At 41.2% G+C, this 531,857-nt stretch overlaps 6 protein-coding genes and 2 long non-coding RNA genes across 25 annotated transcripts; 3 read left to right on the plus strand and 5 right to left on the minus strand.

The window, feature by feature from the left end:
* Positions 1 to 8,462: 8,462 nt before the first annotated feature.
* LOC128851280 (uncharacterized) lies at positions 8,463 to 46,326 on the minus strand. The gene is made up of 4 exons (XR_008448599.1): positions 46,215 to 46,326; positions 13,578 to 13,634; positions 12,801 to 12,902; positions 8,463 to 8,504 (listed from the first exon to the last, which is right to left on the minus strand). It is a non-coding gene; the product is annotated as an uncharacterized LOC128851280 (long non-coding RNA).
* On the plus strand, positions 29,740 to 351,004 carry PHACTR1 (phosphatase and actin regulator 1). 9 transcript variants are annotated; one of them, XM_054059099.1, is made up of 16 exons: positions 29,740 to 30,127; positions 32,193 to 32,310; positions 43,879 to 44,025; positions 46,193 to 46,339; positions 219,585 to 219,749; positions 269,530 to 269,610; positions 277,596 to 277,781; positions 278,644 to 278,850; positions 288,747 to 289,077; positions 296,304 to 296,512; positions 298,009 to 298,165; positions 325,388 to 325,443; positions 330,411 to 330,472; positions 339,800 to 339,940; positions 343,305 to 343,381; positions 345,892 to 351,002. In XM_054059099.1, the coding sequence occupies exons 2-16, from the start codon at positions 32,250 to 32,252 to the stop codon at positions 345,905 to 345,907; spliced, it is 2,043 nt and encodes a 680-aa protein (XP_053915074.1). In that variant the 5' UTR covers positions 29,740 to 30,127; positions 32,193 to 32,249; the 3' UTR covers positions 345,908 to 351,002. The 9 variants fall into 9 exon arrangements, with proteins under 9 accessions (XP_053915074.1, XP_053915073.1, XP_053915078.1 ...); XM_054059098.1 differs by lacking the exon at positions 29,740 to 30,127 and adding an exon at positions 30,833 to 30,985; XM_054059101.1 differs by lacking the exon at positions 29,740 to 30,127 and adding an exon at positions 31,069 to 31,246 and having other exon boundaries at positions 345,892 to 351,003.
* A 5,708-nt stretch (positions 351,005 to 356,712) lies between these two features.
* TBC1D7 (TBC1 domain family member 7) lies at positions 356,713 to 377,671 on the minus strand. Of its 4 annotated transcripts, none has more exons than XM_054059752.1 (9): positions 377,613 to 377,670; positions 374,632 to 374,730; positions 374,033 to 374,153; positions 373,235 to 373,315; positions 369,837 to 370,024; positions 366,756 to 366,893; positions 364,947 to 365,092; positions 358,022 to 358,151; positions 356,713 to 357,221 (listed from the first exon to the last, which is right to left on the minus strand). In XM_054059752.1, exons 3-9 carry the CDS (start codon positions 374,142 to 374,144, stop codon positions 357,135 to 357,137), a joined length of 882 nt encoding a protein of 293 aa, XP_053915727.1. In that variant the 5' UTR covers positions 374,145 to 374,153; positions 374,632 to 374,730; positions 377,613 to 377,670; the 3' UTR covers positions 356,713 to 357,134. The 4 variants fall into 4 exon arrangements, with proteins under 4 accessions (XP_053915727.1, XP_053915728.1, XP_053915729.1 ...); XM_054059753.1 differs by having other exon boundaries at positions 374,632 to 374,830; positions 377,613 to 377,659; XM_054059754.1 differs by lacking the exon at positions 377,613 to 377,670 and adding an exon at positions 375,552 to 377,353.
* Positions 377,672 to 394,678: 17,007 nt separating this feature from the next.
* GFOD1 (glucose-fructose oxidoreductase domain containing 1) lies at positions 394,679 to 465,109 on the minus strand. Its single transcript, XM_054059968.1, has 2 exons — positions 464,601 to 465,109; positions 394,679 to 398,000 (listed from the first exon to the last, which is right to left on the minus strand). Exons 1-2 carry the CDS (start codon positions 464,851 to 464,853, stop codon positions 397,081 to 397,083), a joined length of 1,173 nt encoding a protein of 390 aa, XP_053915943.1. The 5' UTR covers positions 464,854 to 465,109; the 3' UTR covers positions 394,679 to 397,080.
* Positions 465,110 to 489,860: 24,751 nt separating this feature from the next.
* On the plus strand, positions 489,861 to 492,541 carry LOC128851380 (uncharacterized). Its single transcript, XR_008448742.1, has 3 exons — positions 489,861 to 490,005; positions 490,803 to 490,936; positions 491,075 to 492,541. It is a non-coding gene; the product is annotated as an uncharacterized LOC128851380 (long non-coding RNA).
* A 2,666-nt stretch (positions 492,542 to 495,207) lies between these two features.
* LOC104062119 (transmembrane protein 14C) lies at positions 495,208 to 502,130 on the minus strand. Its single transcript, XM_054057545.1, has 4 exons — positions 501,988 to 502,130; positions 498,967 to 499,068; positions 495,932 to 496,019; positions 495,208 to 495,720 (listed from the first exon to the last, which is right to left on the minus strand). The coding sequence occupies exons 1-4, from the start codon at positions 502,061 to 502,063 to the stop codon at positions 495,663 to 495,665; spliced, it is 324 nt and encodes a 107-aa protein (XP_053913520.1). The 5' UTR covers positions 502,064 to 502,130; the 3' UTR covers positions 495,208 to 495,662.
* Positions 498,977 to 515,169, minus strand: PAK1IP1 (PAK1 interacting protein 1). Of its 3 annotated transcripts, XM_054057539.1 has the most exons (12): positions 515,007 to 515,130; positions 513,817 to 514,012; positions 513,019 to 513,181; positions 511,627 to 511,747; positions 511,457 to 511,531; positions 510,762 to 510,814; positions 510,138 to 510,283; positions 509,950 to 510,047; positions 508,478 to 508,577; positions 507,343 to 507,469; positions 506,528 to 506,717; positions 498,977 to 499,068 (listed from the first exon to the last, which is right to left on the minus strand). In XM_054057539.1, exons 2-11 carry the CDS (start codon positions 513,916 to 513,918, stop codon positions 506,557 to 506,559), a joined length of 1,146 nt encoding a protein of 381 aa, XP_053913514.1. In that variant the 5' UTR covers positions 513,919 to 514,012; positions 515,007 to 515,130; the 3' UTR covers positions 498,977 to 499,068; positions 506,528 to 506,556. The 3 variants fall into 3 exon arrangements, with proteins under 3 accessions (XP_053913514.1, XP_053913513.1, XP_009562443.2); XM_054057538.1 differs by lacking the exon at positions 498,977 to 499,068 and having other exon boundaries at positions 503,707 to 506,717; XM_009564148.2 differs by lacking the exons at positions 498,977 to 499,068; positions 513,817 to 514,012 and having other exon boundaries at positions 503,708 to 506,717; positions 515,007 to 515,169.
* Positions 515,170 to 515,175: 6 nt separating this feature from the next.
* LOC104062121 (tRNA selenocysteine 1-associated protein 1) lies at positions 515,176 to 528,827 on the plus strand. Of its 5 annotated transcripts, XM_054057541.1 has the most exons (11): positions 515,294 to 515,427; positions 516,527 to 516,695; positions 518,087 to 518,167; positions 519,169 to 519,245; positions 519,341 to 519,474; positions 520,073 to 520,204; positions 521,086 to 521,205; positions 523,301 to 523,496; positions 524,113 to 524,158; positions 524,958 to 525,126; positions 528,525 to 528,827. In XM_054057541.1, exons 4-10 carry the CDS (start codon positions 519,216 to 519,218, stop codon positions 525,092 to 525,094), a joined length of 795 nt encoding a protein of 264 aa, XP_053913516.1. In that variant the 5' UTR covers positions 515,294 to 515,427; positions 516,527 to 516,695; positions 518,087 to 518,167; positions 519,169 to 519,215; the 3' UTR covers positions 525,095 to 525,126; positions 528,525 to 528,827. The 5 variants fall into 5 exon arrangements, with proteins under 5 accessions (XP_053913517.1, XP_053913516.1, XP_053913515.1 ...); XM_054057542.1 differs by lacking the exon at positions 515,294 to 515,427 and adding an exon at positions 515,176 to 515,287 and having other exon boundaries at positions 524,958 to 528,827; XM_054057540.1 differs by having other exon boundaries at positions 524,958 to 528,827.
* The last annotated feature ends 3,030 nt before the right edge of the window (positions 528,828 to 531,857 follow it).

The following is a 531,857-nucleotide window of genomic DNA, read 5'->3' on the forward strand; positions in this document are numbered from 1 at the left end:
GCACTTAATGACTGTTACCAGGACTGAGATTAAACGTGATTAGATTCACTTTGCACAGGTGAACGTGAAAGGATTATTGAGTAGTTCAGAGAAGCTGTTTTTCCTCAATTCTTGCCACATCTTTAAAGAAGGGCCAGGAAGGACCATAACTGCTCAATGGTCTATACATAATGTACTAGCAGACATTTTGCAAGCATTTTTAAAGTGGTTTGATAAAGAAAAAAACTGCTGTCTGTGTGCCCAGCTGCATTCCTTTCCCCTGTGACTTCTTCAGGCTGGAGTAGCTGCCAGGGTACCAGGGTGGCTGACAGGGAATGGGGATGCAGGAAAGGGCTGAGTAGTGGCTCAGGGAGGGTGCAAAGGCCTGGGACAGCAGGCTGGGCTCTCTCTCCATGGTGCAGCATCATGGCAGGAATTGCTTGGGTTGCAGCTGCCTCTAGAGGGCTCATTGCCTTCTTGGAAGGCAGCATCCTTTGTTCTCACTTGACAGCATCGCTGCGTGAAAAATACTTCATGCATCGCTTTACTATTCAGTCTTCCTTTTATTTCCACCAAAATCTCCAGTGGCTTGACCTCAAAACCAAAGATGCAAGATGGGAGGGGTCTGTCTGTCCTCACTCTGGCATCACTGAGGTACAGGGAGGAAATGGGACGACGCTGCCTGCCCACCTTGTGCACTGCTGCATCCCCTCTGCATCCTTCAATCTTATGAAAGTATAAAGCCTTAAATGCTGCACTCCATTGAACTTAAAACCTGCCTCATATCTGCTCATACCAGCTCTTCTGCTACAGAGCTGATGTGCGTGTGCATGTGTTCGTGCGCAAACTGTGGTTATCTGTCCTGCTCCTCAACATGGGCTGTCAGAAAATTAGAAATCCAAGACTAGTGCCACAACCAGGCTTTGCATTTGAACAAAATTTCTGATGAGAAAATGGGGAAACCCAGATAGAAATTGTACTTATTGATCCTGTGTTTTATGATGGCTTCATCAGGTAGATGGACTTATGTCTCCAGACACTTGTAATGCCTTGGAAGACGTTCAAGACTGGCTTGCTTCTCCAGGACCAGTTGCTAAGTATGTACAGCGTACTTTTAAATCTGTTTTTTGCAGGTAGTAGTTACACTTGCAATGAAAATTGTGAATATGCAGCTTTAACACTGTTTGCATTGTTTAGTCATTCTTGTGACTTTCCCTGTGAACTACAGCATATATTTGTCAGTATTAGATTTCACCTGCAGTTGTGTTGCCCATTCATTTAGCTTTATCCTAATGCAAGATAACTAGCCAGGATTGCTTTGCAAATAAGAAACTTAAAAGCTGAAGCAATTTATTCTAACTAGTGATTCTCCCTTGATTTCATAAGCTTAAAAAACCTCTGAGCTCATCTGCATTTGGTTTAGACTAGTCAAACAAGATGAGATCATCTCACTTGCTGTACAGCACCTCCTTACATGGCAAGCTCAGCCCTCACTCTTCCAGCTTCTGCCATCTCCTGCTGAAGTCAACAGAAAGCAAGGTTGAAAGAGGGACAGACTATTAGTCTTCCAAAAGGCATACGCGAGCTAGTAGTGGTGCAAGACTCTCCAGCAAGTCCAGGACATGACTGTCAAAAGCTGGAGGCCAGTTGCTCAGGATTGCTAGCAGGTTCTCAGGGCAAAGCAACCTTTCACTCCCCTGAGGACAGATCTCCACCTGCCTTCCTCCACCACAGTAGAATGTATATCCCTCTCCTTCAGAGATGTTGCTGGTTGGGTTCATTTCTCTCCCCAGTGAATGGAAAAAGCTTCTGGCAGGGAATAGTCCCTGCAGGGAGGAATGAAGCTGACTTTCTGGCTACCAAAGTTCAATTCTCTGGCATAAATCAATGAACACTATGCAATGACAGTATAAGAAGTCTCCATTGAAGCAAGAGCATGAGTCAAAGCAACAAGCAAAACACAAACACCAAGCATCAAAAAGGGAATAAACATCTGACTCAACAACACTGTGTGCCAAATGCCCTGGTACACGACAGGAGACTGTCATGTTGTTGATATTATTTTGTCATAATTATGTGCAATTTTCTTACACATGTTGTTCAGCACAGATAAAATAATGATCAGCCTCTACTTGGCTTCTGACTGTGGAGTGACTATTCCAGTCCTGAAAAAAGCCCTTTTAATCTGGAATACTTAGTGCCTCCATGGTGAGAGGGCGAATATTTGTATGGACCACATATTTCACAGGCTGCTAGATTCACTCCAGGTACTCTTGGAGGACTCAGTCTCTGGAGGCTACTTACAGTTGTTTTAGTGCCCCTGATTGATAAACATTGTCTTACAGCTCCACGCTTTGGAAAGACAATTTGCATGTATATTGCCAATGATTATTCACTCATTATTTTACTAAGGAATCACAAAGAGGCCTCTTCTGACAAGATGTCCAGTAGGTGCGGTAGGAACATGAAGCTTTATGACAGTTCTGCCACAAAGGTTTTCTGGTGTCTAAGAGGCAAAAAAGAGCTTGATGACTGTCACCATTTACAGCTGCTGTAGAGCTAAAAGAAGGATCCCGTCTGCAAACAGTGCTCTTTATTTGCACAGACCTTAGCGGCAGCCACATCTCTTGAGAGAGTAGAGGGCAACACAATAAAGTCCCCATCAGCTAAGTCACGTCCCTCCTTTGGGAGCATTTGGGATCGCTCTAGATATTTACCAGATAATCTGTGCTTTTCTGTTCTGTTTTCTCTTCTCAGCATCTGGAGACAACATCAATTTGTCAGATATTTGATATTCACTGTGATTTCAGAAGAGTGCTGGCCTTAGCTATATAGAAAGCAAGCTCCTTTCAATCGTGCTGAGTCTACTTCTATAGTCTTTACTGCTTTTTTTTTAAAAAAGGTAAATTAAAAGAACGGACTTATTTGGATCTGCTTTGGCTTCCATAGACTCATCACTGTGTTCTAGAACTGCTCACAATAGCTGTCCTCACAAAAAGAAGATATAAGGCCAGCTCAAGTCCTGCTAAAAGCCCTCTGTATGTTTTGCTCTCACTTACAACCTTCCCAGAGGCTACAAGCAGAGATGGGGCCAGAGCACAGCTTTGGCTCTGTGATTTGCAGTCAGCTGGAACTCCACAGCAAAGTTTTTGCACTTTTCCAGTGGTGCACAGAGGACCAGAAGGTCAGCTGCATACTTCAGCCACTCCAGAAGTTTCCTTATTCTGCACTGGCAGCCAAATTCAACAGGAAAGAGGAGGGAATGCTCTGACCCAAGAAACTGTGTTCACCCTTGGCTGCTAAACTTGCCCAGCCAGCAGCCCGTCAGCATACCTTCACTGAGGTTAAGGTTCTCTGAAACCAGCTGCTGCAGAATCCTTCCCAGTATTTGAAACCCCCTGTCAGTCTGGCAAGGATATCATGAACACTTCGGTGGTTATCCACTGTCACTTGCACTTTGAATTGCTTTAAGATTCAAATATTGTGGCTACATCCCACAGGTTTCCATGGGTTTAACTGGCTTCAGTCTTCTCACCTGGCTCAGGAGGGCATTTTTAACAAAGTCTTAGAACTAGCCCATCCTTGAGAACTGGCTCTCTACAGCTCTCTGGAATGAGATAGTAACAATATTCATTAGATCAATTTTTTAAGACAATATTAACATCATCACTAAAACAGGACCCTAGCTATTGAAATTTCTAAAATAACCTGTACAAAATACATCTTTGTTAATGCTGTATTAGTAAGTTCAATATTAATAAGTTCAATAAGTTCAGTTAATAAGGTCAAACCAACTAGATAAACCTCATTACTATGAGTATGAACCCAGAAACTAATTTAGTTACCAAGTGGAGTATAAGCCATGTTATTGGTACAGTTCATAAAATGAATAGCTTCCAATTATATACCAAAACCTCCTCCTTCCTCCTGATGATTGAAATGTTGGAGCAGTAACAGTGAGCATTTTGAGATTCCCCTCTGGCTCCATGTTCTTTCAGGGTAATGGAGTTGAGCTTTCTTTAGTGAGCTCAGTTTCCATTCCCTGGTGGAGAGGTCATAGTCATGTGCAGAAAGCCCACTTCCCTCCTCTTGCAAAAGAGCTTTGGGTAATTTCATCTCAGCAACTTGAGACTAAGTTGCGACAAGCATAACGGTGTTGTAAATTTACTGATTTTTCATAGAAATATTTTAGTGTTAAACAAATTCTATTGGCACCCTGCATGACTGTGGCCAGAATCGGTTACATGCAGTTTTATTGTGTATGTGTATGTACATACTTAAATGTATGTATATATAGTTTTTATTTTTATATGTTTCCTAAGGCTCAACCAACCAGTCACACCAGTCCAGTGTGGTGGCAGAGAGAAGCGAGATGTGGGAGAAACAGCCCTGTAGACATCAGATATGAGAGAAACAACTATGCAGACATCAGATGCGAGGAAAACAGCACTGTAAAGAACACCAAGGTCAGTGAAGAAGGTGGGGGAGGAAGTGGTACAGGCACCTGAGCAGAGATTCCCCTGCAGCCCATGGAGGGGACTACGGTCAAGTAGGTTGTACCCCTGCAGCCCACAAGGAGTCCCAGTGGATATGCATCAGCAGCCCATGGAGGACCTCATGGTAGAGCAGGTGGAGGCACCTGAAGGAGGTCAGGACCCCATGGAAACCCATGCTGGGACAGGTCGTGGAGGACTGCAGCCTGTGGGGGATGACTCACACTGGAGAAGTTAGCGGAGCTCTGTCTCCCTTAGGAGGGACCCCTCACTGGAGTTGGGGAAGAGGTTGAGGAGTACTTCCCCTGAGGAGGAAGGAGCAGTAGAGTCAATGTGTGATGAACTGACCGAATGCTCCATTCCCCATCTACCTACGCCACTCAAGGGGAGGAGGTAGAGAATACTGGGGGTAAAAGTCAAGCTTTGGGAAAGCGGAGGTCTGAGGGGAAGGCGTTCTTTTGGGGAATTGGGTTTGTCTCTCAGTATCTTGTCCTGATTGCGTTGGTAATAAATTGGATTGATTTTCCAAGTCTGTTCTGCCTGTGATGATAACCAGTGAATGATCTCTCCCTGTCCTCATCTTGATCCACGAGTTTTACCTTTGTTTCTTTCAATTCTCCTCCCCAGTGGGACTCAGAAGAGGTTGAACAAATGGTTCTATGTGGTTCTTTGTTGCCAGTTGTGGCCCAAAACCATGACAATGATCAAATGTATTCAATAACTTCACTCACAGTTTGGCCTTAGTTCTGGATTTGAAATGGTTCTGGCACCTGACATTTCTTTTCCAAAAACATAGGTTTCCAAAAATATCTTCCTGCTTCCCTGACCTTCCTCATCCCTGAAAAAAGCAAGAAGTTCCTCAAAGAGAGCTTGAGTGGGATACATACCACTCCCCCAAGTGTCAGACCTAAGACATCTCTATTTATGTATACAAAAGCTATCAGAGATCATCTGTAAGGAATTCTAGAATTTTCTTAGTCTCTCTAAGATTTTCAAATATTCTTCAGGAATAACTTGCTAAAATTTCTTTTTTCTACTAATTCTTGTTGCAAATAGAAGCAAACCATGTCAAAGGCAAAGCTTTCTGCATAGAGGGAAGCTACATCTACACGTTCTGCGTGGCTTTGCCCACTAGTGGCAGGTGGAGTGGCTTATTGGTTGGGAGAGGATAAAACTGCAGTGATGAAATCCATCAGGCTGAAACAGTAGCCAAATTTTGCAGACTTTCATCTTTGTATTTGTTCTCCAGCCTTTTCAGTACACTGTCTAACAGTAATAACTCTGTGCATAGAATACATGTGGTGCAGGAAAACAGGCTTCCTTGCACTTTAATACTTCCATCAGAAGGTATTTGACTCAACCCATCAAGATGATTAACTCAATCTTTGTAACTTATTTGACAAATAAGTTGACAAATTCTTTGACTTATTTGACAAATATCGACAAATGTTGACTAATGAAAATTGCCTGGTTTTCTCTGCACAGTCTCACCCTTGCCCCTAACATATATCAACAGGAAATAAAAAATGTTATTCCTGTTTTCACTTCAGCAGATGCCCCTTAGAGCATCAATTCAGCTCATTCATAAGAACCACCTGGAGCAGATACCCGTAAGTAAATTTTTCTATGGCTACAAAAGTTTCATTAATGAAGACTGGATTCATATCAACATTTCAAAAGAAAGTCTTTTTTCACTTTCAAATGTTCCTCCAGTCTATCAGCTTTTACATCACTGCAAGGGCGAAGTCAACAGCTTCATTTCCCAAGTCAAGCAGCAGTACGCTTACTTTTGCTACTGTATGTGGGCATTTTGCCCTGGAAAATTAAAAGAGTTTAGACAAGAACTCAGCAATAAATTGTCCTTGAATACCAAATGTACGTACACAGAGAGAGAGGAAGAAAGCACTTTACGAATAATAGGATTGAAAGCAATGAACACTCACAGCATTTGTGCCTATTTAAATGGACAGATGGAGCTGTTTGGGCCTATCAGGTCAATAATCCACAAACTAAGAAGGATTTATGTGATAAACCACAATGGTTTAAATCCACTTTAAAAATCCTTTTTTAATAGTGGATTTTACAATAACTTGGAACAATGCTCAATATATTCAGGGGGATAATGTGGTAAATAACAATGAACTTTTTAGAATAAGCACAGTTATTTAAAAATCAAATGTACAGGTGAAATAATAGGGTTTTTAAACGCCTCTATTCCACTGATCTTCAAAGTATGTAAGTCTTAATACTGAGTGTCACAACAGTGAGTCAGAGGCAGGCTGGCAGAGCACTCTTTCCCCAGGGAGCAGTGCAGGGCCAAACCTTTCTTCTATTCCTGAACTAAGGAAACCAATTGTGTAACCTTGGGATGTAGTGGAGAGATGCTTGCTGTGGGTGCAGCACATGCTGGTTTTCCTTTTTCCCCTCAGCTGGCCCCTAAGCAATCCCTAACCTTTCAGAGATTCTCACCTGCCATGAAGTACAGTCAGCCCAGCCTGAATGAGGCTTCCCAGATGTGCTCAGAGCCCTGCTGATTCCTCATGGGAAGAGGAAATTGTCTCCTCCCAGTCAGAAAGGGTTGCCCTTATCCAGTCTGTTACAGAAGGCAGGATTTCTGAAGATTTTGATTATTCTGCTTGCTAATCAATTTAGCAGCTTAATCTCAGGTTAGGCAAATGTGTTACGCATGTCCTTTTCTGACCAAGCAGGACCAGGATATATTGAGTGCGTCATGAAGCTGATTGAATGAGTTGGGTAGATGTTTATTTTATTGCTACTTCTAGGAGTAAGTCTGCAAACAGTAGCAAATATCAGCTAAAGCTTCAACTACTGTGCTGGGTAGTAGTCTATTTATGTATTGTCTTCTCCTCTAAAGAGCCTTTTCTATTTCCAGATTCTTAGTTCTGGCCTTACTGATTCCTACCTTTTCCCTCAAATTTCCTTCTTTCTTCAAACTAATCCCCCCTTCCTTTTAACTATCTGAAATATTGGAAAGCTTCAAAATTGCAGTTTTAGCAACAGTAGTTTCCTTTCTTTTTCTGGTCATGCAACAGCTTGGTAATATCTCATTATAACTGTGTCTGTCAATATGGTTACAAGGCATTAGAGCAGCTTTTTGCTATCTGTAGAAGGTATGGCATCACAAAAATTTAACAAGAGAGTTGGATTTAATAGTGCTCAGAAGCTAGGATGGGTACAGAGAGGCAATTCCCCTCATGCAAAGGAGTGGGCAACCTCTCCAGCATCCCTCTGGTCACACCTCTGGTTATCTCAACTTTCAAACCAGAGAGCAAAGTTCAAGGTGCTTCTCTTCCTTCTGACAATGAGGAAAGTAAACTGAGTGATGTCTGAGGCACTCAGATACTCTGGATAAAGTGTCCCATTGAAACCAATAAACAAATACAGAATAAAAGAGAAGCCCCAGGGAGGTTGTGAGCTGCTCACCAGCATGTCCTTGGATGCCTGCATATTGCTCCTCATCAAGTCAAGAGCTGTTCCACCTGCAGCCAAGGGAAGTACATGGTTGAACACGCTGATCTACATTTTTCTCTTTGTTGCTTTCAGAAGTTCAAAAGACTTCCACCCACCAGCAGCAAAAATTTGAGGGAGCTGAACAAAGGAAGGGTACTAGGAGCTAGTTAACTGCTTGTGGTTGGTTTTGTGTGCATGTTCCCCCAATGTGTGAAATATCTATGTATGTATAAAATATAAGCATCTTGAAATGTGTCCTTTTTAATTGAAATGTGCTCTTTTTTAATATATGTATATACAAATGGATATATACAAACACATACAATATTCTGTTCCAAAATATGTTTGAACTGCAGAAAAATGAAGAACTGGACTTCAGCCTGAATTTGATTGCTTATTGTAATTGTATAGAGTAAGACTAGAGGAGGAAGAGGGAATAGTGGTAATTAAGAGAAGGGACATCATACTTACAGAAGGTGTCTGATTGATGAATTCATTAATTTTCCTTCTCTTGTTTTTAATCAGTGCTTCTTTCTTTGTCTTTGGATAAATGGATAATATCTGTTTGAGAAGATAGGAGGGGAAGAACCCCTTAGGTGCTCAAGAGAACTCATGTTACCTCCAAACACAGAAATTTCGTAGATGGTGCCTTTTTTTTCCTCTCTCTGATGATCAAAAGGTCAGGAACAGCATCTTTGCAATGTATAAATCTCCTAAGAATTTCTAAAACACTCCTCCTTTTTTATTTCCACTAAGCAATGAAGAAAAATCATCTTTAGAAAATCTGAAGAAGAGAAAGGAGAGTTGAGGAAGCCTTGCTAAGCTTGGCAGTTCAGCATACCTGGCATTCATAGTTATCCAGTGCAGAACCCAAAAGCATACTTAATTCTGAGACTAGGTTTAAATATTCTTCTTAATTGGGTCCGGGATTACAGCTGAATTTGCAGAAGAGTTTCATGATCTGGTGACAGTCATGTAAATAAAGAAGTAATTTTGATTTGAGGTAATGAATATTTAAACAAAAATTTACACAATTACTAGCAAAAAAGAATCTCTTATGGTGAAGAAGTGTCTTGATTAGTCTGAAACAGAGTGGTGTTTTCAATTTGAGCTTTCTGAATAATTTTAAAATACATTTTGAAAGTAATTTCAAATGGAAAAGTTATTTTGTGCTTGAAAAGTAAAATACAGCACTATTTAAAAATGTCAGAGTACAGTGTATTCACTTTTCCAGATTTGTTCATTGTGTACCCCAGCCCAGTGACAGCTAATGCCAGGTTTCTGAAAAATTGACTGAAATTCAAAATAGTATTTCTGTAACTCTGCATAGAATCTTTCTCAATTGATGTTTTGTCCATCTATGAGCTGGATGTACCAGGGAACGTTAATAACGCTTTACCTCTATAACCTACTGCCCTGCATAATCCTTCAAATGTCAGGGTATATACTGGCTTAGAGAGGTTATTCCCAGCAAATGGATCACTCATGAGTGAGCACAGCAGCAATATAGGTAGTGTGTTGGTGTCAGCAGTAAGATATCAGTCTGTGATGGCATAGCAAGATGACGTTTAAATGCAGCTATTTGTCATATACCAGTACAGCAATGAACACGGAAGTCTGGATAAAGCTGAAGGTTGTATTTCTGATATGTACAAGGAGTACATATTCGCTTGTTGTGGGAGACTGAATGTCACTATGCAAAAGTGACAAAAGTATCTTGTGATGAGATCTGCTAGAAGAAGCAATACCAGAAATACTGGGAGTTCCCAGGGGAAATCCTGACCCCATTGAACTGTCTGGGAACTTTGCCATATGATGTACTGCACTGCATTCCTCTTTGTTATGGCATCCAGGGCACTTCTGGGTTTGTGAGTCCGAGTTTGCCTCCCAGCTGCATACCAAATAGGAACTTACCTAGGCACGCACGTCATTTTCTTCTTTGTTTGCATCCACTCTCCTGCCCCAAGCACAGGCTGTTAGACACAGAAGCCTAGCTATGAGGTATGTCAAAACTCATCATACCCTTATAGGTCCCTGTCTAGGTGATCAGGAGATAAAATTATTGTGATATGCCATACTTCCTACTATCATCTCCCTTGTGGGAAGGAGTGGATGCAACTGGAGGAACCACAAGTCTCCCTTCCTGTCCCCATGTCGGTTGCCTCAGGTAGTCTATATATAGGGAAGTCTTCTAAAATAACAGGTCAACAGCAAGAAATGAACACATGTTGATTATTTCACATTGTATGAATGCATTCAAAGTTTCCATATGTGAGGGGCAGATTATTTTAATCATGAAACTTTAAGCTGCTATTTATAACAACTAGAGCTAGCTACATCTGGTGCCTTTGATCTCAGCCCCTTCAAACAAGGGTTAGTATTTTTACTTGTTGCTGAATAGTATGATTTCCATGCCCTCAGGGCCAAGGGTTGTGATACCTCATGACTCCTTCAAGCTCAGATTGTGGGCACCTTCAATGTATCTTGAGCATGCAAAGGTCTTGAGACAATATGAGCAACACAGAGGAAAACAAATAGGGAAAATTTACTTTAGATGTTATATCTTACCAGATTTTTCTCTTTGTTCCCCAACATGTCATGGGGACAGGGTAATAGCAGTTCCCTTCTGCCTTTACCAGCTAAGCCTCTGTGACAATCTACTTGATTTTTTAGCACGTTGCTTGTGGACCCTTTGCATAGTTACTGGAGTTGTTTTAATCTTAGTCTCCAAAGTGACCAAAGGAATTCTAGCGTCTTGGCTGGAGCCCAGAAATAGGCTCTCTACAGCTGAGAAGTCAGGTTTTATCACAAACTGACCTGAGGGTGTTTATCAGTGTGTAGCTTATATTTACCAAGTATATCAGGCTTTGCTTGTGCCTTCTAATTAAATCAAGCCAACATAATCATACAATCAACATCATAAAAACCAGGTCAGCATATACTATTCATAAATTATCACAAAGCATCTGTCGCATGCTTAATCTGCTTTTGAAAGTGGGGGGCTGCTTTTGCTTAAGCCTGTGTCTTAAGCTGCTGCTTTAGACCCCTGTTGTTTGACAGAACACGAATGGAGGGCAAGATTACTTCTGCTTACTGTACAACATGCAGCGTAGAAGCAGCTGACTCATTATCACACAGTATCACTAAACAGGTTGTTTAAAGCTTTTAACATTGGTCCTGAAAACCTAGGATCCATGCTGGCAATTCAACATATTGAATAACATTTCTTCCTAAAACTGAGAAGCGGTGGAATCATCTACTTATTTTGCGATAGGAGGAAGAAGATTACTTTGAGGTGTAGAGAGTGTGTTAAATGAAAAAAATCAAAGTTTTAAAGATAAAGCAGGGGTGGAGATTAAGGAATTTCCCTCTCTTTGGTCTACAATTGTCATATAGTGTTTTAGGGCATGGGATTCTGAGTGTTACTGGATTCAGCACATATCCCTCCATCTCTCAAAGTAAATTGTAAAATTTTCCTCTTTGCTTTGGCTGCTGCAATCACAAGAAAGATGAGAAGCAGAGAAAGAACTTGTGCTTTATGTTGCACGCACTCTGAAGGGAGGAAGATGTAGTAAAAAAAAGTGTGTCTATTGACCTCTAGCTCTGTACCTTTATGAGCTACCAAAACCTTGGAGGTAGACAGCTGCAGAATGTAGTACACCAGTTCTTTCCTCTCCTATGTCAAGTGAGGGAACAGGATAATAAATTGAGCTTTCACTCCAGCCTCTAACTCTCCTGTTAACATGCATGGCTCCTGGAATGAGTGGAGGAAGGGAGTGATACCTGAAAATGTCACTGTTGAAAAGAATACTTTCAGAAATTGGTCTTGATCTAAACAGTCTAGCCCAGGCTGATCCAACAGAGAGTAGAGAGTATTGCATTTCATTTAAGGAGCAGTGTGGTCTCTGCCTCAGTGCAGACTATCCTGCTTGGGCATTCATCATGAGTATCTGACCAGCGCCACTAACAAGTACCCAAAAGAACATCGGTTTGACCACTCCAATTTGTCTCTTGCATGTCTCCGTGAGTATAAATGGAGAACTTCTTCTAATACAGGTGTCTTCATAGGATTCTTCCATGGTGTCCCAAACAGTGTCTGTCAAAAAAGATCTGTCCTTTCCTGTAAATTGCAATATAACCTTCACTTCATATCACCTTCATTGTCCAGGCCTGATTCCTTTGAAGATGTATCTTACTGTTCCGCAATGAAACAGGATCAAGCAAAATGTTACCAGATTATGGAACTGCTGTATTCTCTGTAATGCTTTTTGTACTCAAATAATATTCTGCTTTACCAGTGCAAAAAGCAGGCAACCAGCTTCCGTAAGTGCTGTGACAATGGACCTGTCAGTCATCTCAAAATTTTAACTCTGCAAAAAGTAAATGGGTTTGTTCAAATCTTCTAGGGACTTCTTTCACTGCAGTTGCATATATTTGCATAGTGATTCACAGATAAGTGCATGCCAACAGCCACTTCTGTGAACAGATGTTGACAGAAGTATCAGCAGAAGTATCAGTTACACGAACAAGTATGTCTTATTTCATGCACAGAGAAATGCATAATCTAGTAGTACGCTTAAAATTTGAGTTAGTTCTGCATTCTAACATGTGTATCAAGTCATTGCATATTAATCAGCCTTTGCAAAAGTATTGATGTTCTCAGTAATTTAGATTAAGAAGGGGAGAACCAGAGGAATTGTGCAGCAATAATATTGGTAATAGACACTGTATGCATATTTTATGACATCTTATTAAAAAAAAGCAGCATTCAATTTAAAATGGTGTTTGTCAAACAGTGCAATCTAATATATTTTTTGTCATTATCACTACAATAACAGCAAATACTGAAATAATTACCTAAAGCTTCAAACGTTTGGTATGGACTGTTTTAATAACAGGTTTGAAGGAATCCACTCAGCTAGGCATCTCCCTTGTATGTTGGTGTTATCAAGATGAATCCTATGAAACAGGAATATTTAGTAGAGAGTTGTCACAGACCAGCATGATACAGGGGAAAAGAGAACTAGTTTTGAATCTAGTCTCAGCATCCTTTATGCAGCAAAAAAAACCCCTGTTAGCTCAACGGATAACCTACTTTGCTGATGACAGAAGCAAAGGAGGATTTCATAAATGGTAATACATTTGCAGATGCTAATATATTTTTCAACCAAAATGAAATTAAGCAGTATGCAGCCAAAACTCGGAGTCAGGGAAGTGAAATGCATATAATTCTCTCTGGTTCTGTTCCTCCTCTATTACTCTAAGGCAAGCCAACAGTGGTATTCCAGTAACAGACCAGTTTCTCTAACTAAACACAAAATCTGAAATGCACTTAGGCCATGGGTTCTTTTTCAGGTTTCTATTGTGATTAACATCCACATCCTATCCACTTTTATTTTTATGTTCTCATTGCTGTATTCTTCCAGTTTATACATAACTAACATTTTCTGAAGTTTGTTTTTGTTTCATCTGAGTACGAGATACTGGAAATCTTGTTTCTCCCTTTTAATACTCCTCATCACGCTTTTGGTTTTGATTTGTGCCCATGAAATCAAATTTTCCTTTACTAGAAACAGTCTACTAACACCTTTTTCTTCTTTTTAACATAGTAAATCATCTGAAGCAGATCCTTACCCATCCAGAGCTCTCCTTTTATTGCAGGCAGGAAGCGGGTGGCTTGATGAGAGCATGCTAAAAAGGAAGCAGAAGGACAAAAAGAAAAGAGGGGGAAAAGGAGATATTCAGCTCTTGAAGATTTGACAGGTGCAGAAACCCTGTCCTGAAGGTCAATTTAAGTACTCCAAATATGTACTGAGAGTTACCAGCAGAGGTAAGCTTCTGCTAAGGCCTGTTCTTCTAACACAAAAATGGGATTCCATGTGACTCTGAATATTTGTCTGAAGTTTTGTCCCAGTTTGCCAACCTCGGTGTTTTGGGAGTGGGAAGGAAGGTGGCATACACAGTCACACAAAATTCTCACGTTTAAAATCCTAGTATGTTTTCTTATTCTGTAACTAAAAACGGTAGGGGCCGTTCACAAATACGTTTGCTGCAGATGAACAACAAATTTCCCTACATGTCATAGCTAAAGCTAAAAAGTAAAGTGAATTGCTACTTCACTAGAGTCCTCCTATGGGTCTGCCACAGAGGAGAATCAGCTCACAAGAAGCTGAATGAAGAAGAAGAAGAAGAAAAATATTGCCTACGTTCATGTAGATAATTATTTATCTGCAAAAGCCTATATCGGAACAAGCATGTGAATTCCTGGGAGGTCTTATGTTTCCTAATTACAGGCACAAGAACAGAGCTAAACATCTTCTCTCTGGGCCTTCACCACAGGAATTTTTTCTGTGATACAGGTAGATTTTGTTTTCTTCAAATTTTATTAGAACCCACACTTCACATGAAGTTAATCAGCCTAATTGTTTCACAGTCCTTTTCCATTTCAGGAATTTTCAACAGGATTAATTTCTGTCACTTTTCATGCAAGAATTTCTCAGAGGCTGAAATTTGTATCTTAGTCACTTTCAGAGATGCAAGCTTCCTTTAATGCTGCTGTTGAAATATAACTACTAACATCAGGTTCTGACCCATGTTCTTTTCCTTAGTCATTTGGTGTTTCACTCTCCTTTCTGTATCTGAAAATAATAAAATTGAAATTGGATACAGATATTTTGCAAAATCCTCCTTTCAAGATGATAGTTCATATTAGTGAGGCTATCTTACTACCACTTACATGCAATTCCTGAATAAACTTTGAGTACCTTAATTTTCTTTAGTTCTGTCTGTGGGTTGTCCCCTCAGTAAGATGCTGACAGGCTTTTAGACCATTTACGTGCTTGCAGTTGGCACGGTCAGAAAAACAATCCTAGGAATGTTACAAGGTGAATTGTCTTGTTTGTGAGGTGTTAGGGGGTGACTGTGGCATAGGCTTAAAGCAGAATTGCCAAAATTAAATTGGTGACCATCTCTGCTGCTGCCATTAGATTACTCAGCCACAGTGATTCTGTCCTGTGATGGTGTTTGTTCTACCAGGCTTTATAGGATAGATTAACATATGTATCACCAAGCTCAGTATGGGTAGATACGATAGGTTGATTAGTAAAATCATAGACCAGTGCTCAGGAAAACATAGTTAGACCAACTTGAAAGCTTTTATACCCTAAAGTTTACAGAATTGCTTTCCTTTGCCGGGGCTCTCATAAGCACTCTGTATTTCAGTATATTCAAAATGCAGCAGTCTGCATCCTTACAGGCATTCAACTAGCTTTACTTACTCTATTTAATTTACACGTATCGAGTGCCAAATCAGTTTGTTTTGTCACTTTTTCCATCTTTACAGTAAATATTTCAGCAGTAGAATTCTATCTAGTGATGGAGGACTTTCTTTGACCCATCCACACATTAGACAAAAGTGAGTTGCATTAAGAGACAGTAAAATAAGTCTCCATAATATAAGAAATAGCTGGAAGGAAAACAAGACAATGTATAGAGGAAAACCTGCTTGAAGGAGAGCTTGGCCTTCTCTTGTAAACATAGTCCTGACTTTATCAAGGATTTCTGGGAAGCACAAGGACAATAGCTTAGCTGTAGATTTCTATCTCTATTGTTTCTGGTTACCTTCTTTAGCAATTATGTTCTGCTAAGTAGAGGACTAAACAGTAAAGTATAGAGCAAAAGTCATCTTAAGATTTCCCTCTTGAAGATGATAAAATATGAAATCGATACTTTGGAGTACAGTGAGTCTTAGCTGGATGATGTGATATTTAATAGGTTCTACTAAAAATAAGTGTGTATGTATAGCTATTCAGTATTTTTAACAGATAAAAATGCAAGATTTTAAAAAGTTAGTCTCTGGAAATGGTTCACTGATGAACTTCCTTTCCTTTATATTAAAAGCAATACCACTTTTTGGCAGAGCTCTCTATAACCAATTCACAAGTCTATTTAAGTGTACTTCCCAAAGTTTTATTTTTGTATCCAGTTTTTCAGCAGCTATTAAGCAGTGTAAAGTATCAGTTCCTGAAGCATGTGGTTTGAGCAGCACTGGACTTGCTGGGCACTAATTACTAAACTAGAATTTAGCTGGTAAAGCTCTGAGAAGCAGCTGAAACTTGTTTCTGAGCTTTGTTAGAATCACTTCCATGTGTTACACCTCCAATGAGGTATTGTTACTACCTCTTCAGCTGGTTTTTGTTTTCTGTTTTTTTTTTTTGTAAATATCTTTGGACCTTTACCATGTGCTTAATGACAGCGAGAAACTAACAGGCTGATTAAAACTCTAATATTTTATGGTCTACTTATTATTTTCTTTTTATCAGAGTATCTAAAACCTCCAGGTATGGCTGTACCCACACTGGAAAAAAAGTGATCCTGCCACGAAGAGCTGACAATTAAAAATAAGAAGCAAAAGGCAAAAATGAGAAAGCAGGAAGCACTGACAGCATCACTTACAGGTTTTCAGTTTGTTCAGACTACTCCTAAGGTAGCCAAGTTTGACGGTTTATTTTTTTTTTTCTTAAGAAAGCAAAAGAAAGCTTTGCAAGGATGACTGAAAAACAGGACAATAAGATAGCTGAAGATTTTTGAGGGGCAGACTGATAAAAGCTGCAAACTTCTTGCCTGATAATCTTACAGTGCAAGAATGCAAAAAGCAATACATTTGAAGAAAATAAACTAGTCAAGCATCTGCTATTCTATGTACCTCTACAGTCTTAAATTCATCCTTGTTCTGAAGAGCAGTGGAAATAGGTCTGACTGAAGCACTGCGTCACGATCAAGTCAGTACTATACTGAATAAGAGTCACACTGACGTGCTCAATCCTGAGACTATTAAAGAATTCCCCTTAACTAAAGGGAATAGCATTTTGCCTATTGCAATACAAGCAGCTCTTTAGACTAGGTAAATAATTCCTAGTTCCTAACATGATATTTAAGACTCTAATTCCCATTTAATCTCTATAATTTAGATATTAATCTTTGACTCATCCTTGACATTCTACTTTACACCTACAAGTACTTTGGTGCAAAGTGCATTTTGGAATTTAACAAAATTAGATGTACTGCACTTTACCAGAGGATGACTAGAGAAAAAAAGCTAAGCTAGCTGAGTAAAAAGCACACTTCTGCACCTTTAGCAAGCCCATGTGTGTCAGGGTATCTGTTTCATAGGGGGGCTACATTCATTGGAGTTGAACAAACTGTGCAGAAAGGAGAAAGTTTTAACTTATCACCTAGATCTGTTTTACATGCTTTTCTATATGTGTATGCCTCTCTGTGTTTGCACATACTTCTTATAGAAGCTTTATGGTTCAAATACTTCAAATGGGAGCAAATTTGCTTTCTCTGTTTCATGGATGGTTTCTCCATCTTATCCAGCTCCTAGGGGCCACACCAGTCCACTTATTTACTTGAATCTGTATTTCAGAATCTCTCCTAATATTTCCTAGCCTTATTTAGTGACTTCTAAAACATAGACTAGGCAGAGAATGGTCTGGCTTCTGCTTATCTTTTCCAGGTTAGATTGTACATGTGCTATGAGACTTAAAGGCTGTGCAGGACATCAATAGCATCCGGTTTGGGAGCCAGAAGCTGCTGATGGCTGCTTCCCAGTGATGTTTCTCAGTCGCATTGCTCCCTCTGTAGCTTTTTTTTAGATAGCCCATTTGGCTGTCCAGCATTATAGCTGACAATACTGCTCTAAAGCAGAGGTTGATGTGTGGTGAAGATCAAGACTTGAAAGACGTTGTCCTGCCTGTAATTAGGATGTCAGTTCACGTGCTGGAGCCAGAATGGTTATATTCTGGAGGAAATAGCACACACTGCTATTTATACTGCTTGCCTTCAGCTTGATGTGTTTTTTTGCCCCTTCTTATCATCAAAAGTTAGTGTCCTGAATCTCATGTGGTTAGGCCTTTCAGCATGAAGGAGCAATAGAAACTGAAAATTTGCAGAAAGGATGAAATGTAAAAAAAACCCCAAAACTTAATCCCAGAGAAGCAGCATCCATGAATAAAATCTTGGAAAGGCAGGGAAATGGCATGTGGTCACCTAAGGAAGAGATACTGTGTGTTTATACCTTAGTGAAATGTAGGGAGCACTTGTGTATTGTGCCCATAAGTTAAAACAATGGCAAAACACAGCAGGCATCTCACTAATGGTAACAATCTGTCCTTTTCTCATGCTCACTTTGTTGTTGCCCTGTTTTCTTTAATTTAGGAAGCAGACCCTTCTCCCAGCAGCTTTTGCTACTGATTTCAATGAGAAAATATTTAGATGGTAAATTCTTTCAGGCAGGGATTATTTCTTCATCGCCTGCCCCAGTGGGACTTTTGAGCTATGACTACAGGCATTAGGGACACAGAAAGGCAAATTAGGAAGAAGAATAGTAGTAGAGTAGCACAAATTGTAAATTATTTCTTTCCTGAAGATGATTTAAAGCAGACATACCACAGTGTTTAGCTAAATCTCTCAGCAAAATCCAGAGCTGCAATGAATTGAGCTAAAAAATGCACCTAGGATGAAGCTGTCCCTTCTGATCACAGTAGAAGGAATCCATTCAGTTAATTACATCTTGGATATAGGATCTTCTCTACCTAGGGCAGGAATGTGTTCTTCGCAGCTGGGTCTAGGTTTAGGCAAGGCAGTTTCATACAGAAGTAAATTGCTGGGGAGGAAGGAAGCCATATAACAGCAGTGGCTGCAGAGCTCTTTGCCAGTGCTGTATTTGGTTGCTTGCTTTGCCAAGCAGCATTTGCTGGGGAATTTCAGTCCCTCCCAGAAATGATAGTTGCTCCCCTAGCCCCTTCAACTCCCTCTGTGGTAGCAGAGACACAGAGAAGAGAGACCCAGCACCCACCAGGCTTGTGGCTACCGCATTTGGTGTTGCCTTGCAAGGGGGGAGCTCAAGCCAGTCTATTTTTCACTTGCCAAGTTTTAGCTTTTATCCTGCTCTGAGTACTTATTAACCAGCCCAATCTGAATCTACACTGCTGGGGTTACTCTTGAATAAATTGTCTTTTTTTGTTGGAGAAGAGGGAGGGAGTCTTTTCACTGTGACTGCATGTCATCTTGAAGCTCTTCTATCTTTTCCTTTTGGAATCAGCTGCTCAATTTTGGACTCACCATTGCCCTGGTCCAACTTTAGCTGTTGAATGTGGTGACTGAAAGGAACAAATCAAAGTCATGGTGATAGAAGTCCTCAGAGAAAGATAATGAAAAGTCTGGGACTAGATGACAGGAATTTATTTATCAGAGAAATATGTACAAAGGGTAAGAGTAAAGAAGTTGAGTTGTGGATGTGAAAATGAAAGGACGTCTTATTGGAATAGTAATGACAAATAGGCTTTTTTTTTTCTTTTACCAATGCTGACAAGATCTGGCTCTGTCACAATTCTCCAAACAATTGGGAAGTCCAATATATTATTAAATAAATGAACTAAACAGCAACCTCTTCTGAGACGACAAAACTTAGTACAAAACCTTTGCAGAAGACAGACAGGGCTTGAAGAGCAGCATGCTTGAAATAGGCTAAAGAAATGCTTTAGTTCGAGCATCTCAAATGCATTCTTCATTAAGAAGAAAATGGTGAACTGTGTTCTTCAAAGGTTCTCACATTTCAGAATATCATGGTGGCTTTCTAGTCACCTACAGACTACTATAATTCTCCTGTTAGCAAATTGACTGAATACATTATTTCTATGTGAGACATTCTAGTTATAGTCTTGCTCAATTATTCACGATATGCACCAGAGGAAAAGGGAGAAAAGAAATTCAATTTGCAGCAGAGAAATTGGGAGATTTTAAGAAAAGAAATTATAACCCTAAGGGTATTGTTATACTAGAAAGGCCTACCAGGGAGGTTGTGCTGTCTTTCAAGGGAGGTTTAAAGTGTAGGTTAGAAAAACGTCAGTGAAGAATGGTCTTGGTGAGGTTAATTTTGCCTCAGTGCACGAGGATTAGATAATTTATCGAGGTCCCCTTCTGTCTTGTGTTTCTGTGAATCTGTGCTTCTGTTGATGTTGTTTGCTGTCCCATTATTGGTCTAGCCCATTACTCTGCTTGTCATTTAGACTGGAACTCTGCATTAAGTATGGCCTTCAAAGACTTTTTAATTTTCCAGCAATCCTTTTCCTAGAGAGCACACTACATCTCTCTCCTATTAAATACATACTCTCTGTGTGTTCCAGTCTTCACCTCCTCAGGCTTTTAGAATTGTTTCCAGCAAATTGCGTTTTCTCATAGGCTTCAGGCATTGAGAGGAAAATTACAGCCTTGTAGTGAAAGTTCACATAATTAAAAAATGTTAATGCCTCCCAGTGTGCACTGTTCACATGGGGTCAAACAGTGGGCTTGCAGAAGACGGGTGTAAAACACAGATTGATTTCAGTAGTGCCAGCATTTGGCCAAAGGAGCCTATTTTACATGGTAGAGAGCTGCTATAGATACTGCCCAACTAAGCCCCTTTGGTTAGAGACATTTTAATTTAGCCATATATTATATCTCATTTTCAACTAGATGATCTTTAAGGTCCCTTCCAACCCAAACTAATCTATGACTCTATGATTCTCATAAAGAGTGCATTTCTGTGGGCTCTTCATAAAAGCAGTGAGGAAAACAAAGCAGGATTACTCTGAAGTAACCTCTGGCGTAATATTTTTTTCTTTTGTTGGCTGCCGACTACATGCAGAGCCCCGGGAGAACAGCTTTCCAGCTTCAGTATCTCATCAGGTGGGAGAACCTAGAGCAGGAGGACAGATGGTGGCCCAGTTCAGACTCTAGTTGTCAGCTGGTCCAGCTCTGATGAGAAATTTGTTGTTGGATGACTTTGTGGGAAGTTGTCCATGGAACCACAGGATCATAGAATAGTTTGGGTTGGAAGGGACCATAAAGATCACACAGTTCCAACCCCACTGCCATGGGCAGGGACACATCCCACCAGACTAGACTGCTCAAGGCCTCACCCAACCTGGCCTTGAACACTTCCAGGGATGGGACATCCACAAGTTCCCTGGGCAACCTGTGCCAGTCCCTCACCATACTTATTGTGAAAAATTTCTTCTGAATGTCTAACCTAAATCTTTCCCCTTCCAATTTAAGGCCAATCCCACTCATTTCTTGCATGGCTTACTGGCAGCAGCCGTTCTTATCCTAATACTAAAACATCTTCAATACCAACTTCTTGTCACAGTCTGTGAATTTCAGTTTAGGACCTGATCTAAATAGAGAACCAGTTTTATCTGCATGCGTTACAGAACTTAGACTGAGCTGTTTATATCGTGTATCTACACAAGCCAAATAAGAAGTAAGTGAAATACTTCTTATCACAGGGTTACAGCCGGCATGGTGTTTTAGAGCATGTTGTGCTATTCACTCCATACAGCAATTGTCTCCTCCTCCCTTTAGACCCTATCCTACTCCTTTTGAATGCATTCCTGTTTCCATATCCCCATCAGTTGTACTTTCAGAAAGATCACCTTTCTTTTGGTGACAGACCTTGTAAAGGGATTGTCAGTTCCTCTTAACTTTAGTTTTCTACACAATTCCTTTGCTGGAAAGGTACCTAGTTAGACCTTCATCTCATAGAAACCTGTTAAGAGGCTATAGATATTTGCCAATGGCCTGTGTCTGTGTGCACTAGGGGACTAGCACAAGGAAAGAGCAAGAAATATGATTTAGAGGAAGCAGCTAGTCTTGTCTGGCTTCAGTCACCATTGTAATGGTGTTGTGCCCACTTATCTCCACTGCAGGAGCTGAGTTTCCTTTATAGTCTCCAAAACAAAACATTCTCCTGGGTTAGTTGGTACTTCTCTCTTTCTTGCTCATACTCAGCATCTCGAAGAGGCAGAAAATTCTGCATAAATTTTCATGTTTTCTCTAAGCCTGCTTATAAAGCTACTCAGCCTGGTTTGTAGGTGATACCTGTCCTTGCTGACCGGTGATTGTTACAGGGCCTTTTGTTTGCAGAGTATCATACTGTAATAAAAAATAGAGTAGTGATGCCTTTGCCTCAATTAATATATCTCTTAAGTGGACCCCTTTTATACTTGAAACACCTGCTTGAGATACCTGGGAGAAATTCTGGCGGTGTCTGTAAAGTTCTTGTTAATGTTATAACAGTGACAAAGGTAGTATATTTCTGCTTGTCTCGTTTGTTTACATACACACACACACACACACAGAGAGAGATTTATATGTTTGTGTACCATAAAAAGATCTTTATATATATCTTTAAATCTGACCTACTTGAAAGTGAGATGCTTTTTGTGCATGTTTGATACCTTCAAAGAGGGTAACAGAAAGAAGTTATTTCCTGGTAAGCTGGTAGTTAATAATGCTTTTTACTGTATGGTACTCAGCTCTGTTTGAAACAGGTATAGATAAAAGACATAAGGAAGAGAGAACAGTAAGGCAGGTATTTGGACAGCCAAATACTAACTGTTAAGTGAGTTCTCTGTTCCAGAAGTTTCACAGCACAAGCTGTAAGCAATGAATACTCTACATCTCTCCTTTCTGAAAGGAAGATTAAAAAAATCTATATTACTTTTATCTTTTCATTATTTTTATTTTAATATTTTAAGCCCTGAGTTTAAGCTGACTTTAAGTAACTTCTAAAGCTATAAGGGGCTAGGCAGAGGAAGGATTTCCAGAGACTGCTTCATAGCTTTTAAAGTTCTTTCTATGACAGAGACATCTGACTGCAGCCTGCAAAGATATTAAATACTGTCACCTCTGCTGGTTTGATCATCAGTGGCTGATTTCTCCTCTCTCCTCTTATTTTCAAAAATATTGTTAGTTTTAGTACTGGGCATTCCAAGACTTACAGATATGACTGTTCTGATGAGATATTTTTGGCCTTTAATAGTTTCCTCAACTGTTTTTTTTTCAAAATCAGTATTTTTTTAATGGTCACTTGAGCTTTTTTCAGTGACATTGAACCTTTGATGCATGTCACTTCAGAAACATTTTCCAAACATTGTAGGCGTCACGGAGCAATTTTAGCATAAAAAGAAGAGTATAACTAGAGATGGCGGGGGAGCAAATTACATTTTGTATATATAGTATTAAATGCTTCCATTAGTTGCCATAGGGATGGGCAGAAGTTGGTCTGAAATGACAGCTTTTCTGATGCTTGATGTGTTTAAAAAGAAAACACTGGAGGGAGGGGTTTTTATTGTTATTATTACCCTGGGAGTCTTTTATAGGGGAGGGGGAAATGCAGTGGCACTATGCTAAAAGTCTAGGCATCACCTTCACCTCTCTGCGGAGACACTGACCTCTACAAAACACATATCTTTGTAGCTTCAGGACTGTGATTCCACAGCTGCTCTGAGCTTCACATTTCCTTCCGTTCTGCAACACGGGAGCTATCACTGCAACCCCTCCTCCGGAGCAGTATCTGTAAATCTGCTGCAGAAGAAACCCAAGGAAAGCCATGTCCTGCAATTACTGCTGTGCCCACTCTAATTATAACAGACCTGGTGAGACCTGGTTATCAGACCAGGCTTTTCTGTTTGCTTGTTTTAACATTCACTTGGCTTGAATATTGGAAATGAACAGAAAGTAAGCCCTGGATTTATAGTTACACTACGAGCTCCCACGCAATCACATCAAAAAGAGGTGCAAGCTGCAAATCTCAGCACGTGATCAAAGCCTGCAGCCCCACAATGTTAAAACTGTCATTCATCCCAAACGTGACCAGGAATAGGATGCCAGCTGTGCAGTTTGCTGGCATTCAGGTCCCTGGAAATTTTGTGTGGACGGTATGTGCACCAAACAGGGGACCTTCACTTGGTTTGCTAACCAAAAAGATGTGTTTCCGAAATTACTACTACATAATATGCAAATGAGAGTTAATAAGGAGGCTTAATATTATAACTCTCAACATTTCTGAAGACAGTCCATAAGAGAAGGATCTGGCCCCTAAGGAATGGAATTAAAGTACTACACTTACTGAGTCTAATCTAAATTCACTGGACTTTCCACTGATTTTTAGTAAGTTTTGAAACAAGTACCTGCGATATGTTTGTTTTTTTTTTTTTTTAAATGTAACTTCTAGGCTGTGCCACAAGCTCCTGTTTTCTTCTTTCTCCCAAAAATCTTTTACTAAAATTATTTATCAGCCTGGGGGCACTGAGCAAACATTGAACTTAATTTGGAGAAGACCACCCATAGACTGTGAAATGTCATTTGTCAAGGCAATTATGTGCAGTCTGTACATGCTGTTCTGGCAGTTCATGGGGATACACTTCAATAATGTGACTGTAGCATGTCTAATAATCAGTGAAATTTGGGCAACAGAATAAGTGCGTTATTTTTCTTCTCGACAAGGTTGACTGAAAATAAGTACAACCCATGTAAAACACTGGACCTTCCTCAGCTGACTTTGCTTTTTAGAAGCCATCTCCAGTCTGGTGTTCTACTCAAAGACCTGATCTTCTTTCAGGCTGGGGTAACTGGAGAGGATCTGTGCTAGCTGTTCTGTAATGGAATGCAAATTTGTTGTTAGTCCTACAAATTCCTACTGAAGGTGCAAAAAGGTTTCTCTCAAAGGCAAAATTGAGAAATTCTTTGAAGTCACGAACGGCACTAAGAGCTTTAAGTATTCTCCAGTGCCTGCAGTGTATGGTGAAAGAGGAGGAGGATGTGGGCAGAAAGCAGGCATGTCTGAGGAGACAGGAGAACTAGCGTAGCCCCCATCATGCTAATAGAATGTGTAGCTGCAATATGCATTCTTCTTTTAGGCCGTACTTTTGCTACCAGGTAGAAGTAAATTGACAGTTCTACAGTCTCAGTATTGCTAAGAAAGGATCAGGTTCTTCTGGCTTTTCTTCTTTGTGATTGTTGATATTGCATAGCCCAGCATTATGCAGGATCAAATCCTTCAATAAAGTACGGAAAGCACAGCCATACATACTTGCATATACTTACACATTTGAAATGCACAAAAGTACCCAACTTGTGCAAATGTCCAACTTGTGTCCAAACTAGGTTAAAGGTAAATGCAAACTTTGGAATAGCTTCAGTAGTGAGGTACAGTAATGTGTGTTCAGGAATACTTAAGATATTTGGATATATAGAAGTCCTACAAATATTTTCGCTGTAAATTATATGGCTCCACAGTAGCTCCAGAGTAGCACAGGGTAGGAAACATAAGATAGGTGGAAGTTTTATTCCTAGGGAAGTTAATCATAAATAACACAGGTCAAACACTTTTGTAAACTGTGTTAGAAATTTTGATGGAGTTTCGGAAGGATGGTTCAGTGTAGAAACAGGAAAGGAGATGGATTTTTATGTAAATTATTTCAAGGCTGGTATTCATATGCATTTTTTATCTACTTCTGCAAGGTGTCCTGTCAATATTTAATTTCATGATGTTATTTGAGGACTATAACTTATAATTTTATTAATACTCCATAGTTATGTCTTTCCCTTACATAAAGCCAGTTGGCATGAAGTCATTTGAAGTTGTTCTAACCAGACTGCAATTCCTAGATTTTTATCAAATGTAATCATGTTACTTCAGAATTGTTTATCCCATTTACAAACAGCAACCAACTGAAACCAGGTTTAGGAATGATCCACTAGCAGTGCAATTTCTCAAAGGCCATCAGGAGGCTGTAAGCACATTCATTTGTTTCCAGTTTCCCTGTGTTGGGTTTCCCCTTCTCTCAATGAAGGTTAAGACTGAAATCATTCATGCCTTTGTTAGCGCAATTTGAAGGCATTCCCTATTACATTTTTGGCCAGCCATACTGGCCTTTGCATGAGAGATAGCTTGAGCGCTGGTGACTGCTTGGTCCCAGGAAGGCATGGAAGATGGACAATTTTGCTGTCTATCTGTCATTGTTTCCAGCTACCCCTTTGAATCCTTCTGCAGTTCCTTTGCTATTACTTCTTGAAAAGTGAGTAGCAATCCAAAAAGGATGCCCCACCAGCACACACCAGTTTTGAAGGTGGAGGCAATAGAGGAAGGCTTACCCATAAGATCTGTTTTACTAATTTCACCCACTTTCCCTGCCACAGCTCTGCATTTCTCTACTTTCACCAAGTCACCCATGGGAATGAATTAGGGAAAGTTCCACTTCTTCCATTCTGGTATAGTTTGCTGCAGAAAGAAAAAATAATCTGGTCATGTAATTGAGGAGGATGACAAAGGTCTAGTTAATGCAGAAGAATTTCTGCCTGTATAAGGACTGAAAGATTAAGCTTTAACATATGTGCTCTCCCCAAATCTCTCTTCTTTAATATGTTTATCATATAATTATGACTTCAACTTCTCCTACCTCAAATGGAGGCGTATCAAACTGCCATATATTATCCTAGAATAGTTTTTCTATGCAGGATAGCTAACCTTTGTTATCCATGAAAACACTTTTAATATTTTCTCAACTAGCAACTTCTTGAACTTCTTGTTCATGATGCAGGATGCTGGAGTTACCTCTTTTCATGCTCATCCCTTCTGCATTGGAATCCATGCAGTTCTCATTTCTGAGCTAAATAACAACAATGTGACCTTGATGCTATGAAAGCCCAGATCAAACCTTCCACTGATTTCAAGAGCCAGGGCTACATTTATGCTCTCTTTGATGTTTCTGGATATTGATAATTTTTATGGCAGAAGCATTAAAATTAATACCTCTACCCTGGGTGTGCCTCTTCTTCTGGACAACTCTCTTAAAATACACAAGTGCTTTCAGTCTGAGGATCCCAAGATGGAGTTGTACAAGATACGTAGAAACTTTTGAAAGCATCAATGTTAGCCTCTATCACTGTAAAGCATCTGCAACCCCGATTTGAATATTTTTGTGTTTTATTGTATGTTGTGTGCATCATAATATTTATCTTGCATTACAAGTAAGAAATGGAGAACATATTTGTGCATTAATTTTGCTAGCAAGCCTCTCTTTTTAATAGATCTAAGCACAAGACTGATAATTATAATTTCAAAAACCCCCATTCTTCATAGCTTAGGGGCTTAAACTGTTATATTCTTCCTTTATTCTGAATGTATCCCTCAGGAAACAACTCTCTGTAATAATCACCTTGCCTACACTTCTTCAGTCACACATTACATTCTCTCTCCCACTTTCTTTCAGGTTAATATTAGTGTTTGTCAGCAGCAGACCTTTTTTTTTTTCCTAAGGCTCTGAGTCATTACAGTACCAGTTATGTTCTCAATAGAGAGTTCAGGGTTGAAAAAAAAACCCCAGCCCTATGCCTACATGTATCTGACTGTTAGAAAACCAGAAGGCTACTCACTCCTTTTAAATGCCAAGTGTTCAATTACTTTCCTCTTGAGGGTTGTGGGGTTTTTTTTTGGTTTGGTTTTCTTTTTCTAATTTGGGAAAAAGTCAAATGTGATGCAGTAGGTTACTTAAGCTCGTGAGGAGGAATGACAGCTTCAGATTTTCCAAAGTGCGACAGTTTTTTTCCAAGTATTTCTTTATGGTCTAGCTTACAAAGAGTCCAGTCTCAGTTTAGTCCTCCGTGGGGATCTGCGTGTGTTACAAAACCATGGCACCCATTATCCTGAATAGGGATCTGTGCTGATAAGATGTCCAGTTAATAGCAGAGGTTTTGCAAGTTTGGCCTCAGGGCTTGACAGGGCACAGGGAAGCATTCAGAGAGCTGGAGAGTACCGTTCCTGGTTCTGGCTGCTGTGGTCCTTCCCTGTCCTGCTGTTCTTTGCGAACCATGTCAGAGTACATATCTCAACGCACAGTGCATTAGCTCAAGAGCTGCACAAAATTTTCATAGTGAGCCTCAAGGATATGCGAGCCTGATCTGGGGATCACACTTACCTCAAAACTGATCTGTTTAACCTGAATGTTTTTGTAGACTTGTAGGCTTTTCAACTGAAGTGGAGGTAATGGATTTTCCTTTCTGAGGGTAGAGCTCTCTCCAGACTGCAGGTCAAATCTCAGCCCACATTACCATTCTAAAGACTTTGTAACTAGGCAGGTGAGGATTTCCCTCATGGTGATGAATGCCACAGAAGAATATAAATATAAATACAAAAGCAGTGTTATCTTTCTTGTTGCTAAGTACCCCCTAGTTGGAGAGACTTCTTGCAGCTGCCAGAACTGCTGTACTATAATTTAAAGTGAACTGCAAATCCCTGAGATGGATGAAGCTATCAAAATGGATGGTTGTGCAATGGTCAGTAGAGAGGCTGCTGGTGATTTCAGTGATGACACTTGTCAGTCAGGCTGGAAGATGACAATGAAGATTGAAAGGGTGATGGCAAAGAGGATCAGAAGGACACACAAATGGCTGAAGGACAGGTACTATAAAACATTCTCTAGCACATGAGGTTGTATTTTTTTCAGCTTTCTTCTGCTGGGAGATCCAGGTCCTCTAGAAACAAATGTATTCTACATTGCTTGGAAGCAAGCAGGATATGATCCTTGTAAAGAGTGAAGGACAGTGTTCTGTCTTCCATTTTTCCATTTATGTCTCTCTTTTGTCAGCTGTCGCCTTTTTTTCTCTGGTTTGCTGTTGAAGAAATATAGCTGGGCTAAACAGGCAACTGACCTCTGATCCATAAGTTAATGATCCAATAATTATCAGAGGACAGCTTGGAGAGACCTATTGTTCAGTAATCATCATGGTAAGTACAAACTCTACAAAATGCAAAGAGGAAGGTGCTAGCTATTCTTCAAGCTGCAAAGAAGGTGGCTTGCAGTGTTCTTGCTGTTTCTGCTTTAATTTGTGTTTAGGAATGAAAACGTTTGTCACACCTCTGAAAGCAGGAACACAGTTTGCGTAAACCAAGGTGGCATTGTGAGACACCTACTCAATCCCACCATATTTAGTGGAGTTCCCATGTAGGAACACCTAGGGCAGATTGTATATAGAGTTCATACAGCTCACCCTTATCTTTAATACTGTCTAGGTGCTTTGAAGAAGTATATAAGAAATCCTAAAGAGTGGAAACCCATGGAGTAATCTGCTCAGAGGGATTCTTACTTTTTAATTCTACACCAAAAAAACTGAAGGTGTATTTATCTTCTTGGATTTCTTCTCAAAAAGCAAAATATATATAGTTTTCTGAAATGAAAAATTAACCTTTCAGAACCACCAGTTTTGAGCACCAGTAATATTTGGTGGCAACAGATTTCAGAGGGCATTTGTACCTGATATTTTGAGCAGCATAACATCTGCAAATACAGGAAGACTAAGCCTTATTGCTTCCTGACACTTGTCTCGGCCAGAACTTCTGAGTCTAAATTTATCAAAGGATCACTTTATCACTGCCTTCTTCAATTTCTGATCCACTTCCAAAATCAGACTTTTGGGATCCATGCTACCTGCTGGAAGAAGCAGAGTCCTAGCCCACTTGTGAAGGATGATGCCCTGAGCAACTTAATAACTTGGCCCTTGTTAGCCCCTAATGCTTGGCTTCATCATGACTTCAAACAACATGCAGCTCCAGTGATGTTCAGCTAGATGAACTGCAAGCCACCAAGAGATAACTGTGTTGTATTTCAGTTTATTAACCAAGCAAGTCCAACTTCAAACCCATGAAAGGCAAATTGTAATTGGAAAGCTCTCGGTAGAGACATATTCTGCTTTCATGGTCTATGGATATGCGTGTTTAAGCTATCATACCATGACACTGTTCTATATGATTTATGTTTTTATTGATGCTTTGACTGAGTGGTTTGTTGCAATGTGCTGTTAAATGGAGGAAAAATCAGAAACTGCATCAGACAACCACTCTGTATTGCATTCTAGAAAATAGCTGGCAATTATAATTACTCACCATGTTTCTGGCTCAGAATAAAAGTGGCATTGCACAAAAACCACACTGAACATTCATCATGATTAGAAAATGCTCCATACCTTAGAGTGCAGTGGAGACATAAGAATAATTTCAAATGCAAATTAAATTGTGGGGGTAGCAAAGAGAACAGATAAAAGACAGTAAAACAAAGCCTTTCACTTCCCTCAAATTAGCAGGCTAATGTAGTATAAAAAAAAGCAGTTCTACTCAGATCTGTGCTAAGAGCTTTCATTTCATCATAATATAAAACAGCAGATCCGTCACCTTTCTCTATTCAGTACTCTTGATTTCGAGGTTGAAGTGAAAATTAGAAGCTGTTCATTCTGGCTCACAGACTGGGTTGCATTTGCTTAGTCTTATTCCATGGCAGTAGGATGGAAAGAGGTCAGTAACACTGGTAAGTACTTATCTCCTGCATCCGATTTTATTTATTTATTTTTAAAATCTTTCACAGTCCTTTGGCTTTTGATCAATGTGTATTTTCTGAAAAAAGCTACATTGTGTATTTTGTAAAGGCTGCATCTAACGCAGAAATGCAATGATTCCTCGCGAATGCCTGTATCAGATGTTAGAGATCCTTCAAGAATGAATGAATTACTTAAAGTAGGAATTCTGTAATAGGAAAGGTTTCTGGATAATCTATATATTTCATAGCATCACTGTAACATTTTGTGTGTTGCTTTTTCTGTCTGCCTTGTCCAACAACCTGTACCAGATAAGAAATGAATCTTTTCAAGATGTTGTTTGCATTATATGCATAGCAAAACATTTAACAATCTCATTATCCTTGTGGTAAATGATGAAGAAAGTAAGTATTTCACTTGCTGAAAGCAAATAATTAGACAAAAACATAATGCATGGTTAATCACTACGGAACACTTAAAAATATCTCAGAATGCAATGAAACAAGGAAGATCAGAGTGAAAAACAAATTCTTAAGGAAACGATGTAGATTTTTTTTTCCTTGGGAAAGTTTTTATCAAATCAAAACCAGGGGCTTAATTTTTCAGTATAAAGGGTGAGGGGGAGTGGGGGAGATGATCATAGTGTCACCTCCTGTTGCTAAGTAACAACATCTCCTGGCCATTTTTATCTGATAAAGGAAGTCCAGTTGACGTTATGCATTATTCATCAGAGTTCCAATCAAACAATCAAAATTGTTTGCTTACACTGGAGACATTTAGTAAGATCAAAGAAACCCTCCTTGCAACTACTGGAGCTTACACCACTGCCAGGCAGCTCTTAATACTCTGCAGTAAGTACCATTTCTGTTTTGGGAGTGCTACAGTAAAGTGAATGGCTGAGAAATTTTAAAAGTTTTCTCATCAGGATAGGCTTCTGGATTTTAGGAAGGACTGCACACTGATTAATGAAAACTGAATTGAAGGGAAGAAGGGAAGCTTTGGGATTCTAGTTTCTTGATTTTTGGCAACATAATTAAAGGAATTGCTTGAAGCAACGGACAGTCTCCCTGCTTAAAACCTTTCTGTTAGGTTTGCGTGGAAAAGAACAAGAGGTATTTTTGTTTGTCTTAAAATAAATTTGTGCAGTTTGTCTCCTTATGATTATCTGCCACAGCTAACTGAGGTGTGGAGGAAAGAACTGGATTGTGTGTTTTCTGCAGATACTGTTTTCTTATGTGAGTTGTTCAGAGAAGAAGAAAATGCAGAAGGTAGCAAGAACACTAGAGAAGGATCATGATAATGCGCATAATCCTAGGAACTCTGCCTGATAGAGGCAAACCTGATTCAGTGTGTATCTTGGACAGCTGTGATCCAGACCCTAGAGAGATCTGAGGTCCAGAAGAATGCCAAAAATATAAAACTTAGCTAAGAAGTAGTGCTATGAGTAGCACAGCATTTCTTTACAATTGCTCTTATCTTTCAAAACTGATGGTGGGATGTTCTGCTCCTACTTCTGCTCAGTAAGAGGGGAGAATGAAGGTAAGGTTGGCTTCTGATCATTTAAGTGGAATGAAATATCCAGAATATCGTGTCTTCTTTTCTAGTGCTGTGTTGTGGTGTAAGTGGCACAAACGCTATCTTTATGTAGTCTGTTACAGTAGTGCCTACTTGGAGGTCCTAGCTGTGGATCTGGCTAAAGGAAGTCCCTGCCCCAAGGTTTTCGGATCTTAATTTTAAGATCAACTGTAACAGGCAGGGGGATGTAACGTAATGTAAGAAATGGAGACTGTGGCTAGAATAAAGGTGCTTGTACTAGGAAGGTACTAGGAATCTTACTAATACTGCAGCAGTGCTTTTCTTTTATGTCTTTGGACAAGGATTTAAACCAAACATCCTAAAATAGAAAAGGATTCTTATGAAGTTCTAGCAATAGTGATTTGAAAACACTTTGACCCTAATATGCCAAATGAAGTACTTTAGTGACTGCCTACACAGTTCTTTCCACAAAGAAACTCACCATTTCTTTTTTCTGTCTGACATCTCTGTAATTTTTCCCAGGACTCTGATTGATCATTCATACCGGAGTATTGCACACAAACATAAACTTCCTTCAAAATGGACTACTTTTTGGATGTCGAGTCTGCTCAGAGACTGTTTTACAGTCAAGGAGCTCAAGGTAAGAAACTCTGGTACTGTCGCAGAAAATTACTATTTTTAACTGTAGACTTGAGATACACATGGCCAGACAAGGGCGAGCCCGTGTGACTGACCAACTGAAGTATACAGAGGCCACAGGGAAAGGCCTTCAAAATGCATGGGGTGTAATAATGATATGGTTGGATCTGCCCTCTCAGAGGATAAGGAAAAGCTAGGAAAGCTGTTGGGTGTGTGGCAGGAGCAACAGGAACTACTAAGATCCAGACTCCAGTCTTGCAGAACCCAAATGGACAGTTCAGAGGGGACAGCAGTGGCCCACTGCTTGCTGAGTAAGCCTGTAGTGTCGTTCGCCTTCCTCCTCTCTTATCGATGCTGTCAGGATCATAATCTTGTGTTTTTCAGTGCTGCAGGAACAACAGGTTTGGGGAAGCCCTGAGGCAGTCCAGCATGCTGTATGCAAACAGCAGGCTCTCTCTGGTCAGCATCCTTCCCTGTGAAATGCTGGACCCCACCGAGCAGCAGCAGCATGAGAGAGGGAAAGAGTAATCAAGCTTCTCTGCTTGAATGTTGTTGAGACATGTTCATGACATAAGTGATATTTTTGGTAAAGTCAGTTCACATTTTTCTCACCAGCTCTATTTTTGGAGAAAACTTGCAATTTCAGAGAGGAGGGTTTTTTCTGTTCCTTAAACTTTAAATTGAAGAAAACTAGAAGAACCAAGTAGTTCTACCAGCCCTTTCTGGTTTTATATGCTGCTAAAAATGCATATGGTTTTATATGCTTTCTAAAAATGCAGTTCAGTCTTTCCACTTCCTTCCCCCCCTTCCCCATTAATTTAATGAGTTGCTACTCTATTCAAAGTCTGGCTCACAGAGTTCTGCCTTCCCTCTGGAGGCAACTCTCACTGAGCAAGACCTAATCCACCCCACGGATGCTACCATTACAAGACACACAGGAGCCAGTACCAACTTTAACCTTTGGCTCAGCTGAGGAGCTGCTGCCTAAAACATGATGCATTGCCCAGCTGCTGCCCCAGTTGTTGTGATAGACGTTCATCTGTACAAGTCACAGAAAACCTTTCTTGTCACAATGCAGCCTTCAGCATTTGCTTCTGTTGTTCAATGCAAAGCACCTCAAAATCAGGGGAAAAGATTGGCTGAGGGCAATGACTGATATTGCTGGCTCTTTCTGCATCTCCAAAATTCAATGGGCACCTGAGAATTGCTACAGAACTATTAGAATAAGTTACTTGATATGCTTATAGCAGCCCACGCCTTTCTGTTCCATAGAAACTAAAATTCAGGAATATACAACTTCCCGCTTTACAAGCTATAGCAACTTATTAACAGCATCCCTCTGCACTGCAAGGTACGGAGGGGAGTATGGAAGAAGTAATACGTATTCATGCACTGAAAGTCAATCACAGTAATGTGCACAAGGTGATTAATAAGGGTTGCACCTTACCCACACTTAGAGAAAATATGGTTTTAGCACATATAAATATAAAAATGCTCTTACTGATCACTCAGATGCATGATTTTGAAATTTTAACCTTAGCATCTGGTTGACTCTCTGTTTTAATGCAATTATTTAGCTTTTTTTTAAAGCAAACTGAGGGGGAAAATCCAACAAGCAGAAATATATCCCTTAACACGCAAGTCATAAGCAGGGGGCTGACCTTTAGATCTGCCAGGCATCTGTCCCTCGGCCAAAAAAAGTAAGAACCAGCACTGAGACCTTGGGATTTTTTGTCCCCCTGCTTGTGAACATTTTATGAAAGACATTGCTGATGTGCTTCCACTGTGTACCACAGAATGGTACAGAGGATCCCAAACCTAATTACCTCCACAACTGGAAACAGTCCATTGATATAAGAGCCATGGTGCATTTATGCTCCACCTCCTTCAACTTTTCACCACTCTCTTTGTTCCTTTTACTGCATTTTCCCCAGCTCCTGTCCTTCACATCTCTTAACCTCACATGCTTGTGAAACCTCTTCCACAAACTCTAGTATCATTCCTCGTCTTCATCTCTCTGTGTTTGAGGTCAGCTGCTTTCTTACAAGCTGGGTGCCAGCAGGGAAATCATTCAGGCACAGAAGTGACAATGCTTCTGCTCTAAGTTCTGAAATGCTACAACAGAGCAGTCCCGTGGCAACAGGAGAAACGCCTGTGATGAAGAGTGGATGGACAACTCCACTAGGAATAGGTGTGAGAGATTACATGTGGCCTGTGCAGAGAGAAGTTTCAAGAGGCTTTCACTGTCTAGGGTAGCACTAAACACCTCTGAGGTGACAAAGATGACTTCAGCAGGCCAAACAATAAACCTCTGGAAGAGTTTCATCATCAAAGTTTCCTGTAGTGAATGCCTTTATCATCATCCTTAGCCCCAAACTTCTTGATGGTAGCGTCCTCTTCCTCTGAGCTATCTTATCCCCCTGTACACAAGGAACTCAACCCTGTCCCAGTGTGTGTTGATGCTGCCTGTACAGCTCTGATAACTCCTGTCATCCTTGTTACTTGTGCCAAATTTTAAGGCTGTTTCCCACAAAACAGGCATTTCTGTATGAGATAATGGCATGATGTCGCCAAACACAGGCAAAAATAACATATTTCTTTCCTTATCTGCCTTCTAAGAAACAGTTAAACTGTGTTTAGCTATAAATTTCTGAAAAATCAAAAAAACCCAAAACCCAGCCCACCGAATGTGAGGCACCCATGCACCATAAATAGCACTGCTATTGTGGCTATTCTGGAAGTGAATAAAAGGTCTGCAAGAAAGCATTGTCACCAGATCTACCTAATAGGATAACAAGTAGCTATTTGATGTTAATATAATAATGTGATGCTATTAGCAAATCATGCTATCAAAGAGTATATATATGTGCATTAAAACTGCATTATGACAGAACTGAATGGAATACTACAGTATTCTGCCATTTAATTAGAAACTACATCAGAACACATTATATGTATTATTACTGAGTTAGATACATTATTAGTCATTGCATTCCAACGTGCTCTGTTTGCAGACTATAGAATGATGGTTTATAACCCACTTACTCTTTCTGTGAGATTTGAAGATTTCTGCCTTTTAATCCTCTGATCTTCCAGATCAAGAAAATACCCTCCTTTCCAATGTTTTCACATTAACAATATGACAATGTTACAATGGCAGCTGTAAAGGACTCATTTTTCTCTGTACCCACTCCTTGTGGGTGGAAGAGAAGGGAAGGTATAGGACAGCAAAATGTTGGGAAGGCACTCAAAGAGCTGCGATGGCATTACTATCAGATGATATCAAATCCCAGCTGACCTCAGGCCTTGTGTAGTTTAATGTAGGATGTTCTGACCTCAGCAAACAGACTGAAAGAGGATTTTCTCCCCCAGCAACTACCTAGTTTCTATCCTTTGCCGCCTGCACTAATCCTCACACCTCATCCCTACCCCTGCAGAAAGCTGCAGAACTGTCTTTGCTGCTGTAGGGTAGGAGGAGAGACGTGTTACCTTATCAGCTGTCTCCTCTCCCATCCTCTCCTGCAGAAGCGGACATCACCTCACTCCTGTGGGCTGGGTGCAGAACAGAGGGTGTGGCCATTTGGGCTGCATCTGCTGTTCAAACAGCTGTTCCCTGTTTCCTCCAAGGAAAGTGAAGGAGGAGGGATGGAAAAGTCACAAAAGCTGGATCTATCAGTAGGATTATCTAGATTTAGAAAACTTGGTAGATGAAGCCAGCTGGCTGTAGTCTTCAGATACCAGCCAGAAATATCCTAAGCTCCGCAGCCCTCCCCAACTGTCTCTTCTGTGTCCGTATGTTGGGATCTAGGAGTTGGGGAAGTGTGTTTGCCAAGTGCGTAATGCCTTGCGTAATGAAGGAAAAAAGGCATTGTGATCTCCTGCATCAAGCCCCTTGCCTTAGGAGAGCCCAAATCTGAAATCTAGAGCTAGACCTTTGAAAAAATCTTTTCCCTTTGAATTGTGTAGAGGATACCAGTCATTGTTGCATGTAACTGTATTCTAAATACAAATCTACCGCAGCTTTCAGCCATGAGGGCTGAAAGTATATTACGGGGCCTGGAACAGGATTCAGTTCTCTTTAGCCTTAGGTGTCCTCAGTGAAGATGTTTCCACCTATGATTTCTCAATAGCCTGGGATTTATCAGTGGAGAGAAACAGTAATTTTAAAAGCAGGGTTTATCTATTCTCAGACCTCTTCCTTGGGATACTATAAATCATGTCTTGTTCTCTTTACTGATTATGAAAGCCTAGGTGACTAACTTGGATGAAAGACACCTGTGCTATCGGCATCTGTTTCCATAGAGGAATCACTTCTTGACAGGCAAGATAGGACCTAATTCAGGAAGCGGAGTAACTTCCCCAAAACAGGTCAAGTTGTAATTCAAAACTATAAATGTGCAGATCCTGTCTCAGCTGTAGTCTGCTTTGTAGAGACATCAGCTTTGATCTTGAAGTTCTACTTGAAAGAAGTTATGGTTGCAGGCAAGCAAAGAAATACTTCAGATTTGACAGAGCTGAGCAGGCTGGTGCTGAGGAGCAGCACAAGCAGGCTACTCCTTAAAGGAAAGTGAGCCAAGCGTCAGCAAGATGGGCAGAGGCAATGGCCTTGCCTACAAGAGCTAATGCACTGCATCATATGAGCAGGGCAGGTCCTGTGACCGCCACCAGGTTCAGCCAAGGGTCCAGATTATCAGACCACGATGATAAAGCAGTTATGAGACCAAGCAGGACATCAAGTCAGCAGTCTGGATGTGGATCAACGAGGAACATAGGCAGCCACAGGCATAGCTGCAGCCTTGCTCAGCAAGGGGGCAACAGCTTCAGTGTAAACATAGCTCCCCAAAAGGAGGGAGAGAGTAGCTCTTGAGGTTTCTTGCCGCTTTCTCAAACAGTTCCAAAGCTGGTCAGGGCTTCTCAAACCACTCTCTCCAACAGCTGTGCCGTGTCAGAGAGCCTGCCTTGAACATGGCCAACTTAACTGTGTACAGGGAGTGCACCCAGGGCCCTGGTACCTAGCCCTCACCTATGGTTGTTCAGGAATAAGAAATGAGGAACCATTCTCTTTCACTGTATACAAGCGGGTGGGGTTCCTTGAACAAAGTCTAGGAGAAAAGGATGACTTCTGCCCAGTACGTTATAAATGAAGGCTTTAGGTACTGTCATAAAAAGAGAGTTGCCCACTGCAGACTATGCATAGCACTTTTGAGTCCTAAGACTTACCCCCTCTCTTGGTGCCTCTACCAACCGCACATCACAGTCTGACAGGACAGGCTGGACAACATGCAGGATGTCAGGATGCCATTCTGAGCTGCGTGAGTTCACATTTGCACTACAGTTGGACCCTCCAGTCCCTGTTGGAAGTCTGGGCTCTGCTCTCAGGCATCTTCTGACTCAAGGACAAAATCTTTTCTTATTTCCTGGAGACCTGTGCATCCACTTTCCACTCTTATTTCATTTCGCACCAGCAGGGGGCACAGAGCTTAAAATTAATAGCATTAATTGAGTATTTCCAAAATGCACCTATGTATCTTGAATTTGCTTGCCAGTCCATTTGGCAGGATACACTGTGCATATTTAATTAACTGAACAAAACTCTCTTGAAGGCTTACCTTAAACTGTCTTTTGTATCTATAAATAATTTACAAATCCACTTACATTAGGTATGTTTTTGCTGGTTGCAACATTCCTGCAATCTATTTGATGAATGTAAGGAGTGAATAAAAAATATGGGGTAGAAAAAATATGGAAATAAAAATACAGTAAGTACGGCCAAGGGATAATGGATGCACAAGACTATACAGATACATGGGGAATGATTGCTCAATAGATTTCAGGATATCCTCCTCGTTGATCGGTTTTCCAGCTTTAAAATAATAAAATACTCCAAGGTATAGTTTTAATTCCACATTTTCCCCTTACACTTTGTCTCCACAATATATTTATTTCTCTGTCCTTCACTTTTGTTCATTTATTTTAATTCGTACAGTGCTGACTCATTCTAGCTATTTGACTGTAATCACTGCTGACTACTCAGTGCTACTTCCCTTCTGCTTTTACTTATTAAATTATGTCCAGTATTTTACAAAAGAGTATTGCTGCAGTATTGCCAGATCCTAATCCAGAATGATTCCACTGCAGACATTGCTTGTGTAAAGTAATATTCGAATACTCAACCCACCAAAAATTTAATGATTAATCCTTCCTATAGATTAACATCCTTTCAAAGTTATGTTATTTTGCATGTCTTTTCCTTTTTTTATTCATCTGACGTCACTTGTCCTTAGACTAGTAAGATTAATAACAGAAGAATTAGTAACAGCAAATGTGCATTCCTGATGTCATTTCCCTCCCATTAAGTCCCAGGAAGTAACTGATCAACACCAACATTTTCCTATCCTCTTTAAACTCTTTTTTTTTTTCTCTTTTGCACCTCCTATTCTGGCATATCCCCATTATCAAGAATTTAACATCAGGCAACTGGGTGCCATGATTGCAGAGTCAGGTAGCCTAGCTTCACCAGATGTGTAAAAATAGATCCTAATCAGTTGCAGTAACTGCACTTCAGCTACTTTTTGTTCATTTATTTAAATATCAAGTCAGCCAAATTAAGGCCTGTAGAAATGAGTATCTTCTAATTCTGAGCAGCATATCTGAATAAAACCAGGATGCTTGGGATCCAGTTGTCTATGACGCTAAGTACAGAAAACTTTAGAAAACCTATGCATGGATTACACTTGAAAAAAAAATTCTGAAAACTTTATCTAAATTTTCTGTTAAAAATTAATTTTAAGTAACCAAGCCCCTACTTGCCCCTATTTCATAATAATTTAGCTGGTATATTTATTCTTTTTTTTTTAATACTCTGTTTTCTGAAGCCTGTGGCTTTGGACACAGTGGCAAAGGAACAACCATGTTTCCTCTAAAATGCTAGAAAAATGGTAGCTAGGCATCCTGTGCATACATTTATCCAAATATTACAAACCAGCACAAAGAACATGTATGTAAAAGTGGATGTCCTTTTGCATGTTTGCAACCCTCGGGCTTATGTTTGAATACCATGTATCTAAGTACTTTCTTTTGGATTACTAATGCCTATTAAACTGGCATCAAAGATCTCAAGAGTTTTCCTTTAGAGACACGGAACAATCCCTACACACATGCTTCTGTGTTTATCCAGAAGAAACAAGCCTATAAGCCATTCTGTCATAAATGACAAATTATGTCCTCTCCAGTGCTTGCACACATCTTCTACTCTCTTTCTCTCCTGCCATTCATAAACCATTTCCAAACTCTAATCCTTCAAATATTGTTCTTTATCAGTCGTATTTACAAGAAGTCAAAAGTGAAGTTGCATTAAATCAGACCAAATTTTTTTTTTTTCCTGGTAAACATCCATTTGGACCTATTGCTTGGTCTGTCTTTAAAGATTATTAAATCTAATATTTCTATTTTTTTTTTAGCACAGATGGAGTATCATGTTCTGGGTGCATAAAAATGTACACAAAGTAGTGTTTTTAAAGCTTATACTTAGTCAAAATTACATTTCTCTCTTCATTATCTACATGTTATGCCATGGAGAGCCCTTTCCACGGAAACAAGAAGGGGGAGAAATGAATACGGGGCTCATATGTTCCATAGTAGCAAGAAAAGATCCTATTCAATCAGCACCAGCAGCACTAGAATTAAAATATTTTCATAGGTATTCTAAAAAGCTGTTCAAAATTTGCCTTGAGAAACTGGGCTTTCCTCAAAAAATCTTAAATATTTCTGATGCATTTATGGCCATTCCCATTTCATCTCAAGTTGCTTGTGGTCATATGCATCTGAAACATACACTTTCCAAAGCATCTAGATCTGGGTTTCTCCAGCAGAAAAATTCTAACATTCTGCTTGTACTAAGATTAAAATTATCAGGTCTTGAGAGTTTTTGCTATTTTGATTATCTGCTATGCAAATTAGGGTTTCTAGATGAAGACCCTAATAAGCCAAAAACTAACAGGGTATTTGTGTCACCAATGTGACATTTTAAAAACTTTTTAATAAAAGTTGATTGATATGAGTAGGTGGAAGAATCTAGAGGAGCATTTCATATTTTCTTTGACTAATTTTTAAGAAGATGGCTTTTCACCTCTAAAAATGTTTTATGATTAAAAATGTCTGAAATTTTTTTAAAAACTGCAAGGCTCAAAAAAATCAATGTAATAGTCTTGAAAGCATAGAGCTAGTTTTTGGCAAATAAAAAATAGCACTAATATTTTTATTAAATTACATAGAAATATATTTTAATGGAAAAAATGGAAGCCATGAAAAATTCTTTGCAAGCCATCCCCCACGTTTTCATGAATTTCGAACAGCATTCAAAATTTGGACCACCCACAGATGTTACTAAAAACATTGAAACTACATGCTCAAAACACCTCTGAACATGCAATATAATCATTTACATATTTCCCATTCCCTTCTCCCCAAAACATATTTCTGTCATACTTCAGTAACATACAATATTTTGAGACAGGAAATGTGAGATTATATATAATCAGTTCTAAGGTGTCATTACATACATTAGGGCATTTCTATTTTTAAGGTATTTTTCCTCTAGAAGCAACCTTATACCTTTCTAACAAGTACCAGACAAGATGTTGACACAATTGTGGTGTAACCCTATGAGGAACATCGCACACAGAACGAAAGAACATAACCAAAATGACTGATTTGCCTTCTCTGTGCTGTTAAGAGTGCCTGGCTAAAATGAGTTTTTGGACACTGGCTTCAAATCCATTTGCAGCATAAATGGACCCCTTGATGTGTATTGTACTGTACTTTCTTTACTCCAAGACCTTCAAGGTGACGCTTTCTAATTTCGCTGAAAAAATAGTACCTAAAAATGTGTGCCAGAGAACAAGCAGGTTTTTGGAGAGCATCTGAAGCTAGAGATACCAGTGGGTTATCCGTGAAGGACTCAATGGTCACATGAGTGAAATGTTGACCACTTTACTGAAAAGCATAAGGCGAGTCATTCCTGTAATAAAGTGACAATGACTATGGTTAAGAAAAGAGGATGTACAGGTATTCATATATTCATGACATGCATAAATATTCAATGTTACTGTACAGGCATCAGAATGAGATCACCTATACTTTCCAGTTCTGCAGCTACGTAAGAATTGATCTGAGGTTTTTATTGCAAAACTTTTTAGTACTTATTACCTGCCTCTGATTTTTTCCAATGTTTACTTAAAATCTCCAGTCATTCTTGAAAACTGCTTTTGGTAACAGACATAAAAGGGAGATAATCATGGTTGTCAAAGTAATATATAATGATTACTCCAGGAAACATTTTCCAGCCTCCAGCTACCTCTAATCAAAATGAATACAAGCCAGTTCTCAATATATTGACCCAAAAGGTAAAAATGATTTATAAACAATAATGTAGAGAAGCCCACTCTTATTCTCTGTTTAACACAAAATGATAAGCAATTCAGCTGTGAGGATTTTTTTCAGATTCCTGTGCTGTGATCCAGCCAGCCCCAAGATGCATGGGTGCCCTTTCACTGACTTGAACTACAGCTAGATAATGCCAGTTTTAAAAGACAAAACTTTTCATGGTTGTTTTATGAGATGATTTTTACAATGCTGACTTCATATACAGATAAATTTTCCTTAAGTGTAAATCTGATGATGCGGTACACAAAATTCTCCATAGCAGAAATTTTCCATTCTCTTTCATCTTCAATACTGTACATATCTGTTACAAGGGAGTAATAGTTTACAGTCTGGTCACAGTGTTTACTTTAGCTTAAGCTAAATAGTTGACCCCATTAAATCAATTTCAACTCTTGCCCTATGCTTTTACTTCAAATTCAAGTGTTAGTTTAGAAATGAGAAAAAACTTGAGAGAAATCTATTTAAAACCAGAAAACAAGTAAGTTAGACCAGAAATAACTACTACCCCCAGCATCGCAGATTTACTTGTTTAGTAAACTACATACTGCTGCAAATTGAAAAACAGAGAGTGACGGCTTTTGTTAACTCATACTAATTATATGTTATCATACCTAACACCAAAGTCAGGTTTTAGGCAACCGAAGGCTTCTGATTGACAGATATTAAATTCTATAAAAGTTCTAAAAGAAAGAATCTCAGTTAGTAGGCTGCTGAGTAAGTTCTTAGTCACTATCAGTCATGCTTTCCAGTCCTAGCAGGAAAATATAGTTCATTATTAGTTATTTGAATGTGGTGGCTTACAAAAGCCCTAAGATAAAGACTGTTATGCCAGATAATGCTCAAACAGCAAAAACATCCAGTGTTTAGGCTCCTAGGCTTGGATCCTAGGCTTTTAACAGGGTCCCACATGGAAGTTAATGTCCCACACTAAGGGTAAGGACATGCTTTCAAGCTGAAATTATATTTCAAGCTATACATGAGGTGGAGGGGAAAAAAATGCACTGAGAAGATACTTGTGCGTGGTGTTCATGCTTTCAGTGATCAGCCAGATCCCATCTTGCATTTATGACAATCTTTATCTACTCAGAGCGAGAATTGAGGTGGATATATTTATAGAGGCTCTTCTGTTTGTGATTTGTAATTTATAGGCTTAGCATTCAAGAACCACTCACAATTACATTTCACATAAAAACCATCTACATTAAAGGGACATTATCAATGCTTAAGGTCAAGTGCTAAATAGTTAGGCAATGCCAAAATGAAGGTTGCTGCTGCAACATTAATTTGGTCTCCTTATGCGTATATATTATAGTATGGTTTCTAATTGCATGGTGACACAGTAATTTTTTACTACCCTACCATTTGCTTCATCAGTGCGTGGAGTGGGCAATGCTCACTTAATGAGCCAGTATTAAATATTTTACTTTCTCCTCCTTGAAGGCATGGCCCCAAGCTATTTAAACTCTGTTCAGAAGATAGAAAACTTTTCATTGGTGCTTGACTAAAGTATATGAATACTTTACAAATATTAATGAATTTATAGCTTCATAAAATCACTACTGAAACAAAATTATGATTCTCCCTGTTTCACAACTGAGAAACCCAGGCATGAAGCAAAAAGTAGCTGTTAATTTTGAGTGCCCAAATAAAGACAAGAAAATGAATTTTGGAATAGCTGCTGTAGGCATCACATCATGTGTCCCAAGCACAGCTTCCACTGAGTTCTGCAAACTAAGTGAACACTTAAATACTTCCACTACTCAGGCTTCACAACCTAAAAAAAAGTATTCAGAAAAAGAGATACTGCAGCTATTGGCAAGTTGTGAAAAGAGCGTTTTAAGTGGCAAAACTAGGAACTCCAAACAAACAAACTGTGCAGGAACAGAGCTATAATCTGTGTCTTTGGGGCACAGTTCAGCAATCTTTTCTAGTGCAGCTCTTAAATTCTGCAGCACATAAGGGAAGGACTTCATAGCAAACAGCTTCTTCTAGTACCTGCTACAGATTCTCTTTCCCATTGAGTGATTGTCTTTTCTTCTCTTCTTTTCTTTTTCTCCCTCTTCCTCCCCCTTTCCATTTCTCTTTTCTCCTGCTATTCTCATCTTCATTCATTCCTTCTTACCAGCTCGTCGGGCAACTCTTCTCACTGTGCCCACGCTGATGACAGCATCTTCTGAGGATGACATAGATCGGAGACCCATTAGAAGGCTCCGGTCTAAGAGTGACACCCCTTACCTGGAAGAAGCTAGGATCTGCTTCAACCTTGATAATGGTAAGATTACCCCTTCCCCAAACAGCAGATAGTTTTAATTAGACTTTTTTTTTGAGATGCAGTTGGATCAGACGATACCTCCTTGTTCACCAGTAGGATGGTGGGGCACCAGACATCCAAGGATATGATGGCGGTTTAACTACAAGCACATATGTATGAACAGGGATCTTTTTCAAAATACTCCTGCAAGTACTAACTAAAATTTTTCCCCTGTTTTAGCTAACATGATACAGTGAGATCAGAGCAAAAGACAATGGTTTTGCAGACGAGATACACTTGTTCCATCCACCCCAGTCATCCAAAAACATGAAAGTTCTTGTGAATGCTTAGGAAGGGATTGGAGCCAACAGCAGACTTCCGTTAAACCCAATACTGCAACCACAGAAAAATATCCTGCATGGCCCAAAACCTCTATAGGTTTAATTGGCAAAAGTATAACAGAAAACATAATTTTGTAGGAATGAGCAAGACAGGTGTCCACCAAAGTTCAGACCATTACTATTGCTGCCTTCAGAGTTACTGAGTCCTGGCATTCGCTGGTCCTTTTTTCTTATTGATTCTGACCAAACCAAAAGATTTTGGAAGTACTGACAACTTAGTGACTTTAAGCAGACTGGATTTTCTTTAAAAAAACTGAATTAAATGGTATGAACCAGTGCACTCACTGGCACACAGTTAACTGTTCAACTCTTAATTTATGAAGTACTTTTGTGCTCTCCAGATTTGAAAAACAAACCAAAACAATGTTAATGATTTGTAATACGTTAACATCTAGAAGTCCCAACTGAAATCGGTGCCCTAACATGGACGTCAGCCTACAATAACATGGTAATAAACAATAGCTATGTAATCAGCTGATCATTATAGAAAACAGAATAGGGAAAAAACAGCAAAACAACATGTCCAGTTGGAGGATGGAGTCATAGAATCATAGAATAATTTGGGTTGGAAGGGACCTTAAAGATCATCTAGTTCCAACCCCCTGCCATGGGCAGGGACTCACTGGGAATCAGTCATTTTTGTCCGTGGTCACATTTTTTTCAGAGACCTGCCAAGTGACTTATGGAGTCCCAAGCTCTAAGTGATGGTCAGTTTGAAACACTGAGTTCGGGTTCCTCAGCTCCCTTAGCATTTTAACGCCCTTGGCATGGTGCACCATTCTGGTTTACTTAATGGGTTTGTCTAAGGAAGGATGAATTGGAAGGGACAAGCCCTTAGACATCCCTTGAGGTGTTCAAGGCCAGGGTTGGATGAGGGTTTGAGCAACCTAATCCAGTGGAAGGTGTCCGTAGCAGGGGTGGTGGAATTAGATATCTCTAAGGTCCCTTCCAACCCAAAGCACTGTATGATTCTATGTGGGAGGTGTCCCTGCTCGTGGCAGGGGGGTTGGAACTGGATGATCTTTAAGGTCCCTTCCAACCCGAACTATCCTTATTGCTCTTTACAACTACTTGAAAGGAGGTTGTGGAGAGGAGGGTGCTGGCCTATTTCTCCCAAGTGACAGGGGACAGGACAAGGGGGAATGGTCTCAAGCTGCACCAGGGGAGGGTCAGACTGGGTATCAGGAAAAAATTTTTCACAGAAAGGGTCATCAGGCACTGTCAGAGGCTGCCCAGGGAGGTGGTTGAGTCACCATCCCTGGAGGTATTTAAAAGACAGTAGACGAGGCGCTCAGGGACATGGTTTAGTGGCAGATGGGAATGGTTGGACTCGATGATCCAAGAGGTCTTTTCCTGGTCATTCTATGATCCCATGATCGCTACCAAGCCTTGATCCAGCCCTGCTTTGAGTTTCCAGACTCCCAGGCAAGGAGGGAACAGCTCAGAGAGCCCAAGCCCGGGGCACGGGGCCCGCGGCCGGCTGCGGGGCGGCACGCCGGCCAGCCAGACCCTCCCTTCCAGCCCGGGTCACCGCCTTCTGGCCAGCGGCCCCGGACGGGGCTCGCCCAGCGGAGGCTCGGGCAGCGCCGAGCGGTCGCTCCCGTCCGTGAGATCCTTGACGGGTTTTCCTTGTCTCTCCCCCTCCCTCCCTCCGCTCCTTTCTCCCTTTCCCTCTCTCCTTCCCCGTCCTCCCCTCCCCCTCCCGGTTTCTGTCTCTCTCCCCCCCCGTCCCCGCTCCTCGGCCGCCCCCCTCCTCGCCCTCTCCCGCCTCCGCTCGCCCTCGCCAGCTCGCCGGGCCACGCTGCTCACCGTGCCCACATTAATGGCGGCATCTTCCGAGGAGGACATCGACCGCAGACCCATCCGCCGAGTCCGCTCCAAGAGCGACACCCCGTACCTCGCCGAGGCCCGCATCTCATTCAACCTCGAGACAGGTGAGAGAAGGGCGGCACCGCTCGGTACCGCACGGCGCGGTGCAGCGGAGCATCGCACGGTACAACGCATCGTTGCACGGTGCAGCATTGCACGGTGCAGAGCATCACTGCACGGTGCAGCATTGCACGGTGCAGCACAGCATCGCACGGCACGGCTTTGGGGAGGGGGCATCCCGCCCGCCGCCGCCCCCTGCGCTCCATGCCCGGCGGTGAGGGGATGCAGGGATGAATGGGGTCGCACCCGGCGCATCCTCCTCCACCAGCGAAGGCACCGGTGCTTCGCACCTCCCCGGCCTCCCCTGACCGGCTACCCCCACCTCTCGCCCGCCCCCCTTCGGCCCCCTCAGAGCCTCCCTTCTCTCTCAGCTGGATGTCCTCTCACCCCGCAGAGCATGGTGTCCCTTCCCCACAGAATTCTGGTCTGCCCCTCCTGGGCACGCTACCCTTGGCGTTTGACAAGTCTCTCCCTCGTTGCCTTCTTGCCCTGATGGGTTTGTGCCTCAAAAGTGGGAGGAAACTTGTGCCTGCGTTTTGCACTTTTTCTCAGTGTCCTGAGGTCCCCCCTTTTCTCACTGTTGCTTTTCCTGGCTCTCGGTAAATGTACAGACTGATGCTTTTTACCAACACACCTCCACCTCTCTACATTCACCTCCTCCTGCCCATTATTGGGAAAAGCCTCCTGCAGGTCTCCACCTGACCTTTCTGTCCCCATTCTCCACTGCTGCTCCTTGCCCTCTGCCACCCCTGTCTCATGGCTCCCGTGAGATTTCGGCTGATCCCTTCAGTTCATGGTGCATGTGGGGATTATCCTGTCTCTTTCCTACTAGGCCTGCGATTTTCCCTTGTTTCCTGACCTTTTCTTTCCTTATGGACTGTTTCAGCAGTAAACTACACTAGAGGTTACTTGCTCTCAGAAGCAAAGGAAAAGAAAGTTCTTTCTGTTGGTTCTCTGCACCAAACCAGACTTCCTCTGTCTGTGGAGGGTGAGGCGTGAGTGAGGATCTGTAGCCAGGAAGCTCTGCTGCAGCCTCCCTCATGTCCCAGCAGCAGTGCACAAAATGACCCAACTGTGAAATAGTCTTTGATGCTGAGCCTGTCAGCTCACTGCCAGCTCTAAAGGGAAAAGAACTGCCTCAGAGTTGCTGCTTGCCATGCTGCAGTCTTCCTCATCCCTCCTCCCTGCTTTCAGCTGGCAGAAAGTTGTTGATGGCAGAGATATGTTTTCTCCATTTGGGGATAGAATGGATTCCTCTCCCCCTCCCATTATCCCTTCTGTAATTACACCCTTGGTAATGACTAATACCCAGTTTGGTTTTACTGTTGATGGAATGGTTGGTTACATTTTGTGGCGGGTGATTATTTTGTTCTCATCATGACTTTTTAAGAACTACCAAGCTGTAGGTAAGTTGGGTGGCATTTCAGGATTCAGACTGGAAGGCAGTGCCAGGTACCAGGTTTCAGCCCTAAAGAACTGGAAGTGCAAATGGAAAGAGTGTAAAACTGGGAGTGAAAATTGAAAGAGTGTTGCTTCGCATAAGGTGTAATTAAAAAAAGAGGCTGTTTGTGATTATTTGACTGCTGGAATAACCCTGGGTTGACTTGTGCTGTCACAGGTAACGTTGTGTCAGGTAGTTATAAATAGATAAACCAGTTAAGAGCAAGGCATCTTCAGGTCAACTGGTGTCTCACATCTCTATGCTGAGCTAGACATGCTGTCTTTGCAACAAGTCCCAGAGGATGTGCAAGTCCCTAGGTACCTCTTTCCCGCAACCCACTGAAAAATTTGATAATTACAGTTAGCATTTTTCTGTTACTCCCCTCTTCCTGGCTCTCTTCAATTTATGTCTTTACTTTCAAACCTGGGAATTGAATTCCTTTAAAATAAGTAATTAAAATAAACAGTACTGGTCTGTCAAGAAATACAAATGAAACCTGTTCTAAGTAGTGCAAGTGTATGTTTTCATCAATCCATCTGCCAGTGAGTAGTTTTGAGCTTTAAAAAAAATAAAATCGCTTAGCAACCAGTATTGAATGAGTGAGCCAAAAAGCGAGAGAAACGTGCTGCGGGTACTCACTTAATTTCTCTTGGGTTTTATTCTTCTGTTGCCTCAGAACGCACAAATCGAGCACCCTGAGTTTGAGAACTTTCTATTCCAAGGAAGCAGCTGTTGGGAAATTAATTGGGCCACTTTTTCTGGATAGTGCTGTGTGGTGCAGGGTTTGCTTTCGACACTTATTATTCACGAGGTGGATTTATTTTCGGGGGGGGCTGTGTGTGAGCCCCCCCTTTTCTGACCTGCCCAGGTTGTCACGGGCGGTGTTACCCATGTGTCGCGGGGAGCACCGCCCGCGGGCGCTGTCCGCCGCCCGTGGTGCTGAAGCGCCGGCCGGCTTGCCGCGATAGCTGAGCGGGGTTGGAAACCGCGTGATCCGCTTTGTCGTCTTCTCTCCCTCGATGTCCTTGTGCTGGCGATGCACGTGTGTGCACAAGGGGATGTGTGTGTCTTTGCCTGTGCGGGAGGGAAAGGTGGTAGAAAGGAAGCAATGCTGTTTGTTCTGCCCATTGATGCAGTTGAGACTAATGGGACACTTGGGGCGCAGGAAGTAACTACTTCCTTACACGCTTAGTGCTTGCTTTCTATTTAGTGCATTCCAGATCTATAGCTGCTGCTCAACCACTGCTTACAGGGCTGTTTTTCCTACAGTTGCTGCAAGTCAACCTGTGTTCCCCAGGTATTGGCTTCTGTCAGGGCATGGTCAGGGCTTGGACGCAGCGTGCAGCTGCCATGCTGTATTGGAACTTAAAATCTGCTTCTATTAATGAAACACAAGCAGAGGCAGTGAGTACTACTCTTCTCTGCTCTTAATTACAACCGCTAGTTAAGAACTAGCAGGTTTTTATCTACTTCAGCTGTGAGTTATAATTATACCATTACCACTGTTATCTGTATTGTTCAACAACTTAGAGATTGCATACACAGAGTCAATTATACAATTTGGGTACAGCACAAATTTGGTCTGAATTGTAAAACACCCACAATTTATAAGTGATTAACAGTGCAACTTCTGCCTGCCCTTCTCTTTTGATTACATTAACAACTCTGCTTTGTTTGACTTTCCAAAATATACCTGTTTATTATGTTCGTTTCTAAATGTTCATCAATTAATTCATAATTGTTACCTATCATGAGTTTACAAATGCTGTTCAATTAGTTGTCCTTGGTATGGCTTTTTTTTTTGCTGGTGTTCCCAAACTGATTAAAATACAAAGCTGTTTTCCAAACTCAGGATTATTCTCCTTACTGTTATACATATGCAGATCCTATTAATCTGAGTTATGTGCTCATATCAAGAGGATAATGTTTCCCAAAGGATTTAAATTACCTCCTCTGCCAAAATTAATGTAGCTACATAACATCATAAAAGTATAGTCAGATATGAATTCCTTTTGCATATTTGATACTGAATCAGTCCACATACAGAAATTAATTTTTCAGTTTTCTGAAGGACCTCCTCCAGTACCACACTGGAGGAATGTTAAGTGTGCTCTCACTTGCAGGTGGTGATCTTTTGTTTTCTTTATTATGATCAGAAATCTGGTGTAGCTCTGTCTCTTAACGTCCATCTTTGTTTTTTTAAACATATCTTCTTAAAAGTAGTTTTCTAATTGTCTTACTAACTTTTTGATTCAGCATCTAAAATCTAATCACAAATTACTTCTGAAAACTTGGGCCTCCATCCGTGACAGCTGTCCAATCGCACAATCCCTTTCCTGGTCGACTGCCAGCTGACAAGTTCAAGTACTTTCTACAGGTTTTGACCTGTTACAGATTTTGACCAATTTCTATTCTTCCTGTTGCAAAATACTATACTTTTAAAATGGCAATGCATAGTAGGTAACTTTCAGGCTTGATAAATTAGCAGAGGTGATGACTGATAAGGAAATAGATGACGTAAAACTCTCACTAAATGATCAAAGATGTGTGAGCTTTTCTTCTGCTTCCCCTTTCATGTGGCTGTTTGGAGAATACCTGTCAGAATTTACAGATGTTTGTTAGGGGAGGGAGGGTTACCACATTGACTTGATCTAATCAGGTTCTCTTTTAGCTGTTCAAATGTCAGTCACTATTGAAGTTACTTCTATATACAGACGTTCAGACTTAGTCCTACTTAGCTGAGAAAGAGTAAGCTTTGTACTGCAGTCCTTTGCAAAGTTCATTCTAGTAGAACGGTTTCCTGTTAAGTGGTGCAAGAAGTTGTTTTTATCTCAGCTGCTATAGGACCTTCCTGAGATGGTTCAGGGAGGTCACCAAATGTCAGTCTTGTTTGAACAAGGCTGATAGTCTACTTAGAATTTAACCTGGGAATGGAGACTCAGGGAGAAAGTGTGCCTTGGAGAACGTGTAAGGCCAGAATTACTGTGGTAGCTATCCTAGGGGTCAGAAAGAGTATGTGAAATGAGGGAAGGGAGGGCTTTTGAATGTGAATATGTCCTGCCCACTCTAGCTTAAAAGCCTGTAACAATGATGCAACTGAACAGAAACCAGTAGCCAGAGCTGGTGCAGGAGCTGGGCACTGGAGGTGGGGAGAGAGGGGTAGTGACAGAGCAGACCCACAGCTTGTGCTAGCTGTGGAGCCCAGCTGGCTCACCTGGCCCTAAAGTGCAGCACAGATTTTAAGTGTACCACAGTCACTCAGTAATCTCATTGAAGTGGCTGGATCTTCAAGTGGTGCAAGTCATTTGTTGACTTCAGCCAAGGCTCTGAGCCAAGCTGTAAAAACATACATCCCTGCTTCCCTACAATGATGAAAAATCTGTTTTATCTCTTTGTGGTATGGAGCCACATGCAAAAGCAAAGCTGAGAGGGAAAGGACTGAGTGGCTCTGCACAATTTTGCCATTTCTACAGAAGAAAGGTCCTTGTGACTAGAAAGGCAAGTGAACTCAGTACCGTTTACTGTTCTTAAGCAGTGATGAATAACTCATGGGGAGAGGGAAAAAAACCCACAGCAATCTGTGTTAGTGCTGCTGCAAGCAGAATTAATTCATAGGGTGTAAAGAGGGAAGAGAATCTGGGCAGAAACTGCTGAATGGCTGACACAAATGTTAGTGAGCTGGGAACAGTTCATAGTTGACTGTTTCTGTGATGCAGAGCTTATGAGGGAAAGCCAGGACACAAGAAGTGACTGTTGATTTTGTATGCAGGAACTTTTCCTGGTCTGAATGTGGCATAAAGTTCAAATCGAATGCTTCTTCCGATTTCACTGTCCTGACACTGTCCACACTCTTTTTGTGCCCTAGTGCTTTGTACAGCCTTCATAGTAGGCTGTCTTACTGTTATTATTTGTATCACTGTATTCATTCCAATATATAGCTTTAGAGCTGTGCTGAATACTTTTCAGGGCGTAAAATGATGTATGATTTTCCTTTCTAATGGAAAGATAATGTCATGTGTCTTAGCCTCATACAAGTTGATTTGTCTAGATGGATATGACACATTTTTCTGCAGCAATCAAGGAGGAGGTTATTAGCTTTATTTTGTCATGTGTAAAATAATTAAGAATATTTATACAGCTGAAGTGGGTAAATTCTAAATAGATTAAAATAAAGTGAAATGACCTGACTGGATTTTCTGCAAGAAATCTCCATGCCATCATTTTTTTTATTTTCTCTAAAACCCGTCATTTGATTTAAAAATCTGTTTTGAAGTTTCTGAATTTGCCCCTGGTCATCCTTACATATGATTTAGTACACTAACCTAATTAATTATCTCTGCAGTCATTTGCAATGTTATTGCGTTTTGAAGTTGTGTTTTTTCTTTCCTTTTTTTTATCCAGCATATGATTGTGTATATTCATAATAAAATATTCCACATGGTTTTGTGATTGGAGTAAATAATCCCTAAAATGGTATAAGAACTTAAACTATGTTGATTTATGGAGCTCATAGATTAGAAATGATACTGAAGGTAATCTGAAGGATATATTCATATTTTATTTAAAAGTACTTGCAAACTATGCTGGCTTTAAGATTTCAAGTAGAAAAGACTGGACTCAGGAGGATGGAGGGGAGAGAAATATACAGTAGTAGGCTTTCTAATATGTGTGGGAGGTTTTATTTCTTTCTGGAGAAAGATCAGTAAAAATGCATGCTTGGAAAAATTCCACTTTCTCTCTCTGCTCTAGTCACTCCCTCAGATTATTGTCATGGAGATTCTCTCATATTTAGGAAGCCAAATCACTGGTTTTGGCAAAGTATTTCTTAATACCTTTATGAAAGAGCCTGAAGACCTGGCCTTCTTTGCGACCAGGCTTTACGTTACCAAAACTTGTGCCTGCACTTGAATTGAATGATGGACTATTAGCCTTAATGCTGCTTAATCTGGAGTGCAGCTAGAGATCAGGTGTGTGCCTGTCACTCATTTCATGACTGTTTTCCAAACCGTGAGAGCATGAGTACACACACCAGGCAAAACTGAGCACTGCCCATCCTGTGGCAAGAATATGGCATTTGAGTTAACAGGCTGTTGCCAGGGCTGAATGGAGTGGCTAAAAGTGCCTCTGTATCAACAACATACATGCAGGTTAACGTTCTGTTTTGAGGAAAGAGGTCTTAACAGAAGGTTTTAACCCTTGTGCTTGGCTTTGGAGTCCTTAGGTTTAAGATTATGACCCTAGGTTTCTTCAATGATTATCAGATGGGAATAAATTTACAGGTTCTCCAGTCCTGTAAAGAAGAGAGATGCCCATGCTTCGCCAGCTGTCATCCGAACAGGAACTGTTGATGCTGGCTTTAGTTAACAAACATAATTAGGGACAGTTTGAAGGGAAAGACATAGTTAGCTCAAATGATGGAACTGGAAAGAGGAAAATGCTGCAGGATTGATTTCTCTGAATGCTGAATGTTTTGGTGTAATTGGTTAAAAAATCTCAACTTTGCAGCATTTTAACCATTTTTGTGACGCTGCACATGTGCATCACCTTTCTGTGTCAGAGAGGCACCTGATACTTGTGCAGACAATGACATCAACGTCATCAGTGGCATTGATGTCATCTGCCTGGACTTCTGCAAAGGTTTTGATGCTGTCTCACATGACATCCTTGTCTCTAAATTGGAGAGACATGAATTTGATGGATGAACCACTCAGTGATAAGGAATTGGCTGGATGGTTGCACTCAAAGGGTTGCAGTCAACAGCTCCATGTCCAAGTGGGAACCTGTGATGAGTAACATTCTGCAGGGGTTGGTATTGGAATATTGGAACTGTTTCTATCTTTGTTGGAAACATGGGATTGAGGGCACCTTCAGCAAGTTTGCCAATGACACCAAGCTCTGTGACACAGTCAACATGCTGGAGGGAAGGGATGCCATCCAGAGGGACCTTGACAGGCTTAAGAGATGGGCCTGTGCAAAACTCATGAAGTTCAACAAGGCCGAGTGCAAGGTTCTGTACTTGGGTTGGGCCAATCCCAAGTACAAATACAGGCTGGGGAGAGAATGGATTGAGAGTAGCCCTGAAGAGGAGGACTTGAGGGTGCTGGAGAATGAGAAACTCACCATAAGCCAGCAGTTTGTGCTTGCATCCCAGAAAACCAACCATATCCTGGGTTGCATCAGAAGTGTGACTAGCAGGTCAAGGGAGGTGATCTGCCTCTCTGCTCTGGTCTCATGAGACCCCCACGTGGAGTACTGGCTCCAGCTCTGGGGTTCCCAACACAAGAAGGGCATGGACCTATTGCAGCAAGTCCAGAAGAGGGCCACAAAGGTGTTCAAAGGGCTGGAATACTCCTTATATGAGGACAGGCTGAGAGAGTTGGGCTTGAGAAGAGAAGAGAAGAGAAGAGAAGAGAAGAGAAGAGAAGAGAAGAGAAGAGAAGAGAAGAGAAGAGAGGAGAAGGCTTTATGAAGACCTTATAGCAGCCTTCCAGTACCTAAAGAGTGCCTACAAGAAACCTGGAGGGGGACTTTTTACAAGGGCATGAAGTGATAGGACAAGGGATAATGGCTTTAAGCTGATAGAGGGGACATTTAGATTAGATATTAGGAAGAAATTCTACACTATGAGAATGGTGAGGTACTGGAACAGGTTGCCCAGAGAAGTCATGGACACCCATCCCTGGAAGTGTTCAAGGCCAGGCTGGATGAGGCTTTGAGCAACTAGATCTAGTGGAAGGCGTCCCTACACATGGCATGGGGGTTGGAACTGGATGCTCTTTAAGGTCCCTTCTAACCCAAACCATTCTATGATTCTACGATTGTACCTATGAGGGTACATGTTTGGTTTTGGATCAGAAGATGCAGACCTGCTGCCTCTTACTGCTCTCTGCATTACATGTGATTTTAAAGCTTTTGTAGTGCTTGTTACTAACCTGATTCTTCATGAAAATTATGTGACAGAATTTGCCTGAGTAAGAAATTATCTCTATATTTATCTTTTGCTTGATGAGCTTTTTGGGTTAAGGCAACCAAATCTATTCCTGCAAGCTGGGCACTATAAAACACCTTTATTTTCTGTTTCATCAGGAATCAAAGTTTTCTTCTTGGAACTAGATCTTTAAGGAAAACACATTTTTCCAAAACTTTGGTTAACATTGTCAGAACTGGCAACCCTATTCAGAATTATTAGCTGTAAAATTTAGTAAAAAGAAAGGGCCTAGTTCTTAGTAACAGGTATAATTAGCTTTAATGCTTAATTACTCTGAGTCAACTAATTGGTTTCATTGGGACTACTCACATTAATACTCACAGCTAGGCATGTAAGTGCCTTCATAATCAATCTTAAAGTTTGTAGGTTTTTGCAATATGACAGAAGTCATTAATACAGAAAGAATGTTCTGGGCTGTCTGCTTTCAGATAATATAGAATGCCAATGCTAATGAAATATTTTATTATTAGAAGTTGTTTCTTGTGCTTGGACTTTAGATCATAGAATCACTGTGGAATATTACACTTCTGAAGCAAAATAAGACTTGGCTGTGCTCACCTTTTCATGGTGACCAGTATTCATGACAATGTATCTCTTACGTATAAGGTGCAAAAAGTGCCAGTTCTAACAGTCAATTATACTAATGTATTTTACATAAAAATGCAATTTGGTGATTTAGTCAACTAAAATGTCCTCTTCGCTTGGAATATTTTTAAGGAAAAATTATTTATAATCATGTAATAACCAATTGTTGTCATGCAATTCTGTTACCTTCATTTAGAATGTATTGGTGGCCCTGTTTTAAACTGATACGCTGACTCTCGGTACACGGCTGCCTTCTTTAGGTTTCATTGACAAACCAGCGTTGCTGAATATTTGCAAGAAGGTAATTATTGCCTTTACTGCAGACATTATAATAATCTCATATCTTGAAATTACAATTTAATTTATAAGAAACAAAAGGAGGATGATGTCTGAAGAATTTCAATGCATCACAAATTCAGCAAGAAAATAGGGAAGCATAGCTGAAAAATTAAATGCCGCTGGCTTTTTGTGGTCCAGATACTCTGTGGTTTTATTTTGGTTATGCAGTACATAAGATAGGGTAAGTATGTGACAAGTGTTTGCATGCTGATACGCTGTATGGACACATGCCACTTCAACTATGATTGATAACAACTGCAGTGTATATTTCAGTTAATCAGAAAATCCTGGATATGCATTTTTATAGCGCAATAGAATTTTTACAATTAGTGCTTACAGTACTGGGACAGACAGACACCTGGTTAATAGTTTATAAGCAAATGAAATACTCAATACATTATTAAAAGGGAAGAGAAATTTTATCCAGGCTAAATCTAATTCTTCAGCAAAACACTGGATATAGTTAAAGCCTGATGCAAGCCTGATGCCTCAAAATGAGGTGGACTTGTTTTGATTGTGGCATGTGTCTGCCTGTGTGTCCATATATCTGTTCTGTGAATAAAAGGATGAGGAGTGGTAAGGAGTCTATGATGGTTAGGTTTGAGAACTGACTGGAGTACATTTCCTTCGGAAAAATGTTCCTATGTTCCCGTAGTCAGTCAAGTGTTACAACAGCAGTAAGCAATTGGAAATAGCCTTATGTTAGAAGAGCATTTCTCAAGCTAGTTCCATCTTGCCACAACTTTGCACTAAGACGTAGGAGTCTCACTTAGGACAGAAATGTGCTACCAGTTAGGATGAAACGAGAAATTAATATCTACCTTCTAGTATTACTTGAGAAGGCAATCACTCCCATCTGACATTTGCAATGGTCCTTTGTTTTCCTTACTGAGATCACGATATTATCATTTAAATTTGTAATTTTTCATTCTACTTAATTCTCTGTTTTCTTGTACTAGATAAGTGCTAGAAGTAAATGCGGAGACCTTGATGTGGCTATGCTTGATGCGTGAGGCATCTGTAATATCTGGAGGAGAATGGCTCTTCCCCATGCTCAGCCTCAGTTGTGGGAGCATGTGGGCGTAAAGGTCATGTTGTGCAGACTGCTGGTGAAGAGGTCTATAGCTGAGTATCTCATGTGATGCGCTCAGCTTCTGCCTTCTGTGCGGTTTTGTTCTTGTTGTTGCTGGCATCTCTTTTCCTGCCGCCTTTCCCATTCTCCTGTGTTTATCAGGGCTACATATGCTGGCAGCAGGAATATGTTGACCTGCAGTTTCTTGAAGGAAATCCTTATTAGGCGAGGAAAGTTGCCATATATGCATTGAAATCCATAAATTGGGAGCTATAGCTTCAAATGATCATCCTCTATGCTTCAGCCCTCTGATAAAAGCCATGTAATCTACAAGATGCTTCCATTTCCAAGAGTGGTGATCGCTCCTGCTCTCTGCTTAGTGAGTGCTCTTTGGTTCACGGTGGGTAAAGGTGGTTTATTGAAAATACTGAGTTAGAGGGCTAGGAATAAACTGCATTGAGCTAATAATGAGTAGTCATTGTTTATATTTAAAACAATTTGGCATGTTCATCCATGCATGAACAATTTAATATTGTTTTATCACCATCCTTGTTTATCATTCCTTATGACTACACTACACATAAAGGCTCATTTTCTATTTCACTGATGTGATGGATGTTTTTTCAAAAAATTTACAAGTTTATTTCAAAATTATCACAATTATTTACTAGGTTGAAATAGCCAAAACCAAATGGAAAGCAACCGATCATTTTAATTTTCTCTGTGTGGAAGCATGGCAAAATCTTGGAGCATTTCAAAGCTAATAATAAAAAATTAACTGGGGTTAAGTGGGGTTTACAGTAACCTGTAAAATAATAACCTATAATTACAAGCAAAAAGAAATCAATAAGGCTCAATTAGTTAACTTATCTAGTTCTCTAGTTAACTAGTTAACTAGAGTTAACTCCAGCTGGAGGCCAGTCACAAGTGGAGTTCCTCAGGGCTCAGTACTGGGTCCAGCTCTGTTCAATGTCTTTATCAATGACCTGGATGAAGGCATTGAGTGCACCCTCAGCAAGTTTGCAGATGACACTAAGCTGGGAGGAAGTGTCGACCTGCTGGAGGGTAGGGAGGCTCTGCAAAGGGATCTGAACAGGCTGGACTGCTGGGCCGAGACCAATGGGATGAGGTTTAACAAGACCAAATGCCGGGTCCTGCACTTGGGGCACAACAACCCTATGCAGCGCTACAGACTGGGGGAAGAATGGCTGGAGAGCTGCACAGAAGAGAAGGACCTGGGGGTGCTGGTTGACAGCCGACTGAACATGAGCCAGCAGTGTGCCCAGGTGGCCAAGAAGGCCAGTGGCATCTTGGCTTGTATCAGAAATGGGGTCACCAGCAGGTCCAGGGAGGTTATTCTCCCTCTGTACTCGGCACTGGTGAGACCGCACCTCGAATACTGTGTTCAGTTCTGGGCCCCTCACCACAAGAAGGATGTTGAGGCTCTGGAGCGTGTCCAGAGAAGAGCAACAAAGCTGGTGAGGGGGCTGGAGAACAAGTCTTATGAGGAGCGGCTGAGAGAGCTGGGGTTGTTTAGCCTTGAGAAGAGGAGGCTGAGGGGAGACCTTATTACTCTCTACAACTACCTGAAAGGAGGTTGTGGAGAGGAGGGAGCTGGCCTCTTCTCCCAAGTGACAGGGGACAGGACTAGAGGGAATGGCCTGAAGCTCCGTCAGGGGAGGTTCAGGTTGGATATCAGAAAAAAATTCTTCACAGTAAGAGTCATTGGGTACTGGAACAGGCTGCCCAGGGAGGTGGTCGAGTCGCCTTCCCTGGAGGTGTTTAAGGTACGGGTGGATGAAGTACTTAGGGACATGGTTTAGGGAGTGTTAGGAACGGTTGGACTCGATGATCCAATGGGTCCTTTCCAACCTTGTGTGATTCTGTGATTCTGTAATTTGTAATTAAATCTTAAGGCTCAAAAGAAGAAACCATTCTATGAGATAAATTTGATAAGAAATATTTTTGGGACAAATTAGTTTATAAATAATGTTCATTTTTTTAAAGAAGACAAGATAGGCATCACTGAATAACCTTGGGGTCTAACCCTGCAAGCTTTCCCCTCTGCAAGCAGCATGTGTAACAGCTCTGTCAGTGTTAAGCAGACCCAAGCTGAGGATGGCAAAGTGTTTGATAGGTAAGTATCATTATGCAGAAGAATATAGCTGTTTGTTAACAGGCTTCATGACATAGGAAACCAGGGGGGAAGAGTCACCAAGATTAAGGCGAGGTAGGACATGCCATGTCAAATGGCAGGGCTTACTCAACTTTGCTGCTGGCAGTTAGCAATGCCCTAGGCAGCAGAAACACGATCTTAGCAGGTGCCCACCTAAGTGGCTGTACATATACCTAGAATTACGTGTCAGCAGCCTTAGGAGCGTGCAGGGACCATCTGTTAACCAGCAGGAGTTTAAAAGGCTTAAAGTGGGCAGCAGAGAGATCGCTCCAAAAGATGTGCACTTGTTCTTTCCGTTACTGAAGTCAGCGGCAGGTAGACAGGCGAGCAGCAGTGGTAGGTGTTCCTTCCTTCATTGTAGCTGTTCCTTCCTTCATCGTAGTTGTTTCAGGTTATGTTTTTCTCTGTGGCTTCTGGCAATGCTTACAGGTATTTGTAGCCAACTGTGATGTAAAGTAATGCCTAGTGTTGACAGGGAGCAAAATGCAGGACCTAGTTACTTATCTTTTTGGAGATACATCCTGCTTTTAAATTTCTTTCTTCCCACTGTCTGCTAAAATAAAACATTGTATCAGCTATGTATCAGTGTAGTGAAGGAGACACTTGGCTTTCATTAAAGCTCATAACAGAAATTAAACATGTTGTCAGCAAGAGATAGAGGAAAATGGCTTGAAGGATGAATCCCAGGCAACGGAATGGTGAGCCCAGAGGCCCCACATCAAGGGATGTCTCAGCCACTTCTGGAGCTGGGGTGGGACAGGTTCCAGAAGTCCTTGGACCAGTGCATATAAATAGGGGCACTCTCGCACAGACTCCTTACACCAGACAGGTCCAACACTGGATCCAGGACTAATGCTCTCTCTCTTTTCCAATCTCTCTCTCTCTCTCTCTCTCTCTCTCTCTCTCTCTCTCAATCTCTCTTGACTCTTAAAGTTGTTATGTAAATCAAGGCTTGCCTTGACTTCCCCTAAAGCTGCATAGCTTGGATAGGTATTTGAAGGACAGTTGATGCGTGCAGCATATCTGTTCAATTTAAACCAGTTGCCTCTCATCCTCACCTAGGTGATCCATGAATCTGAGTCACCTCTGCCTTTCCTGCTACTGATCACTTTGACCTAAAACTGGGTGGGTACTTGGTCTCAGGCAGGAATCTGGGGCATGACAAGTGGACGTGGTGGCAGTATTTGCCATTGTAAAATCCAGAGTTGTTTTAGCAAAACATTGTTCAACACACCTCACCTCCCATAGAAGTTTTTGTCACTACATTGGAACACATTTGTTCTTGTTTGTTCACTTGTGTGAAACTATGGCATTTAGTTTATGTGTACAGTAGAGCTTTAGTGTACCATAGCCTCTAGTGTACACCAAACTTCTTTTGTTGAATGGTATATTGTGTGTAGTTTGCCTTTTTACCCCTTTTTAGAATTTTACACTGAATTTAAGGCAGAGTTGTAAAGTGGATTAAGATAGGAAATGTAGGTTGTATCTTGAAGAAGGTATTGACAATATCTTAGATCAGCTTTCATATTTTGGTCTAGCTGGTGTTGCTATGTTAGAAAAAGATCGAAGACTGTATATAAAGGTACCCCTCATATTTTTGTTTAATTGGATAGGAGGGGTATTATTGCTGCTGCTCACAGTGTGGCCCATTAACAAATATGTCATTCCATGAACATAAACATATATGTTGGCCTTTCCCTGTCTTTGAGCATGCCCTGAAAACTCCAGGATAAGTAATCTTTAGCCTCCTTGTATGCCCTTCCCATGAGGAGGAAGTTCAGAAAACCTAGCAATCATACAGGAAGAAAGGATTAGAGTAATTGAGACAGTATTTGTATTGTGTCTTTCTCCAATCAGAGTAACCTTAGTAAGCGAGCTTAATAATTGTATTTGCTAACAACTTTCCATTTCCAAATTTTGGGAGGGATTAAGACATTTTCTGGAAAGAACTGGCGAGTGCTGAGTGAGGGTTAAAATGGCCAAACTTAATTCAATCATTGAGATTTATTTATTTTCTTGGGAAGAAGATTGTTGGACTGAAGAAAGATGTTCCTCTGTGCTAGAACTGAATGTGCTGTGTTGTTTTTTTTCTGCTTATTGGGTTTTAGAGGACTGTATTTTTTTAATTTAATATCTCATTTCCCGTAGAACATTAGCAAAATGATTTCCATAAATGTCTATGCACAGAGTGTTTTATGTGACCCAAAGATTTTTTTTCTTGCTAGATCTTTTGTACCTTGTGGCACAACTGCTCAGGTATTTATATACGTCCTTAAAAGTTTTTATTCTCATCTGTAAACTGAAACCTTGAGTGTAAACCTCTTCTGACAGTCTTCGGATGCTTTTCCCTTAGGAATCCCTTTCCTTAATTCTGTCCCATTCTATGTGGTAGGGGAATGCTTACTCTGAAGGACCTGTCCTTCCTTCTGAAGCCTGCATCACAATCATCATTCTGGAGAACTAGCAGTTATTTGTAGCAGAGCTCCTCTGTATTGTTCTTCATATTGGGTAAAGAAGTGACTATACAAGCTGATAAAGACTCTTTTTCAACTCTTTATCTACTGACTTAACATATCCCAAAACCACATTGGCCTTGCAGCAAAGCACTAAACACCCATCTCATGCAGAGAAGCTTCTTATGTCGTAGAATCTGGTCACTGCACTTACATGATTTGCCCTGTAAGAACAATTAGAACAACGTGTTCATTGAAATGCACTCCTCACCTTGGAAACCTTTTCTGGTAGCTTCATAATTTAGTAAAAGCAATGCTTCTGTAATTTTTTTCAGGCTTCTTTCTCCTCCCTTCCCCTCAGGAAAAGGACACAAAGTATAAGCAAATACGATTCCTTTTAATGCAGTTTTGCAGTAGTTAGTGTGTCATGAAAGCAAATGAAAAATCTTCAGAAAAATAGGTCTGACTGATTTCCTGTTCATTTAAATTTTGCGTCTATGTAAAGGCCCTCTTACATAATAGGATTTTAAGTCCCCAGTGGGCAGGAAATGGTTATCTGAAGCTCAGCTTACTTTTTGTACTGCATTAGAATGGATCTCCCCAAACAACCTTTAAAGAGTTGTAGGGTAATTAAGGTTCACTGGCAGAACAGTAACTAGATGACTATATTTAATTACTCTGTCTGTAAGGCAGAATATTTGAAATGCCCTTTGAGGGACATAATAAAATATGTCTTACAGGAGTGTTAGTGTGATGATCGGTATGGTTAGTGTTTAAATTTGCTGCAGAGTGAGCTTCTGTTACACAGATAAAACAGCTTTTGATAGACCAGCATTACAGCATCCTTCAAATAAATAAATAATACACATTCTACACAGTTTTGTAATTAGCCATGGAAAAAATGAAATGCTGTCTCACGGGGATACTGATTTCCCTAGCTGCCACCTGCTTTGGCTTATTGTGACTATGGAGGTCCCCAGTTCAGGAAAGCACTCATGCATCCAGGGTCATCAGAAGTGTGTTCCTGAATTTCTTTCTAAGTTGCAAAGGAAAATCTGCTCTGTGGAGATCATCATCTCAGCACCTTCTGGTTTTATGTGTTTGTTTCAGAGAAGAGACTCTAACCAGCACCAGCCCCAGATAAAAGTGTTGGCAGGAGGCAGGGCAGATGAGGTGGTTCTCACTGTTCCCATTAAGATCCCTGCATTGTCTCGGGAGGCAGAGCAGAGACCCTGAGGTGCTGGCACACATCTTCGGAATGGTTTGCAGTTCTGCGGAATACCATGTTGAGAACCAGGCTGTGCCCATGCAGAGAGGAGGGCAGGGAACAGACATTGGAGAAAAAGGGGAAGACATTACCACATCAGCTCAAATAGTGACTCCTGCTGCTCCAACTCATAACTGTTCTTTAGAGCCATGTGCTTTCCTCCCTTCCACACACTTAGTTCCAGTTGGGCTGAATTCGATTTGCTAGACCAGCGTCTTGGAAATCAGGGTCACAGATGCATGTATCTGATGTGCACCCTAATATGGAGCTGGGATGTACCTGAGGCACACGCCTAGTTTTAGGAATGCAGGAGTGTTCCCCAGGTCTCCAGTCACAATGTGCTGTTAATTTTTTCATAGCCTCTTTCACCCTGCTTGGGCTGCTGGCCCACACAGCCTCATAACATGTCTCAAGTTGGACAGGTTGATGGTTGCTAGATGTGCTGTGCTGCTTGTGGTTCCTGCCCAAGCACAGTTTCTCTATGGAGAAGAAATCCAACTCTGCCAAACATTTGCCAGGGATTTCCAGATCTGAAGCATTCCACTCAGAGCAGTGGTATAAGCCTGTCTCTGGATACTTTTCTCAACATTCAAAGAACACACACACAAAGAATCCTCACAGGGCATGCGTGGCCAGTCTGACACATCCTAGAAATGTATGTATTTCTATCTAGTAAAAACTGTATCTCAGGGAAAGCGGTGCACTCCAGTCTTACTACTGTTCTCAGGGCACCATGTGGAAAGTAGTTTGCAACTGACATTGTGGTGCTTGCACTAGGAGATGACATTTCTGTCTGGATGAGGACACTAATGCGCTATAAACTTCTTTGTAATAGTACACTAATGCACCAATGATGGGGGGGAAACCCACAGAACTTTCCATTGTTTCTTATTCTAGAGGCGCTAACAGATAAGTATTAATTTGCTATATTGAAATAATAGTAGACACGGAGTTAGATGGATCCTCTGTTAATACAGAGGAACTGATAAACTGAATTAGTTCTGAGGTCTTGTTTTGGGGCCTTGAGCTCTTTTTCTCTGTAGTGTGTAAAGGGCAGAAAATTTAGGCGTTTGTGACTGTTGTAGTTCTTTAATCATTGCAGAAAACATTGGTCATGCTCATCAGAAGGTCAGAGAAACATAACCTTGTTTCATGGAAGTAATGGGAACAGTTTGATTTGGTTGTTTGGAGTGCTGGGTGGTTATTTCATTGCTGATTTATTTCATTAAAATATTGAGTCTTCTGCATTTGTGGAGGTGAGTGAGAGAAATGGGTGCTAGCGAAGGGGTCTATTTCATTAGGCAAATCAAGAGCCTGGAAGCTTACACCTATATAGTAGAGAGACCAGTGTTTGGATTCTCCTAGCCCAGGCTTACCAGGCAGTGGTGGGTTCAGTTTTTGCTGCTGCTCTGTTTTTTAGAAGAATGTGACCCATATGATGTCAAAAAATAAGTAAGCTCCTAGCAAGATTATTTGAAAGACATGCAAAGCTAGTGAATTCTTCTCCTGATAGATGATTGGTTGTTTATATACGGACTTGCTACCTAGTACTTAGAAAATCCGTTTTAGCCTTAGTGTGGCAGAGAACTTACTTCAGTGTATGGTCTTTGAAAAATCATACAAAAGAGTCCATCCCACTACCTAATTCAACATTGCTCTTCACTGGGTGACCTGCATGTGGTTTTATTAATTGCATGCTTTTATAGAAGAAGCATGCCATGGTTTGTTGGCGTGGCAGAATTTGGATGAAAATCAGCAGAAAGTATCACAGTCATGGCTTGTTCACGTCCCCTTCTTGTTTGTTCACTGCCATTGATCTGAACTGAGATGGCTGCTGGGACATGGACTTTACAGGTAGAAAGACTTGGAGGGAAGGCGGTGGAATCTTGCCCAAATGGTTGTGTCCCTGAAGGATTTAATGAAAAACCCAGGCTGTCTTCTCTCCTAAGCCTATTCACTGTTCAAACTATACTTTCAAAGCTTTTAGTGTCCAAATACTAGTACACTTCCAAAGCTATGTTTATTGTAAAAAATAGAAGAAAAAGGTAGGAGCTTGGATTACCTGTGTGATGTATGGAGGGGTTTTCTCCCTTTTTGTTATTTTGGTTTGGTTCTGTTTGGTTTACTTAGATATGAGCCTTCAGAAAATTCTTTTGCTTTCTGAGGGCTGGATTCTGGCAACCAGTACTTAAGCCAGGTGCCCTCTATTTCATCATTTTGGTTGTGTAGAATTAATCAGACCTGGATGTGTCTGCAATGGAAGATAGTGTCATTCTTGGAGAACTATTGTAGAGATCCAAAGGGGAAATTTGCTTCCCTTTACAAATTCTCTTTTTATAAAAGAAACCCTGTTCTAAATTACCAAATGCAAGCAATTTAGATACCACCATCTGTTGTAGGTGTAGCAAATACGATATTAAGGAATGCCTTTGTGGCAATTCAATCAAATAAGGAATTGGTCATTTATTTAGTGTAATTGATCGTTTGTGGTAACATGTATTGCTGATAATTCATACTGACAGTAAGCTCTGAAAATATCAACCTCGATATTTTCTGACAAAACTTTCCATGTGGCAAAGTATAAATTTGCCTGTAGTCATTTAAAAATTGATGTAATGTCCTTGTGTGGCTTCCTGAAGTATAGTGCTATTTTATAAGCCAGTCATCTAAAGAAAAGAGCATCTAAAGATGCATCTCTTGTGAAATGAGTGTTGAGTGCCTTAGATATACTTATTTCTTGAAATTTATTTCTAATGCTTGTTGGGTCTCCAAGGATATATTTGGATCCCTCTCTTGATTTTTTTTCTTCATCTAAGAGACTATAGAATACTATTGGCTTCTATGTATCCTTAACTTTTTTCATTTTGGGTGGTTTTTAGAGTTCAGTTTTTCAAGGTAATTCATTCTATAGGTAATCCTGAGGCAGCCTACAAGTTGACAGAGGGAAAGGAGATGATAAAGTAAATGTTCCTGTATTTCTCCTGCCAAAAACATACTATACAACCAGTGGCGTTGTATCAAGCTCCAGTTCACCTATCGTGAATGTCAACTGTGATGCTGTTTTCTGACCATAGATGAGTGAGAGTTTATTGTTGTCCTCTTTTTGATATATATTTCAGAGGTGTTTCACATAGGCCACCTGTATCATGTTTGCTCTTCACCACTGAAGTTTGGGAAGTTATCATTGTTTTTTTGTCTGCGTAACTTTACTGCTGTTTCCCCATTATATTTAACTTCTTCAGTTGTCGAGTAGTGACGAATGTAGTTGTTTGGTTTATACCTTTTCAATAAAACAACTTGTCAAATTTCCTAGTGGTTTCCTTGTTTGGTTACTGGAAGTCTTGAAACAAACAAAAATACATAAAAAAAGCCCACCTACACCAAAAAAATCCCCAATAAACACATACCACCCTTTCAATTCTAATTCTTTCCATATGGAACCTGATTAGTGCTGATTAGAACTTGTGTTTTGCCTGTTATTTTAATTGGTATAAGTCAGTTGTGCTTCATTTATACTTGAGTCTCTGCCTATCAGATGGGTTCGCTGCTGCCTACGAGAATACGCTTAAATTGGTTCCTTTCTTCCTGAAACAGTACATTTAAGAAGTATTTCTTATGCAGTACTGAAAATCTTAATTTAACCAGGAGGATTTTTTTTTAATCGAGGTTTTATTTCTTGAATAAACCAAGGATGTTGATTTGCTTTTTCAAGCGAACACAGCACACCGGTGTAATTCCAGTACACTTCAAAGCATAAACTGGAGGAGCAACCTTTGAACAAGATTTAATAGGATAGACAGGCATGATTAGAACTGGTTCGTAAACTGCTCATGGCGGGGGGGGGTGGTATTATTTCTTATGTGTGCAAATGTATATCTAGCACTATGTGCATTTAAGTGGTATCTGTCAGGAAGGAGGTTTGGGGGAAGAGGGAGGAAATGTCCCCAGGTATTGATTTACCTCAATGTCTCCTTTAAGAAGCTTTCCTCAGGGTATATATTTCCTCAGTGTATGTATTTCTCCTACAGCTGCCAGCACTGCAAAGACAAATCTAGATACAAATTACTTTTTAAATGAGTAAATGTGAATAAAACAGTGTTATTGATGCCAGCAATGCAAGCTGAAAAATAATTCTGAGGCTGCCTCCATGGTCAGCAGATAGGTCACCATTTCCGAAACGTTTAATTGCGTTTTTTCCTTCAGAATCCCAGCCTTTGTGTAGAGAAACTCCTTAATCTGCTTTTGAAGTGGCAGGGATTTTGTGCTTTGGAAATGTTCTTAATCAAAGGAATTTGCTTAGACAGTTAAAGCTGTTAAATCTCTTCAGTCAACTTGTGTTTTGCAGGCCTTTGGCAGCTCTGGATTCATCACAACAACATGCTTTGCAGTCCAATGTTATCAGCTTCTGGACTTGATCTTTTTTCCCTCTGCCAACTCTCTGCCTTTCAGATATTTTTAAAATTTCTTGGTGATGGAAGCCGCTACTCTGGTCATGTCTTTTTTCATTATGGTGTTACACAAGTACTTTGTTGCACTCCCTCACTAGGTGTGAGACGTCTGTATTTTTAGCTGACATGGAAGGCGCAAAGTTGGCTATCTTTAAAAATGATTTCTCTATGCTTTCAGACAATTAACTTCTGTGAAGCTGGTTTCTCCATATTGCTTCTAAATCTGTGAAAACACTACTTTGCTCTTTCATAGCTTGATTAATATTTATGAAAATTTTGGAACCATAAGACCTTCCATTATTACATGGAGGGAAAAAGCAGAATAGCCAAAATAGGATGAGGCTGTAATGAAAAAACTTTGACTTAGAGTGCTGATTAACTGAAAATGAAAGCTGTGGTTTCAGATGTACTCTGTCAGAAAGCTCGTATCTGATAAAGGATGTTATTAGAGAGAGCAATGGCTGTGGAGCAGGTGCTTGCAGATTGTGGAAGGAATGTTTCGGATACAGGATTGCCTTCTGTGGTAAACTACCGTTTAATTGTTTCACACATGAAAACCTGTGAGTTACGCTTATGTATAAGGAAATAATTCCATGGCAGTTGAGGTTAATCTGTGAGTGAACTGCCATTGTCTGTACCATCCTTGGCCATGTCCACTTATTTCCTCACTTCAGCTGGAACTAGGGCTTGTCCAGAAAAACATGTAGTAAAAGAACATGCCCTCCGAACAATAGTTTTTTGCCATGTCAGCCGTCTGGACCAGCTCTCCACACAGCTGAGTAGCCAGATCAACTGAGGGCAGAGGCGTTTACATGTAGGAGGAAAAAACCCATATCAGCTTGAATTTAAATTGCATTGCTTTACTGTGGAACCACACCTAAACCTACACAAAAGGCAGCAGGGCAAAGCTGCTTTTCAGTGTTAGTTGTTTGTTGTTGTTGTACCTTCCTATAGAAAGAAAAATAAACAAGATTCAGGCTTTTAGGGTAGAATGATGGTGTAGAATGCTTAAAACTAAATTTGTTGAACATAATACACCTCTACATTGGTGCAACTAAAAGCAGAATCAGGATTTATACGAAGGACAGAAAATTAACTGCTTCCTCCATATGCGGTAGTTGGCACCAGAAGTATTTAGAAATATTTATTGCTCTAGTTTAACTAGATGATACATGGAACCTTCTTCTCTTGAACTGGGTGTAGGAGCTATATTAAGCATGTGTGGTAATTTGAATGTGTTGCAATGTCACCGAGAGTTTTTATTTCTAGCTGTGTTTTACGTGGTTACCTGACAGTAACCAGAACTGGGCAGTAGCAGTCAAATGTGTCCTTTATATTACAGTATTGTTTTCAAGAGGGTTATTAAAAAAGGCTGCAGTTTGAGTACACTCAACTGAGTCATGCAGATCTAAAGTGAAACTTGGGCATAAGAAGACAGACTGCAATTAAAGTCATACCTTTATATTTTATGGGTCTTAATATAGTGCAGTAGGTAAAAATTTCTGATGACAATAGTAAGCCACAGATCCATACTGTATAACTTTAGCTACTGAATGTAGCCTTTATTGATTATTGCTGATCTGTATCTTACCTACAGCAGTACTGGTTTCAAATACTTGCTGTATGTAGTGGGTTTTACTAAATGAGTCTCCATCTTGTACTCTGCAAAAAAAATCTCAAACATACTTGAGGGCCTTCTGTTCAGCTAAGTCTGTGCTTAAGGTTAAACTTCACATTTGAGTGAAGGACACAGTAGCAGTTACCATAGTGTGAAAACACAAAAGGGATTGTTAAGTCTTTCATTGCTTTCTCAGTGTAGTAGCTTGAGGAATAACACTACATCTTTTAGTTTCCTCAGATAGGTCATTGCCTTCTGTCTTTACTTCTTTGTGATTTCTTGGTTATGATGACTTGTAAATGCCCTTGTATACTCCTCCTTCCTGTGATTCAGGAAGGATTAAGAGGAGGATGGATGCTGTGACATCTTATTTTAAAGAGTTGTCAGCATCAACAAAGTTCATGTTTGTGTGCATCGACAAAGCATCATTAACCAGCCATAGGAAGAGCTTTGAGGAGGTTGTTGTGTCCAAGCCTTTGCTCATGTACCTTTTCTGAGAGTTGATCTGTGCATTCTCCGCCTGGCTGAAGAGCTTTGAGCTCTTCCATACTTTGGAAGTGCTACAAGCAACATTACATTGCATAAAGGTGTATGTTTTTCTTTGTTTGTGTGCATTTGTTTTGCTAAACATATGTAAAAGCATGAATCATATGGTGGAACACTGTTATTGCTGTAAAAACATTGGTTCCCAGAACTGAAACAAGCTGTACGTGAAGCTTTTATACCACTGCAGCCATATTCTCACTCAGGGAAGTTTGCGGCTTTTAACCATTGACTCTGTCTGTCCTAGTTAAAGCAACGAAAGTCTTATATGTGAGCTTAAAAGCTTGTCTGTACTTACGTACTTCTGTGAACTAAGAACCGAGTAATGCTCTTGCAGCAGTCCTCACTGCAGTTAAATGTAGGTGTTCTGGCCTGTAAAAGCACCTAGGTTAAGGATTTCGGCATCAGAATTTCAACCATCATAACAATTTCTCTTGCACAAATACAATTTAAAACAACAAACATGCAATGGAAAGTATGAAAATCATCTCTTAAGACATTCATCAATTCATTTGCTCTCTAAACTGTCACTTCCATACATTTTACAGTATCCTTCCAACCATAATTTTGGCTCTTGGGTATTCTTTTTTGTAGCAATGTGCTATTGAAGATATACCATTACTTCTTTGTATTACTTAAGGAATGGGCTTTCAAAATGCGTGGTTTGGAATGGCATGCATGAGCCTACCGTGCAAAACTTCTGTTGACTTCAGTAGTATCAGCTAGGTCAATCAGTAGTGCTTCAGAAAAACTTCAAAAAATGGTATAATAGGGGCTATGCCTTGGTATGTCAGAGATGTAAGATTAGGGGATTTAAAAATTTTTTTCAGTATTTTTATATAAGTAGTCTGCAGGGGCAGACTGTAGGACCTCCTACAATGCTGTGTACCACTTCCTTCTCTCTGTTGAGGGCAATAAAGGAGAGCATAAGAAACATCCATTTCCTTTGCTGTTGGCGGAGGTCCCTAAACTCAGCTTGCCCAGTTATTCCAGTTTTGGGAGTAATGGCTTCTGGCTACGCAGACACAAGGCAGATTTCTGCACCTTTAGAGCCATGGAAGTAGTCCCGTAAAGTAATTAGTGCTCTCCTAGTGGTATGGGAACTGCTAGTCTGAAAACTGTGGCTACTAACTATCCCTCTCTCCTCCTTCACCTCTTGCTTTTTCTTTCTCTGGGTATGTTTCTTTCTTCTTACACATGCACAGAGATATGTTCTGACCCAGACTTGCTAGCACTTGAAAATGGTAATCTCCCTCGAAGTCTGTTTTCAGGTCATGAGGCCAAGTTTTGAAGTTATTAGTCTTGCAAATGTCTGATCACATGTTCTTCGTTGCCTATACCAGCAAATGCCAGCTGTGCACTGTTGCCCATGCTGCACTTTGTTAAATTTGTCTTTTAACCATAGTCTTTTTGACTGTAGCAAAACAACCATGAGAGGATTATGGGAAACTTTTGGAAATTTCCACTGGGTAATAGAGTTAATAGCTTTAAAATAGGAACCATTAGCTCCCCAGTCCCCAAATATTGCTATTTAGATTTGAGCAGCAAGTAAGAGAAAGGAAAGGCTTAGGGTTACTGTTGTCTCATGACAATCTTAAGCTAAGGGAAAAATAATGGAAAGGATAAACTGGCCATTGGAATCAGTGGTTGTTCATTTTTGCTCAGGGAGAAAATCACAAGTCCAAAGGCAGGCACATCCTCTGTCGACTAGAAGTCTTGTCTTCCCAGCATGTTTTGAAATATATCACAAAATAGGTCCAATAGCATTCAAAGCCAATCTGCAGTGCCAGCTAATGACCAAATCCAAATGATTCCTCAATGTTTCATGTAAATATTTGTGTGTTTGTTAAAGGAATTTGAGAAATCATGAGTCAAGCAGTGAGCTTGTAAGAGCTGAAAATCATGGTTTACTGGAGGTGTCCAGCTAATGAGTGACATTGGCTATTTGTGTGGAACTGAAAGACTCCTCCTGAGGAGTTGACAGTGGTTATTGATATCTTTGACAAATAAGTACCACTTCTGAAGACTATGTAATGTGCTTGTATGACATATTGTCCAGTAATTGGTACTCAGGAGACAATGATCTACTTCTGTATCCTAAAGAAGCTATGCATACAAAGAAGCGTTGAGGTGAAAAGGGTCCTCTGGAAATCATTTTGTCCTATTTAATGCAGAGTTAGCTACAGCATGTTGCTCGAAGCTGTGTCCAGTTGGGTTTTTAATATCTTTATGGATCGAGAATCCACAGCCTCTCTGGGCAACCTATTCCAGTGTTTGATTACTCTCGCTGCAAAAGAAGTTGTTTTTTTTTAGTTCAGGTGGAATTTCTTTTGTTTTCATTTGTCCCCTTTCCCTCTTATCCATTCACTGAATACTACTGGCAAGAGCCTAGATCCACCTTCTCTACACCCTGCCATCAGATATTTATATCCATTGATGAGAGATTCCTCCAAGCTTCTTCTCCAGGATGAGTGGTCCAGTTATCTCAACTTCTCTTCAAATTAAAGATGCTCAAAGCCCTTAATCATCTTTGTTTTGCTGGTCTCACTCCAGTAAGTCCTTGTCTTTTTTTCAGCAGCCCAGAACTTGGGAACCTTAGAACTGGACACAGCTCTACAGATATGGTGACCGTCTGTGCGCTCAAACTTAAGTCTTTACTTCGAGGGCTGTGTAAATGCAAAGGGAGCAGATTGCTGCCACATCACTACTGGTTGAGACATGCAACATTCCCTCATAATATGTTTTCCTGCTGCAACCATGAGGGATCCCAGTCCATCATGTTTCCCTTCACCTTCAGTATAACTCCTGCCATCTTCTAGAACACCATAAGCAGACAATCATCATACATTCATGTCCTGTTTCCCTTATCACCTCTGTTATGGTGACAGAGCAAGGTGTCCATTCCCAGGAGCCTGGTACCAGAAGCCACTATTATCCTCAAAGGAAAACCAACACTAGGTCATAAATCTCTGTGCTGGAACACAGCAAGGAATAAATGGAGTTATAATTGAGCATATGTGGGGTTGTCTAGTGCATGAATATTGTCCAGTGACCACAAAGATGCATGGAAATATGTGTCAGGGTAATAAAAGCACATGCATCTCCTGGAATGTGCGTGGTTGCCCCTCTGCCTAGTTCATTCACTGCTTGGTTTTGGTGGCCACTTTGAGCCTGGCAGCCAGCTCCTCAAGCCAACCCATCCAGTTTGATCTAAGCACCCACTCCTGCTGTTACACCAGGCGTGTGTAAGAACTGCAATACCCTGCACTCATGTCCTCCTTGTACAGAGATGGATGGAGGCAGAAGGATGCCTGGCTCCACCTCCCGGGTGCTTTGATGTGTGTTTCAGCCACTGCTGATTAAAAAACATTTCTGCCATCAGGGGGAGGAGGACGTAATTTCCTTATCTTGATCTTATGTTGGTAATACCATGTCTTTTCTCTTAAGATAAACCTTAGGTATGTGCTGAAAGTTGGGAAGTATATGCCCTCTTCCTGACATGGAAACAAAGGAGGTTAGACGTAAGGTCCACATACTTCTTTCCTTGGTTTGTACTGAAGATATCAAAAAGGGAGGCAGTAGGACCATCAGCTGGAAAGGTTGTGGGTTTCTTTTTTTTTCTGTGTGCGTGTTATGTTAATAGAAATGTCTTCTTTTAATTACATTTTTCTCATAGTGCAGATGTGTGAGCACTAAGAAGTGCTAAGAAGAGAGACAAAATGATGCAGAAGTCAGAAATTCATAGGGCTGCTGCTGGCTGTCACTCAGATGATTTTGTGTGACTTAAAGAGTTGTATATCAAGTGGCAGAAGTGAGTCACCAGAATGAGGATGACTCAAGTTGTTGCTATGAATTCTGTGAGGCATGTTAAATGATGGGCTCCCACAGCAGCAGTGCTGCAAGTCTCTAGGTGACAAGAAAGGAGCTTGTTAAATATTAGCATTAAGATAAAGAGAAATCTAAGATTACATTGGGATACACTGGGAACAATATACTTTTTTCAGTTGTACGGTTTCACAGCCTCGGAACATCATATGGGAACGTGTTATTAAATCCTCTCATGTAACACTGTCGGTAAGAGTAAGGAGAGTGATGTTTGATACACTACTTCTGATAGCACTCAGTTGCTTATATAAATTATTTAACTCTCTTTAACATTGACCAAGTGTCAGCCTTGCTATGATGAAGACTTTAATGAATATACTTGAGAACTAGCCTGGAAGCCAGGGTATGCCTCGCATGAAATGAGAGCTGGTCAGAGGAGTGACATGATTCCTGCACCCAAAGGTCATTTTACGTTCTGGAAGCAGGTGGTCTGAGTGATATCAGTGATGTCATTGTGCTTCCAGGTAACAAGAGTTCAGAGCAAAAGTACAAGGGAAATCTGGGAAATCTACAAGCCTATGGAGTTCTTGCAATATTTTCTTTCTCGTGGACAGATGAATCAGTTGTTTAAATGAAGGGAAAGTGAAGGCATGAAAGGGAAAGCAAACAGCCCTTGTGACTGAGCATTTTCAGTTGTGTACCAGAAGGTGATTTGTACTGAATGGAAGACTGTGGAAAGCTGTAAACTAGTGACCCAGCCAGAATGGAAAGAAAGTGAGATCTCTGCCTGCTCCAGCTTTTGTTGATGCTGCCAATCTAAAATAGTAATCCTCACAAAATTACTTTCCTTGTGTTCTGTTGAAATCTCTGAACAGGGGAACAGGTTCTGTTCAGCAGTCAGCTGTGTGGCATGCAGGATCTGGGTCCCTCAACGTAGTTCTTTGTTTCTGGATTGCGTGAAACAGGATAATGTAGAAAATGCACTCACTTGCCTTCAGGGAGGATGGATGTTGCTGTGTGACAGTCCTAAGGTGATGATGCATCAGAAAGGTCTTCAAATAATAGTCATAATATTATAACATATTTAGCTTCAAGAGCAAAGTTCAGCCAAAGAAAAAGGTGTAATAGGGGGATACCTAGTCCAGATGGAAAAATGCTGCTGTTTAAAGCTAGAGTATTAATTTTAAATAAAACGGTTTTATGACTTTTCTAATGTTACTGTCAAGTGATTACTGTCACTGACCTAAGAGCTATTCAAGACTACAGTCTTAATACATCTATGTAAACTACCCTTGCAAGCTTATTTTTGCAGCTTTTGTACATACAAATGCCCATGTCCAGCAAAGAATACATGATTCCTTGGTATTCTTATTTATGTCATTGCCGTGATCCTTAGATGAAGTTCATTCATTTGTTTTCCCCTGAAACCGCCTGTCACCACAGAATCCCAGCTTGTTTTAGTGCATCTAAAACCAGGTCTTATGTATAGGTCAGGTAAAAATGTGCCTTCTCAAAAGAGAGTGAGCCACTAGACTTTAGGTAGTGTGAGTCTTGTTGCCCGTTGTGCTAGCATTGGCTTGTCTTTGAAAATGCTAAGAGTGGAAAGCTCTGATGTAGTTCCTTCTGGCCTACATAAATTCTTAGGGCAAATTCTGAGTTTCATGAACAAGTCTCATGTGAAGCATTTGTCTTATTTAGTTTCTGGAATAATATGTATGTTCTTCTGGAGAACAGAGATACAGGTTGAGCTGTGCCAGAATAGGATTTGGCTCATCTAATCAAGTATTCTTCTTTCACCTGCCTAGTGAAGGTTGGGGTTTGGGGATTTTGTTAGCTTCTTTGATTTTTAATCCTTCTATTACGCATCTGTAACTGTGCACTTCTACTCATGAGGAGAAAGATACTTCCCTGGTGCCTTCTGGCCTCAGCTCTAGTGTGTCGCTATGTTCTTTTGTTAACTTAGTTGCTGTACCCAGAGCAATTACCTGTCAACAATTCTAAGACAAATACTGTTCATGCTTATGCTTTGGCTACTGCACTGAACGGTGTGCAAAAACATATATTTCCCAAGTACCTTTCAAGGCACTGAAACTCCAGTAAGTAAACTCCTCACAGAACAGGTAGCCTGAATGAGAGCTTCTATGAAGAAATTGGCAGTCAGAGCACTTCAAAAACTTTTCAGCCTTGACTACTCCTACTCATTTTACTATTCTTAGTGCACTCTCCGTTGCCGTCAAGAATTTAGCTCAGAGCTATGAGATTCTTCTCACTTCATCAGTATCGTAAGACTCCTTTTCTGTGTCTTTTATTTTTAGGCATGCAGTTTCTGGCAATTAATGTGCAGCCTCCTTTCCTTGGGAAAAGTGTGATTGTTAAGTACTGTAAAAGGCTGTGTTTTGCGTATGTTTGAAGGTAGAGAATGAACTTTTTCCTGTTTCATTCTTACTGTGCATTGAGGGCAGATGTTGCTAGTGCAGCTGATTCTGCTTCAGTTCTTTCAGAACAATTATCCACACTCCTAAAATTCTGTCCTGCACTTGCTCAAAATGTTTTACTGTCCTGGAGCTTAGTCTGAAACAATGACTAGGAAGCTTGTTTCAAAGCAATGAAATATGCATCAATGAACAAGTGAATAAACACAGAAGATTGCAGAATAAGAAACACACTGTTTAAGGAAATGAACTTTCTTCATGTAATAAATGCTGTTTGTTTTTTTTATAACACGTGATTATACTCATGTAAGATATTAAGACAGATCCTACAGATCCTGTGTAGAGCAGAAAAAGGGCTGGATAAGAGCAGAAGATGGAAGAAAGAGCAAATTTGACAAAGTAACCTTAGGGAGCTTGATCTTGCCTGAATGAAAGCAGTGCTGCTGGCTGCCAAGTTCCCTTTCCTTAGCATCCGGAGCAGATCAGAAGAGGGTACAATGACATTTATTATTGGTTAGTGTATGGTTGTTACTAAACAAGACATAAAGAGCTTGTGATTGAAATAGTAACCACACAATACCACAGACTCTGAGAAAGGAATCACTTAATATGCTTGTATTTTACATTTTGCAGGAGCAGAATTTTTGAACTCTTGAGAAGAAATAACGGTTACTTAGAAAGATAAATCAGTGGGCATTTTTTGGTTGGGGACAGAAATGGTATTTCAGTGCATCGTATGGCAAGGAGCTGACTATTTCCGGAAGATATACAGTCTCCCCTCCCCCTCCTTAATTATATATTGAAGGATAGTTTATAAGTACATGCTAACGTCTATGCCACTGGGATAGTCCAGAGAAGCAGCCAATCTTTGATTGCAATTGCTCAGTCAGTTAAAGCTATCACCTACAGAAGATATAGTTTTGCTTTGCCAAGTCCCAATTAGTGCCTGTTTTGAAGGTATTTATGCGGATTCCCTCCCTGTAGGAGCAGAGCAGAGCTTGCTAAAATGACTTGCAGATGGAGGGTTCATCCCTGATCATACATGACTACATATAGAGCAAGTCAGGGCAGTCCTGAGGGTGTTCTTGCTTGACCCAAGTGAGGAATCATCATCTTAGAACACAAAGTGGAAGGGAATCAGTGTTGGTTGTCAAGGAGAAAGTCAGTGAAAGTAACCTACTTTAACTGGAAAGTAATTTGGCAAGAACACCAACAGATTGCAGTGATAATTGAGAAACCATAGAACAAATTGTTGCCATGGATTTTGACTTTTTGCAAAGCATTACACAGGACACACCAGGTACAAGCGTAACATCTGCTGTTCTTCTGACAGTCTATGTGTTTCCTCTTGGATTACTGTTTTACCTTTAAGTGACAGTAAATATGATTAAAAATAGGAATGAGGAAATGTGGGTGTCATCCATCTGATGCTATAGAGTAAACACAGCCTGTGAAAATGAGCCAACTGCTAGGACAATACCCTAGTTGATGAGAAAAAGCTTCAGTTGTGTAGGGAGCAGAGGCCTTTGGACTTTATAACCATAATCTAGGACTGTCAATAGGAAATGAGGGAAATGCAGTGGTGGTAGGAGAATACACTCATCCTTTGGATTTATTCAATATAGCGCCTTAGTTTGGAGGAATCATTGAAACTTTGGGATAGGGCTCCATTCTTTTCAAAGTGGTCAAAAGCTTAACTGAGAAGCACTATCAAGAGGCACAGAGTGTAATCTGCATGTAGGACCACCTATTTGAAAAGCATCTTTGGCTCTGTTTTTAACTGGTGTGCTGGGGAACTCTGCAGAGAAGCATAGGCTGATTAAAAAAATGCTGAACAGAGAAAAGCCAGACCTAACCTGCTGGGGTCTTCTGAAGAGCTTACTACAAAGATACAGTGGGTGTTAGTGTGTTTAGCAATTTGTCTCCAGCTGCTAAAATCAAAGCACTCAGTGCTTCACAAAAGAAACCAAATGATCATATCTGTACTGCACAAATATTTAGCATATCACTCACCAGACCCTTCAGAGCTCAAGCCTCTGTGACTGAAGCCAGACATAAAAACCTACAGGTCAGCCCACCTTCTTTTTCTTGTTATTACTATTACTGTTATTATCATACGTTCAGTCCATCTCACAAGGGATATGACAGTGATCGTTTACTTAACACATCTGACAGCTTTTCCCCTCCATGTGTGACTCAACAAACAGATGCTATTGAGAGAATCAGGAATGGTTCTGTTGTCTGCTTCTATGGCTCCAGCTAGTGCATGTAATTGTTACTTAAAATGACTATTCCAGTTATGTTCTTCCCAGAAGATTTTAACATACTTAAAATTACTGCATCTGATCTCACTGGGCTGCTTTTATACCTGGAAAAAATCAGGAAGTATCATACAATATGTGCTTTATTTAAAAGAAACAAGAAAAAACCAAAAAAAACACAAAACCCCAAACCAACAAACCAGTGTGGTTATTCAAAAACAGACCTAGAAAAGGACACTTTCTTTCTCAGCACATCAAGGAAGTGCAGTGTAATTCCTTGCTGGGATGCCTCACTTCTGACCTGAAGAACATGCCTGTAGGGTTATTTCATTCCTTCTCTTGTTCAGTTTGTGGCATCACTCTGGTGATTGTTAAGGATTTCGTGATGCAGCTGCCCCTCAGGCTTGCAGGTAGGCTGTGGCCACCAGCCCTTTTCACACAGGCTGCTGATGAGCTGTTGCAAAGCAATACCTTTTAGTCACCACCACCAAAGTTGCCTGTATCTGAATTGCACTCTCAGAGCTCAAAGGCTCGATATAGTGTTTCTAAGCCACTGAACAAGCTGTTCACCTCTTAACACAATCTTGCTACGGAGAGCCCAACAAAACAGTGCAGACAGATTATCCGTTTTAAAGCAATGAACAACCTCCTGGCTCTCTGCCCTGAGCTAGTCTGGCTTTGAGAAAACACTGAGTTTTCTCACCGCACTGAGAAGGCAGGAGGTACATGTGTCTTGGGTTGCGTTTTGCCTCTGTACATACACCCTCCCCCCCCCCCCCCGTAAATTTGTGTGTAAAATGGCACCTTTCTTAGAAATGACATCTGAGACGTCAAGCATGTGCAAGTACCTTAATGATCTAACAGTGAGAAACATGCTGAATAGAAATATTTGCCCTGCTTTGCTTGATGACAAGTAGAATAAGAGTTCAGAATAATTTAGCTCCCACCAGAACGCATAGAGCTGCCCCAGCAGTGTTATTTTTGGGCTGATGATAGCTGTGTCATTGCTGGTTTTCCAAGTGCCACAGCAGCTACTGACCTACCTGTACTCCAGCCCTGCCTAAGTCGCAAGAACTATTTCATGCAAAATTACTCTCTAATTAAGTTGCACAGTGGTAGAGCTAGCACAAGCTGTACTGAAAAGGGGATGCCACTTTCCAGTAGGTAACAGAAGCTCAGCATGACGTTAAGCAAATGGAATAAATGCCTCTTCACAGCCCAGTGCTCTTTGTATTTGACCTTGCACTGCCAGCTATGGTGTGTTAGCTAACAGTACCCTGGCTATACTATGAACAGGACCCTGATGGTAACCCCAGTTAGAGTAGTGTCCCAGTCATATTACAAAGTGAGTTTTGATTTGAAAGGTAGGCTGGGATGTACAGTTACGTTTCATAACCTGGTGCTGCTCTGTCAGGCTATTATTACCTGAGGCACCCTGAGGAGTTCTGTTGCCTCGGCTGTTACTAGTGGCTGTTAATGTGACTAATTTGCATAAGGAAAATATACTCTTTTGCTGCTGTTCTTGACATTCTGAAATGCAGACTATTTTACGTAAATTGAAAGAACATTTTATAAGAAATTGTAGATGGAGGATGTATTAAATCATGCATTAAATGAAGGAAGAATTATACTAGGGAGACAGGTCATCCAACTACAGAAATTATTCACCTTGGAAGTGCGATGAGGTGGGAAAGTGAAAGCCATTAATCTGCTAGCATTAGAAGAGTACCTGAATTATTTGGGCTGGTTACAACCCAAGATGTAATTAGGTATGGCTGATTGCTTGAGGTTACATTAGACCTCAGAGATGGAGGAAACAGGGAGGATGGAATGGTTGCTGAAGTAGAGGTAGGGAATAGCTTTGTCAGAGCCTGTGCCTATGTGACCATTGCCTTGGCATTCTGTGACGTGCTGCTGGCTGCTCTGTTTCATACAAAGTCAATCCTAGCTGTTTTCTGTGCACCTGGGAGCCATTTTCTCTACACAAACTAACAATCTGTAGTCTTTCACTTCAAAAAAAGAAATGATGAGACACTCACGGAGGGTGTAGAAGTAGATCCAAAAGGGTTCATCTAAGTACAGAATACATACTTGTGGGCAGTAATGGGTAGCTTGACAGTTTTCTATGAGAGGAGCTGTAGTGTTCACAAAGTTGCTCTACAACCAACCATAGAGAATGATACCCTCTTTGCTTATACAACTCAATGCAACCAAAACACGAGCATTCCAAGAAAACCCTCATATGTTTTTTTCAGCTATGTTTCATGTTTGTTCCTTAGTGGAACATTACTTACTTGCATTGCTTCCATTGATACACTTTTGCTGCTTAGTTTGTACACAGATGGCTCTTTCTGGCAGGGTGACGTTCTTGCTGTGGCCTCAGGTAGTCCTCTCTTGTCAGTTTGTTTTTTTCGTTGTTAGCCCCTTGCTGAAGCAACTTAATTCATTATGAAGGCTTCACCTGCAGTAATAATTTTCATTCCTTATTTTAACAGTTTAAGTAACTTGGTCTCCGTTAAGTAATAAAATGGAAAATATGAATGGTGACACTAGTCTGGTCTCTGAAAATTTAGTGGTATTACGACTTCTCCCACTGTTTGAACTAAGGGCAGCATCCCACTGTGCTACATCAGGAGCAGAGTAAACTCCTTCAACTGTTGTTTCACATCCTCTGCCATTTTTTCAAGGATGGAATTAAATGATTTTTGTCACATTTCATGGGACCAGCACACAGAGTGTTACTTTGGCCAGCTAGTGTGGACGTGGAGTTGAGATATTACACTTATCTCTTACCTGTTCCTCCTTGCCTGTTTATGTGTACCTGGGGAAATACAAGAAGGGTAATGAATGCTCAGTTTCCCATTCCTTTCTCATCCTGTTGCCAAAGTCAGAGTGTGACAAGAGATGGGTAAGCCAGCTCCTTCATAGGTTTGCTCTGTTTCATATGGGAAATAGTCTGTGCTAACACAGTCCCAACTTTTACTATAAAGACTGACCTCTTTCTAAAAAGGCCACAATTTACAGCATACTGTTCATCGTAGCATTCTTGTAGGGAAGCAGAGGGTTTGATGAGCTTGCTATTCTTGCACAGCAAAATCTTTAGGGCTTGTTCGGTCTCAAGGTTTCTGGTTTTTTTCCCCTTCAAACTTGAAAGGAAGAGGGAGAAAGTGAGAGTGAATGTACCTGCAGCAGGTGCTCAGAGACTGGATCAAGATACTACACATCATTGTGTTTAGACTGCCAAATAAAATAATGATTGAAAATTAAGATTAAAATTGGAACTCTTCTTTCATATCTGATGAAAACCAGTAATCTTGGCATAACATATGGCACTGCATTCAACTCTTAGGAGTAGTTTGCAGCTGACAGCGCATATGTCTGTACAGTATGCTTCAGAATCCCCAAATTTAGATATTCCATTGAATCAGTAATTTTTAAGCTTGAAATGTAAGCATATTTCTCTTCCCCTTTCTTCTCCTGCTCCACTCCCCCACTTCCAAAAAAACAAACCTTGAAAAGTTAATCATTTAGTAATGCTTTGAAACTATTTCCTGTGCTCATTCTGAGTGATCTTTTCTCTCATGCTTAAAAATTAGGTGCTTGCATTTCTTTTCAGGGTAACAAAGAACCCCAAAGAACTTCAGGTGGTATCTCATAGCTCATATAATATCTTCCAGGAAAGCCTACGGAGCTGCTAATTTCCAATTCTAGAAAAATGCCACTGCAACTGCCAACATGGGTTTGAGCAAAAAGGGTGTGAATTGTGTGTATAATGTGATACTGTGCTCCTTCCCTGACCAACATGGTAAAACTTTCAGGATATCTGAATTCCCTTTGCAGAGGAATTATTAATCTAGTTTCCAAACTCATGTCCACAACTTCACCGTGCATAAATTCTAACTAATTCATCAAAGCATGTGGAGAATTGAATTCTCCATCAAGAAAGAATACAGAGGTCTCTCATCAGGGTCTTTCTTTGCTTGGATCTCTTCAAGGTAAAATTTTTGATTTGCCATTTTTTTTTCTTATGGCATTAGATTTTGTTTGTGTTTCATTACCAGTAGCAATTGCATTAAAAAAAGTTGATACAATTTATATTCTGGCATTTTGATTCCAAAGCAGAAAAGCATGTGTACATTAATTAAAATTATTTTTTTAAAAAAAAAAGTGGTTTAATGAACACAGAAGTAACACCTCCATAGTCTGAATCAAAAGTTGGGGATAGCACGCCTTTGTAGATTTATGTATGTTAGCCCACTCTCCTGAAGGCAAAAATGTAGTGAGTAATGGAGAAAAGATAACTCTCCAGCATGAATTCAAGCTCAGGGATGAGCTTTCATGACTGCTAAGGTGAATTAGATATGTCGAGATATTTGAAGATGAAATATTCGGCTGCAAATATCTGCATACTAAGAGAACCTGTATCAAGATACCTGAGTGCAAACTTGAATATATTACAAAGGCACAGCACTAGGTGCATTTTCCAGTTTACTTATTTGCTACTTCAAAATTGAGTTTTCCTCTTTGAATATGCAGTAATACTGCAGGAAGTTTGGATTCATTTACTGTATTCATTTGCCTGCATCATCTTTTGTAGAGCTATGTCACACAGGCGCTGTGCATTTGTGTACCAGCATATGAGATGGCCCTCTTTCAACCTGCTTTAACGTTCCTGAGGGCTCTCCTTCTCCCATCACCCTGTCCTATGTAATTAACCCCCCTTTACCTGCATTCTCTCACTGAACTGCAGGCTGTTTCCGCTCTCTTCAAATGTACCTTCTTTAAAATCCTCTGCGCCGTGTTGGCAAGCCTTTTGGCAAAGGTGCTTTTATCCTATCCTGTTGTTCAGATCTTCTTCCTCAAAGAGCGATCCCTGGCTGTGAAGGCCAAAGCACTGCTTGCAACACTGCCTGCAGAGCTAATTGTCAGTTTTCAATGGCACCTCTGGTCCTATGCAAGTCTTCCCCTTCACCTGCAGGATCAAGGAGGTCATTGTTTGGGCTCTCGTGTCCTCTACCTCAGCTCTTCAAGCAATGTAGTCATTCTTGACGTGGTGGCTGCCCGTCTTATTCTAGTTATTCACATTAGTCCCCCCTACAAAGAAAGAGCTACAAAATGACTTCAGAACTGTGTTTCCTTGGTATTTTACAATTTCACAATGTGTTTTCTAACTTCAGATTATAACAGATTATAACAATAGTTGTGATTATTTCAAGTCAATAACTTCAACAGTGTTATTGCATAAAATGTGGAGAATTTATTATTGGCTTGATTACCCCAGACTTTCTGGAAATGTAAGATTTGCTTCCCAGCAGAGTTGACTCTCTCTCTATATATATATATGGTCTTTTCTTTTTTGAGAAAAAAATTATGTATGCAGAAGTGTATGGGCCACTATCATCAGAAAAGATTTTGGGAAACGGGGTTGAATCTGGAACAGAAGACATACAAAATCATCTTGAAAACAGGAGCCAGAACTCTTTGATGGTATACATGAACCCTTTCATTTCTGTCACAAGCAGTGATGGAAGTGATGTTTTGTCTTCAAGAATGCCTGCAGAACTGCACCTCGCTGGCAGTTCTTCAGTACCCTTTTCAATACAATAATAATCCATATAATAAATGAATCTTTAGAATTTCCTGCTGATTTTATAAAAAGTTTCGGCAAGGGAACAGAGAAGCTGTCAAAAAGTTAAATCACAAAGGTAAGCAGCTTTCAGACAATTGACATGCTGAAAGTTGTTTGCTCAGGATATTTGAGAAACTTAAGCAAATTGGGAAAAATCAAAGTATTTTGTAAAGCAAAAAAGGAAGCTAGATACTTTTTGGCAATATCTGTTTCATTTATTTCATGCTGGCTTTATTTTTGGAACTCAATATTTTCATCTTCTGCTCCCCTATCTCTGATAGTTAATGTTTTTGCTACCTGTGACAAAAATTGCTTGCTCTTCATAATGTCATGTTCTGAGAGAGCTGGCTGCTATAATCTATCTTCCTTTCAGCACTCATCTGCTCATCTTGGATTCTTATATCGTATCCACCATAACAGGGTCTTAGTACAGTCCTACAACATATGGCATATAATGAAGAAACAGCTGATATTCCTGGTCAATCTCCAGCAAAGGTGTTTATAAACTAAATAAAGCTCAGATGATTTTTAATAACCAAGTTTTACCTTTTCCACGGCACTTTCTTGCTGGCTTTTAAAAGTATGTGTATGTGCTGCCCTCTAGCAGGATATCCCATAGCATAGCTGTTGTTTCTAATTGCTTTAATGCACAGGGACACTGCTTTTTGGTACACATAAATTGCCCCCAAAAAAGATGAGCTTATAATTTAAATCCTAATTGGAAAAAGGAAGTAACACTCAGAGTTTCTTTACCTGTGCACACTATCACTTTAGTAATACTGGTGGACACCACCTCTTCATTAGCGTGTTGTTCTTAGATGGGTGTTGCATACAAATAAGTGATTGAGAGGGAATTTCCATGCACCCACCCCTTGTCCATCAGTTCGGTAGTTTCCCCTGGATGCTGTGACAAATATTTGTGCTGCCTTGGAGTGGGAGGTTGAGCTCTTTTTGTAACACCAACCTCATTTAGACTCCTGTGTACGTATCTGCTGGGACCAGCCCTTTACACCTTTAGGTCTGCTACAAGTGTAGAAGGAATCATCTACAATATGAGAATTGTTGAAGGGTAAGTGATCATTTGAGCCAAAATACTGGAGCAGAAACACCAGCCGGGATCTCCTCAGAGGCTGAAAGATTCTCTGCGTGTCTTACATAATATGGGAGAAGTAAAAACATCAGGTGGGTTTGCATTAAAAGTGCCAGGGAAATACGTAATTGTCTCTGTCTAGATTTAAAGGTAATGCAATACAGTTTTCCTTAGGGGAATGTGGAAGGCTCAAACACTGCCATGTTTTTTTTTTTCCCATGGTAAGTTGTAATTTTAAGCCAAATTTTAATTTATTTTTCTCTGACATGTGAAAAAATGCTGTTTAATTGCATATAAATTTAATAGGGTGCCTTTGAAATGGAACCTTGACTTACAAAAATTTGTAATCTGTGCTATTTATAATTACACAGATTGAAAACTGTTTAAAGTCTTATAGAGAGGAACAAATGACTGCCTGTTTTTCTGAATTGGTATTTGATTTTTGAGTGCTTTCAAATGAAAGTTAAGAGTTATCTTCAAGCTGTTACCATGATTCTCCCTCCTCCGAATTAACATTCTTTTCCAATTTTCATAAAGATATGATAAATTTGGAAAGTAAATATTCAACCTCTGTACTTTTATTCTTTGTACAGTGAGACCATCTCGTATTTTCTGTGTTTTGTTTAATACCGTGCAGGTGACACAGATGTTGGGAGCAAAGAGATGAAGAGGCTAGGATCGTTCAGCCAGGAGAGAGGCCAAGTGGCAGGTCATGCAGGCTTGTAGGCAGATGTAGAAAGACAAAAAAACCCCCTATTTCTCCTAACTGCATCTGCTCAGGAATCAGCTATCACCAAGTGGAAGGCATATAGCTAATTTTACCAGCCCTCAAGAGAGTTGGGGCCTCTACGGTGCTCTGTCCTAGTAGCATTTCTCTTTAGGGTGTATCAGCTGTGGATGTGGATTTGGGCTCATCCCCCTGTGGTATTTAGGGAGGGGAAGAGAGCTAATTTCCGTTTCTGCAGTTGTTGCTCTGGCACTTCTCAGCCTCCACAGAGATATAGTGGCTCACTAAGCCTTCAGAGGTACTGTAAAACTACTGTAAAGCTAATTGTGATCTTTTGACAGACTCTTTCTATTACTGGCAGGTTTTTTTTTTTTTTATTTATTTGTATTACTGTGTCACTTACTTGTTGAGGGTTTTTTTTCTGTTGCCTTAGAGTGACTTGTTTTGGTTTTTTTTTTCTTCCCTCTAACCTGATTTTCTGTATGGAAAGAGAGGGTGAGGCAGCTGTTTACCTGGCAATGCTTTTAGGATGTAATTCAGAGAGGAAACACCTTACCCAAGAGGGGCAATGTATTCCTGTGTCATTACCCTACATGCATTTAGCAGGATTGGGAGGACCAAATGAGATAAGTGCCAATTCCTCATAAAACAAGTAAAATAAAATAGGAATGTTGAATGCTGTTAAGGTACTTGTTTGTTGAGAGAGAAACTTAAAAGGCATATTTGGAGTGAACTTTTGGGTAATTTGTGGTGGGACTTGGTAATGTTTTTCCAAATGTCCTTCAACATACTTAAGAAAAGTTCTTTAAGACTAGCATTGCTAACATGAATATATCCTGCATCAGCAGGAGTGAACAGATTAATTTTTGATCCTTCCTTCTTCTCTTCATCCAATGTATCTTTCCAGTGCCTTGGAGCATAGGGTAGGAGGGACAACTAGCCCGACCTCCTGAAGCAGTTCACAAGTTCCAAGTCCCATGGTAGCCTTGTATAGAGACTTAACTCAGAGTGAAACAGAAAGCATCCAATTCAAGTCTGTCAGGAGTTACAACGTGCTCCTCGATGAACTTTGGGGCCCTTAGTACAAAAAGCAAAATGCTTCAGAGGTTTCAGGAATGTATTGGCAAAGCTCATAGATGTATGAGAGTAAAAATACATTAAAAAAAAGCTAATTTAGTACTGCGTGGGTATTAAAGCTCTTGCTGGTACCTTTGTGAAGAGACATTTCATGCAGTCTGGTTTGAACAGGTGTCCTAATACCTGAGTCTTGATGTGTGGACTCCTTGTATAGCTGAGTGCCCAAGAACAGGATTCACACAGAGCCACAAACTGCTCTGCAGGCAGTTTAAGCAAGGCTACAGGAGGGGCTGAGGCCTCGTAGTTAAATGGTTTTCTCTTCTGTCATAGTTTACAGTATTTCTTCTCTACTGCAATTGTAAAAAAAAAAGAGCCATCCCACTGCGCACAAGAAGAATTTGCATGAAATGTTAATCAGAATAAGAATTTGAATAATTTTAGCAATAGTTTGATTACAGTGGCATCTGAATTCAGTGCAGATCTTTTTAGTTCTAGTTTCAGCAGTTTGTATATCCAAATCTGAATTTTCATGGGCGAACATACTTAAACCCTAATTTAAATGTTACATAGTTCTTCCAATAGCATTAGAAAAGCTGTAAGCACATTCTTATCATAGAATCCATTCTTGAACAATTCAAGAACTGACAGTTCTCTGATAGTAATGGCATTATCTTTGCTGCTGATTGAGATGCCTGATAGTCAGTTGCATAGTAGAGTTTTTGTGTGCCATTGCATTTGCTGTGCTCAGACCTGACTGAACGAAAGCTGAGACCAGTGGTCTTAGTTGAAATAACTGATTCTATGAATTTGGTACTAAATGTTTTTCCTGTACATGAACTTACCGTCAGTTCTTGTACATTAATGCCACCCTGCACAACTCTTCAACTTATAAGTGACCTTGAATATGCAAAGTATGAGTGTACAGATTTGAAAGCCTGTCTTCTAGCATTCAGTTACAGATGCTTTTAGATTAATACACCACCATTTCAAAAGGAGGTGTTACAGTGCTCTCACAGCAAGCATTGCCTGGGGAGAGGCTTGGGAGGCATTTTTTCTGTAGTTCAGAAAAAATAGCTATTAGATGCAAAACAGCTGTTACCGTTTTGAGCAAATACACTTAAAATATCATGCCAGCTACTCTTTTTACACTGTTTTTCACTGCTGCTTGATATTCCATAGATAAAACTGAAATGCAAGAATTGCATACTGAGGAGCTTACCATTGATCTACTGTATCCATGTTTCTGTGTGCTGAGGCCTGAATGTTTTGGCCTCGGTTTCAGATCGCTGTTGATGCTGTGCCTGGTTGCTTTTCTGCAGAAATGAGGTCTAGTAGAGGATGCAGCTGAAATCTGAGTGGAGTAAAGGGCCTCCACTTCTGCATGGTTGTATGGTCTGACCAAAAGTCAATAGACTTTGTTTAGATTTTGAGATAAGCTGCACCTACTCTGCCTCTTAAATGTTTGTGCTAATATCAGGAATTTGATTGAATACATTTCCCAGAGTGTTACTAATTCAAACATGAGCATATATTTTATTTAATAAGGAAAGAGTATGGCAAAATTAAGCAGGGGGAAAAAAAAAGCTGCCTGATTCTTGGATACCATTGTAAAAGATGCCGTAGATGTGAGATCCAGATACTGAATTTAATGAGATATGTTCCTTTGTAATGTAATTACATAAGCATTGTTATGGTTTGTTTTGTAAATGGGACTACATAGTGACTTTAATAATTTTTTTTAAGTCGGCATAAAATATAAAAGAAATTTCCTTTAAAGCAGAAGACCAAGAAATTGCAGCACTGTGCATTCAGTCCACATAATAAATCATATTATGAATGCTCCAGATCTGAGAGGTGACAGAGCACTGGAGACTTTCCAGGAATGAGCAGTAGCTAAATGGTGTAAAGGGGCAAGATATCAATCTTTTGTTTCTTGTCCAGTTTGAGTAGTCCCTTGGAAATATGAAAATAACAGGATGTCCCTGGCCTGTCTTGGATTACAAGTATTCATCTAAGTACAAAGAAAACAGAGGGGTTTTTTCAGTTAAAACCTCCCAAAAAGGAAAGAAAAATAGTATTTGGAAGCTGAAAATTGGCAGAACTTGAGCAACAAATTGCAGAAGAAGACCTGTTTTGAAGCAGTGTGGAGCAACGGAATAAGCTCTATGCCCTCGTATTTACTGTCTTTGAAGCATATGGCTCTTACTGTCGTATTTCACCTTCTAAGTGGTGCCACCAGTTTAAATTTTTCACCTTTTATAAATCAATAAGTGTTTCTTACTCCTTTCTCCAGTGCATGAGTATGGTCCTTGTGAAGAATACGACTGCTTCTATTTGGAAACTCAATGGAGCAAGCTCTTGCCCAGGCTTCCACTGATGACTATGTTCTTGCAAGCACAGGAGAGGGTCTTATGGCACTCTGCCAGCATCAGGTGGGAGCTGTACAGAACCAGCCATGCTTGCTGGTGTTTCTATGACCCTCCTGTCTAGTGATGCTTTGGATCTGAAGGGCTGCACTTCCAGCCACTGGTTCTGCTTGGGCAGTGCTTGCAGTCCCCTTCCTTGGCAATGCATCTAGGAATTTGCAAGCCTCAGATCCAAGTCCTGGCTGTGCTGAGGAGTGTTAATGCTTCTGGAAGTGTTGTCATGGCACAGCAAACCGTGGTATCTTAACGACTATGCTATTTAGGCCTGCTACAGAAGGAATTAAACATTAGTTGCAGTGTCAGCTAGTGCCTGAAACCTTATCTGTCTTAACTCATACCAAGAGTTGCCCTGCTGGCAGCAGTGTTAGGTAAGAAGCGTTCAACATAAATTGACTTGTAATCTTGTTTGTGTCTTCCACAAAGTTAAGAACAAGCCATACTTTGTAAAAAAGTAAACTCATTTGCTGGGAAAACAAGTGCAAAAATAATGCATACTAGAACAGAGGAGTTGGTATTTATAGCATTAAGAATACTTAATATTTGGACCAGAGTGAAAAATGTGGTGGTAGGGGTTGTTTGTTCTAGGTGTTGTTTGTTGGGGTTTTTTTCCCTTAAAAGTTTTTTTCCCTTTTCCTGCAAAAAGAAATTTTTTTGCAGGAGTACTCTTTAGGTCACACAAGTGTCAATAGTTAAACCTCTTTAAATCTTCCTGCATAAATATATAATCTTATTCTAAACCAGACTGTATCTTGTAAACTAGAAAGCATAGGCTAATCTGAAGAATGTATATCTGAACTCAGCTGGGTATCCTTGCAAGATTTTGAACTACTGTAATTTTACTGGTGGAAAATTATACCATTTAGTCCCTCCAGTGTAATGTATATCCAGATGTAAAATCATACCCATAATTAGCTCATAATTAGCAGTTATATCAGTGCTGGTGTAGATCAGGAAGGCAGTTTTGAAATGGTTCTCCTCATGGTCCCCACTGCCCATGAGTTGGCTGGTGTCTTGTGGTGGCCTTGGAAAGTCCAGGTGTCCTCTGTCTGAGGGGAGGTTACTGAGAAGGCAGTGCCAAGCTCTCTGTGGAGGTGCACAGATGCAGGATGAGAGACAACGGTCATGAACTAAAACAGGGAAGGGGCCCGGTTTGCCAGAATGGATTAAAATTAAAAATAAACAAAATCTGTCACTGACTGCAGTCAAGAGCTGTAGCGGGTTGCCCAGAACCCGCTCCATCATTGGAGGCTTTCAAGACCCAGCTGGACAAAATTCTGAGCACCCTGGTCTGTGATCCTGACTGTTGGGCTCATCTCTGATCCGTCTAAACCGAAGGGTATGCACTCTAGGAGTATCCAATGTGCTCCGCCATTAGGGGCTGAAGACTGGGGTCTTCAGAGGAGGTTTGAAAGAGGCTAGAGGAGTGTGAATGGAATACAGGGGCATAGAAAATGTTTCTGAGTATGGAGAGCAGAACAGGAGAGAGTGCTGACTTGCTTGTGAAGGACGGACATTGAGATTACTGAGGTATTGCACAATGAAAGACACTGTATATCTCATGCCTGTGACACTACTTGATCCACAGGTCACGCTGCTTTGCTAAACTGAGCAACTGTCTTCAAACACAGATTAACAAAAGCCCTAAAATTGTTCCTTTATCACCTTCCTTCCCATACCTGCTTAGTTATGTTGGGCATCCGTCACTGAAATTACAAAAATCATAATCTTGTATGATCTGTCTTACTTAAAGGACAACACTTAGGCGTGCAGGTTACTTCCTCTGCAAGCAGTTCTTCACAGTGTAAGCACATTTACTGATGATTCAGCTAAACTTTCCCTTCTGGGCCCCAGGAGTCCCGTAACTCGTATTTGCTTTGAGGAGCACATGCTACTTCTGTCATGCTCCTGTACTGGGTTTAGCCTGAATGGTTACAGAAAGAACTAGTGTATGTATCTCTTCAGAACAGACTTCCATGGCATTTGTGTTAGTTTCTGCATTGGTATCCTTCGTAGCTGCATTGTGAAGGTTTTGAGTGCAGAGCGTCTCAATGAAGCATGCTGACTCTTGCATCTGAGCAACATTTAGAGCAGGTCACAGGAAAACTTCCAGTGTCTTTGGCACCTCATCTGGTGGTGTGATGATTGTTCCCAGAATCACAAATATCTGAATTTCCAGTGGTGTGCTTTTTCCGTTTCACTGACCATTAGTGTTCCTTGGGTTTTTTTTCCCGTAGTATATCTACACCTCAAGCATTCTCTGGAGCAAAGAAATATTGAAGGTTAAATAAAATAATTGCAGCTGTTAGTGGGGGATCAGAATTGGGTTTTGCAACTACATTGCAAGTATTTTAAGAGAAACATAGTGGGAGCTCTATTTTCTCAAAATGTCTGCCCTGTATACAAGATTCCTAGTTCAACACTCTTAACAAATCTAGCTTTTCAGGTTCCTAAATTAGATATAACATGTACACATCATTACTTCTATGAAATGCTTTCAGATTGCCCTGATTACAAAATACTTCTTGTAATCAGATCAAGTTGAACAGGAAATCCCAACTAAGTGCAGTATCTCGTGAGTAATTGCTATACAAATACTTTAAATAAATTGTGAGCAATTTCTTATGCAGTAGCTTTAGCTAATGTTATTAGGATGCTTAATTAACTTTTCTGTGTGTCAAGTTTAGCTACAATGCTTAAATCTGAAGGGAAGAAAACATCTGTTCTGAAATTGAGGCACAGTACTTAATTTGCATTGAAGCATGAGTGACAGTTTTTCTTTTGTAGGTCTGTAAGTATTGATTAAAAATGATAAAGAAGGTTGAGGGTGAAAAGCTGGAATCAAAAAGTTGAGGGCTTTCTGGAAATACCTGTTTGGATATGTGGAGAAAAAGATTTGGGGGTGTAGAAGGGGGAGTCTGTGCAAGAAGAGAAGAACATCTGTAGACATGGAATATTTCTTTTTTTTTAAACTTGTGTGGGCAAACCCCAGGGGTGAAAACAGTCCTGAGTTATGGTGATGAGCATTCAAGCTCATAATTTAAAACACTACAATACTACCATAAAGGGGAGCTCCGTTGATTCAATTGTTGGTTTTTGAGGCAGGAGAGAGAAGGAAGTCTATAGAATTTTTGCAAGCTTTTCATTGAATCAAATCACTGCATTTTATTCTTCAAATTACGAGATTTGTTTCAATATCATCACTATATCTTTCACATAATGCTAACAGTCAACGCAACTTGTTCTACAGGACAGCACAACAGTTATCTACATAAAACATGTGAATAAAACCAAGGGACTTCTCTTACACTTGCTGTCCTGTTTTAATTTTTTTCCATTTTAAAAAGAAAAGCAAAATGCATATTGAGAATTACTGTAAGTGAGGGGGGGGAACCTCTTTTAACATTCCTTCCTATCCCTCCCCCTTAAGACTGTTGAGGAGAAAGTCTTTGGAATATGCATGAGTATTGCTGAGGAGCTTCAGCAGAGACAGGTTTAATAATTAATGCACAGGAATTATTTATTTCCCTAATATATTGTAGAGTCATTTCAGTAAAGAAAAACAGTCTTGATGGTGTGGAGCATTGAAATAAAAAAGCAAGGTGAAAACAGTCACTGAGATTTGTTTACCACTTGAATATGTGGTTTTAATATTTCTAAATTTAAATGTTAAAGATTTTTTTAATATATTCAATACTTACATTTTGTTTATTAGAGGATATTTGTTACATTTTGAGGGACATTACAGAAATATTGATCAAAGTGAGATTTTTTTTCCTCATATTAGGAGATGGTTCCTTTCATAAGAAGTATCTGTTTGAAGGTAGTGTCCCTGATTTGACGTATATTACTTGTTCCAATAGACATTTGAAGTGGTACTTCTATTAGATATTTATTTTTCATAATTTAGCCAGTTACTCCAATGTTCATGTTCTGCCTTTGTTTTACTCCTTCTGCAGTGTAGTGCTTTTGCTTGTCTACATTTTGTGTTGTTGATATGGGGCTGTTTCACAAATTTATCAGGCTCATTTCTAATTCTAATCTTGTGCTCTAAACTGCTCGTTGTTCCTCTAATCCAAAGCCATACACAAATTGTAGATGCGTTCTCCAATTCCATCGAGTAACCACTGAAAATATTGAACGCACCCAAGCCCAAGAAAGACCTCCCCAAGGGGATCGTACTTAAAACATGCTCTTGTTTTTTTCTGCATGATTAATAATAGCTACATTTTTAGATAGATGTTCTCAACCAACTGATCATTCAGCAGTGATTTAAGGGAACAATGTCAAGAGGCTTAATAAAACAGAACCATTGAACCCTCTTCTGCTCCTGTTATCCTTTCTTTCTGCCCTTCAACCCAGGAGGTCAAGAAGGAAAATAAATTTATTAACTTCACCTTGTTCTTGACAAGTCTGTGACATTTGGGGTTGAGGAAAGGTGACACACAGTTGTGTGTTTAATAATTTAAAATCATTCCAGGCAATCAAATTGAATTGTCTGTAAGTCGTCCCTCTTTTTGAAGACTAGACTTTATTTGTTTTCTTTCCCAGGAAAAGCAGTTGCTAGGTTTTTATCATATTTTTTTCCAGATTGTTCCGAAATAATACTGGGGTAAACATTATTATCCTGTTGACTTGAATAAAAATAACTACTTTTTGACCTGTTCCTTCTGTATTTTGACCTGTTTTCTTCCCCTAATGCTGAAGCTAATTTAAGTACGTAGTTATAACTACCTTTTCAAGGCTGTGGCATATTCTGGTGCTCTAAAGGCTGTGATTATCATTCACTGCAAACACTTCTGAAGTACTATGGTTTAGAATAATGCTTCAGACACTAATATGTACTGAAACTACAGCAGTTTTGGAGATTTATGGACATGTTTTGGGTAGAGATATTACGACAGGGATCGCTGACACTGCTATCTGAATGGTTATGCCTGGGTTTTCTTTAGAGATTTTTGTTGTTGTGGTTTTGATGTGTTTTTTTGTGTTTGTGTTTTTTTTAATTATCACAAAAAAATACCTGTATGGTTTGAGTCTGAGTTCAGTGGACCTGTCAGACTTCTTTCAGGAACATACATTTGAGAGGACCCTTTTGGTCATCAAGCCCAACCACTATCATTAGACATACCAAAGATCTCCCCTCATAAACAGTCTGTACCCCTTCCCTCTGTACCCCTTCAGTCTGAGAGAGAAACAAGACAACTGTTTCCTTTGCAACTATTAGTGACAGTGTCCCTGTCCTACTCTAACTTCAGTTATGTACAGAAGACCAGGATTGGTCAATTGGAACGGCATCACATGCAACTGTATCACTAGCAAGAGTTTTTGTGTAGCACCTTTCCAGGGCCTAATTACTCTTCTGCTTGCTATATGTGGCATCCCAATATGTAATTCTAGTTCTTGCTGATATCACTTCTAAATGTAGTACATTTTCAAGTAAATGTCCAATTCCTATCTCAATAACCCTGGAATTCATTTGGGTTTTCTTTTTTTTTGGTCCATCCAATTGACAATCAATCAAATTAACGTCATTCTAAGTCCCAGAAAGCTCTTACTTGTCAGGACTTCAAGTTACCCCTATCAGGAAACAGTTTTTTCAGTTTTCTGATGAACTGGCAACAAATTTGTTTGGAAGGGTGACATTAGATGAGTGGTTTTCTTCTCTATAATTCCACTTCTGTTGAACTGATTTTAAGGCTGATCATACACACTCTAGATATGTTTTTTTCTAGGTAGCTTAGCTGGCCTATTGTGATTTTCAGAGCACTACTCTTAACATACAGAATTTATAGCTTTTTTCATGTATTTGCAGAAATAAAGCTCATCTAGACTTCAAACAACTTGTATTTTATTTTTCTTTACACCTATTAATTTTCTCTTAGGTGGCCCAAAATGTCCTTGAAAACGTAAGGTGAAGGCCATCACGATGATGGAAGCTGTGCCCAATGACACTGCAAGAATCCTAGTAGCATTTACCGTTAGCTTTAGCTTGTTTTGGATGGAGCAGTACAACTGCTCACTGGCTGGAACAGCTGTAGTCCATTAGACCTATGCTGCCTGTAACACTTTGAACTGACAGTGCTTTTAAAGCATTTACCTCTGTACATTGCAAGCCCTGACTTTGTTTGAAACCTCCTTAGGCCATGTTCTGAAGGATATGTATGCTCACATGCCATCTATGCTTTTTTGATTGTACTATAGTGCCTTGGGTGAGCAAGTGGGAAGATTTTTGCTGTCATGACCTCAGTATATCTGTGCTCTTCTCCAATCTCTTTCAACTTCAAGCTCTTCTTTGGTGTAAACACCAAAGCCCACAATCACTATCTCTTTTATTCTATCATCAGCTCTTGTCTTTCTGTACCCAGTCTTTAAATTTTTATTCTTATATTTTGTTCAAGGCAGAAAGAAGTTGTAAGGAGAATGTGAGAAATACCTCCTTAATATGGTGTTGAGGTAACCTGACATAAAACACAAGTTGTGGAATGCAAATGCTTCCCATTATGAAATTGTTTTTTAGAACACTGGACATGATATATGACTGCTTTATCTACTTCAACATAAATGGGTTTATTTTGCTTAATGAATTTTAAACTTTTGTAATTTGATAGGCAAAAATCGTTCAATCCTTAGGGCAGAACATCACTCATACTGCAAAAAAATATTGATGTATTTCTACTGTGTGTAAACTTAACACTGTTCTCTTGCTTTTAAAAAAAAATAAAGGAAATGATGCATCTGCTGTGGGAAGGGGGAACCTGCAACCTGCATATGTCAAGCATTTCAAAAATCTCTAAATAGACCAGGGATACTACATTCGATTTAGAGGAGAATGCTAAAGAAACACTCTTGCTGCTGTTTATGGGTCAATAGTAGCATAGGAGAAGGCTCTAAAAATGGGCAGAGAAAGAAAGATAGTACAGGTTTGCACAAACTTTACTCAAATTTTTGGGCTATTACCTGTATGCATGTACTTCTGTTTTATTTAGCCCAAGATGCTCAAACATCAGTAGCTACAGTTGAAGGATCACACCACAGGGTCCACCTCACCATCTTCCCAGGATCATCAGTTTCCACTTATGCCCTGAAGCAGTGACTAGTTTCTTCTCTTTCTCTTGCTGTTGATGAATCTGCAGCTGGATAGGCTTGTTGCAGTCTTGCGCAGAGGGCTGGGCAGATCCTACCGGCTCTGTGGGAAGGAATAAACTTCTCGTCTGCTGCAGCCTGGGGCAAGGTTCAGGCAGAAGGATGAGAAATAAACTCCTTTCCCAGGATACCGAAAGGAGCATTTTCAGCTCAGCTGCAGATGCTCAAAGCCAAATCAGGAAGGAGGAGGCATTCAGCCATTTGGGCTCCGTTTCCTTCTCAGACACGATTGCCTGCTTCTGGGGCAAAGGCAATGGACTGGATGAAAGCAAGCTGCCAGCCAGATCACTCAACTGCACTAATATACAAACTTTTCAGCTTATTTTAGAAGTAAATTTGTGTATTTGTAGTTCATGTGTTTGTATACATGTGTGAGCAGCTTTCTTTTCCACTGTAGAACATTTGAGTCATTTCTTCAGGTTGTCCCAAGCATGTAGAACATATTTGCCCAGCTAGGTGTTTTGGGTGCTATATTATAATAAAGCTTTAGGTTATCCTTCTTGCTCAGAAATAGCTTATTTTGTCTTTTAATCTGTATTTAAAGATTTTCCTTGCTTTCAAATTTTAACTAACAAGGCCTACTCCTAGTTGCTGTTGTTGTATGGATGAATAGGACATACTGCTTGCCACAGGAGGTGCTCTGGACCAGTAGCATATCATGTTAGTTTAAGCTGCATGGTACTAGTGGAGGATTTATTGAATAGTAAGCAAGCCTAAAGCTGGATATTTTTCAGACATTTATGATTAAAAGTTTGCTCTCCCATTCCTTAATAACTTTCAGACAAATAACAGGATATTTTCAGTTTAATAATCTATTTATTGAGCTTTCTGCCTCTCAGTTGAAAACATGGAAATGTCCATTCTGGAGCAGATTTTTTTGTTTTTTAATGGCTTTAAAGTTTGAGTTGTTGATTTCAAGTTTTATCTGTGTTTCTGTGCATGCCTACACTTGTTTTAGGAAACTCTAGAACGGGCAGAAAGGAATATTTTGCATACAAAATTAATGCTTTCGTGTGATTTATCTTATATGGAGGAGAACTTAGACCTCTAGTTCTTCAGGCATTGAAGGGAACTTGCAAAGCTGTGACATTTGTCCAGTGGCAGAGTTATTTAACCTGATAAATGATTAATACAGTCACAAAAAGAAGAAAGAGCTTTTGCTGTTCATGAAGCTTCAAGAAAGGAAATTAAACAGCCATAGGGAAGACACCCAATTAAATCTGCCAGCTGTTCCTTTTTTCTAATTTTAAAATAGCTGCATTTAAAATATAACAAGAAGCAATTTTGAGTCTGAGCACATACAGTCCAACTCATTATTCGCCATCAGATTTTAGTATCTTGTATAACAGTGGGTGGGAACTGCTTAACAACTACTTTATGTGCCAGTATCTTGTTCTCACTTAATTCTACGTTTTTTCGTGTACTCCCCATATTTTATTACGGATATCTGTATAAGATGGCTTTCACAGGTCTGAGAGACATTGAACAGTAAGATTAGGTGTATTCTCAAATAGCAGAATGAGGAATAGGAGTTTCTCTTTTGATTTATTATTTGGACCAAACCTATTCCTTGTTTGAGATGATTTTGCAGTGGAAATCGGGGAAACAGAGAATGCAAATTGCCAAGCTTTGTGTTTATGAAGTTATATTTTTGCAAGCAAAACTATTTATTTAAACTTAGAGGAGGGAGAAAGTGCAAACAAGACTTCAAAGGAGGTAGAAATATTATCTTGCAATGAAAATGTGTCTATTGATTTACCCTGTAGCCCTGCATATATGTGTACATATATATAAATAAGTATTTTCACTTTTTTAGTAGCTCAGAAGTAATTTTTAAAGTTCCAGTGATTAGCAATACATAGAGAAACTCTCTGGAGCCTTTTCAGGATAGTATTGCAGTACGAGCTATTCAATGCCAGCAAAAGATGCGCAGTGCATACACTCACAAAAAAACGTTTGTCCTCTGGCCAAGTAGTTAATCACAAATAATTATGTGAACAATCTCGGTTAATGCATAAGCTTGTTATCCATGTTCATATTTTCATGTTCTGATGGTCCTTCTACACTGTGTATTGCAACCTGTTTTGGGAGATGCTTCCTTCTGGGAAAGGAAGAACACAATGATTCTATGGTTAGTGTCTCAGTTGGCAGTGTATGGCATCATCCATAACAAAAAAAGCCATAGAGATGTTCTAGACCAGTTAAAATGTGGTTTGAACTGGCAGTGCTCGTGAATTCAAGTCATGTTTTCACTGTACCCCAAACTATCCTACAGTCTTGGAAAAAGCAGGGCTGTGCTGCTGTTGGGATGTAGCTGGAGTCAGTGCTTCTTGTGACAGTGTAAGAGACATATTATGTTGACTCCTTAAACCTGCAATTAGGGATCAGAGGAATCCTAGCTTGTATATGGATTCAAAGAAATTCCTAGTGAAGTCTTTAGGAGTTTATAAATTATTGCCAGATAATATTTCTACTGAATGTAACGGTCTCAGTCATTACATAATATGATGACACCAAGCTGAGCAATGTGGTTGACACACCAGAAGGATGGGATGTCACCTGGGGGGACCTGGACAGACTGGAGAAGTGGGGCTGTGAGAACCTCATGAGGTTCAACAACGCCAAGTGGAAGGTCCTACACCTGAGTGGGGGCAATCCCCAATTTCAGTACACGATGGGGGATGACATGATTGAGAGCAGCCCTGCAGAGAAGGACTTTGGGGTGCTGGTCGATGTGAGGCTCGACATGAGCCGGCAATGTGCACTCACAGCCTGGAAGGCCAACCGTGTCCTGGGCTGCATCAAAAGAAGGGTGGCCAGCAGGGCAAGGGATGTGGTTCTGCCCCTCTATTCCTCTCTTGTGAGACCTCCTCTGCAGTATTGTGTCCAGTTCTGGAATCACCAACCTAAGAAGGATATGGAACTGTTGGGATGGGTCCAGAGGAGGGCTACAAACATGATTGGAGGGCTAGAGCACCTCCCGTATGAGGACGGGCTGAGAGAGTTGGGCTCGTTCAGCCTGGAGAAAAGAAGGATCTGGGGAGACTATTTATAGTGACCTTCCATTACCTGAAGGGGCTACAAGAAAGCTGGAGAAGGGAGTATTCATAAAGGCTTGTGGTGATAGAATGAAGGGCGATGGGTATAAACTGGAGAGGGGCAGATTTAGACTAGACATTAGGAAGAATTTCTTCACGATGAGAGTGGTGAGACACTGGCACAGGTTGCCCAGGGAAGTTGTGGCTGCCCCATCCCTGGAGGTGTTCAAGGCCAGGTTGGATGAAGCCTTGGGCAGCCTGATCTAGTGGGGGGTGTCCCTGCCCATGGCAGGGATTTGGAACTAGATGATCTTTAAGGTCCCTTCCAACCCTAACTATTCTATGATTCTATAATAAGTTATTATACAAGTTTGGTTTGTGTACTTGTCAACAGCTTTTATTGTATGCCAGTAACAAGTGCTGGTCCTTCCTTCTCTATGGGAGCAATAGAGAACAATGGAAATATAACGAACTTCTTATCTATCTCATTAATAAGTTTAGCCTGTTTCTCCGGTTTCCGTATCATGCCATGTAGACTTGTTTCAGTGTCTCTTTGCCCACCTGTTGAGGAATGATGGTAGTATAACCACAACACTTTGCAGGTACAACACCTATCTGTAGTCTCAAACACTTCACAGACACTAGTATTCTAATCTTCTCATGTCTCCAGCTCTACTCTATTGGGAATAATCAAATAGAATGAATCCCTTTAAATAGACAGGACTTCTGAAATTTTAAAGAAATTTTAAAGAAATTTTTGGAAAAAAAAAAAAAAAAAAAGAATAGAAGTATGTGGGGAATAAATCAGTGAAAATGAACCTGTCTCTGCAAGCACGATGCGATACAAAGGAAAGATACCCGAGCAAGCATCACTGTGCAGACAAGTAAGGTACACCAGCCCGGACTGGGCCTCGGACTACCCAAACTTGTTGGCTTTTACTATATTGCTAGCTTGTTTAGAGGTGACATTGGTGTTGTTGCAACGCACAGTGTGTACCTGGTGCAAAGATAGTCCAGGGATCAGTGTTGCTAGAGCTCTGCTTCAAACATGAGGCTGTGCTTCCCCACTGTATTTATGTAACTTATTCTAGTCAGTTCATTTTTTGTCTCCTACAGAGTAAGAATAAAGTATCGGGGGAGGGCGGGGGGAGAGAAGTTGTGTATTTCAGTGCAGAGAGATCAGTTATCTTCCTCTTGGTCTGGCACAGCAGAAACAGGTAAGACTTTGGCATGCCACAGTGTCCCCTCTGTCACTCTTCCTTCTCTACAAAAAAATGGCATCTTTTCCTTCTCCTTCCACTTGTTTGAGAACAATCTGTCTCCTCATTTGCAGAAATCTTTTAGCTAAATTATTGTACTTTCAAAGGCTTAAAACTATTCAATGAATCCTTCTTAGATATTTGCTGTTCTCGGATGTCACTCTGTTATGCTTCTGTGGCTGTGCTGAATTCCAGCTATTGAGCTCAGAAGGACCAGATGAGCCCAAGATTTGGACAGCTATCACAGACTCCTGCAGGACTCGGAGGGTGACATTGAGCATCAGACAATGGGGAAACGGAAAAAGAATAGAAGGGGGCAGACCCAGAGATTCCTGAAAAGACTGCTTTTGTTAATGTATGTCATAATAACCTGGGAAAAAATAATCTAATACCGAGGTCCAAACTTGAAGATTTCTATATTCATCTAGGCTTGTTAGGAGTAGCTTGGACCTGGGGAGCATTGTTAGGACAAAACTAATCTTGACAAATTGGTGGCAAAGTTGTAAGTGAAGTGTAAGCTGAAGTACTTGCACACTTGACAGCTATGTTTAAACCTAGGTCTGTGCACTCAGGAAAGACAGTGGACAACTAGTGACAAGCAACTTCTGCTTGGTTGAACAATCTGTTTTGCTGTGGCTTAGTAGGTTTACCCTCCTTATCACCACCAGCCAGCCCTAGCTGTTATGGTAAGGTCACAAGTCAAATGATTGCGTTTTTAGCACACTTTTAGTTCTGAAAATAAAAAAAATAGTTAACTTTTAAAAGATAACATTTATAACCCTAAATGATGAAGAATATACTAGCTCTGACATTAACCAGCAACACTTGTGTCTTGCCGCTTCAGCTAGCAAATTCTGAGGCCTGTGTAATTGTCTCCTAGTATTCCAGAGGCAATAGTACTTATCACCCCAGGGATCTTGGAGACCTCTGACCCTCTCTGACTTTGACCTAGCTCTGTAGCTGATCCTGAGACTGCCTTCTGTAATTTCACTTATTATAATTTAGAAAATTCTGTTTTAACGTGATTACTTCTTTTAGTATTTAATACAATCTTGGTGGCTAGCAAACATTGTTACTCTATCACCTTTTATTTTCTGAATATGTTTTTGTACCCCTTGAAATTTGTTTATTTACCCTTATAGTTTGCAAGCTTGTATTCTACATTTACTATTGAAGTTCTTAAATAAAACATGATAGAATTACCTTCCCCTAAGTCTCATCATGCCGAAAATGAAAAATCATTATCTGAGTTTTGACTAACCCAAAGGTTGGTGTTTAGGTCTGGTCTATAAATAGCTCTGTTCTGGCAACATGTGTGGAATTGTTCCACTTAAAAAAAAATGTAAAAGTAGAACAAATGGAAAATATTGTCTTATGCAACACTTGTGTCAATGCCCTAGAACTGGGATTAATCTAAACAAATTAGATCATGGTGCTGAACTATCCTGAAGAAAAGAAAACTGCTATGGAGGGAAATGAGGTGGGGTGGAGGGGTGAAGGGTGTGGAATTGCTCCAGTCACTGTGTGGATAGCTAGTAACTTTCTTACTGCGTTCTCAAGGTGGAAGATTATTTTCCTTAGATAATATTTCTGTTGGAAAGAACAAATACACAAGTTTCTGTGTTTTTTTTTTTTTTCAAAATTGGCTGTCACTTTGTATAATAGAACTTTTTGTGAAAGACATGTTTCTTAATAACATGTTTTTAGGTATCCACAATGAAACTGATACCTCTCCAAATGCTATGTAATTTGAAGGTCTGTAATAAAAGCAATATATTTTAGAACTAAATCCCATAATCTAAACACTGTAAGGATATCTTTCCTTGTTTACAGCCTTCACAACCATGCCTACCATGAACATGTTTTTATATCTCCTGAGCATTTAAATGCCACGTTCCCATTTCCCTAAATACCATAATTTTCTTTTTAAGAGCTATTTAGCACTAGCCTGCCTTTATGGACAATAAGATAAAACAATATTAAATAGTTCTCTCTGGTTATCGAAGGCCTCTGAGCTTTCTTAAAGGAACTGGGTTTCCCATTGCAATTAGGGGGTGTTGTAGCCATTTGGCAATGTAAAACAAGGTATGGGAAAGCTGGAGTGGGTTGCCTGGGTCAGGCCACATGTCAGTGGGAGTGGAAGTCTTTCACTCCTGCATGGGCTGTTTCAATGCACCTAATCCGCCATGCGGGAGATGCAAATGTAAATACAGCTCTAGCCTTAAAGATGTTAAATTGAGAATTAATATTAGGAAAGAAAGGCTGTAAGAGTATTTTTTTCATTTGTATGGAATAAATCCTCCATGTAGTGGCTGATCCAGCTTGATACACTTAGCAGAAGGGCTGCTGAAAAGAACACTGCTACTGAGACGTTTCTAAAGCCATTTATTTTTATCACCTGGCCCATGGAATTGCAGACCAGGAGACAACTGGCAGCTGTGGGTTGTCTGTGTGAGTGTTGTCAAGAATTACGACCTGTAGCAGCCTTCCTGAGCTCTGTAAAGATGTCGGTTTACAGATGAAAGTAAATTTAGTCTATAGTGTGGTGTAGGGTCTGGGGATTTTTTTTTAAATTTTTTATTATTTTTTAATGCCTTATGAAGGGAAGAAGGGCCGCTTCTTGACTGCAGCAGGGCATTGACAAGCCATCACCTGCAGGAACAATAGTTAGCACCTCTGAAAAGCTTTTCAGTGCTGAAGTGCTTTAAGCCTATCAGTTAATGTTATTCACCTCTCTTGATTCAGCAACTATTAATTTTCTCTCCCTTAAAGGAGAACAATTGTGTGATGTGATTGACAGTTTTTTCAGAGTTAGAATTAATCCTTACAGAGAGGGAGCTGTGGGTTGAGGTTGCTTAACTAAACCGCTCCAATCGCGGTGGACTGAGTAGGCTGGCAGTGCCAGGGCAGCTCTGGCAACTGCAACCAGACGTGACGGTACTGCAGCACAGGCACAGGCTGAAGTTTACATAGTGGTGGTTGCTGAGGAGAGATTTTAATGCTTTGTCTGATTGGCAGGGTGCAAATAAAAATTGCCACTGTTTTGGCTCCCCACACCCTACCCCTCTCAGCCAATGCAATTAGATTTCAGATAGGTAGTATAGGTCTGCCACATGTCTTTACCTATGGAGTTCTACTCTGAGGGTGAATTCAGTTTGGACTTGGCACTCCTGAAGATAATTGTGAGCTATTGGGATTTAACTGCTGTCTGGAGACCAAGTGTGCATACATCAACCTGTATGAGCAATGAGAGAGAAACTGCCCAAGAGCAGAAAAATCTGATGCTCCTTGTTAGTAGAAGTCCATGAAAATTCAGGAGTGTAAGAACATTTCCATACAGTTCTGCTATCCTGTTCTTCTGTTTAAACTATCCAATACAGCAGAGTGTAGAATGATAGTCCTGCTAACAAATGTGGGGAGTTCAGAGCTGAAAAGTCTTCTGCATTAAACTGTATGAGTAAATACCTGGTTGGTTTGTTGATTTTGAGGCTTGTTTTGTTTGCTTGTTCTAAAGTATAAGCTGAATTTATATTCAGCTATGCTATTCAACCATCTTTTTTACATCATACCAGAGAATTTTTAGAGCAGTTTCTGCCAATTCCTCTACAGTAATTTCCCTCCATTCCTCTCTGTCTTTTTCTCTGCTGTGGATCTTGACCATAAAGGTACCTGCAGGAAAAATGATCAACAGTGTAGGTAAAATGTTTCTTGGCAGCATTCTGCCCCCCAGTTTTGCAAGAGGCAGTATTTTTCTACCACGTCATGAAAATTCAGGTCACCTGATTGATTACATCTCTTAAAGAACTTGAATTCTGCTTGTTCAGCGTGGAGAAGAGAAGATGGTATGGCAGAGCATTTGCTTGTGCATGTTCAAAGCTCCTAACAGAAATATAAGTTAACTTGATTTGACATAATTCTTTGCTCTACTGAAAGGTCCTCTGCCTGAAGGTTTGGCTTGGCACAAAGGTGAGTCTTATGTCTTGACTTTTATGAGGCCAGAGAGGGAAGGAGGAAATGCTTGCTGTAAAAGGAAATGTGTGTAGCAGCTATGTAGCCATGCAAAATCGATTTTGCTTTCAGCATTTAATACATAATCAGAAAGAAGTCTGCCCCAGAGACTCTGGCTCCCAAGTGAATAAACTGAAACAGTGAAGACCAATCAGTTCATTCCAACAAGAAAATTGAGGTACTCTGCACAGCTAGATCAAACATGCTTCTTGATATAGGGATAATTATATTTCACACTTTGTTTTCCGTTCACTTAAATTTATCACTTAGTTCCATTCATTAAAATTGACTGTATATCTATCTGAACCATGTAACTCCCCCAGTGGGATTACTAACCTGCTCTTGAAGTAAGATAATTGAGGCTGTCAGGAATAGTGAGTGGCTAGCGAAAACCACAGTAACAGATCTGGTCATGCAAGTGGGAATATTGTTGTTTTCCCAGCTCACTTCTTTCTTAGACTCCTTAAACCTGCTCTGTAGTGGTCCTGAAAAACAAGCAGATGTGAGTGGAGTTCACACTTTCAAGGGTGTACTGAACTTGTGAGTTTATTTGCTTTTTAAAATTATGCATTTAAAATCTACATATCAGTAGGCTTTTTATCAAAAGACAATGTTCTGCATTCCACCACTTCCATCTCTTTATTTTGATAGTAGTTTAAAAAATTGTGTGCTGCTTTCCTCTGTTTATAGCAGTACATTTAATTCAGTTTATCTTTGTGCTTCATCAGGATGAAGCCAGTTAAGTGTGTCAATAAATTATCCATGACACCTGTTAGTTTCAAACCTTTTATTGGCAGGGGTCCCTTGAAATTCTGGGAGGAAGTGAGGGACTTTCTCCTTTCTGCTAGATGCTTTGTTTTCCAACAAGATTTAATTGTGCTAGGCTGAGGTTTCTCCTCATGCCCTCAGAAGTCTGAGGCAAATCCTGCCCGACTCTAGCTGATGTCCTCTGTCCCCCCTCCATCAGAACATCCACTGACACTAGTATTGCTTGCTCTGACTTGTTTCCAATCTCCTTCAGCATCTTTTCTTCTCCTGGGAGCTGTCAGTCTGTGCTTGGCATCTGTCCCCTTTTCATTTCTAGAGTGGCAAAGCAAAATAGAGGGTTTTTTTTTTTTTAAATTATTATTTTACCGTTGCCTGCCTTTTGTCAATAAATGGTCTTTGCTGAGTTTTGAAGGCATTGCAGCTTTGAAATCGTAAAGTCCCCTTCTCCTCAGGAAGGGAATATTTGCTTTACAGGTCCTAATACTGTTCAGTAAAATTCACCTTATAATGCAGCAATTATATCTCTGGGCAGGAGTGATTTTTCGCACTCTAGGATCTGTGCTGTCATTTTCAGCAATTGTTCCTTTTCACTGTGTCTGGCTACAGTTCCTTTGTGAGCTAGATGGGAATATTTGCTTACAACCACAAACCAGAGGTGGCACCAATAAGCTAATGCATCTTCAAACAGCAGTCTGGCTTTGCCAAGAAAGTAACTTTGTCATCAGTCTAGATTTAGGTTAGAAAGAAAAAAACCTAGCAGAGACATCTCTTACAGTTCTTTTCATTACTACTTTGAACTCTTTTCTTAACTGGTTTTGATATTACAGCTGCAATGCATAGCTTCTTCTCACAATGTATTCTTTGCATTGCCTGTTTGGAAAACTGGACTGAATTTGCTCAAGCACAGCTGCTTTCCAGAGCTACTGCTCTGTTCCTCTCTTCCTTCTTGAGTCTTGTCCTGAAGACTTTTTGTAGCCAAGGCATTCCACCATTTTGTAGATGCTGAAGATAAATGGATAAATGCATGTTGCACCTGCTGATGCTCTTTGTGGTTTGGATTATCTTGTATCAGAAGAAATATGGTAAAATGGAAGTGGCACAGGAGTGGTGGGTATAGTCAGAGGTATGGAAATAATTCTGTAGAAACAGCTACTGAGGCTAGGAGACTTCAGCCTGCAGGAAATACAGCTGAGAGGAGGTATGATGCAGTTATGAAGAAGAAGTGGAGTGGAAAGGTGGACTAGAGATCAGCAGTCCTGTCCTTCCAATACAAAGGCTAGAGGAAGTCAGATGAAGTTAAAGTGGTTCAGGTTGACAGTGAACAAAGGGAGATGGTTCTTCACACATTGTGCTGTCGAACTGTGAAAATCCTCAGCACAGGATGCTGATGTTGAAGACGTGTGTGTTATCAAGGGAAGACTGGAGGTGTTCATAAAAAGGAAATCTGTCAAAGGTTAGAAATCCCAAACCCGTTTATTTTTGGGTCAGTTAGTCCCTGAGCCTCCGTGTATTCACACATGGAAGAGTAGTCTGGGAAAGGATCATTTCTTGCTTTCTCTGTTCTTGAGCTGTCCTCTAGGCCTCCATGTTTCACTACTGTCAAACCCAGGATTTTGGGGGATTGATCTCGTATGTGATATCATTGGTATCATTGTTTTTAATGTTCTTAAGCATCACTGCAATGAGCCTGAGGAATTATAAAATAAATGCGGCATCTTTCTACAAGATCATGGTAAATGCTCAGCCAATGTAGTGAAGTTTGTAGAGGCTGTTTCAGTATATCGGATAGGAGTCCACTGGGTCAAATGCTGTGCTGATAGACACGAGTTATGGGGCTGAAATCCTTCAGAATGACATGAGGAGTAAGCCCAAATCTCTCAATAGTCTTCCCTCTTCTGTGTGATGTGAAAGGTTGGCAGCACCACTCCCTTTATTTGAAGGGGTCAAATATGACAGTATTTGAGTAGCTTGTTCAGCAAGAACATGCCAGATGCGAGACTTTGGTAGGAATGTTTGTCGTCAAGTTGGGTGAGTGAGAGTGGAGAACTGCGGTACGCCTAGGTATGCCATTCTAACATACCAGAGAGTTAAGGTTCAAAAGCAAATACAAGGTCTTGTATAAGTTATGACAGCTGACTCTACTCACATTTTTATTTTCTTTGTCTTTCTGTTTACATACTTAGTCCCTTATCCATACTTAACTTTCAGCATTTAATTTTTATTTTATACAGCTGTTAATTTCTCCTAATTCTGTTTTACCTGTACTCTCATATGTATATCATACAATTATTTTAAGCATAATAGTGGTTTTGTGGTGTTTGTAAAACTGCTTTGAAATCTGATAGAAATGCCAGAAGTTTTTTAGTTATGTTCAGGCTGTAGTTTTCCAGTTAGTTTTATATGTCGTGATGTTATTTTTTGAATATCAACCACTGTCCTGCAAGCCTCAGGTTGATACGAGCTAAATACGAAGAGGGGGAAAAAAAGCAAGGAGTTGCCCCATAAGATAAATCTGAAACACTGAGTATAAAAATACTTTGATTTAGATGGAATACACTTAAAATCAATTTCTGGTGATGGAAATAGTGTTAACATAGTACTTCTCATTTTACAATGTTCTTTATGACAAGTTAGAGAAGCCATTAGAGTTGTCTTAAATTATTATTATTTTATTGCTAGCTCTTCTACTGTTCATTAATAATCTGGAACTTCCTGCCATGAAGAAATACTTTAATTTTAGAAAATGTCAAATGAGTGAAATTTGAAGCAGTTTTTTTCACTGGAGTTGACTTTCTAGGTGGCAGTTGACAAATGATACTATAGGATAATCTTTTTTTTTTTAATATGTGGAAGTTAAAACCATTAATGAGTATCTCAAGAGATTATTCTCATCTAGGGCATTTAATTTCTTCAGTCAAATTCAGAACACTAAAAATGATAACTTGTTCCATCCATCTGAGGTTTTAAATAGTGTATGTATGCATATGCTCTTCTGTGCCTTAGCATTTAAAAACTGCAGGCACGGAATAAGATTGCAAAGGTCACTTATGTATGATCTTGTCATAATATACTTTGCAACATGATGTCAGTCTGGAATTCTGCCTCCATAATTTCAGCTGGCGCTGTTATAAGGAGTCATTTGCCTGTCACTGTGTCATAGGTGCTAAACTAAATTGCAGCATGATTTTGCTTGCTTCTAGTTAAGTGCTAACTATTGCTAGCATCTGAATTACTTGAGAAGCTTGTGGCTACACTGGGATTGAAAGCAATTCTTCTTGAACCCCTTTTTTTGTCTTTCCTCTCTGAAGTCCGTAGAGCTACCTGTTTTGCAGAATCGCTGTTGCTGCACTGGTAGTGCCCTTTGTGGCCGCTGAATAGGATTATAGACTAGGCTGCAGTTTCTGGAGTCAGCTACTTTCTAACGGCAATCACTATGTTTTCAAGTAGACGAAGAGGGCATTTTAGTAAGATGGAAAATATGCTGACTTAGAACAGTCTGAATTTACCAATTGAAGGGCTAAAAATTATTTCTTTTGATGCTAGTGACAAAGCTTATATTGATTTAAGTGGAGGTTTCTCCAGAGATAGCTTGTGGGTTTTTTGGTGGTATCTATGGGTTTTTTGATTTCTCTTAAATGGAACTGATCAGAAGATAGCAATTCTGTCCTATGGCTGTTCTAAGACTTAAGAATTTTACTTTTTTTCTGCAATCCATTTGAAGCATTCCTGCCTGTTGTGAAAATGTCATTCCCATCTTCCAGAAAACATAGCTGGCAAACTTGAATTACACAATTTTAACACTGCTCTATCTTCAATACATGATCTGGTGGCAGAATCATTTCACCTAAAGTTTCTGATGGTCTGTAGTCTATAATTCCAAAATACTTGCATATGAAGTAAACGAAATAATTATTATGCATTTAAAGTAGTTCAAAGAGTTGCAGGTTTGCTACCTGATTTTCCTATGACACTGCTACAGTGCGTGCCTTTTTCTTCTTACAGTGTGTACTTCATTAAATAACTTGTTGACTTCAATCCATTGCTGGATTGAACACTGTGAAGTGTGAATGTAGGATTTTTTTTTTAAAGCATTCTTAAGAAGAATGCATAGTTACTCTTGAAAATAAAGCCATGCATCTATAGAAAAGCTGTTTCATACTAAGATATTAAAGATCTGGAATTGCACTAAAATGAAAAATAGTTGAGAATCTGTTGCACAGAATTCTAGTCATTTAGATGATTTCTTAAGCTTGGTAACAATAAATCAGTCTGGTCTTACTGAAGCTGGGAGCATAAATGTTTGTCACACAAGCAGGGCATTTTTATTCTTTCTATGCAATGGATGTGTGTGAAGTTGAACTATCGGGATGATGAATCTTGAGTTCTTTTATTTCTGCAGTATTATCCAAAAGAGACATATCTTTAATCGCTGGAATCTAGCCTAAGATTGTCACTGCAAATTGTAGTTTAGATATTTTGAAACATTAGTTGCAGATGTCATTCTGAAAATAATTGACCTTTTTACTGCTTCCTTATATCAAAATGTATTGACATTTTCCTTTCTTTCTGCCTTGAATTTAAAAAAACTAGCAGAGCAGAAGATAAAACAGAAATGAATATGTGCATGTGTTTTGCTCAACAAAAGATTTCTGTGTGTTCAAAGCCAAACCATTTTAGTTGGGAAATGTAAAAATTAATGTGTTGTCTCCTTATATTTGAACTAATTCCTGACAGGACATTTACAAAATGCCTGTAACTTATTTTCTGAGATCAAGTTCCAAACCAAACTAAGATGTGGCAGAAGAACTCAGCTGGTAGGTTGGTAAGAGCAGCAAACATATGCCGTACCTGCTGAACTAGCCAGTGCTTTATTTATCATTCTGTCAGAAATTTCTCTTAAGAGAATTAGTGCAGGCAGCCATACAACACTAGTAGATTATTTGGGACACCTAGAGTCAAAATTTAAATTGATTCACATTTATTCTAGACCTTCTAATCCCATATTGATGATAACAGCTAGGACATCAGGGGAGCTGAGGTTTCACTGGAGGAGATAGTTTAATACTCATACAGTAGAACAGAGTTAATGCATTGTGTTTTCAGTGAATTTCATTCATGGCCATTGTGCAATTTCATCACACCAGTGCCATGAAAAGAATTCAACAATTTTGTGGATATCCCATAAAAATTTAAAGGATTAAATACATTCCATGTGTTGCATTATTGTCTTTGCTCTTATAGATCAAAACTTTGTGTTCAGAGTCAAATTGGGAATAAGGGAAGATGCATATTTCTCAAAGAGATGAAGATTAATACAGTTTCAGCTGTACACTGGAGAATATCATGTAAGGCTAATCATTGCATAGCGTTGTTGAAGGCAGCCCTATCTGAAGTAGTAGAGGCATTGCAATAGCCGTGGTATTTTCTGAGCTTCCAACCGGGGCAAACTTCTGTTGCAGCCATTATTTGCCATGAGCAGAAGACGAGTATTGTACTTTCTCTGGGTTTGAGGCGCCTGTTGAGTTATAAGCTGGGTTACAAGCAAGATGGTCAATGTATTGGCTTAGTTCCCTTGTTTAACTGCCACTGCAAAGAAATATCACAGCCATGATGTCATGTCCTCTTGAATTGTGTACAGTGAAGGCTGATTCATTCTTTTTAAATATTGAAAAGAAAACCACTGTTTCTTTTGCGCAGGTTTGCATAATAATAGCATTTGAAAATAATACGACTGTAGTTTTAAGATGCCTTTCATGTTAAATCATGCATGCCAGTCTTGAAGTATGACCGTCTCAAACAGAAGATATTGGTGCTGTTTGTCTATTCCAATGTACCAGAGCATATTCTATTTATTTTTTATATATTTCTAAGGAGCTTTCTTCACCCACACAGTTTTTGCATGCTACTTAGAGAGAGTTGCTGGGAGATATTAAGTTTCATTTTCAATTCTGAAGAAAGCAATAAATCTATGCTTACAGCTGGGTATTATGTGGGATTGGGAAGTGAAATCTAATAATACTAAACAATAAATACTGGAACAAATACTAGGATTTAAAATTTCTCTAATTTTAAAAACTTATAAATGCTACGATTTCCCACATATCCCAGTGTTTAAAAACAGCATATATTTCCCTGCGAGTTGAAGTCCTCCACACAGCTGGGAAAATACATTGTCCATGACAGGCTGGGAGGAAACCATCAGTGATGTGGAGTAAGTGCATTTCCATTGCTTTCTATGTGGATTTCTATGTGGAGCCTCTCTATGGGTTACTTCTGCCCTGGCTGAAAGTTGTGTCAGAGTGGGTGTTTTCAGCCTCTTGTTTGATAAAAGGGAAGAATAATCCAAGAACCATGACTTGAGAGAGTAAATGAGGAAAGTGCTCTGCAGCATTTATTATAATTACAGCCAAAAAAACACAAGGTTAGTGAGGGGGGGTGTAGGTGGAAGAACAATGATTTCTGTCTCTACCTACTGTAACTTTTTATCTGTGAAATATCAAATATGAAATTACAGGAAAACATAATAGAATATGAATTATAAAGTAACTCAAGAAGAACAAAGCATTTATACTTTAGAAATAGCCCCAAGTATGAAATCTGTCTTTATAAATAAATCAGTAGTATTTTTCTTAAAGCACAGGTGATGGGAATCCAGCTACAATTTAAATTGCCTGAAGTTAGGTATTTCAGAGCTGAATCTAGTGTGCTGTTTTCTGGAATTTTTGAGCTGTGCAACTCTCATCAGGTTGGTCAAATGTACAATTTTGGCATTTGGCACCATCCAAAACTTCCTTTACTCAGAACATGATTTGAAGAAACACCAGAATGCAACATGTAGGTGCCGGTTACAGAGTAGGAAAAAAGATTTGAGAATCTGCTAGGCGGTTCTTAGAAATGACTGACTGTTTCTCATACATCTGAATAATTATTATGGACCTCCAGAAACAATGATTCTATGTATGTTCCTCCTGAAACGTAAGAATATTTAAATGTGCTTCCAAATAGACCTATGATTAAACAAACAATGAAATGCCAAATAAAACAAATATTACAATATAGACTTTGTTCAGTCATAGATTTATTTAGAAAGGTACCAAATGTCTTTATTTTGCTTCCCTTTCTATTCCCCTGTACAGCTTTATGGAAACGTTCCTGTATTAATCAAAGCTCAGTAAAATAAAATACTTCATCAAAAGATAAGGTTAATTTCTTTAGTGAGAGATGTTGTTTTCTGTTGAACAAGTCTAAACTCAGTTAAGGCTTGGAGATGCAAAGTATCTGAGAATATTGGAGCTCTAAAGTCTGCCTGATAATGTTGTATTCACTAGCTATTCCAGTCAACTTTCAGTTTCTTCCAGGAAAAGGTTTATTCCAGTCTGTAGTACAGTGGAGAGCCCAGAAGTGGTACATCAATTTGTAACACTCACCTGAAGTACAGAGACAAAGCCTGAAAACTGAAGGGAGTTCAGATTCTGCACTTGGCTGCATAATAAGAAGAAATTTTACATTCATATATGTCTAATATCATCAGTGCAATGTACGGTCTTCCAGACTTTGGTCCTGCCTCTCATATTGCTTGTGTCTTCTGTGCATGTCCATGTGATGGTGGGCTAGGGGTTTGGATTTGTTTATGTGGTCCATGTAGAACCTGGCCCAGGAAAGCAAGAGATTAGAGAAAAGACTACTGCTTTCTGCTTCAAGATATGTGATATCTATTCTTTTATTATTTGTCTACACTTAGTTATGTGTTACTGAGCTCTGTGGTCTCAAGTCAGGACTTGTTTGTGCTTGCTACTGTGTAGGTACACAGAAGTGTCATGAGTGTAGCTGTCTTCCACCAAAGCTCTGTTTCCATTTAAGCAGTGCTTCTGCTTACTTTAGCTCCAGTTTGTTCCTTACCTCTTAAGCTCGACAGATGAAGGGCACTCCAAAACTGCAAGGAAACTCTTTACGCAGAGGAGATAGTGATTCGACTAACTCACTTTTAGATAAGTTAATACAACTTCCATGAGACTTGGTCTCCCATTTAAAAATAAAAGAAAAAATGTTACTTTGACATACTGGATCCCTTGGGAACTTGGGTATCCAGGACAGCAGTCACTGAATGCTACCTCGGCATTGGCAGCAGGGGGACGGATGGATGGATGGATGGGCAACAAATTTTTCTAGAATGTATTGAAATGTAAAGATAAGCATCCCTTAAACATTTAAGTTTTGTTTCATAAATGACCTGTCTTACCTCCCCATTCTTCTACTAGTGAGAAATCAGTATCTCATGCAAATGTGTTCTTCCACTGACATTATGGCTTAAGTAAGCTGCATTTCATTTCAGATGTCTTGGGCATTTATTGTCTTTTTTACAGAAGTGAAAGAACTCTTTTTAAACTAGTGCTGAGATGAACTTGGAGTCAGCCTCTGAAAAGAAATTGTGACTTAAGCTACTCATAAAGCACTTAGTCTAGATTTTTCCTCTTACTTGTTTAGGAATCCTTCATATTTAAAATGTGATAACTGTTGGACTTGCTTCAGAGCAGAGGTCAACCTCATCTAGTATCCTGCCTGGCAATGACTGTGTCACATGCTTCATGAAGCTTTTTGAAAGTTATTCTTCCCTAGCATCTTGCTAAATCATTCCCGGAGAGGGACCAGTCTCTGAAGAGGGATAAGCCTATATTTGTTATCTTAAGCTGGATTTTTCATGGAGAAAATTTGATTTTCAGACTGAAATAGCATAATCTTACTAGAAGTATTACATTTAACAAGGAACTTTTTCTTAATATTAATCAAATGTACTGGACAAAGTTCATTTCCTGCATTATTGCAGTGATACAGGCCTTGGATATTAGCATTGTTTTCTTTGGGTTGTTTCATAGTTCATGTCATGTTCACTGACTTCCCTCTAAACCAATTACAAGTTAATCACATGTGTTAAAGAATTTCTCAGGTCTGTGTTTTAATGTGAGCCTGCTCTACTGGGTTCATGACCATTTCTGAGTTTCAACATGAAATAATCTTGTAATATTCCTATTTATAAGAAGTATGTGAGATTTTGTTTTTTAGTTTCTGAATAGAGTTTTTTATATTTACTCATTTATAATTTTATTTGGCAAAGTGGGAGTTCTTTCCATGTAACTACAAGAAATGCATTTCTTAAAGAAAAGAACATCGATTCTTATCTGTAGATATGCTGTGAAGAAGCAGCACACTGTACTAGTTGGTGTAAAATAGTTTTAACATCACAGACCCCAAAGCAGAGATTTTTCTCACTCTATATAAAGAAAAATGCAAGGCTAAATTCTGGCCCATCCTGCGTTTAGGGAAAACCTAGGTGAGCATATTACTGGTTTTTGACTACTATGTCATGTGAATTCACTGCATGTAATGATGGGAAATGGGAGCATATCCTCAGTTCTCTTGAAGTATCCAGATGCCCACCATGCTAGCTAGTACCTGTCCCCCTCCGTAAAAAAAAAAGAGTGATGAAATAAATTGACGGTCACAAGTAATTGAAGGCAAGGGTGTTTTCTGTGCCTTTAGGTTTTTTTTTTTAAAAAAAAAATTGTTAGAACACTACTAGAAATTACTTCAGGGTTGGGAAAACTGGGAGGGAATAGTAATTGTGGATAAAAATAATAATAATCCCACTTTAATGCAGAAGTATTACAGCCCATACTAACTGGCTACATAGCTTTGGCAGGCAAATGTGATAGGCACAAAACACTCGAATATTTTCTAAGCATGTGTGGTGAGCATGCTGTCTGCATTTCAGAAACTCATCTTAAATGGTATAAAGAAAAATTGTAGTAATAAAAAAGCAGGGACATATAAATTGGATGAAAAGAAGAAAACAGCATGACAGATTGGTTTAAGTTTAATGTGTTATTGAGAAACTCCTGTGGTAGTTATCCCACAGCTTCGAAATTGCTGAAATATAAACCCTATGCTGTTATTAATATTACAGTCATTCTCACAGGGAACAGATCTTAATTCTTCAGTGATGCACCAGTGAAATAGCAAAATCTATTAAACCCTCACTTTTCTTAAATCCTGCCAAAGAAAACACATAGACTTTGGAGAAATTGGGCTCTTAAATTTAGAGCAAAAACCGGTCACAGGGAATTGGCCTCTCATGTCATGGACATTAAATGTGCTCTGAATCAAAGTCACTAGTAGTTTCTTTTTGAAACGTGAAAAATGCTGCTACAATATTGAGTTTAGGAAAAAAACCCAAAGTTGTAAATCTCTCTCCCTGTGGGGAAATGGTATTGGGGTGAATGCTTTGCTGAGCCAGTAATGTGTTGGAAGAAACACTTGGGGGCTCCTGGGAGTTCCTCATAAAATGCCATCAATTTTTAAAATGTGTTTTGGGAGTGCTTCTTTCCCAGAGGTGGGACTTCACTTTCCGAGCCACAGACTGCTGGAGCAACCTCAGCAAAGGTTATAGATTCCTCCAGGTTCATGCCTATTGAGAATATTGCAAAGAAAGCATGGCAGTCTAAATCACTACTTACATCATTCTGATGCTAATCCTAAAGGCTCAGCCCAATTAAAAAAAAAAAGGAAACCAAACCCAAACACCCCAGCTCCAAAAGCAGACATCTGCATGCTCCCTCCTTCTCTCCAGAAGTGTACATTTACACAATCCTTCTCGTCCTTGGCATATGACTACCACCTTCGGGCAGAGTTGTTTGTGTGTTTTTTCTGTGTGTTTGCTTATGTGTGAATAAACTAGGGAGGGGGAGCAGAGGCTTGCAGGAACAGGCAGGCAGAGAACAGGGGAATTTCAACAGGTTTTTTTCCATTTCTGCCTCTGTTATGAATAAAGCAGGGTATTTCTGTGACAGCCCATCAGCAATCTGGATACCTAGTTATCTTTCTATTGCAAATGTTAAGCAAAGAAAGTGAATAGGAAATATTTGTTTCCTGTTTTTAAAATACTTCCCAGTTACTGCAGTCTCTGCCACTGACACAAACCCACAGTTCTTAAAATTAATTCTTCCTCCTCTTGAAGAGAACCTTTATCCAACTCCTGTTTATCTACATTATTATATCCATGCCTAATTTGTCCCTAAACTAGAAATCCACAAGTTAAATAGATTACCTCCTCAGTGGTGAGCAATGAAGGGTCTTCTGTATGCTGGGAAGGAAACTGCTGGTTCTCCCCTTTAGGCCACCACGCTCCGTGGGTGGAAAACCTGTGCTGCAGCCACTGACACGAAACAGGCTTGTGGGGACCAGCCATAAAGGCCAAACATTCATGTCTCTCAAAGTAGATGCAAAAAATGTAAGGAAGCTTTCCTGTTGCTGAGAACAGCTCGAAAAGGCTCATCTTCCCCTCAAAACAGCTAGAAAAGCCAAGTTTGGATAACACAAACTAGCATTGGTTTAGCTCAGTATTTTCTTTTATAGCCTGAATATATTTCCCCCCCTCTTTCTTTCTTTCTTTAATATGTTGTGTTTGCAACCCCAGAAGTTACTCCTGATTAATATTTCTGTAACAGGGGATAGAATGAAATCCTCGGGATCAACTATTTCATTAAATAGCCTAGCCGAGACGCAGAGCTGTTGCTTCTGGTTATTAGGATTTGCATTTGTTTTGCAGCAGCTCCTGGGAAGGCCCAGCAGAACTAGATGTGTAACAAGAGGACAGTTTGGATAGGATTCATGTTCCCTAACAAGGGGTATGTTCAAGGGAGTTGTCTAAATCTGAACTAATCCTCTTAGGCGCCATTTACAGACAAAGGAACCTAAGAGACCTTCCAAGGCTCTAAAGGAGCAATTAGTTTTCTATATTGCGATGGTAACTTTAGGGGGAGATGAGCTGCTGTCATCTTTTTTCTCCACTAACTTTAAAGGGAACTTAGACTAACTACTTCAGCTGTAAATTTTTTTTTCCATGAATACATGGAAAAGAGGTGTGGGGTCTTTTTTGTCTTCATAACTCTACAACTGCTATAGCGTTGTTTGGGATTCTTAGCACTGTAAGTGAAAACATAATGTGGTGTTCTAGCTAAAATACTAGTTTAAGATTTAATTTCTAGTTTAAGAATGCTCTGTCCTTACTGCTGTTACCAAACCCAGTCTGAATCTGTGACATGAGCCTCCTGCTCATTCCGTGGTCTAACAACAGTGAAAACAAATAATATTCCAAAAATCTGACTGCAGCAAATACTTACACTGAACTAGTTTTATATAAAGTATCTTCAATGTTTATTTTATTTGAAGTGAACAAAACCATAAGATGTTTTTGCTTTTTTTTTTTTTTTTTGATAATACTTGGAATAGGAGACTACAGAATTAGATGGCTTTCTTGCTTTTTAAGTTCAAGCTAGCTATTTCCAAAGAATTCTTTCTTGGAATTTCTTAGCTGTTTGTTCTGAATCAAATGATAACATTTTATTTTAAAAGTAATAAAATAAAAAACAAAAACTGTGTTAGAGTTCAGGCTGCCAGTGCACAGCTTGATTAAGGTACCATGCTTTCTTTAGTCTGATGCCACACAGCTGTGTTTGTCCCTGTGATGAAAAGAGACTGTCAGCCCTTAACTGGATTATGTAGGATGCTTCTTCACCCCAAAACCTTCAAAATAAGAAGATGGAGAATTAAAAAAAAAATAAAGGGAGGTTTTCTCATGGCTTTGTTTTCCTTCTGCATTTTGGACTGGATTTTCTGTGACTGTGACAATGGAAGAATTACTAGACACTGTTTTTCTTCTGTTCTTCAGTGAATGCTACCTATGTTGCAGGCTTTATTTAACTAAAAAATGTGTGTTCAATATTATGTTTTGAAACAATTGGCCATTTCAAGGTAGGAAACAATATGCTGCCTGATTGCTTTCTTTAAAATGTATTTCCAGAATGAAGTAATGATTTGCTTTGACAGTAACTAAGACCCAAATTTTGGATCCTCCAGGATGGGAGCCTGTGAAACACCACTGCAATTCTTTCAAGTCAAAGCTTTCCCAGGTAAACAGGCAAACAGTTATGAAATCTCTAATGGTTGCTGCATGGATGGAGGAAGATCCGGGTTCTGAGTGGCTATGTGTGGCAATGCTCTGTGGCAAGATATCTTGTTACACTAGTAGTAGAATGCTGTAGTTCACAGCCTGGAGCAATTAGAAGGTAAAAGTAATATTTAGTCTCTCTGAATACTTTAAGGCATTCTTCTGATTTGATAAGTGCTTCGCTAACATTTGAACAAATACATAGAAGCAGGAGATGGTAAAGCACAGGCCTGCAGCTATTGTGTATATGTGAAAAACTGATTTTCATGGAGTCATAGAATCGTTTGGTTGGAAAAGATCTTTGAGATCATTGAGTTCAACCGTACCTGTCCACTACTAAATCATATCCCTAAGCACTTCAGTTACCAGTCTTTTAAATACCTCCAGGGGTGGTGACACAAGCACCTCCCTGGGCAGCTTGTGCAAGTGCCAGATAACCCTTTTGGTGAAAAAATGTCAAATCTGAACCTCCTCTGGTGCAGCTTGAGGCCATTCCCTCTCATCCTATCACCTGTCACTTGGGAGAAGAGACCAACACCAATCTCGCTACAACCTCCTTTCATGTAGTTGTAGGCAGCGATAAGGTCTCCCCTCAGCCTCCTTTTCTCTAGGCTAAACAGCCCCAGTTCCCTCAGCTGCTCCTCGTAAAACTTGTTCTCCAGCCCCTTCACCAGCTTTGTTGCTTTTCTCTGGGCTTGCTCCAGAACCTCAACATCTTGTAGCGAGAGGCCCAGAATTGAACACAAGATTCGAGGTGCACCCTCACCAGTGCCGTGTACAGGGGCAGAATAACCTCCCTGGGCCTGCTGGTCATGCTGTTTCTGATACAAGCCAAGATACTATTGGCCTTCTTGACCACCTGGGCACATTGCTGGCTCATGTTCAGTCGGCTGTCAATCAACACCCCCAGGTCCTTCTCTTCCAGGCAGCTTTCCAGCCACTCTTCCCCAGGTCTGTAGTGCTGCACGGGGTTGTTGTGTCCCAAATCATAGAATAGTTAGGGTTGGAAGGGACCTTAAAGATCATCTTGTTCCAACCCCCCTGCCATAAGTAGGGACATCCCACTAAATCAGGCTGCCCAGGACTCTGCACTTGGCCTTGTTGAACCTCATACTGCTGGCTTCCACCCATCGATCCAGCCTGTTCAATTCCCTCTGTAGAGCTTCCCTACCATCAAGCAAGTCAACACTTCCTCCCAGTTCAGTGTCATCTGCAAACTTACTAAGGGTATGCTCAATCCCCTCGTACAGGTCATGGATAAAGATATTGAACAGAACTGGACCCAGCACTGAGCCCTGTGGATCACCACTTGTGACCGACCTCCAACTGGATTTAACTTCATTTGTTAACGAAGTTCACAATTATTTGGGCATGGCCATCCAGCCAAATTTTTACCCAGCACAGCGTATGCCTGTCCAGGCCAATTTCTTGAGCAGAATGCTGTGAGAAACTGTGTGAAAGGCTTTACTAAAGTCCAAATAGGCTATGTCCACAGCCTTTCCCTCATCCAATAAGCAGGTCAATTTGTCACAGAAGGAAATCAGTTTAGTTTGGCACAACCTTACTTTCATGAAGCCATGTTGACTGGGTCTTACCACCTGGTTGTTTTGTGTGTGTGGTGTGATAGCACTCGAGATGACCTGCTCCATGCATGACCTTCCCTGGCACCAACGTCAGACTGACTGGTCTGAAGTTCCCTGGATCCTCCCTCCAACCCTTCTTGTAAATGGGCATTATGTTTACCAACCTCCAGTCATGTGGAACTTCCCTAGTCAGCCAGAGCTGCTGGTAGATGATGGAAAGGAGTTTGGCGAGCACTTCTGCCAGCTCCCTTAATACCCTAGAGTGGATCCCCTCTGGCCTTGTAGACTTGTGAATGTTTAATTGGCCACGCAGATGTCTGACCATTTCCTCTTGGATCACAGGTGTTTTGTTCTGCTCTCCCTCCCTGTCTTCTGGCTCAGGAGACTGAGTACCCAGAGAACATCTTGCCTTTCTGTTAAAGACTGGGGCAAAGAAGGCATTAAGTACCTCAGCCTTATCCTCATCCTTTGTCACCACTGTTCCCCCTGTATCCAGTAAAGGGTGGAGATTGTCCTTGGCTCTCCTTTTGTTTTTTATATATTTGTAGAAACATTTTTTATTATCTTTCACAGAACTGGACAATTTAAGTTCTAGTTGGGCTTTACGCCTTCCGATTTTCTCTCTGCGTGATCCTTGCAGTCCACCCGAGATGCCTGCCCCTTCTTCCAAAGCTCAAATAGTTTCCTTCTTTTTCTGAGATCCACCAAAAGCTCTCTGCTCAGCCAAGCTGATTTTCTTCCCTGCCTGCTCATTTTTCAGCACATAGAGATGGCCTGTATTTATTTCCTGTTTCTTCCTACTCCTTCCCTCATTATTGCCTGTAATAGGAATGATAGAGGAAAACGCTACCTGTGCACCCGATCCCTTCACCATTCATCATTTGTAGATAGACTAATATTGTTCCAATGTGTAATTATCTTTAATTATATGCGGGTTAGCATAGAAGAGGTTCTGCAATCGTATGGTGATCAGTGGATTCAGTTATGCATAGGTAGGTCCTTGCAGCCGTGTGTGTATTGGGTATGTGCACAGCAGTTTCAGGAAACCCTCTTCAGTGTAGCGACCTTGGCACTTAAGCTGTGGATTTATTTATGTTACTACAATGTAGCATTAAAGTAAGACACTAAAAATGGTAATCATGCCTCCCATACATCTCCTCCTCATGCTGTATTTTCCACTTCATCCATACGCTCCAGTAATGGTATCTCAAGTAATCATTTCTTCAGCATCTCTGTTCAGCGTGCCTAGGTTCAGCATCCTGCATACAAAAATCTGGTGAGGGGAATCCATTGTATTTTCCTCTAAAGGAAGTGTTTCATCTGCATTATCAAATGATAAGGTGTTTGCACACTATAATTCACTGTAGTGAACTGAAGTGCCAGTTTTTTAAGCAAATTACTGTCTTGGAGGACTATTTTAAAACTATCTCTGTTTATTCCTGCAAAAATCTGCTTGACCTTCACTTGGAGGTGTCCCTCACTTTGTGACCTGATGCGGGGAAGGGGCGTCCTTGGAGAAGTCACACTGCTCAGAGTATGCATCTGTGATGATCACGTAATTCACACCCTTTTCCTAGCAACAAATCAGTTGATGTTGAATGTGCTAGACTTATCCAGAGATTTTGGGAGAATTTGTAGACATGTTGAAATGAAAGGCTAAGCTTCTTCCACTAACTTCTGCAGGACCAGATTTTCATCCTTGGATGTTCTTGACAGAGCACTGTTTTTTTAGGTATGTGACAACAGTGACATTTAAACACCCGTTCTTAAGATTCCCTTGTCAGTTCTCTAGCCCAGCCAACTCCTTTCCTCAGCCAAAAAAAGCCTCTCATAGAAGTTAATAAAGCATTTAAAGAATAAATTACTAGAGTAACTTGCTTGTTGTAGAATAAGTTTTGGAGACCTTATGAATCCTTGTTCATAATCTGGGATGCTGCTGTTATTTCTGTTTTTTAAACGGAAGACTATTAGCTTCTGTGATACTTGACAGCACTGAAAAATTCTGAAGTGTCTGAGTGAATGAATGAATGAATGAATGAAGAGCGTAATTCAGTATTACACTATATTCATTACTCAACTGTAACTCAAGCAACTTGATTATTTATTTTCCTGTTTTCCTCAAGGAAGGGAGAATGTGAAATTGTTGCTTATACCTTGGAAACCATTAGTGGGTGGGTGATTTTGCCTGGTCAGAGGACTGTATAGAGTTTCTGACTGATTCAGCTGTGTCATTTATGACAGGCAAAAATTCTTGCTGACACAAGACACTTTTAGCTGGTTGTTGGGATGCTGTTGATTGCCAGTCTTAAGGTATGTTGAACTTCTAATGCACCATGATATTCACATATTTTTCCTTGACAATAAAAAGGCTTTTGTTTTTCCTCATGGTAACAATTCATAAATTGATAATTATCAAAATAAATGACTGCAACGTATTCCACTATTTTTTCTCCTGTAATTCATATGAAAGAATATACAATTGACACACAGAGCTGCAATTTTCAAGGAGTTATTAAAATTGTCTCTGTGTATTTATGTGTAACAGAAAGAGTCAATCAGAAAACTTCTAATTACAAAGTAACCTTTGACTATTCAGCTCAGTGAGAAATCTTATGCCAGTTTAAGGCACAATCTTTCAAGATAATTGTTTCTTTTACTGGGCTATCTCTAAAAGAAGTTTATCTGTACTTACCAGGAAAGGTAATTTGGGAATTTTGTCATACATTGCTCTTTAGAGATACATTATCTGATGATTCCTGTTATCCAACAAGAAGCGTGGTGCTGTTGTCTAATGTGAACTTGGTTGCATTGTAATATGCTTATGGTAAAAGGTCAGATGCATGGCTAGTTTAGATAAGCATTAGCTGTATTTGGCCCAGTCTGCCAAGTTGAAGCATTTACCATCCAAGTGACACTTCTTTCATCAAAATGTATACAGATAAGTTCCTTTTAAATACTTTACAGTAATGAATGCACAGAATAAAATAAACATTACATGTTCTTTGTATTCTGCCTTAACCAACAATGAAAGTGAGTGGCTAGTGTGGCCCTGAACTGTAAATCCAAACAATAATAATGACCAAGGTGAAAACATGAGTAGGCATTACTTGATAGCTAATCGTCTCATGAAGAGTTGTAGTCATGCGCGGTCTTAGCCTGGAGTCTTCCTAATGCTAGGGGTAAACATCTTTTTCTGCAAAAACTTCTGTGACAGTAGCAGGCACAATTCATGCCAATCTGACAGCTTGCTTTATATATTCATTAAATGTGGGATTACTAATTTACTAACGTGGCTTGATTTTCTTCCCCCTCGCTCCAGCACCCTCCCTCCTAAAGCTTTGTGGATTGCATCAGAAATCATTACTCGCTGGCACAGCAGAGAGTTGGCAGGGACATAGAGAAAATCGCAAAACTTGGATCATGCTACTTTTGGGGTCATTTTTATATTCTTATAATGGGATTTCAAGTTGGAATCCAGGGATGCAGGAGATGCTGAAGATCTGTTTATTGCCACTAGGGTGCTCACTGTCAGGTTGGCAAGTGGCAGGTTTCTCATCTTCTGACTTTTTGCTATTATGGGAGCCAATTAATATCAGTGGTTTTAAATAGCTCAAATAGACTTGCTTAGGGCGTTGTATTGACTGGATTTTGACTAGTTGATTGGCGCCCTGCTGATGGTAAAAGCCAGAATAAATGACTCGAGTCTGAGATGTAGCCAGCTGAAATAGACTTTCAGAGTCCTGTGCATAAACTATCCTGTGTTCAGGCAAAGGAATTGTTCAAGGACGGTCCAGATCTGTTCCTAGTGATACAAGAGCGCTGGGCAGCCGGCTGTTGGAAGAAAAGGAGAAGAGCAGTTGGAGGAAATGTGCTCCATGCTGGTGCAATCTGGTGTGCTTGCACTGAAGCAGTCAGGACTGTACCGATAGCCAGTCAATGTAAAACGCCAAAACCTATCAGGTGCTTTTTGCTGTGGCTTGCTACAGAATGCGTTTCCTGGTATGTTCAAAACACTCTGGTACATCTCCTTGATGACACAGAGAAGTCTCCTTCCTTAAAATGCACTCTGCAGAGTGGCTGAGAAAATAGATATGCTCTTTGGAGAGCTTTTGTCTCCCGGGCTGCTCTTCACCAAATGTTTCACTTGGTTCTCCGAAGCCTGAGGAGGAGGGGAGGGGGAAGCAACCGTTCTTCTCTGTTTTAATGTTCTGTCCGGATACTTTTTCACTTTGTATTCAAGAGAACGGCTTGTCGCGCTTACATGTCCATTTCTCCTTTCTCCATCATGTTACTTAACACCTGGCTAACACCACTCAACCATCTCTCTCTGATTGGAAACACTCCCACAATGAAAGAAGAGTAATTTTTCTTGTCTTTTTTTTTTTTCCCCGAGTTAGAAATCTTTGCAACTGTATTTAATGCTTGCTTAGCTGTGCGCCCACTTTGTGCAAATGTTGCTGCCTCCCTGTTTGTGCCCAGTGATTACAGCAGTCTCAAAATAGATTTCTTCATGCTGGTGGAGCCACATCCACCCAGAATGCTTGTTTACAGAATTGGAGTTAACAGTACGCATGGGAAAAGATGGCAGCACGCTTGGCTCTGTGATCATTTGCAGACACTGTTCTAAATAATGGTGATAATGGGACTAGGAGAAAAATAATGGTAATGACTAGAAATATAAGGCCAGTCCCTTGGGTGCTCCCCAGAGTAATACTCTTTAAAAACACGTTTAGAATGTCAGTGTCATTTCTATGCTGTCCTTTCAGAGATGCAGCCTCATACCCCTTTGCTGCTAGAAAACACCATTGGTTTGTCATTGGCTTTTTGTTTAGCCAGCACACCAGCTACGTTTGCCTGGTTTTTTCAACAAATGTTCTCCAGAGAGGAATTTCCTACTGTCTGCATGGGGCTGCAGAGGCTTGGTCGCTAATTGCTGGCCAAGGTCTCAAGTGAGATTTAGGTTCTTAGCACTTACTGAGCACCAGAGAAAGCCAAGCACCCAGCTGCCTCTTTTGTGCTTGCAAATACACCCTCTTACTAAATGATCTCCTCTTTATCCTTTTCAGTAGATTATAATTTTTGCTGGGTTTTGCTGCAGGTGATAGCAATTGAGCAGGGCAAGGGATGGGGACAAAGCAGATGCAAAGTTAATCATCACATATGGTTCCACAGCAGAAAAAGGGCGAAGCCACATTTTCTGTAGACTTGCTCTCTGTCAATGAGGTCTTTGCTGTTGAACAAGGGCACAATATAAAGTGGACATTTTCCTTGCAGCTCTCCTCCTCCTTGCACTCTCTTGGGCAATATCTGTACCGGTTAGTTAAATAGGACATGTTTCTGAGCACTTGACCCCAGTGGTCCTTGGAGCGATTCTCTAGTATTTTTTTGACCTCGGCTGACAAAAGCTCTCCCAGTTAACCTCTGGACCTTGTTCAGTAGTCGGTCCAGTACGGAGATCATTCCCACTGGATGGTTTGCTTGTGAGCACCCTTTGTAAGAATAAGGGAGCTAAATAGCACAAATGGAGGCCGTCCCATTTCCAGCATGTCGGAGAAGAGACTCGCACATTTTGTTAGTGGTGCCTGTGGAGGACAGGCTGTTTTCTTGCTCTGCAGAATCCTTTCACAGTGTCTGTGTACTGGAGCCAAAGCCTTGCTAGCTAGCTTCACTGATATTGCAGGAAGGGGTCTGCCTGGGTTAGGTGAACCTCAGCCAGTTTGAGTTCACATTGTCTAGCAGTACAGGCATGACAGATGCTCTTGGTGGTGCCTCAAGGCCCATAAAATGCTGAGGCCAAACAAATCCCCAAGAATTTCTTTCTTCTATGTGAAAGCATTAACGCTCCTCAGGTTCCTATCTGGTGACAGCTTTCGCCACCAGACTTTTAAGTTGTTGGGAAGGACAAGGAGAAGGAAACACAGTATGACAAGTAAGCTTAATTTCCTCAGCCCTCTCATAAAATCTGCAAAGTTGATGCTGCTGATTTATCTTTTGAAAACTCTAATAACAGTTGCTGGAGAAAAACTGCTGACAGCTCATGGGGTTTTTTGTCTATAATTAATTAGTGCGTAAGAACATTGTATTATTTTGGCAGTCTGCTGAAGTTTTTGAATTAGTATTTCTTGCAAATAGCTTCTAAGCAGAAGGAATGTATTTACAGTCAGAATTGATGGATTTGAAATAATGATTAAAATAGATTATTCAGTCACCCAGCAGAAATCTTTTACGTAAAGCATTCATGTTTGTTTTCTGTTTCATTTATACTTGCTCGTTATTTTCCAGAAGAACCGTGTATTCTTAGGGTGCACGTGACCATTCAAAACATGTTGATTTAAAACTCAATAAAGCTTTTCAACTAAAATCTATGGCTACTTTTTGAAACTGGGAAATGCACATTACATAATTGTCTACATGCTTTTGTTACAAATGGTGAATGCATACCAAATAGTCTTAATTTTTAGGGGTTTTTTTAGTTGTGAGATTTAGTGGTTAATTTTTTTGCTTCTTTAAACCTCTGTCTTGTGTCTGGCAATCAAAGTTGAATGCAAAGTAGTAAAAGTGCAGTTGAGATTCATGTCAGCATTTAGAATTGATATTATTTTATAAACTTAATAACATGCATTCTGTAACAGACGAAGTCCCATTTAGCCTAGTCTCTTTTTTAATACCACCTAATAGCTGATGCCTAGGAAAGAATATAATAAGGAGGTAAGCATATAGTAATACTTCCCCAGTGTGCTATACTGGTCTCTGGAGATTTGTCGTTTATGGACTATATGAGCCAAATAAGCTTTTCTGTGTTTAATAGCCCCTAATTGATATTATTTTTTTCACCTTTCATTTATTTGTCTGAGTAATTTATGCACTTGGTAAGATTTTTAGCATCTCTTCCCATGGCAAATAGTTCCATTGCTGAACTGTGCATTGCATGAACAAAGCCGCCTTTTGCTGTTTTTATCCTGACACATGCTGGTCTTATTGATTTCATTTTATTTCTATTAGAAGAAACAGTGAACAGTTATTTCCTATTCACTTTCTGCAAGCTAACAAGGATTTTACGGATGCCTATCATCTCTCCCTCACTCCTCTCTTTAGATCCTGACAAATCCTGGTGTGTTTAATTGCTCATTATGTGGAATCTGCTCTGTCCTTTTGTCTTTTTCTGTACCTTTTCTGATTATCCTGCATTTGTTATCATGTAGGGGGAACCAGTTTAGTTGCTGCTCAAGATGTGAGTATACCATGCATTCATACAGAAAGCATTCTCCCTGCTTCTCTCTTCTTCTTTAAAGATAGCTTTATTCAGTACAGAGTGCTAGGAATTACTACAGTGCTTTACAGACAGAGGGGAAAAATAAATTTGCCAAAACATATTTTGTGTTCAAAGCTAATGGGTCCATTCAAAAACCGAACTATAGTTAGTGAATTGAACTAGCAGGTTTTGGTCATGCACCATTCATATCTTTAGAACTACAAGTTTTAGAAAAGCAACTTCTACTGTCTTGTTTTTAAATAGGTATTTTTATGTCCTCAAATCCTGGTTTTGTTCAAAGAAGAACGAATTAGCTCGATACCAGTTAAGATGCATGTGATTTTACTATGGGGATTTGTGGCAGGAAGAACTTTTTTCACTTGATGTTTCTGGGAAACAAATAATGCCAAGTGCCCTTGGAGAAAAGATACCAGAGCACTAAGAGTTATACTATAAAATGTCACGTTTCTTACATGCCTATTTGCACACATTTTTCCTATAAAGGTTAATCGTATAAGAACTTACTCTAGCTCAACCCTGATGGGTGTCTATAGTCTTACTTGACAGAACAGCCTTAACATATCTTTATTTCACTCCTTTTAGGTTTTCTTTTTCATACCATTAACACTTGATACACATCAGTATTCATAAAATGTCACATATAATTATTTTTAACTATTACAAAAGTCATCATTGCGTGGAGTTTAAATATATTGTAATAAGAGACACATGAATTTTTTTTTGCTTTAATATTCAGTCTTACTAAAAAGAAATAGCATAATCTGATGTTCCCCTTGGCAATGAAGTTTGATTCACTTGTATTACCATAGTATATTTTGCACACGTTCATAATTGGTTCAGCCGTCTTATTTTCTGAACATTTTTGATAGGCAGTGATATCTTAGCAATGCCATTAGTTTTGATAGGACTTCACACTGACAGAGCTGTCATAGTGGTCATATAAGGGTGGTCATAACCATTATATGACAGTGGTCGTGGTCATATAATCTGTATAATCTGCCAGTAATAGCACCTAATCTCTTGCATGTTGAGAGGTCCAGCTTTCAGGTTTGGTTCCTTAAGGCACCCTTTGCTAGAAGTGGTGCAGTCAGTAATGGTGTGATTGCCTCTACATCTCATGAAGTGAGTGTGACAAACATACTTTTCTTTGAAGTTGTTACTTTAAGCAGTGATAGCCGTGACAAAGCCACCAGATTTAGGGGGGTTTATACCATAACATTTCAGTCATAGTTTTGTGCCATTGATAGTTATCAGGTAAGACTTTAGGCAGCTAAGTCTTAGATGTGATAGTTTATTTCAGTGGAACGGTGTAATTTACATCATGGATCTGGATCTTTTGCGTTGTGCAGCATTCCATCAAACAGCTCAAATCTCTGGGTTCTTAGGAGTATGTCCATTCCGCTCAACACAACAGTGCAAATATGAATTTGCTGCAAACAGACAATAGAAAGCATAAAATCAACACTCATTTTATTTATTTAGTTTAAGCAAGGTTAGATTTTCACAGAGAGAAAATATTTTTATTAGATGAACAGAAGTAGTTGGAAGAAACAGGAAAGCTTTCAGACTCACAAGCCTTCTCCTCTCCTTTATCAGCGTAAGAACTCTCCTCCAAAAATCTCATCCAGAAAGACATATTACAAGCTATGTTACCAATAGGCATGTGTAGAATTAAAAACAAACAAGCGTGTATCTTATATTTTCTTCAAGAAAATTTTAGCTATGTATTTCCTTTCTGAGGCAAAATCTTTATGGTGTGGCCATGAATTTTTACCCCTAGGGCAAACCTACACCATACTGTGTTTAAATAACAGTTTCTCTTTGAATGTTTGCCTTTTTTCCTGTTCAGGCTGTGTTGCGTGTGTCAGCCTCAGCTGGGGATTTGAGCTTGGATTGTAATGGTGGAGTGAGCCTGGGATCTGCATTTCATCAGCTCTAGGTCACCCTGTGTAATGAGGGCATTTAGCTGGAGGGTGAATAGACAGGGAAACAATGGAAAAGCAACTTCACTAACCTATTGAATCAGACTGCAAATAAATAGCAAATGTTTTGCAATTGTTTTTTTAAGAACTGTAATTATAAGAACATGCCGTGGTTTATATCCTGATTAAAAGGTTTTGAGGACAGAGGCTGCTGCTACACCATATAATGGGTGAAATATCTGATTTTGTTTCGGTCCTTTCCTGTTGCTGGTCTTTGTAATTAGAATCCTGGGCATTATGTAGAGAAGCTGCCCATTTTCAAAACAAGCTGATGCATCTTCTTAAGCGTATTATAGAAGCCTGGTATGTCATGAGAGCTAGACATTAATAATAATATAAGGTAGATTATGATATTAATATTATGACTGTTTACAGTTGTCGAGAATGAATCATAGGATCACAGAATCGTAAAATAGTTTGGGTTGGAAGATCATCCAGTTCCAACCCCCCTGCCATGGGCAGGGACACCTCCCACCAGATCAGGCTGCCCAAGGCCCCACCCAACTTAGCCTTGAAAACCTCCAAGGATGGGGCACCCACAACTTCCCTGGACAACCTGTGCCAGTGCCTCACCACTCTCACGATGAAGAAATTCTTCCTTATGTCTAGTCTAAATCTGCTCGTCTCCAGGCAGAATGGCAGACAAAGGCAAGTGAAGAGAGCCATAACCACTTCCTTCAGAAATCTGTAGGCACCTGCTTTGAAGTACCTTGCAGGAGGATCTCAGACTTGTCAGGCTTTCTCTGTGAGTAATGAACCACATTTCAGGAAGACTGTTGAAATAAGGATCTAATCAATATGGAGAGTAACATGAATTCTAGCAGTTCAAATAAATTTGGTATTGCCCAGAACTACCTAAAATACAAATCTCTCCCTGTCCATCCTCCTTAGTTTTTTCACATTCTTATTCTGCTCTAGCCTTGGGAGCATAAACAACAGGGTGCTAGAGGGTATGGCTATGTCTTGAAGATCCAAGTCAGGCTGTTCTCCTTCATAGTCCCTATGCTGCGCCTTACCACTCACAAGTTGAACGCTATTTCACAAGAAGAGTGACTGATCCTGGCTACCTTGAGGTCCTGCCACATGATCAGGATATTGCTTTTTCCCCAAGAAGTGAACTCGTGTTACACAGTATGGAAAACTCATCAGCTGTGGCACAGGGGATGACAGTGTCTCTAATCCAAGCCATTGCAGTGGCATTTTCTTCACCTTACATCAACAAACCATTGGCAAGCACTAAAGAGTCAATCCTCTTGCCTACACAAAGGATGTCAATAATTAGCAAGCTTGTGCATTGAAAGTTGAAAGAAAAGAGAGAGAGAAGGAATCCGTTAATTAAGCTGCCTGAACAATCAGTGTAGTTTGAAAGCTGGATACTAAGGATTTATAATATTGGCTAGTGCCTTTGAGACTTTTAAAACAAAATGATGATGATAAACTAGAGGGATTGTCCCAGGGTACAGTTAAAGGTATGTAGAAGTATTGTGTTGAGTTTGTACACAAAATATAAATTAGAGTTGTCATGCTGTAAGAGTTCTCAGTGTGGATGCAGGTCTTTGCAGATGGTGTTCCCTCTCAGTCAAGCTCTTTAGGAAAAATCCGTAATTGGAGCCTGGACTTGCTGCTGCAGCTTGCGTGTGCCATGCTGCCAGGCAGAAATCTCAGCCCTGACTTAGGTGTCTCTTTCTCCATCTGCTCTGCACAAGGAGCTTTTGGCACCTGCAACAGAGATAGATATTACTAAATCTTTCATATAAAATGCTTGAAGGTTAGTTGCCTAAGTAAGTGCTGTGGCTGCTGGGTGACATGCTTATTCTTCCATTTTCAGAACAGGTAACTAATGAGGCGATTGAAGTACAAGAGTTTCAAGTGTAGTTCAGTAACACTACTGCAGCATATGCTGTAGTGTACTCTTTCTCCAAGACGCAACACACACCATTATTTCCTGTCTATGTTTTGTCTGCTACAGGTTCGTTTGAACCATTTCTTTTATCTTCATTGCCATTTAAAAAAAAATTCAATTTAGTTCTCTACACAATATAATTGATAGGTGCTTTCACTGCATTTTCCAGACCACTATAAAAGTGATAGCATGCTCCAAGTGACATCATGCAGGTTGTGTCAGTTGTCTAGGAACACTGTCAGTTTGTTCATCTCAATGCAGATATATTAAATTCAGCTCATAAAACCTGTATTTCCTGTTACACAAGTACCCTAATTAAGTCTAATTTTTGCCTTTTTTTTTTTTTTACTTGGTCTAGCTAAGGAGTGTTAATCTACAGCAGGCAGTAAGTAATGTCAAGTTGCAGGAGCACGCTGCAAGTGATTTTCATTAAATTGTCTTTTTGTACATCCCATTCATGAGGGTATGTGAAGAGCCACCAGAGACTACAGTCTAAGGATACAACTAACCAGGTAACAGCTTGTTGCCTGCAAGAGGGAGAAATAGTGAAATAATTGTGAGGTTATGCATCCACATTTACTTATTTCAGCTTCAACTGAGACTATCTGGAGCCTTTCTGGACCTTTCATATAGTCTTGAAAAAGCAATACCACAGAGAGGTGGTAAACTGGCAGACTAAAGGCAAAAGACATGTATGACTTCTACATGCTGAGAAAAACTACGAAACTTAACATTCATGGGTTTGTGTTTGTTTTTCCCCTGAGGCATGCATTTCTCATGCAGCCAAGGAGGAAAATGAGGCCCCTGTAAAGCTCAAGAAAACATGGGTGTAGCAGAACCAGAGAAGCCAAGCAAATTTCAGAGATATTCACCCAAGAAACCCCATCACTAGCAACTGACAGTGTTGTAGCTTAAGGCCCTGTCCCTGCCCCTGACTCTAATGTTATTTTCTGAGGGCAGTATTTGTTGCCATTTGACAATCTGTTAGGAAGCTGCTCTCAAGGTTAATTTATGGTCCCATTCAAGAAACCTGTGTTGTCTCCGTGCAGTTTTGCATTTTAATCATTGTTCCTGCTGGAAGTCTTAACAGAGGAGTCAAAAAATAAATGAACATAGAGAGCAACTCTCCTCTCTTTCTGGGAACATTCGCTCACGTTTTGGACATTGGATAGCTTTACAGTTTGGGTTAAGATGTGAGCACAAGCTGGACAAACATTTGATTGTGAAGGATTTGGTGCATATAACACATGTTGTGCATAGGTGATGTGTGTTTTGGCACAATATAGGCTGTTGTGAGGCACACCAGATACTATGTTAGTTACATTTCACTTGCCTTCTCTGCATCCTGCATGGCTTCTATGCAGTGGCTGGTAGTGCAAAGTCGCTTTGCTGTTGGCCACTGTTTGGCAAAGTTCTCAGAGTACTTAATTTCCTCCCTTTCATTTCAAGTTTCTAAGCTGGAGTGCAAATGCGTGAACATAGCATGAGAAAAAAAACCCCACAACTATTTTTATATTACTTCACACCCAAGTAAAACTAAGAAGACTAGCAAATCTTCCTCATGCATACACCCACCTCCATACTTTTGCCTCTCATTCTTGTACGCACACTTCTCCTTCATTCTTGCATAATGCTCTTGCACTAAGAAGAGTGGATGGCTGAAATAAACTGCTTGATGCTCATCTGGCTTAAAGAGCTAAATCTTTCAAGGTCTCATGTTTCCACTGCTTAATCACTCCACTGTTGTCTGTACCACAGCTGACAATTGTGTACACATCTGTCCTTTCCAAACTGCCCATTTCTGGGTGGTTACATCAAAGCCTTATCTGTTAAAGACTGGTAATAATCTTTCTGTCTGTCTCTTTTCTTTGTATTATGAAGCCTTTCAATTCCTCTTAAAAATTCTGAGATGTGGAGATTTTCTCTCTTTAGTTAATATGTTTGCTCTTAGGCAATGCAGGCTTAGCAGTTGTGTTAAATTTGGTAATACAGCAAGATAAGAGTTTGAAAGTTATCAGAACTTTCTGCACTTAATAATAAGGGCTTATTTAAGAACATCAGCATAGGACATGACTTCAGGGCTTCACACTTCGCTAGTACTGTGGTCTCTTTAGTCCTATCACAAGGAATTAGAGCAACTATGAAACATCAAAACTATTATTCTGCAGAAGAGCTGCTTTTGCAGAATTTGAATAATTTATCCCTCAGCGATGGATCCTCAGATCCATGTCCTAAATACCTTCCTTCATCCCCAACAGTCTCTCATTCTCCATTAAATCCAGTGCTGGACTGTGGCCAATGTTGACAGGTCGTAAGAAGGTGCACAGAGCATTTCAAGGTGTGTAATCAGAGATTTATTCTTCTCGCGATCGGTCTTTGAGCAACAGGAGAAAACACCACCTTGCTGTAGCCTCCAAACAGAAGCTACTGTGTCCTTCCACTGTGTGCAAGTATCCATCATACTGACTCATCGCAGCAGGAACTTGCTGCTTACCCTCAGGATGTTTGCCTGTCCATCTCAGGCACTTCTATAAATGTAGGTATACAGTTGCTAGAGAATGAAATCAACTCAACTTGTATCTGCCTGTCAAGTCTTGTGCCAACAAAGGAGAATATAACTGAGCAGTCTGCATGTACATAAACAGCCTATAAGATATTATTTTCACAGAACAGATAATTTTCAATAATTGTGAGACTTTGATGGCCTCCTGACTCTAAAGAGACCACTGGTAGTATTTCTCGGTTTTCCTCCTATTCACTCCTGCTTTTCAGTTGAAAGTCTAATTTGTACAATACCTGTAACACCTCAGAGCTCACTTGATCTTCCTTATGAAGCCAACTGTTCATCATTCATGGGGACTTCTTTATTATTCTGTTCTGTAGCTTACTGCCAAGTACAGTGCAAAGGATACCTGTTTAAATAAAACCAGGACATATAGTGGGCTTGCACTGAGCCTTGACAAACAAAACAGATGTGTTTCTTTGTAACAGAAAAACACGCACAGCCTATACAACATCTTCAAAATGTATTGAAGAATGTAGAATTTCTCCTGCATTAATGAAGGATCATGTTTTTATCAAAAGTATTAACCATTATTGAGTGAACATAGCATATGGAAAAGCTAATAGTGTCCTAGCCCTGGAATCAAAAGTCTTTCTGGAAAACAGCAGCATGATCTTTGTTGGCTGTTTTCTGAGGTGCTCAAATGAAGAACTTCCTAAAGCTAGATGTTTATTCTTCCTACTTATTCTGAGTTTTAACTTTCCTACTGAAACTGCTACCAAAACATGATAAAAACTCCGGTTGGTGGTTTGGGGGTTTTGACACATACAAGGAGAAAAGAAGTGCAGGAGAGACTCTGGCATTTCTACAGGAGGTACGTGAATATATTAGATAAGTGTCTTTGTATTTATAAGCATAGATGATCTGCTACACAGAACTGAAATACTAGTGGAGAGTAAGAAAGAGAGTTCAGGATTACAGGCAAGGATAAAGATAAAAAGGCATAGTTAACACTGATGTTGAAACAGATAACTAGACATTGTCCACATGCCTATAATTCAGAGCATGATCACTTTGCAAGATGATAGGACATGACTTCAGGGCTTCACACTTCGCTAGTACTGTGCTCTCTTTAGTCCTATCACAAGGAATTAGAGCAACTATGAAACATCAAATCTTATACAGTTTCCTGTTAAAATAATGTCTCTTCAGCTGTGGTCTTTCTCAGTTTTATGTCTAACAAGATTATCAGGGTTTTTTTGTGTGCGAAAAATTTGATGACAAAGTTGAAAAATGTAACGATTGGATCCTATTTGTTTTCTTAGGAAGCTGTTCATATGAGCTGGAAGTGCATAAAAATGAATCATCTTAAAGCGTGAAAGGCTGCTATTTTTATCTTCCATGCCTGGCATTTAAAGTTTGTTTGGTTTTCCTCCCTGCCATACCAGCAGGGTTATCAGCCTCAGTGGTGGGCTGGGACGTTCTGGGTCCCAGGCATAAGCTTTTGGGGCTTACACATAGACCTATTAGGGTTTGGTGCAAAAGTCTGTTTTACCAATTCTTTTCTTTTTTTTATGACACCACTCACTTGTCCACACTGCTGTTCTTCTGTAATACAATAATCACAACTCAGAAGAAAGAATGACCACCACTCTTAATTGAATCAGCTGTTTTTCCCCAGCTGCTGTTTTATTGTTGCTGTTTTGTTTTAAAGTATGTTTAATTCATCCGTCAGAACATGTTTAGTAGAGGTCCATCCAGCTCCAACCAAACTGTGGTAGTTGCACAGATATTCTGCAATGTCACCAAACCATCTCATCTTTAAAAAGGAATTTTAAATGGTTAAGTTGGCTCATGCCAGGTGTATCAACCTTGCGGGCCTATACAGCCTGCCACACACTCACTGCAACAATACCTTAGTATCTCTCCACAGTTTTATGCCACAAGTTTAAAATTACTCAAACTTGTGTTTGTGCTCAAGTCTGATTTATTCTTTTCTCTCTATTTTACTCCCAGTCTGGAAATGGAGAACAAACCAGCAAATTTTTATATAATTTAGTTTACTATATGGAGAGATTTCTATTTTCTCTTTTCCCTGATTAAAAAGAAATTAATCCCAGATAATCTTTTCTTACACGGATGTGCAGAAACGAGTTTAATGATAAATTTCATAGCCTACCTCATGATGAATATATGACCCAAGAGTATTTCTTCTGTGGGGCTTTTAATTCTTTTACTGGTAAAATTCTGTCCTATCTTCTCTATCTTTGCTACAGAACCTTCACCTTTTAAATTAGTGTCTTGAGCATCTGCCTTCTTTCTTGCAAGTAAGGAAAAAAGCTCCTTTCCGAGCTCAGGTTTCCAATGCTGCCACTGCACTCTCTGGATCCTTTCTGCTCAGCAAGTTATTTTTGGAGCTACTTTTTATGTACTACCAACAAGCCATTGCGCTATAAGAAAATTTTTTTTTTATGTTATTAGCCATGCTTACAACATGTGCCCAAGAGCCATGAAAAATGGGTCCTGCACATGGTCAGCACTTGCAAAACACAATAACCCAAAGAGCATCTAGGGTAAATGAGGAGATGGATACAGAGAATGGGGAAAAAAAGGAAAAAAAAAATAAAAAATGGAATGGACAAATACAGTGAACCACACAATGATACTAATGAAGACGGGTTTGGTGTATTTTGCGTTAAGTAGGGCTGCCTAGGCTTCGCAGTCAGCTCCTCTGCTTTGGAGAAATTAGGAAAGGTGGGCAACAGGAGGAAGTGAAATGGAGAGGGACAAGGAGAGAGGAGGGAAGGAGCCAGAGCCAGGCAGAGACATGCAGGCAGACCTGGACGAAGCACTCTGAATTTCCACCCTCCCTGCCTGGCTGCTTTTGCAACTGCTGTTCCCATAGCTGCAGGCTGCTGCCAGACTTCTTCTCTCATCTGTCCCATCTCCTATCAAACACTTCCACGCTTTCTCTTCTCCATTATGCATACGAAGTGCTTTCCACAAAGCTTTGCAAAGGTATTAGCATTCTCCTCCTTCAGATTTCTCTCAAACTTATTTTTTGCTTAGGGCCCACAAAGTTCTTGCAGATTATCAGGTGTTTGGGGGGTGTATGTACACGTGTGTCTGCATTGGGGGAACAGCATCTCTTCTTGATGTGAAGTTTATAGGGTTTATTTGGGGCATGATATCCACAATTGCCTTCTGTGTCTGTATGTTGTATCTCAGCTTTACAGTTGTACTGTGAACACTTGTGTGCACAAGAGTGCATTGTAATGTACCTCTGCAGTGCTTGTCACAGAGTCCCTCAAGGCACCAACATGCTGTGGTTCCTCTAAGAGCTAAGAATTAATACAATTTTGTCCCCAGTGCAATGATTACAAAAGATCTCCAGTACTTTCATAGTCCTATTATATTATACAGCATACATAATCCCTGTCTAGTGTGGGTTGAGTTTACTTATTCTCTGCAGAGGCAAATAATCCCTCAGTTTCCTGTTTTTTACTATACAGCTTTTTCTTTTTTTCCTTCTCCTTATTCTCTCTCTTCTTTCTCCCACTTCATGCTTTGACCCACTTTTCCCTCACTGCATCCTTTTGGGTTAGGGGTGGGAGGAGATTTTCATATAGTGTTTGAGAAGCTCCTTTGAGATAAATCTGTTTTGTTTATCTTCATTTTAACTCTTCACACCAGACCCCTGCCTGTAGCTTCACAAGTCTCCATCACCATGTTGAGGGCCATTTTTGTTGTCCCTCCATATCATTGATGCAACCGTGTCAGAGAGAATATGTGCTGCTCACTTCTGCCTGTACCCATTAAAGTTCTTATAGTGCTCGTCCACACCATCCCTCACATACAGAGAAGGCTGATAACTGATTAATCTGTTCATCCCTCACTAGCAAGGACTTTCAGATTGGCATGTGTTTAGGTTTCAAAGGCTTTATATGAGAATTCCCCTATGACTTTTTTTCCTATCTATGAAAATCTCTTTCAAATCCCTCAATTGCTAGTGAATGTGTTTGCTTAGGTCATCGTTCCATGCTCTTTTCATTTTAACAGATGCCTCCCTCAGTTAGTCCATGTGCGATGATGAAAGAACCTGCATTATATGCAATCTACTATTAAATTACTTTTTTTTTTCGTTTGAAAATCAATTCTATAAATCCGTTTTCTCTGTGTGACATCTCATCTTGCAAAGATTAAGTGAGTCAGTCCTCCGTGCTTTTAGCAAGAAGCAAGGAAAATCAGTGATTATTCAGAAATGCCCCTGGTTTGGGGTCTCCCTTGATTTCATCCCCATTGAATGGTGGCATCATCTGTGACTGCAGAGCTCTGCAATCTTCACAGCATGTGTTGTGCTTCTCAGCCTCACTTGGTCCATAGGGTCGTGTAGTTTGCTTCTGCAAGTGCAGTGCAAGAATAGAAGCCTTTTTTATAACTATACAGTAGCATGCAATGCTAGAGAGTCAGTTATCTTGCTCAAAGAATACTCCCATGAAGTGTCTTTCAGAAACATCAGTAGCATGAGGGACTGGATGTCAGTCTTATTAACAAAAACTGTTTGAGTTTAGATCTTGACATGCAAATTACCACCACAAGCATGATCAGGCCAGACAAAGAAGGGGCAAAATACAAATGTTTTTGGGGAAAAGTGTACAAACCCAGAGCGCTTGCTACAAATCATACATATTTATATGGCTTGACAGTTGAAGTTCACAAAATATGCGGAGAGTAGGTATTGCAAGCCTTTGTGTGTGGCTGAGTTCTCTGTTCTTCATATGTACTATGCTATAGTCTGTATAAAAGCAATCTTTTCTTACAGTAGATGAAACCTTGGGGCTTTGAGTTTCTCCCTAAAACCCCACAAAAAGCCGGATCTCCCCTCTCATGCAATTTTATACTGCCATAATTCTTGTGCTTTCATAGGATGTGACTAACTTTGTGGGGAAAATGGGATAAATAGTAACTAAATCAATTAGATCGTATTCTTAACCAAGTGATATGAACGAGGAATTTCAAGTGATAAAGCAAGTCTATTCTGGGTGCTTAGGTCCTCCTTAGTTTGTTGATATTTAATATTGGCTTTGAGGACAGCTTTATTTTAATTTTTGAAGCAGCATACAGCAGTTCTCAGTTGTTTTTTACTGGGAACTAAAACTAGGCAAAATGGGTAAAAGTCTGTCAAAATGCATAGATTCAGGGTTGAATCTTCTCTGTACAATTTCTGTCTCTAGCTTCAGAAACCCTCACAAAGGAAAAATATGAGCCCTTCATAATACAAGGTTTTATACTAGGACTGAAACTGCAGCCTCAGGAGTAGGCAACCTATCAACAAATAGACCCAGGGCACTAAGCTTAAATATAATGAGCTATGACATCTGTATCTAATAAGCATTCTATATTTGTTATGTATTGGAAGAAATGGAAAGCAAGACAGTGAAGTCTAAATAATCAAGACTTGTTTTATGTGCATTTCATATGTAGTCACTGAGAGGTCACACTGTTAATCCTGTTATTGAGTTACAGTAAGTATTTCTGGACAATTAAAATAAACAAAAGGAGCATTAACTTACACTACATAGGATCTTGATTTGCATATTTTAAAGAAAAGAGCATGTCTTGATTAGAGTAACTTTGCATTAAGTATTTTTCCATTGAGTGTTGTTTTTCTCCTTGCAATGATCTGTCCTGTGAAATTAAAGCTACATTTCTAAGAATCAAAGTGAGAAACCATAATTAAAAATTCTTTAAATTTGAAAACATTCACAGCTAAATGGGAGCTTTCTAGCTTGGCTCCTTGCCCACCTAATTAGATCTCATGTTAATTTTGCAGATGTATAACACTTTTTAGTACAAGAAATTTCTGTACTTCTATTTAAAAAAAAAAAAAAAAAAAAAAACGGGCTAGTATATTTACAGTATCCAACATCCTGCCAGGACATGTGAAAAAAAATAAAATCCCTAAAAGTCTTGATGTTAAGATAATTATATAAGTTGGACACATGCCTGGCTTGCCTGAATGATGGCTGTTGCTGACGTGCTTTTTTCCCTAGTTTTTCCCTTCAATAATGGCTCAGTTATGAATCTCTTTCATCCATAACAAAGTCTCTGTTGCTTCTTGCATGAGTGCAAGCTGTCCTCATCATTCATAGAGAAACACAACTTCCTTGAAAAACATGAGCTGTGTCCTGGCAGGGGAATAAGCTGAACGCAAACATACTTCTGATGATTTTGATTCTCCATAAAACTTATTGGTGAAATTCATCACGATTTTCAGTGTCATGGTTTTCAGATTCATGCTTTTGGTTAAAAAGGTTAAATTTCTCTTCTGCTTCTTTCCTCCGCCCCCGTCTCCCCATCTTGTCTTTTGTCTGTCTTCACACCTGACTCAAATGCAGTACATTAAAAATCTTTTGAAGGATTCAGAGATTAAAGATTGTAAGTTTCAATTAGAACAGCTATAATGATGATCAACTCTTAGTTCCTGCATAATTGAATGGGAAAACAAATTATAGAAGACTCAACTCAAAGCTTTAGCAAAGGTTTGAATTTGAATCTTTAAAGAGTCACTTTCTTATCGTGATTTTGGTGGGGAGAGAAAAAAAGCACAAAAGAAAACAAGAGGAAACAGCCTCCAGTCCTTTTTGAACATTGGAGATTTGAATGAGTCTGAGAGTAGGCTTAGACTTCAGCTGCTTATGCAATATGGAGCATTTTAGAGTTATGTACACTCTTACCTGAGACATCTTCAAACTTAAAACCATCTGTCAAGGCATAGTTATGTTTTTAAGTGACCGAAATACATTAATTAGGTATTAGCTTGGGCAGGTTGAGAGGAAGGCGTACATTTTTTCCCCCATGGTGAGTGATGGCTGATTCAGGCACGTCAGGTACAGTGCTTATTGTGAAATATGATTGATGTGTCTCAGTCTGTGCTATTATCTGCACCTATATGCAAAACACGTGTATTTTGCTTTAAATAGCCAAGGAGAGCCTCCATTGTCACAGTAAACATGATTTCAACAGGATGACGCAGTTGTGAGCTTTTAAAGTCATTTTTCTTTCTGGAAAAGGCAGTATACATTAGTGTTTTATGTCGTTCCATATAGCAACCAACAGACTCCTTTAGGAAGAATTTCAGCTGGTGGCAGTGCTATAGTTTGTCTTGTCTTGTAAGGAAGGCCAAAAGACAAATAAGCTTGCAAACAATTTTAGCGTAGCTCTGCATGAGGCCAGGGTAGTGCTTGCCAAAGGCTTGCAGAAGAGTCAGCGTCTCTGGTTGGAGGTGAGGCAACACAGAGTGCTGAGGGAGGATACCAGGAATAGTTGATCTGAGTTCAAAATTGATCCTCAAATCTGAGCCAAGGCTCATCCGTAATAGAAATAACCAGGGAACTGTTGTCATCTTCACCAGAATAAATGAGCACTCTTGCTCCCTGTGGTACAGCACTGTGTTTTTGTCTAAGCCACCTGAGGGTTTGGTATCTGATTTCCAATTTTGGGAGCACTCTACCTTTTCTAGAACTACTCAGGACTTGTATACTTGAGCAGTGGTGCCATAAAGTGACAACCCCTCCCTGCCCCAGGAAGCAAAATGATTTCAGAGCATTCTGGATATGCTGTGTTTCTTGTGCTGGTATGACAGATCTTAGCCCATGTTTATTAGGAAAAAAAAATGAGACTAAGTATTAGATATGAGAAAGAATTGTCCTGCTGTATGACTTGCCAGCTATTTGCTCTTTATGTTTATTTCCAACTATAGCAGGAATGAAATTATGTGAGGAAATTATTTACCAGCTTTCTGCTAGCATTTATGTCACCTGCCAGCTTAGAGAAATATTTAGAATTACAACTCAGCTGTCCCAAGAGGAAAAAATATCCTGTCTAAATGCAATTTTATCTGATTGTTGTGCTGTTCAGTTTCACCTACAATGAGGAAAACAATTCTCTGCCCAGTTTACAAAGCGTATGGAAATTTTTGTCTGAGTTTTGATAAATGTACCCAGGTTGTCATGCTCAGACATTTTAAAAGTGTGAGCAGCAGACTTCTTATGGGTCACTGCCCTGTCTTGTGTCCAGCTTTATACTTGGCGAACCAGAACAATCTTGGACTTAAAAGGCGATTGTAAGCATTTACAAGTGAAAGACACCCTTTTTTTATTGTGCACAGGGAATTTCCACTGTGTTTTCTGTATCTCTATCCTAGAAAAGGATTATCCCTGCGCTCATGAAATTCCCTAGTCTAGAGGAATCATCCACTTGGTTTCAAACCATTCTTCATTACTGAGTTCACATTCCCATGCCACTATCCTACTTGTATATCTGAATAGCATTTAGCAGGAAGGTAAACACATTAACACATAAATGGTATACCTAGAAGTATATCTTTGAAAAGTAGGCTCACCTGTCAGGCACATAATGGATGTGGTTCTCCATCTGCAGATACTTGCAACTAGATTGTTATTCTGTCTGAACACTCTGTAAATGGCTTAGGGCAGTTTAATACTTTTCATGTTTCTCCCAACTTATGCCCATGTTATCAGATATGATTGTGTCTCACATAGCCTCAGTCTTCACTGCATAGTGCATCTGGTTCGTCTTGACCTCTGGGCTGAATATAAAAGGGTACTATAGGAACAGATAAGAGATTTTTTTCAGATTCAGGGTGTCACATTAGTACTTGTAATCACCAAGCACTCAAAGATTAGGTCAATGCCTCAGAAACACCTTGAAATCATCTCTTCTTAGGTTCTTTGTCTTCGCTGCTGACACTAAATAGTGTGGTAGGAACCCATCATGCACAACATGTGTCAAACTCCTGATTCTTCCATGCGGGATGTGGCTGAATATTACCACAGCCTATGTGTCTGGATTTCTTTCTCATGGAAATACAAGGAACCAAGAGATGTGTCATCCCACTGTGGAATTTAGGATATGCGCATGTGCCAGCCTGACACCAAGGAAGGACTCCCAGGTTCAGTGGGTTTAGACGCAGCCTGTATACCCTCAGGAAATTACTCCAAGGGTCTTAATTTTTCTGGACCTCAGTTTCCCCACCTATTCCATATGTGCACCACCTTTTTTCTGATGTGTGTGGGAAGTTCACAGTTTAGATTATGGAGCCCATAGGTCTCCATCTAAGAAGAAAATCTTGCAGTGTTTGTGAAAGTACTACCCACAACACTGTGGGGTGCTCCTGCTCGAATATTAATTTTTCATCTTACACAAAAAGGACGCACAAAAAAAAAAAGGAAACCTATTCCCCCTCCAGTTCCTTTCTGTTTGTTAAAGGTGCATCAGCATCCACAGCTCTGTGGAGTTGTGTACAGTAATAATCTTCATTGTGTTCAACTCCACTTATGTGCCAAGGAACTTGTTGACTAATTGCTCCTGGACTAGTTTGACATTTCTAGTGCACAGATTTTAAACATTCAGGAATAAGGAAATCTTTGTTTTTCTTGTCTACCAATTAATTATTTCAAGAATAATCATCCCCCAGAGCCAGGAGGGAAGAAACGTAACTGATCACAGCTTGTTGTGTTGTACTCGCCCAGAATCCGAGGCAGGAATCAAAGGCTGCTCCTGACATAGCACTGTAGTCCTTTATTCCACTCCAAATGAAATCCCATTGTGCCATTTCGGTACAATATTTACTTTGTACTGATTGCATCCCAGGCCGAGGAGCACAGAGCAAGGCGATAAGAAATCCCTATGCTGATAATAAACCTCACCTGTCATTTAGATGGCACTAGCAATGTCTGCACATTTGTTAAATTCCACTCAGGTCAAATTTTAGTTTAAATTTTAAACTTCATCTCCATCTTGTGGCCAGGGTAGACATTGCATGCAAGATGGATTGCTCGCTCTCTTGGCAGTTCTTAATCCCCAGTTTTTCAGGCCTTTTTATGGTGTGTCATGGTGTATCTGTATCTATTGTAAATGTGTATTGTTGGGTTTGGCTCTTTTCTTCTTTTTTGGGGGGGAAAGGAGGTTGGGTTTTTTAAAGCCAAAACCATGCCCTGCAACAGAGCTGTTCCTATTTTTGCACATAAAGTGAGGCAGACCATCATGGAGCAGAGCTAACCTAATGACTCTTCCCACCCAAGCAGCATTCCCACCCTTCATTATTGCCAGCTCTCAGACACAAGAGCCTGCCTGCTTCCCTTGTGATACCTTAGCTATTCATAAGCTATTCATTTTTGTTATTGTACCACTAATTTTTTCCAGATTAATGAGCCACACAAGGGAAGATGCACAAGTGAGGTGCCTGCAGAGAGAAGAAGGAGGGGGATGCTTTTGGCAGCAGAAAGCCATTGTATTAGTTCAGCTGTTAAATGAGATCTCTGTTATCATATCATCTCTCCTTCAGTCGCCACTGTCCATCCAGTATTTGTCTTCCTCTAGTGTAGCTATCTACTTCCTTAGAAGCTAGTGAGCCCTTCGAGGGTTTCTGAAGGCAGAGGGAAACTCACTTTCTCTTACTTGGGAAATCTAACCCTGTCCTTCAGTATTTTGTGATGGATGTGTGGTTTAGGAAATTGCTTTTCAATAATGCACAGAGGGGGAAAAGTTGAAAATTAAATGTATCTTGTGACTAGAGCCTTAATTTTAAAGAATTACCTACATGGCAGCCATGAAAAGCTACAAACAGGTATATTTTTTTTTCCATTAGCAGATGAGTTAGCGTTAATGGGTACCTATCTCTACTACCATTCTATTTAGATAAAGGAAGTGTTCTTCTCCCTGTAGTAAGATGATGTAGTCAGTAATTTGTGACTGAAGTTTAGAAACCTTTTTTTCTCTTCAAAAGGCTTGATAATGTAGGGGAAAAAAGAATCGGTTAGTTTCCTGATGCTTTAATGACCCAGAAAATAGGATTTAATCAAGTAAATTCATTTTGTCCATGGGCTCTGATCCTGCACCATTAAAAATAATGACAGTTTTGTTGCTGTCTTAAAGGTGCAAGTTAAAACTTAGATGTGAAAGGATGTCTTATAAAGGATATTAAAATTGTGGATTACTCATACTGAGTTTCATTAATCAAGTCAAAATTGTTAAACCTTTCTATTATGATAGGGTTTTTTTCCTGGGAGATTGTAAGTCATAGCCCAGTAACTCATCTTATGTCCTAGAAAATAATTTCTATTAAAGAAACTGTCAGTGTGAAGATGCCTATGAGGGGTTGTATTGAACTTGGATTTATCTCCTCATACTGGTCTGCAAATTTATTCTTCTAGTACAATCTGCATATGCCTTCTGCAGTACCTGTTCTGTTCTTTCATTTGTCATGGTTTTAAGTCCTTTTAGTCATATCTTATTTTATAGCAAATCTGAGGTAATTGTCTCCCTTATGAGAGGCACCTACTTTTCTGAGAAAGACGACAGAGTATTTGGTTCGTTCTTTGTATCTTTGTTAGTATAAATTCAGCCTTTCTCTGTCATTTTGGTAAAATGGACAAAATAAGAGGAAAGAATATGGAAGGGGTTTCTGAAAACTATGACGTGTAGTGCATAAACACCAGTAGTACTCTTCCACGTAACATTTTGTCATGATATTTTTAACCATCCTTAAGGAAGAAAAACACTGTCCAATTTAACATGCTCATCCTTTGTATTTAGTAGGTCTCCTTCACCATAACTTATGAAAAGATTGCTCTAAAAGTGAGCTCCAGTGCCCACATGATTGTTTAATTACCCTGAAATAACAGTTTTGTTACTAATTACATAATAGTACCATCCACTCTTTACTGCAATTAAATTTGCTGTAACTGACTATTAGAAACTGTGCTGTCATAGTAAGCATAGCTTCCTTTATTTGCTTATGCTGAGTTGCGGAATCTATAATTATATGCATGGATCATCAATTTTTGACTTGTTTGTATAATTATAAGTAATTGAACACGAAAGTAATTTTGGAATATCAGACTATAAAGTACTCCATCTATTGTGGAGTTGGAATAAGTAGATTAGAGGGATGATTATCAGTTAAGAAAGAGCTTTGTAATTTTGTAGTAGTTTAAATATAAACAAGAAACCCACTTCATGAGTTCACCAGTAGCTTGCCTTGCTTACCGTCAGAGATAGATTTTCAAATGAAAATGCACATTGAAAATGGTCTTGGGTTGGTCTGGTGTGTTGGCAAATTAGCACAGTAATTCTTCCCAGTGATATATTTTATGTACTCTACTCATCTTTGTGAACAGAGGCAATATTAATAGCATTATTAAACTTACTAACAGTACATTTTATTGCTAAAAAGTGAGAGGCCTACAAAATATAAAATAAACATATATATTCATATATATTCATATATATATTTCAATATTCATTGTACACAGAAAAAAGCTTCTCCACAGAAGCAAACAGTTTATTTGGAAGAAATTACTAAAATTCTTGATACAGAGGGAAAACAGCCATTCTTCCGTGCATCAGAAATGTATGCCACAAAAATATAGGTGTGTGAAAGAGAGTACATGAACTTAAATGGTCTCGGATCAGACCTGTGGGTTAGATTTTCTGTCTCTCCAGAGAGCAGATACTCTGAACTTTGAGCAAGGGTCGGAGCCAGGAGCTTAGCTGACCGCAGCAGAAAGCTGTGCCGCCCAGGGGTCTTGCTCTTCATCACGGCTACTGCTCTGTAACCTCTGGGGTTCCACTGCTGCAAGCCAGCTAGTGCCAATCCTGGCTGCAGAAAGGCATTTCACCTAGGACCAACTTCATCCTTCCTCAATACTGAAGGCAGGGATGAGGGGAGAGGTAGCATCCTCTGCTGAGCTATGAAATGCAGGCAGTAACTCTGCCAGTGTCATCCCGAGCAAGTTGTTTGAGCGTTCAGGTGGTTTTATGCATTTCTTTGCAATGATGCCGCTGTTCCAAGTCCTTCTGTGTTAGAGTGACAGTCAACTCATTCCTCCTGATGGGGAACAGGAGAGAGACATGTCTGGATGCTTTGGGCACTGGATGAAAAACAAGTTCAGCATTCAGGGACTGATCATCACTTTCACCTTGTTTTGATATTTCTGTGTCTACCAGTTCTGTTAGTTGGGTGTTCAGAGTGCTTCCCCACCAAAGGGCAGTGCTTGGAGTGTGCTGGTATCTCTCCCCTCGTACTCAGTCAAGTCAGCTGATTATTTTGGGGATCCCACAAATGGCTTTGATCACAGGAGATGGGTATTTGGGAATAGGTTACAAAAGTCTTTCAAGGAAGGACAGTTTCCGTGATTCCCACCTCTGGGGGTAGTGGCTGGAAACTGAGTATGACCTTTTTCCTCCCCCAAAAGGAAACTGTCTTCTGTAAGATTTTATCAGCTTTACTTTGCCTATATTTTATTTCTCTTACCTAAAGTGCATAAAAGCAAGAAATGTTAAAAGGCTAAGTGAATTTCCTTCGATTAATATAATTATACTGTAATATTGAACTGAAATTTCAAAGGAGTGAACTGAGCCAGACTCTGCAAAATCCATAAAACATGGACAAACATAGCACCATCTCCACAATACATAAAAGGAGATTTGCTTGCAGTGTAATCCATGGCTGGGTTTTGTGTTGATGGTGAGATTTCAAGCCTGGCTAGTTTATGGGCTAGCACAATGTGGTTTGGAATAGTTACTGTCTGCTGGTGTGCGATATAGTTTATGTAGCACTGACATCTGGTGGCAAGAGGCAATGTGAACACCCACGTGCAGTCCAATAAACAGGGCTCTGACAATCTGCACACTCTTCTCATTTGTTTTCATGTATTTTCCAATAAATGCAGCATATTGGAAAACTAAACAGTCATGGAAGATTTGGGGGTCATTAATGCTGTCACAGGGTAAATATTAACTAAGAAATTAAAGTTGATGATAATAAAAACTGAGTGGTATCTGTTAAGTTGTAATTAAAGCTGGGGTGAGGGGAAGCAAACATAAAGATTAAGATGCAAATTCAAAGCATTGTATTTCATATAATGTCATCTTTCCAAAGTAATTTTCAATAACAAAATGTTATGTATGTCCTAATAATTTTTTAAATTTATTAATACAATACAACGTCTCACCAATACAACGTCTTTAAATGCTGCAAGGGAGAATTCTCTTCTGCTCTCTCCCTCTTCTAGTTTAGGATTCAAAAATGTTAAGGGATTAATCATTTTTATTGCTACCCCTGTTTTTCCCCCACCTCTTTTCTGCCAAATTGCCTCCAGTGAGAGTCTCAGTCTTGTAGCTGGCTGTATGAAACCCAAAGGCTTAAAATCATGAGACACCCCCTAAAAGACACTAAAACTTCCTGAGATATTTTTAAATTCTTGTTGTTAGCAGTTTGAGATGTGAGGGCTCATATTTTCAGACTATTTATACAGTTCGAAGGGTTAAGTGTTTGTTTTCTGTGCTTCTATTTACTCAATAAGCTCTGGTCCTGATGTGCTCACCTGGTTCCACAAGCTGGGACCTGCAGAGAGCTGCCAGCTCATGGGAGAGTCACAGGAGAGCTGCAGCTTGCCTGCACTGAGCATCTGGAGAAATGCAAGTCTTCACACCCTCAAACCCTCTCCGTGTCTGTGCCTCAGTGTTTAACCAGAACTTTGGATTCCTGTAAGAAACAGTCGCATCACTCATGGCCTGAAATGGCAGTGACCCTTGATAGCATCTCTCTTATCTTAAGCATACGCATTAAGTTTTTTTTTAGAAATTATTCACAGGATAGTATTTCGTATTATTAATCTCAGTAATTGGTAGCATAAACTCTCTGTGAACTTTCCAGAGTTTTATGAGGCAAAAGCTTTATTTCCTGACAGGCAGAGCTTGCAATTCTTAGATATCTGGTAGGGGGCAACATCTGTTAAATAATATCACACTTTGTTGCATGACTAGTGCTACACTCTATAACAGCAACAGAGTGAGGAGGAAGCATGTAGCAATTACATAGAGAATTCCTGTGTTTGTAGGAGGTAAATAATAAATAACACAGAGACTCATAGAAAATGAAAGAACATCAATGGACAGAGATCCTGACAGAGTTTAGATGAGAAGATGCTAGTTTATAGCTTCAGATAGAAACAGACAACTGTTTAACTTCGTCATACAGAGTGTAAACTGAACACAGAGGGAAGTCAAATTTTGCAGAAACGTAGTTTCCATGCCATAGGCACTATGTTAAACACTTCTGTCCTACTGCTACTGCTTAGTGAAATCTGGTGAATAAATAGCTAAGTCTCTTTGCACTGGGTCTTGTATGCATTTGAAGGCATGAAATCATTCATTGTTAATGGTTCTAACAATTAAAGCAGGACATCAGAACACCTGCTCCTTGCAAGTTGTTTCATGTTTATTGACCAAGCCAGAGAGAGAAAGAGGATTTTTATCCTGGTTTAACACAAGTATAGATCTCATCACAAGTTCAAAATCAAAGAAATAAAAAGACTGCAACTTCACAGTCCATCAACTTTATACACAGTATAGTGCAACAAATGCATGTTAATTAATGCACTTAATTTTCTACCTTTATTAGCATCTTTGACTGTTATGCCAAGCCTGTTCTTATGTTTGGGCGATTGTAGCAGCTACAGTATGTAGTATTACCTTCCTACTCATGCTGAACTCCAGAGCTTTGCTTAGGAGAATCACATAAATGAGAAATTTGTTTGACATCATTAGGTAGCACTACTTTTATAATAGTCAATCGCTTATGAAATTCAGGAACAGATTCACGTATTTGTTCTAGGACGTGCTCACATGCTGGTAGATGGTTAGTATACCCACGGGAAACATATATTTTATAAGCACTAAACTGGATTTACAAGAAAGAAAGAAATACACCATAGAAATAATTCAAGAGAGAAAGGGTAGAAATAATTCAGCTTCTTTTATTAAAAAACATATATTACCACCTTTTCCTTTTAAAATGACTACACAATTGTGGGTGCATTTAGCAAAGCACGAATGTTATAAAAGGCAAAAAAGGCACAGACATAAGCGAGTTCATTTACTTACCCGAGTAGTCCTATTGAATTCTTTACAGCATACTAGCCCCAGGGAGTGTGATGAGTGGTTTAATTAGTTTTAAACCATCATATTTAATCAAGCACTATGCATTTTTACACTGCTACATTCATTCCACTTCTAGAAAGGCTGTTTCAGATCTTTTTTATCATTAGCAGTTTATGAGACTTTTGAGCTCTAGATTCAGCGTGAAGCAAATCTCTTTAGTTGACATCACCATGCTCTAAAACTAAATGATTATTCTCAAAGTCAAATGTTAGACTTAAACTTAACTTACAAGAAGGAAAAGACATTAGACATTTCTGAGCTAAAATTTTAATTGGGACATGGTTGATCTGCAAAGCAGACAGAGTTCATTCCATTTATCCCACTGATGAAAAGCTCCAAAACGTGTACAATGATGGGGGGGAGAAAATATATACATAGCAATTAATTCCAGTTTACTGAACAAATTTTTGAATCGGACAACTGAAATGTTTGGCCTACATTTTTGTAATTTCATTCATTGAGCGATTATCAAAGCAAAATAATGACATCTTAGCCCTTTGCAGTTATATTAAATAAACTTTGATCCATTTAAAGGGAAGAAAGAAGACAGATAAAGACTCTCGCTCTGTTGTGATTTCTGATTAGATGCAAAGGAAAATACATACATTACTGCTTTCAAGTGGTTACATAACCTTTCAAGTGGAAACAGCACACTTGCAACCAAAAAAGCCAGTTTGGGCTGTAGCCTTTGCAGTGTTGAGCAGGTTTGAGCTGTGCTGATGCTGTAAAATCAAGAGGGGCAAAGTCTAATCTGGACACAGGGTCTCTGATAGACACACCCCACAACAGCATAAGAGGATCTGGAGCATGTTCTGTGTCAAGAACACTACCTTCCAAGCTCCTACCTTCCTTTGTTGATGTGTACCTGTTCTTCAGCCTACCTCTTTAGTCTTGGTCCAAGCACAATCCTTACCTTTAAAACTTTACAATCTAAATAGACAAGGTGAACAAGGAGATGCATGGAAGTGCTTGTTGAGGGAAAGGTGAAGTGACTTCCACAAAGTCACTCAACTTATTTATAATAGAACTAAAAATGTACTTCTCGGTGCCCTCAGAAATAGGAGGAGTTTTTCTAGCACTGACAGATTTAAGGTTTGCTCTCTCACCGTTCTTCTGATCTATTATGTCTTGGGATTCACAACATTGCAGCAAAATTTATAGTGATTGCTTCTACCCCTGGAAGGACTTAAGGTATCAAATCTGAAAACTGCAGGAGTGTCGTGTACAGGAAAGCTGTAAGAGTCACTTGTAGGTGCTTCTGTAATGGTATCAGACAGTTCTCTGCCTGGTACATAAGATAGGATGAGTAATTTGCCTCCCCTAAACTCTTAGGCCACGTTAGTTTTTTCTGTCTATGTGGAATGTAGGGGTCTGGGGTCTCTTAACCATGCGAGGATGGACAGCACAACACCAATATGATGATACATGAACGCTGCTTTATTGTAGTTTGACTTACCTATTTATAGTATGTGTTACCATTCAATGCATAACATAATTGGATACAACCATTGTTCATGCGCTTTTCATGTCCTCTGGCGACTATTTGATTAGTTAACTTGTTGCTATCACACCTTAGCTTTGACTATCCTGTTTATCTGGCTAGCATTCTGCTTTGATTACTTATTTTCCTACTATTGCTTACATTGTTCCCTAAAAAGTGCACTTGTGGTAGCGCTATCAGCCCAAGTGCGACCTTCATACTGTTCTCGTTGTCACATAGACCAGCTTCATGTTACAACTTAATAGCTGAGTCAAGGTAAAAGGCCTCCACACCTCCTCCTTTTCTTTAAATAACATTGTAATACTTTTGTTTATCATTGACAGTAGACAGTGAACCAAGCACAGTAGGAACAGAACCAAAGCAATTATCACGAGTACCACAGTCAATGCCCATTCCATCAATTTCCTTATCCATCCTGTCAGTCCCCATGAAGACAACCATGTCCCTAAATGGTCATCATCATAGGTAATCTTCTCAATTTTTTTTTGTAACTCTTTTAACTGTCGATGGATGCTTTTTGAGTGGTCAGATAAATTCATACAACACATTCCTTCAAACTCTTCACAACCATGTCCTTGTGCCAATAACAAAAAATCAATAGTGGCTTGATTTTGTAAAACAGCATGCCGAATGCTATCTACATCAGTTAATAATTCAGAAATAATTTCCGAAGATAAATTAAATTGTTTAAGGCTCCAACAGGCTTATTTCTTTAGTTGAGCATATGTGTGTGCCGACGCACCTCCAGGTAAAAAAAATGCCAAAGCCACAAAACTTCACGTTCCCATAATGTGTACGTCGTCTTTACAAGTGCTATCAAAATGTTTTAACAACTCTCTTAGACATCTGGGTTTCTCGAGTTTTGGCGATATTGATCCATTGTTGTTTTGATGGTGATATAAGCATGAGTCTCCCTAAATAACAAGATCCTCCAACTGCCCTGTAAGGAATTCCGTTCCATGTTCGTTCCCCACAAATTAAAAATTTTCCTGGGGGCAAAAGGAATCCTCCACTAGTACTGACATTTATGTGGCCTCTCGTGATCGCTCTCCAATATTGTATGGACCCAGTAACGTTTTGTCACAGCACCCAGCTAGTTTTATCTCCTTGCCTTGCTAATGAATTTCAAAAGGGATCACCAAACTCCAGCCCCCGGTGCTGTTAAATGGTTGTAATTGTGGATGCATGGTACTACAATTTGGTAAACTCGTAATATTGCCAAAGTCAAAAGGTGGAAGGGAACCCATCAAATCCAGTTCTTGCAAGGGAAGAGAGCTAGTACAGTTGAGATGTTCGATCAATGCAGCTTGATAAGAGCTGCCTTCCATAGTGGGCCATAATGAAGTCCATAAAACATTCCTCTCAAGAGGATTATTTTGCTAAAGTGAAGCAAAAAAGGGAAGTGTTTTATTAACACAATTTAGTCATGAGATTAAGAATTGAGATATTAATCCATCCATGATAGTCTTCCAAACATAATTCTGGTAGTCCTATGAGACATGTTTCTAAATGGATCCTCAGGAGTAGCCAAAGAAAGACAAAAATCTGTCTGACCTGATTGTTTAGCCCAGGTCACCCACATATTCTGGCGGGGATCAATTTTGAAAATAGAGCCAACTGTCAATTCCATTAACGCAAAGAGCGTCGTCGATACCAATATAATCGTCTTGATTCCTATTGTGAATCTAATATTGTCCGAGATCGAGGAATTTATATATGCAAACCACAATAGCTATTTACTATCCAACAGCTATCTACAATAATTTGTTATATTCGCATGTGCATACAATCCCAAATCAACACTGCTGTTACACCCTGATCTATGTTTTCAATTGATTGTACTGCTTGATTAAAAGTCCCATTTTCGTTGCTCAATGGACACCCTAAAAAATCAGCAAGCCACCTCTGTATGGTTAATTGATGCTGACGAGTTTCATTGCAAGCAAAACAGAGTAAGTGCTCTACTTCATCTGATACATGAACTACCCAGCAATATACATTTTTACATATATTACAATGGATTTTTATCCAAGGTCTGCAATGTAAGCTGTGCTCTTTACATGCAGTTTGAAGTTGTTCTTTTAAACCATAAGGACCTATGAGCGAGTGGATGATCGCAGCAAGTACCATAGGAGGGAGATCCCTAAATCCTGGTCATTGGGTCCGTCGCATCCGTGGTGCTAAAGCGCTGAGTAAACAAATGTCACGTCTCCTTTCCGCTTCCGGATGAAGGGATGTCTCTGCCCTGGTTACCCTCTCACTATTTCCGCCAGGATCATTCAATTTTGGTAACCAGGGTCGAACCCACTTCGCTGTCAACCACTTTCATTTAGTACCTGTAGAAACACAAGCATATCCCCTACCCCAAGTCAATAAATCTTCTGGGCCATCCCGTAAATTACTTGTAGGGTCATATACTTGTACTTGAGGCTTTTTCCCATACTGATCTTTCTCCTTTGAAAGAGAGCTTAGGTGTTTGATTGCTGGAATTTCTGCAATCAAATCACTCCACGGGTTTAACCAATTAAGTACATACAAAGTTTTAGACAGTATTTCCTGTGGTGTTGCATAGTGGAGATCTTCCCTCTTTTTCTAAAACAGATAACATATGTTTAAGGGTTCTATGTATGCGTTCCACTATTGCCTGGCCAGTTGAGCTATAGGGGATACCAAAGATATGAGATACACCCCAAGTTTGTAAAAATCGTTCCAGCGATTGTGCCCTGTAGCCTGGTCCATTATCAGTATTAATCTGTAATGGTACTCCCATAGCTGCAAAACATGCTAACAGGTGTTTTTTCACATCACAGCTACTGGTGTAAGCATGTGGCGTTGCCCAATACATGTGTGAAAACGTATCTACATGTATAAACTGAAGGTGGCCAAAAGCGGGATACTCAGTAACGTCAGTTTGCCACAATTACATTGTTTGTAGACCACGGGGGTTCACTCCACAAGACTGTAAAGCTGGAAGCTGAGTACAGTCAGGACAAGAGACAACAACAGCTCGAGCATCAGCTTTTTTTAAATGACAATGGCAACGCAAGGCTCGGGCATATTGGTGAAAAAATGAATGAGATAGACAAGCTTGTCCCAAAACATCAGGTAACAGAGACTGTAAATATGCTGAAACTAAAAGATCTGCTTGCTTGTTGCCTTCAGCTAGAGGTCCTGGTAAAGTAGTGTGGCTTTGAATATGCATAATGAAAAAGGGATGTTGTTGGGCATCTAAAAGATGCTAAAGAGCATACAAAGTTTGAAACAATTGTTTGTTGTTAACGTCTTTTAACAAAGATCGATGTATTCGAGAAACAAATCCTACAACATATTTTGAATCACATACGATGATTATAGGTTCATTCAACCAGAAATAAAATACATGTTTTACAGCTAAAAGTTCTAAAATCTGTGCCAATCCTTCAGTAATTATGGTTTCCAAAAGCCAGTGTCTGTTTTGTTCCCAAATGAATCCAGCTTTTCCTGTACGACTACTTGCATCTGTAAATACAGTTCTAGCTTGCAAAGAAGTAGGTGAGCAGGGTGATACAGATTCCAGTTTTAAAGAAGTCTTAAATAAAACATGTGAGGGATAATGACAGCTTATGACACCACTAAAATTCATTAATGCCAAAGAAAAGGGTATAGATTGTCAATAAGCAAGGTTAACTTGTTCATCTGTAAGCAGTAAAATGATTTTATTAAAATCTCTTCCTGCAATTTGAAATAATTGATCTCTTGCCTTCTGAATACAATGCCCTAAGGCTTCAACCCAGGTAATAGCAATATGTTTCGCTTGTGAAGACAAAAATACCCATTCTAATATCAAGAGTGGATTTTCTTTTGATTCGTCCCATTGACAAATAATTCCCACCACTTCAAGGTCAGTATTGTATGTGATAAACTGAAGGGGTAACTCAGTGGCAATTCGCCCTGAAAAAACAGTACTAATTTTAGTTTTGATTTTCTGTATACATGCTCGTCCTTCATCATCAAGGTGTCTTACTTCTGTCAGCAACTATCCACCTTTTAGTAATTGCAATAAAGGACGAAGATCGTCATTAGTGACTCCACGTAAGCGCCGAATCCATTGCAAGTCACCCACAAGACACTGAACATCGTGCAGTCTATTTATTTGAGACTTAATTGTTAACTTTTGTGGACGAACAACAGAAAGTGTAACTTCCAGTCCCAAATATCTACATGGGCTACTTTGCTGAATTTTCTCTGGGGCGATAACTAGTCCATAGTCACATAAAGCATCGGTAAGATCTTTCAAGAGCTGTTCCAAGTTTAATTGCTTGTTACAAATTAATGGGTCATCCATATAATGATAAATGATCCACATATCACTCGCAAAATGGTTTTAAAGCTAAGTCAACATACCATTGACATATAGTTGGAGAATTTTTCATGCCTTGTAGTAAGACAGTCCACTGATACCTTTTTGCAGGTGCTTGTTAGTTCACTGAAGGGACAGTAAATGTAAATTTGTCACTGTCTTCTGTATGTAAAGGAATTGTAAAAAAGCAGTCTTTGTATCTACCACTATTAAGTCTCAACCTCTGGGCAACATAGTAGGTCTAGGAATACCAGGTTGTAGAGGTCCCATATCTTGCACTACTGCATTTGCTGCTCATAAATCTTGTAACAAATGCCATTTGCCTGATTTTTTTGGAATAATAAAAATGGGAGTGTTCCAGGGACTAGTTGATGGTATTAAGTGTCCTGCTTTTAGCTGTTCATCTACCAATTGTTCCAATTATGCAACCTTTTCTGCTGATAGCGGCCATTGATCCACCTAAATAGGTTTTTCAGTCAACCATGTTATCTTTAGGGTGGGTCGCTCATCAACAGCTGCTATTAAAAAGGCGTACTTAATCGGACTCCCCACTGATTTAAAGCATCTCGTCCTATAGCCCATATATTAGTGTGCAATACATATGGACGAATGCAAGCTGACAAATTATCTTTTATATCATTCAAATAAACAAATTCATGACTTAACTGCGTTGGTTGAGCCCCTCAAATTCCCATGACAAGGGTGGACACTGTTTCCAGAGGCCAATTGATTGGCCAGTGACTCCTGGGTATAATTGTAACATCAGAACCAGTATCCATCATCATAGTCACTATAAGTTCCTGATGGTCAGAGCCCAGAATTCAAACTTCCCTAGTTGGTCGGACGGAGGTAACTTGCTGAGTGAATGCCACAAGTAGCGCCCCGGTTGAACCAAAGCTTCCTTCCCCTTGGTAATGTCCTTCCATTTTGGTACACATGCTTTAAACGGCACTAACTGAGCAGCACAGGTCTGTTCTATAATTTTTATAGGGGGACACAAGGTCTGAACCATAATACCAGTATTGCCTGTATAGTCTGCATCAATTAGTCCCGGAATGATTATAATCCCTTGCTTGGAGGCTGAAGGTCATCCCAATAACAATGTGCTTAATCCATGCCCCAAAGGGCCATTTACTGTAGATAGGACAACATGAACTTTCGTATCATTTATGGTAATTGTGGTGGCCACTGCCAGGTCAAGTGCTGCGCTCCCTCTGGTTGCTCCAATGAATTTGTCGAGACAATCGGATAAGCTACCACTTGAGGGTGTGGTGGGGTCATTTGTGTCCTCACACCCCCAATTTGGGCACTTCTCTTCCCATTTCCTGGGAGAGGTGTACTGTCTTTCTTATACCTAGATCGATATTCTTGTGCTTTATGCCCAAATTTATTATAACGATTACAAACACCTGGAAATCCTGGATTATTATTACTGTTCAGTTGAGGAGCACTTGTTCATCCCATTTGTGGGCAGTTCCACTTTAAATGTCCCCCTTGCCCACACTGATAACACGTGGCTGGGCCTTTGTCCCCATGACCCTGTTATATCATGGGCTGAAGAGCCACAGCCAAAGCACTAGCATATGCTTTGGCATGAATGTTTGCCTTTTGTTGTTCCTCAATTATAGGTAATTTGGAACAGGCCTCTGTTACATCTACTTTGTTAGCATTTCTCGGAAGAGCTGCTATAATTTGTTTACATTTTGGGTTAGCATTCTGCACCGCAAGATCCATTCCCACCACTGCTTCAGCATCTGGAGTCAAGTTTGGTGATGCACCAATAGCTTCTTTGAGACGATTAACAAATTTCATGGATGGTTCATCAGGACCCTGTATTACTTTAGAATACGGCGGTACTGGTCGGCCAATTTGAGGAACTTCCTTAAATGTGGCTAATGCAAGAGCCTGTGTTTGTTGAAGGATATGTGGGTGGAGAGTGGCTTGAACATTAGGATCTGCAGAAGCTCCTTTTCCTAATAATTGTTCATCTGTAGCAGTTATCAGTGGATCTGTTGGTTGATGATTCAGATTTTGTATCTGTGCCAACTCTACCTTTTGTCTTCAGTGATCATGAAAGAGTAACTGCTGCATAGATTCTAAAAACATCTCCACCAGAGTGCGGATGTCTGCTGGTGTCAAAACTTGCCCCTTAAACAGCTGCTCTAACATCTGTTGCATATATTTGTTATCTTTACTATAACTCCTAATAACTTTCTGTGCTTCTCATATGATTTTCCAATCTATCTGGAAATGAAGTTACACTAGGGTGTAGCATCACTCCTTCTATCAAATCATGTTCGATTACGCCTTTCCACCGCTGTCCCTGATGAAATTCAGGGGCATATGGATAAGGTGACGAAACTGAGGATGGAGATGGGAAGGATGAATGCTCCTCCTTGGATATATTCCCATCATCTGGATGTGTCTTAATCCATCTTAGCAGTCTGTATATGTTCAGGGTCTTTTTCCCTATCTTTTAGCACTCCCTGTCAACTTTCTGTGCCTGTCTGGCACTATGAATGAAGTGCACCACCCTCTACTGCATCTGTGAGAGTATTAAGACTTTCAACAATTGTTTTTACAGTCTTATCATACATCTGATAGCCGACTGAACATGAGCCAACAGTGTGCCCAGGTGGCCAAGAAGGCCAACGGCATCTTGGCTTGTATCAGAAATGGGGTCACCAGCAGGTCGAGGGAGGTGATTCTCCCTCTGTACTCGGCACTGGTGAGACCGCACCTCGAATACTGTGTTCAGTTCTGGACCCCTCACCACAAGAAGGATGCTGAGGCTCTGGAGCGTGTCCAGAGAAGAGCAATGAAGCTGGTGAGGGGGCTGGAGAACAAGTCTTATGAGGAGCGGCTGAGAGAGCTGGGGTTGTTTAGCCTGGAGAAGAGGAGGCTGAGGGGAGACCTTATTACTCTCTACAACTACCTGAAAGGAGGTTGTGGAGAGGAGGGAGCTGGCCTCTTCTCCCAAGTGACAGAGGACAGGACAAGAGGGAATGGCCTGAAGCTCCGTCAGGGGAGGTTCAGGTTGGATATCAGAAAAAAATTCTTCACAGTAAGAGTCATTGGCTACTGGAACAGGCTGCCCAGGGAGGTGGTCGAGTCACCTTCCCTGGAGGTGTTTAAGGAACGGGTGGATGAAGTGCTGAGGGACATGGTTTAGGGAGTGTTAGGAATGGTTGGGCTCGATGATCCAATGGGTCCTTTCCAACCTTGTGATTCTGTGATTCTGTGATTCTGTGCTGTCAATTTATTTCGTGCACTCTTCTTATCCAATTTTTTTAAGTGTCTCTAACATTGCCTGCATTTGTTCTCCTTGTTTTCTGATTTCAGCTATAAAATCATTATTTTGCGGATCAGGATATAATTGATCCTGAGCGGCAGCAGTATTTCCCATGTTCATATCAGAATCATCCAAGTCCATATTTTCTGATAATAACTCATTCACAGGCTGGGGCTGGAGTGCAGGGTCAACCCTGAGGGGATGAGACATTTCGTTTCCTTACTCAGGACCCTCAGGAGTGGAGGGACAATAGTCTCTCCCGCCGCCCAGAACTCCAACTCTTCCACTGATAAGACAACAGGCGGCGCTGGAGGTTCATGCACCGGAGGACGACCCTCTGCCTCCTTACAAATTGCCTGCTTCATAGCTACATTCACCGCTGTCTCAGAAGTAACCTGTTCTAACATGTCTACGCAGCACTTCCACGTTTGTCCATGTCGAAAAGCGACTTTATTGCCAACCCCGACTGAGTCCCATAAGTCTTTTCCTAATTGCTGCCATGATTCAAGGGCAAAAGCCTGATCCTAATCCTGAAAATAACCGTGACGTCTTGTCCATAATAACAGCTCTTCCAAGTCCGTTTGCTTTGGAGAACAAGTCTTACTAGGAGCGGCTGAGAGAGCTGGGGTTGTTTAGCCTGGAGAAGAGGCTCTGGAGCGAGTCCAGAGAAGAGCAACAAAGCTGGTGAAGGACAAGTCTTACGAGGAGTGGCTGAGGGAACTCCCGGGGTTGTTTAGCCTTGAGAAGAGGAGGCTGAGGGGAGACCTTATTACTCTCTACAACTACCTGAAAGGAGGTTGTGGAGAGGAGGGAGCTGGCCTCTTCTCCCAAGTGACAGGGGACAGGACAAGAGGGAATGGCCTGAAGCTCCGTCAGGGGAGGTTCAGGTTGGATATCAGAAAAAAATTCTTCACAGTAAGAGTCATTGGCTACTGGAACAGCTGCCCAGGGAGGTGGTCGAGTCGCCTTCCCTGGAGGTGTTTAAGGAACGGGTGGATGAAGTGCTGAGGGACATGGTTTAGGGAGTGTTAGGAATGGTTGGGCTCGATGATCCAATGGGTCCTTTCCAACCTTGTGATTCTGTGTTTCTGTGATTCTGCTTTACATCATTCTCTGTCTTTTTTTGCCATTTGTAAGAGTCATTTTATTATGGCCTTTTCATTTGCAGATGCCGCGTTTCCCATGCTGCTGGTAACAGCAAGCTTGCAATCCCGTCTCTCTCAGACAGCCCAGCGCCCTTCTCGGCTCCACTGGCCCCGGCAGCCTTCCCTAGCCTTTTCAAAGGATTCCAAGCCCCATCTAGTTCCTTACCGGATCACATCAGGGGTCACCAGGAATGTAGGGGTCTGGGGTCTCATGCAATGATGGATAGCACAACACCAATATGATGATACATGCACACCACTTTATTGTAGTTTGACTTACATATTTATAGTATGTGTTATCATTCAACACATAACATAATTGGATACAACCGTTGTTCATACGCTCTTCATGACTTCTAGTGACTATTTGATTAGTTAACTTGTTGCTTTCACACATTAGCTTTGCAAATCCTGTTTATCTAGCTAGCATTCTGCTTTGGTTACTTATTTCCCTACTATTGCTTACATCGTTCCTTAAAAAGTGTATTGTGTTAGCGCTATCAGCCCAAGCGTGACTTTTGTACTGTGCTCATTGTTACATAGACCAGCTTCATGTTACAACTTAGTAGCTGAGTCAAGGTAAAAGGCCTCCACGGTGGAATATGCAGTACATGGGCGAAATGTTTTACTGAATTTTGTTAAAAGAAATACAAAGGGAAAGTGTCCCAGGTTCGTGATTTCATGACAGAATAGTGAAGCTTTCCACTAGAATGGTTTCTTTTTCCCTATCTGCAAATGCTGAGTCATCAGAATTACAACGTTGTTTGGAAAGAATTCAAAACAGACAACAAACCAAGCAAATTTTTGCCGCAAATCTCTCCACTTCCCTTTGGTTTTGGGGTTTTTGGGGGGTTTTTTTTGGTCTTTTTTTTTTTGGCATCCTGTTGTCTGCCTTTTAAAGGAGCTGAGAGCACAGAGCACTGGCGGTGCTCCCAGACAGGCACCTCCTCTGTTGGTACCACTCCCTCAGGCAACTTATTATCCATCCTTCAAGGCTGGAATGAAGAGCACGAAGGAGAGGAGTGGACCTCCTGGCTCGCCTGACTGAGGGAAAAGAGATGTCACTTGCCTATAAATATGTCTGTAGAAAAGGAGATACAGATGTGTGCAGCAAAATTCTGGCCCGTGATCCCTTTTTCTGAGTTGCTCGTATTTATTAACGTGGAATACCTTTAATGCTTTTTTTTTTTTTTTTTTTTTTGTGGAGAACTGGGGTTTGGGAGAATGAAATACTGTGGTTTCCTCCATGGCACAACAAAAATATACATAAGAAACCTCCAGAATCTGAAATTAACTCCCTTCCCCCTGTCCCTCCAGGGCTCTGCTCAGTAATATGTTTTCATGGTAGAAGGAGGAAGAGATAATACTCCAATATTCTTCACTCAGATGCAATTCTGATAAGTGTTGGCTGGGGGAAGACTTTCAGTGTGAATGATGCTCAGCGCTAGGAAGGTCTGGGACTTGCTGTTAACCACAGAACAGTGCAGGCTTCCGGAAAACCTAAAGTCTCCAGGGTAAGACCCAAATGTTTCACGCTAGCTGCACAAGGAGGCTTCCCTGAAATACACACACTGTGGAGTATGGCTGTTAAGTGTTGTGTCGTAATAAGCCTCTCTGAAGTCCTGACCAAAAGGCCACAAAAGCTTGCTGAGAGCAAGGCTACAGCTTGCAGTGCTGCAGAGATTTCAAGATAAAAGAGATAAGGTTGCTGCTGCTCCTCATCTTCTGCTGTGGAAGTATTTTAATCTCCCTTCTTTCTTAACTGGACTATCTACCCTGTACCTCTGTGAGGCACAGTGCAGAACCTGAAATCTTTTTGATGTGGTTTTCTTTGTAGTCACAATTTTATTTTGTCTGAATGAAAAGATAGAAACATTTTATTCTTTACGTATTCTTCCTCCCCCAGGTACTGTGGTGTGATAATTTTCTACTTCATGGTTTTGGCAGCCACCTTGAAATATGCATTACTTCTGCTGTTAAAAAAAAAAACCTGTTTTATTAGCAATGAAGTGATGTTGTGGAAATAAGATAAATACAGGAATTTATAAGTCTTAATTTTTTCTGTGAGGGGAGGGAGGTGATTCTTTGGGTTGACATGGCTGCAGAAATGAGCTCATCAAGTATAGCTCCAGTTTCTTGGTAGTGAATGTATAGAAGGAGGTGAAGGTTGGGGCTGAGCCCATGAACCGATTTTTATTTTGCCGAAAGAACAAATAACTTGCTGCTCTTCTTTGACTTTTAAGCATTCCTGAGAGGCTTCTCTAAAGGATTTGAGAGTCCATTTTCCTATTGTGTGTGAATATGTGTCAAAGTTGCCAGGCAAGATCATACTTCCCAAAAGACAAGACCTCAAAGGCCAAAGTCCTTATCTGCATGGTCAGATATGCTACTGGTTTTTAAAACAGGAATTCTGTACATCTCAAATTCTTGTTCTGCTTGATTTGTCTGGTTGGTTGGTTAGCTTTGAAGGAATTTCTTGCCCTAAATTGTGGCTTCTTTTTTTGGTCATGGACAGAGATTTAACCTGTGCGGGTTGGTGCATGAAGAGCTTTCATCAGTTCTGTAGCAGCTACTGATGCATCACAGAGTTCTGCATCGTGTGAAAACACCCTTCAAAGCAGAATCAAATCCTGTGGAGATACTTGCAGGGAGGTTCCTACAGCATTTTCTTGCATCTCCTCTGGAGGTGTGACCTTTCTTCATTCACAATTTGGGAATTGTTCATATGTGTTGTTGATTTGTGGCATATTAGACATCAGCATTGCAGCTGAATTTAGCTGAGTGGCTTTTTTTTTGCATGAGTTCAATTTATGTATGGATTTTTTGTTTGATTTCTTTGAATAAATTAAGAAACCAAAAACCTTAGTCTTAAAAATATGAGAACACTTTCTTATTTTGCATTAGGAACACTATTTCTTTACATTCAAGATTAGAGAAGCAAAAAGGGTGCTAATTGCCAGGATATAGAAGACGAGATGGTCTCGTTGCATTGCAAAAATAGCTTTATGGACAAATTGATAAAGTCTGAGTATTGCTCCAGTTAGTCAGCTTTGACAGTTTCCCAAGTGTTGTGCCGTGAGGGTGGTCCTTGGTGCGATAACACCCCCAGTGATGCTGGAGCAGGAAATGCTTTTTGATACAGTATTTCAAAAGAGTCAGAGCAGTAGGCTGTAGATTGTGCCCGTCTGATTGTACCTAGTAGATAAGGGAAGTTAGGTGGTTTTTAAACACCTGAACAAGGATCTACAGAATCATTGCAATGTAGAATGATTTGGGTTGGAAGGAACTTTTAAAGGTCATCTAGTCCAACACCCCTGCAACGAGCAGGGACATCTTCAATGAGATCAGGTTTGCTCAGTGCCCCATCTACCTTGACCTTGAATGTTTCCAGGGATGGGCCATCTATCACCTCTCTGGGCAACCTGCTCCACCCTCATGGTAAAAATAATTCTTCCTTCTTTTTAGTCTCAATGTACCCTCTTTTAGAACCATTGCCCTTTGTCTTATCACAAAAGGCCCTGTTGAAAAGTCTGTCCCCATCTTTCTTATAGGCCTCCTTTAAGTACTGGAAGGCTGCAATAAGGTCTCTCTAATGGCTTCTCTTCCCCAGACTGAATAACCCCAGCTCCCTCAGCCTTTCCTTACAGGAGAGGTTTTCCATCCCTCTGATGATATTTATGGCCCTCCTCTGGACCCACTGCAACGGGTCCATGTCTTTCCTGTGCTGAGGGCTCCAGAGCTGGACGCAGTACTCCTGGTGGGGTCTTGTCAAAGCAGAGTAGAGGGGCAGAACCACTTCCCTTAAACTGCTGGCCATGTTTCTTTTGATGCAGCCCAGAATACGGTCGGCTTTCTGGGCTGCAAGCACACATTGCCAGCTCGTATTAAGGTCCTCATCAACCAGCACCCTCAAGTCCTTTTCTGCAAGGTTGCTCTCAATCCATTCATCCCCCAGATTCTATTGATACCAGGGCTTCACACAACTTAAGAGTGTGGTTGCACATCTTGAGGGGCTACAGACCAAAGGAGAACATGTTAGAGCAGAATAACAGATGAACATCATCTCCCATTATTTCAGTGAAATTTCCATAAACAGCACTCCCTCAAGGTGGTCCACAGATACATTGGAGGAAGACATTTCTTTCTGAAGTTAATACCTTCGGCTTGGATTGCATCATCTATACTGCAATTATCTTAAGTGAGCTCTTGGTATTGTGTCAGGGATTTGTGTTTACTGGGGGAAATTTGTTTACGTTCTCTTGAACATAACTTTTGAACCATACAATTTTTTTTTCATTAACTCTGTGCAAGTACTGTGGTCTGTGCTTTCTCAATTGTTAAATAAGAGAATAAAAGCCTTTCTCTGACGAGTTAGAAGGCAGAGATCTATTAAAAATGCAGTACTATGAATTCAGTTTGGATCTTGGTTCTAAAAGATCAGGAGTTTTATTTTCTCCTCAGTACTGGCAATTTCTGGTTCAGCCTCTTCTACCTGTTGTCTCAAGGTTTGTTTTCATATTTAACATTTTTTTTACCATCTTTTTCACAACCCACGGCACATACTGGAACAGGGTTTTTTGAATTATTATTAGTTTTTATGTCCTTACAGTAATTTAAGGAAGTCCTATTTGTTTCCCTTTTTTCTTCTTTGCTTATATGTTAAATTATTGTAAATAGCAGTGCAACTATTCATTACATAGATGAGTCCTTTATAATATCCATAAAAGGGTGATCTAGTGAAGAGTGTCTGCGTGATGTTACACTGAATGCAGTAGAGATTACTTATGAGCATTTTATTGTATTTTCCTAGGTAGTCCCAACATGATCCTGAAAGGAAACTTTAAATGCCTCAGAGTTTAAAAAGAGAGATGTGTATTAGTAGGTAGATTTCACCTGAAGTAGTTGAAGTCAACTGAGCAAGACAGCAGAGGGTCCTGCAGGCTTATTTCAGAACCCAACCTCCCCCTTCTGTGTATGGGTTCACTCCTGGGATCAGACCCAAACTCTGGAATTAGCACAAGTCAAATCTGTACCTCCTAAAACTGGAGTTCAGATCTAGCCCTTTGGGTTTGTTTGTGACAACCAACTTGGCCAGAGCAGCACTCAATTTCATTTTCATTGGCTACATCTATTCCAAAGGCACAATATTCCCACAGACTGACTTTCTAAAATCTCTCTTTTGTAGCACTCAGATGCCTATTTTTCTCTAGTTGATGATTGCTGGGTTTTGGTAACAGAAAAAAAAAAATAGCTTTTGTTCATGAATTTGCTAAAAGGAAGGAAAAAAATGTTTGCACAAATATTTCCAGCCAACAATCTGGATGTCCTTGGGTATTTACTTTGTTTTAGAAGCTCAAACTGTTTGGAGTGAGGCGTGTTCTATGCATGTCTTCTTAACACTTAATCTTCTTAAATAGGGGGTCTGAAAAGATCATTCCTTTGGTTTGATGTCTTTCAGTCCTTAAAAGAAACCCAGAATAATAAATTCCAAGGCATTTTACTGCTGCACTTATCTGATTCCAGCTCTGTGAAATACTGACCCTCTGAATAGTCATAGCTCTTTGACATCTTGCTCAGGGCACAATTCACACACGCTTACTCTTCCAGGGGGCATAAGACCATTTTCACCTGGGTTGCATTGCCACCATCCAGAAGTGTGAGCGGCTCTCTTCAGCTGCTTTCTTTTACCCTTGCTCCATTTAAAACCTCCTTTATTTAATGTACGGAAAATACAAGTACTCATATTTTGAAAGGATGTGAAAGGTATGGCTGTATGTGAAAGCCACCTGTACTGGCATTTGAGATGCTTCAGATGACCCCTGCATCCGCCTCCACCCCAAAGGCAATAATAGTTTTGTCATGGTAATCCTGCTTTGCCATTCTCTCTCTTACTCACTACCTTGACAGGCCCAAATACAGAGGAACTACTTGCAGGCTAAAGTGAGAGAATTTAACCCAGGTTTTTGCAGAGGCAGTTACAGACCTTCAATGAGACAAGATCAAATTAGTCTGCTCTATATTTAGATTCACTGTTAGGGTAATGTGGATTTTCTTAAACTTCCTCTCATTGCAAAGAGCTTTAGGTAAGCAGCGCAGAGCTTTTAAAGAAATTTATTTAGTGCACCCTTCGCAAGTTTGTCGATGATACTAAGCTGGGAGGAAACGTCGATCTGCATGAGGGTAGGGAGGCTCTTCAAAGGGATCTGAACAGGCTGGACCACTGGGCTGAGACCATTGGGATGAGGTTTAACAAGGCCAAATGCCAGGTCCTGCACTTGGGGCACAACAACCCTGTGCAGTGCTACAGACTAGGGGAAAAGTGGCTGGAAAGCTGCCTAGAGGAGAAGGACCTAGGGGTGTTGGTTGACAGCCGATTGAACATGAGCCACCAGTGTGCCCAGGGGGCCAAGAAGGCCAATGGCATCTTGGCTTGTGTCAGAAATGGTGTGGCCAGCAGGTCCAGGGAGGTTATTCTGCCCCTGTACTTGGCATTGGTGAGACCGCACCTCGAATGCTGTGTTCAGTTCTGGGCCCCTCACTACAAGAAGGATGTTGAGGCTCTGGAGCGAGTCCAGAGAAGAGCAACAAAGCTGGTGAAGGACAAGTCTTACGAGGAGTGGCTGAGGGAACTCCCGGGGTTGTTTAGCCTTGAGAAGAGGAGGCTAAGGGGAGACCTTATTGCTCTCTACTTCTACCTGAAAGGAGGTTGTAGAGAGGAGGGTGCTGGCCTCTTCTCCCAAGTGACAGGGGACAGGGAAAGGGGGAATGGCCTCAAGCTCCTCCAGGGGAGGTTCAGACTGGACATCAGAAAAAGATTTTTCACAGAAAGGGTCTTCAGGCCCTGGAACAGGCTGCCCAGGGAGGTGATGGGGTGAGTCCCCATCCCTGGAGTTATTTAAAAGACAGGTAGCTGAGGTGCTCAGGGACATGGTTTAGTGGTTAATAGGAATGGTTGGACATGATGATCCTAGAGGTCTTTTCCAATCTGGTGATTCTATGATTCTATGATTCCGTAAATCATGAATCACCATGCAAGTCAGTAGATCTACAAAGAGTTAAATTTGACTCCCGGGTGCTGGTGAGAATTCCTAGCCAAGGTATGGAGATACCCACAGCATAATGAGTTCTCCCAGTGGCTTGAACTGCTTTTCTAATATTGCTTTTAGATATCACCTTGAAGCCAAGCCTCCTCATGTTTGCTTCTTCCTCCTGTTCTTTCTGAACAGGCAAGTTGCTCGGCCCTAATGAGTCTGCAGCATACCTTCTTACAGCAGTCACGTTTGCACCCCTCTCTCAAAGGATACTGAGGACCAGCAATTTTCATTCTGCTGCTTTTTTTTATGACTCTGGCTACAGCATCCAGATTGATTGGATGGTGTAAACTCATAACATCATCAAGCCTTGCAACTCTGTATGTACTTTTGCCCTAATATAGCTGTCTGTGTATTAAAAAGGACGTCATGCACATTTATGGTTGAACTATTTACTTATTCCTTATATAGATGCAAAGTTATTTAGAGTCATAGAATCATTAAGATTGGAATAGATCTCTAAGATTATCAAGTCCAACCATCAGGCCAACACCACCATGCCTATTAAACCATGTCTTAAGGTGCCATGTCTACAAACTGTTTGAACACCTCCAGGATACTGAATCCACCACATCCCTGGGCAGCCTGTTCCCATACTTCACCACTCTTTGGGTAAATAAACTTTTTCTAATATCTAATCTAAAGTTCCTCTTGTGCAGCTTGAGGCCATTTCCTCTCATGCTATCACTTGTTACTTGGGAGAAGAGACGAGCACCCACCTCATGATAACCTCCTTTCAGGTAGTGGTAGAGAGCAATAAAGTCTCCTCTCAGCCTCCTTTTCTCTAGGCTGAACATGCCCAGCTCCTTCAACATTTCTCTTCTCCAAGAATCATCTGGCCTTTCAAATATACATTTCTCTTCTCCAAGAATCATCTGGCCTTTCAAATATACATTTCTCTTCTCCAAGAATCATCTGGCCTTTCAAATATAGAGAGTGCTAATTCCCTCCTCATTGTGAAGGATTTGGACAAAGCTTGCATTTTTAAGAACCAGTGAATTAGGTGATGATGAAAATAACTGTTCTGAAAATAAGACTGCTTCTGTAATGTGTATCTGCTATACAGAACTTATGCTTCGTGTGATCTGATGCAGCCCAGCATCCAAATGCCTTCTATACAGTATCGTGCATCTGATTGCATAGCTGAAACCATGTATGGCGTAAGACTGTTGAAAGTTTCATTTGTATTCAGTTATACTACCAGCCAGGTGTGAATGGGGCTGTATTGTGGTAGGTGTTGCACAGAGAACCATCAAGAAAGGGACACCACCAAAACCCATCCTGGTCACTAGACGTGTAACAGGACTTCAGTACACACTGTGTTTTAAATGATGTGTTATTGATTAAGAGTGATTTAAGGTGTGGGTCTTGAAACATGTTAGCTGTCAATACTCCTTTGATTTTTAGGTTAGCTTTCCCAGTGGTTTTAGCCAAATAATTTTTCTTTCCACCTCGGTGAGCGTATCCGTGAAAGGAGAATCTCTGAATTTCAAAGCAGTGTTGTAAAGATTAATTGATTACTCATTCTGATGAATGCTTTGGAAAAAGAAAGAAGCTATATAAGTATTACTCTTGTTTCCAGGGCTTTCTTTTTTATTATTAATTTTCTCAGGAAAAAATGGTATTTTAATGCTAGGAATAGTTATTTTATAAAGCTTTAATTTAAATATGCATTTAAGTTGCTTGTGTGAAACACTACAAAACATGAACTATGTTAGCAAATTACTCAAAGTATTGGAAACAAAAGACTGAATTCAGAAACTCCCTTGCTATCTCATAGTCCCCTGAAATGCCTCATTACTGAGTGATACTTAATCAAATTTAATCTGTACTAAATCTGTCTCTGTCATTAAAATTCTGCTGGGCATTACTTTCACATTATTTCTAGGGAGTTTTTTTAAGTATGTTATACTGAGAAGAGGAAAAATAACTTGATGGGCTTGCTTCAGAGAAATACATCATTAAAAATAAGTCTGTCCTGCAAAACTGGGATGAAGTATTGTGCTCTCTATTTCACATACAAGTTCTGCTTGGCACTAAATTTTTTTGCCTGTTTTGCAATGTGATCTTATTTTTTTTATATGCTTTTGATGAAATTGGGTTTATTTTTTCATGTTTATATTTGCCACGCAGAAAAAAAAAAAGTTTGAGACACACTCTACTGAGTTCAGTAAACCCAGTGGAGCTGCTCCAAGGATGACAGCGGCCCAAAACATTCAGCCTTTCTCTGTGGAGCACAGCACATGTCCTCACTCCACTCCACAGCACATGTCCCACTCCACTCCAAACTCATGTGAACCTAACAAGGTTTTTTCATTTTTATTGTGAATGTTAATTTTTTATAGGTTTCCCTAAGTTTACTTTGCAGCATCAAGTAGAACAGGTAAGGAAAGGGCACCTTGCTGGAGAGATTAGTATCAGAATGGTGTCATACTCAGTGCAGAAAGGTTTTTGGAGAGGAAAATGGTGCAGGAATCCTGAGAGGCATCTAGGCTGTGGACTCAAGTGCTGTCTGCTGGGAGATCAACCCACATTTGTATTGCTCTGATTACAAATGTCACCAGCTCAGAATGAGCACAAAGGTCACATAAATGGCAAGATCGGGTGTGCACCTTTCCCTCCAGAAGCACCTCTTTTCCTGCACTCATTTTCCTGAGCATTGACTTCTGTGGTGATGGCCACCAGCTGTCCCTCAGCTCAACTCCTTGGTGAAGGAAGGCAGTCATCAGAGGTGGGGCACTTTGGAAAGGCTGGAAGGTTTGTATTCTAAAGCGCGTCAGGCTGGAATGGATCAGAAGAAAAGATTCAGAGGGACAGACATCACAGACCAGAGGAGGGGCAAGGTGCTGAGAAGCTGCCCATTCCTGCTGTAGGGCTATGAACCTCCGTTAGTGCCTCCTCCTGCAGGATTCTGGTCTTTGGCTGGCTCTTGGATGCATTTTGACAGTATCAGTAATACCTCTGGCCACAATGAGAATAATAAGCAAGAGCTGTGTTGTGTGGGGACTTGAATGCAGAGATGACACTGCTAGTAGCAGCCTTGGTGTGGGGAATTGGGGAAGGGAAGTCCTGGGAGAAAGCGAATGAACAGTTACATGAAGTAATCTGTAAAATCAGTGAAACAATAAAAATGAAACTGGCTACCTCGTTACACAACTTAACTAGAAAGAAAACAATAAACAAAACTGTGCTTGGGAAAGAAATATTACAAGCAATTTGTTAAAGAAGTTGAAAATCAGCTAGTAGCTTCTGTCAACTGAAGCAAAGAAAACATTACGTGGTCCTGGGGGGCAAGGGGAACCCAAGGCATATACCCAACCACATGTGGGCAGGAGTAGCACGACAGCATACACCAGAGCCTGAGATCTTTTTATTTGGGCTCTCATCCTAATACCATGCCTGGCCATGCTGATGGGATGTCCAAACCATAGCTGCAGGAGTCTGCCATTACAGTCAGATGTGCCACGGCAATGAATCCAAATGATCTGTAAGTTTCAGCAGTGAGGAGGAAGAAATGGCTTGGACTAGATTTTAAATCAGATGCAAATTTTGTGGTTGATCCCACCATGATGAAGGTGAATAGGTCTTTGTGCTGCACTTACATTTATAAACAATTCCATGCAAATTTTATTGTGTTCTGTGCAACAAGGCCTTTCCAGAGCATTATGATGGAGCTGGTATAACCCAAATTATCAAGTCCAAATATTTTTGTCAGATAACTTTAGATTTTATGGAACCCTGAAGTGTTCTCCTGGTTGTGAACAACTTTGAACCTTGGTGAAGGTTTGTATGGGGTTTGAATTTTAAAGTTTCAACTATTTTTGTACTATTGAAACTTCTGGCTCCCAAATCTGGTGAACTCATATTTATACATATACTCTTCTCCCCAGCAGACATTCCCATATTGAGGACATGTTGCAGCCTGTTTGCCTGCTTAGTTTCAACTTCGTATACTAATGGGTTCCTTTCTAATTTGGATGAGGTTTACACTACTATATAACTCATTTTTTTGCAACAGCAAGCCCTGGGTAAGTGCAGACTGAGAGAATTACAAGCTGCTGATTGTGCAAAAATAGTGGTTTCTTCTCATCATTTGGTTTTATTTATCTCACCCCCTTCCCATATGATTTCCAGATCAAAACCCTGAACAGCCTTAGCAGGGCTTGAATCCTCTAATTGTGCTGCTGCAGCCATGTGACTGCCTGGCTGACTAATTCCCTGCAGAAGGAGACAAACTGCATGTTAAAAAGCTCAACAAACTGTGTTTAAAACATGAATGAGTGGCAGTAGTATACAATACTCATGCCACTTTGCCTGAAATCTCCTACTACTGCCACAGCCACGTGGAGACTTGATTTATGGTAGTAAGCTTAGTGATAGGAGGAGAACAGCATGAGTGGGGAGGGAAGGCTAGCTGGACCTTTGGCTTGTTTCCTTCCCCCTTCAGCATCCCTTTGTCTCTGCAACCAGTTTCATCTATCTTTTACCAGAAGGAATGGTTCCTCTGTGATCTCATGAGGCATTAGGAATCCGCGCCTCGTGGAGGTAAGGAGCAATCGTGTTTGCCTTTGCTAAGGTACCTAAATCCCTTCTTGCTGTTCTGCAGTGGTGTAAGACAGAAGGAAAAAGAGAGAGCAAATGGCATAAAATATGCATGGATCTGCTAAAGACCTTCTTCATTTATAAGTAATATATGGGAAAGGGGGAAAGGGCAGATAAAACCCAATTGTTCACATCTTACAAAAAGCCTCATGCTGTTTTCAGGATGGTTAATTGCAGTGATTGTTCCGACCTCTGTATCTTCCTTTCATACAGGAGGTGGTCATTGAATTGCAACTTGTTTTTTGGCTGACTGATGGTGGAGAAGGGGCTGTCTGGCACAGCAAGGCTGGACTGGGTGTGTGTCAAGCGTGTGCGTTTTCAGAGCACAATGCTTAGGAAGGCTGCTGCTCAGTTGCCGAAAGCACAGCTGTTGCAGAGCGAGGGAGGAAGCCGGGCAGCAGCCCTGTAATCTCTATCAGGTAGGCAAATGCACAAAACATATGCTTATTCCTGCCTAATTTTCTTTCTCAAAGTGGCAGTGTTATTAGCAGATAGCATTCGGGTTCACAAAGTCCTCTTCTGTGCTTGTGGCAGTCAGACAGGGTTGATGAGAGCAGCTGGGAGTGTTTGCCCAGAAGACGGTATGTTTGAATGAGGAGATCAATAGCTGTGCTAAAAATCAGTGGGCCATCTGGGATTTACAGATAGGAGATTGACTTGCAAATACTACTGAAATTGAGATCTGCAGTAACTGCTGAATAACAGCACATGTGATGGAGGTGGTGTAGAAAGTTATCTAGAAGACCTGAAATGGCCTAGTGGCACTTTGCTCAGCCCTCAGTTGCAAAGAAGCTTAGGAAAGAGTGAGAAAATGCTGACATAGGGGGGATTGATTTTCTGTTGCTGATTTTTTTTTTAACCCTATTGTTGACGTGATTTGAACATACTGCAAGGTGATAGAAAATATAGCTATATTTTACCAGTACCTGGTAAACTGGGAAAGCCCATAACTAGAGAGAGGAGGGGGAGACCACAGGTGAGGAGAGAAGAAAAGGCTTGTTCAGAACAATAGCAGAGGATGCACTCGGAAATGGATTTTATATTTTGAGTCAGTTTTATGCATATTTTGTGATCTGTGATTATGCAGAACTACAGCAGCTGTCAGGCTGCAAAGTGGAGCCGGGGACAAACCCAGATCTGAGACCGGAAAGAAAAAGTGCCAAAACAGTCTTCTGCTGTAGGTGAAGAAGGCAATGCATCGGTAACAGAGACTAGTCATCTCTGTAGCACCTTTCAACACGGCTCTTGGGTGTAGAATTAGTCTGTCATTCTTTCTCAGTGATAAGCAGATATTTGCCTGGTTTACTTCACATGAAGAAACTGAGGTTTGGTAAAGTGACTTGTTGGTTTCTGGTCAAGCTGTTCTAAAAAATGGCCAGGAATGGAGAGAGGCTGGTTGCTGGCACTGGGCGCTGTGATTATAGACCTGTGTAGCAGTCAGATGAACAGACGTGTGTTCATGGTATGGAGCAAAATGGATGTTCTGCTCTGTGTACTTCTCTGCTGTCTTTCATCATGGACAAAACCAGATGATGGAACTCAACCATCCATAACTACACGAGACATCCAAGTAGGAAAATGGTAACATTTGAAGATAGGAAGACTAAACAACTTGGTCGATGTGGAAGAAGAAGTTTGGAAAGTAACAGGAAATGCAAGCCAAGTGCTCCAGTGTTTCATCCACTAACCCCTTCCAGTGAAGCAAAATAACAGCTTTTCCCTTTTAATTGTTTCTTTTTTTCTACATAGGGCATGACCTAACCTTATGTTAACTTGGATAGTTGCACTGTCCTGTGCTATTCTAGCCTCTAGTTTTAGGAAAGGGTTCTAGTATTAATTTTACAGAGTCTTGCTGTGTGTGAATTTACATCAGAGAGGAGAACATTTTGGTGGTGGGTGATGTCATCTTGGAATCATATAAGCTAGTCCCTAAATAAACATGAGAACACAAAATAAAATGTGATACATGATTGTTAGTCCTAATTGTACTGCATGTTTGGAGGTTTGTCAGTGTAGTTAACAATACTTGCCAAATCTTTTCCCTGTTTTATTTTTCAGTGGAGATACTCACAGTAAAAAAGCTTCAGGTAAAACCTAGATTAGAAGAGGGCATCCTTTGTAACAGTAGTTGTTGCTGCATCACACAACAGATGTACTGGTGACATGACCTAACTCCACTGCTCCTACTGATGTATTAGGAGAGCTATGCTTAATGTACTGGTGTTCTTAAGAAGCAGAGCTGGGCCTCTGTAAAGCTCATCTCTCTTACTGAGACTGCAACTCTGGTTCTTCTGTTCCCAAAGTATAGACCATAGTGAGTTGAAACTGAGAAGCAGTTGTTCTTGTCTTTTGGTTTGTCTTCTTGGGGTGCAGCTACTGGGGAACATCTCTTCTCCTGTGACACAAACCACTGAATAGCATCATTTTGCAGGGCAATCTCCCTAGGTAGATGCTTAAGATAAACCTAAGTTTACATAAGTCATCACTTAGGTAATACCATTGTTCAGTGAAATTACAGGAAGAGTCTGTGCAGACAAATAAGTTCATAGCTATCAAGGAAGCTCGCTGGATAGTCCCGTAGGTAACTAAGAGCGTTTCACCACATTATCTTTCAAAGATACTGAAGAACTAGATGGTCTTTAAGGTCCCTTCCAACCCAGACCATTCTGATAGAATGATGGAGAAGAAATTATAATTTGACTGTCTTGTCACAAAAGTCTTTTTCCATGCTTGCCACTAGCAGGAGATCAGGAACTGAATGATCTGAAACTTCTTCCAGCATAGTTATGCTTATTTCCATGCATTGCCTCCACTGAGGGCAGTAAGATTTAGGAGTAGGTAGCTGGGAAAGCACAGACTTTTTGGTTTTCATAAAGGGTAGGACATCTAACTGAAGATTAGACTGTTAATCACTGAAGGAACCATCACGCTTTATTGGATAAATGGTCTGCAAATATAAACTTTTCCAAGGAAATCGGGTGTGATACATGATACAGGCAGAGAATTGTCCAACACATTTTTTCATATGATGATAAGAAGAAACATTCTGGTGCAACAGAGAAGCTAGGATTTGATAAATCATATTGAGAAACAAACCAGAATTTACTCATTTTTGTTTTAATCTTCAAGCAAAAGATTGTGATAGGTATATGAGTAAAGTCCAGATTCCTCAAACTTTCTAATCCTGCCACTATCAGATAGTGGAACGGAAGGTGTCTTCAGCATTTTTAACAGTCTATCAAGCTGGTAAAGGAGAAAATGTGCCTATTGTAAAGTCTGTGCTTTAGTAATAACCTGAGAGGATAACACCCCCACACCCACACCCAAGATAAAACAACCTCAGAAAAATCTTTGCAGGGTTGTATTTATGAAGTAGACTGAGTCGAGGAGTCACAGAATAAACCTATAGGTGAAACACAGAGCGAACTGTAGCTGTAGCTGTGACTGTGACCAGCATTGCAGTATTTCAGCCTCAGTAATTCTTGTTTCATCCAGTCTTGGCCTGATAGAACTACATAAAATGCCTGTATGAAATGGCAAAATGTATCTGGTTTTCTCCTTCTCTTGACCAGTTGTCAGATCCCCATAGATTCACAATGTTGTTGACAGTTTAAGAGAATGCTAGGAAATTTTTTGACTGCACCTGTAGTAAAAAAACAGTTTGTAAGAAGAGAGAATTTTTTGAGAAACAAGTGTTTTTAATAGTTGTTTCCCCTCCCTCATGACAGATGTAAAGAACAAGAAAGATGAGCAGAAGCTCAAAATATGAAATAAGTAACTTTTTTTCTTGAAAATAATTTTTGTCACACTTTGAGTTGTTTCAGAACAGTAAAATAGCAAAAGTGTCCCATGTGATTGCCCAGACTTCACTCAGTACCAAAACAAATTGGAGCATTACTTACAATTTTTCATGCTGTTTTTCTAAACCTAGTTTTTTATGAATCTTCAATTTGAGTTAGACAACTTTTCCTAAAATTATTTTCCAACATACCAGAAATCAGTTTTGAGTAATCCAACCCTACTTAGGATCACAGAATGATTTAGGTCAGAAGGGACTTGAGGTCCCTCAGTTTAATGGTTTAATGTTAAAATTGTGCTCCATTCTGTAGCAGTTCAGTGTAAAAGTAGGCAAGAACTTAACTCTTGGGAAGATTTAGATTGTGGTCTTTAAAGCTCTAGAAGAGATTTGGGAGATTCCATATGAAGAGGGACTTTATGCAAAAGTTTGAAGTTATTTCTTTCTTTTTTTTTTTTTTTTTGCCTTCATTAGTGGGAAGCTTGATTTTGCAGAGCACTGCGAGGCCAGACAGAAATGATATATTTTTCAATATACTCCACCTTTTCCGGATGCAATGGCAGGCTGGGCTTTCCGTGGTGTGTTTTGCCCTCAGGCGCTCAAGTCTGACTGTTCAAGTATGAATCCAACCCAAAATGTTTTCAAGCATGGAACATTTGTCTTTTTCATTTTGATAGCTTATATGTACTTAGAAATGTATTGGGAAAATACTTTAAAACCAAAACCCAAAATCCTTCAATATCCTGCTGGAAAATAATGATCAGGAGAAGCCCTTAGAGTCTGCATGGATCTCACATCAAATTTGAGCCTTTCCAGGAATGAAAGGGATCTGCTTTTAGAGTCAGCACAGCTGCACAGGGGATGACTCTGTCTCCCCTTGTACCTTTTGATCCTTTTGCTTAATGTGGTGCAATGAACTAAAACTTGTAACCTGTAGAGTACCGTTCCCACTAATAGAAATATCTGCACATTAATCAGTCTGCGGTACTTAGCATTAAATCTTGCTTATTATAATTGACTGTTATGTAACGCTAATGCGATTTCTTTCAGTTTTACTGCCTGCATGCTGCTCATCTGGACAGCCAAGAGTTTTGATATTATTTTATGCTCAACTGCACCTTACTGGCTTTTCTTTTTTTGTGGAGGGGGGTAGAGAGGGGCATAGGGAACAGTAGATTACTTCTCTGTTGAATATTTTATCTGTAACAACTGAATAGGAAAGAAAGGTGTGTGTTTAAGCATATGAGGCATCTTCATTTTAATTAACAAAAACCAAACAGAACCTGAAAGCAGTGTTGTATCTTTCTCAAATATCAGAAATGAAAAATGGCTGAGAATAAGGATGAGGAGTGGAGGCAGGAAGGATCATATTTTTAGGGAAGGAAGAAAATAAAGAAGCAATGGCTTTTCCTCTTTTATTTCTGCTACTGTAAGCAGTTACACAGAGTAGAATGAAAAGATCCAAAAGATGTAAATAGACAAGTATACTTTATTTCCCAAAGGCCAAGCTAACCTGCTCACTGGAGATCTGACCCAGATGAGAGTTAAATCTCCCAGGGAAAACTTCAGGTCTTGAAATAAGTATTGAAGGAACATTGGTGGGATTATTAGCATTGAGAGGCCAGTCCACTCTCTGCTGCTGCGTTCAAGCATCCACTCTCTGCTGCTGCGTCTAAGCCGTGACCTCCTGCACCTTAAATTTACCTGTTTCACCCTAGTTTTCATGGGCATAAGGTAACTGCTCATCCCACAGCAAGAAAATTACCTGGGAAGGTACATTTGTACAGACACATTTGGGCTTATGATATGAAGTGAGTGTAGTTCTTTGAGGGGAGACAGGCTTAGCATTATTATTAGCATTATTGTTTATTACTCATATTTTTAAGCAAGAACTCAAGTGAGAGCAAAAGATTTTGCCGTGTTGCACTCAATAGATTTATGCTATATTGCACTAGCAGTGTATCAAGCTAATTAGTGTGTAATTCTGCATATTTATCTTGGTGTGAAAGAAGGTTTGTCCCATTCACAAACCATGTAGATGTGGTAGCTCCAGTAGTCATGAGCTGCAAGAGTGAATAGCCTTTGCTTAAGAAACCTCCTTTAGGCCTGAGGTGGTGTTTTTTCCCTTTCTGCCAATAAGCCATCTGCAGAGATAAAGAAGTCCTGGCATCCTTATCAGTTATTTACAAATGCCTTAAATAGCAGAAGCAATGAGAGACGTTCAGCCTGGATGCCATGGTGTTGAATGGTAATTTGTTGGGGCTTTCACTTAAAAAAAAAAAAAAGGAATTAAGAATATAAGCCTCCTACCACCAGTCTAGAGTAGGTGCTAAGACCTCTAGCCTTGGAGAAGTGGCAGGCTAAGGAGGGAGAGGAGAAACTATCTGATAAAATTCAGTCTGGCAGTGCCAGCAGCTACAGGGGCTGAACAGGAAACACTTCCTGCAGGGACAAAACCAGTTTGAAGGAGCTATGGTTCAGTCTGTGCAAGCCTTCATTGTAGGCACCGAAGCTACTTACCCAGGTCACAAACTGACCCAGACTGCCCCAAGAGATGGACTGCAAACCAGAGGCAGCAAATCCATGCTTGGATGGAGCAGAGGCTGTGCTGTATGCTAGACTCTTTCCTAATTAGATCAGTATTGTGTCTGTCCCACATGTAGGTTGCACAGGAACTTGTTTTGTAGGGGATGTAATTAAATGGTAATCAGCCCTGCATGTGTTCACATTTTTAATTCTGATGTGTAACTTTTCAGGAGAACAGTGTTGGGTTTTCTTACAGCTATTAAAATTGACTTGATGTTTTCAAGTCTTTGAGACCTCTTGAGTCATTTTGAAGGCGCACACTCTCCTGAGTGGAAAACTGGTTGGATGGCCGGGCCCAAAGAGTGGTGGTAAATGGAGTTAACTCCAGCTGGAGGCCAGTTACAAGTGGTGTCCCCCAGGGCTCAGTACTGGGTCCATTCCTGCTCGATGTCTTTATCAATGACCTGGATGAAGGCATTGAATGCACCCTTAGCAAGTTCGCAGATGACACTAAGCTGGGTGGAAGTGTGGATCTGCTGGAGAGTAGGGAGGCTCTGCAAAGCAATCTGAACAGGCTGGACCGCTGGGCTGAGGCCAATGGCATGAGGTTTAACAAGGCCAAATGCCGGGTCCTGCACTTGGGGCACAACAACCCTATGCAGTGCTACAGACTAGGAGCAGTCTGGCTAGAAAGCTGCCTGGAGGAGAAGGACCTGGGGGTGTTGGTTGACAGCCGACTGAACATGAGCCAGCAGTGTGCCCAGGTGGCCAAGAAGGCCAATGGCATCTTGGCTTGTATCAGAAATGGTGTGGCCAGCAGGTCCAGGGAGGTTATTCTCCCTCTGTGCTCGGAACTGGTGAGACTGCACCTGGAATACTGTGTTCAGTTCTGGGCCCCTCACCACAAGAAGGATGTTGAGGCTCTGGAGCGTGTCCAGAGAAGAGCAACAAAGCTGGTGAAGGGGCTGGAGAACAAGTCTTATGAGGAGTAGCTGAGGGAACTGGGGTTGTTTAGCCTTGAGAAGAGGAGGCTGAGGAGAGACCTTATCGCTGTCTACAACTACCTAAAAGGAGGTTGTAGAGAGGAGGGAGCTGGCCTCTTCTCCCAAGTGACAGGGGACAGGACAAGAGGGAATGGCCTCAAGCTCCACCAGGGGAGGTTCAGGCTGGACATCAGAAAAAAATTTTCACAGAAAGGGTCATTGAGCACTGGCAGAGGCCGCCCAGAGAAGCGGTTGAATCACCATCCCTGGAGGTATTTAAAAGATGGATAGACAAGGTGCTCAGGGACATGGTTTAGTGGTTAATAGGAATGGTTGGACTCGATGATCCTAGAGGTCTTTTCCAACCTAGTGATTCTATGATTCTATGAAGTGATTTTGACCTGTTTTGTATCTGAGCTTTCTTCCTTACAAGCTGCTTTTCCCTGAAGAAGTGCTGATAAAATTGCTCCACTTGCAACCCTGCTTCAGTTGCTCACGTGACTGTGTCTCCAGGAGCCACACTCTGCTGGAGCAGAGCTGTTTCTCTGTTGTCTGGTTGTAACGTCCATGGTGCCATTTCAGAAACTGTATTTAGAGATAGGATTAAAATCATTGGGGTTTAGGCTTATTTTTTCCAAACAGTTGCTGTTTTGTTTGTTTGCTAATGTGGCCAGCTGGACACATCTTAAATGGGGCTGCGTTTTAGAAAATTGTCTGCCTTTGCTTTTGAAAATCTTTAGTGCACTTCAAACTAGGCCCTCAGAGCCACTAGTTGTATTTCAAAACTTAGACCTTCAAACTGCCCTTTTTTGTTTGTTTTCTTCTTAAAATCATCTTTCTTTGAAACCTCAGGGGAGAGCAATTAATCATAATCTAGTGATATTCCATTTGGGAAACAATTCCTTTTGAAGTCTCTACAAAGTTATTACAGGGAAACTTCCATTGTGTCAGAGCCTCAGCGATTAGATCTGGTAAGACAGTGAAAAGTAATATCAAGGGTCTGGAGAGCAAGTCTTATGAGGGGCAGCTGAGGAAACTGGGATTGTTCAGACTGGAGAACGGGAGACTGAGGGGAGACCGTATCGCTCTCTACCTGAAAGGAGGTTGTAATGAGATAGGTGTTGGTCTCTTCTCTGAAGTAACAAGCAATAAGATGAGAGGAAATGGCCTCAAGTTGCACTAGGAGAGGTTTGCATTGGATATTAGAAAAAATTTCTTTACCCAGAGTGGTGAATCGTTGGAACAGGCTGCTCAGGGGAGTGATGGAGTCTCCTTCCCTGAAGGAGTTTAAAAGACATGTAGATGTGGCACTCCAGGATGTGGTTTAGTAGGCATGGTGGTGTTGGTTGGACTTGATCTTAGAGGTCTTTTCCAACCTTAATGATTCTATGATAATATCCATTTCAAGAATGAAACAAAATGTTAAGTGTGGGCTGTGAACCGTGATATATTTTCTTCTCCTTAAAATAGAGGCAAATTATCTAGAATGGGGTGTTGTGTCAGCAGACAAAAGATGTGTGTCCTTTGTTTCTCAGGCCAACTTTCTGCTCTATGTGAATGTCCATGTTTGCATAAGAATGTAAGTATGGTGCAGTGCTTGTGCTCTCAGCATCTGTAGGGTGTAATTGGCAAAGCAGGGGAGAAGGTGGTTGATTATACCTACTGTTGGAAACTGAAACAGTAGCTGAGAGGAGTAGGATATTGAGTTCTGCACACAGTTTGGCACTAACAGGTGGCAGGGGTGTAGTGAGCATGGCTGATGCTCAGAGTGTTTGAAGGGAGAAGACAGGTTGCTGCTGGCTTGCTTTCATCTCATTCCCCCAAGCAGGTAGTAGTATAGCTGACAGCCTTCTCCAAAGGCCAGTGTTAATGTGATATTATTCAGCCTTATTGAAGGCTACAGAGAGGGAAATGCTATATTTGTAACTTTCCTAGTATACGCTTGTTCTTTTTTATTTGCCAGATTGTCTTTTTTGGCGAGACTGAGAGAACCTATGTCCTTTGAGCAATGTGTTTGCAATTTAGGGTGACAAAATAGGGCACATTCCCCATATCTGAATGGGGTGGCTCTTCCCCTAGTGAGGGCCCTCACTCCAACCAACCCGGAAAAAGAGAGTCCGGAATGTATGTAAGCTGTTGCCTTTTTATCAAAGCAACAGTGGTTTTCTGGCAGCTCTAAGTTGACCTGCATGCATCCCAGCAGCACAGATCTCTCCTCTTGTAATGAAATGTGTGGTTTCTAGGGGAAGAGGGAACTGAGCATCAGCTGAAACTCAACACGAGTATTTTCGTTGTCTTTATTGGACAGAATCTAGAAGTCTACAATCATTACTTGAAACTGAAATTGTGTTCTGGCAACATATAATTGAATGCAGACCTGAGCACTCTTGAAATGATAATGAACCAAAAAAAACTCAAGGTACTAAATTATGATGGCAGCTCTCACAGTATACAGCAATTTGTCAATTGTCTTGATATAAATGGATATCTCATACCATGCTAAAATTGTGCTTCTGCAGCAAATCAAAGCTAAACAGTAGGATTCATGTGTAGGTGCATAAATCGTAGTTCTGTTTAGCAGTGTTCCCCTCCATCCTGTCTTAAGCCACTTCAAAATGAGTTACCTCGAGTATGAGTGTAGTGGATGGCAATTGCATTGCCAGATTGCATCTGCTGTACCACAGAGCATGCGTTTCGGATGGTTAGGTGAGATTCTGCATGCAGAAAAAGATACATTTTGAACTGGGTGGGGGCTTCAGGTCTTGTTTTGTGAGAAAAAGTGTGCCCACAAAGGGGGAAGAGGCACTCTGCAGTGCAGAGCCTGCTCTGCAGGGGCTCAGCAGCTACTGACACTGCACAGGGGAGTGCTGCTGGGAAGTCGTGCCGGATTTGGGCATTCACTGGTTGGCCTGATATTGCTTCTGCATGTTTTTCAGATGAAAGTACAACTTTACAGTTGCTAATGCCCTCCACCAATAATACATTCCCTGTGAAATGTAATGTAAAGTTTCTGCTGTAATCAACTCATTCATTGTTTAAAACAATTACTAATTGTACCTGGCTGGAAAGCTGGGAGGATCTCACTGTCACTGATGTGACTGGGTAATTATAGATTTTCCTTTTAATATTTTTTCTGTAAAACATGTTTTCTTTGCAGGAGCTTTTACTTCTGGCCAGCAAACTTTCAGATCCTGTGAAAGGCAGATGCAGGCTAACAATCAGCCCTGGGGCAGAAAATGGGATGAAGATATTTCAGACCTCAATAACTCTGCTCCCTTAGGTATACTGTAGGCAAACAATGTATTCATTTTTCTATGTAATGCATGGAGGCTACTACAAAGCTGTGAAGAACAAAGATCTGTATGGGAGCAAAAAAGTCTATGTACCTGTACCACTGGAAGCATCACCTTTGGGAGGCTTCTTCTGAGTGCCAGAATATGGTTTAGTTGTTCTTTTTCAGAAAAAGGAAGCAAGAAAGAAAACAAATGTCCTGGAAAGCCACCTCTGAAATACTGCTTCTGCATCCTGGCATAAGAGCCTGTACACAGCCTGCCACAACCCACACGCATTCGGTATTTCTTTTCAATACACAACGCAGTTGCTAGCCATTACCTCGTATCCTGGGAAGGCTGGCAAACGTCAGCTCTTTTCATCTTCTGCTTCTTACAGCCAGTTAACAGTATGTCTGCATGGCACAACGTGTTAGCAGAGTACTTCTACCAAATGTCTTATGCTGCGTGCATCACACTGCAGCAATGCATTGCTGTCTATGGTATGTCTCTTTTAAGGCAGTTGCAGGTCCTAGGCCTTGGTGTCCTACCAACTTGCAGCCACTTTTTGCAAAGTTTGGGACATATTTTAAGTCAGTGTGTCCACAAGGACTTACTGGAGCCACCATGAAAAGCGTGCTACTCTCTTCTGATGTCCATTTTGCAGCTCTGTCTCAGACATCCCATCAATTTGTGCAAACCACTTCTGTGTCTTAGTTATTTATCCCCCCCCCCAAAAAAAGTACCTGTTTGTCTATCTGTAATGGGACAGGGACTCTTTCTGAGTCTTTACTATAGTGACTACCACTCATATCTTTTTGAGGCTCCCATTACATATTGTAGTACAATCATAAATAGTAATGTTTGTTTCAAAGGTTCTGGTTTTGTTTATGCAGTTTAGCTACACTTTACTTATTGGTATATCTAGAAAGATTTGCTATTTCAGTGATGCCCTAATAATCACCAGTGTACTGGGTTCATGCTGCTTGAGGACTGAATTCAGCTATCCCTGCGAGAACTGAGTGGTATGTTTTCCTCACTCTGCATCTATAAAATAATATTAATGTTCTAAAGCAAGACATATAGAAGATCTTCTTTACATGATATAAACTTGAAGGAAATCAAACGTTCTCTTTGAATTGAACTTCCTGTAGTGTGGCCAGAGAGGTTGTGAGTAGGTTTTTAATTTGAAAATTAGATCTGTAGTCATGGGATCATTTGCCTCGTACTGAGCAATGCAAAAGACATTAGACAGCAATATTTGCATATATTTGCATCCATCTTAGCATGGCAGGAGAGTTTAATTACACATTAATCTGGGCATTAGCTTTATAGTAGTTTTTTCATAGCTTTATGGGGGAAGGCAAAGGTGCTGAAGAGCTGACGCAGATTCAGTAGGATGTTCTTCCCATAAGCCAAGGCCAAAGTGAAATTTCAGTTTATACAGGAGGAGAATCATCATAGAGATCAGTCCGGGGCATCTGTTTTAGGAAAAGCCTCAAAGTGTTGTGGTAAAAGAACATGGTTTTGAGGAATGGCGTGTGCCTGGCTTATTTGCATACTTTTCAGGGTGGGTGAACTCCTAATGCAGCCTCAGAGCCATTGACATTCTCAAAGCTTGAGGCTGAGAATGCAGCAGCAGGTAGGACTTATTGGGCACAGGAGGAATGTTCGTTGGTTGCTTTTTTTTTTCCAAGAGAGGAAGCAGGGATGTGTTTCTTGTATAATATCTCATGGACAGAATTTGGTAGTATTAGTATTTTGCCAAGAAACTGTATTCTTCAAAGATGCCCAGTTTGACTTAGTTGAGTTCATCTAAGAGATGAAATCTTTGGAATGCTTTATTTAAATAATTCTTTAACAGCTTAGTGGGTTAAAAGTACTCCTCCCATTTCCATTTCAATTCTGATATCAATTACTCCCTTTAAAAAGCCTTAAGAAGCAATGAAGATTCATTTCCTTAGCCTAGATTTAAATCTAGCCTTACATACTGTAAGTGTTTTTTTCTGTCCAGCTCTGAGGAAAAAAGAAGTGGAACAAGGTATGAATAAATTCTAAAACTTTCTGGCCCTATGCCAACATTTAAATTCTGTATTTGAATAAAAAATCAGTATTAGTGACCAGAAATTAAGTTTTTAATGTTCTGCTCTGATAAACTACTGTAAGTAGAATGAGAGAGAATAAGTAATAGTTTTAACTGTTAAGGGCGGGAAGCAGTGAAGGAGATGGTTTTGCAAAATGGCATTGATCAGGACTGTAATTAAATGACATCTCAAAGAAATAAAGAGAAGCTCAGCATAGATTTAGTTTTTAAAGAAATCTGGATTTACAGTGCTCCAGATGTTTTGCTTAGAATAAGCTTCATTGACCTGGAATATGAAAGTGTGCCAGCATACTCACTGGAGCATTGTTAATGCCTCTGGTTGGGTTTGTTTTCAGAATCTTTGGTTTGAATTTCAATGTGTTTCATTTTTTGAGCACAGTAATCTACAGAGAATGTTTAATCTATAGAGATTAAAATTATAATGGTGTACAGAGCATACAAACACAAAGCTTTGCTTTATGGCTTTTCCCTATCCTGTTTGAGTTTTAACTAAATCATCCCAAGTGTGTAGATCTATTGTTTCCCGAAAACCTATTTTTGAGAGGTTTGAGTTATCAGAAGTCTTTATTAGGGCAAATGTGTTTGAAGAATGTTTTTACATTTCTAAAAGGCCTGTGCCTTACCTGACCTGTCATCCAGGTGCCTTTTGCAGCCAAAGATATCAGAGGGGGATGCCTGAAACGTTTGAATAATTACAAAAAAATATGTAATCGTCATTAAAATGATTGTTAAACAACATTTTGTGTTCACCCTACCTACTTTTTTTACTGTCCAACCTCCCAACCAGTAGACAATTGGAAATTACTCATTTACAGAATGTTGACAAACAGTTTTAGATTAGGACCAAAAGGTATTGATATTACAGTGGTCCTCAACTCGTGTTTCATGTCAACAGAGGCAAATGAGTTGGGCTTGCAGCATCTCCTGTGTCTACTGACACATGGAAGAACTATCCTAAATTTTACAAGTATGTATTCCATACAGGCAAAGTGTATTTTCTGAGTTGCTTCTGTGAAGCAGTTGAGCTCTGTGTTCCATATATCAATGACCACATTCAATTTCAAAACTTATGAACAACAAGAAAGGTCATGGGCATTGTCCTTCACGCCTCAGGATCCTCAGGACCATAAGTCTTCTTTGCTGTTTTCTCAAAAGCTAGCATTCTCTTGGTGATTGTTTGTCCCTGTATGGCATGTCATCTCTTCAAACCTGGTATCACCAGCTCTGAAGCTGGACAGCTGTAAGCCTTTGGATATCCTCGAGCTATGCATTAGAAATCCTCGTGTTTATAGAAGGATCCTGATGCCATCATTACTGTGCAGCAAAAAAATAGCTGTATCACATGCTCGGAGTCAAATGTATCAGAAGATAAAATGTAACAAAAATAGATTTATTCAACACATGGGCTTTTAACAATGGAACGAAACATCAGAAAGATAAGGTAGCAGAACACAGGAGTATATGTGACAGTGAAGAAGTTCCTTGACTGCTTTAGCATCTTGGCTAGCTCCTCATTTTTTGTCCTGAATCAAGCTGCAATCGTTTGCAGATTGTGCTGAATAGCCGCTTCTCTCTGTTATCAGAGGATGGGGAAAACATGCAGAAAGAAATGAAGGGAAGGAGATTACCTACTTTTGTGCCATCCAGAGCCAGACTCCCTTTGTCTCTCCTTAGAAAATAGTGCTTCTTTCTTTCTAGCCATGGAGACATTTCTTTCCACCTCCTTTGATTAACGTTACTTGGTTATACCTGAATTAGGTTTTACCTGTTCCTGCCTTGGAGACATTGACAAGTCCAGAACACCTGTTCCTAAACTCCATGCTTCAAACTTTTTATAATTGTAAGTATTTTAACTTCTGGAAAATTGTCAAAATACAAAAACTGATCATGTGAAGTGTAGAGCCTAGAATGGGCAACTGAACACTGGCTAACCTCTGCCCTGCTCTCCTCGTTACTCTAGGGACCCAAGGAAACATATGTTTAAAGAGTTTACAGAGTTCAGTTACACAACATGTTAATACTGCTGCAAATACCTAACATGGTCTCATTGTACAGATTCAAACCAGAACGTGCAGCAGAGTAACACTGCTTAGTAGTGAGTGATGGTGAGTGGCATTTTGAGTATGTGCTACGTCAGTGGTAGTGAAAGTGGACTGCATCGGTATAAACCCACTGATGAGTGAGGATGCTATCTCCTGTCCTTGTTTTATTTCTTCTCTTTCCCATGCTCAACCTATTTTCCTAGCTTTTCCTGCTCTCCTCCAGCTTTCCTACTACTTTTTGGCCCCTGACCCTTAACTAAATCTCCATTCTCCACTGCTTCTGAACTCTTCTGTTCTCCTGTACTTCATTTACTATTCCCAAAATGTAAAAGTGGAGGAGTCATAATTCTGAGTTCTTGAAAGTTTCTGGTAAGGAGCTGAACCACAAGTTATGGCTTGCAAGTCCCAGTGCTTCTCTGACAGTAACCCAGCAGAAGAGGCAGTTGTCCATTGTGTGAAATTAATGTTTATAGCTCTTGCTAGCGAGCCAGAAGCTGACACTGTTCCTTGGTGCTAACTAATACGCCTTCTCTTTCTCACTGGGGGGATTTGTGAGACCAGAAGCAGACTCTTGACAGATGCTGATGGACGTGGTGGCTAGTAAAGGGCGCCTTCTGTTCTTTGCTTCTTTATATAGAATACAGTTGTGCCCAACATGCACTGTGAGATTTCTAAATGCCCAGGCAGGAAAAACTGGCTTGTAATTGAATGTAGATTCAAATAAACCTCTGGCAGATACTTTCTGTAAGGCATTGGACATGCTATGCTGTCTTTCCCTTAGCCATATTTAAATGATAGTTGTATCTAGTTGAATCCTAACCTTTTCAAGGCTGGTCTGTTCGAATAGTATCTTGTATAAAGCACCTTCTCCTGCAAGTTGAGGTGCTTATTACAGATAATTACTTATGAATAAGCCTTTGTCGCAAAAAGCTTACAAAAGACCAAGCTCATTCCACACAGCTTGATGAAATAAATCAGATGGCATTCACGTTCAGTTGGTACTGACTTGACCTGAATTCAACCTGTCTGATATAAAGATGAAAATCTTTCCATATCATTATAAAACCCTTCAACCATTCATCATCTCTAATTGCTAACTTTGTTATCCCCTAGCTAAGCAGCAAGCCAACTATTCGTAATAGATTTTAATAAGCTGCTTCATTCTCTACAACCCATAGTCTCTGTTTTCTCACCTTCTTTGCTTTTAAATCCTTTTTCGATCAGAAGAAAAAGAGAAAGAGCAAAGCAAACCCTTGTTCCTCATTACTGGTCCCTGCACTTCCACTTGAAGGCCTGATTGGCCTCACAAAATTCCTGCTCCTCTCCCATATGCAACCACAGCTAGTGCCTAATACACGATGGGGGCTGGAAGCCTTTCCACTTCACCCTCTGTGTTTCTGTGCAGGCATTTAAGAGAGTAGTGCCTCAGGCCGACAGACCAGCCCTTTGCTGTTACTTGTTTTGTTTCCCAGGATATTTGTCCTCTGGCAACCAGTGTGGAAGAGGCATTCCTTCAGATGGATGTGGTTAAGAAGTGGTGGAGGAACCTCTCTCAGGAAAGGTCACAAAGCATAATTGCAAAATGTGCTCAGTTCAGGATTTTTCAGAGCACTTAGACAAGTGGCAAAATATGGCCAGAAAAAAAGCAGTGCCTTGATATGAAAAGCTTATTTGCAGATTATAGAGCATGAGATCTCTAAAGAAGAGAATCTGCAGGTCCCATGAGGAAGAAAAGTAAAAGGCTTCCCTAGAGAAAACTGAAAAGCTATGTATATTCCCATGAGCGCAACTCGCCAGCTTCTTACTGAAGGGCTGTAGCATGTTCACATTCCACTTCAATATCTCATCGGAGTTGCTGAAAGCTGTTATCTGGACAAGCAAGCTTTATCCCTTTGCAGTTGCAGAGTACAGAAATACATTCACACACCACTGTGAGCTAGTCTTTGGTCCTAGGCTTCCTTTGGTTGTTAGCACAAAGACTTACAAGTCAGAGTAAAATATAATTGATTGAATGTTTTAGAATCATAGAATATTTAGGTTGGATGGGACCTCTGGAGCTCAAAGCACTTCTAGTTTGACCACATTGCTTGGGTGCTTATCCATCCCAGCCTTAAAAATCAACAGAGATGGAGATATTAGAACACCTGTGGGATAACATGGTCTTATGCTTGGTTATGAGTGATTAGTAGTCTCATCTTTAAGGCTTAACCTGTTGTGGGGAAGGGAAAATATCTTCTTATGCAGCATCTGCTTAGGTGCAAACATCACAAGGGAATGCAAACTATGTCCTCTCTTGAATCTTCTCTGTGTGGTCTTTAAATACTGCTTATGAGTAATAAATTCTGAATTGTTCATAGTGATGTAACATAGATGTGTTTGGTCTTTTAGTATATATTTTGTTGATATATTGCCATTTATAACCCATAAAGTGCTTTAAAGCTTCCATCTGCAGTTGGCCTCATGATGCACTTAGAGTCTTCCAGCACCAAAGTTTTGAAGCTCGGATGCTTTAAGTTTGGACGATTACTGTCCTAGAGAAGACTTGAAGATCATAGGGACAAAAAGCTGTTGGAACGTCAAAGTGCATTGTATACTGCAGTCCTGAGCCCTGCTGGGGCCCCATGGAATTTCTGTAATACAAAGTAATAAAAAAGGTCTGCAGTGAGTTTTACCACTGTTTTGCTGAGTTTCCTCCACTGTGATGGAAATGCATGTTGTACTGCAGACTTTCTACTTCAGCCTTCAGTCTTCTCTGGTTCAAACCCTTGCTAAAAGCAAAATCTTGTGTTTCGTGCTGCCTTTGTTCCCTGGAGACATAGGTTTTGGTGGATGGACATTATGGATCATGCAGATGGAGCAGTTGGATCTCTTAAAACCTCAAAAAAATAACAAATGTTAGGACTAAGTTCTTATTTATAATGAATAATTTACACACGTTGGCTATGATTTCAAAGATTAATATAGGTATATAGTTATACATTATGATAATGCATTATTGAGAAAGCTGGATTAGGTGTTAGCTGTCAATATTTCTTCCTTTTATAAAAGGCCCTGAAAAATTGTTAAAATCTACTCTGGATCTTGAGACTTTATAGTCATCCAATGGGCAGATAGTTCAGCAAAGTTCATGTTAATATATGTTCCAGGATTTCAGGAAAAACTGATTATACAGCTGTTTCTTCAGATCCTTTAGCCCACTGCAGCTTCTTTTGTTGACTGCTATTCTAGGTTTTGAGGGGCAAACAATGCTTAATATGGCCTTTTGTCAGCAAGATCTGTTGATGGCACATGGTATTGTCTGTTGGTGTTGTAGAGACTAGCATGGTTATGTTAAACTCTGTGGATGGTAGGGGAATGATGACACAGGACTGATGCAAAGCCAAACTTTTCCCTCTGAGCTTTGACCTTCATACCAGTCCACGCTGAAAGTACAAACAGCAACTAAGAGACTGGAGTCTGATGATGAAAAATGTCTGGGCTGTAGTAAGGACAATAGGAGCTAAAATGAGGAGAGGAGGAATCCTTTTTTGCTGCTTTTTTTCTGGAGAAAGCAAAAGCTTCCTCGTGCAGATTTCTGTGTTGTTCAGAGGAGCCTGTGTTTATGCTGAAGGAGGAAAAGACTGAAAAAGATGCTTATTATATTGTCAGAGGCTTCTTGCTTCATTTCACTACTGCAACCTGCTAGCTTACTGGGAGATATGTATAGAAACCACATGCTATTCCTAGGTATTTGTGTTGTCTTTTTTTTCCAATTTGAAAAAAATGTGAGAGCTTATTGAAGTAACGAGATCAACAGTGTGTGCTGCTGTCAGGCCCAGTGGAGGCAGATGCTTATGAAAGCTTTCCCCTGCAGTTTTGCCTGTGTACGTGCTTTAATTGTCCTTTGCAGCTGCCCCAGTACTTCTGCTTCCTGCACTGTCCATGTGTAATCACAAAGTGCATTTCAGCAGTGGGGAAGCCTCTGAAGACTGGGAGGGTCTGTCAGTTGAAAGGCACCCTGAAAGTTTGAATATCTATTCACAGCTTTCCTAATCTCTCTTTTCCTCCACTTTCCCTATATCTGCTTCCTCTCCCTACTGAACATTACTTCCCTTCATCGGATGTTACCTCCTCCACCTCTGCCTGCCTGCCTACTCATTTATAATTCTATTAGACTTCATGAACATTTTGCTTGCTCCTTCAGCTCAGCCTCTCATCCTCCATATGAGTTTGGTCAGGGCTTGACTTTACTGGACTTACCATCTGGCTTTCCTCACATGTCCATCTTCCAGAGCTTTTACATTTTATCATTTTCTCAGATTGCTTCAAATACTGGAAACCACAGGAACCCTAGTGAGCCGTTAAACTGAAATGAAAACTCATTAGTCCTGTGTGGCTGACCCCGTGGCTCACAAGAGACATGGCGAGTCCTGGGTCATTGGCCTGGAAAGTTTGGATAAGAGCATAAAACCATGTTAATGCAAATGACCTCTTCAGGGCCAAGTCTGCAAAACTTAATTATTCTTCATTTGCCTTTTTTTTTTTTTTTTTTGTGTGTGTGTGTATATGTGTGTGTGAAAGTGGTCCCTAAACAAGTGTGCTTCGTGAAGTTGTATCCCTGACCTTCAAATAAACTGTTCAGAAATACAAGCAACAGACTTAAAATGAGTCATTTATAAAGGCAAAAAGTCCAGTCATCCCTATTATGCTGATCATAACTTTGTCTGTGGTAGGCTAGTGATCTCAACAGCCAGTAGGGAGTTTCTGAGGAAACAGCTATCTGTTTCGTTTGAAATAAATATTTTGGTCTGTCTAGCAATTTCAGGCTATGCTCTTACTTATTTTGCATGTATTGCTTCACCAAAGATTCCTACAGTCTGATCCTTCTCCATAATTTCAGCTTGAAAAGCAGCAATAAAAGTAAAGATCAACAGCAGGAAATGTTATCCCTATATTCCTAGGGAAGCCGTGCTACTTAGTATCATCAGGAATTAATTTGATTAGTCATGTAGACAGAAGTGCGGGGGCAATTTGTGCTGAGAGCAATGCTTGTGAAAGCTGATTGACTTCATTGCAATTGTGGTGATGGAAAGTTCAGTTTGACCTATTTTCTTAAATTCTCCTTGAAGCCAGATGACTCAGACCTTTCTGGAGACAGGGCAGACAGAGCACTGTGTATGGCTTAGTCCTTGGGCACCTGTGACAGAGAATGGAAAGTCTTAGACCTCTGGGATTTTGTGATATTCATGTCTATCCCGCATGCTGTAAAAGAGAGAAAGAATTTCAGGATACCCCAAGTGGCAGATCTAGAAAGACTGAGTTTTCCTCTGGTTTCTCAGGCTAATGACCCAAGACTTCTAGGCAGTAGCAATTACAAGTAGATTTTTCTCAGCAGTGTTTCTTTTATTCCCATCTTGATGTGCAATTCTTGAGAAAACAGCAAGAAAACAATAGTGGCAAGCGGAAAGATGATGACCATGATGCGCTTTACTGAGCTTTTGTTGCATGCTGGAGTCTCCAGAAAAAGGCTGTTCCAAGTCATCACTTTGTCCCACACAGAACTTGATTGCTTCCACAGTTTCAGGTTTCTCTGTTGAATGTTGCAAATGTATGTTTTCCGTGTTATTTCAAGTTAAACATTTGATATTGTTCATATTAGTGTTCAAAATGTAAAATGTGTATCTCTTTAACTCTCCAGTTGCCTTCTTTGTTTTGTTTTTCAGATATATAGTTTTACTCGGAACCAGCAAAACCACAAGTGCCTAGTTTCTATATCCATAGGAAGATGTATAAAAGTAAGCCATGACATATAGGGCAGTTCTGTCTATTTGCCACCCAGAAGTGGTCAGTGCTTGACTTTATTTACTCCAAGGCCTCAGCCTGCTCCTCTGGACCTTCTGCCTCCTTTTTTTTTTGTGGCTAGAAGCATTTCTGAGAAGAATAAGTCACACTCAGTTTTCCCTCAGGGGCTTGCTAGACACACAGGCAGGCACACAGGCACACTGCCTTCTTCCCTCAATAAGTATTTCTTTAGTGTGCTGTCAGGAACCATAACCTTTTGAGGAATTAGATGAAGCCAGATACCTGACTGTGGGTTTGATTTTATATTGCCTTTTTTTAATAACTATTTTTCTGCACCTATATATGACAGCTCTGGTTTTGGTGGGAGGAAAACAAGAGATACAGAACTGTGTTTTTATTTATGAACAGAAGGAAAAAGAATTCAGGAGGTGGTGAGGTGTAAAAATCCACAGCATGTACTGGACTTTATTCTTTCAATGTCAAGCAGGAAGTAACTAGCAAGGAAGTTACTACATGTTGTTGAGTGTCCAAGTCACCAGTGCTATTGCATTTCAGTAAATGTTATGATGTGCAGAACCTGATTCAGATTCCTCCTTGATTTCAGTCTCATAATTACACTGAGGTTTTTGAAACTACTTTTTGTTAACTTCAGGATTGCAGCTATATCTAAACAGAGGTGCGGGAGTGCTACTGAGTCTGAGTTCATGCCTCTGCTCTATTGTGTGTCTGTGATCAAGGTAAAATGGCATAGGCTTCCCTTCCTCTGGAAAGCCAGTTTTGCAGGATCTGCAAAGTGCTCCAAAGGGATTGCTAAAACCCAAAGGCACTCCACATCTAAATTAGATACAAAAATTCAGAGTTTTCTTAGATGGGAGCTAATGAATTTGTTAGGACTGGTGACTAGTGGCTCTGGTGCTAGGACTTGCAGTGGCTTTGCTAAACTTAGAACTTCACCTACAATTTCAGCATGAAGATTGTCTCTTCCTTTGAGCATCATGTAATGCTAATGGTTGCTTGCTCAGCTGTTTTACAAATCCAGACTCTACGTTGGTTCATTGCTGGTGTTTACCCTTAGCTTCATCAGGCCTTTGTGTATTAATTAGACATATATGTTTGGGCATTCAAATGACAGCTCAGTAACTTTCCATCTGTCCTGCTGGGTAGGATGACATCTTCCTTTTTATCCTTAGAAGTCCTTTACCATCAGCAGTTCTTCACACTTGCAGCAAACAAGTGTTTCTAAGCTTGAGTGTTTTTTTGTGTGTAACCTTTTCTGTTCATTTTTATCACACCATATGGTATCCCATGGAAGTAAAGCAGGGCTTCTCCTACATAAGGAGAGATCTCCATCATGGCAAAGTGTGCGCATAGGATGTGGAGAGACCTGCAAATAGAGCAAGAATGAGCCATGTGATGTTTCAGCAGTATTGCTGAACATAAGAAGACCAGGAAAGGGCATTTTCTTTCCTTTCCTCTCTCTTCAGTTTGCTTTTGTTTGTGCAGTACTCATCACTTGGCTCTCTTGGGCTCGTGACTGTGAGTAGTAGCTGCTTGAGAATGTGTTTATAGCTGCAGAACTAAAAAGGTCATCATCTATTTTGGCCTGCAGGAGTCTCAGGCTGATTCTCCCTCCTCCTTACCTTCCCAGTTTTGCTAATGTGCCATGCACTAAGCAGAAATACACAGAAATACTGTCAGCCTAGCAACCTGGAGCCCCTGCCATGGGCCAGAGTCCTACTGCAGTAGTTGCCTGGCAAGCAGAAAACACTTGGGTATCCGGGTTTGAGTTGTGGCTTGCGAGTAGAAGGATTCTCCACCTGGCAACAAACTCCTTTGGCAAATGTCAGCTGTCCTGAGGTGGCCTTTGGGGCAGTTTTTGGCAGTGAGTAGGAGATGCTACCAAAGAGAGCACTGTGTTGGTGGCTGATTCCTCTGTTGCAGCAGTGGATCAAATTGTTCACGTATTCCTCTTTACTCCAAGTTGATCAGTTTGTTTCAGTATGTGTAATACAACATCGATGTATGCAATAATCACCAGAACAGCTGGTAATTAGTTAATTTATCTTTTATTTCTTTATTTTTATTATTCTTACTAGGATTCATAGTACAGTGGGCAGAAGAAGCAGGAAGAGAAGTAAAATATTTAGATATATTTGCCAAGTACAGGGGCATTCCTGCATAAACATAACTGCCTAAATAGACTGCAAAACAAATGAATCACAGTGGTTTGGTTAGAAAGACAAAACTGCTGAGAAGATGTGATTTTTCCTTGTTAGACTTGCATTTCTCAGGCATTTTCACCTGGACAGTGCAGTTCTGTTAACCACAGCTTCTTCAGGGAAACACTACAGCTCCCCAAGACAACCTTTGTATTGAAGAAATGTGGCTGAGAGGCTTCCATACAATTTCTGATGTCCTGCTGTTTGTGCTGGAAACAGGAGAGGGCCTGTCCTGCCCACACAGAAACCTCCATGTTGTTCAGCTGAGGGGCTCAGGGCAGATTTCAGTAGTGTCCTCACTGGCGTTGGGCATTAGCACAGTGCCACAGCTTAGAGAAAGAAGTAAGAGAAAATCTTCTCTGTTATGTGGAGGATGCAGCAATAGCTTGCCTGCTTTTGGCTGCTTGGTCCCGGCATCCCTTTTTGCTTTCACAGAGATTGTTTGAGGGCACAGTGGCCCCACAAAGACTCTCAGCCAGATTACCCGGGACAAGGAGAGACCTAGTCCAGGGGAAAAAACAGAAACACAAACCTCCAAGATTTTAATGTAGATGTGAGCCCATTTCTCAGTAGTCACCTTTTTAAAGGGGATGCTGCTTTCATCTCTTCTTTACTGATGATGGAATTGTCACTCTCCTTAATGGAAAAGGCTGTGGCAGGAGGAACCAAAGATACAAATAGTTTCCCAAGCTTACACAAAAAGCGATTGTGGGCTGGGAATAGGTTGTAAGTTTGTTAATTCACTGTCAAATAACCAACTGTCTGACATCCTCTTAATGGATTTTATTGTCCAGTGTGCAGCAAAATTATGCCAGGGTTTGCAGCCACATATTGAGGTAGTGAAAAAGTTATTTTTCTTTTTACTTATCTTCAAAAACAAGGCAAAGCAAGTCATTTTATGCAGGAATACTGTAGTATGTTCATTTTGCATTATTTGTTCTGGAACTGATTAGCAGTGGCAGCTTTCACCATAATTACACAGATCATAATTAAACATATTTTTGTTTCATGAGCTGTGGCAAATTCAGATTCTTTATAAGGCGGTTCTTAGGAATGAATGCAATTTGCATGTTATAGTGAAGCACATGTTGCAAGAGACATACTAGCAGATGGCTTCAGGGCTTGTTTGCATTCAAAATACATAGCATCTGCAAGCAAAAATGCACTGGGCTTTCTCCATGATAACTTGGGCTTCCTATCTAAACAAAATCAGTGCAACTCACTGGACCAGTTATTTAATTCCCAAATGTCCCTAAACATGTCAGAGCAGCTGAGCTTCTGCAGTCTCCTGGGATCTGCTTGCAAAATCTCTGTCCCATAATGTTTGGTAGTTCTTTTGTAGTATACACCTGAAGATGTATGGAATCAGTAAAGAGCTTTACACCTGACCTGTAGGAATAGGTCCATGCTTGGTCTCTGCCTGAGAAAGGGGTTGCTCCTGTCCGTCTCTAAAAGTTGCTTGGGCTTGGGAGATAATAACGAGAGTTACTAAAAATGCAGGGGTTTCAATACCAAGTCGGTTTTCAGATCTGAGTTGCATTTTGTGGTTTTAGAATAAAAATAGTTGGAAGAGGATAGATAAACATTGTTGAATCAAAATCCCATGAAACAAAAAAGCGTAAGTTTGAACTGAGCGAATTGCTCAAACTAAGCCTGATGGAACATGTTTTTCCTGTTTCCTCTCTCGTTTTGCTCTAGATAGTAGGTCTCTGTATTTGAAGAGTCTGTATAAGTGTTCCCTCTCTGTCATATACACACCACTTCAGAGCAACTTGCAAGATGATTTCATAAAATTTGTCTGAAAACCAGAAACATTGGCATCACTATTCTTTAGCCAAGGAGCTGAGATATCAAGATGTTGCAAGTAATTTGTCCAAGGTGACCTTGCAAAAGACTGATGACCTAACCCAGTTTTTCATGTCCAAAGTCCTACCTAATTCCTTAACTGTAAGACCATTTGCCTAACGAGTGCCTAAGCTCTGCTGGTCTTCAGCTCTGCAGAATACTTCGTGCTAGCTTTATTTCCTAAAACAGGTGAGGCACAACACCGCAATGCTGCCCTGAAACAGCAGATATGATATTCCAGTTTTGACATCACCCTGCATTTTGTTAACACTCGTATTTCCCAGTTTCAGGGAAAATCGCATTTGAATGTGCTTTCCTTTCTGACTTCCTAATGTAGCAGTGCCAGGTACCAGTGACAAAGAGCAGAGAACTCTAAGCAAGTTCAGAAGGTGAATTATGGTCATGGCTTCTGCTTACCTAATTATTTTCTGAATCACAACCAGACTGTAGGTGTTCTCAAAGGCAGTGAGTCATTTAGAGGGAAATCCATTCCAAGTGTCTGAACTGCTGGACAAATGGTAGGGGATGAAACTGTTCTCAGCTTTTGCTTTCCAAACATGTAAGTTAGCAAACACTGTCTCAGCATCAGGCATTTGAAGATACAGCTTTTCAGTGTGTTAACGCATAACTACACGATACACCCATTTGGAGAGTTCACTTGCTTCTTCCTGAATAATTCTGCATTCCTTATTCTTCTAAGACTTACATGAAACACGTAAGAATTTTAGATGAGCAACACATGCAAAATCAAGTCCTTTGGGGTGATACTTAACCTGAGGTGACTGACTGTTTGACATAAACCCGTGTACATAGCCCAGTGTGCAGGGTGCTTTGCGTGGCTTAGTGAATGGCACGATACTGCCGAGAGCATGCTTCAGCCCATATTTCCCTGAGATTTGATAGCACCTGGTCTGATTTGTGAACACAGCTAAGAAGAGTAAAGCCTTGCAATTTTTGCTGTATGTGGCATCTCAAGGTTTCAGCTCCCAGGAGCACCAGGTGAGAAGTGAGACCTGCATCAGAATGACGCAGAACAAGTAGGTCAGCAGTTTCATTGCATGCATCCTGTGTGTGTGTCTGTGTGCGTGTGTGCATATGTGCATTTGAGAAAATGGAATACCACACCACTGAATCCTTAAGTTTCTGCTCAGTCTTTCTTTAGGCGAAAGTCTCACTGAGTGTTTCATGTACAATTGAAGAGAATTAAGGCTGTTTTACCCTCTTATTGCTGTAAAACATGTGGCAACAATATGTGGAAAATAGTAAAGAATTACAGAATGAATGGATTTCTTCTAACAGCAGGCAAGGGCTTTGGCTAAAAATAAGGAGAATGGGGTTATTCTTTGCCATGCTTCATCTGCCCCAATTGCTCTCTCTCTGCATAGTGCCTGCCAAACTGATGTCTTGCTGAAGATTTAAAGCAGCAACACCCACATTCCTGTAGTATCTACCAGAATAGCTGAGGATATTGTCTCTTCTTCTGTCTTTCATTCCCAAAGCTAGCACGAAGCAAGCATCTTCACCACAACTCCCCCCTTTCTCTGTGTCACAGGCACTGTCCTGAGCTGCTGCTTTGGCAGGTTTGGAAGCTTGAACTGATTACTGTGCTGTGAAAACAGACGGCACACTTTGGGGACAGCTGGGCGGCAAGGGATTGACAGAGCGTCTGGCCGGAGATTATAATCCCCTCTGGGCTGGGGGACCTATGGAAGTGCACTGCCCAGGCTACGGGCACCCAGGGATGATAGGGTTGAGCTGCAGAGCTGCTGCAGTTTGGGTAGGAGGCAAGAGTGACAAAGAAGGGGGTATTCATCCCCCAGATTAGCAGTCTGAACAAAATCAAACTGTCTGCACTTCTCCGGAAGCCTCTGGTCAGCCTTAGTGTAGAAGGAGCACTCTGCTGCATCGGTACTTGGTCTGAAGTCACTGGGCAGTGCCAGTTGCTGTCAACGACTGTCCTTGTGAGCCCCACACAGACCAGGACAGGCACATCCTCTGTCTTCTAAAAGAAGGAAACAGGCAGAAAAAAGCAAGAAAGAAAAGCAGGAGAGGTTTGCAGGAGCGGAGTTGGTTTTCCTGGGACAGAGAGGCCCAGCACCCCCAAAACCAACGCTACCCACGGGGGTGGGTGTATGTGTGTGTGTGTCAGCCCACTGTCAGTCCAATGGTTCACTGTCCTGTGCATGTGAAATATTAATTATGATGGGACAGGCTGCCGTGCTGCTTGAGCGCAAAGGCAAGGTTGCCCATTCCCTGGGCTTGAGCATCACAGCATGTCCAGCAAGGGGCCAGTGGCGGTGCCCACCATCCCAGAGGGCCACAGCCCAGCATGGGTCTCCCATAGGTGTGGGAAGCTTGGCAAAACAAGGGGAGGAGGTGGAAAGCAAAGGGAAGCTCTGCATTCCTGGGATGCATGCAGCCAGCAAGGTAGTCGAGACGTTACTGAGCTCCTCTTTGCCGCCAAGCGTTCCGAGCGTCCACGGCTGGTTGCAGGCATGGCCAGAGTGGGGACATGCTGAGCATCCTCCAGCCAAGCCCCAACTGGATTGGTTAAGGAGCAGGGTCGTGGAGGGCAGCAAGACTGAGGCAGCGCTTCTGCCTGCTCTGCCTCCCGCCTCCCCCCCCTGCTCCCCCAGCCCTCCCCTTCATCCCTGTTGTGTGTGTGGCAGCTAAACGCCGAGGCGAGAGGGAGCGGATGGCGGATTGCACGCACGCCGGGCAGCCTGGGATGCTTGCTTTTTCTTCTTCTGGTTGCAGCCAGGTCTCGGTTTCAGACATGAGTGGAGAGAAACCTAAAAAGAAAGCTTTTTATCTAGTGAGGATGAAGCCACTGAAGGAGCCCGCCACCACTAACAACAATGTCTCTTTTGTGATACACTGTCACATAGGCAAGGAGATCAAACACATTTGCAGCAACTGCAGTCGCGGGGAGGAAGCCCGTGACGGTGAGTGCTGAGATCCTGTGGGTGTAGGAGAGAGGCAGGGGAGCGCGTTTGCTTGCAGCGGGGTGTGTGTGTACATCTGTGCGCTCCTGACGGAGGCTGGGATGCTCGGTTTGCCCCTCCACAGATCCCAGGGAAAGACGAAAGGGAGAGCGAGAGGAATGCACTGGGCATCGATTCAGCCTGTCGATCAGAGAGATGCCAAGAAAGACAGGTTCCCTCATTTGCCACAGAAGCTTTGTGCTAACAGTTAAGGAACCAACTCTCTTTTCTTTTTTCCCCATGCTTTTTTCTCCCCAGTTGCTATAGAAATTGCTGTGTGTATTGATTGTGTTCTGTTACCGTTCCTAAGAATTTTAGATCGGGGGTTCTGCCTTGTTACATCAACTTTTTCCTCATTGTGCTGCAGTAGAGTTTGCTTGACTCAACTCAATATTTGGAAGGACTGGTTTACCTGGAATCCAGCTAGTGTGATTTTCACCATGCTCTCAAATGTGTGTGAGAAATCATATTTTTATTGGAATTAATATAGTGTTCTTCATCAGACAACTATTCCCATCCCTTCCCCCTCTCCTTTTGGGACTGAGCAAATCCTCCAGAGGGTATTCAGAGAGTGACAGTATAATCAATCACAAGGGTTTCTACAGGTAAGTATATGCTTTTTATGTTTCTGGGAATGCATATACTTGAAGGCAACAACGACAAATTATTTGGATTTTTCCAAAGTCAGCAAGTAGAAGCTGGAAGCTGGAAGAAGCATAAAAATATTCAGGCAAAACCAGCCTCGTAGATGTTATCCTGCGTTCTTGTTCGATGTTGTATTACTTCGTTTTGCTCCGTGGTTTTACATGTTACTTAGGACCCCCTACTAACTGATGTGATAAACAAATCTCATTTTCTGAAGGTCAGTGAAAGGCTTTTTTTTTTGGTGATAAATGTGAATATGAAATTGTTATAATTTTCTGAGCTGCTGTCCTCATTAGTTGTTGGGACTTCATTTTTCAGCTTATGTTGCTGAGGTTGGTATCATCATCGTTATAGTTATCGTCATTATTACCAAAGCTCCTTTTGTTTGGTGTGTGCAAAAGAACAAAATATTACTTGGGATCTGATAGTCCTTTGTCAACCAGAGGTCTGCAGTTTAATGAAGTAACTGTGGTTTCGCTAATGTCTCTTTAGAATTAGCATCCTGCTAGTGTGATTATAGTTTCCTTTGATTAAAAAGCAACTAAAGCTGAACAGGATTGCTTTCAGTGGAAAAGGAGAATATAGCCTGAGAAGCCTGGAAACCCACAGTGGGTTAAGCACTCTTACTGCTTATGCCACTACGGCAGAGGGAAGAATCCGATGAATGCTATGCAAAATGTTGAGTGTTTTCTTTCCACTTATGTGCTGCTGGTGACAGCAAGACCCACAGATTAATGAAGGGCTATGTGCAGCAGCAGGTACTTTACACTGTTAGCGTGTTTTATATATCCTTAAAAGCAAATGAAGCCATTTGTTAAAAATATGCTTTTCTAGATTAATGGAATTGACCTAAAGCTCAATTACATCAAGATCATTTGCTGGGTTGTTTTTTGCAACCTCGTACTCGAAATCTTAGCACAGTAAAAAAAAGAGCATTGTGTTCCTCCCTTTTAATGCACACATGTGCATGCATGGATGCTTGTGAATGTATAACTCCAGTTACTTGTACCTCTTAACAGGCTAATAGGTAGGTATTTAAGGACTTTAGATCCTTTTTTTTTATGTTGATTATTTAGCTTCAAACCATTAGATATTCCAAGGGGAGGGTATGGCTCTTTACGGGAGTTAGTATAGTAACCTTAAAGAGGCAAAGAACAGAGCAGAAAGGCTTCCAGCAAGCAGGCTTCCAGAGCATCTCATCAGTTTTCACCCCCTCCTTCTATGGAGCAGGATTTTATTCCACTTTGTGAAAAAACTGTTATGGATATAATTTTAAAAGAATGTAATACCGGTACAGCCTTAATCCTTTCTTCCCCACCAGGATGCACAGCTACGAGTTTCTTTCAGAAACTAAAGAAACTCTAGCCCAAACTATGCTGGCTGAGCACACTCACTGGCTTGATTCTGACACATTTTTCAGGACTGAAAAACTTCCTGTGAAGTTTGAGTGGCCATGGAACATCCAGGACAGGATGCTGGAGAAGCAATCAGACGTGCTAGATTGAACCATAAGGGAGAGGTCAAATGTAGGAAGATATGAGTCACCTCCAGGAGTAAAAGAGCAGTCAGGGCTGAGCTCTGAATACGGCCCAAGGAGGGCTGTGGGGGAGATATTGGGAGAAGCAGGATGGTGAAGAATTGCAAAAGTGCCAAGGAAAGGCAGACAAGAAGTGAGAAGACAATACAAGTGGAGGTATTTTGGGAGCACCAGCAACAGGAAAGAACAGATGAAAATACGGAATGTAAATGTGGGACAGTGGCTGATAAGCAGAAGGAACTAGAACTACCAGAGACTGAGGTGCGCTAGGACTGTTTAATGCTAAACATCTCCTGGTATGTGCAGAGCGCTTTTCAATGTACTGATTTCAGTGGCCTCTGTGAGGGTTGTGGTGGTGCTGGGTCATGGCAGATGACATGACTGGTGAGCGAGGGAATGGTAATTAGAGGAACAAATACAGGGAGAGGAGATTTGGCTGCATTTTAAGGTGTATGTAAACTGAAAACTGACTGTAAATCTCAGTCTCCTGCAGAAATCTGAGGTTGGATCTGGAACATGGTTTAGATGCATCTCTATTTTAGTGTGACTAGAAAGAAATGACCTAACAGGAAGAGCGAGTGGAGCAATTGAAGTAGGATACTTCTGATTTTTATGCAGAGGATCTGACAAGTGGTACGCAATTAATCTAACAGTGCATTGGAAAAGAGTGACTGCACAGAGAAATGTTCTTTGTGAGTGGCACATGAGGATTCTCAGCTCAATTCCCACCTCTGCAGAGGATCTCTGGATGACATGTCCATCCAGGTATCCCTCCACACTGAAGTTCCTTGTCTGTAAAATGGAGACAGTGGAATTGCCTTTCACCTGCCTGGTGGTCTGTAAACAGAATATAAGTCCTTTAGTGAGAGGGCAGAAATGGGCTGTCTCTTGCCATTTTCATTCCTAGTGCTGATGACTGTGGGGGGAGGCTCCAGGTTTTTGGAGTCTCTAGGTGGAAGTGTAGTGAAAATACTAATAATATTAAGAATGAATACATCCAAAAGGTTTAATTCACAGCTCAAACCCAGTCTGGTTTTGTATGCTTCTCTATTTGAGAGTTATGCTGTTTAAGCAGAAATGATTCATTATCTTATATATACATGAAAATCAGTGTGGACTGAGATACTGTTGCTGTAGAAATTCTGACACTCATTTTTTTGCTGCCATTCTCCTTCTAGAGCTTCCAAATAAATATTTTTTTTTCCAAACGGAAAGGAGAATTTTGGGGGTTGTATGTGGTTTGTGTGTGAATCCCACCTGGAACTGAAGACTTAGTTTTTTCAACCAGGAACTTTTGAGAACATTTGCTTTATCATCACTGAAGAGATTGTCTCTAAGGTGATTATTTTGCTTCCCACAAAAGTAATTTTTAAATTAAATAGTTATCTTTTAGACAAGGCATAAGACCTGCAAGATCTGTGTATGAAAATAAGTTTTCCTCCACTAATTCTCACATTATTTCAAATGGTAACTGCTCTTCCATTACCACCTCTAGAGTGAGCACAGTATGTGGCTATGAGGTATTGCAGTCATTTACAATTGTACTTGTTAAAAATCCTAAAATATTTTTGAGGAAAAAAATTAGGCTGCACAGAATGGAAAAGTAGGCAAAAAAACACTGTACCTGGTCCTGCTGTGAAGTGTGGGAAGCTGAAAAACATGTTTCAGGTTTCAGCAGCTGATATAATTATGCTATGTGTGTCTTTAGTCTCTGAGGGATAGTTACCTTAAAGAAAGGGGGTGGAGAGGAAGGCATGGGCTTTCATTGCAGAGTGAAATATGTCCCCTTGACAGTGCAGATCATAAAATAAAATTGGTTTATTGTTGTTAGTTGAATTCCGTAGTGTTTGCTTTGGGTGACTATGGTGCTATGCCAGAGAAAGGTGATGAGGTCAAGGAAAGATATTCTACATCCCAACATGCTGCTGGGGAGCCGAGTGGGACACTGTTCCCACCAGCATTGCTTTCTACTTGAGAAGATACTAGCCCTCAGAGTTTTGCAGCCTGAGAATAAACACGCCCTTCTAGGAAGAAAGTGTGATTCCTATTCATGGTAACTTCCAGATGGCAAAATCCCAAGGCAGGCAAGACAGGGTTGTTTACCTTTACTTTACCAGGGAAGGGGAGGGTAGAGTCCCATTGCTGCGCTCCTTGGCGGTGTGGCTTGCATATTAGGGACTAACAGAAACTCACCTGTGTTTTTGACCTGAGATCAGAGACAGACAGGGCTGCACTGTGGTGGTGTGGTTGGGCAGGGGCTGCAGACAGGGAGGAGAGCAGGGAGGAAGAGAAAAGGAAGAAAAAGGTCAATTCACGCTACAAAAGGGCATACCTCTGGCTTGCATGCTAAGACTGGCAAACGTGAATGGCTGACTGGAGAAATGTGAGGTTCTGCTTAAATACTAGCAGTTATTTCAGTTGGCTAGTCTGTGGTAAAAGGAAAACAAATAGATGGGAAAAGAGAGGAGGAACATGATTTAGTAGTAGACAGGTACGGTTGGAGTTGATGATCTCTAAGGTCTTTTCCAACCTAATGATTCAATGATTACTTCTTCTACCTTTATGTCCCAAAATAAAACTGAAGAAAAACCACCAAGACTGGAGCGAGTCATTCACTGCTCCTGTGCCTCTCTGTAGTGACTAGATCATATTCTGTTAAGCTGCTTGTAGCAAAACTGCTGGCCACAAAATAAGCCAGTTGTGTACAATTCCAGGTAAGGCTGTGCTGACAATGAGAAGTTCATGGCCAGGCTTGCACAGGTTGTCACCCAGCAGATCTCTATGCTTACTTCGAAAAGCCCTGGAAGATTCCTTGTGAAAAACTGCAATATGATTTACATTATTGACTGAAACTGGAAGGGGAGGAAAAAGGAGTATACAAGGTAGGGTCAAGCTTATGCAAGTAGATGTCCAAGTGCCTTGAGTTCCGGTGAAAACTTCCGTGTCCCTACTGGAGAAATGTTAGCCACCTGTGTATCTGTGTCATTGATATGAGGAGTTTTAGGAACAATACCAACAGAAATGTTGGAATTGATCGTGATGGCTCATCATCCTCTCATTTCTGTTATACAGTGTTGATATGAGGACATTGATAAGAGGACACCTCAGTCTTCCAGTCTTTAGAGAGTAGATAGCTGGCCTGTTTCATTCCTGTCTCCTCTCTCTGATTTCTCTCCTTTTCAATGTTGTAACTCAGTTGCCATCTTTTGATAGCATCTTACCATCTTGCTCTCTATTCTGTTTCAAGTTTACAGTCTTGGGATATGTAAGTCTGTTAATTGCAAAGATTGGGGCAACACTGAACACTCAATGAAAAATCAGTTCCCTGTGGAGAGTTCAAAAAAGCAGATAAAATGCTGTCAAGTATGATGAAAGGAATACAGTGTTTTTCCTGTACTTAACAATAATGCTCTACTCTAAATATTTGTTGCCATCTTGAGCAGTACGCCTAGTTTTGATTCTTCCATATCAAGTTAGATACATCAGAAATACAATACAGAAGTATTTGATGAATGATGCAAGGCCACAAGTTTCCCACGTGTAAAGGGGGGGAAGCAATGCTTAAAAAAAGGGACGAGATGTGGACAATGGCATAGATCATGGAGGAGGAAATTCCCACCTCACTCTGCTATTACCAGAGCACTTCATCTGATAGTGACTTGGCTGAACAGGCTTAGCTTTCTGTGCCTTTTTTTTGCACCATCCCTATGTCCTATTCTATGCTTTAATCCCAGCCTCGGTGGGTTTCCATTTCTGTGTTTTGTCTTTTCTGTGTACTTGCCTTACTTGCTTAAAGATGTTTCTCTTAGAGGATGGTTTGCACAATTGGCCTCTTTCTTTTTTGAAACTTGGGATTCTTTAGAAGAAAATGAGATACATGGAAGTACTTCACTTTTCATCCATATTGGAGTTGTATTCATTAATATCATCACGGCCCGTCAGAGCTAAGTGGCAGAGAAATACTGGCTATGTCGGGAAGAGATCGGAAAACTCAGTATTTCGGCATGTGACATCTATTCCTTTCTTCTCCTAATGTTTGACTTTTTCTTTTCTTTTCATTTGTGACCACTACTACTTCTATCAGTTTGTTCTATTATGATACCTTCAGCAGCTGTTTAGAAATGAGAGATCATATCATGTATCATGTATCATATCATATCATGCAGCAGAGTTCATTTATGGGCTTCTTGACTGATGAGAAAAACTTATCCTTTGAGTATACTGTTGTATTTTTAACATTATCATTGATTGCTGCTGCTTCACCGAAAGAGGTAGATGTTCATAAATGTACATAAATGTTTGTATTGCAAGGTTTTATTTCTTGATCAATTTCAGTGGCTGGTAGTAAATGTGCAGCTATTCCTTTGTATCACGTAAGATTATCTTGTTTGTAATCAGACAATAGCAAATTTGACTTCCCATTGTTGTCACCTTATTCAGTCCTCAATTAGCCAGAAGTTATTTTAGGAGCATGGTTTAAGTGTATGTGGTACCACTTTGCTAATGGTCTGCTAGGATGTCTAAGATTAATCAGATATGTGTGTAGTCAGTGAAATCAATCATGCCAGGTCTCACGCATCTTCCCAAATCCATTAGCCAAAACTGAGTATCTGGGCACCAGGGCAATTGAAGGGCAGCACCGGAGTGTGGAGTGGTTAAGCTGGCTCTGGCTAGGTGTTGCAATTGCTTTCTTGGAAACTGGAGAGTAGTGTGATGTTTGTGATTATCTAGACAGATGCAACAAAGCTGAAAAGGGGTGAAGTTGGGACGTACTTGAAGGCCCTGTTTTTTTCTGTGACTTTGATTTGCGCATTTCTCAGAAAATAACGATGTTCTTGTCATCTATATGAGCTGGAAGACTGTGCTTTTGCTTTTTTGCTCCTGTGAAGTGACTTGAATCTTCACTGGTCTGTTGCTTTTAGTCTCCTTGTCTCAGGAAGGATTAGGCGGAGAGGAATAAGGTGATGTTTGGTCGTGTTGCTGTCATCTCACCATGATTTTTCTGGTTTTGGGTCCATCTTAGTGAAGATGAGGTAGATTTAACTGAGCTTTGGCCTTTGGATCAGACTCTTAGATTCAAAAGAGTATTAATTATTTATGTTGCTCTAAAAACAATGAGCACGCTGTATAATTTAAATCAAAGATAAAATCAGTCATTATAAAACCACTTGCTGTAGCTTCTTTGGAATCGCTAGCCATATTATTCTGGCTTGCTTATGCTGAGGCCACCCCGTCTAAAAGATACCCCCAAAATCATAGTGCCTATCAGCCATCATGAAGATGTGCTGTTTGGAGGGATCTCATGGACAAGTACTGCTGCCCTCTGAAGGAAAGCTTTGGGTTCCCAGTGAGAAAAAACAAAAATAAGAGGTGACCACACCTGACTGACAGCATCTGCAGGTTTTCTCAGTATAGACAGTGGAAATTTTGAAGGTTTGGAAATACGACTAAGGAATAAAAGCCAGACATTTTCCTAGCTCCTCCATCCTCCCCCAAATAAAATTGTGTTCCAGGTGTCCAAAGAGAAGAGGAAGGCAGGTTTATGCGTATGTATGCTTCATAGTGTGCTTGTCAGGACATGGACTGGAGTGAGAGGCACACAGGCTCCAAGACCTTGTTTTATGTAACTGAGATTACTGTTTCACCCATTTCTTTGCCCCTAAGTAGGAGAGAGATTCAGTCTCAGCTATTTACTGAACCTCTGAAGCCTGGGGGTTGCAATTTAAGATGTACAATCTTTTGTGCTGGAAGGGCCCAGTATATCTTTTACTTCGGACATTTTGAAGAGGATGTAAAGTATACGTCAAATCTTCTCTTTCCTTCATCCTGCTCTGAGCTGTGCAGCTCAAGACTAGGATGACAGGTTTAGTGTTGCAGTTCAGGAGATGTCCTGCCCTATCACTATTTAAGAGAAATATCTTGCCCTCTGTCGTCTTTTGTATGACATTTTTCAGGCCATTAGTCTAATGGCTTTGTGCAATAGAATTGCAGGGAATAAAATTAAAATTGATCCAATTATTTAATTTATCTTGGGAGATTTTTGTAGCAGAATGATTTTTATTTCAGCTTGTTCCTAAAAGAAGTTGATTATCTGTTTGAATAACAGAAAGTAATGGTATTTTAAATCCTTCCTTGTAAAGGTCTGGAAGCACAGAAGTGTAATGACGGTAACACTGAAAATATCAGGTCATTTCAAGAAAAGCATATCTAAGTTTGTTAGAAATGTTGATAATAACATTCTTCATCTTCAGCAGTGGGCCGAAGGATGTACAACTGCAACACAAATACCAGTGTCTTGAATGTTAATTATCCTTTTAACACAGATTCAAGAATCAACATGTGGAAGTGCTGGTAGGCAGACTTGAATGCATTGGGGACCTTAAGATAAATAATTGGAATACTCATTAATTACAAGCTGACAAATGAGTCAGGCCTGGGAACGCCTCTGTGGTCTACTGCATGCACAGTCCATGTATTAGCAAGCTTCTCTGGAGTACTGGTGATCCATATAGTCACACCATAGCCACAGTGCCCAGCGTCAGCAGTCCATGTGATAAGGATTATGGCACTGCTTTTATCTCTTTTTACCCATCCATTGGGTAATGCTGCTTTGACATTTCCAATAGTCAGATATTATCTGACACAGCATGTGTTCAGCTCCAATATTTTTTTTAACATGGAGACTGTCAACCTTGCTTTTTGTAAAGTAAATAAATAAATAACATCATTAGAAATGTTTCTTCTCCATCAGCTGAAACATGTGTCATGCTGCTATAGAGCTTTATGGCATCTTATCATTCTCATTTTACTTTCCAATCTGCTTAAAATGTCAACACTGCTAAAAATTCAGATGCACAAGCTGAGCAGTCAGCAGTGCAAGTGCACAGACACGTGGATGGATGGATGGATGGATGGATGGATGGATGGACGGATGGATGGATGGATGGATGGATGGGCGGGCAGGCAATGGAAGCTATTTGAACTAGTACTGAAAGACCTCTTCCTTCTCCTTCTCCCCTTCACCAGCAAAACAGGACACTCCCCTTATGGTAGCACAGTGTTTCTATTGGATAAATAGCCTTGAAATTTGGGTTCAGCCTAAAGGAAAATCCAGGTGCAGAGACTTGTGTGGAACTTAGGCTGTTTAAATCTGAATTGTACCCTGTTGAGAAATAGAACAGTGAGATGACTAAAGCTTTCATCAATATTTACAGCCCCAAAGTAATTGTCTGATGGTTTATAGCCATAAGGGTGAGAGGTTGTCTTCTAGTGACCTTTTTCTGGCACTTAAGATGGTATTTGCTGCGTGCTCCAGCATCTGAATTGATAAGAGCAATTTCTTACTGTCTTCTTTCTGTGGTTGCCAGTCTTTGGCTCCTCTAGCAGCCCTTGGAGAGAACTAGAAATGATATGGGGAAGTAAAGAGGGACTCATGAGGCTCAGTTTTGTAGCTTCCTTTCCTTCAAATTCCCCCTGCTAAGTTACACGTATAAAAAAGGTAAAATTCAGAGGGTATTTTCTTTTATCTTTATTGTGTGTCTCATTAAAATAAGAACAGCATTTTGCCTGCGTTGTTTGACTCTAGGAAAATACTCAAATTACTATCGTGGGTTTGGCTTTCTATGTCTTCCTGTCATCCGACTCAAACACTGTTTTCCTTGTGAACAGAGTATGCTTGTGCTTTGCATAGACCTAAAAGAAAATAGGGAGATCCTGTAGTTCCAGTGAACTGATCCTTCTTTCTCCTATTCATCTCAAGTTGGCAGAACAGCCAGTTCACTAAGCAGCAAGGCAGGCATCAGTTCACTAATACATTCTCTGGCAGTGCACAGAGGCTCAAGAAAGGCACTTTTTGGCAATATTTTTCTTTGGGGGTGGTTTCATTTGTTTTCCTTTTCCTCAGCTTTCTTTGGACATTGGGGCTTGTGTGAAAAAATTAAAATAAATCAAAATTGCAAGCCTATATGAAGATGGGTGATAATTTTAGAGTTCAGCCGCTCTGAGCTAGTACATCTATTCCCTGTGTTTATCAAACAGATTAAGGTGTTCTTCTCTTGTGATGATTCATTTATTTCAGATTTTTGCATTATTTCCTTATGTTTGTGTTTAAGCATCTGCAAGCATATCTGCTTTGGTTTTTGTTTCCTCCCTTTGTAACAAATGTATAGAATCATAGAATGTTTTGCATTGGAAGGGACCTTAAAGATCATCCAGTTCCAATCCCGTGCCAAGGGCACGAACACTTTCCACTAGTTGAGGCTGCTCAAAGCCTCATCCAGCTTGGCCTTGAACACTTCCAGGGATGAAGATTGTGGGCAAAGACTCCAGTTCCGTTTAAAGACTGTATGTGCAAGTTTGACTTGACAGAAGGGGATCGGTGACCCTTGTAGGATATGGTACACATACTTTGTGCAAAAGAGATGGGTAATTAAAAATGACAATGCTGTTCCCGATGAGCTGCATGGACAGAGGAAATTTATATTGTTGAAAATGCTCAGAAAGGCTAATGTTCTAGTTGTCATGTTTGGGGGTTTTTTTTATCTTCTTGGTAGCTGATTCTTGATAACTTCAAGAGAAAAGTTTCAGCATTAGTGAAGTCAAGTTTCATCAGTTTGTTGCTTTGTCCAGTGCCAGCATTGAAGGGATGAAAAAAGATAACTTTGGTTTAGTTGTAATAAGTGTCAGGCTTTGGTTGGATTTTATCCTACTTCTGTACTGAAATGAAATCTCATGCAGATGCCTATCACAGTTACCTTCAAAATGTTGCAAATGAACTTCACTGCCAATTTCATGGTCAAGTGGCTCTGTTTAGGCACACACAGAGATGCTGCTGGGGTAATTGGGTTGCGTTTGCAGCTCAGGACATGCCACTGGTTCTTCTCTCAAACACCACAGAAAGAGGTCATTCCCATCAATACTGAAGAAAGCACTCATTAAGACCACTTGCTGAAATGTCTTCTTTGCCTATTTCTTTTTCTGTAGGTGAATTTTAGCATGCTGGAAAGGTCCCTTTTGCAGCTTTGGACAATAAAGTCCTCTGACACAGCAAGGAGGCATTGTTTTAGCGTGCAACCTCCCTGCCTCAGCCCCGCATGAGAAGGACATCACATAATGCTGTTCATCTCCCCTCTCCTTCTGCTTATCTTATTAGTCAGAAGCCAAGAGCGAAGGGATGTGTTTTACTTTCATTTGTGAAGTTCTGATAGCCCTGAGGACAAAATACATCACTGATTCTCAAGATGGTCGTGCAGTTGTTAGATGGCTCGGGTAAGGTGATCCCATTCCTTGTGACCTTTGCCGTTTGCTTTGGTATGGTCAGGATTCCATTCATTTCTCTCTGCTAGCGTTACTTCCTTGCATAAAGCTGCTGGAACTATTTCAGTAGCTTTTTCAATGATTCTATTTTCTTGGCTCCCTGTGGTATTTTTTTCCCTTAGCTCTGATCTAAACTCCTTCTCGTTTTCTGAGCTATTTCTGGTTGCTGGACTTGGAATTATTCATGAACTTGAAGCAACATGCCTAGATTCTTCCTTTGACTGCAACATTTCTTAGGTAGATATAGCAATTTGATTACCTGATGGGCTCCATCCTTTTTTAGAATCAGAGGCTTTCCTCTAAGACTACTGAGCAAGAGCAATAGCCTGCAGAGCTCAGCAACCATGAGGCACCCTAGAACTTAATGCTAAAAAAAGAGGCTGAAAAAACGTGAAATCATGGCTATGAAAACTACATAGAAATGCTCAGTGTATTTTAGGCTGCAAGTCTCCATGCTTTATTCATGAATTTAAAGGAGTTATGGGTATTTTTCTCCCCTCTGAGTATTCATCCCTGAAACTCAAACCTCGACCATAAGGGTCTAAATAGGTATTTCACCATTGCTAGGGATCTAAACTGGCTGTTGTTTGAATCAATAAAAGAATTCCCATTGTAATGATAATAGCAAAGGCCATATGTAACTACATTTAGGTACTCAAAGCAGAAGTATTTAGTCCTTATTTTAAATTCCTAAGCGTGGATACAGCTTGTCTCTTTATTCCAATGAAGCATATTTTTTTTCCCCTAGGCTGTTACTGATTTCTTTCTTAACTCATATTTATACTCATTATAATTGAGCCATTTGATACAATTACTCTTTTCCTCTTGGCCAACTTTCTATCAACTTCTTTAAAGAACAGAAATAGAAGTTTCTTTTCCCAAGGGAAGTAATATAGAGTTTAAAAGGGAATGGCTTGAACTTTCTCATTCTTAAATGAGGTACTTTGTTCCTTTTCTCCTGGCCATTAATTTAATTAAAAACTTTTTTTTTTTTTAATCTCTATGATTATAATGGTGAGATGGTAATATTGTGCTTAGGAATTTTAATGTTTGTAATGCCATTTCCAGATTGGGATTACTTTTAATAAGAGGGCACGCCCCTCTCATGTTTCTGAATAGTCTAAGGATATGCCTTCTAAACTGCATATTTTTAGTAAAATAAAGTAAAAATATCAGGTATTCCTACTTATGAGAACTTCAAAAGATAAAGATCAGAAATTGCTTAGTCCATCAAAAGTCCCCAAAGAAATTAGAAGCATTTAAAATATTATTTTCTGAGCTTTCTCAAAATAAACATTCAGCCCCTAGCACTATTGATCAGTTTTTAGAAGGGCTGAATGTTTTACTCAGAGAGACCTTCCTAGTGAGGGGCGGGTATGGCAAGTTAATCTTCAGTGTGAGGAATTGTTTCTGCCACATGGTAATTAGGAAAACTATCACTTGGTAGCAGAGGACTATCAAAAAGTAACCAACAAGCCCATGGGCTTTCTTGGACCATATCCTTTTCATGGATTGCTTTTCTATTTTGCAACTGAGTAGAATTTGCAATACAGGCTGATATAAGAGATAAATCATCATGAAGATGTAATCATTACCAGCTCCTTCAAGAAAACACTTTTAATTGGTAGCAAGTCCTTCACTGAGAAAAAAAAAAAGCACATAGGAATAAATGTTACGAACTGTTTCTCCATCCGGTTAAATGTAAGAGCTGAAGGTACATGGCCTTCAGTTCTGTTTTTTCTTATGGAATGGTTTGAACATTCTCCTGGAGGAAAACAGCTTCTCTGTCATCCATGGCTTTCGGAAAGCACTTGAGCTATGATGGATGAAACTTAGCTCTAGACTTGATGAGTTTGAGTATAACTCAAAGACAGTTTGGATTGCTTAACCACCCAGGTGTCTCCATTGACACAACCAGGACCCATGAGCCATGGTGATTAGTCCTATCCACATGTATTGGGGGAGTTACTGGTGTTGCCAGTGGTCAGTGCCCACTTAGAAAGCAAAGGCCACAAGCACCACTGTGACTGTTTTGCCTGATAGTGTTTTGTTTGTTGTGATTATTGTTAGAGCCCTAAATTGTGAATAGTCCTGTGGGTACAACTCGTGCTCAGCTTTCTCCTCTGAATTTTTTTGTGTTGTGAGATTTAATCTCCTCTTGCAGGCTCTGCAAAATACCTTTCAAAGAGGTTTAATGACTTAATTTTCTAATTCTACATGCTAGGGTACACAGATAGCTTTGAGTGGGCAGGTCAATTCTGTCTTATCGACAGTTTGTTTTCAGTCTCAGAAGCTGAATGGGTTAAATATGGGTTCATCTAGCACCTAATGTGTTTGCATTTAGAGGCTGCTCCACACCAGGTCACACACAATGGGCTATGGCTTCCCAAGAGTCTCTTTCTGCCATGTTTCTTAGAAAGGACCAGGTTTGTTCAGTAGAAGAGTTTCTAGTATGGCGGTGTGACAACAGTATGGGGAGGATGCTTTGCAGGATATGCCTCAGATGGGAAATTCTGCTTGTAACTGCTGTTTACACCAGGAGTTTTTTATAGCAATCCTTCACAGGCTGAAACATGTCTCCCTCTTGCTGGGTGCTTGGCCAGCTCTGATAATGAGGATCCATCTACTCATTCATACTCTTCCACTTTCTGGGGAGAGTATCTAGGAGACAGAGCCTCACCTCGCTCCTCTTCCCCCTCATGCTATTTCTTTCAATCCGTGAGTGAAGCAGAAAGAGGTTTGGGTTATTTAATCCACAGTAAAGCCCAGGCATAGTCTTGGAAAAGGACCTTTGTGCTGACAGATGAGTGCCCTAACTATCAGCTTTGCTTCCACTCGTGCTTTCTTTAAGATCCACTAGGTCTTGAGTTCTTGAGAGTAACAGTCTGAGTAGGAGAGACGGGGAGTGCTCTCCCATCCATTGCGATATGAAGTGCAGTAATGTTCCCAAGGAAAATGGGAGATGCAGACTTGAAGTTTCTTACGAGGAGGATAAAGGTGACCCTGTGATTCTTCTGTCTCCCTAGTATATGCTGTAGCTGTAACAGAAAAGTGCTTGCATCTCATTCTGCTTCCTCTGCTTTCTTAAAAGCATGAACTGTGTGTCTCCTCCTTGCTTGCTATTTAGGAAGGGCAGAATTTCCCTTCCTTTTAAGCTGATTTTTTTTTCTTACCAGAGCAATTCCTGGCACTTGTGGAATTGCCTTCCTGTAACACCAGGAAAGGTGGGATCTCTGGTTTGCTTCTGCTAGCCCTGTATCTCTCTTGGTTGGGTTTTGGTTGTGCTCCACTTGTAATGGCTGCTCTGAGTCCTGCTTTGGAGCTGCTGAATCTCTGTATAGCGTGTGTTGCCCAGGACCAACCTGTGGATTCTGCTCCAGTGTATGGGCACCTGAAAGTGAGGAGCTGCAGTACTACTTATTTGATTTAGCCCAAAATCCATGTGTAATAAACACTTAAAAGATGGAAAATCCAGTGAGGAGTAAGAGCAACAAGGAATAGACAAAACAGCTGACAGCAGTGAAATCTAACAACACTTATTTTCTATAATTGCTGGGTTTATAGGAAGAGATTATGTAGCTATTGATGACATAACCTGATAAAGTGCTTTTGTTGCAAGTAAAAATGTTGTATACTGTGTTAAAATGCAGAAAATACTTGATGTTTTGCAAAATTTCATATCAATAAGGACATGTTTAGAGTGATGCATGCAGTGCAATATAGTTTGCAGAGGTTAAAAAAAGGCTTTCAGATTGCAATCAGCATGAATAATTAATGTTTTATGTCAAAATGCAGGGAAGTTGAAAGCAGAATCCTAAAGGGATTAGACTCGATGATCTCAAAAGTCTTTTCCAATCAAACCATTCTATGATTCCAAAGCTATTCCTTGCAATTCTCTTCCATAAAGAGAAACAAAACAAGGAGAAAGAGAGATTGCAGCAGAGAGCGGGGCCACAACATGGTCTGATACCTGTGCTGAAACAGGAAAGTGTAAAGGGTGAGAGATTCAGTTTACAGATACAATGCAAAGTGCTGCACACCTGGGGAGCAAGAATAATTGTCAGGTGTTTGGAAAATGTGAGAGCTGCTTAGCATGCAAAGGAAAGCTACTGACAACCTCTTCGTGGCTCATAAACCCACTGTGCCAACGCAGTCGGTGTCATTGCAAATGCATACATCCAGTGGGAGCAGTTGTCAACTGAAGAGGTAATCATTCCCGTTTGGCAAGACTGCGTTTAGACTGCTGCATGGCATGTCTTGTCTTTCATTGGAAAACAGACTTCTGAGAAGTTTGGAAAAGTTTAAATGGGCAATTCAGATAGTAAAGGGAGGGCTAATGAAAATTAATTCCAGGTGCAAAGGGAAATGAAAGGGAAATAACTGAACAGATGCTAATAGAACAGCAGAAAATGAACCATTTTCCTGAAAGAAAAACAAGGTGTTTTTTTTAATTTAAAGTGTTCCCATTTAGGAAAAGAGAAGACATAAGTGCTCAGCAATTAGAGTAGTCATTCAAGTTTCCTGTCATTTCAAAAAGACAGATGATGTGTCTACATCTTTTATTGAACAGCGCTACTAGAATAAGGTTTGTGCAGTCTGAAGTGAAGAGTATTCAGGATGCAGCATTCAAAAGAAACCTTGCAACAGTAGTTTATTGGAAACTAATCTACAAAATGAAGACTGGTTGAATGTGGATTGGGAATAAGAAGCATTACGTTGTTAATCTTTTTTAATTTATACAAAGTTATTGTAATTAAATAAATTTACACATTTAGTCAATTGCTTCTTTAGGGCCAAGATAATTTTCAGTCAGTTGCTACGGATTTTCACAAATATAACAGAATGCACAATGTAGCCATTGGTGTTTCCTAGAAAGGCTTAAAATCTGGCTTTGTGAAGTAAACTGCTGTTTAAGATAATCACATGACTGATTATGAATGATGAGTGTTAAGAAATGATCTGAGGGAAAACCTGATGTGATTACTGGTGAGGAAGGTGAGATTAAAGTTCATGGATAGGATGGGTGGACTTCAGGTTTCAATGATGAAATTCTTTTGTGTACCCAAATGCGGTAAGAGTTTTTTTCTAAAATGGAAGCCAGATGTTATTATATCCACGGCATTAGTAGATGCCATGGTTCCAATGACAAATCTGCTTGTTGTTCTCTAGGAAGAGTTAATAAGTTATGTTGTCTTTGGGAGGGCCTTTATTCTGCCTGCTACACTTCTCAAATCCAAAAAGTTGGTGATCCCTATGACGTCTCTTACTGGACCTTCTAGAAGTTGAAGGTCTTCTAAAAGATGTAGAACAGGTCTGAGATGGGCTGTTTTGGGTTTTTTTTTTTCCTTGAGCTGTTAAATTGACTGCTTTGAAGTACAGCTTTTTGAACTACTCATCCTCAGCTTGCTGATTTTGTCCATGTGTGGTGTCCATTAGAGCCCACAAACCTCAAAGTGACTTTAACAAAAAAACTCCTCAGACCCAGGGTTGACTTAGAAATGGAAAAAAAAAACAAAAGGAGGGGGTAGGGGAAGAAGGGTAATAGAAGAAACTAGCTTTTAGTTCTTCTACTGTTTTATGTCTTTGTAGTATATTTCAATCATGTTTGTACAATTTCGTTTACATCACTTGGATGCAAAATATTTTAATTTGTGTTGGTTTATTTCTCATTAAAGCCACAAGTCTTACATAAGCCCTTCAGTCTATATGGACTTCAGATGTCTCAGTAAAATTTTGAGACCTGTCTCACAGCCAAACAGCCTGTGAAAAGCTCTAAGGTATAGTTTCCCTATTGCTATTCTGGGATGACAGCTGAGACAGAAGAAAGTGGGAGAGGAGCACATTGCCCTCTTGCCATAAGTGCACATCCCAGCATCTCTCTTTGTCACAGCAAGATCTTTCAGATCCTAGAATAAAATTAGAACAAAATCCCAAAGGCAGCAAGCATCAGCAGCAACTATGCCCTGTAAACATCATATTTGTGGCACCAGCCTCAAGATGAGACCTCAGCACTGTGACTACAGGCGTTAATGCACATGGTGGTTCCCTCTCCCAGTTCAGCAGACTGATCAAGCTGGGACCACTGGGACTACTTTCCTCTTTGAAGGCAAAAAGAAAAAAAGTGCAAAGCCTGAGTTAGTTTCCATTTGTGCAAGTACCACCTTTTTTTGGGAACAGCAAGAGTGTGAAACCAGCCTACAGAGCCTGCTGTCAGCAGTGGGTGTTACAGCCCACAGCCAGTCAATAGTCATTAGAAGCCAAAAAGGCAGAGAAACCTGGCCAACTCAAGCAGAAGATGCAGCAGCGTACAACAGTGCATAAATCTGGCATTTACTTCTTGCATCATGATCTGCTTTTATTCTCACTGTAATACCACTGTCATGGCTTTATGCTAATGTGGTTCATTCCTAGCCAGTGATTATTATGCTTTGAATTAGCCATGCTCTTGAGAGTATTTTTCATGAAGTAAAAAAGAGACAGTCCTTCTGAGAAGACCAAGATGGAAGAAGATCTTTGCATTGCTTTTGCATTAGCTCGAAGCTACATGTCTTTGGAGGGGATAAAGGAGAAGGGTGATCATGGCTGGTGGGAGAGCACAGCAGGACTCCTGGAGCACAGATCCCTCTGAACAACAATACCAAAATTCAGGGACAAGCAGTCAGAATATGAAAATGATTTTGATACCAAAATTCAGGAAAAAGCACTCAAAATACGGAAATGGTTTTGACAAACCCATCCTTTGAGAAAATATCTTTTTGCCTGACCGTGAATCCATATTCCTTTACCCTGCATGGGTGTGGGGCAAAGAGGGTGTGTATTACTGAAGGATCTTTAAGGGATTTCAGTTCTCCAGGGAATGGCCACAGCAGTACCAGTTAGCAGCAGCTCTCAAAGTGGTGTTGTTGCAGCTCTGAGGTTTAGTAACTAAGGCATCTGGGTAGCAGAAAATAGTGGCTCAGCAACAGGGAAGAGGACGTGTCATTCCCAGTTTGCGCGATGGGCCATTTCTACACCCTGTATGCCCCAGGTAAGGCAGCAAAAACAATACCAACCCATTACTTTTAGCATTATCTCTAAAATATCACAGCAGTGGAACACAGTGTGATCTTGCATGCCTTAACTAGAGGCATCTTAAAAATGGAGAGGGAAAAGGCGTGGTCCCTTTGGATCTGCATGTAGAGTGAGGTGGTCTGTACCTTGTGCTGGTCTTCAAAGCCCAGCAGGTTCCAGTTCCACTTTCCTTAACAGAAAGTGTTAAGGAAAATTCTGATTTCCTCCTCTTTTTACCCTCGTGTTTTGTTCAGCATAAGCAGGCAATTTCCAGCCTTGATGCAGCATGTCCAAGCCCATGTACAGGACAGAGCCTTATAATGGATTCTCTCTGTAAGAAGGCATTTCTCTAGGCAGTTGAGCACAAAGAGAACAGCTTTGCCCGGAATGCTTTTTTTCCCTTGTCTTTAAATGGAAAGATAATGTTCTTAGAAATATCTGTCTTTGTCTCCATTACCCTAAAGAATAGCTGCTTTTAACCATTTCCACTGAAGCAGTTGGGCTCTCTGTACCTTGCTGACTATTTTTTCCCCTCCAGAAGGTTAGGGGCACCTGTATGTGGCAGTGACAGTTTATGAGAAAAAAAGAATTGTGTTGCTGTTGTTAAAAACAAAAAGAACAATAATCAAATAACCAAACTTCTTGGGGGGGGAGGGGGGGAAGGAGGGCTTCAAGTAGTATTTCAGTTTGCAGTTGTTATAATGTTATAATGTTATAATGTTATAATGTTATAATTATTGTGTGCGTCTCCAGCTGTTCCCATGAAAGCCCACCTACATTTGGCACACTTTAAAACCTCAGAAAAATTTCCATTGAGAGACATAAGAATTTGGCAGCCAAAATCTCAGGCGATCTCACACAACTCAGTGTGGAGTGGGTGTGCTCATCCCTTCAGAGCAAAACTTTGCTCTGAACACCTTCCGAGGTTCCCAAGCCTGCGTTCAGGGACAAGGTTAATATTTAATATACTACAGGTGGAATAGAAACACTGGACTGCCGTGTTCAGAGTAACAGAGGTGATGATGCGTGCCCTGTCTTTATGAATCCAGACTGTACTCGAATCAGTTTTACTGGCAGTGTCACATTACAGCACACGCCTGGGAAATTATATCCCTTAAAAAATAAAAAAAAAGAAAAAGAAAAAAACCCTAAACACTAAATAACTCTAACCACTTAACATACATGCACACTGCCTCCTGTATGCTCAATGAATTGTGCAGATGGTTTTTCTAGAGAGAGAGAGAGAGAGAGCTTCAGCCCAAGGCTGGGAGAGGTTATTGCATCCCTGGCAGCTGTGTGTGATATGGAGAGACCCTCTATCCTGGATACTGGTACCTTGCCTCTGTCAGTGTTTTCCTTTGTGGCCTTTGGCTTACCTCTTTCTGTGCCTTTAATCACAGGGACATCATTTCTCAAAACTAGCAGCCTATTTTCCTTGAAAATGTGAGGGGGGGACCATGCATGGTAACTGTGCCAAGTCCCCACTCTCAGACTTCTCTTGCTCTCGTCAGAGAGGAAGGTTAATTTCAATTCTTCAGATTTTTTTTTAAGTATTGAGACTATCATGATCTATTGCAATGTAAGAGTTGCAGAAAGGTGAATTTTTTAGCAACAGAAGCTCAGTGAAAACTTGTAACCCCACCTAGCCCTAAATGTGGACTCTATCCCTGTGTTAAAAGGTAAGATAAAAATTGGGAAGGAATGTGTGGACAGAATAGTGGGACTAGAAGGAGCCATCTGGATTTTTAGCATGTCCCTAGGCAGTTCCTAATGCAGCCCCTTTTGTAACCCAAGCAGTTCTAATGGACACAGTAATGATACCAAAGCATCATTATTTATCAGTGTCCTTGCTCTTGGTAAATATTAGTTCATGGAAATGTCTCTTTCCAGTACAAAAAAAAAGACATGCAGTATTTCTTTTCAGCAGTATTGTGTGATTTTTTTTGAGCTTTCTCTTCCTCAGTCTCTGTCATGTTTCCCCAGGAATGGCTGGCGGATGGACTGCCAGCTGTCTAGAGTGATACAGAACAGTTTGTTAAAGATTATAATGCAGCTATTGCAATAATCCATATTCCTGTTGAATCTGATTGTTAATACTGATCTTTACAGTAGATTATGGATTCCATTGAAAGGAAATAGCATTAGAATAATAAGACTACATTTTTTTTGCCCTTTTTTACTGTTCTCTGTAACCATGGAAAATTTTGACCATCTACATGTTTCTTTTTGAATTTATCAAAATATTTATTTCATTTCCCCCCTTTTTTTTTTCTCATTTTCTTGCTGAAATTACAGCTGAGGAAGTGGAGAGACTGGCTGCGATGCGTTCAGATTCTCTTGTACCTGGGACTCACACACCTCCGATCAGAAGACGAAGCAAATTTGCCACACTAGGAAGGCTTTTTAAGCCATGGAAATGGAGGAAGAAGAAGAGTGAAAAATTTAAGCACACTTCTGCAGGTAACAGTTGCGATCGAGTTGGTTTATTAATCTGGAACTGTTTGCTCAGCGAGCCTAAAAATATATATAAGTTTCAAAGGATGTTGAAATGTGGCTGGGAGAGATTTCTCAGATTATAAGATATCTTTAACTTTGTCACTGACTTTTTCTTTAAAAATCCCCGAACAAATTGTTGGGTGCTCTACAATTAAAGCAGCAGCTCAACAAAACTGTGTATTCAGGTTTTGCTACAAGAGCTGGTAGGGTAACCCGGAAGAAAGGTTGTTAAATTGAGTTAGCACATTCTTGGTAAAGGAAATGGCAGTATGAAAAGACAGTACTAGTAGAGAATTTAGCCAAACTCCCAGAAGTGCTAAAAGAGGAGCAAGGAATATACATGACAAAGGAGTTGACATTGTGTTGAGTAATTTGTGTAACCATAAATTATTTTTTCCATTGGGCAGAAAAGATGTGTCATTTGTTTTCTGAGAAAAACAAATCTCTTTTCTTGCCACACCCCTCCTTCTGCCATCACTTTCTAACACTCCTGGCTTAAGACACTAAGTAATAAATATGTATGGAAAACTTAAAAAATGTGTTTCTATATTGTAAATTGGTTTGAGCAAGAATCCCAGATCCAGACATTGACGCATGCCGTGAAAGGCTGTACCTGATGTGTTTGTTTTCAAGCTTTGTGATCTATTTAGAAGGTTTCTTTTCATTGTTCTTCCATGATGACTAAGAATTACTACATGTGATTTTACAAATCTTAAGCCTGGATTATCTGTGAGAAAACATGATTTGTCTTTTGATTCCTTACTGTTCTTACTAAGACACTAAGTGAGAAAGAATATAGAATGAAAGCAGTGAGGATCTTGCTCCTTTGAGTTCCAGAAAAGTCTGGAGTTACAGCCCACTTGCTTTCTAACCTGTTTATTGCACAGTGGAAGCTTGCTTTCTTTCTGGCATGTCTTGGCTGTACCTTCTGGCATACCAAATCCTGTGCTCTTAGAAATGGCCCATAATTGCATTTAGCTAAGTGCAAATACTTGCACGAGTTTAAATGCAGAATAAGAGGTCTCTGGGTTCCTATCTAAAGGTGCTCTTTACTGTGTGCTGTTTGGATCCATGAGACGAAGACTAATGAACTGGAATAAATGGCTATATTACTCTAAGTGGTGATTGTATTTTTTGAATTGACAGCTGAGAAACTATTGTCACCAAAAATGATGTGTTTATTCAAAACAAAAGGCTAATCTTTCATGTTCTGTATCAGTCATAACCATAGTGCAATGTAGCAGGAATTGCATGAAGACCGTACAGCTCTTAGGGATATATGGACACTGTGGTGACAACTATTCTTGAAGCTAGTTCCACCATACTGGTTTAGTTGGTTACAACTAGGAGGATAACCACACAGTGTTATACCTGCATACTGCTGTGGTTAGACTGATTAGTTTGAAGCTGGCTTGAATATGTCAGCGTAGTCTGCTCTGGACATTTGCAAGAAGAAGCATTATGTAGGTTTGCCCCATTTACCAAACATTTGGCTGGTATACAGGAATTAAAAAGAAAGTGAAAACATGTATTTCCTTTTCTCAGAGGAGAAGGAAGCTTTACCAGACATGCCAGGAGATCTCTTCCCCAAGTAAGAAGGACTCCAGTCTGAAGAACTATTTTAAAAGCTATGTTTCCAGGTTGCAAGGAATGTTTGTCAGTTGCAGTACTGAGTTTGATCTCGGCTGAATCCAAAGCCTCTTTTTTTATATTAAATTTTTGTTTCTATTAAGCTAAGTGTCCTGGATCTGCTCTGCAAAATAGATACTCTTTTCAGCTCCCCTGCTACTAATTGCAGTAAAATTGACAAAGGTGTCATATTTGCTGAGCACCCTGCAGGAGGCACTGGAAGAGATTTACTCCTAGACTGCATCAGAGCTGGGGACCCCACAATTTCCACCATCTTTGGCCCTGGGGAATGGAGTCCACCAGGATTTTACCAGAGTACCCCTGGCACTTCAGCAGTGTAGGTTGAACCTAGTAGATGTAGTAGGAAGGATTTTGCATCAGAAAACTAGCATTTTTCTGCCAGCATTTCCGTGACTTCTCGTCTGTTGCCTCACTGAAAAAATATATTCCATTTTTATAGTGTATCAAAGGATAAGCTTATGAGATGACATAATGAAAGCCAGCATGAAGCTTCCGAATCCAGGCTTATTTTCTTCTAGTGCACTGATAAATGTGATGCTTGGGAAAAAAATATTTCCCATTAGTGTCCTACAGGCATGCAACCAAGCTTTCCCACCTGCATAGAACATCAGTAATTATAAAAAAAGTAAATACCAATATAAGTATTTTATTAGGATTTCATTTGCTACAACAGTAGATTCAATTATTTTAAATGTTGAAAGCCGTAAGGGTCAAAACACATGACCTTGTCTATTGAAACTTCCACTGAAATTAATGAGAGGGGTTTTTTTGAGAGAGGACTGGAAGAAAGAGAGAGTCAGGCTGATATTTAAGGTTAAAAGGTTGCCATTTTCTTAAGATTTCCAAATGCTGACATTTTGTATCTGTATCTCTATCAGCATAAAAGCTCTGATTATTTATACAGAGATTAATGCTTTTCTTCAGTGGTCAGGAGGAAAAAAGCGCTTTTAGGTAGTAGGAAGAGTCATTTTCTGACACCTGGTAATTGCATCAGAGGAGATAGAAATTCCATAATTTGATTGATGGAGAACCTTAGCATTATGCTTATTATATATGATTCTTTTCAGCACATCGATATTCATATTGTGATGTTTGAGCATAATGGATCCCCCATCCTCCATCTTCATTATTATATTGTCACTGACAAGCAGAAGGTTAGACGAGTGCATATGTTTCGTGTACTTCATATGTTTATAGGTTACCACTGTACTTTGGTTTGGATATCCCTGTAGTGACTGTGCAAGAGGGTTTAAAGTCTGACGTCACCTTGGTGCTGACTCAGTCATGAAGGTGAAAGTCATAGGATTTGATGCAGACATCTGATGCCTTTGCCTTGCAGTTATTCTGTCCATGATCATCATCATTAGGTATTTTGTAGTGAGACCAGAACAGGTAGAAATTATCACACTATGGGGTGGTATGTTGTTGGAAATGTAAGTGCCGGATGAGCCTGCATGTGGGGTTTGATTTGAGCAACCTCTTCTGCTGGAAGGTAGAGTATCGAGGATGTTGGTCAGGACATGCACCGTGAGTGACAGATGGGCTCCGTCTGTGGACAGACCCAATCTCAGAGCAAACGGGACTGGAGATTATACTCTGTAAGGGATGCAAGTGTACCGGAGCAGAGCCAGAAACAAGTTAATTCTCACTGTAATCCTGCTCCTGGACAGAAGTGAAGCTCTCTCCAGCACAAAGCAATTTTCAGTGTCAGGACTGCAAATGAATTTACAACAGAAGGTCCTAAGGAAAGTTCTTTGATGGATGCTGAAGCTTTCACAGTACAATATAAATGCTCCTGACAGTCAAACTGCTTATACAGAGAGTTAGACAAAGCAAATAAACTCAGTCATAGTGTTATTTATGCAATAGTCGGAAGTGTGGGGTATTTTTTTTTTAACTTGCCTAGAATTTCATCTTGCATAGAAAGCATGGAAACCTTTATTGCCATGGAGGGTATGGTAAAGCTGACAACTCTACCTTTGGGGAGCACAGGCAAACTTTTAAATGGCAAGATTATATCAGTTGGTGGGACAATTTCTTTTAACCAATAAGGAGCATTCTCTCTTATGGCAGAAAATGCCAGGAAGATACAGTGAGTTTTCTTTGCCTGAGCATGTTTCCTTAGCTGGATATAGCTGGGATGGCTCCAGCAGGCCACACAAGGACTTTAAAGCTGCATTGGCTCTCTGGGAATTAGCAAAGCAGATAGCAAGAGAGAAGGCTGACTATCTCCTCAGCCAGACCTTTGTCATCATTTTTAATACCTTGATCTTGTTCGCTTTGCTGTGAATTTGAAAACAGTTCCTGGGTGTGCTGTTGTTTTATTGCAGTGCCATACACATACGGGTGACATGTCATTTCCTGGCAATATTTTGGAGCTGGAAGTGCTTCTGAAATAAAGAAGCTTGAGGGAAGATTCGTTCTGGGCTTATTTGAAATAATATTTACGTTTTTCACCACCGTACTCATCAAGAGCCAACTGCTTGCAACCTCTCAGAAAATAATTAAAAAAAAGAATAAAATTCAGTTGCAGGCATCTTTATAGGGAAAAATGTTTTGTTTTGCCATGTCACATTTCTGGTGACCTTCATTTTAAAGAACTGGCATGTCCATCTTTCCTTATCCTTGCTCCTGGAGTTGCAGTGCTCAGTCAAAAGGGTGGAGGAAGCACATTAATGTGGGTTTGGAGGAAATTAGTTGCAATCAGTTGGATTGAGAAAAGAAAAGCAAGGAGACTGTGAGAAATTAGGAGCTATAGATAAAACTCAGCTGTCAGCAGGAGAGACAAGGGACTCAGCAGTGTTTGGATTAGGTATATAGACACCCTGTACCATGAGCAGAGAAAGTCCTGTGTCAGAAGAAAGCTCCACAGCAGCTCTATTGCCAAGCAGATAGTTGTCTGAGACAATCAATGATATTGAAGAGTGAAAAGGAAATCTGTTGAATTCAGCCTTTCCTCTTAGGCACTCTGCAACATCCCTTCATTTGTGTCCCAGATCTTCCTCCTAGAAATAATTAGAACTTCTTTCACAGAACAATGAGGATGGATCAGTCCTCCAGTACCACAGCTCCCATCTCCAAAACCTGTGGTTGAGCTAGCAAGCCATGTCCTGTTCAGTGGCCAAAGACAGATGTGACAGTGACTTCCTAGCCTTGTACTTGGGGTGTGCTCCTCTGGAAAGGAAAGTGCTGCTCCTGCCACATTTAGAGCTTCATTTGATTAGTGTAAAATTGTCAGGTTTGGTGTTCAGGAGCCCATCTCACTGTGTAGAACCAGGAAGTGTGAAAGGATAAAGACTGGGGCTTAAAAAAATAGATCACCGATTTTGCCAAGAGGTAAATCAATGTGAGCCAGACATCATTGTCTGGGTTGGCAAAGACTGGGCTGGTGGGGGACAAGGACTTTCAGGGTAGGTTCATGGGTTGGTCTGCTGCCCAAGGGCCTTACAACTCACTTAATAGTTGTCCATACACAGGATGACAGTCTTCACTTGCTCGCAGTTACTCTGTTACACTGGAATAGCTGAGGTTTGCACACTGGATATAAAGACCGAAGACCAGTAGTGTGCCACAAAAGGGAGCGTCTGTTTTTTTTAAAATTTGCTTTACTTTCACTCTTACTCAAGCCTTTTAAAGAAAATCAAGTGTGCCAAAACAAAATCCGCTCATGCAACCTTTAGCTGCCCCGTGCTCAGAATCTGCATTAAAATAGCTATTCATTTTATGTTCAAGTATTATTTTTTTTACTTACTAAGCCTCAGTGCTTCAGTTTTTCCAACCAGAGTTTTTAAAAATGTTCTCTGTATAAATTCATATGTCAATGTGTTTATATAAATTAAATCTCCCAGTCAGTAGAGGGATTGTTTAAATTTGGCAAGACTTACAGGCAAGGACTTTCGATGTTTCTGATGAATAACAAGAAGAAAACAAAATGTGGTAGATATGTGCAATTAGAGGAACTGCTAGTCATAAACAATCCCCAGATCATTTTATTCGTACTGCCGATGATTTCTAACTGCAATAGGTGAATATTTTGAACTTTGCTTTCCAAAATGTTCCAGTTGGTAGAAATTCAATAAGATGTACAGTTCTTAAACCTTCTTACTCCCTTCTACTTTGTCAGTGATCATCTCTCATGCTTTCTGGTGAAAAACTCTCAGGCTGTTAAACTAGTTGTACTAGGTGAGTGAGACCTTTACCTGGGGAAGCAAAGGAGAAGCGCAGCCTGCAGACCTGCCTGCCCTCACCTCTGTATTTTGGGGAGGTGGTCTGGAGAGGGGAGGTGGTCTGGAGAGGAGAGGTGGTGGGTGGTTTTTCCAAGTGCCTGCCAGGTTATTGACATCTGTCCACCAAAGTCCTATGTTTCAGCCTCTGCTTTGAAAGTAGTGCTTTTGTTTGGATTGTTTGCTAACAAGGATAACTGGGTTTTAAATCACTTTGTGGTCCAATTCTGTTCTCCTGCATTTTATTAAATAACTATTGCAATCTAGTGTGAGAGGTGTTATGATTTCAGCTGCAATTCCTCTTATACTTCCAGGCCAGACTATCTCTATGTTTAGATATGGAATACTGAGATAATTATCATTTTTCTTCCTTCATCATCTTACTCTGATGAATTGGAAATGTAATTCCAAATAGGCGCTGAGAAAGAGTGCGGAGTCTCCCCTGCAGTGTAGCTGGGTCTAAAGCTACCCTGAAGCCTGAAATACCCCGAAGTTCTGTTCTCATCCTTGATGAAGTCCATTAATGAGATTGCAAAAAAACTTGAGTAGCCCCTTCAATATGAGACAGTGAACAGGGAATGCACACGCTGGTCCCAGTCAGGTATTTCTGCTGTATTTAGGGCACCTCATAGGGCATTAATGCTGTGATGAAAATCACTGATCCTTCCCAAGGTTGTGGGAGAAGAGAAAGAAATGGAACTGATATAAAACTTGGTACAGTCTTCCAAAAAGGAGCTCTGGTTTTGTAGGAATCCAGCAATGCAATTACTTTTCAGAGTTACTCGGTGCTTCTTTGTTCCCTGTTTTGTGCATTTTTTTGAGGGAGGTACAAATTGTCATTCTCTGAAGAAAAGCAGTATTTTGCAGGACTCAGACTGTTCATAAAGGCACATTGACTTAAGCAAATATTTCTGTCTGAAGGAAATTCCAGAAAGTAAGTACATTATAGTTCACTGTGTTCTAGATTAATTTTAGAAGAGTTTTTTTCATTCAAATTTGCATTTCTATTTCAAATTTGAATTAGATATTAACAAGTATAGCTAAAAATTTGAATTCCAAATATATAATGACCTGACAGGTAGGAGAAACATTCATATTTTAAGTCTGCTGAGATATTACACTGCTTAAGATCAAGGACTGAATAAAAATTAAAATCCATTTTCAGGGGGCTTTTTTGCATTGATTCAAAATTGTACATTTGATGTATTCTTAGGTTTGGAAGTGAAAAAAAAAAAAAAATTACATTCTAGGTCTAAATGCAAATTGCCCATAGCTTCTCTTTTCATGTACTAGCATTTTCTTAATGTCTTTTGAGAAGCCGACCGGAAGTTGCACAAAAATTTGTGCAAAACTGATGGCAACTTTTAAAAAAAAATTAACTTTTTGCTATTGTATAGGGAGGGAGCAAAATGAGCCTATGTATCTGCTTACTGCTGTGGAATCGAAGATCCACAGAGATTTTTAAACCCAGTGGTCATTTGCAACCATGCAATGGGATAAACAACCCAAAGCTTATGAGGGCATAAGGCATTTCTTTGCAAGGGAAAGCCGTGGGTGACATTTGCTTCCTTATTGCTGGAATCCATGTTTTTAGATTTCTCATTTTAAGCAGATTGAAAGAATTCTAATGCATTTGGAAGTTGCAGATCTGATTTGTACCCAGAAGGCAGTTAAAGCAGTTGTCTATTTTTATACCTGAATTGCCAAATGGAGGCTCCTGGTTGAAAAACAGGAGGTATAATCACTTCCCTGGGAGTGTGTATTCCACTACAGAGCAGTATCTTTTTGTCTTCCTGAGATCTGCTGCAGAACATTTCCAGGGTTTAAGATGCGGACTGTACTTAGCTGGACTGAAATATGCATTTTGGGGTTGTTCTAGCCCCATGCCAGCTCTAATGGAACACATGAGATGAGGCCCTTAAATGTGTCCCTTCTCAGAGGAAAGGGATGTTTAATGAGCCTGTTTAGTTTTTATGCTAATTACATTTCCAGCTGCTGTGAAGATTATCCAAGGCCGCCCAAACTGTAATACTGTGACATAATTCTACAACAATGCATTCCTGTTAAAATAATATAATAATACAATTAGTCCATTAGAGTATTTACAGCAAATTTTAAGGATTGAGAAATAGATGCTGTTAATAGCATAAGCTTCTGTATGGTATATGGATTAGAGAACTACTTTTGTTGGACATGTTTTAAGTGTTTTACCAGCAGATGAGCAATAATAGAATATCTGGCTGTGGGGAGAGAGAACGAGCATATTTGGAAGAAGCTCTTTCTTGTGGAAAAATTGTTGTCTATCCTCAGTTGTTATTGCAGTGACTCATGAATGTACAGTCTTCATCAGGCTGGGTCCTTACAGATTATTTTAGAATGCTTTCATTTAACATGAAAATGTGTTGAAGCTGCTTTTTATTTTTAGATTACATTTGAAGCATGGAAATTAATTAGTATTTCTCAGTCAGTTGTTTGTTTTTTTCTCCAGGTTTTTACTGCCCTTTTTAAAGGGGAGGGGGGTGGGGGTCCTCTTGTCTGGGATGAAAACAAGGACAGAGTGATAGTGGTCAGCTATACCACCAGGTTATCCCAGTCAGCCAAAAAAACTGAAGGTCCTTGCTGGCAGGACACTGGCTAGTAGCAGGGTCTTGCTTTTAAGCGACTCATCCACGGGTCATTTTTGTTATTCTGTCAAAGCAACAGCTGTTGACTATTGCCGTGCAGGTTTTTCCTCAGTCAGTAATCTGTGTTGTGCAGGTGCATGTCTTGAGACTCCGTGGAGTCCATTGGTGGCACCACAGAGGCCACCAGGTACTTCAGCTGGGGAAATCTGCTCAGTCACTCCACTGGTTCCCTGAGCTTTGATCAGAGGTGAGCATGATCCTCTCAATTCCACAATGGAGAGGAAAACCTGCCATACCTTTCAGACACTGCTGCTGGATAGACAAAACTTGTTAGATGCCTTCACTGAGAAGCGCCGTTGAGGAAGTTTTATTCCTAGAATACTGTTTTGCTCTCACTCAGTGTTTCCCTCAGGGGGGAAATGAAGTGGGAATCGTTGGGGATAGTGTGGCAATACCTCAATTGAGCCGAACTGTATCAGTGACCCAATTGACATCTGACCCATGCTGTGATTGGGAAATGGACTGAAATGGTATGTGAGCACACAGCCCAGTGACTCTAATCTGATAGGATTTTTTAATCACAGTAGCTGTCCTTTATTTCCATGTCTGCGAATGGCATTAAAAAGATACATGCAGCTAGACGCATAGGGTATTGGCAGCAGGGCCGAGATTCCCAGGGCAACGGGGATCTGAAACACAGATGGCAGTCACCTAGACAAAACCATTAGCTTCACAAGCTCTTTCTGAGGCTACTTTTATACATTAAGGAATAATAAATAGCTGCTATAAAGAGAAACTGAATTGCCCTGTATACACAGGTTTAATAGGAAAAATCAGATTGTGAATTGGGAATCAGATTATGAACTCAATTCTGAATCAAAGCAGATTATGAATTAAAGATTGCTTGATGAAGAACAGTTTCTTAGAAATAATGTAAGTCTTGTTTATACTGGGCTTGTTTATACATTGTACCTTGAATTATTTAAACTGTAAATGTGGAACACATTATTGTATCACCATAAACCCTTTGGTGGATGTTTATTTAGTTCATAAACTCATTCATCTTGTTTTAATTCTTTAAGGCCAATTCAGTTCTGAATTAAAATGCCCACACAAGTGTTTAATGTGGCATAGGTGATCCTCCTTGAATTACTTAATTCAGATTGCTTTTCCTGAGCGCACATTTAAGTAGCCATAGGATCTAGCATGCAGGAAAGAGTCAATCAGATAACTGTCTCAGCTGCCACAAGAGGTAAGATCTTGAGGCACTGGTTGGTGAAAGCTACACCTGGCTACTTGGACTGACCCGAAGGACTAGGCAAAAGAAGCCCGAGGGCATGATTAGAGCATTTAATGAAGAGAGAAAGCTATTGTTACTCTCTTCCAAATTCTGCTGCTAATCCATCCCAGTCTTGTTGTGAACGATGCCTATAGTACTGTGTGTCTTAGTTGCAGTTTCACCAGGTCTCTGTCCACATGTAGGGTATCCTCATAACTGCAGTGCACTAGGTCAAGTCATTCAGAGAGAATCTTGGATTCTAGTAATAAAAAAGATTATTAAAAACCCAATGTGACTGTAGGAGAAAATCTTGCAAACCAAAAGCATGGGAAATAAATCTCAAATTCTTACTAGAAATTAAGCTTACTATTTTGAAGAAATGGATTTTCTGAATATTTATAATTTGCTTTGTTGATACCAATTACATTTTTAGAGGAATGTTTCAGTTCCATAGTATGGTGTCTATATAAAGAGGACTCAAGGAATGAAAAATAGGACTTCTTTTGATTTCCGTTTGTTTGTATAGGCCAAAGATATAATGCTATCTTATGCAGTTGTTAACTTCATCAGGCAATCATAAACAATTCTATTTATCAAAACAGACAGTAAAATAACTACTTTTGCTGTGGTGAGTGATCCTTTTTTCAACTTAACCAGCAGCATTATTTCCCTATTTTAAAATAAGTTATTAGGGAATTTACAGTTGCCACTAGCTACTGCTTGAGTCTGAAAACACCAATCAATCCTTTGCATCCCTGTGTTTTGCAGGAGTCTCATGGTCTTTGTGTACTCTTCATTAATTCCTTAGTTAAAAGTAGCATGGGGCTGACAGCTGAATGTGCATAGATAAGCAGTACTCTGAGGAAGGTCCAAAGGACACCTAGAAATGCTGCTGCCTGAAGGCGATGACATATATTTGTGCTGAAAATGGTTGACGATACATTTGACTTTCTTCTTGCTCAAGCCAGTGAATTCCCCCCACACATCTCGTCTTCATTGGGCACAGGTTGCCTGGCAGGCAGCTGCTGAAAACCAAAAGCCTTTGCTCATACGAACAGCCCACAAAGCCTTCTGCCAGCTGAACAGTATTCTTTCTGAGGTGCATTATTGCCAAAAGAAAACCATGGGACTCGTTGAGTACTCAGCTCTTTGCAGAAGTACGCTTTGTGTCTGCAGGCCAAAATGTTTCCAGTATGTGCACGTGTACTCAAAACACACCCTTGCAGCCTTTTATGTTCAAGTTCTGCCTCAAGACACTTTGAAGCCCATGAGTTTTCTGTCAGAATCATCACAAATCAATACTGTATTTACATTTCCATTCTGGCACTTAAATTTTCAAAACTCTACACGTACCTCAAATAGCCTGTGTGTTTTATGGACCTGATCAAAAGCCCCATAAAAATGATCATTAGATTCTCTCTGGTTTTCATGGGCATAGGATCAAGCTTGTATTAAATAGTCATAGTAGCATTCCTCCCATTTTCGTATCTAATGAGAAGGTATGCTATAGGTATATTAAACTTTAGTTAAAAAAAGATGTAGTTGGCTGTGAGTGAAATAGTCAGATGGCATTTGGACTAAAGTTTAGATATGCCCGAGTGGCGGTGGTATTTCTCACCAGCTAGTGGCTTCTTGTACGTCATCTCCCATGGGGATTTTAGTTTATACTTCTGGAGAAAAAAAAACTCAATAATTCCACGAGAAACAGAACTTATGAAACCAAATTTTGTATGGCTTGGTCCTCCCTGGATCTTTTGCTGTTCAATCATGAGCCTAGGAATGGCAATTGGGGTCAATTTTCCCTAACCAGCCTCCTGGTTTCTCTGAACTTTAGAAACATAACAAATTTATGGTCTTTCATCATCCCACCAAAGCTGGCCAGGTTTGGAAACCGGTAGTGAAGTTGTCAACTAAGGCAGAGAAAGGCGAGAAAGCCACTACTTCTGCTAGAAATGCACAGGAATGGATAGGAGAAAACATACATCAGCTGGCTGGTTCAGAAAAGGATACCTTGGCTGTTTTAGACTGGGTGATGAATTTGTTAGACTAGCAAAGCACCTGGCATCCTTTTACAACTTAAGTCTTGACTCCAAAATATGTGGAACACCTCTCATCAAATGTACTTCTGTAAGGAAGGCAAGGATTGGGACAGGGAACTTCTGAGAGAAGTCAAAACAATGAAGGAAAAGAAAATGCAGGGTTGTGACAGCCACTTCTGGAGATGAAGTGGCAAAACTGAGTGCATCAGCATGGTCCTGTCCAGCATTTCAGCACTCCTGGCAGCGAGATGAAGCCCTGTGCCACCTCTCTGCCCCACTCAGCTTGTAAATGGGTTGGGACACAGATTCCCAAGTCCCTCGGTGTTAGCCAGGCCACGAATGGCACTCTGAAGGCAGTTGCAGAGTTTGGATCAGACTCCTGAGAGAGAGAAGCAGCTTTCTCTGCTTTCTCTGCAGATAAACAAATGCAGAACCACCACAGGATTTTTGTGTGTTCCCTGTGAAGCACAGTGAGAGGGCAGGTGTCAGCCAGAGTGAAACAGACAATTTACTAATTGCTTCTGATTTTTCAGTTGATCTTTAGATTATAGAGAAGCTGGGCAACAACATCTAGAACAGTTTGTATGATACCCCTTGCTTACTGAGAAGTGAAAATGTGTTTCCTCAGCCTTCTCAGTAGCTTTCATAAGGGGACAGGCTTTGGCCATCCTTATCCAAGTCACCTGGGACAATATCTTGGAAAACATATTTTTATGATCCTGTGGTTTCTTTTCCAGAACTTACAACCTGTCCCATTAGCTAGAAAAAAGCACAAAATCAGTCAAGTTCTAAGATTCTGAATTCTATAAATAGATGACTTTTAGCAATATTTGATCCTAGTAGGTCACAAACCTCAGTCTGGATGGTGTCTCATTCAGCCCTTGAATGAATAGTGTTGGAAATACTATGAGTGCCCTATTTAGCTTGTAGTGGACAACGTCAAAGGCAAGAGGCATCTTGGCTGCAGAATAAATAACTGGTCTACCTGGTTTTCACTAGGTAGGTGAATGCCAACCATAACCCCTGCCAGATGAAAATTACCTACCATAGCACAAATGTTGTGTTCTCTGATGATCCAATAATTGAAGGATTCTATAACTGGCTTTTATTTACTTATTAGCTAGAGGATAATTATAATTCTTTCTCTCTTTAATCTTGTTCAGCTTTTGCTACAGCTGCTTTGTTTTTTCCTCAGATTTGGAGTAATAAATATATGAAGAGCTCTTAGACCACCAGCTTTGCCAGGAACAGGCATACTGTAATGGCCTCAGTCCATCCTAGAAAGGGCGCTTAAAGCTATGAGGAAAGGCTTCCTTCCACCATAAGGGAATCATTAACTGCAGCTTGCACTCTCCTCTGCATGAGCCTCTCTGGTCCATGTTGCATCCATCTCTCTGCAGAGACAAGGTAGGATCAGGGCCCTTACCACATGTGCTTACAGTACTTCTTGTATCTATGCGGCAGTATACAGCATGTGTCTTGGTAATTTACAGAGCCCTGTTCAGAGCAAAAGTGAAGATTATTACAAAAAACCTCATGTATATTGGTCCATAAATTAAAAGAATTAAATCAGTGACAGCTACTCTTCTTAATTAGCAGTGGATCTAAACTGGCCCTTCAGTCAGTCAGGCATCCATTGTTGATCTCCTTAAGACAGAACTCTCACATGTTGGCAGCACTGATGCAGGAACCCTAGCACATGTACTCATCCTTTGTAGTAACCAAGTCTGTACGGTGTCTTTTATTTAGATGTGATGTTTATGCCCCAGAAAGCTTGATGGTTTGGAATGGCTACCTCTAAATATTGATGTTGACTTTCTGCATCTGAATCTGCAGAGGCATTGTGCTGAAATGAGAGTCCAGTGATGCTGTGGTATTTCTGGCATTAATGTGCAGACAACATTCCTGCAGGCTAAAATGCACTGCAAGTAGCTGACAAAACCGATCAAAATCCCCTCATTTGTTAGTCTAGCAGTTTATTCCATTTTCTGATTTTTGCTGCAAGGGTTGTGAGACTGACATAACTCAACTGCCCTCATTTGAGTGACTGCACTTGGATCAAGTCAAGTCTCAGCTGTGTCATTCATAGTGTCACAACTTCTGAACTGACGCAGCTGAGGCGTGAATTGGTGCCACTGTATTAACAAATTAAATGCAAATTCGCATTTTGGTCAGGTTGTTTTAGTTAAGATGCTTGCATCTGTTGAGAGGGTGTTAGCTGAGCTTCTCTTGCAGAAGGTCATGAGCCAGCCTCTTGCCAATACCTCCTATCAGTCAGGAACAATTGACAACATCCCAAGGGCTATCCCATGTGCCGACACCTGAACCTCAGTTTCCAGAGGACTGGAACCCCTGCTGCCAGTAAGGAAGTAGCAATTTTACAATTTCTTCCTTGTCTTCTGGCACTGGTTCATTTGCTGACTTGAACTGGCTCTGAGCTATTCAGGGTAGTCAAGACATCTTCCTTCTGGGATCCTGATCATCAAAATGACCACTGAGAGAAAGAAGTTGTACTTGATTAGGATCTTCAGGATTTATCCCTGGAATCATGTGCCCTGAGGGGGAGAGTGACTTTTTGTGTTATCTATTGTCTTGGTAACATGGTTTCGTCTAGGAAATACTGTTTGTGTTTGAGCACCCTTGATCCCTATGCTGCAATGTGAGTTACATTGGTCTGTTTTATCTCCTTGCATCCCTAGAATGGGGGACCATAAGTGAACATTGTGAATACACAGGATAGAAAAGCCACAGGGGATAAGATCTGAGACACTCCCCTTCTGTGCTAATTGAAAATATGCCAAATCATAGTTCACTGCACAGATAAACAGGAGAAACTGAAAACGGGCTTTGAGGATTGTAATATCTACTAAAACCCAGCAGTATCTTCAGAAGAGCAAACATGGTACTCGTGTGCATATTATGAATAAATTGGTGCGCATCCTTGGTCTGAAACTGCCAAGTTAAGATTAACCACACTATAGCCATTCCAAGCACATATGGCAAGGCATGGGCTAAGTGAAGTACTTCTGCTGATGGTCTAATGATGTCTGTTGTGCTGCAGAAAAGCTGGATAAAAAGATAATATTTAGGAGCCCTAGACCCATATTATTGTTGATTTGCAGCAAGTAAGGTAGAGTTTCCCTGTTCATGTAACACCTCCTACTTCTGTACAACCTTTATGTATGTATGTTCATGTCCTACTTTTTTTTCCCCAGACTCTATATACATGTTTGAGCTCTGTCCCTCACTACATTGCCTCTCTGAAGCACATGATGTAGAGCATTTTTTGGTCTGTTAAACTTGTTGGTAAAATCTCGTCATCTTCAATGACAACAGGCCTCACCCTATGTAAAAATACAGTGAATGCAGCAGGCTTTCTGCTGCGCATCTAACTCCAGTTAGCGAGAAGACCATTTTAAGTAATGTTCTCGAGGAAAGAAGAACACAAAAAATGCACAGACATTTATTAGGGGAGATAACTGTGGTGCAAAATTATGTTGTTGAATAACAAAGGGGAAATTGTTTACAAAATGCTGATTTCTGAGTCATCATTTGCTTCATTTTCCCTCTTTCACTTTGCTTGAATATTGAAAGTGCATTGGTGTTAGTAGTCTCCGGAAGATCTTTAGTCATTACCATTTGTTAGTTGCTCATGTGTTTCCCAAAGTCTTTTGAAGTGGGACTACCTCTGTGTAGGAAGAGAGTCTCGAGAGCCGATTCTCATACTGCTTCTGACTCCATGGCATCCCCATGGTAATCGAACCAGATGCTTATGTGGAAAACTAATATGAGGAAACCACTGAGGCGATTTTAGCTGTCTCTTAATGAAATGCAGCAGCTGGAAATCAGGGAGAGCATGAGAATCATGGGACCAATCAGCCCTCTGTGGAGAAGCAGCAAGTGCTGGGTAAACCACAGTCGGTATGTCTCTGATGAGAGCAGCACTGTACCACCGAGTGCGTAGCTAGTACTATGGTGGAATGCTTAAATCCAAACATTAGTTTAATTAAATTTCACTGTGTTTTGGGTTAGGAAAAATAAATTAGGGAGTCGACAAGACTTTTAAAAATTGGAACCAGTCCTGAGCTGATGTGAGGACCACTGACCTATGTCTTCTTGCCACTGGCCTGAGGTGATTTTCATGCCTTATGAGAACTTCTCCAGCCAGTGGTCCACTGTATTTTACTAAACGTCTCTGCTTTGAGATTGCTCAGAGTAAACTCAGAGTAAACTCATCAAGTAAAAGGGCTGAAGAAGTCCTGAATCTGCCCAGAGAGTAACACCCACACTAAAGAAGCTGTAAAAGACAACCAGCAGGGCCTCTTCCAAAGCTGCGTTTCCAAGCACTTGCCTTTGGGTATCTTAGGCAGGCAGCTAGGTCAGGCCCTTGGCCCCCACAGCATTTTATCAGCTTGACTTCTGTCCTGCAGCCCAGTGGGCAGTCTAGGAGAGGGTAAAAAAAAGCACAGGTTGCCTTAAAGGTATGCTAGCCACAGAGCAGTGCTAGGCTAAGATTTCGCTTTATTTTGTTTTGCAGGGTCCTTTATGGAAGCTATGCATGATCTTTCCCATTTTTTAAAATAGTTAGCATCAGTGCCATCTGGATAACACAAACAGCAAATAAGAATTGACTTTTGCTTACATAAGATCAAGTTGTACTTTGCTTAACACTTTTATTCCAAATATCTCCGGTCAAATTTTGCTTCCAGTTATGCCTAGGTATTTCCTGCTAAATCATAAGGTTGTGTAACACTGGCATTGTAAATAAAGCCATAAATTTTGCCCCAAACTGCATTGTTCTTGCAGTCTGTTTTAGTCTGTTCGGTTATATGTCTTTTAATTGCGAAGCTAATTCCTGAATTGAAGTGAGCCTGTGCTCAGGTTCAGTTGCTTGAAGATCTGAAGCATGGGACAGACAATATTTTACTTATATATGAGGAATGAAGGTGGAGATTGAGTCAAGATGGCAGTAACAAAGTATGAATAGATACCTAAAGTATATTTGTGATTATTGCATACTCACACATGCTCACATGCACTCATTCTTACTTTCCTCTTTCTAGTTTTAAAAATCTACTCAAAATCCATATACTGAATATCTGTAGCATGTAAATTATATTTTGGTAGCACGTGCTAAGTGTGGATTGACGTGACAATTACTCTGTAGAGTTAAGTATATTAAGAATCACAGAATTGTTTGTGTTAGAATGGACCTTAAGGATCATCTAGTTCCAACCCATGCTCATCTTAAGAGTGAACCATCCAGAGCAGCTTTTTCAAGGGCAAAATAGATAGATAGATAGATAGATAGATAGATAGATAGATAGATAGATAGATAAAGATACTCCATAGCTTAATAAGCTGGAACAAACTGGACAGGCATAAAGTGCTACACGTTCTAGTTCTCACTGTCAATGTTATATTTCAGTTTGGGGGTTTTTCTATATAATTAAAAGCCATTCCCATTCTTGGCCATTTGTAGAACATTTTTAACCTTGGTCATGTAAACATGGCATATTTTATATTACTTTTAAATTTGACTTATGGATTGAACAACCCTGAGTAAATGTGAGGACAATGGAGTACATAATAGTAATAAGTTGCTGTTTGCAGCTTCTTCTGGCTTTGAAACGAGACACAAGTAATCTAATGTCTTTTTTCTTATTTGATTATTGCTCCCCAAAAATGCAGACAATGAGAAGCCTCTAACAAGTAAAATATTTTGCCAGTTTTGGAGGGCTGCTTATTATATGGAAATGGCTGTGAAAATAACAATAATGAGATGTTAAGTGATTGTGTGGTATGTGAGCGCTTATAAGAAAGTTCCTAATTCTTTTAATCTCATATTCCAGTATGCAATTCAGCAAGGATACCGTGTTTCCTCCAGCTGTGTATTAATGTGCATGGGCATATGCTTTTTCCTCTCTAGGATTGTCAAAGCCCATCAAGAGTTTCAAATGGGCAATCTCTATTGGAATAAGTTGCAACTGAAATGCTTAGTGGCCAGGAAGCTAAGGAGAAGGGAAAATCCACACGACAATTTCTGGTATTTTGTGTATCTGGATGTTGCTTCACACCATAGTATTCAGAGGTACCCAGGACACTCCCAGGCTTTTTCAAGCATTATTGACTGAAGTGGCAAGGCAATGCAGATGAATGGGGTCGTGAATGACTTCAGACCTTCACAGGAGGTGAAACCGCACAAACTGGATCTGACAGAATAGCTTGTCAGACTTGCACATTGATTTAAGTTTAAGGAGGCTGCATAACATGGAGTGACATGGTGGAAATGGAGGAAATACGTGGAAAATAGTGTGGAAGGCCAGGCAGGACCATTTTCAGTGCTGCCAGCACCAATCCATTACAGAGACAGGAAAGAAACTCTCATGCGGAATGGTGACTTCCTGGGAAATGTAAATTCCGATAAACCTGTTTTAGTGCATCTCACATGTTTTGATGATGTGTGTGTGTGTTTACATGTCTCACTTCTGCTGGCTACTGTGTGCTGCTTACAGCAGTGGACAGGTTTGAAGCAATTCTGTTTGTAGTGAAGTTGTGGCTATCTAAACCTGTGCCTGAGGTCTCCCATGCAGGGAATAAATTAACAGTCTGCCATTGCCTCAGTGAGCACAAGGGTAGACAGGATTTCAGGAGCTGCCAACCTTTTTAGCATTCAGACTGCCTTCCTGATTAAGAATAATAGATCTTAAAAAATACTCCTCAGTGTGGTTTTGTGGCCTCAGTTTTTAGAGGTATAGAATGTAAATGTAATTAATTAGATCACTTCTGTGTTAATTAAGTGGTTTTTAAATTCTTGGAGAGCTTTACCTATGACAGTTCTGGTCGAAGTTATGTGTGTACCAGGTGTACCTGAACTCAGTCAAATGTATTAAGATGAGAATAGGTAAATTTGATGCTCCATCAAAAATTCATCATTGATTTTTCTGAGTTGGGTTTATCAAAACGCTAGCAAAACAGTTTCAGGGTTTCAAACATTTTAACAGTGATCTTACTTTTGTCATGTCCTTTCCCTACTCTGTTCCACTTAATTACAGGAGAGTAAAGTGAAAATACTGTCTTTGTTTATATCTCTGTGTCCCGTTTGAGAATAAAGGGATTACTTTCATGTACTGAAAGCGGTATCTGACCGACAATGACTGTAATACCATCTGCTAATTAGAAGATTTGGTGAAATAATTGCAATTTCCTTCTTAAATTAGAGAGGTACACAGTAGAATCTGTGGTTCTTCTTCAGCTTGGGGGATACACAGAAGGCTTTCATCAGGACAGGCAAATAACTGCTCGTTAACAAAACAGGCTGTCATCAGAAAGATAAAGGCTACCGTTCTATATACGGAGAAAATCTAACACACTTCTCACCTAGGACACATAGTTCTCTCCACCTCTTTCTTTCTACCCATCTGTATATTTGCACACCTCACAACTCTTCCTGTTAACTGTGTTATTTTAATATTAGTCAATAGTATTCCACAGCACAGCAGCAGTAGGGTTGTTTGAGAAAAGGACAAAACATATTATTGCAGCATTTTATGAAGAACAGCAGGAGATCACAAACCACTTAAGTTTTCATGCCACAGAAATATGATTATGTATTTATAAAGATTAATTTTTAATAATGCTGTTAGCTACAAATGTGCTTATATCACATGTTTGGGTACAAATATTCCTTGAACTCCAGAGAAGTTCACATCTAATTTCAGAACAATGAAATATGTACGATATTTAAACCAGCTCTGGAATATATGTAAGTACTGGATATTCAGTTACCATAAAGTTTTCATACCTGATTGAATATTACTGGAACTTCTGGTGTTTGTGTTACAACTATGGTCATTCATTACTTTTGTTGTATAGTCAGGATAATGCTAATAGTGCAAAGAAAGTCATAGTCCTATTTTCTTTAGTTGCATAACTCATGACAGTGAAGAAATGTTATTGTACAAACCAGAACAACACTCAAACTCATATACTGAGCGTTATCCATTTAAGCATTTTTTTCAGATAAAAGCATTATGGTCTGGGAACAAAATTAAGTCTTAACTGTGTATTACCGACATAATTCATAGCTCAGCCTCGTTGTAATGGCCCCTTTGCTAATGGTTGTGTGACTCATGGCATTTGGCTGGGGATGAAGACCTTGCTCTACAGAGAGGCACCAACCTCTGGTTGGTAGGACCAACCACAGCCAATGACACTAGCATGCACAGGCACTGCTCTGGGTCAGCTCCTCCATGATTTACCTGAATAGAGAATGAAGATAGTGATGAAAGGGGGAAGGGGGATTGGGGTCCAGTCACACCAGTTCAAGCCTATTAGACTGCTTCTGTAAATTTATTAAAAAAATGTGTGCATATTTTGTTTGTTATGTTTGACTATATAAGAAATACATATAAGCTGTAGAAATAACAGTGACAAGCAACACTTTCTAAATCACTGGAGATATTTTATTGCTGTTTTCCAGATACGTTTTCTTCTTCAGGTTTAAATAGGCAGTACGTGATAAGTGTACAGCTTTCTGTATTTAAGATTTGCTCAGCACCAAATACAGGTTTTGAGAAACCATTCATCTTAACTAGATTTATTTCATGTAAATACAAGGCAAACTCCCTCAGGTGGCTACACTAGTCATTAATATTGCTACTTCGGGGAGCCCAGGAGAGCAGTACATGAGAAGAGCAGTCAAAGCTGGATTTAGGATCGTGGTAGTGGCAAACAGAAGGTGGTCAGGACACTGCACACTGCCTTCTGTGTTGTCTGAAAGCTCTCCTTCCTCTTGAGCTGAGCTCAGTTTTCTCATGCATAAGGAAAAGGTTCAAGGTATCTGTTAGCTCCCAGGCTGGGCTCTGGTCAGCAGATGCTACCCATGCAAAACAGTAAAGAGGGCTTTTTCCCTGTCATTTTCCTCCCTTTCTGCAGTTTTCCCAGAGGCTTTTTATCATAGTTACACAACTACTTTGATTTGTAACTGAAGTTAGGTTTTGGCAGAAATTTCAGCTTAGGGATGGGACTTCTTTCTAAATTTTGTTCACCACTATACTTTGAAGTTGATTAAAGTTGGAGTGATGACTAAGCAGCTGGGCTGGGAATCAGAAAACCCTATTATGCTCTGAGCTGTGCTGCCAATCTGCTGTGCAATGCAGAGGGCCTCTTCATTTCTGCAGATTTCGGTGCATACAGCCTCCTGGTGCAGGCAGCGGCTTTACCACATTGGTTATCAAGTGGACTATCAATCTGGGAGTGCATGCTTACTGCTTCCAGTGTTGCATACTAGATCTGCAACTAGATCTTGGAGTTTGGCGTGCCTCTCTGTAGAGCAAGGTCTTCATCCCCAGCCTTCACTTTACCTTTCTGACCTTTCAGGACCCGTTATGTAAACCTTGCTCTTCAGCCTCCCTGCCCTAAACATTAACGTAAGCCTTCACTCAGGGATTTCAACCCGCCCTACAACGGAAAACAGCTGGGTAACCTGCCTTGTCAAAACTGCAAAACCTGGTCATACTCCGTTGAAGCTGGTTAAGCTCTGGTTAAGTTGCTCAATCACTGAGCAACTCTTCTAAGGCCCAATTACTTTTGATAAAGGAACTAGCTATAGGCAGCTGTCTATAAAAAACATGGAGAACAGGACCGTTAAATCAAAAGTTAGTTCTACTTGGTCCCGTTTAAAGCTAATTTAAATAGAGATGTTTTTGAACTGAAAATTCAGTGTCAAAATCTGAGTACAAAATTAGTTAAGACTAATATTTTTGGTATGACAGTATTCAGTGCTTGAACCCCAGACAGAAAGAGAGGAGACTCTGGAAACCTTGTCAGCAAAAACCTCAGTTAACTTCCCCCAGGTTAGTTTTACTAGTAAGGCATATGGAAGGTCAAGCAGATTTCATCTGACAGCCTAGTTATGCTGTTTATTCTAAAGAGTCTATTCTCTATCATTAAAGTAGCTTTAATGCAATTAAATGCAGACCATTACCTGTAACCTATCTCCATGTTTTTGTGTGCCTGCTTAGTCTTACAAAGAGAAGACTTTTATTTGCTGCAGTACCATAACAGCAAAACAAAGTCACAGAGCATTCTCAGGTAGTCACAAAAGATAAATTAAAAACTGTGATAAAATAAAGCCCACTATTCAATATGTTCATCGCATAAAATAGACTTGACTTTCAAATCCAGATTTTCAGATTCTATTCTTGTCTAGCATCTCACAAGAATCAGATTCCAATTTTATTTTGACTTCAAATTCAGGCCAGGCAATTGCCTCCCTCCTCTTGAGGTTGGCCGTGAGAGATAGTCATAAAGAAAATGACCAGGTGGAAATGTAAAAGCACAAAAGGAAATTGCATTTTTTTCTCTTTCTTTTTTAGCTATTGACCTTAAATAGAGAAGTTGTGTTTACTGTAGCTTGAGGCTTTCCTCTCTCTAAAAATAGCATTAATATTATAGCATTGGTTGTGACAGCAAGGGCGGGAACACCTACAAGAATGATACTTTTAGAAATACACTGTAAAAAAAATAATATTTTTAAATGCCTTGCTTCTTCCACTGTAATGGCTCACATTCCTTAACTGCTTGACTGGAGAACCAAGAAGGCATGTGAGTGATTTTCCTTAGGCACATCAACAATTTCCATTGCTTTATTCATCACTTCTTCAGGAAAGCCACAGCATGGCAGCAATGTGTGTGCTCTTCCTTGACTGAAATACAGGCTTATTAGGATTAGAAATTGGTACGCAAAATAACCTGCTTGTGTTACTGAAACTAACTTGAGAAAGCCTTTTTTTTCATTTCATACTTAATGTAACTGGGCTTAAAAAATTGCATTAAAAGCCTATGCAAGCTTCCTGTGGAGCCTCTTTCTAGACTTAGAACAGAATACTGTGTTTGGCAAGGTTAGGCGTTAACAACATACTGCCTCACCATTTCAAACTAGCCATGAATTTCCCTTTAGTTCTTTCTCTTGCTTGCTTCCTCCTCTCCATTTGCTCCTGTGCACACTTCCTCAAGCAGTTTCTCCCTTTCCTTCTTCATCCACAAAAATTCCTGCAACCCTCCCCACTCCTATGCCACAGAAAGCGTTTAAACCAGGAGCAGCAGACGAGTGTGAGCCTGGATCAGGGCATGCAGCTGGGTCATCTCTCTGTGCCTGTGCCTTGAAGGCACGTTCCAAACTGATGAGTTGTGCAGCTGAGCCCCAAATACCCAGAAGTATAGGTTAATAAGAATATGATAACCTCTATGTGAGCAAAATTTAGAGAGCAGGAAACTTGACTGCTTTAAATGTGCCCTCAGCAGACAGGTTTTGCCCTGCGTCTACAGAGGAGCAAAATGAATTCAAAATGACAGTTTTATGCTCATGGAGTACTTTTCCTCCTTATATAAGAATATGTAAGGGGTATTTAAGTATATATTCTTATATACCCCTTATATAAGAATAAGATGGTAATTCTTGTATTTTGAATTCAAAGGGCTGGGTGCAGCCCCTGCAGCTACTTTTCTGGGCAGTAATGTACTTGCCACAATGGACAAGAAAAGCAAGCAAATATCCCTCCTTTTACTCCCCACTGCAGCCACCTCTTTGGTAGATCCTTGTCTCCATTTGTGACTGTTATTCACAGAACAATAGCATCCAGTTCAGGTTTCCTCTATATCTTTTTTTCACTAGTGTTTACTTTATAATTAAAAATTGATATACTAAAAGAGGAGTGACACATCTGCGTCTTTCTCACTGGTTCGGTTGTCTTAGACCACATTGTTGCAGCAGAGGAGCTGGGCCTTCCCACGTACCCTGAGACGTCTGTAGAGAACTGAAATGTTACCCTGACGGTTATAATAATGCTGTCACTCTTACAAAATTACTGTTTCCGCAGCACCCCAGAGGGAGATCATGGTGCTGAAAGTTGGCATTGGGTATAATTCCATTTGATTTTTCGTCACTTACTAAAAATACAACCAAAACGAATTTTCGCTGGAGTGTTGTGGTTTAGGCTTTTTAAAACAGTGATTTTGAGCACCCATATTTTGTGAGATGGCTACTCGGAGACCTTTGTAAGACTCTGTGTAGATATTTAGTACTTTCCTGAAAGTCAAGACCTTTTAAGGTTCATACTAGAACCAAGAAGCACAGGTTACATGTTACATCAAGGTAGTGTAACATACTGAACAGCAGTGAAGTGAGCCTGGATTTTTGGTGGTAGCATTCAAAGTGCAAGCGCACAGTGACAGTACCACAATAGCAAATACTAAAATGAGAGATTTCTCTGAGGGAATGCTTTAGCTATTATTATGGAAAACTATTAGCTAAAAAATAAACGTAAAAAATAATTCTTAAGTAGACCCACAAGGACATTGTATATGTTTTTCTCTCATTAAAATGAAACCTTTCCTGTTGTCTAAAATTATCTTTAATTAGGATTGCATGACCTAACAATAAAACTGCTGAGGATTAGAACCAGCAGACACATTCAGCTCATGGCTTTAATTAGATTAAGCTCTTCGTTGCCAGAAGAGATGGAGCATTAGACCTCTTTAACATTTAATCTGTCGAATGCTTTATAATTGTATTTAATATTGTGAGGCAAAAGTTTAGGGGAGGGGAAGTAATCTGCCAACATCTTTTTATGTAGTGCTTGCTCTTAGCTGTTTGTCACATTTTAAAGACAGATTGTTTCAGGAAGGCATACCAAGATGGGGAGGGGAGATCTCATGTAGGCACAGTCTCATAAAAATCCAAATTGCCTCTGAAGTAGCTTTGTCAGTAGCAACATTCACTTCATCCCTATTTAATCGTGCTTTCCTCAAGACCCATGAAAAGCATCTGAAAAAGAGTAAGTCTAGTAGTGTTTCTAGTAAGTCATCAAATCTGTGATCAGTCAGGCAATTGAGTGGGATCACCAGTGCAGTGGGCTTTATGTTGAAATGCATTCCTACTCAATATCTGATGTTAGGTTGCTAATAAGCAAATTTATTAGCTTTTTCAGGGCTGCAGACTGCAAATTCCCAGTGCAAGCACTGGAGACTCAAAATTGCGACATCCCTGTCTGTACTGGGTACCAGGCCATTGTGATCCAGTAACGGAGTCAAGAGCATTTTACTGAGATTTGTTGTAATAGGCACTGTTCACTTTTCAACTACTTCTCTGAGACCCTCACATGTATGGGATAGATCTCATGCCCACTTTCTTACCAGCAGATTCCTGAGATAGACTGTGGAGAAAATTTTTAGGGTTTATTTGCTTTGCCAATGCAACTGTGAAAAACTTAGCCACTTCTTTCCTGTCTGAGTCTGTACTGCAACAAAGGCCTAGGGATAAATGGGATCTGTGACCTCCCTCCTGCAGGCAATGTACACGCTGTTTAATTCCTCCTCGTCCATAAAGCATAGATGTCTAGCAAAGAAGACAGAACTGGACGGATGTGCTCTAGCTGTCACCAGCAAGCAGGAAAAAGGTAAAAGGAGCATCTTCATATAAAGGCAGTCTTCAAATTTTGCTGCTTTGGACAGGCTCAACCTGTCTGGTAAAGTTTGTTGTTCTTGATCTCTTAAGTGTTCTTTTCCCCTTTTCCAAAATTTATTTCTGACCTATACAGCTCATTCCAAAAGATAAACACTAAATTGTTTAATTAAATGATGCCATTTATAATTAAAATCTGAAACCAATCTCCTGAGCCCTTACGTGCCTCTGTCCTGGAGATGTTTTGATAAGATTTTTGGAAAGGTTCTCTCTGGAATGTCAAAGCATTCTGTTTTAATGAATTCCTTTATTTTGACAGAATAGTAATTGCAACAGTTGTATTGATGTGAATTGCGTGACTCCTCTCCATCAGGAAGGATAATAATAAAGTGATCCAAAATAAAATGGGTTGCAAGTTGATAATAAATTGAAGATTTTTACTAATAGGTAAGTAAAGCTAGGGACTACAGCTAATATTCAGCAAGTTCTGCTGTTTTCAAGAGAGCAAAACCCTAGGTGAAGTCAACTGAAAGTTGGGCTTGGTTTTTTTTTTGCCGTGTTGTAATTGGATCCTGGTCCAGTTGAACTTTGCTGTAATACTGCAGAGTATTTCAGTTAACCATCCCAGTAATACCCCTGCAGATGAGGAAATAATCAGTGCTTTCTTCCCAGTGAAAGGAGGTTGCCGTTAAGGAGTTTGACCTTCTACCACTTCACGAAATATCCTTGATAAAAAGCGTTCAGATAACTAAATCTGTCGAAAGGTTGTACTGCTGGGCTAATAACATCTGTCATTATTCAGTTCCCTAAATGCTGTAGTAAATTACATTGTGGGAGCAATTACCCTGAGCATTCATACTCAGACAGAGATATGTGACATGTTTTTTTCAAATAAAAATGTTATATTAAGGCAATGTGATCTTAAGGGAAAGCAATTTATATTAGGGCAATACGCTGCCTTATTTCTTGTTTCATTTAAACAGGTTTCCTCTTAACTGAACTTCTCATTACAAACCTATCTGAGGGAATCACTGTGATATCCATGCTTATTTCCAGGCAGAAAGGTTAATATTTCTAATTAGAAAGAGGCTTGCTAAAGTATTTTAAATCAACTGTCTTTGATCATACAGGCTTCTTAGACATTTTGAACTTTTTATTTATTTATGTGGAAACCATTTGTTCCTCATTTAAATTCTGCTGGAGAAGGCAAAGGTGTCACAAATGTTAGTGTGTCTAGGAAAGATGGTAGTTTTCTGAAGCAGAAGCAGTACTTTATAAAGGCTACTGACTTATTTTCCTCCCCTAAATGAGTATTCATGAGAAAAACTTCATGTTTCAGTTTTCCCAGCAACCTTTGTGTTTTACTTGTACATTTACAGATGGCATTTGTAATGTTTCCAGAGTGATCCCAATATTTTTAGTTACCGGAATTGGATTAATTTCAAAGGAAACAACGCTTTCATTTGAAAGAGTCTTGCAATCCCTATGTTTCTGCAAGTTAATCCTGCAATCCCTATGTTCTATGTGTATGGGGGACTAGTTTTGTTGGAGGTGCTTTTGCTTTTTTATTGTCGAGCTTTATGGATCCAACCGGCAAAGTTAGCCAGATAATGATGGACACAACTCATTCAGCTCCTGCATCCAAGGAAGTTACAGGAGTCACAACTGAAGTTAAATTATCAACTGGAGGGCGTAGCTGTAAAAATTAGTTGTGTTCATACTTTCTAAGCAATGGAGTGCTTTGTGGGGGACAAACGTATTACATATAGATCCTGTTGTATATTGCTATGAGAACTGTGGAGCAGAAGGGCAGTGATACACCGTGCTACAAGATCTATGGGGCAGAAGGGCAACGGTGCTCCGTCCTCTGGCTTTAGCTACTCGAGGGTGCTGAGGGAGCCTTATCCATGGACTGAGCTCCAAGTACAGATGTGGATTTAGCCTTAGATTTCCTATAGGGATAGTACCTGAGAGAGAGGATGTTAAGATACTACTCTAATACTTGAGCTCTTTGATCTTCTTTGACAGGAGCTGCTGTTGAAATGCAAATTATTTATTAATTACAGCACAGCACCTCATGGGGTAAGAGAATTGGGTTGTGCTGTAATTTGAGTCCAGCAAAACAATCTCATGAAACTTTACAAAAACTGAGGAGCATGTGAAAACAGTGAGTACTCAAGCCCGGATTTAGCAAAGCAATTAAGCACCTACTTCATTAGCCTGGCAAAGCAATTGCCTTCCCTGTTTTCTAGTCACACCCTGCAGGTATTGCATGTTTCCAGGGATTGAAGGAGAGGAAAAGAATTAAAGAATGAGAAAGGAAAATCTTCCTGAATAAAAAAGGTACAAGCTCTCCAAAGAAAGAAGAAACAAAGATTCTTCTTGGGTATGGTTGTCTCTCCTGGTTGGAAGATAGTAGCTTGCCTTGGATTTGGTAATTTTGTTTGGATGCGATTAGCCTTTCAGTCAGAGTCATCCCCTTATCAGGTTCTAAAGTTGCAGAATTTTACAGTTTTTAAGGAAGTATTTTATTGCGTTCATAAAAAGTGGCTTGAGGAAGTGATTTCCAACAAAACATTGAAAGAATTATATTTTTAAAAATAGCAACACAAACCTATTGTTACACTATGGAAAATATCACCTCTCCACTCTGGGTAGCATGGTTAAAAGGTTGTCAGTGTTGCTCTACCTTTGTGGTTCAGTTAATGTGGTGTGAACAAATCTTTCATGTTCTTTTTGCACCCTTGTCACTTCTGTGAAATAAGCAGACTCATTTTTTTCTTTTATAAAATAACTTGAGAGTTACCTGTAGTCCACAGTTAACACCCACTGGTGGTGGTGCTCTCTACTCATTACTTCAAGTAACACTGTAGCCACAGTTCCACCTGAGTATGAGGATATGTTTAGAGGGCTATAAGTAGTGCAAAAGGTGAAATATTGCAAAACTGGCAGGAAGGAAAATTCCTGTATTTGTATATATTAGTTATTCATAGTTCCTAGGAAGCTGAATTCTATCATATATTCCTACATGCATGGACTTTGGGGAAAGATAGGCAAATTTTATTGCATTATCAAAATATTTGCTTTGCAGACATGGTAAGTTAATGAATTCCTTCAAGAGCAAATTCATAAATAATCAATATTTCACCAAACAGGCTTAGCTCACTTCTGTACTCCTTGAAAACTCATATAAAGCTTTTATTTTAGAAATCTCTTAAAAAATATCTAAGCCAGAATTGATCTTTTTTTCCCAGCTTCTGGTATCTGTTTTGTGTGCTTACCTTTGCACATCATGAGAATTGCTATGAAATTTTCCCTTGCAGCTGCTCTCAATGCACAGATGCAATCCCAGAGCAGTTTTGTTCAGGGCCAAGCCACAGGGAAAAGGACTTTGACACAGCAATATTATGATGCAGGGTCCGTGCTTCCCTGAAGGAATATCTGGGTTTTGCTCTTAGTGCAGAATGAAGGTTAGATTTTTCATGCTTGTTTGTCCCTAGTGGTTTACATCCTTTCTAGGGAAGCCAGCAGAGCTGTGGAAAGTGTTGCTAATTGGCTTCAGGATCCACTGTATTCTCTAAACTTAAACTATAGCTTTACTGCATCACTAAGGGAAGTCATACTGCAAAGGATTACGTTTTAGAGGAAGGCAGGCATTGGCAAATACCTGCAGTCAGTGAATATACTGTAGTAGTTTTCACAAGAACACGGACACAAATTTAGCTTTTGGATCAAGTACCACCTTGGGCAATTATTTCAGCCTTCCCCTTTCATATTTTGCCCGTGCAATTTCAACTGATGATGAGTTTTTTGCATTCCCAAAGGAGACACTGTGCTGTGTTGCTAGCACACCACAATTATTGCTTCCCACCCCGGTACTGGCAGTACTTCAGGGGTGGTTGAGTAATCTGTCTATGTAGGCTCAGGACGTATTGCCGTCTTTCTGATGAAAGACGTAATACCAAAAGCAATTTTACTGCAACAACTGATTTCTTTTTTTAAGTTTGATTGGTTGTCAGAGCCTGTACCTAATGCTTATGTTACTGTGATTGCTCATCTTACAGCATGCCAGGCCAAAATAAAGGGATAGCGCAGAACACAATCAAAAAGTCACTTGAAAAAAAATTGCCTCCTTTATATAGAATGTGGGAAATTAGATTTATTGTAGATTTTCCTTTGAGCTCTGGTGTCAGATCTTTAGTAAAAGTCACCTGCAGTGGGAGGAGGACTTCTGTTTCCATTTTCTTCCATTTACAAGGAAGATGGAGATTATTATGTATTTATATTTGCATTTTCTCCTGTATTAAAAGTGCAGATTTTATCTGCCCTGGAAGACACTTATCCTGAGTAGTTCAGCTTATGTCCTCTCAAGAACAGAGTGGCAGAAAATGTTTATAAATTTGATTCAAATATGTTTATTTTTTATAGCCTCCATTAAACATGCATGATTAACTCTTTGGAGAAAGAGAACAGGTTTAAAAGTCAAATAGCATTACTCAACAAATACCATTTCAATCCCTCAAAAGTTGATTAACAAAACCAGACATAAACAAGCATTTCTATATCTGATATATCTGAGGTGAAAAGCAAATGGCAGTATGGAAATACTGATAACGTCTCTTTAGGCCTTTTATATACCAAGAAGAAAAAAAATCAAATAGGGCAAGCAACAGTAATTGTTTTAAAAAGAGATTCTTCCCCTTTAAATTATTTTTTGAACTGTCAACTTATGTCATTTTTTAAAGTAATTTAGGCAATGCAAAAATATGCATATGCTGCTGCATCAATTTATATCCACAATAAACACATGAACTCCAGTGAAATTTCATTTAAGATTTAAAAAGGTATAATGAGAGTAGGATTTAGTTCTGTGATTGTAGTAATTAGTTACCTAAATCAGGCCTTTATTTTTACTCTTGAAAAAATGTCAGAACTCACTATGATATGTTGAGATGGAAGGAAGCCAGCTGGCATGTCCATATCAATGCATTTACTAAATAAATACAGAGTCATTAAATAATTTTCTGCAAATACAAAATCATAATTATTTAATTATCTTCTGTTCTTTGCCAAGGCAGTAAGCCTGTTGTAAATATGCCTCATTCCACTCTGTGTATAATACTGGCTGAATATTTTCCTACAGTGATATGTAATAGTCACCTCCGCCTGACTGCCTTTGATGTCTAAAAGACAAGATAAAAAGCTATTTGAGCTCCAAAATATTCAAAATAATGCTAAACAGATCTTAAGTCCTGCAGTGTTTTACTTCTTAAGCATTACACAAGAGATAGTTACAAGAACCCACCCAGTAACTGCTCAGTGGTTTTCATACATTCATCATCTCCACTGTGTTTAGCCCTTGGCTTTTTCACAGATACAGCCTTCAAAACTCCGTTATGTCATGTGAATTGCAGGGAAAAATAAGACTTTTTTTGATTTTATAATTTTCCCTGGATATTTTTTCGGAGAGTGGGTTGTGGGAGGGTGGAATGGCGGGCCTAACTTTTCATTCTGCATTGTTTTATTTCTTGGCTTCATGGATAATGGTATATTTCTGTGGTTGGCATCAGTTTGTGTATTTCTTATTTTGCATACTATTATGCATAGTTATTATTATATTAGATACTACAAAGCAGGCTGGAAATCATGCCCATATCTGTGCACATGTCTGGACTGTTTGACTGAGCTAGTACCTTTGAAGCCTAGAAATACTACAGCATTGATATCTCATTGATTTTCAGACAGTGCCTATTAAATAAATAACAAAACAGGAAAAAGAAAGGCAACTACCTGCTGCTGTTCACCAAACAAATCCCATCCTAAAAGCAAGAGTGACTCTCTAAAAGTCTGATGCCTTTGAGCTTTTAATTACTTACAGTATTTTTTAAAGACTGCATTTGTATCCAAAGGTTTTTGGTGAGTTAGTGTACTCAGTGTAGGGACCTGAACTGACAGAACTCTTGGCTTTCAAAGCTTTGATAGATGTCAGTGGGAGATGCATCTGAAGTATTTCAAGGCTGAGAACGAAATTCATAGTAAGTTCCTGTCACTCTGCATGGCTTACAGCGTGAAGAAATTTACTCTTTCCAATAAAACAAAGATTTCCCAAACCTTTCCGTAAACTTGAAGCCCAACAAACCTTTGCAATTCATTTAGAAAAGATTAAATAATATATACCTCTGCTTGTTTTCTATTTAGGTGGACTCTGTGCTTCCTGGTCCTATTTCCTTGTCCAGTCATGCAATGGTGCCTGAAATTTTAGGAGGACCTGAAATCTTCTCCTTTTAATGTTCTAACCTCAGTCAGTTATCAGCTGTGTTGGCTACTGTATTTGTAATTGGGAGGGGGATTGCCTAAACTTCTGATTTCATAACTTGCAAAATATACAGTCACCTCCATTGACCTGGTATCTAGACCCTTGATTCTCTAGCAGTTAGGTCTTTACATTTGCAATGACCGCCTTTTTCAGACTTAACATCAAAATGCAGTTGCACTGTACAGCACATAATGCAAATACGTTTTCATATGGTAGTGGCTGTGAGAATTGCTGGGGCAAATTATATCAGAAAATAGTTCAAAAGAAAAACTGACGCAAGTGTATACTGATGGGCAAAATGAAATCCAGTGGAAAAGTGTGGTGCAATGGAGAAGTTACTGTGGGGAGAACTTATGACAGAAGTTCCTGCTAGGGGAAGGATCTCTTATGACAAAGAAATAGCTCACACAGCAGAGCTAAGTGACATAATCCCAATTAACTGTTTACAGTATCAATTCTGTCCCAAGTCTCACCCATTCTAGGAGATTTCAGTGCAGAAACTGCTATCTTTCAGTGTTGCAGAAAGATTCAGGAAACTGCTACCAGAGTCCGTGGAAATTACACATCTGTATTACCTCACAGATAAATAAATGCGTAGTAGTAGTGGTATCCATTTACAGTAGCCAGTTGATAATTTATAGATCCTTCAAGGAGTTGTTTCCTATCCCAAGCCATACTAAGAATTTGTTACTCACGCCGTGTGTAGGTTAGCGTTGGTCTGAAAGTTTTCACTGATGATTTCATGACTCCCTTGTCAAATTGCTTATTCTGCTTATTTGTTGTTAAACAGTCACCTAAATCATGAACTGGGTTTAAACCCAGCTTAATTAAAATTTGCAGTGTCTGAGACTAAAGATATTTTCATTTCTAAGCATTATGCATATTCTGCTCTAAAGATTATGAACTTGGACGATGAAATGGAGCACCACCCAACTAGCAGTACTGTGTTCAACAGTGTTGCTGAAAGGACAAGAGTGATATGATGCCTTCAAGATGCATGTGGCATGCTGCAGTGTTGCTACAGTGCAAGGAAGGGCTCAGACTTGAAAAGAAACATAACTTCAGTTGATTTCAGTTGGGATGAAGTGGCGTGCTTTTGTTTGTGAAGAAAGGAACATAAAGTTAGCAGTGTGGCTTTAAAGGCTTTTACCATTTCAGTGCAAAAGCAGTAGAACCTGTTGGATGTCCAAATGTATACATCAGCAGTTAGCGGTATCAGCGTGGTTCATCAGGGTGGCATGTCTTTTAAATTTTGTTAAATAAAAATCATGGACTAGTATAGGCTGGAAGATATCTGGAGGATATTTGGTCCAGTCTTTACTCAAAGTAGGGCCATCTCTGGAATTACTGTAGGTTTCCCTATCAACTTTTAAATATTACAAGGAATGGAGGTGGAGACATCGGGAAACTAACATTTGTCAATGCTTACAGTGAAGTTTTATTTTGCTTGTGTCTGATCAGAAATTCTCTTACTGCACCTTGTCCATTGCCTCTCATCCTTTCTCCTTGTTGCTCCAGGAAGAAACTGACTCTGCCTCCGCTCTACTCATGTATTAGGCAGTGACGGACAGCTGTCAGATTCTTCTCAGCCTTTGCTTCTCAAGGCTTAGTGGACCCAGCTTCCTGGAGCTCCTCTTACACATCATGTTCGACCATTGTGGCGGGTCACTGCTGGACTTGCTGTCGTTAGTCAGCATCTTTCTGGTGCCAGGGAGCCCCACACTGGACATAAGACTCTACTGGTACTTATCTATTGATATCTAACAGTAGGAGGCCTATGATTTATAATGAATCACAGACATAAAACGTTCTTGCTAAAACTTGTTCCTTTCTCAGTGTTATTAGAGCATCCCTCAGACCTTTAATAATATGTAGTGCTATAGTATGCAGCTGTGCATCATGGTTTTATTTGGCATGCAGAAGTCAAAGATGTGAATCCTGCCCAGCTGTTATGAGTGGATGGGAGAAGTGCAGTCTGTAGTTTGACCAACAGAGAGAAGAAAATTTCCAAGCCAGATGCATTTTCAATTTTATATTTATTTGTTTAATTGCATGCTAAGCGAAGCCCTGTAATACATATAAACAAATCAGATAAAAAGCAAGATGGTTCACATCAAATTAACCTACTTATTGGTTTATAAGCAATACTGGCTTGGGAAGGTACAATAAATGGGTAACACAGCAGGTGAGCTTATTTTGGGGTTTTCCTTGTTAAGTGGCTGATGTAAACTCCTCTCTGAACATTGGGGTGGGTCAGAATGGGATGTACTAGTTCATCTTCACACAAACAAGCAATCTTTCCATTCCAGTACCTTTAAGCTGAGAAGGTTCATTGATACTGAACACACTCAGTGTTTGGTTGCTCAATTGGTAGAAATCCACCAATGTTCTGAGGCTCTACCATCCGTAGGTCAGTACACTAATTATTTTTATTGTCTTAATAAGCTGCCAGGATACTTGTTTAGCATTTAAAAAGCTATCCAAACAATGGTATTGAAATCTTGGGAATATAATTCTGATATCAGTCACTCATCTTGCTCAGGGAGAGGAAGAAATCTTGTTTTACAAATGCTTCTCACTTTCCCTTAGTGTTTCTCACTTTCCCTTCTCATTTCAGAATGCAGCAACTTAGTTCTGAATTGCGATATAAAAGAGAGTATTTAGCACAGTGCTTAGCTTAGTCAAGCTTTAAGAAGTTTGTTTCTTCATAAAAGCATAATTTGGGGGAATCTCATTTTTTAATGTAGACCAAGTGCTTCATGATACTGAGGCAGAAAAGGCAAAGAGGTGATGATGCTGTCTTTTTAGAAGAGCACACATTGGCTGTATGAAGGCAGCATCATTACACACAACCAGTTATGCAGTTCTTGTTACACAGTCGAGGTGCAGATTGAAGTGCCTGCCAGCCAGCCCTAAAGCAAAATACAACATAATGCAAAGGAATTCAGTTGTAAAATAATACATCAGAAATTTTATTTTTGTCTACTTTGTCCTTCCTCCCTCTGAGAGGTTTGTTAGTCTCCAGTGAAAGATACAGTTTGATTCCTGCCTTTTAAAGAACTGTGTCAAGAGGATAATTCTAGCCACTTTTCCTGAAGACAGCTGAACACCTGTTTCTTGTTCATTTATCTGCCAGAGAATATTAGTTCAGGATAACACCTACTGATTTTATGTACTACTGCTGTGGGGTTTTTACCTCATAGTAATAAAAGTGAATACCATCAGTGGCTTTTATATAAGCTTAACCAAAATTATATGTAACAAAATCATAAGATGGATGGGTTGTATAATAATTTTACTTTAACATTAACCTAAATTTAAGATGTCATCACATGTTACTGTCAGGTTTCTTCACAGTGTATTCATCTGAAATATACACCACCCCCGTATGCTGTGAGCCCGCCCTTTGCTGTGGCAAATTCAAATATCTTGTAGTTAACTAGTTTCAAGGAACCTTGCAATATTTGCAGATTATCAATGTCATCTTTTCCTGCTGCTTATTCCTCATTTGCAATTATAATAATCCATGATATTTCAACCATCTCCACAGCAACTAATTATGAAGGCAGAAATAGGCTGACATCTATTGCTATTATGCAACAGAAATAAGTGAACTTTCACAAAAATAAATAATCTAAATCTTACTGATGTAAAAAAAGACCAGGATAAAGTTGGAGCAGAAGAATATTTAGGTAAAGTTAATCATTAAATTGTATTATTTCCTCACTTACTGCTTCATGAATATTTTAATTAATGTATTTATAACAACATAATGGCAATTTTTTTTCAGAAAAATATTCCAAGATGGTGTCAACTTTCATCAAACTTGTAATTGCCCATGGAGCAGTGATTTGCAGCCTCTCTGTGGTTCTTCTGTGAGGCATTAGTCAAAATCTGAAGGACAGCTTGACTCTGTTCTTTTTGTTAAAAACCCATCTACAGTCAGGTCATTACCCAATACTGGGCAGAATTTCAGATTTAAGGCTTGCATTCCACTGGCACTTAACATCCAGAAAAGTGATGGTCAGAAAACAATCAATAATCAAAGCAATCTGACCTACACAGTCAGAAAGCAATCAATAATAAGATTTGTCCAACATGAAATCATGGGACGGTTTGGGTTGGAAAGGACCTTAACGATCATCTAGTTCTAATCCCACGCCATGGGCAGAGACACCTCCCACTGGATCAGGTTGCTTAAACTCCATCCAGCCCGGCCTTGAACACCTCCTGGGATGAAGCAGCCACGATTTCCTTGGGCAACCTGGGCCAGTGTCTCACCACTCTCATGGTGAAGAATTTCTTCATTATACCTAATGAATCTAATGTAAAGCTACTCTCTTTCAGTTTAAAGCCATTAAAGCCTTGTCCTATCCATGCAGCACAGAGTCTTGATCTTCCTAGATCTGAAAGAAAAAAAATTTTAAAAAAAGTCTTAGATTTCTCTGGGATTAATGAATGAAAAATCCTGAGCCCCACACTGGAACAGGGTTCTAAGCCTACCACACTAGCCAGTAAGCTACTTGTGCAACAAACACTACATAGACCATGAAACTGGAAAGCATTTTTGTGATTCTAGATGCCACGATGTTCAAATCTGTATTACTTAATAGGTATGGTTTGATCACACAAGAAAAATCTCTTGACATGCATCATAAGGAGATAAAAGTCAAGTTGTTTTCAAAGGCTAATTAGATGTCTTTGCACATTTCTGAACAATTAGATAACTGAACAGTGTATAGTTTTGTGTGTTGGAGTAGAAGGTGTTTTCTCCTGTTTCATATCCTTTAAGGAGAAATACACTTAAGGATAGAAATAGTAGATTAAACCAAAGTCCGTGTAAGTCAGTATCTTTTCTTGCAATCAACAGTTACATTTAATAAAACAATGTACAAGAAGCAGGGTCAGTATGTATTTATCCATCAGTTCCCTGAGAACTACCAACCTGTCAGCCTCATCTCTGTGCCTAGGAAGATCATGGAACAGATCCTCCTAGAAGCTATGCTAAAGCACCTGGAGGACAGGGAGGTGATTGATGGCAGCCAGCATGGCTTCACCAGGGACAAGTCCTGTCTGACCAACTTGATGGCTTTCTATGATGGGGTAACCACAGCAGTGGACACAGGTAAACCGACAGATGTGATCTATCTGAACTTCCGTAAAGCCTTTGACACGATCCCCCACAACATCCTTCTCTCTAAATTGGAGAGAAATGGATTTGATGGGTGGACGGTAAGGTGGATAAAAAACTGGTTGGATGGTCATATTCAAAGAGCAGTGGTCAATGGCTCAAAGTCCAGATGGAGATCCGTGATGAGTGGTGTCCCTCAAGGCTCTGTACTGGGACCAGTGCTGTTCAATATCTTTATCAATGATATAGAGAGCGAGATTGAGTGCACCCTCAGCAAGTTTACAGATGACACCAAGCTGAGTGGTGTAGTTACCACACTGGCAAGACGGGACCTGAACAGACTGGAGAAGCGGGCCTCTGAGTACCTTATGAGGTTCAACAAGGCCAAGTGTAAGGTCCTGCACCTGGATCGGGACAATCCTCATTTTCAGGACACAATGGAGGATGACGTGATTGAGAGCAGCCCTGCAGAGAAGGACTTGGGGGTGCTGGTCAATGAGAAACTCGACATGAGCCGGCAATGTGCGCTCGCAACCCAGAAGACCAACTGTATCCTGGGCTGCATCAAAAGAAGCGTGGCCAGCAGGTCAATGGAAGTGATTCTTTTATTCCTCTCTTGTCAGACTTCATCTGGAATACTGTGTCCATTTCTGGGTCCAGAGAAGGGTTACAAAGATGATCAGAGGGCTGGGGGACCTCCCATATGAGGACAGGCTGAGAGAGTTGAGCTTGTTCAGCCTGGAAAAGAGAAGGCTCAGAGGAGATCTTATAGCGACCTTCCAGTACTTGGAAGGGGCTACAGGAAAGCTGGAGAGGGGATATTTGTAAAGGCTTGTGGTGATGGGATGAGGGGGAAAGGGTATAAGCTGGAGAGGGGCAGATTTAGGCGTCATGTAAGGAGGAGTTTCTTCCCTATGAGAGTGGTGAGACACTGAAACAGACTGCCAAGGGAAGTTGTGGATGCCCCATCCCTGGAGGTGTGCAAGGCCAGGTTGGATGGGCTTTGGGCAGCCTGATTTAGTGGGACATGTCCCTGTGCATGGCAGGAGGGTTGGAACTGGATGATCTTTAAGGTCCCTCCCAACCGTAACTATTCTATGATTCTACGATTCTATGATTTTTTTTTTTGTCATTTTTTGTACCAAGGTCCTGGTCTCCTGATATTCACAAAACCAGATGGTATATTGTCACCTAGGCTGTGCTCTGCATGAACCAGACAGTTCTCTTGGAGGAATATCAGAGCATAAACAGGGTAACCAACATCAATACACATATTCTACATACTCTGCGGTGGGAGCTGCACCGCACAGAAGTCCCTTGGCCTAGCATAGCCCTTCAAAGCATCTCCACAGCCCTTACTCTCTTCACAACACAGAGATGAGGTGAAACCTATGCCAGAATGGCTCTTGCCTTCTGAATGCATGGGGTGGCAGTAGTGTGAGCTCCTGCTCTCAGGTAGCATGGTCACAACCCATTGCTCCAGATCTGGGGCAACAGCAGCACAGAGAGACACGAGCCAGTCTGCACCACCTGCACTCAGGACCACAGACCACACTAGAGCAAAGACCATTAGGACAAACTACAAAACATGTATCTTCACTGCAGGAAATGGGCAGGTGGTGGGAAATACCGCAGGAATCTGTAACAGCATGAACACTCATTTGCTCTTATAAAATGCAAAAAATAAAAGGTACCAAGTAAAAGTGCATCTCAAAAAAACTCTTGCTTTTGAGTACAACGTTTTTTATTGCTGTGGACTTAAATGCAAGAGATATCCACTAAGGTCAAAAGTGTAATTAGGTTCCAATGACAGAAAGCAATAGAGGATAAATCCAGGTGTGTCTCCTTAACTTGGACTCAGCTTTTAGCATATGAATTTCTGCGTGCTGGAATCTGATTTATTTTGTGAGTCATAGAATCATAGAATAGTTAGGGTTGGAAGGGACTTTAAAGATCATCTAGTTCCAAACCCCTGCCATGGGCAGGGACATCCCACTAAATCAGGCTGCCCAAGGCCCCATCCAACCTGGCCTTGAACACCTCCAGGGATGGGGCAGCCACAGCTTCCCTGGGCAACCTGAAGAAATTCTTCCTAATGTCTAGTCTAAATCTGCCCCTCTCCAGTTTGTACCCAATCCCCCTCGTCCTATCACCACAAGCATTTATGAATAGCCCCTCTCCAGCTTTCCTGTAGCCCCTTCAGGTACTGGAAGGTCACTATAAGGTCTCCTCTGAGCCTTCTCCAGACTGAACAAGCCCAATTCTCTCAGCCTGTCCTCGTAGGGAAGGTGCTCCAGCCCCCCCATCATCTTTGTAGCCCTCCTCTGGATCCATTCCAACAGTTCCGTATCCTTCTTACGCTGAGGATTCCAGAACTTGACACAATACTCCAGATGAGGTCTCACAAGAGAGAGAGGAGTAGAGGAGCAGAATCACCTCCCTTGACCTGCTCACTGTTGATCTTTACTCCTGTGAAAGATACCTGAACCATTAAGCATTCTTCTTCATTGTTTCCCGTAGCTATTTTATTTCTGCATGTCTTTCTGGAGATGGATAACCAGAGTTGTATTAGCTGTAGACTAGCACAAAGGTGCTATATTTATTTTCTAGTAATTCCTAATTTCTGTCTCCTTTTTTTACTGCCCCAAGCATTAAGATAATGCTTTCAGAGAATTCTCTGTGGAGTTTCCAAGTGCTGTCCCCTGAGTGGGAATGACTAATTTAGCTGTTATTATGTGTGTATAGTTAGGGCTGCCTTTTCCCAAACGTCTTTTTTGCTCTTATCAATGTTGAATTTTGTAACGCATCAGTTAGTATCATAAGATCTTGTGCAGCTCTTTGCAATGAGCCTTAGTTTTTACTGCAATCAGCAATTTTTGCTACCTCCTCTATTCTAGAATGTGTCTTTGTGAAGACGAGAGCAGTTCCTATCTCATCCTTGTGTTTTATCTATAGGACCTTCCTTTTCACTTTCTACAAGTTGTTAATCCACTAAAGAATGCTCACTGTTATCTTACTCAGTTTGAATTGTTTTTATGGCCCTGCCAAGTTGGTCAAACCCTGGAACAGTCTTCCTAGAGAGATGGTATGCCCCGTGCCTGCCAGTGCTTATCAGGCATTTGGACAATACCCTTAATATAGTGTTTTAACTTGGTTAGCCCTGAAAAGGTCTGGCAGTAGGTCCCTTCCAACTGAAATCATCTCTTCTCTTCTCTTCTCTTCTCTTCTCTTCTCTTCTCTTCTCTTCTCTTCTCTTCTCTTCTCTCCTCTTCTCTTCTCTTCTCTTTGGAAACTCTAAAGGCACTAATGTGGAACAGAGCATCTTCATTCATAGACTTCTATGAATTTCCTACCTCTAGCCCAGGATGATTCTTCTCCTATCTCTTCTTTGTTCTAGGTCTTCTGTTTCTGGCTGTACTGTATATAGCTTCTCCTAGGCTAGTGGTATGAAAACCAAGCTTGATGGTCTGTAATTTCCAGGTGACTTTTGGACTCTTGAAAATACCAACCTTCTATTTGCCACCTCCCACTTTTCTATCTTATCTAGGTTATATGCCACACTTAATAGTTCATGTATCATTTCCTGAGGAACTCTGGGAAGAAAACTGTCTGATCTTGGCACTTTACTACTATTCATTTTATTGATTTCTTTAAAAAGTTCTCCAAGTGACACTTCACTTGGAAAGACTTTCACAGCTCGTTGTAAAGAAGAGTTTCGCTCTGCAATTCCACTGAAGGTCTTCAGGATTAGCACTGCTGTGAAAAATGTTTGGCTTCTTTATCGTGGCCTTCATTCTTCTGAACCATTGCTTTTAACCTTAGACCATCTATGAATCTACCACTTTTCTGTTTCCTACACACTTAACAGATAAGATTCATTCAGTTCTGGACAGTAGAGACACTTACAATGGAATGTTGAGATATCAGATTGCCATTATACCTTTATCTTACACAATATTAACTACATTTATAATGTAATTACACTGTAAGAAACGTGTCTGGGCTGTTACCGTATCTCCTTCACTTCACTGTCCTTCCTGCCTGTCCTTTTCCAAATTTACTTTTTATATCAGTACATCAATTCAAAATTGTTATTGTCTAAAGGTATTTGGTGTCTTCAATTCTGTCTCCCCATCCCCGACAGGAACCATAACTATGTTTCTGCACACAAAAAAGTGCTAAATAAACCAAAGGGTAAAAATGCCGTACTTACTCCAGTAACTTCAGCACCATATTTGCTAGGGAGGAGAAGAAAACCATTTTGTCATTGGTCAATTTTTAAAAAAATATCTCCTAGTGAAATAATGCAGCTATTCATAGTGCAAGGCAGGGTGGTGCATGCCAGGTTCTCATGAAGCTATTCTCTGTTCGTGTTACTGTAATCTAAAATCACAGTCTCATTCTTTTTGGTCTATTGATTCCAGAGGACTGCCATGCGTAGTGAAAAGTTTCCCCTCCACTTGGGAAAGTTATCTTTTCACATTAAATAAAAAGGAAAAAAGAAACAGGCCAAGACTCTAAATGCATAAAACATACTGAAATTGCATATGTATGGCTTTGCTGTAGCTCAAACTATTATCAGCTTCTAAAACAGAAAGTAGACAGCACTATTTTGGGTGATAAGATGATGTTAAAGACGCTTTGGGTTTTTTTTGGCATTAAGTCTATTGTGTACCAGCCATCTAGTGCCATTGCACTAGCTAGAAATATCATCCAAAGATAATTGCTGGATGATGTGACAGCTGCAATTCAGGAATCTTTTTATTTTGGAGGAAATGTCTGTTGCTTTGTGATTCAGTCATTTCTATAATCAAGTATTAAATTAGTGATTTCCTGTTTGGCTCCTAACAGAGGTCTGTGTCGAAGGGCTGATGCCAGTTCATTCTAATAACAAATGCATTTTTAATCTGTGTGTCCTTAGTTGAGGTTTTCTGGATGTACAAAAGTAGTGATGGTTTCCAAGAAATATTTAAAATCTTAATACCGCCTCTGTCAAAAATGTGCTAAGCCAACTTTGGGTTTAAGTAGATATTTCTTAGTTAAAAGCTATGCTTTCTATGTTTTCTAAACTCTATTTTACTACAACAGTATTGTATGTGTAAAGACACACTTTGGGTAATACACAGGTGTTTTTCACATTATTTCAAATCCCTATCTAGTGAAATAGAAGCATCCAGCAGATCAAGCTTTCTTCACTGTAGCCACAATAAGATTTTGTGAAGAAGTAAAGCACTGTTTTTACACATCTGTCTGGCTGTGGATACCAGGAAATATATATGTTTGTAAAGTTATGCCTGTAAGGTAAACTTAAGGTATTTTGCCTTCTGGATGTGTTGTCTGAGGAGGAGCAAATCCAAAAGTGGCGTCTTGCCTTGTTATTTATATCCCATGTGTAATCTCTGTTCTGGAGAGAATTCTGTTCAGCTGCAGAGAGTCACAGGAGTAGTTATCTTATTCTGGCAATGCCCACCATGCTGATGCTTTGGGTTTTTTTTGCTTTGAGGAAGGTCCATTGAACTACGCAGCAGAATATTGCCAATAGACATTTCTGCCATTACAGATGACAGTGCAGATCCCTGCTGCAGTATTGTCTGTCGGGGTACCATCTTCTCAGGGTAAGGGAAATACTGCAAATATCGCACTCAGCTCTTCACTCATTTGCTTTTAGCATAGTTGTTGTGTGTTGTAAATATAGAAACCTGAGACGGCAAGGTGCCTAAAGCAAGTTGAGTCGCTTATTAAAAGCAACATGCCTGGTTGGAAAGGCTTGATGGATAGAATCCCTAGTGTTACTTCTTTTTTGACGCTACAACTTCTGCATGAGTTGCCCATGTGAAAAAAATGAGTGGATCTCCTGTCATAAAGATTGTGTCAGCTTCCTTCTGCTGGCATTTAGGGTGTACCTTCATTGCAGTAAGAACTGTGGTAGTAATTACTGTGTTCAGTTTATCCTTAATCTAGCTATAGCTACTTAGGATGCTGGTAGCAATATGGACTTCAGCATGGACTATTCTAGCATGCCATGCTTTTTACTTGAATTGAAGCCTTTAAATAAGTCAGTACCACCCCTTCATTACTGTTTTTGATGTCTAAATTATATATACTCAGAATGCACAGTATATGGCTTTCTGTGCTGCAGTCACACTGTAATTGCAGAGCAGGTGTACTCCAAGATATGCTATGTTACCGTGTTGCAAATTTCTTTAATTAAGCTACAGAGTCTCATTTTTCATTAAGTTATGGAAAGCCATACCTATTGATGGCTCAGCTTTCCAGTTCTTAACCTAGTATTACCTAGAAGTTTGTGAAAATGCTGTATGGCAGCTCAGAGAGAAGAAAGGGGAAAACACATTTTCTTCATTTTTTCAATATTCTGGTCACCCTTCTGAATTTCTCCCTAACCTGCTGTACAATACTTCTCAAGTGTGACAAGAAAGGCAATTTGTAGAAAGGGAATGAAAGTGTGAATCTTTCCAAAATGCTATTCATAGACTATTACAGTTCATCGACACCGTGAAGTTCTGTTTTGCTGTGTCTAGCTGGACAGTTGAGAGAAGTAACATTTTTTAAGGGTGTCTACAGTCTTGTTTTCTTTTCTCTTCCATTTTGTTAGATTTTTTTCAAATGTGCACTTTTTGTTATATTTGTTAAGATTTCTTGTTTTACCTCCTATTTTCATGTATTCATCTTCTGCCAGGCTTGCTCTGCTTGGCCTGTGAAATCCATTATGTTGGATTTCTTCGGATAGAGCTTGAAATTTAGTTCTTTCTCTAGGAAGGCAGCTTCTTTGATTGATTTTTTTCAGTCGTTCTATATGAAGAAGATTAGATTTCAGATTTCTTTAGTTCAGTTCTTTTCTGTTAATTATGGGAGAGTTGTTCAGGTTTTATTTCTCTGCCTTTCCTTGTGTTCACTGAATTCTTGGCTGTATGCTGTGTTTCTGAGTAGTGTTACTGTATTGTGATCTTCTTTTCTTAATGTAGTTTCTGATTTTTTGATTAGTTTACAGATTTCACTTTGCATCCATTTTTCTCCCAAACCTGTCCTCTGGTACTGTACGCGTAGTAATAATCACTATGAATCTCGAGTTTTCTTAAGGCTAATTTCAACTTGTTCCTCAGTTTTACTTTCTTTCACCATCACTAAGGAAGATAGAATTCAGTTTTTATCTGTAGTTACCAGTGTGGCAACTGTTATACCTCCTAAACTCTTCTGGTTAGTAACTATGGATTTTAGATTTAATCCTGCATTGTTAAAGGAATATGTATATTTTTACCGTGTAATTTAAATGGCTTGCCTATCACAAACGAAGATTTACCATGGCTGTATTCCAGTGCTTCTTCCTGGAGATGAACTACTGTCTTGAGCTGATCTGAATCTGAGTGGAAGCAAGATGCCCTAATATTATCTTCTCTGTGTTTTAAGTCATCATAAGCTAAAATAAATCCAGACTGGAAATAAAATAAAATTAATATGCGTTATGGGGTTTGGGATTTGAGGGTATTTTGTGGTTTGGGGTGTTTACTTTCCTATTATTTTATTTATCTTAATTATAGATCAACAAATTTTAAGTCTAGAAGGATCATTTTCAAGCCTAGTGCGTTGGCCACAGGCCACAAAACAGTTGCTGTTAATGCTTTGCTACTGATCTAGCTGGGGATGACCCAAGTTTTGTACATTTGTCTGTACCTGACTTTTCCACCTCTGTAACAATAATAATGATACTGGTTTGCTTCTAGAGTTACTCCTCCAGTGTGCCATCAATGCTGCTTCTAGAGTTACTCCTCCAGTGTGCCATCGATTTTGTTCCTATTTTTCTAGTTTATCTTGTAGCACGTCACAGAAGTTTTCCAAATTATTCACGTACTAAAAGGGAATAATTTGGTCAACTACTGTAGTGGCACCGGATTTGGGGAAGTATTTGTAATTGGGTTTTTTTATAATAAAGCATAACTTTTAATACCCACACATCTTTCCCCTACTGATGTTCACTTATATTGTAATCTCATAGAATGGGAGTGCTAGGCTACCAACAGAACAAGAAATGCCGTGTTCAAACATCACAGACAAAAATGGGCTCCTAATCCTTTCTAGGTAGCAGTCTGTCTGAATCAGATTTCATGGATGGTGCTGTTATAGGAAAACTCAAGCTGAGATTAGACAGACACAAAACTTCTGTAAGGAATATCAGATCTCAAAGATTCAGAAACGTGTTGGAATATTTTTTTCCCCTCAGGCTTCAAGAGACTTACGAGTGTCTGAAGCCAAGCAAAATTCATATCTAGAATTGAGAAAAGCAAAAAATTTCAGCCAAGCTATGTTTTGGCATTGGTCAAACCTCAAGCTCAAAGCAGCGATGGTGGGTGTCATGCTACAGCTGTTGAAACAATCCCAAAATTAATGGATTTTGTGAAAAACCCTGTGTGAGCTGACACATCTACATTTTCCTCAGCTCTGTTTGAGACTTGCATCTGCAGCAGCACTTCTTTTATTTAAACTGCCCTCTTCAGTCAGTTTTTATTTCAGGAGTGGATTCAGCCCTTATTTTATACATCTTTATTGTAGCTACTCACCCTTTGCTTCCTTTATGGTCAGTAAAGACTTAACAGGCATTTCTAAGATGCCACTCAGCTTATTTTAGATGAGTACATTATGCTGACATAAATCACGTCTAAGACTTTCTCTTTATATACAAGAAGACCAACTGAGAGGCAGAGGCTCACAGCGTAAAAATTTATATCGGTTCCATCCTGCTCCATTTGATTGTCAAGAAAGTCTACATAGAATTTCAAGTTGATGTAACACGCTTTAGTACATAATCCATCATGTCTGAAAATCTCTCCTTCCTTACAAGTCAAAAGGAAATATTGATGGTTGTTACTGTGCAAAGCAATTGGTTTATTATATGTGTTTCTAATTATTCAGATCTGGATTATTAGCAAATCTTAACACTATGCAAAGCAGTTGGTTTACTTGTTTCTCGTTATTCAGATCTGAATTATTAGCAAAGCAAATTTCTGCCTATTGAATCCAAATATAATTGATGCACTAGAAAGCTTCTGCTCCATTCCTATAACAACCTTTCTTCCTAAAATTATCATGAAAATTTATATATGATTATTATATACAATTCAATTATATATATCATTATTATATAGAATTAATGCAAAGCAACCCTCAGTGCTTTTTAAGAAAGAGGCCAAGGGCAACCTCAGGAAAAAAAGTGAAGTAAAGATTCACCTGGCTGGCACAAACCGGGGTCTTGCTTTGGTTGTCAAAAACAACCAAAGAAAGGGCAGGACTTGTTTATTTAGTCCACTCCTTGGTTTAAGCAGTAACATGACAAGTTATACAAAGGCAACCAGTTTATGCCCTTTTAGATTCAGTCTGAAAGAGTTCATCTGAAATGTTTTGCTCTTGGGGGGAAGGGTAGGAGGGACGGAAAGGTTACACATTAACCTGGATACATAAACCTCTTTGATTACTTAATGGAGCAGCAGCAGAAGCGCTTGGCACAGAGACAGCAGCGAGCTTCACGTTCTCAGCAGTCCATGATCACTGCCGTCATGGAGCGCAATGGCTTATTAAAGGAATAAAGACAAAACTGTACTTGATTTCCAGAACAGAGGGACAGGAAATCCTACTGACCCTGTCAAGGCTTTACTGATCTTAATGGGTCTGCCACAGAGAAAAGCTTTGCCTGAACAGTGGAGGGGGTGCTGCTCCTGAGGGACAAGTTCAAAAACACCAGCTCAGAAACATTAATAGGAACGTTTGCTACTGTTTCTTTATCAGAGCTTAGAAGAAATAGCATGCTGTAGAGCATGCTGGTGAAATCTGTATATTTATACCATAAATTACACATATGCTTACTTCTATAAACTAGTAACTGGGAGTTTCTTAGAGAATGGATAAATTTATTAAGAAGAGTTTCTGGCATAAGTAAACCCCATAAAAAGGGCTTAATGCTTATTTCTAATTTCCTGGAAGATTGTACAAATTAACAAAATTAGGTTTAATCACCAAGGAAAATCAGCAATGAAGTAATACATCTTTTGTTAAATATTAATTATATTTAATTTTTTCCCATCACAGAATTTACAAGTTTCTTGTGAATCAAGGATTTATTAATTAATGAATTAATTAATTCAGAGGTTTTTATTTATCCTCTGCTGTGAATGGATCACGTCTCAGTGAAGAGTGAATGAATTTATTCTTTATCAGCATTCTGCTCAAAAAGAAAATCCTTCCTAAAAGAACAGGCAATCTTTGCCAAAGAAATTCAGACACATTGAAGCATTTCATTGTTCAGGCTGTTAGACCCTAATGAGTTCTGCATCTAAGCACTTGTGATTTTTTTTTCCACCTGATCCAGCTACAGCATAGCAGTTTATGCACTTAAATGTACGAGACTTGTTTGGGAGAAAGAATTGTATTAAAGAAAGGCAGCATAATCTACACTTTTAGTATAACATCTGTTATCGTCATTCAGTGCTGCTTTTAACCCAGCATGCCCTTCCTCTAAATATCTTATTAATTAAACTGGCTTAGCAGAAAAATAAATAATACTTTCAATCCTGTACCTACTTAGAAAGGATTTGGAAACTGAAAAAGTTACTTTAGTCTGAGCTTCAAACTAGAGGGTCATTTTTTCATTCTTGAGCAGAAGCTGATTGCAACTAAAAGGGAGTATCTGAAAAAGAACTGTTGTCTTCCAAAAATATATTTTATCTTCAAAATTCTGCTGCACTGCAGAAATAGTTGGTGACTTTGAGAAGTCTTAGTTGATACTTGTGTGTCTTGCCCAGCAATCGTTTTGGGAAAGATGCTCCTGCTCTTCATCAAAATGTCTTACTAGCGCACTGTAGCAGTCAGTTCCCCGAAAGCCTTAAGTCCACAAAATTGCTGTGTTTCTTACCCCTACTTTAATAATGTGATGACTTCCTAGCCATGGAGGCAGTAGTAACACTGGTACCCTGCATCGTCAATTGTTGAATAGGCAGGAGGGTGTGATGGTGAACCTGGGTGGCCGACAGTGAATTTGTGTGTAAAAAGTGGATCTGTTACTTAGCTGTTTAAGGTAAAGTACAGAAACAGCAGTGTTTACCTGTGTTTTCTGGGCTGTGCTGTTGTCTATATGCAGAAACTACTGCTTTGCTGCAGTTTCACCCAACTTGATTTCCCACTAAAGAACAAGCTCAGGCAGACTGGATGCTGTTTGCTGCTTACACTGACAGAAAATAACACTTTCCCAGAACTGCTGGATGAGGTGTTGGGTGCCTGCCACAGTTTTAACAATTTATTTGGTGGGAGAAAGCTCCTGAGTTACCTGTATCCTGTTTTAGCTTTTCTTGGAGGGCAGTTATTCTTAAGGCAGGCAGGGGAAAAGTTTTATATACTATACTAGAAAAAGGCTCCTTCAGTGTAAGGACAAGGTGGGTTGGGGAGCAGTCTGCAACATGCCTGCACAGTCTGATTGTTGGGCATTTCTTTTCAAAAGCATATTAGAAGCTTGGAAGTCAAAATCATTGAAAGCCAGTGAGGTGCTTAAAGCACTTCTTCAAATAGGACTAAGGCACTCTGGAAAGTGCTGTGACTGTTATCTTAACAGCCTCAAAAATAAAACAGTACTGTGTGGCTGGCTAACAAGTGTAGGGTCTTCTGCCTTAGAAAAGGGACCTACCATTAATTCTCATCGATGCTGAGTGTATTTAGGGCTTACCAGAGTTTTTATTAGCTACTGATGGTACCTACTGACCTTCTTTGTCCCGAAGAATTCATGTTCAAAACTGATTTTAAATTGAGGAAACCTAAATTTATCCTATGGAGAAATGCGAAGCAGAGCTGGCGCTGTTCACATTAAGCTGTACATGTCTGACAGCAAATAAGTTGCAATGAGTGCAGTGTGTCAGTGTAAGCATAGCTAATTCACCAAATACACTTTGCCCTTGGGATGACAACATGCAACAGTGACAGAAAAGGTTACACCCTCATGTTTTCAGGGATGGAGAGGGGGGTTTCAGAGCCTCTTTTGCTTTAAATTTGCCTTGGGCAGACTGTAGATGCTGAGTTTCAGTTCATTTGTGCATGCATGCATCTGTAATCTGCACTGGGTCTGATAGGAGAGCATATGGCAGAAGCGATTCGCCCTTGACTGTGCCTCTTTTTTGGCAGACACTGGCACGTTTCTCACAGAACGAGTGCAGTCACAGCCACTCCTGCACATCACTTCTTGTGCCCCTTGCTTGCTGATTTTCGGCTCTTGGCCTGAATGCATGTCGTTTGTGGTGTTTTGGTTAATTGGATATTGTTTAATTACTGCTGAACTAAACAAACATGAAATTTCTGTCTGTCATTTTGCGCCCCCAGTCATCACGGACTCCAAGCAGGCAATACAGGACTCTGGCTGTTCAGACCTGGTGTGAATTGCAGTGTCTTATGGAGTTCCCTTCATTTACAGTGTTTGTTGGGGGAAATGCTCTCCAAGGAGGAGAAGGCTCCATTAAATAGCTCTTTTTTATTTTTACATTATTCCAGACTTCTTACTCTGCTCTCACTGGAGTTAATACGGAACAAGCCTTGGCTTCAGGGCAGCAGAGGTGCCAGTCCTCTTCTGTTGCCTGAGGACGGTCCATGACCACGTCTTTCACTGGTGTGATCCTTCACCTTGCCTCCTTTCTTAACTTCCCATCTCCAGCTTCTGCACTAATTACCTTTTTGTCCGTTTGCTGTCTCTAACTCTCCACAGCAACGCTTTGGTCATGTGTCAAAATTAAGCAATTGGAGTGCAGGCATGCCCTCAAATCAGTCAGTCTATAGTCATTTCTGTCAATAACAGCTATGCTACGGCAGCAGGCAGATTCTCTGGACTGCCAGTAGCCTTTATTTTGAGATGCTAATTTGCCACTTACTTGAAGACAAAAATAAGCAGTTTAAAAATGCCTTAAAAGGTATAGAGCCTTTTAAAACAATCACTTCTCTTTTCTGTTTATATTGACCCTTCTCCTTTGCTTACAGCTTTGGAAAGAAAAATATCAATGAGGCAAAGCAGAGAGGAGCTTATAAAACGAGGAGTGCTGAAAGAAATTTTTGATAAAGGTAAGTGTTCTTTTCACAACATCAAATTGACATCCCATATAGTTTTATGGCCAGATATTACATTATTGTAACATAAAGAACTGGGAACACAGTCCTGAATTGCAGGACTGTGCGGAATAAGGTCTCCAAACATCTCTTTTGATTTCACTGTGGGCTGGCCTTCCCCATTGGATACGTATGATAGTTATCTAGCAAATCAAACTGAAAGCTAATTAGAAATGTAAAGCAGTAGAAATATAAATCATGGCAGCGTTCGGGAGCCACTTGCCGCAAAACAGCTGGGCATCCAGGCTGTGTGGAGATGGAGTGAGTCTGTGCCTGCATGTGTTAGCATTGTCTGGTTGAGTCACTCTGGGATTAACTGTGGTGGAAAAGGGAAACATCTGAAGGTTTTGGATATTGGCAAGCATGGAATGGTGCACTCTCCTTGAAACAGCTCAGTAGATGTAATAATAATTCCTTGTTTAGAATAATTAATTTGTTGAGTTGGTAATGTATTATTTATGCAAAACGACATTATTTTATGAACACCAGTGTTTTACAGTGGTAATGCAACATATATTTGGCATCTATTAGGTATGTGCCAATCTCTAATGGCAGCTTTTGTTTGTTTTGCTTCTTCCCTTGTCAATAACTAAGGCAATTAAGTCAGCAAATTATATAAAGACATGCCAAATTTGCCTCTTAACTTCAATAGAACTTATACATTTACTTTAAAGCCTCATTAATTCAAAGTCTTTAACAATACCAGAACAAAATCTGTTAGAAGTCAATAGAAGTTATAAACATTCACATATATTAGAAGTACAGTATATACCTTATAAAGTCTATCAGAAGTAGGGTCTATCTTACAAAGTCTGGAGCATTTAAGTCTGCTACCTACTTTTTTAGTTTAGCTTATTGAGAAAGGGGAAATGATTTAAAAGAGGAAAAAAGGAAAACACTTGGAAAAAACAAGTAAATATGTCATTAACTTCTACAGTTTTTACGCGTTATGTATTTTAGATGCTTCTTATCCTTTAGATCTAATCCTGCCTGTGTTCTTACTATGGCCTGCTGGCTTGGAAGTCATCCTAGATGCAACATCTGGATAGAAATAACTCCTGGCAAAAGGTTTGCCCTTCTCACTGCTTTGGGTTTTCCACATTTTGAAGTATGACTCAGCTCAGATCCGCAGCCATGAGGCAGGCATCCTCGCTGACAGCAAGTCACGGTACAGGTTGTCCCACCAAGTGTGCCGCATCCTAGGGGAGCCCAGGATGTAACTCCCAGTTCAGTGTCCTGGCCAGCTTGGAAGCCAGCCTTCAGTCACGCTGACTTCTGCAGTGTGCTTCCTTCATCCCTGCATCACATCCCACACTTAGCTACTTTCTGACCTGTCCCTACACATACCAAAAGGCATCCCAGGAAAAATCTTTCCTATGCAGCCTGACCTTGCCCTCCATATTGCTACCAAAGCATTACAGCTTTCTCCATTTATCATATAATGCTCTAATGCTCTAAGTTTGTAATCTTCTGTATCGTATTGTGAAGCAGATGCTAAGCGATCTGGAGGTCTTCATCTGAAAAAAAAGAAACTGATTGCTTTTTATCGTAATTGTTCACCTTTTAATACCAGAAAAAGCTGGTCGAAACACATGCTGCTTAATCCTATTTCCAGTGCAAGAAGCAGAGCCATCAGACTTCTTCGTTATCAGGTGCCACTAGAAGGGAAACCACAACGCAAACCACCAGGACTTCTCATCCAGTATCTTACGTTATTTCCTGCTGGTTGCAAACACAATGAGCTGAGAATTGGTAGCCCTCCTTGAAGGAAAGAGGCAGGGCAGAGAGAACAGTGGTAATATACAAGGAAACTAGCAGTGATTGAGTAGCTTTGATGATACAAAGATATGAGTAAGGCGAGATTTGTAAAGTAAACCCAGTATTTCCTTCAGTGGTGTAAGAGAAATTCAAATAAAGGATATTCTATCTTACTGCGAACCTTAAGTGGAAGTAGTATTTTCCTTGTAATTCCATTTAAGTCATCTCTAATCATTCAAGAAAACACAGCAGATTTTAGAACTTCATAGCAGAATGCTTTATTTTATGATGGTAGTGCCTTCCAGGCCAAGAGGTACCTTGCACAGACAATAGGAATAGCCATAGTGTTAAATTTCTTTGTCTCCCTTTCCTAAGAGGTGGACAAAGTAGACAGAATCAGCACTTGAGTGAGTAATTTTGTCTTTTTCTTTCTTGAAAAAAATCCATACAGAACAAAGGGAACTTAACATAGATAGACTGACCCAAACCCAAAATAATCTGGAGCTTGCAGTGTGCTTGTTATTGGTTTTATCATGTCTTCTATTTTAAAGAAAAACAAATTAGCTATTTAGTTGCCTGCTGTTTAAAATGACATTCTGACCTGTTTGCTTCTGGCTTTTCAGAGCATCCAGTAGGTAAAAGTTAGCAGAGCACAGTCAGTCATAGTGTTCACACATGGGAGAGTCACCATATTCCAGCTGCTATATTTGGGAAACAAGAAATGCTTTTATAACTTCAGGGACACCTGTGCTTAAAGTGAAACCACTCCAGACTGAACTGCAGAGAGCTTTTTTCTTGGCAAGGGCCAGACTCCCAACTGAATCGGTTTCTGTCATCTTCCATTTCCAGTTTTCCGTGACTTGAGTCTTTTGAAAATGTAGGCAAAGGTTGTAATCTTTTCAAATACTATGTACTTTTGGGAAAATGGTAAGTTGAAGGAGTATCTGATGAGGCACCTGCTGTTCTAATAGTTTGTGGACTGAGAGGTTAAAAATACAGTTTCCATCTTCAACTGAGAACACACCACAGCATTTAGAAGAACTCATACTTTTGCTGTACCTTTGCTCCCACACATAAACAGCTTTGATTTTCACATGACGGTGCAACTGTCCCAAAAGCATCTGTTTTCAGAATTACCCACTGTTCCATAGTGCCAGTCAAAGAATGAAATCTACTTGTAGTGTTTTGATACCTCTTCTTTTATCTGAACATAGATGACATTGACTGTAGAGAGAAATTTCTGAATGTGAGTGTGTACTGATTGCCTGCTTCAGTGGTAATGGTGCAGTGGTTCTGCAAGAAGCATGAGCAGTCTTCATCTTTTATACTTCTATATTTTTGTACTCTCTATCTAGTCAAAACAATGAATATAGACACACATTTCAGGTTACCTAAATCCTGACAGAATTTGGAAGTGTTGCACTTATGTGCTAGGCCAGGTTTTGTGGCAGCGTGCGAGCATAAGTTTGAAGAAGTGGCTTTGGTAGTAAAGCAAGGAGGAAGGCATGGTAGCCAGCAGAGCCAATGGAGCTGCAATTTCAATATGTTGAAAGTATTTGGACTCCTCCAGAAGCAGGGAGGACATCCATATGTCAGCCTGTCTCAGACTCCACAGGATCCCACAAAATCGGGGGTCTGCTTAGAGACTGAAGTCAAGGAGGATCCTAGCCACCGTGCCACCAAGGCTAGGAAGCAGCCCCAGGGACAGCTCTTGACAAAATGCAATAGTACTCAGTTTTTCTTCCTCTATCCCATGGGGGCCATGGCAGAGAAGGACGTGAATTTCTCTCTGCCCTTGCTAGCCTTTGGCATTAAGAATGCTTGCCTGGACAGTCTTACTTGAGAGCAGGCAAGTACTGAAGGAGACAAGCCAAAGTGGAAAAAAATCCAGGTTTTCGAACTCTGCTCATCATTTCGGCTTCCTTAGTCATATGTCTGGGAAAGGAGCGCATGAGCACAGCACTTTTCAAACATGCAAGAAGTTCACTAGTCCACAGGGTTCTGATGAAAAGACATGGTGGGAGGGTAGGCAGAGCTCTGGTGTAAAGAAACAACGAAAGGGTTGACCTGTACCAATCAGCATGATGCACTGCAGGCTACTTTGCACCAGGCAATTTTTAAAAAATGACCAAAAGTGGAAATGTGTTAAGGAGTGCAAACCATGTGTAGGGACCACATGTTTTGAACATATCATCTGTGCGTCTCTGGGCTTCCACCCCATGCTGTTATTTTCACAAGTCAAGGTGAGTCAAAGTGTCTGGATGGAGGCCTCTGCATCAGTTTCCTCTGAGGTCCTGTTTCTTCAGTGACTTCAGGTGTGCAAAGCCTCTTGTGTAACAGAAGAACAGGCTTCATGTACTCCTGTTACTGCAGAGGTCCAGTTACTCTCTCTGGTCCTGTCCAGATGCAGCTGATTCACACTCAGACAGTATTATCAAAGCTCATGAATTTAGGGAATTCTTCACTAAGTAGCAACAGGCTCTGTGAGAACACGGTAGAGGACTTAAGAAGTATGAGAACAAAAGATTACATATTTTATCACTGTGCAAAATTAACTTTAAACTCATAGCCAGTTCCTGAATTGTAATTGATTCATCCATGTGTATGTAATAATTGCATTACCAGGCTTCTTTTCAATTATATGTCAGCTAACCAGAATAGTTTTTAGTACTTTAAAAATAATAAGTAATTTGCCTTTTATATCTGATTGTCAAGCATGTCTCTGATCCAGGATTAATTCACACTAAGATATTGTTCAGTTTACAAATTTTATCCACATCTTTGATCTGTTTGCTGTACTTGAGCAGCTCCCTATGTAGCTCCTCTTTAAGAGAGATCTGATTTAGGGTGTATATTTCAGTGAGGATTCTGTGTCGTATCTGATTATTTCAGTCAAATCCAAGGACAAGTTTTAGAGTCTAATTGAAGATCGGAGATATTCAGATGGAAGATTAAAAGAGGTTATGCTATCAGTAGAGAAAGCTGTCATGCTTGTTGTTATAACAAAAAATAGAAGCCAAAATTTTATCTCACGTTTTACTTTTTTGCAATCGTAAACCTTCCACGGGTCATTTGAATGATATCTTCTTAAATCATGCTGAAAATACCTTGAGAAGTGCAAGGTGCACTTAAGGCAGCAAGTTAAAGTGCTTAGCATGTTATGATAGTCGTCCCACTTAATTAAAAACCTGCAGATATCCCTCCAAAAACTAAATGTTACTGGGTTTATCATACATACTTTTTGTCTGCTCACAGTTATGGTCGAATTCAGTCTTGCACTGAATTAATGTATGTTACTGGACACAGCCACTGCCTTTCATTGAGGAAACAGTTGCTTTGCCTAAGAAACAGTTATGCTTTTTCACGAAACCAGGAAACTGAGAAAAGAACAGACCATGTTCCAAAGACTTGTAAAGGTGTATGTTTATAGGAGACACAGAGAGACAGAGAGAGGCATAGCAAGCACAGAACACATAGCATTTCCACCCAAAAACCTAAGTTGAAAAATATTCAGTTTAAATACTGGCTGAACTGTTGCTTGATTTTTGCCACCTAGGAAAATAAACAGGTTTGTATTGAATGATCACAGCAGCTAGGAGACTGTGGTGCAAGCAGTTGGCGGAAACCTTCAGTTTTGATTCACGTTGCCACCTTTATAGCCTAATCAGTTGATTACTCTGAAAGCTGTGGGTCATATTTCAGACTAGTATGATGTGGCTGTGCACCATAATAGCTCTCCAGGTCTTCAAAAAAAAAGGCCTCCAACAAAAATAAGAAAGTCAAGACCCTGGTATTTCTAATAATTTCAAAATAAGCACAAGACCATCTTTACTCACTGTGAGAAGCTTTAAAAGGCAGAAACATAATTCTGAATACAAACATACTTTCAGACTTCTTAATTTCTATATCCTGATGCTTAAGTGAGACTTATTTTTTTTTCTCTTTTCAGTATTGTTTTCTAAAGTGTTACACACATCTTAGCCCTGTCAGGGGAAAATGTGCACTTATTTGAGTGATGTATATCTCTGCTTGGTACATTGAGCAGTAATATGGATGATCAGAGGCGCCCAAAAATCAAGAACCAGATCCTGAAATCCTGAGTTTGACTTACAAAAATAATTGAAATACATAGTAAAATTAGGGTCCATTTATTTGCCTGCTGGTTTTTAGATTTAAAGGTCACATTCTGGTTATATTTTCAGGCTTCCACTCCTAATCATAGGGGCTGAACACTTTCCTTTATAAAACTGTAATTGAGATATCCGTGTAATCATTGCCTCCAGGTACCAGAGTGCTGTGCGTAACAGATTTTGAGATAAAAAACATGCAGGTTGACACCATAGAGAATGATCTGATCTCTCACTTATGTTCTTTAATATTTTTAATGTGAAGTGGCATATGATAGGAAAGAAACTACCAGCTGCTTTTACAGAAATTCTGCTCAGATAGAGCAGATATTATGAATAACTTTAAAAACAGGCTTTCTAAATGGAATCTGCTTTATCTTGGTATCAAGCCTTTACAGGAGGCAACTATAAAAATTATTCTCTCCCTTATATAAACTCTTGATGCTGGGAGCTGTAATGTTTATATTTGTGTGTAAAAGGCGGACATGCTTGTGTGGTTTTGCCTGTGTCCTTTATAGTATTAAAAAAATGGTGTGAGAGAAGAAATAATTAAGTCTATTGTTATTAAAATATTATAAATGATACACTGCGTACATTCATATTCTTTAAGAAAGCTCCGTAGCTTCAGCTCCAGCCCATTCTCATTCCTGACTTCCCAGCTTCAATATACACAGAGGGAAGACAGATTTTGTGGGCCTGGATGGGTCTGCATGGCTCCATGGATGGAACATGGTCAGAAACCATCCAGCTTAGATGGATCCTAATAAGCATCCTAGGGTAAACAACGGATCAAAACGGATATTTAACAGATCTTTCCTAAATCTTAGTAACTTCTTAAAGCAAGTGGAATGCTGTCAGACTTAAGCGAAACTATAAAAAAAAAAAAAAAAGTGGTGTGGTTGCCACACCAGAAGGACGGGGTGTCATCCAGAGATTGAGTGCACCCTCAGCAAGTTTACAGATGACACCAAGCTGAGTGGTGTAGTTACCACACCGGAAAGACGGGATGTCATCCAGAGGGACCTGAACAGACTGGAGAAGTGGGCCTCTGAGAACCTCATGAGGTTCAACAAGGCCAAGTGTAAGGTCCTACACTTGGGTCGGGGCAATCCCCTTTTTCAGTACAGAATGGGGGATGACGTGATTGAGAGCAGCCCTGCAGAGAAGCACTTGGAGGTGCTGGTTGATGAGAAGCTCGACATGAGCTGGCAATATGCGTTCACAGCCCTGAAGGCCAATCATATCCTGGGCTGCATCAAGAGAAGCATGGCCAGCAGGTCGAGGGAAGTGATTCTGCCCCTCTATTCCTCATCTGGAATATGTGTCCAGTTCTGGAATCTTCAACCTAAGAAGGATATGGAGTTGTTGGAATGGGTCCAGAGGAGGGCTACAAAGATGATCGGAGGGCTGAAGTACCTTCCCCACGAGGACAGGCTGAGAGAGTTGGGCTTGTTCAGTCTGGAGAAGGCTCAGAGGAGACCTTATAGCGACCTTCCAGTACCTGAAGGGGCTACAGGAAAGCTGGGGAGGGGCTATTCATAAAGGCTTGTGGGGATAGGACGAGGGGGGAATGGGTATAGACTGGAGAGGGGCAGATTTAGACTAGAGATTAGGAAGAATTTCTTCCCAATGAGAGTGGTGAGACACTGGCACAGGTTGCCCAAGGAAGCTATGGCTGCCCCATCCCTGGAGGTGTTCAAGGCCAGGTTGGATGGGGCCTTGGACAGCCTGATTTAGTGGGATGTCCCTGCCCATGACAGGCTGGTTGGAACTAGATGATCTTTAAGGTCCCTTCCAACCCTAACTATTCTATGCTTCTATGATTCTGTTGTGGACAGAACATCACAGTAGACAACTGCACAAGTTGTACTTTTGGGATACAAACGATATTGTTTTGATCCTTATCCATGTGTCTTCTGTATACATGCAAGATCTCAGTTCAGATCACTCATTTGCAAGCAAGTTAATGGAGATAGCACATTTCATTTAATGTTCTTTCTGCATCTTATTTATGTGTCTTCTGTTGTCTTTCTGCTTTCCTCCAACTGTGAACAGATGGGGAACTTTCCATACCAAATGAAGAAGGAGCTTTGGAGAACGGACAGCCTCTGGGCTCCGCGCAAGTGCTGAGCGCCAGCCAGGTATCCCTGCCAGCCCTAGCAGAACTGGAGTCAGGTCCAGCATCTGGGGAACCCTGCTCATACGAGGTGCTCCCAACCACAGAGATTATGGATGGGACAGGTAACATCTTGTTTACATTGTGAATTAGATACTCTTAAGATGTTTGAAACAAGTTCCTGACTTTTAACAAGTAGCTTGCTCTTTGCCAATATTTGAGAGTAGATTTCTAACTCTGTGGCTACATCTCAGCTGTGCCAATGAACTCTGGAGCAGAGAGCTGATAGCATTTTCAAACTCTTGGGTACAACATCATGCCCTTTACCTGCTGAGTGTTGTTGGGTGATGTTCACAACACACAGCTCTCAGTAGCAAACACAGATGGTTGCCCTATCCTAGGTGAGGCTCTTTGTGCTTCTTCCCCAATCCATGCAGAGAGACAGCAATAATATACATCTAGGTTAGCTTCTCTTTCTGCATCACTTAATGCTGAAAGTTGTGAATGTAGGTCAGTTTTGGAAAAGTGACTGCTAGAAGCGTTCATCCGTGATTTTGTACAGATATGTGGCCTCTTTGAAATAGAGTAGCCCCCATGAGCTGCTTTTACATTCATAGGGTAAGTTTAGAGACCACTTGCTAACATATCTGGTCCTGAGCAAGCTGTGGTGACAGACCATCTTGAGATGTGAGATTTTAAGGCTTTTGATTTGTGTTCAAGATGTGAGAATATGTTCCAGCCTGACATAGGGAGCTGACTTCTGTCAGAGGTAATGGGAAATTTGGCTGTTGTGTAGATGTTTGTTACTCTTTCTCTTTTTCTCTCTTTCTTTCTCTCCTCCTTTCTGTGGTATATGATGTTTGAGTGAAATCTATTAGTCATTCTTACTCTGCATTGGTGCACTGCGTTTCTTGTCTAACTATGGCTGTATCCACTGCTGCTTTGCTCGTAACGTTGTTGCGTCTATGATGTGGTTGTGTCCTCCAGTGTCTGAAGAAAGCCCCACATCCAATGAATCCAGCGTCCTTCTGTCCCAAGATCCTACAGCTAAGCCAGTCCTGCTACTTCCCCCAAAAAAATCTACTGCTTTCCCTGGAGACCATGAGGACACCCCAGTGAAACAGTTGTCCCTCCTCAAACAGCCCCCTGCCCTGCCTCCTAAACCTATTGCCAGGATTGCCAGCCACTTAACTGGTAAGTAGGCGTTCCTGGACCCTCAGCACCACCGTTTCCCTTATAAGGAAAAACCTGCCCTTACAGCAAGGTTCTCAATGTCCTTTCTCCTCCTGTAACGCTGTTTGCACTTGTTGTTGTGTGTACTGGTAACGTATATGTGTTGTACTTAGGGCAGAGATCACTAAGCACCTTCAGACTATACCTTTATCAAGGTTGCTTCAGGGCGCTTTCCCTCTTAGCTGTAATTACCTAAGACTGCCACTGTGTTTCCTAACCCTGCTCACTCTTAATCATCAAGTCTTACTATCGCCACAAAAACTGTAGGATGAGCTTTGTTGGGAAAGGAAGTATCAGGAAAATACCAGGAAATCTTTAAATGGCTTTAATGACAAAAAGGGTGAGAGTTGAGTGGAAAGGGAGAGTTTCGCTTTCTCTTTTTGCACTTTGTTGCTTGTCCTCTCAACTGCCATCTGGGCAGGTCCTCCTGCACACACTGTATCTTTTCATATGTTTGTCTTTCACTTGGCCCCCTGATCGTTAGACGGGCCATTCTGTCCCATAGCTTCTTACCATTTTGCTTCCCTGCTCACACTGACTGCCTAACTGCTCCCCTTTCCATTCCCTGCCCACTGATGAGTTCTGAAGATGATGGGCAGCTCCCATTCTGAATAACCAGGATTTTGATGTCCTGCAGTTAATGCTGCAGTTTATTTCTCACTGCATGGCAGCTAGCACCAGCAGGCCATGCAGGCTCCTTTTTTGTGTTCCAGATGTTTTCACAAATGTCTAGGCTCCTTGGGACTCAAAGCTTTAGGTACATGTGGAAGGAGGATTGGTGGGCCTCCTCTCTCCAGTCTCTCATTTAGACCACTGAAGCAAAGGATGGCTACTTTTACACAGATCAAAAAAAGGTTCCCTAAATGCTTGTTTGCACCTTTTGAATAGTCTGCTCATAATTGGCGGCTGCCGCCCAGGAGGGAGCACCTCAGAATCAGGATGAGGTGTATACATCTGTGTACTGGGGCAGAGTCTGGTCTCACTGATTAAGTCTTCTTGTGTTAAGTGCTGCCCTGATCCTTTCAGGACTGCTGTGATAAATGTTCAGCTCATATTAATACATTACAGTTTGGGGTTTTTTCTTCTCTGACAGTTAATACCCATTTTATTAGGGTTAAAGTATATGTCAGGAAAGAGCTCATTAGGAAAGAGCATGTTCTGGTTTTCTCTTGTATCTCTATGTAGTCACTTCATGTTTCTGTTTCCACAGATTTTCGTTCTGTATAGTTTTGTTCATTTTATGTGAAAACTCTTTACTTTCTTCCCTGCCTAAATCTACACATAATGGGTATTATTTTTCATTATACTACAAACTGAATGGGCAGTTCTGCAGGCTGCAAAGCCAAGCAGCAGTATTGATGGCTTCAGGTGAGGACAAAACCAGCTTCATATGATCTCTCATAACACTCTGTCCCAATTACAGGAGCTGCTCAGAAATGAGGCCAACGTAGAAGAAGTAAAAAAAAAATAAGAATAGCGTAAGAAAAAGCTCAGCTACTAAATGTCCTTCATTCACAGGCCTTTCTTTTGTAAGAGATAGCATAAGACTCGAAGGATGAGGGCTTCTGGTGTGATTTTTTGCTGCTGGAAATTTTGTATGAAGTAGAATCAGGCTCAAGCTTTCAACATAAGTCAACTGCTTCATAGTGGCGACTTTTCAGTGAAACAGAACTGTGAATTCTCTTAATTTGTGGTGGCCTTTAGTGGTTTCTCACCCAGTCCTAAGTAAACTCTTGTGCGTGCATATACAGAACCCTCAGGGAAAAGGAACAGAGATTCAGATTTAGTCATAGGGCCCTAATTTAATTGACAGTTATTCCTGGTGGAACTGAAAGCTTGATTTATACATACCTTATGAATAAAAGTATTAAACTTATTCTTAAGGGTCCATTTACTTTGATGGTCTAGAGGATATGTGTTGTTTGGTGCCTTGTCTTCTCCACTGGTAATTATTTTAGCTGTGTATAATCTTTGGAAATGAGCAATCAATCCTGATGAAGCACCCTCATCAGAGAGAAGCAGAATTAATGGTATTCTTTTACTAATTACTCCAGAGACATTCTCAGTTTGTGTGTGAGAAAACAAGTAAAATCAGAGTTATAACATTTGAGGTGAAGACACTTCTGTTCTTGCCGCACACCCATTTTTCTGCTGAAGATTTTGCCAGAAGGTTGAAGGACAAATTAAAACATAGTGGGCATGGCTAATGGAGAGTGGTAGTGGTTTAATAGTCTGGTAGCTCTGTTGAAGAAGACTGTGAGGAGAGATGTGATCTTTTGAAGAGTTCAGGTACACATCTGAAAATGCAGAATCTCCTCTTAAATTCTGCCTTAAGATATATATATGTGTGTGTATATATGTAAATTTATGTAATAGAAACATTTTATACAAACATCTATTATAAAATTACTAGATATGTTGTCAGCAGCAAAAGAAAAAAAAAGAGAGAGAAATATTTTACATGCAAAACTTGAGGAAAGAAAAACTTCCTTTGAGTCTGACCACCTTCTTGCTGTGAGCTTATCCCAAAGTTCTTCAGTGAAAACATGAAGATGATTGACTTGTGGGTTTGGCAAAGGACTTAATACAGCTTTTAGAAATTAAAAAGGAACATTCCTTAACTCTGAAAGCATTTGTAAACCATCTCAAACATCTGTCTTCCCGTGCCAAGACAAAGAATGGCCTTACCCTTGGTAAGAAACACACATAAAAGAGCAGGCCTAAAATAAACATGTAGGAGCACATTTAATTTTGGGGAGGCTGAAAAGAAATCATCTGTTTTAAAGGGGAGAAGAAGAGAGAATTGCCTCTAGCAAACACAACTCACTCAACCTTGCATGCTGCTTCTCAAGGCTGAGGTACTGTGGGGGACAGGACAGTGCAAGAACAGGGATAGAGCCAAGAACAGACTGCAGAGCAACAACACCACCACTGCTGAAAATGCTTCGTGCTTTGCCTCATACCATCTCCCATGCTCTTGATGATACTGTCGAATGTCCCTATCACAGTACTGGGTGTGAAAGTGCCCATGCAACCCTAGAAGACAGAGAACCCTAGGAAAAAAGCTATGATCCTTGACTGTTGTGATACCATTTATTCACTTCCCTGCTTTTGCTGTTGGCCATTTACCTCCCAGTGAGCCTTCCACTGGTTTTCAGATATGATTATTATTAGGCAGCACACATAGACAGAGTTTTTATCATCATTTTACTTCTCCAAGATCCAGGTGTGGAGGCCAGACATTTACAAGATTTGTAGCACCCTTACTTCATTGAAAATTTAGGAGGATCTGAAATAATCACCTGAGACCAAACTTAATTGGACTGCAGGGATAAAGTCCCCAGATTATCATAAAATTTTTAATGGCCAAAAGTGAACAAGAAGACCGGTCATGCCTGATTTGATAGATAACATACCCCAGTGGCTTAAACTTCTTTTGGTCTTGATTCATTAAGCTATTACTTCTCACCAGCACAGGCAATGCTTTCTGAAATTAGTTAGATATTTTCCATTTGAACAACTTAATCACCAGTAGTCCATAAAGTCCCCTAAAACATCAGAGAGCAAAATGTGTGCCACTAAGCTGAGATCTCAGCAACATCTGAGTGTATGTGAACCTAAAGTTAGCCTAATATTATACTAGGGTGTTCCATTGGTTGAATCTGGTCACTCAGCTGTTGTATTTAAGCTTTGAAAAGCCTTTTGCATTCTCTTGCTTTCTTTGTTCAAGATTTTGAGGAAGGGCATAGCACACTTTTAGTTCTGATCTTGATCCTTCTAGTTAAGTCTCTGTAGAGTAAGAGCTAATTCATAATTAGAGGCAAATATTTAACAGGGTAGGAAATGTTACAAGTCCCCAGAAGTTACTTCTGATAATGCAGAAAAACTAGGGATATGGTGTGAGAACATGGATGCCTGGTGTCCTGCTGCATTGCCACAACACAGCAGATTGTTAGTTACAGCATCATAAAAGTATTTACTACTACAATTTATCCAATAAATATTTTCTGCATTATAACCCATGAATTGTCTTAGAAGACTCCTGTGTGGATGAGCCCAAGACATTATCCACAAGCTTCGCACTCTGTGTATGTTAACTCCTGCTGCCTGCTCTGGTGGGCCACATTCATGAAGACAGGTTGCATTCATGTTGGCACAACGGGCAATTCTCTATTCACTGTGTGCTTGCAGGAGGAGCAGCAGAGCAAAAACAGCTCTCCTTCATTAGCTCCCCTAGGCTGTCATGGGGAACTGGACCCTGATGCAGTTGTACTCTCCGTACTTCCTCTGCCTGCTGCTGCCTGAAGGGAAGTAACACATCTGTCCAGAAGGAAATCTCATCTTTGAAAACCCTCTTCAAGGCTCTGTGTGGGAATTCATGCAGGGCTGTGTTTTTCAACCTTTAGGCTAAGCATGCTTTGCTTGTGTTCTCCAAATTCAACTTGAACTTTGGATGCATACATGGTGCAGAAGAGCAGCAAAGAATTTCTGCCTCAGATCTTCCCTGTAGTCATGGCTACAGATCTTGCTGTAATCAGCAGTAAATACATGGCAAAGCTTTAAGAACAGTTTCTAACTTGATTTCATGAATCTTCTCAAAAAACTCACTCAAAGAAGAAAAGAGACTCCCACTGTTCAGGCACAAGTGATTCGTGGGGAGAAGACCCGGAAAAGTAAAAGCTACTTCTCCAAATGCTGCCAGCAAACATCAGGCACATCACCTCATTTCTACTATGGAGCTTCGTGAACAGACCATATTGTTCTTTGTACGGGCTTTTTTGCACATTACTTTACAGAACTAGTTATTCAGACAGAATTTAAAGAGTAACTCATTAACTTTATGGTGGGCTGTATTACTTGTGTGTAGTACAGCAAAGGTCATAGTATACGGTCATCCAGGTGGGAAGGAACCACACTGAGTCTATAGGCCAACATCCTGCTCAAAGCAAGACTAGCTATGGGATCAGACCAGGTTGCTTAGGGCTTTGTCCAGCTGGGCCTTGAAAACCTTAGAGCATGCCAGCTGTACAACCTGTCTGGACAAACCTGTTGCACAGTTTGGCTCTTCTCAAAAGGGAAAATGCTTTCATTGTAATCCAGTCTTGAACATCTCTTGTTTCAATTTTTGCATGCTGTCTCTCCTTGTCCCACCATGCACCACCCTACTGGTAACCTTCTCATAGCTATTGGAGAATTGATGTTAAGTACTCCCTGTGCAAGCTATCTTTTCTCCAAGCTGAAGAAACCCTGGTCCCTCAGCTTCTCCTCACAGGTCAGGTGCTTCAGCCTTCAGCCATTGCAGTGACCATCTGCTCAACTCATTCTGGGCTTTTAATGCCTTTCCTGGGATGTCCTAAACTTGGCATAGTAATCTAGAAACCAGCTAAGGAGAGCTGAATAAAAAGGGAACAATCCCTTGACATTCTGGCTGCCCTTCTACTCACACAACCCAGGAAGCTGTTGGCCTTCCTTGCTGTCAAGGTACAATGCTGGATCATCTTTGCCATCACAAGAGGCAGAGAAAGAACTTTTCTGCCACTAGCAGGATGGTAAACACAGCCAGCTCTGCCACAAGCCCAGGATTCCCATGCACTCTCTCTTTCTCCATGCTGTAATTGTGCTAGAGCAGAATTTGAGGATTTTAATGAGTTTTTTTACCAGCCCTCCTGGAGCAATATTTGCTGCCGTAACTCCAGAACTTCCTAGTACTCTATCTGTGACACTTCAACCTGTAACGTGCTCCATGTAACATGTTCAGTGTTACAGTCATGTTCAGTGGCTAGGAAGCATCAGACTTGGTGTACAGCTCCAGTGTACCATAAACACGTCAGAAGAACCATACAGGAGTAAACCTTCTAAGAAGTGAATTAAAGTCTAGTTATCTATCTCCTTAAAACCAGAAAAGGAACACAGCAACTGTAGTTGTTAGCAAAATAATCTATGTGGAAGCGGTTACGGCTGACCTGTTTGTCATAGGTGTGATGTGCAGCAAATATTGTGGCATCCACTACTATATTTTAAGTAATTGTCATCAGCAGTGGGAAGGTTTCTGTGTCTAACATATCATTCATCAATTCTAGCACAGTTATATCTTAACCATACACATACCTGGGTGGTCAAAATCCTGCTGGGAGCCAACATCTTGCAGAATTGCTCATTATTCTCTTGAGCATGGAGAGCCTGAGCCAAGAGAGATTAATCAGACTTGCACATCTGGCTTCACACAGTTTGCTTCTCTTCTGTCACGAGTGCTTTGTGCAGTGATTTAAGACTCTGGTAATGTTCCACTGAAAAGATGTTTATCACAGACTCCCTTCTTCGTATTTTCACTGTCCAGCTTCTTATTTATCTGCAGATGTCCATGTCCGATAGATATTCCATGCTAGAGACACTAACTGTTTCCACTCCTGGTTCATACATCACATACATTGTGAAATCAAAACCAACAAAGGAAAGAACTAAAACACAGTCATCTCACTCTTACACGCGGAGACAAGTTTTTCTCTTACTTACTCCAGAACATGGTAGCGTGCTTTCCATCAGCATGCCTAGAGCCCATGAGTTGAAGCAGGGCCCCATTTGTTCAGCCCACTTGCTGATCTGACCGCTCAGTAAAACTTGCAGTACAAGGTCTCTGTTACTGATGTCAATGAAGATATACTGATATGTTTCCAAGCAAATGGATCAAAATCATCTCCTATTGCAGTCATTCTCCTTTTAGTCTTTTTTTTTTTTTTTTTTTTTTTAACGGACAAGCAGACAAGGTGAAGGGCAGACAGGTAGATTTAATGCTTCTGGTTCATTTTCAACACTCTAATAACGTATTAGGGCCATATTCAGACAGATTCAAGAACCTGGGTGAAACACAATTGGTCTGAATAAAGCCTTACCTTAAAAATAACAGACAAGATATTTGGCAGCTGTCCAGGGAAGTCACCCAGCACCGATACTACTGAAAACACATCAATGTGAAGGATTTCTTTAAATTTAAGTGGAAACTGAACATCCATATCTTTGTTGTGTTGAGAGGAAATCAGAATATGCACATCTGATTCATGATTAAGTATGTGGTTACTTGGGATAATTAAGATAGACTTGTTCTTCCGTGCAACTCCAAAGCTGTAGTTCCTCTGTCACAAGTCTACTAGATGAATGCTTGCATAAGAAAGGAAAAGAATTTTTCACTATATTTTAGAGGAGAGATGGAAGGATTCCTCTTTGCTTTATACCTGAACCATTTGGCATATTATACTCACTCCCAAAATACAATATTGCTTTAATCTTCAGGATCACAGAAGGCAGCAAACCCTGTTGATACTTCCAGTTATTCTTTTGTCAGAAGCAAGAAATGCCTGGTTGGGATCTCTTTGAATTCACCATTAAGGATGACTCTCCTGCATCATACACAGAGTGGTAGGATGTCCTGGCACAGGCACTGTCAGTTGAAGATGTTAATTGAGATACAGCAGAAATGGATTCGAAACTAACAGTTAAACCTGCACTTTTCAAAATGGAGAGGCAGATCTCGGTGTGGCCTTTGTAATTCAGGACCAGCTCTGGAAGTGAAATTGCCTGCAGCAAAATTTATGAAAACACTTTATTACTAGAAACCCCAAAGAAGCCCTATTCTCAGCGCGCTATACAACTTACTCTTTACTTTTTCTGTTCTTTACCTTTTATTGAAGATCATGTGATGCAGGATGTATATACACAGAATAACATGTATGTAAGAAAAACATGGTAACTTCAAGACCTTTCTGTGCTTTAATAGAAAATCGTGAAAGTAGGGTTTTTTTCCTGCTGCACAGAAGGCAATCTGCTCTAGAAGAGACAGTGCTCTGTGGTTTGGCAATCCCATCAGTTAGATTTCAGTTTTGATGGAGCCATCAGAAGGATGGAGCCATCCTTCAGGAGACAACATGTCAAGTGGATAGGATATTGCATTGAAAGCCAAAAGACTTGGATTCTACTGTCTGTAACTCCCTTACTCTACAATTTGGAAAGGACACTTTCCATGCCTCTGTTTCTATCTTTGCACATCCTTTGCCTCTCCTATGTCTTCAGCCTATAAGCCCTGTGAAGAAAGGGAAGCCTTACAGTCAGTGTGTGGGTTTTAGCATAGTAAAAACACTGACTAGCACTAAAAAAAAGGTCTAATGTCATATCTGACACTGGCTACATGTGTGGTCTTTTTCCACATTACTATCCCTAATAATTTTCAAGAAGTGTTAGTACTTAGAAGTCCTGGTGTCAACCATGTGCACCGTGGCTGGTAGATAGGAATACTACTGTAGGCAATACTCAGAATAGGCCCAGTCGGAGGAAAGAAGAAAAGGAGCAAGAGGAATGATAGTTGATGCTAAAATGAGCCATCCGCAAAAGGTCTTCAGAAATCTGATATCACTCAGCAGAGTAATCATCTTTGAAAACTGGAGAGCAACATCTTGACCCCCAAGCTTTCTCAGGTCAGAAGAAAATTCTGGTCTTTCAGTTCCTTTACCACACAATCACAGAATCATTTCGGATGGAAAAGACCTTTAAGATCATGGAGTCCAACTGTAAACCTAACACTGCCAAGCCCGCTACTAAACTATGTCCCTAAGCACTACATCTATTCATCTTTTAAATACCTCCAGGGATGGGGATGGTGACTCAACCACTTCCCTGGGCAGCCTGTTCCAATCCTTGGCAACCTTTTTGGCGAAGGACTATTTCCTTATATCTAGTTTAAACCTCCCCTGGTGCAACTTGAGGCCATTTCCTGTTGTCCCATCACTTTTTACTTGGGAGAAGAGACCACCACCCACCTCACTACAACTCCCTTTCAGGTGGTTGTAAAGAGCAATAAGGTTTACAATGTTACGGGAAGAAAAGTGAACTGAAGCAACAAGAGGCCAAAGACTGTGCAAGCTGAAAACACTCTTAAACACACCTCACAATTACAGCTCACAGCATATATATTTGCTCTCGGTTTTGCTCTTAGCCTATGTTGTGACCATTTCCCACACCCATCTGGGGAACTATAAGCTCTCACATTATTTTTTCTCCCTTCTGAACACATTCCACAATGCAATTCCAGGAATTTCCATCCCGCATTTAAGTCCTGCAAACCTCTCATTGATTTCCCATGTAAGTCAGGGAAGTCTTTGCCTGGCAGCTCATCTATGTGATTCAATGCACGTGCCTAGAGTTAAAAAGGTTAAAATTCAGTGTGTGAGTCCAGACAAATGTGGCCATCATGTCTTCTGAAAGAGAATGCGTCAATCCTAACAATCTTCTGCCCTTTATAATTTTTTCCTCCTGTACCCTTTGTTTTTGCTCTTGCCTTATACTGTATTTTTTAACACCAGATGTTTTGCACATTGCAAAGCTGTAAGAAATGTGATTGTAGTAATTGCACTGCAGTGGCTGAGAAGGATCAGAAATCCCTGAGCTTTTGCTCCATCAGTGGAGGTGGTGAATCATCATGTAACTTCAGACACCAAATCCCTCTCCCGCTGTTTCCATGCCTGTTGGGCAGGAGACATTGTTCTTACCTCACAGGACTGTTTCGGAGGATTAGGGCTTTAGAGCACCAAAGTGTGCCACAAGCCTTGTTAAGCATTGCTTAATGTGTTTATTAAGGTGCATGCACAGCACTGGGATGTTTTTGTGAGACTCTGCTGCAAAGTGATGGTACTTTTTTTTGAAGACAGTGCTGAGCGCATGCTATGCAGAGTTGTCTGTCACAGCAGGGAAGGAATGCACACTCCCATGTTGACTAGCAACATCAGCACCTGCCCTCCCAGGCAGGTACTCTGAACTCCATCTTACTGCCATGAAAATTAATATCAGGGCCTCTCTTTCTTCTGTTTTAGATCCTGGTGCTCCTGTGAAACTGCCTTGTATGCCAGTTAAACTGTCACCTCCACTACCTCCAAAGAAAGTCATGATTTGCATGCCTTTAGGGGGGCCAGACCTCTCTCTCTCATCCTATTCCACACAGAAGAGCTCCCAGCAGCCTTTGACTCAGCACCATCACACTGTCCTGCCATCCCAGTTAGCAGCTCACCAGCACCAGCTTCAGTATGGCAGCCACAGCCAGCACCTGCCTTCTGGGTCCAGCACGTTGCCAATTCACCCTTCGGGGTGCCGGATGATAGAGGAACTCAACAAAACACTAGCCATGACCATGCAGAGGCTAGAAAGGTAATGCGTCAACTTTTAAAATTACCTGTTGATGTGCACTGTTTCCTGCTAAGCTCCATATCGATATCACCACTTGAGTTATGTTGATGGTACTTCCATCATATGGAAGTACTTGCATATTTGATCTTGTATATTTGATCTTAAAAAAAGTAAGTTCCACAGAAGCTACCTTAGCCATTTGCCTCTGGAGGAGGGCTGTACATTTGATCAGAAAAGCTTTACCCACCTTGGGGGCTGGTTTTTATTACTGTCACTTGTGAGGATCTGTGATACGCTGCTTCACACAGTCTAAGTGAGTGAAGCATGTTGTATAAATGCAAGCTGTCCTCATAGACTGCAAGATCAGCAAGCTTTGGAAAATGTATTTTATCTTGTAGAGGAAAATTGAGCAAGTCCCAGAATAGGGAAGGTAATAAAAAAAAAATGGCATGTCCTGTTTAATACCAAGGGCAGCTTTGTAGCCAGCTTGTTCGGGGAGCATCAGGTCATCCTTCTGTTAGACAAGAAGCTAAAATATTTGGTCTAACAGACAAAATGCCTAATGACTGCCCCAACACCTCTTTTTTATAATGTTGCCTTCGTTATAGTGCATAGAAAATTCAATTAGGAATAGCAGATTCTCCTTACTGCATGAAAAACAGCCAAGGAACCAGAGGCTGTCCCATACTGCCAACTTAGTTTAGTACCAGAATAGCGAGACCTCTGTAATTATATCAGGAAGGCTAACGTTTCTGCCGTATAGGGGAATTATCTGCTGGGGAAGAACGGCTAGAGCTGAGAGGGAGATTCCTGTTCCCATCAGTAAAAGGGCTGTAGCAGTAGGATTGCAAAGAGGGTGTCCCCCCTCTGGGTGTGCCCAGTGACTAGCCATTTATCCCTCCCATTCCCAGCAGGGATGGTCAGATACATCTACATCACTCCAAAGCTTGATGCACAAAGCACAGAGGGTAGTGAGTGTCTCCTAAAGACTCCCTTAGGGCTGCTTTGCCCACGCTGTCCTCAGCATAGGTTGGATGTCTTGCTGTCTGGCTCACACTGTGTGCAGAAGGTACTTTGTTACCCTGAGCCCAGTGACATCTTTCAGAGTATGACTTCACTGTGGCATCTGTTGCCCTACAGCAATGAATGCTCTAATATTTGGGCATCCGTCAGGTTTATGTCTACAAATATGTTTAACGAATTTAAAGGAAGTGATGCTGTTTGATTTGAAGCTGAAATTCTGCTGTTTGTTAAAAACTGAATAAGCAAGGATTCATATCCCAATATGAAGCAATTGTTTCCATTTGCAGAAGAAAATAAGAAAAGGTTGTAGCACTGATATTTCACATCTAAAATGAAAATGAGTTCTAGTTCATGATATTGCAGATGGTTGATTTTTCATTGCCTTTTTGCATCAATTAACTGTTATTTCAATCATGAAATAAAGTATTGAGTACTTCAGTTATTCTCCTCATCAAAACAAATCAATAACATTTCCATTCATAATCTGATGATTGTTTCCTCTGCAACAGCAGTTGTTATTTTCCTAGTATTTGCATGTTAAAGGGGCTATGGAGCTGACACTTGCTGTTAAGTTCTTAAATTACTTTTTCAAGCCATGTTGTGATCTTACTAAATCTGCCAACGTTTTCTTGAAGATTTATGCAGATTTTTAAAATATATGTATTTAAGTTGGGAGAGAATTATTTGCACAAAATGCTGCTGTTTTCTAATGCTTTTGACAGTAGTTCTTTTTCTTTAATTGTATAAAATCTGAATTAACCTGGCAGAAATCATACTACACTGAAGTGTCATTGACACTTCAGCCCAGAAGTCTTGAGGGCTTTCTAAAACTGCTTTCCTCTACTTAAAATATTGTATTGTGCTCACTTTTGTTGCATACATAGGATGGAATCATAGAATCATAGAGTCATAGAATGGTTTGGGTTGGAAGGGAACTTAAAGATCATTGAGTTACAACCCTCCCGCCATGGGGAGGGACACCTCCCACTAAACCAGGTTGCTCAAAGCCTCATCCAACCTGGCCTTGAACACCTCCACAGATCAGGTATCCACAGGTTCTCTGGGCAGCCTGTTCCAGTGTCTCACCCTCACAGGAAAAAATTTCTTCCTAATATCTAATCTCAATCTCCCCTCTTTCATTTTAACAACGCTTACTCCTCTTCCTATCACTGCACTCACTGATAAAGAGCCTCTCCCCAGCTTTCCTGTAGCCCCGTTTATGTACTGGAAGGCTGCTATAACATTCTTTCTGGAGGCTTGTCTTCTTTAGGCTAAACAAGTGAACTCTTGGTAAGATCCTGAGCTTTACTATTCCTTGCGGGAGAACATGCTACTTGGTCAATAGCCTTGAGGAGGTGAGAGAGCATGACAAGTCTCTGAGACACCTTCTGGGGAATGATAAGTTCATTGGCAGCATTTAATTTTGCTGATCTCCGTCTTTATCTCGAAAGAATCTTACAACATCATAGAGTAATAGCCAGGATGCTGCAGTAGTAATGCTGCCAAATCTGCTAATTTGGGGGATTATTTAGAGTAGGATTTTGTTTTTAATAAGGGAAGATCATGTAGACAAGTGCAGATCAGTTTTGTGCTCTAATTTTTTTTCCCTTGGGAAATTTTTTTCTTCCTTATGTCTAGTTTCTTTTGTCTTGGTGCAGTGGAAGCTCATCAAGTTGATCATTGATATTCATTGAATCCATAACCAATTTGTATCAATTGCACATTTTTCCCAGTAAACTTGTCTTAGATCTACTATTCTTCCCTTCACCAGGACTATGATTGTGGACAGGAACAAAGAACAAAAAACTGAAACATCCCCTTCCTCTAGCAATCTGGGTTTTTTGCTTTCACAGTTGAGATCTCTGGAATTCTGATAGTCTAAGAACATATACTTGAAATCAGTACTTTGCCAACAAGTTAGCAGCTTGCCAGAGAAAAATGAGACATCCCTCTGTACCAGTTTGGAAACCAGAAGTTATTTTGCTGTCTTTGACCTTGAGAAAGCTACTGAGCTTTTCTATCTCTATTTTCCCCTTTGACTCACCTAGATCTAGTACATATTACTAAGTTAATGTCATCAGGTACATTAATAGCGTCTAATAGCTATTCAAGTCCTACTTCTTCTTATGACTTAAAATGGCAGTTAGTTCCTGGATTTTTTAATTCATTTTTATTACAGATACTGTAAAACCTTAAGATCATTTGCACACATAACACTTTTGATTGCAAGCATTTTCCAGTGCTTGTAACTTCTATTCCTAACTTTGTCTCAGAAGGGCAATCTGTCCCTTGTCATTGTATGACTATAACGACATATCATTAACGCTGCCAGTTTGCCTCTATTTTCCCTGATAAATTCCCAGCTTTATGTTAGATTATGTTAAAACAGAAAATAGTGTCATTTCCACATAACCTTTTTTCTGCAACCTCTGTTGCCCGTTTGTGTCCTACTGCAAATAACTCTCCTTCAGCCCTAAGCGTATGAGCCAAGCATAAGAAAACTCTTGATTCTGGTATCATTTTTGACCATTTCAGAATGCATTTTAAGAGTTTGTGAAAACCTGATAACCCCTGCCACCGAAATCTTTGGAAGGCTTGATCCTCCTGGTTGAACTGAATTTAAGAGGAAAGACTGTGCCCGAAAGCTGTGTGTCACGAGCAGCAGCAAAAAAAAGCTTTAGAAACCCTCATGTGCCACCAGAATGTATCTTTAATTCTGATTTAGAGAAGCAGCTTCTTCATCTGAAATAGCCTTATTTTCTGCCTTGCCCATATAGTTCTTGGTCTGTCTAGTAAGACGACAATTAATTTCAATTACTCTGTGGGCTCTTATACACTTGCAGCTGAATCAAGACTTCAGTTTGTTCAATGTAGGTACTAAAGAGCTGTTAAGAGGCAATATCTCACTCTGAGCTAAAACTGTATGTGTGGTACAGCACTGAAAAATTGCTGCGTCCAGAAAGACAGTGTGTGAGACCAGTTCCTCTGGGACACCCAGTTCAGCATTAGGCTGTAGATTTATGAAATGAAATGCATTAGACATTCCTGCTGGTGTCTGGTAAAGCTTATAAAATATATATGAGTCAGAAAACATTTATCTTACATAAAACTTGTCAAGAGAATTACTTTTTGTGTACAATTTAGCGTTGCCTAAGGATAGAAATGCTTAATATTTGTAGCTCTGCTCTGTCTCTCACACATATGCCTATATTGTATAAATGTATAGGCAATGGCTTGAAGGTTTTTTTCAGATTTTTTGTTAACTGATAAGTACAGAAGAGTGTACTGTGGATCTGAAAACATGCTGATAAAAAAGTAACTCTTTATTCCAAAATTAAAGAGCCTGGGATGACAGATGAGGAGTGTGTATTTTTTTCCCACTGTATTTTACAAGACAGATTTCACTTTTTGTTTTTAGATTTTGTCTGTGCCATGAGTCACTCATCTACTTAAATTCTGATTTTTCATTAAAATTTTTTCTCACTAGAAACACTGCAAGCTATAGTGGTGTAGCTTTTTTGTTTTAATCATTTAAAGATGATGCAACAGTAATTGGAAATGGTTGTATTAGTCAGCTATGAATTATTCAAATCTATGTGTTAAGATTCATTTATCTTCTTAAAACAAGCACTTACTTAGCTGTAGCTTTGTTCTTTAATTTTGTTGCAAAACGTGAAGCTGATTATAAATGGACTGTTTGAAACAATAGCGTGCTTTTTGGTAAGGAATGCCAACAAATTCTGTCATGTAGACCACCTGACCATTCTGGTTTTTGCTAATAACCCAAAGGAATTTATACACAATGGAAATATCCAGTGACCTTGATTTGTCTTTCTTAAGTATACTGCAGTACTGCGTGTATTTCACAAGTGCTTTGCTTAGACAGCTGACTTTGTCAGAAAGATGTGGAAAATGCTGATTTTAATCAAGAAGAACACAAAACACTAGCAAAAATGAGGGGTTTAAAATAGAAAGTAGTATTATCAAGAAAGTGGATGATTCAGAAAAATTGCGATGAGATAAGCCGACTATTTCTAGATCACTAGTTGAAATAAAGACCTAGCATGGTAATTTGTAAATCTAGTTGCTATCTGATACCTGCTTGATAACCTGGTGAACCAGTTTGATATCCATGACCCCATGAGCATGCCCATAAGGATACATCTGTAACCTGCATACATCCTTCACAGACAGGGAAGCACCAAATAGTCCTGGATGCTGAACTACTTTTTGCTCCTTTCATTTGTACTTCCAGAAGGGACTTACTGAACTTAGGCTTACTCTGTATGTATCTGTGTATTTGTTGTTTGAAAATTAACTGAATGATTCAGTGGTTGTGTTCACCATTGGAAGTTTTTTATTTGCTTTTTTTTTTAGCAGTGTTTTCAGAATTTCATGGCATTTGAGTTTCTCTTGGAAATTCAGTTCCAGATTTTAAACGCTTAAGAGTTACACAAAATAGGTTACAGAGAAAATGGATTTAAAAAATGAAGTTAATAACATCAAAATTACTAAAACATATCAATAAATTAAAAGTTAGTTGAAAGTTTTTAAACATTGTAGTGCATATATGTGTTATTAGGAGAGTTCAGCTGATGAATTCTGGATCTACTTTCAGGATAAAAAATTTTTTTGGGACAAACGCGTTGAACTCCAATACAAAAATTCACAAGTTCTTCATCAATCTTTCATACTTTGTGATGCAAAACATGAATTATCACCAAGGAAATGGAGCATCTCCTTTCAAGGCATCCAGTAAAGCTTTGCATGTCATTGGTTAGTCTGCAATACTAAGTGTTGCAATTAACAAAATGATTTCTTTGAAGAAAGAGAAATATTTCGAGTTAACTCAGTAGAAAATAGTTTAAAGAGAAGAATGCAACATTTTTTTCAATATGCAGAATGCCTCTGGTACTCAGAATAGGCTAAAATATTCAAGGGAATCGAGGCTACTCAGCACTCGGTAAGGTCTGACCCAGATTTGTGTGCCTTAAGTGCAACTTGGCAAGCACATCTGGCTTCACACCTACATTATTGTTGAAAGTAAAATGAGAGTTTAACACAGAGAGGGTACCTGGCAGGAAGATGTTCCCCGCTTTTTATATAGCTGTCGCCTCTGCTGGGACTTAAGAGACAGTAGTTTGTGCTGACTTACAGATAAACCTGAGCAGCCATCATTTTTGCCTGCCAGTCTCCCATTTTGCATTGGAAAAGCAACATGAGCTATTATATAAAAATAGGTTGGAGAACTTGGTTCTGTTCCTGACTTATCCTTTCACCTTTTGTTTGATTTTGATCTTTACCTCCTCGTGTTCCTATTTCCCTACTTGTATTGATACATTCCTTGGTAAAGGGCTTTGAAATCAATACATGAGCAGAGCTAGATGGTGGGAGTACTGACAACAGGTCTGAACTTAGTAAGCTGCAGGAAATGATCAATCACACTTCATGTGACAAAAGAAATATGATGTTAGCTGCGATTCAGTTTGATCTCCAGCATCTGAACGGGGCAAGCAGCCAGAGCAGGAGAAGGGATGTATTGTCACTGCAGCCCCCAGAACATATAACTGTGCAATTAGCAAACAAACCTTCCAGGCTTTAGCTCCCTCCTGCTGTTATTCCAGCCTGCTCCTGAAGTCTCTTTTTCTGAGCCCCATTTCATGTGCTTGGTCCTCTCTGCTTCAGAGTGTTGTGCCCTTGCCTTAACCTCAAGTCAATCAACATGTTCTTGTACAAACAGCAGAAGTCATGATTTCTCTTTGCTTTTGTACAGTCCTCCTCTACAATCTTTACCTTTCCTTCTTTCCACTCTCTTACTCCACCTTTTCCATTCAAGTGAGACTTTTTATCATACTACCTGCAAGCCAGAGGAGACTTCACACACATACTGGACTGAAGCTATATTTATCACTCTGAGTACCTGGTGCAATTCTCACTAAGCCTTGAGACTCTATTTGCTGCAGATCTTATGTTCCCATTCCTGGCTGCCAATATTTCTGCCTGTGTACTGTCCCACCTCTCCGCAGTAAGTGTAATAACTTAAATCTAATCCATAGTCAGTTGAAACCCATTAGATATCTTGCTGGTCATGAAGATCTTTCCATCCTTGTTTCTTCGCAAAAAAAAAGATGAAAGACTGCTCCTTTCCTACAGCAAGAGAAGCAGCTCAGGTCTTCCACTGAGGTTTTCCTTTAGTTTATTTATTTGTTTTTCTTTCCCAACAGCTCTGGTTTACACACAGGTGACAGTGTTACAAAAACAGGACCTGGGGGCCTTCCAGACATGAGACAAGTGCCAACTGTTGTGATCGAATGCGATGACAATAAAGAAAATGTGCCTCATGAAACCGACTATGAAGATTCTTCCTGCCTTTATGGAAGACAGGAAGAGGAAGAAGAGGAAGATGAAGATGAGGATAACTCACTATTTACAAGTAAGACTCATTCAGTTTTTTCCTTCTCATTTATTTAATTTTTCCTCTAAACTCTCAGTACACAATGGAAAAACAAAGCCTGTGAATTTTCTTTCTTGAACATGGCTTTTGCCATGTTTTTCAGGGCTTGGCTACATGAGGACGCTCAATAAAGTAATGCAAAGTAACAAGTAGTACAAATTTATAGTGATTTCCCTAATCCACATGAATGCCTGTCTGAGTAGCTCTCAGACAGAATTCAAATGACTGGTTTTGGTTTACATTAGTTCACTTCCAAAGTGACTTTTAGATTCACTTTCCCAAGTGTCTGTGGTATAGAGAAGCCCTGTCTTTGGCTTAAGTCAAGATCAGCTCAGGAGTTACTTCAGGATTAAGTGCCACTGATCAGAGTTTTTATATATAGTGACTATTATATCATGTCAGAATCATAAGTCTGCACATACTTGGAAGGGGATCATGATCTTAGAATTGGACTCAGATGAGAAGAGAAGAAGTTAATTAATAGCCGTATTGCAGTTACTGTCTGGAGAGGGATCTGTGGCCCCTTCCTGACCTGTCTAAGAAACCTGTCTCCTGCCTCAGGGTGGCATCATAGGACTCTCCTCTAAAGACATGACACCATACTTTATGTATGACAACTGCTTGTCATCATGCAGATGAAGCTGAAGTTTCAAGTCCTTGGATTTCTTTTTGTTGGGAAGCTGGAAGTCATACAAACAAACTATGCTCTTTTTAAAGCATACACAGAGAAGTGTCTAAAACAGGCATATTTCATTTCCTTAGAATGCCTCCTTACTTTGCAAGTGAAATTAAGCAGTCTTTGCTCTTAAACTAAGAAACAGAGCAGAACTGCACTATCTCACGCTCTCTTGCCAAAGCCCAAAAACTTTCATGGGTTTGCCTCTCGCTGTCTGTTTGTGTCCGTCTTCCTGGCTCAAACTGCTTTGGATGCAAGCTTGAGCCATAAAAGGTCACTAGTTTTCACAGTGTCTTTGCCACTGTCACTGCCTGAGAAGCAGTATCAATTAATGTATGTAGAGATTTATACTGCTTCCAGTTGACTTTTAATTCCTTTTAATGCTAGCTTGAATGTCTTGTTATTACATTGCAAGAGAGAGAGAGGTGCCTCTTTCCACATGCTTTAGCTCTGCTGCCTGCCTAGATTCTGAGGCTGAATTATTCATTCCGTTACATGGTTCAGAAACACTGTGTTAGAGAAAGATACAGATGCTACTATCAGTTCTGAAACAAGCTCTTCTTCTCCACTCCCCTCTGTAGAGCAATACTTTTTTTTTTCTTGTATACCTACCATTTTTGTTATTATTATATGAATTGAGGTTAATTGAGCACATGAAGTTAAATGATGCCCCTTTTCCCACAGTCCATACCGGTGTAAATGAAAGCCTAGTATCCTCCCTTGGCTAGTACTTCTCTGCCTACTGCATGCTGTGATGAAATGACACCTCCTTTGGCAGAGCCTCTCCTCTCTCCCACAGGCTCCCTGGCAATGAAAGTCTGCAGGAAGGATTCTTTAGCAATCAAACTAAGCAACAGGCCTTCCAAGCGAGAGCTGGAGGAAAAGAACATCCTCCCCATGCAGACTGATGAAGAGAGGCTTGAACTTAGGCAGCAGATTGGGACAAAGTTAACAAGGTAGGAGACAAAATATATTTCTAACTCTTACCTTTGGAAATACCTGCGGTGATGCAATGTTTATCCTTAGCCTGTAAACATTTAAGATCTGTTTGTTTGCAGTGTTCAAGAGGAAAAGCCATGGGCAGGGTGGAGGCTGGGGAATTAGTTCTCCTCTAATATAACTTCCAATGCAACAGCCCATTTAATTTCTCTTGTATATCCTATGGTTCCTTTGGTCGTATTAAGGATCAGCATGAACTGTGTAGATTTAGTTGGTTTTGGCACATCACTGGGGGAAGTTCAGCTTTGATAACATTTTGAAGTGTAGCTGCAGGTGCCATTTGATAGGCTATTTGTTTGACCAAAGGGCAGAGGTATAACTTCCTCTTCTGATTGCATCTCCTGTGTGTAGTTGAGTCTTTACCAATGCAAAATACTCGTGTCCTTCAGTACTTTAGGTCAGGTTGGACAGATTTATCCTGTCTAGACATTTTCTTCTTCATAACAGTGTTACTCACCTGCTCTTCTGGTTTTCTTTATTACATGGGGCATAGAGGCATTAAATGTGGAAGATTTCTGTCAAGAATTAGTAAATGGAGGTTATATAAAAATGCATAAGAACCTTTTGTGCTCCATATGTGATTTCTTTAATCAAGTCAATAGTGTTACGTTATCAACTTGGTGGCATGCAGACCAGATGAATGCACTCTCCAGTGTGACACCAATAAAACCACAAGGAAAGGACCAGCCAGTTATTGGGCTTCTTCTTGTGGGTTTTCTTTTTCTTTTCTTTTTTTTTTTTGATTGAGAGGATAAGCAGGGAACACTGCTACCATGTTGGGGAGACAGGAAGAGTAGGAGCTCCTGGTAAATACCTCTTTCAGCTTTTTATCTAATTTTTTCATGGCCTTCTTTATCACCTCTTTGGAATAAATTAACTACGTCTTTCAAAGCTGTCTTTGAAAGTCTTTGTGATGAATCATTCTTAGCCTATTCCAAGATCTTTCTAATTCTTCAGTATTCTTGTTGATGGGCCTCAGCAATGATGCCCAAGGTGTGCAAAATGGTACTGCACAGTTGCTGATACTGTCATTGTTCAGGCCAGTCTTTTTTCAACCTCATACCTTATTAGACTGCAGCTGAACATGAAGCTCAAAGTCCAAAAAAGCAGAACACAGTAGCAAGGTCCCAGTGCATGTATGATTAATTTCAAATCCTTTTGAGCATATGAAGAGTTGAAATTTTTGTATCTTACTATGCAATGCTTGACCTTTTCATGACGTTGAACATCATTTCCATTGTTTGCCTATTTGTCTAAATTACTTAGGTATCTCAGAAGTTTTACAGCTGTGTCTGATGAAGGTAAATAGTGTTATTTGCAAACATTGTCTCTGCACAGCTCCCCGTGCCAAAGGTGATTTTTATTATAAATATTTTATATCTTGCCTCCCCATTAAAGAATGTTCCTTCAGTGTATCCCTCTTTAACAAGGGACACTAGTTTTGGTAATACCCAGAACCTTTCCTGTCTAAGCCCTGTATTCCCTCAATGTCATTGTTTGTTTTCCCAGTTGCAATTCTGCTCATTCGGTCTGAGGTATAATGCTTGATCTTGTCTTCCAGTATAGGTAGGACTTAAAGGAAATCACGAGTAGTTCAAATAATTAAAATTGTATATACACAAGCTCAAAAAATAGCTGAGCCACTGCTGGTTTATTCCTGTTTTATACCAGTGTAGCATCACTGAAATTGGTAGAACTTTACAAGCCTTATCTGCAATAACATAGCTGCAAGTCTGACCTTTTAATTACTAGTATTTACAACTTTGTATCTTATCCTTTCAAGTAGTTAAAAACAATCAAGAAATATGAGGAGAGAACAACTTTCCTTATGTCTAATATGCAAAAAGCCACAGTTATTTCAGCAGCAAAAAGGAAGATACCTGTCTTACTAGTGCGCGGTATTTAAATGTGATGTATCCATTTGCACAGACTGATGAATTAGATTGAAACAGAATATTTCAGTTTGGACTGCATTTCTTCACTGTCCAGACTTCATTACTGAATCCCTCCTTTGCCATTGCTCAGTAGTTGTCACACAGTGATGCAAATGCCAAGCAAAATTTAAGCAGTGAAGCATTTATAGTCCTTAGAAAAGATGCTAGATGCAGACTATAATTGCAGCTGGCAATTTTGGGATTTCAGAGGGATTTGTACTGTTCCACCAATGATCCCCTATGGTTTAAAATAGCCAGCCAATGCAATCAAATGTGCTACTTAGAGAAGTAAAAAAATGCTGAATAAAACTTTAGCAAATGGTTACTGTTGCCTGTAATGGATCAATTAATTTTCACCAAGAGGCTAATTAGGATATTTTAGTATTTATGCAGAATCCTCACAGTATTTAGCTTGGAAAAGCTCATTGGCTGCCACATTTGGCAGATCAGAGTGTAGTACTGTAAAGAGAATGTAATTTTTAAAGACACTTATAGCCAGGCATATTGAGAGATTGGCCATTGACATATTGTATGGGACCAAAATCATCCCAGGTGTAGATCCTCCAGCCTTACTAGAGTTGCACCAGGAATCAATTTGGCTCAGAACTGTTTCTTCCCATACTGTTTAAATGTAGCTTGGAACCTCCAAACCTCAAATTAGTCCTAGAAAATGGTTGTGACTTTATTATTGCATCCACCAGCTGCTAGAGAGACAGACTTCACCACTAGACAGACTTTACCATGCCGCGTGTTCCATATGCTGAGAGAATACTGCCTTGGCTTACACCACACCAGTTGTACAGGTGAGGCTGCAGAGACTGGGTCTTATGGCAGAATCTGGGCCACTACACACCTGGCTTTTAGCCATGAGACAGTTAACACTTTTTGCCTATCATAAACACTTCATGTGAATGTAGTGCTTCGCTGGCGTGTATCCTGTGTCAAGGCTCAGCAAATGTAGATCCAAGCAAAAGTGCAGCTTTTTGCCTAAGATGGCAAAATATGCTCTAGCAAATGCAGTAGTTCCCACGTCGCATGAATTCCAGCTACATGAACAGTCCACTGCCCTGTAGACTATTTCCTGTCAGTCTTTATGCAGCAATTACAACAACTTAGAGTTAGATGACTTCTCCTCTAAACAAACCAGAATGGACTACTCCCAAATGTGATACCTACTGTGAAGCAAGGAGCAGAAATAGTGAATTAAGATACAGAACTTCAGCTCATAACCACATGTGACTTGGGGATAGGAAATGGATGCTGGAGGCCATGTTCTTGGCTGCTGAAAAGCCTTACAACTCCATTAACTTCTGCTCTGAAATGCAGACCTTCTGTGCTAAGTAAATCTTTAAGTGGGTATGGTTTTCTTTTTCTTTTTTTAAAGCCTGCTCAGCTTCTCCCAAACTCCTCCTCCATTTCATCCCTCTGGTGCTTGCACAGCTTCACAGCTGCTCAAGAAGTGCATCTAAATGACTGTAAGCAAAAAGGAGTAAACAGGAGGAAAAACAGGATTCTGAAAGTTAACAGGCAGAGGGAGAAGACAGACTTCTGCCTATTTCTCTGACTGTGTCAGATCTGCTGGGAAGCACTGATCCCCTGGTTATCCAGGTTAGAGCAGGGGGCAGGAAGACCTGGATTTTGCTTTCTATGGCTGTTGGGCATATCTGGGTTGTGACTTGTGAAGAAAGGACTCAGACAGGCTCTGGGTTCGAGCTTGGAAGTCCTCCCAGGGGCAATGATAAAGGCACAGCCTGTCAGGAGCCCCTGATGATGAGGAGGGAGAGCACTGGTGGGTGGTGCACGGCAGAGCTGCATTTCTCACAAAGGCTGAGACACCATCCCCAGTACTGAGACGGGTGCTTCACTGCTGGTCTTTGCTCTTCTTTTTAGTCAAGAAATCATAAGAGACCACAGAGACTTCCTCAAGCAACATATTGTTTAGTAAGAAAAAATCACTCTGCAAAAAAATGTATCTATATAGCTCAATATACCTATACAATACACCAGACTCTTCTGAGGACTTTGCAGTCCCTTGAACTGGTTTCTTTGCTTGTCTTTCACAAAGTCTTTCCTATACCTTGAGATAATGCAGGTCTAGACAATGGCTGATCTGCCATGCATCCTGTGAAAGAGGCATTCTAAAGCACTCAAGTCTTTTTTGAATCTGTTAAACACCCATCTCTAACAAAGGTGCTTATTAGAAATTAGATGTAGGAGTATTGAAGCTGACGATTTTGGTCCACTGCTTTTAAAAAATGCATGGCAATGCCCTTATCTGTTTTTCCTGAGTTGCTTCTGTCATGGCTTTCCTCACCTCCTGGAATAGGATGATCCAATCACACAAAAATATCTGGTATATTAGTATCACGTTGCTAATAATCACTGTTAAGGGGACTTCTCAATATGCACAGTATTATTACTGGTCAGCGTCACATCTGTCTCAGCAGCACACTCCCAACCACCTCGGGGCAGAGGGGAGGCTGCCTGCAGGTCCTGAGGAATGGGAGGTACATAAAGGCTGTCCACAACCAAGCAGTGCATGTGAAGGGGCAGCTACCCATCACTGGCAGGTGCCACAGGCAACCCAATCAGTTTTTCTAGCCTATGCTGTGTTTCTATCAAAAGCTGTTAGTTGCAGGAGTCACATTTAACCCAAGATCATGCCCAGTGTGAAAGCAAAGAAAGGTGAGGTGGGGGAGCAGCTTTCTGCACAGTAACTAAACAATTAAATAGAAAATAATTAAATAAGAAACAAATAAAGAAGAAAGTAACTTGTAGTGTCTACACGCTACTTTTGCCTCTCTTGTGACTTGGAGTGATGGACATCTCATTGTCCAGCTGAATCCTGTGTATCACTGTATATGTTCAGCTGGCTTTAAAGCAGTGAATCAATGGCAACCTCCACTGTCAGATATACAGTAGTGCTTTGCATTGTTTATCGTACAGCCCTAACAATACATTATGGGGTGCTGCCCTTACACCAGCAAGTGGAAAATCTTCACCTGAAGCAATATAAATAATACACTGAAAGCATCACAAGGCTAAGGTTAGGAAGTATAAAAATAGATCATGGAGACACTGTCTGTGTGCCTGTGGCTCTAAATATGTACATGTGAGATACGTACATACACATTTGCTAGATGTGTTTATAGTCTTATTGGTGCTTTGGAACTAGTACTGAGATGTCTGTGACCGAGAAATATAGCATGAAAAGTCATAAATTTTTGTTATGGAGCAGCAGATTTGACAGATGATGGTCACCTACTACCTCAATCAGAAAGGTAATCTACTCTACGCATTCCCTGATCAATACTACGTCTTCCTCAGCTGTACTGAAAAATACTGCCTAGAAACAGAAATCCTGTGATGAAATGAGCTTAGTGAATTCCCACAAGTATAAAAAATCACCATTGATTTTTAAAATGTCATGCAGCTGCTGCAAGGTTTTTGAACTTGTTCCTCTCAGGTGCTAGTTGTCTGCATGTCCCTCTGCATGAGGGAGAGTATTCAAAAGAAAGAGCAGTAGAGTTTGTCTGTAAACAGAAGGAGAGATGTGAACCAGAGTAGAAAAATTGGACAACTTGGGAAAAGGATTGTGTCTTCAGCATACCAGGAAGGCGACAGAGATATTAACAGTACTGAGGAATCTTCAAGTTGATCTTCAAGGCTTGCACAGTCATTAAAATGCGCAGCAGTTCCTTCAGGGGCTTTAGGGGGGGTAAATAATCCAAAGTGATCATTTTTCTTTACTAAAATATTAGGCTGTGAGGAGATTCAGCTGTTTGAAACAGTTAATTATTTAAACAGCATTGCAGTCCCATTGCGGGAAAGCTTTATTCAGCCAGCGGATGGCAGCAAGATGGCCCCTGTTGAGCGTGGTTGAATCTCCTCATGGCTGTTCACCATCCTGCACTGTGGAGCACATTTTGTGCCCTCCCCATCTCCGAGTCATTTAGGGATAAAAAGAATGTGCAGACAGCAGGATTAGGCTTTATTCACAGACCTCATTTTGTTGGGTGGCGGGGAAATAATTTCTTCCTAATTACCTCTGACGTCTGCAATTCTCACACTTATTGTTAGCTTCCACTAATGAGAGCAAAGCAAGTGCCTGAAGCAAAAGCTCATTCCCAATGGCAGCGCATGCGTGCATGCATTTGTGTATATGTGTGTGTAGCTTGCCTCTTCACGTGTCAGGTGCTGAGGATAAATCACATGGAAAATGGGATTGTGGTAAACAAGCTCATCTAAATCCTGGATTAGAGGGGACAATGTGACAGCGCTAGATGCATGAATGGGGGCGACCAAAAAAAAAAGCTGCAAAGGGCTGAGCCTGGATTTTAGCTTTGATGGTACCTAGGGAAAAATGGCTTTTTTTCCCCCCCTTACAGTTTAACTTAAGGAAGCTGTGCATTTGTGAGAAACCCCACGGGAGCTATCTAAATTGCCCTTAGCATCGGGAGGAAGGCAGCAAAACAGGTGATTATCTATGGGTGACAAGCTGAAACCAAGTTATTATTACACATCTGGGCTCAACCACCAGGAATAAATACTCTGAGCAAAACTGAACTGGGTTCTGTGTAGGGGCGCAGATGGGAGATGGGTTCTCGAGGACCTTGTCAGATTCTTCTATGATTGATGTCCTGGTGATCTGTGTTGTGCTGAAAGGAAAGGTGTCTGCAGTTAAAACACTCTGGGAAGGCTGCATCTCCCACAGACTTTCCAACCTCAGGCAAGCCACTGTAAGAAACACATGTACATATGCACGAATATTTATTTTTAAGGTATGTTGGGGTCTCAAATCCACATATGTACCTATGAACTTTGGAAAATTGCAATAATTGACAAACTATAACTGACAGCAAAATTTGTGTGCTTTCATAAAACCACACAGATATCGGGATATTTTTAGACATATAGTTCGGTGTTTCTGTAGGACAAGAATACTCTTTTCTGAGACCAGTTTGGACTTGTCCCTCTACATTAGGAATTTTCATAGTTAATATTATCATTCATCACAGAAAAAAGACAAATCTAACATCACAAATTATACTGTTATCATTGTTTTTGTATGAGTTTCAAGAACTAACAGCATGAATTTGCTTCATCTGAGTAACTTGGTATGGCAAAAGGTCAACAGAGCAATCAAGGGAAGGGGGAGACAGTGGATAATGTCACTGAAAAAACCGTGTCACCTCTGCATTCTCCCTCATTTGTGAGATGAACAGTGTCCTTAACCTATGACCTGGATGGGCCCTGGCAATGTGACCTCTCCTCTGTCACAGTTCCATCTCAGGATGGGCTGAATCCCTGCTGCCATCAGTTTCACTCAGGCAGGGCCAGCAGATGTTTTGCTATGTATGAAAGCAAAGACTCACAGGGTGAATGTAGGCTGCCCTTGGGCAGATGTGTCTCTACGTATTAGAAGGCGGGGCTCCAAATGAACAGAAGCAATTAATTAATGTTACTATAAAAGAGAGTGGAATGTTGTGCTGGGGAGAGGAATGCTCTTAATGGTAGGCAGCAGCCAGCAAGAAGCAGCATTTGAGGGCAAGGTCTCCCTAGAGGCACTCGTGTGGCCACTGATGAAATGGAAAGGGTCTGCCCCATGTCATAAGTTCATTTCAATCAGAGATGTTGCCAGTTGGGAAAGGTATTTGTTATTCCGGGGATCTGTCACTTCTCCTGTTGCCTGCTCTCCTAGAAGCAGTGCAAGTCATTCTGTGTTGTCATTGCAGCATCTGTTTCTCCCATCCTTTCTCTGCAGAAGCCAAGGCGGAATACATTATGGTGTTACAATCTCCTCTTCATGCTTCCCATCCTCTTTAGCCCCCTGACAGTCTGTATTTGAGGTCTAACTCGTGCTGTCAGCACAGCCTAGACATATATATTTAGTCTACCTTAGTTTCCTTTGCAGCTTCAGCAGGGTGCGATATCCTTCATTTGCTGACCCAAAATTGATTGCAGTCTTGCTTTTAGTTGTCAAACCACTGTCAGGTTTTACCTCAGAGGAAGCCACATTTCTCTGCTGTGCAAAATAATTCATGGTGATATAATACAAGCTTGTGGCAGTAATGAAGTAGCATATGTCAGTAATAGAAATAGTCTTGTATTTCTCCAGTAAACAAGAGGGCGCGTGGAGTCCATACAGTGCTCTCTTTTGACAAAAAGAATTATGTATATTAATAAAAACAGGTGAAACAAACACGAGCAAGGAAGTAGCTGAATCTGACTTTAAAAGAAGAAAACAAAGGTGTTTTGTTTGTTTTTTTTCTTTTGCTGGTTAATGCCAACAAATTTAGGGCAGCGCTGTTAAGAACTAGCTTATAAATTTCCACCTTGAAAAAAACGGAACTATAAATCTTCATGCTTTGTGTCTGCTGATTGTGGGGAGTTAATCACAAGCACAACAGTTGCTCAGCTTGGATGACCTTGTAATTTTTGTAAAGGAAACAAATGAGGTGGTAGTACAAGTAGATAAAAGAAGCAGACTGGCAGGAATAAATTTCACTTTATGGGACGATGATTGTAAAATGGAGAAGATGCTTCTTGAGCAAAATATTTAACGTCTCTCAGAAGCCATTTACAGTTTGGGGTTTTTTTCCCCTTCAGTGTACCATGGCCTATTTGGCAACACGTGTGCAGGAGGTTACAATACGTAATCCTAGTAAAAGAGTCAAGCACATAAAAACAATTTTTTACTACAATCTGCTTTTAAAGATATATGTGCTCATATATGTGCGCTGTGACTATTACTGTAAGCACAAGCAGAACTGCTAGAGAAGTAAATCTAACTTCTGTGCATCGTCATCTGTGTCCAGAAACACAGCATCATATGCAGGTGATTGTACGTTAGTAAATAGAGGTGACTTTTTGAAGAGTTGGTCTTGTAGTAAATATGACTTAATGTTTTATATGTTTGTTTTATGTATGATTAAATGACTTTTGTGCAAGTGTACCAAGAAAATTAATATATTTACCATTGTACCTGATACAATTATGTAAGCTTGGAATTTTGTATGTTTTCCCTAAGGCATATTGTTAATATAAGACTCACTTAGAGATGAATAGGGACTTGTTTTGCATATGTGCAAAAATTTACAACTTACCGTTTAGAGGCAAGCATGGGTGAGAATTAGTTCATATTTCAGTACTCTGAGATTCATAAGCACTGCACCGACCATATGTGGGGGTTAAACTAAGTCCTTAGCGTCAGACCTGACCATGTAAAATTACCATTTATGTTAATAACAGTGAAGAGGAAGTGTTCTCCTGTTCGGCAGACCACATCAGTGTATCTCTTTGCAGCCTGTAATATTCGTTGCTCGCCTTTCTGATGATAATTTTCAAACCAGCAAACTACAGAGAAAGCACGTTAGCACCAAGGTAAATTCAGTAACCTGAACCTTCACGGACATCCCTGAATTCAGGAGGAAGCCACACTAATGGTTAATGAGTAATTACTAAAATAAGCATTCAATGTATTGTATTTGCTAAATGAGCAAGCATCTGTGACGTCAGGCTGGACTATTTAACCTGCAGAATAATCTGAGTTTTTCAGCATGCTGGAAAAGTCTTTATGATTTACTTCGTTGCAGTAATAAAGACAGAAACGGTCTTCCTGCCTCCATGCAGTCAGTAACCTTTGATGTAAAAGCTAGCCTTGCAATCAGGAGATCCTGATCTCAAGCAGCAGGGGCTGCAAAGGAGCCGGTCCTCTCCTTTAGTGGGGAACTGGAATTTTTCCTGGACCTGGGCTCCTTCTCCTCCATGTGCACGGGGACCTTAGTTACCTGGCAGAACAGTGCATGGCAGCATTTGGGGGACCTCAGTCACCTGGTGGAATGGTGAATAGCAGCTTGGTTGCACCCAGGCCCCATGGGTGAGCACATGGGGAGATGTGAATGGCAAGTGAATGCTATCCTCAAGAGGCCCTCAAAGAAACTACAGGGAAAGGTCCGTGGCCATCTGCCATGACGGTCTTTTCACAGCCCCATCAACTGGCCCACCTCCAGCTCAAATCATGAGCAGCATGAAAAGTAAGCCTCTTTGGCCTGTTTGACTGCAGTGGAAAGTCAGAGCACTCAAACTGTGGTTCCTGAAGCCCTCTCTGGTCCAGTGCAAGGATTTCCCTGAACCAATATCCAGGTTCCAGCTCTAAAAGAAAGAGGGCAGGCAGCCTCCCTAGCAAAAATCAGTTTGTTTGGGATCAGGTTTACAGCTAGACTCAACGCACTGAAGCTGCGCAACAGTCCTGAAGTGGGAGCAATTTCCTTCACGGGAGCTTGGTGTTTCTTGAATATCCCCATCAGGACATTCTCCACCTGATCCCAAAACCTCCCTCTGCTCCCTTTCAGGGGAAGAAGAGGCTGGTGTCTCAGGGTCAAAACAGCCCCAGAGACTCTCCCTTCTCTTTTCCAGGTTAACAGTGACTGTAAATGCCTGGTGTCCCTCACCCTTGGGTTGGGCCACAACCATTAATCCTTCCCCTGTTTAGGCAGACCTATATATATGTAGGGCCTGGGGTGATAGGACAAGGGGTGATGGTTTTGAACTAAAAGAGGGTGGATTCAGACTAGATATAAAGAAGAAAATTTTTTTGCTATGAGAGTGGTGAAACATTGGAACAAGTTGTCCAGAGAGATGGTAGATGCTCCATCACCGAAAACTTTCAAGGTCAAGTTAGATGAGGCTCTGAGCAACCTGATCTAGTTGAAGATATCCCTGCTTATTGCAGGGGATGTGAATTAGATGACCTTTAAAGGTGTTTTGCAACTCAAACTGTTCTAGGATTCTGTGATGATTTTCTGAGACAGAGAGAACCAAGCAGTTGCAGGAATCATAGAGCTATGTGATAATCCGCTATCCACTTCGGCTTCTTCCTTAGACTAGGAAAGAAAGTCTAATACTGTACTGCAGTTAGAAGAGCTGCCTACATTTTACACAGCATTGTTTAATTCCAGTGAGTTAAGAGCTCCACCATGTTTCCTAATGTAACACGACAGATCAGAAGAAGCTCTGCAGCAATGAAGAGATATGATTTTTGCCTCTGAAACCCACCATGTGTGACACATTTTTCAGAGGCAGATTATTCCCCTTTTTCTTAACTAATTCTTCTCTTCAGAGTATTTTTTCTGTCTTATATCTCCTTATATTTCAGTAGTGCTCATAGCCCCGTTCCACCCCACCCAGGCCCAATTCAAGATATTGTACAACACTCAGCCTTGGTTGGAAGGATTCAGGAGCAGATAGAAAGAGAGTGATGGAGAAATGCAAGGCAGCAGTAGGGAAGCGCTAGGCATCACAGGTCACTTGTCTCAGCATCCTCCCTAATCACTGCGCACTTGGCTGCCTCAGATTTGGTTCTTTCACCTGCCTGTCACTGTATCTTACCTTTCTCTCAGATCTGTGCACTTGTCACTATACATGTCATGTTTTAACAATTAGGGCATGTGTTAAAATCTTCTAAGATAGAACAATGCTGCATCACTACTCAGCGTAAAAGTGTTATCTGAAGGGACGAATTTGACCCAGCAGTACTGAAGATTTAGTGCCATCTTTATTTTCCTTAATGTTTCTTTGATTGATCATGGCAGCTGGGAGAAGTGCCCAAAGACTGCAGGAACACAAATGTCATTCCTATAATCAAGAAGGAGGACTTAGGGAATTATGGACCGCTCAGCTTCACCTTGATCACTGGGAAGGTGATGGAGCAGCTAATCCTGGAAACCGTACCCAAGTGCATAAAGGACAAGAATGCCATTGGGAGTAGTCAGCATGGATTCATAAGGGGAAATCATGCTTGATCAACATGATAAACTTCTACAATGAAACGACTGGTCTGGTAGACAAGGGGGAAGCAGTAGATAGTGCCTATGTAGACTTCAGTAAGGCTTTCAACGGTGTCCCAGGAGCTGCTCACAGTGAAGTGGTTGAAGTATCATCCGGATGGGGAGATGGATTGAAAACTGTCTGAATGTCTGGGCCCAGAACCTGGTGATCAATGGCACAAAGTCTAGTCTAGTAATTAGCAGCATACCCTGGGAGGTCAGTACTGAATCTGGTTGTTTTAAACATCGTTCATTAATGATCTGGATGACAGGCAGTGTGTAGCCTCAGCAAACTTGCTGATGACCCAAAACTGGGCGGAGTTGCTGATGCACCAGAGGGTTGTGCTCCCATCAAGAGGAACATTGACAGGCTGGAGAAATGGGCTGACAGAAATCTCATAAAGTTCAACAAAGGCAAGTACCGAGTCCTGCACCTGGGGAGGAAAAAGCCCATGCACCAGTACCTGCTGAAGGCTGATCAGCTGGAGAGTAGCTTGATAGAAAAAGGATCTGGGGGGTCTTGATGGACTCCAAGTTAGACACGAGCCAGCAACATGCCCTGTCAGGAAAAAAGGGCTAACAAAATCCTGGGCTGCGTTATAAAAAGTATCACCAGCAGGTCGAAGAAGGTCGTCCTTCCGCTCCGGTGAGCACTGGTGAGGCCATATCTGGAGTGCTGTGTCCAGTTCTGTGCTCCTCCATACAAGACACGTGGGTGCCTGTGAGAGGGACCAGCAAAGAGCCACGAAGCTTATGAAGGGATTGGATCAACTCTCCTATGAGGATAGGCTGAGAGAGCTGGGACTGTTCAGCTCTCAGGAGAAGAGAAAGCTCACGGGGAAATCTTATCAATGCGTATAAACACCTGAAGGGAGGGTACAAAGGGGATGAATGCAGGCTCTTTTTAGTGGTGCCCAGTGACAGGACCAGAGGCAGTGGGCACAAACTGAAACAGGCAAGGGGCTGTCTGAATACCAGAAAACATTTTTTTCACTGTGCAAGTGACCAAGCACTGTCACAGTCTGCTGAGGGTGGTGGTGGAGTCTCCCTCCTTGGAGATATTAAAAAGTCTGGCTCTAGGTGGCCCTGCTTGATGAGAGGTGTTTGAATAGATAACCTCCAGAGGTCCCTGCCAACCTCCACCATTCTGTGATAGCACAGGGCATCAAAAGAGCTTACAATGTCTTTGTGTATTAGCAACATCTTTGCTTTTTAAAGTGCACAGTGTTCTTGGGTTGGTTTTTTTGTGTGCATTTGGCAGCGCTGAGTGGCCAAGTTCTATCTTAGGCTTTCCCAACTCCTAACTCCCTTCACTCCCTCCAGTCTAACATTACTGTGAATGTGTCTTGTAAAGAAGCTCTTCCGACAAATTCCTCCTGCTTTGGGTTGTTGCGCAATGGCTGTGCCAGCACAATTTAGCCAGGTCACAAGCTCTGACAAATGCTTGCATATGACTACTTTTTATGTAGACCATAAAAGTCTCTGTCTTCAGTTTCAAGAGGGTGTGAGGGTTAGCCCTTGTGACCGTGCTCCACTGCATGGAATAAAATACCAAGACTCAGTTTCTAAACAAGAGCGTCTCACAGGCACACTGTATCACATGGAAATCAACTCCAGATGCCTCACTTCCCTCAAAAAACATTTATTTCAGACTTGCGCCTCCCTATCCCCTCAGTTTTTGCCGTAGCAAAAAAAAAAAACAAACATCCTGGCATCCCAGTTTTACTTCCAAGACTTTTTCAAATGCCTTGTACCCTTCTATAGCTCTTTTCTCCTTTTCTCACTATCCAAAGCAGAACCTTAAGATCTGCCTTTAAAACTATCCATCTCTTGGTGGATCTAAAGACAACAAGCAGCAGTTGTTCATTTTTCTTTCTCAGTTTGGGGAACTGGGAGCTTGCCCCTCTCAGAAATGTCCCAGCCAGCCAGCAAGGGTGCTCTCTGGCATTGATACAACAGCAATGCCCTTCAATAGTACCAAGTACAACAGTGTTCTAATGGCTCTAGTCAGAATAAGAAAGGATGGAAGCACGTATTTGATACATTTTGCCAAAAACGCTGCTCATAGGACTTTGAAAAGCTCACATGAGACACTTTTTCCCTCTTTTCCTTGGCAGCTGGTGTTCATTATCTGAGCTCAGCAGAGCATCACTGCTGTCAAGAAGGAGTGAAGTTGTTATTAGCACTAGGTGATCTCCAATCATAAGAGTGGGTTTAACACCCAATAAATCATAGAATCATAGAATCATAGAATCACTAGGTTGGCAGAGACCTCTTGGATCATCAAGTCCAACCATTCCTATCAACCACTAAACTGTGTCCCTGAGCATCTCATCTACCCGTCTTTTAAATACCTTCAGGGATGGTGACTCAACCACCTCCCTGGGCAGCCTCTGCCAGTGCCCAATGACCCTTGCTGCGAAAAAATTTTTTCTGATGTCCAATCTGAACCTCCCCTGGAGGAGCTTGAGGCCATTCCCCCTTGTCCTGTTCCCTCTCACTTGGGAGAAGAAGCCAGCACCCTCCTCTCTACAACCTCCTTTCAGGTAGTTATAGAGAGCGATAAGGTCTCCCCTCAGCCTCCTCTTCTCAAGGTTAAACAACCCTAGTTCCCTCAGCTGCTCCTTATAAGACTTGTTCTCCAACTCCTCCACCAGCTTTGTTGCTCATCTCTGGACACACTCCAGAGCCTCAACATCCTTCTTGTAGCGAGAGGCCCAGAACTGAACACGGTATTCAAGGTGCGGTCTCACCAGTGCTGAGTACAGCAAAACACAAGTCCGCATGGCTGAGGCCAGTGGGGGCTGGAAGGAGGAACTAAGAGAGTGTTCTGAGTTGAAGTATTCTGTTGCTTCAGCTCAATGACAATGCCTGAGAAATTACATGATTCAAACTAATCATGAAGTTGAGAAAACCTAGGAAGCAAGCACTGTACCTGTTCACCCAGGCCTTCCCTGCTAGCCTGTTTTAGTGTCAGTCTGCAGCCTCTCATAGCAGTGGGCATAATTTCCAGTTTATAAACACTGTACATCATCACTACATACTCAGAAGGAGTTTTGTCATGACTGCTGATTCCCTTTCCTACCTCTCTCCAAGACCCCAGTCCTTTGCTTCTTTGCAGCTGGATATGCAGAAAAAAAGTAAATGCCACAAAACCAGGGCACTGAAAGCCCAGGACAGAAGTACTTCAGTCCTGGCATCTGAGTGTGCCCTGCAGGGAAATCCAAGCTTCTTTTAAGGCATGTGAGCAGCCATGAACAAACAAATTTTGCTCGTCTTGCATACAAAATATTTTTATTAACTCTCTTGTGTCTGGATGCCAGCTACATAAACTATTCAGACTGGTAAGGAGCTCAAAAAACAATCACCGATTTAAGGCGGTCTTTCTTTAGAGGACAAGCAGTTGCAAAAATTTGGGTTTTAATAGCACCCTCATATGAAGTCTCACAGGGAAGACATCTACAATACACTGTCCCCATGGGGTTTAAGAAGCAAAGTGTCTGAAGTGTAAAGAAGAAGTGACATTTCAGGTCAGCTGCACCAGGAACATGTTTCCCTCTCATTTTGTGTAAGTAGCATGGAGGATGTTGTTGGGCATTCATTCCTCCTCTTTAGTTCAGCATCAGCTCTAATTAAGCAAGAAAATATTGAAAAAGCCAGTGGTCTCCCTCAGCAGCTAGATTGTGATAATGAAGCATGTTTTTATATTGATAAAGTGCCAGGAGGAGCTGGGGAATGTGCAGGCAAGAGTGCAGAAACTTCACTAGATGTTGATCTGAGCCCTCAAAAGGGAAAAAATTTGAAAAGCTGATCTTGCACTGTCCAGAAGAAGAAGAAGAAGAAGGCTGCAGCCTGTTCAGTGTATCACGTGGGGGGTTTATATCTCTCTGGAAGTGTTTTGTTTCATGAGGGATTTTTTTTGTTTATTTTGAAGTTAAGAGTATTTGCCTGGAAATAGGATCTTAGTTACTTTGGAGATTATGGATTCCTGCTGCTAATTCTTTATTCAATGTAATAAACCTCTTTGTAACATTCCGTTTGTTTTGCTGTGGAAATACTTATGAAGCAACAACAACAACAAAAAAATATTATCGCTTTATGGACAAAATTTAACCTCTGGGTAATTATGTGCACCTGAGTAAGTTTGAGAGAAGAAAATGCAGATGGGAAAAGAATTCTCTTGAGTCAAAAATATCTTATCATGTTCTTAGGCCACTAGCTTTAACCTTAAAGATGATGATGATATAACTGTGAGCAAATCGTGTCTAGTATATTGTCAGAATAACAAGTGTGCAGTTTCCTAAGGCACAGGTGGTTTTCATTGTAACCATGTGAATAATTTCTTTTTTAAAAATTTTTTATTTAAACGTAGCCTTTTTTTGTATTTTCTGTCTCTGATGTAGCAAATTTTCATTGATGTTCCATGAGATGCTACAATTTAAAAAAAGATATTTCTGGACTTTGCTAATGCATAGAGGCAGAAGTAGTCTCTGGCAATTAAGGTGTTAAATACACACCAGCTGGAAGGGGTCGAGTTGTGTTCTTGAACAAGGGGGGGGATTTATGCAATGTGAAAATCTCTTGGTAGACTGGTAAAACATGAGATTCTCTAGAAAGCTAGGAAGGGGCTCTGTATCAGGAAGCGCAGTGATAGGGTGAAGGATAATGATTTTAAGCTGAAAGAGGGGAGATTTAGATTAGAAGAAATTTTTTACTATGATGATGGTGAGGCAGATTGTCCAGAGAAGTCGTGAATGCCCCATCCCTGGAGGTGTTCAAGGCCAGGTTGGATGAGGCTTTGAACAACCTGGTCTAGTGGGAGGTGTCCCTGCCCATGCCAGGGGAGTTGGAACTGGATGATCTTTAAGGCCTCTTCCAACCAAAGCCATTCTACGATTCTGTGGTAAGAACTGAATTCACAAACAGTGATACAGATTCAGAAGAGTCAGCATTGTAAAAGGTATACAAAGACTCACCCTGATCAGCACATGTCACAGATCCAGATGTGACCATTAAACGGCTAGGAACAACCCAGCCGTCTGCCCTGCAGCTGGCACCGTGGCTACTGGGGAGAGCTCTCCTTGTAACCTGCTTCGGTAGATTTGTGCTTGTAATTACCGTAGCAGTTACTGCAAGAAGTGTTGTACCTACTGCGGCTGGCTCAATAAGGGATTTTTTTGCATTTGATACTCAAAATGGAACAAAATAATTAACAAGTGAGATAGAGAAAACAGAATAAAATAGCAAATTGAGGCATTAATTTTTTATTACAAACTGAAAACTAGCATTTAAGGTCATAATCTAAGTCATATTTTGTCCAATGCATTCTTTTAATGGTTTCTAAACCTTTTTTTTTTTTTTTTTTAAAGAAAGGTATGTCTAGTGAATTGTTTTCTCAGCTGAAACTGTTCACTAAGTTGGACCTCACCTCACAGATAGTTTCTGACCTGCTGGAACTCAATTTTTTGGCAGTTTTACTATTTGTTACAAATGTTTCACCCAGATCTAATTCTTAATCTTCGCATTAAGGTTTTAACTCATAGCGCTTTGCAATAATTCACTGTTATATATCACTTGCCTTTCATGCAGTCTGGGGGAGGGCTGAAATCCCCCTGGCACAAAATAGTTAATCACTCTTAAAGCTCTCAAATTTATTCACTTCCAGGAATTTTCACTTCAATAACAAGACAAATTGTGAGTGCCATGCTATTTTCTATCCATCTTTTCTCCCAGAAATGGAATTATCGTGCTTTTGAATTGCTAACACTGCCAACTTCTGTTATAAAAGCATTTATTTGGAATTGCTTTGTTGTGGCTGTTCCGAGTCACTGAGTATTTTAGCTTTCGATTCATTTCTCAGAAAGTGGATGAGCTGCTTCTTTTTTTGATATTACCAACATAAAGCAACTGTCTAGATGAGTTTGATTTCTGCAATATTATTTGTTTGCCCTTCTTCATGCTGGCACTGGTTTATAACAAGCTAACATAATCAGGGGGTGTACGTAGTTCCTCTCTCCATTCTTTGAGTGTTCTGTAGTTGTTGCAGTAACAGAGAAGGCTTTTTCAAGTTGGTCCTATAAGTGTTGATCTTGCTGTCTGCGAGCTGGTGAAGCTACCCGCCCAAGTTTCCTTTGTTAAAACCAACACCTTTTTGCATTTTGGATTGAAATTTGCCACAATGATCGCAGATTATTTGGGCTGCCAACCAAAATTGATTTGTTCACGTGTTTTAAATGTCCCTGGTCTGGTATTTTAGGATTACAGATGTGCCCAATGGGCATATGTAGATAGCAAGTTAGAGTGCTGTTGCTTTTTTAATTAGGAAGATTGCATACCAGCAGTGATAGAAGTGTCAGATACCTGCAAATGCATAGACTATGCACAGTCACTGTGGTCCACAGAGGCCCATCAGGAGGTATGATCTTCACGCAAGCTAAATATAGGGAAGATGGTTCCTCCTTTACATGCTTCAGCCTTTCTCAGAGCCGGCAGCTTTTTCTCAGCATAGGCAAACTTTAAGTTTGTGGCAGCAGATTTGTCAGAAGAGGACCCAGGGCACTGAAAAACATCAATAGGGTTTTAGAGAGTTGGAGAGGTTTTAGGGGTGGGGCTGTGCTCCAGTTGTCACCTCTCAGCCTCCCTCTGTTGGTTTCTTCTTTGGTCCTGTAACCTTTCTTCCTGCCTAAAGCTTTGCTTCCTCTCTCTGCTCTGAGGCCACCACACGTGCAGGATTAATTTACTGCTTTATTCCTGATTAAAACCGTGCTGAACCATGCAAGGTTTTCCGAGCAGCAGGAGCCGGGGCAAGGGCATATGCCAAGAGGGAAGGGAGCTCCACTCTTCTTTCTCTTGCTTGGCAACGGCTCTGCTTTTAAGAGTGTAACTTTTACAGCAAGAAGCAGCTATGTCCTGGAGACTAGAGGAATAGCTCAAATTTGTTTAATCCAAGTTGCAAAAAATACCAGGGGGTGGGTATCACAACTCCAGTCACTACTGGCTTGGTTGGGTGACAGAGGGCTGAAGGGGTCTCGGCCCCTGCCTCAGGTCTGCTGTTTGGCAGAATAGTCTATACTACAGTCCAGGAAGACCTTCAGCAGCAGAAGATTAGGGCACCTTTGCAAATATATTAATGATGATCTAGGCTCCTACAGGTCTTCCAGATACAAGGTTACACCTCAAGACTGGGTAAGTGCAGAAGATGGTACAGCCCTCCAGTTTTGATTAGCGTTTGGAGGAAAAGAATATTGTATTTAACTAGAAAAAGGTAACTTACTATGAAGAGTAAGGCAAATAATGTGTCTAATGTTTAACATCTGGATTGTTCCTTCAAAAAGGCATCTTTAAAGTCTTGTTGCTGTATTTTCGTTCATAGACACAATACCACATTACTATAAAGAAAATGGATTTTCAAATAAAACAGATGAAATAATGCCTATACATAGCAACCATATCTGTTCAGCTCAGATTTATTATCATAGTACCATTTTATTCAAGTCATTCACGAATTGACCTTGAACTGCGAATTATGATCTTTAGCTGTCTACAATCAGCTTTTGGTACAATATTACTACTTCTGGAGAAGCAAGTGTCTTCTAACAATGCTGTACAGACAACAGAAGGACAATTGCTAACATTTTAGAACATTTTTTCTTTGTTACAATGGGTCCTAACATCCATCTGTTTTTTCTGGCATGCTTCAGAGTTTCAACCAGCATTTGGTACATTTTTCCCTCTGGATTTTTAGTACTCAAAAATATCCCATTTTTATTGTTCTCAAAATATATCCTTGAATTAGATACATAGTGAATTCCCTCCTCTAACAAAGATTGTTCTTTGTTACCTACTGCAGTTGTTAGATACTTTGTCCTTGGTATTAGGTATAAGAGATTTGAGAATTAATGCTGCAAAGCTCATGTGGTGTAACTATCTTAATACCACAATGCCCTTTTCTTTAAATCACTTAAACTTTCATGATGGTATTTTATGTGAACAGACAGAGTTTAGCTAAAAGGTTTGAGGTTAACGAAACAGTACAGTAATGAAACAGAGGGGGCTCCATTTTAGAGCTTGAGATGTGAGACATGAGCTTGCCTGATCTTGCAGTGTTCCACGTCAGTGGGCATTTTGCAGTTAGTATTATTGAAAAGGGAGGTGGAATATGAAAGTATTGAGCACTACTTGGCTTTATCTTTAGAAAATTATAAGAAATTAAGTAATTCCTTGGAATAATGCAGGTGTCTGCATTGTGATACTGTGGTCTATTGAAAGATTGATGGCTTGGATATGTCGTTAGTCACACAGCTATAAATCTATTTCTACTAGGAGTCATAGCACAATCTAGTCATTCCTTTATTTCTTTTAACAAAACACAGAGTTCATGGCCCAAGATGATTCTGCTTTTATTTATTTTAAATAAATATGTTCTGTGTATGATAGGCAAGGCTTTTAACTTTACACAGACATAATGAATTGAGAAAATCTACATTTTTAATACAATTCATTTTCTTCAATAGACCAAGTCTGAGTAGCCTGTTCATTCTTGGGGAGCTTGTAACTTTCCCAAGAATAAATCAGAATCATAATAAATCAATCCTGCAGTCAGCTGAAACAGAAAAGATTGCATTATTTAAGCTATGAGTCAAGAATGAGAAAACAAATTGGTCAGGTTTAGAGTTTTAAACAAAGGGCTGGCTTGGTTAATTTTTTCACTGTCCACAGATGCTTGAGCAAGCAGAAAATTTTCTGATTAGGTTTCCTAAAAATCCTCACCACAATCTAGACTAGAGAGTGCTTTGAAGTTTATATTGAAGCTGTTTCTCAACACAAAACCAAGCCTGGGATAAGCATAATTTTGAGGGTAGTAAAAGACTGCTTAGAACCTAAATTAAAATCTGAATAATTTTATTTGAAAATCTGATTTTCTTGCAGAGTCCAGCTGGATACATGACTGCAGATGTTTTACGGGAACTGTTACTCAGTTGGTTATTGTGCCAGATCGCTCTGTTTCTTGTGGTGCACTGGGAACTGCTGAGCAAAAGCATTGCCTCTCTCTTCCGAGACATGGGACTGTTGTAGCTATGCTGGACCAGGTGGTCCAGCCCAGGGAACAAACTGAGATGCTGAAGCAGCAGAAGCAATTTGCCACCAAGGCACCACCAGGAAGTACTTAGACCTTTACCTCATACTGAGCAGGTTTTAAATTTTCACCAACAGCAAGCACTGCCTACCAAAATTGTCTAATTAGTTCTCATCTCAACTCTGTCTCAGTGGTGCTTCACCCATTTTTCCAGGGATGAATAGGGGTGTCTGCCTGCTTTGGTCTGCTCTAGCCATTGCCACAGGCTTCTCAATAGCTGCAGAAGCACCACTCAGGGGCTGAATGTTTAAAAGCAAGAGGGAAGTGGAAAGCAGTCATTATATAGTAACTGAATCATGGCAAACACTCCTTATGGTTTTATTGCCTTAATTTCTCAGGAAAGGTAGTTATAAGGTATATTAGCATGACTGTTAGCAGGAGACTTGTCACATAGGAAAGAGAGCTTAAAGGAAGAGGTAATATATCCTACAAATTAGCCAATATCTTAATGGAATATAGTACAGGAATTTTAATGGTGCAAAATTCTTATATTTGCTTCTTTGGCAAGGGGTTTTCTGTTTAATACACCTTCAGTTTATTCACTTATTGATAAAACTGTATTTAATCGCATTTTATAAATCCTGTTAGGAGAACGAGAGTTCTCTGTAGACACTACAGTCTGTGTAGCAACATCTGGGCCTATGCTTCAGAGAAAGTGAACCTCTGGGCTTACAAATATCTTTTGCTCATTGTGCAGCTATGTAAGGAAAGGAGGTAGTTCATTACTGCCCTCTGCTAACTGTTAACTGGCAGAAGCCTACACAAGATTTTCGTCTCCGTTTTCCTCTTCCAATTTTATGTACTTGGCATGGGAGTGCAAAGAGCCCCTGGTAGCCTATACTTCATCAATATTGCTTTGCTATCAGCATTATTATTGGGAAAGGCAAGCTAAATTAAGCAACAGTAAGACTCTTTATTCCCATTGAATTTTCCTTATGTCGAATTATGTAGCTGATATAAATCAGCACAGTTCTGCTGGCCTCAGTTGTGCTCATTTATGCCAACTGAAGAGCAATGTGACAAGCAGTTCTTTGTAGCTGCTGGCTTCTCATGTGCCCAGGTCAGAATTAATCCTCTCTTAGAGCAATCTCTAGGGTGGTATGAACTGAGTTGCAACTCAGTAAAAAGATTTGCATCTACAGAATAAATTCAGGAGTTGCTCCAGAGGTTATGCCCCACTGTGCTCAGAAGTTATTATACATTAGAGTGACTTAGGTCATTAGGAATAGCTGTGTGAGCATGGCTGGGCTTGGAGATATTTTGGTGATGTTCTGGGACACCTCACCATACCGCTGCATGCCCTATTGTGATGACCCGTGACCTGTTTGCTGATCAGTCCTGCTTTTGGGTCATGCATACCAGATGTCACCATTGAAGCGCTGGAGAGCTGTTGGGTTCTGCCTTTTGTATCTGCAAACACTCAGAGTTAATAAGCCCCACAAGTATACAGGGCATCATTTTCCAGCAAGCCCTGTACTGTATTCAGCCATTATACTTACAGATGACCTCACACTAAGTTCTTCAATTTTCTTGTCCTCTGGGCAGAAGCAAAGTTCTCCTTGTACCCAGAAAACACATATCCAGCACAATCTTGTTCACATAACAATGATCTGGATGGCACTAACCAACTACTTCCTAGAGCTCATCCACAACAAAACAAGAAATGGAGGAGCAGCGGCCCGTGACTTCTAGTAGGCAACAGTTTAGGCAGCCAGGAGCACCTTGCTTCCAAGGTGCTAGCAGACAAAAGGGCTGCAAAATTTTAACCCTCAGCCCCACAACTAGTTGGCCGCTGTCCTTAGAGCCCTCTGGGTATGGCCACACTGCAAGACAGGGTAAGCATCGCCGTGTGGGCTCTTCATTCAAGTGCTTTGTATTGCCTGGGGAGAGATGCAGTCAGTTCTTCCTTTTATTGCTCCTGCAGGATGCTGCCACATGGATCAGAAACTTCGTATTCTGAGTTCTCAATTTGCTGGGCAAGCTCCAAACAGTAGCATCCATCAGTGAAAATGATGCCTTTCTTTCCTTTGTCTCCCTGAAGAGATTACACTCCCACCAATCAGTATTTTAGGTCTACAGCAACTGATTTTGCATGATTGCTCCTGCTGCCCTCAAACTCCTACTCATCTGCCATGATGTGCCCAGCGCAGCCCAGAGCAAATTAAAAAACAAAAACAAAAAAAAAAAAAACAACCCACCACAAAATGTCCTTACAAAAAGCTGCTCAGCTCTTGTTATACAGTTCTAACACTAGGAGATCATGCAGGGAATTCATTCAGAAATTGGTTTGCTGTCACATTTATCTTTGTAAATGTGAGCGAACTGTTATATTTTTCACTGACAATCTCACTTAGATATTATTTTTTCAGTGAAATCTTAGCAAGGCTTTGTATCATCATAAATTTTAGGAAGGTTTTCTTTGTAGTAAAGCTTTTGTTCATGTATTTGCAAAAAACATTCCTAGCATTATTGCAAAAACATCAGAAGTATAAACCAGGCAATACATTGCAAAGCACAAGTTGCAACAACTGAACTTTCCTATCTCATTCAATGCCTGAAGCTTAATCCAAAACAGGATGAATGGCACAGTGAAGGTCAAGCATGTTGCTGTGGAACAGGTTGCATAGAAAAGTCATGAATGCCCCATCCCTGAAGGTGTTCAAGGCCAGGTTGGATGGGGCTTTGAGCAACCTGATCTAGTGGAAGGTGGCAGGGAGGTTGCACCTGGATGATCTTTAAGGTTCCTTCCAACCCAACACGTTCTATGATTCTATATTCACAGAGGAGATTTTAGATGCAGAAAGTGCTGTTAAAGGTTGTTACGTTTTAAGGCCTGTCTTGCCTATTCCTTGTTTAGACATCTATGCTCATACAGCTTCATGAAACTGACGTAGTTACCGATCTGATCAACGGCAGCACCACACATGCCACCCAGTTCTTCCAGTTTTCACAAGTAGATATGTTCTTTGCTGTTAAACCAGGCTCTTTCTTCACCTCCATTTTCTCCTGTTTATTCTGATTGCACTGCTAATGAGACACTTGTTTCCCGGCCTCTGGCCCCTTGACAGCCTGACGCAGCCTCTGTGATGTTAAATGAAATAAAGCACAGCATCAATCCAGCAATCAAACCACTTAAGTCGACCTCTGCAAGCTAGGTGGGCTTCATTAATATTTTTTATTCTGGGTGGCACTGGAGGCAAGGCAGAAGAGGGCAGATGCCATGCCTGGTGTTTGCCAAGATCAGAACAGCACACTGGTCAGAGACAATATGCTGAAATTCAGTGTGAAAAAAAGCTATATATTTGCAACCGTGGTAACAATGCAATAGCTGCATACATTTCTTGATTTATAGAATCTGTAACTAGTATCAAGATTCTCGAAGATGGTAATGCTAACAGCTGTTCGACATCTGCCAAACCTAGAAGTTAAGAGGCAAGAAAAAAAAGAACTGAAATGACACTGTTTGAGGAGCTGGAGGAGTTGTCTGTAAAGCCCAAAGATAGCTTGGGGGCAGGAGTCACTGTCACATCAAGAGAATTAAATGAAAAATGCAAGAGACCAAGAAAAGAGATAATTGTGAAAGCTTCAAAGATAAGGGCTGGGGAAGGGGCTGGCTTTGTTTGAGGAGCTCATCAAGGAGAGACTCATGACAAGAGAGCAGGAGCAGTCTCAGTCAGTCCGGTATGATGGAAACGGGGATGTAGCAGCAGTTCATGGAGATGAAGGCAGACACTGATACTGGAGGCCAGGAACATCCACAGCTTCTATTCATTACCTTCATACTCCAGCTGTGCTTGACTGCTTGCATTGTAAGAACTAGTCATGATTTTGTTCGACTACAAGGGTACCTCATCTTTTCCTACTGCTATTAAAAATTGTTGGGTCTGTAGAAGTCCAGAAGTGATCAACAAGTTATGAATGCAGATAGCTTCAGATCTCCAAGCTGAATCTACGGAAAACATCATGGCTTTTTCTACCATGTATGTGCATTGCTTGAAAAAGGTGGTCATGATTTAGGCAGGAGTACTTTGCAGCCTGAGAAGGGTGAGTAATGGGATCTATAAAATAATTTGACTCATAATGGGGAATACAGATATTCTTGACTGCCTTTCACTAGGGACCCAACCAGGCAGCATGGGGAAGAATTCCAGAGTCTATAGCTCTCTGAGCAGCATGGGAGCAGAGGGTGCATATAGTACCAAGGGCATACTTGGAGGAAATCTCTCTCCTTTTGTGTGGAAGCAATGACACAGTAAAGTGAAAGCTTTGTTTAAGTGCATGTGCTTTATGGCAGGCACCCCAGTAATCACATGGAAGACATGGTCCTTTTTGTAAATCAGCTATGTAGACAGATAAAACTTCTTCATTTTGTTTGAAATTCTCCAGCATGGACTGTTCTTGACAGAACTGTTAGCTGAGTCCTTGAATCCCTCTTTTCTTGGAAAGGGAACCTTTTAGGACCTTTTCAGACTAATTTCTCTTTTTACTTGTTGTGTGGTGTTTGTTTTTATAGAAGCACCTGCACACTGGATGGCTCGAGTGTGCATCCTTAACATCTCTCTGATGCATCCTTCTGAAAAGCATCATGGTGCGATGGATTGAAAACATTGTATAAACTCAATTTCTGCAGTACACATGATGGGCCTGAGTGGCAACTTTTTCTCTTTGATTCTCATGTGCTGCTAGAAATAAAGTAGTTTTAATTGCTTCATAGTCCTAAGGTGGTCTCCCATTAGCAACAGCTACTGTATCTTAAAGACTGTAATAACAAGCACTTGAATAGCACTTTCTGTCTTCAAAGTACTTTGCAAACATTCTTTACTTCTGAATTAAGGATGAGTTTCTGTCCCTTTCAACACTTTTCTAGTTAAATAAATGTTCAATGTGCCTTGGGAAGGAGACAAAGCTGATGATTCCAAGTTCTCCACTGGAATAGTGCTGTGTTCTGCTGTTTTGTTTTCATAGTGTAAAGTGTCCCAAAAGGACATATGGCTGGTATCACCTCTGCTGATGGATATCTTCAGGCTATATGAAGTCAGTTAGCTAGTTAGCTGTAGCACTTCTGTATTCACACAGCTAGTGTAAGGGGTGGGCTGTTACGCACCCCAATCACTTCAGCCGTGTGCATCATGCACAATGTGAGGGGCAGGGATATTGAACTGGTGCACAGACGAGCTACTGGCTCTGGAGAAGGCTGGGGATGTGCGTGCAGCTTTAAGCAGTGGCTCAGCCCCTCTGTTATGTGGAGCTGTTGTCAGATATACTTTATTCGACCCTGCAGACACAGCTCTTTTTCAGTGAACTTCTGTGCCCCAGGTCAGGAGAAGCATTCATTGCAGAAGATGAAGCCAAGTAGCCATCATTCACGTCGCATTTCCTATCAGTACCCTGTACCTCACAGGGGAGCTGGTGATCCAAATGGCAGAGACTGGGGCCCCCAAGTTGGGAACATCTCTGCATGACCACATCTGAAGGAAGAGGAGGCTCTGTCCCGTCACTGGCATCATTGACAAAACTCCCATTGACTCGGAGGAGAGTATGAGGAGGCCCAACAGTACTGACTTCTGATGTCATCTCTCTGGTTTAGTTTGTTTTCCAAAGACCCATTTGTGCTTCTCTACCTGCTTTGTATTCTGAATATTCAGACCATTTCTCGGGGTCCCCATTTGTAATTAGATTGTGTTTGTTGTGACCCTATTACGTACAGGTTGACTAACAAGTCATGCTGATCCTTCAATATAAGATTTGATAAAAGCCAGGAGAGGAGAAGGAGGGCATTGAGAGCTCAGAGGAGGAGGAGGAGGGCTGCTATTGTTCTGCCCTCAGCACTGCCAAACCATCCATTGTTTTTACTGTAGACTGTCTGTGTGTTCATACACTGAACAAACAGGGTGCAGTCAGGAGGCTGGCAAGAGGGCAACGAGAGGGTTAGCTGGGTCTTAGCTAGAAATGCTTGCACGAGTCAGAAAGCAAGCATGAGAGGAAGGAAATTAAGTGGAGACATCTGTGTAGCTTAGCTTTCAGCAGCTCTGCCTGGGGTAGGGGTGGAAGAGTCGTGCCTAAGATGACATAACATATTTTGTCTTTCATGAGTTGAAAACAGAGGAAACTGCGAAAGCGAAGCATGGTCTGTGTCACGCATGGTCCGGGCGTACCAAGTACATAATGGAGCAGTGTCAGAGCTTTCTGCTCTGCCTTTCACACCCCAAAATAACTCTTCAAGACAGAGAACTGTGGAGAATGTGATATGGTCCAAAAACTGATCTTGGACTTTTTTCGCAGACGACTGAGCCAGAGACCAACTGCTGAAGAATTGGAGCAGAGGAACATACTGAAACGTAAGTCCTTATACTGCAGACATTTAACCTGAAGCCAGTTAGTTTGGGTTAGTTTAGATGTATGTTGGGTGTTTATTTATAAAACATTGCCTAATCTTTACATGCATCATTAATAATAATAAAGTGCATCATAAATACGCAAATAAACATGCAAGTCTGGCAACATCCAGAGCTGTAGAAACAATTCTTTAAAATCAGAGTCAGTAAATTCACAAGAATGAACAATCTGGGTGGAGGGGAACAGACATTGAATTTTTTTTGTAAGTCCTATTACAAACAGAGGCTTGGTCATTCTGAAAAGCCTTTAAGCGGCTCTTACACAGATCAGCATCCTGTTTTAAGTTAGTAAAGACATTAAGGCATGGCTTGATTAGTTTTCCTAAAAATCCTCACAGCACTCTAGACTAGGTGGAGCCATTATTCAATTAAAAAAAGAAGCCGATGTGTCTCAGTATTAATTCCCTGAAATCTGCCCCTGAAACCTTTCCTTTAAAACATCCGAAAACTTGCTGGTAGATCCTGAAAATTATTAAATGGTTAAATGGTATTTTAAAGGGACAAAATACGATGTGGAGAGCCTGATCTGTGTTAAGTTAGTAGATAAGTTGCCATCAGCTTCAAGGGAAGCGGAACTGAGTCTCATAAATCTCTGAATATCATGAATGAATAGGGAAAAAAAGTAACAGTTTCTTTAATCACATTGAAGTGGTGTGAATATAAAAATTCTAAAAAAGCTATTTATCTAATTGTTGTAAGTTTGGAAACAGAAAACAGAAGAAACAAGTTATTCCCTTTTTAAGTTAGTAAATCTATCATTCCAGGGAAATTTTTAAAAATCACTATAGAAAAAAGTATCCTAAATGGTACCTTAAAATACTGAAGTCTCCTTAGGTTGGTCCATAATTTACCTTCTCTTGTTCACATAACTGCATTGTATCAAATCATTAAAATATGGTAGTAGAAGATTAATTCTCCGAAGATTAGCAGAATTGATAGATTAAATACTTCAGAATCAAATTCCTAGCCAGTTAATAATAGTGTTAATGCTCAGCCAGGGTTTTTTTGCCTGTTCATGTTGTTACACGTGGCAGACAAAGAGAAAGAGAGAGATATCACTCTCAATGCAAAGAGGAGAAAAGACCGGACAGTACAGCTGTGTAAGCAAGATGAAACCTGCCATGAAAGCCATTTGTTTGAGGCCAGCCCCCTTTTGATAGCTGTGCTCCTACCATCTACTCTTAACTCCAGTGCCTGGCAGTTGGAGAAAGTCAAGGGCAGTAACTGAGGAAACAGGTGGCACATCCAGATACGATTGTCTCATGGCAGGGCGGGTGGGCAGCAGAACAACTGGAAGAGGGGCAACCTGCAACGTGACTGATGCCAGGCTGAGGCGAGGAGGGACAGAGGCCAATTCTCTGGGCAGCTCATGTTGTCATCCCGGCACTTGCCACCAGCATGACCCACTATGTGTCATGCACCATCTGGCATTGGTGCGTGACCAGTGAACACCACCCAGGCACTGGTGAGGGTGGCTGGGAAGAGATGAGGGTCTCAGGCAGCTGCTTTGCCAGGAGCGTTTGAGCCAGCATCAGCGGAGATGCAGCATCTCCGACAGTGTGTGCCTTGCAGAAATTCCTAAAGGTCTCATTGCTAAGCACAGCAATCATGGAGCAACCTGAAGATGTCTTACATTTTAGAGAAATTATCCTCTAAGCCACATCAGTTTTCTCTTGAATTGAATAAAGGCTCTTAAATGACATAGATGTGTTTGAAAATATTGACCTGAATCCAGAACTATATAGTATTTCCTAAATAGAATTCTTGTAGCTTGGTTCCTAAACAGAGACCTGCCTCAAAACATACGTGTCTTGGTAGAAAAACAGCTTCATAATTACAGGAAAAAGTAATGTGGTATTTCCAAGGCATCCCAACTTTTAGTGAAGCACAGCAGGAAAGGAATAAACAATTAAAATAGTTATATAATTAAAAAAAAAAAAAAGAAAGAATAAAAATTCTCCACCCTTAAACAACTAGAAATAAATAATGACTTTATGTCCTTTCCCTAGACTCCCAAGAAGCAGAATTATAATAAATATAATGGAGCCTAGAGAAAAAGAGACATAAGGAACAATAATGAAAAGAGTATAAATTCGCTGCATAAGCAGGTCAAGCAATTTGCAAAAACACACAAACACACACGCACAAAAAAAAGAAAAGCCAACAAGCCTTCAAGTAGACTAAATAGGATTTCCTCTACAGTTAAAACCGAAATCTACTTGATGCAATTGTGTGTTGGTACTATGATGTTCCTGTTACATGTGTAACTGCATTATTGCCCATTCTGGTGTAGTTGGACAGCCAGTCTTAATACATGAAGTGATCACTTCTTAGATCCGTGTTGCTGCAATAATTATGAGATGGCCATCTTTATTGAATTACAAGGGCAAAACATCCATTGCGCAAGTGCTTGCTCATAGCAACAGTATGATTACAGCATCCACAGTGAAGAAATGTAGAACAGGGACACTGGTGCTTGAAGCATCTTTCACTGAAATATACCCAATTCACTGACTCGTAGTGGGAGGAATTCAGACCTGCAGGGTTAGTGTGAAGACTAAACAATGCTTTTTTCAGTTAATACTTGCTAACCAAGTTTATGAGGAAGAGTGCCTCAGATCCCCCTCATGCATCACCCCCATGCCACTTCTCAGACGGATACAAGTAGTTCAGTTGTCAGCCTGACACATTCATGGTTGCATAAATTCCTCACAAAAATTATGGTTCAGTTGACTTTGAGGGTCTTAGACTGTACTGGGGGATATTCAACACTGGCACAGAAGTCAGGCCTGAAAATTGCACCCAAACTCACCCACCCTCACACACAGATCTAGAGAAGCAAAGCATCTCCTGAACACATCAGGTAAAATCAAGCAAGAGCTTTGTAGCTTCACAAGACTGATATGACTTAACTTTAAAGAAATAGCAAAAACAAAGTCACTTTCTGGTTTTGGAGGAGAACGTATTCCGAATTCCCAGCTTTTACCTGACTGAGGTCTTCAGCCTGCCTGGCTATCTCTAGAGGTGGGTGGCTGAGCTGGGAACTCATAAGGAAAGACAGACATTGTATACTAAGTACAAAAATGAGTGGCCATAACTAATTGTTATACATAACTCCTTGGCTGCTTGCAGTTCTCCACGGACTCTGTGGGCTCTGTTTAGCACTGAATTTCTTAGTGGCTGTGTTTCTGAGAGTAGGTATTTGCAGAACCAAATTTGAGACACAAAGGGATGAACAAAATTACTGGAGGAGCAGTTGCTGGGAGAGAATCCAGCCTAGTAGGGACAGGAACCATTCAAAGAAGAAAAATATATTTATCCGTGTAAGTATTCCAGTTATTATTTTAAAATCCATTTGTGACTCCCTGCTGTCTTCTGTTCTTTTTAATCCAGTAGCAGTTTCCTTTCTCCAGAAAATATAAGCAGTATTTTTAGTAAAATGGCGTTTAAAAATCAAAAGTCTATTGTAAAACATCATAACATTGACAGGCTCTTTGTCCACTTTGGTGGATATTTCACACTGCTGAAGTCTGTGAGCAGTCATGATAGACCTGTCAGCTCTACTGTCCTAAGATGTAAGATACCTGGCTTCCAGCCTAGCCCTCCTCGCCTGTTCAGAGACTTCTGTGGTTTCTGAACCACAAGTCTTATTTGTCTATAGTGAAAGCCCCAGGTTTAGATGTGTTGGTTTGAAACTTCTCATCTCTTCCACTGTGTGCAGACTTCCACTGGGTTAGGATCTCCTTATGTTATTTTTAGCTTATCCTGGTTGGTTAGTGGGAGTGCTGACCTGTGCCCGTTGGCTGAAGAAGGTGCTGGTTTGTTACTGCCACTCTGTCAGGGATGCCTGATTCTCCCACAGGATCAGCAGAGAGGAACATGGGGTTCCTCCTTGCATTTAATTCATTTCAAAGTTGGGAAATCTAAATCAAGCCACGTATCCCGGATTGGCCTTTGAGGTCCATAATCCCCCCTGAAATGAATTATTTCTGCCTGAGATAGTCCTATCTGAGTGAGAACTGGATCACATCAGGGGCACAGGGTACTTGTAGGAAAGCTGATTAGTTGTGTTTGCTCTTGTCTGTTATGCATGGGAGTGATTGGAGTAAGGAGCAATTCAGCCATCAACAAAGCAGTGAAAATGGTCCTACCTATTGATAGAGGAGCTTAGTAGCGAGAAACCGGGGCTTTTAGTGACTTCTACTAAAAGTTCAGCGCAGACATGCATGACAGCCTGCTTCTAAGTTGAAGAAGAGTTAGTGTACTCAAACGTTATTGTCCTCATGAGGGATAATGGTTGAAGCTTGCCCTGGTAAGACCTGTAACACGTGATCGTTTGGCTTAATGTTGAAAGTGGATTGCCTTAGAATGTGCTTTTACGCTCCAGTGCAATGCTGTGAAAGCTCATGATGGAAGGACACTCTCTCCTTCCTCTGCTCAGGTCGTGGGAAGTTGTAGATTTTGCCTGGCAGCCCTGCTCCAAGTTTTCCTTCCATTCTCTCTGAAGAGTAGATGCAGAGAAGCTACTTTGTAGTTAGCATGTATTTCTTTTCCAACCATTGACCTTGCAGCTTCACAGAATCCCACCATATCATAGCTGAACCGGCTGTGTGCGGGGAGATAACATAGATAACAGTTTCTGAAGAGCTGGCTCTCTGCCTGGCCCTTCTAGAAGGTGACACACATGAGGAGGTGCCAACACAGGGAAGGAAAGTAGGCTGCAGATGTTTTATGAAGTGTGTGCAGAAGCGTAGTAGCTACGGATCAAGGAAGGTCACCACCCCAAGAGGGACATGCTCTGCATCAGAGAGGTCCTGAAACATTAATACACTGATGGAAAGGCTTATTTTGTTGCATACTGTGCATGCCTGATGAGTCCACAGCCTGAGATCCTTGTAAATCTTTTACAGCCCGGAATGAGCAAGAGGAGCAGGAGGAAAAACGAGAGATAAAGAGAAGATTAACACGTAAGGTGAGAAGCAACTTTGATCCTATTATGGCACTACTGTAATTTTGTCCTTACTGCACAGATGTTTGCCTTTCTCCTTTTCCTCAGCACCATTTTCAAAAGTAGAGCATGAAACAAGTCTTAAAAGAAATCTTTAAACCACCAATGTTATAGAGTGTAATTCCACAGAGAGTGGAAGGAACAACATTGCAGGCTGTTGCTGGTAAGATTTTGAAACAGGACAGAAGAAGATCTATTCTTTATAACTGTAGGAGCTTTGACCAATGAAGGATACAGAGCCTAGCATTGGTCTAACCCCTTTCCCTAATGTAATAGCTTCTACAGTCATCACAAAGTGAATAAAGTTAAAACAAAGCTGATGGCATTTTAAAATTCCACCCCCAAATAAAAAAGCATAAAACTGGTAAATAAACTTTCTGGAAAGAGGGATCGTCACTTGAAACATTTAAACTAAACAGACACAGGCGTGTGCAAAATGTATAGTGTACAGAAGACAGTCTTGCATAGGCAGGGAAGGGCAAACAAAACAGCATGATTTCATTTTGGTTTTCCTCCCATTTGAAAGTCATTTACTCTTAAAACTGAAGAACAGTCATTTCAGATAGGAACATTCAGTTTCGCAGCTGCTGTACACATCTACAGATGACCCAATATACATAGCCAACAATCCATGCTGTTATTTCATTGACAGGGGACAGGACAAGGGGGAATGGCCTCAAGCTCTGCCAGGGGAGGTTCAGGCTGGACATTAGAAAAAAAATTTTCACAGAAAGTGTCGTTGGGCACTGGAATGGGCTGCCCAGGGAGGGAGTGGAGTCACCATCCCTGGAGGTATTTAAAAGACGGGTGGATGAGATGCTCAGAGGCATAGTTTAGTGGTCAGACTCGATGATCCAGGAGGTCTTTTCCAACCTAGTGATTCTGTGATTCACCACTAGTATATTTCCTGTCTCCAGAGGTGGAGAAAGCCCCCTAAAAATTCACATGCTTGTGAAGCAGCTCCAAACCCCTCCTGTATGTTTTAGGTGGCTTAATCATATTGACCTATGTGTTAGTAAGATTTCATGGGATAAATAATGACAAGGAAAGGGCTGTTAATATACATGCAAAAGTTATATTCAGAGAGCTGCACTGTTTTTTTCTTGCATGGTTAAAAAATCCCATGCCTTGTTCTCAGCTCACGTAAATCAGCAGAGTTCTATATCAACAACAGAGTGATAGTGCTGTTGTCTGCTGGAGCTAAGAATACGACCCAGGGAGCTGTAATATTATTTTTAAAACACTTACATTCCTTTCCTTAAAACAGTGGAAGGAATGTTCTCCCAACCTCTTGTAGCACTGCCTGAAAGAAAAGATCCTAACTGCATTGCAGATGTTTTGTGGGTCGTAAGCTCTGCGCAAAGGTTAGAAATACCACTTTACCAGGTTTTTTATTTCCCTGTACATCGAAGGGTAAGGATGTACAGGAATCCAATCCACAGATTTATGCCCTTTGGTGAACAGTTGTAATAGATAAAAAGCAAAACTACCCATACACAATCTGCTGCCTAAGAAATGGAGAATTCCTAGCCCAGCTGGCATTATCGCTGTACAGTTCCCATCCTCTGCTATTTTGTAGGAAAGGTACAAAGCACATAAATGGTCTATTGCAAGCAGAGCTGACAGCTACTTGCTAAACTAAAACACTCATGCTGCTCTAACATTGCAGCAGCGTCTGCTTCCTGAAACCTCAGCAGTCTTATACGATATTTCTTTCTTTGTCGCAGTTACACTTTTAGGTGAGAGCAACAGTGAGAGCAGCATCAGTCCACTCTGCCTCTGGCAGCTCACTCTTTAATATTCATACCACTGTTCCCAGTCACATTACTTTTAGACTTTTCTGACTTCTTTCCTAGTAAAGATTTTTCTTGCCCATGTTTGTGAGGTTGGTAGCAACAAACTTAGCATTGCTCGATTTTGATCATCTTTTCACACTGTTGTAAATTGTTCTAGTGACACACTGTAATTTAAATGAAAGAACCACAGACCTGGCCTAACAACAATTTTTGCTTATACCTACCAAATAGAGTGGTATAAAAGCTCAGAAACCACTAGAGGAAAGAAGTGAATTAAGTCTGCAATTGGATATATGACAACTAGAAATGCCAACCACCTACTGAATCCTGCAAAAATTGTTGTTATTCCCTAGCCCTGTCTTTCACAAGCCTGTCCCATATGTGGTGTTGTGTCTACAGCAGTGGCAGACTCCTTCTGTCGATTTGTACTGAAGTCTTATTACCAAGGGATTTTAAACCTCAGATCAAGCAGAAGTTTAATTGAGCATGGCAAGTGTTTTGCCCAGCAGACCTTTCTGTTTGTGCTGATTTTTAATGTACACACGTGCCTCCAGGGTAAATCCGACCTAAGGAAAGTATGCCACGTTGCCTCCTCGTAATTGTGTGTAGTTGGTAAGAAGTATGAAAGATGATTCTGCAGAAGCTGCTGAAACAACTTTTGACCTTGGACTAGAGAAACTGCTATTGTCCACGTTTATTTTGGTGGTGTTATTCCAACTCCAGGGGAATAACCCAATTCATCCATTAAAAAGCTCTTCTTAAAATTCCTTCAGCACTGACATTTTGTTACAGTATTATGATGATAAGTTGTAACATGACATGCTGCAGTAAGTCAGATTACCTAGGCTAGATTCCTTATTAAAGTCAGCAATAAATATCCAATTGAATTTACATCATCTGGACAGGTAATTTCTAAAATGAATTTTTTTTTTAAAATCAGGTGACCTGTAGCCAGTTGCCTCTTTAAGCATTTTTCATCCTCTCAGATTCAGCTAACTCCAAATTGACTGGTTATAGGGAATAGCTGCCATTAAAAGAACAAAAAGGAGGCAACTGCTGCTTGGTCCAGTTTCACTGGAGCTCATGTCCCTACTGCATGATGAAGGAGAAGTGAAGCATATTCATCTGTCACCTGAGATGTCCATTGATGGGTTCTGCATATCCAGCCACCCCATGCTCCCTCTTTCTGCCGTTGGGACCCACAAAGCAGGTCTGTTTGAGTGGAGGGCCATGTGGATTAAGAGGGTATGTCTGTGAGCACTGGTCTTGGCACGTAAGCCCATTCCAGGAATATTAATGTGGAGAGGTGCTGTGGGAGAAAGGTAACAGGCAAGTGCCCTCCACGAGGAGATCTGTGCACCCAGGAATTACTACTAAGAATTTATCCTTTCTGAACTGCGGTGAATTTGGCCGAGCACCAAGGCAATTAACACAAGCCTGAACTCCCCCTGAGGACTTCCGTTACAGAGAGAGTCACAGCCTGAATTAACAGAACATTTTACAAATCACTTGCAAAGAGGAACAAAACTCTACTTTTCCTGCCTTCTCTTGTCTCAAATAGCATCATGCTCCTCATTTCCCCAGAGCTGTGTACTGCTTCCTATCCCCTACTGTCAATAGCTAATTTTTGCCAGAGGTCTAGCTTCAAAACTAAAAAAAGCTCATAGCAGTAATAACGACAGCCAAAGTGATGAGATATGGCTATTTCTTAAAATCCATGCAATAATCTGCAATCTTTGCTCCCATTAAATTCCAGCCCTGGTACACCTTAAACTCTATTCACTGGAGAGCAAGCTGGTGCCTCACTAGGAAATGTCTTGCTGTTCAATCTTTTCTTTAATTGACCTCCACTGGCTTGCATCAGCACAGGTTGTTCAAAATAATGAACTCTTGAGAGAGGTGGGACTTGTCAGAGTGGGGGAAAGAGGAAAGCAGAGGGGGGAAAGGTCACAGAAGAAAAAGAGGTTAGCAGTTAATTTGCATAAACTGCATTTATAGTCAGAGGGAAAGGTGTTTGGGGCATTTTCATCACATACTGCTCCTATGCCTTCCCGCAAAAGGTGGGGAGCAAAGGAGAGACGGGGTTATGTGCAATTCTAGTTAGGATCTGTAATTTTTCACCTTGTTTTTTTCCCTAAATAACACTCATAACAGTTAAATGAGCTGACAAAGCAGACAACGATGAAGTGACAAGACAGCAAGCTTTGATGTGACTGAAATGGAGCAAACTCCTTGTCCTCCCATATGAGGACAGGCTGAGAGAGTTTGGCTTGTTTAGCCTTGAGAAGAGAAGGCTCTAAGGAGACTTTATAGTAGTTAAAAGAGTACTACAGTACTCCAGTACTTCCAGTACTTAAAAGAGGCCTACAAGAAAGGTCTTTGTCAGAGAGTGTAGTAATAGGATGAGTGTGATGGTCTTAAGCAGAAAGAGAGGAAATTTAGATTAGATATTAGGAAAAAATTTTTTACTGTGAAAGAGGTGAGGCACTGGCACAGGTTGCCCAGAGAAGTCGTGGCTGCCCCATCCCTGGAGGTGTTCAAGGCCAGGTTGGATGGAGCTTTGAGCAACCTGACCCAGTGGGAGATGTCCCTGCCCGTGGCAGGGAGGTTGGAACTGGATGATCTTTAAGGTCCCTTCCAAGCCAAACAGTTATATGATTCTATGAAACTCAGCATTTCATATTTGACTAAATCCCAAGACCAGACTGGCAAGAATATGTCACTCTCCGCTTTACCTGGTGGCAGTGCTTAGGTTTGCTTCATTTCCCATACGGAGAACAAAGGGGTTTGTGTTAGACCTTCCCTGGCAAATTGGCCTAGTACCAAAGCTTGAAACATGCCCATTTTTATCTCTGGCGATCCAGGATATAGAGAGGAAAACTTGACCTCCTAGAGCAAGAGATGGGAATTCCTGTCCTCATTGACACCACTTTTGCATTAATACAAATCCATTTACTTCAAAAAGGATTTTTGCCCTGGTTCACGCTCAGATAATGAGATCACTCACCATAAAGTTGTCCTGCTCCTTCAGCTCACAAATCTTCACAAACAGGTAAATAGAAACGTGTATGCCCAGGTGGCACACCCAGAAAAAGTCCAGGCATACACGTGCGTATTCCTCTGGCATTAACACAAGTAAGTAAAAAAGGGTCCAGCTCAGTGAGTAAGATCCCTTTCTCCTTACCTGAAGCACCACGGCCTTGTGCAGGCAATTACATCATGTCCTTGACTGTGTCCTTTTACTGCAAGTTTCAAACATGCCTTATTTTTTCTGCCTGTTAGAAGAAGCAGAGCTCATTTTCAGGTGTTGCCCAAGAAAGACTGTGTAACATTAAGCAATTTTGATCCAAGAGACTGCAACTCACAGGTCATAAAAATAAACTCCAAGGTGACATCTCAGGTGAGCTGTGCGCTTATCCTGGAACAGACATTGAACTGACACCTACAGTGGAGACCCTCAGAGTCTGTTAACAAATCTGTTTTCCCAAGAATTAGGGATGTGCTGGGTAGCTCAGACATACTGAGACATACATGCCTCAATGCTTAGCAGCTTTCAAAAAAAAATCTCTGCAATGGCATGAAAAAGAAGCAGGGGATTTGTTAACTGTTCCATTTTAATTAATTGCTTTTAGAAAAGCACTCAGTGTGGTTGTCCCTCTCTTTTCACTTAGTATGATCAGATTGGCACTTTGATTTAATGTACTGAATATATTTTGTGTGTGTGCATTTATATATGTAAATATATGTAGATTTATGGCTTTAAGCTGTGGATTTCAGGACTCCCTTTCACAGCCAGAGAACTGGCACAAGAGTGCATCTTTTTACTGTTCATAGCTCTGTCCCAGGCCTCCTGGGTCACCTTGAGCTTGTTGCTCGGTCTCTGTGCTTCACTTGCTCCAGCTGCTCTGTGAGGATGGAGACATTGCCCACCACTATGATGGTGTTTATAAGTATCTGAAATTGCACTGGTTGTAGGAAGGGCACCTAAAAATAATTCACAGTAATAGCTATATGACTTCTGAGGAAGAGAAGAAGCAGCTTGTAGTCTGTCATCTTCAGGGGTCACCTAAGAAAGAAAAATGCACATTAAAACCAAAGTTTCATAATCTGTTTATGCCCTTGACATTTTTTTATGTATAACTTGGTGCACTGTTCTTCACACCTAAACAAGGGTTACAGTGAGTTTCACTGCTGTAAAACGTGTGGGTAATGTAACTAATTTGGGGTTTGTGCATTTGCAAACATGAGAACCTCAGACTCATTTCATCACGTGGCCCTTAATATTTCCTGTAATTTCTTTGATTTTAACCCACACCCAGAGCACCAAGGAAGCCAAATTTGCTACTTAAGACCCAGTTCTTCACTGAGGTGAACACCAGCAGTGACTTCACATCGCTGGTATAAGTACCCTCTATGGCTGTTGGCGCTCTGGACACCACCTAGACATCAGCCTGGTACAACATGTTTCAGCATATCAAGAGTCACCTGCTTTCTTCTTTGCACAAACTTGCTAATTACTTCAGTTAGCACAAACATGAAAGCCAGCTAATGTGAAGATCTGACAGAAGCTGGTAAATGGAGACAGTCATTTCATGAAAGTCCTCTTCCAGCTTCCCTTGTAGCTATTTAGAGACACAGAGTTTAATTCATGGGATTTCATATTTTGTTGGTGTTGTCATACTCCTTGTAATAAGTCATTTACTTTTAAAAAAAAAAAATCCATCCTTATGTGAAATGTCTAGGCTACGTCCTAAAATGATAAAAGCTGAGAAATGTACAGATAATATTGGTGATTCATCCTTAATTTGTTCTGCTGTAAGAAAAGAAGCAGCTGATGCAAGTAAAGATGGAGTCTCACTCTTATCTTTGACACTTTGGGGTGTAGCCATAATATTTCAGCATAAAAAATTCTCAGTTCCCATAGTCAGGGCTTAGATTTTTAAATAATCTGAAGCAAAATTCTGCTGTGCCATCTAAGTAATAATGCATCAGCACTAGCAAACCTGCAGCTCTAGTACTAGGGAGTGCTAGAAAAAAACTGACAATTTGAAATCACATTCAAGATGAATTGTAGGACAGAGAGAAGCCTTATTCACAGCGTAACTGTAATTATTCTCCAAGCATGGTATAGCAGTTTGGTTTGCTTGCTTTTGTTAAAAGTCCATTTACTAATTACAGTGTGTATTTAGCTTGCAAGCGACCTAGGCACAAGTATCAGGGCTGCAGGCTGAAGAGGCAATTCTGTTCTGCCAGAGTGAAAAATAACGTTTTAAAATCTCTATGTGTTTCAATCTACTTTATTGTGCCTTCTGGCTTTTCTGACTCTAGTTTACAGATAGGTTTGTCCTGTCATCTAAAGAAAAGAAAAAAAAAAAAAGAAAAGGTTAAGCCTACTGTGTATGCTTTTTGGTTCTCAAAATAAGGCCCCTGAATCCTGTAATCTGAGTTCAGAAAGTCATGCTTCTTGCTAACTTCACTGCACACATGCTCTTTGGCTGACCTGAGCATGGCTGGCCTGAACGTGGGTATATAAAATGTGGCTTTTCTTGGGAAACTCTTGGAAGAAATAATAGGAAGCTTATAAATGTTATATGGCGAACACACACAGAGAAGCACATGCCAGGAAGCTTCATGTCTTCTGTAGGAGAAGCTGGGTGTGAGAAAACTGTCTCAGTTTAAGATCTTCGCAATATTCAGAAGTTTCAGAGTTGCTCTTTTTCAAACCAGCAAAGAGTTTTACCCTATTAAATGTTGTAAATTACCCTCAAATGACTATGGAGACAATACATGAACACCCAAGCTGCGACTTAACTGATGCCAGCTGTTCTAGGCAAGGGCATTATATGGCAGTGTAGAGTTGTGTTCCTGATTACCCTTTCTTTCTGAGACGTCTCTTCATTCAATGTGTGCAAAATGGCTGGGTTGAAGCCAGTAGGGGCAGTACCAGAATCCTGTCCCTGAGCATCTCACAGGCGAGGCACTACTGCAGCTCTGCGGACTCTCTACATGAGGTGCTTGAACCCAGTTCATGAGTGCGTGCTCAGGGCTATCCGTGTAAGGAGAGCAGCTCCACTGTCACCTCCAATCACAGTCACCTTTTCTAAAAAGAGAAGAGACGCAACCATCCATGCTAAGAGCAATCACACAGGGATTTAAATCCAGAATCAAGATGAGGCAGTGGACCTATCATCAGCACCCAAATGCTGAAGAAACATGAGATTTCAAGCATATGCTTCTCTTTATTGTGTTCTCACAATTTTTTCACCTTCCACTTAGCAACCTGGATGCTTTGAATCTTAATTCTCCCTGGACGATGAAAGGCAGGGAACTGAGATACGTATTTGGGGAGGAAGGTGGAATTGCATGTCTGGATCCAGGAACCTAAATACCTTTGCAGAATAGAGTCACAAGTGTTTTGTGAAATATTTACACCTTTTGCTATTCACAGGGGTGAAATATTGCAAAACATACCTGTTTCTAGTGAGTGGGAATAGCACGGTGTACTGTCTAGCTAACTGTTAGCAATATACTGTTTTTTTCAGATATGTCATTATTTCAAATGTTTCACTCTAAAAGTGGAACTTTTGCAGCTGATGTACGGCACATCCATGTAGCACTTTCTTCAGAAGCACTTGTGCAATCGCTTTTAACATTAACCAACATGCTGTGCATCCAAGCAGAATTGATCCCTGAAAGCCAGTTCCTGTCCCTCGCCATGTAATCGGCTGTACAATACGTGCACTACCAGTACACTACTGTTTCTAATTTGAGAGGAGAGTTTTGCCTGTGACTGCCTATTCTGCTGAGAAAATTTAAAAGAAATGCTTTGGAACAATGAAGATGCTTTCTTGGCATGATACAATCCACCCTTGCAATTTTTTTCTTGGCTTGTAGTTTGCAGCGTAAGCTGTTAAAAGTCAAATATGCTGTGACACAAAATTGAGCTGCAGCATATAGTGAAAAGTTCAGTGAGCAATAGTCATCATCACCCTGCCTGCCTTTTCTGGAGGTAAGGACAAGTCTGCAGAATATCAGAGTGGTAAGGAGAGTTGTCACCTTTTGCACATAATTCAAGGCAGGATCTGCTCATGCCTTTGCCTCACTCTTCTCAGGTTGGAGAGCGTACACTCTGTGCAGGTAGTTTTAAAGGTGTGTTGTTCCTGAGGCACTGGTGCACTGGGAGACTTTCTTGCATTACATCTCATTACTGCCAAGGGTAACCAACCTGAGCCAGGGATTGGGGTCTCCAGCCACAGGTGCTTCCCAAACAACAGTGGGCTGCTCTGGCAGCAACGTGGGATGATGTTCAAGATGCTAAAACAGGAGGTTATCTCCCAAGTAACTGTTCTGTGAAAGACTGATAAAAACAACAGTACTGGGAATATATGAACCTTCTTAGTTACAATGGTTGTAGTAAAATAAATTCCCAAGCTGCACTCTGTAGGGAAAAAGTGAAGTCCTGATATCTTTTTCCACTCCTTCCTCAAACCTGCAGCTGAGTCAAAGGCCCACAGTAGAAGAGCTACGCGAGAGGAAGATCCTCATCCGTTTCAGTGACTACGTAGAAGTGGCAGACGCGCAGGACTATGACAGGAGGGCAGACAAACCCTGGACACGACTCACAGCCGCTGACAAAGTAAGTGGAGCAACTTTGGGAGAGCCATGATCTGAATAGCTAGAGTGTGTCATGGCAAACAGCATCCCTCAGGTCCCACAGGTCCCACGGCTATCAAGGCATAAATGTCCACCTGAGTTCCCTTCCCAATGCAACCGTGGTTTCCTCCTCTTCACAAGGTTTGTTGTCTGAGCTGTAAATATTTGGCAAGAGGATACATGCATGGAAACCGAGAGCAAAGCCTAGCAGCATTATACCACTGAAACAGCGAGGGGAGAACATCAAGCCCTTTGAGGGAAGGTCTCAAACCCTGTTGTTCATTGGGTTTGGCCTTGCCTTATAATGCTGCCAGCTGAGAGCTCCTGCAAGACCTAGCAGAGCAGTGTGACAGCAGCAGTTGACAGAGATGCTGTGCCTGGATGGAGCAGGCCAGAGTGTAAAAATGACAGCAGCTCAACTAATTGGCAAAAGCAACTCCCACCAAAGCCAGGTAACTTCTCTCTAGTATGTTACCAAATAACAGGAATGTTTACTCAGGATTTCTGCCCCACTCCATGGAGTATTTAAAATACTGAACTGGAATCACATGAGCCCTGCAGATAAAGAAAAGCTGTTTTGTTTGGTATTGAGTGTGCTGTCCTCTGAGCACCAGTGGGACCTTCTCTAAGTGGTGTCTCTGGTAGCACTACTGGTGGCAGAGGAGTTAAATTGCTGGCTAATTATGACAGTCATATCCTGAGGGTCTTAATAGTGCATCAGGAAGAAGACTTAAACATTTTATGGCCACCATGAGATAAGAGGACTATGACGTTAATAAGTGACTCCCATGCTGTAGTCACTCTACAATACACATGTGATTTTAAAGACTTTGAGGCACCTGGCTGTTTCTTTGCTGTGGGACTAAGGCAGTGATGGAGACCTTCATGTCCAGTGCTTAGGGACAGGAACAGGATTCTTGGCCATGCCACTCATTTATGATGCTCTCGGTTTTATTTACAGAGGGAAGGGCAGCCCATTCTACTTACATAATTTACCCAAAGGACTTGTATAGTTTTGTAACCATTGTTTTTTTTCCCTTGACAGAGGGCTTTTTCAGTTTAGCTGTTGATATGTTAATGTAGAATAAACTGATCTGAAAAAAAGAAGAATTTCCTCTGACTTGTCCACAGACCGTAATGTACTGGGTTAAATTAGCTTTTCCCATATTACCTAACTACATTGGACAAGATACTATTCAACTGACTTAGTTACATTCTCTGAGTTGGTAGATGAGGGAAGGAATAAAATCTTCAGCTGGTTCTACAGCCTTTGAGAGCACCCTGTCTGACATGAAAGGCATAGAGAGACTTTAGCTGAGAAAGGAGAAGATCTGATGTCCAGAGAGGCACTTCCCCATTCCATGTCTTTGAAAAGAAAAAATATTTTATACTACTATTAAATGTAGCCTAGTAAAGAATTCAGTATTAAGGCAAAGTACTTTGAGGTCACTTTTTCATTTTTACAATGCATGTGCAAAGTCAATACAAAGAAAAAAGAGCTTATGTTCTCCAAGTGAACCTTTTCTAAGCCAAGCAGCAGAAGAAATGTTTGTCTTTCTAGTATTAATGCCTCTTGTGGCATAAAGGAGCAGATACATTATTTTGGGGGTTTGGGTCATATGGGTGGTATTCTTATTTCTGCCATTCAGTTGAGCTGCTTTTTCCCACAAATGTGTCCACCGTTTGAAAAAATAGCCAGACAAATTGGAAGCGAGTCTAAAATGTCTGACAAAGCTGCAACATCCCATAAAAGACTCTTTTCTTCCAGAGCTTTGATTCAATAACCATCTTCATTGGTCAGCACAGGCTAGATTTATTGCAAATATATATTTTAGTCGTGGACTTGTCTGTTGGTCAGTAAATCTTGCTCTGTGTGCTGGATGTAGGGAAGTGCCTTCAGTCTGACTTCATCTTTACCAGGTCTGACTGTTACAGGAATAAATAGGGCACTTTTAAAGCTCTCCAACAGTTGAGGGGTACAGGATATTTCAGACCTTGTGGAAGTCAGCAGCCCGCGTGACCTCTTTCAGGATCACTTAAGCAGCAAATTGGTCTGCTGAGGGCAGGCCCTTGAGCTGCAACATAGCCATTGCTCCGTCCTGATAGATGGAGCCAGAGCCTGACAGACAATAAAAAAACTAAGCTGTGCAGAAAGAGCACTAGGGGCCTTTTCTGTAGATCCCACTCAAAATATCTATCAGTTAGGGCTTGTCAAGGCAAAGGTAGTTAGTGACTGGATCAGTGGCTGTTGCAAAAGTCCCGTTTCAGGCTTATGCTGTTCGTACTAGTTTAGATTTCCTTCATCAAGAAAAATTCCTGACAGATACAAGTGCCACTGACTGGAGCAGCCACTTGCAGTCACTGATGCTGATTTCAGCATCACATGGAAAGGCAGTGGCGCACAGCTCAGACCCATGGGAGTGTTTGGCTGCAGCAGCAACCTTGCACATCATCTCCATAAGCTCATAGAGAAACCTGCTAGTGAGCTACAAATACCACAAGGCTCTCAGAAGTCTTGACTTCGGGGCCTGGGACTTCAGTCAGTTCTGCTGAGCACCCTCTCAACCACAAAGCTGAGTCTCTCCAAGTCACCCCTTCTTTTTTTTTATTCCTCAATTTCTCTCTTTCTGCCAGTCACCCCTGGTTTTCATTTCTTTCATTGTCAAACTGTAGAGGCTGTAGGAAACTGGGTCTTCTGCTGGTGCTGAGGATGACCACCTGTGTCTCGTTTTTTGCTGGATTAGTGCATTGAATCAGTTCAGCAGGTGGCACAGCTGGGTCAGAAGAGAGGAAGAGAGCAGAGGCACACAGACAGAGGTAGAGGGGTGGACAGGGAGCCTGGCATCCTTCTTTCCCTCCCAAGTAAGCTCCACCACTTTAGATAACTTCATCTGAAGAAACTCGTGACCGCATAAAGACAGGAGACATCTCAAACATGTGTTTGGGGATATCCGGGCAGAGTTTAGTTACAGTCCAGCTCTGAAACAGATCACAGTGTTTCAGAAACACTGGTGCACATTTTTTTTGTCATGCTTATGCTAATTTGGATTTTGTAGATGGAAGTGTTTACATAATAAGCTAGAATTGGGTTCTGTATCTGCATTGTCTATGATACATTTTCAAATTGAGCCATCCACTGAAGCATTTGTCTGTTCCGTTTATGTGATTTAGAACGTGTTTATCTCTCTTCCTTTTCACATTTTGAAGGGTTTTTTTCCATGTTTTGTCTTTATCTCTCTGATAAGGTTATCTGTCTGCTTCACTTTTAATATACTGTTTTGAGAACAAAGTGAATTTATTTTGATCTCTCTTGTTTATACATTTATGAGTTTATTCATCCTTTGCAGGCAGCCATTCGAAAAGAACTTAATGAATTTAAAAGCACTGAAATGGAAGTTCATGAACTTAGTAGGCATCTAACAAGGTAAGCTGATAATTTTTTAGGACTATTGATGAATACTGTTGTTTCCAAAAAAAAAACCAGCAGCAGTTTCTCCAACATGGACTGAACACACCATGAGGTCTGAAAAACATTTAGAATTACAGGCTGCAAAAGAAACTCGCACAGATGAACTCATGCTGCCTCATCACATGGCGGTATTCAGGCACGTGCCATCTGTTTAATAAAGCGTGACCTTTTATTTTTTAAATCATCATATTCTAGCTGCACGTCTGTTCTGTTGATATCAAAAGTAAATAGTGTTGGTGTCTGAAGGAGGGCAGGGAACTCTTGTAGAGCCAGTACATAGCAAGGTACAAACGAGTGTACACTCAAACCCCACTGAGTGTATGGCTGTTCTATACCACACATCCTACACACAGATCTCTCAGACCTGTCCTCTCTATCCTTCCATAAGTGATGCAGTGGGGAGAAAGCAAGATCAGCATTATGAGAGGGACTTTTTTTATGCTTTTAGGGGTTTTTTTTGGTTAAAAAGGTAGAGACTGAATGAATTATCCATGACCCTAAGCTACCAACCTGCCTTTATGACAGGTTGTGGCCGAGGCACACTGGGAGGTTACGGCAGAATCCCCTCACACAGCCTGTGCTGAGTCTGCTCTGACTTTGATGCTGAGATGGGCTGAACTCTGGGCATTTCAGCTGAAGTCAGGCCTTTGCAAATCAACATTGACTCCCACTCATTGTTAAACGTTAAAGACACATGTTAGGTATTGAAGAGAAGTGAGAGTGAGATCTGGTGCAAAACTGGAGCTGCCCTTCTATTAATACGTTCATCAGCCAGGTGCTCATAAAAAATGCAGTCAATACTTTTAAGAAAAATCCAGAAAAGCTTAAGGCAAAATTAATTTTGCATTAGGGGATTTTTATGTGTATAAATTAATAATTATATTAAAATTCACCACATGCATTATGCATATATTCCCTTGCAGAAACGATCTCCCTTCTACATCCTAGCACGTGCCAGGATGGTTGCGCTGGGGTCTGTAGTAACAGAGTGCTGCTAGAGACAAGCCAGCTGCCTTTGAGCCACGAGGTCTGGAAGAAGCCCTAGGGTGTGCAGTTGGACTAGACACGTTGACCCCAGTGAACGAGCTAGGAGAGCAGTGGTAAATTTAGAAAGGATGAGGCTGTTTTAAAGGGGGTGTTGCTACAAGGAGTTGAGCTTGATTGAGAGCTCCATTGATTTCCATGGGCCCTTTAGCATCCCACAAACACAGAGACTGGTTTAGTTTTCCACAAGTCTCTGCTTGGCTTTCACAGGTTTCTGGGCACTATTTTGCTTCTCTTCCAGTGTCGGGCTGAGCAGCACCTCTCTGAGGTGATTCAGATTGTTTTTGAAAGGAAAAGAGTGGCTTTGACTCACTAAGTCTTGGCCAAGCATACTCAAAGGTGTAGCTAATATCATAAAAATTGGAATAAGGGTTTGTCTGAAGTTCAGCAGGACTTACCGGTTAGACACATGGCTTCAGGAAATATCCACTTGAAGGAAACGTGCTTAAACAAAATAGAGTAATTCCCTTAAACAAACTTAGATAAATCACCATTATAAAATCATTAGCAAGGTAATGAGCTATTCATGTCATTAAGCAGTGGCACGAGCTGAGCAAGGAATGTGAGTGTTGCTTTACTAGTGGGACACATTAATTAATTCATGACAAAGTGAAAAATCAAAGCTTAAAAAATACCTTTGCAGAGCTGACAAACACAGGCCTCCTGACACAGGTTTGTACTTGCAGAAAGGATGGCCATTTTAGCTCTTATTGTCTTCTTGGCTTCAAACATTAAGGACTTGAACTGTATGTGAATCTTGCTGGCTGAAGAGCATAAGGTTTGTCTAAACCAGACAATTTTTGCAGAATCAGTCATGGTATAGTCTGAAAGAAGACTGGCTGATCCAAAATGACTCACTCAGGGATCTGATAGGATGGACCCAAAGCATATTAGTGTCTTGGGTAGATTTTGGTGCAAACAACTTATGCCTGTGAACTGAAAGTCTGGGGGGGGCCAAGGAAATGGAAGTGTCTGTTCTGGGTCTGCAGTGCCAGCGTGGCTGATATATAATCAAAGAATGGTTTGGGTTAGAAAGGAACCTTAAAGAATATCCAGTTCCAACGCCCCAGCCATGGGCAGGGACACCTTCCATTAGACCAGGTTGCTCAAAGCCTCATCCAATCTGGCCTTGAACACCTCTGGGGATGGGGCACCCAAAACTTCTCTAGGCAACCTGTTCCAGTTCCTCACCACCCTCACAGTAAAGAAATTTCTTCCTAATGTCTAATCTAAATCTCCTCTCATTCAGCTTAAAATTGTTGACCCTCATCCTATCACTGCACCCCCTGCTGCGGAAATCGAGCTGCCTACTTGTGTCACTGTAGCAATGAGTTCTCCAATTTTTTTTAAGTACAATGCATGTCGGGATATTACCTTACTATTTCTTCCCTTTTTTCTTTTCCCCAACTTTGGGGTTTTAGGTTTCATAGACCGTAGCAGTTGAATTCTACCTGACTACTATGCCGTCTTCAAAACATAACAAAAAGGAACCATAAGTGCTGGTATTATTCACTTCCCTCTTACGTATAATGTAAATCTTCTGAACTGCCTTTTTAAAAAAAAAAAAAAAAAGAGTAGAAAAATAAATAATATTAAAAAAAAGGAAAATTGTATTTACATGTGATGGGTACTGCAGCATCATCAGACCTGCTGGTTCACGCTTCAGTCACAGAGAATACCCCTGGTGGGAATCATGCCGAGACTTGGCATCTATGTATAAGACTTTCCTGGCATGTGGATTTGCCACACACATTCAAGCCCAGCTGGTGGTGCATCCATTTCGTCTTCAGGCACCCTTCATCCTGACAAGCCTCTGTCATCAACTCTAGAGAGCCCTGAGATGGTTTTCAGGGAATCACTGGCCTGGGTGAAGTCTCCAAATTACCGGCACCTATGGCACTAAAGCACTTATACCAAACACTCCATTCAGGCTGCAAGCACCTTATGAGAACGGTGAAGGAGCAGAACTCCTCTATTGGCCAGCGCATCTGTGAACGCTACCTGACTGGAGAGGCACTTCTTTCCCTGGAGAAGTTTATGGCAAGTTAATAGGCATTGTTCGGCTCCCAAGCAGAAAAAGAATCACCGGCAAAGAACGGGACTCCCTACTGAAGGCTCGTTCAGTTCTAGCTGCTGTTTATTTTTCATCTCTTTTAAGCATAATTTTCTAAACCCGGTTGTGAACCCATCAGCAGTAAGTGACAAGAATGTTGAGGACAAGCACGCAAAACCCATCTCTTCATGGTCACTGCATGGCATTCACTCAGCTTGTAGTTTCTTTATACACCCAAGTCTCGTGATTGTGTGGGAGCTGATAAACACCCAGCAGAAAGAAAGGCTGAGATTCCCACCTGCAGTGGGACACATGACAGGAGGAACTGGGGGGTTGATGAGGGATATCTGTCCTCTCTGTATCAGGTATTTCAAGAACTGATCCTAAATGCATGCTGAGAAAAGCATAACAGATTGTGTTACCTGGCCTTAACACAAGGAGTCTGCTGCATTGGTATGAATGGTGAAACATGTCACCAGTACCCACAGCTAGGGCACAAGGACAGCAATCCAGGGGAGTTCTGGTTTGGTTTTAATTTATTCTTCTTATAGTGGTTTAACACACAAACTGACCAAGCAGAGCTCAGAGCTGGTCACTCTGGGTCTGCTTTATCTGCCAAATTAAGTGCGTGCTTAACACTAAGTAAGCACGCAAAGAGCCTCGCTGCATTCTAGAACACGTCTGACAAGCTTAATTAAAGCTGAGCACATGTACTTTTGCCAGCACCTCCCTTAAGTAGTATATCGCCAGCAAGCTGGGGCAAACATTCTCTAGGATTCTTTTTTAGCTCTAATAAGAAACTATTATGCCATGTTTTGGGCCACTGGCCCAAAGCACTGTAGCAACATTACTGTAAGAAGTTCCAGATTATTACTTCAGGACACCTTTTTTCTTCCACAATAGCTATTTTGCGTAGACAGTTTGAACAGAGAGGCCAAAGTTTTTTACAACAGTGTTGTTATTTCTGTTATTACTTTTTTTCCTTTCTCACTGTCTTCCATGTACTTCTCCACTCTTCTGTGCTTCCTCCCTACCTCCCCTGATGCCATGCTAACATTGCCCTTCACTGACTGCTGGCCAAGAAGCCTCTTGCACGTAGGCATTTAATAGCCAATGCTGCATAGTGCCAACACTTCTGCCTCTTCTCAGGCCTCCATCTCTTTCCTCTGGTCACAGGAGTAAAGCAAAACTACCATGAGGTTGTTCTAGCATCCAGCCTGCCAAACAACACAGGCAATGAGGCTAATGCACTCCATTTATGCCTAGCAGTGGTACTCAATACCTCACAGATTTGCTTTCCTCTCAGAGGAGACAAGTGAAAGTGTTTCCTTCTCATCTGTGGCCATCCTTGCAATGCTATGGATTATTAGCTGTTAACTAAGAATTGGCTGTCGTAGGATGGAAGATGCTGCAAAGGAAAGTAAAAAACCAGCTGGTTTCTGGTGCCTCATTATTGAGGAGCAGCACGCCTGTGATGTGATACGCTTCCCAGACTGGGTACTGATTTCTGAAGAAACACACACAGTTGCTTTAGATACAAACTCATCAGTAGTGGAAGCCTTTAATGTGCAATGTTATCAGCTCAGTGCAGCAAAGACCGAGCACTTACACGCTAGCCAGGTAGACACTGCTTCGGGGTTATTTTTATGAAAACTTGGGTTTTAAGTTCTTTTACATACACGTGCACACTTAACAAGACTGCATCACAGCTTTAAAAAGGGAAAACAAAACTCTAGGCTTTTGATTACACACGTGTTGCACAGCTGTTTCGAAGTACAAGTGCTTCATGACGAAAACGAAGAGGAAAGAGGTGGAAGTGGCAGCCTGCAGTTGCCAGTCTGTTGTCAGTGCTACAGTCCCCAGGGAAACAGGCAGTCTGTGGGCAGCACCACTCTGGGTACTGCTCCTGTCCCTTGTGGGCATGAACCCCAGCAGTGCCCACGCCTGCCAGCCTGGTAGCCAAATTAAACCTCTGGGCACTGACTGAAGCATGTAACAGCCGAGTCCTAGGTGATGGCCATACGTTCCCCAACCATCCTGCCTTCATCTAGGTGGGCCCAATGCAGGTCCCTGCTGATCGCTTAGCAAGTCGTCGCCTTCTGCCCACCTCAGGATTCATGCTGTCCCCAGGGCAGCTGCATGTGGCAATGATTTTTTTGCTTTTTTTCTTTCTTTTTTTTTTTTTTAAAATGATGTTAACTCCTGGCTGAGCGGACATCAGGACACGGTGGAAGAACTACCATATGTCTCCTGAACTACAAGTAGAGCTTGTTACTGAGAAAGGAGAAGGAGGAGGAGAAAGAAGCCATATAAAGTGTTTGGCACTGTAGTAAGCATTGCAGAACTGCCACTTCATCTGGTTTTAGCTTCAGCGGGTCTGGATATTTTGCAAAGTTACTCTTTGGCAAGGCATTTTTCCAACAACCTTTCAGTGCCTGAACACTGCAGCGCATCCATAGTTTGCACACTCACCTCTGGCATCCATGGGAAGTTGCAAGCAAACTGGAGAACAGCTAGTCCTTTTCTTTAAATCAGTTCTCTTACCTGTGAAAGCCATCTCTATCATAGCAAAGTAGTTGTGATTCTGTTCGGGGTGGAGAAATAGAACAGTCATGATTTCCTCGCCCCTTTAACCTGGCTTATGTGTAGGACATAAAGGTGATGGTGTTTCTACTCAGACTTTTTTAACATTATAGTTAACACCAGTCATCCTCATTCATATTAGGAGGAGATTAATAGTAGTAATGAAGAAATTACATCAGGTTTAGAGAATGGAAAAATCAACGCAGAACAAAAATGGCTATTCGGATCATCCATCTCCAGGGCTGATGGTGGAGATAACACTCTAGAGTCGAAGAAGAACATTTTGGTTATAAGTTGATGGGTTATTCATACTCAAAATGTGCAGGTATTGTTACATCTGTTCTACAGCCTATGGAAAGATGAGGTAGCACATGGGGAGCAGCCTGTGGAGGTGGCTGGGATTGGAAAAGCAGCTCCAAAACATCTAGACAAAAGTTGTGATTGTTTGAAAAAAAAGCGATGGTGAGGAGACACAATGGTGGTGTCGCCCCTCCCCCCCCCCCACACCCATGCCAGCAGCAGGCTGTAGGGAACTGGTGATGTATTTACGACTCATAGGGAAGGTGGGCATTGTGGCCTTTCCCCACCCTATGCCCCACCGGACAGTTGCTTGCAAACTGAAAAAGTTTAAGGCTGCAGGTTTGCTGGGGTGGGTCTCAGGTCATCTTTTGTGTCTAGACAATTCCTTATCAGAAGAAAAGGAAGTAGAGGGGAAATCATCTAATAGACTTTTAACTATTTTACATTAACTGAAACCGTTTATTGAGCCCATTACACAAATATATTTCAGCCACTTGTATGCAACCACAGCACTTTGTCACCACTGCAACTAGTCACCAAACTCGCCCTTCGTTACTTCTACAGTGCCATCTGTACATTGGAAACACTATAACCAACAAAGGGGAGCATTTCCAACATGCCTAGTGAAAACTTGCACTCACAAAAAAAAATGGGTGAGAAGGAAACCCATAGCTATACGTGAACAGGGGCTCCCTAACGTGCCTGCAAATAAAATCACTTTGTATAAATAGCCATTGGAGATGACTAGGGTAATAAAAAAGTCAGGAAAGAAAAAGGGGATAAATGATTTTATCCCAGGTCTTCAGTCTGCTCAAGCTTGGAACAACTTCGGTAAACAAAGAGGAGGTGACGGGCACATTACCTGCATTCCCATGTGTCCCAGTTACTCCTGCACCAGTTGCATTTTCCAGTTGATATCCAAGTGTATGTATATAGTGTGTCTTTGTATAGGAGTGAGTGTGGTGGCTGTCAATCATGTGCTCTTCCAGTATTGTAATTTAACAGATTATGGCTGTATGAAAACAATGTAAATAACTAGAAAAAAAATTAAACTGGATCTCTATGTCTTAGTTTTTGTACATACGGAAACTGCATGGTATTTAAATTATTGTTTGTCTCTGATGTATGCAGTTTCTTAAAAAAATTCATTTAAAAAAAAAGCATTCCTGTGCCTGTGTATTTTATTGCCCTCTGTCCCAGTGACTGACAGCGTAACAAACGGATGCAATTGAGGATATCAGCCCTCCTGCAGCCAGGCTCAGCACTTGCAGCTGCAGTGGCAGAATGCGCACCCACAGCTCAGCAACGAGCAAAGTGGGAGACCAAGACTTACCCGAGCAGATCGATGGGACATGGTGTCAGCTGAGCCACAAGTGCCATATCTGTGAGCTGGTCAGCAAAGGTGTGCAAAGGAAGAGAACTGGAACCTCAGCTGCTGAAGTTGTCACCCATAATAAAAAACAAACCCAACAGCACTCTAGGGACACGTACTCTCTCCCTCTCAGCACAGCGTTACCAGCACAGGATACACTCTGTCGAGTGCCTACTGCCAGGGTCAATGTGCAGCATTTGCCAGCTCTGCTCTCCCTTCCCTCTTTACAAGCCTTTGTCCATTATGCAACCCCTTGTAGTTAGAGAAACTGCCATTGAGTAGTACCAGCAAGGGCTATTGCTGTTCAGCAGAGGAGCCATTCCTGAACACCCAGCTACCTTCATATCACCTTTTCATTCTTCCCCACCCCACCTCCTGCTTTTAATAGAATGATTTGGGTTGGAAGGGACCTTAAAGCCCATCCAGTTCCAACTGAGACACCTCCCACTACACCAGGTTGCTCAAAGCCTCATCCAATCTGGCCTTGAACACCTCCAGGGATGGGGCAGCCACGACTTCCCTGGACAACCTGTGCCAATGTCTCAACACCCTCACAGTAAAATATTTATTCCTAATATCTGATCTAAATCTACTCTCTTTCATCTTAAAGACATTGTTGTTCTGTCACTGCAGTCCCTGATAAAGAGCCCCTCCCCAGCTTTCCTGTAGCCCCCTTTAAGTACTGGAAGGCTGTTATAACATCTCTCTATAACAATTCTCTCAGCCCATTCTCCTATGGCAGGTGTTCCAGCCCTCTGATCATCTTCATAGCCTTCTCTGGACTCGCTCTAACAGATCCATGTCTGTCCTATGCTGAGGACTCCAGAGCTGGATGCAGTCCTCCAGGTGAGGTCTTGTGAGAGCAGAGTAGAGGGGGAGAATCACCTCCCTCAACCTTCTGGTCGCATTTCTTCCGACGCAGCCCAGCATATGGCTGGCTTTCTGAGCTGCAAGCACAGATTCCTAGGTTTTTTATCCTTTCCCCTGAGTAGCTTTAGTGGTTGCACAGTATTTCAGGTTGTGTCAGAGTGCAGCCTCTTTGTAAGGAAAAGGAGAGGAAAAACCTTCTTCACAAGAATAAGCATGTACCTTCAAACAGTCTCACTACCCTTCTGCAGAAAAGTATAGAAGGTAACAGCTCTGCTTAGGCTGTTTAGTTTTCATAATGGTGCTAAAATTCTGACCTCAAAGAAACAACAGGCACCCAGCATCCTCACGGTAACTGGCAGGGGGACTCGGATCTCCTTCTCGATGCACACAGAGGCTTCCAATTACAGAAAAATTAAAGGTTCATATACTTTAACTGACCAAATTCTTCTCCTTTCCATTGCTGATATGGACACACAATGTGGTCAGAACTCTCACACTGGGCTTTTTTGTTTGTTTCCACTGGAATAAGTTTTCACTGGTCTCTTTAAAATCCCTGTTTGTATATATTTCCATTCTGGCAGCCAACCAGTTTGCAGTGAGGTTTGGATAAATAAATGAAGTAAAAAAATTCCTAGTTTTTTACTAAAGACCCCCTTCCCCCACACCTAGCTATGGCTTTTGTAGTGGCATTATAGTGTTTTGGTTACATATGGTAATTTCTGTGCTTTCAAGAGAGACATATTGGTGAGGACTACTTTGATAGAGAATGTGAGAACACAGCCCAGTCTCTTGCACGGAGACCCCTACACAAGGGCTGTACTTTTATGCTTTAACTGACACCTTCGTAAAAGTCATCTAAGGAAAGAGACGTGTCTTCAGTAAAGTCCATGTAATTACTAGCACTCAAATTGTAATCTAATGCCATCTTTAGGCAGGAAACAAAGAGGAGGGCTGGAGGAAAAAAATCAATTCTCTATTAAAGAGGGAGCCTCTGGTGAGCAGCTCAGCAATAGTGTTTGTGCTACCTTCACCAGTTCCTTCAAATCATTTCAGAAAACACTTAGGGGAATAACCCCACAGGAAAAACCAGCAGCCAGGAGCAGCCTGCACTTGCTCTCTTGCAACATTTCCTGTTAATGGTACATAGGACACAAAAATCTATATTTTAACACCTATTTGATCAGTGCAAGCTTCTTTTACATACATGGATATGTTAACCTTGAGAGGTAGGAGACAAACATATCTGTTTTAGCAACCTGTTTAGCATGTAAAAGCTAGATCCATACACCTGTCCATGTGCTCACGTGCCCGAGAACTGATCTTCGGTCCAAACAAGTGGTCACTAGGCATCTAAATTTTTGGGGGGGGGGTCAGGAGGAAGGGAGCAGGATCTGAGGGAATGGAAGAAAGAGGGAAAATTGCTGAGCCCACTGAGCAAATCCAGCAAAGACACTGGAAGCCCGATGCTGCTAGAGTCGAGCCCGGCACAGCACTCTCTGATCAGTGTGCATGCACATACAGGTGCACGCAGACAGACAACCGTGCTTGCACAAACACACTCTGCTGCTTGGCAGTGCCCAGCGGAGAGCCCAGTGGCCTGAATGCAGATACGGGGTGAGATCCTTCTGCCATCACCTTCCAAACTCCCATTCCTCCCTCCTGCACCTTGGAACAAGGCTTCCAGACAATTAAGTGTGAAACAACAGTGTGGCTGTGCCATGGTTGCACAGTCAAGCTGGTTTGCCTGGGACAAAGCAGCCACCCTACTCCTGAGCAGTGTGAGCCGACAATTTCTGTGTGGACATCACCAGAATCCATTAAGCAACTGTCAGGACACGATGCAGATGGTGTAACACCACCCGATGCCCATGCTGGCAAGCACCGCCTACAAAATCTATAAAATTGCCTACAAAATTCTTCTCTGAGTGGCAGAATGAATAAAAGCTTGGCTTTGCAGTAAATTTGTGCCATGTGGTTAGGGACTCTAGTGTTCAGAAAGGCATCTTCAACTGATGCTGTGCCACGTGTCGCATGGGGCGATGATAGTTGGGCTCCTATACACAGAAAGCTGCTCTGTATCACTGTTAATTTACAGGCCTCTGAGCTACTCTTTTTCAGCCACTTTTGTTTCTATATTCTCCAGCCATTTACTAGAGATCAAATCATTCATCATTTTTCAAGCACCAACCTCTGACATCTGTCATTACTTTTCTGACCTGGAGTTTGCATTACATTTGGATATCAGCTGGAAAAGAACAGGTACCTGCAACACGGGAGAGCACAGACATGTGACACAACTCCAAACCTCTCTGGAGAGAAAATACTGCTTGAGAGGAGAACTGGACCAAATCAAGCTTATTTTTCTTGTTGGTAAAGACTTATGGGGGGAGCTTTCACTCTCTAAAGTGAATGCTTCAGTGTTGTTTCTATTGTCTCCACAAAAAACAGGAGAGAAAAGAAACAAACCAACCAAAAAAAAATATGTATGCAGTAGCTAGTTCTGTATGAACAAACAAGCAGGCACCAAGTGGTTACTCCACCAGTCAAGAAGAAATAATGTAAATAAAGACAAAATATTACATTTCCAAGCTTTTCAGGAAAACATGACCATCAGATTACTTGTTACCACATTCCTTCTGCAATGACATAGAAGTAACAGAAAACAAAGAGCAAAGGTAAGCCCTTGCCTGCATCACTTAGCCAGGTATTTCAGTAGGCCAGTCAGCTATGTGCAACTTCAAAGTAATCCATGTAAGGAACTACTAGTCAACAGCATTATGCATAAATGACCATGCTTGACCTGCCCACTAGAAGTGCCTAACTGGACAAACCAACTATAGTGGTGTTTTAGTTCAACAGCTCAAAGAGCAACTGTTACCCACATATGCCAAACTCCAGGCTGATTACAATCACAGGAGGCACAGACCAAGGCTTCCCCAATGATGGGCTCTGCTCTAGCTGTGACTTCCAAGGTATCTTGCCTCAGCCTCATCCTGCTCATCACATGCTGGGGACAGTGGAAGCCCACATTTTGCCATTCTCCTGCTCTCCTGGGAAGCAGGTTGCTGAGCTAAAGCACTATGACCAACTGAGCAGACATGACGAAAAACTGAGTACAAGTTAGCCAGACTCATACTTTGAGTCTTCTTGGAATTCAGTAAGTTTTTTGCATAAACTGTATCCCTCATAAATCCACAGCAAAAGCTTGGAAATGGATCCATTAAGATCTGTCATAAGTCTCTGTCATAAGCATGGAGTTTAAACACTGTCTGTTCTCTAGAGAACTCCTCTCCTTCAGCATAGCCCAGAATAAATAATGCACTCCACAAAAGAAACACCCCTGTTCTTTCTTTGTATGTGAAACTGAAAAAGCTGCACACAAACATCAGCTGACATTAAAGTCAAGGAGTATTTGAGGATCCACCCCACATACACTGAAATGTTTAAGTAAAACTAATGCTGGTCATGTGGAAACATGAAGTTTTTTACAGTGAGGGTGACGAAGCACTGTCACAGGTTGCACAGAGAGGTGGCAGAGTCTCCCTCCTTGGGGACATTCAAAAGCCAGCTGGACAGTCTTGGTTAACTGGCTCTAGGGGACCCTGTCTGAACGGGACCAGATGACCTCCAGAGGTCCCTGCCAACCTCAATCTTTCTGTGAAAAGAGATCTCTGTCTCTCGTCTGTGCAATTCTGGGGTCGGCTTGTTGATGGAGAGAGGCTTTTTTTAAATAGAAACTAAATCAAAAAAATGTTTGGAGTCTTCAGTCAAATAGTGATTGGAGGAACACTCACTGGCAAGTCTGGAAGCAATAACACCAACTGGTACTTCCCATCCTAATTTAGCGCATCTCTCTTCTCAGAATATGAGCTATTGATTTTCTTTCAGGACTAAAACTGCTAAACACTTTCAGTGCCATCAGTGCTTTTTTTTTTTTTTTTTCTAATATCTAAGTAAAGGCCTGAATAATGCATTTGTAACTTTGGAAGTTTTGTGAATAAGTTGTGCAGCCTGAGGGAAAAATGTTCAAATTGGTCATCTCTCAGACTATATGCACGGCAGCTATGTGAAAAACTTGTGCACTGTGTGTTACAGAACACAGTACTGTTATTCACAGTGGGTATATGCTCTTGCCTGTCCACGTTACCCAGCTCTCATGCCTACATTAGGAAAACAAGCTCCTATCCAAAGTGAACTAAATGGATTACGCTACAATGCAGACACAGCAATGGCTTTCAAAGCAGACACAAACAAGCTTTTTATGAACTGAGTAAACTCAGGCATTTCAGGAATACCACCAGCACCATCTCAGAATCTAGCACAGAGAAGCTACCAAGGTTTTTAGGCGTAATCTGAACTGAGCTCCATGCTTCCCCAACTAATGTGTTGGAAACCAAGTCTGACCTAGTTTAACACAGAGGTTAAGTTTCTAAAGCATTTCAAGTCTGCCCTATCACAAGTACAAGCTAAACACTCTTCCAAGCACAATGAGCATACTCGGCACTTGGCATATTAGGCAACAATTTGAGTCAAATAACTGCTAAGTAACACATTTTTATATACAATTCCCTAGACTATGCAAGATGCACAAATAGAATTTTATACTTCTACAAGAAAAAGATTACTTCTCCACCAAATCTCTATCTATGGCTAATTGCTCCATTTGTACTTATATAATGAATTACATTCCTGTATTAAATTCATTTAGAAATCGAAAACAAACAAGAATCAAATCAAAACAGCTTTGAGCCAAACATTCAACAGAGGCATTGTTTATTACTGGTCTGTAATTCTAAATTATATTGACTCGTTCCCATACCTGCCTAAAGCTGCATTTTAGAATACAACAGATCCACCTTTCCAAAGCATGTGCCATCAAGAACAAAGAAGGACTTAAAGCCATAGAGAGGTATTTTAAGGTACTTCAGAAAAGCGTATCTCCGCTGGTTACTGTAGTATCCTCTACCTCAAACTTGTGATTTCTCTTCAAGTACATCTACCTGAAAATTTACAGTATTAATAGAGCACATGTACATTTCTAGCAAAGGTACGCTTGTTCACCAAAGAGTTCCAGCAGACTACAATTCATTAAATTCACCTTAAACGCACCTCCAAGTAGTAACTAGTTATGCCAAGTATAAGCTGCATAGAAAAACATTTTCAAGTTACAAGTAAGCTTATTTACCTTGATTCAAGAGTTAGATTTACTTCCCCAAATGCCAGAGAGCACACTGTGCAACCACAATACTGTAGCTGAGTGGCCAAGAAACACTCTGGACATGATCACACAGACACTAAGTATCTTCATTCCATCTGTATTTATTGAAAAAATATTTACATATTTATCACTACGCTATCAGCTGCTTTAACACAATCTCACACAGAAGAAGTAATGAAGAACATCACACTAGGATGGAAGAAGAGTGGTAGAATGTCTTTCCAAATGTCTTTCCCCACCCCCAAGTTGTCATAAGCGAAGAAAGTTCTCAGACTGAGTGTGCTGGCGTCCCACAGTGTGTGCGCCACAGATCAACAGCTTTGCTGACAATAGCATCGGTGTTATCTTGAGGAATCTACAAAAGATCAGGGCAAGATGCTAGTCAGACTACTCAATTTCGACTGTTTTGTTTAAAATAAAGATTATTAATTTCCAGTTCTGATTTTCTCTCCTTAAAAAAAAGAAAACAAAACTAGAATCCCATCTCCCTGCCCTACCATCCCACCACCCCTTTGTTTTTATCTACATGTACCATATTACCTCCATGTTTTAGACAAAAGGCTTGTATTTACAAAATGAAAGGTAACTACCCAGGCATCTCACGCTTCACAGATCCGTAAGCTGACATCTGGCAGAACTCATACTGGCCATCCATGACCACAAATGTACCTAATCTAACTAAGCTAGGTTACATCAGGATCCTACAGCCCTGCTGTGATGCTCCCTGATGTGATGTTCGCCATCCCACCTTTACATCAACAGAAACACACCATGAGTCTATAGATTCACACTCAGGCAAGGAGCTAAAAAGATGCCAGAAACCAACCCTGTAACAAGCTTCTAGAAAAATTAACCTAACCTCATCTGCACTTACTTTCACAGAAAGCCCTCAGTATCAGAGGAATATTGACAAATGTGTACAAACACAGATAACATTCCCCAAAGCCAAAAAATCATTTCATTCTATGAAAACCATACCTCCTGCTAGAAAAAACTGTTATTCTCATCCCCGCACATTCTCTCTTCACCTTGATAATAACACAGTATTCTCAACAAGTAAGTATCTTTTAGTATGTCTGCAATAGGCAGACTTTAATGCTGAAATACACTTTTATAAATCATGAAAGGTAATGAAAAGCACAACAAAATACTTACATTTTCCAAAAACTGTGTGATCTTTTCTGCAGTATTCAGTGCTATTATCTTCATTTTAAAGGTTAATAATATCTCCACAGCAACAAAAACAAGAATCTTGCAGGACCCACTAATAACTTTGTCCCAAACTCTACAGGAAAAAAAATGAAAAGGAATGACTAAAGACTACTGTAGTGCTTATCTGCTTATTCATCTGCTAGAACAACCTTCATACAAACACCTTTTTCCAGATTATTTTTCTGAATAACAGCAATGCATTGAATTAATCAGGTCAGGTTAAATAAAAGGCATTTTATCAACTCCAAAATCTGTACAGAGTGATGGCAAGCAGTAATGTAGTTTCTTGTTCAGAAACTGAACTGTTTACAAGCTCAAATAAAAAAAACAAAACTGGCTTTAATACCCTGAACTGTGACAACTGCTCTACAGCGTCTGGTAAAGGTGAGAATTTTTCCTAGTGCAAAATAGGAAATGGGCTCTACTTACATGCCTAATAAATACGCTCTTCAAAGAGTTAAGTAGCTGAAAATTTAAAAGGATGTAATACCTAACTACTACATCTCAAGAAGCTAACTGTTCCAGGTCACCTGCTGTGTGAGACACAAGTACAATGTTAAGCAGGATATAATCCATGATGTTTAAATTAGACACAAAGAACAACGATTAAGTCCTTCAATCCATCCCACTGTGCCCACTCTCTCAGAATTACCTAAGCACTCCTATCAGTTGTACAAAACCATACGTGGATCTCAAAGTTTTCATGAAATCTGAAGGGCAGGCCTCCAAAGTCTGCACGTACTTTAGCAACAGAACTTTCATGACTATTATAGGGACTCACGCTCCTGAAAGCAGCCTGCAGCAATTTGTAATTATCCTTCAGCCAGCAGCTCTATCTCAGGCCCAACTCAACAGACGCGGGATGAAAGACAATCCAAAACCAGTGTGAAACCATCTGTCAGATGGCAGCTTTTATGGATTTATATTATTTTTAGTTCTTGAATTTTGAGAGCTGTGTCAGAAAGACTTTCTGAGGATTACTGTTCCAGCTTCTTCTGGGCACTTGTTAGAAGTGTTTCTCCTTCCAAATTAAAACATAGAGGACGAAGATCATATACTATCCCCCATAATCTCTGAATACAGTAACACTAACTGGAAAACATCTTCTGCAGCCCACCTATAAACTTGGATCTACAGGTGTGCCTCTTCCAAAGATAACTCAATTTTTATATGACCTTCTCTCTCAGAAGAACTTGCCCTTCAGCCAGGAATGCCAGGAGAATACAACACAGGCATGACATGAACTTTGACGGCTTAATTGAAGAGTAGATATCACACCTTTAAAGAAGGAATTAAGAAGTGTGAGTCCAACAAAGGGCCATGAAGATGATGAAAGGACTGGTGCATCTCTCCTTCGAGGAAAGGATGAGAGAGATGAGACTGTTCAGCCTGGAAAAGGCTCAGAGGCAATCTCATCAATGTATATAAATACATGAAGGGAGGGTGCAAAGAGGATGGAGCCAAGCCCTTTCTAGTGGTGCCCAGTGACAGGACCAAAGGCAAAGCGCACAAACTGAAACACGGGAGGATCCTTCTGAACATCAGGAAACACTTTTACACTGCGAGGGTGACCAAGCACTGTCACAGGTTGCCTGGAGAAGTGGTAGAGTCTCCTCCCTTGAAGACATTCAAAAGCCGTCTGGACAGTTCTGGTCAACCGGCTCCAGGAGACTCCGCTTGAGCAGGGGGACTGGCAGGACCAGATGACCTCCAGAGGTCCCTGACTCAACTCTTGGTGATTCTTTGTGAAAAGCTTTTATAACTACAAATGTGGAATAGTTGCTGCTGTTACATGGTGCTTACATTCTGCACTGTGAGGGAAGAGATTGCAACTTCTTACTCATTTTTTGATACTCCCAGAGATGGGTAAAAGGCACAAAAACATCAGGCAACTGTGTCTATAGTCCTACTCACGAATGCTGGAAAACAAAGTATACACTGAATTCAGTAAGTTTTTTGTGACTATGATCATCTGTGTAATATGACAGTACTCAGCTAACCACAGGAACACTCTTGTAGGTATTTCATGAACAGTGAAATAGTAGTAATGACCACAAAGAAAAACAGAAACAGGTAGCTATGAAGGTACAGATTTTCCAAGGATTATGAAAATGAAGCCATTTATGTTTCATTAAGCTTTTCCTGTAGACATGACATGACTTACTCTGTGTGCATGTGTGTGAAGACACGGCATCCTTAAGACAGTTGCTGAGGTTTCCCAAGCAGTAGTACACAAAAAGCATCACAGAATTGCTGCTCTCTCTTTCTTAAGTATAATCATTACCGTCACAGCCTTTTCCCCTAGGCTGTAGCGGAATCATACTCAACTTTACTCCCTGGTTCTGGTCCTCTAGGCACCCAGGCCAGAGATGTTTTAAGAGAACCACTGCTTGCTCCTTTGCCTGTAGTCCTGGGGGCCCTTCCAAGGGCAACTGGGCTTGCACAAGTCTCATCCTGATGTCACGTCATGATCTTGTGCCCATCTGTCTCCAGAACTGGGAAACAGCTCAGTTATTTGGACAAAGACAAAGAGACGTAAGGTTTTCTATAGTAGCAGACCACATGCACATTCTTACGCTCTCCCACTCCACAGTAAATGTAAGGCATTTTTCATAATTCTGCTGTGTCACTGTGTCTGTTAAGAAATTACTTATATTTTAACCACTACATGTAATTTATGCAGGACATAGGCATCACAAACGTAAAACTACAGAAGCCATATATTAATATATGAGGTAGAGGCAGTTTGAAAGGCATTCACAAGATTTCAGGAGAACCGCCCAATAGTTTGCCACAACCAAGTGACCAGAGGCTAATAACCTAACACCACCTCATCAGCTATTATAGCCCTGCTAATGCCAAGTGCAGAATACAAACAATGTTCATCAGGGGCATGATATGTGACTGGCAACATTAGGCCACAAAAAAATGCCTGGCTTATTCATAATTATAACTGCAAAGCTGCATTACTTCTGTTGTAGCTGGATCATCTGGGGTGACAGTGCTGGAATAAATTGGCAGCTAAAGTGCCATTTTGCCTGTAGAGCTGCAGCCATAAATGGGACACCGTGGTTTAAGAGCAGGGCTCTCCAGCTCAGGGCCCATTCAGCACCATAGAATCACTAGGTTGGAAAAGACCTCTCGGATCATCAAGTCCCAAGATTCCTATCTGCCACTAAACCATGTCCCTGAGCATCTCATCTAACCGTCTTTTAAATACCTTCTGGGATGGTACATCTGAGCATCTGAAAGGTCTCCATGCACGGGGCTTGCTGAACAGATGACCAGATATGCTGTTGCCAAATTTGAGCAAGTAGGGCAATGGTGAGTATAAAAACAAAGGTGGAATCCAGTTCTCTCCCTGTTTTAGAGATGAGTAAGTCTTTCTATTCCTCTTGAGCCTGTCCTACAGGCTGGTTCATGTTCCAGGATGCACCCAGTCTACGTTACAGGCAGGATACAGAACCCCGAGGATATAGTGCCTTTGAAATGGCCAGTCTGCTGCTCTCTTCTAACAGTGCGGCACCTTTAAAAAGTTTGTTAAGAAGCTTGTCACATATCTCAGGTGTGTTAGGGCAAAGACACTACAAAAGCTCAAAGGAAAATTTCTGCATGAAACCTGGCTATATACATTTTCAAAGCCCACTAAAATTAAACGGATACATAAATTTTACCTGTGGTATAACCAGAAATGTGCTATAAAACAGTATTTACACTGAATGACAATGCTGGCCAAGACTAAGGCTAGTATTACAAAAATTAATCTCACTGTTATCGGATTAAATTTCTGCATAGCATACACAAATCTTGTATAATTTAGAGAAAAAAAAAGAAAACCATATAGTTTAGATTTAGCTCCCTAGCAGAGAAGGCTACAATTTATAGGAAGCAAGCAGCCTCTCTAAGAAATACAGTGTTAAATCATAAGTTAAATTAAATTATGAAAGACTGAGCTCAGATCATCTCTCGCTTGCTAAAAAAGTAAGTAAAACTCACAGGAGAATTGAAGACCTCTTTTCAGTTCTCAACAGTTCCAACACCGCCACTTGGGTACATTTCAGATAAGCATTCAAGCTTCTAGATTCTAATCCAAACTGAATCTCCAAGCATTAATTAAGTTCATCTGTCACATGCTACCCATGAAGTATGTTATTTCCTTGGCAAATGAGGCCGTTATGATTACAACTGAATAATTCAGAAACCTAAACTGGCAAGAAAAAGTGCACTTTTATCACGTTCCCACAAGAACTGTTGGGAAAAGGGATTGCTATGCCATTAGAAGTACCAACACTGAAATTTACTCCAGAGTGATACAAAAAGCCAATATTTTGACCTTTTCCATGAACAATATCTTTTTTTTTAAAAAGTATTTAAAAAATTACAGGTCAACCCAGTACTGTATTTCTGTAAGGTAAAATGGCATACAAGAATGCTAAACAATACACTAACTAGACATAGTATTGTATATAAATTAACTGATCCAAAATAGTAGAACTTTGAAACTAAAGATTCTGACAAAATGAAATATGAAATAAAAATTCATCTTGATTTTTTCTTTTACACTATTAAGATGATACAGCTCCATAAAACGTTCAATTTTCAACAGAAATTTAAAAAAATACCTGAATTTTCTAACAGCATATCTGCTGTGATGCAAATTCCTCTTTCAACTCTAGTTCTCAGCCACAAGAGCTAGTAGTAAAATTAAACTACATAAGCTTTAAACAAAAATATCTCCTAGAAGACATGCAAAGAGGTTCCTAATCCAGTAGCCTGCAAAGGCTACTTCAGATCACAGAAGCCAGCAGAAAAAAAAAGCCTGAAGAGTCTGGCAAGTCTCAGGTGGAGCCATCATTTCTACTGACAATATTTTACCTTCTGAGACACTAAGCTTCATAGAGACAAAGCACAATGAAACAAGGTCAATGATTATCTGCTGAAAATGACCTACAAACATAAATGTGAAACAGAGATGCCAAGAGACCATATATGTTCAATTGTTTTTGAGAAGGTAACATAAATTTTATACATACTTAGATAATTTCTGTAAAAATTATTAAAGTAGAAAAAGCTTTTAACCACCACATCATGCACAACCACTATACAGACATAACTACTCCAGAGCCTCACATGTGCTTGACAAAAGGAACCTGCCACATAATAATTAACAACGTATCACCTGAAGGTCAACTACCAAATCCTTCCGGTTTGGTTCAAAAAAATTATTCCTCTCAGACATATTTCTTGCTAACTGTAAAACATACAGAACTTAAGAAGAACATTGTACAACAAGAAAGCACCATTTCTAGTCTTACAGCTTGTTCACTAAACTTCATTTATTTTCATAAACAGAACATTCTGAAAAACAGCTTCACATTTCATGCATGAAATGTGAAGTCCCAGATAAACAAGGACGAATGCAATTGCTATTCAGATTATGACCAAATTTATCACACTAAAACATCTATTACAAAGCACTCTCTTTCCACATTTGGTTCCTATACTAGCTACTGAAATCATGGAGGTGTTGGAGGAAAGCTTCCCCTGAATCTTGTTACTTCTCAAAGTTCTCAGGCAGCTGAAAATGAAACCACTGTTTTCTTTGTGCCACTTCCTGCTCAGCTATTAGCAACTCTTGTTAATGCAGAAAGGACGCAATGTTAATGCAAAGGATGTTAATGCTTCTCTACATCTCATTTGAATTTTCTGCTTTCCAGGAGCTCTCAGGCAGTAAAACTTGAGAAATCATACAAGCTTCATATCAAAAGCCCTTCAGTGAAGTGTCATACGCAAGAACTTTACCCACTGAAAAGCTAAACAACCTATTTCTAACTGTAGAATCCTGATATAATGCACAATATTTCATTAACTTTGTAATACTCAACCTGCCCTAGTACATTTTAAAATAAACATTCTGACATGGTTTAATCCCAGCCAGCAGATAAGCACCACAGAGCTGCTCAGTCACTCCCTGCCCCGTGCACCATGGGATGGAGGAAGATTCAGAGGGGTAAAAGTGAGAAAGAAACTCATGGGTTGAGATAGAGACAGTCTAATAATTAAAAAGGAATAATAATAATTTAAGAAAGCGTAATAAGTAAGGAAAAAATGATGGTGAGGAAAATAAAACCCAAGAAAGACAAGCGATGCAAATGAAAATAATTGCTCAACCACCAACCAATCAATGCCCAGCGGCCTCCAAACTCCATCTCAGCTTTATATGCTGAGCATGACATCCCATGGAGTGGAATATCCCTTTGGTCAGCTAGGGCCAGCTGTGTCCCCTCCCGACTCCTGGTGAGCCCCCAGCCTCACCTGATGGAGTGGTGTGAGAAGAGAAGGCCTTGACTCTGTGTATAGACAGCAAAGCAGTAACTAAAAACGTCCCTCTGTTATCAACACTGCTTTCAGGGCAAACCCAAATATAGCCCCATACTACCTACTGTGAAGAAATTTAACTCTATCCCAGCTAAAACCAATATGTATGCCCAAAATCTTTTTCATCTAATGATAACACAGTATTGCACTCTCTAAGCAAGGATAAAAGCCTGAAAACTGAACACAATTCAGCTATCTGTCACTCAGAGGGAATGAGAAGTTTCAAATCCTAGGAGGCATTGTCTAACAGAATCAGCCACTATATTTAACACCATTCTTTTTTAATTTGAATTCAAGAAATGATCACACGGAGATTATCTTGCATCAGTACCAAGTGGAATCAAATCCAACTTTATCATTTCCAAGTTAACAATAAAGTTAACTCCACAATCTTACAGATAAAGTAAGGAAAGCTCCTTACCTGCTAGTGATGACAAAAAGGCAAAATTACTACATAATTACAAACAGAAAGAACAAAAAGAGAACTTGCCTCTGTAAACTGGACTCAGGTAAACAGCCTGCAAAACACTTTTTAAACCAAAGATCGTAAGGGAGCTTGCTCATTGCAGCACATGCTTTCAGATGCATCAGGAGTCTGTTATCTTCAATGTTCAAATACTGATCCAGAATTTTTGGCTGAGAAAAGAATTGGAAAATTTTAGGTAACACACATGAGAGTACCCTCCACAGTTAACACACACTGTCAGACGAGAAACGTCTTAAAAATTCAATCAGCATACACGTTAAAATAATGAACTTGCACTGTTTTAACGAAGAACATCATTTTCCAAAGTATAATAAAAGTGTTGCTGATTCTTCGCAATTAGCTAATTAAGTATCTAACTAAAGAAACAACTTCAGGTTCTTTAAATTGCTGACCAGGAGCAAAGCTTCCAAAATATGCAGTATTCCCTAATGCAAGGAGGTGTTTCAGAGCTTAAGGCAATAAAAAGATTAAACGTGCACTAATTACAGCTACTTTCACAAGAGAAATTGAGTTTCATTCACCTCAAACCTAATCGCCTTAGCACACATCAAAAATAAAAATCTATACACAATGCACACAACCTACATACCCAGCAAATCAATTTTGAGAGCAAATCTCTGCAATGTATTAAAAGGTGGATGTTGATTTCTTGTTTAAAAACCCAAAGTCTTTAGAAGGACAAACATGTGGATAATTGTCCACGCAAAAATGTAGAGAATTCTCATTTTGTTTGAATTCTAATGCAACAAAACACAGATGTTCATAAATTCAGGAGTACCTTTATGCTTTTTGTCATAATTAGGTAAACAGAAAACACTTCCTTTGTCCATATTCTAACATTCCGAGACTTGGTTCAATGTTCATATTAAAACAAAAACTTAGGTAGGGAGACGCTCGGCACACTCTATGTAGTAACAGCACGTTTTCTTTAAAAATGATCCTCTGTTCCTTGAAAGGAATTACAGAAACTGGTATGGCTGAATGTGCCTTCCAGGAACAGGCAGTTTAAAAAGTATTTCTTATTTCCAAAAGAATAATAAACAAAGAACACATGTAATTTTCTGCAATGAATTTTCATTTAGTGATTGCTAGTGCACAGATACTCTGATACATTTACCTCAGTGGATATTGTTAACTAGAAGTTTCTTAGCAGTTAAGACTACCTGAAGAATTGCAACAGCTTTTGTAATTTTCATAACTATGCATTTTCTTTACAATGAAATTTTAATTTTTTAAACCAGTAAGACAGAAATTCAAAATTAATATTATATGAGATCAGTGCCAAAAGAACTCTATTCCACTTTCTATTATAGCTTAATTTGCAACATACTGGTTTTCTGAAGACAGAGCACCCTGCTCGATTTATGAAACAAAACAATTGTGCTTTGTCTACCATCCAATGAGCAGCATATGGATGCCAGAGATGCAGCCTAAAAAGCAGCAGACATACATCAAGATGTTTTTAACTCTGCAACATTTTAACTGCTTAAAATAAATAAAATTCTTAAGTGACCAGTTGGGGAGAAATAGAATTCAACTGGATACAATGTAAGCTTTAGCTAAACTAAGAAGAAAATAAGATGTAATTGAAAACTACCATGCAGGAAACAAAACCAATTTCTAATGTTAGGTCAGAAAAAGCATCCTACAGGACAGCACAATCGCAATAAAAAAGCACTCCTGTTTTCTGAGAACTGTTGGTGGAAAAGAATCCAAGGATGTCACCTCTGATGTTCCAGTTGTCTCCATATATTAATGCTTTCCATGACTGGCTCTCCTCACCAAGAAAAAATGAAGTGTTTTTTTCCTTACCAGCTGTTGCAATGAATCTTTGTGCTTGCTGTTGAGCTGATTCACAAAGCAACTGACAAGCCAATAGCATTCTATAGGATCTTCCACCATTTCCTCCATTGCTTTCGCAATAGCAAGAAACACTTCATCTTCAGGTTCCTGGAAATAAAAGTCAAAAAAGTGAACTAGGCAGAAGTACTGGACTATCTGAATTATTCTTATATTACTTTTCCCTGCTACTTGAGAAAACAAACTGGAATCAATGCACACAAAGAGCTGCTCTGACATTCATAAATAAAACATTGGGCAGCAGCTGGATTATGGTGAGAGATACCTACTAAAGCAGAACAAGTACGATTTGTCTTGCTTTTAAAACCAAAACATACAACAGGAGTTTGGAAGAACTGATTCAAAGTTCTCAAATGAGAAAATATCACATCCTAATAAGGTAGCAGTAAACCTACTTCTATGCCCTACATTTTTATACTGCACAGTAGCCGAATATTTCATCCTATTCCTTGCTAAGGGTCTGGACAGGCCCTTTGAACACCTCTGTCACGTCTGTTAGTTACTGAAAAAGGTAACACAGTCATAGAATCATAGAATAATCTGGGCTGGGAGGGACCTTAAAGATCATCTATTTCCAAGCCCCCTGCCATGGGCAGGGACACGTCCCACTAGATCAGGCTGCCCAAGGCCCCATCCAACCTGGCCTTGAACACCTCCAGGGATGGGACAGCCACAGCTTCCCTGGGCAACCTGTGCCAGTGCCTCACCACACTCATAGCGAAGAAATTCCTCCTTATGTCTAGTCTAAATCTGTCCGTCTCCAGTTTATACCCATTGCCCCTGGTCCTATCACTACAAGCATTTGCAAACAGTCCCTCCCCAGCTTTCCTGTAGCCCCTTCAGGTACTGGAAGGTCGCTATAAGGTCTCCTCTGAGCCTTCTCCAGGCTGAACAACCCCAACTCTTTCAGCCTGTCCTCCTATGGGAGGTTCTCCAGCCCTCTGATCATCCTTGTAGCCCTCCTCTGGACCCGTTCCAACAGCTCCATATCCTTCTTAGGTTGAGGATTCCAGAACTGGACACAATAGTCCAGGTGGGGTCTCACAAGAGAGGAACAGAGGGGCAGAATCACTTCCCTAGCCCTGCTGGCCACGCTTCTTTTGACGCAGCCCAGGATACAGTTGGCCTTCTGGGCTGTGAGCGTACATTACCGGCTCATGTCAAGCTTCTCATCAATGAGCACCCCCAAGTCCTTCTCCACATGGCTGCTCTCAATCACATCATCCCCCATTCTGTATTGAAATCTTCCTAGACAAATAAATATCTTTTCCAGGTGACAAGGATCTTATTCCCCACACATGACCAGAAGCATGACAAGTACACCATCATCTTTTCTGCTGAGGATATATTTACTTCCCCAACAGAAGTATCAGCATGCCTGAACTACAATTACTGGTATGACAGCACATCGGGTAGGTGGAGGCGAACTGACTCTAAACCAGCCAGACCTCATGCCAACAGCTAGCTCAGGAAGTGTTTAAACTGGGAAGACACACATGGAAAGGCTCTGCATTTGACCTATGTCTTACAGTCTTCCTTATGCTGAGTACTGACCACATTAGGAGGCAGGGTAACAAGCCACGTAAGTCTCCACAGTTCAATTTACTGTAACCATCAGGAGCAGTAAGCTGCAGCATCACAGGCTTTCACAACTCATGCAAAACATGTGGATAATCTAAATACTACTGGGATATGCCTCTGCTACATAGACTGCTGCAACAGACTCATATGCCGACCAAAACTCTGCTTTCAGATGCACAAAATATATTTAGCAGATTTCTGTGATTTGTGACTCAAATATTTCAAAATATTTATACCAATCCAACATCATCTTTATACCTCTCTGTCCCCACAATAAAACACCTGTACTACTGCCAAGCAGTAACCTCTTATAAGTTTAAGGGGACAGACACTGCACTGAGAACAGGCTCTCACAAAGAGAACAAATGCTTTCTACAGCAAAAAAAACCCTAAGTTACAGGATTAATAACTGTGGGTCTGTGAAAGGCCATCGCAGTATTGACAGCAGCTTGTGCTCTGGGATGCACCGACAAAGCATGTGCTCAGAAAGCAATACTGCTCTAGAAGGGATGAATTTTCAGCACACTGGGTCATGTATGAAGATTAAGGAAATTTCTCTTCAGGAAACCTGCAGGGTAGGAGGGACACATTCCTAAGCACAAAATATTTTCCCCTCCTCAGACAAAAGAATGTTGTATATAATCATACAGTCCAAAATATTACTGAATTTTCCATGTTAGCTTTGTTTAATTATTTTATTAATTTTTAACTTCTTTTTAAGTTCTTCCATTATTTTTCATCTGTAATAACAAAATTTGACATAAGTAAGCTGGGATAGAGTGAAAATAGATAAGTAACATTAAATATGGGATAAAATCCACTTTGGAAAGTCCCATGGCTCCTTTCATCACTCTCTCTTTCACAGAAGCTTATACTTACAATCCATATATTGTTTTTTATTATCACACTATAGACTTATCATCAAAATATAGACTTGTTTACCTCTATGCGAACGCACTATAAACTACAGAGTATATGCATTACCTGACTGAAGTCTGGATCAGTTCAGACTAACAGAAAAAGAAGGTCAGTAAACAAATAATTTAAACATACCATATAATTTGAATAAATCATTGCTTTTACTAGCTCTGAATTATCCTTGTTCCAGGACCTTAAGGATCTATGAGCTCCAACAAGATCACGTCATTTTCATTTCAGTGCATAAAGAAACTGAAGTGTAGTAGAATATAAAAGGCTTGAATCCTCACAGGCAAAATAGACAAAAGAGATTTTAAGGCATAAAATCTTATATAGGGACTTAGGGGAAGGAAAAGAGAAAAGCACTTTGACTAAAATCCATTATTTTATACTAGTACTTCCCTGCTTTCTATTCACTTTACTTTTTCTATCTACACGCATTTGTGGAACTCTTGCAGTTGAGTTTCTCACAGGTTTATACCTTGAGGTTAAAAAAAATACTGTATTTAAAAGACTGTTAAAATCACAACTGACCAATGGAAAAGCTGAGTTTCGAGGCAATTTTCCTGACTCCAGTTGATGGATGCGGAGAAAAACTTCTACCTGTGGGGTAGAATCATTAATAAAACGAATTACATGAAGAGCATGATGTATATCCCAGTACTGCTCCTTCCGGTACTTCATCACCAAAGCATGAGATTCATGATGAGGAGGAATAATTCCTAAAAAAAATAGAATAATTTACAAAAATAAATTAAAAAAAAGTATCTGTAAAGAGAAAAACCAGATTACTCAAACTTCCTTTCCAAGAGTTCTGCCTAAATTCAATTTCTACTACAGAAATGTAGGACCTGGCACTCCACTTTGTTCATAAACTTAGTCAAATAGAGGGAGAGAATTCTATAAACTGGAACCAATAAAGCACTCCAGCATTATATTTATAAAAACAGAATTCATATGTTAACTAAGCATAGGCGAAGTCTACCCTTAGACTATAGTTTCTCAAGCCTTCTACAAGGTTTTCAGCAAATGAACAATAACTCTTTAGTATACTACCTCAGTGTGCCAATAAAACATGTCATTGTTGTGATAGACAAAAAAGAATTTAATTAGTTTATTCTCCAACAACCTACCTTTATTTTTAAATTGTGAATCTTAATTGTTACTTGTTTATACCTACCTGTAGTTTTCAATACAGCACTATTTGTGCGGCTTCCATTTATTGTGAAAACAAAGTGGATGCAGAATGTGTTTTATATACATTAGCTGTTCACATGTTCAAACTCTACACTTTGTCTGAGATTATCAGAGAATATATACATACAATCAACTAACACAAAGATACTGTACATTCCAGTATTATTTACTGCTAGGTTTCTGCCAGAAAATTCTTTAGTCACTGTATCCTAGAGCCATCCTCTCAAAACCAACATTCAGAAGCAACACTAATCACATAGGTTGAATCAGTTACAGATTAAAACTGAAGAATACCATCTAAACACTTTGCAAAGTAAAGGTTTTTAATTTCTTTGCACAACACAAATTTTTGTTCTAGTTTCCTAGGAGGAAAACTAAAAAAGAGGAGGGAAAGCATCCAAGTAGAAAAGCAGAGAAAAACAGTTTACAATCTCCAGAAGAGATGTTCAACATTTCACTTCATCCTTCCCCTCACTCAAGACTCAATCTTGCCACGCACTGCTGTTCACAACAAAACTGTCACAGGCTTCAACAGAAATAAGATCTTACCCAAACTCAAACCAAAAAATGCCACTTCCCTATCACTAGTGGAGCAGAATTCTTCCCATTGTAGAAACCCAGGAGAATAAAGTATTCTCAATAATCAGTTCTGGAACAGGCTACCTGCTGCTTTTATATCTCATATAAAGAAAAACAAATTCCTGCCAAGTGTCAAACCACAAAAAGATTTAGTTTTAGTAACAAGCACATCAGACAGAAAATTATCTTTTATTTTTCAACCTGTCTGCATTTCAAAAGCTGGGACAAAGCAAGACATTTTTCACATTATGCACAGAGTCAACACCATGACTTTGTATGTACATTCTGCCAACTGTTTTTCCCAAATACAGAAGAAAATCTTAGGTGGGCAGAAAAGAAGCTTAAACAACACAGATACGTCTAGAAATCATCGTGAACAGGAAGTCATACTCGAACAAGAAGCTAACAGAGACACTGCTGACATACTATGCAACCTGGAACAGCACTGAGCCTTAGTATATGTTTGAGACAATTCTGCTGACAGGATAGAATTCCTTTTGTTAAACTATTAACATTATTTCTAGGAGATGTTACACCTCCCACCAGAAATGGACTGGGCTGTTATTCCAATCATTTAAGGAAATATGCTTTGCATTGCTCTCCCAAATATTAGCTTTTCTAACACAGAGATGCAGCAAAGGAAAAGTCCTTCTACCTCTGTTCACCCAAGGAGGATACAGAATGATCCTCCTTGGATCAAGTACAGTATGCGTACTTGAAACAAACCACTCTGGCTTTAAAATAAAAAATACTTTAAAAAAATCAACATAATTTTCCATACAGTTAACTCGGAAGGTGCTTTATGTTACTACATGATTCACAAATCATCCTATCTAAAATTGCCAAAGGTAGACCACTGGCTCTGCAGTGAGCTACAAATTTGCCAAGAGACTGTATTCTGGTATCATAATTTTGGCTGAAGGATCTTGCATTGAGTCACTTGTCCAAACCTCCTACACTATATTTCCTACTATGAATATTTTAAAGAATGCTGACTACTTCACTAGGGCCCAGAGCACAAGAATCTTTTTCATCCTAAAATTACTACTCTAATGGCAGAGGCTTTTATTCGGTAGGATTATTAGTTCCATGATCAATGCCAAGAACTTCAAGTTTTATAATTAGATCTTGCACCTCCTGCACACTGTTCATTTACTACCTCTCCCAAAACAAAGGTTTATAAATCCAAAACATCAGGATTATGAAGCCACAATTTTTAAAATGTAGAAAATTGGGGGGGGGGGGGAAGAAGAAAAAAAGATTAAGAGATTGTTTAAAACTTAGCCAAAACTTTCTAATACATTATTTCAAACTCCAGGCACTGTAGTGGCACATGGACACGAAGAAGGGAAACAAAAGACATTTACTTAGAAACTGTTCAAGTCTGGCAGTGTTTCTCTACAGACAGCAACTCTAAGAGAAACTCTCCAAATACTTTGTAAGGTTCAGAACTCCCAATCCTTCCACAAACCCTCCTGTTGCCAAGTGACACAACCTCCCATTTAGGAAACCAAACACACTTGACCAGTTACTGCAAAGGCATTAGTATTTTGAATTAGTCATCTGACCAGTGCAGTTTAAGGAGAAGAGAATCTATTCACAATTTTTTATATTTCCAGGGATATCATAATTTGTCTCTGGCCTCATAACTTCTTTAAAGGCAAACACAATTTAAAGCCAGAAGCAAAAACAGGAGAAACCAAGATTTTATAGAACACAAAAGCTTCTCTTTAGACTAAACATTTATTCTAGACCTTGCCCATTTTTTTTTTAAGTTTAATCACAACTTCACTTCAAATTAATCATCTGTTATTTTAGGAATGGAAATGAATATCTTATCAGATATCAGTGGCTTATAATCCACCTTTCAAATCCATTTTAGAAATTTACTTGGATAGTGTTACAAAGTTAAACATAGAAATACACTCTTCCATGTACACCTCAGCAAAAGTTCTCAAAAACTAGGCATGGAATATCAGTTTATAATTGCCATCGTGCATCCTAGCCGGATACAAAAATAGGCTAACTATGTATCACAAGGGAGTACAGAATAATCCATGTCATTAACTCTCTAAAGTAAAAAAAAAAAACCCACAAAAAATACCTCTTCTGACATAGTCATTTCTACAGAGGATCACAGACATTCTATTTCATACCTAAAAGCACTTTCCACACCAGTATACGGTACATGGACGGGAGAGGAAACCTTTGACTAAATGTGCAGAGCTTCTCAATATCTGTAGAGAAATAAAGAGAAATAAAAAAGGTTATGATAAATCGAAATATAATTATAAATAGGCTTGAGTCTCTGATCTCGGTATGACAAAACCTTAACTGCAGATCAAAATCCACACTTTCATTGTGTATTATCAACAAATGTTTTCACAGCTTCAGCTGGGAAAAGGACGTGCTCTACAAATTGCAACAATTCTCAAAAATATACGCCTTGGCTTGATTTACAGTAAAACTACCCTACCAGGAAGAAACTCTACCATTTTTGTCAACATTTCACAAACCACGTTCCTATGTCAAAAAAATTAAGGGATTTTTTAAAGTGACAATACTTATCTTTCTGTTCTGTTAGAGATGTGGTTCTCCTCAGGGACCAACAGCAAAAACAAAATCAAAATTGCTTTGAGGTTAGATGTAATTAACAGCATGAGATGATACATTTTGAAATCAAAATTGCTTTCATTAAAAAGCTTTTAGTTTCTCGGGCACAGAGATGACAGAAGGAAAAAAAGGAACAGGCTAGCAGGCACATCTTTAACAGTTTTAAAAATCAGATTTTCTCATCTTTCAAACTCAAAGGACTGCTAGTAGTAACTGAGAGATTAGCGGCAAAAGAAGCAAAACTTAAATGAGTACTAAGCACAGCAGCTAAACATTTTCCATTAATCCCTTCCCTGCCCCAAATCACCAAAGTAATAGAGGAAACAATGAAATCAACTTGCCCAGCCGGTCATCTTTTAACAGAATTTCCAGTGACTTCTTTTCTTCAACACCACGAAATCCCACTTTTTCATAATACACCGAGCGAAAGTTCCTCTGAGAGTCATCAGCCATGATTGATTCCTTTTGGAGAAACAGTAATTCCCTTTAAGACTTAACAAGAACACATTCCTCTTGTGTTATATGAAGTACTTTTGCACACTGATAGCAGTTGATTGCCTATATTTCTATAGTATTAATAAACCCTATAAAATATTGAAATTGTCCAAGATTTTTTTTGCCATATGCTAACACAATCATGAAAATAACTGAATCGAAACAAGGCCTAAAGATATTCAATTTCCAAACAAGAACCAGCAATTTAAGAAACATTTTATCCCGGTTGAAAATTATACTACTTTTCAAAAAGTTGAAAACAAACAAAGAAACAAAGAAAAAAAAAAACCAAATACTGGAGAGACAGTTATTCTTTTATGTGATAAACTGTATTTCAAAACCAGTATAAAAAACAGTTAGGAGTCTGACAAAGTTTTGGCTACAGAAACCCTAATCAGGTACAGCTGTTACCCAGGTAAGTAAAATTAACAGGCTTCATACTCACCAGAGAAGGTAACCAGAAGCAAGGACAAGCCAATGTTGGCCTCAGTAGCACAGGAGTGACAGGAAAGAATAAGAGCAGGCATATAGGGTTGTCCTCAAGCTGCAGATTTGAATGAAATGTTCACATTGTTATCAGGTGCTGCAACAGTCGCAGCATTGAGCTAGTTATTCCAGTACTAAAAAGAAGTAATTGCTCATCCCTACAGAGAAAACAACGGGAAAGTGCAGTGAGTACTCTGTGTTTCAGAATAAATGCAATTGGCAGTTCAGTTCAACCTTCTAAATATCAACGTTCTCTGCAGAACCTGCAAATATGAGAAAGCTCTGTTTTGTGACTCAAAGGACTAAAAATAATGTTAACTTTTAGGCCTAGTAACAGCAGCAAAATTTGAGTGAGGAGTAGTGGGTGAATGATGCAGTGAAAAGGTTTTTCAGTTAAATTCTTATTTTCTTTGCTGACCAAAGTACACATCAGGAGCAATGCATTTTCAGACATAAACAAAGGCCACGATTGTGTAAAGAATGCACATATTTAATTTTGTACATCCACAAGGCCTATTTGTGTTTCAAATTAAGTCCATTTTTAGTGCTTTGTAGGATCAAGGCCAAGGCTTGACAGAAAAACATAAAACAGCAAAGGACAGGATTAATGGTTTATGAGATAGTCAAATAATAGCTCAAAAGCAGAGAAAAATATTCTTATATTACTTGCAAGACATTCCAGTTTTGCACTATCCTTATGAAAACGGATTGTGATGTGCATGCATTGTGCATTTAAGCACCCAGTGATCAGATTTTCAACTATTTACATTGCAGCTATGTCTATCAGCAGGTTCATGATGCTACAGACACTCAACTGCATATGAAATATTTTTAAATCTGAATTTAAAATGTGTGATTTAGAAAACATTTAGCCCGTACCACTTGTGGACAGTAGAGTCATAGAACAGAAACAACAAATCTCATTTGAAGAATAACAGCATGACCTGTAAGAAACGAATGCCTTTTAAATTATTTTAAACTATCAGTATACCAGCAGTATATTTTATTTACTCAGTGGAAAAAAGGAGGAACACCATCCCTCCAAATATAGGATATATATTGTTGTGGTTTGAATCATAGAATCACCAGGTCGGAAAAGACCTCTGAGATCATCGAGTCCAACCTTACCTATCTGCCACTAAACCATATCCTTAAGTACCTCGTCTACCTGTCTTTTAAATACCTCGAGAGATGGTGACTCAACCACCTTCCTGGGCAGCCTCTGCCAGTGCCCAATGACCCTTACTGCGAAAAATTTTTTCCTAATGTCCAATCTGAACGTCCCCTGGCGCAGCTTGAGGCCATTCTCCCTTGTCCTATCACCTATCACTTGGCAGAAGAGACCAACATCCTCCTCTCTACAACTTCCTTTCAGGTAGTTGTAAACAGTGATAAGGTCTTCCCTCAGCCTCCTCTTCTCCAGGCTAAACAACCCCAGCTCTCTCAGCTGCTCCTCATAAGACTTGTTCTCCAGCCCCTTCACCAGCTTTGTTGCTCTTCTCTGGACACACTCCAGAGCCTCAACATCATTCTTGTCGTGAGGGGCCCAGAACTGAACACAGGATTCGAGTGCCTTGTACAGGGCAGAATAACCTCCCTGGACCTGCTGGTCACACCGTTTCTGATACAAGCCAAGATGCCATTGGCCTTGTTGGCCACCTGGGCACACTGCTGGCTCATGTTCAGTCAGCTGTCAACCAGCACCCCCAGGTCCTTTTCCTCCAGGCAGCTTTCCAGCCACTCTTCCCTTAGTCCGTAGCACTGCACAGGGTTGTTGTGCCCCAAGTGCAGGACCTGGCATTTGGCCTTGTTAAACCTCATGCCATTGGTCTCGGCCCAGCAGTCCAGCCTGTTTAGATCCCTTTGCAGAGCCTCCCTACCCTCCAGCAGATCCACACTTCCTCCCAGCTTAGTGTCATCTGCAAACTTGCTGAGGGTGCACTCAATGCCTTCATCCAGGTCATTGATAAAGACACTGAACAGGACTGGACCCAGCACTGAGCCCTGGGGACACCACTTGTGACCGGCCTCTGGCAACTGAGCTAAACTGTGACATATTTTCATGTAGGGAAACAAATGATGTTCCAATCTTTACAGGTATCGTCAATAAACTGGAAAAAGGAAGGGTGGGAAATAAACCTTTAGAATCATAGAATCTCTAGGTTGCAAAAGACCTCTTAGATTATTGAGTCCAAACATTCCTATCTGCCACTAAACCATGTCCCTGAGCAATGTCCCCCACTAAACCTGTCCCCCAATAAACCACGTCCCTCTAGCCAGCTCATTGGGAGAGTCCTTCACGGAAGTGTACAATTAACTCATCCCGTCTTCAAAGACGAATGCGTTTTTCAGTCTTAATAGTGCTTTTCATTACAAATTCCTTGCCGGGTGACTTTAACAGCAGCAAAGCAACATAAACAACCAGGTAAAGAGCCAGGCACAGTCTGCCCACTCATAGCAGACCTTCCCTCCGTAATACCCGGAGGAAAACACGGATCTATTCGGGCACAACACCGTCCATTCAGGCACAGGACCATCTACCCATGGAAATCGAACAGCAGGCTGACAGCCACCCCCCCCCAGCCCACTCGGGCAGGGACCGAGCATCCCTCGCCCCATCCCTGCCCACACACACGCGGAAAGGGGATGCGCTGGGATGTGCTGGAAGGGGATGCACCGGAGGAGGATGCACTGGAAAGGGGAACCGCTGGAAGAGGATGCGCTGGAAAGGGGATGCGCTGGAAGTGAATGCACTGGAAAGGGGATGCGCTGGAAAGGGGATGCGCAGGATTCCCTCCCAGGGGGCGGCGGCGGAATGGGCTGGGGGCTTGCGGAGAGGCAGGAGCCACGGCAGAGGCCTGAGGAAAAAGGGGGGATGAGTGCGCAGCGAGTGACAAACCCCCATCTCCCCGGACCCCCCCAGCGCCCCCCGGCACCTACAGCAGGCGGAGCGGCCACCGAGCGGCGTGCAGAGCGCAGGCGCCGGCACCGCCCCGGGAGGCGGAGGGGAGGGCGGAGCTGCCCCGGTCCTGCCCCAGGGAGGGCTGCGGGAGGTGTTCCCGCCGCCTCTCAGGCAGCCCGGGGCGGTTCCGCACCTCTGTTGTTCTCCCCATGGGCCCTTCGCTCCAGCCGGCTCCTCCCCGCCTGTTTGCTGAGGAGCGGTGCCGCTCCCCGTCCTTGCTGTGGTACCGAAAATGCCGGCAAACGAAACTCCCTTTTGGAGTCTTAGAAAGCAGGCATCCTTTATCAGGCCTGGGCAACACGAGGAGCGATCTCCATCGATCACATGCAGAGAGACGAGGTGGGGACAGAACTTGTTTCCCACCTACCCACATGGGTATAAATTTTCCTGGAAAACTTGCGCACGTTCTGTTACTTTCCAGGGAATAATTTTAATGGTATTATGAACTTCACAACAGTCAAAACTCTTGCCATTTTGGCAAAACTCTTGCCGGCTCCAGCTCTGCCTGGCCTTGCATTTGAGATGGCGCAGGGATGCAAACAGAGGTGGTCAACAGAAGGAGACGCATGTCCAGCACAGATCACGCTGGACACAAGACATTACCATCTCCAAAGAACGAACAGTGTCTAGAAAAACACTGTTTCAAAGAAAACACACTATCAGAGGGACATTCTGTTTAATTTCCAAAAAAATACAATTACTTAGATGAAACTTTACTTAAGCTTAAATAAAAAATATTCCACTTTTTGTAATAGCAACTGTTTCTTATATCAGCTATGCCTCCCCCTGCCCCACACATTTCACCGGGCAGCTTTGTGGGGCAGTGGTGGGGACTGCCAGAAGGAAACGGGAGCTCTGCTGATGGATGGGAAGCTCCATGTGAATCAGCAATGTGCGCTAGCAGCCCAGCTCATGCCCTGGGCTGCACCAAAAGAAGTGGCCAGCAGGGCAAGGGAGGTGATTCTGCCCCTCTATTTTTATCTCTCATGAGACCCCACCTGGAGTATTGTGTCCAATTCTGGAATCCTCAACATAAGAAGGATATGGAGCTGTTAGAACTGGTGCAGAGGTGGGCTGCAAAGATGATCAGGGGGCTGGAGCACCTTCCATATGAGGGCAGCCTGAGAGAGTTGTGGTTGTTCAGCCTGGAGAAGAGGAGGCTCTGAGGAGACCTTATAGCGACCTTCCAGTACCTGAAGGGGCTACAGGAAAGCTGGAGAGGGACTGTTTACAAAGGCTTGTCATGATAGGACCAAGGGCAATGGGTATAAACTGGAGACGGACAGATTTAGACTAGACATAAGGAGGAATTTGTTCACGATGAGGATGGCGAAGCACTGGCACAGGTTGCCCAGGGAAGTTGTGGTTGCCGCATCCCTGGAGGTGTTCAAGGCCAGGCTGGATGGGGCCTTGGGCAGCCTGATCTGGTAGGAGGTGCCCATGGCAGGGGATTTGGAACTAGATAATGTTTAAGGTCCCTTCCAACCCAAACTATTTTATGATTCTCACCAGCCCTCATTTCTCAGTGCTATCTGCTTGATCCTCCCCACATGTCACCATGCAGCTTTGGGTGTGGTGAGGACCACCAGAGAGGAACAGCAGCACCTCTCATCCACCCATCTCAAAGTGACAACAAAGGTCTGGACCTTTTGTCAGGACAGGCTGCACCCAGTATGGAATTATATAAAGCAGTGATCCAGAAAGCACAGTGGTGCATGAGACCCACTGATGATGCTTGTCGATTAAAGAATAACTCTTTCCCTTAACACAGAGTCCATAAATAATTGTAAAGAGCGATATTGCCTGCACCACGTTATGTGCTGCAATTGGTAAACTTAGCATTTTGGCCCATCCCCTATAACATCTAGGGACATCTTATTTGTAATAATCTCTACGAAGCTAAGTGCATTTTCCAAAACCAATATTTACTCTGGCACAGGTGAGCAAAGCACTTGATGCTGTAACTCCCACCCCTCAAAGAAGATAAAAGGACCTAGATCTCACTATTGGAAGCCAACATGCAAAAGAATCAACCCATGTTGCCAAAACCATGGGACGTGACACTAATAATGTGTTTTCTTTTGTGATGACATTTTTATTCAGATCTTTGAGAACTTGCCAGCCTTTAACCATACAATTGTAAGGACTAGGCAGCTGCTTTTAATAGGAACTGAGTTTTCAGCTCCTGGTCCCTCTCCTGGAGCAGAAACTTGTAAACAAGACCATCGAACACCTGAGTTAGCAACACCAAGACTTGAAAATACTAGAACCCACCACAACAGCTTCTTCGGTTGTGTGGCCTATTTTCAAATGTGCAGAACTATCCGATTATTGTAGTCTTGTCCAACGCCTTTGAAATGCCCAGGGGAAAAGCACGCTGTTGTGGAATGGACAGGCTTTTGTAGAATCCAGTCCACCCAGGAGGGTTTTTGTTGAGTCAGTGCAAGGCCCAGCAAATGTGTTTCGTGAAGTAACTCTGCACAGCAGCAGGTGGCAGGCTGGTGCCATTTTTTTGTCATTTTTGGCTTCTTCGGCTCTAATACCTCTTCTGTCGATAGATGGCCCTTGTTTCTGGGTGAGATATCTTTGGTGCTCTTGGGAGCTCATCAGTATCACAAGGTTTAAAAAAGAGCTACTGAAATTCAATAAAATATTATTTGTAACCCTTCGTTTTTGGCTTTGTCAAGATGTATTCCATAGCTATAGTGAGGCTTTAACAAAGGATGAAGCCAGCACAATTTAACAGCAATTCATTGTACAGCATTGTACAGAGATATTTTAAGCAGTTGTGCTCCCAGACACTGTGCTACAGATTTGTGTTATATTAACGTTAACAATTATGGCATTGCTAGAAGTTCCTAATCAAAATCGGAGTCTCAAAGACTTAGCTGCAGAAAAACACAGCATAAAAATAATGCCTGCCCTGGAAAACAATAAAATTCACACAGTACCCCAGTAAAGTTTCTAAACCCCACATATGAAAAGTTTCTCAATCATCTTACTTATATACACGATTTTTCTTAATGGTACTTGTAAACAGTTTCTAACAGATAATAGGTTGTAGTGGGATCCCAACCAAAGTCAGTGGTAAATACGACTACCAGCATTATATTTAGGTCACTAGGAAATTAATTGAAGAATACAATTCAAGACTTTTCATAACATAAATGAAATTAGGAGTATAGGCTTAGCATGAAATGCTCCTGACTATAGTGATTATTGTGTGGTGACACATGCACAGTCACAAAACCATGGCTAACTTAATTTTTCAGAAAGAGAGCCCTACATGGAGTTAGACTTTCTTACTTTAGCAACTATATTCCTTTATAACTGCCCCTTTACATACACTTGCACTGAAAATGGCTTAATGAGTCTCTATGCCAGAAATCAATGTTGCAAAGCACACAGATGACTCATTACTTAAATATTTAATTTAAGAAATTTTGCGGTTTTGTAAACCAAGTTATGATCTTATTTTCCTTTGCTAAGGGACATAAAGTATCTTCATTCCTGTCAATGGAATCTCTCTATTCCAATTGTAATGAAAGTAGAATTTCATCATGAATAAGTGCAGGTGTCAATTAGCCAAGTGGATGGCCATGTTTATAATAAAATTGATTGATTTACACATCATTAATTGACAATACCTTCCTAGGCACCTGTCCAAACCATGATAACCTAAACACTGAATTTTTTAAGCTGCAATAAAATCAGAAAAGGTAACATACATAAAAGATAAAAGGAAACAGGTTTGGAATTGGCTTGGGATTATCTGAGATACCAGAGCCAAAGTAATTAATACCCTGCTAGCATACTGCATCTCCTCATTTTGACTGTGAGTTTGACTACTACTGTGTTTGCATTTTGTAGTAATATGTTCATACTGCACAACTGAATTACTCACTGACATAAAAAGGCACATGAGAGGGAAGCCAAGCAGGCATTGCTGATGTTTTTTATCACAAAATACAAACTGCATTGTGTCCATAGCTCTTCATGAAAAGCAATGCCTTTGCTATTAAAGCTGGAATAATTTTATGGAAGAGGCATGCTGCTGAATATTATGGCTCTTTAAAATTGTTTTGGTCTCTCTCATATGAATGATCTGTCAGTGGAATTGCAGAGGATTATCAGAAGCACGCCTCGTTATGTGAATTTATCAAAAGAAGGTGAAAATGCAAAGCAATGGAACGTCAATTTTATGCAGCAAGGAGGTCCATATTTGCATAGCATTATAAAACGTGTAGCCTACAAAAAATACGCACAGTTTTCAGGTGGGTTTCATTTGCTCTGAAAAGACTGAACTGTGCTTTTTTTTTTTTTCTTTAGAGACGCTTGCCAGATATTATCTTCACAGTGTATCAAAACCAGTATATACTTCCAGCATGCAAGTGCACGTCCCTTGTTCCTATCGCAATAGGAAATGATTGATGTCCAGGAAAGCAGTTACAAGTTTGGTCACTTCAGCTTTCCTGAGATATCATCTCCTATTTCTTCAGAAGCATGACTAGTTCCAGATGGTGAGTAGGGCTGTGTTAATGGAAAGGACAATTTACTTATACATTCACATAACCTTTTCATTATGAACATCAGCGGATCTAGAAAAGCTTGGCCCCGTTTCCTGGCCAAAACAGCATCACTCTGCTGTTTACATTTTACCTGAGAGAAGAATGCAAATGTTGGAGCTATAAATGTTCACAGCTTAATCCCTTGTTGACGTGAGATAGCAAAAAAAACCACAACACTCTAGGGTAATAAAAATATCATAAAACTATTTGGCAGCAAAAGGGAATTCAGCCTTTCATTTTGGCATGGCAACATAACAGGCAGGTCTGTCTCCAAGTAGACCAAACACTGTCTCTGTAGTCACGAATACACATCCCCAAATGACAGCAAGGAAAAGGCACGTGGCACTGAAAAGAGCATAAGTATAGGCTGAACTTGGACAGCTGGGTTCAAATGTGTCCTGCTTTTTGGTTTCCCATCCTGCTAGAGAATGAGAGCACTTCAGAGGTGATGTGCTTTTATCTGTCGACATATGCAGAAACTGCAAGACAACCATGAAGAAAATAATAAATTGCAGTTGCTTGCTCCAAATGTAAAGGAAATAGGATTTGTTTTAAGATTATGTTAGTGATTTTTTTAGGATAATGTCTTCTGGATTCTAGTTATAAGTTGGATTTATTGTTTAGCCTCAGAGGCCAGCTGTGTCTGCCCTAATTATTCTTCTACCAACCCGATTAGTGGCTGTGCTAAGGATAAGATTAATGATTTTTTCTGAAAAGGGGTTGCGAGTTTTTAAATAGTACCAGAAACATTTGGGCTGTCAGTGCGCGTGGCACATTTGAGGCACGGCGCTGTAATTAACAAATAGCGCCAAATAATCTTATCTCAGTTTTGTTACTCTTTAATTGAGAAATGACAGTGCGGTCACAATGAGACAAAAGTTGGTCAGTTTAGGGACTGTGGGAAAAATTAAATGATACATCTTGAGAATCCTAATCAAGGGGTTTGGTGTATGGATGAGGTACAGTTATTATGATCACTATGTATGGTTAAAGAAGGAGCTAAAATTGTGGCAGTATGCAGGTATAGACAACAAAATGAGAAAGCAAGTTGGAATTACAAATGGAGTTTAGCCGTTGTTGTATTTATCCTTGTATCAGAGCCACAAATGTGCCCAGAAGCTAATTCAAGGTCACAGGCTGGATGTGGTAGTTAGATTCTATATTCCTCACTCAACCAATTATTACCAAAAATTTAGGATCTGGGAAAACTGCTCAGCGCAGTGGACTGAAGGAGAAGTTGCAAAGGATTTTACTCCTCTTGAGTGCCATGACCCAGGATGGAGATGGGGACAGTTCATTTCAGTCCCTAGACATATTTGAACAAGACATTCTCTAAAACAAGCCTAACCAAGCCAGAGCTTCAAGGCATCATTTCAACAGGCCAAACTGCAGAAGCTGATCAGGCGTTGCTCACCATTGCCACTTTCCTTCACCAGGACCTGTGCTGAGAATGGCACTCGGCTAGCTGCTTGCCTATTTGGCCATGGAAACAAGTTCATAGCTCCGACCTGCTCCCTAGGCTCAAACAAGACTAGAGCCTTGCATCGTGGCTTCACCGGAACCACCAATGTAAGAGTGAAAGGATCAGCTCCAACCAAAGCAACACAATAGACACAACATCTGTACCTCCCAAGCAATTTTTCTCTTAATCACCTTATTTCAGAAAGACTGCCTACCAAGGTGGGGGGAGCCTTGTATGCAAGCAGGTTTTTGGTCTTAGTGAAGCTCGAGAGGGCTTTGCTAGCACAGTCATTTAAAGGATTGAGTAGCAACCAATTAATGACTCTAAATTGTATTAGCCATGTTTTGGAGACTTGTTTTAATATATGAAGATAAGCTGTTAAGCTGGAACGGCAAACTGATACTTATTTTGTGATGAGACAAAGTAGTCTCCATCTCTCTTTTGATTGTGATTTTCTGGCAGCCTTTTAGGTCTGCATTCCCACAGTTACTAAACGTACTGTCAATGTCCTGCTTTCTGGTTGCTGTTGTACACAATAATAGAAAGCTGTAAAAATCACAGACAATTTACTTTCTGAATCACACTAGGATGATTATCATCTGCCTCACCAGGTAATGATTTGCAGCCATTACCACTGAGAACTTTCCAGTGGGATCAGAAAGGAGTATTCTCTGAAGGGGTTTGGACCAGAAATTCTTGCCAAACTGAGCCGTGTGAATTATAGGGTGCAGACAAATATATTCCTCTAACATCCTTTCTTGAAACACACAACAGAAGTGCAGCTTTGTGCTGACTTGGACTTTTTCGGGCTGATTGGTTATTTTAATGATTTTCTGGTCAGCACATAGATCTGGTGCTGATTTTGTCAGCTTGGTTTTAAAATCAATGCATGGAAAGTGCACCACAGCTCACCTTTTCCTCCATAGATGGAAATACACAAAATATATTCACTTAGATAAAGCTGTTGGTATTGGTGTAGGTGCTGCTAGCACTTTTCGAAACAGATGAATTTGAACTTAGAATGTGCAGACAACACTAGCTTATTTGGTATTCACAAACCGCAGCAACATATTAGGAATTAATTGTATATGACTAATTATATTAATTATAACAAATGAGAATTATACTAGTTTTAAGCACTATTTAAAGGGAACTAGAAATTAAAGCAGCAAGATTAATATCTGGTTCTCATGGACTTGCTCTGCATGGCTTTGGGCAGCATGGTTTCCTATTCTGTTTCCGGTTTTCCAAAAAACAAGGTAAAGGCAATAGTTCGGACCTCCTTTGTAAAGCCAATGAGATGCTGTTATAAACACAAATTTCACTATATATATATTAAAATCATAGTATGTAATTTCAAATCTGCCAGCACCAGAGTTTTAAAATCCTTTTTTAATGCTAAACAGTTCTGACCACTCAGTCCTTAAAAGGAGAGAAGTCCTACCAAAAACTGCCTTTTTTCAAAAAAAAAGTTAGAAGCCACACAAATTATTTTAAATTATTATTACTTGTAAAAGCATTTCCAAGTAAGCTGAAATTCCATAAGACCCGAGTTTATCAGTGGTCTGGAATAAAAAATTTCTATCATCTTAGACATTTGGAGGCCACTTTGACGGTGGCGTTTGGAGTCTTGGGTTTAGCCATTGGGAAAGAGTATGTCTAATAATCCAAGCAGGAAATTCAGAGGAAAGAGAAATTCATTAGAGAGTGAGTTCATCAACTTCACCTCTGCCTCCAACTTGCCAGCTACAAAATGAGAATAAGCAGAACACCTTAATTTCATGGGGATTTTTAATCTTTATAAGGCACTTTGTAAGCATCAAGCAGTACAGACAAGTTGTCAGATGGGGGTGGATAGCTGTGAGCTTTGCCAGTTCAGCAAGTGACTCGGTCCTTCCTTCTACACAGAGACCCTGTACTTGCTGTAGGCCTAAAAAAGAGGAATTATTCCCAGCTAGCTAGGTCTCTAGTCAAAAGTGGAGGGCATCTCCCAGAAAGTTGTTTCTGCTTTCATGGAACTGCAAGAAAAAGGCACAGGAAAAAGTGAATGGGAAAAAAAGTGCCCATTTTAACCAAAACTGTTGTGCTGAAAGAGCTCAGCATAGTTTATACCTGAATTTCCTTGCATGGGGTCAGAGATAGATTCATTTTTTAACATGTTTGGCTTGTAATACCAACAACCTTGCATTTTACCGATCAATCCTCAGCTCTCAGCTACACCCACAGCTGCAGATGGAGCACCCCAGACCACCCCAGACCACCCCTTGCCACACCACTAAGGTCAGTTGGCACAGAATGGGCATGACCCTATCATTAATGTCATAATCTCCAGAAGAGGGTGATTACAAGCAGCTTGCTTAGTGGGAATAGTCTGTGCTGCATGCTAACTTCCTAGCTGTGCCACAGGAAGGATACAGCAGAAAATCAGTTGATCTAAGCCAGAAACCATGCTTGGGATGTTTCTTACAACTTAACAGGATAGGGAGTCATTTGTCAGAGCCCAGAAAAGTTGTTTCTTGTGAATCTGTTTTTTATCCCAGTTCTGACTTTCACTCTCTTTCTGATTGCCTCCCTTCTTGAGCTGGAGAGCTTGTCAGTTAGTAGTGTAAAGGCTTCTTTTCATCACAGAAAGTTCCAACTGGCACCCCTGAAAAGAAGTGTTAAAAAATAAAATCTAACAATTTAGAGGCAGCAGTAGGGAAAAAAAGCCACTAGTGAAAATGCATTAGATCAAATGTCAAGCGCCATTTCCAAATGCCTGTGAAATGCAGGTCTGAACCTTTTCAGGTTTGGCTGAAATGCCATGGAAAACCAGAAAAACGGTTGCATTCAGAGGCTGTTGTAGTTGCCTGGATGGGATATGGTAATTACTGCAAAAGCCTTCAGTCTGCAAGATGTGATTAACTGTGAAAGGCAGAGTTATTAAAACAGATTGGAGCAGACCCTGAAAGGCTTCTCTAAGAATCTGTATATACACCACTTCCATGTCTGGAGGAGGGAGCCTCCAGTTTCTGAAGAAACATTTGCTTACATATCTATCCTTTTGCATGGAAATACACAACTTAAAATTGTTTTTACCTATCCATTCCTTTTTTCTTTTGGTCCTGTTATCCTGCAATTACTCTACCGACTCTCTGATCTGATGAAAAATGCATATTTCTGGCAGTCAGCAGACCTGGTTTCTATTTACATTCTGCTATTAATGTGATCTAGCATAAATTGCTGTTGACAATGACTTCGATGGAGGAATCAATCTGCCTGAAATCTAACCTAGTAAAATAAACCCACCTTGTTTGTTTTCAGGTAAATCCGTGATCAAATTAACCAGGTGGCTGCACACATGTTCCCGAGTGCCAGTACTTCGGGAAATCTGGAACAGGCAGTTGGGGATGAGAGTAAGTGCTAGTGCCCTGTGCTTGTCAACAGTTCTGCCTGGTCCATCAGCAACTGTTTGGGGAGCTACCGTTATGCATCCGTTGGTAAACCAAAAGATGTGATCTATCTGGACTTCTGTAAAGCTTTTCACATGGTCCCCCATAACATCCTTCCCTCTAAATTGGAGAGAGATGGATTTGATGGGTGGATGATAAGGTGAATAAGAAACTGGTCAGATGTTCATATTCAGAGAGTAGTGGTCAGTGGCTTGAAGTCTAGATGGAGATCCGTGACAAGTGGTGTCCCTCAGCAGTACGTACTGGGACCAGTGCTGTTCAATATCTTTATCAATGATATAGACAGCGAGATCGAGTGCACCCTCAGCAAGTTAGCAGATGACACCAAGCTAAGTGGTGTAGTTGCCACACCGGAAGGATGGGATTTCATCCAGAAGGTCCTGGACAAGCTGGAGAAGTGGGGCTGTGAGAACCTCATAAGGTTCAACAAGGCCAAGTGCAAGGTCCTACACCTGGCTTGGGGCAATCTCCATTTTCAGTACACGATGAGGAATGATGTGATTGAGAGCAGCCCTACAGAGGACTTGGGGTGCTCATTGATGAGAAGCTTGACATGAGCCAGCAGTGTGCAACTCGCAGCCCAGAAGGCCAACCGTGTCCTGGGCTGCATCAAAAGAAGCGTGGCCAGCAGGGCAAGGGAGGTGTTTATGCCCCTGTATTCCTCTCTTGACAGACCTCATCTGGAGTATTGTGTCCAATTCTGGAATCCTCAACATTAGAAGAATATGGAACTGTTGGAATGGGTCCAGAGGAGGGCTACAAGGATGATTAGAGGACTGGAGCACCTCCCATAGGAGGACAGGCTGAGAGAGTTGGGCCTGTTCAGCCTGGAGAAGAGAAGTCTCCAAGGAGACCTTACAGGGACCTGTCAGTACCTGAAAGGGGCTACGAGAAAGCTGGGGAGGGACTGTTTACAAAGGCTTGTAGTGATAGGACCAGGGGCAATGGGTATAAACTGGAGAGGGGCAGATTTAGACAAGACATAAGGAGGAATTTCTTCGCTATGAGAGTGGTGAGGCACTGGCACAGGTTGCCCAGGGAAGTCTCATCCCTGGAAGTGTTCAAGGCCAGGTTGGATGGGGCCTTGGGCAGCCTTGTCTAGTGGGAGGTGTCCCTGCCCATGGCAGGGGTGTTGGAACTGAATGATCTTTAAGGTCCCTTCCAACCCAAACTATTCTATGATTCTATGTTTCTATGCTTTTAAAGCAAAGATGAGTTCCACACCAAGGTTTGTGGTGCTAAATTCTCTAGTCACAGTGCTCCCAATTCTCCTAGTCACATTGCATACAAAAGGCAAGGTATGCAGAAGATGAGTATTAGCTGGTACTGAACTAGTGCTGTGCAACAGGTGACATAGCTGGTGACTCCAAGGAGTGCCTGCTGGAAATGGCTGATGGAAATTTCCTCCTTCCATGTTGAACATGACGGCAGCAGCAGTGACCAGCACAGGCATGTGGGCCTGAGCAGTCCAAGCAAGAGGCACCTGAATACTGCTAGGCTGCACTGGCCATTCCCTCATCCTCCAGCGCTGGGGAAGGGTGCTTTAGGAAAAGCTGTGCTGTCTCACCCCTCTTAGAGCTGTTCTGGAGTATTATTACATGGGGCAAAAAGGCCTGTTGTTCCGCACATCACGTATGTCCACTCCGAAATGTCAGTTCTCCACTGGCACTGCAGTGACACAAGGAGCCGCTTTCCACCTCCACCGTTTCACAGGAATCAGCAACAAAGGCATGAAGTGCGTCTTCTCCTTGGCACAGTAGCACCTTTTAGTAACCCCTGCCCCAGCAAACAGTTCATTCCCAAAGAGAACAATGCAATGCATTTAACAGTCTTCTGATTAATACTTATGACTACGAGCCACTCATTGTTTTTACTACATAGCTGCTAATCAACAGCGACTCCAGAAAATGGCAGAACAAGCCAGGGGAGCTGTGGAAGCCTTGTTTCTTCAAAAATTTATGGGAAATGGCAAGAGGTTTTCCCCCTCACACACATTTTTGCAGTTTGGTTTTAAAAGCAGGACTCTTACTTGGGTTCATAAATCTACACTTAAGTGCCTCACTATGCTGACCCACGTTTGAAAATGTTTACCTTAGCATTTATGTAGCCTCATTAGTGCGGAATGTTTATACTCGTTCTTGTAGTTGCACTTACCTATACAGTTACATACTGTGTACTGTAACTGTGTACTAATAATCCCACTGTATCTCTGACACTCTTTCACAGTAATTACTCCCTTAGGTGCTGTTTTCCAAAGATTTTTATGCTTTAACTTCTGAAATGGAAATAGGCTTTGTTTTACTATGAAGTTCATGGGAAAGGATATACCATAATATTTGGTCCTATCTTATTTCAGTGCCTAATTGATTAGTTGGAGACAGTGATCTGGAAACCTGAGCAAGGTTATACTACGTTTGCTCGTGAGGGCAAGGCTAACATTAAAATACAATTCCTAAAGACCTGGGCACTGATTCTTCCTTGCCCTGTGCTTTTCCCTTCTTCAGCCTAAGAAAATAAGTTGTATTAAAACTGATTTAAATGTATTTTATGTGTAAATTATATAAAATATATAAAAATTGGTACATCTTTAAAGTATGGTAGCTGCAAAGTAGTAGAAATTGCTAACATGCTGCATTTCTGGGATGAAGTAAATTCTATACATGCTCTATAATTTTTATGTATACGAAAACCATACAGTTCACAAGATCATGTGATCTGAGGGGAGTGTGCATTGTAAGTGATGATGATTTCCCACCCCTTCACAGATCTATGCCTCAGATTTGCTGTACTTTCATAGTGCATGGGAAATGAGTCACCACTGACACGAGCAGAATCCAACATCTTTCCATGTGCTCTCCTGTAAAACAGAAAAAGCGACTTAGGAAAAGTTATATCATTTTTACAAATCAATTACAGAGGCAACAGAGCAGCCTAGAGTTTTCCACTGCTTCATATTATCTTCTGCTTCATACTCAAGCGAGGTTTTCTCCAGCAACAGAGGGGCTGGGATAAAAAGCCCGTAAGGCTTTTTAGCGTGATGAGACACCCACATAAGAAGGGAGAAAAGGAGCACCTGGTTAAGCAGTAAGACTTGATAGCTCCCTGGCAGGTAGGAGCAATGCTTGGGTCATGGGGATGTCGCTGAAGAGAGCTCAGGACGGGGAAGGCAAAGGCATCCCATGACAGCAATGGAGAGGTAGAAGGAGGATCTCCAGGCTGTGCTGAAGAAAGGAAGAGAGAAAAGATGTGGGAGGAAAAGGAAGTCCAGGAGAAAAGATCTCCACGCTGTGCTCAGCTTGGGTGTCCAATGCCCCTGTTTTGCTATGCCACTGGATATACTCGCATCCTTTGTCAATAAAAGTGTCTGCTCAGGACACATCACTCCAGCAGGCAAATTCATTCCTTGTCATAACATTAAACCTTCATACAGCCTAGTGTTAAACCTTCTCCTTTCTCTCCCTCCACCATAGTTCCCACCCCCAAGCATGAAGCCGTGTATTTTACTCTGATGTGTTGAATTCAACAAACTGGCCAGAAACCAGGCAAAGGTGACAGTTATTTCTGTTCCCCACCAATACAAAAGTGGGGAAAAATGACAGACAGCTGAGATCACATCCTTTTACATCTTTATTTGCCAGTTAAGATCCTTTTATTCCATCAATGCAAATATGCAGAACAGCAGGAAACCATGTTTTAAGCAGCACATACCAGTTGGCTGAGAATAAACTAACTACATTCCCCAAGCAATGTAAAAGTAACAATGCACATCATCTTCCAGAAGAAGAAACAAACAGAGATTGCAGCTGAGAGGCACAGCAGGCAGCTTCCGTACAAAGTAGTTTGGCTATTTAAAATGCTAGAAACAGCCCTTCCCGTTTGTCCAAACCCACCCCCCACCCCTAAAAGTCCTACTATAATTTAACCACTTTTTTTTCTATCTACATAATATATAAAATATAAACTCTGTTTACTTATAACACTTACTTTTCTCGATAAATAGCTCTTTAAAATATCTACTGTACATATGTCCATGCGTTGACATTATATATATATAGCATTTATATATATGCATGTATGTATGAAAAACAATAAATATATACTTAATATCGACACAACATCAAACTGAACATACTCTCATTTTCAAAATCAAATAAAAGAAAGCCAGTATAGAGAGAGAAACACTAAGTGTCACCTGTGAAGCACAGAACAGCAGGGAGCTTTAATTCCTGCCCTGGCTGGGCATTTGATATGCCACGTACTTGAGCAGTTGCGGTGTTAATATATTCTTTATTGAATCTGTGTTAGAAGTTACTTCAAGTTGTAGGTTAGTCACCCTGTATGCCATGTGTAACACAGACTGAGCATGAGCTCAGTAGGGAACAAGGGAGACTCCCTCGTGGATTGCAATGGAATGAGAAACAGAAAGGGGAGGGAAGCGAGTCTGACAGCTGGTGTAAAAAGAAAGGAAGTAATGGACAGCACATGGCTGGAAGGTCATAAATAACCATGGTAAACAAGTTCATGGAGTTAAATGCCTTTAAAGACGATGGTTGGCACTGCTGCAAAAGAATCTTGATTATCTGTAGCCAGCTCCATGTAATGAACCAGTTTTCCCGCTGCCACAAGAGGACACAAATGAAACCCAGATGGCCAAATTCAGATGCTAGAAATGGGGTCACTGCATGACACTGTGAGGCTGCAGGTTCTGAGCCAAACCTGCCCAAGGGCAGCTGAATTCACTGAACATTCCTAATGGACATTCACTGAACTTAATGATGGGATTTTTGTAAAGTATGAACTTAAAAAAAACCCAAACCAACCAAATAAAAACTCAACCAAAACTTCACACCTCCAATCCCAAACAGTTAATTTCACAAATGCCAGAACATAAGATGGATTTTTTTTTTAAACTTTTCATTTCAAACCAGCATTCTTTAAAAATGGAACTTAATCCCAAAAGAAAAAAAGTAAATGACCTTCTACAAATATGTGTTCAGTTTTGTGTTCAGTTTTGGATTGAGTATAGTCATTCTGTTTATTCATTTAAGTGAAAATGCTGAATAAAAGCTACTTCAGTTTGACATAAGATGATGCCCTTCATTCCCCAGCCTCAAGGTTTCGATTTGGCAGCTTTGGAAAAGTCACTACTTGCCTGGGCTCTGGCTTCAGTAAGTCATGAGGTTATGACATCGGTTCATGAATGCTGCATTATGTACAGTCCCATCTACTTAAAATTTCTTCTTTTCACGAGTAAATTGATTTGGGCAGTTATTCTTAAGAGGAAATTATGTTTATTGGACAGACTTCATCCAGCAGTTGAAGAGAGAGGAAATTTTAAAGCAGATAAGACTGCCAATTATTATTCAGTCATACTTCATCTCTAAAATTTACAAACTTTGCTCCCCACAAGTAACAACTTCAACAACAACAAGAAACGGCTGTCCTGAACAATTCTGCCCTTTCACAACTAGTCCTAGATACCCAGAGAGCACTGCAGAGGTCAAACAGTCCAGTGTTGAGTTTCATAAGTACTTTAGAGTACATCACTGGGCCACTGGAACATCACAACAGTGCTGAGCATCTGTACAAAGCCAAAAGTCTGCTTGGTACTTTTAAACCCTTGTAAATACAAAATTTAACAGTGATGACTTCATAATTTGTGATATTTTATTTTGAAGACCATAGGTAAAAGTCAAATATAAAAATTCCCAGCAACAAGAAATTCTGAGGTCAGTAATTTCTGAATCTCTGCAAAGACACCATCAAGATACTATGTTTACCTTTACCCTTTAAATAAAAAAAAAACCTTTTTCTTTGATAGAGAAATGAGTAATTTTAAATTGCCCAGGTCTTTTCCACATTTGTATGGACACAGAAATAAGCAAGGTAAGAGAGAAATTTAATTGTTACTGCACTGTGGCCACACGCAATAGAAAAGCCTCCTTTTTCAAAGGGCTGAACTTCCAGCACAGCTGTTCGCTTGTACAGTCACAGATTCGAAAGCTATCCAAAAGAAGGAAACACTAAGTACAAAGTGAAGAGTGCCTCTGATTGCCCTATTCTGGCTGGCAGGAATTTCTCATGCTTTCAGCCAAAGCAAAGGATGAACTCCACAGCAGCCCATCCTAAGCCTAAACTTGTCTATGCATGCCCCGATTCTCTGCCATATTGGCTGCATGGGTAAGGACGCATTATCCCTACTTGGTATTTTCTAACTACACAGCTAAAGTACTACTAATTTAAAACATGCATGATATTTGATATAGGAAACCCCAAGCCCCTGCAGAGTTGTTATGCCTCCATCTAGGACCCCACTGCGTTTGGCACTGAGGATGTGCACAGGAGTACAGGATGAATATTGCTCCCTCGAGGGCAGGGTCCCTTCTTGGGCTCCCAAATACAGAGGTGGGACCACAGTGCTGTTGTCACCCTCAGGAGGTGCAGACCTTCATCCTCCACCTGACCAGCATGTTCTCCCTGTTGGTGCAGGCATACAGGTACCAGACTGCAAGCACACCTCCCTGTCACTCCCTGCGGCTGTCACCATGGCACAGAAGGGCTGTGCCTTGCTGTCACACAGGGTAGGGCTGCTCTACCCCCAGTGTGGACCCCAATGCAATTCTTAAAAAAATTAAGACCGCCTGTCAACTGACTGCCCCAGCGTTGGAACAGACCTCTGCAGAGCAGCAGAGCATTTCTCCTGGGCTCTCCCCTTTGGCTCTTTCTGTATTTGGCAACAGACCATAATGTTCAGTATCCTGTGTGCAAGGTTGATGGCAAAGGAAAGAGGCTCTCCAACAGCAGCCCTGGGGAAAAGGAATGAACATTTCTTACCTAGTGTATGAATGAGCTCATTTGGAGGCTACTGTAGATTCCAGCAGTAGCCACAGTTTGGCCAGCAGGCCTGCACCAATTCTAGCAGCATTCATCTCAAACCTTGTGGCATAGCACTGAAGAACAGCATTAAAAGTGCAATTCCAAATATATGTTTCCTGGTGTGGTACCACTTTTGAGTTCAATCAAGTACATCTCTGCTATATGCTGTTCAAATTTCAAGACCCAGCATGAACTCCAGAGGGTCCTGAGGGCAATTCAGTTTCTACTTTATCAAAAGAGCAGAGGGCTTGACTCTGCCAAGAAAGATCTTAACTTACTGTTAAGTAACAATTGATCAGAATAATAATACACATTCTATAAATAAACCAGTTCCTGCTCTCAGACAGACAGAAGTTCAGTATCTTTACATTTGACACTACTGTGCCTTCACTACCTAGAGAATGGAAAAACTGTCATACAATCCTGAACACAGGGAGTTACTGCTGCCATCCCTGTTAGGTACCAGCTTTCACCTAAATCTAGCACAGGATTTCTATTGCCATCAAAAGAGGAGGTCTCACCCTGTCCCTGCTCACTCTGCCTGCCTCTCTGCGGCCAGCACTGTGGTCGCACGAGCTGTACAGGATTCAACCTATTTGCAAGCCAGTACTAATACTAGCATCAGACAGCTACGTAACCAAGGCATTAGATTTTCCTTCTGCTCAGCAGCACTACCTGTGCTGCAGAGAGGATGGATGATGCCCGTCACCTAAACCTTTGGATCCCAGACAGAAAGGTTAAGCTCAGTAGTACTATCCCTAGACACTGTGTCTCACCTGGGGACTTATCACTGCAGGGGTAGGGATTCCAGCGTATCTTCTTCCAGCTGGCACCACAAAACCCACAAAGACACAGAAAAAAAAGTAAACACAGACAGGAAAAAACTGTCAAGGTTTGTGAACCAAAACGAGGTGCAAAGACATAAGTGATTCCAGCACCATGGCCAAATCACTAAGAAGCAAGACTCACAAATGTTTTGGTCAAGCTTTGGATGATGTTTCACTAGCCATGGTTAATTATCCACCGGGCTTGTATTCATGACTTGAACTAGCCACTATTTTTGATAAATGGCTTTTGCTTTACTATAGGAAAATTCTCTTGATAACCTTGGGGTTAATTCCATTTTCCAGGGGAGAGAGAGGGATGATTTCTTGATCAAATTCTCTCTTCTGTATATCTCCGTATATTTTTCAGGGCAGCAACTGGATAGCACAGTGCACCACATCATAATGGGAAATTCCTGTTGGCACAGATATTGCCTCTGGAATTCTCAGAGAAATCCATGTTTTGGAAAAACATCCGAACTTGTCAAGGGCTGCTTCCAATAAGGAACGATGAAAGCTTGCCTGAGGTCTTAGCAGAAGCGGTCAGCCCCAAAGACAGATGCTAGAACTGGCAGAACAATATGGATAGAAACAATTCTCCTTTTGGGTGTGGTTTTTCAGTATTACATTATCCCTTCATCAGTCACACTATTACACTTTGGGGAATATTTCATGGAAGGTCAGACACATGCTCTTCAAAAATTAAGCACATTAGCAATTTTGGTGTGGGAGTCAAGTTTCATAACTTAAGCCATCTAGAAATTTAGAAGCTGAGATTCCCTGCAAAGGAGGAGGACAGGAATGTCCAATGGGGACCTCCTTGTATATTAAACTTCAGATGAACTGAGTCCTCACATGGAAAACAACTAGCTAAACTAACACATAAGCACTGGAGCAGCTTTACGCAGAAAAGCAGTATCCCTGTTGACAGGGATAATTCAAGTGCCTTTCTCTATATTCTTTCAAGAATATATTTTCAGAAGAATATATTATTTCAAGACTGCAATCCAAAATATTAAAAAGAAGAACAGGACAAACATATCAAAAGAGTTTGTCCACCCCTGCACTGATGACAGGGAATGACTACTACAGTACCAGAAGCTGGCCACTGTAAGGAGGTGAAGAGGTGGGAGTCGTATAACTTCTTCCCTGGAAATGGAGGGGAAATTTTCTCATCTTTTTTGTTTTTCACTCGCACTCACCATTGGGTGATGGTGAAAACTTCTGGGTTGAGCTATATGAAAGTAGTTGTTGGTGTGCATCTCTCAAGTGTGAGTTCACAAAGGTTTAAAAGAACATCACCAGCCTAAGCATCATATATTTCCAGCTTGGATTTCTACTGTTTTCCATCTAAAACCAATACGCGTGATGGATTCACTCAAAAGTCAGTCCCAGACCCGGGAAATTGTGTGTAAACCTTCAGAGGACTAGCCTGAGTTCAGCTGTATAATAAAACCCACTATCACTACTTTTTGATGCCACTTGCCGTCCATGAAGGTTTTGCACAACCCATTTTAATTAGCAAATCTGTGCAGTTAATACTGAAGCTTACTGGGAGCTCACAGAAGACCCTCCCTCCCCCAGTACCGGGCCATATGAACTGTGGGTGAGAACTGCTTTAAAAGCCACAAATTTTTCTACTTAATTGTGCTTTAAATGAAAAAAAAAAAAAACAAAAACCAACTAGCTAAACCAACACAGAGAAGCTCCTAGCAAGCTGTATGAAAAGTGAGCTGCCAAGAATTTCCATATCACAAAACATTTTCACACCAAGTCCTATTATTCTGTGTGTTGGTTAGAGGTGTAGTACTACAGCGCGGTGGTGTCAGCTGTCATGGTAGAAACCATTCATGTCAGACAGTACAGAAAATTTAACGACATGACAGTACTTTCACAGCCCTCTGGTAGGTAAGGAAAATCTAAAAGGATCTTCCCAACCTTTCACAGTAAACACAATTGGATAATCTAAAGCACCTGCAAGCAGGAGATGAGTCCATGACATACCTTTCCCATCAGCCAGCTAATACTGTTATTAAAACAGTTAATTAACATCAGCTCTTAGGTCTCCTATCTGATTTGGGCATTCTTAACGACCTTATCACTTCAGCACTTAGCCACCAACAGATTTAGTTGATTCAAACACTGTATTTCCTTCTCCTGTATCCTCAGCTGTTTCTAAGATGCCCAAGCCCTTCACAGAGGCTGAATTACCATTTCCTTCAAGAGCTGCCTGGTTCCTTTTCTCTCCTAGGAGCTCAGGGGAGCTAGCAGTACAGAGACATTCTGCTCTTCCGCATGGCTTCGCTGATTAAGTATGCCGGGCTCAGTTCTGGCTCCTCAGTCATGATTGAAATGTTCTGCCACTCCCCCAACTGGTTTGACTTTTTAATGGTGTCCACCACACACAGGGCATACAGACAGTCATCAAAAGTGGCAGCCATCGTAAGAGGCCTCCCGTCCCAGGTCCTCCTGTCATCCTGATCCTCAAATGCCTGCCGGACTGCTTGAACCATCTTAATGGTGCCCCGGAGGTAGGGGGACGGGATGTCACTGAAGGCCTTCTCTGGAAGTAAGGAGTTGCTGACTGGCGTGGAGTCCTTCAGCAGAAGCTCCCGCTGAGGAGAGCTGTTGCTCTGTCCATAGAGATCAGTGCCTATTACAATCAGTCGTCCTGCTGAACCCACCACAATAATGTCTTGCTTGAACTCCCCCGGGACATTGAAGTTGAGCGTCACCGTGCAGCACACGCCCCCTTCCAGGACCATCTGAAACGTACAGAAGTCATCGCTGGTGATCTGTCGTATCCCCTTGATGTGGTCTGTCTGCTTCACGAAGGTCTTGAGCAACCCATGCACTTTTACAGCCTTCTGGCTGGTCAAGAAGGTCAGGAGGTCAATGATGTAGGTGCCAACTGAGTGCAAGCCCCCACCTCCCATCAAGTCATCACAGCTCCAGTTGTACTTTTTGCCTAGCAGGCTTCCACTGTGAACCTGCACCTCACACACCAGCAGCTCCCCTACATAACCCTCCTGGATCAGCTGTTTCATCTTCACAAAAGCAGGGAGGAAGCGCAAAACGTTCCCCATGACGCTCATGAGCTTTGGGTAATAGTGAGCTGCGGTCATCATCCTAAAGGCATCCAGGGGGGTCGCCGTTCGGTCACAGATGACATTTTTTCCAATGCCTGCAAAACAGTTTAAAAGAAAATCATCAATAAAAACATATGGATAGAGTAAGCTGAGAACCTCAAAGCTATTCTTAAAGACTAAGCCAACGAGAAAGATCCTGGAAAGAAGAAAACATTTTAATATGGTGTTAAAGGCACAGAGATCCCCTCTGTCACATTTCCAAAATGTATCTAAGAGTTTCTTGAGCACCTCCGTGAAAATGTATCCCTTTTTATTTTCAAAATGTAATCATGCCTAAAAATAGCACAAAGGTGAGGGCTTGGACGGATAAGCAAATAATCTCATCTCACAGGCGTCTTTTCTGTGATAACCTGCCTCTGTATAGGTTTCTGAGAGCTGAATCCAAGCTTCTGATTCAAATCCCTGAAGCAGATGGGTAACGTGACTGCATGTAAACAGCAACTTCATGTAGGTACACTGAAAAGTCTGGGCTTGTTTTCTCAATGTTGTTGTCCCTTCACCCTTCCTGTTCAGACTGCTTAAGATGCTCTGACTGGAGAGAGGGAGAACTACTGGGATTATTACTTGATTTAAAAGGTAGAAATTGCTTCTCACTCATAAAATGCCACACTATTCAACAATAGCACTCATTTTTTTGGAAGCAGCTCTGCTGAAATGTCAACAGTGCATCCGCGGTGCCGGGAGAGCCATGATTGCTCTAAAACAGGTCAGACGTAGCTGTGACAATCTGTTCCCTCACGGAATTGCCCATATGGACACACTGTTTACTGAAGCTTGCACGACAGTCCTGTTTTATGTGGCCATCAAGGTGTGCAACTGAATGCAGTGCCGGCTGACATGCCTGAGTAATGGCTTTAGTATTGATTTCTCCTAGTCAAATACTTTCATTCTGTACCCATACAACATAGTAACAGATTCCCTTTCAGCTGCATACAAAGATTTTTTTAAGCTTAATAAGCAATATGAGGTGAGCTATACAACACCTTCTAGCACTAAATACAATCTGTGCCTTTAGAGTCTTGGGCTATAGCTGGGACTGGCATTTAAAAGAGCTGAATTTCGATCCTGTGTGCTGGAGTCCAGAAGAATATATCTGGTTATTCACTAAATCACTTTGTGTTTTGATTCCTTTTCCCTTCAGATAGGTGAGAAATCCTTTTTTCTTTAAGGAGCTGTTGTGAGGATAAAATTTTACATGTTTTGGAGCTGTTTGGATGAAGTCATACAAATACAGACAGATGGCAGGGATCTGTCTAAACCCACTTACATGAATATTTAACAGCCTGACTATAAGAAGAAGGGGGTCACAGTCCAAACATTCAATAACCAGCTTATCCACACTGCCTATTCGCAGTGTTTGTGGCTATTCGAGTAGCTGAAACTGGAGGGAGGGCTGTCACCACTGAAGTGTCAGTCACATTTAGTTAACAGTCAAGAAGGGAAAGATCTTCCTTTAACTTGCTCCTATTCACCTTCCACTTAATCAGATAAATAGAGACGTACTCACTTTCCTCTTACATTAGGCAAGAATCCTCTATTCAGTGGCCATGGTTTTCCTTTCTCACTTTTCTCTCTCATCATTACAGAGTGCTACCAGTGACTGAGTTGACATTTTCAACCTTACAGCACTTCTTTTCCTGCACCTGAATAATTTTTTTCTGCATGTTTGATATTGGAGAAAGCATTCATCCACCTGCCCTATATTCCTCTAACTGGTAGCTCCAGCTACGCCAGTTGATATAGATCACTAATATAACAGTCCTCCTTGACTTACACAGACTCTTGGCAGAGAGATTTTAGTCTGCCAAGTTAATTATCAAAATAATAGAAACCTTAGACAAAACTTACCCATAGTCAAATCTTCCTGAAATAGTCATTTTCCCCCTAAAGAATCCATACGTACTACGTCATCACCTGACCTATTCACCATTGATCCACAAGCATCATTTTCTGCTCCAGTTCAGCTTGCGTCATTCTGCCTCACAGACGCCTGTCGCATTTTATCTGGGGTCTGTGCAGGCACTAATCTCTCAAGATATGCAGCTCTACACATATGCTCATGAGGAAAAGGGTCTGCTTTCAGGAGGAATTGCAGCCTGGAGACAATCTTTTTGCTGTGTGTTCAGTGCTGTGCACAGTGGGGGGTCAATCCTTCACTGTGTGGGGCAGGGAATACTCGGGACTGTCACAATCTGAGTACCAAATGATAATTATAAATACGAAAGCGAAGCCTATGGGTTTTTGCATCACTTAGTTTCAGGAAGCATGCCATTAGGATCAATGTAAGTAAGGCATGCATGCAAAGGAAAACAAAGAGCCTTAAATATTTATATCGAGAAAGGGAAAAGGTGAAGTCTTATACCTACTCCTTCCACCATTTCAACCTTTTTGGAAAGGTTGAAACCTTTTAATTACAGCAAATCCAAAACACAAATGTTTTGAGAGCCTTCCCGTCTCTGTGCATATGCTGATAATACATGCTGTGCTCTCATCCCTGTCAGGGATTTAAATAGATTTTTGCTTGGTGCCCAGAAAGCTTTTATACTCTATTAAAGCTCATGCAGGTTCTTTCAGCATGACAGTGCTCGGCACTTGAGTCTGTGCACACAACAGATCTTTGTCTTCCCTGTAGCTGCAAATCTGCAAGCAGCCACATTAGCTTTCCTGAAGCAGGAAGAGAACATGAAAGGTTTGCTTAATTTAATTTAGAGAAATACTCTGTTGTGTTTATGCAACTAGAATAAGAAACAGAAGGATCAAAACACTGTAGCGTTCTGCTCTCTTCCCTGTGCTCCCTCCTCAAAAGGAGAGGGGAAAAAGGCACCTTCCCTTTGCGCCATTCTCCAAAGCAAGGATAGGCAGAGCAGAGGGCAGTGTGCAAGAAAAACCTCCCTTCCCAACACTGACAGCCTCCTGAAAATGTGTGCTCTTGACTGCAGGTGCTGCAGGAGGATTCTGTGGGAACAGACCCCCCCTCTTCTCCTGGCCTGGGGTTAGGGTCTAATCCTGTCTACTTTCAAACAAGACTCTCCAAAAAAAGATAAGCTGTTACCACTTGTCATTCTATCAGTGTGTTTTGCTGTTTCACACACAGACTCATAGAATTATAGAATGGTTTGGGTTGGAAGGGACCTTAAAGATCATCCAGTTCCAACTCCCCTGCCGTGTGCAGGGACACCTCCCACTAGATCAGGCTGCCCAAGGCCCCTTCCAACCTGGCCTTGAACACCTCCAGGGATGGGGCAGCCACAGCTTCCCTGAGCAACCTGTGCCAGTGCCTCACCACCCTGATCGCGAACAAATTCTTCCTTATGTCTGGTCTAAATCTGCCCCTCTCCAGTTTACACCCATTGCCTCTAGTCCTATCACTACAAGCCTTTGTAAAAAAGTCTCTCCCCAGCTTCCCAGTACTGGAAGGTCGCTATAAGGTCTCCTTGGAGCCTTCTCTTCTCCAGGCTGAACAAGCCTAACTCTCTCAGCCTGTCCTCCTATGGGAGGTGCTCCAGCCCTCTGACCATCCTTGTAGCCCTCCTCTGGACCCGTTCCTACAGCTCCATATCCTTCTTACGTTGAGGATTCCAGAACTGGACACAATATTCCAGATGAGGTCTCACAGGAGAGGAATAGAGGGGCAGAATCACATCCCTCGACCTGCTGGCCACGCTTCTTTTGACATAGCCCAACATCTTTGAAAATCATACCACAGCAATGAACAAAAACTTCATTAATTACATCAAAGCAGCAAAGTGCAATTGGCTTGTTTCAGCAAGAAAGTGCAATGCATTTTTCTGTGGTGATAAGCAACGGAGTTGAATACATCTCACCCCTTCCATGTATATCAAGAAATCTGGTCTACAATACTACAGGTAACTTCTGAGCATTGACTTCTTGAGTTCTTAGGAAAAATGAAGAAGAAAAATAATTTATGTACATGTCATTCTTTTTGAGGGTTCCACACAGCCTTCACTGCAGCCTCTCTGCTTGGTTATGCACCCATGAGAGAGACCAGATTCCTCAGCCAATGACTTAGGTACAACTCACTCATGCAGTCCTTACAAATGTGATGAGACACAAGTCCAGAAACGATACCAGAGAATTTGAGTTCTAGGTTTGGTTGCTAAAGACTAAAAGATGGCAACACCTGACAACTGCTATTTCCTCTTTAAAATCAACCAAGGTTTCCAGAGCAGGTCCATGTCACAAAACCACTACTAACACTAGTGTCTGCTCACTTCTCAGTGTCTCACAAAGAAGCAGAATGGTCCATCTTGACTACCTCCAAGACAAATCTCAAAAATTTAGATACCAATCTGGATTTATTTTAAGAAAGTTATTTAAGAGCACTGATCTTCTCTGAAGACGTAGCTGTCTAACCAGCTCTCTAGAAGCTGCTGAGCAAACAGAAAAAAAAGTTGTCTATGCTGTAATTGATGCTACCATTTGTTTGAGTGAAGATTTCTCTAGCACCTTGTGCTGGAAAGTCAAATTTTAACCATGGTCTAATGTCCTGTCACCCACCTCACAGTTATTATTTTTGTCAGGAAGCCATGTGATTTATTTGAAAACCTTAGTCTTCATTTTAGAAAAGGAAGCCCTTGTGATATGGAGATAATTTTGGAAGCTTAACAGCCCAGAAATGAGTGGCGAGTAGATACAGCCCACAGTAGTAGTCTTTAATCTTTTTTTCCATGTACATATAGGGGAAGAGTAAAGAGCTAGTATAAGATTTTGAAATGCCTGGAGTTTGCAGCTCTTCATTTTACAGAGGGCTTTAGCTCCCTGGCTACCAGCAGCCCAAGCTTCCTCATCTCTATAATGTCCCTGTGCTGCACACCCTAAAACCAAGCAAAACTCCTGCGCCCTCGGTACAGGGAGAGCAAAGCAGCTGTAAGGGGCACAGGCTTCATCAGTTCTGAAACCTGCAATGTCAGCTTTTTTTCCCATCTGCTCTGGTTATTTCAAATAAGGACAGAAACATTTAAACAGAAAAAAAACCGTATCTGTCATTGAACTGGAGCAAGACTCGTCCTCTATTTATTTGGCTCAGAACATGAGACTCCAATAAGATATTTGCTCCTCCTCCTATTCACAAAAAAATAAAAAAGGCTCTATTTGGAGTCTGGGCATATTATCAAAACCTCCACTGGCACCAGAAAATTCATTAGCTAGCAGCCACTACCTATTGCTCTTGGTTAGGAGGGAGGTGAGAGGAAGGGCAAAATAAGGTTTTGGTGCACAAAGCTAAATTAGTCAGCAAAAAAAAAAAAAGGACATTTCTAAAGCAAAAGAGGAACTGTCAACACTGAAAGAATAGCCTGAGAGTTTCAGCACATACAGGAGAGGAGGAGGACTGTGCTTACCAGGTTATTTCAAGAGGACGATATTAAACATTTGTATAAGATCACAGTATCTTTACTTCTACATTTAAAAAAAAATAGCTGATAGAAAATTACATTCGAAGTGGTGGCAATCACCATTAACATTAACAGGGTTACAATAAACATGAGCAAATTTTTCTTCTCTGATTCTGACCACTGCAGCTCCTGTTGTGACTCTTTGTATCCTATGCAATCAGAAGGGAAATCATCTTTGGCACTCAGTTCTGTTCACAGCTTGTAAGACATGTTGCAACAAAAGGTGCTGTATTATTAGTATACATATTATCAGTTGTAATGACATCATGGTATCCATACTAATGTAGTTTCACATGGTTTGCAAACAAAAAATAGTTTAATCTAACACATGAATGAGGAGTATCTCATTCACAGTTTTCCAGCTTTGTAGCACCGAAAAAATAAACCGAGATATTCAACACTTTTATAAAAAAAGATATGCAGATACTTTTATGTCAACTTAACGTCATACTAATGTCAACGAACAAAAAGAAGCAAGTTTAGTTAAAAGGCTATACTTTGCTGTAAATCACTCATTTTGGCCATATTGACAAAAGACTTTTCCTTAGGAATATATCAAAAAACATAGTCAACACAAACAGCTTAAATCCAAAATCATTAACTCTCATTTAAATAGTTGATTTATGGCACTTTGCCTTTCTGCACAGATGTACACACATTAGCAACCCCATGGTTTTGCACAGAAACCATCTCAGAAACTACATTAGGCACCAGGAGCTCGCATGTGGCTCCCTACAGCTAAATTGATGTTTGATATAAGCCGACTATCAGTAGAACTGTGTATTTTGCACACTCTCATCCTAGACAGAGATCTGTTTGAGATAATAATCGTATTAGCAGACAGTACTACTCAAACCCCATGGGATATTCAGAAAGAGTCTTTCTATTTCTATGGATTCTGCTTCATACCTATATTCAAACCCATACAGAATTGGTTTTTCCCTCAGTAGTAATGACTTCAGAAATCCTGAGTGCTATTTGAACCATTCTCTTCTATCCCTTTCTTTAGAATTTGCAAAAGATACAATATCTGGAGGCTGTAATTTAGCCAGGACCTCAAAAAAATCTGTTATCTACACTGACTCACGGCAATGCTTGAAGATTCTGAATAAAAACAGGGGTTGGTAATGAAGAAGTTCTCTTCCTTCTAAACTCATCACTCCTTAAGAAACCCAGAAGAAAATACAAGTTATCTGAGCTGTAACTGCACTGAACTGTTGATTGCAAGGCAAGATCCGCAAAGCTAAAAGCAGATATTTGTGAAACAGCAAAAAGCTCTAATTTTTGCTGTCTCAGAGCTGTTTTTAAGATAAACTCATAGTCATGGTCCCTTTTGGAATTGGAACGAACTAGTTTGGTATTATTCTATATTTCTAACAGATGTACCCAGGAGAGACACACCATATCGAGAATGTCTCTCAGAAATTGTATGCAACTACGGAATTTGAAGGCAGTAGCTCATACAGCCACTGCTCATTTCTTTTAAGTTTTGATAGCTGGGGTGGCTCTTCAGCCTCTCAGAAATACAGCAAACGTATAGTCAGTTTAGCCTGCTACACGCATGATAAGCAATCAGCCTTCAGCACCAGAGATAATGATTTTCTGAACTGCTCTTCAATCAGTGGAGTATTTCTTGGTAAGCGGTACCTCTTAATTCCAACTCCTTCCCTGCTCAGCTGCCGGTGATGGTTATAAGGATACTTTGGCCCCTTGCTTTTAGCAGCAAGCAATGCCCAAGCCCCTAGGCATGGTTTCCAAACAGTTGTCTCCACAAAAAGTGTGTCTTTTGTTTGTCTGTCTTGTGACACTGCTGTAAGGCCTAGAGGGATATCGTGCTCACTAATAAGAAGCTGATCTGGTTGAAAGGAGCAGTGAGAATGGACTGTCAACCTGCTCATCCAAACCACCAGGTGAAGCCCATAGTCCTGCTCCTGATGCCTAGCGCTCCCACGGGAACACCACGCAGTCAGAGCGGGGGTCTGGAGCCACTCAGGTACGCAAGCAGTGGCAGGGGGTACAGCAGAGGAAAGTGGGAAGGTAGTCGAGGGAATGGAGAAAGAGAGAGGAAACAGGGAGGAAGAATGCTACAAAGTGGAAAGGAGGATACTGGAAGAGGCTGGTGCAAACAGCCCAGAGCAACTCCTGCCACTCCAAGAGCTGCACATCAAGCCCTAACGGTATCAGCAACATCCCCAGTCCTCAGAGGCCCATCGTAAAAGGGTCTCCTTCAGTCCAAGATTTGTGTGAGCCCTACTAACATCTTATCCGCAGAAAAAAATAACAATGGAGGAGAAAGAAATACATTTCAGAGAAAACGAGCACCCTGCTGTACCCAGAGACTGGACAGGAGGGAAGGATGATCAAGAATTGAAATGGTAATATGTGTGTGAGTTAAACTATTACCCAATATGTACATCAGGATAGAGAAAAATACTACTGGGATGGGCTATTCTATGGGGCTGATACTATTTTCTGATGCATTACACGTAGAGATGTGTGCATCACATACTGCATAATGATGAAAAGGTTTTCAGTCCCTCAGAAAACAGTCTAAATAATTATGGATATGTACATTTCCAGCAGGAGCAGCGGAAAACCACACAGAAAGATGCTCTGCTCTGGGAAATGAGCAAATTTCTGGGCCATCTCATAAAAACAATCACTCAGGTGAGCAGAAAACCTTTTCACATAGGATGAGGACTTTTCATTAGTATGTAGAGGTGTCTCTGCTATTGTTAGACGATGATGATGTCGATATTGCAATATAGTGCTAATTATAGAAACAGTAAGAACAATGGCTGTATCTATCACATTCAGTGTGCAATCTGCCACTCAGTTCCTTGAGTGGCATGAAAAACGCATTTATTTCAATCAATACATCTGCCAGAGGAAAACTGATGGCAAGACAATGTTTCTTTGAGGGAACCTTATTTAACAAAACTTTTGACAAGGAGATAAATCTGGATGATGAATGCCTAACAAGATTGGCATTAGTCACAGCTCTAACATTAGCCAAAGCAATCTTCATTCGTCACAGATATGTATAGCTGTTGCAAAAAAATCAAGTTACTATAGCATAATGAGCCATCTCATGAACTGATGACTATTAACAGGGCATGTGTGTATTCCTAGTCTGTTGTAAGTGTGAAGCAAAATAACAGTGACTGAAGGAACGTATTTTCCTTCGCAGCTGAAACAGACGGCGAATTCACACAGGGAGTAATACAGCACCCTGCTGACAAGCAACAGCTCATTTGGCCACAGAAAATCAATGGCTTATAGAGACTTTACATACCCTGCATCTCTTCCTCTGCATCAAAATAGTATGAAGTAAAAGACCACATGCACTGTTATATTTTATAGTCAACTGGGATGAGACACGCTTCACAAATATAAAATGAAAAACTCTATACAGTGAACACACTCATGGCTAGACTGTGCACACCACCATCAAAATGACAGTCCCAGCTCACGCACCTACTTCTGACCCTAGTGCATCCCACCGTGAGCCTGGTCTTAGCCTGGCTTATCCTTACTGACATAACCTCTTTTCCACACAACTGCTTTGAAAACACAAACTTAAACATTCAAACACATGAGGGAAAAAAGCTGTTTGTGACTGCCTCTGCCTTGGCTGCCCTGTAACCATAGACTAAACCGAAGTTCATACAAGTGACTACCTGCACGATGAAAAGAAACCTTGTGAAGACACCCTGCTGCTAGTGACATATGAGCAGCATCTCCAGTGACAGCTTGGGTTTCATCCCGCTAACAAGACACGCATCTCACACAAACAGTGTGAGAACTGCAAGCAGGCCCAGCAACTAAGAAGGTTGGTATGAGCTATGAGCTTACAGAAGTGATTTCAGCTGGGCTAGTGGTCTGTAAAAATCATTCAAGGAAATGGAAAAACAGGGAACTGGTTCGTCTTGAAATTAAAAAGAGATTCCTGGTTCTTTACAGATAGCTGCTGAGGTGTGGTACCTAGGCTGGGAAAATACCCCTGCTGACACCAGGACGCCTGCAGGTAAATAAGAGTCATCTAAGAAGAAACAGGACATTTCACCAGGATGAGAGAAGATTGTACCGATGACATCAATTTTCATTATGTATTAATATTGCTGCTAACTTTCATTTGCACAGAAGCAGTCATTAGAGCTATGGACTGGGGCCACACCTGTGCATACAGAATCATAGAATAGTTTGGGTTGGAAAGGTCATCTATCTATATGTTACTGCTGCTGTAAACACAAACACTTCTGCAGCAGTATTCAAGGCACTTTTAAATAGATTTAATCCTTTTGTGCTTGACACTGGACTCAGGGTTGCTTCATAAAATTTTAGGTAGTCCTGTGAGGAGCAGGGAGCTGGACTCCATGATCCTTTCTGAGTACCTTCCAACTTGAGATATTCTGTGATTCTATGATATATGACCTGTTCTTCAAAGACCATATGATCCATATGATTTTGAGAATGTGCTCACTTGAAGGTAATTTTCTAATAAATCCACATGGATTTTTGACTGCTTATTCTGTTGGTTTGGCTAGTTGAGTCCTTTGATTTGGAAGTATAAAGCATCTGCATCACTGAATCCATAGGCAACGTGCTTGAGAGCAAGGAAAACAATGAAGTCTTGTTTTATTATGTATTCATGCACACTTTGTAAGGCAAAGCAAAATTCTCTAACCTTTCCTAACATGCTCTGGAGTATGATGTTTGGTTTATAGCCCACCTGGCTTGTCATTCCAAACACTGCTCTATGCAAGCAAAAACACTGACTGAAATACTTAGTATATTTTTAACTACATAGAAAATATTAACTGCTGGGAAATTGAAAGAAGGTGCAAATACACCCTGACAAACCGGCTACTTGCACACCACAAGGAAATGCTTCAGGGGTCCCAGCCTGAGATTATCTGTTCAGGCATCTGAAACATGCTCAGACTTCTATTCCCTGAGCCCTATTTGGATGCTTTCCATGCTCTTATATGCACTTGGGGAAAAGTATATGGGACAAAGCAGGCAGGCTTTCTCAAATTTCTGTTCAATTTTCATGTCTTTAAATTCCCACCAACACTGCAGGGTCACATCCCTACTGAGTGCTTCCCCATGCAAGGAAAAAATATCAAAAGACTCCCACTATGTACTCAGATAAGCTGGGAAAAGAAAACCATTCTACTTAGATGTTATTCAAGCAAACACTCATTAATTTCAATGGAATTTTAATTGTTTTAGGACTCAATAAAAACTCAGTGAAAATGTCTGTATTTGGTCCTTTATTTGTTCCAATTACTCTCAATCCCTCTATTCAATTTCTAGAGCAAAATGCATGCCATCAGTCCAGTATATTATAATACCTTTCTCTTCCACAGTAATGAAATCACAGGGCAGTCAAAGTCTATGGTCGATCTCTATTCTCCTGAGGCATTATTATCTGTATTTAAATATGTTTCTTTTTGTGTTAGCTGACAGCAACTAAATGCCCAGCTGTTGTAAAGGCTTTGGGAGGATTAGGAAACCAGGCAGTTCAATATTCTTTCAGCTTGCCTTTCTATCACAGAATTGTTTATGCTTACTGAGTCAGATAAATTTATGGCTAATAATTAGAGTTAATTTTTTTTTTATGTTTCTTTTGGCGACCCTTTCTGTTCCCATTAGAACTAGCAAGTTGTAATCAGGTACTAAACAAAAACCTGACAAAAGACAAACATCAGACTAATAATGGTGAGTAATTAATGCAGCCATTATTTTAGCAGATTTGTACAGGATTCAGGAAGCTTTATGAACATTGAAAAATTACATCTTGCCAGCCAAGTGACAAGGAAAGTGACAGGAAATCCAAGACAACCCTACAAGTTGCAGTGTCAGATCCCTATCTGTATCTCACATGGCATCACTGTGCAGGAAACCCTGTATTCTCCCTGCACTCTGTATTTCAGGATGGTTTTTCTTCAGTAAACATTGAACAATACTCTCTGTGTGAGATGCACTGCAATTCCTCATATGATCCTTTCTACATGATGATTATGGGTGTACAGAAAAGCTGGGGAGGGACTTTTTATAAAGGCAGGTAGTAATAGGACTAGGAGGAATGGCTATAAATCGGAGAACAGAAGATTTAGACCAGACAGAAAGAGGAATTTCTTCACGATGATGGTAGTGAGGCACTGGCAGAGATTGCCCAGGGAAGTTGTGCATGCCCTATCCCTGGAGGAGTTCAAGGCCAGGTTGGATGGGGCCTTGGGCAACCTGATCTGGTGGGAGGTGTCCCTGCCCATGGCAGGAGGGTTGGAACCGGATGATCTTTAAGGTCTCTTCCAACTCAAACCATTCTATGATTCTATGATTCTATGACGCATCAGCTTCACTACCTACTTAACCCATACTATGCTCCAAACATTTTTCCTAACCTTATTTCTCAGCAATAATTCCAGCTGGCATATTTCTACTTCTTTTCCTGCCTAGTGAAGTTTGAAGGATCTCTATGCTGAAGAATATGTGTGTCAGCCCTGCACAGCCACGTGAATGGAGCCTAATTTGACCCAATTTTCTGATTCAAGTGATTAAGGAATGTTCTAAAATCATTACTCACCTTTCCAAATACTGTACTGACTTCAGGCACCAAAGCACCTAATAACTGACTGACATAACTGGATGCATTTGAAAACTCCATCCCACCACATGCTTTTGACTTCAGGATATAAGCACACATGCAGAGAAAGGAATGTGAGATAAAGCCCCTTTCACATACCTAAATACAACTCTGTAGCAGGTGGAGGTGAGCAGTGACATTTCTTTCATTTAATAGTAAGCATATACACACTCTGTGTGTCCCCACGTGCATCTGCATGTACCTGCTCATATCAGGTCTTCTCTTTCAAATACACAACCAAAGCAATTGGAAATGTCAGTTTACAATAACCAGGCAAACCCTACTAGAGCCCATGAGGGTGTGCCCAGGAACCGGATTTTCCAGAGTGATATGAAGTTATGCAGGGATGAACACCAGGCTGCACATGTCCTGGGGAGGAGAACGCTCTCTCAATGGTTTCATACTCATTGTGTCAGCAGGTCCCCTCTCTGCTCACCCACTGGCATCAGCAGCAGGACTGGAGAGGCTGGTACGACTCCTCTGCTCTCAAGAAAGGCCGCAGCAGAGAGGAAGAGAAAAATTGAGAAGGAAAAGGTGTCAAGATGAAACAGGTCAGTTGGACCAAACTTTCAACTTCATCTAAGGGGCATGAGGGTATCTTTTCTACCTGCTGTTTCTGATGTGCCATTTCACCAGGACCTGGGAGACTACAAAAGCGTATACACAACAATCAGTCTGAGAGACAGTATTTTTCCACCTGCCCAGGTCATTAAAATTTGCCTAAGACTGTTCATAGATGAGACCATGGTTTGATTCTTCATGGCTCCTCATCTCCACTTCACAGTCTAAGTCCTCTGCTCAGACCAATGACGCTTCTTACATCTTGCCAAGAACAACAAGGATCAGGACTGCAAAACACACAGGTGAAGAAAATAACTTAGCTTGGCCTGTGTAAGAAAATCAAGACAGTTTAAATAAAATGTGATTGTAATGAAAACCCTTTATTGGGACACTAACAAGCTGAAACACATGTTCAGAGAAGGCTCCACCTCTCTGCATCAATGCTGAGTAGCGCAGCTCTATCCTAGCCATTATTGGGTCTGTTTCCTTCACTCTATGCCCACTCCCTTTTTGCAGTTAATGAGAATTTTGATAATGTGAGCTTTCAGGTGAGTTGGCATCATGCCTCAGCAAGCCTCGGGTCAAATTTACCTCAGCTCTAATCCCATTAATGAAAAGTAGTCATAGGCTGTTGGTTAGGTTCTTTGAGCAATGCAGTCAATGGAACAACAGTGAATGGATGAAAGTAAGCCGAGGTTTAAACTAGCTGCACTTCCATTAATTTTGCAGCCAACACTATTTCCTAATTCTCAAGTTCTCTGAGAAACTTCTAAATAAATTTAAAGGTCCCTCAAAAAATGTAATATGTACATGTAGTAAATGTAGTACCTTTGAACAGATATACTTTCCTGGATAATCTTATTCCTGTCAGAGAGAAATGAGTGCTGCTAAAGAGGAGCCATAAACTTATTCTGAAAAGCAGCAGCAAGGATGAATCAAAGTGAATCAGCAATTTTAACTATGTGAGATGCTGATGTCATGCTTCTCTGGCTCCAGCCCCGAGTCCATAAGAAAGATGGATGCTTGATTAAATACTCCCCAGACTGCAGAGCTTATACAAGAGCCATGGACTCAGCAGCTGCCCAATGAGCTGACTCAGATACCCACAACTCAATGGGTGCAATCCGCCTGGATGCCAGATTGCCCTGTCTGCAGTCAATCCACAGACTAATTCTGCTGAAAGGGTTGCTTGGAAAATACCATTCATATTGATGCTGGCTAAGTGTACACCGGACAAGATGCAGCTACCCTACAGTAGCAGCTGAAGACATATTTCACTATGCTTTTCCATGCCTTGCTCTCATGGAGACTGGGAACTCTTCCTCACCACTGAGAATCTGTTTAAAAATATGTCAACATCTGAAAGTTTCCCCGTTATGTTCACTAGGCTGGATCTAGTCAATTGTGGTAGCCCAACTCAATGTGTTCTTCATCAACCTTGATGCTTGGTTTTGATGCATTTGTATTGTAATCCCAGGATCCTCTTGTGCTAGATGCTCCACAAGCATATAATGGAAAATGACCCCTTATTCACAACTGGTTTTGTTTTACCATGTACATGCTGGATACCTGGTCCAGAAAGACAGGTCAGCGTGGGTAGTTCCTCTTGCTATGCCACCTTCAGACAGACCTTCTGTCATGGGAGAAGCATAGCCCAGCTTGCAGTACTGCTCTGAGCTCTCTGCAAGCCTGCAAGTCTGCAAGACTTCTGCCCTCTGAAGCCCCAGAACTTGAAGTAATGTTCCAAGGGGAGAAACTTAAAGGGGAAAGCATTCCTGCACTTACCTCCGCCACAGTGGGTAGAAGGAATGTAATTTTTATCCACCTACACTCTTGTGGGTACCTCTCTGATTCAGTGAAGAATAAAATACCTGTAAAGTAGGTCAGTAATTCTTAGAAAGCGCTTGCACTTACATTTCCTTTCAGAAGCTGCATAACACACTGATCTCCAAGGAAAAAGAGGGCAGAAAGGACAAGGCATTTTCAGGTGAAAAAGAATCGCTTGATTTCTGAACTACAATATGCAGTTAGAAGCCTAAACCCTTCAACTACTGCATCTACAGTCACAGATTTGGCTCAGATTCCTATGCAAAACAGCTCTAGAAATATCTTTTGAACCTAATAACACTGTTTTCCCCAAATACATGCTATTTCCTACCTGCAGCCCTTTCAAAGAAGAATGAGCAAGAACTTGTAAGGAGAAATCTCACAGGTGGGCACAGTTAGTTCTCACTGTAATTCCTACTGAGATGCTAACTCTGACTGATCTTCTCACAGAGTGCTTCTCCACTCGAACATGCAACTCAGGAGGCCCAAGGTTGGGATGCTAGAAAGAAGCTTAGGCTAATTAATTGCATTTCTTTTTCTGACTGCAGTGTTTTTCTGCCCTGTTGGATGCTCAGAGGCCAGCACTGGTTCCTCTGATTAACAGCACCTCATCATGAAATCAAAAGAAAAGCTGCAGGCTAAAGAAAACTGGATTTTTGTTAGCAAGGATTTGCTCTGGGGTGTTAATTATAATTGCCAATGTTAAAAGGAATTTACCACAGCAGACATGAAAAAAATAAATTTGGAAAAAAGCTTTCAATAATTACAGTGCATATGTCAAATGGAAATTACTCCAATTTGCATAACTCTTAAGTCACATTGTACAGTATCTCAAGTGGCTTCGTAACAACAAGCTTGTATCTTTAAAATCATTTAATATAGCCTAGGGTTTTAATAATCCAAAAGACACTTAGTGAGTACAGAAAGCTAGCCTGGCATTCTTTTTTTTCTTTTAAGCCATGTCTACATACAGTTCATTATTATTTCATAATGATTCATTAAAAAACATATCAAGCCCACGCCTCCCCACATATGGTTTTACTGATAAAAAAGTACTTTATAGTGGCTTGGCTTATTTCTATAGGTCATCTTTTTTCCAGCATAACCAGCCACATTAGAAGCCACACCACTGTAACTCTGTATGTAAAACATCATGTCCCACATCTTACACTAGGACTAGTTTCTATGCAGGTCAGACAGTTCCTTAGGAGATTTGTATCATTTGGGATGTGCTTCTGTCTGGATTAAATTAGAAACCCAAACGTGACTGCATGTGGTGGAATTAGACACTAGCTTTGTTCTGCACTCCAGCTGAGAAGCGCAAGCTTGTGGACCATCATAAAGGACCTACCTTGGCCAGTGACACAAGGGTGACACTTGGGTCTTGGGTGTAGAGCAGCTAATTCCAAATTCACATGCTCGTTACTGCTTAGATATGGGGGAAATTTTTTAAAACTACCCTCTTGTTTTCCCATTTATGAATGCAACCTATTGAAACTTGAACTCGGAATCCCCCTTTACCTACGTCAAACAGAAAGCTCCCTAGAATGCACCTGAGCTGAGCTTTTTGACCATTCAGTGTCATCACCTACTTCTGCAGCAAGTAGCTCACATGTCCAGAAGCTCCAGGAGACAAAAGACTACTTGATCCTTAGGGATTTCGTACATCTGCTGCAAAACTACTGTATTCATTGCATGCTGGCGGGGTATTTAGATTCCTTAAGTGAGGTTTTGCTAGCTACAAATGTGTTTAGTTTCAAAAATGCCTTTTCTAAACTGTGCAGGCTAGTATTTGTCCTTGAGGCCTGACAGGACATAAAATACGGAAACATGCAGGGGCAGCCTCTCTGCTGCAAGCTGTTCGTACTACAGCAGCACACTAAAAAAAAATTGCTATAGGATGTCATCACAGCAATGCAAATTTCTTTAACTTGGACAAGCCTTAGCTTTACTGTTATGCTATAGGTGTGGCTTTCCTTTAATAAACCTATTTTTAACGCTACAATACTTGAGGGTGAACAAAGCACACACTGTGCTGATGCCAGTGTTTTCACAGTACCGCAGGTTTCAGCTGGCTCTGTGACACTGAAAAGAAGCTGGGCTACACAGAAATTTGGATGGTTCCCTTCTGAGTCACATCCAGTTGAGCTATCCTGTGGAAAAAGTTGTTGTTTGTTCCCAACAAAACTAGCCCTCCTAAATCTACAGAGAATATTTTGTCCCCCAGCTGTATGGTTCGTGGCTTTTGTTGTTGTCATCGTTGTTTCAGTCCATCTAAAATTGCCCCTTCCGCAGTGAGAACTGACAAAACACAGAAATCTGGTCACCTGGTCACAATATTCTGCTGAGGGGAAGTGATGCCAACTTCAGCTCATCTCGTGCTCCTCTGCTTCTATTTCAGGAAAGCCTCTAATGCATTCCCTCATTTACAAAAAGCAAACATTTCAGTGATGCTGACAACATGCACGCTGGGAGAGTTTTTGTTGCCATGCAAATAAGCTTTCAAAGCAGAACAATCAATGAACACATCCAGATGAAATATCGGGCTGCAACATGTCTTCATCCACATCTGATCCCTAGTTGAGTCAGTTGCCCAGGAAAATTTGAGGGTAGGTAACTAAACATCAATTTCAGAGAACAGAAGGTGGCAAGAAAAGAGCTGGTTCTCTGATTTCTTGTACAAAGCCAGGAAAGATGTGACAATATTGCACAGAACACAGAAAACAAAGAAAGGGTACACTGAAGGAAAGGAAAAGGTTAGTTTAATAAAATCCATAACTTAAACCAGGATTCTTTTTCTTCCAAAAAGCCACCAACAATTTCACTAATCACTGAAAAAAGCTAAAAGGAGGGAAGCAAGATGTCACTCACATCAAGTAGCTACCACAGGCTTAGCTTTCCAGCACATCCTTTCCCAGTGACAAGGATGGCGCAGTGCACCTCCAGCTCTCATACAGAGGCAATTCCTAGTGGGAAAACAGCCCTTCGTAGGAGAAACAAATGAATCTCATGCAAACAGCCACCTCGTTACTACCTTTGCTTAGCAAAATTTTAAAGTTATCTGGTTTTTATTCACTTGTTTATGCTGTTCTGCCAAGCACTGGGATTATGAAGGGGCTCCCAGAGTATGGAGGGTGGCTGCAGAAACAGAGTGCAGAGCTCTGCTGTCTGGTTCTCCCATCTAACTGTATGAAAATGCAACACCTTTCAGATTTCTTTTCTACCTGCAAGGTGTAACCGGTTCATTCCCTCCAACCCAAATAGTATCTAAAAAGAATGTTAGGGCTTTCTCTACCATGTCGGTGGCTCCTGTCTCAAAATATCCCAAATGCACCTAGAAAAAAGTATTTTTTTTATTGACTATGGTAACAGGAGACATCTCTGCGAGGACTGTGCCCTGCTCACCTCCAGTGAGCTTTACACAGAGATCCTCTTGTGCACAGACAGAGGCACTGAAATTTGTGCTCCCCTGAAGCAGGACAGGAAGACTTCTAAGCAGGTACCTAATGGGTGGGGATTGAGTGCACTCTGCTAGAGTCCTAGGAGGATGTCAATGTTTCAGAGTGCAGAGCATCCCTTTGAGCATGCAGGAGGACAGCTTTATGTACTTCCACTGCATACTGAAAGGAGTTTTAATCCCAGCCCTCTCCCCCTCCATCAAGAAAACCTTTTAACTCAAGCACAGAAATGTGTGGTGAGGCATACAGCTGGTGACATTAGATAGAGTCCTAATTCCGCCTTCCCGAGTCAGAACAGCAAAGGCATCAGACCATCCTCCACCGCCCATCCCCAGAGCATCTCTACAGAACACACAGCTTCTCCTCTCTGGTTGGAACTGGCTGGAAAAGACCTTGGCACATACCAGCACGAGGAGCATGGGATACACCCGTCTTACAAAAGGGTGATCACATCAGTGAGTCAGGCAAAAGCAGCCCGTTATGGCTTTGCTGCAGGAACATTTCCACACAGGCTAATGCTGTGGCATGCATCCAAGTGCCAGATATCTCTGTTATTTGTAAAACACGAACACAACCTTACAGCAAGCACAGGAGCCTCTGGTACTGGTTATGAAAGGAAGAGGAATACCATATCCAATTAAAACTACTTTGACTGTCTCTCTGAATGACCACAAACAACACCCCACAGACGGAGCTCAGCTAAGGCTTCTCAGCCATTAATCTGCAATCCCTTTTGGGGACTGGATCTGCATTGGATGAACTTTTTATTTCCCCCAAAAGAATTATGCAACTAAGTCCTGTCTTCAGCACTGGGCTTTGTCTCCCTGTAAAACATTTCAATAGGATCAGGCAAAGCAAGGATTTAAAATAGGATTTAGCAAAGCAAGGCTGGGTAGCTCCTCTCTTGTCTGTGGCTATTCTTTGGTCACAACCAACCAATGCAACTTACTTGACATTTCCACTGAATCTCACAAGGAAGAGCATCTCTGCATAACACACTCAAAACGTCCTCAAGGAGCAAATGAGTCCCAGTGTCACAGGGGCAGGGGAGCAGGAGTGGTTGGCTTCAGTCTCCTGAGGCAAGACCCTGCTCCAGTTGGCACACTAGGGTTTAATTTAATTTTCCACACAAAATCACCCACAGCTTCTTTTCTTCACTTTCCTCTGCAAGAACTCGTTGTCCCCATTTGCCCCTCTCCCCTGTCACTTCACAGCGGGATCAAAAAGTAGTGACAACAAGGAGAAAATCTGATGCATAAAATGTGAATTTTGGCTGTACACAGCTTCTGCACAGCCGGTCGAAGCCTTCTTCATTTACGGCTTCGGTGTATACAAATGTACGTGGGTGTAGAAATGGGACAAAGCTTCCCCCTCACATAAGCAAGCAGAGAACAGAAGAGACTGCATCTGTCTCTCTGCTACCTGACTGTCACCAAAAGGTCCAGAGAAGTGTGTGGGCAGGGACTCCTGAGGAACACCCAGGTCTGCCTGACCCACCACAAGAAGGTGCTTCAAACACTGGTTTGTCTTCGAAGACAGATCCTACCAAGGCATACAAGCTCCTTGGCATGCAATTAAATACCATCAATATAATCCTGGGCTTGTAGGGTCATTTTAACTACATGAAACCCAGATCTCACAATAAATCACTACACTGGTCTATTTTTCATGTTGGAGCAGTAGGATCAGTCAAATGAGTCAGCTCTACTGCTGAAGCTGTATTCCATCTCTGTAGCTGCAACAGGAGACAGGACACAGCATCTTGAACCAGTGCCTGCGTGCATCTACAACTGCAATGCTTCATCCTAGAAATGGTTTCAATTTAATGGGAAGTGAACTTTACATTATCTGGTATTACAGATGAGTTGAGTTTTTTTTGGAGGGTATGGTGATGGTGGAGGTTTTTTTCTCTAGGCCAGGAAGGGTGCTGTTAAGTTTGGGGTCTTTCAGTCTTGTTTTTGGTTTGGTTTTAGTTTGATTTTTTGTCTTTTTTTTTTTTTTTTTTTAACTTGGCAATCATATTGGGAATATTTGTGATAAAATATTTCTGTATTTATTATTGAGTTATATGCCAGATGTTTTAATAAAGTTTATTCATTCAAATCCTTAATGCTTAGCCAGAAAAGATATGAATTTGAGACCAAAGAAGCTAACAGAATAGCTTAGGGGAGCAGATGAAGTTCCCATTTCTTAACAGCTTGCAAACAATCTGCAAACTGGTTTAACCATGAGAAAACTTCAAAGGTTCAGTTCTCCTTGTTTTTTTCTAAGACACTGAGACAGGACTGGCCACAGAATCATTTTTAGGCTGTCACAAGGAAACAAGGCTCATGAGATCACACTTTACAGACCTTTGTTTGTGGGCCAATATGTTTGGTTATCTGACTCCTCATGACTTTTTTTACATGTTCAATAATTCCACATAAGAAAAAAGTGAAAATCAGGTTTCATTATTTCTGCTTTTCACATAACTGTCTGAATCTAGCTCAAGAATGTATCAAAATTTCCCATGACTAAAAAGCTATGACTGTTCAGCAACACCTGTCTTTACTTTGCAAACTTTACTATACAATGTATAACAATCAGAATGTGTCACCATGATGAAGTGGACATTTTGGGACACACCGAAAATAAATAGAGGCAAAGGTGGGTGACACGGGACAGGATGGGATGGAGACACACATGACTAATGTTCCATTCTCTTCTATAAAATGCAGTGATTCTGACCAGGAAGGGATTTTGATCCAGATTGCAGAGGTGCAGGTCAACAGACTAAGTATCGAGCAGAGAAAAAACAAGCTATATATGCAGGAAACCAAAAACTAGGCTAACACATGGCATTTCCCTGATCCATCCTGAATAACACAAGAAGGGCTTAACAGGATCCCAGCCAGCAAAGAAAAGCTTGTTAGAGGAAGTCAGTGAGCAGTGTCTAGTTTCAGGGAGCTGGACCATCATCTGGATACGACACTCAAACACTGCTTACAGACATGGTGGAAAGCCAAGCCTGGTAAGATGAAAAGAAACAATTGGCAATCTATGTGTGCTGGCAAGGGAACCCACATAGGCAGCCAATATAAGATACTGACCCTTGAGTTAAAGGGGAAAAAGTGTCACTAAATATTTAAAGAAGGACTTCAAGAAAAGAGTCCTAGCGATATAAAACAAAATCAATGACATGTAATAGCAATTTCTTTCAGCATGACCTAAATGCTCTTCCAGAAACTTTTGTGTTTCATGACTGTGCTAGGAATATAATAAACAATAAAACAAAAAAATGATGATCAGAAGCCAAATTCTAGGGCTGATTTATGCTCTTACAGGGTCACACTGGGTCACAGAGGGTTTCAGTCTGTGGCCAAATGCCAAAACGCGAGATCCTATGAGCATTCAGTCAGAGAAATGGAAGGAAATCTCAGGGCTCAAAATTCACATTCACCAGCTCCCCAATCCAGATAAAGACCCAGTGCTGTTTTAACAATATGTAGGTTAAGAGCAAACCGGATAAACACACTTGTGGTAGAGACATACTGTCTGAAAGCAGACCAAGTCACAACCTACAATTTAAATGAAAAAAGGAGTTTTAGGTGTCTCTTACTAAGGTAAACTAGTGTGTGTCTGTGAGATGGAAAGGGGAATGAGTTAAAAAAACATAGATCCTTCTTCAACACACACCAGATTGCCTACTTAGCCTGCAAGCTATGGGGTTTTGTTTTGCAAGGTTGAGTTCTCTAGAAGAAGACAAAGTCGCAAAACTTTCAACAGTAAGACACCTGGAGAAGGTGTCACAGGCACTACAGGCAGCTCCAAAGCAACCTCAGCTGTGCCAGCGCCATAACATCTGTCAGCCTGTTCAAAGGCAGCTCTTGAGCATAATGTGCACTATGAGGGAAAATGCTCTTCCCTTCTCATCACGTAGCACATGGTGGAGATGCGCCCCCAGGAACACATTCCAGAGTAAATGAGAAGCATCACATCTCCTGTTCGTGGTGAGGAAGGCAGTACCACGAAGGGGATCAAGGACAGCACAAGGTGCAAACTGCCTGGTGGGAAGTAACATACCTGTATCACAAGTGAAAGACAGCATAGCAGGTTTCTGTGGAAAGACACTTGAAATGTTAACTTTATTCCCCAGTTTCCTCAATAAGCACAGACACAAAGAAGTGGTAAAATGTTTCCAGCAGTTCCTTTTGCTCATAAGTCATGCCCTGCTGGCGTTAGAACTCACAAATGTCTGAGTCCTTGAGTGGATTTTACAACCAATTTTACAGGAAATTTTTAACAAAATAATTTCTGTGATAAAATTAGAATGGGGTACAGCAAGCCAAAAACATACTCATCATTCCATACCAAGTCTCACACAAAAAGAAATAGACTTTTTCTCCAGACTCATGAAATTGTGGTCAAAAAGTGCCTCAGAGGTGTGAGTGAACAGAGGGGCTGGAGCACCTCACATACGAGGGCAGGCTGAGAGAGTTGGGTTTGTTCAGCCTGAAGAAGAGAAGGCTCTGAGGAGACCTTACAATGACCTTCCAGTACCTGAAGGGGGTACAGGAAAGCTGGAGAGGGACTGTTCCCAAATGCTTGTAGTGACAGGACTGGGGGCAATGGTTATAGATGGAGAGTGACAGATTTAGACTACACATAAGGGGGAATTAATTCACCATGAGGGTGGTGAGGCACTGGCACAGGTTGCCCAGGGAAGTTGCGGATGCCTCATCCCTGGAAGTGTTCTGGGCCAGGTTGCATGGGGCTTTGAGCAGCCTGATCTAGTGAAATGTGTCCCTGCCTGTGGCACTGGGGGTGAAATTAGATGATCTTTAAGGTTCCTTCCAACTCAAACCATTCTATGAGTCTATGATTTGACTCTGGTGGGTCAGTTTCTGCTAAACCAACATGAATCTGATCTAGAAGGAAATACCAACTAATTGTGACTAAGCAGGTCTTCTCTGCCACCCAAGGCATCATGCACTGCAACTTCCTTGAAGCCTTTCCAGGTTGTCAGGTGGCATGAAACATACAGCCAAAACCCATCCGGCAATGCTTTAACGCCTTCATACTCCTTTCATTGGTGAGTATTGAGCCTGGTTTTCATCACTGCCCCAGACGGGCTGAATGAGACCAAACACAAAGCCCAAGCGCCTCATGACTGCCACCACAGTGCAGGACGCACCAAGCACTCAGGGTCCCTCATGGTGACTCACACTCTGCTCACGCTGTCAGCTCCAGCCAGGGAGATAACCAGCTCCCTGATGGCTGCGCCTAATGAACTTGACCACGCTTCCCAAAGACAGAAGGACACCAGTGTTGTTTTCACAAAGCACAGAAGATGAGGGTGTGAGACCCTCTCACAAGAAGGATTATTATGATCCCAAACGGATAGGAAATGTGCAGTACTTCCACTTAGCAATCTATTCTACTTAACAGACAGTGAGTGCTCCAACTATAAAAAAAGTTGCTAACCTCTTTCTGCCTGAAAGATAACACAAAGGAAAAAAAAAGGCAACCCAACAATGTGCACAGAGCTTCTCAGAGAGTTCCATGTGACCATAGGGCAGAATGGAGAAAAAAAAACAAACAAACAAACAAAGAAACTAAACCTGATGAAAAATCAAAGAAAACGGTGGCTAGAGTCTATCTGCACCTAAACAACCCACCAGGGAATCAAGAGACTATCATTATAGTCATTTATCCTCTTGGTCCTCAAAGGTGCCACTCAAATCAGAGATGGGAAAGAACTGCAGAAGAAAAAGAGGGAATTAATTTACTCCCAAAACTTGGATGAAGGCACAGGATCTGTGATCAGATGGCACACATACAGAAATTTGTGAAAGACTTCAGCTATAGGGGAGGAGAAAATGGAGACAAGATTCCTACAAAAGCTACTTATGTTTTTGACTATATAAATTTTAGAAAGCTAGCTGTTTGGGAAGAGAATAAAGGTTCTCTTTTTATTTCCCACTCAAAAGAAGCCACTGTCACTTCATTTGGGTCACCTCTGCTTACATGAGGGCTGGTTCCCCTTCTGCATAACTCAGTTACTTATAAAACCTCTGGGCACTTCCATCATTACCAACCACAGCATCCTGTGAAAGAGCAGATAATCATTAATGATTTGCACAGCCCATGAAAAGAGGTATAGAGAGACTACAAACTCTGGATTCATTTTTGCTCCTTCCTGCCACCACAAAGTTAGGCATGTAGTCTAAACTAATAATCTGGGATTTCTCTGGACTCAACAAACAGAAATACACACTGCTGAAAGGCTATTGACCTCACCTAATTTAGGCATACATCTTAGGATGGCACCTATCTTTCCACCGTCTACAAAGACCCTTGGTAACAGTCAGGACTAAATGCATGACTTTTAAACCAGATGCCTACACAAAGATAAAGTTAACTGAGAGACAGGCTTCCACTACAAAGGTGGCAGAAAATCAGTAGCTGGCCAGAAAAGTTAATTTGCACCTCCCAAATCTCAGGGTAATGGACAAACTATTGGAACAACCCTTTTTACACTGCATTATTTCATAATGCTTGTTTGGCACCTTTGTGTCTGGTAACAGAGGACATCTATAAAAGAGTTACCATTCAAAATCACTCACACTGGGGCTGTTCATAAAAAAGCAGGTTTTTCACTCAAGCTAACCAGCCTACAAGATGCCTACTCCTCCAAAGCAGACAGCATTAATGCCAGTCCCTCATGGCCCATGAGAGTCACTGTGGGGCTCAGTGCTGTTGGGGTGCTACAAACTGGGCAGCTCAGATTTGCAGTGGTTCTGTAGGATGTTCACTTGGACAGCTGAAAGGCAGATGTCTGACAAGTTTAATAATAAGCAGAGATTACCAACTCAAGCTCAAGCCCAAAAAGAGAACTTAGAAATGCTAATCCATGTGAAAGCAAATTCGTGTATCTTTGCCAATGTTTTAATCTGAGTTAGCCAAGCTAAAAACATATTTTAGCAGGCACGGAAAGATGCTCACTGTAAGTGGAGGCCATGAAAACAGCATCTGGTCTGAGCTACTGCATGCCTTGCCTCCAATGGCTGGAGACTGTTCAAGAAGAAATCTGAAGGGTGGATCAGGCAGAGAGAGCAATGGGGATTTCATTAATTGGGAAGACGATGCACTGGCAGAGCAAGCCGAAGGCAATGACGGCACTGCAGTCAGGCTCTGCTGTTCTCCTTTGTGACATCCCTGCAACCGACTTATTATCAATGGGCAGCTGCTGCAGAAATTGAAGCGATGCTGAAATGACAACTCTATTAAAGGGGCAGATGGCTCTACAAGCAAATGTTTCACCAAGGACAGGGTAGGTATCATCAAACTCATTTCTCAATGACTCAAAAATGACAGCTGATGTCCCACGAGATGAAATTTCAGGGTGTTACTGTACTACGTAGTCAGGGGCCAGGAATATTCTTGAATATGACCTGACAAAAATATAACGAAGGTGGTCCAAACACATGTCTATCAGTATGGGTAGAATCCTTGGTAGGAGCTTTTATGACAGTCATGGTTGAAATGTGCCATTTTGGGAACAGCCAAACTGCTTATATATGGGAGTACAGCTGTACAGTAAAGCCACAGCAGCTTTTTGGATGAATTATCTTTCATAATGAAGTGGGAAAAAGCAGAAAAATGAATGAAAGAGGTGTCAAAGTAGACTATATTTATTCTAGAAAATGTGCTGCTCTTTTTAAAAAGCACCAGAAATCAGATTCATAAGACAAAGTTTTCTGGACATTGATTGTAAATTAGTTCTCCTGTTACCTTGATGGAAAATTTTGAAACTCAAACTAAATATTAATGTATAGTGTCACTTCTCCTTACATACAAAGGATTACATATGCCAATAAGTAATGCAATGCCTTTAATATGTAATGCTTCTTTGTTTTCCCCATGCCAATTAGTAAATCAAGCTTGATACACTCAATTATTTATAAACTTTCAATAAAAAACATGGATATCCTTGGAGCACAGGTCAGTAGGGTAAAACTTAACAGCAAACTCTAGAAAGAGCAGTGGTCTCTAAGGCTTTCAAGAAATCTTCTACTAAAGCAGGACACAACTAAGCAGGTTGAAAGCACATAAACAACGTTCGGAGGATGTAAGGGTCAAAATTCAAACAAAGGTGATCACACAGCAAGAACATGAGATATTCCTTCACTGTTCCAGTGGGCAATGCCAAAGAAGTGATAGCCCTTACTACACTAAGTCACCCCTTCAGGGTTAACACACCATCTGCAGTGAACAACTGCACAATAAAGCTTGATAAAAATTATTCTCACTATGAAACAGATCATTGGATTTAAAAATCCTTACCCGTAGGATCACATTTAAGTACCTTCAGATCCATTCCTAATCTTAAACTGCATCAAACATCATCTCAGTCTAGCTATCGATTTTGTACACAAAGAGGAAATTCCTGCAGCCTTTCCACACAATTAAGACAACTTTCACTTTGCCTTTTTAAGGCACTGATAGTTACATTGGCAAAATACAACAAGGCTTAAAAAAGCACTTACATGCACATACATATCTAAACACCTAAGCATCGTGGGTTCAGACGCAACAATGCTGCTTACTACCATGAACAGTCCCTGCAAATTCCTGTGATTGTTCTTGGCAACAATACAACTGGAAATGCTTGCAGGGTTGGGACCATGTGTTAAACCATTTTGTTCACAATGCATGAGGTAGTGCTATGTTATTTCGACCCGCCCTATCTCCATTTTTCTGTAATGTGCCATTCATATTTACAGTATGACATAACAAATATATTATGAACCACTGTTACTATTTTAAGGCTTTAAAAACATTATTGCGATCTCTGTGCCCAGTGAATATTCAAACTGGCAGCTATGATGGTTCTTCTGCATGATAAATTCTATACAGATTTGGTTCATCTTAAAGTTCTTTCTCCACGAAGCCTACATGTCTCCCAAGTACTGGCAGCATTTCTGGTTTCTGCATTTAAAGAAGGACAAAGTGGAAACAAAAAAGGTACAGAGACGGGCAACTCCAATGATTAAGAGGACAGAGGAACTGCTTCACCAAGGCAGGCTGAAAAGGCTGAGAGTCTTCAAGCTTAAAAAGGAAAAGTGTGACAGGGCAAATGATAAGATTTACAAAACTATGAAGGTAGTGGATAACATAGTCATAGAATTCTTATTAACTAAATTCAGTATCGTTAGATGTGGGAGGCATTCACTGAAATTAGCAGGAGATAGTTTAAAATTAATAAAAGAAGGTGCACTTCTACCAAAACTGGAGTGCCCTTCTGCAAGCTGTTGCCACAGTGACCACCTGTAGCATCTGTCGCAGGCAGACAGCATCAGCAGGTTCAAAAAGGGATTAGAGAAATTCAAGAACAATGGGTACATAAACTAACAGAGCAAGAAACAGGCAAGGATGCTCCTAGTATAGGAGTGGTAGATGCAGGAGAGTACAAGGGAGCAGATTGGAGACATGTTCTCCCTGATCAGCACATTCTCTGGGCACTGTTGGAGAAGAATACTGGACCAGATGCAAACATCTGCTGTGACCCAGCTGGCCATTTATCTTATCTTTTCAAACTTGACTGCTAGGTGACCGTTAGTTTGGGGCACTTAGTTTGGGATTGATTTCCACAGTGACTACTACCTCACCTGCAGCTGTGAATGCTCTAGAAGTCTACAGTACAGGGCACCCAAAAGAGCAGCAGCCCATATTCATAAAGCCTACTGGAAAACACAGCTATAAACATTTTCTTCTCCCTTCACCGTATCCCAGGGGAATGCACTCCCCAGCAGACGAGCGTCCTTTCACAGAACCATATGTTTGTAGTTATTTCACTTTCATAACGTTAATAATGCTGGTAAACTCCCTCTGCAGATCCCCCTGACAGGCTGATGTCCTTTCCTCTTCAAACTTGCTTTTATCCTAAGAACCCCAGCTCACCCGCTTCTCCATCAAGGCTTGCTTTTTTTCACTCTGCACAGAAGCCAGCCTAAAATGCAGCAGCCTGATGAAAGTTCAGCACTACCCTTGAGCGGTCCACATGACAGCCTGGCTTCATGGGAACACATGTTCTCCGAGGCGCGGCAAGCAGCATCAGGATGATGTTGGAAACGTTAATTACAAACATGCCTGCCAGGCCTAGAGCTCACACGCTCTGAACAATAAGAGCAGAAGGACATTGAGAAGGGATTTCAACAGATGTCAGAGGATGTGGAGAAGTGGCTCCCTCACCAACTCCATCACTGTTGTTGTTCTGTTTTCATAATTATGCAAAAACTTTGTACATGCACTCTAGGAACCTATAATTTTCCATCCTGTAAAGAAGCTACTTTGTGTTTAGTGGCCATCTATTGATGACTGACACCAGTGACAGAAGAATTCAGTTTGGCTCTTCTCACTCTTGCTTTAGCTATCATTCACCTGCATCTAATCCTTTGGCACACTGTTAGGGGCACAGAAGTAGGTCAGCAGGAGTCCAATTGACTGCAAAAGACAAAGTGAACTTCAGCTTAAATATTAGGGGAAAAAAAATCACCTTTGAGTCTTACTTCCTGTTTTCTATGTACTCAATTGATCTTGAAACTTCAGCTCCACGTGCTACCTGGTCATATGAACAGTCATGTGAAGCTGATTGCTCATGCTGACGCACTGTACTGACAAATTCAGTAAGATCCCAAGTCTCAGCAAAGGATAAGACTGACCTCTGAGTCACCAGTTAGAAGAGCATGACCTGCATAAGTTGAATATTCTGATTCATCCTAGTTTGGGGGCATCTTAAAGCTCCATGGATTATTGGCTTGTACTCGTTTTCATGTGTTACAGTAAGAATGAATAAAGAAATGCCTCATCATTTTTGGGAATAGAGAAGATTAAAATGGAACCAGCAGCCTTGTGCTGTTGCATGGGAACATTACTCAGACCAGGACAGAGTCCTACTCTGAAGTCAGGAAAGTTTGTTACTTGCTACGTAGCTAAAACAGCCTTCAGCCAGCTCAAATCCACTTGCAAAAAGCCAGTAAGAGTTTTCATAAAGCAACTGATGTTTCAAGAAGTTTGGTACCCGCAAGGACAAGTCTCTTTCATTTCTTCTCTCCTTGGTCACACCACTGTACCTTCCCTGGTGTCATACTGGCAAAGATGTCAAGAATGAGGCTGCTCCCTTCAAGACCAAGTTAAAATATGTAACACCTTTCATAATTAGCCCTTTAAGGTCCCAAAGCTCCGTCAATGCCAAGAAAATACCAATGATTTCCTTGGAGTTACTCCTGATTTCTACTTAAGAGTCAAGGCCTACAGCAGCTTCTCATTGTCAGTAAGAAAACTAGCCCGCTATTGTAAGAGCACAAAGTGAAAAAAGAAGGGACTAGGCCCGTGTTTACATTTAAAAGCTTTTTTAACTTTGCTCTAGGCAGAGAAACATCAGGGTTTCCAAAATATATCCATGGGAGGTCTCTTTGAAGCAGACATAGCTGTTCCTAAGTTAGTTTTATCCTACCTAGTAAGCGAGGCAGAACAGCTAAGAGACTTGTCATGCCTCTCCCATTACTGCTGCTGTAGCCTCTCTCCAGTACCACCACACCTGCACCTTTCTGTGCAAGCACCATCCTCTTGGCGTGTTTACATAGCACAGAGAAGCGTAACTGGATTTCACGCAGCCACCTCCATGCAGGCTTTGAATTTGTCAGCTTGAAGAAGTCATAGCAGGCTTCACACAGGCATCACAGAGGGTACAAGCCTACTTAGATGCCAAAGCATATATCCACTAACTGCTGCCCTGGGCTGAATGAAGCCCACATTACTATGTCTCGATCAGTTTTACTACCTGCACTGAATACATTAGGGCTGGCACAGATGTACCCAACAGTCATGCAGAAACAGCACGTTCTCTTCATGGAACCAGCACCGCCCATACTTGGGCTTGCCTACAATGTTCCGCCCTGACTGGCAGCTTCCCATGCCAGAGGACCCTGGGCAGAACTGCTGAGAAAGGCCAGGCTTTTAGAAATTCCATCATACAGAATGTTACCACTTCTGCCTGAAGAAGTGGTGACCCACTGCTGTCATCACCATCCATACCTGAAATCTGTGCTATATTTGGTGGAGGGGAGAGAAAAAGATTAAACAGGTTTTCCCCCCTGCTCTTTTCGTTGCTCCCATTTGCTGTTTCTGCATCTGAGGCTACTGCATGCATTATCAGCCTGTCTCCCGAAAGCTTGCGCAGGCTTTTCACACAGCAACATTGGCAAGAATGCTGTCTTAAAGACAACATAGAAATGTGACAAGTAAGATTGTGAGCTGTCTAAAGGAGCTGCTTTCTTGCTACATGTTCACAGGGTACATCGAGTTTACACTGGGCTCCTGTGTGCTAAGACAGTGCAAGTATAATACCTGGTAACCCAAACCCACCAACCAATGGCAAGAATTTTCACTGGTTTTCTCCAACTTAATTCTATTCCAAGGAGATCATGCCCCTTCAGTAACTCGATAAGACCCTTCTCCTTCCCTATAGAGCACTGTCAGGTTGTAAAGAGAACCACCACCGTCTCACACCCCATAAAGGTTGCCACCAACTGCTCTCGTCACCTCACAAGTAACTCATTTCTGTTCCCAGAATATATCTTCCAGACAGAATCAAAAGTGATTTACATCTCAGCAGGGAGCCCGCGTCTACAGGCACTACTGGCTCAGTTCCTTTTGTTTAAACAAAAGATTTTTCCCCAAAAGCTGCACGGAGAGAGGGGCTCTTTAGCTGTTTTGTTCTGTGGTTTGCTCACAGAAGTCTCTTGTTAGAAGCACGCAGGGCTGACACTCAGGCTACTCTCATTGGAAATACAGGCAGAAGATATCTCCTGATGATTTAGCATATATTATCTGCAAGGATATGAGGTGATAAGTAATTTAGTTCTGCTTTGCTTCAGAGATGCTTCAAATGCGCTGCCCCAAAATGATAAAACTGTGCCACAAGAATGGCTGGAAAGTATCCTGCTTGCTTTTTCTTCCAGTATCAGGATACGTGTTTCTGTGCTAAAATTTAACTGATTCTGTTCAACTTACAATCTCCTCCCGGCCTGTCTTTGTGCCCAATAAGGTTATGAGCTCCCAGAGAAAAGAATATATATTCACATACTTAAATACAGTTGTTTTGGCCTTGAAAAGAGCCTACAGCTGCTACCGGAAAATAAATAACAAACGTGTGTAGATCACTGACTTTCTGAATCCGGTCTGTGGCAATTCTCCCTGCTCCTTCCAGCAAGGGGAGGCTTGAGAATGAATGCTACTGAAGGCTAAAACACTTCACAAAATATACTACAACCAAGAGCTGACCACATCATATGCTTCTACATCCTGCCAGTCCCTGCATCCTACATAAGCTTCCAAAGAACAAACACTAAAAGAAACAGGGCTAACTAGGAGAGTCCTAAATACTCGCGTTCCCTGAGCTGAAGCCAGATGCTGCCTCCTTTTATAAGTGATGTCTTGGAAACAGAGAAGGTACGTACCAGGGGAAATGCCACACACTAAAATGCAAAAACTGTAAGTGCAGCTTGATTTAGCTTAACAAGATAGAAAAAAATGAAAGCAAACTTTCCCTGAAACGCTTCTGGACACAGATCAGACATCGGTACAAACCAGCCAGTTGTCTACCACATTATCTGGGCCAGAGGGCAGGGTACAAGCAAGGACACAATAAAAATCTATTCTCTGAAAGACAGAGCTGAACACATCAATACTGAATTTACACTAATCTTAATTTCCCTATTTACTATAGCAGCATTTCTTGGCAACTGACAAGAAGCTTTTGTTGTCTATTTTCCAGTCTCTCTTCACCTGAAATGCTAAGCTGATGCCTCGCACACAGTAGATCTTTTAAGGCAGTGCAAAGGCTGGTTACTGCTAGAGACGGGGTAACCCAAAGGCTGAGGAGGAGGATGTTTTCACTTCACGACCTAGATACCTGCACAAATACTGATAAGGTTTCTGCAAGTGAGAAGTGGGAACTGCAGGCAAAGACACTGCTGTAATTCCTTTTTCCCCAATTTGTTTCCCACTGGATCTCAGACAGCACAAATCACTATGCCCAGTAACAACTTGACAGTATTTTTGCTCCAGAGGAAGAATAGACTAGTTTTACGGTGTCAAATTCTGGTTTGGAAAATTACCATTCACCTACCCACAAACTTCCCCATAATGACAGCAAACATACAACTCCCTTTCTTGGCTCAGCTAGCATGGGCAGCACTTTGCTGCTGCTTGACAAAAGTGGCACCTTTCAGCACTGAAAAGCCAACACTTCAGAAATTGATGAATGAGGTCCTGTTGTACATGGGGGCGGGGAGGCGGGAGTGGAAATCAGAGATCAGAAATGCCCTTATAAATCAAAATACCCCTTTAAAAAAATACATATTTTCCACATTCAAATTAATTATGAGATGTATTTATTCTGAATGCAATTCACCAAAGTGTTAATTGTAACTGCAGGATGCATTCGGTTCTTGCTGGAAAGACTTAAGCATCATCTGCCAGTTGTCTTTCCCCACAAATATTTGTCCTTTCATCTTCAAGCTAAGGCACAAAACTTCAAAAGTGGCCTTCCAATTCTGTATATCCAGAATATCTGACAACATAAATAGAAAACTACCACCTTCTGGCCTAGAAAAAACCTTAGGGCAGTGTTTCTCTGTATTTCTTCTGATTAGGAGACTGGCTTTTGGTGAAACACGCTGTCCCCAGCTCACTATCCCAAACACTGTTGATCAGCTACTCTCCTAGCACCATTCCTCGCAGGCACAACTCATTGGAGCCTCTGCCTTCATCTGAGATCCGCTGCCTGAGGGGACTGCAAGGCATACTGGAAGGAAAACTTGCTCCCTTTGAGGCTTACAGGTGGACAGAGAGAAGCTCCACCTCCAAAGTTTTCTTCTTGAAGCTTCAGACTTCTTTGGGACTCTTTTTAATGGGAGATTTAGTCTCTCAAAATACCTGCCAAGAATCTTGTAGTTAGGTACTATTTAGAAATCTGTGTAAGCCAGACATTAAGAGAGTACCTGGTATTCTTGTTGGGAAAAGGCATGACAAAGAAATATGCTCTCTGCTCAGACAAGGTACATACCAGGGGAAATGCCACATGCTAAAATGCAAAAACTACAAGTGCAGCTTTATTTAGCTTAACAAGATAGAAAAAACAAAAGCCAACTTCCCCTGAAACCCTGCGTGCCTTTTCTTTCTGATGACACTGGTATTTCTGTGAAAAGGCAGAGTAGAAAAGCATTCTGGGTATCACCAGGCAAACGAGCATGCAGATTACTTTACTCCAACAATTTTGTGCCAGAATTGGAAGGGGTTTTTTTACCTTCTTCTTCTACTGGTGAAAAAATGTCTTCTTAGCCTTCCTCAATTACACATCACAGCAAGGGGAGGTTAGAAAGTCCAGCGCACAGCAAGATGTTTCTCCTCAGGTTATGGCAGTGGTGCTGACAGAGTTGCAGAGCTCCCATTTTTCCAGGTTATCAGCTCACCTGGCCATATGGCAAATGACAGGCCTAAACAGTGATTTTCTTTCTGTGTTTCTACATCCAAAGATTGGAAGGGAACCATCCCTTCATTTTAAAATGATGTCTACGCACAGTGCTCATTGTTCATCTCCTGAGACTGGACTGCACTATGAAAGCAGCGAGCAAGACTCCACCATTGTCAGTAACAATAAAAGAACTAAGGTAGGGGAATGAATAGTTGGAATCATGGACATGTTGACATGACCCCCATATCAGTTGTTTTGATCTAATCAATGCTACCGAGTTTTGTACAGGGCCTAAGTGCTTACTTTATTCTATTTATCACATCGATTGCTCCTACCTGATACCTTTTTATCAACTGAATGGGAAACTAATGTTAGAAGGCATTTTTGGAAGCAACCATTGATTTAGGATAACTCTGAATTTGAGTGCCCACCACGGAAGCCTAAAGCACAGTTGCTTCAGGTGTTTTGAGTGAGGAAATAAGTGCACATGTTCAGCAATCGTGGAAATCAGGCCCAAAGGATCAGTCATCTTCCTTACTATTCTGTTCAAAAGAGAATGCAGCTACCAGTGGAGCTCAGCTTGTAGAAGTGGAGGTTAACAGAAATGACACAAAGCTGCTTGGGGGCTCTGCAACTCTCTCCAGGTGGAAGGTGCCCAGATGTCCCAGTGATGGGCAGCATTTTGGAAGTCTAAGGATCAACAGGCAAACAAACAGTCATCCCCAAAAGTATATAAGTAACACAACTACTGACCTCCAAACTTACACTTTCACTTCAAGACCATACCTCTCTTTTTTACTAATTACAGATAAGCCATCTCATATTACTGTCAGTGATCCAACATATCCTCTCTGATTCTCCAAGGTCTTAAATGACTCAACCACTTTACTTTATATATGCAGACACATTTTCTATGACTATATTTAGTTTTAGAGAGGGTCTGGAAAAGTGATATCACCACTAGAATGAGGAAGTATTTATCCCCCGACTGAAAACACATGATGATGATGCAAAGGTACTATTTAGAGAGCTCTATTTATATTGTTGTTTCCTGAATCTTAACATGACTCAGAAAATCTCAGGATGTAATGTGGTGCCACCGATGAAGTCTGTGGAACCACTGCCAAAGTTTCACAAAAGCTCGACTAACAGCAAGTTACCACGGCACTGTGAAGCAAGGCTGAGCAACAGATGCTGAAACTTAATGATTTGACCTGTTTGTTACCAATGGATTTAAACTGCATTATTAATGGTAGACCAGTGACAGAAATACACCAGAAATAACCAACAACTGCAGTATAATAAATATGCATGGGCAGTTAGCGCAGAGTGAAATTTGATTTCACTAATTACTGCTTGTTGCAATCATTCTACTTTCACAGATCAATAATTGTTTTCCCACAGCCAATTCCCTCCTGCTTCTTGACCTGTCAGGAATTTCTACAATAATCAGTTGCTTAGAAGTACTTTCTACACAGTTTCCAAAGGCAGAGAAGACTCAGATGCAGAACAAGCTCCCAGGAGCAAATCTTATAATTCAGTCTGAATGTTTCCCGAAACAACTGCATTTTTTTTTGCTTAGACAAGAACACGTCTCCAGTAAAGGGAAGAGCATTCAACCACTTTCCTTTATTTTTACCTTTAAAAAATAAAAACAAACTCTAACACAACTCTCAGTACTCTGAGAGAAAAAAACCAGAAACACTGTAACTATGACTGGTCTGTTTGATGTAGCAGGCTGAGGAAGAACACAGCAAAGGTTAATAGAAAGAGGAAGAAAAATATGAATATAACTGTCACACCTATGAGTGCCAGCGATCACACTGAATTACACCAAGCCCATTAGAAATAGCAGTAAGGAAACCTGGCAGGCATTAGGATTAGCATTCCTAATTTGATATTAATACACCTACTGGATTGTGATCACTCTTGCAAAGCCAAGGCAAATGCTGCTGGATCAGCAACCATCACCTAAGATGAGAGGTTCTCTGTGCAAATCATCATCTAACAACTCTGAAATGCCGTATGGATCTCTAAATACAATCCTCTGTTTCTGCTCCAGCCTTGTTTCTGGAATTCAGTCTTTAACAATTGGATTATACTATGCCATACAAGGTTTTTGCAAAAATAATTGCCATTTTTGTCACTTTAAACTGTGATGCTTATTTTGGATTAAACTTTTATTTAACTGTGTTCATGTAGTAAGCCATTTTTAAGTGTAAAATTCACTCTATTTATTTATGTTGATGGTTTTGTTTTCATTGTTCATTATTTTCTATATTACACCGTCAAATTAATGTTGAAAAAAAGGAAATTTGAGCAATTTTCTTGTATGCATTCAAAAGGAGACATAAAGCAATAGAAACTGCTAGTAATGTCAACCAAGCACTTGGCCAAGGGACCATTAAATGTACAGCTAGACATTGGTTCCAAAAATTTTGTAATAGAAATGAGAGCCTTCAAGATTAGGAGGGTCACGGACGTCTTTCTGCAAGAGACAACTGCCAGCTGAGGGCCATTATTGAAACAGACCCACACAAAATCAGCTTGAGAGGTCAGAGAAGAACTAAACATTGATCATTCAACAGCTGTTCAACATTTGCAAACTGCAAAATCAAAAATGCTCAAAAAAATGGTAGCTGCATGAGCTGAAGAGAGATTAAAAATCACTGTTACGAAGCCCACTCTGCACTTCTTTTGCACAGCAAAATCGATGCATTTCTTGATCGCATTGTGACACCATGGAAAATGGATTCTACGTGACAACTGATGGTGTTCAGCACAGTAGCTGGACCAATGTGAAGCACCAAAACAGTTCGCCAAACAGAAGGTAAATCAAAAGAAAAAGTTATGGTCACTATTTTCTGGTTGGCAAGTAGAATCATCCATTACAGCTTGTTGTCTCCTATCCAGAAGGTTTCAAAGATCATAATTGAAGCCTGTCACTACCACCTCTCTCAACATATTTTTGCATCAATTTTATCTTTGGTTTCAAGGCTGCCAGCATAAGCTTATATTTGGTTTCAAGGCTTTCCACCACTTGCCCTCACCCTATCTATCATTGCTCAGTGACTACTGAGGCATTGATTCTGCTTCTGATCATCCCATGAAGCCTTCCGCTATCACTCAACTATCAGATTTTCCAACAAGTGTTTTTGTGAGTTCCTTCACCCTGCCTTTCCAACCCCTACTGCTTGTCTCCTCTAGTTTTTTCTCTGTCAATTTTTCAGTGCCACCTATATCAGAACTGACATCTGGCTTGTCAAAAATATTATGCCCCTGTCTTCTCTGCACTCCTCATGTACCATTTACATCCATCTGTTACATATTGATTTCTAGTAAGATGAACAGCACAGAGAATCAGCTTTCTGCTCTGTGCTGACACACACAGCACAGTGGATTCCTGCTCGTATGGTATAATGTAACATGATAATGTGTGTTATATGTATGTACCATGTAATGTAGGGTAACACAGTGCAGATCTAATATATGGCCTCGTATATCTTTGCTTGTTCTGGATACAGGTAGCCTGTGTACCAGAAGAGCCAATAGGTAGAAGCGATAGAACAAAATGCACCACTACTTTTGCTATTTTAATATAAATCTGAAATTTTAAAGAGAGATAAATATTTTAGAATACATGTATCCTAATTAAGTTTATTAGCAGCCACCCACAGAAGTGGGAAACAACTGCAGCCTAAACTCTGGAGTCATTCTTAAAACGTTTCCCAAGCACTCAGATTCCCCAGTCCAACTGTTGTGAAAAGTTATATCTGCATCATACTTTATTTTAGCACTCTTCTTACAGGAAGAAACTGGTGTAAACCATCTTTATAATACACAGATGCACCAGTATTGTTTCTGTTACTGTGACTATTTCAGGCTTCACAATAACTTAACAAGTAAAAGCCAAGCCGGAATTTAGCCCATTGAGTCATAAACTCGTATAAAATATCATCGTATAGAATCACCACCCTGAATGAGAACAATTGAGAAAGCCTGCATGTAGATTCCCACCTTTAACATACTTTATTTCAAGTTTTGTCCCCGTTTTAAAGGTGAGCAGTTGTAACGTCTTCTGGAGTCATGCTTGATTCTTCCCTTACACCTGTGCAGACAGCACCTCACCACTGTTGCTGAGGTGACTCCTGCACTGCCAGCAGAACACAACTGCTGTACACGGTGACACACTTAAGTAAGTTTTACTCTAGCAGCAATAGCAATGAAATCCCAGCAGCATGGATTGTCACAGACCAAAGGATGCCTGGTGACTTTGTTGATGTCTGTGTTTCACTGCTGCTGATAGCCAGCCTGTCTAGGTTGGGGCATCCAGGGCACCATCTTTGTATTTCGGGACAGTTTTGAGATGCCAGGGCAGAAAACTGACTCTCACCCTATTCTCATTGTGTTCCCACCTTCTGTACTTGAGAGCCTGGGCCCACTGCTGCTATGGTCCAGAATGCTTGAGATACAAGAGCCATTTCTCCTGCTCTTCTGTGTGTATTGAAAGGACAGAATCACATTCAGATGTGGTCAGATCTACGGTACAAGAAGGTCCTAAGAACACAATGGCACACACGTCAAAACTATAACCCGTCAAGAGATATAAACGAAGCACGGATTAACCAGCTCTGATTTTGCAAGATATTTTTAATGCAGCCTTTTAGGTGACTTAGCAGCATTGGCAAAAGCCTGAATAGCAAAAAGGGTCAGCAGGGAATTTTACTGCAGTGTCTGCTCAAAACTACATAAGCTCTCAGTTACACTTTTCCGGTGTGCACCAGTGAAGTGGAAAGAGATTTAGCACGGTTCACTGGCCAGAATGCAAAATAAAACTAAAGAACAGAAAGTCTGCTGAAGTTTCAGCATGTCTGACTCACCCATTAAGGCTCCTGTAACACTCACATTAAAACAAAACAAAAAAAAACAAAACAGGTTTGTGTGCTTGAAAGCTTGTTTTTACCCCAACTTTATCTGTTGGTCAAATAGAAGATACTGTGTCTTTCTACAGCCTTCAAATTGTCTTCAATCACCATAAGTACGTGCTGCCAATAAAACAAAGCATTTGCAGTAAAACAGTTCAAAATGTACTCAAAAGTGCATGCAATTCTTAAAAGGTGATGTTCTCCGTTTCTGTATACACATAAACATTTGTATTTTCTAGAGATCACAAAGTTACTGCTTTTATAAAACACTTTTTTGTCAAGCAAATTAGCCATTGTAGTTTCGAATCACTCCTCTGATTCATCCTGAGGCCCTTAGGAACCTATGTGTGAAATGAAACTGTCAATATACATGCTCCTATTAATCATCTCATTCTTGTGTTTAACCAGGAAAGAATAAGCCTTCATTTGCTGAAGTTCATTAACACACTGGAGAAACCACGTGTGTGGCACAAGTCCATACACTAGGAAGAAAAGCTGAATTGCATATTCCATTTGAACTAAGCAACAGCAAAAGGGCAATAAATGTTGAAATGATCTAAAACAGAACTAAAAAAAAAAAAATTGGCTCTGCCAAGTATCTCACATCCCTTGGAGGGTCAAAGACAGTAGCAGAAGTGGGGAGGCTTTACTTATTCAGGCTACGAGTCCTGAATGATGACCCTGTCCTATACCAAGAGCTTATACAGCTGACAGAGTTAAGCCTGCAATGCCAGCTAAACAACAGATTCCCTATAAAATGGAACATATCAGATGCCAGTAGAACAACTCACCTCAGATATATTATGAGCCTGGCTTTTACCTACCCAGGGGCCCCTTCACCCCATTCTCCCAAGGCTAAAGCAGCTTTGAAATGTTTATGTACTTACCACATGAGCATTTTAAAGCATTTTTTACAGTAGGATCAATCACAATAGTTCAAATAAGATTAATATCCTCATATTCTACTTAGTTTCAGGCAGATAAACATCAGTAAAATCGTTGGGTATTTTACGGAAAAACTGCTAACAAGCAAAGGGTCCAAGACCAAAACATCCGATCACAGTCCCCTCTGCAAAGCTCAATATTGGCACTGACAGAGACTTCAGCTTCAAATAGTGACCACTAATTTCGTGTTATATCATCGCTAGAGTTTGTGCACTCTAGTAGAGGGCCAGCAGAAGGCAACAATAGCATGTCTGCCTACAGTCTCTGACAAGAAATGCGTCTGGAGATTGCCACTGTGAGAAAGCATGCATGGGCGTGAGGAAGACACACGGGCATCAAAAGGAAAGTCTGAGGTTTCATAAAATGCAGGAGGCCTAAACCTGCAAACCTAAATTGCCAAAGGCATGGGTATAGCCACCTCCTTTTACCAAACATCTTAAAACCTGGACTACTCCAATTACATCAGTTTTTGTGGCGCTTTCACATAAGGCTTTTTAGAAGTCACTTGCCTACAAAGAGTCGTCTACCCAGGCAAAAAACTGATTGTTTTTTTCCAGTTCTAATTTTCCTATGTGATTTTTCTGCTTGCCATTGCGTAGTTTGTTACTAGTACTTTCTTCATTAGGTTTCACATGCAGCTGTTAGTGATTCTCGCACAGCAGCCATCATGAACAGCAACAGGATCCTGTCATCTAAGCAGTGCACATCTGCACCTCTGATAAGCACTCTGTCAGGTCCTCTTCTGACAGGCCAAAAATTTCCAGTGGCATTTACTCCCGGTCTTGAAATCAGAAATGAGTCTCAGTGTAGACCCTGGGAAATATATCCATATAAACTCCAAAACTGCTCAAAATAGAGCAACAGTCACCATTCCAGCCCAGGCTGTAGATACTACACATCTTTCAATTTCCACAAGCACATGGGTTGGAGGGAATACAAAGAGAATAGAGACAGGAATGCTGCAAGCCTAGCAATATTACCTACTTTTAAGATTACACTAATTAGGACAGTAACACTGTTATCCCTGCCTACACAGGTCCCAGCATATTTTACCTACTCTGTAACCTAAATCAGTAAGTCTAAACATCTAAATGTGCATGTCCCATCCCTGGAGGTCAGGTTGGTTGGGGCTTTGAGCAACTTGATGCAGTGAAAGATGTCCCAGACCATGGCAGGAAGGCTGGACTAGGCGATCTTTAAAGTTGCCTTCAAACCCAAACCATTCTATGAGTGTATGAGACACAAGGAACTGTTTTACACATATGGATGACTACATGGCAAAATCCTGCTGCAGACAGAGCAAAGATACACCTCTAGCATATGCAAAGCCATTGTAAGAAAACCTAGCATGCTGTGCCAGATAAACCTGAAAACTTGTAATCATTTTAAGTCTTTAAACGTTTTGTAATTCTGTGCTCATTACTTCAAATGCTAGTACTCTTTTCTAGCCTGACATTTCATTATTAGCAATTTATCTCAGAACAAAAGGTCACTTTTTCACCTCCTCATGAAGATAATTTACGCACTTCCACCCCAAACCCAGCTAGTTTCCTCCAAGGCAAACGCACTTCTGAAAATTAGGTCATTTTTTGTGGTTCATCAAGTCCATTGTTTCCAAAAGTAAATAGCCATTATCCTTAATGATTGAATAATCACTCCCCTTCCTTAAATCAAGGGCTTTGAAGGTGATAGGGGAAAGGCTGCTTGGTGCAGATAGCCTCAGTGGGAAAAAGCATCCAGCTTCTGTACTGCTGTATTTGCAGGAAGACTTGCTCTTGTTTTTATTATAGATAGGTTTTGTTCTGTTTCCCAGTGAGATGAATTATAGGAATTCAAGAGAATAAAGAACCGCCATGAAACCCTACCACAGGGTATGAAGGGTTCCAAATATGAGAAACTGCAGCCTGAAGATAGCAGAAGTAAACAGAGCTCAGTAAAAGGAGTCGAGTTTAAGGAGATGTGCCCTCCGAGAGCTTCCAGAAGTTAAAATCTCTTTCTCTAGCTCCCTTCTCAGACAACCATTAAATCTCCCCAAGAAGGCTCCCAGCTCCAGCTGAAAAGCTGTGCTCAGCAATGCAGGCTCACCTCTCACTGCTCCTGGTCTGGCACACTTGCAAGGAAGAAAATAACTCACATTGGCCACATGGTAAAGAGAGCATTATACTTGAATTGTACAAGTCACTAGTAAAACGAGCTCTTGAAAGAACATATATTGTATCATCCGACTTGAAACTACACATTATTTTTCCTCCCCTCAGTGCTTTCAAATCACTCAAAGTCAGTGTTCAATCCAGCAGGCCAGTGAAGCTCAGCACTGAGTTCCTGCTCCAACTGGAGTTAGGGTCGATGGAGTTGAGCGCTGCTCACTGCTGCTGAAAATCTCACCCAAGGACCCAGTCCAAAGCAAGCTAAATTCATTGGACAGGTTCTTTAGACTTCTTAAACACTTTGGCTCCAGATCAGGCTACATTAGTACCCCATTGACCAGTGTGTTTTAGCAATTTATTGCCCAACAATTCTCAAAGCTTTCAGCATCTGTGACTGAGCCAGAGTAAAATGTGTTGTTATTTAACATTATTTTCATAGAGCCTATGGTACATTTGGGAATGAATTTCTTATTCTTCTGAATAGCAGTGACTGAACCAAGCTGCTGCTTTCTATGGATTACTTAAAAGCCCAGTGCTCTCAATGAAAGGAGTGACTGTAAGCACCAAACGTACCAGATCATGCGCTTTACATAAGTGCACCTCGATTTGTCCACAGGATGCAGGCAATTCAGTTAATGAAAAACACCCTTGCATCATACCAGTCACTAAGAGCCTCGTGGCATGGCACATTTCTGTGCCTTGTGTGCTGCTATGTGACCCCTACTCAGAAGCCTGCATGCAAGCTACAGTCTGAAGGAAAATACCGTATATACTAAACTACAAAGAAACATCTGAAAGAACTATCAGATAGCTAACAACTTCAACCCATCAACATCAAGGCTTTATATGTAATTGTTGCAGGGATGGATAACCAAAGCCTGGTGCTGGTGCACATGTCTAATGGTAATCCTGCTATACTGGAAAAGTAAAGGGTTTCTCCATCATAACAAGGATGAAGATTTAAAATTGCACTAACGAGACAATGAAGAACCTAAGAAAACTACTTTGATTGTAAGAATTATTTTTTTTCTGAATTCAAAACTAGTTGTTATTCAGAGTTCAGCAGCACTTGTCATACAAGTCAGGGTCTGGTTTCAGAAGCTGTCAGGTCTGACTAACCCAAGGGAAACGGCCTTGCTGATAGGTGCCAGAGAGGCATTAAGCTGACATATTTACAAAGACTGTGAATTATACATGAGTTTCTGTATGAACCAGATGGGTTTAATACACCACACATTCTTCATGTATTACATTTGGGTCTCAAAATACAACAATTGCATTTTACTGTTCTGTGAATTTAAGGCCAGAGAAAGTATGAGACTGACGTCCCTGGAGACCCATATGCTGCTCCTGAGCAGAACAGCAGCTACAGTTTTCCACAGCACTTACAACAGTATGTCCAATCCCTGAAAGTACAGGGTCTTCCCATTTCCATGCTTATGCAGCCCCCAGCCACCCTTCTGAGAGGAAAATAGCTGCCACCTGACGTCACTGACACAGGATGGGTTACCTGACTTTGTTCAGTTATGAAACTGGTCTCCCACAGCACCTTACAGAGACAGAAGAGGTGAACGTGCAAAAGCAAGGCTCTTTTCAGGGACCTTCTCCCCACATGGGGCAGCACCTCAGCTACAGCCTTATATTTCTTTTATAAATGTGTTGATATAACCTGAGAAGTACAACTATACATCCCCAGGGTCTAATGTGGCCATGCTAATGTCTAATGTAATCCCATCCACTCTAGCTATATTTCTGTAATGCCTTCAACATGTTCACTAACAAGACCTCAACATTCAAAAGGCAGTGCCCATTCCTGGGTTTCCTGACACAGCAAAATCCTTGAGTTTCTTAATACAAAGCTACAAGCCCCTCTCAGTGCATACAATATTTAAGTAAGCTTTCAAAAGACCACTATCCATCCCACCCCGGTGAGACTGTTCTGCCTCGGTGCTGTGAAATTTCAGCTCAAGATACAGAACAAATGTTCCTGTAAAGACTATGCTAGTTTTTAACTGCATCTGATCATCACCCTATCCCACCAGCTCTCAAGTACTGCTAGAGCATCACCCACTTGAATGGCAAAAGCTGCTGGCAGGCTTGCAATGAATAGACTGAGCAGCTCACTGAAGAGCTGAAAGAAATCACAGCTACCGTCTATCTATCTGACACGGCTGTGATCAACCAGCATGCCAGATCCAGCACCAATGTGCAGTGCCTTCATGCAGTGCAATGTGAAAGCACATCACATCCTGCAGGCTGCTTGTAGCAGCACAGACTGAAAACAGCATCCCTTCGTAATGCAGTCATTCTAAGATGTCTAAGAAAATACATTACCCTTTTCCTGTTCTGCTTCTCCCTGATCCATCCAGCCCTGACTGCTGACACATTCAGCATTGTCTTTGCAGGGTTTAATTGTTTTAGATCCTCTGATGGGTCATCTTCAACCACACACCAGAAGAAGGTCTACAACCACAGCATCATTAAAACATCTTTTCTGGTTTCACTACATCATTTGGATATCACTTAAATTGGAAACCAATTTGAGGGATTATCTAACTCAAGCTTTTCTATCCTGATAGTCCAACCCTCTGACCCATTTTAATGACATCTCAATGCAGTTCAAACGATGATATGAGTCATTAGTAAACTGAGATAATCTCAGCAATCATACCGAAAGATAGGTATGACGCACTAATGCAGAAAAATCTAATAAAGGTGAATCCAAAAAATGGGACATAAGAGATTGAAGGGAACTCATTAAGGTATTAAAAGTTGGAGTTGCATGGAAATAATGTGATCGAATTAAGAAAGGGCAATATAGCCTTACTACAAACGTACCTCTCTTCCAGCAGAGACGCCAATCTGAACTACAGCCTTCTGAGGAAGGGGGTAGAATCCTCACCAGGGAAAATGATTAATACTAGATAGATCACAAATTAAGCTGTAGGGAAATCCCTGCTCTGTGCAGGAGACTGCCTAAGTGACCTTTGTCTGTCTCAAATGGCTATGAACATATGATGCAATAAGAGAGTTTGTCTGTCAGAGACAAATCCAAAAGAGAACAGTTGTTTTTATGAATCTACAACAGCTTATTGCAAAGATATAATATGACCAGTTTGTCCAGTACACCATGATTATTCCAGCTGTCTCTGAACACTCTTATTTCTTTGTAATGAACTGTGACTATTACAAGAAAGGGCAGTCCAGAGACTGAGAACATTATTGCATACCTGTGCCAGCTAAATATCCACCACTCACACATAACACTAAATAAAACTTGTTAGAATACATTCAAGTGACAGCATTAATCTGCGCCCTGTCTGATCACAGTATTTTTAGTAGGTTTTGCTCATGGTACATTAACATTACAGCTGTTGTAGCCTCAGTGCTTGGACGGTAAAGTAAGCAGGGGAGGATGGGAAAGGAAGAAAATGCCATTTAGCATTGTTGCTGGATTAAAATCAAAGAGAAGCTAGCCAGCAGTCAGAAGTGGAGCTCGCAGGAACAAAAAACACAGCATGAGGGAAATGGCAATGGCCACTGACCAGTATCTTTTTTGTGGTCACCTCAATTGCTCCAAATTCTCATTTCTGGGTCTACTAAACTCCCTTGTGACAAGTGGCTTGTGATGAGAAAACACCATGCACAACACCAAGTTCTTCCACAAACACATCCTACATGAATGTCATAGCTGTTGGTATGAACAAGGACAGCCGTCTGCTCTCAGGCCATGTTACAGTCAGCTCAGCTGAAGCATCTCACATCAGACTCAGCATCATAAGCCTGTTATTGGATTTGCTGAATTCCTGCTGGGCGAGGTATGCTTTCTGCAAGGTTATGATTCAGAAATAAATCGAAGGAGGCCACGATCAACAGCTTCTAATGAAAATTACTGTTATTTTTATTTTCTACAACTGAGATACAGGAGTCACAAGGATGTGTTAAAGCCCATGGGGTTAGCATACAAGTACACTTGCGCCTAGTCTTTCCCTTTTGCACTGCTTTTGTGTGCCTCAAATTCTTGATCTCCGTTGACTGTCCAGTAAACACAGCATTAACAAGTCATAAATGAATTCAAAGGGTCTTCCCCTAACTGCTCCCAAGTCACAGTACAAATCAGCCTAATTATATCAGCAGCCTACTGTGCTCTCCATTCCACTCTGCCAAGCGTAGACCCTTCCCAGAGGGCCAGTCAACCAGGTGAAGCAAGCAAGCACGTTTCTTCACATCCCAGTCTGCTGGAGGAGGGCAAACACTCAGCTAGCTCATGAATAATGCACGGTCTGTTATGCAACTCTAGGGACCCACTGCGAATCAGCTTGTGGTCTCTGAAATTATTTTCAATACACTTGGCCAGTCTCTTTGGTAGGCAAATCAAAAAGCTGCTTGCCAAATCCTCTCTGCTTACTTGAGGCTTTCACTTCTCTCTGCTATACATAATCCAGAAGAAAAGAGACATGATTTTCTGGTCACTCTGGTTTCATGCTGGTACTACTTGACTGACTTCAGTAAATTTACTCCTCATGTAAACTGCTGTGACACAGTGAGGTTCAAAGATGGTTTAACAGCGTACAGGGACATACAAGCAATTCAGGAATTAGTGAGGAGATCACGCTGCATGTAGTACCATCAATGCCTTCTATGCAGACAGTTAAGCGTGGAGAAGCACAATAAGGGCTAAACCAGCCTCTTCTTCCATGTTGTAGACGTGGAACCTGAAATAATGAATAAGCAGTGCAAGAAGGAGAGGGTGAACTCACACAGGGTGAAATTACAAAATATTCCTCCACCCTGAAAAAAAATCTTTAAAAATACTGGCTCTCAGCCCAGAGGCTTAACCCCAGAGGACATGATGTCAGTAAACCAATGCAACAGCAGAAGCAAACCTTGATGGCAGCTCCTCCTTGTAAATCTCATCTAACCCAAAATATTTCACATGAGGAAAAAAAAAAAATGAATAAAAAGAAGCCAGGAAAAGAAAAACATAGCGCAACTACACAAAGTCATGCAAAATCTAGAAATAGCCATGTTAGGAAAAGGCTAAGCTATTCACTGGGCCAAGTCAAGCAACTCACAGTGACAGCTCCCTTAGCGCTCCCTTACCTCTCCATTTCAAGCCTGGTGTTCAGAAATAGGCCAGTATGGCCCCTGAACTGGGTGAGAGATGAACAGCAATTAGCTGTAACTTACAAGCAAAACGTTTTCAACAATTTTTAATCCAAGGACCACCAAGCTTTTCTGGAGTGGAAAAAAAAAATAAATGAAAAGAGTCTTGTATGTTGTTTCTCTATTTGTCTCAACTGCATATAAACACTAAATTAAGCTTGAAATACTAAATTATGGCATTTCCCCCCTTGCAGACCGATTACCTGCACTTAGAGGAAGAGACATACCTGCAGACTCTTATCATCTTACAGACCTTAGGTTGAGTAACATTGCTGTACTGTACCTTTAACTCTTCTTAAGATGAAGCATCACTCGCATCCTCACAGCTGCTTCTGTTGCTGTTTTTTTGGTTGAAGCCATACCTTTTAATTCATAAAGCAGAAATACTGCCCCGGGAAACGAGAAAGCAGAGGATTTCTGTCATGCATTCCCACTCTGGAGACTGATGATAAACAAGAGCTTCAAGAAGGATTCATTAGGACCTAAACATCCTTCATCCTCCCCTTTCCTTCCCCTCCAGACACAAAGCTCTGCACATGTAGCCAAAGAATAATCTTAAGCCTTGCCTGACCCAGAAGAAACGACGCTGAGCAGATAAAAGCACTACTTAGTTTGCCATCCTTCTCCGCCTGGGCCTAGCGGAGCTGCCACAGATCATTCTGAAGGTACCTACATGCAGTTTGCTACCTACAGGGATAAGGACTCCTGGGGATGCCAGGAACATGCTCAGGTATTGCGTGCATTAGGAAAGTTCGGCTTGTGTCTCATCAGTAAAGGCGGCTGCAGAGATGCCATTAACAGCATCTTTTTTTTTTACAACTGAGGATTTAATCCCACTTAAACACAACAAATAGGTTTGGTTCACCTAACCACACCACTTGCTGTACAGCTGAAATACACTGCAGGGGAACCACTGCCAAATGGGATGGCATCACAGTCCAGGTCAGATCTATCTTTACAAGCCCTCATTGAGAGGAGCTGTGTGGCATCAGCAAAACAAGGCAGATGGCAGGGTTGCAACACAGAGCTGAGTGTAGCAACCAAGAGCAAGCCCAGACAGGGTTCTGACAACCACTGTCACCTTCCCAGAGCACAAGGGGAAAGCTTTTTTCTGGAAACCCCCCATGATTCCCCAAAAAATCGAAGTCCAGATTTTCAAACATACTTTTACCCATTTTCTAACACAGGTTGAATTCAGGCTGGGTGACACTGGCTTCCTGTCTACAGTAAGTTTCAGCACCCAACTTGCAAAGATAGCTCATATACTTGAAGATACTATGCCACACACAGACACATCACAGGTCACTTCAAACAGATCTTACTGTGTTTGGCAAAAAAAGTTACTCAGTAAGGTTCTTATCAAATGTCTCATGGCTTCTTGATGCTGAAACACCTATTCATCATCTCTGTTCAATAAACAAAAACCTACACCTGTGCTTAACTTCTCCTTGCCTTCTTGTTCTTCTTAGGGAAGACTAATCTCCCATACTTCACTCATAGAATCATAGAATCATAGAACCACTAGGTTGGAAGGGACCCACTGGGTCATTGAGTCCAACCATTCCTAACTCTCCCTAAACCATGCCCCTCAGCACCTCATCCACCCATCCCTTAAACACCTCCAGGGATGGTGACTCAACCACCTCCCCAGGCAGACTGTTCCAGTGCCCAATGACCCTTTCTGTGAAAAATTTTTTCTTGATGTCCAGCCTGAACCTCCCCTGGCAGAGCTTCAGGCCATTCCCTCTTGTTCTGTCCCCTATCACTTGGGAGAAGAGGCCAGCTCCCACCTCTCTGCAACCTCCTTTCAGGTAGTTGTAGACAGCAATAAGGTCTCCCCTCAGCCTCCTCTTCTCCAGGCTAAACAACCCCAGCTCTTTCAGCTGTTCCTCATAAGACTTGTTCTCCAGCCCCCTCACCAGCTTCGTTGCTCTTCTCTGGACACGCTCCAGAGCCTCAACATCCTTCTTGTGGTGAGGGGCCCAGAACTGAACACAGTACTCAAGGTGCGGTCTCACCAGTGCCAAGTACAGAGGCAGAATAATCTCCCTGGACTTGCTGGTCACACCACTTCTGATACAAGCCAAGATGCCATTGGCCTTCTTGGCCACCTGGGCACACTGCTGGCTCAGGTTCAGTCGGCTGCCAACCAACACCCCCAGGTCCTTTTCCTCCGGGCAGCTTTCTAGCCAGACTTCTCCTAGTCTGTAGCACTGCATAGGGTTGTTGTGCCTCAAGTGCAGGACCCGGCATTTGGCCTTGTTAAACCTCATGCCATTGGCCTCAGCCCAGCAGTCCAGCATGTTCAGATACCTCTGCAGAACCTCTCTACCCTCCAGCAGATCCACACTTCCACCCAGCTTAGTGTCATTTGCAAACTTGCTGAGGGTGCACTCAATGCCTTCATCCAGGTCATTGATAAAGACACTGAACAGGGCTGGACCCAGTACCGAGCCCTGAGGAACCCCACTTGTGACTGGCCTCCAGCTGGAGTTAACTCCATTTAGCACCACTCTCTGGGCCTGGACATCCAACCAGTTTTCAACCCAGGAGAGTGTGCGCCCATCTAGGCCAGAGGCTGACAGTTTCTGCAGCAGAATGCTGTAAGAAGCTGTGTCAAAGGCTTTACTGAAGTCCAAGAAGACTACATCCACAGCCTTTCCCTCATCCAGTAGTCGAGTCACTTTGTCATAGAAGGCGATCAGGTTAGTTTGGCAAGACCTGCCTTTTGTAAACCCATGTTGACTGGGCCCGATCACCCGGTTCTCTTGCATGTGCTTCATGATAGCACTCAAGATCACCTGTTCCATGACTTTCCCTGGCACTGAGGTCAGACTGACAGGTCTGTAGTTCCCCAGATCCTCCCTGCAACCCTTCTTGTAGATGGGCACAACATTAGCCAGCCTCCAGTCCAGTGGAACTTCCTCAGTCAGCCAGGACTGCTGGAAGATGATGGAAAGGGGTTTGAAAAGGACATCTGCCAGCTCCTTTAATACTCTTGGGTGGATCCCATCCGGCCCTATAGACTTGTGGGTGTCTAGCTGGGCAAGCAAGTCTCTAACCACTCCTACAGCGATGTACTCAGTAAGCTGCTGCATTTGGTGCCCAAAGCATTTTCTGCTTGACCAGAATAGTCCTTGATAATTCAGTGTGTAGACAGCAGTGCCAGACTGGTTGCTTTATTTCTCTACTGAAGAGTCTTGATCTATGAAGTTCATCTCCACAGGGAGACTGCCTTGACAGCGTATTTCTGTGAGAAGTTCGAGCTAGGTTGAAGAAAAGACAGTAAAGGGAACACGCTTCTTTTGTTTAATCTTTTTCACCACCAAAGTGTGTGGACAGCACTTGCACTTCCACGGAAGGTTCATTAATTCACTGCGTCCTAGTGCTGAATATGTTCCAGGTCTCACTGAAGTCAATGTCGTCTTCCTTTCCTCCACCATAGCATCGCCTGGTTCACCCTTTCCCAGTGCAATGCAAACCTTGCTTCAGGTCCTGCCTCAGCCCTCTCCTCCCAGCTGCATCTTGCTGCCAGGGTCCCCCCACCACTAGCTCAGCTCCCACAGCACTGCTGCTGAGTCATTTCTGGGGAAGCAGCCCACAGCCCAGCATCAGAGGGAGATAAGGACTGTGGCCCACAGCCACAGGGAAAGCAGGCAGGGAGTTTGAGAGTCACAGCCACAACCACCCAGCTACACCCTCTTTCCCCTTCCGTTTTTGCAGCCTGCTGTGTAAAATACTCGCTCCCCTCCTGCCTTGGACCTCTCCTATCCCCTCCCCTGCCAGCCTTTATTCCTCACGCCAAATTTGTCAGCACAATGGGTGCTTTTCCACTTCCTGTATTTATCTGGTTTTCCCCATTTCTAACAACAGAGGCATCTCATGCTCAGGCCCCTGAGAGCAGCCCCTCCCCTCTTATCATTTCACTGAAATACATACTCCTCTTCCAGGCAAATGTCGGCTGGTCTTTTGAAAACAAACGCTCAAAAACCCAAGAAATGCCAAGAAACATTACAGCTTTTCAATATAAGGCTTCACACAAAGCCGGGCATGGCTTTCCACATTGCTGTTACATTCCGGGAACCAGCAGCAAGCACCTGGCTCCTGCAAGGAGGGCCAGAGGGAAGACTTACATGGTTTCCACCCCTGACCTGGGACTTTAACCACTCAATGACCCACGCTACCTCCCCTTCATAAGTCTCCTTTTTTTGCACCGCTTCCAAATTAAGGTAATAAGCCAAACAAGCCACCAAAGGTCAGAAAATCAGCCATGCAGAAAGCAATGATATTCTGATTTGCCAAAGCTTGCTGCGCAGGCAGCAGCGCCAGTCTGGCACAGCTATGGCCCACTGCACAAGCCCAACATGAATGCCTCTCTCTTTATCCCACTCCCAGTATGTACAGCTTAACCATAAAAACTGCTCTGAGACAAAACTTGGCAACAAAGCATCAGCCATAAAGCAAACATTACACTACCAAAAAAACAAAGTATTTGTTTTAAAACCTTGGTCTGGCCACTTTCTTTATTCTCACGGAAATGCCAAGACAACGCAGGCGAATGGGTTTGGCTTTCCACTTCTTGCAATGCTGCATTCAGTAGAAGACCAGTTTCTTTGGGAGTTCTGGACAAAACAACAACTGTGAGACAGAAAGCAACTTCAAACAGATGACCTTCTGCCAGCAGCAAATCAGAAGGCTTTCAAGTCTTTGGGTTTCAGGCATGCGGAAGTTCACTTGGGGTCACTCCTGTGAACCCTGATACACTCCGAATGCCGATCAAACTCTTGGGGGCTAAACTCGGAATATTTTGAATGATCAAAAATTTGAAGAGAGAAGATGAGTTCTTCAGGACTGTGGAACTCTTAGCACTTGACCTTGAAAGTAAATCTGCTTAGGCTTCCCAGGTGCCTCCCACCAAGTAAAAGTGATCTCTGCACTGATAGCTAATGAACTGACTGCCTGTGGGACAACTGGATCTATTCCACTGCTTTTCACCAAGAGATCAAGCAACAAGTTACCTCAGGGTCCTACCCTGCCCAGGTGGATAACCTCCTTCCTACACTTAACCCAAAATACCCACTACTGTACTGAGACAGCCCAGAAGGACAACAGCATGCAACTCGCCTGAGGTGAGAGGACTGAGAGGACTGCAAGACTATGACACATCTACCTCCTTCCTCCTCCCATAATCCAAATGACTTCTCACTTTCTGGAAGAGCCTTGCAACGTAATGCTACCTCAAATCACTCATCACTGTTGATGTGCTTCAAGTCAACAGGCTCTGACACCTGCATCTATCAACAGCATTGAGAGTTCTGCTGTCACTGCAAAACTTCTCATAGGAGATGTAAAAAAGCACAGGAGAAAAGCATATTCACAACCGCATTAAGAGCTATAGGATCTGTGAAACTGGGGACCAGAGACACATGGACTCCTGTCCCCAGCTACCCAAAATGTTCTTCACCTGCGCCACCTCTGTGTGATTTAATCCCACGGAGGAATGAAGACTACCGACTGCATCCATGTTTTTGTGGGAAAGAGTTTGAGTTGCATGAGCACACAGGGAAATATTGGAATGAACACAAAATATTAAATTCTTCTAGGAAGTCTACAGGTAAATTTCACATTATTCCACATAAGTCTTTTCTGGCTTGCATGTCTGAAAAGCAACAGGCCAGTTGAAAGTTGTTTAATCCTACAAAAATGAACATTTGACTGTAAATGCCTTGTTTTGTTTTCGGGCCCTGAATTTCCACTATTTTGCACTCCATGAAGCAATTCACAGTTGCTTGAACATTCAGAAGAAGAAACAAGACCCAAGATAGACAACTCACAGCATTTTGAATAAATTTTTCTCCAGTTCATTTAAATAAAGCACATAAGGTATATTGTTCCCCACATCATCCCTAGTATTTTCACCAATCCATCTCTTATGGTCTTGCAGTTACAGAATTAGAAACTGGAACAGCACAGCTGCATTAAATCAGAACAGAGGTTTGTGGTACAGAGTTCTCCAATCACAGCTCCAGAGTCTGTCTTAGTTTGAAGCTAATTTTCCAACTTCTCTTTCTCTGTGGCCATATTTTTTTTCCTCCAAGGAACTACACCCACTGTTTGCTTTGAGCAAATAGTAGTAGTACACTTACCCACACTTCTAATTTCCCTAATATTAGTTTCAGACTGTTACAGGCTTTACAGTGCCAGGCAAGCACAGAATAGACAAAAAAAAAAAGAATCAAGAGACTGAAAAGGTGACCTTATTACTAGAGAAATGCACTCCACAAATGATACTCAAGTGCAAATTCACATATTTTTATTTTTTGGTAGGACTTCAAGACTATGAAACTCTCCATTTTTCCTGCGTTAACAGTTGCAGCAACCTCACAAGCCTATTCCCACAGCATAAGCCCATCTGAAGTTTGTTACAGAGATTTTTGATACACAGATGAAGAATATATACATATGTTTACATTCGTGATAGTCACGACAGTATAATACACATGATCTGCTTGGTTCCTACACCCAGAGTTCCCAGCTGTAAGCACCACAGAAGCCACATGGAATTTAGGCTACCATACTTAGATCAGACAGATGGTTCACAAAACCCTCGAAACACCCCTTACTCTTGTCCTGGTCCAGAGCTGCAGTGCAAACATCTGACGCTTGCAATCAGGAAACTGTATCAGCAAAGGTATTATCTGCTAGCAGGACTCTGAAAACATGCAGTCCTCTCAAGTAGAGAGGCAAAGCCATGTCCTGTCGGTGCTTTGGTAAAACATATATTCTTTATGTGAAAAAAAAATATATGTTTCTTATACTTCTGTGCTACTAAATTAACCTGACAGCAGAAGCATCGCCTGTGCTGTTAACTCCTTGATGTGTCCTTTACAGGACATGCAAGAGTAATTCCTCCCCAAAGTAAGGAAATGCCTCAAAACTCACTCCTTGTTCATTACACAAGGAGCTCACAAGGCCAGCTAATATCACACTTGCTACACTACATTTAAGACTCTTCAAGGTAACCTTTAATGATTTGCCAAAATCCAACTCAGCTGTTAGAGCATCCCCCCACAATTTTCTTTTGAGCACCGAGCAAAGGAAATTATTTCCCATACCGAGCCTATCTACAGACTTGATGAAAAGCACTAAAACGCAGATGTTGCCAGAAAGGGAAAGACATTGCGCATGGCCTGTACAGTGAGATTCCATCTAGCAGAAATTCCTTATGAGCACAATTGCACTGAGGCAGTACATGACAGCTCCAGCAGCTACCAGCACCCTTCTCGCTTTCACCCAGCACTCGCGGATGACTCTGCCCAATGCAGGCTGTAGGCACACAGTCTGCAGGGCTGAAAAATGCCCTGCCCTGAAATTAAGTGTCTTTTTTTCACATTTAAGCACCTCCTAACAGAAGCTGCAAATCAGAACTTGGGCACATCAGCTTAAGTTGATGCTCCAGGTCATATTTGCAGCCAACATTACGTATGTGTATGCTATTGTCTGCCTTCCCAAAAAGTCACTTGCTCTATTCAGTCCAGAAAGGCTGTGCCCCTTTGCTGAAGAAAGGGGTTTCCCAGTGTGCAGAGGACCATAACATATACTGAAGAGAAACTCCACTGAAAATAAGTCTCCCACCTGCTGAGCCATCACTGCTCATAGCAAGCTGGCTCAATAAGATTTTTTTTGTACCATCTGTTAAATAAAGCTCCAGTGCTCTAAAGATGATTATTGGCATTAATAACCCACAAAATATTCCGTGCCAGATACAATCATCAAACTCAGAACTGTGGATCCCTCAATCCCAGTCTTGGAGGGACTCTCTTCTGCAGGGAAGAGTCAACAGTCCTTGCAGCTCCTTCACAAGCTGCCCTGTACACATTGAAGACAGACATCAAAAGAAGCATAGAGCTTACTTTCAACTGGGAATCCAGTTTCCCTGCACTGTCCCCACTCCTTTCTTCCAACGCTTGTTTTAGACGACCTGCACAACCATCCAGGGCAAAGCCCCAACCAGAGTGACAGAGATCAATCCTCTTCCAGCAGCTCAGACACATTTGTCATGACCACCACACACTCAACACTGTTCAGCCCCAACAGGTCCCACAGTGAAAGAGTAGAGCAGGCATCAGTGGACGTAACTGTCAACAGTTTCCCACACAAGCTTCAGCAAGTCTCTGAATCCCCCTGTACTCCCCCATCCCCAATCTACTGTTTGGGGAGTCCTGAAAGGCAAAGCTAGCTTCAGGAAGGCAGGTAAGTACAATCTAATTAAAATACACACCCAATGTTACAGAGAATGAAAGCTCAGGATAGAAATCCTCGAGCTTCCTCTCATCATGCCACTCTTGCTTAGAACAGAGTTTCAAACACAAACCAAGGGTGTAAATCAATAATTTTGTCCCCATCTGACACATAAAGGGTCATGTCTCTCTGCACACAGATGGTAGCAGGTGTGGTCCCAGCAGCTGCTGAAACATCTGTGCACATCAGGCCTTCTGAAGGATCACCTTCCTCTATATGAACCAATCTGTAATTTCAAACAATGACAAGCGCAGTACCAACATGATTAAATTTATATGAAGAGCTGCGAGACAGCACTATAATCAAAGGCATAAATAAGTCTGCTAGCTAGCACTGAATCTCACAAGCAAACAGATCAGCATTTATAAGACAGACATGAGATTGCTTGTGAACACATGCTTTCCTCATTTTAGGCATATGATGCATCAAAGTGGTTTTTCCTAATGGTTAGATGGTAGACTCCAGTAAAAATTATAGCCAGAAATACATTTCAGGTCCATGGTTCTCTCAAACTATGCCAATAGTCATACACCATATCCAAATGTACTTTGCCTAGTTTAGCAAAGATATCACCCCTGCATAACAAGCATCTCATGACAGATTTTTAAACAGAATTCTTCAGCAACATGAATAATGAGCCCTGCCTATTAACAAAGGATACAAAATTCAGTACAGTTTCTCATGCACCCGCATAACACTGTATCCACACACTAGTCTCAGGGAGTGATGCTTAAGCACTCTGCCCAAGAAACAAGTCCTTATCTGGGCATCCCATACTGTTAAATCATGAAGCATCTTTCACAACACTAAATTGTCAAGTTCCTTCAAGGCAAGCAGCAAGTCACAAAGCAGTTATCCAAGCTCTGTCATGATCATTTAGTGATAGACTTTCGTAGGTTATGACTAACATTTCTAAACACCCCTGCTCCCAATGTTTTCCATCTTATTTTTTATTCCTGCAGACACGCTGCCATTACATGTTATACATAGAAGCACAACCATATCGAGCTATGGAATTACACAGATGTAGCCATATCTTTGGATTTTTTTGACAACTGGTACAAAAGGATTTTTTTGACGAACTGGTACAAAAGCAATTTGGAAGTAAATTGCAAGCAAATTCCTACTTATATGAATTACTGTGCCTGACAACTATTCTCTGTAAGGAATTAGGGATTTTGTCTTCAGGGAGACTACTGAAGTAAGCAAAGGTTTGTAGAACCATGTTCCAAGACTCCCACCAATCATTTCCTAAATTGACAAGAGATGCCTTTGCCAAGCGGACAGAGATCGGCAAGGGCCAGGCTCCTCTCCCTACAGCATGGTTAGCTTTTCTTTTGTGTCACAATGTGTACTCAGTAACACCATATATTTCCTTCAAGCCAGTAGAGCTTTACTTGCATTTACAAGCGAAACAGGATCAGAATCTGAGCTTTTATATGCATCTTTCTGGAACTTATTTTAAGGTGCACAAGCTTGGCTGCAACTGTTTCAGCTGTTCTGGGAGCTAGCTATTCTTTCTCCCCTTTCCTATCCCCACACAAAACAGTAACAGTTGCATTGTCTTTTATGGGCTGAGGAAGTGAAGGAAGGGGAGGGACTTCCAGGAATTTTTAATTTATGTATTTTTCACCTTAATGTTGGGTTTTAATTTCTTATACATATATGGGACTATACGTATGGACGCCAAGAGAAAGAATTCTGAGTGTTCAGTCTAGCCTTCAGTTTCATATTTTTAAGCAACATCACTCTAGCACAGCAAGGATAACTACTACTTTATAGTTCCCTCCTTGCTTGACTCTATTTGGATTTTAAAAAGCTCTCTATATTAAGGCTTCTCACTGGCCACGTGAAACCCAGTACCCTAGAGACAGTATTTAATTCAACCATGACCTCTCTTATGGGCATTTCCTGGCGAAACATGGCCAGATGGAAGAGCTGAATACTGCCAAACATTCACTGCAAGGAAATGCCAAAACAAGGGTCTTTATTGCTGATAAAAGCCATGGAAACATCAGAATGCAAAACAAAGTTGCTACTTTTTTTCACCTCCATCTGCTTCACTAAAGCTGAGATTGCTGCTGCAATGGCATCGAAGGCACTGGTTTTCACCCCAAGGTTTAACTGCAGCACTGTAGCAAATGTTGAGAGTAATTTTACTCCCTGTATTAAATCATTATGTTTATTCTTATATTACTACCAACTAAGTACCTCACACTGTGTTCTCATTTTCTGTGCATTTTGCCATACTCATACTCAGGAATTAGGCTTGATAAATAATAACCTTCATCATTAGCCCTGGCTGAGTTAAAACAAATAATGCTATTATCTTTTGCAAAGGAGAAACAGGGGTAAACTCTCATCCTCCACAATTCCCTACAATTCCTGCTACCCTGTGTGTCAGACCTCTGTGTTAATAAGAACTGGTGTTTATGCTATCCTGGATGCCAGTTCCACCATCTGGAAGTTCAGCTACAAGAGGCATCCACAGTGTTCAAGAACAATTACGTTTACACTTGCCAGGTGCATGAGTCTTCTCTAACAGTGGTGGTCAGTGCTGGCTGTGTGGTGCAGCAAAGCCCAGCCTCCTCTGCTCTTTTTTTTAGCATAGCATGTTTTTAGCATAGCAAGCTCCTGAACAAGCACAGAAAAATTCTTTAGACCTTTCGGGGATTTTTGCTTAAAGGCTTCCAAACTCACAATGACCCAAAAGGCAAACAGGATTCTTCCTGGTGCTACAACAATAACCACCTAAATTAACACACCAACCACCTTTGTGCAGAATACAGCTGTACCAATACATCTAAGAGCTGGACTACACCAGTAACACGGACACATTCATACCAGCTGAATATTCTAAATATATATGCAATCAATAATTGATGCCTGCACGGGAGAGGGAATAACCTGTACCAAATAGGGATGCTATTATGCCAGCAGAACTGTTTTCACACCAGGCGTCCCACCAGCTGGACTTCTTATGGCCACGCAGCAATTATTACATTAAAGAAATCCTACTCCTTGCAGTCATAATTACACTAGTACCAAAATTCGTGTGCAGACCAGGCCTTAAATCAATTTAGGGAATCTACACAAGGGATTGTTCCTGTTTAATTACACAGCCATTTAAATCAATTTGTTTAAATCAAGACTTAAGACCTGCATCATTTTTTGTTACCTGCATGCAAATTAAGCCGCTGACTTCAACAGCTCACTTATGAGCTAAGAGTTTATTAGACGAAGAATAAACAAAAAACAGTAAAGTAAATGCTTCTGCTTTCGTGGTTTGAGGAAACCAGAACAATCCATAGGAGCTTTCGATAATGCTGTGGCAAACTGATACTAACAGTGAAGGGTATTTTTGCATTGCAGGGGCCTGTGAAAAACACCAGTCTTGGCCATCCTAGAAATTTAACTCCACTTTCATCCTCAGTGCTTTGCCACCACTATCACTAAATGGCCAAAAATCTGCTACACACACAAACAAAAGGACAGAAGATGCAATATGCTTCAATATAAGCTACCTAGTTCTCAAACAAAAGTGGACAGAACAGAATATTTAGCATCTTGCAGAGTTTTTACCCTGCCTTCATCAGGGGCTCTGCTCAGCTATAGACATCTGAAGTCACATAGCAAATCTCTCTGTCACGTAGTGTCAACATCAGGCATGAGAGGGCTTAAAGGGAAAAAAAGAGAGAGAGAAAAGATGCAACAGTGGGAAGCTTGAAACCCTAGCTATTTTATTTGCCCAACATATTTTCCTTTTTCGACGTTTATCTACACATTTTTCCTTGTTTCCCCTGTTATTTAATATAATTCCAAAACCTAGAACAACAGAAGCAGGATGCAAGCCCTTCATCTACAGAGCTCCCACTCAAAGTCTGCTGTCCTTTATCTATGCTGAGCACTCAGCAGCACAAACCCCAAAACCCAGCAACAACACAGAAAGTCACAGAGGGAAGGTCTGTTGGAGAGGGATCAGACAGCTCAGTACCAAAGCAGTTGTTAAAATGGCCACTGCCTGTCACAACAAAGACACAAAGCTATGCAAAAAAAGAGTAATAGTAACAATAGTGATACTGAAATATCTATTTTCTGCTGTTTCCCATGTTACAGGTATGCAATAACTTGCTCCAGAAGTTAAATAATTACAATACTTCACCTGGATACAGAACTAGCAGCACTAGCACACATTTTACCAAGACCATCTCTCAACTTTTCACAGAAGAAAGCCATGATACACATTTTCTGCTGATGTAACAGCATCCACAGCACAGCTGTGCCATTTTAACCAAAAAAAAATAGTTGCATAAGATGCTGTCTACATTACATCCACTTTACCAACTCTGCCAGCAAGAGAAATACAGCTGGGGAGGGATTTTTCACAAAGGCTTGTAGTGATAGGACATGGGGCAATGGCTCTAAACTGGAGAGGGGCAGATTTAGACTAGACATAAGGAGGAATTTCTTCACAGTGAGGGTGGAGGCACAGGTTGCCCAGAGAAGCTGTGGATGCCTCATCCCTGGAGGTGTTCACGGCCAGATTGGATGGGGCCTTGGGCAGCCTGGTCTACTGGGAGGTGTGGAACTAGATGATCTTTAAGGTCCCTTCTGACACAAACTATTCTATGATTCTATGATCTTCTCTAGCACAGCCACAAGGCTAGACACCCATGCCTATGCCCTCAGCAGCACTGCAATACTGCCTGCTTTGTTCACGGGAGATGATTTTACCGTTTCCAGCCCTTTCCTAGTTAACACCACAGGAGTCGATTCTTTATCAGCCACATCAGAAGCCACATCTAAGAGAACTAGTTACCTCTTTCAGTCATTTTCAACACCAAATCAAGACAATACGGTGTTGCTACTACCAGTGGATCACTGTTAACATTGACAAGGATGCTTTGGAACGACCTGTGCAGGAAATAGCACTAGTGTGCATTAATCTTTGAACAGATGAGTTTTTCCAGTACCATAGATGGTAGGAAAAATAGCTATATCTGCTAACACCAATGTAGGACCAGAACAGTGTTCCAAATGCAGTGAAACAGAAAAAGGCAATAAGAACTTGCCTACGTAAAGATTAAAAAAGACAGAAGTGCCTCTAACTTAAACAAAAGTAAGATTTCTCATTAAAATATCACCGCCCTGCCTATGGGCTCTGCCTAACAAAATGTGATGGATCAAATGCTGGCAACTGCCAAGGCCAGCACCACTCTTGCTTCCTTCATTCCGTCAGTGCTCCTGCACTGAAGATTCAAGCGCCTGCCAGCTGAGAGGATGGAAAGAGGGCATCTGTGTTCTGACATCCTATTTTGCTCTTTAAATCACAGGAAGAAGCAGGACAGCTGACACTTAGGCACACATTTACTTCAAGAAACTCATCTACAAGGCACAGAAACCTCTGACAGAGGATGGTAACTTACTAAACAGAGAGATGCTGCTTTCCATACCCCTATGGCCTCTAGCTGAGCGCCAGTGGGCACAGGCTAGATCCACACCAGCCCTCAACAGGTTCATCCCATCCAGTTTCAGCTGCCCACGCTGGTCTGGAGACAGCAACACAACTCTTCTTTGCAGCCGTTTTGGGAGCCCCACGTTCAGGCGCTCTGTTTTAAAACATTGTGTGGGAAACTGCAGCAACACAAACTGGCCCAGCTAGATATAGGATTGTGATGGTGGTCTTCATGCCTAAAATAGTTTAATACAGCCACTATAAACACAACTTGCTGTTCTTTAGTAGGCAAATTTGGGTGCATCATCACCATATGAGTTCAATGCCTCGGTATCCAAAGTTTGATCCATACTGGGCTACCAACCTACTCAACCACTGCAACAAGAGAACTAGCATTCAGACAGAACAGGACAACTGAGCAAAATGAAAAGGTACCTTTGATTTGGAGGCCAGAAAGGAAACAAGGGATTTGTTTGGGGATTTGTTTTGTTTGGTTGTTTTTTTCTTAAACAGTGCCTCAACAGGGCTTTTTACCCTAACTGTCTCAGAAGCCCAAACCCACAGTATGTCTGTAGGAGTTTTATAGGAATAACACTAGGGTTAAAGGTCTGCAGTACTGAAAAGGTCGATGGAAGAGCTAGGTGCAATTTTCTGTGGTATACCATCATCACTCAAGAAGGAAGAAGGCTTGCAGATGATTGCCAGCAGGCTCTTTGGACTGACTTTCTAATACATGCAAAAAAAAGCATCATAGCCATTGCTAGCTCTGCTGATCAAAGATAGTCAGCGCTTCATCTGCCTTTTTTTCTGCAATAAGATGACCACAATTCACATTTAATATGCTGCAAAGTCATCTGCCTTCCAAGCACAAGAACGTGTTATGCTCAAAGTCACTGCTGTTAGGTCAAACTTGAACTCAATATTGCAGGACAGATATTACATTGCTATTAATAATAAATAATCATGATAATGTTTTCCTTTAATAGAGCATCTCATCCCAAAGGATCCTAACCACCTTACAAACTCTGGACCAAGTTCTATCCACTGCTACAACCATGTAAGCTCTGCCTAATTTGCATGGGTGCAGAGGAAGGCATAAATTAATTAGAGATTGCATCAGATTTGTGAATTACTTCACTGCAGTTGATGTTCCTCCCACTTCAGGGGCAGATCCAGTGATAACACTGCCACTGTTTCAGCAATATGTTCTCACAAACACATTCCAGACAGTGGGCCTGTACTATATACCTGCACGATGCCTGGGAAGGGGTGGGAAGGTAAGGATCTGAGCAGTGCTGTTTGCATCCCTCTCTAAATAAAGATGCTCCCTCATGACCACAATCATGTACAGAAGAAGTATCGACCAGCAAGAAAATTTAAGTGCTCCTTAAGATGAAGAACTTCTGGAGGGCTAGGAAAGTCATACTCTGTACAGTCCCCAGGCAGCACAGCCTCCTACCATGCACTTCTGCAATATAAACATTTTAAAAAGTAATATTAGGTAGACATGGCTGCAAACACATGCAGTGAATATTCAGCAGACAGCTCAGCGTTTGTGTCCGCAACTTAAGATGAAATAAGAAACAAAACCACTGTAAATAGAATTAAGGGTAACATCTCCAGAGACATGTTTTCAAAACATCAAGTATTAGATCCTTCTCAAAAACCAAAACATTTGTTCCCCAGAAACACTTACGTGAATCTCAGAAACGAGTTCCTTTTAACTGAGTTGACTCAAGCACCAACAGGACCAGGCACAGAAATACCTGTGCCTTCCCATTCAACTTCAAGATGAAATGTCACCAACTTCACAGCACCACCTGCAGTAAATCACATCACCTGCTGTGGCAGCTATTTAGTCATACAGGGCAACCATTTCAGTCAGGATCTGAAGAATGTCATATTTAATTGAACAAGAGAGAGTGATTACACTGTGGGTTGACAGTTTTGAACTTGGTGGAGGGCTACATAATACTGTCTGCACCAGCAACTCTTCTGATGCTGAACGCAAATAGGCAGTCTGATGACACACTTTGTCCCCATATGCATTTCTCATGCCTGATCCAGTTTGGGATACAACTACATTGCCAATGCATGCAGGTAGGGGAAAAGCAGACCACTTCTAGAAAATATGTCAAACTTTTCAGCTCAGTGAGAAGGTAAACACTATTATTCAATGCTAGGACTGTTTTCTATGCCTACCTAAACATTCAGTCATTGATCTTTCTTGACCACCAAGCAGCAATTCAGTCAGGACATCAGTTTTGCATGATGCTGCAGGGAAAGAGTACAAACAGCAATAAACAAAAGAGCTCCTAAGCGAGCAGGACAGACCAGAGGCAACAAAGAGAAAGAGTTGATCAGCCCCATTTTGCAGAAGCAAACAAGGAATTTGATTCCTCTCACATACAAGTGAGAGGTCAATAACATATTTCACATAAAACACTATGGGTTTTATTCATGCTTTCAGTCATCATCCAAACCAGCCTGGTTTCCAACGCTGTCTTGAACTTGCTCTGTTCCAGACACTTGCCTAGTGCCAGTCTAGCTCCTATGAAAACTGTCATACGGAGTCAGATCCAGCTGAGGATCCTGTTCTCTAATAGCAATGAGCAGCAGCGGAGTAGAGAAAAAGGTAAAAGGCAAGTTTAAAGCTTTATTTCTCCCATTTCTCCACCCCTCAACCACTCCCAGGAAGCCACAGTTTGGGGACTTCCTCAGCTGGGGCCTGTATTCACACATTTGTGTTTTAATAGCAGTTCATGGCCGCTATGACAAAGTGTTTCAAGCAGCAGTACATCTACATGTCAGATGTATCAGTGAAAACAAAGCAACTGAGTCTTTCCCATTGCGTGGTCCGAGTTAAACACAGCTGCAGGGACACCTGTTTCACCCCACCTTCATCTCTGGAGTCCACATCAGAAATAGGCCAGAAAGCACTTAAACACACTGCAGGTTCACATTGTAAACACAGCTTTACATTGGCGGTGGAACCACCACCATATTCTTCCCCAGGCTTTCACTTTTTCATAATGAAACCTCCCCAAATGAAAACACAGCTTTGGGCAATGAGCCAATTTAAAATAAAATATGGGTACCAAAGAAAAGTTGGTCCCTGTCCCTTCCCAAGCCAAATATGCCTCCTCTCATATGGAAGCCAGATCTGGGTGTATTGACAAGTAACTTGTGTCTTTCTCAATCTTTCCTGCTGCAACACAAGGCATCATGTTTAGACCTCCTGAAGACTCCATCTGTGAGTAAAACCTCTGGTAGCATTGTCTGTGTCCGGGCACTAGCTGCTGCATAATGTTCCTCATGTGAAATCTCAGGAGTGGAAAAGCCTGAAAACACCCAAACATCAAGTTGAAAACAAAATGGAAAAAAAAAAAATTCCTCCAGTCTGTTGCTAGCAGATTGCATCAGCATGTTATAAGTAACATCTCAGCTACATCAATTGTCAGCACCATTCATAAATTCAGCACATAGAACGGTTTGGGTTGGAAGGGACCTTAAAGATTATCCAATTCCAACCCCCTGCCATGGGCTGGAACACCTTCCAGTGGATCCATTTGCTCAAAGCCTCATCCAACCTGGCCTTGAACGCATCCAGGGATGGGGCAGCCACAGCTTCTCTGGACAGCCTGTGCCAGTGCCTCACCACCTTCACAGGAAAAAAAATTCTTCCCAATATCTAATCTAAATCTACCCACCTTCAGGAATGGATATTTTTTTCTGCTTTTGCTGCAAATATTCAGAGGGGGACAACACATAATACCACTTTAAGACCTCCAGAAAAAAAAATGACACCATTGTGTTTATTACTTCAGAACTTTTTTTCTTGTACCAGATGCCTCCTGTCTGCCTGAAACCTCATGGGACCCTACCTCTAAGAGCACAGGCATCTTGTGGCACTTCCGTGAGCAACACCTGCAGGAAAGAGTGTCACAGGAAAAATGACACAGTTGTCACCAAATGCACACGTGTCATACGTGAAACCTTTTTACCTTAATACTGTCTATTACATATGTTTTGTGGGAAACGTACTTCTACATCACAAATCCATTCACACATCACTCAGGCAAACAAGTCAGGCTTCTGGTGCAAGCACTGTATCTTGAGGAAAAAGTCAAAAGTGTATTATAAAAGACAAGCAGTGACTCTCTGACTCAGAGAGAAGCATTTCCAAGTACAGAAAGTAACACTGAGCAAGACTTCCAGACAAATGCCTATAGTGTACTTGAGGTTTTCTAGGTACTGCCATCATTCCCTTAAATTGCTTCATTTTAAAGGCTGGAAACACTAGCTGGCTGTGATATTCACAGCGTTTGAATCGTAACTAATTCTAAGGAGTACGCTAGTAGCAATGTAACCCTATGACGTGCCATACACATTTACGAGGCTGAAAGCGATAGCCATCAGCCTACATCGGTGCAGCCCTACAGCCAAACCAGCCATCCGCGCTTGTTAACCTCAACGCACTCTGACATAACCATGACTCACAGCATTTTCCCCTCACTTTTATGTATATTTGTGAGGACAAATTAAGATTTCCTTACTCAAGAGGGTACACTCACAAAAATCTATCAACAAAATGAGCATTAAAGAACCAGAGATCACAAAGTTGAAAGAGTGAAACCCAGACTTGGGCTCTCACAAGTGAAAGAGAGATGCGTCCCATTTTCGCACACCTGAAACCAGAGAAGCTCACAATTGTGCATACCTAATTTCTCAGTCCCTCCTTCCCTTTGTACGTGATCTTAATTAAGCTTCGAAGTGTAAAAACATTTCCTCTGCTGTCATCGCTTCCTGCCACCCTCTCTGGTTCGCAGCTGGGACACAGGGCAGGGGGGCAGGACCGGCACCTCCAGCCCCTCGAGCAGCATGGGTGCCACCATCGTGACAGCGATCACAGAATCATAGAACAGCTTGGGTTGGAAGGGACCTTAAAGACCATCTACCTCCCACTAGATCAGGCTGTCCAAGGCCCCATCCAGCCTGGCCTTGAACACCTCCAGGGATGGGGCAGCCACAGCTTCCCTGGGCAACCTGTGCCAGTGCCTCACCACTCTCATCGTGAAGAAATTCCTCCTTAAGTCTAGTCTAAATCTGCCCGCCAATGCCCCTCAGCTCCCCATTCTTCTGCCAAGCACATATGGAAACCTCTGCCAGGCATGTTTGGAAACTGGCCAAATGCGGGCAGGATGGTTATTTTCTCCAATTTTTACCAGGACTTTCTCCTTTTTACCGCCACGAGGATGACACCTGCTCCCTCCTGCTGCCCTCATTTCCCACTGCTATGTGGGCTGGGTGTCAGGGGCGGCAAACCCAGGCTTCCCCAAGCATCCTGGCTCCCTGCTGCCAGGCACCACACCGGCTGGACACCAGGGAAGTGGGATGTCACATCAGGCTGCCACAGCGTCATCCTTGGCTTTAAATTGGAGGGGGGAAGATTTAGATTAAACATTAGGAAGAAGTTCTTCACAGTGAGGGTGGTGAGGCACTGGCACAGGTTGCCCATGGAAGCTGTGGCTGCCCCATCCCTGGAGGTGTTCAAGGCCAGGTTGGATGGGGCCTTGGGCAGCCTGATCTAGTGGGAGGTGTCCCTGCCCATGGCAAGGGTGTTGGAACTAGATGGTCTTTAAAGTCCCTTCCAATCCAAACCATTCTATAAATTTATGTGCAAGACGTGCAGGGTATGCGGGAGGTGTCCCTGTTCATGGCAGGGGGGTCAGAACTGGATGATTTTTAAGGTCTCTTCCGATCCAAACCATTCTATGGTTCTATGTGCAGGGTGTGTAGGATGTGTAGGTGTCTCTGTGCATCGCAGAGGGGTTGGAACTGGATGATCTCTAAAGTCCCTTCCAACCCAAACCATTCTCTGTGTAGGATGTGTCCCTGCCCATGGCAGGGGGGGTCAGAATCGGATGATTTTTAAGGTCTCTTCCAACCCAAACCATTCTATGATTCTACAGGCAGGGTGTGTAGGATACGCAGGGTGTGTAGGATGTGCAGAAGGTGTGCGTGCCCATCGCAGAGGGGCTGGAACTGACCGATCCCTACGGTCCCTTCCAACCCAACTATCCCACGATCCCACGACCCCGCCGCCTCTCTCCCTCCTACTGCGGGCACGGCGCTGGGTTCCCGCCCGCAAGTAAATGGAGGGGGGACAGGCAAAGCAGAGGCGCAGCTCCAGGCTGAGCCGGGGCCGGGTTTCATTCATCCCGGTCCCGCAGCGGGGCCGCCCCGCTCCCTTTCCCCACTCACCCAGCGTTTTGACGGCGACCTGCCGGGTGAGCGGCGGCGGCAGGTTGACGCAGACCAGGTCGACGTCCTGGTGCAGCAGCACCTCGTCGATGCGGCTGGTGTAGAAGGGCACGCTCATCTCCTTGGCCAGCTCCTCCGCCTCCTCCGGCGTGCGCCCCCACAGCGCCTTCACGGCGAAGCCCTCCGCCTGCAGCAGCGGCACGATCACCCGCGCCGTCAGCCCCGTGCCGAACACCCCCACCCCGGGAAGCATGGCGACAGTGCGGCAGCAGCTCCGCAGCCTTCCCTCAGCGCCGCCCGGGGCGGAGAGAGGCGGCGGACACCGGGCGGGCGGGATGCAGCCCCCGCTGGACGATGCTGCTGCTGCCGCCGCCGCCGGGGCCAGGACCGGTCGCCCCCCGTCTCAGCAGCGCCAGCTGCCCCGCCATGCCCGCACCATCACACGCTGCCTTCCCGTAGCGAGTGGAAGGAGGGAAAGCGGGGATCGCCGCCCTCCCGCTCCCCGAACACGCCCGCCCGCTCGCCGCGGGGAGGGCGGCGCCGAGATGACACCGCCCGCGGGCTCCCGCGCCGCCCGCCGCGCCCCCGCCGCGCCATTGGGCAGTGCGAGCCACGCCCCCATCTCACCATTGGTTGGTGCCACTAGGTCACGCCCACCGAGGCGTGCCATTGGCTGTCTCCCGCCTCGGCCACGCCCCCAGCCGCCCCATGGTATACCCCAAGACCCACTCCCACCATGCTATTGGACTGTTCACGCCACGCCCGCGCCATCCCATTGGTTGGCTACACTCTCGACCACGCCAACACGATGCTCCCATTGGCTGTATCACGCCTCGGCCACGCCCCCGGAGCGCCATTGGACGACAAGCGTCTACTCCACGCCCCCACCCCGCCGTCCCATTGGCTGCCTCTATCCTAGACCAGGCCCCCGCGCTGCTCTATTGGACGCCGTCCGCCTTGGCCACGCCCTCTATGAATCGCCATTGGCTGTCTCCAACCCAGACCACGCCCCCGCGCCGCTCCATTGGCTGCCTCCCGCCTCGGCCGCGCCCCTGCACCAGCACGCACGAGGAGAAGTGGGAGACCCATGGGAGCTAACTGGCCGGGCTGGTGGTGTGGATGGGGGTTAACCCCTTCTCCTCTTGAAGTCCCCATCCAACCTGGCCTTGAACACCTCCAGGAATGGGGCAGCCACAGTTTCCCTGGGCAACCTGTGCCAGTGCCTCACCACCCTCATAGTGAAGAAATTCCTCCTTAAGTCTAGTCTAAATATAACCCTCAATGTCCCTCATCTCCCCCTCTCCTGCTAGGAGACAGCTCTCCAGAACTTTGATGCCCTAAGGCAAGAGGGGAGCCATCCCAATCCAGATGATCTTTAAGGTCCTTTCAAACCCAAACCATTCTATGGTTCTATCATTCTATTAGACATTAGGCAGAAATTATTCATTCTGAGGCACTGGCAAAGGTTGCCCAGGGGAGCTGTGGATGCCCCATCCCTGGAGGTGTTCAAGGCCAGGTTGGATGGAGCCTTGAGCAGCATAGCCTGGTACAAGGTGTCTGTGCCCATCGCAGGAGTGTTGGAACTAGATGATCTATAAGGTCCTTTCCAACCCAAACCGTTCCATGATTCTACAGTTCCATGATTCAATGAACTCTGGCACGTTGTGCACTGTGTTGGACACCCACTCTTCCACCGTATCTGCCCAAAGTCCCCAAAACTCATGTCCTTCTGAACTGTCGATTGTTTGCTCCCCTTACAAACGTCATGTCCAAAGAAGCATCATATCCCCTTACAAATATCACATCCACTCATGTCCAAAGAAGGGCAATGAAGCTGGTGAAGGTCCTGGAGCACAAGTCTTGTAGGGAGCAGCTGAGGGAACTGGGACTGTACTGTCTGGAAAAGAGAAAGTGAAAGGGAGACCTTATCACTGTCTACGACTACCTGAAAGGAGTTTGTAACGACGTGGTTGTTGGTCTCAAGTATCAAGTGATAGCATAAGAGGAAACAGCCTCAAGTTGCACTGGGTTGGGAGGATAGATTGGATAGTAGGAAAAATTTCTTTACCGAAAGGGTTGTTAAGTGCTGGCACCGGCTGCCCAGGGAAGTGATTGAGTCACCATCCATGGAGGTGTTTAAAAGACGTGTAGATGTGGTACATAGGGATATAAATTAGTGGTGGACTTGGCAGTGTAAGTTTTATGATTTGACTTGATCATCTTAAAGGTCCTTTCCAACCTAAATTATTCTGTGATTCTATGACCCTTCAACATTACTGGGGCACTGGTTCATGTTGGAAGGACTGTGCTGTGAAATCTGGGACTAAAGAAAAGCAAACCGTCCAGCACCACCGTAGTGCCCCATGCCAGGTGGTGCTCTTCCCACCTTTGCCCCTAGCCAGGCTGAATGGTGGCCCTCCAGAGCCATGCTCCCACTGACATAGGGGCCTCCCAGGAGCACCCGAGGACCTTAGTGCCTTTTGGCCCCACAGAGATCTCCACAGAGCTCATTCTTGCAGAGGCAAACATCTGCCGAGGCTCTGTGCACCAAGCAGCTGGTCTGAAAGTGGGGTAGATCTAGTAAGCGTCATGCAGCTATACTGGTGTCTGTCTCACTCCTAAAAAAAAATTTATGAAACTTCCTGATTCCAATTTGCAGATAAGAATAAAGGTGTTTTTCCACATATTGTCTTTTTTACCAGTTTCTAGGAGAAAGGGGAAGGGAAGGGAAAGGAAAAGGGGAAGAGGAAGGGGAAGGCAAGGAGAAGGGGAAGGGAAGGCAAGGGGAGAGGAAAAGGAGGAGAACAGGCAAATTGAAAACCTTTTCTATATTAGATTCCTGAAAATGTGCCAGGGACAGAGTCACAAATGTAATTCACCAGTGCTTGGCAAATCAGCCTTGGAAGCCAGCAGTCCTTTCCCATACTGCTGTTTGTTTTTTTTTCTCTGCCACAATCTCAGAGCAACCACTGCTTTATTACAAAAAGCACAAAGCCTGAAAGGATGACCGCAAGTTAAACATGTTTTGCTTTCTATGCACTATTAGCGCTGAAGCAAAGGAGATGGATACTCTTCAGCGTCTAACAATTGCAACATGATCCAGATCCATTTGTCAAATAAGCACAGCAGTATTACCATTCTTTAAAACACCAAGATTGTATAGGGGCTCTCCATCAGACATTCAGACCTGCCTATACGTTCTTTTTTGATGTTTTTCTTAGCCTGAAATGAGTTATTAGCAGGGGGAGGAAATCAGGGGCTCATGCATCTTTTTTCTGTTTATGAATTCTGTAAAACAAAGCAACCAGCAGGAGACTGATAAAAGTATTACAGTCACAATTCTATTGCTTTTACATATTTTAGTTGAATTTTGCAGCTCCATCAACTTCATGTGAGAAATCCTAGCTTAATAGCTCTTCTGCAGAATTCTGGTACAGCTGTTTGCAGAGATTTGAAACTGTCTTCTCAGTTGGATTTCATATATTGTATGAAGTTCTTTCTGTGGAACTGTATTGGTTTCTTCTTAAAGAAATGTTGAGGTTATAAAAGTCAGAAATCTTTGATTTTGGTACTTCTAAATTAATTACTTTCATTTGACTTTTATTTGGTTTGTATTTAGTTTTACTGTTGTTAAAGTAGCTAGTAAGTCGAAAGTGCTAGATATAAAGGATTTATAACAGGCATAAAGGGATCAATCAAGCATATATGATGTGTAAACCCTTGTTAGTGTAGGCAAAACGTGAGAAGTTGGTTGTCTTCCGGATACAGATAACACTTAGCAGACAGAAGTCTTCAATTTACTTTCCAAATGTGTGAAGGTGTCTTTCCACAGATTGCAGAGATTCCTATTGGGAGACTGGTGAACGCAACAGAAAGGTGAAGACTCATCTGATAGAGTACAAGGATCCCACACTGTTTCTTTCTTAATTCTTTGTTCTTAAAAGAAAATCTGGTCTTCTTCAGGCTTCTTTAACATTCATCCTGTCAGACTCCACAGCTGCATTTCTCAAACCTCTCATACATCAGTCTGAACAATGGAAAGAGCTGAATAATACATAGCTTCAGCAAAATCCTGAAATGAAGCTTACTGTCTCTCCAAATACTTTTCAAGTTCCAGGATTTTAAGATTAATTAGCTAATTTCCTTTTACATAAATCAGTGTCTTCAAACATGAAGCAGCTGTGAATTTTCACTAACCACTTGGCTCCTTCTGGAGTATGAGATTTGTGATCACCACTGCGGGGCTTCTTCTGTGGCTTCGAGACTTGAAATTATTTGCATGGGAATAATAGTGCTTCAGAGATGAGGAAAAAGTGGTGATTCAGACCTGTCTGGTTCTCCCACTCAGCCATACTGACTCATCCACAGCTTTAGTATGCAGCATGAGAAAAGATGAGTGAGCTGAGTTGCTCAAGACCTTTTCTACACCTAATGCCACACAATTGTCGGTTTGTCGGGCCAACAGGAATTCGTTCTTGCAAAAAGCTATACATGTTGTTTTAAGGTCTCTTTGAAGACATTTCCACTGAGACAACCCACAGAAGTTCTTTCTCCAGGATCTAAAGGAAGGATTTGTAATATTAAATGGTCCAAAGTGTGAAGATGAGGATTACAGAAGATCAGACCACAAGTGCTAGCAAAGGGTTCAAAATACGTTCAGCCCTCCATTGTCCTGGTCAATGGGAATTGTGCCCATGCCTTGAGTCTCTGAGCCTGTTCAGTACATTTTCTGAGTTTATTCCTTCCCGGCTTCCAGAGCGTTCCTTTAGAAGGTGTATGTATACATCTGTGACAGTGTGCTTCCCCCCAACGCCAAACTGACATTTTCCTGTAACTCTGATCGAGCAATAATCACTGGTGGTGGTGATGATTGATGCATCTGGTCTAATGGCTGCATCCCGCTTAAGGCTGATTCGGGGAAGACAGATAACAACACAACAGCCAAGGCTATGGTAATGTGCCTACTTGGCCACACTGGTCTGTGTCCAACTCCAGACAAATTTGGAACAAGCTGGCACCTGCAGACAGTGTGAAATAGGACTATGAGTCAGTCAATCATATTACTCCATGAATAGTGAGCAAGCAAGAGCCTTTTGAGCTCTCCTGAAACAACAGTGGGTTGCACCCCGGAATCTCCCCTTGAGCAAGGACACCTCTCAAGGTTACTCCTTGAGACTTAGAGCATCCTTGCCACAACAGATCCTTGGTAAGTGATGAAAAGGAATGATTGCACATATGTAATTCTTTAGACATAAACTGTTGATCAAGTCTAGGGCTGAGTCTAGATCCAGCCGCACCTAGACTCCTCTCTGAGAAGGAGTTTAGAAAGAAAGGGGGTCCTTTCTGGACCTCATAACTCAATGTAAGAGTCCCCCTGACAGTTTTGTCTGACCCACTCCTCTACACATAAATAATCCAGTATACCTTACTATTTTATTTTGTTAAGCCACTGTCGTATTTACTATCAAACTTCATTAAATTGGTGTTTTATATCAATAAACATGTTGCTGCTTCTCTCTTAAGAGTGATGTGCATCACTCTATCACTCCATCCACAGCAATTCCACGTGTGGGTGGGCTGTAAGGAATCCAGCACAGCTTTAAGAAGCTAGGTCACTATCAAGATACTTCTAAAGGCATTGGTGCTCTGTTTGCCAAGGCACTGAGGACCTTCTCAAGTACAATTTCCACTCTTTGACAATATGGACATCCGACAAAGCAAGACAAGTAATGTATTCCTGCTTCGTAAGCAGAGAAATATGGCTCAGAGAAAGCACGTGCAATGTTCTCTGTTGAGTCTGCAGGTTTTGGGTACTTGAGAGCAACTAGGCACCTGAAATGGAGCACTCAGCTGACAGACACTTACAGTTTTGGCCTAGCTGTCTTTCCTAAGTTCCTATCAGCCACAGTTCAATAAGGTGAGAAAGCAAGTAGAGCACTGTTAATAAAGATGAGCATGGGATCCCTTAATGAAAGTAGAGAGCAGGTGCATAGCCGTGTGGGTGCAACCATGCCCTGTGATGGTGTAACATGTGTTTAAAGCTCACATCAGTCATTCTCACCTGACAGAAACAGGGGCGTATGCATCAGCAAGCACCCATGTCAGCCAGAATCATCAGATGTGTTGCATGCTACGCACCTGCAGCTAAAATCCTTGACTTGCCTTCAGCAAATCAGACATCCCTGAGACATACCTAGAGCACAACACCAGGTATTGGAACTGCACAGGAGGCGGGATTCCTGCCCACAATTAATTTAACTTCCTGTACCTGTGCCTTGGCCATTTGCTGCTCTGCCTGTGCTCCTGCTACGTATCCAGAGATGCTGGACAAATGCAACGGACTGGGCAGAAGCAGCTAAACCTTGCTAAGCCACCTTAGCAAATCTGTGGTTGTTGAAATATGTAAGTAGAACCATGGAGAAGGGGATTCCCCAGTATTTTGCTGGGGAAAAAAAATAGCAGGGTGAAGAGTCATATAGAAATACTCAGCCCTGAGAAATGGGTTTGAGCCTAAGCAGTAGTTTGTGTCATATTGCACTTGTTAAGTCCTGTGCAAATAGCTGTAATACGCTATTTTTATTATACACTGTATATGTGATTATTATTTTAGTAATAGAAGATTGCACACTGCTTGCAGGGCAGCTGGGATGTTGCTTTAGGATGAAAATAGCAGAGAATCATCACTTTCTTAGTCATGCAGGAGTGCGTGAAAGCAAGCACGTGTGATTTCCAGACTTCCAAGCCTGCCCATGTAGTGTGGGTTTTGAAAAGGGTTCAGTTTGGTAGAAACCTCCTTTTATATAGGACTGTAGCACAGGACTGTATATGACACATGGTCTGTGCCAGGGTCAGTTGTCCCCCTCCACAAGTGTCCTCTCTCTAAAAGCAGCTGGGACTTTAATGCGACTTACAAGAAGCCAGTTGCAATGGAGATAATTATGGGATAAGTAAATATATCTACTGGATGGATCATCTTTAAATATCAGATGTGTTAAACACTGCAGATTTGGAGAGACTTCCAGGATACTGCAAACCAGTTACATTTCACTATGGAAGACCTGGTGCTGTTTGACAAAGGCTCAGTGATTCAGGCAGGGTAGGCAGGAATTTCTACCTACCTGTTACAGCAAGCCCATGTCATTTGTGCAGCAAGAAGACACTGAATCCCAGGAGTATCTGTTTCCTGGGAATAAATGACCCCAGCTAACTGCCTCTGGAGAGTGATCTCTTCTAATGCAGGCTAGTGTCCTGCTGCTTCTTTTTACACATATTTTTTATGATACACAATACAGACACTTAGACTTTTCCTATGATCCGTCTGAAACTAGATTTGCTCGTTTCCTGAACACACTGGAATTCCACTCTTCTCTTTCCCCTATTTGTCTATTGAAGGGAAACACACCGAAGCAGTGGTATTTACTGCATTACCTACGGAGGTCCCTGTCAGCCTGAAGTATGATCCAATGATCACAGGTAGCTTTCTTCATTTGTTTCCATTTTGATTTTGAATTTATGGCACATGCATTTGGAGCTCTGGATTATTTTTAATCTCAACAAATAAATGCAAATCAACAGGTCTTCCTTTTTTATGCATTGAGAAAAAAACGATAAAAAACATTAGTTAGGTCTATACCAGTAGCACAAGCAGGATTAGTACAGTTTGCTTTCAGATACTGGCATGGCTCTGCACAGCTAGTGCTCCCTCAAAACCATGCTCTTTGAGACTGTAATGCTGTTAAATCTCAGGCTTTAGATTTGCCAGCTGTACTGATGTGATCATACTGAAGTCTGTCCTGCACTACCTGCTCTGTGACCTTGCTTCATGAAATCGATAATGGTCAGCCGTGTGTTCCTTGTTTGCACAAAGGGTAAATTTAGTACAGTCCAGTTTCTAGGCTACGGGCTCTTTGCAAATTCTCCTTCGTCTTTTATAGTGAAATTATCATCTTTGGTTCTTTCTGGAGAATCTTTCTTTCAGTCTGGGAGAGTATCGAAACTATATAATTGTCCCTAGTGAAGAAAGCCAGTGTTGTCCTCAGGAAGGCAGCCATGTCTCCTGGTCAGAGCAAGAAGAGCAGTCCCTCTCTGAGGTCCCTTGGGTCTCCATCGACATGGAGATAGCAAAGTATGCTGTCAGGTGCTTCAGGGGATCGAAAACTTGCAGCACTGGTTTCCTTATAGCAAAGAAAAATGACTTATTTTCTTTAATTCTCTCTCTCCTAAAAGCCAAAGGTGTTTGTTGGCTTTTTCAAAGCTAGAGACTTCCTTCTTAAAATCAGACTTTATCGCTTCCCCTTGATCTTTTGCCTCGTCCCATGCCTGCCCTTATTCAGAACAGGTTGTCTTCCGGTGTGCCCGAAGGAACACAGTAAAAGTCAACAATTTCTGGCATCCAGGCCCGAACCATCACCATCAAAATGAACAGGAGGGAGAGACTCTCTCATGAAATCTGCAAAGCGAGGCAAGCCACCGGGCACTGCTTTTAATGAGGTTACATTTTTGAGATGTTCTTTGAAATCATAACAGCTAGAGACTGACTCCCACCTCCAGATAAACAGATAATTTCCACACCAGAAATTCCTGTTAATATTTAAGCAAGGCTTAATCTTCCTCTTGACATGAAAATACGCTCTTTCCAATGAACTTTGTTTAACAGGAGAATGTTTCTTCAAAAGTATTTTAACAGCTCAGGTAACTATGTATATTATCATCAGGCTTCGGGCATTAATTGTTAGGGATAACATACATAGTATTGTAGGAACTGATGCAGCAACTGTCATTTATTAAGTAAATTCTCATGAAAGGACATAATGATTTCTCATCAGCATTGAGGGCTACAGCAGGGAAGCTTCCAGTTGCCAAACATCTCACCTGTAATGCACAGAACAGTGTTCCAGCTGCATAAATGCCTTTCTGATGTTTAAGGACACAGCACCTTTCAATGCAGGACAAATGACTGGAAGCGGATGAATGGGGATCACTTAATAATAGAATATTTTTTTAATATTAATGAGGCTATGCTATAGCACTCAGCACTTCTAATATTAGAAAATCATATCGACAAAGAAAGTAGGACAGCTTTATTAAGGACATTATGGAATCACAAACCTAATGCAGTACACATTGGGCTGTCCCACATACACTCAATGTGGGACACTGTTAAATGTATGACTGTGCTCCTATTGTTCTAACAAGAGGCGAGACAAAGGAGGATGCTGAATACAACAATGCAATCACTGGCAACATTCAGCTACATATCTCTGTCAAATGCATAGTTTTCATTATTTGCCATGAAACGCTAAGGCTGGCTTTAATCACATTTGCAAACCATTTTATAAATCCAGAGTTAGAGTGTTTACCCTCAGACTTTAGACTTAATCAGATTTGATTCCACAGAGAAATAGTTTTAAATGTAGTAAACGTTGTGATTGGGCAAGGCTGAAAGGCGAGTCGAAAATAAGCATGAAGCACTTCACATGAAATCATGCACATCCTGAAAGGAGAGGTGCTTGCATTTTGTTTCATTCATTTCATACCAGGAAAAATGCCGGCATTTCAGATACAAGTTGAAGGAAGGAGAAGCTCTGTGATTTCAATGTTGAAATGTGACATTCTCATCTTTGCATTGCTTTTAGCATTTCAGATATCTGAGCGAAGAATCACTGTGCTGTTTATCTGGCATAGAAAATGGCCTAGAATTAAATTGTGACTCATTTTCATGACAATTAAGGAGGAGGAAACATTAACACTTTTCCCACAGCAAATGCCCTAAGCATGGATTCAAAGCAGTCTCATGTGGATGCAAATCCCACTCTTCTCTGTGTTAAACTCTGAGAATAAGCGCAATCACAAGGCTTTACAATCCTGCAGCTATGCCTTTCATTCAAGGCAGACAAACCTGCTTTGAGTCGATTCCCCCACATCAGACTTGAAGTAGAGCTAACCAGTAGCTAGCAAGTTTTAGCGGCCCCCAATGTCATCTCCTATTTCTCTTTATCCCCAGGCTGTGCATCATGCAGTGGTATTTGATCTGAGTATTGAGGGCTACCAGAATGCTGCACTCAGCATGTTTACTTTGGAAAAAAAAAACCCACAAACTAACCCCAAAAGCAATTCTAAGCAGTCTTGGACAATTTAAAAGCAACACCTGGGACTGGGGAGTTTAGTAACCTGCACACACAGCAGCATCCTGGCAAGAAGGACTGGGCTGCGCCTGGAAATGCCACAGAGCCTAAATCCTGTTCCTGGAAGAAGCTGTAACTGCAAAGAGTGGTGGGATTTTGAAACTCTTCCACAGGCATCCAGAGGAGTTATTGTTGCATTTGGACTGGGCTGGTTTCCTGCAACACATGGGCAGGATCTGTAGTGCGAGAGGGACTCGGTGAGTCAGACAGAAAGCAGGGAAGCAGCAGACAAGTCCCAGGAAGCAAGCACCATAGTAAATAACATCTCTTTCCCTGGGCTCATGGCTGAACGCTTTTCATCTCCTGATTTTCCAGGATTTTTCTCCAGACTCCAGTTCTGTTGTTCTCTCCCTTCTGACCCAGTGGGTCCCTAGAGTCTGCATGCCCTTAAAACCTCACAGGATACCACTTACTGCTCCACGGAAATCTTGAGCTCTTCCAAGCATTGCTGGTGAGACTTATGTGATGGTTTCGGAGGTGTCTTTCCATTACGAGAGATCTGTGGGGAACATAAATGGTCAAGACAAGGTTAGAGAGATAGCTGTTTGGAGAGGGTAAAGACCAAGCCGAAAGCACAAGTGCCTTGCTCCTCAGAAGGGCAGTACAAAGAAATGTGAGGCAAAAAGTACGTTTGGTGGAAACTCTTTGTGAGGGGGGGCTCGGAGTGAGTAGCGGTGAACTGAAACAGCAGCCAGCAGCGACAGAGTTAGCAGTGTGCCTCCTTCCCGCTCTCTCAAGACAGCATGTAAACTTACTGTTGTGTAAAATGAGCTGGGTGGAGCAATTCATGTGTAGATTTTAAACAATATATTTTAATTGTGACTTAAAAAAGAAAGCAAGTGAGCTTGGTTAAAGTTATCAGGTTTTATTCCTGTTTTGCATTTGTATTTCATCATTTTTCGAAGAACAGTTGTCTCCCAGTAGGTGGTAACCATTGAGATTTCTTCCATAGCACCTGAAGCCTTTTGCTATATTTCATACTTCCCTGTTTTACTAACTTAGAATGTGATATGTATACATTCAAATACAATAGAAATTTTTATTCAAATGCTTAATGCTTATGTTTTATTATATTAGAAAATGGCAAATTATATTTTGTATTTAGTAGGTAATTCAATTTTTTCTTAGGAGTTACATAGAATAGCCGTTGGGTAGAAATTAAGCTATAATAACAGAAAAAAAGGCAGCATTGGTTTTCATTATCAAATAAAATCACATTCAATGATTTGGATATGAAAAAAGAAAACGGTATCAAAACACATTTTGTATTTAAAGTTAACGGAATTACTAAACAAAGAAAACAGATGTTTATGAAATAACTGTTAACCCCTGCTTACACAGCCTAGAAAGAGTCGATCTTGGCCCTGGTATCTTCGTTTATTCATAGACTGGTGGGTAGGAAAAAGAAATTTCCAGCTTTTTTAACCTGCAATTAATTTTTTATTTCTAATGAACAAGTAATTGACCAAGTTAAAATGAAGAAACAAAAAAAAAAGGAAATACGCTTTCCTTACTTGCATTAAAAGCTCCAAGTGAATAAAGCTCGCTCATCACTTCAACAAGCTGTTGTTCCAGGAGTTTTTCTTGCTGCCTTGGTTCTGCATTTCAGTGCTCTGTCTTTCTTCAAAACCTCATTAGCAAACGTGCTACTATAACATTGAGCTTTTAATTTGAGTAAGGACTGGACCTCATGTCTTCCTTCCTCTTCACAACCAACTGCTCTCTCTTGTGAGCTGTGAGGTTGTAGTTGGCTTGGGAAAGATGGAAATATTTCACAGGGAATGGGAGTGCTCCCCTCAGAGGGAGAGGCTGAATGCTGCTGGGAGCCTGAATGCTAGAACAGCCTTCCAAAAGGTGGGAGAAGAGATGTCGCATTCTCTCAGGGTGGATGAGGGTTTGAATTTGATTGTTCTACAACTTGAACGAACGCCCCTTAACTGCCATTAAGAGGGACAATACCAGTCACTTCCAAATTTGCTGAGGGACAAGTGAGATGGACATGGATTCCAGGTGCAGAACAGGTCGGAAAGCACCAGTCTGGGTACCATGGTGGCATTTAAACACAACAAACACAACTCAGCCTTGTCAGAGATGTGTACGTTTAGCTGCACGAACAGTAGCAAAAAGCCAGGCATTGAGGTGATGTTCTCAAATCCAGAGCAACTTACATCTTTTGGGAAAGAAATCAAAAGGCTGTTTTGTGCAGACACCACAGCAGCTTTTATCTGCAATCAAACATAATTAGGGAGAAAAATACAATACTTGTATTTTCTCCATTCTGTCTGTTCCTGTTGTCATTGGTGATAATTTCATTTGGCTTCTAAATCGTGGTGCTTCCACAAATCACCTTCTGATATCTTACAGATGGTTAGAAGTTTCCAAACTGGAGGTTAAAAAACTTTGACTCAGAGGACTCAACCACTGGAAAGCTAAGCATGTGAAGAGGTTGAGAGCACAGAAGGATAGAACTGCAACTGCCTAAAGTACTAGCCTCTTCTATTTTCCCATGTCACAATCAGCATATCCCAAAACAGAAACCAGATCTTCTGAGCTGCAGCCCAAAAACTCTCCACTGGGCCATGGTTATTGCATCTGCATTAATTTTGCATTCCCATTGCTAGTAGAAAAGCACAGTTTTAAAGTCTTAAAATCCCAGTGAAACTTTCATTAACACCAAGAAGTTTCCAAGGCATCCTCAACACTGGTGACTGACTCCAAGCTTACTCCTTTTGAATTAGACTTGTCACACAGCCAGCTTGTGTTGATCACTCTCAGGAGGGAGGTTCTTTTGTTTTTTCATAATGCATTGATTAGAACCACCCTGTTTCTGCCAGGGGAAGTGGATGATTCATACCATGGGGCCCTTTTTTCCACGAAGTTCAGAAAAAATTGGCTACTTCCCTCTGCTGGGGAGAACCAAGATTCATTCTGGACAGACAGTCCAACCTACTGAGACAACCCTCTGAGGTGAAGGAGACTTCCAGAGGTGCCAGTCAGGCCATGTGCAGCGCTTGATGCGGTGGAGTCCTTCTAAATTAAGCCTCTGCAGTGGGTAAAATGAGACACATGATAGAGGATTTGCACTATGCAAACCAAGATGCTGAGGTCAAGATTTCCAGAAACTAAGATGCCTGGTCTGATATTACATGAAGATTGAGTCACACTGTCCCCAGCCTTTGTGCTGTGCTTACTTTCTTGATTAAATAGAGAAGTTGCCCACACACTCATAAACCTCCCTGGGAGGAGGAGTACCACTGAGTTTTAAAGAGCTTTAAAAGCATAAGATGGCCTGATTTCCTCTCATGACTCTCAAAACTCCCCCCTAATTTCCCATCAAATAGCTGCCACAATAATCACATGGCAGCTTGCATGGCAAAACTGTCATCTTGTCCGTTTCTGTGCCTGTAACAGATTAGTGCCCCTTCAACCGACTTTCTTGAAGCCTGGTTCAAATGGATAATGTTTTTTACATTAATCTTCAAGGTTTGGACAACTTTGCCTTTCCCAGTATACTAGCGTAGACAAATCTTCTCGGTCGAAGAGATGCATACCATGTACAGGCATTACCTTTTAATCACTCAGGCCTGCTGGATTGCCTGAGACAAAACAGAAATCACCCAGGCAGGAACGACTGATCAATATGTGGAGGAAATTTCTGTGTTCTTCATAGAAGACACAAGGAATCGGGAAAGAAAAAAGCAGAATTAGCTGCCTTAGAAAGGGAAGATGAAGACTTTTAAAAGAAATGTCAAGTAGGACAGGAAAAGTAGAGAACTTGAAAAAAACCCTATGTTTATAAAAGGTCCCCAAAAGAGATGGCATACACCAAGCACTGAACTGTAGAGTTACTTGACTGGTCTGGTGTTTGCTCACTTCATGTTTGCAGGAAGCAAAACTCAGAAATGTGGAGTTTGGGGCATCTTGTCTCCCTCCAGGAATTCACTGTTCCTTCAGAGTTTCACAAGTACCTCTTCCAGTTACCCAAATAGTCATGAAAAAGAATGGTAAAAGAGTCCTCCCCCCACCCCCAGCCTCTTTTTATTTGCTGGCTGGAAACTTTTCACACTATCCATCACACAATTCCTGTCAAATCTCAACAAAGCTGGGCTCCCTGCAATTCCCCTGGGAAAGAAGTGAGTTCAATGTTTATTGCCAGTGAGCTGGCCTGCAGAGCAATTTGGTGACCTCCTCTCCCTGAAGAATTCCTCTTCCTTTGATCCGCCCTCAACACCTGCATGTGGGGAAGAGCAAAGGAGCTAGAGATAACCTCGTGCCTGGTGACTTCTCCCTTCCCACTGAAATCAAACCACAGCTCTTTACAACAGCAAAGACTCCTGGGAGGTAAAGAGGGAATTGGGGTTCATGCCCCTTCAATAACAGGTTAGGCAGCAAGAAACAGTGGGCTGGAAGCAGCGCATGAGGTCTGTATGAGGGCTGCATTGGCTCTCTGAAAGTAACTGTGAGCCCCCATGGTCATGGCCCTGCCTAGATGTGGCAGCTTTCTAGCCCTCCTGACTTAGGAGAAGCTCATGAAGCCCAGAAGTCTCCACAACCCCCCAGGAGAGGTATAGCCATGAAGCAAAACCCCATTGGCTCCTCCCTTGTCTGTGAAGCCCAAAATAGTGTGTTTCCAGGTGGGCACTCGTAACCAACTTTCTTTTGGAGACAAATGAGCCCAGAGGTACCAACAACCAAATAAATGCAGGAGCAGAAAAGGAGTCACAGCTGGGGCACAGATACAGTGCTTGGATAGCTCCTGCTGCCTTTCCATGGACACCATGCCATATCAGCATTTGAGGGAGGTTTTCACTTTTATCCAGGACCACCTTGCCCGGTCATCTGCCAGACAAGTTGGTCTTCTGCATGGAAGCTATATCTGGTAATTTGGGGTTTTGCTGGAGTGCAGGAGCTGACCAGACGTGCACTGGGTACTTGATAAGCACAGCCCTTCCTGTGTGTGGGCACAGCCTCACTGCGCTGTGCTGTAGGTCTGACGCTTGTTGGCAGCACTGTGTGTACTCAGCACACAAACACCATCTGTAAAACACACACACAACACACTCATGGTTTTCCAGAAACCTGGGGGCTCCTGAAGAGCCATTGCATCCTATACGTGGGCATCTCTGTACCCAAAATTTCCTAGGGAGAAACATGACAACCCTCAGCATGGGTCTCCCTCCATCTGCAGAAAGGCTTGGCCGTCCCAATTGAATGGCCTATCTGCACATCTCTGTATTCATAATTCTTCTGGTGTTTAGGCTGTGCTCCAACAGACTGCTTGTGATGCCTCTTTTCAGCCAAGCCAGTAGGAGCTGTGTTCTTTTTCACTTATCTCTGACTGGTTCTTCACCTCTTTATTACATAGATATTACTGCCTTTTTACTCTGCAGAAATAAATTTTAATGCGCCCATAGGGCTGATTGTATAAGATGTCACATCATGCAAAGCAAGGCATTTCATGTTCAGATAATGCTCACTGCTTTTCATCAGCAGGTCTCAAAACCCTTTATAAAGGAGTCCAACATCTTTATCGGCAGTTGACACATGAGGACACTGGGACACAGGTAGGTGGGAAATCTAGGGTCAATCTCAGCTCAGCAGCGAGTTCAGGGTTAGAAAAAGGTCTACCCAAGTCCAATATTGTATAAAAAAGGGGCCCAGGGTTTGGTTAATGGGCTTTTAAGCCCATATTTACCACTGACTTATACCTTGTGTATGTTATAGCTTTTTTCTCCCCACTTGCAGAAGCCTGGTGTTGTGCAGCTCACCCTTCCTTCCATGGCAAAACAGATGGGAGCAGTCCGCTGCTTCTTTCTAGCACACATGTGATTTCTGATCAAAAGCCAGCAGCTTGGTTGGCAGGAAAAGACTGAAAAATATCATTGCAATTAATGTGGAGAAACTTGAAGCTACACCACTGTTGGCAATTCCACAGAATGAAACACAGAAGTGCAAAAAGACTAAGCAATGCTTTGCAAGCCATATGGGTAAGAGTTTTTTCCGGGAATGCTGGACAGTTTTTCATAGATCAGCTGGATGGGCAAATCCTTGTAATTCTAGGGCAGGGTACGGAATGGCAGAAAGTCTGCTGGATGGGCATGTCTGTTGGAAAAGGGGAAAAAAAAAAAGGCCTTTTGGAATGTGGGTATCAGAACCACAGAGGGTTTAAAACTGCTGGGTTAATGCAGACAAAAAGTCCTGTCATTATGTCAATGTGCCTGGGCTGGAATTGCAGAATCTCAGTCAAATTCAGAAGCAGAAGAGTGAGATCAATACAGAGCAAAGTACCAATTAACAGTCCTGTTTTTTAAGAGCACCCTTCGTTTGTCCTCTAAAATTTCCTTTGTCTCTGTCACAATTCATTAGACAGCACTGAAATTCTCCTTATAAGTTATGAAGCAGGTTGCAGCCAGCAGGAGAAGCAACACCGTAAACACTGGAAATCTGTGTTAACCACACAACTTCCAAATTTACATATGTATGGTTCCTTGCCTTAGATCAGAGATTTACTTGAGGAATAGACAAGATTTGTTAAGTAAATGTTTTTTTAATTCTCCTCAGAGATATTTCCTTAAAATATAGTGTATATTCTTGTATATATAATATGGTCGTATTAGGGAAAAATACAGACTACATTGAAAATGCTGAGATCAGTGTCTTCCTCTGAGAGCCAGGCAGCTGCAGCCTCAGCATCTCTCTTCATCTCCCTGCCCCTCAAGCACCCTAGCAAACAATTAAAAGGAAAAGGCTCAGCCTGAACGTAGAATTTCATTTCTTTACTTGGTTGGGTTTAGGTGGCTCCTTTTTCAGGGCGGGTCTCCACCTCAGAGCTGAAGCAACTAGCCAGGCTGGATTTTATCTTTTGCTCCTTCACCTCCCTCCTTTCCATTTTTTATTGACTCTTCTGCCATTTTGCACCCTCAGGGGAACACTGGAGAAACACTTAGGGCTGACAAGTAGAAATGGCAGCGACTGGCCCCCTGAGCAAGGCAGGAAGCCCAGCGGGCAGCACCTCAAACAGGTACTTCATGCTTCTTGTCACTGAGGTCCTTTTGTCATTATGTCATGGGGCGAACCTCGCTCAGCAGACATACCCACCACTCAGAAGGGTGGGACACAGCTCACCTGAGCCTCAAGCAAGCCATCAGTCCCTTCCTACATCTACACAACACTCCCCTGCCTCACCAGGCTGCTGGGGGGGCTGCATTTTGCACGGCATTGCTTTTTTCCACACGTCTTCTGTAATGGAACACTCTGAAGGAGCAAAATGTGACTACCCAGAATTGTACAGGTATTCGCAATGACAGCAAAAATAACAACGGATAACAGCTGTATTTAGCAATGTGTTCACTGCCAGAAGTAACTTGGAAAATTCACATTGCTTTCAGAACTGAATGCTCTAGGGTCTTTAGGCAGCCTACTGGAGTGATTTCACCAGTGCGTTAAAATAAGAATTTTTCCTTTCCTCTTCCCTAAAGAGCACATCAGTTCAAGTCACTCTGGCAGGAGCAATGCACTCCCAGGTATTATTTTCCCGAGGGAAGTGTGAGACATGCCAGCCACAGACAGGTCAGGTTTTGATTCCTGAGTAGGAATCAAAAAATCAGTTGTCCTGAGCAGGAGTGGCTGAGGTGACAAGGGTGATGCCAGGGGCACTGGTACATCCTAAGAAGCAGCGTGGCGCAGCCAGCCAGGTGTACCCAGCCCTCCAGCTCCCATGTACCACTGCCCTGGGAAGGTTTCAGGGCTGGCACTTTGTCCAGGAGACCAGTTGCCCATACTGGAGGAGTTTGAGCCACAGCATGCAGAAGCCAATGTGCGGCTCATGAGACTTGCATATAGGGAGCAAGCTCTGCTTCTGCAACTCTTCCTCCCCATCACTCAGTGCCCTGCACCACACCGAGAAGTTTGACCATGAGCTCACCCAGCACCCTCACACGTTTCAGTGAGAGGTGGTCCTCTGCCAGGCTATTTACTTGGCAGGGCTCCAGGCATGTACAACCTTACACGCACCTATAGTCCTGCTTATGTCCCTGGCCAGTCAAAGCCTCCAAGCTACAGATATAAGAGACTACATAAGAAAAGCATAAAAAATGCTGTCAAATAGTCAGGTCATAAATATATAACAAAGAAGTCAAATGTTTGAGTATTCAGGAAACTTCAGATGTTCTCTTCCCTGCTGCTGCGTTGGTGTAGTCTAGGTGAAGTCACACAGAGGCAGCTGTAAAAGTATAATAACTCAAATATAGGTAGTTACCAGGCATCTTCAGAAGTCTCACCGAGTCTCTTTCCTCATGCCGTCTTGGCAAATGTCATTTATATTGTCTTCATTATACAGAAGGAAAATACATTGACATGTTTTGCAATAAGTAGCATATTGCAAAATATACTGTAAGAAAAGAATTTCTGCTGAGAGAACATAACCAAGTCACTTGACTTTCCTGTTTCTAACCTATTATTGAATACTTAAGGGCATGCAGTTGTTGATCTAAAAGGAAGTATTTTTGTGCAGCATTAAAAAAAAAAGCATAAAAAAAGCATGAGGCTTATTTTTCTGCAAGCTATCATTTTGCTGCTTCTTTGCGAAAGAGGCCTGTCTATATAAATAAAGGCAACAATTAATTAAAAGGGAGGGGGCAGGAATGGGGAGAGGTGAATTACAATCTCCATTTCCAAATTCAGCCCAATCTGTCCCACAGCCAGACTCCACTTTAGCTACATTGGGTTACACTTGGGGTCAGCCTTGGTAGAAATGTATACATAGAAACTCAGCTGGATATCAAAAATGGGATTAAACCTGGCAAAAGCAAGTTTATCAGTATTTGTTTTTCATTAAGGGGATGTTCATATGAATGAAGCTACCTTTATTTCTTTCCCCACACCACCTTCAGTTTAAATTTACAGCACATTACAGTGGCTCCACCATGCTGCACCCATCATATCATCTTATGATTCTGAAGAAAGAAATCATATTTGATTTTGTCACCTGAATTTCATTTATTGCCAGAGACAGATTGCTAGTGCTTCTGCACTTTGCTGTAGATTTATATAAGAAAGGCTTTTGACACAAGGGACAATAAGGGGTCAGGATTTCCAACAAGAGCCATATTTCTAGAGCACTTTACCATTTATAAAAAATATTATATTTACTTATTGATACAATCAGTAATTCTTGTATTTCAGAAGTGTAAAGGAAAATGCTCATCCTAGATACATATTCTGCTCACTTGCACTGCAAGGACATGAATCAGTCAGCAGGGAAACAGATGGAAGGATTTGGGCGCACAGAGCAACAGGAGGGATTTTTTTCTCTGTGCCTACTGCTCTGAATCAGCAAGGGACATAGGTTTTGTTTTGCAGCCTGCCTACTGCACAACTAACAAACAGCCAAAGCCAAAGGTAGGAAGCCACCACGTGCTGCTGCTACCCTTTAGCAAGGTCTGCGAGATTTAGTTAGGGATTGCCAGATCCAGCAAGTGCAAGAGAGGTGACACCGCTGCAATTCCACTTTCCTGGCTCCAACCTATAGCAAAGCTGAGAATATATTCCCAGTAGGCGCATGTACAGACACAGGTATATATCATGTGTGTACACAGACACACACACACACATATATATATATATATATATACTTACAGCCGGCCACACAGACCAATACAAAAACACTCCGCATTCATTCAAATACATGCAAGCACCAGCAGCCTCATCCTGTCCCCCTTTCAGCCTGATCAGGATGAAAGTCTAGTGGAAAATATAGATACATTTTTCACATATGTGTGTACACATAGCTTTAGACTAGACATAAGGAAGTATTTCTTCGCTATGAGAGCAGTGAGACACTGGCACAGGTTGCCCAGGGAAGCTGTGGATGCCCCATCCCTGGAAGTGTTCAAGGCCAGGCTGGATGGGGCCTTGGGCAGCCTGATCCAGTGGGAGGTGTCCCCACCCATGGCAGGGGTGTTGGAACTGGGTGATCTTTAAGGTCACTTCTAACCCAAACTAATCTATGATTCTATGATTCTATGATTATGTATACATGTAAAATGAATGAATACAATGTTGATTTCTCCAGCAGCCACGCTCAGCATGCCCAGCAATTCGCACTAGATTCTCTTACCTCCCGCTGCCTCCTGTGCAGATATCCACTTACACAGAGGTCCAGAACTCACAGACCTCAGCCCCGAGGTGGCTGAGACCCCTTGAGTCACCAATGCCTCCAGCTCCCTGATGCAGAGGACATATGCACACCCAGCCTGGACTTGTGCCCACTTCCATATTTGGATCCCCTACCACTTATTCTTCCAGCCAGCTAGTCCAGCTTGATATTTGCTCCCACTGACATACACACTCAGACTGGCTTCAGTTGCTGGCACCATGGATGCCTGGGTGCGTGCAACCCTTGGTCCCACTTCAGCAGCTGGCACTTGCACCGTGTACATACAGGCACTCATTAATAGTGAGACCCTCACCGAGGAAAAGAAAGAGCTTAACAAGGAGACAGGATGGACTCCGTTTGGAGAGAACAGACAAGGACCTTGGCCAGCCCCTGCTTAGCCATGACCTTTCCTTTTTATTCTCTTATCCTTCTATTTTCCCACAATCATTCCTCCCCAGACCACCTTAATCTTTCCCTGCCCCCACTATCTCCACCTTTGGTTCCTCCCCAGAACCTCCCATAAAAACACTCGTGCAATCCCAAGATGCTCATCCCCTGCGTCCCATAATGCATCCACGACTCCCAGGCTGCAACCCCCTCAGTTTGTGAGATGCCGGGGAGACAGCCCTGGGAGGAGCCAGGGCAGGATGGCTTTTGGATTCCCCAACTCCTTTGTGCGATGAGTCTTTAATCACCTAACCTAACAGGTCAGAGAGACCAAGGGTCAAAAATACCAGGAGAGAGGGAAAGGAATAAGGTGTTCTGGAGACATCACCAATAAAATAGGGAAGAGCCCTCCAGGCCATGGTGATGAAGTTTTCAGCCTCACAGCCTTCTCTAGTAGATAAAAGAGGACAAAGTAGCCTGTAATAATAAAGTCTAATGCTTACAACTGCAGAATTTGCACTGAGACAGGAAATGCACCTTACTGCACTGCACCATTTTCCCTGTGGTCCCCAGCTGGGACTCTATCCATTCACAAGACCAGAAATGTTTCCTCTCCAGGGTTCAGTATCTCTGCATTTTGCCAGCGTCTCACCCCAAAGCATCCCTGATAAACACCTAAAGAAATGGCATCAGAGCACTGTAAATAAATGTTTTATAACTCTATTCCCTCCTCTGAGACTGCCTTAGAAGAAAGTTAAGGGGCATCTTTTCCCAACACACCATAATCATAGCAATTCCCTTCCCAAAGGCAAATTCTTTCAGCTCAGGTCTTCTCAAGTATCCCCTTGGACTCACACAGATGCAAAATTGTGCTTGGCTCTCTCCAGATCTGGGAAGAAATGCATTAACAACAATTTCACAATCATTCAGTAAAGATCTGAACTCCAGGTTGAAGTTTCCATCCCTCGGGTCTCCACAGGGTGAAAGATTTGTGGGTGAGGATCTATACAGCAACAAGCACGATTGGCACTGCCATCTCCACAGAAGCAACATCTTTATCTACGTGGGGGCAAACAGCAGTGCTGCCCCCTCTGCTGGCTCTGCCGTGGGCACAGATGAGTGCAGCTGGGAACTTTAGCCTAAAATTACTGACTTATCCTGTCAGTCTTGCTTATAAGCAGAAGTCATACAGAGCCTCATTTCCCACCGAGAGGGAACTCCCGGGGACTAGGAAACTTTACTGGCAGAAAGGAAAAGGGACATGGACTCCAGGATCGCTAGGTCCCAGCCTGCTCCAGTTTGCACCTCTTCACACAGAGTGGTTGGGTCGAGGGTGCTTTGGACCCCTTGTCATCTCCTTCAAAAAACAATTTTGATTGGATTAGTGGATATTAATTTACCCAGGCATGGTGATTGAACTAAACCCGAATGATTATTGCCTCCAGAAGCATCTAAAGGAAAGCTTACTGCTTCAGTTTTCTCCTCTTCCATAAATTTCAGAGCAACCTCAGGAGAAACTAATACAAAAATACCTTCTCCTTATGATATCCTCTGTGGGGAAATAGTTGGATTTCTGAGAGGGATTTTTACAAGATCTGCAAATAGATTCACCGCCAACCACAGTTAGATCTCCCTGTTGAAAAGTGAAAAAGTAAAGACAGAAGGACAGAAACTCAAGTAGGTCAGCTGCATGCCTCAGGTCAGCAACGCTTAGCCTTGCCACACCTCAGGATAAACTTCTTGGAAGCCGTTGTCCAGGGCAACATCTTAGCAACACTTAAGATGTTTCAGTCTTGCTTTTTTTTTTTTTTTTTTTTAGTTAACCACCTGTCTCTTTTTTTCATTTTCCCCCTTACTTCCAAGGATGCTGCACAACTCTAATTCCCCTCATATTTGATGGAAACGGGCATACCCATCTTCACATTTCTATAGACTCGCAGAATCATAGAACAGTTTGGGTTGGAAGGGACCTTAAAGATCATCCAGTTCCAACCCCCCTGCCATGGGCAAGGACACCTCCCACTGAATCAGGCTGTCCAAGGCCCCATCCAACCTGGCCTTGAACACCTCCAGGGATGGGGCACCCACAGCTTCCCTGGGCAACCTGTGCCAGTGCCTCACTGGTCTCATCATGAAGAAATTCCTCCTTATGTCTAGTCTAAATCTGCCCCTCTCCAGTTTATACCCATCGGCCTTCTTCCTATCACTACAAGCCTTTGTAAACAGTCCCTCCGCAGCTTTCTTGTAGCCCCTTCAGGTACTGGATTTTCTGGATGACATGGAAGTCCAGCACTGAGCACCAGGCAGGGCATGGCTATAAAAGATTCATTCCACCTCTGGGCAATGCCACAGCTGAATTTAAACGTTCAGCTGCATATGGAAAGCATGTTTGATAAAGAATGAGAGACTAATGACACAGCATGACTCTGAGCGAGCACAAATCTTGTGTGATGTTGCCATCTTGGATTTTAAACCAAGATGTCAATTAAAGATTTGAATGAGGTCAATTGCAGTGACCCGGCTAAACAAGATGCAATTAACAGTAGGCTGACCTCTCTTACCCTTCCTCCCCCAAACCTCCTCTTGTTCTGTGTGGGCTTTCTGCTCCTGGGGCAAAAAAGAAAAACAGAGATTAGAACTAATTAGGTCTTACTTAACATGTTTGTTTAAACAGTTAACTCTTTTCTTTCCTGCTGTGTTTTTAACATACTCCTCATACCCTGTTAACAATTGATAAGGAAAGATTGGGATGCTTTTAACATCTTCTTTCAGCCCTCTTTTGCTCCATCTTACAGAAAATGCTGTCTAAAGCAAGCCGGTGTCTAGAGGTGGCACCATACAGTCAATGCTCACAGCAAAGAATACCTTTCAGGAAAGTCATGGTCCTCAAGTGCATTCTGTGGGATATAGTCTATAAATCAAATATATCTAACAAAATTCATGGCTGTTTCCTGCCCCTGAGCAGCACACCACCCCATAGAGAAGCTGACACTCCAATGGTTAGCTGCTAAGAGGAAAAGGGAAAATGGTGAGCTGCTCCCCTTTGTCTCAGGAAGTCTATAGCCTTCTAGCATTGACTGTTAGGAATATTTGCTTGTTTTACAGTATGGGAATGGGATATACAGAAATAGATGCTATATATCCATTGATAAATACCAAAAATGTACAAAAGCAAACAAAATGCTTTAAAAAAAGTGTAAATAAAACTCCTGTCCTGTGCATTACTAGTACCGGCTGCTGCTGTGCACATGCATGAACATGTGTGCTGAATGCACACCTGGCTGTGAGAAGGATGTAGAACTTGGGTCTGTGTTGATCAGAGACTCTCTGGGCTGCCCAAGGAAATGTCTGCCAAACTATGTGTCTGTCCTTGACATAAATAAATAAATACATTTATATAGAAATTAATTTATATAGATGAAATTTATAAGAGTAAGTCAAACAGTGAGGTTTTTATTGTTTGGCAGGGATGAGACAGTAGTGCCCATGGAGGAGGAAGCTTAGGGACAGGCTCTCAGCCATTGTAGATGCTGCAGGAATGGCAGGTCAGGTAGCGCTTGGGAACTGAAAATGTTTGGTATAAGATAATATACTACTATAAGGGATCATCCATACTAATAGGATCATCTATCATTCCATTAACACCAGGGATATGTAACTACTCAGAGAACCAGAAAGATCATTTTCACAACATCCTAATGGATTAGGAGACTTTCAGAGGATTTTAAGGTTGTTACTCTGTGCCCATTGTAGTGATTCTTAGGATCTTTCCTCCACCATGAAAATAATCCCCAACCTGTCAGTTTAGGCTTCATTTTTGTTTTGAAAACAGAACTTGGCTAAGAGGACGAAGCTCAGTCTTGCCTCAGAATATTTTATGTCCTGCCACGACTCTACAGACCACTGGGAATCTCAGCAAAGAGAAATTTTACTCCTGAGCTTACAAGCGCTTACTTTGCCCCTGCTGCTTCTCATCTACTTTTCTCTCCTCCTGGTGTCTATTTTCCTCCTGGCTTTGGTGCATACTAATAGAGCGACACTTGGCCCATCCCCGGGGGAAGTTGCATGCGGGTTTATTGGGAAGCAGAGGAGCGAGGAGGAATTTCATCACATCCAATAATTCTCCTACCGATGGGATGCCTTCAGGTAACAGGAGATTATTTGATTCCAGCCACTTCTCATTGCCATATCACTGCTGAAAGAGCGCTACCTCCAAAGAAACTTCACCAACATCCTCTCGGTGCTTATATCCAACCCAAACCATTCTATGATTCTACACTGTGCCAGCTTGCAAAGCTAAAATGTTCATGTGTTTCTTAAAAGTGCTTAGAGAAGGAGGCCGGCTCTGCTAAATCCCCTCCACTCATGATTTTAGGCTGATCAAACCCGCAGATTTTGCTTCTTGCTGTAAACATACATAGGAGAAAGGCTGGGCTGATCTTCCAGCACAGATAGGAAGCCGTTTCTTTCAGGGGGTGTAGAAAGAGCAGCAGGACGTTTTACTTTCATTCTTCATGTGATTATTATCAGCTCCTCAGCAGCGCTACTTCAGGATCCCCTTCTATGCTTTTGCCCCACCATCATTTCCTTTCGTTCCTCAGGCCAGAGCAAAGGTAACAAAGCAGCAGCAGGAACGGATTTGGTGTTCCAGGTCAGATAACCCCTAAATTAGAAGCAGGTAAGCCCTGATGATTTGCAGTTATCCTTTCCTCCACCTCTCGGAGTGGGGTGTCTCCCTCCCCCCGCCTGAGCGCCAGGCAGCCGCATCCCCGCAGCACTGCCGCCCCCTCTCGGCTCCTCGCAGACACCGAGGGGGAGAGAGGGAGAAATAAAAAAGGTAATAAAGAAAAATAGAAGAAAATACAAGAAACACCAAAAATACAAAGGAAAGAGGAGAGGAGAGGAGAGGAGAGGAGAGGAGAGGAGAGGAGAGGAGAGGAGAGGAGAGGAGAGGAGAGGAGAGGAGAGGAGAGGAGAGGAGAGGAGAGGAGAGGAGAGGAGAGGAGAGGAGAGGAGAGGAGAGGAGAGGAGAGGAGAGGAGAGGAGAGGAGAGGAGAGGAGAGGAGAGGGACTTACTATTTAAACAGATTACTTAATTACTTAAATTAATTAGTTACTTAAAGTGTTAATGGTTAAAAGAAGAGAAGTAGCCCTTTTGTAAGGGGCTGGCGAGAGCACTTCCTACCCTCGTGGTACCTTGTCATGGGGAAGAGGACAGGGAGACGGGAGACAGAGATTAGGGAAAGTGACTGCATAAGAGAGGGCTCGGAGGGCTGGCTGGTAGTGTGGCGGGAGGAGGGCTGCCAGGCAGGGGGGCTATGACTGGCTGTATTAACTACCAGAAATGAAACAGTATTAGACCGACAAGTTCTTGTTTCTGGGGCGCGGAATACGTTGTGCCATGCACTGCGTAAGACAGCCGTGTAGAGGACAGACAGGGAAAGTATACTAAAAAACGTTATCTCCATTTCACAGGTTCAGAAGGGAGGCACAAGAAGATTAAAAGGAACACCCAAGGTCCCTTGTGCACTGGACTGAACTGAGGATATGGCACAAAACCATAAGCATTTTGATCGGCTCCAGCATGGCATTTCAAGGAAGCAGGAGAGGTGTGTCTCTGTACCATTATTGATGCAACACTTTGCCATTTCAACTCGGAGGGATTCTGCAGGAACAAAGACTTTCCTCTTTCTGTCATAACTGCCTGGAGGTTCTCCTGACCCTTTTTTCCCCTCCCACTTTTCCAGGTGATTAAATTGCGCAGTCAGAAAGCATGACTACAATGCCAAGAAGCCAGCAATTTTAACACCACAAAAGGATAATTGAATACTTCAGGCCATATTAGTTTCAGCACAGACTGACCCTCAGCCGGGGATGACAGAGTGCCAACAGCTCCCAGCACGATGACTGACAGAACTGGGACAAGGCAAATTGCACTTTCGAAGCCTGCAGCAGAACAAGAGCTAAGGGATATGCTTTGCATTAAAAACAGTCATATACTGCATTCTTAGAACAAGGCATAAAGTAGAACAGCCCGTGACTACCTCCCTTTCCAACCATTCCATTTGAAACATTTTCCATCCTCCTCTCATTCTTCTCTTTTGCCAGTCTGAGAGAGATACAGTCTGCACTACCAGTGTAACGCTATTTATATCTTACACTCTACTGGAGATTTGTACTAAATTAAAAAGCTTTTGCTACCTGCGAATATCACATTAATTGAAAGAACAGCTCAGGGTGTGAGATCTATTTATGGGTGAGTAAAGACTGCTCTTCCTTGCCCCAACTAAGTGCTGCAACTGAGCTTCATTATTGCTGTACAAGAGGTCTCTCTGCTGTAACGACTAAGGCATAGCTGAGGCACCCAAGTGTACTAGATTTTGACACATCCCTCCCCCAGAATCTTTGCTCACATCTCCAATAACTGGATGTTTTGTAACATTCCCAGCCTGTATGTGTCTGGGGCTGCCCCAGTGTGAGAAATTAGGACACACCAAGTAAGACCCTAATGGGAAAAAACTACAGCTAAGCAAAGGTAAATCATAGAATAGGATCATAGAACGGTTTGAGCAGGAAGGGACCTTAAAGATCATCCAACTCCCATACCATGGGCAGGAACACCTCTCACAAGATCAGGCTTCTCCTGGCCTTGAACACCTCCAGGGATGCAGCAGCCACAACTTCCCTGGGCAACCTGAAACCTGCCCCTCTCCGTTTATACCCATTGCCCCCTAGTCCTATCAGGACAAGCCTTTGTGAAAAGTCCCTCTTTCAGTTTTCTTGTTAGCCCCTTCAGGTACTGGAAGGTCACTATAGGATCTCCTCAGAGCCTTTTCTTCTCCAGGCTGAACAACCCCAACTCTCTCAGCCTATCTGCATAGTAGGGGTGCTCCAGCCCTCCGATCATCCTTGTAGCCCTCCTCTGGACCCGTTCGAACAGCTCCATATCCTTCTCATGTTGAGGATTCCAGAAATGGACACAATACTCCAGATGAAGTCTCACAAGAGAGGAATAGATGGGCAGAATCACCTCCCTGGACCTGCTGGCTATGCTTCTTTTGATGCAGCCCAGGACACGTTTGGCCTGGGCTGTGAGCGCCCATTGACGGCTCATGTCGAGCTTCTCATTGACCATCACTCCCAAGTCCTTCTCTGCAGGACCGCTCTCAACCACAGCATCCCTCATCCTGTACTGAAAATGGGGATTGCCTCGACCCAGGTGCAGGACCTTGCACTTGGCCTTGTTGAACCTCATGAGGTTTATACAGGCCCACTTCTTCAGCCTGTCCAGGTCCCTGTAGATGACTTCCTTACCCAGGGCAAGTTTGGATTGTCCCATGGGCAGAGAGGAACCTGCATTCCATTTCACATCTTCAGGAATCTTTCGAATTTCTGCCAGTCACTATTTAGCTTTAAAAGAAGACCAAAAAGAAAAATAGTTGCTCCTGTTCCCACTGGTCCCAGGAACTTTGCATTCTTTTCTCTTCTGCAGTGTGGCTTCCCTAGGCAATACTCCCCCCATGGGATATTCCACAGCCTAGAGCACAGAGCTGTCTCCTGGGAAGCAAGCTTGAACCAACACAGAGTGGGAGCTGAAGGGAGACCAACATTTCTCAATTCAACTTATATATCCTCCTTACACAGTCTAAGGCAAGCTCCTACTTTCAAAATATCATTTATCTTCCAAAGTGAATACGAAATTCCCTTTTCTGGCCTCGAGGCAGCCCTCAAGAGGGGTGAAATACTCAACATTTCCTATTGCCACCCAACTTCTATCTGGTGCTGTAGATGTGACAGCAACACATGGAATAGGGAGCCCAGATTTTCAGTCTGGGAAATGAGCATTTTATAACCCAAACTCTCTTCTATCATTACTATATTGAGTTTTGGAGGCACACTTTAAACTCTTAAGTTGTTGAATCATGGTGGCCCAGTCTGTGTGCTGCAAAATTAGTTTCCTGTTCCTGTGCTTTGTCAAAAGTCAGCACTCATTTCGGCTCATGCTGATGGCTGATACTACAAGTAATAATAAACTAACATTTTTCTTTTTAGAGTGTGCTTTGAACACAGTAGCCTTCATTTAAGAATTATTTTAACAGTTCATTTCCTAAAATTACTTAATTAAAGCACTCTTTCACCTTATATCCATACACAAGCTGTCTCACAGCACGAGGTTTCACTGAAGCCATGGTATGACCACAGTGAATTCAATGCAAAATTACATAGACATCGCTCTCAGTGGAAAAAAAAAAATCACAAAACCCTACATTATAGAATTAGAAAGAAAACTTGTAGGATTATCTAACCATCAGGTTAGATGCTACAAGCAGAAGTGATCTGGAGAAAGTATATTATGGTCTTTTATTCTTGAATGGTTCTAGAAAATTCTATAGCAGGGATGGAATTTTCTATTCAATTACATTAGTCTATTTAAAATACAGAAAGGTAATTACAAAACGTCTGTTGGATTTTGCTTACAGCACAGTCAAAAGAGACTATCATTTAACTGAAACTAGAATTTCAGACATGCTTTTACTTGTTTCTAGTGTTGGTCCCTCCAGACCTATCTTGTACAGATCAGGTTAGTTACCGATTAAGTGCCTGGAAACAAAAGAGGTTATAATATGAAATATAAAATAATTCCAGGTTTTTGAACATAACTTTTGCTAAGACAACTAGTATTATAGACGACAATTGGCCCAAATCTATAAATCTGCTTGTAACTATTGATTTCTACAACAACTTTTGATCTACCACCATACATGTTTCTGTCGACCTACGACAACAGAAATGTCGCTCTGGCTCAATACAGTTAGATGTTATTTTCAGAACAGTAAATATAAGCTTTGAAGTGACCAGTGAAACGGGCTAACTATGTAGTTTAATATTTGCTTTATGCAGTTTGAGAGAATTGTTACAAATTCCTTTTTAAGCACTACAAAATGGGAAGTATTGTGCATAAGATGTGAGTTAATTCAAACCTGCTTTGCCATAATTATATGTTATGCAGTTGGCAAAGTTTTGACATAATGGTCTCAAAGTCAAATCTTAAACAGTCACTACATAAAATATTACTTTAGAATATGAGTTACGCACTGTAAGAATCCAACTATACCCATAATCGCATATCACTAAAGTATAAGTTGATAAAGGACTTTCTTTCATGCCTTTCTTACCTCTCCCACAGTGCTAAGCCTCTGTTAGCTGTGGCTGCACTAACAGAGCCTGGGAGACAGAGAGCAGAGGCTGCGGAAGAAGCAATTAAGACTGAGATGTCAACAAAGGCACCAGATACCACTGACGCCTCTTCCAGACTCAGTCCTTAGGCACCATAGCAAAACAAGGCACTCTCCCAAAACCAAGGTGTACTAATAAAGAGAGATTTGAAGTGGCACAGCCACCTCCCTAAGTGATAAAAATAAAATGCTGGTACACTCTATCTTCAAATAAGCCTCCAAGATCAGAATTACATAATGCTAATGCTAAGTTATTTTCTTGCTGTTACATAGTTCTTTAAACGGATCACATTCAACTGTGCATTTAGCCCAGCACAGATTTCAATTAATTCACGCAGTAAGTTCCTCTCCAACAACTGTTTTAATGCAGTGATAAAGAAGGCCCCCAATTTAATCTTCTGCCCCTCCATTTAAAAAGTGATTTTTAAGTGTAATCAAAAGACAGTGATTGGATAACAGTTCACTGTGAAGACTCCCACTGAGGTGAAAAGAAGGCAAAAAAAATATCCCATACATGCCAAAAGGATACAAAGCCACACCAAATAAAGTTTTGTAATAGATTTTACTTGTAGAAAAGCAACATTTTAGCATCATTTCACAATAAAAAAAGGTAAGATCTATTTGGTGTTACACAAACATGGTGTTACACAAACATGGTGTATCAACTCAGAATGCAACAGGTAAAGCTTACTGTATGCTCAATATGAAAGGTAGGAGATACAGTGTTGTATTTAGCTAATTACTCCTGGTGCCTCTTTGTGGATACTTTCTTAATTACAGGTCCTTTCTGCTTCAACACACCAGCAGGCTATTTTGGAATATAAAAACTGGGAATGTTAAAATATACTGAAACGTGTCTGGAAAAATCAAATCCAAGACCAATTTCTCACTACACAATAACAGCTGTACTAGATCATTGAAACAAATGGCACCTTGTATGTAAAAATATCCATGCCATCATTCTACTCCTCCTTATATGAAAATAAAAAGAAAAAAAAATCGTCTTGATATAGAAAATTGTTCCATCTTCTTGCTTCTGCTTTCATGCAACTCCATTATCAGATTTCCTTATCCAGCTATAAAGCTGTAAAATGAACAGTTACTTATCGTGGGGCTTCTCCACCATCTTCACTGCCAATCTTCCAACCATTAGCAAACTGTATATGGGAGGAAAAAGCACAGAATGAAACAGTAATAGTAATTCATAAATTTATTTTCAAATCCTTCCCATATAGCTGGTGCATGGAAATGAAACAGATTACACAAAATATGTTTCACTCCATCTCAGTTTAATTAAGCAAGTAAGAAATCACACATAGGAGGTTAAAAAAACCCCAAACAAATAAGAAAAATGATATAGTGTTGTACCTGACACCAGCAATTAGCCCTGCAGGCATGAATTTTCCAGAGTTGTAAAATCTTGTTCCCATGACAGCAGTCAGAGTTCCAGATGTAACTTAAATGAGAGATGACAGGATGCAGTCAGCAGAGATGCATGTGTGTGAGAGATGCTACAACTCAAAAGTAACAGAACAGAGGGAAGTAGCAACATCAAGTAAGAAGCAGAACAGGTTTGTTTCATGTGATGGACAAAGAGAGACAATAAATTGTTGTAAATTTTTGAATGCCTCCATATGTGAAAAGCAGGTGAATCAAGTTTAGCAGACAGTACACTCCATATGCTTCTGTACACGCTTCTCAAATTTCTTTGTCAAAATGTGCTTCTTTGGAGACCGGAAATTAACTATGCTACATTGCTCCGGTACTCATTCCTTCCCTGTGCACAGGCAAACCACTAAATCTGTGCACATAATTCCCTCATTTCTTGTAAAAGGGAGAGCATTTTCATGTGTAGTGAAGTTCTGAGAATTAACTAATTTATGTTTGCAAAAGACTTCAAAAGGGAAGTGTGCTATGTAAGAACTAAGCATCACCACATGCATTCCAGCCCTGTGCCACCTTCCACTATGATCAGAGAGTTAAAGCTATCCACCCTGATCACTTGACATCAGACAGGTGCCAGGTATTTTTACTGAGCCACTGAAACAGAAAGGGCAATCCCTGGAACACTGTATCTCAAAGAAAGACTGAACACTCAGAAAACTAAGGAAAGCATAGTGATGAAATCCATAGCCTTAGCAAGCATCTGCTACCAAGTGGTAACAGCTACATGCAAAGTGTCTCCACCACTCTTACCTTCTACCACTGTTTCTATGTGGTGACCGGTCCTGCAGGACCAGCCCATCTTCAGTCCTAGCCATGGCATCCTTCCTCACTAACATCATCCTAAAAATTGTCACTAACATTCAGCAGTCTTATATAAGGAGATCTGCAAGAGACTAGGACCAGAGTCTAACGTACAAGAAAGAAGTAAAATACTTCAGTATTCAAATGCCTCAAGCTGTAATCAACAGCCAGTCTTCAAAATACACACACCTCACTAAATGCAATGTTGTCTACAACAGCAGTAGAACAACCCAGCGAACAGCTACCTCGGTGAATTTCCATTGAGTGATGACTAATGCTGCAGATGTGGTCCTTACATTCATGTTTTGGTTTCCTACTTGGACTTACGCATTCCTTTAACGATTCCAAGGTCTTAAACTCGCTAGCAAGCTTCAGGGCCTCGGCCGCTGTGCTTGCTGCTGATACCGCAGGTATGCCAAGGCATTGGCCGCTTGTGTTGGCATACGTGCAGCAGTAGAGTTTTTTATGCCTGCAATGTATTGCTGAATTATAGAATGTGTCTGATTGCCTCTTAATGTTTGCAAAAACATTTTGTGTCACTTCTCTTAAGCTTGCTGTATCTGCAGTTTATTCCAGTTATTTAGGCTTGACCATGCACAGTGTTTGACCTATCCAATAGATGCAGAAGTGAAAGTAAACTGCAGTGTAGACAACGCTACAGTGGAGAGAAATGCTGGGCTTTCCCCTTTCATTTCTGACTTTCACATATCAAAGAACCAGATGCTATGCCACTGCTCCAAGGAATAAATGCTACAGTCAGTGGCAGCTCATTAAGCACTGACTAAACAGTGACTCTCTGCAGTTATCTTCTCAAATTCAGGGAGAAGGAAAGCTCCAGTTCTGAGAAGGAAGAAGAAATGCCATTACTGAAGCTTATTTCTCTGTTCCATCTCCCCAGGCGTACAACATCTTTATGATTCTACATACAAAAATAAGCCAATCACGGTATCTGTCAATTTCAGCAATAATAAAATAACCCGATTGGGGTATGGGCAGTCTGCAGGGGAATTCCTGAAATGCTCCAGCCTTCTGCAGGATGTCAGAAGTAGGATCCAGCCAACAAGAGGACACACACCGGTCAGACATCTGTTTACAAGCACTTCCCTTGCACTATGGTCCTTCAAATACGCCAGTACGAGACAGACGCATGGTGGCAGCCACCAATTCAACGAAGCCTGGGGACTGAAACAGTCTAGCTAGTGCTAGAGAATTGCTATACACTGATGTCTTTGACAGATCAGGAATGGAAAGGAGACCACTAACACAAATACTGGCTAAAGGACTACATAAAACACAAGTACCTGAGGTTGTAGCAGCCTAACAAGCATCAGGCATCAGCTGAGCTACAGGAATTATCTACATATATTTTCTCAGCCCACTTCAAAGGGAAGGCAAGGGACCTTAACTCATTAATGAAGGCAGGAAGTTCAAGTTATGTTACTTTGCAACTGGCATGAGCTTTAGGCATGCACAGGTCAGAGCGATTGGTGATACCCATCCTAACTTGATTGCAACCCTGAGCTCTGTATGGTAAACGGCATAAAGAGAAAAACTGCATTCTGGAGATTCACATCATACTACATGTAAGTTTTTAAACACAGAATGCTTATTTGATTTTTTTCTGAAGGATGTGAAATAAAGGTATTTGGTTTGATCTTTTTTTTTAAACCATGTATGTTTTGCTTTATCCTTGTGCACACTTTCCTTCACAACCTGTAGGTTTTTTGATGTTCAGAAGACAAACTCTAACGATAAATAACAGATCTTTCCCCGTCCTGTTTCAGAAATGAAACAAACATGTAAGTTTCAACTATCGTCCAAAGTGCTTTATACTTATTGCAAAAGAGATGCAGGAATGTAGCAAGAAATCACCGAGCAAGATACACCAAGACAAGCAGTTTTTAGTATGCATTCTCAATACATTCTTAAAAAAAATAATTAAGTAATGTTAACAGTTCACATTCCATGGAGAGTAGTGGAATTTAGCCACTAATGGAGACTTTTCACTAGAATATAAGTTTAAAGATTGGATTGAAACTAGATTTACAACACCACCAGTTTAACACTTCCGCAAAGACTTTTGGGTACTCATTTTGAGAATCCAGTTATTTTAGGGTAAATATAATCCCTTCTAATTGAAATTTCAAATTACTTACTCAGAGAAATCCAAACATTGCTAGGATTCTGTGAGAGCTGATAGGCACCTAGTCCAGCCAAACTCCCAAAGAAAAGGCCAGCAGCTAGTGAAGGGACGCTACCTGAATAAGTAAAATATAATACATTTATTAGAAACTCAGAAATAAAAGCTCATCAACTTCTCTGTTTCATAGAACACCAACAAAAACATCACGACCACCAGAAGATGGGCATTCATTGTTATAAAGCAAATTAGAGGGATTTTTTTCCCTCTTTTAAGATATTAAGATGATGCTGATCTGCATGAAGAAACATATTCAAATACTCTCGTTCAAGATACAGATAGCACTGCCATTTAATTCTTTAACAACAGAACCATTTATATATTTATGATGGAAAGAATAGTGAAAAAAGCAAAGGAATTGGTGTTTTCTTTGTGCAAAATGAAGCATGTTGTTCCAACACAGTAATACCATAATTTCTCAAGAGACAGTAAAGTTGACAGATTTAATTGCAAGGGTTTAAGGTTAGAAAACGGACATGTGGACTGAACTGGGCAGGAAGGCATTCGGACAACGAAAAAAGTTGCCAAAGAAGAGAGCAGAGTCAAATAAGAGAGTCATCACTCTTCAGTACACCTGAGATCTGATCCGAAGGTAACGCAGATTTTGGAAGAATGTTCCCTGGACTCATCTAAACTTTGGATCAAGTCCTCAGTATAAATTATAATCCCAAGCTACCAGAAGATAAAGGATACCACATCCAAACTGGTGATTTACAGACTAAAGCAAAGAAGTGGCATAAACCCCTCTGAGTGCTGAACACCCTCAGTAAGGTTAATGGAGAATTCAGGACTTAATGCTGCTGAAGGAGGTTCTTTTTTCAGGTCGCCTTTAAAGGACACCAGATTGCAAAGCTAGGCTGATAAAGACCTCCTCTCAGTGTTACAGGACAATCGCATATCGCTACCGGAAAGTAATATTTTGTCAGTCATCAACAAGGCAATCGTAACATCGCTCCAGATCCTGCTTTTGATATAAAAAGCAATGGATAAGATGATAGAAAGCACTGGGTACTCTTGTACATCTGCAAGGAAAAGACACACACTCTAGTGAGTGGCTGGTCTGGAAAGAACAGAGTTTAGCAATGAACATGTGGTAGCTACAGTTCTTTGCACAAGCCTAGGAGCTCACAAACGGCCATAATATCCTTGAATTTTACCTTAAGGCATTTTTTAAGCAGCTGTGGCACGTACACTTACTAGGACAACCACAGCACCTTTAGCTCAGGAAGTTCCTGAGTCTCAAAACAGCGGGATCCAGAGAGCTTACTAAACAGAGAGAAGAGAGAAAGAGAGAAAGAGAGAAAGAGAGAAAGAGAGAAAGAAAGAAAGAAAGAAAGAAAGAAAGAAAGAAAGAAAGAAAGAAAGAAAGAAAGCTGCTCATCCTGTTCTCATATTCTCCCCAAGTCACCTACTGCTGACCACTGTCTGTAAATAGACTTGGTTGTAAAAGAACAGATCCCCCTATTAGTTTTATCAGTGAAAGTTCCATTTTATTCTGGTTTCTTCAAGGTATCAGTAGGGATAAGATAGGGGTTTTTTACTCATAGAATCATAGAATAGTTTGGGTTGGAATGGGCAGGGATGTCCCACTAGATCAGGCTGCCCAAGGCCCCATCCAATGTGGTCTTGAACACTTCCATGGAGGGGACATCCACAATTTCCTCTCTCTACAAGTCACCATACAAGTTTCTGTTCCTCTTTCAAATATCCTGTGACCTGGATTCCCTTGCCTCAACATAAACATGCTCCCCCAGAGGACAAGAAAGAGACCTACCATTTCATAGTGGCCTCAAAGAAATACAGATTCAATCAGTTACTTAAGTTCTCAGCATTATCCCTCCTAGCCTAAACTCCATTCACAGCCCAAAGGATAAATCAAGCCAACAGAAAGCAGACTGGAATACGTATTAGCATTCATGTAGTCAAATGCACTAGTAAGATCCTTACTGACTTCAGCTGTGCGTATCACAAACATCTCACAAACACACTAAGATGGCTTAGGGATTTTGGATGCTGAAAGGGAGAGTCTGCAGCAGGGATGAATCCACAGTTCTGTCAGAAGGAGGGCACACTCAGAATAAAGTCAGGAAATGAAAGCAGTAGGTCAGAGGGCAAGCTTATGATGCAAAGCCCAGAAAAGGAACAAGGTTAAGGACTGATTTGTACTGTTCAGCTCTACTTGGAGAAAGGATCCTTCCAAAAACTCTCCGCTGCTTGCAGTAACTGCTAACATCAGACACTAAAATGAGAATAAATCTCTAAGCATAAAAAAAATGGTGATTTATGTCATTTGAAGATATGGAACACTTATAGAATGCTTATATTTAAAGCCTTTCTGAAGCAAACCTAAGTCGGTTCACCCACAGAGCATAAAGCAGGGGCAGGATACCAGCATCCACCAGAGAGCAGATGGTGGGCTTATCAGCCCAAAGCACCAGATCAACTCAAAAAGCCCCACACCCAACAGCAAATTATCAGTGCATGGCACAAACTGATAAACTTTACATCTGCGTGAACTTTGAGATAGGAGGCTTTTGTGAAGAGCCACCCAGCCCACACAAAGTTACTGGGCGGGGGGATACCTATCTCCTGCTGAGTGCCTTGGCTGTCCACCCTCTCTGCTTTGCAGAAGACAGCCCCATTCCCCTGTCATGGAAGCCCATTGTACAGAAAGAAACATATTTATACCCCCTGTTCTACCTCTTGCTGCTCCATCATATCAATTTGGGTTGGGGAAATAGAAGGAAATACTCTACTTGTTATACAGGAATACAACTAGACGATCCCACAGCCCCTCCTGGCCTTAAAATTCTCACGTCTATTCAGCACTGCTAGCTCATAACACATCTCACAGAGAAGAAAAGCCACATTAATGGGATTGGATCCCTCTTTGTCAGAAGATTTTGCTTGTTTTGGCAGTTTGGTGCACAGGAACATGGACAAATGCATGTCCATCTCCTTAATGCCTTATGTCTACCTGCTTTGGCGTATCCAATGAGCCCTCCTGATGCCACCAGAGCGGCATAGCCGAAGCCAAGCCAATCCACAGCCATGCTAGAAACTGGAAAAGAAACTGGGGTGAGGCTCAGTGTGTCTTAATTTTTTTTTAGAGAGGGGATCAAAAAAGACTCATTTTACCCCAGAGGTGTTTCCACAAGCAATGCCCGCCTAAAGCCTAACCCCAGCCGGAGAGACGAAACCAAATTTGTTGGGAACGCATCCCTAGAGGACGCTGGGGGCATGCTGGTGATCCATCCCACCCTGGAGGGCCGGGGAGATGCTGGGAGTCTGTCCCGCCCTGGAGGGATGCTGGGGAGATGCTCGGGGTCTGTCCCGCCCTGGAGAGCTGGAGGGATGCTGGGGGAATGCTGGGGGGATGCTGGGGGGATGCTGGGGGTCTGTCCCACCCTGGAGAGCTGGGGGACCGCTCACCTTTCCCTGGTGCCGCGGCGCTGCAGCCCGGGGCGGAGCGGGGCTGCGGAAGGGGAGGCAGGGAGCATCGCACCGCCCCGAGCAGCCCTTTCCGGCTGCTCCCAGGGAAGGGAGGGGAGAGAACACACACGCATACAGAGAAAAACCCAACTGGCAGAGAAGAGTGTGCCCTGCAGGTCAGGGGAAGCGAGGGGAAAGCGTTGGTGCCTCCTCCTTGACCTGCAGTGGTCACCGAAGATGCCACACAAATCAGACTTGGGTACGGACATGGTGTCCAGTTCTGGAATCCTCAACATAAGAAGGATATGGAGCTGTTAGAACGGGTCCAGAGGAGGGCTACAAGGATAATCAGGGGCCTGGAGCACCTCCCATATCAGGACAGGCTGAGAGAGTTGGGGTTGTTCAGCCTGGAGGAGAGAAGGCTCCAAGAAGACCTTATATCGACCTTCCAGTAACTGAAAGGGGCTACAGGAAAATTCGGGGGAGACTGTTCATAAAGGCTTAGGGTGACAGGACTAGGGGCAATGGGTATAAACTGGAGAGGGGCAGATTTAGACTAGACATAAGGAGGAATTTCTTCATGATGCGGGCAGTGAGGCACTGGCACAGGTTGCCCAGGGTGATGCTTCATCCCTGGAGGTGTTCAAGGCCAGGCTGGATGGGGCCTTGGGCAGCCTGATCCAGTGGGAGGTGTCTCTGCCCATGGCAGGGGAGTTGGAACTACATGATCTTTAAGGTTCCTTCCTATTCAAACCATTCTATGGGTCTATGTGTGGGTGCGGTGAGGGGCAAAGGTCCCCCTCCTAACTGCAACCCTGTGCATACAGTGCAACCTAGTCCTGTGCCAGAAGTGGGCAATGTGGTACAGCTTAGAATTTGGAGTTGGTTTTTGGCCCAGAGAAGTCATGGATGTTCCACCCCTGAAGGTGTTCAAGGCCAGGTTGTATGGGGCTTTGAGCAACCTGGTCTGGTGGAAGGTGTCCCTGCCCATAGCAGGGGGGTTTGGACTGCTTTAAGGTCCCTTCCAACCCAAACCATTGTATGATTCTATGACTTACAACTCTGGGCAGCCTGCAGGCAACTTCTAGCTTTGATCAGTAATTTCAGTATAGCCCTTCTAATGGAAGATGTAGAGGATCTCTCAAATTACAACTGCTGCTGTAGCAGTTACACATGAGACGGAAAATATCTTGTAAAGGAAATATGTTTTTTTAATCTGGAAAAAAATGTAGAGAGAACAGTCTATACATTTCTTCTTTCACATGCTGAAACGGGGTTTCATCATGTAAATGGGGCTGCATTATTTATTCCAGTTTGCTATACGCTTCCCTCCCGTGGACATCTAACCATGCAAACAGCAGTCCTCCAGCCACGTCCCTGAGCTGAGGGGCATCAGTTCCTCTTCATAACAGAAGCTACAAAAATTCGGAGGCCTGTGCTTTCTGCAAAACGCAGCTTTCTCTAGCTGCACTTCAATTTTCCCATATTATGAATTAACTCAATGGTTAGAAAGTGGAGAGCAGTTTAATTCCCTTGCTGGCCTAAGTGGTTGAAATGGAGATGTGCCATCTCCCTGAGAAGTCCCACAACCAACACATCGCTAAGCTACACTGGATGGGGTTCCCTTTTCTGATGAAGCTGTGTAATGGCTACAAGGTTGAAATTTCACTGAGCTCTGCTTTGTAATCCAGCTCTGGAGTTCCCCAAGAGGGAAGCAGGAAAATGGGAAGAAATCCACAGCTGCTGGGGCTGATGAACTCACCTGGGGCTCAGCTGAGATGCTGCTCTATAGGCTGTCGCTTCTTGCAGCCATGGCTCCATCTATTCTACCAGCATCACGGACGCTCACCTTTCTGACACAGAAAGAGCTTTCTTACCACTGACACCTCCTCTCTCTCTCTTGCTCCCTCCCATGTACCATTCTAAGCAGCTCCCTGAAAACTAGAATGGAAAATGTTCTGAAAAGGCAGATGTGCACAAGAAAACAACAACAAATTTGCCAGGTACTGGTTAGTAGCTGAGCATTCACTCAAGGTATAGAAAATATGAGTTCTCCTCTCATGACTGTTTCTGTATTTCACCTTAAAAGTTGCTAGGACTTGTCTTCTTCCTCTCCAATTCACAAATTGTTCTGAGTCTCATGAGATGCATAATTCTTTGTTACTACACAGGGAGTTTAGATTTTCACAAATGTCTAATTTCTACTTGTAAGCCTAAACTTTGGGTTTAGGCTTTGGTACTAAAAATTCTGTGGCATTTTTGCTTTTCAATTTTTAAATTATATGCAGACTGGATTTTTCCTGCTGCTCCTAAGAACTTGCTTTAGTAATTGTCCATGTTCACGAGCTCATGTGTTTAAAAATTCAAACAATAAAAACCGTTTTCTTAGTGGCAGCCATTTTGTCAAGAACAGACACAAGATAAGCACTGTCAAATAGACAAAACACCAACTGAAAACACTCTACACAGTTCTCTTATTTAAACTTATACTTTCTAAGTCCTATGGTTACTACAGGAGCCTCATTATCAATCAAAGATATGATTTGGTATCATATTTCCTGCCCAGTCTACAAACCATTTTCAGACCTGTATTATTTGCCTGTATTTGTGTACACACACATTCAGGGTATTATGAAAAGCAAAAGCTCTGTAAATTCAATCCAAAATACAACTGAAATCCCTTTAATGCTGAATCAAACTAAGCTCACATAAATCAACTATATTGAATATTCATACAAGGGGTTGTGATAATTTATCTTAATCAGGGCAATAGTTACAGAAAATAAATGCGGACACTCACCTCCAAGAGAATACCAACATTGCCACCTCAATGATATCATAACAGTGTCTATGATGCTCACTTTGTTTCCGTGTCTTAGCCCACACCAGAGATGAGCTGGAGTTATACCCTATTTTACATCTCTAAGACAGACTGCATTCCTGTCCCCAGATTTGGCTCAATCTCTGCTGATTTCCTCTACCTTTTCTCTTGCTAAGCAAATAAGGAGGAACAGATTATTACTTAAGTAAATCAGATTAAAGCGTAATTCCAACTACTGTTTGAAAACAGAAGAAATAATGATTACTCCAGTAGTGCAGATAACATTACAATGCCTTACTTTAAAAGAAATAAAGAGAACAAAAGTAATAAAGAGAAATAAAGCAAGCTACTTGACCTTTTTTTTTCTCTTGCTCAACTTTAGTTTTTTCCACTGTATATTTGTAATAAGACTTTGGATAAAACCCTGTTCCCACTGACCCAGAAGGTCAGGAATTCACTTTTTGTTTAAGTGCAGAACAGATGGGCGACAATTTTATCAGCATAACAAACATTTTAAATGTTAGAGATTTTTTTTTTTTTAACAATACAGCTCAGATCAAAGACTTGAAAAATACTATGGGAAGGGGAAAAGAGAAGCTAAAACCTTATTGATATAAAATCTTCCACCTAAATATATGTATCATATTCTGAACAAAGGATTTTAATCATGTGAACCATGGGTGCAAAGACTTCAAAAAAATGCCTGAAGTATGGACATGGTAAGGAAACCAAACATTCTGCTTATAAACTCTGCATATATCTCTGTGATATAGAGAACTAGAACATGAACTAGAAAGTATGATTTTCCATGAATGGAATGTGATTGCCGTATTTTAAGTAATTTTAAAATGCTATGTCTTATACTAGGAAAAATAACTGAAGAAAAAGGCAGATCAGATTTTGAGTCAAATGAACAGTAACTTTTCCAATACCAAAATGGAAAAGTGTGCCTATTTTTAATATGCATTTGAGACAAAAATGTAAATGAGACAGGTGCAGCCATTTTTATCATTTTAGCTGACTTTTTCAGACCCAGGTGAAAAGTGTATGCTATTAATATAAAAATATAAACACTACATATTACAAATTTATTTTTGCCTCCTGGCAAGTGAAAAGCTGCCATCTCTTTTGCTACTTCCCAGCAGGATCAGTCGATTTATTAAGGTAAAAACATTCATTACTTTAAACAATACATCAGTTAGGTGTTATATGTCCTGTCAGAGATTTACATCCTTATAAAAAATACAGTAACACCAGTATTTACTTTTTATTCAGGAGAGAAAGTAGCTGCCTTCATGCTGAGCTATTCTGTTTCTTTCTCTTCTTTTGCAGTGGAGCTTCCAATTTTTGCTTCTCCAGAGTAATTTTTCTCTTTCTTTTTGCAGCTTTATCACTTTTATCAGTCCAACAAACTTTCTTTTTCCTGACTATTAATGATTTTTCATCTTTGTTTGCTGAAAAAAAAAAGCAAGAAATTATTCAAATTGATACTTATGTTCAGTCTTTGTGGGCTAAAATGACACACAGACTTATTTGTATCTCATTCTTAAAAAGGGATTATATAAGTTATTTCTTGTTTACAGTGGAATGTGCCATTTATGCTAGTTTTGCCTGTGATATGAAAACATCAAAAGATCAAGTACGTAAACAGATTACAAATCAGGAAAATAACAGGAAAAAAAAAGAAAAAAACTGAGCCAAACTTCTTAAGTTTGCCCAACTACACTGGCCTCAGACCTAGCTTTGTTTATATGAAAACAAGACATGCAGTTCTATCAAACTGTTTATTCTTTTCTTATCTGTCTCAAAAGCTTCACAGTGGCTTCCTCAGTATGTTATTCCAGTAAAGAGAATGTAACTTCCATGTAATAAAGGTGAAAAGAGGCTTATGTCCTGCAGCACACATACAGGCTTGAGACACTCTCACATTGCTAAGGATATCTCTTATAATTTGTCAGCATCATATCTCCAATTCCTCAAGATATCAATTTTTTTTCTAATGCATATAATAAAACCCACTCACTTAGCATATTCCATTTCACAGTCACGTTAACAACTGAAAATACACAGTTCTGTTACCTTGAGATGATGCTGCAACTTGACCAGAATTTTCTTCCATTTCTGAAGCCTGGTCAAGCCATACTGCAAGACACGTCAGCCTAGCTTTGGTGTTGACTTCACACAGTAAAGATGGCACATCTTTAATCTGAAGATAATATAGAAAAAAAGATTAACTAAACATTATATTAAATCTGTTTGAACTGAAGTGAGAAAGAACCTTACCACCCACCTTCCACTTCATTTCTGGTGCCTGATAATGTTTAGAACTAGAGACTGTATAGAAGTTAATGGTCACACTGTTACAGTCCTGTTCCTGGTATCATTCCTCAGTGGTGGTCTTACAAAAAACTCCCAATGGCTTTAAGAACATATCTTGATAAACAAGTTCAGTGCGTTTCAGGCACATAGGGGTGAGTTAACACGACGAGTAACTACATGAGTCACAGACCCTCAAAAAAAGTTGTTAATGGTTTCAGGAGTTTCTCCAGAATAATAGGTACTTTTTGGTACAGTTAAAATAATTTTAATTACTTTATTGAATCAGAATCCTCTTCTCCCTCACAAAGACAAGGCTGCTGACTAAAAGTAATCTCTTCACAGTGTGTTTTCAAACTGCTTAACTGCAATGTCATCAGTCAGCTCTGGGAATCCTTGAGCAAATATCCTATTACAGAAACTGAGGGATAAAGTGTCACAAACACATGTGCAGTGCAACACTATCAACCCACCAGAAACTACTTGTATTAGGACATTCTACCTCACAGCGGCGGACAGAGCAGCCTACGCAGTTATACAAAGTTTTAAAAAATTTTGCCTGCACAGGAATAAAATCACACTTCTGGTCAAGATAAAGACAACGTTACACAGAAAGGTGAAGAGTTGCCTGATCCCTATTATCAATTATCTTCATAATGATATACGAAGATATAAAAAAAAAAAATCTTATAGTTGGTTTTTAAAAAAAATAAATATATAACAAGTGCATAAAAATATGTGCATCTCTACCACACATAACATGGAGAAAGATCAAGACACCCAGACCTCAAGTAATAATCCCTCAGTGATTTAAAATTAATCTTTATAACAGAACTGTCTGCAATTTTGGTTATCTGGTATTTTGCCATAAATATAACAAGCAGTTTAACAGACCAACCTTATTAAGATCCAGATTCCACATTTTAATGTAACCGTCACTGGATGCAGTAACAATAACACGTTGTCCTTCTCTTTCAAAACTATAGATATCTTTTATTCTGTGAAGAAAATGTAGTAGTCCATAGCATGGCAGTTCACTTCAGAACAGTAAGCTGACAGAAATTAAAGATGATAGGCAACAGTCTAAAAATCAGTTTGAACAGAAAACCCACAAATGACAGGCAAGAACTTGGAACAGTAATCTGTTTTGAGTGCTGCCATTTACAGTAGGAACACTTGCCTTTGCTAAGCTTGTTAAGATTCAATCCAGGACATTTGAGCACTTCCAAGCACACACTATTAACCACATCAATGATATTTTAGCTAATGCTTTTGTGTTTTGATGAATTAAAATCAGCATTTGGACAAATATTTGGTATTTGACAACAACAGAGAATATGTGATTACCCTCCTATCATCTGGACTGAATACAATTGGTTTGTTTTATATAAGCATTCTAAAGAGTCAGAATCTGTAAAGACTGGTTAAACGTTCTTTAGATGGTCTTGCAGGAAAATATTGGTACCCAATTTCAGAAATACATAGACCACACACAGAGAAGTGTGTGTGTGTATGCATATTTTCACACACACACACAAATAAATAAAAACAAATACATGCATTCTATATAAACCCAAGTAATTTAGCAGAACCTCTTGTAGTTTGGTCTCCTTGCCTACCATCTCTCCACTTCAAAACTTTGATATACCAGGGTGACAAGCCTGTGGTTCTGGAGACAACGCTGACCTCTCTGCAACTCCACATCACCCAGGGCTGAGGGGCTTTATTTCAGGCCTTGCAAAAAGGATGACCCTGCTGGGTGATTCAGACTCAGAACTGCCTGAGAGGACAACTGTAACAAGGACTGACAAGGTAAGACAGAAGAACTTTGCCAGATGCCTTTCTACCAAATTTGCCTGTCCAGGACAGTCCAGTTTTGTCATGGAGCACTGGGAACCCTGTATGGCCATTACCATCTCTTGCCTGAGAAGCACTACAGGCCCCACTACAGTTCTGATATAATAAACCCTGGGGAGGGAAAGAAGACCTCTTTCTGAAACAAAGATTAATGTAGATCCGTGCAAGCATACCGAGATCTTAGATTTAAGATATATATTTAGATATTATCTATACTGATCTTATATTTAGACCTAAATATTTTATATTGTACTTGAATCATAAATTCAGAACTGTAATACTTCTAATTCTATACTCTGTTGTTTTTGTAATGTGCATGGACAGCACAGTACTTGTGCTCATACTAAAAGCAAACAAGTCTGTCCCAAATTTGGCATTTAGCACGTAAGTAAATAAACTTTATGACCTAAAACAAAACCAGTAGTAAAATATGCTGAAGGTTACAAGTCGTTGAACTTTACTGAGTACTCAGCATTGCCATAAATATTTAAATAGTAAACAAATATAAAATACCTGTTTTCATGAGCTTTAAACTCACAAAGGCATTTTTGAGAGTCACAGCTGTAGAAACGTATAATTTCATCATCTCCAGCTATGGCAAGGATAGAATCCTTGTAATGGGGAGAAAAAATGTAAGTACGATTAATTTCATGTGTTTCCAGCTAGTTAATTTCCCAGCACCTTGCTTTATTTGTACTTACTGTAATAAATCTAAGCGAAGAAATTCTCTTCTCTGTTCTGATAGTGCCAGTGATTGATGCTGTGTCGAGTTTGTAGACATCCACCTTATTTGTTATCACAGTCACATACCTCTCTCCATCAGGGGACCATTTAATTATGTGGGCATCTAGACACATTGATACATTTGTATACACACATACACATTCTTTTGCATTCTATATTACATCTAAAAGTATGAATCCTTACAAGATGCTAGACACTGTTTTCTACCTAAACATGAGAAAAATTCAGGAAAAAAATCAAATAACCTAGAATGAACAAGCAAAGCTATGCTCTTAAATGTTTATTTCTGATTATCAGAAGTGTATAAAGTAAAAAAGACAGACCAAACACCATTTATTTAAATATCCTGACATCAGATTCCAAGGGAAAAAAATTACTTTAGTGTCACTATTTTTCCTTTTGGTAAATTATTATTATTAAGGACATGCGCTTACATACACTCGCCTGCATGTGTAAAAATTGACATCGTGAAAGTTGCTTGCAATTAACTGACTTGTTGATTAACTCATTTTACTTTTCTTTACACAAAAAATAAAACTATCTAATTTCACTTTGTAGTGGATTTAGACTGATAAACTCACTTTGCTTCAGGTTTTTGATGAAGGCTGATCGTCCCTCTACAAGATTCCAAGTTCTGAAAGACAACGACAGATAATGCGCATTCCAGTTGACAATGGCATAGTGAAAGTGAAGTCCTATCTGCTGACATGAAGGAATCCAAAGGAAGCTTTTAAGCATCTCTGTGCATTTTGCTGCCTTCTTAATGCAAAAGAAAATGATGACTTGTTATAATGCTTACACACTGTAAGGTTGAACTAGAGATATTTATTTTCATAAATCACCGTTTGCAATGCTGAGACCCAAAGGAGTCCAATATCAATTTGCCTGTTAAAATAGCATTTTTTATACTTAAAACACACATATATACAGCAACATGTACACACTTCAAATGAAAAATTGAACAAAACCTGACAGCTTTCAGAGTTTAAAGTAATTGTGTTCCAAAATGCAAATGTATTTATACATCTACAAGCAACTATGCACAGTCAGAGCATAACAAGAGACTAAGAGCAGCGACTGTTTTTAGAAGACTTTAAAGTATCGCTGGTACCTAGAACTTCAAAACACAATCCAATGGATCTTTGAACCATTTGATGTTTAAATATGTTTTATTAGTCTGCATGGCCTAGTGCCAACACAGAATTGTTGCTTAAAAAGATTTACTAAGAGTTGCTGATCTATGATTCTCACCATTCTTTCATCAGTTTTGACTCACCTTAATGTTTTATCTGTTCCTACTGACAAAGCTAATTTCCCAGAAGGATGGATAGAAAGAGATGTCACGTGCCCCCTAATAAAAACAAAACAACATATTAGACACATATATTACTCAAAAGGAAAATAAACGTGAAAACTCATGCGAATATGCAGATTTAGGAAACTCACTTATGTGCCCTAATAGACTTCAGGCATTCCCATCTCTTTGTGTTCCAGATACAAATCAGTCCATCTTCAGCCCCACTCAGTAGATGTGCAGTACCATAGAACTCCAAACAAGTTATTGTGCCTACAAAATCCAAACGAGCATCATTAACAATGTTTTGTATACTGAACATCTTCTCTCAGAGAATGTATTAATGAAAAGAGAAGCTTCAAGCATCAAAACATTCAGTTACTACCCTACCCTTGGATAAATCTGAATTATTTCCTAAGTATTTCTTCACAAGGATTCCCCAGCCCTCAACTTTCCTGTTACATTTAATCACTGATGCTCACTGTCAGCCCCCCATTAGCATACACATCTGAATTCCATCTGGTGCGTTCCCATGGTGGCTCATGTGACATAGAGCTTCTATCAGTGATACGGAACGCTCCTATGTGAAATCCCCTCTCTTGACATGCAGCCAAATTTAATGCACATCCTGCTTCCCCTGAGCACCAGATCCATCATACATGTGGCTCCATCCAACCTTGTCCCATCCCTGGAGGTGTTCAAGGCCAGGTTAGATGGGGCCTTGGGAAGCCCAATCTAGTGGGATGTGTCCCTGCCCATCGCAGGGGGGATTTGAGCTGGATGATCTTCAAGGTCATAGTATAGTATCACAGTATAGTAGTAAGGGTTGGAAGGTACCTTAAAGATCATCTAGTTCCAACCCCTCTGCCATGGGCAGGGACACCATCCACTAGATCAGGCTGCCCAAGGCCCCATCCAACCTGGCCTTGAACACCTCCAGGGATGGGGCATCCACAGCTCCCCTGGGCAACCTGTGCCAGTTCCTCATCACTCTCATAGTGAAGAAATTCTTCCTAATGTCCAGTCTTCCAACCCAAACTATTCTGTGACTCTGTTAGCGCAGGCAACACATTCAACCTAGTTCCATGTACTCCTTGGTTACCAGGAAAAAAAAGACAATCAGGATTTACCTACAAATGACCCAGGCACAGCAGATTGCTCTCGCACAGAAACTCTCTTTTGAGTGGCTCATGTATGTCTGTGACAGGACTAGGACACTGGGAAAGATGTTTGTTGGGAGTAGGAATGGTCTAGAATAGTACAATGGAAATGGTTCACGACCCACTTGTGGGCCATAATTTCTTGAACAGGTAAAACTAAAGATAAATGGAAGAAGCAGCTATATTTGTGATACACAAACTGATTTTTTAATTTTTATGCTCAAAAGCTTACCTTGCTCGTAGCATCAGACCATCACCGCTGCAACATCATCACTATTAAAACTTATTTAAAAAAAAATCCAATATTTTTTTACTGGCAAAGGCCAGTTTTTCAGCTATATGTTTCTATCATTAAATGCTTTTTAGGAAGAAAAACTTCCTTACCATTGTGTTGCAGCAGCGCCCCATGTTCTATCTTCTTTTTCATGTCATAGATTTGGATCGTTTCATCTCTGCTCCCAGTAACCACGTATCTGTTATTCACTGCTACCGCTGACAACGAGGCAGAGTGAGCATGATGTGTAAAATCAGGGACAACCGTCCAGGACTGTAAACGAAATACAAAATTAACACATCTTTCCGAAGCTTTCTGAAGTTTCCCACAGTGAGCTTCAACTTGATCAGCTTGTAATTTTTTTTTTTTTTAAAAAAAGCAAAACCTGAAAAATCATAGAATAGTTTAGGTTGGAAGGGACCTTAAAGCCCGTCCAGTCCCAACCCCCCTGCCATGGGCAGGGACACCTCTCATCAGCCCAGGCTGCCCATGGCCCCATCCAACCTGGCCTGGAACACCTCCAGAGATGGGGCAGCCACAACTTCCTTAGGCAACCTGTGCCAGTGCCTTACCACCCTCGCAGGAAAACATTTCTTCTTGATACATAATCTAACTCTTTCCCCTTACAATTTAAAGCCAGTCCCCCTCATTCCATCACTACATGCCCTTGTAAAAAATCCCTCCCTGGCTTTCCTGTAGCCCCTTTCATGTACTGGAAGATCATTATAAGGTCTTCTTGGAGCCTTTGCTTCTTCAGGCTGAACAAACCCAACTCTCTAAGCCTGTCTGCATAGTAGAGGTGCTCCAGCCCTCCAATCATCTTTGTAGCCCTCTTCTGGACCCATTCCTACAGCTCCATATCCTTCTTATGCTGAGGATTCCAGAAACGGACACAATACTCGTCTCACAAGAGAGGAATAGAGGAGCAGAATCCCCTCCCTCGCCCTGCTGGCCACGCTTCTTTTGATGCAGCCCAGGATACACTTGGTCTCTGGGCTGCGAGTGCACATTGCTGGCTCATGTTGAGATTCTCATCAATCAGCATCCCAAGTCCTTCTCCTCAGGGCTGCTCTCAATCACATCATTCTTCATCCTGTATTGAAACTGACTCAAGTGTTGGACACACTGTAGGTGTAGCACTTTACTTTAGCTTAAATCAAAGTATTTCCCTTTTTAACAGTAACTGACTTTTGTATCAGAGCGACCCTACACATCCCCAGAAGAACACCTCCCTCCGCTTCCAACATGTGAGGCCCGAGCTGCGGATGCGGGAGGCTGCTCTGCCCCCACCATGCTTTAAAATCCCAACCTGGTGCCTGGTGCTGCCATCACGGCAGGACAAGCGTGTGAGTACTGGGGCTGTGCTTTGACTCCCCTCAGGGTGGGGGGAGCTTGGATTTTTTTTTTTTTACAAAAAGTGGACTATTTTTATTGAAGCTAAGGTAGAGCTAAGTTCATCTAAGTGACTGTATTTTTGGAAAGTTAGACAGAATGTCACTCTGACAGCATGGTTTTTATATCATGCTTTTTTCAAAGAGTGTTTTTCCAGATACTGTTACGCCTTGTGTTCATTGTGATATGTGCTGAACAGATGTGTCTTCTGTGATCACTGCTGTTTGCATCCTTTCTCCATCTCAAAGGCAAGGTCAGGCAGAGCTGGAGCCAGCTCCAAATTGGCAAGAGTTTTGGCTGTTGTGAAGTAGTAACATTAATAGTAACATTAAAATTAGTCCTTGGAAAGTAACAGAATGCACATAAGATTTCTGGGAAAATTTATGCATGTGCATTTAAGTAGGAAATAAGTTCTGTCTCCAGCTCTTGCCTCATTGCACATGATCGATGGAGATCGCTACCTTCTGTCGCCCAGGCCTAATTAAAGGATGCTTGCTTGCTAGAACTCCATAAACGAGTCTTAGAGAGTTTATTTTGCTGGCATTTTTGTTATCAGACACACATACACACACACAGAGAAAGAGACAGAGAGAGAGACACACAGACACAGCGAGACAGAGAAACACAGAGTCAGGCACACAGAGACACACGAGGCACACAGAGACACACGAGACACACGAGACACACGCACCCCCAGCCCCGTTACCTCGCGGTACGGCACCGAGAACCCGAAGAGCACCTGCTCGTAGCACCCTGCCACCACCTCCATCCGCCCGGCCACGTGGGTGCGGAGGGGCCTGTCCTTGCCTAAGGCCGCCCTGCCAGCTGCCTGCTGTCCCCGCGCGACGCGCGAGCCGGGCAGGCACCGCACCGGGCAGCCCGCACGGGGGGTCCTGGCGAGGCGGAAGCGGGCGTGGCAGGTCAGCTACTCCTAGAGGCAGGCCGAGTGCGGGAGGGGTCCTAGCGGCGCGGAAGCGAGAGAGGCAGGTCAGGCACGGCATCGGGCAGCCCGCGCGGGAGGGATCCTGGGGGCGCGGCGGGTCAGGCAGCGCGAGGGGCAGCCCGCTCGGGGGGGTCCTGGCGGGGCGGAAGCGGCGCTGCTGATGGCGGCGCAGAGGAGGCGGGAGGTGAGCGCTGGGATCCGGGCCTGAGCGGGGGAAAGGGAATCGCAGTGAGCGCAGTGGGGGCTGCCAGCGGGGGAGGAGGGGGCGCCAACCCATCTCTTGCGCAACGGAGGAGGAGGGGGCGCCAACTTATCTTTTGCGCAAGGAGGGAGGAGGGGGCGTCGCCCTTTCCCCTGCACCCTCGGGGCCTCCGCGCCGCCGCCTCCCAGGCCTGGGCGAGAGGGAGGGGGCTGGGGGCGATCCATCCTGGCGTCTCCTAGGAGCGCCGCCGCCTTCGGGCATCCCTAGCTCTCTTTATTTCCTCGGGGTTGGTTGGGTTGCTTCGATCCCCTCCCCCGCCGCTTCTTATCTCGCAGCGCAAGCAGGGGAAGCGCGGCCCAGGCCCATCGTGGCCGGGCGGGGCGCTCTTCTTGCCGGGCGCCGTGGCCCTTCCCGTCGTGCCCGAGTGGCGTTTAACGGTGCGTCACGGCACGGAGCGGCCCGGGCCTGGGCTCTGTTGGGCCGTCTCATGCCGGCTCCTGCGGGCAGAGGAATGGAATGCAAAAGGGGAAGGCTCGTTCTCAGAGCTTGGGGGAGTGGTGGTCGCACAGGCGGCTTTATCCTTAAAAAGCTTCATCTGCCTTTGTAGCAGTACAAGCATAACAATAAAAACGTGGAAAAATTGAGTCGGTAAGATGTGTGTATAATAGAGATGTGTGTAATCGAGGTAAGGAGGTGTTTGAATTCTGGAGGTTAAGGCTGCTCCACTGCCTAAATCGTAGAATCATAGAATGGTATGTGTTGGAAGGGTCCTTAAAGATCATCCAGTTCCAACCGCTCTGCAGGGACACTTCCCACTAGATCAGGCTGCCCAAGGCCTCATCCAACCTGGCCTTGAAAACCTCCAGGAATGGGGCAGCCACAGCTTCCCTGGGCAACCTGTGCCAGTGCCTCACCACCCTCAGCATGAAGAATTTGTTCCTAATGTCTAGTCTGTATCTTCCCCCTTCCAATTTAAAGTCATTAAATAAGCTAGCTGTGACTGTAGTTACAGTTAAGGCAAATGCTAAAAATATTTAATAGATGCTGTTTCAACTGCTTTCTAAACTTTGTTGTTTTCTAGTGAAAAGGTCAAGAGGCGACAGTCAAGATCAGAAGGGGAAAGAGTACAAAAACACAGCTTTACATAAAGTCCGTGATAACTGTGATCACTTGCCTTCTGGTTGTCTTTTGCAATAAAACTGCTTTGTAGTGTGTGCCATCTTCTGTTAAATACACACGAACAAAAAGTGGTAAGTTTAAAAAGAATCATGCAGCTGTGAATTCAGGAATTAGTATTTCAGCATTTAGAGCATAGAAGAGTTTATGGTTCCTCTTAATAACAGTAATGCTTGAATTAGAGGAACACAACTATATGAATTTTTTTATTATTAATGACAGGAAAAAATTGCTGCTGATAATTCTTTATAATGAGTCCAGTTAGGTTTAGTAACAAGGCGTACACTAACCTTACTGGTATGTGCCTGTGTTTAGTGGATTGTTTGCGCTTGACTGCTTTCTTGGGTTCAGAACGGGTGTGGGGGTGAAGCGCAAAGTTCACTCTGATAACCACATGCATGGATACTTTAATTATGCAGTGTGTCTGGCCTGTGTCAGGTTAGCCTACTCTAGATGTGGTGCTCTGAGCTGTTGCACTGTATGGGTAAGCCTTTAAAGCAGTACAAACACTGTATCTATTTTATCTTGTGAATGTGGATTTGGCCAGCCAGCATGTAAAACATTACGTAAGTTCTTGCTTGGAAATGGGAATTAAAACTTCAGCAATGAAGTATTTGTGTAGAAGGAGCAACACTGGATTTTAAAATCAGCAGTGGTGAATGAACAGCTGTGTGTGGAAGTAGATGCAAAATATTTTGTTAATTAAACTGTTTTCTGCACTGGTTCATATTGGTTGGATGACTAGGGGGGAAAAGCTTCAAGAAAGGATGTTGGAATCAGCAAAGAGGTACATAACTCTTCAGGAAGTGTCCCTGTTTGTTTAGTGATAGTAGTAAAAGGTCATCATTGTTGGTCACTCACTGGTAGCAAGTGAAATGTGTATGTGGAAGAGGCAAAAGAGAAGACATACCTAAGAGACGGTGCAGAGAAAGATCACGTTTACCTGTGCTGTGCCCTCCTCCCTCTTTTATTTTTCATGTTTCTTAGCATGCGGGAAGTACCACTACTTGTTTTCAGCTGTATAATTAGTGGTACAAGTAAATAAATTTGGCTAAAAGGGGCAAAAGCTGAGAGTTTGTACAAAACGAACTGAAGCCTCCATCTTTGTTGCCTTGTTCTTAAGTATAGAACATGGATCCTCTGACTAGATTCTCATATGTAGGTATTTCAGAAATAAGGGTAAAGGTATGGGAGACTTAAAAGCTCTCAGTAATTTTTTAGTGCTTTGAACAGTGAGAAGACTTTGTATACTATTACACTTGAAGAAAGTGAAGGTGTCTGCTAATCATAACCCCGTTGGCCATGTGTTCTTTTTATCTCCATTGCTTTAGCAGTGACAGGCCAGAACTTAGAAATCCAGGTTCTGAATTAGTACCATTAAAAGCATCAGGTGGGGTGAACTTTGAAAATAATTAATCTCGGGGTTAAGATGCTTTATCTTTTTGTTCCTCCACATCTTTTTCAGCTGAAGGAGTGCAATAAACCAAACCTGAGCAGCCACATTCTTTGAGAAGGGTAGAAGACAGTTTGAACCATGGCAAGCCAGGTAAGATCATTTGGTCAGAAATTCAGGCTTGCAGTGCCTAAATGGATTCCAGAACCATACTCAAAATTCCTAGTAAATGTAAAGCTGAAATAGCTAGCTCGCTCTGAGTTGGGTCATCTTTTAGTCCTCTGATTACTACTGGTAATGTGGTAACTCGTGACTGTCCTCTGGACACTTAACTATATCAGCTGAAGCAGGTTGGGGGCATAACATTAAGCTCTGCAGTTTGGATTATTTGAGCATGAGTTCTCCTGAAGGACCTTGCACATAACACTCTCTATATAAGATATATGTAGAGGTGTTGTAGAGGAAGAACATTAAAGGCTGCGTAAGTAAAAAATGCTGAGAAACACCATTCTAATTTTTGGAAATCCTTGTTCTTCAGACTCTCGAGTGAGGGAGACAACCTGTATTAATACAGTTGTTGTTTCCCTCCTCTTTTGTGCAGTTGCACCACTTCCTTTTAAAACTGTGGGTTTTGGGGTTTTGCTTTTTCTTTCTTCTTTTTTTTTTTTTTTTCCCAAGAGGCACTTTCTATGCCTCTTCCTGGCCTTGCATCTGGGTTTGAGTTTTCCCTCAGCCAAGTTGGTGCCTGTTCCTGGTCTGCTTTCTCCTTGCGTTCCATTAATCGGCCTCCTGTCATTATTCCTGGCCTGGGAGAGTGATTCACAGCTGGGTAGCGAGGAGAGGCATCTCACATAAGAAGAATTCTTAGGTGAGGGGAGATAGGGACAGCTGAGATCCCCTCTAGGCAACAGTGATGATTTCCCTGCCTGTTCATAGCTCAGACTGTGCTGCTGCAGGGTTTTTTTTTGAGTCCTGGAGCTCAAGCGGAACACAGTCCAGTCCTGAAGCTAATTAACATCTAGGATTGGCCAACATCAAAGGGCTGTCTGCTTTTTCCCTAATGCCAAGAGGAAGCTGTCAATCCTTTAGCCAGCTTGACAAGTCAGGGGAATATGGCTGTTCATACAATCCTTTGGCTCTGTTATTTTTGCCAGGCGTTTTCCCCAGAGGCTGCTTTCCCTCATGGGAGGCGGAGGGAGAAATGGGACCCCAGGCTTCTTTCAAGGGCAAGGTGAATATGGGGAAATCACCTGTGGTGATGGGGAGTGGGAGGGAGGAATGTAAATGAGGCTAAATACTATAAAGGTGATTTTTTTCTCCCAACAGGACTTAATGGCGAAAAAGAGAGAATGTCTCCAGGCCTACAGTTGGTGGAGAACACCACAGAAGAAACGGAAGAAAAAGAACAAAATAAAACCAGGAAGAATAGAGTTTGTCCCTAGTAGTACTAATTCAGTCAGGTAAAGACCTTTTTAAATGAGCAGCTCTGACCCCTTAGAGGTTTAAATTGATAGTGACAATTGAATGGCATCACTTATTTTTAAAATCCTGAAATGGCATGTCTGATGCCTATTACACCAAGTGGTGCTTATGGAAATGTGTTGCTGGTAGAGTTATGAAGGTTTTTGTAGTTAGCCTTTCTTATAAACACTGAAAAGTGGTGGCAAGATAGGCCTAGCTCTTTTGAATCATGGCTGCAACTTGAGTTAATAGTTTTTCGTGGTATTTTTGTGCCTCCCTCCTCTACCCAACTTTAGCCAATAAATATTTCTTTTAAAGAAAACAACTTTTAAAAGTTTTCTTACAAAATGAGTCTTTGAAATGTAGTGTTTTTTTGCAAAAGCAATCGAGCGGACCCTGAGAAATTGAGAATTTAATGCTGGAGGCATGGCATTGCAGTTTTATATGTTACTGAGTAGAGTTTTGCTGTTAGTACTCAGTTCAGATTTTGTCTCCTTTTTTGTCTAGTAATAACTACCTGCTTATGTTTTAGGTACCTTAACACTGCAATCTGCTACCTTAGTCTCAAAGTTGACAGTTGTTTCTATCTTTTTACAGACCAGATTATTCAATATTTGTTGGGGAGCTTACTCCAGAAGTGGATGATTTCCAGCTATTTGATTATTTCCTAAAGAGGTACCCCTCATGCATTGACTGCAAAATAGCAACAGATCTGCTGGGATATTCCAGGTAACACCTGTAAAAATGTACGATGCTGTCAATACGTTTGCTTCTATAAATATTATATAAGAAAATGTGTTGGGACTGGTTTTGCATCTTCTTCAGAGGCAGGAAGGGAGAGATTAGTCTCTATTATTACTTTTTTCTTTTTTTTTAACAGCACAGATCCGTGTGTTTCTAAAACTTTGTTGTTAGTTTAAGCAGTTAATGTGATAAGCTTCAATTTAGCCATAAGCACATCTGCGTGAAAAATTAGAAGGTGGGGGAAGGGAGAGCTGTGCACTGAAATCTGTCCCGCTCTGTTTACGTAGAGCGATGTGGCTGCTTAGTCATCTGTGGTACTGAAGACAAAATAATCCCTTTTAAAATCTGTTAAGGGGGTTGGGAGACTTAATATTAGTAAATAATGCTTATACTAATAAAGTTATACTGGCCAGGCAGTGAGTCAAGCAGGGATGAGCATGTTTACTGTTCAGACAGTGCTGGCTGTAATAGACTAATTCAAGAAACTTGAAAGAAAGCAAATACAAAAAGAATGATAGTGCTGTACAGGGGTAGGAGTGGGCTAATGCTAACTGATAAATTAACTGCTGGAAATCCAGAAATATGGAATCTGATTCCTTACACAAATAGCAATTAATGTATTACTTCACTGGCTGTCAGCAAGTTGCATCTTAATGCTATCATAGAAAAAGCTTTTTTGCTTCTGGCCCAAGTTTTGAAGTTAGGGGAAGCATCTTCTGTGCGTGTGCACGTCCCAAAGATGTTTCTTAGGTAATGGAAACTATAGTAGCTGCATCTTCTGTTTTGTAGAAGACAGAAACTTAATTCATTAGCTTTGTAACTGTTATGTATACTAGAATTTGTTTTCTTCCTTTTGAAAATTGTAGAGGGTATGCCTATGTCAGATTTGCTGAGCAAGGTGATCAGATGAGGGCACTGCAAGACTGCCAGAATGCACCAGGTCTGGGGGGAAAACGAATCCGGCTGAGCATAGGAATTTCTAAAAGGTAACAAATGAATTGTGTATTGATACAGTAATTCTAAATAATCAGATTCTTGTAGCTCTGCCTCTGTAAAATCTGTGGCACTTGCTCTAATGGCTGTACGCATCAAGCAGTCTACAAAATGAAAAGTACAGAAGCATTGTACTTTGATTCCCTGGAGTCATCAGCCTCTTTCAGCATTACTTGGGGAATCCAACTCCCTTTAAGTGTAGCCAGATTGTCTAATTTAAGCTTAGCTGATGTTGTGACCAGCCTTAATTCTTAGAGTAGCCAAACTGAATGCATTCATAAATATTTTCTGGGTTTGAGCTGAAGAAGGTAGAAGGGACATGTTTTTCTATGCTAGGGAGATATTCTAGTTTAGGCAAGGTAGCACGTCCCTAATTTTACAGTAGGCTGGCGGAGGAACTCTTAAGTGGAAAAATACAGAATATGGGGAGGGAAGAAGCCAAAGGAGATGTTACTGGAACAGTTTTAAAATACAAATACTTGCTTTTCAAGATATTTGGGCAGCAAGGAATTTAAAGTTGATAGGTATTGAGAAGGCTTTTATTCTGCTGGCTCAGTTATTTAAGGTTCAAATCTCTGAACTATTAGGGATTTGATATTAAATTTGATAAGCTTTGATCCAGGATACAGGCAAAAATCGGTCTTCTGTATAACACAATTGCAGTGTATGATGTTAGCTGGTACATTCTGTTAAATAGTAAAAATAACAGCTTTTGTTTCTCTTTGCCCTGGATAATGCTGCCAATGTTGCCTCTTTGCTTTAGAATGGAAATTCTATTACCCAAGAGAGCGCTGTCCAGAATTGCTCTGACTGAATTACTTTGAAAAAAAAGAAGTCATAAAGAAACAGGTTTCCTCACTTCTGCTATCCAGAAGAATGTCAACAGTATTTTCAGATTTTTCTTTCCTACAGAGATGTATGTAGGAGACAAGTTGGAATTGGAAGACTTGGAGACACTGTCACTTATGTACTACAGCAGCAAGACAGTAAAATAGCTGTATTAGATTGTATGTGTAGCTTTACAGAAATGAAACACGTTTAGATATTAAAATACACATCACTAATTTATATCTGTTCCTGAATAGTTGAGTACTGTGCTCTCCTAGCATCAGAACAGTGCAGCTGTCAGAGTAGTTTGTCACTAAATCACTTCCATTGGAAATGGTTACTGAGCTCCTTCAGTTTACATTCTTGATGAAAAGCCTACATCTGACTTTTCTGTAGTGAAGTGCACAGAAATTAAACTCTGCAAACACAGATCTGCCTGTACATAATCAAAGACATGTCTACATATAGAGGATTTCTTTGGAACGTCCAGCTGCGTTATCCAACTGTATTTCTTGTAGTATACCTGTTTCAGTATAGACAACACTTATGTGTTGATTCTTGTCATTAGTGTGAAGTTATCCCTGAGAAAATCTACTCAGGAAAGGGGAAAATACTGAAAACAAATCAGCTGCCCCTTTGGTCTTAAGAAACAATGAGTTTTGTCATTTTAATACTGATTTGGCTTCATGCTGTGTAATGGCAGTGCTGACTTCACCTGACAGCTGAGCTTTGGCAACTGTTGAATGCTTCATGGGCTAAAAACTGAGCAGGTGGAGGTAAACAGGTCAAACTGGCAGGCAGTATCAGATGCTCCTCTGAAAGAAATAATCTGGCTTCTAGCCATTGTATCGGGGAAAGAAGATTTTTTTAGTATTGACCAAACAAAAGGTAGAGGGCTAATTAAGACTGAATGCATCTTCGAAGCATCCATGCTTAATAAATGTCTCTGGTCTTTGTTTTTAGCAGAGCACAAAGATTTATCAGCAGCTTACCTATACAGATAGTAAAAATATTCAAAATTATTACAGATAAATGTTGTGATTCATGTTAATACATGAAAATTACTTTTGCTGTTTGCAAAAATGAGAGCATTTGCTTCTGTATAAGCATGTCTTTTGCTGTTACTTAGACTGTTGCTTAGACAGTCATTTGGAAAAGCTTTGAAATGCGTAAGCTGGAAAATTGTTTAACTTCAGAACTGGGTTTACACTTTATTGTTCTCCAACTCTCTAACTGTATTTTAAACTTCTCATGTTTCAGACTGAAAGCAGAATTCCAGCGGTACCAGTCATACAACTATAATGATTATTACCAAGATTATCAGAACTACTACTCACAGTGGAATTATGATCCTTATGCTGACTACAACTACAGCTCCTATGGTCCCTATGATAGCATGCAAACTGTTGGAGACTGCTCTTTAGGAGATGCTGTTATGGCTCCAGCTGTTTTTGAGGTACAGATACTACATGCTTGCTTTAAAGAAAAAAAAGTCACAAATAAGAATTTATATTAGTTGTGTAAATCAGAGCAAAAAAACCTTAAGACTGAAAGAATTCTTTCTGCTTAGTGTGGAGGTTAGAATTGCAGGCTTCGTTCAGATGTATCCTTAAGTGCTTAACTAGTGCCTCTATAGAAATAGATTTATTCATGTTTGCCAAATAACACTTCTGACAGCATAATTGTGTAGGCTTTCTCTCTTCCTGTTCTTCTGGTGTACTTTGCTTAAAGCAAATTAAAGAAGAATTATAAGATGGTCTTATCTTGAATCAGCCGATTTATCAATTACAATTTTCAGAAGTCCCTTACAACCTCAACTGTATTGTCTTTCTTTAAAAAAAAAATAACAAACCGACTGCCCCCCCCAGTCCCAACAATAAATCTCCCCTTCGCCCCCAAAAAAAACCAAAACCAAAAAACCCTAATGAAAAAACATCTGCCCGCCTCTATCTATCCTTGTAGCTGTAAGAGGAGGGAATGGTTTGGGAATACAAAATTATTTCGGATTTGCAGTGCTTCCCAAAGTGGATTATGATTAAACTTAGACTTTCTTTTTTTCCCTTCTTTTTAAGGACACTGCAGCTATGACTGAAATCAATGATGACCTAATAACTGAAGGTAATGTTGATGCTATCACTGCAACTTGAATTTAGCTGTACTTGTGCCCTTTAAAGATACAGGCCAGTGATTATTGGATGAAGAATGTCTGGGAAACTCAGTTGATAGAGTGGGATCCTATGTGAGTTATAGCTGAGATGAGGTAGGATTTTCAAGCTGATAGTGTAAACCACATCAAGTAGAATACGACATTGTCAACAGTGCTTCACAGTAGGTTTTGTGTAACTTTGCCTTCATTCTCCTTCCAAAATGGTCTAATTTAGGGGGGATTTGTGTCTTTGTATTGATTATGCTAAGCATATTTTAAGTTAAACTTGTAGGCAAAAGCTTTGTTTTCCGAACCTCGGTGTTAAAGCTTATGTTGCTAAAAGGAGGATCTAGCTTGCACTTAAAGACTTGGTACAAACCTTACAGGCCAAACAGTTAAGGTTTGCAGATGATTCCTTGCATAGAGAAATCTTGCGTTTAGTGTTCAGAAACTTTATCGTGTGTAACACACATTGTAGTAGAAATTAATTAAATGGGTTTTGGGAGAGTTTCTTGTTACTTATCCTTAAATCTACTCTTTATCTTGAAATACAAATGTAGTCCTAAGCATTCTAGTACACAAATTCTGAAAGAAGCTGGATTTATCAGGTTTGTTAAAATTCTAGATGAACAAATGTCTTATTTAATTTACTAGTAAATCTGTTATATTACTAAATTTAGCTAAAACACATTTTAGTAGGCATTTGCAGCTGGTTTTGCGTGCGTGCCTCCCAAGATCCGATACTTGTACTTACCAGGCTTTTATTTTCAGATCCACAGCTTTACTTTGATGTTGATGAAATGAACAGACAATTTATGGAGACAAGTGAAGAACTCTATGATTCCCTCATGAATTGTCACTGGCAACCTCTGGATACGGTCACTTCTGACATCCCCCCTGCTATTTAAGTGTCTTATATAGCATGACCGTTATGACCAAGGTGCTAAAATTACATTTCTTCTACATTACTCTAGATTCTAAGTTTTAAAGCACAATGATAGGTTGTTTGTTTTTTTTTTTGCTATGCTTTTGACAGTTTCTGTAATTTTTTTTTTCACCACTCTCGGAGCATCTTGAAATCCTGTAAATATTCTAGAAATGTAAAGAGTTCAATGGGGTCTAAAGATAGACTTGCCTGTGTAAATAAAATTTTGTTTCTGCAAACCTGCCAGCAGGGGATTTTACTTGCATATGTGAAACATTCTCTTCTGGCTTGTGGAATTTAGCTGGAGGGAATAGGGGTATTTCCACCTGTCTTTGGTATGGGCGTGAGGACACAAGCAAAGCCTAGCACCCACCTATTTCCAAGTTACCTAGGCAATCTTTTACAAGCTCTTAACATGCTTGCTTAGATTACATGTGTACGTGGGAGACACTCCCAGGGTTTGCTTTGGGAGCGCTTGGCTCTAGCCTTTCTCCACTCTGCGGGTGCTGTGCTACTGTTGATCTGCTAGTTCAGTTAGAATTGCTTTATCGATACAGTATGTCAAAGACACAGAAGGACAGACTTTGAGCTGCTGTAGCTGTAAACATTCCAAAGACCAAGGATTATTCCTATTGACAATTTTATTTTCCTGCAATTCTTACTGTTGCCTTCTCAACAGACACTTCATAGTGTCATAGAATGGGCAGGGACACCTTCCACACCTGCCCACTTAACAGCAAAGAAACTGGTGTAACGTAATAAATGTTCTAAAAACTAAAAATCGCTAGGGAAAGTAACTTTCTTGTTTTAAGAAGGAAAAATAACCCATTGGGAACAAAAACGTATCCTAGTAACAACTCTTAAAACTAAGTTGTACCCTGTCTTAAACATCTCTGGAATTTGTTAAGTCTTTCATGCTCCAGATGCTTTATAGCGATGAGGCTATAAAATTTTAGTAGGATAACAGTTTTCAGTATTCAAGTCAAGGAAATCAGAGGAGATGGCAGTGAGGAAGGTTCTGCTTTAAGCTACCAACTTCTGAGTGCCTTCCTCTAAACTGCTCTCATCTCGAAGGATATGAAGTATTTTCCCATCATAGGGACTACTTAAGCCCATGCTTAAGCATGCAGAAGTATTTACTATTTTATGTGCACAATGATAAAATAAGTTGGGCTGGAAACAGAAAAGTACTCTTTCTAGAAAAAAGGCAGCAGAAATGACTGTAGCTAGTAGCTGTGGAAGCTGCTAAAGCCAGTCAAGATGCTTTGCCGCTTGTGTGTTTTGAGGGCAATCTAAACCATATGATGGCAGTTAAGGAATAAAGTCCTCTGTCTTTATGAATTAGTGAAGTTAAAGTAGTGGTTGAAACCCATATGCTGGTCTTAAATTTAAGACAAATACTGTGTTGCAGAGTACTGACTGCTGCCCAGAATCTTCCACTTTTCTCTTCATAGTTTTAATTTCAGCTAGGAATATTTTTTTTCAAACTCCCAGCGTGAAGGCTCTAAAATGGAAAAGGCTTTAGGGGTGCTATAGGAAGCTTGTTCATCCTGTCTTTTGTGTAGATGTTTATGTAGGAAGAGATGGCAAAAAACTTCATCTAGGTAAGGGGAGTAGCGTCACAGTTTTAGCAGCTGTTTCCTTGCTTTGAGGAGAGCTGGTAGCAAGGTACTGGGAACACGGATTTCTCAGGTGAGTGTTTCCCTTGTGTGAACTGGTGAGTCTTTGGAGGGTGATGGAAGGGAGATTATTAGGGAGAATGTGACGAAGTAGAATAAATGCAGTAAAGAGAGTCCGGGTAGGAAAGGGGGTGCTCTCATGTGCATGCATGGAATTGTTTCAGAGAACTGCAGTAGGGTGGAAACTCAAGACAGTAGATGCAGGCTGCTTTGATTTGTATGATAGTGTTAAGCTTTCAAAGCTGTACAGGATTTGATGTCACTTCGGTTGCAGTGCATAGCTGTGGAGTGGGAGCTTGGTAGCACAAACTGGTCTGCTAAGCAAAGAATTTTGTATGTAGCAAGTACCCTTACCACGAGCAGCTCAGCAGCTTCCAGGCCTGCGTCTGGGTCATAGCCTGCTTTCATGTGCCTTGCATGGCACCACCTAACACTGTACTTTAGCTGCAGTAAGTGATTTGTGGAAACCATTTATTGTGTTACTAGTTAAAGACGTGACGCTAAGGATGTGTGCTGGCTCAGGAGAAGTACTGCGGAGTATCTGTGCTGACTTTTGGCATCTGGGAGACCGGTCCCTCTGTGAACTTTGTAACGAGGAGCCCATGTAGCTATGTGTTTTAACTTATTCTGATACTGCATCCCTGCAGTCCTTTAACATCAAACAAGTCACTGCCTGCAGCCACCCTACTTATCTAGATTTTGCCTGTTAACAAGGTCTCTACACTCTGCGCTAGAGACTGTTTTCAGACGTGCATGTGCCTTCTGGTTTGGGCTGTAAAATACCCTTACAGCAAAACCACTGTTTATGTAATGCAGTGGCAGAGGTGATTTGGGTCATTACTTCCCCAAACCTGAGAAACGGGGGTGAATTTTATTGTATTTAGACTGGGAGAAAAATGAGGTGAGGAAGAGAGTGTGTTGGTTGCAGCCCATGTGACACTGTTCCAAAATAGCTCTCTGACCTCTTTTCCCATCTCCTGAGCCTTACTAGCCTATTCCTCTTTCTAGTTAGAAGTGCATACATCAAGGTGGTATGTGCAGTGTGTATCCTTTACTGTGAAGGCATACCAAATGCAAAATTTTCTCTCTATGGGTGTGCTGCCCATGAACCCCAAAACCAGGAGAAAGGAGCGCATCAGAACTGCCAGAATGCATTGTCAGAGGCTCTTTACTGAGAAAACTCAGAGCTATTTGTAGCTATAAACTCAAGCTACAACTGCTTGTCTGCCTGATTAGCTAGCTTACACAAAGGCCTGAATGCCTTGTACAGGGCCTGCCATCCCCTCTGCAGAGATCTAACTGCAGGAAGGGTATTTAAAAGAAGAGGGGGGGAAAAAAAAAAAAAAAAGGCTTAGATGCAACTTTCTCAACACCACACTATTTCACTTCTTCCAGATGTTTTGTCTCTTACCCAGCTGAAATGTAAATGTGGGTTTTCTTTAGCTTACTGAAGATTTTTTTTTTTTTTTTTGCCAGAGTTTCTGTTATTGGTTTTAAAAACTCTTCATTGCACCTGGCTGCAATAGATAGTGCCTTTACTCAAAACCTGCTAATTTCTTTAAGAGCAATGGTTTTGTTTTCTATCACATTTCTGAACATAAAGGCTTTAGTTAGGATGGTTTGAGGAGCCTCAAATCCTGTAGGAGAAAGAAATGGGCCCAGAAGGGTAAAGAGTACTTGTAAGGGTACAAAAAGGTTAAATGGTACTTAAGCCATGAATGTTTCTTTTTGCAGGGATGCTTTTGGACCAACAGCTTCTTTCTAGCGCTACCTCAAAGTAACTTGCAGATGTAACTCACAGGGAAGATTGATCAAATGGTGATGATCCCTATCATTCTGCTGGATATATATATTTGCCTTTTGTTTTGTCTCATTTTTAATAACATTTATTTAACTTCAGTGACTCATGTCAATAGACCTTGTTTGACCACATCCACAAATATTTCTGAGTTATTTCTTTAAAGGCATGTCACTGTATGGAAATTGTTCTAAATAACTAAAATGGAAGTAAAATAAATAAAGCAGCACTTGAATTTACAGAGTAAAACTAGTGCCTTTGACACGCGGAAGAGAAAATTACATTCGCAGGTTACCCTGGTATACTTAGTGGGTAAGGTGAACACAGGCATGATGCAGTAACAACCACAAAGCCATGGATGAAATGCCAAGAGTAAATTTATTTCTATTACCTGGCAAACTGGGAGAACTGTGGAACAGTGTCTGGGCAGAGGAAACGCAAGTGGGAGTGCAGGCACTCCTGAGCTTAGTCCTTGCTAAAAAGCGTGAATCCCAAACTTGCCACTCTGTATTCATCAGGGAAATGGAGGGTACTTTTCTACAGTGCTTTGATCTTTCTCACAGCAGGGCAGAAATCTCAAGCACGTTTTCTAAGATGGCCCTGAGTTTATCACAGGCCTGTGTTACCTCAACACAAAGGGTTCTATTTGTCAAGCACATGAGGCTAAGCACGATTAGCGAGATTGATGTGTTTTTCTACATCCCAGCTGCAAGGTCACTTGAGTGTGTTTTACAATTCTTCCTTGCCAATGTTCTGTTACATTCCTGCACTTAGCATGCATAGAAAGAGGGAATTTTGTTTTAAACTTGCCCAGATCTTATGTGCCCGGTGCAGGAGTGGTTTTAGTTGGTTCCCCATGCAGGTACCATTTTAGAAGTAAGCATTATTACTGATTAATATCTCTTACCAAAAGGACACTGTTTATATCCTCTTGTAAATCTTCCTATTCCCATAATGGAAATACATTGTGGTGACCATCCTTCCTCTCCCCTAAGTTGTAATTTTGCATGATAATTGTTGCCTGGACAAAAAGAGTTACAAATCCAGGCTAAAATACTATTTTTCTTGTATTTTGATTATTATATTGACGTAGATCTTTTTTTGGCAAGCATATTGTAGAAATAGAGCCTCTTCCTAAAACTGGTCCACAGATGTAACACACCAGCATTGTACACAGGATGAGGTGCGTTATTGCAGGTGACTTCTAAATCCACATGTTCCATGTCGTGGAAGGGATCTGTGTGTCACTGCAAGTCATCCCACTGCACATAAAGTTGTATTTATGGTGGTAGGGTAGAAGAGGAGGAGACTGGAGTTCTGAAGGTGCAGTTCATGAGGAGAAATATCTGGAAAGAATTCCACTCTACTGGGATTTTGGAAATGGTTATCTCCTTTAGATAACCATGAAAACAGAACAAAGAAATTGAGAAGGAGCAAGTCTTTTGGGAGAGATGGGAAGATACGGATGAGGTTACAAAAAAGCCAGGATGAAACAAAAGCAAAGATTTGGCAGTACGAAACTCTCCAGTAAAATTCCTTCTAAACATAGTTCCTTCTGTGCTGTTTGTGTTTCTTCAGGCCTTCAGAATTGCCCTTGCTTTGTGGTTTGACTTCCCCTGAGCCCGAGTTAGGTATGCTTGCTCCTCAGGCACATGCTGAGACGCATGCTGTTGTTTGGATGGAAAGTGTGTGCACCTCATCTTGGCTCTGTTGCTGCTAAGGACCTATGTCTCATTCATCAGTCATTTTTCAGTGTGTTTGGTTTTATTAGGGTCAACGTTTTTACTTTCTACATAGGGAAGGTGGTTGTGATTGCTCTGCTCCATCATTCCTAGATGATCTTTAAGGTCCCTATCAACCCAAACCATTCTATGGTTCCCAGGGCAGATCAGTGCTTTTAATAAGACGCAGAGCCATAAGTTTTTCTCATCTTCACTTTCAGGAGAATAAAAAAAGTCAAAAGAAATTTCAATTTATACATTTTATACACCTGTAATAGAAATGTGCTCTTCCTCTTGTTTTGAGGAATCATGGAATCATAGAATAGATTGGGTTGGAAGGGACCTTAAAGATCATCCAGTTCCAACCCCCTACTGTGTGCAGGGACACCTCCCACTAGATAAGGTTGCTCAAAGCCTCATCCAACCTGGCCTTGAACACCTCCAGGGATGGGGCATCCACAACTTCCCTGGGCAACCTGTGCCAAGTGTCTCACCACTCCCATGGTGAAGAAATTCTTCCTCCTACAAGCCTAAATCTGCCCCTCTCCAGTTGAGACCCATTACCCGTTGTCCTATCACCACAAGCCTTTATGAGTAGTCCTTCTCCAGCTTTCTTGTAGGCGAAGGAAGACAAAGCTGTGTTGAAGCTTTTATCCACCTGCTTCTGGGCCTGCCCAAGTGAGTGATGTTAAGCCTGCAAAGCCCAGAAGACCAAGTATATTCTGGGCTGCATCAAAAACAGCGTGGTCAGTAGGGTGAGGGAGGTGATTTTGCCTCCCCGTTCCTCTCTTGTGAGACCTCATCTGGAGTATTGTGTCCATTTCTGGAATCCTCAACATAAGAAGGCTATGGAGCTGCTGGAATGGGTCCAGAGGAGGGCTATAAAGATGATGAGAGGGCTGGAGCACCTTCCAGGTGAGGACAGGCTGAGAGAGTTGGGTTGTTCAGCCTGGAGAAGAGAAGGCTCCACGGAAACCTTATAGCAACCTTCCAGTACCTGAAAGGGGCTACAGGAAAGCTGAGGAGGGACTGTTAAAGGCTTGTAGCGATAGGACCAGGGGCAATGGCTCTAAACTGGAGAGGGGCAGATTTAGACTAGACATAAGGAGGAATTTCTTCACAATGGGGGTGTTGAGGCACTGGCACAGGTTGCCCAGGGGAGCTGTGGATGCCCCATCCCTGGCCGTGCCCAAGCCCAGGCTGGATGGGACGCGCCGGCCTCGCGCCCCGCGGCCTTTCCCGCCTCCCCGGCGCGAGGCCCCGCCCACCAGCGCGCGGGGGCTGCCGGGCGGCCCCGCGCTCCTGACGCAGCCCGCGCGGGGCAGTGACGCGCGGCCGCCCGGGACGGTGCCTCCTGATTGGTCGGTTGGGTTTAGAGTGGGGAGGGGAGGGGGGAGGAGGAAGGAGGAGGAGGGGTGCGGCGGCTCGGCCGCGAGCGGGCAGGCAGGCGAGCGGGCAGCGCGAGGCCGGCCGGCGCCGGGCAGCGCGCGCGGTAGCGTGTGAAGGGAGGGAGACGTGAAGCACGGGAGCGCGCGCGCGCCTGCCTCT

This window comes from Cuculus canorus, chromosome 2, assembly GCF_017976375.1.
Source record: "Cuculus canorus isolate bCucCan1 chromosome 2, bCucCan1.pri, whole genome shotgun sequence".
Lineage (NCBI taxonomy): Eukaryota > Metazoa > Chordata > Aves > Cuculiformes > Cuculidae > Cuculus > Cuculus canorus.

Bases quoted from the DNA above. Each gene is read 5' to 3' on its own strand.
- GFOD1 (XM_054059968.1), bottom strand. From the start codon at position 464,853: ATGCTTCCCGGGGTGGGGGTGTTCGGCACGGGGCTGACGGCGCGGGTG. The intron at 398,001-464,600 runs GTGAGTGGGGAA...ACTGTTTTGCAG, and splicing joins GGTCGCCGTCAAAACGCTGG to GCATTGGAAAAAATGTCATC.
- PAK1IP1 (XM_054057539.1), bottom strand. From the start codon at position 513,918: ATGTGCACTCGCAGCCCAGAGACCAAGTGTATCCTGGGCTGCATCAAA. The intron at 511,748-513,018 runs GTAAGGAAGTTT...TGGATTTTGTAG, and splicing joins GGCGCTGCTGCAACACAATG to GCACAATAACTTGTTTGGAG. The intron at 506,718-507,342 runs GTAACAGAACTG...TTTTTTTTTCAG, and splicing joins AGTTGCAGCATCATCTCAAG to CAAACAAAGATGAAAAATCA.
- TBC1D7 (XM_054059752.1), bottom strand. From the start codon at position 374,144: ATGGCTGATGACTCTCAGAGGAACTTTCGCTCGGTGTATTATGAAAAA. The intron at 373,316-374,032 runs GCAAGTTGATTT...ATTTCTCTACAG, and splicing joins GTTAAAAGATGACCGGCTGG to ATATTGAGAAGCTCTGCACA. The intron at 358,152-364,946 runs GCAAGTTCTCTT...TTTTTCCTGTAG, and splicing joins CCTGAGTCCAGTTTACAGAG to AGTTTGGGACAAAGTTATTA.
- LOC104062121 (XM_054057542.1), top strand. From the start codon at position 519,216: ATGGGACCCCAGGCTTCTTTCAAGGGCAAG. The intron at 519,246-519,340 runs GTGAATATGGGG...TTCTCCCAACAG, and splicing joins AGGCTTCTTTCAAGGGCAAG to GACTTAATGGCGAAAAAGAG. The intron at 524,159-524,957 runs GTAATGTTGATG...TTTTATTTTCAG, and splicing joins TGATGACCTAATAACTGAAG to ATCCACAGCTTTACTTTGAT.
- PHACTR1 (XM_054059099.1), top strand. From the start codon at position 32,250: ATGGACTACTTTTTGGATGTCGAGTCTGCTCAGAGACTGTTTTACAGT. The intron at 269,611-277,595 runs GTAAGTGTTCTT...AACTGTGAACAG, and splicing joins GAAAGAAATTTTTGATAAAG to ATGGGGAACTTTCCATACCA. The intron at 339,941-343,304 runs GTAAGTGGAGCA...CATCCTTTGCAG, and splicing joins GACTCACAGCCGCTGACAAA to GCAGCCATTCGAAAAGAACT.
- LOC104062119 (XM_054057545.1), bottom strand. From the start codon at position 502,063: ATGGCTGTGGATTGGCTTGGCTTCGGCTATGCCGCTCTGGTGGCATCA. The intron at 499,069-501,987 runs GTAGACATAAGG...TTACTTATTCAG, and splicing joins CATTGGATACGCCAAAGCAG to GTAGCGTCCCTTCACTAGCT. The intron at 496,020-498,966 runs GTAAGTAATTTG...CTCTCATTTAAG, and splicing joins CAATGTTTGGATTTCTCTGA to TTACATCTGGAACTCTGACT.